This window comes from Manduca sexta, chromosome 23, assembly GCF_014839805.1.
Source record: "Manduca sexta isolate Smith_Timp_Sample1 chromosome 23, JHU_Msex_v1.0, whole genome shotgun sequence".
In the NCBI taxonomy this organism is placed as follows: Eukaryota; Metazoa; Arthropoda; class Insecta; order Lepidoptera; family Sphingidae; genus Manduca; species Manduca sexta.
The window spans coordinates 13,591,062-14,167,777 of NC_051137.1; the positions used below are offsets into that span (position 1 = coordinate 13,591,062).

General features: G+C 36.9%; 30 protein-coding genes and 1 long non-coding RNA gene across 46 annotated transcripts in view; 12 read left to right on the top strand and 19 right to left on the bottom strand.

Moving 5' to 3' along the window:
• Positions 1–1,672: 1,672 nt before the first annotated feature.
• LOC115445344 (laminin subunit alpha-1) lies at positions 1,673–164,258 on the top strand. Its single transcript, XM_037441751.1, is given in 54 exon segments — positions 1,673–2,017; positions 49,565–49,736; positions 50,731–50,896; positions 74,086–74,349; positions 75,018–75,185; positions 75,680–75,853; positions 76,144–76,249; positions 77,222–77,421; positions 78,992–79,141; positions 79,407–79,514; positions 81,204–81,366; positions 83,669–83,865; positions 84,160–84,355; positions 84,525–84,613; positions 84,815–84,954; positions 85,294–85,441; positions 85,695–85,863; positions 86,171–86,332; positions 144,019–144,125; positions 146,475–146,646; positions 147,112–147,276; positions 147,475–147,659; positions 147,875–148,081; positions 148,470–148,718; positions 149,159–149,334; positions 149,604–149,865; positions 150,119–150,290; positions 150,722–150,931; positions 151,138–151,646; positions 151,945–152,181; positions 152,542–152,780; positions 152,995–153,070; positions 153,102–153,234; positions 153,481–153,691; positions 153,798–153,871; positions 154,231–154,397; positions 154,804–154,959; positions 155,356–155,510; positions 155,924–156,064; positions 156,067–156,222; positions 156,544–156,718; positions 156,995–157,154; positions 157,443–157,687; positions 157,934–158,141; positions 158,559–158,674; positions 159,362–159,540; positions 159,880–160,012; positions 160,245–160,397; positions 160,807–160,938; positions 161,131–161,274; positions 161,678–161,819; positions 162,066–162,214; positions 162,516–162,759; positions 162,846–164,258. Coding segments are annotated over 54 exon segments (9,336 nt in total). The 5' UTR covers positions 1,673–1,935; the 3' UTR covers positions 162,989–164,258.
• Positions 164,259–165,415: 1,157 nt separating this feature from the next.
• Positions 165,416–190,878, bottom strand: LOC115445322 (lysosome-associated membrane glycoprotein 1). 2 transcript variants are annotated; one of them, XM_037441666.1, is made up of 7 exons: positions 190,649–190,878; positions 186,823–187,254; positions 173,754–173,975; positions 172,661–172,849; positions 167,911–168,067; positions 167,344–167,365; positions 165,416–165,495 (listed from the first exon to the last, which is right to left on the bottom strand). In XM_037441666.1, the coding sequence occupies exons 1-5, from the start codon at positions 190,704–190,706 to the stop codon at positions 167,925–167,927; spliced, it is 1,044 nt and encodes a 347-aa protein (XP_037297563.1). In that variant the 5' UTR covers positions 190,707–190,878; the 3' UTR covers positions 165,416–165,495; positions 167,344–167,365; positions 167,911–167,924. The 2 variants fall into 2 exon arrangements, with proteins under 2 accessions (XP_037297563.1, XP_030027407.2); XM_030171547.2 differs by lacking the exon at positions 165,416–165,495 and having other exon boundaries at positions 166,302–167,365.
• A 2,582-nt stretch (positions 190,879–193,460) lies between these two features.
• LOC115445348 (sodium/potassium-transporting ATPase subunit beta-2) lies at positions 193,461–198,872 on the bottom strand. The gene is made up of 7 exons (XM_030171582.2): positions 198,790–198,872; positions 196,833–196,883; positions 195,854–195,973; positions 195,185–195,366; positions 194,792–194,878; positions 194,219–194,447; positions 193,461–193,746 (listed from the first exon to the last, which is right to left on the bottom strand). Exons 1-7 carry the CDS (start codon positions 198,851–198,853, stop codon positions 193,643–193,645), a joined length of 837 nt encoding a protein of 278 aa, XP_030027442.2. The 5' UTR covers positions 198,854–198,872; the 3' UTR covers positions 193,461–193,642.
• A 5,552-nt stretch (positions 198,873–204,424) lies between these two features.
• On the bottom strand, positions 204,425–219,936 carry LOC115445353 (sodium/potassium-transporting ATPase subunit beta-2). The gene is made up of 8 exons (XM_030171587.2): positions 219,907–219,936; positions 214,840–214,991; positions 207,456–207,596; positions 207,047–207,166; positions 206,360–206,553; positions 205,904–205,993; positions 205,388–205,571; positions 204,425–205,025 (listed from the first exon to the last, which is right to left on the bottom strand). Exons 2-8 carry the CDS (start codon positions 214,970–214,972, stop codon positions 204,916–204,918), a joined length of 972 nt encoding a protein of 323 aa, XP_030027447.2. The 5' UTR covers positions 214,973–214,991; positions 219,907–219,936; the 3' UTR covers positions 204,425–204,915.
• A 431-nt stretch (positions 219,937–220,367) lies between these two features.
• On the bottom strand, positions 220,368–223,420 carry LOC115445343 (glutenin, high molecular weight subunit DY10). The gene is made up of 2 exons (XM_030171576.2): positions 222,126–223,420; positions 220,368–221,325 (listed from the first exon to the last, which is right to left on the bottom strand). Exons 1-2 carry the CDS (start codon positions 222,150–222,152, stop codon positions 220,417–220,419), a joined length of 936 nt encoding a protein of 311 aa, XP_030027436.1. The 5' UTR covers positions 222,153–223,420; the 3' UTR covers positions 220,368–220,416.
• Positions 223,421–229,463: 6,043 nt separating this feature from the next.
• Positions 229,464–236,299, top strand: LOC115445362 (sodium/potassium-transporting ATPase subunit beta-2-like). The gene is made up of 7 exons (XM_030171598.1): positions 229,464–229,566; positions 230,714–230,882; positions 233,504–233,758; positions 233,964–234,256; positions 234,431–234,599; positions 235,314–235,435; positions 236,048–236,299. The coding sequence occupies exons 2-6, from the start codon at positions 230,723–230,725 to the stop codon at positions 235,415–235,417; spliced, it is 981 nt and encodes a 326-aa protein (XP_030027458.1). The 5' UTR covers positions 229,464–229,566; positions 230,714–230,722; the 3' UTR covers positions 235,418–235,435; positions 236,048–236,299.
• A 236-nt stretch (positions 236,300–236,535) lies between these two features.
• On the bottom strand, positions 236,536–252,411 carry LOC115445356 (sodium/potassium-transporting ATPase subunit beta-2-like). Its single transcript, XM_030171590.2, has 7 exons — positions 252,143–252,411; positions 241,122–241,250; positions 240,703–240,825; positions 240,119–240,297; positions 239,716–239,820; positions 239,119–239,287; positions 236,536–238,624 (listed from the first exon to the last, which is right to left on the bottom strand). The coding sequence occupies exons 1-7, from the start codon at positions 252,378–252,380 to the stop codon at positions 238,515–238,517; spliced, it is 1,053 nt and encodes a 350-aa protein (XP_030027450.1). The 5' UTR covers positions 252,381–252,411; the 3' UTR covers positions 236,536–238,514.
• A 6,121-nt stretch (positions 252,412–258,532) lies between these two features.
• LOC115445366 (sodium/potassium-transporting ATPase subunit beta-1) lies at positions 258,533–275,432 on the bottom strand. The gene is made up of 7 exons (XM_030171604.2): positions 275,241–275,432; positions 264,172–264,300; positions 263,208–263,327; positions 261,800–261,900; positions 261,427–261,525; positions 260,734–260,887; positions 258,533–259,825 (listed from the first exon to the last, which is right to left on the bottom strand). Exons 1-7 carry the CDS (start codon positions 275,377–275,379, stop codon positions 259,686–259,688), a joined length of 882 nt encoding a protein of 293 aa, XP_030027464.1. The 5' UTR covers positions 275,380–275,432; the 3' UTR covers positions 258,533–259,685.
• Positions 275,433–277,210: 1,778 nt separating this feature from the next.
• On the bottom strand, positions 277,211–285,541 carry LOC115445350 (sodium/potassium-transporting ATPase subunit beta-2). The gene is made up of 6 exons (XM_030171584.2): positions 285,323–285,541; positions 282,861–283,118; positions 282,214–282,394; positions 281,914–282,025; positions 281,510–281,678; positions 277,211–281,049 (listed from the first exon to the last, which is right to left on the bottom strand). Exons 1-6 carry the CDS (start codon positions 285,447–285,449, stop codon positions 280,946–280,948), a joined length of 951 nt encoding a protein of 316 aa, XP_030027444.1. The 5' UTR covers positions 285,450–285,541; the 3' UTR covers positions 277,211–280,945.
• Positions 285,542–285,796: 255 nt separating this feature from the next.
• Positions 285,797–287,199, top strand: LOC115445360 (membrane magnesium transporter 1). The gene is made up of 3 exons (XM_030171595.1): positions 285,797–286,023; positions 286,096–286,148; positions 286,228–287,199. Exons 1-3 carry the CDS (start codon positions 285,948–285,950, stop codon positions 286,447–286,449), a joined length of 351 nt encoding a protein of 116 aa, XP_030027455.1. The 5' UTR covers positions 285,797–285,947; the 3' UTR covers positions 286,450–287,199.
• Positions 287,200–287,646: 447 nt separating this feature from the next.
• LOC115445364 (H/ACA ribonucleoprotein complex subunit 1) lies at positions 287,647–288,576 on the bottom strand. Its single transcript, XM_030171602.1, has one exon. It carries the CDS (start codon positions 288,473–288,475, stop codon positions 287,813–287,815), a length of 663 nt encoding a protein of 220 aa, XP_030027462.1. The 5' UTR covers positions 288,476–288,576; the 3' UTR covers positions 287,647–287,812.
• Positions 288,577–289,764: 1,188 nt separating this feature from the next.
• Positions 289,765–297,659, top strand: LOC119190275. Its single transcript, XM_037441752.1, has 12 exons — positions 289,765–290,002; positions 291,488–291,794; positions 292,085–292,150; positions 292,345–292,458; positions 292,780–292,840; positions 293,279–293,344; positions 293,732–293,794; positions 294,260–294,349; positions 294,577–294,735; positions 296,520–296,666; positions 297,060–297,458; positions 297,638–297,659. The coding sequence occupies exons 1-12, from the start codon at positions 289,850–289,852 to the stop codon at positions 297,651–297,653; spliced, it is 1,641 nt and encodes a 546-aa protein (XP_037297649.1). The 5' UTR covers positions 289,765–289,849; the 3' UTR covers positions 297,654–297,659.
• A 4,446-nt stretch (positions 297,660–302,105) lies between these two features.
• Positions 302,106–311,089, bottom strand: LOC115445342 (E3 ubiquitin-protein ligase PPP1R11). The gene is made up of 4 exons (XM_030171573.2): positions 310,885–311,089; positions 304,935–305,055; positions 304,081–304,223; positions 302,106–303,406 (listed from the first exon to the last, which is right to left on the bottom strand). Exons 1-4 carry the CDS (start codon positions 310,969–310,971, stop codon positions 303,317–303,319), a joined length of 441 nt encoding a protein of 146 aa, XP_030027433.1. The 5' UTR covers positions 310,972–311,089; the 3' UTR covers positions 302,106–303,316.
• Positions 306,589–310,837, bottom strand: LOC115445341 (succinate--hydroxymethylglutarate CoA-transferase). The gene is given in 4 exon segments (XM_030171572.2): positions 306,589–307,927; positions 307,930–308,423; positions 308,715–308,892; positions 310,452–310,837. Coding segments are annotated over 4 exon segments (1,269 nt in total). The 5' UTR covers positions 310,765–310,837; the 3' UTR covers positions 306,589–307,643.
• A 14,444-nt stretch (positions 311,090–325,533) lies between the features above and the next one.
• LOC115445339 lies at positions 325,534–351,250 on the bottom strand. Its single transcript, XM_030171568.2, has 38 exons — positions 351,139–351,250; positions 348,846–348,997; positions 348,240–348,414; positions 347,690–347,854; positions 347,415–347,561; positions 346,939–347,160; positions 346,675–346,730; positions 346,469–346,601; positions 346,118–346,255; positions 345,371–345,500; positions 344,787–344,932; positions 344,387–344,523; positions 344,104–344,234; positions 343,220–343,355; positions 342,543–342,660; positions 342,007–342,123; positions 341,461–341,592; positions 340,904–340,982; positions 340,490–340,620; positions 340,122–340,279; positions 339,417–339,599; positions 338,947–339,113; positions 338,506–338,632; positions 337,731–337,891; positions 336,518–336,664; positions 335,883–336,024; positions 335,438–335,573; positions 334,837–335,036; positions 334,139–334,307; positions 333,641–333,969; positions 333,165–333,291; positions 331,105–331,285; positions 330,654–330,763; positions 328,690–328,821; positions 328,210–328,383; positions 327,883–327,961; positions 327,628–327,758; positions 325,534–327,552 (listed from the first exon to the last, which is right to left on the bottom strand). The coding sequence occupies exons 1-38, from the start codon at positions 351,139–351,141 to the stop codon at positions 326,317–326,319; spliced, it is 6,537 nt and encodes a 2,178-aa protein (XP_030027428.1). The 5' UTR covers positions 351,142–351,250; the 3' UTR covers positions 325,534–326,316.
• A 3,618-nt stretch (positions 351,251–354,868) lies between these two features.
• On the bottom strand, positions 354,869–377,965 carry LOC115445365 (inactive hydroxysteroid dehydrogenase-like protein 1). The gene is made up of 6 exons (XM_030171603.2): positions 377,683–377,965; positions 362,376–362,498; positions 360,795–360,905; positions 359,111–359,331; positions 357,854–358,081; positions 354,869–357,023 (listed from the first exon to the last, which is right to left on the bottom strand). Exons 1-6 carry the CDS (start codon positions 377,843–377,845, stop codon positions 356,868–356,870), a joined length of 1,002 nt encoding a protein of 333 aa, XP_030027463.1. The 5' UTR covers positions 377,846–377,965; the 3' UTR covers positions 354,869–356,867.
• Positions 377,966–393,668: 15,703 nt separating this feature from the next.
• Positions 393,669–395,342, top strand: LOC115445361 (ragulator complex protein LAMTOR5). Its single transcript, XM_030171597.2, has 2 exons — positions 393,669–394,031; positions 394,527–395,342. Coding segments are annotated over exons 1-2 (273 nt in total). The 5' UTR covers positions 393,669–393,759; the 3' UTR covers positions 394,528–395,342.
• A 293-nt stretch (positions 395,343–395,635) lies between these two features.
• LOC115445324 (calcium channel flower) lies at positions 395,636–413,065 on the bottom strand. The gene is made up of 5 exons (XM_030171551.2): positions 413,012–413,065; positions 412,809–412,929; positions 407,423–407,630; positions 404,336–404,446; positions 395,636–401,063 (listed from the first exon to the last, which is right to left on the bottom strand). Exons 1-5 carry the CDS (start codon positions 413,012–413,014, stop codon positions 400,931–400,933), a joined length of 576 nt encoding a protein of 191 aa, XP_030027411.1. The 5' UTR covers positions 413,015–413,065; the 3' UTR covers positions 395,636–400,930.
• A 604-nt stretch (positions 413,066–413,669) lies between these two features.
• LOC115445323 (enhancer of mRNA-decapping protein 4) lies at positions 413,670–434,908 on the top strand. Of its 3 annotated transcripts, none has more exons than XM_037441847.1 (24): positions 413,670–413,845; positions 415,443–415,648; positions 416,071–416,177; positions 416,936–417,045; positions 417,534–417,682; positions 417,926–418,122; positions 419,723–419,835; positions 420,667–420,805; positions 422,212–422,380; positions 422,653–422,759; positions 423,159–423,297; positions 423,882–423,997; positions 424,410–424,495; positions 425,018–425,112; positions 425,536–425,675; positions 425,879–426,014; positions 426,212–426,418; positions 430,439–430,574; positions 430,909–431,089; positions 431,535–431,700; positions 431,806–431,977; positions 432,730–432,835; positions 433,842–434,096; positions 434,346–434,908. In XM_037441847.1, the coding sequence occupies exons 1-24, from the start codon at positions 413,796–413,798 to the stop codon at positions 434,520–434,522; spliced, it is 3,459 nt and encodes a 1,152-aa protein (XP_037297744.1). In that variant the 5' UTR covers positions 413,670–413,795; the 3' UTR covers positions 434,523–434,908. The 3 variants fall into 3 exon arrangements, with proteins under 3 accessions (XP_037297744.1, XP_037297746.1, XP_037297745.1); XM_037441849.1 differs by having other exon boundaries at positions 433,860–434,096; XM_037441848.1 differs by having other exon boundaries at positions 425,030–425,112.
• Positions 434,909–439,539: 4,631 nt separating this feature from the next.
• Positions 439,540–444,171, top strand: LOC115445359 (enhancer of mRNA-decapping protein 4). 2 transcript variants are annotated; one of them, XM_030171594.2, is made up of 8 exons: positions 439,540–439,880; positions 440,343–440,478; positions 440,864–441,020; positions 441,497–441,662; positions 442,595–442,739; positions 443,020–443,203; positions 443,533–443,756; positions 443,915–444,171. In XM_030171594.2, exons 1-8 carry the CDS (start codon positions 439,622–439,624, stop codon positions 444,093–444,095), a joined length of 1,452 nt encoding a protein of 483 aa, XP_030027454.1. In that variant the 5' UTR covers positions 439,540–439,621; the 3' UTR covers positions 444,096–444,171. The 2 variants fall into 2 exon arrangements, with proteins under 2 accessions (XP_030027454.1, XP_030027453.1); XM_030171593.2 differs by having other exon boundaries at positions 439,542–439,880; positions 442,592–442,739.
• Positions 444,172–444,722: 551 nt separating this feature from the next.
• Positions 444,723–456,838, top strand: LOC115445334 (reticulocalbin-2). Of its 2 annotated transcripts, none has more exons than XM_030171562.2 (7): positions 444,723–445,062; positions 445,261–445,408; positions 449,845–450,001; positions 450,177–450,254; positions 450,448–450,568; positions 452,590–452,713; positions 453,769–456,838. In XM_030171562.2, the coding sequence occupies exons 1-7, from the start codon at positions 444,864–444,866 to the stop codon at positions 453,932–453,934; spliced, it is 993 nt and encodes a 330-aa protein (XP_030027422.1). In that variant the 5' UTR covers positions 444,723–444,863; the 3' UTR covers positions 453,935–456,838. The 2 variants fall into 2 exon arrangements, with proteins under 2 accessions (XP_030027422.1, XP_030027423.1); XM_030171563.2 differs by having other exon boundaries at positions 444,724–445,062; positions 449,845–449,995.
• Positions 456,839–457,560: 722 nt separating this feature from the next.
• Positions 457,561–483,033, bottom strand: LOC115445321 (ras-related protein Rab-5B). Of its 4 annotated transcripts, none has more exons than XM_030171542.2 (6): positions 482,791–483,033; positions 474,404–474,654; positions 472,350–472,422; positions 463,138–463,354; positions 462,597–462,715; positions 457,561–462,158 (listed from the first exon to the last, which is right to left on the bottom strand). In XM_030171542.2, exons 2-5 carry the CDS (start codon positions 474,649–474,651, stop codon positions 462,612–462,614), a joined length of 642 nt encoding a protein of 213 aa, XP_030027402.1. In that variant the 5' UTR covers positions 474,652–474,654; positions 482,791–483,033; the 3' UTR covers positions 457,561–462,158; positions 462,597–462,611. The 4 variants fall into 4 exon arrangements, with proteins under 4 accessions (XP_030027402.1, XP_030027405.1, XP_030027403.1 ...); XM_030171545.2 differs by having other exon boundaries at positions 462,570–462,715; XM_030171543.2 differs by having other exon boundaries at positions 482,662–483,006.
• Positions 483,034–483,358: 325 nt separating this feature from the next.
• LOC115445355 (anaphase-promoting complex subunit 13) lies at positions 483,359–484,809 on the top strand. Its single transcript, XM_030171589.1, has 3 exons — positions 483,359–483,470; positions 483,829–484,042; positions 484,364–484,809. The coding sequence occupies exon 2, from the start codon at positions 483,830–483,832 to the stop codon at positions 484,040–484,042; it is 213 nt and encodes a 70-aa protein (XP_030027449.1). The 5' UTR covers positions 483,359–483,470; position 483,829; the 3' UTR covers positions 484,364–484,809.
• Positions 483,359–485,047, top strand: LOC115445354 (rRNA-processing protein UTP23 homolog). The gene is made up of 2 exons (XM_030171588.1): positions 483,359–483,607; positions 484,364–485,047. Exons 1-2 carry the CDS (start codon positions 483,488–483,490, stop codon positions 485,006–485,008), a joined length of 765 nt encoding a protein of 254 aa, XP_030027448.1. The 5' UTR covers positions 483,359–483,487; the 3' UTR covers positions 485,009–485,047.
• A 187-nt stretch (positions 485,048–485,234) lies between these two features.
• Positions 485,235–487,328, bottom strand: LOC115445332. The gene is made up of 3 exons (XM_030171559.2): positions 486,697–487,328; positions 485,752–485,993; positions 485,235–485,451 (listed from the first exon to the last, which is right to left on the bottom strand). The coding sequence occupies exons 1-3, from the start codon at positions 487,001–487,003 to the stop codon at positions 485,293–485,295; spliced, it is 708 nt and encodes a 235-aa protein (XP_030027419.1). The 5' UTR covers positions 487,004–487,328; the 3' UTR covers positions 485,235–485,292.
• Positions 487,329–487,434: 106 nt separating this feature from the next.
• Positions 487,435–492,294, bottom strand: LOC115445331 (pre-mRNA-splicing factor CWC22 homolog). Of its 3 annotated transcripts, XM_037441823.1 has the most exons (6): positions 490,946–492,294; positions 489,976–490,630; positions 489,766–489,904; positions 489,467–489,587; positions 488,370–489,374; positions 487,435–488,336 (listed from the first exon to the last, which is right to left on the bottom strand). In XM_037441823.1, exons 1-6 carry the CDS (start codon positions 491,994–491,996, stop codon positions 487,504–487,506), a joined length of 3,804 nt encoding a protein of 1,267 aa, XP_037297720.1. In that variant the 5' UTR covers positions 491,997–492,294; the 3' UTR covers positions 487,435–487,503. The 3 variants fall into 3 exon arrangements, with proteins under 3 accessions (XP_037297720.1, XP_037297717.1, XP_030027418.1); XM_037441820.1 differs by having other exon boundaries at positions 487,435–489,371; XM_030171558.2 differs by having other exon boundaries at positions 487,435–489,374; positions 490,946–492,293.
• A 3,096-nt stretch (positions 492,295–495,390) lies between these two features.
• On the bottom strand, positions 495,391–500,778 carry LOC119190288. Its single transcript, XR_005112837.1, has 3 exons — positions 500,408–500,778; positions 498,565–498,726; positions 495,391–495,416 (listed from the first exon to the last, which is right to left on the bottom strand). It is a non-coding gene; the product is annotated as an uncharacterized LOC119190288 (long non-coding RNA).
• Positions 500,779–503,921: 3,143 nt separating this feature from the next.
• LOC115450623 (stathmin-4) lies at positions 503,922–556,461 on the bottom strand. Of its 4 annotated transcripts, none has more exons than XM_030178680.2 (8): positions 518,782–518,921; positions 514,087–514,164; positions 510,120–510,286; positions 509,582–509,796; positions 508,211–508,328; positions 507,682–507,822; positions 506,576–506,716; positions 503,922–506,315 (listed from the first exon to the last, which is right to left on the bottom strand). In XM_030178680.2, the coding sequence occupies exons 1-8, from the start codon at positions 518,855–518,857 to the stop codon at positions 506,220–506,222; spliced, it is 1,032 nt and encodes a 343-aa protein (XP_030034540.1). In that variant the 5' UTR covers positions 518,858–518,921; the 3' UTR covers positions 503,922–506,219. The 4 variants fall into 4 exon arrangements, with proteins under 4 accessions (XP_030034540.1, XP_030034539.1, XP_037297721.1 ...); XM_030178679.2 differs by having other exon boundaries at positions 514,087–514,167; XM_037441824.1 differs by lacking the exons at positions 514,087–514,164; positions 518,782–518,921 and adding an exon at positions 556,193–556,461.
• Positions 556,462–560,245: 3,784 nt separating this feature from the next.
• LOC115450620 (type II inositol 1,4,5-trisphosphate 5-phosphatase) lies at positions 560,246–565,862 on the bottom strand. The gene has a single exon (XM_030178677.2). The coding sequence runs from the start codon at positions 565,630–565,632 to the stop codon at positions 563,068–563,070; it is 2,565 nt and encodes an 854-aa protein (XP_030034537.1). The 5' UTR covers positions 565,633–565,862; the 3' UTR covers positions 560,246–563,067.
• A 292-nt stretch (positions 565,863–566,154) lies between these two features.
• Positions 566,155–574,198, top strand: LOC115450622. The gene is made up of 9 exons (XM_030178678.2): positions 566,155–566,606; positions 567,401–567,605; positions 567,831–568,085; positions 568,316–568,439; positions 568,612–568,847; positions 569,168–569,297; positions 569,615–569,820; positions 570,542–570,751; positions 571,499–574,198. Exons 1-9 carry the CDS (start codon positions 566,344–566,346, stop codon positions 571,658–571,660), a joined length of 1,791 nt encoding a protein of 596 aa, XP_030034538.1. The 5' UTR covers positions 566,155–566,343; the 3' UTR covers positions 571,661–574,198.
• A 1,809-nt stretch (positions 574,199–576,007) lies between these two features.
• The window catches only part of LOC115450624 (prolactin regulatory element-binding protein), a 14,616-nt gene continuing 13,907 nt past the window's right edge, over positions 576,008–576,716 (top strand). For 2 of the 3 annotated variants that reach the window (XR_005112840.1, XM_037441914.1), the window contains exons 1-2: positions 576,009–576,340; positions 576,493–576,716. The exon at positions 576,493–576,716 is cut by the window's right edge and continues 129 nt beyond it. Coding sequence is in view for 2 of the 3 variants with exons in the window: in XM_037441914.1 (XP_037297811.1) it covers positions 576,206–576,340; positions 576,493–576,716 (359 nt within the window). In the remaining variant the exon portion in view is untranslated. Of the gene's footprint in view, positions 576,341–576,492 lie in introns of all 3 variants that reach the window. The other variant, XM_037441915.1, reaches the window with a different exon arrangement.

Sequence of the window (576,716 nt, forward strand, 5' to 3'; positions counted from 1 at the left end):
TGTATACTGATCCACTGCTGGGCACAGGCGGTCTCTACTACTGCGATGGATTACGCCTAAAACCACCATGTTGGCCTAGTGCGGATTAATAGACTTCACACACCCGCAAAATTCCTATAGAGAACTTCTCAAGGTATGTAAGTTTCCTCACGATGTTTTCTTTCACCGTTAAAACAAGCGATACTTCGCAAAGAATAGACACATAATTTTAGAAAAGTCAGATATGCGCCTTTGAGTTTTGCACCTGTAAGCAATTGTCTCGGTAGTCCGTTCCACACTCAACCAGGCTATCGCCGCTTGGATCAACAAAGTCGTACTATAGATAAACTACGAACTACACAGTATGTGTTTGATGTACATCTCCGAATTATAAATTCCTATATAAGAAGATATTCTACGCTCGTCATTCCAAGATACAGTAATGATACTGCCTACTTTATTTCAAACCAAAACATAATGGAGCATGCTCATTACCTAAGTGACAAAAAGTACGAAATGATAATAAATTCGAGGTGGTATTTAGTGGTAGGTAAGTACCAATCAAGAGACTTGAATCACCTACAACATTAATTCTCAAAGGGGTCCACGGGGGACTTGACGAGGGTTTGCGTTGGCGTGACCAAAAAATGGAGTCTACAGTTCGTAAGCGGGGGTCCACAATAATTTATCTAATTTGATAGTAAAGTACTTAAATGGCTTGACTTCATCTATCGATGTCAGTGAAGCGTCCATACAACCCTATTCCTACCGGCTTACCTTTAAGGTTTATTTAAGTTTGTCTTAGTTTTTGTTTTTTGTTAAATTGGCGGCTATATGACTAGGGCAATTTCTTTTGATTCGAGTTATCTTTTGAAAAAATTCACCCTTCGCCACTGCAATGTAAGCAAATAATATTGATAGGGGTCGTAAGAGGCACGGAGACCACAACATAACTGCCCGTGATGGCTCGGACAGTCCACTGGAACCAGCAAAATTTTGAAAAGTAAGTATCTATAAGAAAAAAAAAATGTGGGATCCTGTGACTTACAAGAACCTTAAAAGTGATGATTTCTAAATACAAGAAGGCTACTAATAAAAAACAAGAGAGTGTTTGCTTGAAGTTGAGAAATTCAGCGTCCGGCAAATAATCATATTTTCCTTGTCTTATAAAGGCCTTTAGATATTCCTATCACCTAGCGCCAATGTCCTGCAATACAGTTGTATTGAAGGACGTTCTGTTCATAGTTTTTAAGATAATAAAAAATATAAATCATACTTTTAGATAAAATATTATAATGATGTAACGAAAATAATACGAAATAAATTAAATTAAAAAAAACCTAAAACATTTATTCAGTAAATTTATTATAGCGCCATCTATCGTCGAGTGGCTGAACAAAGTACTCCTAAGGTAAGCTTGCTATGTATATGGCAGCGGACACAATCTACAACTAAGCTTTCGAGCTTACTGAAAATAGTTTCTTTTTTAATTATTTATTGGAAAATTTATTAATGCACGATATTTTAACATGATTATAAATATTGCACCGTTTTAAAATGACACTGTAAGAACTAAGGCTCTATAGGGAAACTTTTACAGGAATGGCAGGATGGTTAGCCCGCGGCTGGATTCGGTGCTACCCCGGCGCGGCGGCCGATCGTAAAATCGCCACTCACCAGTTGTTTCCTGACCGTCGCGTGTGTATTGCGCGTCGACTCCTGCCCGAAAAACTTTTTCGCGCGTATTTATTCGTGAAAGTTTTCACTAACACTTCATAACCTTAAAATAAAGTGTATTACATAGCCAATACTCAAGATACTGTGATTAAAACTTGGTTTAGAGAATAAGTTATGATTTTTTGATCATAAGTGCTATTAACTCGTAGTTTGTTTTTTGAAAAGGTTTAGATTTTCGCGTGTGTATTGTGTGTGTGTGATGGTGTGGCGGTGAATAAGATGCGCTGGTGGTGGCTGTTCTGTGCCCTGCTGGTGACCACCGTCGCCAGCAAGGCCAGGAAGCATCGGCATCAGAAACCTGGTGAGATTGCTTCTGTTGTCTATACTATGTAGGGACCTTAACTGGTTATTATTTTCAGTGTACCTGTTTTGTATATAATGTTTTTATGTAAAAATAAATAAAAGTGGTAAATGTTAATAATTATATGAAGGTAGGTACATTATGAACGTTTAATAAAACATTTCTTTTAAGATTACTTTTTAAATGAGGATATATTTCATAATTACTCGATAAATTCCGTATTTATAATTAAGTCCCAAAGATCTTGAATAACTCCGAAATATCACATAGGTAGGTATATTTTTTTATTACCAATTAAGTACATCAACTACCTACTTACCTCATACAGGCGAAAAAAATTAAATATGAAAAAATATTTAAGAATCTACCCACTATTATTATTTCTTTTATTTATATTCGGTATAACCTAACACCTAACCGTAAAAGGCATAATTTTGTTTGAATTTTGAAGACACTAATTAGGTACTTAGATATTTATTATCATTTGAATATTATAGATGTATAGATTTATCTAAATAGGTCGGTATTACATGTGTCAAATATAAGTACTTTCAGAGTAAATGTATGCTAAATACGTATTTACATAACAATATTACAATTTATGACGTACTAATAACCATTGCATTGTGTAAAATGCTGTTAAATATTTACGATATTCTTTAAACAGCAATAAATCCTTTTTATGCATTAAAATTATAAGAAAACTTGTTTGCCGCGCCGGTAGTCCGCGAACTCTAATGCATTGGATATTATTATTTTTATATTGCCTATAACAATGGAAAATACTTATTGTCAAATATAGATATATATGTACCTCTTTGTATATAATCAGTTTTGTAGTTTATTGAATGAGTGGGTATCTTATGGTTGTTAAATATTTTATGTAGCATATAAAACCGTGAATGTAGGACAATTTACTTAAGTTATTTCTTTTTAATACTATGGGTAAAAGATTCCGGCTTTTAATCATTAGTGCTAAATGTATTTTTGTTATGGATTTATTATATTGTAACTTAGTTTTTCATAAGTAAAACGTGCATTATTGAATATATATCTAGTTATAATTAGTATGCAACCTTGGTTTTGGATCCTCTTTATTTAAGTATGCTTGATACCGGTGCAAGATGTCTTCTAGTTTAGATGCCTGTTGATTAGAAACTTATTAAGCATTTAGCATACAAAATAAGAGTTTTCACTACCTGGTCTCTATACTCGAGTTAGGGAAAAACTTAGTGTGACTTTCTGACAATATTTACCTGGAATTGGGTCTAGTATTGTAGTCAGCCGAAACGCATCCAGGCGAACGCCATTCAGTTGTAGAAAAAACATAACTTTAAGCCTTGACTCGAACTCATGCTAAAGTTATCTATACTATTATATAAAGCTGAAGAGTTTGTTTGTTTGTTTGTTTGTTTGTTTGTTTGTTTGTTTGTTTGTTTGTTTGTTTGAACGCGCTAATCTCAGGAACTACCGGTCCAAACCGAAAAAATCTTTTTACGTTGGATAGCCCTTTGTTCGTGGGGTGCTATAGGCTATATATCATCACGCTATACCCAATAGGAGCGGAGCAGTAATGGCTAATTAAGGAAATACCGGTCCAAACTGAAAAATTCTTTTTGCGTTGGATAGCCCCTTTGTTCGTGGAGTGCTATAGGCTATATATCATCACGCTATACCCAATAGGAGCGGAGCAGTAATGGCTAATCTCAGGAAATACCGGTCCAAACTGAAAAATTATTTTTGCGTTGGATAGCCCTTTGTTCGTGGAGTGCTATAGGCTATATATCATCACGCTATACCCAATAGGAGCGGAGCAGCAATGGCTAATCTCAGGAAATACCGGTCCAAACTGAAAAATTATTTTTGCGTTGGATAGCCCTTTGATCGTGGAGTGCTATAGGCTATATATCATCACGCTATATTCAATAGGAGCGGAGCAGTAATGGCTAATCTAAGGAACTACCGATTCGAACTGAAAAATATTTTTTGTGTTAAATAGTCCTTTGTTTGTGGAGAGCTCAAAGTTATATATCATCACGCTATGACCAATAGGAGCGGAGCAGTAATGAAACATGTTGCAAAAACGGGGAAAATTATGAGTTTTGAGAGCTTCCGTTGCCTGCGCTGATGAATGATGTATGACGGGATTGTTTCACTTAAAAAGTTCTAAAAAATATATTATAAAACAAAGTCCCCCGCTGCATCTGTCTGCCTGAACGTGTTAAACTCAAAAACTACCCAACGTATTAAGATGAAATTTGGTATGGAGACAGTTTGAGACCCTGGGAAGAACATAGGCTCCCGGGAAACTACTAATTTAATAACGGAAAACTTTAGCCTGAAAAACTTTGTAACGCGGGCGGAGCCGCGGGCAAAAGCTAGTATTATATAAACCCTCACAGTAGTTTCAATTTTTTTTACTTCGTCCTTAGAGGACTGGCTATAGTCTTACGACCATACTGCCAAGTCCTACGTATGTACAGTGGTTTCAATTTACACTCCTGTCGTTCATATTTTTTTAAATTTACTCGCGAAGGACGTGACAGACTTGGCGCCTTTGACCAAAGCCAACTAAAACTAGTTCTATAGTTTCGGGTTGATCTCGGCGTGGTGTGATCGTGATATTTATCTTAACCCTGTCGCCGCTTCCGAGAACGGATCATTCAGGGCTGTCCGTGCCGGACCACCGTGATTCTAGGTATCCGGAATGTCCCGGTTCTTCGAAATTTACATATAAATTTCTGATATTGTGGTTTGTTTGGGTAAAACATAAATATACTTCCGCTAAGTTTTTTAATGCATTCAACCGTAAAATATTTAAAATATCTGAAGATCAATGAAGGGAGAAATCCTGGTGTATTTATAAAATCAGTTACATTTACAATGCAAAAAAGCATAATATAAGTGTAGCAAATATGTTATATGTATGACAAATGACAATTGAATAATGAATCTAATTTGCAGACAATCGAGCAATGTCGGTTATTATTGTCGGATTAGTATTGGTAACACCAAGCTATGTAAAAATAATAAAATGTTATGTTTATAAGAATAAAAATATTAATTTATATTGTGTGTTGATAAACCGCCGCAATTTTTTACTATCGGTGTTTTAAATTCGTTCAGTGACTCTTGTCTTCGTGTCTTAAAAAAACACGTCAAATTGGTAGCCTTCTTTTGACGTCGGTTAAAACATATTTTTTTTAGAATACAAAATAATAAGTATGAATTAATATATTTTACAAACAATTAATTAGGAATACACTGATGATTCTAATTTGAACAACTCAAACTTTTTTTGGGTACGATATGGTCAGACGCACAATAATCAATATTGTTTTGTTTTTTATAGCATATGTATAGGCTTGCCTTTGACCACTATCTCGCCTGATGGTAAGTGATGATGTGATCTACGAAGCACGCTTGCCTAAAAGATACCTTCACTCGTGACTTGAAGATGCCCAGTTATTTTGCTATGTATGCCTAACATTTTCCACATTCAAACAATAATAAAGCATCTTAAGATAAATCTGTCAATGTAGAAGGGTAGACTGCTTATCACAAAAGGACGCGTCGAACGCACATTGTCGATACAGTCGCGATAATTGCTTACAATGTATTTATAACTCACCCATATTGCCGATATCCTAGCAGTTGAAATATGGGAATAATGTAAATATGTTTGTAGTCGCATCATAGCTTTAAATACAATGTACCAGTCTCTATTTAAGTAATAATGGCAAATATATCCTCAAAAGAATGGGATATAAACCCCAGAGTAAGTATCGCTTAGATATTTTCGTGAATATGCGAAAAATAAAAACAAACTATACATGCCTATGGGAATCGGAGTTAATTGGCGATAGCCTAGTTGGGTGTAGAATGGACTGCCGAGAAATCTCCGCAGATTCAAATCCCAAGGGCACACACCTCTGACTTTTCTATTATTATATGTGTATTCTTTGTGAATTATCGCTTGTTTTAACGATGAAGGAAAACATCGTGGGGAAATCTACATACCTGAGTAGTTCTCTATAGGAATTTTAAGGGTTTGTGGAGTCTACCAATCCGTACTAGGCCAGCGTGGTGGGATAATTATTCCTCTCAGTAGTAGAGGGGGTGCCCAGCAGTGGGACAGTACATAATATACCTTTATTATAATACAGGGGTGATATTATTTATTTATTATAATAGGAATTTTAATCCGCACCTAAGGAACATTCCAAAAATACCACGAGCAATGAAGCAGTAACGAGGTCATCATTAAAAATCTAAAGTCTAGCACTACCTATAATAAGATCAAAGGGCTCAGTGGGACGGACGCTATTTCAATGCGTCATCGTCCCTTATTAATGAACCGAAAACTCTCGGTAACCAATACTTGTCTTGCAAGAGAATTTATTTCTTAACTCTAGAGGAAGCTCTGGATGAAATGAAAGCTATGAATGCGTGCAAAAACTCGCACTAATTTAAATATTATGCAATGTTTTGAAAATTTTCAAATATTGATTATTATTATTATTTTTCCATATTTATATTACATTGATTTTTTTCATTCTTAGATATTTTACTATCGTGTATTATTAATTGTAACTTGCGTTGTTCTTGATATTTTTTAAATTATATTTTTAATACTGTATCGCCAAGCTGATTAGATTTATATTATTATTCCTTTACAAGTTATTGTAAAATCCTTCCACTAATAACAATAATTCACATAGCCATAAAGTATATTTCGTTTCATCAAAATAATATTATTGTGAATTATCACTGGATTAAATAAATAAATGTCATAATATTGTATAAAAGTTATTATTACAATCAACTCGACACATTTTATTTCAGACCCATAAACATAAACTCTAATTATACTTTTTAAACGTTTTAATTTCACGGTATGATTTTTCCCCAACCATAAATCCCGGTACTTACAGCCCTATACGGGAATGCGGGTAGACCGTGAGCGCGACACCGGACACCCTCGGACCCCGGGACGGGTTAATTAGACCGCAGGCTGGTCTCCTCACAATTGTTTATCGATAATTGACCGGAGCGCTGACCGGCCTTGGCCTCGCAGAGAAAGTAATTATAAACGTTTAATATTCGTTATTCTCTATTTGTATCTGTGGAACAGGTCTACGAATCAGAAGTGTTAGTTCTGCGATTTGAATACTGTGAATTATCTGGTATTAATGTTCAAATTTGGGTCCCTTTTTCATGGCTAACTAAACTACTATAGTGAATAAAAATATAGCTATATTGAGAGAGCCGTAGTTTTATATAATTATTCCAGCATTTGAAAGTATCCTGTATACTCCTCACGTTACTTAAGATTGTTAGCAGGGCAGTAGAGATCATTTCGCACCCTTAGAACTAAGTGACCTAACTCAAGATTAATATATTTTCTGATTTTGAAAAAAATCGATCTTCCAAAGCATGCTCTATAAACCTTTGACGAGAAAAAGACAAAATTATAGAATAGAAACAGAAATTCTTGCTTTCGACGACACCCAATTTGCTGCCTTCTATAAGTATTTCTTTCAATTTTTTTCTAATCACGAACAGTCTTTTTGAGTTAGGTCACCTTAGTCATAGTAGTTAGTAGTTCTAAGGGTGCGATTTGATCAGGTGACAATTTTATTGGCCTATAAAAAGTGATAACGTAAGCACAACACAGAGTATAGCTGTCTAGTATCTGTGTAATAAATCTAAGCTAGATTACTGCCTATCCCAGCTCGCTGTTGAACTATGATTAATTCTGCCACTTTCTAAAAGCTCTTCACCGGCTGACCAATATGTTTATATGCTGTCACTTTACGTTTTGTTGATCGATTAAGCACTTTGTTAGGTTGAGTTACGATTTACTTTACAATGAATTGTGAAGCTTCGGGATATGATTAGAAAATAAAGTAATTTTAACTGAAAATGATTTGTGATTTTTAAACCCTTTTAATTTTATTCTAATAAATTTCAAACTTCAAATATATTTTTTTATAATTATTAAATTAGTATACCCTCATTAAATTAACAGCAATTTCTGATAAATATCATTAATTTGAAAGTAGCGTGTTAATAAAAAGAAAAATGATCTGGGCAACGAATTCAGGACGACTGTGTTTGGCCTATCACTATATCTGTTATATTATTCCTCACCACCTCAATTTCACCTTGTTTTCAAACGAAAAAATAAATTATTGTAACTGAGAATTATACGCACCCACATACATCACGCATTTATCCCCGAAGCGGTATACAAAGGCGTAACCATGACACCTACTTTTTGCCAAGTGTGTTCCGTCCCATGATGTGGTAGGGGTCGAGCTTTTCGCCATATCGGCCATAAATTCCAGACTCCAGGCTGATACTGAGGAGAAAAACTCAAATATCACTTTGCCCGACACGGGATTCGAACCCAGAACCTCAGAGCGCTATCGACCGCGCAGTACAACTACGCCACCGAGCCAATTGGAATTAAACCCAGGACAATATAATTTCAACGCAGTACTCTACGATTAGTCATTAGGCCAACGATATGACACAAAGTCGTGTACAGAAATACTCCATTGTATTTAACATTTCCCCGCGAGCATTCACACACGAGGAAACTAAGTGACGAGAAATTTATAACAAGTTTGTTTAAAATAGACTTTTCTAGAACAAACCGTGGTAAGTATAGAGGAAGTTGTAATAGGTCAAATTCTATTTATAATGATCAAACGAGCTAGCTTGATGCTAAACTTAACAACTCTTAAGAATAATAGAGACCAGTGGCGAAAGAGAACCGGCCATAGCATATAGGTACTATTATGCATGAATAATATCAGCCCTGTATTATATAGTGTCCCACTGTTGGGCACGGGCCTCCTCTACTACTGAGAGGGATTAGACCTTAGTCCACCACGCTGACCTAGTGCGGATTGGTAGACTTCACACACCCTCGAAAATTCCTATAGAGAATTTCTCAGGTATGCAGGTTTCCTCACGATGATTTATGCATGAATGTGGTCTGCAAATTGTTCTGATGATCACTACATAGTATAAAACAAAGTCGCTTTCTCTGTTCCTATGTCCTTTTGTATGCTTAAATCTTTAAAACTACGCAACGGATTTTGATGCGTTTTTTTTAATAGATAGAGAGATTCAAGAGGATGGTTTATATGTATAATAACATCCATTAAATAGTGGAGAAATACTGTTATTTTGTTATGTTATACCCGTGCGAAGCCAGAGCGGGCCGCTATGTTTTTATATACAACGTTCACAGTTTTTCTGTAGTGTATTTAGTATCAGCATTGCACCCGTGCGAAGCCGGGGCGGGTCGCTACTTCTACATAAAGACAAGCCGACAGGAATCGGCTTATATGAATCTTTCGCCACTGATAGTGACACCATCTAAAATTCTAAATGCTATGATGCTCAAACGAGAATACGACAGTGCTTGCACGTTGCTGCTTAGCAATAAAGATCGTTATTACAATGGCATACCATTCCTCTGGTGGTAGGATATTTGTATACCTCCGAATAGCGACCACCGGACCTGCCATAGTGGCTCACCTAAGTGTCGCGTTTCAGTATCAGCCTGTGTATTCTGCTTCAAACAGTCCACTATGTATCACTATAGCGACATCCTCAGCAACTCTATCAAGAAATAGTGGCGAATAAATTTGCCGATAAGAAATCCTACACAACATATAGATACCAATATGCATAAATACGGTTCGCAAATCGAATAATAATTACATTTTACTTTAATTACGCAAGGGAGGCCGGCAGGAATCGAATTAAATGGACCCTTTAACACTACAAGAGTGTCCGACTACGAAGGCAAGATACTACTCAAAATCAAACATATAATTCTCGTATAATCGACGTAGTCTGACAAAGAAGACAAGGTACTCGAAATCAAACATGTCTCGTTTTATATCGACTTATCCTTACCAGTATTCTATCTTTGTATACTCAGGCAACCGCGCAGTCTCGTCGCCAGTGCTCTATCAATACACCTAGCTCAAAATATCAGGTAACTGCAATTAGGTCACAAATCGCGACGCCTCTACGACCCGCGTTCGTCACTGCCGCTATATATAGATATGCGGGAGACGCTTAAACATTGTTCACTCTTCAAACTTTATTACTTTGACTTTGTGAAACCGTTTGTGACGGCAGTAGATAGAGTGATTCAAGAGGAAGGCTTATATGTATTATAATAACATCCATTAAATAGTGGAGAAATACTGTTATTTTGTTATGTTATACCCGTGCCAGGCTAGAGCGGGCAGTTATGTTTTATATACAACGTTCACAGTTTTTCTGTAGTGTATTTAGTATCAGCATTGCACCCGTGCGAAGTCGGGGCGGGTCGCTAGTTACATATAAAACAAAGTCCTCAAATGCTGTCTGTCTGTATGTGATCGATTTAATAAAATCTACTGAATGGATTTGGTTACGGTTTTTACTAAAATATAGTGCAATTTTTGTGGAATGTTTAGGTTAGTAGTATATTACGGTTTTATGTAAATTGATTAAAATATAACAATTACTGTTGAAGAAGTCGCGTGGTTGTAAAAAATCTCGTAGGTCGGGAATTACGCGGGAAAACCTTTGTGACACGCTGATATCCACGCGGACGAAGTCGCGAACACGGCTAGTACAATAATATATGGCTTAATTTTAACGCAATATGAAAATGATCCTGTATATCTATAGCCTGTGTTTATATGGTTTCAACAATCCGGCATAATTGTTTTCTTATGTTTACGCGAATGTTCGACTATAAATTAAATAATTTTTCGGATTTTATCACGGTTGATGCAATTTTTAAAATTAAATGCTGATAAAATCCGAAAAGTATTTTAATTTTAACGGCATAATTTTGTCGAGGCGTAATCATATCTTATCAGTCAACATACTATTGGACTCCACTCCACTTACCGTCAGGTGTAGTGTAGTCATTTTGGTATGCACGTATAAAAAATATTTGCAAAATAAACATCATTCGATTGTCTACAAATGAATACTTTGCCACCTATCCTTAATTTGAAGCTCAAGATTTTGCTTCTACTTAGGACACGCGTCTCAAGACGTTCCGCGTATTATTATGCTTAACATTACTCCGCTCAATCATAACGAAGGTAACGGTCCTTTGGGCATGACGAGGCACAATTCACCGCATTGTTAAGGGCAGGTAGACACTTCGGGGAAGGTGACCAATTGTTTCACCATTTTACTGAGAGGGTCACTTGAGTGGTGATTTTTTAAATTGCAGATGCTTAAACTAATAATTACAAAAAAATTTAGTATACAGGGTCATTTGGGAATTGCGTTAATAAATGAAAACACATACTCATCTTCACCTTTGCTACCATTGTGCCAATAATTCTGTGAATAACGAATATTTTCACCAATAATCCCAATTTAATTTCCTGAATTTTTGTGTGAATATAGCGTGTGCGTGAGTGTTTCTCTGAATTATAGTATGTTGTTAACGCTACAACTAATTCTCTTAAATTAGTAATAGTAGCATGAGAGCGTGTAATATTAAAATTACTTTTTATTGATATTTATTACGTTCGAAACTTACACTTATTTTAATTTTACATCTACGGTTCGAGTAACTCAATGGTGAGTAATCTTGATCACTCTAGATACAACTATGATTACACTTAGGATAAAGCCATGATCGCTATTATGTATACAACCAGTCAACTTCAGAAACATGTTAGAGATATGAATTTTTACCTTACTTTTAAAACAACTACATCAATGTAAAACGCTTTGTCATATTATAGGCATGTTATTCCTGAAACAAGGAATGCACCATACCATAAAGGTAATCAAATAGAAACCCCAAACCGCACACCATCCAGATCCATTACAATCATTGAATCCGAACTGATTCGAACACATTTCTCGGTCCGTCACCGTCGCTGTCACAGCGCTGTCAAACTGTCAGCCATTAATGGACGCGTAATGGACGCATGTAAACCAACCTTTACACGGACCTCGATTATGACATACACTTGAATATGCTAAATGAACTTGTTGAAATGTAGCTGATTTTTGTCCGTGTACTATGAAATATTTTAACTGTTTAGGTCAATATACAGGGTTATATTGACATCGCGTTACTAAATGAAACCACATACTTATCAACTTGAAAATAACACTTTACAATAAGATACTTGAACTGTACATCTATATATATATAAAAATCAATTGCTGTTCGTTAGTCTCGCTAAAACTCGAGAACGGCTGAACCGATTTGGCTAATTTTGGTTTTGAATTATTTGTGGAAGTCCAGGGATGGATTAAACGGTGAGAAACATAAATAATAAATAACGGAAAATACTTAAAACGACAATTTAAGTTTTCAATACAAAATGTTTCTAGCGCGGAAACATTTGATGTCTTTTGTCTTTTTAGAAATAAATATTTGTCACCTGATTCGTCACATACAGAGTGATTTTGACAATGTTATTAAATTAAAGCACTTGTGCGTTCAGAAATTTGCCTGTTTCATAGCTGTAGTGTGAGGTCCGATCTCTTTGGTTTATTTTGTTCAAATACAAAACATTTCAGATACAAATAAAGTGTAAAAGTGTCAGTAGGTTCTCAAAAATAGAAAATAAATAAATAAATTTCAAGACTATTATTAAAATCTATCATCAATTTGCCAGTGCGCGATAACTTTATTTAATGTTATCGTCGCAAAATGCCACGGAGAAGATGATTTAGATTGTCGAAGTTAATCAAATGTGCGACGAGCTTCTTCACGTGCAAGCCGTACTGTGGACTAACGAGAGACAGATAATGATAACGTACGTATTGGTTTGGCAAAATTGCGTTCCACGATGAATAATAATAATAAATGTATGTAGGTGATACGAAGTTCACCGGGTCATCTAGTGTAAAATAAAAAAGTGTAAGTTTCGAACAAAATAAATATTAATAAAAAGTCATAATTTTACGCGCGCTAAAGCCACTACTACTACCCTAACAAAATTCGTTACAGCGGCAACATAATACTTTCAGTCAGAAATACACTCACACACACGCCATATTCGCATTAAACTACAAAATGATAAAAAAATTAGACAACTAAGACGAGGATTTATGATGATTTTTGGCACAATGTAAGCAAAGGTGAAGACGAGTATGTGGTTTCATTTAGTAACGCAATGTCAACATGACGCTCTATTTTCTTTTATCGGAGTTCGGCAAAGTTGCTTCCCTGCTCCTGATGTTACACTAAGTGAAACCCAAAGGAAGAGCCGGCCGGCATAAGATACAAGCATCCTCGGACGGTCGACACAGTCATGCCGGCCTGCATAATTGCTTCTTTACGCTCCGCTTGAAGGACCCCAAGTTAAAGCATTCTCTGGACGGTTGGCACAGTCATATCGGCTTGCATAATTGCTCTCTGTGGACCCCAAGTTATAGCAAGGAGGAAACATGTATGCTGGCAACCCATTCCACAGCCTGATGGGGTATACATTATGGGGTAGGTTATATATATAAAATAGGTCACACGGGACTCTAATGTTAATTGGCCGATCGAAGATAGGACACAGACCTTACATACTGATCCATCACTTCAGCTAATGTAATAGATAATTTTAGAATAGCTTTATTCTCAATATTAAATGTGTATCTATTAACTGTTTTATAAGTTACCTGGTGGATAAGACCTTAACATACCAACCGTTCCGTTATCATTTAGTTCCGTTCCTATTAGTTCATTTTTAAATGGAGTAAACCAACTCAAGACTAAAATTCTAAACGCAATGCTTTTTGTTTTAATCCATAGAGTACTACACACACGAGTACTCATCGCACATTCGACATTGGCAGAATTGTCGACATCGGCACTTCTCGTATATATAAAAAAAAAAAAACACCTGATCATTGTTAAGGCCCTCAGTAGTACGCGAGCGTCTAAAGAGGGTTGCAAGTGCCTAAAGCGGTCACCCAAAAGTCCAGTGTTTGTATAAGCCGCCCCTATCCAGGCTAACAAACGTAAAAAAAACTCAATGCAAAAACATAACTAAACGTGACAGGAAAGCTAAATTCGCGATTTCTTTTTCTTGGACGACATAATTATTCTATTTTTTTTAGTTTTAAAACTAAACTACTGAAGCGATTTTGAAAAAAAATCTATGGGACCAATCTGGAGAGATATTCTTTCGGATAAAAAAAGAATTTTCCAAATCGGTTCATAAATGAGCGAGTTCTGAGGTAACAAACAATAAAAAAATTCACTTCGAATTGATAACCTCCTCCTTTTTTTGATGTCGGTCAAAAAGTAGATAACAACAGGTACAAACCAACTAAACAATATAAAAACAAACACCCTTGTTAGCAAAACGTGGTAACTTACTAAAATAAATTAACAGCGAATCAATTAACGCTTGCCGTCTGGGTAATGTAAGTGATGTGTTCTAACATAGACGCTCATTCAGATGAAAGGTCCAAGAGTCTGGTCCGGGCTATAAAGCTCTGTTGTTAGATTAGGGGTATGTGAATAGATCTCTTAGCTTAAGATTACAACCGTCGTGGTGTGGCAAATTAATTGATGTATTAGTGTTGAATTTATTAATATTACCTTGCGATTAGTTAATTGGTTTTGTCTTTGTTTTCTGTCTACCCTTTTGGGGTATAAATTGAACTGTATTCGCAATCGATGACTTTTTTTTTATTTTTATTATAGCATTATTATTTTATTGTGATATTAGATTGATAACTATGATTTATGATTGAATCCAGTTCTCGATGCACATTGAATGAATCCATCCTAACTGAATTTCGGCCACGGCGGTCAATATCGACGGACACCTCCAGGTATGCTGGATATATAGTGTTTATATAGTGTACAAGTGTGTGCGCAATACACAGGTGCACTCTCTGTTCCTTCACTCTCACAGTCCGGTGAGACGGTAATCCGACATGACAGGGGAGAACATTATTTAATTATAGATTGTGTATACCTTTTTTTGTATACTTACATCCTATTCGCACCTCTAAAAATAAAATTTCGTCGTATCACACTTTGTAACCAAGCCGTTTACAGGATAAACGGTAAACACATCGTCAAAATCAACCTGATTTTGGTTTTCATCGCTTCACAAAGTCGAAAATGTTTGAACGCGTCGCGAATCAATCAGCCGGAAGCGAGACAGACGTTTCCATGAATAGGAAACCCGTTGAGTTATGATTTCCCTTCAGATTTGCTCAATGAGCTGCTAAAGGGAGCCGGAATAAATAGTGCCCGATGTAGGGACACAACCGATATAGTACCGCGTCTAGATTGTTCTAGAAAGCACTATGTGGACACCATTGTTGTAGCATAAAGAACTTTATTATGCTGTTATAGAGTACAAAGTTAATTGCGGTGGTGGGTTTTTGTGCTTTTTTTATGCGTAGACGTTGAATCACCGGTCACTTACCCTCGCGACGTTAGAAAATAATTTTCAGATAAAATTGTCGTTGTTTTACTATTGATTTATGGATTTAAATCGTTTAGTTGTGTCGTGAGGTATGAAGCATAAACATTAGTCACGCTTGTGTGGGGTGGACAGAGGTGCAAATTGCGAATATCGAAATAGATCTATGTTCTTATCAATTGGATATATTATTTATAAATTCGTATGTTTCTTTGAAGTAAATGCAGAAACTTCAGAACGGATTAAAATACCGAAGTAGAACATCGTAGCCAGTGTAATTTCTGGACATAATTATAAGACTTAACTTCTCATGTCTTAGGATGGCGAGCGCAGTGGAATACTAAACAATACTTTGTAATTATAGGTGTTGGGTGGTGTTTCTGCTGTTTATGGGCATAGTTCCCCATGTAATTGTGTTAAGTTCCGGGATCAACCTGTGTATCTGGTTCCAATAGGCCGGCACAATTGTGTCGACTGTCGAGGGGTAATCATCTCTCGTCAATCGTCATATTAGACCCTATTCCACCTACCATGAGGTGCACACTTTGCCGTGCCCATATCAAAAAATAAGAACCTAGTAAAAGTACATCTAAACTTGTCAAAGCGGGGACAGCAATACGAGTCACTTAAATCTGTTTCCTAATCGGTTGTAGCTGTTATCCTAAGATAGCTTTAATAGTATCAGCAACAAGTTCTTTGAGATAAAGGGGTTTATGACTGTGCTGTTATGTAGACATGTCGGCTGTTTCAAATCGATTATTTGAAAAATCGATTTCGGTAGCAATTTTTTTATAATCGATTGAGTGTACTTTATTACTAGATTAAATATATTGTAGTATTTTTTGTGGAACCACGGCTTCCATGGACATCGTAAGGGAGAAGGAATATTTCTGGACACTTTATTATTTCTTTTCAGTTTTAACAAGAGCTATAATTATGCAAATATAAAAATTCTAGACTAATGGAATGTGTTCACAAAATATTAATAAATGAAAATATATTTATTTAATAGAATATTTGATCTGATGATGTTTTCTTATTTTTATTTATCCTATGTCCTATTCTGATTTCATTCTAAGCTGTCTCTATCTTCATTACTCAATTTAAACTATAATTTCAGACAAACATGAAAATTGATACCACTCACACACCAAAATCGATTCAGCATTCGTTTCGATTTGATTTTAAACTATAATTTTAGACAAAAATGAAAATCGATACCACTCACACACCAAAATCGATTCAGCATTCGAATCGATTAATTTCTCCGCCGTAGTGACCTCCCACGCGTCCGTATTCTATTTGTTAGCGACAATGCGTGTCGTTCTGTTATTTTCGTCGTGTCAGGGCAGCGGGCCGCGTGAATCAGCCTATACGATGTCGTTACGATACTTTATTTATAATCGTATTCATTGGTTTATGTGGGAATCGTGTTTGTACGGTTCGTTTCATATCTTGGTTTTTATGTCATTTTAGGGTTCTGTACTTCACATGGAACCCTTACAGTATTATTTAATTGTACTATTGTTAAAAAATATTTTTGTGAGAGTATTTGTGACATTTTTTGCTAAAAAATACACTGAGCGTTGCGTTGACCACACTGACGTCATCTAAATTCTGACATCGTTTTCTTAAGAAGTTTATAGTGTATCCATCTTACTTGACGTTGGCAAAATTGTCCCAAAGGATAGTGCCAGTATGGGAAAAAAACAGCGTCGACACTTGACAGTCTGGGGCCTTTGGTAGTTGATAGTTGTACTGGTCGGTTGGTTAGTGAAATATTTGTGAGTGTTTCTGTAGTCAGTGATATTTCTTTTTATTTAAATCACAGTAGCTTCTTTTTCCCAACGGGTAGAAGTTTGCTTAGGGGTAGGATATATTTTATATCCGCCCGTATAGGACCACCGCACTCAAGGTGTTAAAACGTGCCATAGTTCACGTAAGAGTATAGCGTTCCGGGATCAGCCAGTGTATTTTCAGTTCCAACAGGCCGGCATAATTGCGTCGATTGCTGAAGGGTAATAATCTCTCGTCAGTAGACATTCTATTTGAACCCACTCCACTTACTATCAAGTGCAGCGGAGTAATTTTGCTGTGTAAGTATAAAAAAAGGAAAAAAAAACAATATATGGCGGTGAAAATTAGAAAGTGCAAACCCGATTTTATTTCTAGAATTCTAAAACAGAAACTGTAATAATACTGCTGCTTATAAAAAAAAATATTAGTCACATATTTCTAAGGATTTAAGCCACAACCGATTCTTAGCAGAATATACGCTAGTTGTGATGATCATGTTCCTTAGTAAAAAACATTACAATTACTTATAGATCTTTGTTTAGAAATTACATTAAGATCTTTAACTATTTTAGTTTTAACGTGTGAACTAGCAAGTTCTTGCAGGAATATATTGCACAAGAACATGCAAATATTCATTCTAGAGGCACTCAATCATTTCATACACAAGCGACTGGCCACAAATCCTGCGAGTTTTAAAATTAAGCAGCTTGCCGTAATTACACGTTAAAGACTACTAGCGAGAGTCGACTTCAGCAAGTTTTCTTGCTAATTTAGACCTCACTTCAAAGTAAATAAAGGACTCAAATTTCACTCCACAAACGCCTATGTAACCTTACGTAAACGCACAAGGCTGCATCTTCAAGCTGAACGCTTTGGAACCGGTCGGGCCCAATTATCCCTCTCTCGTCCCGGCGGCTAATTGACCCCCCGCTCTCCCATCCAATGACGTTTCAACTAGTCGGATTTTGAACTGATGCGTTTGATGATTTAATTAGAAGTGTGATCATATTATGATTTGCTTTTGTTTTGGTTTCTTTCGCGTGGAATTCTTGTGACTAATTTTAGAATAATGGTTGTGTTGTCTTGGCTTTTAGAGGTCTATAACCATATTTTATAATTTTTTCAGTGTTTGATACTGTCTTAGGATTCGAACTTGAGACCTGATGGTTAACTAAAACGTCCACTGAGCCGATGAGGTGATAAGTATTTAGTACAGGTGTTCTTAATACTTCATTGGCTTAGTATTGGAGAGGAATCCATAAATGGTATTACTCGTGAAGCCCACTGAGCCGATGAGGTGATAAGTATTTCGGAGTACTTAATACTTCATTGGCTTAGTATTGGAGAGGAATACATAAATGGTATTACTCGTGAATATTACCTTTATAAATTTACTATCTTTTTTTTATTGCAAAGGAATGACGAGACGACGATATCGTTCGTATGATGGTAAGCAATGTGACTGCTCATAAACTATTGTTTATGGGCCATAATGCTTACTATTACTACTATAACATCATACAGAACTTTTAATTACAAAGTACTGCGTGGACTGCACTGCCCTCGTCACCCTAAGACCTAAGATGCCCGAGTTTCATAATAATAATATAATAATATCAGCCCTGTATTATATACTTGCCCACTGCTGAGCACGGGCCTCCTCTACTACTGAGAAAGATTAGGCCTTAGTCCACCACGCTGGCCTAGTGCGGATTGGTAGACTTCACACACCCTCGAAATTCCTATAGAGAACTTCTCAGGTATGCAGGTTTCCTCACGATGTTTTTATTCACCGTTAAAGCAAGCGATAATTCACAAAGAATACACACATAACTTTTTTGAAAAATCAGAGGTATGTGCCCTTGGGATTTGAACCTGCGGACATTCGTCTCGGCAGTCCGTTCCACAACCAACTAGGCTATCGCCGCTTTTTTAGAGTTTCATAATTCCCTGCAATTACACTGGCGGCTGGCTACAATATCCTTCAAACCAGAACAAATTGGTGCATGAACACTGCTGCCCGACGGTAGAAATAGACATTCCGGCCGTACCTACGCAGACGGACTCGCGACTTACCAGCACAAACGTCCTCGTCAAGTTTAGCGAATTTAATATTTGATCTAGAACATTCCTTTTACAAGAATATTTAATGCAATTTGGTGGAACCCGAACAACCGTATCGAGAGGTTTGGGTGTCGAAGGCATTGTGAGCATACCGCATACCAACTGGCCGGTTATCGGCCTAAGTTGTAGGACATAGCGGGTTGAATGTCGTACTGGGCCCTTATTCTGTATGGTAGTGTGAACGCGTAACGCGGCCATGTCATGTTATCTTCGAGAAATGTGCGTGGAATGGTATTCTGTAAGCCAAATTTCGATAGTCCTAAACATGATGCGTTGTGTTACGTGCTTGTTACGCACTGTCAAAATAACGTGCGGGATAGAGACTAAGGCCCCTGGTCGCATATTTAACGGGTTTCTCAACAAAAAGCGGTGATAGCTTTTTTTGGGTGTAGTACAGACTGCTGAAAGGAATGTTCGCAGGTTCAAACCCCAAAGGCACCTCTGACTTTTTTAATACTTACAAAATAATCATTTATGCAGTATGAGAGATATGTCGGAAATATAAATGTTTGTTACTGACAGTCGCCATTAAGATCCCGCTTTCTGTGACCTGTTAGACATAAATCTCATCTTGTAGATAACCCTCCGGGAAAGTGATTGGTATTAGCCACACAACCTTCCTATATATATTTTTTTTTATGAAGAGCCGAGCTTGCCTTTCCCGTAATTGTAAGCGACATAACCGCCCATAAACAGTAAAATCACCACCCAACACCTTGAATTATAAAGTATTGTTTGGTATTCCACTGCGGTCGCCATCCTGAGACATGAGATGTTACGTCTTATTATGTCCAGTTGTTACACTGGCTACAAAGTTCTTCAAACTGGAACACAACAGTGACTACACACTTGCCGGCAAATATAGACATTGCGTGATACCTACCAGGCTGACTCGTATTTGAAAAACTTACCACCAATGGTAAGAAGTGTTCGATCTTAGCAGGATATTGTTTAGTCCATTCTGTGTCTTTAATCTCTACATGTAGGATTGATTCCAGCATACATTGTTGAATCAGAAAAAAATATATAGTTGGATGAATCGCGTCCGCTTCTCCCCTACATCGCCTTAACGAATGTCTAATATTTGGTGTACAAACAGACGCACGCGCACTGCACCGATATACATCGATTAACAATGCGTGTGGCCATTCACAACTCCATTAAAGTTTAAGAAGTTCAGAACTCTATTAGAGTTTAACAACATCAGGTACCGGCAAGCATAGTGTTGGACGTCTACCTGCCAGGTGGACAGACGTCTTGATAAAAGTCGCAGGAACACGCTGAATGCAGGTTGTTTTCGACAGGTCCGTCAGGAAATCATTAGGGCAGACCTATGTTCAGCAGTGGATTTTGGCTGATGATGATTAGGATAGTCTCGACATAATTAACGATTTTAAAATCTTACTGATGAGATTTAAATATCTTCACGTACGAGGATCAGCCTGTGTATATCCAGTTGGAGACAGGCCGGCATAATTGTGTCGACTGGCGAGTGATAAGCGACTCTTGTCTGTTAATTCTCTATCGGAGCCCCACTCCGTTTAACCATAATTGCAGTGGAGCCCCATTAAAAAAAATGAAAAAAAAATTGACATTCTGTCTATACATATTGTAAAACAAAGTCCTGAAAAGCTAGCTATCTGTATGTGATTGATTTTCTCAAAATCTAGTGAACGTATTTTTGTACGGTTTTTACTTAGATAGTCCAATTCTTGAGGAATGTTTAGGTCAATAGTACATTACGATTTTATGTAAATTGACTGAAATATAACGATAACTGTTGTAGATGTCGCGTGGTTGTCAAAAATCTTGAGGGTCGGGATTTACGTGGGTAAAGCTTTATAATATACTGATTTCTAGTAACTGAGTTTTAGTATAATAGCATTAGAGGACTCTACAATCATGCATTCGAGCGGTTCAGAACTTTAAATAAAGGAAAACAAAGAGAGTCATCCGATGTTACTTGGAGTTGGTGGATCAAAGATTTTATCTGTGAATTCTATCATTGAATTTGTTATTTGGGTAGATTTGTTATTTTATACGACGTATTAAAGTCATAAATGTTGTCAGGGAATAAATCTTTAAATATTTACATAATTTATAACTCAATTGGCATTAGAGATGTACCACCATCCGGCAGAACCGTAAAAACGCTCTTAAATATTGTTGGTAACTGAAGCTATTAAAATAGAAAGAACTATCACTGAGTACCGAATTACTTTCGCTAATATTTGAAAGAAAGAAAGAAAAAAACATTTATTGGCCACAGATTGAGTGGTAAACATAAATTACAGTAAATAAAACTTAATATTAAAAATTATATAAAAAGGAAAAAAAAAAACAAAATGAAAATACAGTTTTGAGGAATTTTACATGTGGATGGTATATGTCCCACCACAACAATATTTCACCAATCAACCGACTTATACGACTAGTCAATGGCCAACTGCCTTGGCCTATCAAACCTGTCAAACGCTCAGTGTTTTTATAACAAAAGGTGCCACAAATACCCTCATAAGAATATTTTATCCTAACATATATGTCTTATTAAACACAGCACTAACAACAGCGAAACGTCTGAAATACGAAATAATGTGATTGATATTTGTTCAAACACCATTATCTTTTCTTTAAATGGCATCAGCGGGCATTCGTCCGATGCTATTTTCCCCTATTTCCTAAATGGGTTTCAAAGTACTACACACCATTTACGCCATTTCCGAAGTATGAACACTCATAAAAATATTCAAGGTTTCTAAAGTTAACAATCAGGCATTCAGTTTTGCAATAATCCCGTTAATAAAAAATAGTCCGATTGGCCGTTGTTACCAACTAATCCGGCAATCTATCACATCCCTATTCGGAATCAATTTTGAGCCATTGTAAGAGGATTACAAAGGCTTAAGACGACTTATAAGCCCAAAAGAAACGTCAACAAAGCATTCAATTCACAGTTGTATGTTTTTGTCGCTTGGAAGTGTTATACAAGATACGCCTTTATCTTTACAAGATATGCAGAGATGTGACAAGTTGTCGCTACACCTGCAAAGTAAATGCAATGTAATGAAATGCTTTATTTGAACCTGTAAAATGTTATACATTATTTAGATTCCGTTAATATTAACTCTACCACCAGTTTGGACAGCAGTTCTCACCAGAGAACGGGCAAGAAATTCTGATGTTGCTCTTTTCAAAATCTGTTTAAGGTATAGACTACATGATAAAGAGGAAAAAAAAATACAATTGGTTTTTTATTGCTGTTTAGAGGAGTTCATTTATAAGCTCGCAATGAGCTTGTTATCTTGCCTACTTTCGGAATTGCGCGGTACTTGTATGCATTATGGCATAGACCATGCTGGCTGAATAAACACAGGGCTTAGAATACACAGGAGTTCATGGATTAACCATTATTTATTGGCAGAGCAGCGGTCATGACGTAGGTATAAAAAAAAATATTTTACATCCTTAGTATATCATCATCATCAGCCCTGTATTATAAACTGTCCCACTGCTGGGCACAGGCCTCCTCTACTAGTGAGAGGGATTAGGACTTAGTCCACCACGCTGGCCTAGTGCGGATTGGACTTCACACACCCTCGAAATTCCTATAGAGAACTTCTCAGATATGCAGGTTTCCTCACGATGTTTTCCTTCACCGTTAAAGCAAGCGATAATTCAAAAAGTATACACACATATTTTTTTAGAAAAGTCAGAGGTGTGTGCCCTTGGGTTTTGAATCTGCGGACATTCGTCTCGGCAGTCGGTTCCACAACCAAATAGGCTATCGCCGCAATTCGATCCGTATCTTTATTATATTAGGTTGTTTTCTAAAAAATAGTGTTTTTTTCTTCTAAATTTCTAATGTCCCATACTATGACATAAATAAATAACAAAAAATAATAACGTTTACCTCTTTATTTAGGTAGTTTTCTAAAAAGAGATGTAGTTTATTTTTCTTAAATATTCCTTACTTGTGACATTCCATAATGAATGATGAGGGTCTCTGTCTCGGAACATCAATAACACCGACTTTTTATAGTTTATTTAAAGCATTCGAGTGTTATTGATTTAAGACTACGAAACTTCATCGTACTTGGGACAGGCACGTTATGTTTGTTGGGGGACAAAATACTAAACAAAAAACAGTCAAACATTTAAATAAAACTATTCTAAAAATTTTATCGCGGTTTTTTGTATTATAATTTTCTTCCGATGTTTTGAAGACTGCAGCCTTCATGGTCACAGGGGGGAGGGACTGAATTGTTGTTACAAACTACTAAACAGTCAAATATGAAGTTTTTTTTAGGTTATTTTGATATCTAACTTAGTTTTTTTTCGTGTATAATATTATGGTACTTACCGCTCTACCCGCCAGAGTTTTTCTAGTGTAAAAGTAATCAAATTAACGTAAAACATACCGTATGTACATACTATCAGTATAGCTTTTTACTAGGAAATAATTTAAGCAATCGGTTTGGCATTTTTAAAATGATCTTCTACGAAAACTTAAACATACAAATATACAATCTTTTCTTGTTTATTCATTTTATGAATTATGTTTCTAGTCCGCAAGCGTGGAGTTAGCACATAACCCCCATTATTATGTCAATAAATCATTCACTGAACTCTAATGACTTATGTGTAGGGCTACACCCACCTGACCCCCCGTCAAGTCCACGCCTGTCCATCACTCAAGATCGACATTTCTTCACAAATGTACACCATAAAAGTGCTCGTAAACTGATAGATACAAAGAAATGTCTTGTGATGTAACATTTACGTGTCCTGTAGGGTCCAAATTGGGCAGTCATTAACTAAATGCTACCCATGGTACTATTACACGTTTATTATTTTATGTTTACGACGATTTAAGGGAATCTGGTTTCTGTTCACAGATTAGAATTTGTTTGTCAATTTGAAATAGGATTTTTGAGGGATGTGGAGATATATTCTTAATTATATCATATTATAGGGTTGAAAATGGGCTTGGCTGAACGTAGAATTATTAAATTTAGTGTTGCTTACGACACTATAGTGGCAAGAGGTGAAATTTTCGAAAGGGAACACGACACAACATATAGGTACTAATATGTATAAATACGGTCTGCAAATCTAGGGAAGCCGGCAGGAATCGGGCTTTATAGAACCTTCGCTACTGCGACTCTATAAGGGTGAAAATCTGTTCTAGGGCAAAAGTTTCGCTGAATACTTTTCTAGGTTAAAAATACCTTGTATGTTTATAGATCGTAGCCTAATTGCATGCCAAACATCCAAAACCGTTCAAAAGTACCACGTTCACTTCTAACATCGCAATATCTTTCACAAATTACGCAAGTAAGTAAGAATCCAGATAGCCAGTGTAACTACTGGACATAGTAAAACTTAACATCTCAGGATGGCGAGCGCCGTGGAATATCAAACAATACTTTGTAATTCAAGACGTCGGATGGTGTCTCTACTGTTATTGGCAGTCGTATCGCTTACCGTCAGGCGAACGGCAAGCTCGTCTCGTCATTCAAAGCAATAACAAAAAAGATGCCTTCACCTATTCAAGAAGTATATTGTAAAAAGTCCATCTGAAAGCATCTTTAACACGTGTTCCATAATCCAGATTACACTTTACCATTAAAATATCAGTTAAACGGTTGTAGTTGAGTCAAGCGGTCGCTTAATGGTAACGTTGGTCGTCAATATTAAACCATGGAAATCGACGGCGCGAGCCGTATAGCGATGTAAATCTACTCGCCCATAGACTAAGTTATGTAGAATCGACAGAGGCTATAGCCAAAATACCTTCCTCGAAATAAAAGAAAACAGAAAAACATATGGAATAACATATAAAAAAACGTTAAAGTCCGAAAAATAGTTTTATTTGGAAGTCTAACTTTCGCGTAAACATAAGGAATCATTATGCATAAAGTTTTGTATTAATTATAAAAAGTCAGTCCGAAGTTTCTTTTTGCCTTTCTTCTTTAGGTGGTCGACACTTAGGTAGCTAGTGAAAGCTCTACCGAGGTAGTTCCATTTTTTGCGTTTATATTAGTAATAATCGACGATTACTATTTACTCGATGTATGTATAAATGTAATAATAATATCACTCTTGTATTATATATTGTCCCAACAGTGGCTGGACACGGACCTCTTCTACTACTGAGAAGTATTAGGCCTTAAACTAACATGCGCGCCTAGTATGAATTGGGAGACTCCACATTTCACCTTCACACGTTCAAAATCCTTACACAAAACTTCTTAGGTGTGCGCCACTAGTACAGTATTTGCCAAATTTATTGTTTACCATTCCAGTTCTATCACAAGTTCAATCAATCAATACTCAATCTGGACTCCACTTCGCTTATCAGATCCAGTGGGTTTCCTTTGCCAAGTACAGCATCACCAGCACTCAGAAATCGAGTAACAGCCCCTTAGAGACATCTTCTCAATGGGCATAATACCCCGGGCAGTAACTCTTTGCCAACCGCAGTATCTCAGTTGCAACAGGCTTTAAAACTGGTCGACGGCCGGCGGTTCGACGCTATCCATTCCACGCAATTATTCAATACGTGTAATAATTAACAACGCTTATCTTGTTTACGTCTGCTTATACAAACTGGAGTGACAGGATGAATATATAGTGGCTAGTGGCATACTGTGATAGTGCAAACAATATTATGCATATTTTTCATACGTTTAATTTTAATTAACTCCACTGCACCTGATGGTGAGTGAAGTTGGGTCCTGTATAATTTCGACTGACAAGATGATTATTCCTCGGCAGTCGACACAATTATGCCGGCCTCTTGGAATGGGATATACACAGGCTCATCCCGGAACGTAACGCACTTGGGCCACTATGGCGGGTTTATTAATTTACTATTGATATTCTTATCTTTTATATTTACATTTTGGCCTTGTAGGTTTAGGCTGAGAAGCAACTATTGCACCCTTCACAGATCTTCGTGTGTAATGTAGGGTCTAGTTATTCTATCGTCATATCAAGCACAAATTCCAAGCCCGGCCAATATACACTTTAATATTTCATTTACACTCCAAAAATAGTTTACAGTAAAATAAAACTCAAGATATCAAAACGCCGAAAGTAAAACAAAAAAATATTAAACTCATTAAAATCTTTATTATTTATTGACCCTACGGCTACACTTCCGTTGTTATATTGGATTCGTATGCACTATAGAGGTAGGGTCGCCATGGCTTGTAGATTTCGGAGGACATTCCCAATTTATAACACACGTAGAATTATTTTAAAGTTCTGTTGTTCTTACATTTTCTTGTTCTTTATTTTATCAAATTCCATATAATTTCTATAAGGATTGTAATTATTTTGACGCAAAAAAAGACCTTAGTTTTGTATTCAAATTGTAATTACATTGTTATTTTGCATTTATCACCGACGAAAAGCACTGCAAATGAATTTTAACTCTTGACGTTCCCAAACTGGAATATTAATTAATTTCGTTGCGGGTTATTATAATTCCAATGCTTAACAGAGGTTTAATGTTCGGTATAATTACTATTCATGCTTACTAACTTCCTAGATTATATGAATTAAAGTGGTTAATGTACAAGTAATATGTCTTTTTTGGCATTTTAACCATATCACGATAGAATTAATTATAATTAATTCCCGTCTCATGGGTACCCTATACATCTCATATTACTTTTTTTAAAACCTACATCCGGCAGCTTTGCTTTATCAATTGTGTGGGAAACGGCGGTGGGGGGGTCTGGGCCCTTAATGGGCCGTCTGTCAGCAGGGTGGGGGACAAAAACCCATATTATAATGTCGTTAATACCATGTGCGCCTTATTCAATACCATTATGGAACTTTTTGTTTGCATCTTGTAAGGATTGAAGGCGGTGTTAAATTAAATATATCTTTATTCCCATACTAGTAAATGCTGTTTTATCTATTTATTAGTTTTCGAGAGTTTTCCTAGATCTGTCTTAGGAGCGCTGTAAACGAGTTCACCAGCGGCAGTATATTTAAATACTACAAGTTGCAATAAATTGCCTTTTTGTTTATTTCACTTAATAATATAGTTAACATGATACCAATAAGTGCGAAAAATGAGTCAAAATTTCAAAAGTTTGATTTCAATAGCTAAGTTAAAGTATTGAGAGGTTTGGCATTTAGATGTAGAAAACACATTTTTATGTAAAATGACTATCTATCTAATAGTAAATTAGGTCTTCATTTTATTACTAAACTTTGCTCGCATTGTTGCAGGTTAAACTTCAATCTGGACAAAAAGTAATTTGCTAATCCAAGACATAGGTTATCTATTGGCCAAATCAAAATCCTGATCTCTGCTTACTTCAAACACCCAAACCTTTACAGGACAGCAGTATCTTTTTTTTTGGATATAGACCCCGAAGTCAACACCGGGGGAAAACAGCGAATTGGGTACCAGATTCCTCGGGCTTAGCGACTGCAGGGCCCTGGAGAAAAGTGGGAAGGAAAATGTTCGCGAGCCCCTCATAGGCCTCCATGTGTACTTACAACCATGAGGTATACACATAACTGTGTGCCTAGAGCGGCGACAAATATCCCCCCGGGGAGCCACCGTGGTTATCACACGAGGTAGCCTGCGAACGGTGTACCGGCTGATAAAAAACTCTTGTAATACGTAAAATATCCACAAATAAAACGATATTTTCAACTTACATCTCAAGGACCACGTACGGCTTCACCTACAAGGCGGTATAATTTAGGGCTCTTTTAGGTCATAGCTATTTCTAATTTTTCACGAATTCTTATTCTAGTTTTGAAGGTTTTTGCTACTAGGCGAGGCTAAAAACTTTACGAAAACTGTTTACAGTGGCAACAGTGAATACTTTAAGAGCTCTAGGATGATTTCTCGGCTTAGCAACCACGGCAGTCCCTAGGGTAATGGGGAGGGGATAGCTGGCAAGGAAGTATGGAGGGGAAGAGAAGGAACTATGTTAAGATGGAAGGAGGGAAGAAGGAAGGGAGATGTACCCGAGACCTCAATGTGAATGTAGCAACCAAGAGTCATACACACTAAACCGCATGGGCGTGCATTCGGCGTGGAGAGCGAGTGCACAAGAAGGACAGCAGTATCAGACAATGGCGTCCAACCTAACAATTAAGGGGCCAACATGGTAATAATGGCCTTACGCATCGTCGGCCGAGTGATGGCGAATAGTGCTCGCCTTGTACGGCGCATGCCATCTCGTTAGGGGCCCCGTATTTGGCGCCGGCAGCGGGTTCGGATCCCGGGTAATGAGATGTTTATTGTTATGGTTGTGACCATGTCCGGATGGTAATTTTGGATTTGGTTAGTTTTTTATTATAAACTAGCGGATTTTGGAATATTGTATTGGTTTTGTCCGCGGTTTTGGCACCTTAGAAGTATGTTATTTTTACACATGTTAGACATTAAAATAATACTGTTTTTCGGATTTTATCGCGGTTTTTATATTGTAATTTTCTCCCGACGTTTCGAACACTTTGTAGACTTCAGGGTCACGGGGGGAACTGAGGATGTTAGTCATTCCGCAAAGTCCAAATTACAATATATACTTAGATTTTAAACTATGTTGCAAAATCTTCAAAACGTTAGAAGAAAATTATTAAATATATAAAATCGCGAGAAAAAATAAACTAATTTCAACACCTTAAGAGACTAGAAGAAGACTAAAAAGTCCGAAATAAACTGTCAATGTGCATTCTTCAAGAAAAAAAAATGGCTTGATAACATGTGGTTAATCCGGGATTTCGACTAAGCGTGTGACAAATTTCATTAAAATCTATTCAGCTTTCCACGATTAACTCGTAAATAGCTGCAAGACATCTCCATAAACTTTCAGATTTATATTTGAAGGACATTGGATAATGAGGATATGAAGTAGATTGTTTAAACCAAACTATTACGTAAATGAACAAGAAAACAAATTGGCAAAACAGATTTCTACATAAAACATTAATTTTATGGGAACAATGGAGATTAATGAATGATGGCAACAATACAGGTAATGGCATTATAAATGTTGCCAGTCGTCATTTGTTACCTTATGTGACTTAAATGCCATGACTAGGCATGAAAGGACCTAAAAATAGTATTCAGAAGGAAAATAAAGCTTCCTTACAAATTAATAGAATCTCTTTAATTTTATAAAAAGAAATAATGTAATTAATTTCAATAACAGCTGTGCCAACTTTGATTGAACTTCCATAAATATTAGTATTGAAAGGCCTTAAAATAGAAATAGTGTTCAGAAGGAAAATAATGTTTTCTTCCAAATTAAAAGAATCTTTTATATTTTAAAAAGAAATAATGTAATCAGTTTTAAGAACAGCTGTGCCAACTTTGATGGAACTTCCATAGGTAAGTTTTTAGATATTAATCTAGATTATTTATTTTAGAAAAGAACGTTGACGCGAACGGAACTGTGAGAAAATCTAATCTAAAATAGAAATAGCTTAATAATGTAAAAAATTTCAAGAACAGCTGTGCCAATTTTGATTAAACTTCCACATATAAGTTTTTAGACATTAATCTAAGATAAAGAACGTGAACACGAGTGTAACTGCGAAAAAATCTAGTCTAAAATAGAAAGAGCTTTTCGAAAGCTGGAATATATTTTAAATAATGAAATCGTTTCTTAGAATTTACGTTATTATTGGAATTACACGCGTTTCGACATTGTCACACGGAAGCCGATACACTCGGAAACACTAATCCGTGAGGGATTCATGTTGCAGCCATTATTAAACGGTAGTTATTTTACCAAAAGTCTGAATCTTTACATTTATAGTCATTGACGTATATTCTATAGACACGAACGTCCATATAAATTATTTGTTCAAAATCTGTTATTCACTTGTATAACAAATAATTTTACTGATTTGATAATAATTTGTATTCACATCCAAGTTTAGTGTGGGGAATGCGAAATCTAGTACGTAGTAGATAATTCTGACATACATTTTAAAATAAAGTCTCCCCGCCGCGTCTGACTGTCTGTCTGAACGCGACAAACTTCTAAACCACCGAATGGCTTTCGATAAAATTTGGTATGGAGGTAATTGTGGCCCTGGAAAGGGTCACAAGCCACTTAGGTTACTTTTTATCCCGAAATAATATATACCGGGACTTTTATACCCGATAAATCCTTTCACGCGGGCGATACCACGAGCGAAAGCGATTTTTATAAAAGTACATGTTAACGAGTTACTATGTCAATAAAAGATCAGTGCACACCATCATCCTTTAACAGATCTAGCGGTAACTGTTTTGAACGTAATAAGTAGCAATCGGAATTCAGAAGTGGCGATAGCTTAGTTGGGTGTGGAACGGACTGCCGAGACGAATGTCCGCAGGTTCAAATCCCAAGGGCACACACCTCTGACTTTTCTAAAATCATGTGTGCATTCTTTGTGAATTATCGTTCGCTTTAACGGTGAAGGAAAACATCGTGAAGAAACCTGCACATCTGAGAAGTTCTCTATAGGAATTTCGAAGGTGAGTGAAGTCTACCAATCCGCACTAGGCCAGCGTGGTGGACTAAGGCCTAATCCATCTCAGTAGTAGAGGAGGCCCGTGCTCAGCAGTGGGCAAGTATATAATACAGGGCTGATATTATTATTATTATTATTAATCGGAATTCACCACTAGAGGCTTGGAGCCACTGCATTATAGACCCTATGTTCTCCTTTTCATTACTCCTGCTGTTATTTTACTCCAGTATTAAGTCAGCATAACACATGTATTAAGTAATGTTGCAAAACAAGTTTGGTTTAGTTTTGATGACACGACCTATCTAACGCCAGTACGTATCTATACTTCAAACAACATCTAAAAAATATTTTTTAAATCAATCATATTTTATAAGTCTTTGCATATTTCCACCCGTAATTGAGCGCCGTACTTGCATAGATTACGGAACGAATGCTCTGTATTTCGCCATAATTTGTCTAGAAATCCTGATCGCGCACCTTCCCGCCACATCCCCGATATCGCTTTTCAAACAACTCCGGCGCATAACTCACGATTAAGGAACAATTGCTTTTGACAACGGCACTCAATTTTATTAACTCTGTAGTTTCTCCAACAATATCTTTACGACGGTATAAACTTGAAATCTTGTGGCTTTTAGAGCTAGTTGTAAGGCGGTTCTTGCCAGCTTAAGACTGTGATATTAAGACTGTCTTATTCTATTACAATCATTCGACAAGGAGAGATATTTAATCGCTTGATAGTACAAATCGTAATAGCAAAACCTCATAGACCTAAGAATAACAACCTGTATCCGTTTTCTTGGGAAATATCATTTGTAAAGGTCCAGACATTATACTTTCAATCATTGAAACCATAACTTAGAGTCGGAAATAGACACTTCACTACTAAGAGAAACCCTCGCTTATAAAAGGTACCTATTAACAGTGAAATCTTTAGTTATTATACTTTAGTTATACAGGGTGAGCTGAGATGATGAAATTCTGTTATGCATTTGTAATTCTTAATGATGCTCACTGCTACCGTCTCTGATCATAGTCAAGGGTAGCTTATCGTCAGTCAAATGGATTTTTCGTCTTGTAAGTCAATATTATCAATGTTTCCTTCACAGTGATAACATTCTAAAGCGGTGGTAGATACATGACTATTTCAAAGAGCTTGTGAGAATTTTTAGAAAAGTCAGAAGTGACTGCTCTTTGGTTTCGAACCCGCGGACATTCGTCTCCACAGTCAGCTCCACTCTCAACTAAGCTATAGCTGCTAGAAGAAAATTTTGAGTTTGAGTTTAATAAAAAATGATTTTATGAAAATCGAGCCGTGAAACTATGAAGTAGGGCATCATGACATACTCTTATGTAATGAAATTATTACCACTAGTGCACCGTGGGAATTCTTTACATATATTTGTCTGTCCGTATGTTATTTATCGTCACAATTAAGACGTGTTAATTGTTCATGCTTGGAACTTGTTTCAAACCGGTTCGAACTGGTTACTTTACATTTTGTATATCGTAATTAAAAGTTATGTTTGTGTATCGAACCAAGCTGGCCTAGTGCTTGGTCTGTGAGGATTTCGGTTCGATTACAGGGTCGGGCAAGTCTTTCGGCATTTAGCCTCTTTCGTTATAATCAATGGAACCCTAACAAAAGGTCCGAGATCGTAAATAGTTAATGAAGTGGCCGTTAAACACCTCTGCGGGACCCTCGCCGCGGGGGTCAGGTAACTGGGTCCGGCAGGGTCCAAACAAAGGGTCCGTCAGGCGTAAGTCGATTTTGAGCGAATTGCGTCATGTTTAACAAAGAAAGGTTACAAAGTGACGGCGTGTAGGTTGGTTAGTTAAAATTATGTGGTTTAAGTTAATACGATATTAGAATATAATATACAAGATTTGATCTAAATTAATAATACATCAGAATATATTATAGAACATTTCATCTTAACGCTATTTAGCCTTATTGAATTGAAAATGGAGATACAATTTGTATTAGTTTTTACGATTGACCCTAACAACAAATAATCCTGGCCAAAGCCAAAAATTTAAAAACTAAGAATCAATAAATATAATAAGTAGGTATATAAATGATACAAATATACAATATACATTTTACTTTCACATAAGGGTTATCTTAGCGTGCCTCATTAATATTCACATTTCTCATTAAGAAGAACAAGATCCGATGAAGATAACAATAAATTCGTTACATCTAATGACAACGAACTTTCACCGAATGGGAACGTGTTACAATAGTAAGGTCCTTACCGATCAATGTTTTTAATTGGATTTTGATCGCGGCTGCGTCAGAGTGAAAGATCTTTTCCGGGATAATAATCCTGGCTTTTACATTTCTGGGATAATAAGTAGACTATAAGCTGCTCCAGTACACGGTCTCTCCGTGTGTTTAATTTCATCCAAATCAATTCAAAGGTTACTGCGTTTCTAACAAACATCCAAACTATATCTGCTTCTTGCATTTTTAACTTTACTTGTATTATAAGTAAACGTTTGACCAGTAGAACTTGTGGCTCGTGCTGTTCTTTCTTGTTGCACTCGCTTCATCCGATCTCAAGCATTGCTAATAGAATCTATTGATTCCCGTGTTTTTCACGTCAAGCCAGTTGTACCTCGTCCTTCAGTATAAAAAACAAAACGCACTTTCTTTTCTAATGGTACAAACAATTCAATAAACCATATCCCGTCACGGTGGAGTGCATTCGCTCCCAGAGTCCGACAATGGGTCCCATAAATCGTGAGCACAATGTAGCCCTTATCAAAGAAGGCCTTCGGCGCCGGCGCCCGCGGCTACGCTTATCAACTAAAATGTATTCTTAAATTGCTTACATTTTACGAATTCCATGACGGAACGCTGTGTGTGGTTTGCGATTTAAAAATGCACTGCAAAAGATATCGGTTGGTAAAAACCAGCATTTATAAGATAGATCTCTTGGATACGAAAGTATATTTTGCCACCAAAATGGTTTTTTGTAGTCTAAAGTTTGTGTCACAGTAACCGCGCATGCGCGTAGAGGAGGATGAAACTTTAAAGCGAACTAGCGACAGGAATGGACCTTGGGAAAACTTCTGACAGGTTGTGACAGGTTAGTCTGAAGTTTTTGGTTTGAATTTGTTGGCCTATGTTCAGCAGTAGACTTCCAAAGGGTGAAGATGATTATGACATGGAAAATTTAATAACTAAGATTGGCTTAACACAGACAAGTAGGGGAAGTGTTGTTTGATGTAATCTTTTGGTGTGTCTGTTTATTGAATGTCCTGGCGCTAATCGTCAGACGAGCGACTTGATGGTATAGAAAATGAACGATCATTAATCTTTTTTAACCGACTTTAAATAAGGAGGATGTTCTTAATTCGACTGTATTTTTTTTTATGTCACCTCAGATCTTTTGACTGGGTGAACCAATTTTGATAATTCTTTTTTTTATTCAAAATATATCTTGTTTTTATTTTTTTTTTAATGCTTTGAAAAGACGAGCTTGCCTTTCGCCTGATAGTAAGCGAGCGCCCATAAACAGTAGAAACAACATCCAACACCTTGAATTACAAAGTATTATTTGGTACTCCAATGCGCTCGCCATCGTGAGACAGTAGATGTTAAGTCTCATTATGTCCAGTAGTTACACTGGCTACAATTTCCTTCAAACTGGAACACAACAGTGACTACACACTACTTGGCGGCAGAAATAGCTATTGCGGTGGTACCTACCCAGGCGTACTCATACGAGAGACCTAACACCAATGTTTTTCCTCACATTCCCTATATTATATGAGAAGGCGGCAGTAAAGCGGCCGTCTCCTTATACGCGCGCGACTATGCCACTATAGCTAAAACGGGATAACTGCCAGACGTTGATCTTTGCTTACCAATAGGGATGTACCGTTGATCACAAATAAATGGACGTGTACAAATAAATAAAATTGATTTTACTGATGTGCTTTGAATACTAATATAATGAGGGTGACTTGTACTGATAAATTTATCTCTATGATTGATGGCGTGGTATGCTGAGGTCTCGGATTCGAAACTGCCCCTTTCAAGGACAGTGGTAATGCCAGACCCAGTGACATTGTGAGACTTATCTTCGACTTTAGCGTGTTGAAGTTTTATGTAGTATTTTCATTCTATCTTTCGATAGTGTTACTGTTAATTGGCATCTTTGATTTTCCATCACTATCAGTTCGTCTCTTCTTTCGGTCCTTCTTCTATCTCTTCTCATCATCATCAACATTTCAGCCGGGAATCGTCTACTGCTGGACATAGGCATCCCCCATTGATCCATCCATCTATACCTCGTCCATCGGACTCCGGCGGCCCTCACCAGGTCTTCTCCTCTCTATAACTAAAAATCACACAGTCATTCATATATCAATTGTGTATAAGACAAATAAACAATCAGTAATACACAACTAAAATATTCCATTATACAATTACATTAGATCCAACCCTGGTAATCAGAGTGAAGGAATCCGAACGTCGTTGGTTATTGCATTCTTCGGGGAGTCGGGCCTGTGGCGCGTAACGTACGGTTTACTACAGCAATGCGGCGGCTATGGGGACACACGAAGCTATTACGATGTGGATAGATTAGTTGTAATCTTAATAATATTATAAATACCAGTTGGTGAAAGTGTTTGGATGTTTGTTAGAACTAAACTTAGCAAGGGGTGATCGCATTTTAATGAAATTTGGCACATACATAGAACATGTCTTGGATTAAAGCGTGGGTTGCTAGTTATCCCGGTAACATGCTCTCGTGGGAAACAATTGGACTTTTTAATTTATTATTTAAACAGATGGCGATATGTATCGGTACAGTAATTAAGAGATCTTTGTGGAGAGATTGGTTTTTCACGCTGGCGACGCCAAGAACAACAACTGGTTAATAATAAATTAATCAACATTAGTATCGTGTTCGAATTGAGACTGATTGTAAATAATATTAGTTAAAAGTGAACGTAGAAACTACTAGATGGATTTTTATGATATTTGGCACATAGTGAACCCAAAATGTTGACCCACAGAGTTCATTTTATCAGGCTAAAGCAAATCCTGTTTTGAAATACAGGATCCTTAACACGGAGACCTGCAGAGTATTTCTGGGAAAAGCCTTCCACGGCAAAACGCTTTACATTCTCATTCCGAGCAGCCCTAGCGTAATCAGTCAGTTTTGCTCGCTGTTTATTGCATTCCGTTTTGGCGAGCGCGTTACGTACGTTACTCCAGACGGTTATCTACAAAGCGGTACCGTTCGTGTTTATGGAAACTTGTCTTAAATCGATATTGTTACCTCGGGGTCGTAAATTATTTGTAGCGTTGTTGGTCTACTGGTAGCGTTCTAGAGCTGCAAGATTTTACACTACAATAATTTGTTTTCGGTCATACTCTTTGGTCAATCAAAACTGACGGATGTGTTCTATATGGCTTTCATCGTCTCAAAAGTAGAATGGTCAGTGAGTTCAATAGGTGTGCCTCTCCCTAAAATTGGGTAGACGGCGAGTTTAATATTTTCAGTATTAATAAAGGGAACAACAAATGGTAATTGCAAAGTGCCAATCGAGCTAGCAATCGTACTGCAGACAATGCTGTCCGCAACTCTACTTCAACATCTCAAACACATTACAGATTAAAGAAATCACTGGAAAACGAACGCAAGTTTTTCTCGCAATTATTTACAACTCAAAAGGAAGTTAGCAGAACTAGTATTAAATCTGCCATAGCCCATCAAACAAAAAATAATAATCGATGTATAGGAATAACACCGCGAGTCGGGATCGACGCGGCAAAAACGGATCCCAGCCATATTTGGCCGGGCTAATGAGGCTAATGGGCCCTCTGTATAATGGGGAGGACACCGCGCTCCCACGACAACTGTGCTTTTTACGCTTCTTTTCGGTGTTACCATTCTCGATTGTAATTTTCTATGACTAAGCGGTTTGATTCTGGAAAATGTTGAGTTTTTTCTTTTTTAAAGTCGATAGTAAATGCCACGTCGGTTATAAACGGTGGAGCTATAGAATGTTTATGTATAAGGTATTAAGGCACTGTACTACGTTCATTAGCCTAACTTATTATGCAGCTTCATACGCTTAGTGATTAATGCTGAATATATTATTTTCCAAACCGGAACATAAGACTTGACCTCTGCTTGAGGGGAGAAAAAACAACACGTATTATACACTTAAAATATCAGATTTCGTGACATCGAATTTGGGCTATTTATGATTAGGTGTTATTACAATATGATTATTTACATTGAATACAGCTCCATCTAGCGAGACCAGCTTGAACTACTTTATTTATATTCCTGATAATTTACAGCAATATTTAAGTTTAACTTAAGTTTATTACGCAGTTCAATGGTATTCCCGCTAAAATAGACAATAGCCTGCTGAATCATTGGATGCGTGCGCACGCGCACCGCTGCGCCGCGCCGCACACAAAGGAAGCGGTTATGCGCAGGCGGTTGTAAAACCACCTGATGGTACGCGCATGCGGGCTGTCTGTTCATCTGTTGCCTCAGGTCAGGGCTGTGATTTTGTAACTTAATGAGATTATGGACCTTTTATTTGAAATCTGAATTAAAGGGATTTAATCGCCTCTCTACTTAAATTGTTTTAATATGTGATTGGTATAACAAAAAATCTGAGTATAGCTTTTGCTCGCGACTGCGCCTTTAAATTGCTAATGTAAATGACTAGGTTCATTATAGTCCAATGTATCCAGCCAGCAAATAGACAACATGCATAGAGCCTTAAAAATAAAATTCATTAAACAATAGCAGACACTTACCTCTTTACACCTCTACAAGGACCAAAAGGAAGCTATCAGCTCGCTCAATCATAGCTCTCCCGGCTTCCATGTGACTTGTATTTGAATAAGTGATGCCAATCGTGCTGGGAGGCGAGGCAGTGTCATTTCGACCACCTGATATCATCGCTCTTGGCTTAAATTAGCCTGGAATACTCGAAATAGGTGATGTTAGTGCATTAACTTGTTTCAGACCTTCTATTGTCTGATGTGGTGTTAAAACAGTATTGTTTTCAATTTTTTTTTTATTGTTTTGAATGATGAGGTGAGCTTGCCATGCGCCTGATGGTAAGTGATACGACCGCCCATAAACAGTAGAAACACCATCCAACAAGTTGAATAACCAATGATTGTTTGATATTCTACTGCGATCGCCATCCTGAGACATGAGATGTTAAGTCTTATTATGTCCAGTAGTTACACTGGCTACAAATGAAAATATAATCCAGAAAATTCACTTAAACCCGTCGAAAAATAGAGGTGTAGGTATACGTTTCTTGCATAAAGATTTGTGGCGTAGCAATAAGCAATCTAACTTTGAAATGACCTGCACATGAGTATTATAAAACACAACGTGTATGAATTTCAATGTGGAAGTAATTTTTTTACTACTGAACCAATTTTGAACATGAATACGTAAATAAATAAGCCTTTATTTCTACATACATTTCAACATATAATTTGCTTATTTTTTTATTATTTTATAAACCCATTCTCGTAGTAGTGGAATACAGCATGCTATTTCTTGGTTTCGGCATCTGGTTCTTGCTTATTTCAACTTTGACCAATGAAGAGAGTAGTAGAAGATTATGTGGTAATGTGCTGTATGTGCTTAAAGGAGAAACAAAACCAACGAGTCTCGACTGACAACTGTGTTTATTATTTTAACTTATATTAATACTCTACAATTACATGAAATGTGTATTTCATACATATTAAGTCCCCACAAATTAAAAATGTAATTCTCAAGTTGTCGGACACTATCGTAATGGCTCGTAGTCTGTTCATAACTTTATAATTGTATTCTTAATTCTATATTATGTCAATATGTGTATAATATTGTGGGTTATATGTTTGTGCATACATTTAGATTAAGATTAATAATAATATCAGCCCTGTATTATATACTATCCCACTGCTTAGCACGGGCCTCCTCTACTACTGAGAGGGATTAGGCCTTAGTCCACCACGCTGGCCTAGTACGGATTGGTAGACTTCACACACCTTCGAAATTCCTATAGAGAACTTCTCAGATGTGGAGGTTTCCTCCCGATGTTTTACTTCACCGTTAAAGCGAACGATAAATTCACAAAGAATACACGCATGATTTTAGAAAAGTCAGAGGTGTGTGCCCTTGGGATTGGAACCTGCGGACATTCGTCTTGGCAGTCCGTTCCGCACCCAAGTATCGCCGCTTTAAGATAAGATTACATTGTAATATTCTTTAACATGCAACCGTTTATTGTCCCTGCAAATAAAAAGTATAATACAAATTAATTGATTAATATCCTTTGAGAAAGAACGCACTTCAAACCTCAATAAACCACAGCCAGGGTTCAAAGACCAGGCCCCGTGAACCCAAACGTCTCGTCAGCGTCGCGTGTCGCCTGCCGAGAGACCACACGCGAGATTGCGATGTTCCACGCTTGTCATTTGTTTGTTTTAAATTAGCCATTTCAAGTACGATTTGATGTGGTTGTTTTGAGCTGTTTTTTAACCGACTTCAACAAAAGAAGGTTATTAATTCGACATGATTTTTTTGTTGTGATAACCTTGGTGAGTACTAGATAGTACATGAGACAGATATTTTATTTATTTTAGGATTTAGATTTCGGGATATGATCATGTTATCTTGCTCTTACTCAGAAATAGATAAACTGTTAAATTAGAATAATAGTTAGCCAATTTTGATTTGATGTTAATACTAACTTATAAATGGTAGGTGGTCAGTTTACATATGTATACATTACGTACAGTAAGACGTAAAAGTAGTTGAACAAATTCAAAATTTCTAGTCTTTAAACTTTTGTGTTCTCAGCTATAACATTTCTTCAATAAAAAGGAACTTACTTACTTTATTTTAGATAAAGAAAAAATAATATTTGAAGGTATTGTGAAGAAGCGTTTCAAAGTTTTGACTATATTCAGCTTGTGTGACTGACTGACGTCTTTTATGTCGAAGGGTTAGGAAGTGTGAGGCGCATATAGCGGACCAACGTATAACCAAGCTATTTTCCACCCCATGACATAATAGAGGGTGACATATACATGGCGTATCATCCACGTATATTCTCGATGTAGCGTCTAAATTTGCCTAGCAACTTTGTCTTTTATCAAACCTATTTTTATTTCGAATATATTCGAATTTAGAACACTAATTCATTCTACCTTCTAGAACATTACACAAAACACGACAAATCGTTCTCGTTTCCAAGTTCAAAGTACGTAAGACAAAGTAACAATAGTTTAAAATAGGAAGCGGCAGTCAGTAAACAGTTTATTTTAACTTATAAGGAAGGGACCGGTTGAACGCGTCCCTCTTTCCTCTCTATTACTTGTTAAAAGAAAGGTAACATGTGTACTGCGCAGTATTGACCTGCCTGATTAATTTCAATAGCATTAATATTAACGGTAATTTTGTTTAGTGAATAAAATTAAAGTGCTTGTTGCGAGGTTTATATCCTATGATAATGTTTAAGTAAGAAGCTATTTTACCAAGTTTAAACATAAATATACATCTCGAATTTATCCCCGAAGGTGTAGGCAAAGGGCAACCAGGCAACAAATATTCGTCATGAGTATTACGTCCTACGATGTGAAGTCATTGATTCCCAAAGTGGTCCAGGTGGACCCCCAGGGATCCACGGGAGACTTGACCAAACATGAAGGTCAACAATTCATAAGCAGGGTCCACGAAATTTTTTCTGGATTGATAGTAAAGTACTAAAATATTGGTTAGACTTCACCTACAATTTGAACCTTTTTTTGAATTACTACTTACTTTCCAAAAAGATATGCGGTCCGCGATACAAATAAAATATTAATAAAATTTTAGCTACCTTATTCAGATTGTCCAAGCCGGGAATAGACTCCAAGATATTCGCCGCCCACGCTCAACCACTGGGCTAACTGAGATAAGATCTAACAATAGTGTTACAGCCACTCTATTTATACAGCTTCCGGCGTTTCTTCGACATCCTCACCCCGGCTCATTACCGATGATCGATTGAGGGTAGACAGGTAAATAAAAATAACTACATATATAGAAAGGTAGGCAGGTACATCCTACTAATTATAAATGCGAAAGTTTGTGACGATGGATGTATGTTTGTTCCTCTTTCACGAAAAAACTACTGAACGGATTTGAATGAAACTTTACAGTAATATTGGCTATACATCAGAATAATGCACAGGCTACAATTTATAATGATTTTGTGTAATTTGGTCATGATATAACGATGCATATCAAGTAAGTTGGAAAAAAATATCTTGGAAAACTCGTTCACGCGTGCGAAGCTGCGAGCAAAAGTTAGTATTGTATAATTTGTGTATCTATTACGCGATCAGCATACATAACTTTTAATTAATAAATTAATTATTGAATTAAGTTTAAGTTTTCAATAATTATGCAGAAGACTAACAATGATGTTAATTGCGGTCAAAAGACTTTAAAATCATTTAAAAAAAATAATTAAGCCAAAATACTATCGATTCTATAATTTTTGTTACATTTTTTATAAGATATAAACTATTATAAGCTTATCTGGTGAGAGATCTGTAGCGTGTGAAAGTCCGCCTGTGTAGGTACCTCCGCAATGTCTATTTTTGCCGCCAAGTAGCAGTGGGTAGTCACGGTTGTGTTCCGGCATACAAGGACATTGTAGCTAGTGTAACTACTGGACGTAATAAGACTTACACCTCATGTCTCAGGATGGCGACCGCAGTGGACTACCAAACAATACTTTGTAATTCAAGGTGTTGGATGGTGTTTCTACTGTTTATGGGCGGTCGTATCGCTTACCATCAGGCGATCGGAAGCTCGTCTCGTCATACAAAGCAATAACAAAATCTGTTTTATAATATAGAACTTGATTTTGTATACATTATAAATCTTTTTGCTTTTCTCCAATTGGTACGTACAAAGTAATTGGGTACCGAAGGTCCGTACAAATCGTGCGTGACTAGGAAATGCCGGATGCCATTGTTGCTAATACGGGGGTGCGTGGTGTAAGGAGTATTTACTGAGATTGCGCACTCGTGAGCAAGCGCTCTTACTCTATTGAATGATTATATATCAATACAGTTCTTAGAACTGATGGCCGTTAGGGCGGAAAAGTTCTGGAGTGGCGACTACCAGAAGACGCAGCGTAGGCAGGCCCCCCACGAGATGGACTGACCTGGTGAGGGTCTCTGGAGTCCGATGGATGAAGGCGTCCCAGAACCAGTCTCTGTGGCGCTCAACGGGGAAGGCCTATGTCCAGCAGTGGACGATTCCCGGCTGAAATTATGATGATGATGATGATGACACTTAGAAAGAATGTAATTAAGACTCTGATTATTTGCGTGTCAGTGTAAGGTTTTGAATGATTTTCTGCTTGACCAACTGGTTGAACATCTAAGCTTTGTAGCAAGGGAGAATAGATTTTAACTCAATGTGACATTAGATTCAACTTTAACTTAAAATTGTGATAAAAGTGTAGGGTCAAAGGTCTATAATAATGTCAGTCATTGTAAACGTTTATTTTTCTGTTTATACAAGCACGGTAAAGTGACCCCACAGCACCTGATGGTAAATAGAGTGAGTTCAAATAAAATGTCGACTGACTAGTGATGATTACCTCTTGGCAGTCGACACAATTATGCCGGCCTGTTGGAACCGAATAAAAAGGCTATCTACCCCACTGATGAGCTAAAAATATATACAGGGTAAATTTTAAACACACCTGGGTGGCGAAGTCTATAATATAATAATGAAATATTTTCTTAGGAGTTTCGGATCCAATTTTGATGAAAATCAAGACTGGATCATTGAATTTTTGATACCTATTATAGAGCCAGTAATTTAATCCATTATTTTTGCCACGTCCACTTCCAAAATTCACTCCTTTTATTAAGAAATTCTCTGTTAAATTTTGATGAAAAGTAAATCTAGATCATTCCATTTTTGATAAACATCATAGAGCGAGGAAACGAACCCATTTATTGACCCACGTCGACTTCCAAAATTCAAACCTTTAAATAAGAAATCCTCTAATGAACAGTACTGTAGCAGCGAACACGACGGAAATTTTATTTAGTCTATTTTTACTTCTTCACATATTAAGTTAGTAATTATAATTTAACCCAAAAATGCCCACAATCACCCAGTTCGTATGTATTTATTCATCACCAAATTATCATAAGTCTAATGAGATATTTAAGACGCATAATGATCGCCCAATTACACCGGCGGCTTAACTGTTAGTTAAATTGCGGTGGTTACAACGAGTTAGGGTTGTCAAATGTTAAAAGTATAAATTTTCAACCAAGCATGCTGTTTTTATATTTTAATTTTTTCCCGACGTTTCGAAGACTTAGCAGCCTTTGTAGTTAGTTAGTTGTATAAGGAGACGGCGATAAAATCCGTAAAATAGTTTAATTTTAATGTCTAACATTCGTGTGAACATAAGAAATCATAATTCATGCAGGTCATTGATATATATGTACTAGATTTGGTGTTCCGTACACTCGTTGTTTTCGAGTCAACTGTACTGCAATCCGTTCACCTTGAGTATGATTTCAACATTGTCAGCGTGTGGTTATGTACGAAGTGACGCTCATGATATAAGAACTCAAGTCTTAGTGTAAACCGGGATGTGAATAAAAAATATTAGTCAAATAAGTAAAATTATTTGTTGTTCAAGTGAATAAACAGGTTATAACAGTGACTTTTTTATTGCAATTTTAGATCAGATATTGAACAAATAGTTTATATGGACGTTCGTGTCTATAGAATATACGTCAATGATTCAGGCACTGCGAAAAGTGTCCGCATTTTCAAGATCAGTATCTGCAATGGCGTGGGGTCTAATTTTCCTTCAGAGAACCCAACACAACATATAATAATAATAATAATATCAGCCTTGTATTATATACTTGCCCACTGCTGAGCACGGGCCTCCTCTACTACTGAGAGGGATTAGGCCTTAGTCCACCACGCTGGCCTAGTACGGATTGGTAGACTTCACACACCTTCGGAATTCCTATAGAGAACTTCTCAGACGAGCAGGTTTCCTCACGATGTTTTCCTTCACCGTTATAGCGAACGATAAATTCACAAAGAATACACACATGATTTTTTTAGAAAAGTCAGAGGTGTGTGCCCTTGGGATTTGAACCTGTGGACATTCGTCTCGGCAGTCTGTTCCACACCCAACTAGGCTATCGCCGCTTTAACATAACACAACATATAGGTACTAAAATACTTAATTGCAGTCTGCAAATTGTTCTAATGATAATTACATTCAACATAAATTCCGAAAGGGAATCTGGCAGAAATCGGGTCTTATGGACCTTTCGCCACTAGTATCGTGTTATACCCTGATTTAGGGAACAAATTGTGCGGTTTTTTCAAATCTAACATAACAATTAAAGGCTAAACTCTCTTATAGGTAAACTGCGATCGCGGGTAGTATAATGAAATCCGGTAGTTAAAAATCCTTCTCAAGCTATGATTGGATGGTTTAAATTTTTACCTTTTGTCTTGATTTTTTTATTATATCTAATGTCGTAATGTTTTAAAGTAGTTTTGACAACCCTACTGTAGAATGTCACGCATGCCGCAGGGCTCCGCGGTTACTTTAACTCAATTATATGGATTTTTGGTTTGCAATTAATGCTAAGTGCCATGGTGCATTGACCTGAGAATACCGCACAATATAATGAGAATTTCAGTTCATTAACCGCTTTGAAGCTGTAATCTCAGTTTGCTTTTTTATACGTACACTGCAAAGACCGCCTGCACGTGATGATAAGTAGAGTGCGGATAGAATGTCGACTGACGAGCGATGATTACCCCTCGGCAGTCGAAACAATTATGTCGGCCTGTTGAACCGGATATACACAGGCTGATCCTGGAACGCGACACTTACGTGTGCTACTATGGCAGGTTCTAGCACCTTGTGTACGGTGGTCGCTATCCAGGCGGATATAAAATATATCCTACCACCAGCAGCACAGACCGAGTGCGTGGTAACATGCAAGTAACATACATAGTAATTTACCACGCCCATAAATTAACCAAATATTAAAGTTTTATGGCCCGATCTCTTTCCAGCGATTCCATAAAATTATGAACCAATTCAAGTAACATGAATAATGAATCATAAGCCGTTTCTTATCAATACACCATGTAACTCAAATGCTTAAGTTGTTAAATATTAATATTAAAATACAGTTAACAATTTGTATGTTGTGTAATCTATAGAGCTATTAGACCGATTCTAAAAACATCTTTCACTAATTTATTTAGATATAATATTTAATTACTTTTATTCCAAGAAAATGTAGTATTTTATATTAGAATTAACTGTTACTTCACGAATTTATTTATCTATTTAGTACCTTTATAGTAAACGTGCACGGCGGCGATAGCCTAGTTGGGTGTGGAACGGACTGCCGAGACGAATGTCCGCAGGTTCAAATCCCAAGGGCACACACCTCTGACTTTTCTAAGATCATGTGTGTATTCTTTGTGAATTTATCGTTCGCTTTAACGGTGAAGTAAAACATCGGGAAGAAACCTGCACATCTGAGAAGTTCTCGATAGGAATTTCGAAGGTGTGTGAAGTCTACCAATCCGCACTAGGCCTGCGTGGTGGACTAAGGCCTAATCCCTCTCTGTAGTAGAGGAGGCCCGTGCTCAGCAGTGGGCAAGTATATAATACAGGGCTGATATTATTATATTTATTATATAAACGTGCACGGGCAGTTTGTTCGGTAGCAACATAAACGCCTTGATTCCTCATAATTGCAATGTGTCGATACGGTGACATTGCAAACATTCAATATCTTCGCAGTGATTTAAAAATAGAAGCGTTCCAGACGATTATTTAACCGCCCGTGCGCGCACACTCTTATTGACAAGGCCTCAGTTTCGCCGAAACAGACAAGTTTACTCCACTCGGACCAAAATTAAAAAAATGTTTTAGTGTCACTTCCGCTTTCATAATTCCTAAAATGTATTCAATTAACAGCCCGATGCAATGGAGCTGCGTTTTGTTGATGCGAGATTACAGGGTCGTAATTAGGGATTTTGTGGTGGGTTTAATTTTTAGGATTTTTTTCATATAATAATTAGGTTTTTTTTGTTTCTATTCAAATTAATGCTGTTAATTTATCATTATACAACAAATAAAAAAGTCTAAATAATTTATAAATCAAAGTTAACAACGAAAGTGAGTTTATATTTTATAAATAAATCATAGTTTTTTCCTCTCAAGTAAATTAACTTTTTGTCCCCTTGCCCACATTCTCCAAATTCCAACGTTTAAAAAATACTTGGGTTATTAATATATCTCCTTTGTCTATAAATCATTGTCCTTCTACCTGTAGCTGTCGGAATAATATGTCTTGTGACTAAGGGAATGCGATGCTTTTCATAGAACATTAGCTGTAATAAAAAAACATTTTATTTTAGAAATTACAAGTCTTATGCCATTTTGATAACTTTCAAAAAGATTCATAAAGAATTGTATTCGGTTGTAAAATATAGTAAAAATAATTCATATAAAAAAAAAATATCTTCGATAAAAAAATTACAAATCAGATTTCGAATATTATTCCAAATTTAAAATTTGGAATATTCTTTTGACCCCCGTTATAACACCTCAGTCCCGCACAATTTCTTTGATCGTTCCACTAAGTAGAGGCACTGGCACTATGATGGTACAGTCAACAACTCACAATGCACTTCCTGTTTACCGAAACCGCCACATTTACTCGTCGAGCGCATGTGTCAATAGAGTTCAGTATCCACTGTGACATGTGCCAGCAGTACGGGTTACATAACATATTAAGGCAACATCACGCCTGTTTTCTCAGGGGTAGGCACTGTGCAAGGATATAATACGTTTCGGCTACGTCGCTCCTATATAATGATGACTTTATAGCCATTTGCCAGGCATATTTTTTACATATCTGTCGCGTTCCGAGATCAGCCTGTGTATATTCTGTCCAATAGGCCGACATAATTGTGTCGACTGCAGAGGGGTAATCATCTCTCGTTAATCGACATTCTATTGGACCCCTCTCCACTTACCGTTAGATGCAGTGGAGTAATTTTACCGTGCCCGGATAAAAAAAAAATTTGTGCACTATAATATTTCCTGCGTACCGGGCTGAGCTCTGTTAAAATTGGCCGCCATGGCTGAAATTCGGCTAACAGGGATTCATTCATTAATTTATTCTTAATATTAGTTTGCTATACACAGGTGCACTCTCCGTTCCATGACTCTCGTAGTCCGGTGGGATGGCAATGCAACATAATGTGAGAGAGATCAGGCGCAGGATCAACGGCTTTATGTGCTTTCCGAGACATGGGGATATTGCACCGCATATCCTAACTCCGAGCCGCGCCTAATTACTAAGATGGAAAAACTCAGAAATTATATTTGGCCCAAATTATATTCGGGATTCCAACCAAGGACTTCGCAGTAGTCGTACTCGAACCGTGTATTACAACTACGCCATCGAGGCCGTCATCAACTTTTTCGCAAATATATATTCATATTTCAACGTCTGTACGTTACAGCAAGTGTTCGTACAGTTTTGTTTGCTACTACTTACTCGCATATCGTATTTATTCGTATCTGTGATAGGCCATAAATCACACTGTCTCGTTTAGCTGAAATTTATTTAACATTAATAATGGTAATTAATCAAATGAGCATAAACACGTTTCCTTCTTCAGAGGCATTTGTAACAAACTTGCTAGCTAATAGGATGGTTTGGGTGTATGTTTGATTGTACTTTTATTGAACATCAACGTTTTTGTTAGGAGATTGGGAAATTGTAAATTTTTTGAGGTTTGTCATATTTCGCTTTCTAATTAGAAAGTCGATGTTCTGTATTCTTTTTTAATAGATGAATATTAAATATAATTAATTGATCTTAAGAATACTGTAATATAGACAATAAAATCGGGAAGCTGTGGTGCAGCTGTGCCTACCCAATCTATACTTCTATACTATTATAAAGAAGAGTTTTTTTGAACGAGCTACTCTCAGGAACTGCTAAACTGATTTGGATTTTTTTTTCTAATAGGAAGCTACATTACTTTTAAAGCAAACTACATTATTTTTCAAGCGGGCGAACAAAAAGGAGTTCTTACTATAAATGAAATCGCGGGCAAAACTAGTATGAATACAAACTGATTCCATAGCGTCCGTGCCGACATAATGTGTGCAATTTATGTGTTTTGTGCGGTGCGTGGCCCGCTTGCAATATCCACGTAAATGGATTTCGCGTGTGGAACTCGTGTTATTCTTGTTTCAGATTCACACTTGGTATGCAGGTTACATCTCTCATTTGAGGAGTTTGTAGATGATTTAAAGTATTTTGTATCCAACTGATTAACACTGTTACGTCATAATTAAGGACTTGTAACTTACCTTGTATACTGAATCATGTTTCTTTGTGCTAATAGACTTATGACCTTACAAAAAGAAAGGCATTTATAACTAGAATTAATGGATGTAACTTTCGCGGTAGTTTTTCTGTTGCTATGTTCTCGAAGGAAGGAAAGGTAACAGACCATCTGATGAATTTAGGAACATTTACGCCAAAAAATAACTATTGTATTTAGACTAAACTGTACTTAAGTTAGAAGCAGTGGCGAAAAGTCCATATAATTGGATTCTTGCCGGCTTCCCTTTTAGTAAAATTTATGTAGAATCGAATTATCATTAGAATGATGATTTCTTATGTTTACGCGAATGTTAGACATTGAAATTAAACTAATTTTCGGATTCTATCGCGGTTTTTAGTATTTTATTTTTGTTTTGAAGACTTTGCAGCCTTCATGGTTAAGGGGGTGACTCACCAATATCATTAGAATTATTTGCAGACCGTTTTTATGCATATTAGTACCTATATGTTGTGTCGGGTTCGCTTTCGGAAAATTTCACCTTTCGCCACTGATTAGAATACTTAAATCACTTGTACTATCAAAGGCACTTGAGATACTATAGTTGTAAGGTTACATATGTATACATCGGTTATGGAAGCATAAACCCCAACATATGCATCTGCTCTAGATAATGCTATCGGGTTGTTATGCGTTTGTGGTGGCGTGGCGTGCTTGACTGATTCGATTCCTGATTGAGGATTTCCCACGATGGAATCATTGATCATAATTTTATGTCGGCAGGACACACCTAGTGCAACATGACTCGTTTATTTCGTCTCATGATAATGTGATGTGGAAGACTTTCAATACAAAACACCTCATGTGTATTTTTAAGAATTGCGTCACAATATTTTTATTGGAATTAAATAATAAGATGATCATGCCTCTCGCCTGATTGTAACGTATTTTTTCGACCTGATAATTTAACCCTTATAGCTTAAATATGCTGCCGTCTTTTTAATGACGCTGCAACTTTATTCAACAGTTAAGAAATATGTAACCTTATTACAAATCTAATTTATTGTGAACGCGCACTAAGTTTGTATTGTTTGTGGTCAACTACACGTACTTGTATGCTTCCGGTTTTAAAAATTTGACTTTCTTGTTGTTTTAACTCGTATAGTTGCCTAATAAAAACTAACTGCGTATAATAATTCAGTATTTTATCAAGCTTACTCAAAACTCCTTTTCATTCTTAGGTCGTGCGCTGCTAGACCGGCTGAGCAGTACCACGGTAGCAGAGGTGACGAGCGAGGCGGGCGGGACGCTGTTGCCCGCGCCGCTCGACGTGGCGCCGTACTCCGCGGTCGCAGCTAATGCCACCTGTGGTGCTATGGGGGCTGAGGAGTACTGCCGAGACACGCCGGGAAAGTAAGTATACTAGTAGCGAAGCGTCCATACATCCCGATTCCTACCGGCTTCCCTTTTAGCTTTATTAACGTTTCTCTTAGTTTTTGTTTTCTATTAAATTGGCCGCGACATGTTAATCAAGGCAGTTGCTTTTTGCCTTAGTTACCTTTAGAAAAATTCTCCATTCGCCACTGGAGTATACTAGAGTATAATGTACTATATTCATAGCAATACTTGTAAGGAAAAGTCGACAGCAGAGAAGACACCTTGCTGTGGAGTTTAGCCGTAAGAAACAATATTATATCATCGAAATGAAACTGTTTTTCGGATTTTATTGCTGTTTTTTATATTATATGTTTTTATTGTATGTAGATATTGTAACTTTGACTTTTCAGACGACCTACACCTTAGTCTTTCCCGTGATGTTTAGCATTCGCGTAAATATAAGAAATCATAATATTATGTCATTAACCCGGAACGAAAGTAAATAATAATATAAATGTTCTACTTCCCAATTGGGATAATATGTAGGCGATTTTTGTTGGTATAATAAACAAACGAGCTCAGCGATGGTCTCTCTTGAGAGTACGTAAGTTATGGCTCTCCAATTTTCATAAACAGTACAAGAATCACCTTTAAATTTTTAGTGTTATAGTGTTGCCTTGCACTCGCCTATCTGAAACTTAGAGTATTATAATTTACTACTTTCTACATCATGCTGGTGGTTGGTTATATTTTATAACCGCTCATATAGAAACCACCGTATACAAATTGTTAAAACCCGCCACAGTGGCGGGCACGTGTGTCGCGTTCCGGGATCATCTTGAGTATGTCCGGTTCCAATAGGCCGGCATAATTGTGTCGACTGCCGAGGGGTAATCTCTCATCAGTCGAAATTCTATTGGACCCCACTTCACTTACCATCAGGTGCAGTGGGGTCAATTTGCTGAGCACGTATAAAAAAAATTATGGCGTAAAGGAGATAGGCAAAACTTAATTTTCATGTATATTTCAGACGCGGCGTAGTATGCGACGTGTGCGAGGGCCCAGACGGGTCCCCATCCCGCCGCCACCCGCCGGCCCACGCGGTGGACGGCGACCCCAACACGTGGTGGCAGAGTCCCATCCTGGCCGTCGGACATGAGTATCGACATGTGGAGTTTGTGGCCACGCTGCCTGGTGTGAGTATAGTTTTAGCTGGGTGGGGTTAACCCTATTCTCATACCCATAGTCTAGCATGTTTTTGTAGAAGTAATCTTTAATCTTCAGTGACACAAATTGAGTTCAATATAAATATAAGAAATATTTTGTTTTATACATGTTTTATGTGTAACAGCAAAATTAAAAAATCATCAAAATTTATGAAAGCAATTGGTATTGAGTGAGGGTGACATTATCACGCTATTTTACGCGTACTGAAATGGCAATGATGTTAAAACGTTAGATAGAAGTCTGAATGGATATTTACGTCTTCCTGGACACAAAGTTTTATTAATTATTACTAATACGTTATTATTCCGTCATTACTATTACAATGTTGAAAGTTGTATTCTGAGGAACGAAGGCAGACGCTGTCAACTTGTTACCGACACGTAGCAATACAGAACTAACACTGTAGTTGCTGTAGCACTTGGTTTGATATGAATATCGCTTTCGACCACTAATTGTCAGCGCATGCGCATCACTAAAATTAGATTTATTGAAAGTTCGTCATCGTCGCAACGCAATGTTTTTAGACAAAAACATAAACCAGACGAGTGTAGTGCGTGGGCACTGGTCGCACCTCAGACGCGCCCACGCGGCGACCGGCGACCGGCGACCGGCGACCTCCGTAGGTCGGAACTCGGACCTCTGTGTACACGACAAACAGTGTTGTTCTTTTGTCTTCAAATAGGGCTGCTATTCGGGAATATTTTTTATGATTATTGAGTTACTGGTTTTCTTTTTACCTGCCTGAAAATAGGGCTGCTAAAAAAATAAAAAAAGATAACATGTGCTTTCGTGGAGTTCATATTATTGTGTTTTGTTTTAGGTCACTAGGTTTGCCATCTCTTGATCCTTTTTGGTTGTGGGAAGAGAACAATTAGTGTGTCCCTTTATGTGTGACTGTTTTAAAGGGAATATATTGGTCAATATTAGTCTTTAGATATAAGAGACTTATGACATTGATAATGTAGTGTTGAAAAATTAAGAAAATAGGTATAGGTAACAAAGAAAGGGAGCTTGAAACGAATTAGTTATAATTTATCGTACATACAACAGTATTAAGAAATATATTGTTATGTGAAGCTTACCTGATTATTTTAGTTTCACACTTAAAAATATAGATAGAAAAAAACGATTAAAAGCCTTACTAATGCAGACTAGACAATTATAACGTTTTCACCTCTATTTCTTTTTTAATATACTCAACGGATAATTAAAATACAACAAAAAAAAATTGTGTTTTTGGTGTCAACCCTAACATTTTCTACGTGTAAGTCGTGGACTCTAGTTGTAACTGTCAAAAACAACAATTACAGTCATTATTTACACTGTAGGTCAGTTAATGTAAAATATTTAGATTTTTTATTGTAATATTTTGGGAACGGGACCTTCTTAACTGGGCAGAGGTTTTCGATTTCAATAGACATTAAGACACAGACTGATAGACCAGTAATGAATTGAGCGATTTTTTAGTTTGCCTTTTTATTATTCCTGGCGCGGCAAAGCGACTGCACTGCATCTGATGGTAAGCGGAATGCCGTCCAGATAAAGTATCGAATGGCAACAGATGGCCATGCTATTCAACACAATTATGCCGGCCTACTAAGATGCTTCTTCACGCTATTGCGGAAGAATGTATATAATATGTTTATTTTATATGAGTAATGGCTCTTAATAGCGAAACGTAATCCACGTGTTTATGTTGTTATTTTTACAAATTTCTGTACACTATCATTTCTTTACGGTAACATGTATACTTTAATAAGATAAAATATTATTTTTGTTTTATTACAATACAAACATAAACTAAATGTTAATATCTCATCCTCTACCAGTGATCGTCCTGAGCCGAGGTTTGTAATCCGTTAGTGGGTTACCCTCAGCATGGTCATTTGATATTCAAGGGTTGCGAGCGCCTAAAGCGCTCAACCAAATTCCGGTATATGTGTAAACCGACTCTTGGCGGGCTAACAAATGTAAGGCAGGTTAAAAAACACAAAATTTTAAATTCATTCAGCTACTCGCTCATAGATGGCGTTGTAACTCAATTTTAATAACGTTACATAGTTTTTTACATTAAACATTTCTCCTGGCTAAAAAGAAAAAGATCCAAGCATATTTTGTAGAAACTTAAAGGCATTTAAAAATCCTCCTACACACTATAATTCAGACCTTAACGCTGCCAATAGACCATTAAAGCTTGTATAACGCAATAAGGTTATTAGCTTCACCTAATATCATAATAAAGTATAGAACACAATAGAGATTCATAAACGATAAGGAACAAAGGACCTCCCGCGTAACAAAACCACAGACAAACCGCGAAGACTTTTTTATCTGTGGTCTTATTGTAATTTAACAGCTGGCGATCATACTAAAAATAGAAATCTTTGATATTTAAGAACACATAAAATTGGTTTCGTATTTATGTAAAATATAGCATCACGACTTTTTACCTTTTCAAGGATAAGCAGAAATGGAACGAACCTATATTAAATTTGTGAGTTTATCGAAGTTTGGGTGTGTACTGGATATTTTTACATCAGACTAAATAGTGACGGCTGCATACAATGCAATGAAAAGCGACATCATAAGTATTCCTGGGATAAACTAATGAAAAAAAAACACAAAATTATAAATACAGCACGAGAAATAATTATATCATAATGCCTCCCTTTCACTTCTAGAGGTCTTCATTCTCTGTCACCTCTTCTTCTTCTTTTACATTATGGCTGCCACCATTTATTTATCGGTGATTTTGCCAATGTCGAGTAATAACAGCAAAACAAAACAAAAAGAGACAATAAAATCAGATCGACATTTGTCAAAAAAAATCCTAACAAATTTATTTACACAATACAAAAATCTCTACCACCTTTATGTATATGTATATAATATCAGGCTATATTTAACTTACGTCAATAACCGTCCAGCCTCCGATGACGCAACCCGGTAAGGTTCATTCAAAGCGGCGATCAATAACGCGCTATCTGTGGAAGCTATTAGGGCCCGATAAGAGGACAAAAGGGCGCTTCCACCGAGTTTATTGCAACTCTTATCTGCGACGGAGCGATAAATCGCGCGCCGTACTGCGCCCGCGCACGTGCTGTGAGTATGCTGAATTTGGGAAATTTGGGACAAAAAACAATTCCGGTCCCAAGTATAAATCGGCGCAACAAACTTCTATACGTGTTGCAAGTACTCTACTAAATAGGAGATCAATTTATTATCTTTCAATATCATTACAAAGAAATATGTACTTGCTCCTATTCGTAAACCACGATATCTTGCTGTGATGGAGTCAAACAAATTTTATAATCTTGTGACGAGTCGACCACCTTGCGACACTGCAGGCGCCACAATTGCCTCGAAAAATGTTGAACTGACTTCTCCTTACGGAAATCTTCGCGACAATGCCCTCACCCCCAAACATTCGGTTTTAATAATGACACCCATGAAATACACACTTTCACGCTAGCTCCGTCCTTCACACTATGTTGCATCGCGGTAAAAATAGCTCATATGGCTTTCATTAACAAGTTTCGGTTTAGATAACATCGTATTTTCAGCGCAGCACGACGCAAATGGGACGGGGCAGCGGCCGGCCACTTAGCTCTATCTCACTTCGTAGAGACCTTGTGTTACTCACACAATATACGAGATACGATTTTCATAAGATAGATTAATGTGGATTGTATAACAATAATTATTTAGCACTTAACATATAAAATGGAAATTAAAAACATTTAAAACACCATCACGCGAAAAAACATATATATTTTTTCATGTAAATGAAAGATAAATTAATAAAAAAAAAACTGATTTTATTGCAGCTTTCACACTATAAAAATGTTTAAAAAACTGCGATAAAATCTGAAAAATTGTTTTATTTTAATGTCTAACATTCGCACCCGACATTTGTCTCATCTAATAATATGAATAAACAGGCAGCTTGACTGTATGAAATAATCTTCAAAACTACTGCGTTGATTCAGAAAATGTTTCCACTGATAGAAAGCTACATCCTTGACTGCTTTCAACTACTTTTTTCCGCGAGCTTTAACTCAGAATGAGCCGTACTCAAAGGCTAATATAGATGGAAATATCCTCCCTAATACACCCACGATACTCCACAATAGCGGTGTACAAAAGAGGCAAATATCTGTAATGGGCGTGCGATATCGCGCGATACACATCTCCGCCATTATGTCGCACGGTGTACGTAATACATACGCCGCGCCGCGCCGCGCCGGCCGGCGGGGCGCCCTCTAAATCATTACTAGTACAGTGACCACTATCCACTGCTTTATTTTCTAAATTGATATTTTTTCTATCGAAGTAACTTGACTTTAAAATGTAATGCCCATCGGCAAGTGAGAAAAATATCCTTAGACAGCGGCAAAGTTATGCCGGCATACCTAATTGCTTCTTTGGTGTAAGGATGAAAACCGCGATGTTCTGGTTTTGATTCCCAGACAACCAAAAACTGCGTTTTACGATTCGAAAAAAATTACCTGAGTTTCGTTCTCTTGCATCTTGGAGCGAATAAATTTCGTCTCTGCTTATACCTTAATAAAATCGTCTGCGGTACGCCTAAGTCACTGATCACAACTGTACTGATATCTTTAATTACAAAAGCAGACTATTAGTTTTATTGAAAGCACATGAAGTGTTCCTCTCCGTGTTAAGAGCACTTATTATAAATACTTATCACATCGTCTGTTCGAGCTTTAACTGACGTCTGACGCCAGCTGTTGGAATTTACATAATCTCGAGTGCATTCGATAAGTAAAGAGAAATATCATGAAAGCGTATTGCGTTTAAAAATTTTTGAATACATATTTGGTTGTTTTAATTTTTTTCGTTGTTTCTTTTTTAAACTGTGCGTACAGTTAAATTATAGGTTTATAGTTCGACGTGGTACAAATATAAACTAATATAAGGAGAAAAAAGATTTTGTTTGTATGTAATGGATGAAGCTAAAAAGTACCTACTTAAACGATTTTAAAGTTCTTTAATAAGAAGCTACATTACGCCTGAGTGCTATTGGCAGTGTTGCCAATAATACTGTAAAATATATTATACTTTTACGGGTCTTAAATACTGTTTATTCAATGTTTGAAAAATAATACAAATTTCTGACTTCATCTGGTCATTGGTCATATTACCATATTATAAACAGACAGTGTAGTTTATGTATATAGTAAAAGAATTGTTATAATCCGTTCATTATTTTCAGAACTTCATGTAAACAAACACATTTTTTACTTATCTTTATATACTATATTCAATAAATACATTATAAATATAGCCTTCGTTAATAAAAGCCGCCGATATACAAGATAACACGTCACTTAAATAAAAACACTGCAATCAAAATTACAACCGCTTATTTGGTTGTTAAAAAATATGCCTTCGAATTAACTTTCAAATTCCTGTGAATTTCCTTATTTTAATTAATTTATGCTCACACTATGCCAGTATTAGGAGTTAGGAGATATCTACTCTATTAGGCAAGTGTCCTTGATTCCTAGCTTGGGAGTAAAACAGTTAATTCACGGGGGTAACAAGGACCTAATTATATGATCATAAAATTAAAAAAATAACAGCTGACGATAAAATTGTAAGGTTGTTGTGCAATTTATGATTTATAAAGAGGTTTGTATTTGTTTGTATTGTTTGATAACATTTTGAAGGCGGGGTAAAATCAGTTTTACACAGATCACAGGGGTAATAATATTGGAAAGGGTAGGAACCAGTGGTCTAGGACTTTTAGTTTATTCAATATTGCATGAATATAGTTGTCGATCGTGTAGATTCTGCAGAGAAATTAATTTTATGACTGACAAATGATTTTCACTTTAAGTTAAGATTACATGCTATTGTTATAAATATTTATTTATCTACTAATTCACAAGTCACTGGCGGTAGGTCTCTCATATGTGAGAGTCCGCCTGGGTAGGAACCACCGCAATGTTTATTTCTGCCGCCAAACAGCAGTGTGTACTGTGTAGTCACTGTTACGTTCCGGTTTGAAGAACGTTGTAGCCAGTGTAAGTACTAAACATATGACTTAACATCTCATATCTCAGGATGGCGAGCGCAGTGGAATATCAAACAATTTGTAATTGAAGGTGTTGAATGGTGTTTCCACTATTTAAGGGCGGTCCTATTGCTTACCATCCGACGAAGGATAAGCTCGTTTCGTCATTCGAAGCCACAAAAAAAAAATAGAGCAGTCCAGTAACATAATATAAACTACAATCCCAAGTAACTCTCTCAACCACTTACCCCGTGTGAACCACCACTAAAAGGCAGATAACACATGTTTACTCAAATAAGGTACAATTTAAGATTATTTGTCGATGTCAGACCACACGTGCGATCTCAAAATATTTCACCCGAAACCGACTGCAAATAAACCGAGATTTTATCAGTTCTTACGAAAGTTGGCGGTTGGTATTAATATATTATTTCTTCAATATTATAGACGCACCGTGTTATCACAGATTCCCGTAATAACATTATAAAGAGGGATATGCAAGCAAAAGAATTGTCTTCACAATTAATTTAAGACATTACGTGCCCATTATAAAATATATATTATTTTAAAGATATAATGTTTCTAAGAGACAGAGACAGAAAACATTACGTGTATGAACTTTTAGGGTAATGTAGTGTTCTTTATAGTGAACTGTGAATATGAGTAGGCTCTGAAACTGTATGCTAATGTAGACTGGTATAGAGATCGGCTGTTGTGGGACAATAATAGAAACGTTGTTAATAACCCTCGGTACTTTGGAGTTGGTAGATATACTATATCAAAAATTAAACAGAGAATTTTACTAAGCGATATTTTTTATCTGAAGTTGTCTGATAAAGATCGCAAATATCTTTGCGCAAAGAAGGGCACAAATATTTAACTAGACTTATTAATAGAAGTAAAAAAGGTAACATTTTAATAATTAAAGAATAAACATAATAATGGCATTAATTCCTTGGTTAATACCAATTTCCCATACACAAACAATAAAGTAGTTATTATATGAAGTTACTGTTTTGTGTTTTTTGTATTACATTTTATCACAGATAGCAGTACAAACATGCACTTGAGTAATATCTGTCCACACACGTTCCGTGCGCTTGTAATTGCATCATTTTCGCATGTTTACGTCGACTTTAGACGATTGTATCTCATGCACATAATATTCCGTTAATGGTAATACGCAAAACCTTTTTGTGCATTTTGAGTGTTCAGAATTATCTGAATGTAAATATAATTATTCGTTGGGAGTTTTTACTTATCGGAATGATTTTAATTATTCATATTAGTGTTTGGGGCTGTGTCTATATCAATGATTTCCCTGATTTAAGCTTCAGGAATGTAAATAACCAAATTGGTGACTCGGAAGCCTGAATGTCACAACTTTTTCTATACAAAAACGCTTTGAACCCCAAAAGTCCCGTGACTAGATTGGGGGCGAGCCTATCGCCAAATCGGACACAAACTTCGGACTCCGGGCTGATACTGTATATAGAAACCAAAAATCACTGCCCGAATCGGGGATTGAACCCAAGACCTCAGCACTACAGTCGTACCGTAAAACAACTCCGCTACCGCGGCCATCGAATTCTTTCCCTGATGTATTTTTTTCTTTTAAGGTGGTGGTAGGATATATTTTATATCCGCCCGCATAGCGACCACCGTACACAAGATGTTAAAAACCATAGTGGCCCATCAGCCTGTGTATATCCAGTTCCAAAAGGCTGGCATTACTGTGTCCACTGCCGAGGGATAATCATCTTTCGTCTATCGACATTCTATTGGACCCCACTCCACTTACCATCAGGTGCAGAGGGGTCACTTTGCCGTGCACGTATAAAAAAATGGTTATTGATAACATAAATTATCACCCATTATAGTTTAAAACACAACCTGCACAAAATATTGTTTTTTAAGAGTTCACAAAAACACAATAAAAGTGATAGTCTATCATATCTGTTAATATTTAGCAGGTGTTCAGAAAATAACATACCAAACACCTCATAATTAATGATGTATTGACAGAATAAACGCTATATTCTATGTCTGTCCACGCGAGATGGCGCTGATTCAAAAAAGTAATAGTCCTTTGACATTTTGCGTATCGTATTTATTAGCACTTATTTGCAATATGAGGTAATAATACATAATATCGCGCCTATATCAGGGGAAAGACAGACTATGGATTACAACTGTGCCTGATTGTAGGAGCCCGTATTGATGGCGGTGTCGACGGCCAGGACCAACCTCTTGGCCAAGGCGTCTCACCCGAACCATTAATATTATAAACGAGGTCCATGTCAAAGCAGATTTGACATGTAACTGGAGTGAGCTCGCAAATATTTTGTTGTATTTTATTTGTTATGCTTAATTTTCATTTTTTTAAAATAAATAGTTATAGAATATAGTTGTAAGTTTTTATGTTATTATTAATAGTTCCGCCAGTCGAATTGGATGTACCATGTAATGGCTCTGTGTGGTGATATTGGAATAAAAAAATAATAATTTCTGTCTCACGGCTGGGCACGAATCTCCTCTACTACTGAGAGGGATAAGACTTAAATTACGAGATAAGCTTTAGGAATTAAAAGTAAGATTGATTTTTTAATCCGCTCTTAGGATACTTCACTCGCCTTTTCCACTTTCTTTAATCTCTTCACGCATTTCCATGAGGTAATATTGGGTTTTAAAATTACTAAACTAATCAGTTGTTACCAATGTAACTACTGGACACATGACTTAACTTATAATGTCTCAAGATGACGAGCGCAGTGGAATACTAAACGTTTGTTGATGTTACTACTGTTAACGGGCCGTCGTATTGGTTACCATCAGGCGAAGCTCATCACATCATTCAAAATATTAAAAAAAACTCAAACGTAAACAAAATTTTCGAGATACTTCCCTGCCAATCTAGGAAGATCACTGGGGATAATAATATCTATTAGACAGACGTATCTCATGGTAAACCAGATAATTCGATAATATAACGATATCAAAACGACGTGAAGATTTTAGTTCCGTGCGGCTTTGACAGTGGAGAATATAGTTTATGTTTAATTGAGGTTGTATAGGCATCACAAAGTGTTATAGGAACTGGCAGCATAATATAATTTGAATTATTGTAATTAGAATGATTAACAATGTCCAGTTGTTATTAACTGTTGTGTGCTGTCTTATTCTTTGTGTCTTATTATGGTCGTGTTTTGATGTGCAATGTATTACAAATACATAAGCAATTATTCTAATGAAAATGTAGTATGCTTTTCCTCCTTTTGGGGATACCCGGTACAAGCGTGATATGGTTTGTTTTTTCTGATCGCTGCCGGAACTGGTCTAATCATCTTGCTATTGAACACAGCTACTGCAGTCGTGAGAGGTCATACTCGATGTTTAAGGCGCTTAAGAATTTGCTAAAGAACGCTTTACTGCCCCATGCACTCTTTGCTTCAAGACTTTGGATTTTACCTCATAAAGAATTATTACAATAGCTTAAAATTCCAACAAGAACATTTGCGCTTTAAAAAAGAAATATAGCGATGTCACTCAGACAGTGACACAAGAGACTTACCATTCCTTTGTGTCGACAGTGTAATTCCCCGCTGTTTTTATTTTAATAAACAAAGATATCTTGAGATTAGGGTCTGTTATCAACCGTATATACAATTGTCTGCGTCGCGGGACTTATCTTCGGATATCTTTGGGCTTATGGACTGGTGATTGAACACAGGGTTACCTAAATTCGTTGCAGTATTACCTACTTAGTTTGAAAAAAAAAAAAGAAAAATTGTTTATTACAGCAAAACACATAAAACATAACATATAAAAAATATTAAACTTAAAACAGTATAATAATGTTTTCGAACCGAGGTGGTTGTCAAAGCTGAGAGTACACGCTATCCTCTTAAAATATACTTATCTTCAAAAAAGGAACAGCTCTAGAACTGCTATTAAGTTATTTTTCTTATACCTGCCCTTTCTCTTAACAACGTGCATTATTTTTTGGTATTGGATTGCGCACTCGACACCGGAGGAAACCTGCGAATGATATACTGGAATCCCTCGGCTTTGCGACTGCAGGGTCCTGGAGGAAAGTTGGAAAGGAATATCTGGGGAAGGAAAAGAAACCATCTTAGGATCGGCGGAGGCGGCGGAGAAAGACTTATTTTACAGTCAAGGCGTCTGTCTGATAATAATCCTCAGAAGGTCAAGTCCCATAGCATTTTAGAAAAATCATACAAAGTGTGTCATCTTAGGAATCGTATCCGAGATCTCTGGTTACACAACCCATATAAGCTACAAATCTAAGCGTTAAATAAAAGACAACATATCAATTGGTATTTTTTTATTTCTCGGTTTTTCCACAGTCGTAAATGTTTTACGTAAGAAATAATCTTAACAATATTTATTGGTACATTTATGATATTTTACGAGATTGTGGCGAAATTAACAAAAAATGTTTTATCGACTAAAATGAACCTAATTTTCTTTTGTATGTTCATGCAATAACAAAATAGAAATCAGTGGCGGTGGGTCCATGTGGTATATTCCTGCCGGCTTTCCTTTCGTGGTTTATTTAAAATCTCTTTATTAGAATGATTTGCAGACAGCGTTTTTGCATTTTAGTACCTATATTATGTTGTATTGGGTTCCCTTTCACTCCTCGCCAGAGATAACTTTACCCATTGTTTTTTCTTAACAAGGCTTATAATTCAATCTATCGTGATTCTACCACATTGTCTTACAAGCCAATCTTTGATAATGATATTTTAGTAATACACTTTTGCCAAAGGAAATAAGTCAAATTATTAGAATTCATTCAAGTACGATATTTTTGTTCCAATTCATTTGAATGTCTTTCTAATGTAGTTAACCCGAACAGGGGCCTTATTCTCTATCCCGCACGTTATGTTAACAGTGCGTAACAAGCACGTAACACAACGCATCATGTTTAGGACTATAGAAATTTGGCTTACAGAATACCATTCCACGCACATTTCTCGAAGATAACATGACACGGCCGCGTTACACGTTTATAGTACCATACAGAATAAGGGCCCAGTACGTAAAAATTGACATAGAATACAAAAATTAACATTATCTTACAATTTTGAATTATTTCAGCTTATTCTACAAATTATTTACACTATTACGAGTACAGAAAGGCAAATAATAGTTTAGGTATATCATAATCGAAATGACTGATTAAAATCTATATTTCATTTATCTGTTAAAGATAACAAAACATATTTATATATAATCAATATATATATCGGATTTTTTTGTAAAAGTTACAACAAACTACTCGTTATATAATATAACGATGAAGTGTAATATTTTGGGTTTTTGTTTAAAATACTGGCAACTACATATAACTAATTATATAATGGCCTAATTTTCAGTAGTATTAAATTTTACTATAACTTTAAATATGGCAACTGTGATTAAGGTCTATATTGATAGAGATTGTTGCACAAATACTATCATTGTGATACGACAATCAACTAAACCCATTATGATATATGAAACTGTAAGAAACTAAGAAAATTAACACCTTATTTAAGAGCAGTGGTAAATAATGCTGCGATACTTTTAACTTTCTGTTTCAAAGTAATAAATTGTAGATTTGTCGGATCTAAATGAGCTAATTAATTACATTTATTGTACTTAATTTCCCAATTCATTTTGTTAATTTGACATGTACATATTTTTTATTATGTGTTGCTCGCGGCTTTGCCCCTGTGAAAAAGTCTTTTCCGTTACAAAAGGTCCTAAACACGCTCCTAAAAAATTCCATAATTACCAATAGAAGCAATTTACCGGGATAAAAGTAGCCTATGTGTTAATTAAGGGCATGGTGTTCATGTGTCTCATCTAAATCAGTTCACATAATTCTGGGTTTACTTCTAACAAACATACAAACATATTCACAAACTTTCGCATTTATAATAGGTATTAGAAAAAATACAGTCTTATTTATAAACATGTTTTTGCGTTAAGAGATGGTTAAGAATTGCTTAAATAGCTGTCAAAAACCACCGGTTCCTAGTGCAAACCTTATTAAGAAGCAAGATGGCGGGTTTTGACTACAGCTGATTGAGTAAATTTGTATTTTAACTAAGCATAGCCTTGCGAAATTTTTATAAGTAAGACTGTATAAGTATGATAATATAAGTACAAAGTAAGATTAATCTATAGTAGCATAGATATAACTAAGAGTTGACCGTTATTTTATAAAAAATAATACAATTCCACCAGTGTGCCTTACAATTATCTTGTAAAATCCTAAATTATCTACAGATCGCCCAAATACGATTGTATATTACAAGAAAGTTAATGTTACACCAACAGTCAGTAACCAAAATAATATTTTTTTTCAAGAAATATAAGCAAATAGAGCCTGTTCTAAACTTCACCAAAATGACTTACACTGTGTTCTTGTAAGGTTACAAAACGTGCGCTCATTCGCGCCATTCTCATCACACATAGAATATAAAAATCTAACATGGCGACTGTCAGCCGCCATACTGTCACACCGCTTATCTTAGAATATACTATATTAAGTACTTAACTTTAATTCAATTAAATTTACCTTATATAATCTAATTATTTTGGAGTTAGTCCGGTGCGGAGTAAAGGAAGATTCCCGCGATACCATCGTCTTTTCGACTGAAGGCCACTGTCACAGAGAGGCCTATGACTGCGCCGAGGAGTATACCCACTGCAGCAGCCAGGACTCGCTGCCCGTACGGCCATCGGGTACACACGCAGTATTGTTCGCGTATTACACTGGAAACAACGAGATCCAATTAGATTTTTACCTCTAGTACCTTTTTAACCTCTTTTGAGAGCACATAACTGAAGACAATCCCCTTTTTGTTAAATAGTATTTGTGTTTGAGGAATGCGTTCGATTTCTTGATCGGCAAATAACGTCTGGATTAGATTTGAGTGTTTGATATGGTGATTACTGTGAAATTAAACACGGGAGTTAGCGGCTGACTGATTTATTAATTTCAAAAACTAACCTACCCTCCACTTTATGTATATTTTGCATATAATATAATAATACAAAGATCGGTACAATAACCTCGCGCTATTACTACCTGGGAAACTCAAGCTGGGATGGATATAAGTCTTTATTTTTGGTTTTGCGGAGAAAGTCCCTTATTATTACTGCCCAGCCTTTGTAGGGGGTGACTGAGCGGTTATGCTGGGGTAACTGTGCCTTACGGCCCGGCGTTGAGCCGCCCCCTACGCACGGCCTACCAGCTAAAACTCCGCGGTGGCCCACTTCGGCGCATTAGGGACGGCTGCGGGCTTCCTCTGACGGGAGTGTAAATACGTCTCTAAAACTTCGGTAAATAAGATTAGACAAAAAGTAACGACATACGACGATTACATAATATTTCTGATTACTCGGCTTTTCTACGTTGTAGTGGTACATGACGTGTTTATATTATATTGTAATCTGATAAGCAATATCGAATGTGACTCAGCACTCATGATTATCAAAGTCTATGTTATTTACACCATTAACAATAATCCCCGGGAATATTTTTACCGGACAACGAAACGAGCTAGCTACTCGTCTAAATGCAAGCGTCACACGTTGTTCGTGGAGATCATTACATATGCCAAGTCTCAGGTATGATTGATAGGTTATGTTGGTGCACCTGTATTACAACCCTGCTTTAACCCCTCTGGAGATCTTTAATCTGGAAAACATCAGACTATCCCTGGGTGAAGTCCTGTATTTGTCATAGTATAGAAATTTTTATATATAAAATTCTTATTTTGACATAATATAGCGCTTTTATATTAGTTGTTTGTTTTTGAATATCAAATCGTTAAATTTTTACTGAAACAAGTACGGTTTCTCTTTACATCGATCATCTTCAATATATTGCACGCTAAATCTACTACGTGGCTATCCAATACATATTTACCTATCCTATATAGAATAAATACAGGCAATATGTACAGTTCCTTGAACTAATGAGCAAAGAAAGATAATATTTATAATAATGATAATTGTAGCAACATTCAAAGGTTAAGTATTGATAATAGATTAGAGTTTGATAAGTTCATTATCAAGGATGCATAATTACAATTGATAAAAGGTACCTTGCCTTTCCAATCTCATTATTAATATATTATAAAATTATAAAACAAAGTCCCCTTTTCTGTCCGTCTGTATATTGTTGATTTTCTCAAAATCGACTAAACGGATTTTTATGAATTTGGCATGGAGATAGTTTAAGACTCTGGGAAGATTATAAGCTGGTTTCTATCCTAATTTTCTTATCAATATAGCGGGACTTTTATACCGAAAAATTGCATCAAACGGGTGAAGCTGCAAGCAAAAGCTAGGATATTATAATTAGTAATTTAACTAAATGTCTTTCAAATTCTTCCTTCCACACTACTTGATGATATAGTCTGTCTTTTTAATGTAGTATTTTTGCAAGATGTGTTTATTTGGATTTTAAACAGTCACCTTTGAAGTGAAGTTTATCTTTAGTATCAAACGATGACGAAAATTTTATCTACAAAAACATTAGGACAATAAATCGATGTGTTATCGAGGTCTTCTCTCTCTTTCTAATCGTTCCCTCAATGCTAAGGATCGTGACTTGGTCGAGTATTGGACAGCTGATCGCCAGGCATGACGGTCCTCCTCCAGTGCCTCCTCTAGGTCTTACGAAACCTAAAATCATTAACTTAGAATAATGAGCGCTGTTTGTTGCGATGCGGAATATCATTTTCCATATATTTGGGCGGTGTTGCCATGGGCTAGCAATAACTATCAGAATGTTTTTGAATAATGTTTCGTTGTTCAGTTAAAGAAAGAACTAGTTGCTAACGAGTTGCAGTTTCATCGTCATCATCAGCCGCAGAATGTCCTCTGCTAAACATAGGCCACCCCCAAAGATTACCAAATCAACATAGGTGAAGGTGGAGAGGTAGTTTGCAAGACGCGAATTACTACGTACTGCTGATTCGTCTTCAAATTACTTACGTCACAAATCCGCCTGCTGACTAGATAATGTAATCTCCACGTTTCCCAAAACGAATCAATTATACATTAATACAGATTAAGTATAAATACAGGCTCGCTCATGGATACATTCGTTTAAAAGTAGTTTTTAGAATAAGTATATTTATTTTTTGCAAAAACAAACACACCATGTCTTTATCCCCTAAGGGATAGGCAGAGGTGTAACCAGGCACCCATTTTTCGCCTTGTCTGTTCTTCCCCATAATGTAATATATAGGGGCGAGTTTCGAGGCTAAAATTGTGTAGTTAAAAAACAATATTACTTGATTAAAATTTCAATTGAGTTCATTGAATGGTTTCTGCAGTAACTTCTAACATCTAATCATCTTCCCAAATTTTCACATCCATATTTTAGTAAGATATAGCAGAATAGTACATTTGTGGTATTAGTAAAAGGTACGGTATGTTGTGCTATGTACAGCAACATATAATTCAAGAGAAGATATTGGACAGTCACGACAAATATATAGTCCAAGTGAAAAGTGATGGGAACGGCTTGAACAATAAATACGTAGGTATTAAGATAAAAATGAAGTTCATTTATCAGAAAAATATTCTGTTGTTAGCTGAATTCTTGAAAACAAAGATAAGATATTTTTACGTTAAAAATAAAGTGTATTCTCATGGTATACAATTAAGGTGATGCACAAAATTAAGCTGTAATTTTTTTTGGAATTATAAAATCTTTACTGTATACGTTAAAACTGAGTGTCATGTGGATGTTTGGTTTATCTTGTTCAGTGTAATGAACTGTATTAAGCGAACATTGTACACAAACTCATACTATCTCAGCAGATTAGGTCCACCAATGCCTACGTAATAGCTACAGCAAAAAGACCGAGATTTGCCGCACAATCGCTGTCTCTTTCTACAGAAAGTTCGTGGAGGTTTTTCTTAATAAATTCTTTGTGTATGTATAGGGAGTTCAAACTCTAATACCTACTTGGATACTCGTAAATGGTTTAACAATTCTGGTATGTGTAATTTCTCGGAATCCTCGTTGATAAATAATGAGACATTTGAAACTCATGCGCATCTATATAACTATGTAATTATGTTTTTTATTGCATCTTGCGTAATGTTGCAGATGAAATTATCTAAGTCATAAGTTTTACGTAATCATCATGCATTATATCTATCTGTTTATGTTTCTATTTACGTTTTGTGTACCTGTTCACTTAAAAGTTTATTTACAAACAATAATGGTCGTGAATTTCTTCAAATTATTACTTTACAAGTTTTATCAGCTTTTTTATAGCCGTGATAGTCTAGTTGGAAGTGGAACGGATTGCCGAGACGAATGTCCGCAGGTTCAAAACCTAAGAGCACGCAACTCTGACTTTTCTAAAGTTACGTGTGTATGCTTTGTGAATGATCGCTTGCTTTAACGGTGAAGGAAATCATCATCAGGAAACCTGCACACCTGAAAAGTTCTTCATAATAATTTCTAAGGTATGGTACATCTACCCAACATTTTCAGTAGTAAAAGAACCCCGTGCCTAGAAGTTGGACAGTATATAATACAGGGCTGATATTATATTATAAGTTTTATCAATAAGAGTAATTCAATATTATAATTAAAAATTCTCCATCCTTCCACATTACAAATACTTTTAAAAGATTAAATAGTGATAGGGATCATTAATATTATTGGTAACTCAACACTGTTACATGTCATTACAATATTAAAATTAATGTGAAGTGTACACGTATCTTCATATCTGAGATTAAAGTTGAATGTTTTTAAAGTTGATAACTAAAGTCCTGGATTAATCTGTACAATGATTGAATAATATTTTGATAAAACTCATTATATTTAGAAATAGCGGTCTTTTTATTGCTATGAAAGCGATTCAGAGAAATATTTTTAATTTGCATTAAGAAATCAAAAATGTTATTGAGTTACAGTTTTGATAATTATAATCGAAGAAACATACATAATGTATCGTCGAGATATTTTCTTAATAATCGAATAATGTATTAAATCTTGTTTTTGATTAGCTTAAAAACATTGTTAATTTGTTAAATCGTTGTTGGACCTCTAGGCCCAGAACTGGAGTTCCATGGTGGATTTTTCGAAACGAAAAGGAATTTGCGATTTAATGGTTCAAAGTTTTTACGATCAAACACGACATGCACTCGAAACTGTACGTAAAAGAGAAAAAATATATTCCGCAGAACTAACTAAGGAGTAATTTATCAGGAGTTATAGGAAGGGTTTTTTTAATGTGGAAACGGCAAATAGACCCCACTGCATCTGACGGTAACTGGAGAGGGATCTAATAGAATGTCGACTGACGAGAGATGATTACCCCTCGGTAGTGGACACAAATATGACGGCCTTAGAACCAAATATACACAAGTTGATCCGGAACGCAACACACTTATGTGAGCCATTATGGCGGGTTTTAACACCTTGTGTACGGTGGTCGCAATATGATTTTTGAATTCTTTAGTTAGTATTGTTCTAGAATTACAAATTCTCTTGAATATTGGCCTTTTTACATACTGTTGCTGTAAAACGTCTTTTACCATATTCAAAAGTAGATAAGGACGGATCCCACTCTCATATCCTTATCTATGTTAAGTTCCAAGTAATAGTGGGTAAGAATATTGCCTCTTAGGAAGCACAATTTGACATAACCATGATCGTTAAATCGGTCTGGATTTGGGCTTCGTTCGAAACCCCAATATCATTTCACCAACCAAGAAATCAACACGTGACGCTATAAATACACTTATTCCACATACACACCATCTTCAGACAATGCTAGATAAGGGTTTCTTCACCCGTTAACAATATAGAACATTTTGCTGGTTCACCATCAATATGCAAAATCACGAGGTAGATACTTGTATAAGCATACTATACGGCGTAGTATAAAAGCGGCGATAGACTAGTTGAGTGTGGAACGAACTGCCGAGACGAATGTCCGCTGGTTCAAATCCCAAAGACACACACCTCTGATTTTTCTAAAATATGATGTGTGTATTCTTTGTGAATTATCGCTTACTTTAACGGTGAAGTAAAACATCGTGAGGAAACCTGCATACCTGAGAAGTTCTCTATAGGAATTTCAAGAGTGTGTGAAGTCTACCAGTCAGCACTAGGCCAGCGTGGTGGACTAAGGCTTAATCCCTCTCAGTAGTAGAGGAGGTCCGTGCCCAACAATGGGATAGTATATACAAGTATACGATACGGCATATGTCAATATGGTACCACTCCCTCATAAAACCCACGTGATTTTGCTATTGCGCATCATATAATCAGATTGCAAATCCTCTCTATGTAACCCCATTCGCCTTTTCAGCTAAACATAATATCTTGGACTTTGTCCGCGTGCGGTACCTCACTAACCAAATAGTCATTTCCTTCCTTTATTTTATTGCTTTGAATGACGAGACCAGCTTGCTGTTCGCTTGGCCGTAAGCGGTATGATAGACTATAAACAGTAGAAACACCATCCAATACCTTGAATTACAAAGTATTGTTTGGTATTTCACTGCGCTCGCCATCCTGAGACGTGAGATGTTAAGTCTTATTATGTCCAGTAGACTCTGGCTACAATATCCTTCAAACCGGAACACAACAATGACTATACACCGCTGCTTGGCGGCAGAAATATACACTGCGGTGGTAACTACCCAAGGGGATTCTCACGTAAGAGAGACCTACCACCAGTAATCCTTTTATAAAACAAGAAATAAATGCAAGTTACCTGGTGGGTGGCTCCGGCAACCTCCTGCTACTACTAACACTATCAACACTGCCCACATACGCCGGGTTCACATAAACAAAGTTCTGTTGAGTTTTAGGCAGTCCATTGCACACTTGAGGCATGTCAATTCTGACCTCTTGGGCCATTTCGGGCGCGTGTTTCCGCGACATAATCTACATGACCATTGCAGCGCGCTTCTCGAACGGCACTGCCATTATCGTGGCTGATAATGGCTGATATGGCAGGTGATACGTGTAGTTCGGCTTACCTGTATTTTATAATCGATGGAGTTGGTTATTGATGGGTTGGGATTTTGTGACTTGCTGGTTGGGAAATAGAATTCTATTTTGCCTGTTTGGTATTGTATGTTTTAAGTGCTAGTTTTGGACTAGGGACATTTCGTAGAATACTGATATGCTGTTTGAAATCAAATTTGAGGGAGACGAGTGTTTATAGTTTATAATTTTGTTTTTAATTTATGAACTCTACAAACTATATTAAACATTTCATCTTGAGACAATATTCAAATAGTCTACTATTATTTTTGGAATAAATTTTGATTAGCTAAGATGAGGACAAAGGCACCACAGTAAATTTATGATAGAGTCTAAGATTTTTCTAAGGCTACCAATATTGCTGATATAATATTATGGGTGGAAATAGACTCTCTTCCAGGACATGATTTCCAAGGTTAGTCAATGCAATTTTAAAGAAAAAGACCCCAAATTCTAAAGATCGTGAAGAATCCAAAAATCTTTATTGATCGCCATAATATGCACCACCTGTATATATACCATTAGATCCAACATAAGCACTATGGTATGCCAGGAGAAGAAATAAAGTTATCGTGGTGTTCTCGTGTTTCTAAACACCCAAAAGATATGATGAATTAGATAAAAATATTTACATTAAAATATTCTGCGACAATATTTCTAGGCCGCGAAAAGTATCTAGGCCACAACATCTGTTACCTTGATATACTTTTTCCAAAGGATACACCAGAAACACAGGGCAGACCTGAGCATGATTGCTACAGTTACATAATAAGTTTTGAAGTTCTGTTTAATTCCTTGTTTGGAGAAATAAATTATGTAATTTTTTCGGCTGAACGAAATTCCTCTTAGTTGCTCGGGGTGGGAAGTTATGCCTAAATGAAGAAAAATTTCAATATGCTCGGAGACTTCACCAACATGCTTATGCTTACAGTGTCTTGTAAGTAAATCGAAATACAATATAGTTTGCACACTGCTGCTCGCCAACAGTAATAGACTTTGCGGCGGTTTCCGCCCAGTTCTCTCGCATATAAGAGACCAACTACCTACTCCAAGATTCGTTGCAATAGTATGGTTCCATGCTAAAATTACAAACACAAATACATCAACCCTTTATCTCCGAAGGGGCAAGCAAAGGTGCAACTTTCAACAAAGATCTGTGCAACAAAGATTCGAATCCGGGACCTCAGAGCGTTGTGGTATCGTAAAACAAGTACATCTCGTCACCAAAGCAGGCCCTAAAACTAAAAATAGTCTCTATTCAAATGTTTTTACGATCATCATTGTATTACCTTAACCGCTAAAATAATTAAAGTGCCCGTATCACGCGCTGATAACGCTCTTATCAATCTGACACCGAAATAGATTACAGCGGCGCGTTTGACATTATTTTCCATGTTGTTGGAGATTATGGTATTTTGGAAATCTGAATTCCACCTTACCGTCTGGCGTCTGTAGGATCATGCTTTAGATCAGGGATGGTAAACCTTTAATAGGTAACGTGGCATCTAGGACAGGTTTTATCCTTTTTAGCGACATTTTTATGACCCAACTATTTTTTTGGCATATGACTTACATGCCTAAATTCTTTGTAACATGCCACCACTGGCGCGTGAGCCATTGGTTCGCTATCCCTGCTGTAGATGGTTTTGTTTGAACGTGGAATATTGATCAATTCGACAGATTTCTGTTTGTCTGCGGTAGAGTGGTTACTTCTGTAACCTTTAAATATCTTTCTTTCTAATCCCTACTACTTCAAAATATACAATGCATTAACAAAATTCCCTGACTGTTTTGTACGGTGAAATTTACTTACCATTTAGGAGGGACTCTACTTTTGTAATCAAGCTTGTATTGTCATCTGTTCATTTATCTTAGTTTATTATTGAAACAGAAGTAGAAATTAATATAGAGCAACAAGACCCGCATGTTCTTGAACTTATAATTACAGACTACGGTATGTATAAGGTCTTAGAAATAAATGTATTATGAGATCAAAACTAAATGTTCATCTCTTTGTAAACTTAAAAAAAGAAATCTAAAATGTGTGGTACTCAAATTTTTGCATTACTTGTTTGTCATGGCAGTTTTGTACGATGCCTTCTAGCACAAAGAATTATAATATATATGAACATCTTTTAGCCTTTAAATCCTATATTTATTTAAAAACAAGTCTTCCTTCGTTTTTCTTTCTTTAAAACCTTACGTTACAATCAAAAGGTATTAGGTTCATGTGAGGCAACACCGATGTGTTCTGCATCCAATCAAACTTCATGCCTATGGTACGGCTTACTGATTAAAACATAGAAATTCGAGCGATTTACCTACATTTGATCAGGGCCATCTTTATCATCAGCCATTAAGTCCACTGTTTAACATGGACCCTAAAGATTATCAGACAGTTTTGTCAAAAGCGGTCTGCATCCAACGTGTTCCTGCGACCTTTATCAAGCCGGCTGTTCTGCCAGTAGGTGGATATTCAGCGCTAAACAAGATAGTGGGTTATATCCTAATATTAAAATAAAAATTTGAGATCTTTGCGTAATAGCTAAGACAAATGTGGGTTAAAAATAATATTGTTAAATTCTCTTACTTCAAGATAACCTTCTGCAGAATTATTACGTAATAATTTCAGCTCTATTACTTTAGAGCGAAAATTATGTTCATCTGATATGGACGGAGTCGATTTGAAACTAAAATTTCGATTTTTCAATCAAGTTTCCAAAAGTCGCTAAGTCCTCAAGAATGTCCCGTTCACCTTTCCCAAAGGTCGTAGACATCGGCTGCGATCCGGCGTGGCCGATGCCATGTATGGGACGCCTAATGAGCCAGAATGTCTGACATCCAGCCTCGATTCGGCCACTTTTTCCATTGTACGCCGACCTTTATGGTCGCCATTCTCATTATTTTAAATGCCGCGAAATAATAAGCTCGGGATGTTTGTCTAATGCGCTTGGATTCTTTCTTGATGTCATCATTTGCTTCATATTCATTAATTTTGGAATGAGCTAAACAATGTTATAAGGTTTCGATACATACACGCCTATTTTATATAAATGTATAAGTCGATCAAATATAAAAGTCGCCTATATTTTGTATCTACCACGAAGGTTCCCCGTTACATAAGATTTTATGTAAAGTCTTTTATTATAAAAAACTGTATATTGCAGCAGAAGCTGCTTTTTTAATTTTCAATACTATTAATTTGGGAAAGAACTTCAGCAAAGATATATTTTAATCAAGCATTCTCCTAACCACCATTTAATCTTAGTGAAATATAACTAAAACAGAAAATAAAGCTTGCAAATGGAAGTTTCTAAATGAAATTCTCACGGGATCTTTCCAAGAGCACAGTAAGTTATTAAGTTGGTCTTCTAATGAAGACACACGTAATAGTGTTAATAAGAAGTTAATCATACAAGCGTTTGGACCAACGTTAAGTGCTGTCTCACGTCGTTCAATTTAATTGACCAGTGTTTTGGAAAAGCTCCTAATAAACTCGTCAGGCTTATGAATATACTCTCTTTTTATGTATAATGATTTGCTTGTGACTTGTCAATATATTTTCTAGAATAAAGATATGTTTTATCGACAGTTTAGCTTCGAATGAATGTTGTTCTATCGGTTTGGTATTCCCAGAGATTATCTGCAATAAATAAATTGATCAATTTATTTTAATTGTATTCTTGTATTGATAATTATTAAAGATCTGAAGAATAGTATGAAGGATTATTGGCTAATCAGGATGTGGTTGCGATAAGTAATTTCGATAATAATATAATATTTAAAGTTGAGAAAGAAATATTGTATTTTACTTCTTATAAGATTGATTTTGTTCTCGTATAGCTCTTTTAGGATTCTTGTAAGTACGATATTATCTTCAGTCTTGAGGAAAACAAAAATATTTGTTACTGGCAGAGTTGCATGTCTATTTCTTCAATACATAAACGTTTACGTATCACTATAACATTAATTATAAATTAAATTGAGAATTCTATGGGCGTGACAAGTTCAAAACTCAGCCTAATCACAATTTTATTACAGCACTATCTGAAAAAATTTGTCCACAGAAAATGGAGTTGCTTCACGTGATAATAAAATCAGGGCCGTCGCCACGCCCCCTAGCGTGGTCTCTGGACATCTCCCCCTCGGAGAACGCTGATGACTGGCGGATGATCAGGGCGTTCGGAGACAGGGATCATTGTCGCCGCCTATGGGATCTGCGGCCTGAGAGGAGAAGAAGGAAAGCCAGGGCTGCCAAGAGAGTCAACAGGGCGGACAAGATAAGTTGTTCTACGCAGTTTGTCAGCCCTAAACCTTTGGAGAATGGTGAGGTGAGACCATCATAAACAGTTTATCTATTCCACGTAGTTTAGTGATAAATAAATTTGTAGCACTAGCGTCTTTATGGTATTCAGTTCTTTAAGCGTAGTACGACGAGGCACTGAATAGACGGAGTAAAAATTATGAGATGCAATGCTTTTTGCCATGTTAGAACGACACAAAAAATACACTTTTAACAAAACATTTTGTTTATTTTGAGCTTCATTAACATTCAATGTATACTAGATAATATTATCTAACTGAATTCAGTTATTATGCATCACAATTTCATCTCTATTCTTGGAATAACTGATGCCCTAAATTGAATTCATTTCGAACAATAACAATTGGAAATAAGTTACGCAAAATGATTTGCTAATATCACTATTTCTCCGTTATCTTCGTTTCCACGTAGCTTTATCAATAACTGTACAATGGATTGTCCGTTTGTTTCGATTTCGAGAATAGGAAGTGGCATCTTTAACTCGTCTCTGTTTAGCAAACTAACTTTTATCTTAGAAGTGTTTTCTGATAACAAGAACGAGCCCTCACAACAGTATCTCTGTGTGATATAATTATGAATCAGTTAAAACTTCTTTAGGTTGAAATAATCTTAGCTAATTTTATAGGTTGGGCCGTTGTAGAACATTTGCTGCAATATTGTTTCCAAATGTTATAGATGCACGTGGCCGTAGGAGAAGGCGTGTCTGCCCGTCGCGTGAGGGTCTCCTTCCGCGCGCCTCATCCAGCTGCTCCCAGCCACCAGTACTATTCGATGCGGGCGCTTACCCTGGCAGCTCGGTGTCTCTGTCATGGACACGCCACACATTGCGACGTGGACACCAAGGTATTTATATATGCACTGTTTGTTTGTGTACCCTTCTCTCTCACTCCCGCATAGTTAATCTAAGGTTAATCCAGAAATAATAAAGGTGGTGGGACAATGTTATTCGGTACGTATTTAAAGTGACAAATGAACATACATAAAATGTAATGGTATCATCCAAAACTAAAGCAAATTGTTAAATCCAGTAACAATGTATTAATTAGGTACACTAGCAGTTGGCCAAGCCCACGTTCCTGTAGTGTTTTGTTTGATGCATGCATTTTGGCGTGTGCTTACCAAAGTGTGGTACCAACCACTGTTCCCACCTTGAAATTAACTCGACACTATAATATCCTTCCATCAATATAACAACTTGTGCTATTTATCATTAGGTTACTCCAGCAGTGTTATGGTCTTTACTCTTTGCTGTTGAATAGGCTCATCCAGTTTCAGAAGCCTATAACACCTTAGGTTCTACACTGTACACAATTTAGATCTTTATCTCCAATCTCTAGGGTGCAAAATGTGATTGTCTCCACGACACATGCGGGACTCACTGTCACCGGTGCTGTTCGGGAGGGCCCTGGCAGCCCCACGAGCCTTGTGGAGGGAAGCCGGAGTGCGAGTGCGGGGAGCGTGGAGCGTGCACCTACGATGATACTGGCGCTATATTGTGCGTCAATTGTACGGTAAGGAACTGTATGTAATAGAAAATAGACAAGAAAGTCGCGTGGCAAGAAACAAGAACGTTTGTGATGAGCACTAAGTATTTTAGAAAACTCATTTGTTAGGGAACCATGGCGTATTGGGCATACGGTTAGTAATTCAATAAAACTCTTAAGAATGCAAATAATAAATAACTGAATAGCGCTCATTGTTGCTTGTTAATCTACATGGATTTTCACAAATGAAAACACCTATTTACGAACCTATATTTATTGTGATGTTATATTTAATCGTCATTGTTTTGCTTTGCCAGGAGAACCGAGCTGGGCCGCTGTGTGACCGATGTTTGTTCGGGTTCTACAACGCGATGCCCGACGGAGCTTGCGTGCCGTGCGACTGCGACCCCGAAGGATCAGATGGTAATTTCTTTAAGTCTCCATATTTGCCTAAAATAGGACTTTAATGTGAAGAATGATGCAATGCTTAGATTAAGGACACAATGCTATATAGTATTAATATTTATAATATTATTATTTAACAACATATATTCGACAATATGACAACGTTTGCGCGGCGTCTAATAGGCAAATTTTGTAAAAAGAATGAGATGCTTTTGATCATAACATGAATGTCCGAATCATTCGCAAATGTCACAAAAATACATCGCAACAATATTATCTCTTGTTGTTCTTAGATACGACTTTTTCATACATGCTATATTGCATGACGGTTATTACAAGCATAAAATTGTAAACATTACTATGAATAACTAATGTATTAAAATTGAATCATCACATGCGCGTCGATATCGACAATATCTGATACGGTTTAGTCACATTATCGGCACAAATGATTTAGTTGTGTCTCATGTAGTTGTGAGTCATCTCTCCTTACTCGACATAATGTGGACCCATTTTTTATTTCGCGTGGAAGAAACGCGTTATTGCTATTACCCCTTGAAGGGTGAGTGGAATGGTTACGTTGGTTTCACCAGTCTAACTGTCCAATGTTGACACATAACATAACATCATCCGAGCGAGCGTTGGACCGAGTCCCTAACCCCTGTATACCCTACACAAGCATACCGACCAAAACCCGCGGTGGCTTTCTTCGGCGTGTACGGGACGGCCCCAGGGTATCTCGATGCACTAAGATAGCTCGGAACTATCCCTAACTATCTGGACCCTACATTATTTACAATCAGATGCAGAGAGGTAACTTTGCCGTGCTTGTATTAAAAAGAAGAGACGAAATTGGCAAACAGCCAAATGCGTCACCTGATGATAAATGACTATCACCGCCCATAAACATCTACAATACCAAAGGAATCGATGCGCTGGAAACAGGCTTTTCTTGGAAGTCCCTTTCCTACATAAATTAAAATATTCCAGGTTCTTGCGTCTGGGACAAGAAGCTTCACAAGCCAGTCTGCACGTGCTTGGAAGGGTTTTCTGGAGTGATGTGCGACACGTGCGAAGACCCTGGAGCCGTGTTCCCTCAGTGTCAGCCAGTAACGGCACCAGCCTGCAGATGTGACCCCAGGGGCATCGTGGATCCATCAAGGATCTGTGATAATGTTTGCGAGTGTAAGGTGAGGGGTGTTGTGTTTTGCCGTCTCTCGTTTAGACGATATCATTGCATAAAGTGGAGAGGCAAAAACGGAAAAGTACACTCCACCACTATGTGGAATCCATCATTCATGCCTTAAAAGAGAGAGACTCTCGTATAAAATACTGAGTACAAACGTCGCGTCACATATTCATTGCCATACATACTTATATCCTATTCAGGGAAAGCACGTAAAGTCGCTGGTCTTGCGCCTGATCTCTCTCCGCTCATGTCGGATTGCCGTCTCACCAGACTATGAGAGTGAAGGAACAGAGAGTGCACCTGTGTATTGCGCACACACTTATGCACTAGAATACCTCCTGCGTACCTCACAGATCTCCGTTGATGGCCGCCGTAGCCGAAATTTGTTAAGGAAGGAATCATCAGAGATAAATTAAATGTAAAATTCTATCTTTATTGTAGTCGGTGAATTAAACACTGTGAATAGACAGATCTAAAACAAATTAGTGTAGGTGGTAGTAGAAAAAGAATTAGTGTAGGTATTAAATCTCGTAGTCGTCATACATAACACTGCAGTCAGCATAGATAAGATCGTTGTTACACAAAATAAGTCATTTATACATAATATTATAAAGGTGTATAAAGGGAGGATGCAGCTATGGACATCATATTATTTATTATAACCTTATTTGTTTACATTGAAAAAGGGGATCGTATTACATTTGATTTTGCACATTATTCTATATGTCATGGTTAATAATACAAAAAATAAGTCCTTCTGCGAAAACTGCATAATAATTAGTTAAAAAATGAGCCAGTAATTCATATTTCAAATATTGCAATGTGTAGAAGTGAGCGCGTTATAGGGATATCGCTTCATCTCTTTATTTCGCACGCGTCGTAATTCCCGGTAAAGTCGCATGTGATTATTGCACCTCTTTTCTGTTCCTTGTTTACTCCATCCACCAAAATTCAAAAACTTATAACTTGTTGATTTTGTACCGGATTTTAATAATTCCTTCTGTGTTATAATTCATATAACATAAATATTTAATAATAGTAAAGAACAAAAATGAGTCCGGTACCCTATTAATTATTGTTTTATAGTCACCAATGAGTAATCTCTGAAACGTCTCAGATTTAGGAAAACATTAATTAATTGTATAACTACGGTAATACCAAATGATATTCTTACTCGTGTCTTCTCGAATCGATCAGACTGAATTTCAACTAGTGATAGCGCAGGAATGCGATAAAAACCGGAAGGGCGAGTTGAAAGTCCTTTAAAACAAAAGGTTTTGACGTCACCTAGATAGGTTTTATTGAACTTATCTATATTTCATATTTATTTGCCCGTATAGCGACCACCGTCTACAAGGTGTTAAAACCCGCCATAGTGGCCCACGAAAGTATTTCACCTATGTATATTCAGTTCCAACAGGCCGACATATTTGCCGAGGCGTAATCATCTCACGTCAGTCGACATTCTATTGAACTCCACTCCACTCCACTTACCACCAGGTGCAGTAGGATCACTTTCCCTAGCACGTATAATAAAAATAATAATAAAAAAATATTATTTTTCTTTTCAGCCGAACGTGATAGGTGATAGGTGTGACGCATGCGCACCAGGTCACTTCGGTTTGAGCAGTGACTTGCCCGAGGGCTGCCGGCCGTGCTACTGCTCCCACATCACCGACTCCTGCACCCTGGCTGAGCTGCAGCACGAGTCGCCAAGAGACGTGTGTATTCAATACATTTGATAAATTTCTGTGAAATTAGAATAGTGGCACATGTTTTATATCAGCAAATACACTTACCGCTTACAAAATTCTGATTAGCCTTATGAAAGCAATCAAATTTAGAAATAAAATTAAAAAACAAATTAAATAACTTATCAGGAACAGAAGTGCACCCAATTTGCAAAATGCGCAATTCAAATATACACTAGAAGTGAACAAAATCATGCCATGTTCAGAGACTTGACTGTGATATTTCTCTCTCCAGATGATCTTGCCGCTGGGCGAGGCGTGGCTGATCAGCGACGTGGAAGCGAACGAGACAGTGGAGCCGTCGGTGGACGAGCAGGGCAAGCCGTTCGTTATCAACTACGAGGTGAGATGGGGATTTGTGGACCGATACACATCTTTTTATTCTTGCGAGACAAAGTGACCTCACGGCACTTGGTAAGAGAAGTTGGGTCCAATAGAATGTGAACTAACGAGGTAAGATTACCCCGCGGCAGTCGACACAGATATGCTGGCCTGTTGGAAGCGGATATACACAGGCTGATACCGGAACGCAAGACACTTATAAGGGCCACTGTGGCGGGTTTTAACACCTTGGTCGCTGTCCGGACGGATATAAAATATATTCTACCACCAGCAAATTTACTACCGATGGTAGATTAATTTAGTATCAGTTAACTTTTACTAATAATTGACATGGTGGTGGTAGATCTCTCGTATGCAAGAGTTGGTCTGGCTAAACAATATCAATGTCCGTTGCCAAGGAGTTTGCACTAGTGGTCGACTTTGAAGGACATTGTAAGCTAGTGAAGTTCAGATATTTACTATTTAAGTCTCAAGGTGATTAGGATAGTAGATGAGGCGACACGATGTACTATGTAAGGCTAGGGGGTTCTATTCCATCTACGGGAGCGAATCCGTCTTTTACGGGCGATCTAATTGTAGGACAGTTTTGATAGCCATATAGGTAAAATATTCAAAAAATCTCCCTTTTTACCTATACGATCCTTAAAGATATCCTTCCATTAGATCGTGTGTAATCGCAAGAAGACGGATTTGTCTCCGTATAAGGAATATAACTCCTTGATTTTATATATGTTTTTAATAAATCGATTATCAAAAACATGTTTACTATTCGTGTTTCGTTCTACGAGCTTTATTATCGATTTAATTATCACGTGCATTGTGCAGGCTATATCGATATTATTATTGATTTACAACTTACACAAGGCCAACTATCGGTAATGAAATTATCGACGGTCACATAACATTTACCTTAAATTAATTTTATCGCTGCAATGGTTGTTGGAATTGGTGTTTTTTGCCATATAACAAAGGAATCTTGATTGATTTATAATAATTTGAATTATAAAACGATTTTTTTTTACTAAAAATCTAGTAAGTAGGTTATCATTTAAAAAATTACGAATAGTTATACCTAATTTATTAATTGTTATATTCACAACTAGTTAGTCACGTCATAGCGAAATATTCCGCATAAAATCAGTCAATTCCCTATCAAAGTATTTTACACCATATTATTTCGAGTATGAAAAAATAAACTGTAAATAAACATAATACATCCATCAGTTTTCATTTACGTCCTTAGTATCAGATCTGAACAAAACTTTTATTTAAAAAGACTGTATTCTTTATTTAAATTTTGTTTATTCCAATTTAGAAGATTCCTGTTTTATAATTTTAAGTAGGTAAGCACATCCGTAACACATTATTTTTTATACGTGCAAGGCAAATCAGTCCCACTGCACCTGATGGTAAGTGGAATGCGGTCCAATAGAATGTCGGCTGATGAGAGATGATAACCTCTTTGACAGTCGATACAATTATACAGGCCTGTAGGAATCAGATCTAAACAGGCTGATCCTTTAACACGACGAGGGCCACTTTGGCGAGTTTTAACTGCTTGTGTACTATCACCAGCATTATTAATAAAAGAATTACATTTTAAACAAACACAACGCTTAAATTTGTGGATTTACGTTCACAAATCGTCGCGGTGCTAAATAAAAAGGTGTAAAACATGACATCTCCTCAGGTAGAAGGCTGGGAGAATTTCTACTGGCTGAGCCGCTCGTTCAACGGGGAGCAGTTGTCTGCGTATGGAGGTGAGATACGCGCGGCGCTGTTCTGGGGCATCGTGAGAGGGGACACTGGAGGGAATCCTACTGTTGGACCGGACTTCATTCTTATTGCTGCGGGTGAGGATAATTTTATATACCTATGGGTTTTTTTTTGGGAAGTCAACGTGGTTGTTACCGGGGGTACCTTGCAAACGGTGTAGGTAGAGGAGATCTCATGTGCCTAGGGGAATGGGAAGGGGATAGCTGGGAAGCAAGTCTGGGGGTAAGAGAAGGAACTATATTAGGATGGGCGGAGGGGTGAAGGAAGGGATACGTATACAAGCCCGAGACCTCAATGTGAATTTGGCAACCAAGATCTATACACACTTAACTGCATGGACGTGCAATCGGTGTGGACACTGAGCGCATAAGAATTATACCTATGGCTTAGTAGTGCTGTTGTTAATAAGCGAACTTTAGTATTAGCGTTGAGAACTCGATATGAAGATTAAAGTGTTATTATTCTTGAACTTAGTCAGTATAACTTTAAGTATCATGGTTGAATTCTTCGATGCAGTCTTTTGTCACTTTAGTAGCTTTTGGCCAAATTGGTAAAAGTAGGTACCCAAAGTTAGCGACATCGCTCACTTAATTGCATCACCCCTACTTGCTTATTATCTAATCTGCTATGACTAATGAGCAGTCATCACCGAAACAAACATCCAATAATACTTACTACCTAATTTTACACCCTGCCTTCCCTCCCCCCCCTCTCCATGGGGGCACATTTGCTGGGACTCTAGGCACACAGTTCAGCGTATATACCTCATGGTTGCTAAATACATATTGAAGACTACTTAGTCTGGCCATAAATACTGTTACACTTAATTATAAAAAAATATTACATTTGAATTTCGAATCTGTCATTTTTATACGATTGTTCATTGTGTTTTCTCATTTTGGCGCCAATACATTGTAAAATATTTTGCGATATTAAAAATGGTGTGGGGTGATAAAGAGAACCGAATCGCTGTGATAGCATTACACAAAGTAGGTATGGAGCCAAATGCAATTTTTAAAACTCTCCATACACTTGGTATTAGTAAAATGTTTGTGTACCGGGCTATTAATAGGTACAATGAGACCTCCTCTGTTTGTGACAGAAAAGATCTGGCCGTCCACGTAGTGTTCGTACGAAAAAGGTGGTCAAAGCAGTAAGGGAAAGAATTCGAAGAAATCCTGTCCGAAAGCAAAAGATTTTATCTCGGGAAATGAAGATAGCACCTAGAACCATGTCGCGTATTTTAAAAGATGACTTAGGACTTGCAGCCTATAAGAGACGCACTGGCCATTTCTTAACTGATAATTTAAAGAAGAATAGGGTGGTAAAATCGAAACAACTACTGAAGCGGTACGCAAAGGGAGGTCACAGAAAAATTTTGTTTACGGATGAGAAAATTTTTACAATTGAGCAACATTTTAACAAACAAAATGACCGTATTTATGCTCAAAGCTCTAAGGAAGCTTCCCAATTAGTCGACAGAGTGCAACGTGGACATTATCCGACTTCAGTGATGGTTTGGTGGGGTGTTAGCTATGAAGGAGTGACTGAGCCATATTTTTGTGAAAAAGGTATCAAAACATCGGCACAAGTGTATCAAGATACCATTCTTGAGAAGGTAGTTAAGCCCCTTAACATCACCATGTTCAATAACCAAGTATGGTCCTTCCAGCAAGACTCGGCGCCGGGTCATAAAGCTCGGTCCACGCAGTCTTGGTTGGAATCGAACGTTTCGGACTTCATCAGAGCTGAAGACTGGCCGTCGTCTAGTCCCGATCTTAATCCGCTGGATTATGATTTGTGGTCAGTTTTAGAGAGTACAGCTTGCTCTAAACGCCATGATAATTTGGAGTCCCTAAAACAATCTATACGATTGGCAGTGAAGAATTTTCCCATGGAAAGAGTGCGTGCTTCTATTGATAACTGGCCTCATCGTTTAAAGGACTGTATTGCAGCCAATGGAGACCACTTCGAATAAGCTTTTTATATTTTTAATTGTTTTATATTTATGTATTAAACTGACACACTGTAAAAGTAATAAATGTTATTTGCAGTTAACAATTTTCTTTTTTCTTTATTACAATATTTATGGCAAGACTAGGTATAAGGGGTCGCGAACATTTCCCCTCCCTCTCCCTTCCAACTATCCTATCCTTTACCCTATCCTCTCCCTTCTTCCTCCCATGCTCTGAGACCGGATAGCTGTGGGTCGCCAGCGTAACGTCTGCTGGCACACTCGGTGATAAACGTAGGGGCTACCAACTCCTCACAGGGACTGCCGTGGTTGCTAAGCCTGGGGTTCGCCTGTATACTTACTGGTACAGTGTACTTACTGATCACTATATTGTTCTAGTTATCCGACATATTTTTCTATCCCAGACGGTACCAGGATAGCATACGCTAACACAAGTCATGAGAGTCCGGGCGAGCTGGCGCTGTCCGCGTCGCTGGTGGAGGGCTCGTGGTACACGCTCGGCGAGGAGTTGGAGCCGTGCTCGCGCGCGCAGCTGCTCGACGTGCTGCGGGACCTGCGCGCCACCATGATACGCGCTCACTACCATTATGATCAGGATGAGGTAGGTATTAGTGACGTATTGTAGAAATGTTTGGCAGATTTGTATTTGTAGTGGTATGCCTTACTTTTTGCAATGTAATGTAAGAGTTACACGATTTTAGAAATGATATGATAAGTTACGTGATGTTGCCCTTATAACAGAATTGCACTTAGGACGACTTGATCGAATTGTCTATATCTACTTCTACAAGTAACGGAGACATAACAATTATTAAGATAAAAAGAAGTATTTAGGGTTTGTTGGAACACCCTGTGAATAATATAATTTATTAGTAAAAAAATCTCTCTATTGTAGGTTCGTCTGGAAAATGTAGAAATCTTAGCTCCTCGCATCCCCGTGAGCGAAGAGTGTGCGTGTCCTCCGGGGTACGCGGGCGCGCAATGCTCGCGGTGCGCGTGGACGCATGCTCGCGTGCTGCACGCGCCGGGCGCGACGCCGCGCTTCGAATGTGTACCTTGCGCCTGCAACGGACACGCTGCCTGCGACGCTGGTAACTTCATTCATTCCATTTTTAAGTTTCGTTTTATTTTTGTGTTTTATTTGTTCTAAATTTAAATATTTGTATGCTTATATTGGTAGCTACGTCCTTTTTTATTTATTTTTTCTAATATTTCTTTTTATGTGGCCATGCCTGTGTTCCATATTTAATTTATTTGCAGTGGAAGGTCCTTGTGGACAATGTCAGCACAATACAACCGGAGCTCACTGCGAGCGCTGTCTCCCTGGACATTACGGAAATCCTGTACAGGTAACAATATAAAAAAATTAATATAAAGAAACAGTATCTTCTTTTCTAGTAACGTTTGTTAAGTCTAGCCCGTCACTCCTAATATTATAGAATATTTGGGGTATTTAAATAACATCGTGCATCGTGTTGTATCGAGATTATTTATACTTCATGACATCAATACAGGGTGCAAACAGCTTTATAATATTTTCCTTTATACAGGGTGCGTGCAAACCGTGCGCATGTCCTCTATACATCCCGTCGAACAACTTCAGTCCGAACTGCGCGCTCGCTTCAGCTTCAGGCGACGAGTACGTGTGCACGCAGTGCCCTGATGGATATATCGGCGAACACTGCGAGAAGTGAGAGAAGTTTTATTATAGATATTTTAAAGAAATTAGTTGTAGTGGCAGCGTGTTTCTATGAGGGTTAAATGGTGAGTTTAGATTTAAGAATATATCGCATGTTGTGGAGAGATCATCACCCATAAATACTCTATATGAAGAATCATAAATAGACTGTTGGCAAAAGGAAATCAGAATGATCGAGCAAAGCAACTGGAAAAAACACTTATCTCACAAAACAATCTGTCATCGCATGATGGTTTTCTCTAGCGACAATCATACAGCCTCGGTTTTACCAAGTAAGTACTTTTGTGAATATCTTTTTATGGAATCACTATTGAAATATTATTTGTGCAGTTGTGACTTCGGATACTGGGGCTCTCCGACGACGGTGGGCGGGTCATGCCAGCCGTGCGAGTGCGGGGGCTCGCCGTGTCACCCTGCCACGGGCGTGTGTCTCACCTGCCCGCCACATACTGAGGGCGCAAGATGCGATCTCTGCCAGGTAAATAAAAACCTAATATGAGTCCATAATAACACTGGCTACTATTTCCTTTAAGTGAGGACACAACTGGTTGCTACGTGCTCTGACCCTTTGCTAATATTTAGATAAACTTTTAAAGATATACGAAGGTGCGATTTATTTACCTCCAGGTTACTTATACAACAAAGTTTAGTGCACCTTCCATTAAAAAAATGTCTCTATGTCCTGATGTATACTCATTTAGCATAAAATATAAGGGAAGGATGTTATACAGGAAGGCTACTGGTTCGGTCCGTCGGGCACGGCAGAGGGCGTGTGGTGCCGCGAGTGCGCGTGCGCGGCGGGCGCGCTGTCGGCGGCGTGCGACGCGCGCTCGGGGCGCTGCGCCTGCCGTGCGGGCTGGGCGGGCCGCGCCTGCGACCAGTGCGCGCCCGGACATGGAGGTATGGTATTCAAATGTTAGAAGCTAAGCGTTTACGCCTACTGCTTTTTTTTATTCTGGCTTAGTAAAATGACTACATTAGACCTCATACTATATTTAATTTACTTCAAATATATTTTGACTTTATTACTAATTCAGCAAAGAACACGCAACTGCTTAATGACCGCACCAGACAATACGGTTACGTCGAGTTACAAAGTTTTACACAAACAAGACTTGCGGTTCCTTGTATATTTAAGCGTACCTTTCGTATCAATGATGTTTATGCACAAGAAGCGGTTGTCAGTCAACATTGGTTGTCATCGCAGGCTTAGCAGCCGGCTGTCCCGCGTGTCGTTGCGGTATTGCATCAATTGACAACATGTGCGATCCCGTCAGCGGTGAGTGTGCGTGCGCACTAGGCGCCGCGCCGCCATCTTGCGACAACTGCCTGGACGAGTACTACGGGATCAACGCCACGGGTTGCGCGGGTAAGTAGCTATTTAGTCATAACTGTGATGGATAGATGGTGCTGTTGTGCAATTTGTGTAAAGTTTGTTTTATGCAGATTTTTTTTTTATTATACTTTCTACTTATATTTACATTATTTAGTTAATAATAACACTCTTTTTATCAATCTTCATAATTGCAAAATGTACCATACGATATTATACGTTTTCGACTTCAAAACCTCCACATAGCTCATATTCGAAAGAATTTAACCTAAGGTAAGTGACTTTCCAACAATTACAACTCTTCGCTATAATTATAGTACATGCTATATGTAGGTAAGTACCTAATTAATCTGCGTTATACAACTCGAACTACCGTCAATCTCATGATTCGACTTCCCAGATAACGTTTGAAAAATGATAAAATTTAGCTAAGATCTCTTACCTATTTGATTGCGTTGTATTATTACTCTATTTAATTTAGGGATGGCAGACATAATCACTCAATACGCTTTACTAATATAAGACTTAATGCAATTCAGCAATTGGCTGACCAGGTTAATAAAAAACTTACGCTAGGGCCTACTTCGTACAGAAATCAATGTCATATTTTACTACAATAAATAGGTTTTTTATATTCCTGGTCAGGATATGACAATTTTTATGCTGCCAAGGCCAAGTGATAAACCAAAATTTTAGTTTTAGAAAATTATTGTAATTAACCCTCTCGGTTTCCGGCTACTGGCAGCCTGCTATACAGATCGTGCACTGGCTACCTCCGGTACGCGATTTAGAGACAATTTCTTTTTACCACTAATGGTCACACCATCATTTAAATCCATATTGTATCCAACTTTCTGTCCCCAAACCCTGGCCATTACTTCGACAGATAATAACAGTCCGTCCCCAGCCCCGCGAGGGCCTGGTAGTGGCGGTAATTTGTATTTCCTCACAAAACTGTTTCATGTGCATTTCTAAACGTAATGTGTGACAGGGTTGCCAATTTTGGTTATGTTGGAATTTATATTTTCACTTCATAGTTGTAATAATAATGAGATGAGGTTAAATAACTGTCAGTGGCGTAGTCGCAAGCGGTTTCTGTATTATGTAGATGAAAGTTTATGTGGTGGACAGACTAACTTGTAAAGGTGGTAGGAACTCGTTGGGTGCAGACGGCACTTAAGGGAATCATCATCATCAACGTCAGACGCAAGATATTCACTGCTGAACATGAGCCTCCCCGAAGATTTCCAAATCGACCTATTGGAAGCGGCCTGCATCCAGCGACGGGAATATAATATCTCATGCGAATAATGTGCGCTATTTTTAACCCATTATGTTATATAATGTGTGCGTTGCATATCGTCAAATCGAGGACACTAAATCCAAACTCAACCAGCCTGGCTACATCAAGCAACACGAAATTTGTTCATTCAATTTACGAACTTTGATGCTTCCAAGATATATTTTTAGTATTCAACTAAACTTCACGGATAATTGTAATTTCGCATCCACGCCCCTCGCCAGCCCTACGCGGGCGAGGCGTACGTTTCGAGCACCGCAATTTGTGTAATGTACGATGTTGTTTAATTTGAAAAGTGCTCGCCCCCGGACCTACCGCGGAGCTTTACTTTAAAACTGTTTTATGTCGGAAAAACGGCTTGCAAGTGAAAGTTTTACTGCGTTACATTAGTTTGCATTACGAGGTGTTTTGATTTGGTATCGATATTTCGTGTGCTTGGGTTGATGATGAAAGATGCAGAAGTAACATTAAACGTCATACCTTCCCATCCTTTGCTAAATTTTTTCTTTTGATATTGTGTGTTTGGGCAGTGGATGTCATCTCACAAGTCCTCACAATATCGCGACTCACCAGTTCTTTTGGTACGCAATACAAGATTTAGAGTCCAAGTCTATGGCTTAATCATTGTGTCCACAGACTGGCTAGTTCAGACTCCAGTTTCACATAATAGTGTAGGTATAATATGTATTTTTATTCCAGTAAATGATGTAGGTATAGTTACAATTTTCCATTATACATACTTAGTCTTACTTAAAAAAAAACGCAAAGCTATGCTTAGTTAAAACACAAACTTTCTGGATCAGCTGTAAGTCAAAACCCGCCATCTTGCCCACTAAGAAACCGGTGATGTTGTTGATAGCTATTTAAGCAATTCTTAACCACCTCTTGACGCTAAAAGTTTATAAATAAGAATGAATGTGTTGGGAAATATATTGATTTATAATCTATTATATACCTTTATAAAACAATCTACATATATCTTAGACATTGCAAAGGTTCCTCAACCCTGCACCAGCCGTCGGCGCTCGATTGTAAACATGTTAGTTTATTGTTAGCAATATGCCGCGGGTTCCCAGGTTCGTTCCCGGCTATTGAATTATGACATCACAGCGCTCGTGTAAGCTATCAGCAAAATTGACGGTCTGCGTGTACATGTCGAGAAAATTGCTTGTTTTCAATAAGCTGTTGTTTGTGGTGAGATTTGTTTGTTTGTTGGTCTAGCATTGTGCAAAGCGGTGGAGTTTTGACATAAGATTAAGTTAACTTTGGAATGAAGTCCCTACCTCGGCCTCACCAGACTATGAGAGTAACAGAGAGTGCATTTATGTATTACGCACACACTTGTGTACTATAATATCTCCTTCATATCCGGCTGATCTCCGTTGAGATTGGCCGCCGTGGCCGAAATTCGGCTAGCAGGGTTAATTAAATAAATATATTGATAGGCCAGTAGTCGAATTAATACAAATGTATCTCCACGTTCCACAGTAATAAGGTTAAAGTGACTATAGAATACCGTGTCGTTACAAATATGGTGTTGTGTATACCATTGGTTCAAACATTGGCCAAACCTAACCCAAATAGGAACAAAAGTTGGAGCATGCGCAAAGGCTCGTGTCGACTATTGCTAAACCCGTAACCAGAATCAAAGGGAACACAAAAACTAGACGGTGTTTACAGTGGTGTGTGAATCACTCAACACTACTGGTATGTGTTGGGGAGAATGGGGATAAACTGACATTTTTAATGCTATCACATATTTTTTATGTGTGGCATGATAGGACGAGCTTGCCGTTCGCTGGATGGTAAGCGATACGACCGCCCATAAACAATAGAAAAACCATCCAACTCCTTAAAATACAAAGTATTGTTTGGTATTCCACTGCGCTCGCCATCCTAAAACATGAGCTATTAAGTCTTATTATATCCAGTAGTTACACTGGCTACAATGTTCTTCAAACTGGAACACAACAATGACTACACACTACTGCTTAGTGGCAGAAATAGACATTGCAGTTGTACCTATCCAGGCGGACTCTCACGTATGAGAGACCTACCACCAGTAATTCTCCGATCAGAAACTAAAGTTTATGTAAGTTTTTCGCATCTTCAATTAGTCCAAGGATAAGTGTGAGGTGCCATAGTTCTAAAAGTCGCGCCCATAACTACCTTTTAAGTATTCATCATCATCATCACCAGACTCAGTCCACTCCTGGACATAGGTCTATTCCAAGGTACGCCACAGAGCCCGGTCTGCTGTTTTATGCATCCAGTCGTTGCCGGCTCTCTTGTGTAAGTCGTCCCGCCTTCAGGCTAGAGAGCGTCCCACGCTGCGTTTGCTAAGACGAGGTCTCCAGTTCAGTAGACGCTTACTCCAACTTATAGTCACAGGACGAGCTTAATCCCGGACATGGTCTTTAGCTGTGTGCCAGATATCTAAATATATACACCGGTATGCTGTTTGCTTAAAAATATCTTCACAAACTTTCCCACTTGTTAGTTGTGTAGTAGGATTTACCGTCCATACAGCCCCACGCTCCTCTACAGTTCACATATAGGCGGGGTGTGAGCGAATTGCCGTGCGCTAATACACATAAAGTAAGCTATAACGCTATAAATAAGGACGGCATCTGCGGCCGAAAGTAAAATTATACCTAAACTAGGTACAAATCACTACATAGTATAAAACAAAGTCGCTTTCTCTGTCCCTATGTCCCTTTGTATGCTTAAATCTTTAAAACTACGCAACGGATTTTAATGCGGTTTTTTTTAATAGATAAAGTGATTCAAGAGGAAGGTTTATATGTATAATAACATCCATTAAATAGTGGATAAATACTGTTATTTTGTTATGTTATACCCGTGCGAAGCCAGAGCGGGCCGCTTTGTTTTATATACAACGTTCACAGTTTTTCTGTAGTGTATTTAGCATCAGCATTGCACCCGTGCGAAGCCGGGGCGGGTCGCTAGTACACTATACAGTAGAATACATTTTACGCAATCTTCTCTGAATTTAAAAGTTTTTTCATTCGACTAAATGATTACTGCCGTGGTGTAGCGGTAATGATTACGCGGTGCGAGAACGACTGCCGCGCTGCAGTTCTGGCTTCAAATCCCGGGTTAGTCGAAAATAAGGTGACTGGGTTTTTCTGACAGTGTGCTATGAAACGCTTTCTAATTTTAAGACGGACGTAGCCACCGTCGGACTAGGCGATACAGTGGACTGGGGCCCCGGACCTTTACTAGTGACCTGTAAACACGCAACACTCTGGATACCAAAAAATTTAAGCGGGGCCTCTTTTGCTCCCGTCATGGTGCTGGCCGATTAAGGGTGATACGCACTAGGGCAGAAGGGTCCATTTGTTTTGTACGTGGGTTCTTGTTTTCCTAACTACATACTTGTTCAAACTCCTCGATGTTCCCTCTGTTTATGGACAGCCGTGGTCCTTCCATTAGACCAGTGATATACCCGTCTTTTCTTTCATATTACAAAAAATGCCTTCAATGAACCCAACGTGTATATTCCAACGTCTTGCCGTGTAAAGGTATGGCTGTTTATTTTCAAATAGCTGGTGCCAAATAAGCAATGTCGGTGCGTCGGTGGGCGCACATCAAAGATTTCTAACCATAGATTATTTAAGTAGACATCCATCTACTTTGACCTCTTCGTGAAATTTTATATTGTATTTGTTATACGGCCATGGTGAAGTGAACCCATACATCTGATAGTAAAAGGAGTAAGGACTAGATTGCACATCGAGTGACGAAAGATGATTATCCCTCGCCAATCGACATTGTTATGTCGGCCTCTTTGAATGATTTGTTTTTTTTTGGACCCTGATGAAGACCAGCGCCATTAATTCGCCGCTTCTCTAACCAGGAGCAGTGAAATCATCAATTGCATTGGCTACAATTTCCTTCAAACCGGAACTGATTTGAAAATGGTTGCACGATTATCCCTTTCTGCTCTCGCATACGAATACGCATGACCTACCAATTTATGGTTATTCCAAAATCCACATCCTGATTCTTGCTTGAACATGATCTATTCACGGACTGATGACTGACTGATGGTGTAATCAATACTTTAACTGTAATAAATTGTATCGTTGAATCAGATTGTGATGTCTGTCGTGTCGAAGGTATCTCGTGTTACCATCTCGGATTGCTTGGATCTAAAGTATTCGGATTTATAGTGCCATAAGAAGTTTTATTAAGAAAGGAGCTAGAAGTACATTTGACACAAGCCTGGACCCCTAACAAGGCACGACGTTAATTCCTTGACGGTTTTACTATGTACAAAGAAGCAGACCATCTTCCTGTTAATTATAATATACCTACGTGTTCTTCGATACGTGAAACATGTGAATAGTTAATTATTTTAAGTAAACGACATGATAGAGAGCCGCGTATCACACATATTATCTTTTATGTAGGTATATATAGGCATCTTGCTGATACCGTAAAGATGTTGGTAAAGTTGGTAAGGGCTTCAACAAATGTACAGTATCTATGCGACGCCAAAAATACTTTATATCCAAATCTCTTAAAAAGAGTGCTCACTTCCAGGTAGGCAACGGCTCGGCGCATCTCGGGCATTTCAAAGTCCAGCAGCGACGGGTACTTCTTACCATCAGGGGGACCGCTTGTTTGCGTATTAATTAAATAAAAAAAATTAAGAAAATCTCATACAGTGTCCTCTCTGCATTACTCTATGACGGCCACTGAAAAAGGTAAAAATAAATGGCCGCCATTTAATATTCGCGGTGTAATGCACTCGGCCAGCTGAGCAGCGCCAGTGGTACGCACGTGCCGCTTATTTTATTCTAGACATGTTTTTCTACAAGCCCTAGCCTGGGTACTAGTTTTGCAATAAATTAATGTTATTGCGATCGGTATAATAATTTAATAAGCTGGTATTAATTCTTGGTTGGTATTTTGCAGAGATCTAATCTTGGATTTAATCGTTATTTTGTATTTCTTCAGAATAAATCATTGTTTTTTCAAATTTGCAAAATAACATAGATTTATTGTATGTTATTTATTATATACCTACATATGTAACTCTTAATCTTTATTTTCGTAATAAATTATGTATATTATTGTTGTAGTGTAATAACACTAATATATTATAAAAAAATGTCAAACAAATAATCATAAAACGTAAAGAGTTCTAGATAATTGAAATCGTACACATTAAAGCGGTTAAATATATTGAAACCAATTTTGCGACAATACATACACATTGGAATTTTTAAGCGAGGTTTAGATTAGCAAGAAAACTTGCAGGAGTTAACTTCGAAACAATCAAAGCAAGTTGACTTCTGCTAATGAAGCTTGCAGGTCGTGCGACGCGTCGCTAAGATCCTTGCACGTCGCTTGTATATAGAATTATTGGGAATAAGTTGGTTATACTCTGAGATAGCGCTCTATTTTTATAGAGTTGCTGGCTGGTTTAAAACGAATGCTAATATTTAAAGAAATCGTCACAGAGAATCTAAAATTGTTACATTATATTTTTATTCAATACTAGCTGACCCGATAGACGTTGTCCTGTCTTAACTATGTACTCGTATGCACGCGCGCATCGCTGTCGATCGCTGACAGTTATTTCAAACAATAGACAATTATATTATAAAATTAATATTTTAGTTAAGTTTTCCTAAATTTTCTAATTTTCCGCGCAATTTTTTAAATTTTTTCTTTCATAAGAATCTTCTCCTGACAATAACAAACACAACAACAAAAAATAGTGAAATCGATCCAGCCGTTCACGCGTGATGGCGTGACCAAGGGAAATAAGGATTAATTTTTATATGTATAGATATTTCCGTGATTGTATACGAACATTTTATTTAATGTAAGTAATATCGTTGTAAATGCATCTGGAGATATTTGCGCAATATACTGTTCCAACTTAGTATTACGGGAGAGGTTTCTCCTGCGCATCTGAGAACTAATAATATAGTTTCTGTATAATTCGACAGCTAACACAAACATCTGTAGAATACCATCGACGGATATTATGTCGGCACAATACCCCAGTTGCAACGTTTTGTAGTATTTAGTAACAATGAACGACTTTGTATTCCTACCCGGAACCGCGGCCTACAAATGCGCACGCGCACAATGTTCAACCCGTTTGATGGTTTGTATACGTGTTTAGGTTATGTTTTTTCTACACTCGATGGGCTGGTTTAGTTTATGCCGGTTGTAGATCGAAAACTATAATAAGTTAACTTTGCTCACCAGTAGCGAAGGGTGAATTTTTCCTAAAGAGAACCCGACGCAACATATAGGTACTTGCATAAATGCGGTCTGCACATTGTTCTAATGATTATAAATAAAATAAATATAAATATAATACTTTATTCATCACGTAGGCGAACATAGTTGCACTTATGATAAGTCAAGGTACATGAGAATATTTAATTATTACTTAATTAAATTAGCTTATATAAACAAAGACAATTTATATTGAAAATAAAATTAATGAAAAATATTGTAAACAAAGAAGCCAGCTCGGGCTGGCAGGAAAGAAGAAATAAAATGATGTATATATGTAATTTTAAATAAACAATTAGGGAGAAACGCGTCGCGATCCTCACCGGTGAGGACAATAAAAGCCCTAACCTAACTAACCTACCGGCCTTTCACTAGCTACCTATCCGATGACTACCCGAAGAAGAAAGGCAGAAAACAACTCCGGGCTTTATTTTTTGTAGATTTGTGATTTATGATTAGATTTTACATAAATTGCGAAAGGGAAGCCGGCTAGAATCGGCTCATATGAACCCTTCGCCACTATTGCTCACTTAGTTGAGGTTTTTTTCATACTTGTGCAGACCGCATACTGGTGATAAGTGTCGCCTACGTAAGAGTCCGCCTGGGTAGATACCACCGCAATGACTATTTCTTCTACCAAGCAACAGTGTGTAGTCACTTTTGTGTTCCAGTTTGAAGAACATTGTAGCCAGTGTAACTACTATAAATAAAAGACTTAACATCTCATGTCTCAGGATGGCGGGTGCAGTGGAATACCAAACAATACTTAGTAATTCAAGGTGTTGGATGGTGTTCCTACTGTTAAGAGGCAAGGCAAGCTCGTCTCGTCATTCAAAGCAATGAAAAAAAAAGAAAAAATATATTCTTATTGTCGCGAACAAAATTCAGTCACTTTCAGTGTAACTATAGAGAAAGTGCCTCACACAATATCGTTTTGTGTTGACATGAACGCACACATAAGTAATTTTAATCATTATTCAGTTACGCACACTAATCTGCCAATTACAATAGTTTTTAGTGTGTCCATGAGAATTAGATCTTGTTAATTAGCCCTTGGCATGAAGATCTTACGAGCAGCTTCCTTTATATATTATCTAAGATTTAATAATATAATATCAGCCCTGTATTGTATACTGTCCCACTGCTGGACACGGGCCTCCTCTACGACTAAGAGGGATTAGGGTTTGGTCCACCACGCTGTAGTGCGAATTGGTAGACTTCACACACCCTCAAAATTCCTATAGAGAATTTCTAAGGTATGCAGGTTTCCTCACGATGTTTTTCTTCACCGTTAAGGCAAGCGATAATTACAAAGAATACACACATCGGTTTAGAAAAGTCAGACGTGTGTGCGCTGTATGCCTAAGGTTTACTTATGGCTTACTTGTCAAGTCAATCAATCCAAAAATAACCTTAGTTTAAATCGACACCGGGTCGTTGATATTAGAAGTACTATATCAAAACTTCGAAAGACATAAAGAGGCTAATTTTGTGATAATTATGTTGATTGATGACGAATGGAATATCCTTGATTTGCCGGTTATTAATCATACGATGATATCATTCCTAGTGAAAGGACGCCGACCACGACTTGATTATGGACATACACTAGCTTTTGCTAGCGTATCCGGCCCTGTTAACATTCCAAAATAAAACATAACATTAATTTTGCTGAAGATTCTTCTCTATAAAGGTAACAAATTAAGTTTTGTCTGAAGATCCAAGGACTGGAATTGTCTACCTCTTAAAGATATTCTATTGTTATTATCTGCTATTAATAAAGTCCTTATAACCCCAATAAACACAAAACATCCTGGCACGGGTATGCTGCCAGGAATGTGACGTCGCGTCGCCCCGTCTGGCGCGCCGCGTCGCCCGGTCTGCGCCTGCGCGTGTCATGCAATTAATAGCAGCGGTCACTTGTGGACGCGTGCGGCACAATACAAGCATCATTGCAATCTAAATTGTCCATAAAATTACTTTATGTTTTTTATTCGAATCGTGAGCTGTTTAGGTCCCTCGCCTACTATCTCTGGGGAGACTTGAGCGAGATTGAAGTCGATCTCTAGTATACAAAAGTCTATCTGGATAAGTTCCTAACCTAATTTTCGCCGCAAAATAGTCATACACAAACACACCATTTGGTTATGTGTGACAAATGTGTTCCACTTTGAAACGCAACAAATAAGTGATTAATAATTATGAGAGTTTAGTGTTGATTTTTATATTGACTTTCAATTAGTTGCCCATGGTGGGCAGTCATAAACCTTACCACCAGAGAATCGAATATCCTCTTGGGAACCTTGTAAAGCAGAGGAACCAGCAAAAACTATTATCAAATAACGATAAAAACACAATATAAAACCATTACATGGAGTCGAAAACAAAAACCTACCACTTAGAAGTTAACAACTATTTGACAATGAAGGCCTTGGATGAATTCACAGCCCCTGTAATCTAATCCAGTGTTTGCGGACAGTGACCTTCCAAGGTCCTACTACAATAGGATCCCCAAAAAACCTGGCCAAACAGGTTATGTCGGTTAATTGCTGTGTAATTAAGTATAGTGACATGTTTTTTTGTTGTACGCGACAGGCCTGTCATCGGACACTATTGTTGTCTCTAATGAAGATTTTTTGTTTCCTCGTCCAGTTTTTATGGTGGTATGATGGCGTAAAGACGGGAGGGGAGAGGGGATAAACGATCAAACTGAAACGTGTGGTAGTTTTTTATGGAAACTGGTAGTATGGTATTCATTTGTTTTAAATTAATGCGTGCGTATGAACAGAAGAAGCGCTGTATTTTTACTTTGAAATTTTCAAGGCGTTATACTTATCTTTAATGCGTTAGATGGTAAATCGGATGACACACAGAAGAAAACACTTAAAGTAAAGTAGAATATTTACAAGGTATTGCTTTAAATATGTGTTTGATCACCTTTCCGAGAAATCATCCACAACTGATATAATCAAAATATTTCCCGTAATCTAAAACGTAATGTCAGCAAAAGGACACCAGTGAGCTAACCCACATCAAAAGCGTTAATTCCGTCCGCAGTTGTATTATTTGTCTTTATCTGTGTAGATTTTCGTCAGATATCCATCTGTCAGGACATCATTCTTACATCGTAAAGCTGTAGTAGTATTTGAACTTATTTAATTTATTTATAATAATAAAATTAGACTTTAACAATTAGAGTGTTGTGTGAATATATATATTTATTGTGTATTCTTCCCGTTGAGAATTACATCGTAAAGCTTTAGTAGTATTTAATCTTATTAAATTTATTTTTATTAATAATATTAGACTATAATAGTTAGTTTATGATGTGAATATATATATTTATCGTGTATGCCTACGGTTGAAAGTTACTATTATTAAATTATTTTTAAAATGTTTTAAGTAATTTGTATTGTAAAAGAACTATAGATAAATACTTGAATGTTACCTTACTCGATAAGGATACTTGGGACAATTTTTAATTATTCGTGTTAGAAGGAATCTACTAGTGGAAAAGGGTCCATATAACCCGATTCCTGCCGACTTTCCTTAATGTAGAACTTATGTGATTTTAATTATCATTAGAACGTTTTGCAGACTTCATTTATGCATATAAGTGCCTATAAGGCATTGACGTATATTCTATAGACACGAACGTGCATATAAACTTTGTTCAAAAACTAAACTAAAATTGCAACCAAAGCGTCACGGTTATAACCTATTTATTCACTTGAACAACAAATAATTTTACATATTTGACTAATATTTTTTATTCACATCCAGGTTTACACTTAGACTCGAGTGCTTATATAATGAGTAGCTCGGTACATAACCACACGCTGTCAATGTTGAAATTATACTAGTCAGGTATACGAATTGCAGTACAGTTGAGTCAAACATTGAGTATACGGAACGCCAGATCTAGTACGTAGTACATATATATAAATGCTATAGGGAGCATCGGGTTCATTTTCGGAAAATTTCACCTCTTGCCTTGCATTTACAGTTCCCATAGTCGAGCCGCGATAAAAACCATACAATCTTATAACCAGTTATCATTCTAACACAATCAAAATTCCTAGCATCCATGTCATTAACCAATTTTGATTTCTCCTTCAATGATTACGGAGGCGTCCGCCCGGTCACTAATTAGGGCCTCGCCCAGATAGCTGGAGATAACTCGCGGGTGGGCCTTCCCTCCCCTCCAAGGTCCGGAGTGCACCTGCCGAGCGGCATTTGCATGCGGTTTCCGTACCGTGCCTTCCAATTACTGAGATACGCGTCTAGCAAGTGATCTGGTTTGATGTTCACGATATTGCTTGCTAGTTTTTTAGTGAGATTGGGATTTTAGAAGCAATTCATATTTTTTTTAGATGTCGACCATTTTTTATTATTTGCTGCAACTTTTATTATTTGCTGCTCTACATTCCAATCCACGATCCAATGGTAAATCAATGGTCTAATCAAAGGTGTAGCATCTATTGTCAGGATAAGACATGTTTTAAGCAGCCCTGATCAATTAACGATCATAATTGTTATCTTTGTATCAATCCCGAGTATAGGTCAACCAATCAAAAGACTTGTAAGGATGCCATTTATTCTGATTGTTCATTTTTGCGACTTCTTCCAACTTACTGTCGTCGTTTAATTCCGAAATATCATCACGACTTTCCTTATCTTAAAAAATTTGGCGGCCTTGTCAAGAATTGTCGCTACCATCGATGTAACTAGTACCTTCCCTAATGGGAGGTTTGATAATTCAATCATATACATACATGGCATCACGCTTTTTTCCTTTTTAGGGGTAAGCATAGGTGTAGCAAACTCACATCTTGCCAGCTGTGTTTGTTCACGTGTAATATGGAGCAGGTCTATTGCCAATTGTCGGGCACGTTTCCAAACTCCGGGCTGATACTGATAAAAAAAACCTAATATCAATAGCCCGAACCGAGAGTCAAACCAGAGACTTCAGTAAAATAGTCGTACCGTCTATACGTACTACTACGTATATAGGTGGAATTAATGCCAAAGACATTTCTACCAGTCGACCTTAAGGTGGTGCAGAGATAAACAAATTCAACAAACAATATTCTATACAAACTAACAATATTCGTAATACGAGATGGTTCCCCATCCGCGGCACGTAAACGCGCTGTTCTAATACAAACTGGTTTGCTAATACAAAGGTTTTTTGTTCTACTCGGAACTTGAACAAAATATTTAGCGCACCATCTGCTTATGGTATCATGGGGAAAATGTTTATATTTGGTAGACGCGCTGTTTGGGTATAGCTCGGTTTTGTTGGGATGGGAAAGTATTTTTTGTTTTCTTCTACAGCCTTTAGAAGTACTCTGTTGAACATAGCCCTCTTTTTTTATATCTGGTATTAATACTTTTTAGAAGAAATAACCAGCAATGTATTTAAGCAGTTAAATTTTTATGCATAACACATATCACGCATTTACCCCCAAAGGGGTATGCAAAACCGCAACTAAGGCACCCAATTTTCGCCAAATGTGTTCCGACCCTATTTTTTCGCTGCCCTGTTTTCCGTTTTAGGCCTATAACTATAAACTTAGCTATCTAAAAATATCATCAAGTCTCGAATATTGTCTACATTACATCAAATTGAGTAATCTCCTTTTTGAAATCAGTTAATAAATTAATTAATTTCACTTCGAAGATTGAAAGATTTTGAAGCAATTATGACCTTATCTAGCTCTACAAAAATAAAATATTTGTTTAAGTACTCTTAAAAATATTTAATTAGTTACCTGAAATATTTGGAAATGTTGCTTCTCAAACAAAATCGCGTAAAACAGTTGTTTGCTGTTTTTTGACTTGTAAATCTTAGCCTAGAACGAGCTATACGTTCGTATATAAGTGTTTGTCTGGTCGGAGACCGGAGACCGGACTAGCAGCAGTGCCCGCGTCCGACCCGACACAGACGGACGTGTTGTGGAAATATAATCTGTGCTCAAGCTTCAAGCACGTGTCTGCGTCTCGATTTTGGCGGCAAAAAGTTTTACATATTGTTTATTAGTGAATATGTGTAAAAAATTAATTGCGTTGTAAATAAACGTGGAAGTTGTAAATTACTTTGTGAGTTGTGTAGGAATTCAGATTAAGAACCAAATTTTAAAAAATAATGATATTGGTTAATTTTTAAATCTATTTTCATTCAAAAAATATTTCTTACATTTAAAACCTTTGATTTAAATAACAAATTTATAAAAAATATAAAAAAAATATTAAAATAAAATAGTGATTAAATTCAACATGCGGACTAGTATTGTGCGTTCGAAATGTGTTCAAAAATGTTAAAATAAAACTCATTCATAAATAAGTGGATACTCAGATCATGGATGCCAGATGAAAAGACGTGCTAAGCGATGCGGTGGTGTGTGGTTCTGATGGTTACCATGGTGGCGGTGGTGGCGGTGACCCCGGGACCGCGCCGCTGCGCCGGCCGCCTTGCCCGGGAACGGCTGAAGGCGGCCGAGAAGATCCGGGACAAACGATACTATTTACTATGCTGTGCTTCCGCCTGTGGAACCCCTCACCGTAGGACCCGACCACCTACCACCAGGCGCTACCAGCCGTTCCACCGCACCTGGCTCGGACTCAAATACGGTACGTTTCGGTTCAATAAACCCCAAATATTATAAGGAGACTTCATCGAGATTGATGCTGATTGATTGATTATGATTGATAGACTGCCTTGATTAACCAACTTTGGTTTCATATAAATCATATCGTCTCAACTTATTGCGATAAAGTTTACATTTGATTACTCCGAAATTCTTGTAGACTGCAATTAAAAAATACTTTTTTATATTTTCCATGGAAGAGAAGTGACGGATTGGATTTTCTTACATTTAATATATTTAATGATATTAAAATATTCATATTTTATTTATAGTATGTATGACTAATAAAATATATGTGAACTTAGCCAGTCTTACGTTTGAATTATGTAATTCTATTTAAATATCGACTGTAAAATATTTAAAACATTTTGACCGTTCCTACTTTTCCATATTAGATCCGTTAAGAATAATATTCATAGAATCTACAGCGTCAATAGAGGCCATTTAATCTATACTAATATATGTACACTAGCTTTTGCCCGCGGCTCCGCCCGCGTTATAAAGTTTTTCAGGCTAAAGTTTTCCGTTATAAAAGTAGTAGTTTCCCGGGAGCCTATGTTCTTCCCAGGGTCTCAAACTGTCTCCATACCAAATTTCATCTTAATACGTTGGGTAGTTTGTGAGATTAACACGTTCAGGCAGACAGATGCAGCGGTGGACTTTGTTTTATAATATATTTTTTAGAACTTTTTAAGAGGAACAATCCCGTCATACATCATGGTTGCATAACTTTATCCGTTTACGCAGCGCACGCAACGGAAGCTCTCAAAACTAATAATTATTCCCCGTTTTTGCAACATGTTTCATTACTGCTCCGCTCCTATTGGTCATAGCGTGATGATATATAGCCTATAGCACTCCGGGATCAAAGGGCTATCCAACACAAAAATATTTTTTCAGTTCAAACCGGTAGTTCCTGAGATTAGCCACTACTGCTCCCCTCCTATTGGCCATAGCGTGATGATATATAGCCTATAGCGCTCCACAAATAAAGGGCTATCCAACACAAAAGGAATTTTTCAGTTTGGACCGGTAGTTCCTGAGATCAGCGCGTTCAAACAAACAAACAAACAAACTCTTCAGCTTTATATAATAGTATATAGAGTATAGATATAGAGCTGAAGAGTTTGTTTGTTTGTACGCGCTTATCTAAACTGATTAAACAAATATTTCTAATACGAAGCCACATTACTCCTGAGTGTTTAGGCTACATTTCATCTCAGAAAAACTTTTTCACGCGGGAAGCTGTGAGCAACAGCTATTGGTCAGATAAAAATAATCCAGATAATTGCAACTGGACTAAATAGAATTCAGACAAACATTTTTTCTATTCGTACAACTGCTATTTAATTTGTTTGTTATAGTTTATCCTATGAATTAATCAAACTAGAATGAATATTTTTTTTCGGAAATATACCACTTACGAATGTAATATAACTAAATCTAATAAGACGTAGCGAGTTTCTTGCGGCAAGTTTCTTGAGGCCAGTCTCGCCTGTTAACGCAAGCAAAAATTGCCTCGCCATCGTGTTCAGATGCGACAAATTTTTAAGTCCTTTCACGAATTGCACGCGCGAGGCGTGAAAATTACTTTTGGAATGGATTTCGCATTGTTTGGGAAAAGCCCAATATTCTAAAAAGCAAGCCACACGGATATCTTCGCATTATTGTTAACTAAGTATTGCTCGCGACTTCGCCCGCGTGAAATACCTTTCCCGCCATAAAGTCCCTAAAACACTAAAGCGATTCATAACCCCACATCGACGCCAAAGCCATCTAAAGCCATCCAAAGCCAAGACATGGTCTATTCTTGAGACTAAAACTATTCAGCGATATCTCCGTTTACTTCTAACATACAAATGTTCCCACAAACTTTCGCATTTACATTCACAAGAACAAGAAGACTCAATAAATAAAGCACAATATTACAATACATTTTCAAACCGGTTGCAACTAAAAATACGATTTTATATCCCAATATATTAACATCCTCTACATTACAGTTAAGGTACCACCCAAAAACCAAGAAACCATATCAAACGCGGCAATAATCATAACTCAATGCATTTAGTCGAAGTTTGAGTGCCCGCCGCGCCCCTGCTTATAACATGTAAAGCGAAATGTCGTTAACTCGCACAAAATCAACGTGACCTTTGCAATGGGGTCGCCATTTCCTCGACATATACGAATGTAATTTTAGTATTTATGGTAATTGTTGAAGTGGGATATGTTTAAAATTATTTATGTGAGAGGCATTCAATATACGAGACTGAAGTCGTTCAGATGGCGCTCTAAATCGCTATAACCATTTGGGGACTTTAATAGGAATGAAAATTTTCATGTCGGCAAAGTCGGGAGCAATAAGGCTAAAGTTTGTAAAGGTGTTTGGTTGTTGGGACTCAGATATAATCGGAGTAATGACCAATGAGATATAGAAGAAATTTGGTACAAAAATATGTCATGTCGTAGTTGGTATAAAGACTAATTTAGTATTTTTAAAATTATTTTTTTATTCTTGAAAAGTTTATCACGCGAGAGAATTCGGAAGTAAAATATAGTACAGAATAAAATTTACATTATTTTACTGGTAAGGTAAAGGTGTGAAGGAAATGATACCGAATGGACATAAATCTTCAATAACAATATTGTTCCCGTTAGGCAGACAGGACCATATTCCCTGACCTTACGGAATGTGGTCTCCACTTCCGCGGACCACTCGCAAATGTCTCCATATTTTGAATATTCTGCGCGTGCGCCGGTCACCGAACTCGAGTAATCGCTAAATCCGCGCCAAATTACATCGATAAGAACAGAACACTTCCGGCCTAATTGGATGCGGATGAGTTACTTATCTAGTTAATAGGTCATTATTAATATTTTGTTGTTAACCGACTACTGCCAAGCAAGAGGGTTATGAGATAAGAATGAATGTGTATGTTCTATTGTTACTGTTGAGCAATTATTTAAAAAGTTAAATAACTTATTGACTGGAAAAAAAATCTTATTTTTTTTTGTTTCAGTGGAGAAGAAAAACTTTTTAATATTTTCTCTCATTGTTTCGTCAGCGCATAACTTACTGATGAACTACGTGTTCATAAAAAATATGAATGAATTAAAAAATTATTAAATTCGTAAAAATTACCATTTTCTAAAAGGGAACATGATCGCCAACAAGCTTTCAAAAAATATATAAAATACATAGTAGATTAAGACCCTTCCGTATTAAATGGGGTTCAAACCAAACTTCAAACTAATGCGCTCCTTCGCTAATAAGGGTAGACTGCAAACATTACAACGCCATCTATCGCGATTGATCGACAACCAAACGTGAAATAGTGTTGCGCCACTCCCGCTCGATCGATCACACAAATGAATCAATCCATCTCGATCGGAGGCATGCAAATCGTCCCGAACAATGCCGCTGATGATGCCTCGTCATCTGTTACCATTGTGTCCACGGTGGTGACGTTAATATGTGGGTATTTCTATAATGACGCAATGCTTGGCAGTAATGCTTTGGCAATATTGATGTTGTTAAAGATTTTTTAGAGATATTTGTGCAACAATTTTGCTCAAATATTTTTCTAAATATTATGAGTTTTGCGTTTATAGAGCCAAGAATATATATTATAATTGCAGGGTTTCTATTGCACTATATTGATATTGTATCCAGTTTATTATCAACCGTAAGAAGATAATGAAAACCCCATCATAGTAGGTATCTACTTCATTTAAATGAGTCTAATTGTGATATGCACTGTGTAGATATATCCAATTAAACAAGGCAGCATAAATGGCAAGCTTCGATCGACGCCTCTCTCTTTTAGCTTCTCTCTTTTATCGTCATATTTAGACTACAATGTACATAAACTCAATATAATCACAGTTTCCAACAAAAATCCAGGTCACAAGGATCCGTGAAATATGATTTCTAGAATGTTATTAAAACTACGATAAATCGACTTTCCTGCTAACTCCATCAGCTAAGCTGTATGTGTAACGACTAGGGAGGAGAAATTTATGAGTCAGTCGATGTGCCGCCGAGGTAACTCAATACTCACCGCCCGCCCCTGAAACATGACTCGCGAAAACAACTCACTGCAACGGTATTTTCACCAGGTTTAAATACTATGTCGCATGGATGTCGCTAAGTAAACATCAGCTTCAGCTTGCATAAGAAAATTCAGAAGGGAATATTTAAATAGCTGCGACAAAGACGTAGTCAACGTCAACAATTTTATTACATTATTGGTTTATTTTAGGAAGAGTGGTTATTAGACTTGGTGAATACCTCATCTTCGTTATCTGTGATTATCAGTATCGCCTTCTTACCCTGCACGTGCTTTGTTTCTGTTGAACATTTTTAAGCTAAATGGTAGAACGCTTTATTTGTTTTGTTAGATGTGTTTGTCCAGCTTTGTCTATAATACGAACAGAGTCAACTAATAATAAAATATCCAAAAGTCCATCGATTTCAAAAAAATCAGAACGTATGATTTCTAATTCATTGCTCATCGATGGCAGACATCACATTCTAACTAACAAGTTTGCACTTAATTGTCCTTCGCTAAAAAGTAAAAACCGTCAAATCAAAACATTCACTCAAAGCAGCAAACAACTGCAGGCTATCTGCAATAGTTATATTTACCGATCTAGTTTGGAAGCGCGGTAATGGCGGCGGCGCGGGTGATACATCAGCCCTGTGATAAACAGTTAGGGCATTAGCCAGAGCTGTAATCAACGGCGGAGGAGCATATTTTATTTCAATATCGAGCAGTAATCTAGCGTGGCCTGTGGCACTGCGCATAATGTCATCGGTTTTTGAACCAGGAGCTGGTGATATCTAAGGTTTTGCTGCTCTGCTGTATTTCAATCATCACCGGTGGGTAGAATATAGGAAATTAATTATACTTCGATTATTTTTCATATGCATTGTTAAGATATAGTTTTTTTCATGGATAACTATTATCTCCTGATTGAAAAATATGACAAAAATGATTACGAGCTCTTGGTTTACGTAACATCTAAGATTTGTAAAGCGTAACCTAAATAATAGCAATCTATTATGAATTGACCCGTTATCCAACAATGTTCCAATTTTAAACGTTTAATTGCTTCTTGATAGCTTCCACTGCTATTTCTATTTCTGATAGACCGTAGTGGGCAAACACTGTTATGTTCCAGTTTGAAGGACCAATGCAATTACTGGGCATTATTATATTTATCTGATGTCGGATGATGAGAGTAGTGCAAGACTGTAAGTACTTTAATTAAAAATTCTATTAAAGGCTAGGTCGACGAAGGTGCAAAACCCAAGACACTAACTTCCGATTTTTCAAATATGTAAGACACACACCTGCGACTTTTCCAAGTTGCTTTCGCATTTATCAATTATCGTTTGTTTTAACATAGTAATTTCATAGCTATGTGAAATCTGCCAACCCGCAGTAGTAGTAGTAAATTAAAACGAAGCCCATCTCAGTAGTAGGCGATATATAATACAAGGGTGGTAAAATTATTTTAGCTAGCGTGGTAAATTAGATGGTTGACAAAAATATAAAATTTTCATAATTCAACACATATCATGTATCAACTCTTCCTTATTACTAATAGAGCGTGCAAGTCCATCTGTGGAATATAAATAGAAAGCCAAAACATTAAATTAAAATTGATGGAGCCATTTGTTCCATGGTTTTTGATAACCCCGTTCCGAATATTGAGATATATTGTGTGTTTATGCATTTGAATAATGGCTTCCTAGTGTTAGTGGAACAGTTGCTGGGACGCGAGTAATGATCAGATTCATTCTAATGTTTATAAACAGACATTCTGAGAAACTAAGACGTTAGGGTTCCCTAGTAGATTTTTTTTTTGCCATATAGTGTAGATTTTGTAATATAGTTTAGTTTGTGATCATGTATGGATGTTTGCTAGAAATAAACGCAAGAACCGCTCAATGGATTTGGAAGAAATATAGCACTCAGATAGACTATATGCTGCATGCTGCAATACGCTATTTCTCTCCCAAAAATTTTTACCAATAAGATTTTTATTCTTGAACGATCCTATGTTAAATTAATAGAGAACACAGAAACCGCTGAACTAATTTAAATGAAATTTGACAAATGACTTTTTCTAGATTAATATGTAAGTTACTTAATTTGTAAAATTATCCAGATGGACCTATATTCTGGAGATGTTTCCACCAGGTGGAGTCGCCAGTACAACCTATTTCAAAAATGAAGTCCACAACGGAACCCTGTACGAAGATCGGTCCGCACAAGCCAAGTTTTTGCATGCCACAGCAACTGTTCAGGAAACATTTTTTTGGCCCTGCCGTCCGCTTGTTACCCCGCCATTATGTGTAATGATCTAGTACAAAAAACGAGCGTATTAGCCTTCAACTTTGCTCCATTACTTATGCATTATAATACTATCTGCATTATATTTAATAAATGCTTTGACATCGGCAATGATATTGCGATTCTAAGTACGAGTGTGTAAAAAATCTTTAGTTGTGAATAGAGATTTATGTTACTTTAAAATAATTGGAAAGTTGAGGAGATTCTAGAACATATGATTCTATAGTAAAATAGTTATTCAATAATAAATCATCACCGCCATCTTGGACCATCTAGATCATCAAAGAAGTTGTAACTTGTAAGTGCGTTATTGAGGAAAGAAACAAAGCCCAGTCGAAAAGATTTGAGCTTCCGGAAACCTCACTTACAAAACCTAATAGCAAAGTTGTTACCTTCGTAGGTATTTTATCAGTCGAGTCGTAATAATCCTGTCAAGCCCACCCGTCAGATAAAATTAGCTATTAGTTCAAGCACATCAATCTAATTTGTTTTCAATCAACGCAGGGATGTAAACGACCTCTATTTATAGAACTAGTACAAATCAGAAATGCTATTCCGTTTCTAGACATGCATAATTCATTTAGTACATTACAAACAAGTTGGTCGCGTGACGGCCAAAAGTATATCACACAACATAACAACATAATTGACGCAATCAAAAGAATGAATTCAACCATCAAGTGGGACCTCCGGGAGACTCCTTTTTTGTACCAGCTCCCGGCGTAGGGACGTGATAACTTAGTAATAACAGCGCGAATAAGGTCTCAATCAGCTGCGTGCGTTTATTAATCACGCCACCTATATTTACGGAACTCGAGCGGGATAAAATCCCGTATTTAGGGTTACCAGCCTCCGAGGACGTACCGTTATGTTTAATCACACCACTTATAGTTATTTTTGAGGGATAAATGTTGTAAATTATGATTTGCGTAAGATTTATTGCGCTTTGTAAAGGGTCGATAAATAATTTTTGAGGTAATAAATTATCTTGTTTGCTTTCCAAAAAACGTGCTGTTTATTTTGTTTGATTTTTTAACCGTATGTATAAAGATAAATTATATTTTATATATTTCGGTGATCCATGGTACCCCTTTTTAGAACGTGTACAAAATACTATAAATTTGTTAATTGATCAATTACCACAAAATAAAACTAAATTTGCAACTATAAGTTTGTCAACCTTTTCTACCTACCTACATTTAATTGATTTTTCTAATTAGTATTAATCAATTCGCCAACGTACACTTAATCATATACCAACCCATTATAAAGCAACCAAAATTATTAACTTTCGGCAGCCCTACGCTTCGTCGCAAACCGGCCGAACCAGCGCGTTCGTGTTCCCGCCATTGAGTGACCCGGCTGTTAGTCAACGGGCGATTATCGTGGCACATCACTATTGATGCATTGTCTTAATCGCGCAGATAGCCCGCGGGGTTATAAATCACGCGAACTGAGTGATTCATTCATTACGGATCACTCTCGTGGTTCAGTGTGGCTAAGGAACGATGATTTAATAATATAAAATAGGTCTAATTAAATAGTTCGGTCTAAAAATCATTTGGATATAATGAGATCAATGATGTAATTATCTAGATTCTTAATATATTTCTAAAAAACGGTGTTTGATCTAGTGGCCGTTCACTTACGTCACTTTCATCAATTTTCAAACTGATAGGTAACGAATGCTTAATGTTAATGGTAATTTTATAAACATTCATTCTCAAATGTAACCACATGCTTTTCCAAATATGGATTGTTAGGTCCCGTCAAGTCATGACACAACTGCTTCACGGCTAACACAGGTCAGTCGGCACAAACCGACTCAAACGATATCTCAATCAGGCGGTGTAATCAGAGCAAGATGGTCAAACACAGCGCCGTTCAGCCGACACGCTGGAGCGTGACCCTCGGAGCGTGTCCACTGTGAAACGCCCTGCAGGAATCCTGTTTATTTAGATGTTGAATTATAAGTCATAAAAGTAATGCTATCATTTCGTTACCTTACCATCGTCTATAAACAATATTGCAAAATAATGATACATTTTATGAATATACGTATAAATCTTCGTATTCTATTTATTTATTGGATTCAAGTACAACCATACTTAAAACGTTTTTAAAATATTATATAAAACTATGAAGCTCTGATAATGACACTGAAGGTGCACAATGCACATAACATTGACAGAATAAATGGAAGATAACCTAAAACTCAATATTCTTAAATATTGGGTGATTGAAAAAATCGTGGTGTTCATTTTAATATATTATGTTTAATGATTTTTTATGTTTACGCGAATGTTAAACATTGAAATTAAACTAATTTTCCGGATTCTATCGCGGTTTTTGTTTTTTATTTTTCTCCCGACGTTTCGAAGACTTTGCAGCCTTCATGGTCACGGGGGGGACTGAGGTGTTGTTCATCCATAAAGTCAAAGTTACAATATCTACCTACATTTTACAATTATACAACTTTTTTAAAATTTTTAGCTGTTGGTGGTCCGATCTACGCAGAATGAGCTCACAGTGTCTTGAGTGTCTCATATTATGTTTGCTGGTGATAGGATATTTTTTATACCCGCTCGGATAGCGACCACCGTAAACAAGGTGCTGAAACCCGCCATAGTGGCCCACGTAAGTGTTGCGTTCCGGGATCAGCTTGTGTTCATCCTGTTCCAACAGGCCGGAATAATTGTGTCGACTGCCGAGGGGTAATCATCTCTCGTCAGTCGATATTCTATTGGACCCCACTACACTTACTATCAGTCACTGAACACTTTAAAAATATGTTTAAAATTCCTTATTGATATTTGAAAGATGTCGATTACTGTCACTATATAGCAATTTAGAATTATAATATATATAAAAACAGGTTTATGGTATGAGCTAAAGAGTACGTATCATAATGATAAACATTTGTAGAGCGAGAATAAAATCTGCGGTCTCACGTTCCCCTAAAGAGACGGTTTTGTAGAGTTCACGATAATTGTACCGTTTACAGCAATTATTATGCCATTTCTATCCTAAATTGCCGACACCAATTATAAAATTATTAAGAACGTTCACGATCCGAAATACTTATAATGTCCATAAGTGGTTCCATGAACGCGACATTACCGTAAAGCGCAATTATCAAGTATCATTAACACCAGCGCAGTGTTAAACCGCCGATCAATTTATGACATGTTATAAACTTGATATAAAAAGCCGGAAAGCTGTCTTCGCAATCTAAATATGAATTTAAAAAAAAACATACAAAATGTCCTGTATTTATGAAATGTATGCCTGTATGCGAGCCTCTTTTTCGAATAAAAAGACTGAAAATACTATATTTTTTAAAAAATAACCATGCTTATTTAAAATGTTATTACGCGCATGTTGATTTTGGTATTTGCTTTGGAAGTTACTAGGAATCTTGAGAACAAAACAAAAAAATCTTTAATATTCTGGTAAAATAAATAAAAATATGAATTTAAAATCATATCAAACAAGAAACCACCCAACCCACTTCACACACCAAAAATACGGAACCCACATTCCAAAAACAATAAAAAGTTAAACACATACAAGGCACGGGCAATCATTCAAATCATTACAAGCTGCGTTTAAGAGAGGCGAAAAAAAATTGTGATTCGATTTTGACAGGACCACCTTTTGTCGGAGGAGTTGGTCGTCGACCCGCAGGATGCGGGCTTGAAGCAAGGCTAGATAAAAATGGAATATTTGAGGCGTTTTTTCTGTTCATCAACGAGCCTTTGTTTTGCAATGTTTTATTTGTTTCTATCGGATAATTTAAATGTTTGAACGATGAAACCACATGCTTTTTGTACAATGAATGAAGACAATCATGTCTCGTATGATGTAACCACATCCACTCATAAACGATAGCATACTCATAGTAATGTGAATTGTAAAATTCTGCATGACTTAATCACAGCTGACATATAAGATTTTGGAAATTTTAAGTCTAATGCTTAGACATTCTACTGGCTACAGTGTTGTTCAAACCAAAACAACAATTCTTGTTTGGTAACGGAATAGGTGTAGTGCCGCTCCCTAAGCAGATTAGTTTTCGGAAGATATATTTCTACCGCCAAACTGAATTTAGCAAGCATTATTGTGTTCCGGTTTCGAAGAGTAATCTCTGGTACTGAAATTGTGTTTTGTAATTTCTCTTTACTCCTATTGTAATTATGACAGTTTCATTAGTTTAAAACATATTTTACACCGAGAGCCACAAAAATGTCTTCTATAAATATGGGTAAGAAATCACCCAGTTTGCATACCCGTCCTATCCTTAAATGAAGGATCTTGGCCTCCGTTTTGGGTCGTGAGTGATGGTAAGCCGACTTGATTTGTCGGCGCCATATTTGAGGAGGGCTCTTTTTATTCAACCAATTATTCGAACTGGTATCTCGAATTTAAGGCTGGTTAATTTATTGAGGTCGTGCCAGTTGGTCAAGTTACTTTGTTTCAAGTTTAATGACTGGTATCAAATCAGGTATTGACTTCAGGTCATCCCCTTCAATTCATAGTATTAGATCAATCATATATTTTGTATTGACTTACTTCACATATTACCTTGAGACATCAGTTTTTTTTAACCTGACGCACGTTTGTTAGCCCGACAAGGGTTGGCTTATACAAACACACTGGACTTTTGGGCGAGCGCTTTAGGCGCTCACAACCCTTGAAAATTAAGCGATCATGCGGAAGGAAAACTAACGGGTTACGAACCTCGGCTCAGGACGGTCACTGGGCGAGGATGAGGCATCAATGATTAATTATAGATGCGCGTAGCAATGTAACAATCTATACTTTACCGTATTCGTCGGCACGCGAGCCGGAACTATTGGAAGGGTCAGGGGGACGAGGAATACGGCAAGGACGAAACTGCAGTCCCGTGGAGCGTAGAAGTATTAAGGACTCTTTTTTACGACGAATAGCCAAAGTAATATCGACCTCTAGGTCTGTAAGAAATGAACGCGGTCGTCTCCATTTAGCGCGGTCCAATGTAGTGATAAATCAGTGTTATAATAATGTCCAGTAATTACACTGGCTACAGTTCTTCAAATCCAAACACGACATAGCTTACACAATAGTAGAAAAAGCTAAAGCATGGTACCTCCGAACACTATCACACGGAAGATATACCTCTAAGATCCCTAACTCAAGCCTGCCTCGCCCGCCTATTTCTGCCGTAAGACCTTATTCTACCAGTGTTATCGATTTGTGATCATCACTCGATCAGACGAGTGTGAGTGTGAAGCCGGATGTACGGCGCGGCGCGTTTCATCTCACGCAGGTTGTCAATGTCGGAACGTAATCTCAGCTCTGTAACAATTACGATACACGCACGGACAACAATGGCTTGCGTTGTGTAATAGTTGGGTACAATGTAAACGTTGCATAGATAGCAATAGAATTTTTCTGGGGTCTTCCAGTAAATAATAATCAAACTCTCGGTTTACACTAGTGATCGAAATAAAACTAGTTTTTTAAATTTGAGTTTTCTCTGACGTTTCGAAGACTTTGCAGGCCATGGTCCCGGGGCGAACTTAGGTTTTGGTCATTTTGAAAATAATTTCACTAATAATAATACATTTCTCTTAAGTGCTATAGAGACTACTTTTCATCCCGGTCGGAGCCGCGGACAAAGCGATAATATATAATTAATAATACTTGGCATTTGATAAATACCACAGCCATCGATGTATATGTACTACATACTAGATTTGGCGTTCCGAACGTTCACTGTGTTCAACTGAATTGAACTGCAATCCATTCAAACTGACTTTAGTATGGTCAATATTAGCTTGTGGTTGTGTACGGAGTGACACTCATGATATAAAAAGTCGAGTCTAAGTGTAAACTTAGATTTGAATAAAAAATAATGTCAAATAAGTAAATTTATTTGTTGTTCATAAATATATAGGTTATAACAGTGACGTTTTGGTTGCCATTTTAGTTCAGATTTTGAACAAATTTATATGGATGTTCGTGTCTATAGAATATAAGGTAATGACCACAACAATGTAACTTGTTAGTTGAGACAGACTACGTATTGTCGAACCGCAAGCTCCATAAAGTATCTCGCTTACGTAATTGTTGAGCTTATCTTGTGTCGCGGCGACATGTCGCCTGGGGGGCTTGTACGTGCTCTCGTTTTCTTTCATATCAGCTTAGCCTCTACTCCCAAGGGGTAAGCAAAGACGTAACCAGTAACTGTAAGTTAATTTTGTTACAATATTTTATGGTGGAGAGGAACTTATCATATTCCTATATTTCGACAAAAACTCCAGTTCCAGTAATTTTAGGCTCTTTTATTTTTTTTATACAACACGCCAAAGTGACCCTACTGCACCTGATGGTAAGTAGAGTAGGGTCAAATAAAATGTCGACTGACGAGAGATGATTGCCCGCGACGGTCGCCACAATTATGCCGGCCTGTTAATTTAGCTCTTTATGTGTAATTCCAGAACATTACCAGACTTTATTTAATGCTATCAATCTGGCTATCAACAAAAAAACAAAATATGTCTTGTTTTCAAAAGTGGTCATTATGTTATTGATCTTTTAAATTCGGAAATAACGTCATATACTCGACAACAATCTACTTAAAAATCAAGGAGCGGCCACAATACCCGCTCTTCCGTTAAGCGTATTATAATTTATCAAGCTAACTGTACTGGGATGTTTCGGATTCCCACCTGTGCGGAATCTGATTACTCAAATTGCGTTTAATTCGAGGCAAATTAGACTTTTTGCCGTTTTAATAAAGCCTATACAAGTTGCTGCATGTTTGCGGAGATTGCGAGGTAAGGTTCGTACTCGGAGACAGCGGGGGTCTAATTAGTGGCATTTAATTTTATTATTTCTATCTGTACTTTATTAATTTTATATGAAAGTAAATTTATTTTAACTACTATTTGAGAGGTTATTATATTATTCATGAGACACTAGTAATAAATAGACTTCTATATGTCATTTGCAACTTCATCTTGTCGTTTCCTTTTTCCTGTAATATTATTGACGTGCCATTTGTTAATCCTTGAACGCTCCTTTAATACTACATATTTACCTTCAGGAAGAATCCGTTAATCCATTAATTGACAAAAACAATTTCTTTTATTATTAAGGCAGTTTCTCTTGCATCCACAGTCTATACTGCAGGCCCTAAATTTTGTGATATTCTTGGGTGGTCCAAGCCCCCTTCTCGCCCTTCCAGCGGTCCTGCGTACCGCACCCGTCAGTTGCGTCACACGTACCTTATTTACAGTAAAGGCGGCGAATTCCTAACAAATTGTCCTGCGAAGAATTAATTCACGTAATTTGATGCATTTTATACTTAAAATATTCAGCATTAACGTGCAGTTTACGATACCCAATGCTTGTCAAGATGTCTCGTGTTTAAATGGGTTTTTATTTACAGGAGAATTGGGTTTAATATTAATTGCTCTTTTACTGGTAATAAGGTCGGTTTTTACATCTGTATAGATACACTTCTACTGCTCGCTATACGGTATAGGCCCATAAACAGTAATATCACTGAGGAGATTGGTACAAAACCATAGCAATTAACATTACCCTAAATCGATTTTAGGCAATTTCTGATGTTAACGTTTTCCATTTATTCCAGATTTTTTTTAATGTAAAAAAATAATAAAATTTTAATTAAACAAATAAATCATTCAGAAAGCCCTTGTATTAGTTACCTTATCTTTCTCTGAAAAAACTATACTGTAAAGTTAGTTCCTGGTATCGAAAATATTGTAAGGAATTATGCCGCGCTTGTATTCTTGATACATAATATTCAAATTAATAATGACGATTTTTTTGGAATCGGAACTCTTTATTCCTTGAATATTTATATGCAAAAATAGACAAAACAATACTATGCAATTAAACAGACTTGAATACAAGAGGCTAGCCTCTAGCAGTTTTCCTAATTGATATTTTTTATAATGATAAGTCATAAAACGCCTCATTTAATATTAAATAGAATAGAATATGTAATCATTTTGAATTAATACATATATCGGGAAGCGATAAATCAGGGATAAACCGCGGATACGAACCCTCTAACGATGGTGCGCGTGTGCATGTAATCAACACACATCCAGCGTGATTAACTGCACAGAAATGGCTTCTATTAACGCCTTTTGATTCGTGTCGCGGCAATGTAGTCTGTATAGTAGTTTTGAAAAAAATCTAGTTAATTGAATTTTAGTATTTTAAAAATTATATAATAGGTTTAACTATAACAACCGTTGCCTTTTACTCTGCTTATATGTACATTAAAGTTAAACTTAAAATAAATAATATATAATTATTTAACGCGCCAGTCAATCCATTATTATTGCAAGTCACATTTACTACAACAAAAAAATTAAGTAGGTGTTTTACAAAATAACTAATACAAATTTTTTCCGTGTCATATATTCACACTAGGTACATCCTAAAGAGCTGGCAGGGAATATAGTCATTAAACATAACGACTCGACTTAATTAAGTTTTCACATAAACGAATATCTACATGAAACGCTTTATTGTGAATTTTAATTGAATGGAGCCATCAGTGTACTAGCGTAGGTTGGCTATAAACACCGTCCTAGATTCGATTCCCACGCGGATATAAATGTAACTGCACAACGTTGTCCTTAATTAAAACGACATGGCGGAGGTGTTTGCCTCTTCTTTAGAGAGCTATTAGCTTCCCTCAGAGGTGGACTACTTATTAAGTTTCTTTGGTATCAGGTCTTCACTGATCATCAGGTGATGCATTTGCCTGATTGCTTTTAATGATGAGACGAGTTTGCCGTTCGCCTGATGGTAAGCGATACGACAGCCCATAAACAGTAGAAACACCATCCAACATCTTGAATTGCAAAGTATTGTTTGGTATTCCACTGCGCTCGCCCGAGACATGAGATGTTAAGTCTTATTATGTCCAGTAGTTACACTGGCTACAATGTCCTTCAAACCGGAACAGAACAGAGACTACACACTACTGCTTGGCGGCAGAAATAGACATTGTGGTGGTATCTACCCAGCGCAGACTCACATATGAGAAACCTACCACCAGTGACAATGTGTTGCTAAATAAAAGGATTTTTTTAAAGCCTGGATATCAGCTAGAAGTAGTAGACAGCAATTGATTTTGCAATTGTATTCAAATTGGTTTTCGAACTGTAACACGAGTACTGAATATTAAACCTAAACACGATTCAGAGCCATCAAACCCTATCATAAAATCAATGAGCCGATTGATTAGGCATTTAAAAATGTTAACCACGCCATTGTTTAATCCAAGTTACACTCTATAATCTTAAATTGGCAGAGCACGAAACCAGACGTCGCGTCAGTTTTTCGAAATTACATCGACGAAGCTTTTAACTGGCGCCCATTGTAATATTGTTAAGTTAATTAATTTTATATTTCATGTTACATTATCAAGATTGTTGTTACGTTGACCACACAATGAGTTTAATCTGTTAATTAAACCAGAGTACGGAAGAGGTGCGTAAAGGTACTGTTATGGGACCATTCAACGAATCATATCTTTGCAAATTTGCAGGCAGATCATTTCATAGACGGTATATGAGCACCACAGTCGTTGAGCATCTGTAAGGTCTGCTGCCCCTTAATGATTGGAAGGGACGGTAAGGGATAGACAATTTATTTATCAATTTTATTAATAGTACGTCCTACAAACCATTAATTTTTAACGCAGTGGTACCTCCTCTGTTGAGGTGGCTCTTTAGCACTACAAACAAAACAGAACATAGCAGCCTGTTCGACTCTCTCTCTCACTCTCTCTCTCTCTCTCTCTCTCTCTCTCTCTATCTCTATTATCTTCAGCCCTTGGAAGTTCGATGTTGAACGCAAGCCCCCTTAAGTTTTTCAGACCGCCCTCTCAAAAGCAACCTGCATCTAGTGAGTTCTAGCGAGCTGTACTAGGTCATGTGTCCACCTTGTAGATAGGCAGTCAATGCTGCGTTTGCCAAACTTGACTCAGGAGCCATTAAAAACTCTATTCCTTCCTTATAAGACAGCAAGTCTTCAATAGTTCTTCTATTGTGAATTGTGGCGGCGATCTTTACCATCACGCGAGCGACTTACTCGTCTGTCCCATCTTGGTATATCGGCGTGGTATCATTAACACATATTAAGTTCAAATGAATAGTTCTGCCGACGCCCACTCGTAACTCATTGTAATTAACGTTTCTAGAGAGAAAATCATTGCAACGGTATTGTGCTCGAATTCTAAAGATAATTTGATAATATAACCCGTCTGTCTTCTCGAATGGTGGGTAGAGATGTTTGTTTTAATATGTGCATGACAAAGTAACCCCATTGCAGATGGTAGGTGTAGTGGGGTCAGTATAATGCCGAATGACGAGAGACGATTACCCCTCGACAGTCGACACAATTATGCTGGCCAATTGGGAGCGGATATACACAAGCTGATCCATATGACTCTGTTCCTGCCAGCTTCCATTCGTAATTTATGTAAAATCTAATTATCATTAGAAAGATTTGCAGACCGCATTTTTACATATTAGTATCTATATGTTGTGGGGTTCCCTTTAGGAAAACTTCACCCTCAGCCACTGCTGTTTATATTAGTTCCAAAGACACAGACACCTACTTCGATGTACACATATATCTATATACTCTTTACACCTCTTTAGTTTCGGCTTTCGGCCTATCATACCGAATGCCGAAATAATAGGGCGAATTAAGCCGGCAACAATTACCCTTTAATGCCGTATCATCACGCGCGGTCCGTTAGATCGTGGGCAGACATGCCGACCTGCAGGTCACTCGTCCTCAGCACTTAGCTTCACAATGAACGGACTTAAACAGGGTAATTCGTATGGAACATATTAATTTTGATAATGGCGGGCTCCGCGCATTGATCTTTAACGTGAAAATATTTTGTAAATTCTATATTATTATAGTTGTTATGTTATTAATAAATTATGTTAATGCTATTTTTAAAGTTCAAAATGATTTCGTAGAGATTTGAAAAAATTATATCGGTTGAGAAATCAATTTGTAGGAACATGCATTTTATGTAGCCTTGAGATATGCTATATAGAATACGTACCTAGTAATTTATCTACTTTACCACGAGGTCCTAACTACTTAGACTAATGTTAGAAAAAGTTCTTAGAGACCATTTACTGCGTATGGGTAATGACCGCATCCTTACACATCGTTACACATTAAGAAGGATTTCATTAAGTAAAAACCGGTAGGAGTGAACATCGTGTATTCACTAAGGGTTCCGTATCAAATATTATATAATAGCCGTAATATTGTTTAACTCTTACACTAAATATCGGACAGTTATTTTATCGCTTGAACTCGATTGAGTAGGCAGAAGCACAAAATACACTTGACTTTCATACTACAAGTCATTTATTGATTTCCAAATTCTGAGTAGTTACTGTTTTGGCAGTCGTATTTTAAATGGGTGCGGACCCACTCGTCCCCTAAAACTCGTACCCTAGAATAAAAGTTGTAGATTCGTCACCTATTCATGTGCCCATTCGTCCCCTGATAGGAGACCAGTTAATATTAATTTATTTATAAGGTACCCTTTCGTCCCTCGTCGTCGTTATCAAAATCACACGAAGAAACATGATAAGCGAGTACAGGCATGTACGATTGTGTAAAAGGCATAACCGTCTGTGAGTGGCCACCGTCCCCGGTAATCCTAAGTGATCGGTTTATTTAATGATTTCTTATGTTCACGCGAATGTTAGGCGCGGGCCACTCAGAAAGGTCTTGGGGCGCAGACATGGCACGGAAGGGGCGCCGTCGTAATTTTTAAAAAATATCGAAAACACGAGGCACGGTTGTGACGCTGGGCGCCGCAAGAGACGGCGGTTTTCAGCTGTCGGATTTGACACGATAACATGTCTTTTTGCGAAGATGAAAATGTCTTACCACTGGTGTATCTCGCTAATATACAGAGAGTTATTGTAATACTCTGGTCTGTTATAATTATAGAGAACTGGATGATTTTCAATTAAACTAAAAAATTTACGTTGAATACATAATCGTCCCGCATTTTCACTTATTCTTAATATACAATGATCTTCCTTCTCTAAACACCTCGCAACTACTCAAGGACGTAGCTAGTTTTTTGTGACAGCGACGCGCGAATGCCAGCACTCGCGCCCCACCCTCGCCCGCACGGGATCCCGTACATCGGCGCACGCGACGGTGCCCCGTCCTTTTTGTATGTTTATAATAGGGTGCGCGTCATGTCTGTGGCATGTCCGCGCCTTGATTTTTCTGTATGTTTTGCATCACGACATTTCTATAAATTTTATTTTATGTTTGGTACCTCAGAAAACGCTCATTTATGGACCGATTTGGAAAATTCTTTTATTCGAAAGAGTATATATACCTCCAGATTGCTCCCATAGATTTTATTTTCAAAATTGCTCCAGGAGTTTGGTTTTAAAACTAAAAAAACTAGAATAATTATGTTCAAGTGAATGATATCGCGAATTTTGCTTTCTTGTGACATTTTTTGAAATGTTTTTGCGTTGGGTTTGGTTGAATGTATTTCTTATATACTTATACATATAGCATAACACCTTTTCCCCGTGTCAGGGGTAGGCAGAGGCGTCAATTTTCGTCACGATAGTCGTATTGCGTGCGAAATACATTAGTTGTGTTTTGGTATTAGGTTTTGGTTGAGGCTACTTCTTGCATACATACGTATATATATAAAGGTGTGATGCTATATATAACTAGCATCAGACCTTTTCTCCTTTTCAGGGGTAGGCACAGGGGTAACACCTCAGCGCAATAGGCGTGTCGCTAGCGAAACATATCAGTTATGTTTTTGCTTTAGGTTTGGTCGAGTCTATTTCTTACATACTTATATATAGCATAACACCTTTCCTCATTTTCAGGGGTAGGCAGAGGCGTAAAATTTTAGCACGATAGTCCTACCACGCGGAAAACATATTAATTGTGTTTTTGCGTTGGGTTTAGTTGACTTTTCTGCTTACATACACACATATATATGTAGCATCACACCTTTTCCCCTTTTCAGGGGCAGACAGAGGTGTAACAACACAGCTCGATAGTCGTAATAAATGTGATACTTATATAAATTTAATGAATTTTATTTATGCCTTTAGCACGCGATTGTACCACAGTTAAAGAGCTTAAAACAAAAAAATACTCTATAGGAGGGGACCAGTAGGCACTAAAAATATTACAGGGGACGAGTGGGCACAGGGTACGAATTTCAGGGGACCAGTGGGTGCCGAGCCTTTTAAATATATCAACGAATTACCAGTTTCAATCGACAAAGAATACATTAAAACAAAACTACGTAACAAATTTTTTCGTGATCATATTTTTTTATTTTTATTTCCGTATACAATAATCTGTTTTATCCCGCCATCTTTACGGAACCCAACCAGACAAATCAGTAAACGATTACCTCACACAGTTAAAAGGATTTTTTCCTCGTCTGATTGATGCGTGCAATCAAACAGCCGGCCGATTTATTTCTACACGTACTAGTATTAAATCATTTGTGGTATCGAGCGTTGTACACTATGTATTAATCATTTTTATAGTTCTCATCTCACGCGTAATGCCGGTTTTGTTGCCCGTTGTTTAGAGTAATATTAATTTTATTTATGTACTTGCAGTGTATCGAGTAACATAATGGGTTCTTTATTGCCTGTAGCATAGGGTTTTCATTAACAATTGCAAGCCCTTTTTGTTGATCTCAAAAAGGACTTGCATCATTTCCCTTCTCCCCCGCAACGCCCTCGCTAGAAAAGTTGTGAGGCGCATCTTGGTGCCTGAAATAACCTATAAATAAATATATTTTAAGTTTAAGTTATAAAGAACAGTATTATAAATTTTAAGTGGTAAAGAACTTGAGCTTAATAAAATATAGTTAGTAACAAATAATACCTATTTTGTTTTACGATAATCTATTCTTACCTCATTGACTACTAGTGATTATTTGCATCATGATTTTGCGATAAAAATAGATATAATAGCACATATAAATTCAAACGTCTTTATTACAAATCTTAGTGCGATTCAAATCATTTAGATCTATTTCTGTTATACCAAATCCATGAAACCACAATTCCCGACCCATAATCACATACATCTTGCAATCAATTAAATCTTGAATCTAAGAACACGATACAACGATTTCCAATTAATAGCCAATTACATCATCAATGTCCCACATACTCGTGATGGGTGAGACAAATCGATTGGACAAACACGACCTCATCCGTACAAGGCACACCGGCCCTGATACAACTTTACCTTTGCGTTTCGATAACTGGTAAGTACTCCGATTGTTTTGAAGGATGCTCTTCATCCAAGAGTTTGGTTATGACTGGTAGATGCTTAGTGTATAGGTAGGTAGAGACATTACTAAGGTATTTCAGGGTCTGAGTTGATTTGAAATCGGTTGTATAGTTGTTAAGTTATGGTAGGTCAAAATATGATCAAAAACTTTGAGTCTTTTTCCTTTAAGTTGTACCTTAACATACTTTCATTGTAAAATATGTTTTAAAACCGGTTTCTTTAAGTCTTGTGTGGCTTGCTACAGCGTAAAGCGTAAAGACAAAGTTGTCCGTAGTCGGAGCAAACGCGAGCGCAATTAAGGTATTAGTGTTAGATTGACATGTCGTGTGACGTCATTATTGCAGGTTAATAGCGCGTCAGTCACAATATTGTGGGTTGTTGGCTGCATTAGTATCTACACGATTGAGTATTTAGACCGGAATGCGCCAATTATTGCAATTTGTATGCTAGAATAATTTAACAACTATGTATGAGTATTAGATTAATAGCAAAATTCTAAAACAAGCAAGTTGTGTTTAATTCTTCGTCCAGTATTATCCCTAATGTTAAGATCCCTGCAGTCTAAATTGGTATGATATTGAGGAACGAGACTCATCCACGTCCACCCTAGAGGATCAGCGAGTGGTCGTGGAGGTAGCATCCGACCTGCTCGAGGTCCCAAGGGTCCACAGGAGACTTAATGGGGGTCTACAATTTGTAAGTGGGGGTCATATGGTTTTTATGTAAAGAACTAAAATGTTGGCTTGACTTCACCTATCAATGTAGGCACATACAATATTAATTAAGAAGCTCAGCGACTGCTACATGTAAAACCTTGCATATTCTGGTGAATATGGTAGAAATTAGCTACAAACCACCGGAAACAGCAAAAATTTGATAGTGGTTTAAAAGAAAAAAAATTGAGAACCTCTGCCCTAGAGGAAACGAAGACAGCTCATCGAAACAAACCAATGTTTTTACATTATACAAATTAAGGTGCCCGGTATTGCAAGAGCCATATTCCCAAGGAAACGAGACTGAAACGCGGAAGATTCAAACAGGACGCAGGATAACTTAGTGCATCGTTGCATATCAGAACACGCATAATCGAGCAGTTGTGCCGACGGAATGTGCAACAGATAAGAGATTGTTCGAGATTGTAGCGAACATTACCATTGCGGTTAGAGATAAAATGTTGCGTGATTGTGATGTATTTGTAGGGATTAGAGATCATGCAAATGTTGAACTTTGTTATAATTCTGCAATAACGGTATTCTATGTTGGTTTTAGGGGGAAATATTGAATGATTGGCGCGAAATTTATGGATAACATTTAGTTATAGAAACAACTACAAACGTCCGCACAGTATATGAGCGAATCAGAGGGAGAGAGTGTGTGTTGCCAGTAAAATAAAACAGGATGACAATGCAAGTCTTTTACACGATATTATAACTGGCAACAATAATCTGTTTATTATCATAAAACTAACATTCTACAAACTTGAAAACGTTCGTGTACGTGGTTTAGCGCTAGATATAGAAAAAGTCAAACAAATAAACTCTTGCGTACGAGAGATCTATAACCTAGTCAATGGGAGATATGCGACTGGTTTTCTTTTCTTAAAATTTAACCCACAACTCTTGTCATCATAGACAGAGGTGTTTATATCGCACCAAGTGCAAAAACAAAGTTCCTCTTAGCCTGCTTTAAAATATCGCCAATAAAACCCTAAATATTATAACAATAAGGCGCCAAGTGTTAAAGTCACCGCGGGTCAGATTCTATCACAATAGCCAGTACCGGTGCGGTATCGGCAGGATCTAACGATATTCGACGCTATGGGAATTTACACCATTGAAATGTATTGTTAGGACAGAGTTTATGGAATAAAAGATTGGTGGAGTTAGTGGTATAGAGGGTTTGTGGTACCAAATCTCTTAGCTAATAGTATTTGTACGTATTGTTATTAAGTCCACGTATTTATCAGATGAATTAGAAATTTTTACATTTACAACGAAAAGCAAAATCTGTGAATTTAGTTCTGTATTTCGTAAAAATGGTTGAATGAATTTAGATCTTGTTTTTATTTTATATTTAACACACAGACTTAAAAAATACCTGGGAGAAAGGAAGCAAAATATAAACTTAATAAAGATATGAACAAAGTACATGGATAAAGTAGCTGGTACAACTAATAACGACGGTGCTATGACCCACACATCGATCACTTTACTAAATGAATTCCAATTCACGAGAATGTAAATGAAGCCAATATTGCTATTGAAACCTCGTGAACATTGAAAATACACTTTTATCGACTATAAAATATATCGTTGATGTAAATCATGATTTAGCATAATAGAAGTCCACGTACATAACCTGCTTACAGACGTTTCGAGATATTTATTGCTATAATAGAAATAGACTATTGGCCAGTGTTGATTCCAGGAAGTAATGATAACGAATGAGGACAATAGTTTGCTAGAGAAAGGAACCATAGTGTTAACGGCAATGGGCCTTATAACAAAGTTTTGATTCCAAACACCAATGAACTAGAGTGTAATTGATAATTTTGAGTTATGACCACTGCCACGAAGCATACAGAACTGGGTAATTAATAATACAAATTGTATAGAAAGAGAAGCTATGTCTAAAGCCAGTAGCAGGTATCTCTAACTTGATGTATAATATTGATCCCTAATACTTTAAGCTTTAAGGAAAGTAAAACTTCGTAAGATATATTTTTAAGGCTCTCTATCAATAAATACTTAATATGAAGAAAAAGGCAATTAGGGGCAAGATAGTATTCAGCGTCACTCTACCAATTGCAATGAGTTCTTTAATCAATAAAACAATTCTCATTTATTTCAATGCTATGAGGACTCTATTAACTCAAAATGCACCAAATATAACATCACGAGACATTCATTACTTAAAATATTTGTATATCTTATCCGTAAAATATTTTAGCGTGGGCTGAAATTATCATGTTGTTAGAAGCAGTTTTTATTTGTTTTGATTGGATCCAAACCTGTTCTCATTAGTTCCAAAAGAGATGGATTTGGTACACTATTTTATTGTCAGTAAATATCTGGTTATCAAACGTATGTCATTTGTATTTTATTACTTTTTATGCATAAGTAGCAATTGTTTGTTCTTGGGACATGTGGCTCAGGTTAGACCATATCTCTTTTGTAGGTGCGGCCAAGGAATAGTGTGGCCCCGTAGTAACTAGTAGAGATTTCTAGATAACATATTCAAATCTGATACGAGGTCCATGAGTTATAATATTCAAATTACTGTGAATTCATTACTATGTGTATAATATTTTGGTTGTGAACCGGAAGATTGTGACTCTAAAAGTATTGTGTTCATATAGTTGGGCAACAAAAAGTCATGACATACACACAAAGTCATACCGGAATCAATATTTGTTCCTAGAAATATAGCGATAGAGTCGCGTATTGTTTAAAAGAACCTTAAGGAGCTTGTAGTATTTCCGTTAAACCCTCAACTAACCTAACCTTATTACTTACGTAATAAACAAATAGATTATTATAAAAAAACACACACAATACATATATTTAAAAATAAAAATCCAATCGGACTCTACATTAATCAACAAACTCCACTTAAACGAAGCAAACATTCAGTAGCGTACACGAGTGCAATTAATCTAAAGTTATGAATGAGCAATATCTGTAGTACATTAGCGAGTCCCGTTTGGCGCGGGCACGTGGGAGGCACGCCCACGGTTCATTGTGAACGCGCCCGCGGCTTCGGGGGTGTCGGCTTAGAACTACCACCTTAGAACCTTTTATTTCTGCCTTTAGCAAGAAATGTACACATGGAGCAAAAATTTTGTAAAGTAACTAGGAGCCAAGACGAATCCCTGCAAGTTTAAAAACCAACGGCACGTAATTCTGATTTATGTAAAAAGTTTTATGTTCTTTGTGAATTATCGCTTGCTTTAACAGTGAAGGGAACCTGCATACATGATAAGTTCTCTATAGGAATTTCGAGGGTGTATGAAGTCTACCAATCCGCACTAGGCCAGCTTGGTGGACTTAAGGCCCTCTCAGTAGTAGAGGAGGATCAATCCGTCTCAGTAACAGAGAGGCCCGTACTTAGGAGTGGGACAGTATATAATACAAGACTACTAAACATGACAGCAAATCGCAGATTTTACCACAAGAAGAAGCTGAAAAATTCTATAATCACGTTCCGAGATCAGCTGGCATAATTGCACAAACTGGAGAGGGATGGGCAAAATCTCCCATCAATCGACTATTTACATCTAGCTCCACTCCACTTACCATCAGGTGCAGTAGAGTCACTTTGCCGTATATGTAAAATATTGTAACACGGTACGGTTAATAGTTGCCCTGACACCCAAAGCGACTAGAAATCTAAAACATGAATATTCAACTGACCCACACGAATGTTTCTCGACCGAAACATTGAGGCATGAAATACCTTTTGTCATAACGGCCATTCCGTATGCGTCTGTTTTAAATAAACTCTGAAGAATTTTAACAAACTGCACATATTTGGGACGTTTACGACTCAAAGAATGCTTGTATTCGTGTTATGTCCGAATATTTAAGCATAATTGGTAATGCGAGGCTTTATAGAGGTGAGTCAGGGCGTGGGTTTATCGCGTATCGTATTCCAATTATCGTGAAACGTGTTGAGCTCATCATTATTATATGCATAGATTGGAAGATTCATAATTATCTGATTATTTATAATTGGAAATGTTTGATTTATCTGCTGTCTTCTATCATGCCTGCAGGACCGAAATGAACTTTACGAATCATGAATGAATTATTTATACTTTAGGTATGCATGTATCACTTCTTCCGAGTTCTTTAAGTAGGTATACAGACAAGAGTTTATGTAACTATGTGTGTAAAATAAAACTTCATGTAAAATAAAAAAACCCTTGAATGAGCTTATTACTCTGACCGCGAATTACAAAACTGTCATCTCAAAGCGACATTCTGAGCTAACTCAATCGTCGATAATACTAATTGACTGACACAAAAAACCTCGAAACTCGAGCCCGTTACTTTTCATCAAGTACCTGCCTTCTTACCTCGTCCCAGTCTGTTTAATGTGCCGGTAATTTAAACATAAAAATATTAAATTACAATGAATATACCACAGACTCGACAGTTTGATTTCTTTGCCTCAATGAAAAAAAAAACAAAAATCATTTTTGGTGGGAATTATGTCAGAAAGTTCATGATATGTTTTATCTCTTTTTTGTTTGTTGTGTTTCGAACAATCGATTATATGGAAAGGTAATTATGGGTAATGGAATATTACCTGTAAAAATATGCCGAAAAAATATACTACGCCAACTAAAATATATTATTTTTCACATCATATATTATAATGATTATTTTTATTACTTACAAAGAGAAGGAGGCTGTTTGGACTGTATTTCCTCAGCCAATTTCTTCGCGAGTAAAAACAACAATGAAACACTATGATGATCTTTTGACGGGAACTCTTAATGGAAACCATCATAAAATATTACATCATATCATCATATTTTGAACAGTTAGTTTTCCAAATACCCTGCAAAATGCATTTTTAATTTAATTTGCAACATTTAGAGGTAAATAAAACTGAAGACGAACATAAGAAGTTAACAAATTGCCAGTTGCTATCCACGACAACCTTTCTTATTCCTTAATAGGTGAGTGTAAAAAACAAATCATATTAAATTACCGATACGCCACAAATCAGCACCAGTTGCCAGAAACATTTCTTGCTCTGTCAATCAAATTCCAAAAAACTTGTGCGTATCTTGCGTTATTTTGTCAGATGACGTCACAGCCCCAAGTTAGCCTTCGCGGCGCGGTTTTTGCCGACATTTTTTACTATCGCACGTGAAGCCGTCATGGACGATTAGATGTGTGAGTTTGATATCTATATAAAAAACAGATGCCTGTTTGTACGTTTTTTAATTAAAGCCGTGAAGCAAAAAATGTTTTAATCGGTATTGGATTAATCTTCGTTGGTATTACGGCCGGGATTTATAAAGTTAAACGGCTTAGACTTAACAACAATCATTGTGTTTCACGCGATTTTATTGTAAAGAACAATTTCCATAGAAGTATCTCTATACTATTACATGTATAAAGCTGAAGAGTTTGGTTGTTTGAACGCGCTAATATCAGGAACAACTGATTCGAATTAAAAAATATATATATATTGTTAGATAGCCCATTTATCGAGGAAGGCTATAGGTTATATAATATCACGCTATGACCAATAGGAGTAGAGTATCAACGAAAAATGTTAAAAGCGGTAAATTCTTTTTTCCTCTTAAGAGCTTTCGTTGCGTGCACTACGTAAACGGTTTAAGTTACGCAACAATCATGGATGACGGTATTATTCCTCTTAAAAAGATCTCAAAAATATGTTTTAAAGCAAAATTGAAATGAAAATTCGATATGGTGATAGTTTGAGACCCTGGAAAGGACGTAGGCTGTTTTCTAAAATAAAATATATAGCAGGATTTTTATCCCACGAAACTCTTTTATGCTGTTGAAGCCACATGCAAAAGCAAGTCTGTAATATACAAGACTCTACATAAAACTGCCTAGACAGTTTTTTTAGAGGAAGAGCCAAACAAGTAAAGGAGTCATGTAAAATATTATGTTCTAGAATTTCCGGAAACATCGTCTGCTTACGACCATATAAATCATGTGCAGCATTATAATTCTTTATTGTTTCTTACTCGACTTTCAACTTGAAGTTTACGTACAGACTTTCATGATGAATCCTTTCCCGCTAAGATAAATATGTCTATACCATAATTCCACCACTTTTTAATACTTATTTTGCTCCGTTTCTAACGCCCTTATGAAAATGGAACGGAAATGACGTTATAAATGATCTCATATCGTGTAAGCAATAGAATAGATTTTGTTATCTGAGTGTTTGTCTGTTGTAATGCTGACATTTAGCATAAAAGGTCAGCGCACAAAGGAACGCGTAGGTTCAACACACAAAAATCCTCTTTAACTTCTTACATATTTCATAAACCGAAACTAATGAGTTATTAAGTAATCTGCTTCTCGCGTCATTAGTTGTAACAGCGTATTTGATAAAACCATTAAGGCGATACCTCAAGGTCCATTTTCATACATTTTGTTTCGGCTTTAATCTGGGTAACTAAACAAGTATTGGCAAGTAAAGAATTTAAATTCACGTCTAGTTAGTGATTAGTTCTCGCAGTTGAAAGAAAAACGTAAAAATAATTAATAATCATGGATATTTCGGCCTTTAAAATTTAATATGCCTTAAGGTCTTTGATTTGATTTGGAGATCAGGAATTACAGATGTAAGTTTTTGTATGAGGTTTAGGTCATTTAAATACCTAATTTAACATGAATAAAATACCTCACAAAATTAAGTCCACACTACAATCTCTTCGAGACATCTTGGTCTCGGGTCGCCAAGACAGGATGAGACCGAAAGTGGCTCTCCACATTATTGCTCACGTAGTTGTCCATTCGATAGTCATAGAGAATGGACGTGTTAGAAACGTCTGTCCGTGGACCATTATGTGTTATAGCATAATATAATTGTTTGTGAATAAAAAACAAAATACACGAGAGCCCTTTGGTTCCTGGACTAAATACCGACACGAATGGGAGCCCACGAACATAGAAGAGAGAAGAATATGCTTTCTACACTTTCATATTTCTTCGTGTAGTTTTGGCAAGAATGTAGAGCGGGCTTTATTATATATCGGAATATAAAACAAAACTTGATACTGTAAAATGAACTCATAAACAACCGGCAAAGTATTAATTATCGCCTGTCAAATTATGAGAATTAAGCGCAGCAACCATGCACTACAGTCTACCCCTTGACCCTTCAATCTTTCTGACATCATTATCAACGTCATAAATATTTTTTTACTGCAAATCTCGCCCTTACCGCACCTCTTCTGGACCGTTGAACTCGAGTCTCGGAACTGTCGAGTCTCGGGAGTATCTGAGTGTTATGGTATCGGCTACAGAATGCCCATTCACAATGCGGACCCACTTGATACTATCTGCGCCGGCGCACCCGTCGCCGACAGCGGCCGAGATTTTATTAAGGTCCCGTCCATGTTTATTAATGGTAGAGATTTGCCGACCGGAGTATTTTTAACAAGTAATCAAGTCAAAGTAAAATATCTTGTCACTCAAAGATTATGTTTCGTATCAGTGAAAAGTTTTCAGTATACGTTCAGTTTTTAAATTCCTCACTCAAACATACTTTACTTTTGTAACATTAATGTTAATTATTTTCTATTGTTGCGTACAGAAAGTCGTTGAGACTTTATAGCTGATTTTCCTTGCGTACAAAGATAGCAGGCCTTGGAATGCGGTATCATTCCATGTTATTTCTTTTTGTTAGATAATTTTCAAACATTTAATAAAAACAACGGAGACTTACGGAACCCTTTCCGCTGCGACGTTTCGCGACTTTTTCAATTATTTTAATTCATCACCGAGCGTTGGATGTACTATTTAGATAGCGTACTGCGAATTAATAAAGGTTATCAGTTATGGAGGCGCTCTCGGCCCAACACTTATCTATTCTATTAACCGTTAGTTTTTGTAACGCGAGAAAGCGGCCCTACTGTAATTCCAATTACAGTTAAAGTGACCATTATAACTCTGATAGGTTTTGTCGAAATTAATTGTGATTTTATTGCTTATTAAGTACATAGTTTTACTTTGATGAAAAATGTCTTCCTAACTCATGATTTGATTAACTTTATAACTTATCAAGTTTTGTCTGTTAGATCATTACTAGGCACAAAGAATATAATCTGACTTAACACCACTCCAACGTGGAATAAGCGCAACAAACTTTACCCAACACTACACAAATGATTCGACTTAGTTATACGACTGACCATCAGAGAATATACACAAGAATAAGTAGTAATAAAAGTAACATGAACGGATCGTGTATGCTTCATCGAGGTCAAGTGCTTCAGGTTTTATTTTCGGGTACATCTTAGCTCTTGATGTTAATCGCTTTGATGCCTTTGATATCGGATATAAATACGTAGTTAATCTGCGGTTGGTTTGATTTTAAGTTATACAGACGGGATTTATTACAGTGCTGAGCGCTGTAAAATTTGCTTTGCGGAATATCCCATATTTGTTTAAAGAATTTAGGTCACACATATACCAAACTTCATCAATATCGCTTTAGTAGTTCAGCGGCGGTGACGTAGCAGACGAATAGACTTATCTTCGCAGTAATATGAGGGTATTAAAGTATATTGATACAATAATATTTATTATAAATCCTTGGTTATCCTATAGTATCCCGGATATAAAGAGATGATGTCCCTGATGATGTTAGAGAAGTGTGATGCATCATAAGTGTGGACTGACGAGTTAGCGGGCTTTGCTCGAATTCTGTCGAGTGTTCGGATACGAGTCACGACGCGTGTTACCGCATTCCAGGACTGCTAGTAATGTAAATTTGTGAAAATGTTGGATTTTGTTAGTATAATATGAAATATGCAATCCGTCGTAAATATTTTTTGTCTTGAATATTACTTGAGATATTTACCTGCTTTTAATAGATACACCATTGAATAAGATTGAAGGTCATTAAATAAAATAATAATAAAACGGTTGTAATATTTAAAAATAGAAAAATAAAGAATTTATTCGAGTATAAATATTTTTTTATTGATTTAAAATCTATATTTACTAATCATCGATTACTTTAACCTATTGTGATTTTATTTATTTTATTATTATTATATCTATCAAAATCTATAACACATTAATTTTTATATTTACTAATTTGACTTTTAAATCTCCATCTAATAAAAACGGGTTTCCAGTTTTTGTGCCAATAAAAACTCTTTGATTAATGTTGTAAAAAAGTTTTTAGTTTATAGTGATGTAATTAAAAACAGAATTCGTTCACACGCGCTATCGCTTTCGGTCACGTTTTTATTTAAAAAAATGCTATAAATCTTTTTGAGTTTTTCAGAAAAAAAATAAGCAATGTAACTTTTTATATGTTCTATTTATAAATATTATGTAATCCTTTTAAAATAAACATTATATCTTAAAGATTATTTTTATTTGAAATTAATCCGATTTTGATTTTAATACAATGAAAATTAGAGCAAATTTTTTGGGTTCAAAAACAAATTTAATTGCTTGGTATTGAACTGTAAAGCCTAGCCTAGCCTAGATAAGCTTACCCTTTCATATCATAGTGTGTATGTAGTATATGTAAATAACTATCAGTCACACCTCTTACTGCCTCTTCGGCGATACATACGACAGTCTATGAACTTTAGCAGCCAATCCGCTATAGTTTAGGAGCTGCTTAAAAAACAAACCCTTTAATCGCTTTCAATTATTACAATCCGCTTTTTCATTCAAATAAAGAGGAAATACATCACTATATCAGTCACAATAACAATACATCTATGTTTTGCGACGACGCCCACGCGATCCACGTCCGGTTTCCATGGAAACCGTGTCGGAGTAATGAAAGGCTCTAACAGCATGTTACTCGCGGACCGACGCTCAGTTAATGTGTATATTAATCTTATCTTGCTAACAACACATCAATAAGTGTTAAGCGAAAATGAGTTTGTTAGAATGACTAAATTATTGTAGTGTTAGTTTTGTAAACGAGGAAATTGAATATCGTCGCTGTCATCACAATGCCGAATGTTTGGTTTTTATAACAAAATAATGCAAATGGTCATATGTTTACAAGTTTCCATGTAGTTGCAATCTGTTTTTAAGGATATAATGGTTGAATAAACGCAGTAAAATAATGCCCATTTCGAAAAAAAATCATAGTAGTAAAAAAAACATCTTTAAAAGTATTACACTGTTTGAATAGTCACGGTAAAATTAAGCCCTTTAGGAAATATTTTTTTTTACATAGCAATAAAAAAAACATTTTTAAAGATATATTTTGATATCACAGCGAGGATGTGTTATCTCGTATTCAAAAAAATGTACCGTTAATCATGGTACATTTTGCTTATAAAAAATACTAACAAATTTTAACCACAAAGATTAGTCATTAACAATAATAACTATTCAGATGTTTATTATAAAACAATATTATGAGACAGCTGTTGAATCTCATAACCACAGAACGTCTTCAAAGCCTTTCAGACCTAACTGCATGCTTACATAATACTCACCATAAATAGACAAAAGCATAACAAGAGATTTTTTTGTTTAATTCCAACCAACAGATCTAGCCAAATTATCCCATGCAAAATATCATGACTTAAAATGCACGCATTCTTCGCTAATTTAATATCGGGTCGGAGTTGCGACCGGCGAGTGGCAACCAACGACCGGCCCGGCCACTTAGCGCGTATCGCGACTGACGTAACCGGCGATACCGAGCTAATCCCTTCAACTTTCAGATTAACACGAGAAATATGCCCCTATACATCCTTGTTACACTGTTTTGAAATGTTTGCAATTTAGTATAACTAGTATTTACTAGGCGGTTGGTCTTTATGCGAAAATATGTATGTGAAGATATTATGGTCTATTTGTGCTAAGTAGCAGTATGCAAGTAATGTTTTCTGGTTGAAAAAGTTTGTTTCTTTCTATTTTATTTCGTTTTGCAATTATGACGGACGCAGAAGTGTAATGCAGTCAGTCGTTATGCTAAATTAGGGTGTTGCCACTGTAATATATATATAGTTTTTGTAAGAGGTTCTCAATACTATGAAGTCGGTGAAATTAAATATTTTTTATGAAGTCACGGTGAAATAATTCATAAATTTTTTCTAGGATCATTTATTTATTTACTTCATTTAAACTAATTTTACAATTATACAACATTTAATACTTAACAAATTGCTGACAATAAACCTCCACCTACATACAGATAACATAAATAAGCACCTTACATCTATAAACGAAACTAGGAAGAACAATTTACCACGTAAACACTATTAGCATTAGATAAAGTACTCGTCCATGATGCAGTAGACTAAATACACGTCCGTAGAAGCACATAGCTCTTAACTAAGCCAGAATTTTTACTACTATTTATAATCTAAACTTAATTACAGCACACCTTTCCATACGTTGTACAATTTTAGGGTCACTGGTTCTGTCATAGCGAATTATCGCGTTACACTAGCCTCGAACACTCATATTCGGCTTTCGGCGTCGATTGTTTTGACCGAATTTATTTACATTCATCATTATTGAGGCTGAGTCATCTCAATCAAATATTATCATGTTTTGAATGTAAAGGCAATAATGGACGCAATTTGCGTCGTTTTAAATGTAGAACAAATGTGATGTCAACTAATTTGACATCTAATAAAGTATACAATTCATTTATTTAGAGGTCATTGTGTTGTTGCCAATAATGATTGATGAATGTAGCAAAGAGAAGCTATTATTAAATATTGATTATCTTTCTTATGTTTACGCGAATGTTAGACATTTAAATTAAACTATTTTACGAATTTTATCACGGTTTTAATATTTTACTTTTCTCCCGACGTTTCAAAGATATTAAAACCGCGGTAAAATAGTTTAATTTAAATATTTCTTATGCTTAGAATTTTATGAGCCGAATTAATTGAACATCAAACATGAATAGCACGAAATTCCTTCGGTCAAATCAATCCGTGGCACAGCACTATTGTTACACAGGCTTTGTTAATTAATATCACTTAGGTCGTGTGGCGAGTAGAAATCTAGCTTTCTAGAAACTGAACCTTAGCTTCGTAGAGAATTGCCGCCGATATTTAACTGAGTGGTAATTAAGATTTTCATCCTTCGCGTGACCGGTGGCTGGTGTAGTGTCAGAAGTTCTAAGACACCTGTTGGTTGGCTACTTGACTTAACTATTGCGGGTATTTGGCATCCATGGGAATTGGGTTTGAATTTTCAAGGTATTAAGATTTAATTTTAGTTCGAAATGTTTGCGTACGGTTTTATAGAGTATGGTGATTAGTGACAAATTATAATTAATATCATAAACAATGAAATGAATCTAACCAATTTTATTAGTGTCTATTATTTCTATTGATTAAAGTCAATTAAAGAATCAGTTCTGTAAAGAGATTTTGCTAGTGGTAGAATATATTTTATATCCGCCAGAATAGCGACCACCGTACACAGGGTGTTAAAACCCGCCATAGTGGCCCACGTAAGTGTGTCGCGTTCCTAGATCAGCCTGTGTATATCCCGTTCCAACAGGCCGACATAATTGTGTCGACTGCTGACGGTTAATCATCGCTCGTCAATCGACATTCTATTAGACCCCACTCCACTCAACAACAGGCACAGTGGAGTCACTCTGCCCCGATGGTAAAAAAAGAGATTGTTTCATACGAACAATATTATACTTCACCTCTTTAATATCAGGTAATGTAATAAAATATCATAAACCTAACAGCTTCTTCAAATAAAAATGCGATCAAAATGCCGAAATTAAGTTTATCACCAATATAATCGCGAGATGAAAGTTTTACGATAATTTTATTGCTTGTGAAAACTGCTTGACACAGTTGTAGTTTTAGGGTGCGTTCTCTTTAGAAGAGGGAGCTATAGCGGTGGCACTAAGAAACCATCTCGCATACTATACTATGTAGTTATATTTATGAGTCATTTCTTATGTTTACGCGAATGTTAGACATTATAATAAAATTATTTTATAGATTTTATTATAATTTTCTCTCGACGTTTCGAAGACTGCAGCCTTCATGGTCACGGGGAGGACTGAGGTGTTGGTCGTCCTAAAAGTCAGTCACAATATCTACGTTTTACAATTATATAAAATTTTAAATTGTTTTAGCTATTGACGGTCCGGTCTACGCTGAACGTCAGGAGAAAATTTTAATATAAAAACTGCGATTAAATCCGTGAAATGTTTTTATTTATGAATATTTAATACATAAACTTGCAGGCGCAATTTTGAAGAGATTTGTATGCAATAGATTGCTATAGTACCGCGTGTTTTGAAAGTCCATGTATTATATTGGTGGTGTTTATTTTAAAATTGCACTTTCAAGACCTAATTACTTCTTGAACTACATAAAATAATCTATTAATATTTTGATAAATAACACCATATTGCCAGATATAAAGACAAAGGAGCTGGAAAGTGTTTTTTTCATCATTTAAGCATACTTACTCGATTACTGATTATAGACTTTCTCAATAATTTTCCTCTCCCGCTTCCGCTTTAGTTAAGAACTAACCCGAGAATTTATTGTTGTATTGATTGACAGTTTTATGTATTTTATTGCATTTTAATATGTATAGTAGCTTTATGTTATTACAGATGAGTTTCGTTTGATTGGTGTGTCTATTTAGGCTAGTGTGTTTGTTAGTAATAACGGTCAGTGTGATGGTGTTCTGTGTTCGAATCCAGCAGGTAAATTCCAGAAAATGTTAATGTGTTCTATTTTAATATTGTGATATTAAATGAGCATCAAGAAACATAAAAAGAAGGGCCGTAGAGAAATGTAGAACTTAGACGTAAATGAGTAAAGATGTATTTCGCCTGCAAAACGTAATAGTTAATGAATGATTATATCATTGCACTTTTGAATATTATTTTCCAAAGAACTTTACTATCTACTCCAAAGTTTACTCTAAAGAGCCTCTGGTTCAGTTATACAAAAGTTTATTCCGGCCATAACAACTAATAGCTTGTCTTACTCTATTTGAGGGATATCGAACAAAAAACAATAACTGGCCTAATTAGTTGCAATTAACAATGGTTGTTCGTGATTTGTCGGTTAGCGATGTGTCCGTCGCTGCTCGGGCAGTACTCGTGATCGAGACGATTGTACTCAAACCTACATATTTGAATGTAGTGCTGGAAGAACATCGATATAACTTCTGATTGCAGCAGTATAAGATCGATTTGAAAAACTCAAGCATTTAGAGATAATGTAGCATTATACTTGTTTATGTAAAGCCGTTGGTCCTGCGCCTGATCTCCGGTCATGTCGGATTGCCGTTTCACTGGACTATGAGAAGGAACAGAGAGTGCACCTGTACACTTGTGCATGATAATATCTCTTGCATGGCTGATCTCCGTTGAGATTGGCCGCCGTAGCTGAAATTCGGTTAGGAAGGAATTATATTTGTGAATTATTAGCAGATTTTTATATATATTTTTTTTTGTTTTGTTTTTGTATAGTTTAATTTAGAACTTATATTTGATTATAATATTTTAAGTTTCTGTTCAGTGGAACCTAAGTTCCTCCGAAGGAAGGGCGTTGATAGCTGTAACACAGTTTTAACTACAGCAGCTATCATCGTTCACTTTTGTTATTGTAGTTTTTAAAAATGGTTCACAATAAAGATTATTTTAATTTAATTTAATTTAATTGGAACAATGATGCTAGTTACAACGTTCAAACTGTTGTTGAACGCTGTTGCATGTGTTTCCGTCCGCATCTCTATTCCCGGAGAAAGAAGTCCAATATGAATATTTTTTACAATTGAGTAGATCCAAAGACCTTCAAACATCAGTGGCGAAAGGGGAAAATTTCCAAAAGAAAACCCGACCCAACATATAGGTTAATATACATAAATGCTGTCTGCAAATCGTTCTAATGATAATTAGATTCTACAGGAATTCTACATAAAGCGAAGACGACAGGAAACGGATCAAAGGCACCCTTCGCCACTGCCAAACATACACAATACCAAACACAAACACTGCCATACAATTTTATGTTTATAATATAATATTAAGGGCATTAAGCCTTTCAACTCCTATTTTTTTAACCAAACAACGCGTTTCATCTATAAAATATCGATACAACACTACGACAACACAATTGTGAAACCAAATTACGAGATCGTTTTATGAGCAACATAATGAGGCCAATAAGTGAACCGCTAAAAATATTACACACGCAACAGATGGTTTACGTCGCGATAATAGTATCGGTGTAATAGTTGTTTAATGTGGATCTGCCCTCATTTTTATAGTAAACATCTTAAGTACAGGTTTGGTGATGTTCATGGAGTGATGTGTTTTTTTCTGGGAGAAAGATTTACAAGCGCCGGATTCGCCAGTCTTAATTATCTTACTGATTATAAGTCAGCCATACTACTCTGCCTTCCATAAGGAAAGATGCCTTCCTTATGGAAGACCTTCTCACAACCTTCATCTTCTTCGCCATAAGGCGAAGGTTGTGAGAGGCGCATGTGCAACCGCAGTCCATGCAGAAGTAGACTCTTAGGGTAGAGAGGCATGCTAGCTATGTTTGTTTATTGTGGCTATGATAGTATCACTGTAGTTTTAATTAAAAGGCTTGTAATTGCGAGGTTTTGTTTTAATGTATTAATCTGGAACTATTCCTCTGAGTGATCGTTATAAGTACTTAGTGTTTTTGTTGTTATGTATAGATATGTATACATCAGGTGTGTCGCGACTATAAATTATTCTTTCTTTCCTTTGATTCCTAATTTTTACTCAAGCATAGCCCCGTTGAAAGTAGTATTATAAATATAAATTAGTATTGTATAAAGTCAGAGGGCAATGCTTAATGTAGTTTCAACTTTTTGGAGCGAATGGCGCAAACTAAAAACAAATCAAGACCCACTCGAAACTCTACAATACGAAATGTAAATTATTAAATTATAATAACAACACATTTTCAACTAAACATTCCTTCGCTCCGATAAGATTGCGTCCAAGAATCGAACCCGCGACACAACTATCCGGCGCACGTGCGTCATATCGTCTGACAGACTGACGGACAGCCAGGCGAGGAGACGGCGCGCCCTACATACTGCCGGCGTAGGGCTCCGGCGATCACATCGATATTTGAATATCGTATACATTAATTTTGAGATACATACCCGCTATAGTTGTCCCGGATCAGCCTGTGTATATCCTGTTCCAACAGGCCGGCATAATTGTTAAGAGGTAATCTCTCTTCAGTCGACATTATTTTGGACTCCACTCCACTTACCATCAGGTGTAAAGGGATCTCGTTGCCATGCACAAATGAAATACAACACTGGATAATTCATTGCAGTCTATAGCATCGAATGTTTAATATTTGATTCTAAAGAGCCAATGGTAATAATTGCCCTACATTGCACATGAGGACCTTTAGTACCATAACAGTGTTGGATTAGCTGCTAGCTTTAGAGAAAAGCAAAGACATGCGGGTTTCGATCTGTAAGCAAAGACAGGGAGTCAAACAAATAAACTAACTTGTACTAATAAACTGCCTTCATACATTAAAAACCACAACCATTACCTCTGTTTAATAGCATTAATAAAATACAAACGATAGTTATGAATATAAGATTTGAATTTGTAATGGTTGATAAACCTAAATACCTTTATTACCTAGTAGTGGTGTGAAATGTAAATATTTTCAGACATTGCTAAAGACTAAACATCACACCTTGTATCGATACTAAGAAGTCAATTTCATTTGACCTCCTGAAACTTAATTGTAGTACTTATATTAACGAACAGTTAACAATGACTTCTTAAAGTTATTGTTTTCAGAAATTATAATTGTCATAGCGACCACCTATGTATTATTTTCAGTCAACTGTTGTATAGCAGGTGAAATAAATAAAAAATTGTAAACAAGTCCATCATTTGTCAACATGTAATATATCTGAGTAATCATACTTTGTCATCGATCCTTGAAATCGATTTGCGGTAATAAAACTTTATAATCGTTTTTTAATAATCAATTAAATATCGATAACAATCCGATGTTCTGTATCGATATGCCTACATCCGCGACAAGCAGGCCGCGACTCGTTCTACACAATAAATCTTTTATACCATTGTTGCGTTTGTGCGTTGATTGATGAGTGGAACAGTTTTTAAATACGATACCAGTTTAAATGACTTGTGTCGAAATGTATGGAAATTGGGACGATGAATATATTCATGGAAATTGCGATTTCCGATACGTTGGAATCGTTTAAAGTTTCGTTTCGGAATGAGACGATGCTTTGTGGAACTTGCGGTTCAGCCCTATTACATCGAATGTTCTATATTTGCCTTTATATATTATGTATTTTAATAACTCTGCTATTTTAGACTTAGGTGTATAACGTCAACTTAATTTTAATATAAGCCGGAGAGAACAGCTGATACGTTAATATCATTGTTCGAGATATTTTCTTCTAGGAAAACTTATTACAAACATATATATAAATGGTAATTTTAGATTTAATTAGCATAATTAGTGGTCAGATCCTTTGTGCTTTCTATCTTTCTTTATATATATATATATATATATATACATGAATCCCTATTTCCCTTGCTCACGCCATCACGCGTGCACAGCTGCACCGATTTCACAATTTTTTTTATTGTGTTTGTTATTGTCAGGAGAAGGATCTTATGAAAGAAAAAATTAAGGAAGTTGAGCGGCACGTTAGAAAATTTAAGAAAAGTTAATTTTAGCGATTGACAGAATGCGCGCTGCAAATTCATTGTTGACAGGACATCGTCTGTCGGGTCGGCTAGTGATAGATAAATATAAAATATCGAATGCCTTTTATGGATGGCACCACGCTTACCATCAGTGCTTTTACCTCACGACGGCTAAATAAACACCATCTGGTATCTCTATAATAGCATTTAAATTGTAAACGCCTAGACTACGCACTGAAACTGAAATTACTTACTGCCTCGGTGGCATAGTTGTACTGCACGCGCGGTACTGCAGCGCTTTGAGGTCTTGAGCCCGAATCCCGGGTCAAGCAAAGTGATATTTGGGTTTCTCTGCTCAGTATCAGCCTGAAGTCTGGAATTCGTGCCAGATATGGCGATAGGTTCGCCTCCCTATAGCATCATGGGACGAAACACTTGGCGTAAAGTGTGTGCCCTGGTTGCGCCTCTGCATACCCCTTTGGGGATAAATTCGTGATGTGTGTTTGTATTGTTTGTAAAGTACGCACGGATCATGTTATCAGCCCAGCACTTCCTACATCCTTCTGTGTTATCTATAGTGCGTTTTAATGCGAAATAGAAGTCCATTCAAAATTGCATGCGAGACGTCATAAAGTTGACTGAACGAAATATGATGAAATTTAGATAGCTGATATAAAAGAACAATGAGGTAAGTCGTGTTTGCTGTATAAGGTGTTATATAAAAATGTATTAAATTAATATATGGGTATATGTAAGTTTACCAAAAGGCGTAGTTTGAGGAGTGGCTGCACACACAGCTCAAGGTAAGAACTTTAATCTTCGAAACAGATTGCGGCAGAGAGCTACCTATCTCTATAAAGATAAGTTAATTCCGGATGTTTCTCCCTATTTTTGAGCTACAAAATATATCATAATCCGTTCTAGAAAAACCGATTGAATCTTTAATACTCACCAGTGGCGAAGCGTCCATACAAGCCGATTCCCACCGGCTTCCCTTTTAGGTTTTCGGTGATACTTAACAATATATTTAATAGGTAAATTTAAATTTAAAACATATCAGACAATGGACAATAATTACAATAGCTTAAATTATTAATTAATGATAACTTAATAATGACATCTATCGGCCATTAGCCCGTTGTTTACTAAATTTAATCGATATCGATTACTTATTTTAACTAACATTAGATGGCGCACCTTGTATTTAGTTCCCCAGAAATTCCGTTACCAAAGTGAAATTGTGACGCCACAGGTGCAAGGTAACCCGCTGTCAAGCGGCTTAATGTCGTAGTATGTTTTTTAGTATAGATGGCAGCACTTTCTATGACTTTCTATGCCAGTGTTTGTCGAAATCGCACGGAAGATATGGGCAAAGGTAACCCGAGCTAGTTCGGCTTCACGTTAACCGACTTTGTATAGTTGTCGCTTTTTACGTCCTTCAAACGTCATAACTTATTATGCTACCAAGTTGCGGTGTTTGTAAATTGTCATATTCATTTTATTTTTTGATAGTTCTGTGATATTTAATTATCAGCGCTTTGTTTATTTAGAAACTACAAATAAAAGTGTATTATAATGGAAATAACTAACTACTTTGTGATCAGTTAATGTCTATATTTACGTAAGTATATTATTAGTATGTAATTTCACATATTAGTATTTAGATGGTTAAATATTTGAAGTAGATCTGAAAGTTTTTGATTTCAGACACAAAATGTTTGTTAGAAGAAATAACTATTATATTTTACTGAATTTAAAATATCACCACGATAGAAGCAAAAATTAACGAATAACCTTTCTTGATTATTTAAATTGATAATTATTTAAGTTTATCATGTAGGTGCATTTAAACTGTTGGTCTGTTTGGCGACCATGATACCTATTTCTATAAGGAGAAATTACATTTACTTACAGTTTATTTTGAAAATAAACATATAATCATAGGTACGTACTGTGGTTATAATTTGAATACTTACTTTTGTTTGCTGTTATAACAAATTAATACGTAGGTACTTATATTTGTGATTAATGGAAGGAGAATTATCTACGATATTGTTCGATTTTATGGATGTTTCAATTATTTATGCATAATAGGTAATTTAGTAGGCATGTCATTGTTTGTCGATTTCGATTCAAGACTAAGTCGTTGTCTTCGTTGTTTGTTTGTTTTCCAATAAATTGCCCCTGATATCTTAACTGACACCAATTTTTTTTAAACCGGGTTACCTTTTGAAAAATTTCACCCTTCGCCACTGATACTCACTAATCATAGTTTTGATATTTTTTTTTTTAAATACTGGGATAAAACTATTTAAGTCCCTAACGGATTTCTTCGCGATAAATTTGTTTAACTTTGACTCTCGACTGCAACGACTTCGTCATGATCACGCGGCGTACTCAAACTAATAACATATCTGAAATAAACAAATTACTTAATCGTTAATAAGTAATATTGAAAAGAGCAATAACCCAAATAAAATCCAACAGCAGTTCAAGGCGAACATTTCTCCCAACAAATCCGTGGGAACAAATGAAATAATATCGCGAAACTGAACGCACTAACAAATTAAACGAGCCAATAGCTTACCAGCGTCGGAGTACGAACGATTTCGAACTTAATTACTCGTATGAAAGAGTAGGAATTAGTGTATTTCGCTGTTCATATATGTATACAACACCTGCCATTGTTTTATCAGGGGCTGGCTTGCGGATCGTGTTTCTGCTATTAAGACGATTGTGCGTCGAAAATACGGACTCTGATAAATTAAATTCTAGGGAATATTGTTTGATTTTACTTAGTTTAAAGAGCAGCTGGCTTGTTTGCCGTCAATCTCTTTGCGAGGATGTAGTGTTATTTATATCCGCCCGTACCACGACAAACAGTGTGAGACACGCTATAATGTCCCACGTAAGTGTGCTACGTTCCGTGATCAGCCTGTGTATATCAGGTTTAAGAGGCCGGCATAATTCTGTCGACTGGCGATAATCGGTTCTCGTCGGTCGACACTATCTAGAACCAACGACACCATCACGTGCAGGGGACCTTACTGTGCCTGGATAAAGGTCTTGTTTAAACCATACAAAGTTTTGCCTGACCAGAGAATCGAACCAGAATGTCACGTTTCCACACACTAGTATAATATTAAAGCAACAAGGCGACTAAAGATTTTACACACACACATCACCACGTATTTATCCCCGAAGGGGTATGCAGAGGCGCGACTAGGGTACCCACTTTTCGCCAAGTGTGTTCCGTCCCGTGATGTGGTGAGGGCGAGCCTATCGCCATATCGGACACAAACTCCAGGCTTCGGGCTAATGAGCAGAAAAACCCAAATATCACTACCCGACCCGGGATTCGAACCCACGACCTCAGAGCGCAGCCATACCGCGCATGCAGTACAATTACGCCACCAAGGCAGTTACTGCGCAAAGATATTACGCGCGATAATAAAGATTTTAATTACCGACCACAATACCAAAGCTTTTAGTTAAACGGTCCACTTAACTTAATCGCTTGTTATCGCGTCACATAACTTGGTTATGCTATCACAATATCTGCCACTTCGGTAGTTAAGCGATTTTATAGCTTGTTGATACATTGCAGACGAGATTACCGATTGTATTGGAATTTAATAATGGCTCTGAATGAGGTTTTGTCGGTTCGTGAAATAATTACAAGCTAATATAACTGTAATAAAGATATGAGGATTGATTTGCTTGGTAATAGGTCTGTTTCACGCTAGAATCTAGCTTTTGTTTATTGTTGCTTAGTATGACGAGACGAGCTTGCCGTTCGAATGATGATAAGCGATAAAACCGCCCATAAACAGTAGTAACACCATCCAACACCTTGAATTACAAAGTATTGTTTAATATTCCACTGCGCTCGCCTGAGAAATTAGATGTTAAGTCTTGTTATGTCCAGTAGTTACACTGGCTACCATGTCCTTCAAACCGGAACACAACAGGGACTTCACACTGTTGCTTGGCGGCAGAAGTAGACATTGCAGTGAAACCTACCCAGGCGGACTCTCGCATATCAGAGACCTACCACAAGTTAAAGCTTTTATACTACTAATCAGCAGATATGACAGCATTTAAGAATATTAAAGGCAGTATAACTACTATGCATTATGTCAATCGATATAATAATTAACAACACAGAGCAACGCGGCACGGGATTGTTACTTGTTTTAATTTATTTGCCCTTAACATGCCTAGTAACAGAAATAAAATACAATAAAATTCCTACTACTCCTAGTACTTACAATTCGTACAATTTCGTAAAATTCTAAAAAACGCTATTATAACAATAATTGTTTGTTACAGGTTGCAACTGTTCGTCGCTCGGTGCTGAGAGCAACGCGTGCGACATCCGCTCGGGCCAGTGTCGCTGCAAGCCGCATGTCACCGGCAGAGCCTGCGATACCTGTGAGGTATGATTGTCCATTAGTATCAGCCCGGTCTGCAATTTGTGCCCGATATGGCGATAGGCTCGCCCCTATCACATCATGGGACGGAACACCACAGCGGAAAGTGAATGCACCTGCGCCTCTGCCTACCTCTCAAGGATAATCGACGTGTGTGTGTTAAATTTATATTACGTTTATAGACACTTCTAAAAGTCAATGAATTTACCTTTCGGGCCGAGGTACCTTAACTAAGACGTCTTTGTGGCCCGGAAAAAAGGTTGAGTACGACTAGACTATACCGTTGAGCAAGATTTACTTAAATAAGATATGTGTCTATTTAAACAACCTGATTCTGAATTGCTTCTAAACCTAAGATATGTTTGTAAAGTAAACACATGTTGTAACATTCTAGAGCCTTTTACGAGCGCGCGAATACCGGATTGTGTAAGCTCAGCTGACATTTCCCCACAATAAACCCGGAACGACGCTAACGGTCCCGGGGAATTGAGCGGAATATACTGGGCCAATGCGGACTTAATGCTGGGACGGATTCAGGGAGACAATGACTAACATTTATGCGTGTATTTGTAATATTATAATACGCTAATATCTCAGCTTTACATAAATACCTACACCTAATATACATTGCTGGTGGTAGAAAATATTTTATATTCGCCCGGATAGCGACCGTAAACAAGATGTCAAAATCTGCCATAGTGGTCCTCAAAAATGTGTGGCGTTCCGGGATCAGCCTGTGTATATCGGTATCCTATCCGTATATAATTGTATCGACTGTCGAGGGTTAATCATCTCTCGTCAGTCGACATTCTATTGGACCCCACTCCACTTACCATCAGGTGCAATGCACTTTGCCGAACCCATAAAAAAAAACATAGCTACGCTATGCGTTAAGATAATAGCTTCTGGGCCCTTATTCTGTATGATAGTGTAAACGCGTAACGCGGCCGTGTCATGTTATCTTCGAGAAATGTGCGTGGAATGGTATTCTGTAAGCCAAATTTCTATAGTCCTAAACATGATGCGTTGTGTTACGTGCTTGTTACTCACTGTCAAAATAACGTGCGCGATAGAGAATAAGGCCCCTGTTGTAGATACTACGAATTATTTTCGATCCTAAAATACATACAAAATCTTTGAAGACAAATAATTATCTTCGCAGTGCGCGAACGGCATCCTGTTCTCTTTTTTCAGACTTAGTGTAGTTTTTTAGTAGAAGATCATTATCATTAACAAAAATAATACAGTACACGGGCGAGGGCTCTTATATCGACGTTCAAGTTCGTCCCACTGCGTAGTTACAATAATGCTGATAACTGAAAGCTCGCGCTAGTTCCAATAAAATGTCAATCACTCCACAATGTAGGTCACTATGCCGTGATAGAAATATCACCTCTATATTTATAGGAAAATCAGACTGGAAAGCGAGTATTTTATAGTAAAATATAGGGTAAAGACCCCTTACGCTACTTCTAAATCCGGCCCATACACATTTATGTAATGCTAATAATTGTGCGCGCTAGTTCCAAATAAATGTCACTCGGTCGGAGTAATGTGGGTCACCGTGGCGCACTTGTGGAAATATCGCGCCATCTGCACGCCCCACGGGAGCGAGGCAATGTTTATTGGGTTACCTCAGATGTGAATGCTAACTGTGTCTATGACTATATATCATGGTGACAAAAAAAAATGTAATTGTTTTTTCCTTTACGCCAAATACGTAATTTTGAACAAGACATTTTTTTTTTAACTCGGGCAAATCCGTATATGAATGTCTGCCGGACTCGCCGGTATAATCCGTTCTACCGACAAAAACCCCGCCATTCGACTCTATCTCCCTAATATCGAAGGTCATGGGGTACGCAAGTGCAACCGCAACCCTCGCAGGAATACAGTGAAGTTGGATCTAGAAATAGACTAAGTAGAGATGTTTTATCCCTCGCCAGTTGACACAATTATGCCCCCTTGTCTCAAAGCTAATATACAAACACTGATGACCTTTGAATTGTGTTATATAAGGGATTGCGAGCGCGGTGCAGTGCTTTTCTGTACTTATAATATATTGCTATTGTTCTATTTTTAACAACAAAACGCATATTATACGAATAACAAGTCATCTTACTTTTTAGTTGCTAATTACTGTTCTCGTTCTTCATGATCTTAGAATGGGTACCAGGTTAGTCCTTAACATTTCTAAATAATAAAAAAATAGGGAGCAGACAGGGCTCGGTGGCGTACCTTGGGAGAGGCGTTTCACCAGCAGTGGACTGCAACGGGCTGATGATGATATTGAAAAAAAAAATAACAAGAGTAATGAAATTATTTTGGGAGATTTAATAAGATTTCTGTTTCCAGGAAGGCTACTGGGGTTTGGAGAGGGGCGGCTGCAGGCGATGCGAGTGTGGGTCGGGGGCTTCGGCGTGCGACCCAGTATCGGGCGCGTGCGCGTGCGCAGAAGGCGTCGGCGGTGCGCAGTGTGATCGCTGTTTACCTGGTTATTACGGCTTCGGTCCTGCTGGATGCTTACGTAAGTCTTACGAAAAGTAAAATAGACTTAGTCGCAAATTAAAAAGCTTCACAGCAACATCGACTTTAATGATAAAAAATAATAGTTGGTTGAATCACGTTGACACTTTTAAAGGGAAGCAAACTCTACTCGCCGCTCTATTTTAAGTTACGCTTAACTTATTAACAGGAGTTTGTCATTCTTCATTTTTAGTCTTACTTTATTTAGAGTCGTTGCAATAGAAATAAATCTTATTTAATTCTTATCTATATATAAAAATATGGTTTCCCACATGGTTGCGAGCGTCTAAAGCTCTCACCTGAAAGTCCGGTGTGTTTGACAAACGTAGGGTCATGTTAAAAAAAAACAGCTTCCCATTCGTATATAAGTATCAACCCTCAAAAAATAACGAATCCTCTTGCATGACTATACTATTTTAACTTGTTATTCTTTTTATCCGCCATCAGTCGTCTCGTTATTTCTCAGCATGTCCAGAGTGTCCGGAAGGCAAGGTGTGTTCTCCGACGAGCGGTCGCTGCGTGTGTCCTGGCGGATCTCTGGGGGCCGGGTGTAGGCAATGCGCGCGGGGGTACTGGGCCGCCGAGCCCGGACGGTGTCAGCCGTGCGAATGCGGCCCTGGAGCTATGTCGAGTGAGTAATTTATTAATATAAAATTGTTGCTTAATAGAGTTCCTTGTTATTGTTAATTACATAAGCCTTACGAATAGCCTTTAGAATTTTACAACTAGAAGACATTTGATAATTCTTAGCTTGATTTTTAAACTTGTGACTTAGAAGGAAATATTTAGCATAGTTCAATACAAATCAAATATACTGAAATATTTCTAGACGTCTGCGAACCCCACACGGGCCAATGCAAATGCCGGCCTGGGTGGGCAGGGACGGCGTGCGACGAGTGCGCTGTGGGGCACCACGGGCCCCGCTGCAAGCCGTGCTACTGCCACCTCGCCGGCTCCCTCGGCTGCAGGCACGGCGACTGTCCGTGCGACAGCTGGGGCCGGTGTCGGTGTAAGGTGAGTTATCAGTCCTGAGTATTGGCCTGGTTTTTGGTACATGTTCTTAATTTGCATTATAGCAGTGTTGGATGAACATACAATGCCATGGTGACATGACATAGTTTATTTCCTTGTGACAGAGCAACTTCTCTCTCTTGTTTTAGCTCGCTTTTTCTCTCTTTTTGGTTTTCTTTTTTCATAGCTAAATCTATTAGTTGATGTCAATTTCGTAGGAAAACGTGGTGGGTGAGAAGTGCGACCGCTGCCTGGAGGGTACGTTTGGTCTGTCTGCAGACAACCCGGTGGGCTGCACCGCGTGCTTTTGCTTCGGACGCGCAGCACAGTGTGCGCAGGCGCAGGTGGCGCGCGCGGCGCTGCACCACGCCGTGCCGCTGCACATCACGCTGCAGCGCGCCACGCAGGAGAACGCCATCACTACCGTGAGTAGATCTATCGATATTGACCATCCTGTTTATTATACCATTTTTGTAATGACCTTAGTTGCGTCTCTATAACAAGATTAAAACAAATTTTTGCTTTGCATAATTAAGAGTACGTATTGTACAAACACTCCGTTTCTCTCGCTGTTAAGCTAAGGCTCTCTGTGGGTCTTAGTTGACTTATACTACAGGCAGGGGATACTGTATTTAAGTTATCCAAAGCTTTAATTTCACCAGCCATACCATTATACCATCATGCTAGAAAAATAGAAAGAATGTGTTTTAAGTTCAGTATAAATTCTACTGCTTACGAATGTATGAAAGGTAAATTGCACCACAACAGGTTTTATTTTTTGAGCCAAAACTAAACTAAATATTTTACCGACAGATGGATCAAGATTCCTTGCTAGCCATCCACACTCACTCCCCAGAAGCGACAATCTCCCTCCCCTGGCCCCCGGTTCCTGTGTACGTGGAACTTGACAAGCGGTTCCTGGGAGACAGAGTAACATCCTATGGCGGTCTGCTCAGGTTCAAGGTCGAGGAGGAAGGCGGCGTGGAACTCAGCCCGGAGGTCAAGGCCAAGTTTCCACTCGTCAGGATCTATGGGAAAAATATTGTGCTGGATTATTTTGAGGTGTGTACAAAGTAGATTTTGTAGTTATTTTAGATCAGAAATTAATTGAATGACTGACTAGTCGATTATTCTTATTCGAGTAGTTGATAATAATTTAGCCTTCCGTTTTATTAAATCAATAATTATGACGATTGGTTAATAGTTCAATGTTACGTCAATCAGATTAGATGGTACTCATTTGATCCTGAGTCAACGAATAGAAAAGACTAAATATTTAAGCTAGTCTCAGTAATGTAAGCAAAAAAGGACACTGTCCCTTATATTTGCTCTGTACCTATACAACGACGATCAATGGAATGATAAGTCAACTAAATGTTCAATCACGCACTTTATTTTAAAATTTTGCTCGTCTCCACTGTCGTACCACAGATAAATCAGTTTTAAATTATGATCTAAGATTATTTTCTAACCCAACCTAACCTAACTCGTCCGCCCTGCAGCGCGTGGCGGGCGTGAACGGCTCGCACGCCGTCCGCCTGCACGAGTCGGTGTGGGAGGTGCGCGGCGCGGGGCGCTGCTCGCGCGCCGCGCTCATGCTCGCGCTGCAGGCCGTGCAGCGCCTGCTGCTGCGCGTCACCACCAGGGCGCCCACGCACACTGAACACGCTCATGCGCTGTGAGTACCTATAATGTTATTCAAGTGAGGGCTCGCTCTACTAAGCTAAAATCACTAGTAAGTATTGTTTCTAAGTAAATAATTCGAACAGGCTGGCGTAATTTTATCGACTGGCAAAAGGTAATCAGCTCTCGTTAGTCGACTTAGTCCTACTCCACTTATCAGATGAGAGAAGGACACATTATCGAGCCTGTATAAAATTACAAGTAGTAAACTCCTAATCATCACATATCAGACCAATTGTTTGATAAAAAATCCACTTCCAACAGGCTGCTTAACGTGTCCCTAGACACCGCTATACCTGGACTCAGTCGGTCCGAACCAGCCTTGGGCGTGGAGCTCTGCGATTGCCCCAGAGGATATGCTGCATTATCGTGCCAGGAGCCGGCCGTGGGGTTCTGGATGCCGCCCCCCAAGGTCCATATGACCACTGTGGCGGGGACCATAGTCATCTCGCTGGAGGGAGACGCACAGCCGTGTCATTGTAATAATAGATCTAATAAATGTGATCCTGAAACTGGACATTGCTTGGTGAGTTTTTGTAATAAAAGCTAACCAGCTTTTGATAATTCAAATTACTTCAATTTCTATTCGTCTCCTGAAGTCATTCAATAAAATAATATAATTAAAAATAATTCGCGCTACTCCGTCTAGACATTATTTCGTTATAAAAACATACTTAGATAGCAATTTTTTTTTGACACTGATAAAGATTGTATGAATAATCTAAGAAAAAGCCAATATGGCCTTGTAATACACCATGTAACCAAGCATCATTTTCCAGAACTGCACGCACGGCACCGCCGGCCCGCGCTGCGCCGTGTGCGCGCCCGGACACTACGGGCACCCTGCCGGCGCGGGCGGCTGCACGCCCTGCCCCTGCCCCTCCCGCGCCAGGAACTTCGCCACCGGCTGCAGCGTCAGCGGCGGCAGGCTGCAGTGCCTGTGCAAACCTGGTGAGTGGCGGCTCCTTACTGATCGCTCACGTTTATGAATGTAAATGGTACATTCAAGTGCGGGCCGTTGCACGCCCTGCCCGTGACCATCCCGTGTACTCAATACTTACTACTACTCAGGACATTATGCCGCGGCCCTAGGCACATAGTGGAATGTGTATACCTATTGGTTGCCGAATTCACACTGAGGCCAGAAGGTCTCGCGAACATTAACTGGCCCTCTCCCCTTCACCCATCCTAAGATGGTCCCTTCTCCTGTCTCAATACTGCCTTCCCAGTTTTTCTTTCCAACTTTCCTCCAGAGCCCTGAATTCGCTAAGCTGGAGGAAACCAGTTACCGTTCGCAGGTTTCCCTCGGTGTTAACTATGGGGTCCCATACTTTAAAAAAAAGACCCAAGGATAATAAGGTCTTGTATTGTTCGGTCGCCAGGCTACTCCGGGCCCGAGTGCCAGCACTGCGCGGCGGGGTACCGGCGCGGCGCGGACGGCGCGTGCGCGGCGTGCGCGTGCCACCCGCGCGGCGCGGAGTCTGCGCAGTGCGACGCGCGCGCCGCGTGCCGCTGCCGCGGGTTCGCGACGGGCCGCGCCTGCGACCGGTGCCTCGCGCCCCGGACCTATATGGACATCGATGGCTGCAAACGTGAGTTGCGGGAACTTATATCTTATGAACTTCCGAATAATATTTTGTGTATCGACATATCAATCCTGGCATAAAAAACTGCAAACATTTTATGAAGGCTTCGTTATAATCTTAATTTTAATTAAATTTTTTTGCTCATGACTCAAAATTCACTCAATGCTTTCAAATGTCGTCTCTAAGTATAGCAACTTCTAATTATCTTTCAGCGTGTGACAACTGCACTCAAACACTCCTAGACGCTGCAGAAGAACTAACAGCGAACTTACGCATAAACGCAAACCCAACAGAACTGAGCCGGATACCAAAACCATTCGCAGCTCTAAAAGAGTTTATCACCAACTCCAGTCGACTGCACACCGTACTAGAATCCGTGACTAAGGACATCACCAAATCCAGAAACTTGGCATACATCATGAATGATTTAGAAGCAATCGAACATAGAATATTCACAGAAGCAAATAGGCTGAAAACAGAAGCTTCTAGAAGACAAAAAGAAGCAGAATACTTGAGTTTGGAAAGCATGAGTGCCTTAGACGAAGTTTTAAGTCAGAGAAGGAGATTGGGGGAGTTAGTGGCAAGTCTAGATGACTTTGCGAGAGGAGAGAGACATCTCAGCGCCCATCGAGCGTTGAAGGAAGCCAGGCAGCTGCTGAGGGGCATCAAGGAAATCAACTTGTCAGATTACAATGCAGTGGCCAGCGATGTTTCTGTTTCGGTAAGTCATTTCAATCATAGGCTCAGAAAATTAAGAATGATGGTGAAAACTCATTTTCCTGGAAGTAAGAAAATATACATATTAAGAACTGTGGATCCTATCAAATCGGACTGATATACGAAAAACCTATCAGGGTAAAAAATTCAATGGGCAATAATGGAAAAACTATAAAGTACTTTTACATGCCCTGTTGTTACAATTTTCAACAGAGCATGTAAAATTAGTTAGCTGATAAAGTGTTCTTAATCAGCTATCCTTCATGATCAATTATCATCTGATTATTTTATTTTGATCCCAGGCCAACCTTCAATCAACAGCAGTCCAAGAATACAACTACCGCATCGAGGACACCTACCGACGTCTTCGGAAGCTCCAGACAGCCTTAGACGAATGGGAGCAGAAGGCCCAGGACTTGTCAGACCTGGCGCAAACAGTATGGGGAGCTGATGACACGGTCACAGACCTTCAGGCGAGAGTCAAGCCCAGGCTCGTGGCACTGAGGGATGTTAGTCTGCGCTGCCGTCTGGCACTCGAGGTAGGAATTAGGCCAGGTACTTAGTGCTGCACGTGTACTTCATGATCTAATGGAAGTTCAGGAACTCATAGCCAGCGCATTCTATGGTCTGAGGAACTATAAAATAGCTAAGGTTTTTTGACATGTATTTTAGTGACTTTGCACCTGATGATAAGTGGATTGACATCCAGTAAGAGTATTGAATGGTTAGGGATGATTATCGCTTGCCAGTCAACAAAATCATCACTTGTCACAAATGGAGCAACAATCAAAAAAAAATATTGAATGTTGGCCTGTTCGAACCGCGACCACCTAGGCCACTATGATTGATACGAAACGTCAGTATGTGGGTACTAGGTTCCGAGTAATATTTTGTTGCAGGATATAAACACGCTATCGACTAACAACATAACGGACGCTATTGGGACAACGCTCTTGCAAGCGCAGACCCTGGGCATCAGATTTCCAAGCATGGCAGCGGAGCTGGCGGTGCTGACCCTGGCCGCTGAAGAGAAGGAGGGCATCCTGTATAACCTCACTCCAGCTTATAAACAAAAGTATCTGGAGCCAGTGGAAAAGCATGTTAAAGAGTTGGGGCTGAAGGCTAAGGAATATAAGAGGTGAGTGTACGTGCCACTGACAGAACTTTACTATCTTAAGACCTACGAGTTACTATATTATTTATGTTTAGAACAGAAATAAAGAAAAAGATAGAAAAATATTTCTTTGTATCTTTGGACGATAAATATTTGTAACATTACATGTCCTAAGGTTATCTAAGAGTACTTGTTGCTCCCATGACTACATTCCCACTATTACCCCGTGGCTCCCCAGCGTGTTCGCAGGCAGTCGCGCCGCAGCGTCCCTCGGCGTGGCGGCGGCGCGCGCGTGGTCGCGCGTGGGCGAGCACGTGCGCGACGCGGCCGCCGCGGCCGACGGAGCGGCGCGCGCCGCCGCCGCTGCTCGCCGCCGTGGCGCGCGGCCCCGCGCCCGTCGCCGCCGTCGCCGCCAGGGGCAGGGCGGCTTCCGACGATCTCAAGCGGAGGGGCGCTGCTGTCCTGGCCAAGGCTGAAGGTAAGAGACCGAGGAGGCCAGGCGCATGCTTCGTTGTCAGGGTTTAGAGAAGTAATCTAGTAAATGAAGGATAAAGTTACTTTCTAGTAGAAATTTAAAGCAGTTCGAAGAAATGTATTGTCAAGTTTTTTTTTTTTTCGGCCTTGAGATGTCATGTAATATTTACACATATCCAATTACTTTATACTAATAATAATATACTTATCTTCTGTAGTTCTCATTTATCCTGTATACACTTTCCCTCAGAGCTTCGTAATCAACTAGAACACCTTCGCCGCGGGGCTGACGTGGTAAGCGTGGTGCTGCGGGGCGTGGGGTGGCAGGAACGGGAGCTGGGCGCGCGACCCACCGCCCATGTGGAGGAGACCCTCGCTGCCGCTGGACACCAGGCCGATAGAGTGTTCGCCACTACACGCGCGCTGTATGATGAGGCTAGCGATCTGAGACAGAGGATCAGGTGAGGGTTAGATGGCGGGAGACTCTTCTGAATTAGAATGTAATACGTTATGCAACTAAAAAAATATCTGTTATGAGTTTGTCTGTTATCGTTTTGATCATTGCAGGTATCACTTGAGAAGACAATTAGCTGAGCTGCAACGACATGGTGATACTGCGCTTGGAGCTGCCCAGGAACATGGTAATTGATATATACAAAAACATTTTCTGTAGTTTCATAATTTAATATAATATGCTATTTTTCTGCAAGGACAAAAGTACTACATACAATAAGCCAATTAACTATGTTATTGTCATACATTAATAATCGTCTGTTACGGATATTTAGTACTGATTGATGAATATCAATCTGGTGTATGATTTTGTGTCCATAATATCATGTAAGATTTATGAAAATTTTAATTCCTCATAGCTTTCCCATTTACATGTAAACAAAAATTCGAACTGCTCATTTATAATGTACCCCATTTCTTTATCGCTAAAAAGAAAACTATTATTGTATACTGTATATTATACGATGGTGTCGACTGTGGTGCGCAGTGTCGCAGATCAACGGCAACACGGCGCGCGGGGCGGAGCTCGTGCGCGCGCTGTCGGCGGCGGCGGCGGCGCGCTCGCAGCAGCGGCGCGGGGCGTCGGCCGCGCTGCACGCTCCGCTGCAGGCGCTGCGACACAACCTGCTGCGCGCGCGCCACGCCGCGCACACCGTCAGTCACTCACTCACTCACTGCGCTATTTTATTTATACTTTTTTTATTCAGCACCCTGTCAGCCAAAAAAGTAACTTAAAACAAAATTGTTGAAACGTAGAGCCCTTTTTATACCTTTCATTAGTCAACTAAGTATCGAAAACCTCAGCAGCAATTATTTAAATAGTTTTGATCCTTGTCAACGTCAACAAATTGTTGACGGATTTCAACATATACATTTCTTTGACAACCATTTTCAATAAATGATCGCAATCGCTATTCAGTCGACCATAAAATTGACCAATCAGAATACAGTGTTTTTGACATGCGTACAAATGACTTATTGTGATTGGTTCATGTTCAAGATCGTTAAGATCGTTTATTGAATTGGTTAATATATCGTAAAACTGCTCTTGTGTACCCAGATCTCAGTATCAGTAACATCAGTGGTGGGCAGTGTCGGGTGTTCTCGGGCCCTAGCGGTATCCTTGTCCGGTGGTGTGACGCAGCTCTCGCTCGCTCTGTCGTTCGACGGCGCGGTCAGGGACGGCACTCTTCTACATGTACCGACTGATGACGAGGTAACTCACTCATTCACTTTAGAAAACCATTCGTTCTCGTCATTCACAGGCCCTCATTTCTTGAAATTATTCACCGCTGTTATCGTCAGAATTTCATAATTAGCGTTCAAAATATTCTTTAGCTTTACAATTTTTAGCAAATAATAATATCACTATATAATTTAACTACATAAGTGTGTCACATTCCGGAATCAGCCTGTGTATATCCGGTTCCAACAGGCCGACATAATTATGTCGACTGCCGAGGGGTAATCATCTCTCGTCAGTCGACATTCTATTGGACCTCACTCCACTTATTATCAGGTGAAGTGGGTTCACTTTTTCGTACCCGTATATATTTTTTTTCATACTATTTTCAACTTTCTTCATTAAAATAATAAGACATTCATTTTCTAGGAGACAAAGGCCTACATGACGCTGGTAGTGAAAAACAAGAAGTTACGTTTAACCTGGGACCTCGGCTCCGGCGAGGGAATCATCATCCACCCTGAGGAGTTGCAGTCCACACACGACGACGCCGACCACACCGCTTACCGGATAGAAATCGAAAGGTAATTCAGCTTTAGGGGAGATGACATATTAATACAATGACAGAAGTTTGGAAGAATTGGTCATGAAGAGTTGGTGTTTCTTTTACGTAAGGGTTTTGAGGTAATATGGATTGTCCAGGCTGTCAAAAAATTCTTTATATTGGACTTTATTTCATGCTCATTAAAGTCGTCCACAAAGGGCTGCCTCTTGTCACATATCATTTGACAGTCAAGTAATGGGTTAATATTGGTGACCTTTTTCCCTGTATGGAACTCTTTGTCAGTACTTTTTTGTCAGTGTCTACTTTTTTAAAAAGAAGAATAACATGAGACTGTTAGACTTATTATCTGATGACTTACATTATAGAAATTTGAATTTTAGACTCTTCGCCTATATAAGTAGTTTAAATTTAAGGTAAATAATTATTTTGTAGAATATGGAACACAGTCCACTTGCGAGTGGAGCGGGCTGGCGGTAACGTGGTGTCGGTGAGCAACAGCACGGGAGCCGCCGCGGCGACGCTCCGCGCGGCCGAGCTGTGGCTGGGCGGCGCGGGCGCGGGCGCGGGCGCGGGCGCGGGCGCGGGCGCGGGCGCGGGCGCGGCGCGGGCGCGGGCGCGGGCGCGGCGCTGCCGGGCTGCGTGCACGCCGTCAGCGTCGACGACAGGACGCTCGGCCTCTGGAATACTATACGACAGCCGAAGGACGCCAAATGCACTGGCTGCACGCACAGGTCTACTATTTTTATAGCTTAGTTAAACAAATAGTGGGTTACAAGTTATATAATAGGCCTATAATTTGCAGAAGGATTACAGATGATTTGACGGTTCTAAGAAATAAGACTAGCGATTGGGGAAGGCATATCATATTTTGCAAAGTCCTATTGTAATTTCAAGAAGATTTTTAGAACAGTCTTTTACTCCATTGATTTCATTGTTCTTAAATGTCCCAAATACTAATTTAGTTAGCTCAATTTATTCTGTGCGATGTGAGTCGTGAGGCATCCAGCTGCTAGTATACTAGTAGTGACGTGCAGCCGGCATGTGGTGTGCAGGTGGTACGCGGCGGGCCGCGGCGAGGCGCAGCTGGTGTGGTTCGGCGGCGGCGGGTACGCGGCGCTGCGGCGCTCGCGCCTGCGCCCCGCCGACCGCCGCCAGTTCAGCCTCGCGCTCACCTTCCGCACGCGCGACGAGAACGCGCTGCTCTTCATGGCCATGGACACCGCCAATGTCAGTTCGCAACACCCTAAACCTACACGAATTATAAATATTGATTCATGAATAAATCACGACTCTACAGTTTGTAGTCGATATCTGGGCATGCTAGATATCACTTAATACATTCTGTTTCAATATTACAGCTTTATATAAATTGATTATTTCTGTTATTTAAAACAATATTGGCTATTTATAAAAAAAATGATTATACAGACTAAATTTAATTCTATGTGTTAAAAGGCAACACTGAATATTTCCCCGAGGGTCATCAGTGTATTTGTTGTGTAGAACCGTTCAGTGTCGGTGATGCTGCGCGAGTGCCGCGTGGTGTTCGCGGTGCAGTACCTCGGCTCGCGGCTGGAGATCGCGGCGGGGGGGCGGCACTGCCACGGCCGGCCCGCGCATCTCCAGGCCATACGCGTCTTCGCGCCCAACAACCTCGAGAAAGGTACTGTACTGTGCTGACCAGGACCTCATCTGCTGTAGGGCTCACTAACCTATGTGATGTTTGCAGTAAGTAGTAAGCAGTGAATAGGAAGGCAACAATGCGATTTGGAAATAGGAGTTCTAATTTAAAGTTCATAATGTGATGTATAGACTGCTAGATCTCGATCAATAAAAAAAATCTGTTTATTAAGATAGCAGCTGTGGTGATTGGTTGTAGTACACCACCACGAAGTATCCCCACCCGTTAGGCCATGTGTGCGCCCGTGAGGTGACGCCCCCGTGTTCCCAGGCAGCCTGCGCGTGAACGGCGAGGAGACGCTCGGCTCGCCCTCGCCGCCCGTGCAGTCCGCCGCCGCGCTGCCGGACCTGGCCGACGCCACCTACTGGGTGGGGGGTCTGCCCCCCGGCGCCGAGGTCGACGAGCCCGCGCCCCCGCTGCTCGGGTGTCTCGGGGCCCTCACTGTGGATAGAGAGGGATATGACTTGTCCGACACTCCTACTAGATATGGGATTGAGCCGCGATGTGGTGCTAGGGTAAGTGCTTTTGATTTTCCTATAAAATTATTATTTAATCTAATAAACATTACTATACGTTTTGAATATCTTGAGGTGCACGTAGTAACTTCATCATAAAGGTTATCCTTTACTTCACTTAGCTGCCAGATCAACAAAACTGAACCAAAACAAAAAACCATGGAACTGCCACTATGCATTTGTGCGTCTTCATAGAATTATTATTGAATATTTTTATTATTCCTTTTACCTTTTCCCTCCTCGCAGATACTCCGCTCCGCAATCCTGGAAGGCGCAGGCTACATCGAACTCCCCTCTCCTATCTACCGGCGGAAGGCAGCTCTAGGCCTGTCGTTCAGAGCAAGAGCATCTGATGGACTGCTACTCTTCAGGGCGCCTTCCAACCTGTCTGACAACGAAGTTGATGATGATGATGGGGATGATAAGCATTATCTACTGCTCGCTTTGGTTAAAGGTATTATTGCATATCAAACTACCCTCACTTATATACTGGTCCATGGACATCGAATTTTTTTCCTCGGACATTTTTAATTCAAACTACCCAGGCATGTTAATATTTGTTTCTGCATGTCATTCTAGAATTTTGCGTAAAATAAAAGACCAGTTCTCTATTGTATAATAATGTGATTCTTCATTTATGGCTTTGATTAGATTGCGGATTACTGTTAAAGACTGAAAACACACTTGAAGTTTCTTTAAATTGCGACTTTCTGCGTATGACTGAAAACACACTTCAAACTAGTCTAAGTTATTTTCCTGCTAACAGTCATCTTATATTTGGGTATCTTATTGACTTTCCGTCTAATCAATCTAACAAATAATAATTTATTCCTAACACTTCGCTTGAATTCCTTAATTTTGATGTCTTTAGGCGAAATAGAGTTGATAGCGGCTGCTGGCAAGGGCGAGGTGCGCCTGCGCACCAATGGCACCAAATACGATGACGGGAGGCTGTACACCATCAGGCTGATTAGATCGCACAAACAGGTACACAATTATGTCACATCTTTATTCTACCACTACACTTATTGTCTTTTCTAGACCTTGTGATAAAGGCTCATATATTCCGTAAGGATTATTTATTATCAATAAATATCAGGTTGTTATACTAAACTTAACATTCTAGGTAATCATTTTGTTTGTAAGAATGGATTGTAATTTTATTCATCCTTCAATAATACTGTTATATGCTAGGGTTCTCAATAAACAATGACAATACCGATTTTACTTGAAATAACACTTTAGATACTACCGAAACACTGAATAAAAAAAACTAACAGAAACACTTGCAGTTACGCCTAATCCACGGTATTCGCTTCGATATCGCTCGTAGTTATCGCTCTTGATCACGTCGCAATCAAGACTGACTGCGGCGGCCGCGTGCGCTCCTATTATACCCGGTCGCATGTCGATGTCTGTGGAACATTCTCGAAAGATCCGGAATGGTCCAGAACTCTCTGGTAAAATTGTGGTCCGTTATTGTGTTTCCACGACTTTCCGGAAACACCGAGATCCTTCGAGAAAGTTCCATCACCGAACTTTCCACATTCGGGTACGCTATTATCGGCGAGTGCCACTGCGTCTGACAATACTATGTGATATAAAAAGCGATTTAATAATATACAAAGTTATCGCGTAACATAAACTCTTGATCAAACATCCTGTATGATCCAGCTAGAAATGTGGGTAGACGAGGAGCGGGCGGCGTCGGGCACGCTCGCCGGGAACGCGTACCCACAGCGGGGGAGCGGACTCTACCTGGGGGGCGTAGGGCCCTTGGACAGAGCTAAACTGGGACCACTCCGTCTGGAGCCGTTTACTGGCACGATTACCGACTTTATTGTGGATGGACAGTGAGTATATTGTTGTTAATATACTGTTTAACTATGGATTAAAATAAAATTTAAAAAAAATCACGATTCTGTATTAAATTCAATGCGTTCCTAAGGAACCTAAACTAGTCCTAAGTTGTATATAGTCGTAAGGTTCCTAAACTAGATTTATTATCGTGCAATTAAAAAAAAAGATTTTCGTTCAATAAAGATATATATAATATTGTTAAGTTGGCAACGTTCAGTTTTGTAAAAAATGTTGTAATAAAACACTAGATTATATTCTAGAATATTTTGGAACAATCAACAGATAATGTAATTGGTTATTGAATTCAGTCACTTAAATCGAATCCTTATCAGATTGATAGGTCTAGAGACGGCGGTGAACTGGAGCGGAGCGCAGCTCGGCCGCGCCGACTCCGAGCCGCGCGACGAGCCGCGAACCGAACCCAGAGCCTTGCAGGCACAGGCCGGCGAGAACGGATGCAGCAAGGTAAGGATTCATTGTTACATATTACACATTTTTTCTATGGTTATATAAGAATAGAAAAATTACTGATTTTAAATCTATAATTTCCTTAAAGCTTTTACATCATCTGTCGTTTTTTTTATTGATATATTGGATAAGCTGGGTCTATTTCTTTTGTTTTAATAGACTCAGCCTTTCATAAACGATTGTTCGGTTCATGTGTTAATTTTTTTTTAACCCTGCTATATCGTGTCAGACGTGGTCGTGGACGGTGGAGGGCGGCGCGGTGAAGTTCGGCGACGGTGCGTGGAGCCACGCCACCGTGCGCGTCGCCAAGCGCGCCAAGCACCTCGCGCTCGCGCTGCACTTCCGCACCTACGCGCTCCACGGGCTGCTGCTGCTCGTGCCCGTGAGTCTATACTGGCTACTGCTGGAACACATAACTGATCCCAGTTTCAAGAGTTCGGAGTTCGGGATCAAAATATCAGTAGCCATTTTTTGTATCTAGTCAATTCCATTTTTAAACTTTCGACACATGGGTCTTGTCACTCGATAAGAGATGGCGCTGTAATCATTTATGGTTTCTATAGGTGCAGTATAAAATTATTCTAGAGAGAGTTGGCGAGAAAGAGTCAGTTAGTCGTTAAAACCATGTTAAATAATTTCAGCGATATTCTTAAAAAGGTGTTGGGCTGACCTCAGGTGAGGGTGGGATACGGCATGGTAGAAAATACCTAGCAAATCCAACAGAATTGTAGTATGAAAATCAAATCACCATTTTTAAGTTTTAGAGTGTATAGGTTAATTTTTATGTCCAGGGATCGAAAGCGAAACCGAAGCATTACCTGGCGCTGATGATCCGCGATGGTAAGCTGCGGCTGGTGGTGCGCGGCCGGAAACGCAAAGAGGTCGCGCTCGCCACCTTCGTGTCCGACGGGACGTGGAGATCGGTGAGTATTGGAGTGGGTGGACTACTTATTTATAAAGTAGTATTTTGATCCGTGATTAATTATTGGATGATTTACGTGTCATACTATATTGTAACCTAATTGTCATTCCATTTACTATGAACAAAGTTAAACAGTACCGAGAATTTTTTTCTTTAGTCTTTCTCTTCTTTAAAAAAAGTCGTTTGTCCCCAGGTGTCGATCCGTAGTGGCGGGTCTCGCGTGTGGGTGCGGAGTGGCGGCGCGGCGGGTGGGGCGGCCGCCCGCGCAGGGCTGGCGCAGCGCGTATACGTGGGGGGTCCGCCACCCCCGCCCGCGCTTCCACTACTGCCGGCTGCCGTAAGTACTATACATGTACATCACATTAAAGTGATTGTAGCACTCCCTATCTATACTTCACTACTGTCAAACTTTATACAATGTTGATTAGAAATAAAATTGCTGTGGCATAACGTAGAGTCAATGAAGCTCACGAAGGTTTGATCCTTGATTACAATTGAACGACGAGACGGGCAAAAGACTGACGGTAGTGATATAATATTTTCTAGGACTATAATCAAAATATGGCCAATGACCATATTTACTAACTTCGTGAATTAAACCAATCCCACTTACTGCAAACAATAAACCGCTTCAATAACATTTCTAGGGCCATACTTTAATTCAGTGAAGTATTTTATTATATTTGGACAAATTTTACTTTACGCTGTTTTCTCGAGATTAATCTCACGTACTTGTTCAGATCGTGCGCGTGGGCGGGTTCCGCGGATGTGTGCGTCGCGTGACGGTGAACAACCGCGCCGAGGACCTGGTGCGGGATGCGCACGCGCACCATAACGTCGGACAGTGCTTCCCCAACGTCGAGCGGGCCGCGTACTTTGCAGGTAACACGCACTGCCTAATTGTAGTGGGAACAAAGCAACAATAGCAGACAGACTTTATATTTTTTTTTGTGGATTTACATTTATACAAGTTAAATAGGGATTGTATACAAGGTGCAAAACCTGTTTTAATGACTTTTTGTCAGTTTCTTATATGTTTGATGTGGAATATATTTCATTTAATTTTTAGTTATTAATGTAAAGCGGGAATATTTTTTTATCATTAAAACTTTGCTTATTACATTATAGGTGACGCATACGCCACGCTATCCCATTCCTGGTCCAGTGAGGAAAGTTCAGAAGACGCTACGGAGATAGAGGTGCAGTTCAGGACCACCGAGCCCAACGGGATACTGCTCGCAGGCGGCGGGATCGTGCTGGAGATTAAGGATGGAGAGGTCAGTGGTTATGAGCAGATTGGCTAAAAGAATATATTTTAGTCTTTGTAGGTCTTAGGAATGATTGATATTGAAAACTGATATTATTTTTAGTTGATATTTGTAAAAAAAATATTTTTATACTGGGAATGTTCTAGTGTTTGATCACTTGGTGTAATTGTTATATATTTTTGTTATGATATGATTTATAATTAATTTTTGTTTTATGTAAAGGGACTAAATCCCGTTGAGGGGTTTGATGTTACTAATGAGTATGAATGTTATGTTGGAATCATCTAGTGACACAATGTGTTGTGTGCAGGTGTGGCTGAGCCGCGAGTGGCTGGGCGCGGTGGGCGGCGCGGCGGCGGGCGCGGGCGGCGCGCAGGCCGTGCGCGCGGAGGGGCTGGTGTGCGACGGCGCGTGGCACGTCGCCGCCGCGCGCCTCGCTCGCCGCGCGCTGCGCCTGCAGCTCGACACGCGCGCCGCCGCCGCGCCGCCCGCGCCGCCGCTCGCCGACACGCCGCGCGCCGTCGCCGCGCCGCTGCACATCGGCGGCCTGCCCGGTAACTACACCACCGTCACCACGACCAAACCAACAATATTATTATCAACAAATATTATAAATAATTAATCATACGTGACATTACAGAAGGCGCAACCGACTCCACGGAAGGTGGTAAGAACTTCAAAGGCTGCATCAGAGACGTGATCATCAACGGACAAAAGCGCGAGTGGACCTCCATTGAAAAATTGCACAACGTGCTGCTAGACTCGTGCCCCATACAACAGTGATTGTGGACTTTAATTACAATTACATAAAGTTCAAATTGCAAGCACGCAAACTTGGCCGAACTTTTTGTGTTTTAACGCCATCTGTTACCCAAGAACGTGCATTTTCATAGTTCACTGAAATGATTGATTATTATCAGTCTACACCGCCGTGCCTTATCAAGTTATTATTACCAAATAGTGCCATGATTGTTTGTGCATTATATTGTACACTAGAAAACTTCTACATGTGAAAAATAAGTATATTTCTTTGTGTCCAAACACGCGTGCACTGAAACAAAAAACATGCTATAAATTAAGAATGATCTTTATATGATTCACAATCTTGTTACATAACTTGTTTCCTCTTTAAAATTGGAGGTCAGAAATACGCTTCATATTAGTTCATTTTACATTTTCACGGTTTGCGTACAATTTATTTTTGACTCGTTATTATTATTGTTTATTAAATTCTCATAAAGGCCAACTCCTTGGCCTGTACCCCTAACGCCATCTTGTAAGCATTAGCCTATACTTCTCACCTTTTTATATAACTTTATACCAGAGCACTCTCTTAGAAACAGACCTTAGAAAATTTGCATAGTTCTTATAAAGCTTAGTAAAGCCAGTGCATGCGTCAAATATATTTGAATACATCATTACTTGTGTTTACACGAAGAATTTAAGCTAAGTGTAATTATAGAGGCTATGTAAATATATGACTCTACAATACTCATTAGAGTACTCGATTAACTTCCACCAGTATTTGTAACGTTAATTGTACATATTTAATATTGGTTAAGTTTTATAATAAAAATATTAATATTTTACTCTAATAAAAAAAGAATCTTTGAAGCAAAGCCGCCTTAGGAAAGCCTTTAATAAAATATTTTACGTTGTGAAACCGTCAACGTCCTTTATTAAAATCTGACTCGTCTGTTGAAAATAAACGATCCCAATTTTAATCTTCGATCTGAACCCAAGGATAACGAATCAAAATAACTTATTTTAAAGTGTCAAAAAAGCTTTGTTCTGATTCGTCCATTTCTGTGAATAGAAAACAGCGGTATATTTTAAAAACTGATATTAGTGACCTCTTTTTCTAAAATGTTACTAAGATTCAGACTCGAAGTATTAACAAGTTTAATGAATCACAAACGTGTTGCACTATCATGTTTTCTTGTCTCCTGTAAGTTGCATTTATATAGTAGTCACTAGTTGTTTTAAGTTAGGATGTAATTTTGCCGCGCTAGAGCAAGAACGACTTATTACTCAGAAAAACTATAAAAAAAAATACTGGTTTTACGACCTTGAACTTTTGAGCGAAGGTAATAAAGGACATTTTTTCTTATTTTTTTTTTAGGTAAATTAACCAATTCGTAAATAGAAGATTGGTAAGGCCGTTCTTGCACTAGTGGTATCCTGAATAAATGGCGATGAGTTTTTTCAGACGAATTTCAGATTGTAGTTTAGTTTTCAAAATGATATATTGTGTTCGCTTGTGGGTGAGAAACGATTCAAAATGATTATTTAGATAATTCAGTAGAATAAAGTTTACATTTGAAATTATTGGAATCGGTCAAGGGACTAATTACTTCTCCAGGACAGCAAAATCTAAAATTCTGAAAATGTTCTTTTTGGGATATATTTTTGAGGTTCATCAACTGTCGCTCATTTAAAAATCACAAATATATTGTTAAACGCTCTTTTACAGTAAACATTATATTGGCAAAAATAATTACAGAATACAATTTTAGACATTTTTTGACAACGTTCATCCGCAAAGAATAATAGAATAGTCGCCGCGTGACGTGAATAATATCTTCTGTTCCGCCAGCCTGCCCGAGCAGCCGAATTCCGGTAACGCCCGATGTCAATCAGCTAGGATAGCGGCGCGTAACAATATACATTTGGCGTAAAATTGACTAAAAGATCTAAAATACATTTTTATCTTACCATAGGCCTTGGGTTAAGAGAATGTTTGAAAAGTATTTGCTGTTAGATTGGTTATTTTCCTAAAGTACCAGTGTAGCATGAGGTGAGGATCATGACGTTCAATCTTTCAAGAAGTAAAGTAGTACGAAAAGCAGGGAGGTATGTTTAAACAATTGCTCTTAGATTCGTAATTTTCCTTAAATGCCAAAGTATCATGAAGTGGGAAGATTACAAGTCCTTTATTTAATTAGATCAAACCCATTACAAATTCAGTTTTCTTGGATTTGAGATTTTGCTAGAGCCTTTCAAGTAACTAAGGACCAGTGCGAACATTTCCGCCATTTTGTAAATAAATAAATAGGGAACAGCTTTAATAGTTAATCGATGGATTAATGTCACAAAAACTTATTTATTCGTGAAGCGTGTTCAATAGTTTTTATGTGTAAATAATTTTATGGAATAACTTTTGTATATACATATTTATTGTAATCGCTTTATAGTGAAAATAAAAGTCGATTATGGCAATAAAAAACATTTATTTTTCCCGTCCTGCATCTTACAATCACTTAAAGCTAGCGCCACACTAGTACGACGACCTGAAAATTAAGAAATTAATAGCTTTATCCACAGATAACAAGCGTCAGCCGTAGTGTAACACTAGCTTAACAATTCCAATTTATCGCTAAGCTAGACTTGGCGAATGCTTTCTTCAAATACTCGAATAAAGCTAATAGTCAAATCTACGTAATTAACGCATTCAAAATTACTGCACAAAGGATGTAATACATTTGCTAATCGTAGTATTTTCTGAAGCTATTGAATTCAAAATCAACAAAAGAATATATTATGTCTAGGATATTCCAAGTAACAAATTGAAATAATTTTCGTTAAAACTAAAGTCGAATGTATTGAATAAAAATTTAAACTGCAAAAAAATCATGTTCAATAAAAATATTGCCATTTTTTAATATTTTTCCCCTGGCAATACGTTATAGTTTTTATATTAACCACCTACTATAATACACATTCCCTTTTGTATTTACTATAATTTGCGGACTTTGATCGTGGAATCTTTACTCTTATATAGATATACTATAATCTACTTGGTTGCTGTACAAATGTCGTACGAACCTAGAAACCATATTCATATCCCCCATTGAGTGTGTGTATATACTATATCTACTTATTGACAATGGCGAAACTAAGATGCTTCAGATCGTGAAACATAGATGGCGCTTTTTACTAATATCACAAACGAGAAAAATATTTCTCTATATATGTATAATCGAAATAAGACATATATATCAATTACGTGTTTGAATATTCTTTATCCTTATAATTATAAGGTTTCTAAATCTAATTATAGGTTTAGGAACTTTTATAGGACCAATAAAAATCATGATCGTGTAAAAATCTAGATGTATTTATTTGATTCAGGTTCGTACAACAATTTAACGGAAAAATAAACAATTCAGACACTGCACGGTTTATTTTATTTTACTATGTCTACTGCGACATTTATATATTATATAATGGACAATTTAATACTATATGAATTGATACCAGCGTGTTATACAGCGTATAACAGATGTTAAAATCTTTGGACAAAATTAATCACAATAAAAAAAAATATATAAAAATCAAATTATATTTCAAGCTGTAATTACCTACCTCTTAACTAAAACATCACATTCTGTCTCCACTCTAGTGTTTTGTAGTGTGAGATTATATTCTATATATATGTTATATATTCCCTTACATCGTTACTATTATGGCTGAAATTACATTATCTAGACGAGAAGAAAGGACGTCTAACATGGTTTTAGTAACTGCCAATCACATGGCGAGAACCGTGCGTTATTCAATTGGATCAAATTAAAATTTAAGTAGTTTCCTCATTTTATAGCGAAAAATATATTTTAAGACTATCACACACGATTCTCACCGACGACACTAAACGAAACACAAGAATAGTCCATAATTAGATACGTTTATACAATCTGCAGACCTTCACGCGTCATGTTACAATATTCTGAACTTGAGCAATTTTTACACACTACTGACGTCACGAGCCTAACGTAAAATTAATTAGGATTATTTACTGCAAAACTGATTACTTTATACACTATTATTGTTACAGAAATCTAGATGGCGTTGACATCGGAGGAATTTACACATTTAAAAAGCATTTTTCTTTTTCAATTTATTCATCAAATTTTATTTAAAACAGTGCTCTAGCGACCCAGCCGCTTAGACAGATATTTATAATATATTGTTTGAAATTATATTAGCTTCCACAAATTGTTTAACAACGCCATCTGTTGATTAAAATGAAAACTGACAGAAGACTAATTAAAATGAAAGATGCGCACGTATGTATGTGAGATGCGACGAAGAAATTGTTATGATTCTATATAATAGTTAATATTTTATCTATCATATACCTTCGCTCTCTGACTGCTGCATCTGAAATGAAAAAGTGGCCATTGTTTAATAAAATTTCTAGTATATATGTCTGGTGGAACAATTTTGAACCGGGTAAATCCAGGGTTAAATTTATGCGATTTGTTTTGTTTTTTCTATCATAACTTGCCCGGGGCTAGATTCTAAAAGAATTGATGTTAGACAGATGGCAAGTTGGAATACCATTGTTAACATGTTGCTCAACAAAGTTCATCTGGGAGCAGCACAAAGATATTATATTTAAATTATATATTTATTGCATTTAAATTATATAAATGTAGTGTTGTTGGTATATATTACAAACTTTTGCTCACAGCACTGGCCATGAACAGTATTTCCGGAATAATAAGTAGTTTATAGTGTTATGGATTTTTTCAAAATCTACTGAACGGATTTATATGAAATTTGGTATGGAGATAGTTTAAGACCCTGGAAAGATTATAGGCTACTTTCTATCCCGGAAAACTCCTTTACGCGAGCGAAGCCGCGATCAAAAGCTAGTATTAGTATAAATAAGAGCAAGTATGCTGTTTGGAGAGTATAGTTACCTGTGGCGTGCAGTCTACATGGAGAGGTAGCCGCGCGCGGCGGAGCGGCGGCGCGCCACGAGGTAGGCCACCAGCACCACCACCACCAGCCCGCCCAGCGCGCACCCCACCGCGATGGGCACGCCGTCCGGCACGTCGCCGCCGCTGCACTCGCGCGCTGCACCACACACAACATTGTTATATGTGCATTTTATAACTGACCATATCAATTGTAAGTGCTATCTGTTACATACTATGTTTTTGTTGGAAATAAATAAAATAAAAAAACAACATCGCTACACATCATGCGCACACCACGACAACACATCATGCTTTATCCTCGAAGGGGAGGCATAGATCCAACCTGGGCACACACTCTTAGCCGTATGTGCTTGGTCACATGATATGGTTAACGACGAACTTATGCCCATGTCGAGCAAAAATTCTAAACTCCAGGCTGATACAGAGTAGAAAAACCCAATATCACCGCCCGACCCGGGATTTGAACCCGCGAACTCAGAGCGATGTTGCACCGCGTACGCAACACAACTGCACCACCGAGAAATCCAGTAAAGGATCCAATCTCATAAAAATAATTAGCTCATATCACTGTTACCCATCTAGATAAATAGCATTATTTTAGGCATAATTAATTAATCTAGTAACTAATTGTACTCTTGCTAGAATTACATCTAGCTCATTAAATATGAAACTGCCTATCCCTTTATACAAGAAAATATATTTACAAACGATAGTACACTACACGTGTGCGTCAACCAATGCAACGTCTAACTATAATAATTAATCATATAACATATTACTCATTATGACATCCACCGATAATAATGCAATTAAACTCAACTAACACAAAGTTGATGTTAGGTCAAATCGCAGTGGTACAAATAACGTATAATGCAAACTCAATGTACCTATTACTCGAACCAGCCGCACTGAAAATTGTATTCCGTGGAGTTCGAGAGCTCCGCGAAGTTACTGTGGGAGCTTCGTGCAAATAGTAGCCATAATGGAACATATTAAGTCATACGACAATAAAGAATACACAGACTACCATACGTTTTGATTACTTTAGGACTCCTTGAAACATACAGGTTTTCAATTGGTTATCGTAGACAAAAAAAGTAATGTTTGATCTAGACAAAAAATGTTTAAGTCTATTAGGGTATGTAGTATCACTATATTCTGAGTATATCAGGGTGTGCCATCACTCTACATAGGCCCAAAGGCTATTTTACTCAGTGTAATCTCCAGGCGTTTTCACACTAAAACTATTTTTTTAAGAAATCCAGAGAGCTGCAATACTCTACTATGTCAAGATATTGCCTATTATAGCTAGAAATACTTAGAAAAATACCCAAGCTTATTTATATTAGCCAACACCCACACCGAACAGTAAATCCTCTAACGCTTTCGAGCAGTGTAAACAGCGGTATCGCAGCCATCGATAAGGTCGACAAACACGCTCGCCCGTTATCGACAATGTGCTCTCGATAATACACAACATTCATTGTCAACCGTGCAGTCATTTAGCTAAATCTGTCCGTTTTCAAAACGCGTTACGTCACTTACAGCTGGTATGCTATGTACAGAAGGGGTGCATGTTTTTGCCACCAGGCGGCGCCATTTTGTTAGTGAAATTTCTAGGTTTAAAATAATTAATTACAAAATAGCACTGAGTTTTATAATAGTAAATAGCGGCGATAGCCTAGTTGGTTGCGGAACGGACTGCCGAGACGAATATCCGCAGGTTCAAATCCCAAGAGCACACACCTCTGACTTTTCTAAAAAAAAAAAGATGTGTTTATTTTTTGTGAATTATCGGTTGCTTTAACGGTGAAGGAAAACATCCTGAGAAAAGCTCCATACCTGAGAAATTCTCTATTAGGAATTTTCGAGGGTGTGTGAAGTCTACCAACCCGCACTGGGCCAACGTGGTGAACTACGGCCTAATCCCTCTCAGTAGTAGAGGAGGCCCGTGCCCAACAATGGGACAGTATATAATACAGGGCTGATATTTTTATTATTATATATTATAATAGTAGAGACAAACACAATTTGGCTAGATTGTTTGAAATTCACATTTCTTCTCCGTTCTGCTGCAGTGGAGAGCGCTATGGGAGCAATTTGGAGTATACGGAATGACATATTGTGTCATCACTAAACGGAATGAAATAGCTTTGAGAGGATTCAGCTCTACTGTGAAGTTAAAAGAAAAAATAACTTTTATACACCTATGATAAATACAGTCTGACAAGAAATGCGAGTAGATATAGAATCATGCTCAGAACGCTTACGAACTCCCATTAGAATGAAACAGACGAAAAAGTCCACAACACAAAGAACCTCTGGGCTTTTCATTAATTCATTGAATGTAATCAGTATACAAGAACTATTGCACTGCGATTTGAAACTATTTGACTAATGTCATTAATGAGTTATTGCAATACTACAGCTTGGACAAAGGCAGCTTACAAAGGCAATGAAATGCATTGATTGCATAATTTCAAGGATATAGCAACTGTCAAACTTCAGCGACAAAGCAACAATCTTATGAACATTCGCGGCGCCTCATCAGGGATCGTCTATTAATCACGTGATGTTTTAGTGACTTTTGAACCTCTCCCCGCTCCTGGTGACATTTCATGATTTATTTCCGAACCCTTCCCCTCTTTCGAGCCTCACATCATTAATGGACGACTCCGCAGCGAGTAAACTTATCATACAAATAAAACTATTTTTCGAATTTAATCGCGGTTTTTATATTAAAATTTTCTCCTGACGTTTCGAAGACTGCAGCCTTCAAACAGCAATGCGGAAGGGACTGCAGTCAACGGACGACCAACAACCTACAACGTATTTACAATATCTACCTACATTTTACAATTATACAAAATTCGCGTTAACATGATAAATCATCTCATTTATTTGTATAAAATGCGAATATTTTCGATAAAACAACGCGATATCATAATGAGCACGATGATAAATATACAAATGAACGGTGCTGATTTTAATAAGGCTATTGTGACGTCATTCGCCAGCAAATCCCTTGATATACTGTAGTTTTTATTTACACAGTTGGATGACGAGACGAGTACGTCTCTCGTCTGATGATAAGAGACTAGCGCACCTACACACATCGCGCTTATATATCTGAAAGGGTAGGCAGATGTGTAACTAAAGCAAACCATTATTCTGCATGTATGTGGTCGTCACCGAGCAGTAAGTCACGAGTACTTGTCACCAGTAATATTCTAAAGTTTACATTACTCTGAACAAACAGAGTAATTGATCGCTAAAATGTCTCACAAACCGGAAAAGCGCATACGCAGTGCTTGGCGATAAAAATAGACATTGCTTTGGTATCTACCCAGACGAATTATCTAACTACTAGTGCTTACTCAACCCAACTATACTGATCAGAAAAATAAAGAGTTACTTCAGAGATTTTTCGTTTTAAAGTTACCCATGTCAATACTATAATAATATACTATAACATTATGACTTTTTTAATTGTCCCGGTCAGCCTATACGCTGACTATTGACAAGCTTTTCAAATAGCATCAAGAGCCGGCCGAGTCAAGTTCAAGGTTAAGAACTATGATTACCTAGCCAACCATATCACCCGCTAGAGTTTTGATATTATGACAACACTTTGTAGAAACCATAACTTAAAATTGAACAAATATTGTATATTATCCCACTCAGTTGTAGAAGAGGCCCGTGCCCATTCAAGAGTGATATTAATAATAAAATATTAATCTCACAGTAGCCCATAATTGGAATTAAAAGTGACATAACCTGCCACCAGGAATGCTATAAAGATGAATTTATTTAAGGAATGTTCTGCCTGACAATGATCTAATTTCCTTGCATTTATGTGGTCTCACACGCAGACGAAGCCGCGGGCAAAGCCGAGTGTATAATATTTCACTTTGCCAGACTTCCACCATGAGTAAAACGGTTTCAAGCGCGAAGGTCAGAAGCGATGATTCCTACCAAGTTCGAGGTCAAATAGATACCACTATCAGCTGTTAAGGGTCAGTTAAGTTCATTTCGAGTTCGCATAATGAGTATTTTATCGACAATCGCTTTTGAAACGTACTAACTGAAGTCTTTCAGGTCCTGGGTGCGGACTCCAAACCCTGTGGTCCGAACTTTGTTTTTTTTTTTTAGACAACAAGATTATGCTTTATTTGAATACTAATAACCTGGGGTTGAAGCCGGTGAGATATAAAAAAGCTTTTAGACCTTATGCGGCAGGCAGGAACCCAGACGGACTACTTTGAATGTGGTAGTAGCTGACGTCTGACCGAAAGATAATGTTAAAGTTCATTCAAGTTCACGTTGGGCACCACTTTATGTAGATTTTCCTAGCACGATTTGCTTGGAACTGTATTGCCAGAGATTAGACGTTCGTCTAGTCGTAAAAAAACAATCTAAATTCTGAGCTTATTACTTTCACCGACCTTGTCTTATGATCTGGGAAATAAACAGAAAACTAATTTGCTTATAAATGTGTAACCGCCTGGATAGCGACCACCGTACGCATGGTGTAAATCCCGCCATAGTGTCTTGTCCTATGATCAGCCTGTGTATATTCAGGTTTCAAACAGGCCGGCATAATCGTATCGACTAACGAGGGATAATCATCGCTCGTCAGTCGATACTTTACTAGGACCCCACACCATTTACCATCATGCAGGGTCATCATACAGTGCCCGTATGAAAAAATGTTTGGTAGTCAACTCACCGGCGCTAAATCCACCGCCAGGCACGGAGCGGAAGGCCTCCTCCTGCAGGCGCATGAGCGTGAGCGCGCCCACCGTGGACGTGGTCTCCGACGTGAGGTTCATGCGCGTGGGCGGGGTGCAGCGGTACGAGGTCGCCAGGGGAGTCTGCCACTCCGCGCCGTGGTACAACTCCAGGGGGTCTTTGGATGCTGCAATAGCATATCAGGGATGCTCAAATTACTTGCTATTCACATAACATTTGGTCTATAATGGCAGAGAGGGAAAGTTTATGTAATTAACTCAGTATTTGGCATTTAAGGTTTTAGGGTGACGGGTGTAGGGTAGTCAGACATTTTGTTATATAAAAGTGTTGTAATAGGTGTGGCGCAAATCGTGTTGTTCCTTTGCCGACTTTGTTCTAACAATTTCGACAAACATGGCTACTGCAAAATGAGAGTTAAAATATGCAATCTATATAAAAAATATCGGTGGGAAATCTTAGCCCATATTTTCGGATAATAAATAAAAACTTAAAAACTCAATCACCAGACAAAAAACTATTATTTTTATTATTAGTAGATGGAAATACCATATTTACGTAGCTGTTGACTAAATCTGAACATACGCTATATACAAATACAGTTAAATTTTTATTACAAAAAAGTGACGAAACGATTATACTCGGCTCGGAACACAAGTCCACAGGACCAGATGGTGTCAACGCCCTGAATAGTGACTGATTGTATTGATACGGGTGATTGACATTTAATCAGTAGATTTTATAGTCACAATACAACATTAAGGTCATGAAACAAAAATATTGAATAATTCCATAATATCCAAATTAGGACCACTATATAAATCATATTTTTTTTAAGGTTATATACATTAAGTTTAATACCTATTTACTTCAACGCCGTATACATAGTATAGTATTTTGCCATCTTATGTATTAGTATCGTACTAAACATTATTATGCTCGGCTTTATATACATATATCAAGATACTGTCTTCGCGCGTGTTTACAGCTTCGAATGAGTGTAGTGTGCGTACACCATTAGACCTCTGGAACCTGCTAAGCTAACTTAAAAATATTATTAAACAGGTACTCACAAGCATTAACAAACAGCTCCGGGCTCAACGAAATAGTCAAGTTCTTGAGCCCATAGTTCTTGTTGGTGTCGTTCCTGTGGAAAACGACGGTCATGTTGTTCGTGATGTTGGTGCCGTGCACGGTCCAGTTGAGCGTTAGCCACTGGTCTGCGTCTGCGCAGCTGCCGTTCAACACAGTCGCGTTCTTCGGCACGTTCAGCAGCACATTCGCGAGGGATGTGGCTGTGAAGAAGTACATTGTTGATTTATTGTTACATAGATGAGAGGAGATGTTTAGAGTATTAACGAATATGCCTGTCGAAAATGGCGGTTTTTTTAGTTAATTTCTTTGTGCTCCGTGGCTAGTCGTATGAGACATTAAGTCTTATGATTTACCATAAATATTCATAATATGTGAATGAAAATAAGAAAGACCGGTGGTTATAATGTTATTATATGTCTGTTTTTTTCCTCGTTTTCAATTACACGTGCAGTGAAATAATTGTACCAACATTTCAAATTAAGTTATTTGAAAATTACATTAACTCTCAGATGTAATACACTATTATAATATGCTATTCTTTTAGTGACCTTGTAACTACTTTTCATAGACAAATAAATATCATATTTCCTTCGGCATTCTCTTGGCAAAGTCAGAGAACCTAAAACTAAGTTAAGACATATTATTTCTCTTGTGAAACCAACCGTTAAACATTGAGCTGAATGCCAAGATATTTTAAGTGTGTTGTTACGTCAATGGGTTGCCTTCTGACCTTTCCCGGACCCTCGGGAGGCGGTCCAATGTCGCACCGTTTGTAGGCGGGGGATGATATATCAGCTACCTAATAAATTCACTTATTAGATATTGTAACTTTGACTTTGCGGATGACTAACACCTCAGTCCGCCCCGTGAACATGAAGGCTGCTAAGTCTTCGAAACATTACAATATAAAACCGCGATAAAATCCGTAAAATAGTTTTATTTTGATGTCTAACACTCGCGTAAACATGAGAAATCAAATTTACTTAGCTTTGAACAGTTGAAAATTTACTCTCACCTTTGGGACTTCTAAAGATGTTTTTAGTAGCCTATATTTTTACAGTGAAATCCAAATATGGTGACGTGTGAATCACGGCCTTTATCCCCGAAGGGGTAGGCAGAGGCACAACTGGTGCACCTACTATGCCATGATGTTATTGAGGGCTCGATTATCGCCATGCAAACACAAATTCCAGACTCCGGACTGATACTGATTAAAAAAAATATTGCCCGACCCAGAGATCTAACCCGAGACCTCAGCACTGAAGACGTACCGTTACAACTACGCCGCTAAGATAGCCAATATAGCACATTTATATCGCGTTTATGCGTCATAATAAATGAGTTTTCAATTCATTCTCCGCGACTGCGCTTGTGTCGTCACAGCGTCTTTGACTTGCGTTATTACTGCATACGCTGGCCTTGTCTATTCGCCCAATACTATCACATTTGAATAAATCTGTGTATTTATCGACTTCGGTCTAGCGCCGTATAGTTTTTGCTGTGACAATATTAGTGTTTTCGGTTTGAAAAATATGTTTGTGATTGCAATTTCAATCAGTTATGGCGAGAGGTCCGACGGGCGAACTGACAGGTCTGGATTCTGGAATTTTAAGAGGAGGCCTACGTCCAGAACTTTATTTGACTGATTATGATCATGATGACAATTAGACTTGCCCCTAACACATTATGGAAGCGAATATAACAGCTGGGCGAAGCGCCTTTGGCTATCCTTTTACGGGTTAAAATTCGTGAATCACCTGAAATATCCTTTTTTCTACATCTTCAATAAAGTAAACTTTTAGTGAAGAAACAAAATTGTTTATATCGTCAAAAAAGTAAAGGCGATTTTAAATTTTGAATTCGTTCAAGTACTTTTGTGACTGTACAATAAAACTACAGCAATAGATCGCGCCATGCGCTTACATTAATCGGAACGTCATAGAATGTCAATTAAACCATGCTAATTGCGTACAAAAGCAAATATTATTCAGCACATATCGACATTGTACACAATGTATGTTAATAAATAACCGCTTGTTTGAATAAATGTTGAATGTCATTGATCCCAGGCGGCAACTAAGGTGAAATAACATTGCGAAAATGTTCTTAACGGTTAAAGAAAAATCGGTCAATTCGCAATTCATAAGGACTACGGGTTTTAATACAGATTCCACTAATAAGTTAATGCTGAGTTTAGAGTAGCAAGTTCTTGCAGGAATATTTGCGATATCGCGCTATCTCTTTCTCACATACGCAGCGTTATGGTCGGCGACACCCAGTGACGTCACAGTTTCCTAATACTATTATTTGACTTATTTATTAGCGTAGATTCTGTATATTCTTGTTCCATTTGATTTAATTTAGTAAAAGTAGTTAACTACCCTAGTACTAGATTTCTCAGTAAGATATGTCGTTCTCGTATATTTTTTTGTTTTCTATTTACGTTAACGATTTTAAAGACACCTCGGCTACGGCCCAGGTAACATTTTTCACCTCTGCGTACCTTCTACTTTGCTGGTGGTAGGATATATTTTATATCCACCCAGACAGCGACCACGGAACATGAGGTGTTAAAACCCGTTATAATGGCTCATGTATGTGTTTAACGTTTCCAACAGGCCGGCATTATTGTGTCGACTGCCGAAAGGCAATCTCTCATCAATCGACATTCTATTGGACCCCACACACCATCAAGTGCGGGGAGGTCACTGCCGTGCACTAAAAAAAAACTTAAGCAAAACTTATATAAATCATATCTGTACATATATTCACGAACTCTCAAATGAGTAATCTGTGAATCATCATTGTTATCATTGTGACGTGTAACACACTCCGTTAAACGCGACAAAAGCGAAAAACGAAACCACTGTTATTGAAACATCAATATGATAAAATTATTTATATAAACAAGTTCTTTGAAAACGTTGCCAGCGTATTGGCTGACCAGGAAAATATAAAACCTCGCCATGTCGAGGTAAAATGTAAGACTAATGTAAAAGCAATAGTAGCGCTCCCAAACCAGGTTTTTTTATTTATGTATTTATTTATTTATTTACAATAATATTATTAAAACTTACGCGAGACATATTAAATTAGTCAAAAACAACACGGTTTTACTCACGTATACAAAAAGTAGTCGGAATCGCCGACCAGTTTCGACCTATTAAGTAGGTCATCCTCAGGGGCGAGTGCTAAGAGGACGTCGCGTCGCGGAGGCCTCTCGATCACTCAATCACTCGATCACTTTAATTACACTTAAATTTACACTTTGTACACATGGTATATAGGTGAACTTAATGCCATGGGTATTCTCTCCCAGTCAACCTTAAGGTGGTGTAGAGAGGATGGAGGCAAGTGCATAATAAAAGAAAGTGAAAACACATAATAAGAGTAATAATAAAAAAACAATTATATTTTTTTATATCCCAGCTCAGGAAACAGTTAAGTTTATTATATCTATGAAATTTTGCAACGCAAAATGCAGTGGGCCATGGTGACATGCGCAGTGCAGTGCGACGCAGTTTATTAATAAGGATTCTGTATGATGCCACGCAGTATTTTGTAACTCAAAGTAGTAATGCTACTGAAGAGAACGGTAAATAACCTTCTCCTTTTTTTGAAGTCGGTTAAAAAGGACGATATATGCCTATAATATATGTATTATTATGTATTTGTCACATGGATTCTATCCGTACAGTGTACACCACAACTGGACTTTCTTTTTCCATTGGACATTGTCCATGCCATATGGTTGTAAGATATTGCCTCGAGTGATAAGACCGCCAATTGTACTCTATAAGTAACTATATGTCTTTTTTTCCTTACGTACATGTATACAATAAATAAATAAAAGATATTTACGGATTGCGAAGAAGGAAAAAAAACGTATTATTTTGCTAAAAATCTACCATTTCAATAACTAAAGTGTTAAAGCCCCTTCTGTTTTAAATAAAACCTCAGCAAGTCAACCGAACAGATCTAACCACGTAAGCCATTGTCTCCGTGGTAACAGCTACACTTGCAGTTTTCTATTGTGCTCATTTTTTACCCGCCATTGTTACTTTGTTAGGTTATCTGTGTTAAGTATCGAAATAGCGCGAAGTCTTGTAGTGTTAATTAATTACATTAGTAATTATGGGTAAGACTATATTGTATTTTGACATAACAAACACACCACAGCGATGGTATGTTTACTTGTGGTCTGTTTCTCATATGTGAGAGTTCGCCTGGGTAGGTACCACCGCCGTGTCTATTTCTGGGTCAAGCAGCAGCGTGTAGTCCCTGTTATGTTCCGGTTTGAAGGACATTGTAGCCAGTATAACTACTGGACATAATAAGATTTAACATCTCATGTCTCAGGATGGCGGGCGCAGTGGAATACCAAACTACACTTTGTAATTCAAGGTGTTGGATGGTGTTTCTACTGTCTATGAGCGGTTGTATCATTTAATGCAATAAAAAAAAATGTAGGGTTGCGGACGCAATACAACTACGCCATCAAGACAGTCTGTATTAAAATAAAACTATCTTAGATTTTATCGCGGATTTTTATATTATAATTATTTCTCGACGTTTCGAAGACTGCAGCCTTCATGGTCACGGGTTGGACTGAGATGTTGTACGAAAAGTCAAAGTTACAACATCTACCTACATTTTACAATTAAGATACAAAATTCGCGTAAACATAAGAAAAAAATCTCATTTATTTATATAAAACTGTTTTTAAGTCGAGTTTACCGCTTCTTAGCCACACCAGTCCCATCACTACATAAGCCAGGTTACTCCATAAACTTCCCCATGAAAATGAGATAACCATCATAAAATAAACCCAGCTAAATGACTTTCACCTGACTAATAAACATGTCGGATCTCTGCTCGTTCAGAACCCTGTCCTTTAACGCAATGAGTCAAACGACCGAGCAATTTTAGCTCTCACAAACTGATTCAGCACGTCCGGTTATACATTGTAGATCACTAGAACACGATGCGAGGAAAAACATCCAATATAAATAATTTAAAAGAGTATTTTAACCGACTTTAAAGAAAGAGGATGTCATCACCGACTCTTTTTTGGTTTAAAGTGGTTTTTGAAGGTGGTTTATTTTTTTATCAAAAGGTTTTCTTTGCTTATACATATAAAACGCAATGGCAAACTGCAGTAAACATCCCATATTCAAATGTAAAACGAAATTCATCCTTAAATACTATCACGAAAACGTGGCTATGTTAAAAATTCCAATTAATAATAATATATTTCTTATTATCAAGACGTATTAAAAAAAAACTCCACCACTTTGATGGTAGAAGCACCTGTTACCTACAGTATATAAACCACTTGGCACTTTACTACCAACGGTGGTACAACGCCTAACTTTGTTACGCCCATAAGGAAAACCATCTGTGCAGTTCAACGTGACCAAAACAAGTGCAATTCTCTTGCAATACCACGTACAAATTGCACAACTATCAATTTCCTGCATCGCATCATGAGAATAAAGATGACGTACACCAGTTTCACTGTTAATCCAAAGATACGTAACAGGCAATAATCCTCAAAAACACAAATGAAATTTTCGCAATTTCGTTTACCTGGACAACATACTGATTCTAGTTATTTTGATTTAAATACTGGACCAATTTTGAAAAAAAAATTATGTGACCAGTCTGGAAGTATATTCTTTCAAATGAAAAAAATATTTTTCCAAATCGGTTCATAAATGAGTAAGTTCTAAGGAAACAAACATAAAAAGAAAAAGAAACGTTGAATAAAAAAACCTCCCTTTTTTGAAGTCTTCTAGAAATAGCAAATCTTATTAACAAAAACGATTATTTTTTACATAGACATATAGCTCTTATCCTCAAAGGATAGGCAGAAGTGTGAAAAATGAATCTAGACACTTATCTTCGTCCCATAGTGTCAAGAAACCCATTGCTATATCAAGCACAGATTCGATTTTCTCGCAATAAAGACGTTTATCAAACTCCAACGTCAATTTTCGTCACTTAACCTAACCAGGTGGACTCTCACATCATATTATGAAATATCTACCATCAGTAAATGGAATCATGGGATCAAACAAAACTTCAGCAGCTTAACCTAACCATTAAACCAATGAAGTGATTAAATATATCCTACCCTATAATTCATGCAATAGTGTATATTGAATAAAGAGGTTACTTGATAAACATTTGCATTGATAAAAACTCACCAACGTTATCGACAATTAGTTCAATGATTCAGACGTGACCGATAGCGGTGAAACTCTACTAGTAAAGAAGTGCGGAGCTGAGAAATGGTACACTGTAGATTCGAATTATACGGGCCCTGACATAGCTGGCGCCCCATCTGAGGCAATTCTTATGCGCTCGGTCTCCACACCAAATTCACGCCCATGCATGGGGGCACATTTGCCGCGACTTTAGGCGCACAGCTCGTGCGTATGCCTGTTGGTTGCTAAATTCACATTGAGGTCGATCTAAGGGTTCGTGAACATTTCCCTTCCCTTCCTTCCAACCATCCTAGTAACTCCTCTTCCTTCCCCTTCTCTTCCTTCCCTCCATCCCCTCCCCTCTTCCTCCCGGGCCCTAAGACCGCCTAGCTAAAGGCTACCAAACCTCCAGTGATAGCGGTAGGGCCCACCAACTCATCAGGGGCAGCCGTGGTTGCTAAGCCGGGGGATCGCCTGTACACCATTAGCGGGGTACCCCCGGTGACAACCACGGCAGTTACCCAAAAAAAAAAAAAAAACATAGCTGGCGAGATTTGGATGTTTTTGTCTGCTTACCCCTAAAACGAAATAAGTCGTGATGGTGAATTCATGAGACTTCTTGCCTCGCCTGACAAATGCAGTAGCATGCGCTACATACAATACGTTCTGTTCCCCCCGAGGCAATTGTTGTGCTCTCAGTCTCCACACCAAACGAACGCCCATGCATGGAAAGACATTAAGTCAAAGCCCTAGGCACATAGAAAAATGTGTATACCTCATGGTTGCCAATTCACATTAAATGGCTATGAGGACTTGCGAACATATTCTGGTCTTCTCCCTTCCTCCCATTCCAAGAGGTTTCTTTATCCATCCCCCACACTTCCTGCCCCAGCTATCGCTTCCCAACTTTCCTCCAGGTTCCAGCAGTCGTTAAGCCGGGATATTCCAATATCCCATTCACAGTTTTTTCCCAAAGTTGACGGCGGGGTCCGATACAAAAAAAAAATACTTTCCATAATTTCACTAGCAAGCGGTCGTCCCGTTATTCCGCTTTACTAATAATATTAAATAAAAAATAAAACGCTAACAATGTATTCATAAGTTTATCACATGACTCAATGTATGGAACTGCGACGGAACTGATAGCCTCAAAAACCGAGTACCGTCAGAATAACTGTGATACCTATTTGTGTCCATCAGTTCTCGTGCATCGCTCGCGGTCGGTACGAATGTACTCAAACCTACATATTTGACTGTAGTGATGGAAGAACATTGATATAACTTCTGATTGCAGCAGATCGTTTCGAAAATTTCAAGTATTCAGAGATAATACAAACACAACATCACGCCCGAAGGCGTATGCAGAGGCGCAACCATGGCACCCACTTTTCGCCATGTATATTCCATCCCATGATGTGATAGTAAGCGAGTCTGTCTCCATATCGTACACAAATTCCAGACCCCAGGCGAGACTAAGCAGAAAAATCCAATACTAAATAACCCGAATTCGAACCCAGGATCTCAGAGCGATGACGTACTGCGCCCTCAATATAACAACGCCACCAGTCACACAGTATCGACGTTTCAAAGACTTTGCAGCCTTCATGGTCACGGGGGGGACTGAGGTGTTCATCCGCAAAGTCAAAGTTACAATATCAGTCGGGAGAAAACTAAAATAATTAAAACCGCGATAAAATCCGAAAAATAGTTAAATTTCAATGTCTAACATTCGCGTAAACATAAGAAAGTCATTAAGCTAAGATGTAGTTTAAGAGCTTGTTCTCTACTGAATCGGCGTTGTTTAATAAACAATATGTCAAAATCATAATATAAAAACCGCAATAAAATCGGAAAAATTGTTTTAATGTATCACACTCGCGTAAACATAAGAAATCAATATGTTTTATTTTAAAGTGTAATTTTTATGATTGCACGACTTCCGCCGAGAGGTCACCTTCATTGCGGTCTGGGCTCGAATAAATTTACCGAATATTCAACTCAAACTAATTTTTAAACATCTACCTGGTTTCTGAATTTATTATAATACCATTTTCGCATAACTTTATTGACTGATTTGGGAATTAGAGTTAAAACATAGAAGTCTTATGGTTCAAAGCCCATGTAGTATATCAATAAAACCAAATATCAATAGATAACATATAGATAATATTATATTCATAATTTATTATAGATACCTCATTCAGATTTGCTTTGCATTACTCCCCCCCCCCTCTATAAATTTCTCAAAATTTGTTTAGGTTATATTTCTTGGCATTTCACATACGACATCAAAAATTACATCAAAATCCGTTCAGCGGTTCACATAATAAGCGAATAAATTAACAAACTAGGATTTAATATGTTAATCAGATTAAAAATATGAGTTGCATAACGGCTCACGTAACCAGAAGCCCTTTAAAAACTAACGTAGAAGTTATATTAGCGTTTCTAACTAATTCATTACTTGAAATCTCTTCCAAGCCATTTTTATGCCATATTTTACATTGAAACGGCAACATTTTTCACATGAAACTGACATACGAGTATGCATCATATTTTTTCTTGCTTACATGGAAATTTTAATACTATGTAACAGGCCAAACTAGACAAAGCCGGTATTTTAGAGACCAGTACACAAAATAATCCAATCTCTTTCCCGTCTTAGAAAATCTTGCAAACACATATAAAGCCGATAACCCCGAAGAGGTGGGCAGGGATGCAATCACCGCATCCATATTCGTTATGTGTGGTCCATGACCCACGATGTGATAGGGGACGAGTCTATCACCATACTACGCACTAATTCCATACTTTGGGCTGATATTGAGCAGAAAAACTATCACTTTGCCCGACCCGGGAATCGAATCCGAGACCCCAAAGTGATGTTGTACTGCGCAAGTTATACAACTACGCCTCTAAAGCTGTCAGGGAATCTTAGCCAACAATATTCGTCAGTTTCTATATCACTGAACGATGATGCCGGTAGACTTCTTCCCTGTTGGTAGACACGCCTTCCCAACACCTCATTCACACCCTTATAAAATAAACTGCGTGGGTTTTGCACTGAGCTTGTCACATTAACGCGTTTCGGGTGTTATCACAAAAAAAAACATAATTTACTCAGAAATTTGAGGAAATATTAAAGGCCGTTTTTAATAAACGTTCCAATTTTAAACGTCGACCCGATACCGAGAATAAGCCAATCAAAATAAGTTATTATTAAATGTCAAAATAAAATTTTATCTGATTGGTCCATTACACGACAGACCAAAAAAAACGATTGCAATTGTTTCTTAAAAACGGCTGCAATTCGTTATCGGCATTGAGGTAGATATATTCTATAGACACGAACGTCCATATAAACTATTTGTTCAAAATCTGAACTAAAATGGCAAGTAAAACGAAACTACTATAACCTATTTATTCACTTGCACAACTAATTTTACTTATTTGACTAATATTTTTGACTCAAATTCAGGTTTACACTTAGACTCGAGTTCTTATATCATGAGCGCCAATCCGTACACAACCACAAACTCTAAATTGCCCATACTAAAGTTAGTTTGAATGGATTGCAGTTCAATTCAGTAAAACACAGAAAATGTTCGGAACGTCAAAACTAGTACGTACTACGTATATATCGATGGTTGTCGACATTTAAAATACCAAACTTTTCTTCAAGAAAAATTCAGATGCTGGCTACGGGTATCATGCACATTGCACGTGCTATATCATTTATATTTCCAGAGTGCTATTCAGTCGTACAATGAATGGTCTGTCGTTTATCAACAAGGGGGCGTGTTGTTCGTACGTCACGTTTTATATTTCCAGTTAATTTCACAGTCCTGAGCTGCCTTGAATAGATAACACTGGCCCTGATAGAGTCTAGTCTAAATACTTCTATGTCCGGTAAATGGAAATAGACTATGTCCTTCCGGGACTAATATAGCTGTAATAGAGGAGGCCTGTGCCCAGCAGTGGGACAGTATATAATACAGGGCTATTAATATAGCGGGCCTGGGCGCCGGGAGGGGGTCCGTAACAAATCACAGTAAAAAAAACTGAATGACAATGGAAACTGTCGACCACAGAGGTTTTATTATGGTTTAGCAAATACAAATACATTTGAGTAAAAAAATAATGTTATGTAGTATCTACTATAATGTATAGATTTCAGTTGCACCTCCCTAGAAACAATCTTGGCGGCGCTAATGATAGCAGGCGAAAATATTTAAGTTATTGCAATTGGATTATGTGACAGGTATGCCGCTCGCCTGATGGTAAGAGATACGATCGCCCATACAGTAGCAACACTATACAGAAGTCTGAATTACTAAGTAGCTACTGCGTGGTATTCCACTGCGTTCTTCACCCGAAGACATGATATGTTAAGTCTCATAATGGCCAGTAATAACGGCCACAATGTCCTTCACAAGAACACAACGTTGCTAGCACGCTGCTTAGCGGAAGAAATAGATATTTCGTTGATACCTATACAGACGGCCCCTCCCATAAGACCTACCACCAAAATGTGGGTTTCTGGCTACCCATGAAAATGGTAAAAGCCGTGATATGTGTTCGTTATCGGGTACCCCCACCAACGTTTGTACTGATTTATTAAACAGTTAATATTGTTATCAATGGCCGATTCCGAATATCGTGTTAATGGGGCCTTGGAAATATTTTTAGTTTCATTTCCTGCTTTGTGGAACCGTATTTGCATTTCAATTTATTCATTAGACATGCTGATTTTGATATAATTTTTTAAATGATGAATAAAATTGCGAGAAACATATACGGTATACCAAAAGGATTGAAATGAAGTAAAATAATAATTTAATTGAACCTGTAAAATGTTATACATTATTTAGATTCCGTCAATATTAACTCTACCACCAGTTCAGAAAGCAGTTCTCACCAGAGAAGAACAGGCAAGAGACTGGTTTATTAACCAACTTCAAAAATAGAAGGTTATCAATCCGACATATATATTTTTTATTGTTTAGTACCTCAGTACTCAGTCATTTATTAACCAATTTGGAAGAATCTTTTTTTTTATTGAAAAGCGTATATTTTTATACTTCCAGATTTGTCACGTACATTTTTTTAAAAACGGTCCAGTTTTGATTTTTAACCTAAAATGTTTGAAGTAAGTATATCGTCCAAGTAAACAATATGCTGTACTGACTGCCAATCTTCGCTAGTTGGAGAGGCACTACAAGAAGAAGTAACAATATGGCGAATTTTGCTTTCCTGTGACTTTTTCAATTGCGTTTTAATTATTATAATGTCCACCACATAGCAAAAATTAATCCCTTCTTAGTGTAAAAGATATGATAGGCAATATATGGGCATAAAAAAACATAGAATAAAGTGCTGATTTAAAATATATACGAAACTTAATGTCGCAAGTGGAACTTCTATTATGTCCACGTATAACCAACTGATCCTATTCGATGTATTTTATTATCTACATATAAAAATCCAGTAAATATGATATTAAAATTCAAACAATATGATGGGATGAGATAAATAATACGCATAACTACACGGACCAAGTTATTTGAACTGTCGTACTAATAAGAATGTTCAGTACTCAACCTCCTCCGAGTAAGCGACCTTGAACAATCACTTCATACTTTCCCGGCACACGAGTTAAAAGGGGGAATATGTAAAGATGTAACCAGCTTAAGGATGACGGTCGGTAACAATGGACATTCCTAACCAGTTCTATTATATTATGGTCATTTGGACAGCATCAAACATATTCGACTACGAGATTCGAAGTGAGTCACGTCTACGCAGTACTGATTGCACTTACAGCCATGAACCGGAATATAATCTAGGATAACTTGGAGCCAATCCAGAGTTCGATGCGCACTGCGTCTATGTCAAGGTCAACAATGGAATAAACAGCTACATTCAATGTATCGATGGTTGAAACCCTAATTGGCTTAAGCGACATTCTATTTTATACATGTTTAATATCAGCACTTTTACCTATGTCGTTTTAAACTACAGTGAAAACCGGTTATAGCGACATCGAAGGGATCACCGAATCTGGATGCTATATCCGATGGTCGTTATAAACGAAACGATTTTTATATGCATTTGTTTAAAGAGACCTTACTATTGTGTCGTTATAACCGATGCGTCGCTATAACCGGAGTCGTAATAACCGGTTTCTACTGTAGTTAAAATTTATCAAAAAAAAATGTCGTTTAAGACAATGAGCCTTTCAACCGTAGATATAGTAAATTAAACTGTGTTTAGATCATGGATTTATTCATTATACGATGTCATTTTGCCGCTCTGAAGTAACCTACCCTGCCTTCGACGGATACCATAACCCTAATCTGACAAAAAAGCGATGCAGCTCAATGCAGTGACTCAATAATATAGAACATACGTAATGCATCTGATAAAACAATCTAAATCTTAAATTAATCTAGTAAATGCCGTTCTTAAAGGACACTGCTCTTCATATAGCCCGTCCAGGCAATCCGGGTTTTGGTGACCGAAGTCATTTCAAACAGTCATCGGAATGGAATTTCATTCAATAATTATTTAAAAGATACAACGTTGGCAATAAACGATCTCGATCTCAATCTTTGATCCGATACCGAGATAAATCCAATCAAAATAAGTCACTTAAACAACCATGTTAAAATAACCTTTGTTCTTATTGGTCAATTTTTGCGATAGATCGAAAAAAGCGATTGGGATCGTTCTTTAAAAATAAAACGGCCGCTGGGATACACTGTTCTTATATGATGTGTCAGAAAAAAAAACATACTAACTCGTTACTAAGTGTACAATAAAAGAAATAACAACTCACCACTCTCCACTACTTTGGTGTAAGTGACGTTGAGCTGAGCGGCGAACTGGACCATGATACACGTCACATTGGTCTTCTCATCACTGTACGTCCAGTTTCCCTGCTCCGGCGCAGGGAGGGGCCCTGGCGCGGGAGTCGGCGGGACCGGAGCGGGAGTCGGCGGGACCGGAGTGGGGGTTGGCGGCGCGGGTGTCGTTTTCTCGGTTGTCGTAGTTGGGGGAGGCGTGGTTGTGGTGGTAGTTGTTGGTTTTGGTGATGGTGACGGGGCGTCTGTGGTCGGCTCTGGTTCGTGCGTCGTCGGGACCTCTGTCGTCTTCTTTTCGACGTCTTCTGAAGCTGGTACTACAGAGCTAACGAGGGCTGACGGTAATGGCGATTTCTGCAGGTCTATAACGACTGGCTTCGGAGGTGGTTCGACGACATCGCTGTGACCTGGAACAATGGATTTACACAGATTTTAGCAATGTTTTTACTGTTTTCAATAATAAGTGATTAGATGACAACATTGTAAATCGTGCGCGTTGAGGCACCTCTCTGCGGTCTTGGGACCAGCCAGTGTTGTTTGGCTTTCTCCTCAGCACGACTATCATCCCGGAGTTTGGAATATATATTTTTATTTCTCAATAATTTCAAATTTACTAGCATTACATATTTATAATGACCCCAAGGACACTCGGAGAAGGGAAATCAAAATCCACATCATTTCCTTGTTTTCAAATAACGCCTTACTACTTATTTATTATTATTATTTATTAACACTTTGTACACATGGTATACAGGCGGACTTAATGCCATGGGCATTCTCTCCCAGTCAACTTATAAGTTATACTAAAATACACAATACAGAGAATTGTAAAATGAGTAGGTATTTTTTTCTTAATTCCATGAATACTATTAAAATACTATCCTACAGATATTAATGTATGAATTGAGTGGATATTTTATAAAAGTTAACACGTTAATAATGACATAATAAAAATAATACTTTATCAAAGACACAGTAATTACAATATGGTAATATGGTACAACCTCCTGAACTAGGTTCCAATACTTGTATGTCAAGAGACAGCTCCTTCCTTATATCTTAACAGCTGAATGTATTTGGATGAAATTCAATAGATAGACTAAGTTCTTGATCATTTCAGTCTATAAAAATACAAAGGCCTGTATAATACAGTGATGTTATAATTATGATAAATTAACCATGAGGCTACCAAGCGACTTCTCTTGTCTTTCAAATGTATAAAAAAGTAATATTATGCAAATTACCTACTTAAAAATCTTATCTTCAGGCAACTGAGCTAAGGAGCTGTCGAAGACTTATGTGTCAAATATTACCATACAACAAATAACAAAATGGAGTGGACATTCTTTATTAGAAATTGCAAATTGATTGTTATGTAGATATAAAGTGATGTTTGTATATGACTAGGGCCTTCAATGTTAAATTTACTTTCTGTATTACTAATTTTATGAGACCTACTTTCACCATTAAATAGAATATGCTTAGTACCTGTAACTAACTTACAAGTATTCTATAACAGCATAGCAAAATGGCCCAACTGTACCTCATGATGGTGGAAATTAACTAGAGTCCAATAGAATGTCGACTGACAAGTGATGATTACTTCTCATCAGTCGATACAATTATTAGAACCACACTCATGCGAGCCACTACGACATTTTTCTATTCATCCAATTTACTACTATCTATCTCCAACTGATATTTAAAAGTACTGATAATTACAGATGGGTGTAAACCGAAAAAAACCATTTGTAATAATATGTAATATAATAAAAACAAACAGGTTATTTAGAATTTAAAAATAACATGGCTTAGACTGGATTTTTAATTTATGGATTAAATTTAAATATACCAGTATTTTTTTAATTAACTTGAGACTTGAGTGTGGTTAGTTATATTAATATAGTTTGAGACTTTTAATAAATGTAAAAAATTGTTTTTGAGAGACACAATCTTTATCATTTACACTTTAAATTGATAATACACATTAAGCACGAAACAGAGGGTTATTTGAAGAATACATTTACATATTTGAATATTCCCAAACTATTAGGCCAAGTTTGGCAGTCAAGCATCTTTATTTAACATTATTAATATTTAATAATAAATATTCCAACAGTCTAGCAAATTTGTGACATAAAGACATAAGGGTATTTGGCTTATACAAGCATGCCAACTAGATTTCATTGCACCTGATGGTCAATGGAGTGGCATCCACATAAAGTATTGACTGGTTAGTTGATTACCCTTTGCCAGTCACAGTAATGTTGGCCTGTTTGGAAATTAATTACAAATGTTAATTATAAACCATGAATTAACTACTAACCTACAGACCCAAAACAAATATATGTGGATCACCCATGTAATTAATAATAAAAATAAAAAGTGTGTTCCGTTCCAGGATCAGGCTGTGTATATGCAGTTCCAACAGGCTGGCATAATTGTGTTGACTGTCGAGGGTTAATCATCTCTCGACAGTCAACATTCTATTGGATCTGACTCCACTTACCATCAGGTGCAGTGTGATCATATCACCAAGTTTTTATAAAAAAAAAAACAATAAAGTCTTGGTCCATCCAAGGCTCATTTTTTGATCAAGAATCAAAACCTCCATATAATTCAAAATTAAACTATTTAACGGATTTTATTGCGGTTTTAATATTTTACTTTTCTCCTGATGTTTCGAAGACTTTGCAGCCTTCACGGTCACGGGTGAGACATATAATTTTCACCAAGGGGTCAGTAGCATACATCCATTTTCATTGTTTGTGTCCTTGCCCTTCGCTGGTGGCCAATTTAAGTCTTATGCAGGTAATTAATCAAAGTCAACATTATTCATAATTATATTTTTTTATTTTAAGTTTTAACTGCTTGTAAGGCTACCTGAGTAATAAAACGTTTTTTTATTTTGTGTTAATAAAAATGTACTTTTAATGAATGTTTGTGTTTGTTCTTATTTCTTTAACATAGATCTTCATAATAAATTTATGAACTCTAATATCTTAATAACAAATAAATTATATTTCTATATACATGTAACCTGAGTTACTGAAAATAGGTAACAAATTTCTAAGGGGTTTGACGTCCAGGTGTATTAATTGATAATCTATTTACATGTTTGCCTACTGCTGCTTATGTATTTGGAGCTTTGATGTAGATATGGATAAAATACTACAAAAACATGGATTTGCGAACATAAGTTTGAAAGTGACCAAGGTTTTCTCCCAAATAACAATACAACCTCGTATTACAAAGAAACTCAGCTTAGTTATAAATCAAATAAATTACTTAGACATAACCCACAGATCCTCACCTTAATTAGCTTTATTTTCCTTGGTCTGAGTCTAGATCAAGTAAGTACTGATAAGGCCATTGTGCATGTCAATTTTCCTATTCGAGCCAGAAGCCCCCTTGACGAACACAAGCACCCAACAGCCGACGCCGCTAGGGCAACTAAACGTCTAAATGACCTTAAACCTAATATAATCACATAAGCCTGAATTTACCTGCGCTCGCAACTGAATCCTGTTTCATTTTACCAATAACTTAATTATGTACCAATACGACGCATATTATAACCATTAATAACGGTTATTCTGCATTTTTTTCTAGAAAAACCAATTGGAAGGTAGTATGCTACTAACCTACCATCTTTTTGTGTCTAATTGCGCAAGAAGCATTCAATCACGACAACAAAGCGCATGAACGAGTGCTCACCACACCACCGGGCCCGACTATACAGATAAAAACCAACAAAGAACGCTTGCTAATCAAAAATGAATAGCTTAAAACTCAACTCACCGATGTTCCAACAGCTGTATAGCACGGCAAACAACAAATAAAACCTTAAACGAGACATTTTATAATACTGCGATTTGGATAAAATTGCTTACGGTACGCGAACAAACACAAAGTGGCAAACAAACTATACACTCAGAGATACTCAGGTTGCAAAGAAATGTCCACGAATGACGGAATGAACGGATGACTAGAAAATGTCAGTTACGACCAGCTGAGTGGTGTTGTCAGACTATAAGATCAAAATCTACTACGAAATTCTATGGGTAACAAATCTTTTGATGCTTGCTGATTTTACGTATTAGTATTTATAATAGGTTACTCTTGAACATGTTTATTACCTCATTTAGTGAAGTATATATAATCAAAAGTAAGTAAATTTAAAGTATATATATTAAGCTAAACTGAGAAAAGCTGTATGGCTTTCCTCAGTTTATTAAGTTTTCACTAATAATAAGAATTTATTAGTGTTGAAAACTCAATGATTTAAAAATCAATAAAAAAGAAAACCGTCAATATGTGTTAAAACCTACCATTTTTCATGAAACTATTCTTGGTAACCCTATTCTACATAAGTTTCGCTAATAATTTTTCTCTATTATTCAGTTTATTTCACTTTTTGAAGATTTTAAATTGTATTTTGAAGAGAATACTAAAGTGGAACAGTGGTTTACAGTCTACGGACTTGGTCACTAGATCATGGAGGCGAAAAAATAAATAAATATGTAGTGAATTGAGCAAAAATCATATTATTATGTAAAATATAATATACCAATTAAATGATAAATTAATTAAATGGCAACATTGTATGTTTTGGTGTTGGCAACCATGTATTATTCACTTAGAGGGTTCGTTCTCTTTCATTCTACCTAGTGTGATATATTCATGTCCAAAAGAGACAAAAAATAAAAACTACCAACATAATAATATAGGAGACGCGGGAAAAAATTTAGAAACGAAATGTAGGTAATCTTCTCTTTGAGACTTGAGTCCATCTCAGTTACTGAGTGATCGCAAAACCTTAAAAGATAAACCATAGGAACTAGATAGGAACTATTAATTATTTTATTCCTTATTATATAAATTATTATTTTATAGAATCTCTTGGCAAATGCGGCTTTCACCCGAGCGATTAGAACCATTAATGCATTAATGAGGTACATGCCAAAACAGATATTTTGGCATGTAAGTGGAGGGAATTGGTAAAGATTTTGTTATTTATTCTCTGTTACACCTAATAATTAGTATTTAATAATTTTAAGTTTTATTTTGTTCAATGTTTTTAATAATGTTTATGATTGTTTTGTTTTTTCTTTTATAATTGTTTTTTTTATTTTAAATTAATGATAGTTACCCCACATCGTCGCATTGGAATAGTTCTGTAATGACTGTGTGTGAGAGAAAAATAAAAATAAAAAATGAAATTAGGGTAAAAATCACCTACAAACAAAGTATTATTGAATAAAAACTTAACTTTTAAACCGATATAGCATGAAATAGGTAGGTAAGTAGGTACACAATAAAAGTATGTACGATTTATTTTATTATTTATTTGAGTTTCACACAAGACATTAACACTTATTTAAAACAGCCAACGACATGTTACAACATCAATAAAGTAATACTTACGTTTTATTTACAATAAATTAATAAACTTACCAATTAAATATGTTGAACTATCAAAAATGCTTAGGATAACGTGGGCAGTCGGAAAAAATGTAAAACATTACAATCTAAAGATAAAATAGGCATCAATAAACATTTAAATAAACTATCAATAAATTACCACGCATTAAGTAACATTTAATAATTGAAATCTCTTAACATTATAAGTAAGGTTGGTGGCTCCCTTCTGTCTAAATGGCTATTAAAGCTGTCCTAGGATTAGAACACCCATAACTGCAAGAAGACGGATATGCCCCGTAGACGGAATAAGGCCCCCTGACCTTACCTAGGTACCTAACGAGTCTTGACTTAGGTGAAGGTACCTGCATTACATACAAACTTGAACTTACTTAAATACTATATCATATTAATTTAGGAAAAATATTTTTTCATTTATGTACTTACTTATTAAGAAGACAAAAGCTACAATGTTTTTGTTGTATGTAGGTATCTATTAAAGGAGTACAGGTATAACAATAAGTAGTTAGAGCGATAAGTAGGTACTTTCTTAGCTCAACCAATTAATAACCATTTATTATATCTGCGTCTTTTCATGATATAATATTGTGTTTAAAACGTCAAAAATTTAAAGTACAATTTATCACACGCAAGCTAGAAGAACTAAGTATATTATGCACGCAAACTTGATGGTATACAAGGATAAATTTTTCTAGACATATCATATGTAACCTGAATATTAGAAATTTTTGTAAAAATGAGAATGAAAATTCGTTCGTGAGTCTTTCAATATTGCGCTCCCGTGTCCCAATCTGCGACAAGAAACAAAGATGAGGCGGATTATTATAGGCCTTGCGTAATACTACTTAGAATCTGGAAGGGCTTAGCTTCATAAATACTAAAATATATCTACACTTAGTAAACGGCACAAGTCGTGAGCACAGGTGAACAATGGCCGGGGCGAAAGTCTGTACAAATTGGATGAAAGTGTACTGAAGCTGCATGGCATATATGAGCTAGTAGCAGAGTTGTTAATCCTACTGTTTTAACGAAAGATTTCATGTGTTTATGATGTTATCCCTGTTTCTCATTTAAAGATTTACTGTTTTTTTAGCCCACCATCCTGTAAACATGACTTAGCATGTTACGTATCAAAAATTCGAAACAGAGCACATTTTTTTTCTCACGTCCGTAGCCTCGCATCTATTACTGCTGCTACTGCTATTTCTCTACTGATTGTTTAAAAATAATTTCCTGGTTTGCTAAGGTCAGAAACGTTGGTCAATAGACAACGGACATCTACTAGAACCAATCACGCGAAAAATCACGACCAATCACGAGTGTGATCACGACTTGTGCCTCTGCAGGTAGTATTTAATCGACGTAGAGCTCGAAGCGCGCGCGGCCCACGCGGCTGGAGCGGTCGTAGTAGATGTCGCGGGTCCAGATACGGCACTCCACGTTGATCAGCACTCCACCTAGAAAGGAAACACCACCTTAGGAACATTTTAAAAGCATAATTTATGTACAAAGTTTTGACAATTTTGACAAATTCGATTATGATAAATAACCACTCTGCAATAAGAGGTAGGTACGGGAGACTCCCTGTCTCTCTATGTCTTTTTTAATCGTTGCATATTTATTTTTCTTATTATTAACCCATTGAAGACTTAATATTGGAATAGGATTATATTATGTGGTTAGTCTTCCATGTGAAGGAAAATATTCAGTTTCAGCCTCCAGAACAACTTGTACTTGAACTACGTACACCTACATGTGAGACCTCTTGAATATTAGAAATAGATATTATGAGAAGTCTTTCAATCAGTATAATGGGCAACGATTAATAAGTAGTGGAGATTTGTGTTAAACAGAACGTAATAGACTATGTAGATTGATAATTTTTATTTAAATGCCTTCCCATCTCATGTTCTATTGCTATGTACTTACGTCGCGGATTTTCAAACAGTACGGCAACAATAGGCCCAGGGGTGTCATCAGGCAGATTCCTGGCTACATAGGGGATGCGGTCAGCAGTGTGCAACCGCCTGGTAGAAAACCCTGGAGGCATCCCTGCAGGGATGTATTGGATGGGCCCGATGTTCTCCTGGTCTGAAGGGAACTCTCCCTCGCAGGAAACCCACACAAAATCTCCGTATTTGTAGACAGGGTACTGACGCTGTATATGCAAATGAATATTATTTGTATTATTGTCCTATTCCTGGGCAAACACTTCAAATATAGCTTCAGCTAGTCAGAGGTTATATAATAATATTGTGTCCGCCCTACTAGAGATCGTACGGGCCTGTAAAATATACATTAGTAGCTGAATTTGACAAGTCGCAGTTCTTCAAGAGCCTAACAAGGTAGGTTAGTATAATTTTGGCGCCAATCGATAGGCACGAAATCTCTCTTTGGTTGACATAAAGTTAGGGGAAGGTGCTGTGTATTAACTAAGAAAAGAAAAACAACTTAGCTATACGAGTATAGAACATAGAATTTCTTTCTGATCTTTGAACATACCAAAGCCTGCTGAATGTGTCGCGGCATCTCGGGAGGAATGGGCAAATTTGCTGAGATGTTGTACGGCTCAGGGACCCAGTAGTGAATCTAAAAAAAATAATAAGCTCTATCATAATCACCTACATAAAATATACCTCATGCAAATTGTAATGTAAATTAACAATAAAATCTTTCTTTATCGTCAACATCACCAAGATTTGCAAATAAATAGAATTGTAATTCAATGCAGTTCTTTAATAAGCTATTTTTTTACAAACACTCTAAATTGACCTTACTTTTGATCCTGGTGTGATTTCTTTCATCTATACTCAATAATAGTACTTGACATAGACAAGTGGTCAGCCAAAACCCGCTGGTGCAAATTTTCTTCAATGCCACTTCTCTTATACTCACATATCCAAGCCTAAGGAACACACACGGCTTTCCGATGTTATATCCATAGAAATAGTCCGCAGTGCACGGAGTCCACATCTTCATGGCGACGTTACACGGCTCGGTGCGATGGACCTGATCCATCTGGTTGTGCGTCGAACACGGAGCCCGCGGCGGCACCTCCGGGGTCGTGGTCTCGTACTCTGGAATATCAGCTTTTGTTACAGCTGTATTTTCGACCTTCATAAGACATACTCGTATAGGTGTAGGTATCATTGAGATATTGAAAAACATCTTTAAGGATTACCGTTGAATTGAATTGATGAAAGTAATAAAAAATATTACCACCTGTGTACCTTTTTGAGATAAAAACGGTCCAGAAAATGATATATTCGTAGGTATACTAAATATCTTACCATTTATGTTGTTTAACAAACAGTCACAAACTTTTGAAGGAATCACAATAATTATAATTTTAGTAAAAGTAAGATGTGAAAGTTCGTAAATAGATATATCTGGATGCATCATCCTATTAACATTCCTTTTCATGAAGAAACAGTGGACAATTTCAATAAAATTACACTACTTTGACGATATCTCATGAAGAACAGTGAATAATTTAAAAAATCCTACCCTACTTTCACGATATCTCCGACATAGATAAAATTGTATCCGTTATTATTCACTAACCTCTAAGGAAGTCATTGGTGCGCCGGTACCAGTCGTGCCAGCTGCCTGCGTTGTCTGGGTTGAACCTGATCAGGGGCTGGTTGTAGGTGTCCTCAGGGGAGCGAGGCCATACCTCCAACTCTGCAGTGAAGTACAACAATAATTCAATTGGTTATCCAAGTAAAAATAGAATCGAAAAATGTGAATATATGTTGCATTCCCTATAATGAAGGCAGATTAATAATAGGTACTATATTAGTGGAATGGAGACTAAGAACTGGTCATAGAAACCGGGGCAGGTCTTTGATAAAATGGACTGATGACCTGGTCCACGTGGCGGGAAGAAATTGAATGAGGGCTGTCTTGAACAGAACATAGCGTGCAATGCAAGAGGCCTACACTCAGCAACGGGTGGAAATAAAGCTTGAACAAGAAGAAAACCATTGTATCTACGAATTATAAGAGTTATCTTCACGCTATGTCACAATTAAGGCGCATTGCAATATTTCGCACATTGGTACTATGGTACCGAAGTGGTCCTAGCATACGTACAGACTTACTGTAAGCTTTAAAGGGATAAATACACATTATAAGTGATAAATATTCGACACAAAAGAATGGTTAGGCTAGTTAATAATTGTTTTAATTTTGTATTTTAAATTATTTTTTCTTCCTTTTTGATTATACTACGACGTAATTAAAATATTCAATATTAACATTAATTAAATTACTGTCGTATAAACACTTACACACTTTTCACTTTTCGTCAAGTGTGTTCCGTCTCATGATGTGATATGGGACGAATCTATTCCTATATCGGGCACAAATTCCAGACTCCGGGCTGTTACTGAGCAGAAAAACCCAAATATCCCTTTACCCGACCTGGGATTCGAAACCAGGACCTCAGAGCGCTACCGTACCGCGCAAGCAGTACAACTACGCCACCGAGGCAGTTATATAGTATAAGCATGTAATATAAGATTGAGTAAATTCTCCTTACCGACGTAACGCTGAGGCAGAAGCAATCCAAGTAAGAGGCCGATTATTCCACCTGCAAAAGAACAATTGTATTATACTGTGCAGAATGAAGGAACTTGAAAACACGAGTCATCTAACACCTATATAATACCTATGATCTCTTTAAATACCTTCATGCGTCTTAAAGTTAGTAAAGGAGTAGAATATACTTCCTTAACAATACTTAATTAATTATTTAATATCTATTCTACAACTAATTACTGCTGTCAGTTTTAATGAAACTGGTTAATGCTATTACTTATTTAAAGAAGACACTCACGTCACACCATTCAACCTCAAAGAGGTGAAGAAAAAGTTTTGAAAGCTTAAAGCAGTGGAATTTTAAGGCTGTCGAAGTATATAAAATGCAAACGAGTAGCACTTTGTAAGATCCCAGGTTTTATTCTCAACAAGAAAGATCTTTGCATAGACGTTTTTTATTGTTTATACGAATAATAGGGAGAACAATTGCGAAATTTCACCTGTGATCACCCCATATGATGGAACTCAATAATCACAGGGTTTTGAATGTTTATAAATATGGTAGTCTACCTTTTGTTGACGGCTCCGCCCGCGTGATAAAGTTTTCCGATCTAAAGTCCCGCTATATATTTTCCCAGGGTAGAAAGTAGCCTAGATGTCGTTTCAAGAGTCTCAAACTATATCCATACCAAATTTTATCGACATCCGCTGGTAGTTTTTGAGTTCATCGTGTTCAGACAGGCAGACAAAGAAGGCGGAAAGTTCGTTTTAAAATAAAAATGTAAGAGGAACTATTCATACATGATTGTTGCGTAACTTAAACAGTTTACGCAGCGCACACAATGTAAGCACTAAAAAAATAAAATGTTTCCCGTTTTCGCGACATTGTTCATTGATGCTGCGCTCTTATGGGCCATATACCGTTATATAGCTTATAGCCTGAACTATCCAACAAAAATAGATCATTCGTCGTGGAAGGCAAATATTTTTTTAATTCGGACTAGTAGTTCTTGAGATTAGCGCGTTCAAACAAGCAAACAAACTCTTCAGCTTTATATAATAGTATAGATATATTACCAATTTAGTAATAATAAAAATATCAGTCACGTTTTACATTCAATTAAAAACAGCATTTTTTCCTAAATTATCAAAACTAAACCAAACAGAATTCAAAGTCTATTAAATATTATCTAGAACTCTACGTGTCCAATGTTAAAGATGCAAGTGAATGCATCCGACATTAAAACTGCGCCAATTAGACCTTTTAAATGCGAACGACATATTGGAATGCGTCCATTGTCCTACAAATAATACCTTTCAGTAAGAAGCCTTAGAACTGTTTCAACATAGAAAAATACTTCCTTTTTTTATAGCTAAGTCCTAATTGACCGCAACAATACTCGCGTACTTTTCATACAAATTAATGATGAAGCGAGCAGGCTCCAAACTTACGTAATGGTAAGAAACAGGATTGCCTATTAGTCAATCCGTAGGAACACCTTCCGAACTTTGAATTCTTAAGTCCTTCATAGGCACTGCGTTCCTCACCTTGAGACGTGAGAAAACCACAAGCTTAGGGCCGCAAACGAGTCGTTTCGCGGCACAAAGCAAACACTACTTTCGCAGAAAAAGACACCATACGATTACATACCCGATTAAAATAAAAGAGCTCACGCTAGCATTTTCAAACGGTAGGTAGAGGAGTAACTAATATATCCATGATCCAGTCAGATAAGCTTACAAACCTACTTCTGTCTTAGTTATGATTCCTAACCATTCTATAGAAACTAAATGCATCAAGCTAATCTCAAACTTTTCACAAGAATTTTTCAAATGAAACGCCATTAAAGATTTTGAAACTAATACATCCTAACACTCACCACGCCAGCCATAAAAAAAACTATAGTAAACTATAAATTACCAAAAATACCAAGAAAGCGAGTTAATTAGCATCTCACCTATAATTAAGACGACGACAGCTACTATCACTATGATCTTTATAGTACGTTTTTCAAGTCCCATTTTGGACGGGACGCGTCCGCCTGGCCAGCACGTCGAGACTGAATGAAGACGGGCTATCCGGGAACTGGGAGCTAATGGGATAAGGGATGAATACATTGCTGGCTGATATTCATTTATAAATTTTATTTATATTATTTAAATACGACTACTATGTGCGATAGATAGTTAAGAAGAGATAGTATAAGCATTTAAGAGTGTTGGAAAGCAAAGAAAAAAAATTGTATAGCAATGGCGAAGGATGAAGTTTTACAAAAGAGAACCCGGCACAACTTATAGGTTCTCAGAATATGCATAAATTCAGTCTGAAAATCGTGCATATGGTAAGATTTTTCATAAATTACGAAAGGGACAGGAATTGGGTTATATGGATGATTCGCCACTGTAGTACAGTCGCGGTGTAGTTCCTTCTACTCCCACTAGACCTTAGCAAACAAACACACATCACGCCTTTATCACCGAAGGGGTAGACAGACAAGAGGAGTAGGACGTAGAAGTACAACCAGGGCACCCACTTATCGCCAAACGTGTTCCGTCCTATGGTGTTCTGATTAGTGAGCAGAGAAACCCGGGATTCGAACCTGGAACCTCAGAGCAATGGTTGTACGGCGCACGCAATGCAACTACGCCAGTCTTACAGGCAGGCACACTAGGTTTGTTTGGACTAAACTCAAAACTAATAGAGGAGACTCGCAGCAGCTGATAATAAAAAATTATATAATATGCCTTCAGAATTAAGTCCGCCTCTATACTTTGTATAATATAAAGTGTAATAGATAAATAAATAATACACAGTTTTGGCCCCATCTAAGGGGAACCAGCCGAGCAACTACCCAGAATGGCAAACATGAGAGGCGGCAAATCAAGAGTGCCTTGCGGTTGCCCGGAGCTGTCAATTTTTTTTCGGGACCAGCCGGGCAAATATCGAGAGCGGCAAAAATGAGAGACGGCAAATCGTTGATGGCTAGTGGTTGCCCAAAGTCCTTAATGTTTTCTCCGGTAGAGAAAAATCACATAAAAATTACCATGATCAGCAGTCGACAAAAAGTATTTTTAGGTATTTTCTTTGGAATTGGGGCGGCGAATAATCGATCGATCGTGGCGTGTACAGAGCTGTTATTATCATTATAAAGCGGCTATATAGGTAGAGAGGTATTCTTAAACAATTTCAGAGAAGGAAAACTAAATATAAACAAATATCCATCCATTTAAATTATCTATCGACACGTTATTTGTAAATATCGTAGGTATTCCTTGTGTTTCCTTCCCTGAATACGAAATCTATACTGAATACTTTAATTTAAAACATCTCGAAGATTATTAAAATTTAATATTCCAAGAATAACTTTATCCAAAGTTCTCTGATCAATATAAACTGGTCTAAAAATAAAGCAGCAATGTATAGCGTGGTGGTGGTTGGCACTACCCCCAGCTCCGCAGACGGCGACGCTTCGCCTGGCGCCGGCGGGCGGCGGCGCGGCGCCATCGTACTAGCTCGTAAGGGCGAAAGTGTATGTAAACACGATTGTACTGAAAAATATACAAGTTTTGGAAGACAACTCTTTCCTACAAAAACCATTCAATAACTACTGCAAGATGTATCTATTTCATACCTCGCTTATCAAAAAATTATTAAATTATAATTAGTACTTATGTCTGAGAAATAAATTCAATATTAATATAATTTATTTTCATACGTGTTATTCACCCCACTTTACGATATGGTTCTTTATATTAATTTTCCATATAGCATAACTTTTAATATTGATTATGTTTTCTAATTGTTTTAAGTTTTCGAACATTGGTCTAAAGCTAGGCACTAATCCGATTCTTACCTACCTCTTTTCACAAAGATAGGTTTTCTCATATAAGATTCTAATATAACTGCACTTAAGGTTTATTACGGCAATAACCTGAATGGAAGGTTGGTCATTGTTAATTTTAATTTTAGTGGGTCAAGGATTTAGATGTATGTTTCTGGTAACCACGCCTTTTATCTTGGGAGAAATATAATTACATCCACAGAGTGGCTTAGTTATGTGACTTAGTTTAAGTTATACCTATCTATACTAATATATAAAGCTGAAAAGTTTGTTTGAACGCATTAATCTCAGAAACTACTAAACCGATTTTGATTTTTTCTTTAATATTCTTAATGCTATAAGCTACTTATTATCCCGGGAAAATATTTATCCCGGAAAACTTTTTCACACGAGAGGAGCCAGAGGCATAAGCTAAAGATTAATAATGTTAGTACCATAAACAAATTATAGTTACAAGGTATGAGTTCTTAATTAGTAGGTTTTAATTTCGAGACGCAATAATTTCAGAATATAATTTAAGAAATAATGTTATTTATACCTAGTAGTTATATTCATAACTTCATTTAATAAAAATATCTACTTAATTGTATTTCTAACAATAATTGTATGATGTTATCGTAAAAACTGTACCAACAGGAAACTTCATATCATGAAATCTCCATAACACTATCATGCAACGGAAATTACATCAACGAGTCGTTAGAGCACTAATCACTGGGCTGCCTAATACTAAACCTTCAGGTTCATATAACAACGTGAACTTCAAATATGAATGTTACAAGAAAATAATAATTCTACCACTTAGATTTTTCAATAGTATGTATAAAATATGGATTCAAAGTTATTATCCGCTATTTATCAATAAATGCATTTCGTATTCATATTCTCTACAATTTTATTGAACATCCTCTACAAGACGATAATATTTTAATTCCCACACACTAAAGACTCACATAATATATTACCTTACTGATGCGACAAATTAGTTGACAGTACCGTAAACATAAATAGCTGAATGGTTCAGGTGAGTATGGTAGGTTAGACAAAGAACTTGGAACTGGGACAGTGACATGGCGACCCGCTGAAGCGCGACTGTTCGGCGCCTGCCAGGAATAATAGCAAATGCGACGCTTTGTACAATGTTGCGTTAGTATTTTATTTGGTGATTTATATTAGAAATTAATTAAGTACTTTTATAACAAAAAAAAAAGAAATTAAAATATTCACTACCAAATTTATATTTTTCAGAGACAATATAATTATTTTTCCTAGACATATACTTTTATTTATTAAATCCAGTCGATATTAAAGGTGGGTAGGCGCCAGATAGAAGCTATTTTTTTGCATATCACGAGAATATTCATAAATAATATTCGTAAATACAATAATCTTATTTAAAGCTTTGCAATTTGGCTCCACGCAGTCTAGTCTTTAAATGTTGTTTTACTTTTTCGATGACACCATATCGTTAAACCTCGTACCGAACTATGAATAGTAGCCTAGATACATGCATCTTCCATTTAAGTTCATACCTGATGGTAAAAATAAAAACATAAGTACTATAAATTAGAAAATTATCCGCTTTGACATTGTATAAATAGCACAAAATATTATTGTCTACTAAAATGACTCTATTTATTAATTAATGATTTTTATTATTACATTTACTTACGAAAATCTTTAATCTCAAACTGATACATGACATAACTGCAATTAGACTTGATTTTGCGAAATTATAATATGTTCTTTTACATAACAATAATTTAGACTTCCCCTCTGTTTGATACAAACAATTATCAAAATGGGTTCCGCTTCATTTTTACGACACGCTCTACAATTATTAAATAAACTTAAATACCATGGATTATATAGGTAGTATTTGCATTGATTGAAGAGTAAGACAGACTAATGATATTTAAATAATATAGGGGTTCGAGTAGTAAGTAGTACTTGTACTTTCAAGAAGATAGCACAATTTTGGTAATCGTAACTTATTTGTCCATTCCGCCCTAAAGCAGCAAGGAGCACAAGCCCAGGATTCCTCATACCTGCGCCACGGAATGATGGCATAAATGACAAAACGTGTATTAGGTACGTACATAAATACCTATTAAATTTAGGCACTCAAAAGTTTATTTAACTAATTCCAAAAGAGTACAAAGCTCTGAGTGGCGGACGGTCCCTATATACTGATTCCTGCCGGCTTCCCTTTCGTAATTATGTAAAATTTTATTATCATTAGAACGATTTGGAGACCGCATTCATGCAGATTAATACCTACATATGTGACGTTGTGTTAGTGTTCCCTTTGGGAGAGTTTCACCCTTCGAACTGATATTTGCAATACTAAGATTTTATTCAGTACAAAAAATAAATGTCCAGAACTATACCTCTATTCTCTTAACAATATCTGTGTACCTATCTATTTCAGGCTCAAGGTAACATTATAGATTAACATTATTTCATTTTATAGACTATTGATGTCATGCATTCTGTACAAGGGCGAAGTTAGGTAATTGATTTTTAATTAATTTGGTTTTGTTTGTTGTTGCAGTGGTACTATCTAGGTATTAGATAAATTTGTGCATTCTCTTACGGCAGTGTCCTTAGTAAAACGGTGCGCTAACATTATTTTTGGAAGGTGTCCATTCGAAATTTATATTTTCTTTTTTTACTTGGTCGGCAAAGTGATCTCACTGCACCTGATGGTAAGTGGAGTGAGGTCCAATAGAATGTCGACTGACGAGAGATTACCCCTCGACAGTCGGCACGGAATCGGATATACATAGGCTAAATCCGGAATGCGACACACTAATGTAAAAAAAATGAAACATATTTCTAAAATATCTAATCTATACTTTGGTAGCTTAATTTTTTTTACAATATGGATGTTGATGTCTAACTAATTTTACGATGAAAATGGCATTAAAGTTGTTGATTTCGTGCATCTCCTCGTAAAGTAAATATCAGTTTAATTTATAACAACCATCCACCTGTCTATTGTTAACACTTTCGAATAAAGGAATCAAACCCAGTACTCTCGATCAACATACCATATTCACTAGACTTAGATTTTTTTTTAATGTTTCTTAGTTACTTTGTTATTATACTCGACAACCCACCATAACACAAAGTGGCTTAACACCATAATAGCTTGTAAGGGCAAATCTAATTATGATCAATCTTATGATATAATTATTGTATTATTTCTGGCATCAAGTAAGTACTAAGGCAAGACCTCAGAGGTAAGACTTTCCGTAGTTTGTAATGCTCTTTGGGCACTATATGAAGTAATTTTGACAGTGAATTAATAACTGAAACCATATATTTGTCTATTTGATACGATACCTACTTTACCATAAGTTATTCCACCATAGATGTAAAATAAAAAAGTGTAAGTTAAAACAAAATTAATATTAATAAAAAGTCATTTTAATTTTACATGCCTTAAGGTTTCTACTACAAGAGGAGAATTATTCTGAGCAGCGACATAGTTTTAGTCGGATTTATACACTTACATCATAATATCGGCATGAAACAACAACATGATAAAATAATCAGAAAACTGAAAACAGCATTTTAGGCGAAACTATTTGTTATTCGTCGATGATTATTATTTATTATTCTAGCACATTGTTCACAGAGGTAAAGACGAATATGTAATTTCATTTAGTAACACAATATCAAATTGATTCTGTATACGACAGCTTTTGGGGATAAGGAATGAAGGATTATAAATAAAACGCTCATGAAACCTACATTGGAACCAACTATTGCGTGTTTATTGACTCTCCGTCCGGAAAACATTACAATTATAATAAATATTAAATTTAAAAATGTCAACTTTGAAGCGTGTAATAGTGGCGCCTCGTGGCTTATTCTAAAACGAATACAAATAAAACGCCTTCTATAGGGCTATTGCTACGCCGCGCTGGTGACCGGAGACTCCACCTCCGCCTCCTGGCGACCTTGGCAGTGTGGGCCAAACGGCTGACGACTAACTGACCTCCCATGGGAATGTGAAGCGTGTGTATCCAGATATAATGACTAATTTCGTCTGAGATGATCCATACCTGCACTACAAGCCTCATCACTCGCTCATTTGTCCAATAACAATCTAAAATCAACAAATGGGCAACATTTTGGCAAACAAACGGTGAGCTTAGCGATAAGTTGACCTTGACCCGGGCCACTTGACCTTGTCGGTGACCTTGGGGTCAGTTAGTGGCCAGGCCTGGCTGTTTAAGAGCGGTCCACCATCAGCTCGAAGTGGACTGAGCCCCGCCGCTCGTAGCGGTCATAGAAGATGTTTTTGGCCCACGCCTTGCATTCTATGTTGATAAGGACACCAGCTGTAAGGAGGAAAAGATTGTGTTATAATACTAAATAAGTAATATGAAACAAGAAGAACATCATGTATTGCATAATTTTGAAAAAAAAAAAACTCATTTCCTTCTACCATTCTAACAGTATTATTAGAGTTCAAGGGTACTGATGATCATTTACCATGAAGTGTTTATGGGAAATTACAAACAAAGTACTGCCCGGCCTGGGATTTCAACCCAGGACCCTACAGTCCTGAGCTCACAAACGCTGCCCCCTAGACCAAGCAGGCGGGAGAAGCCACTTTCAATATAAAACCTGTATGTAAGAAGTATGTATATCCCAAATTCCTAACGCATATTGATGCCCCAAGATCCCCCTGTATACTCACTCCTAGGCTTCTCAAAGAGTACCGCCACGAGGGGACTCAGGTACCCCTCCTTATTGGAGAAGGGGTAGTAGTACGCCGGGAACCCTCGCCGCGGGATGTACTGCACGGGTCCGATGTTCTCCACGTCAGCAGGATTCTCTCCCTCGCAGGACACCCACACTGTGTTGGCTTCAGGCTTACCGGACTGGGGGATAAAAAATTACCTTCATTTCCATTTTATGTAATTAAGCAGTAACCTGGTTGTGGAATAGGAAACTCAACTTAGAGCACAGTATTTCGGGTTCTAAGTTGAGCTCTAACTTTTTAAACACCAGTGTGTTTGAGAGCTAAAGATGATGGCATCATAACTGTTTATGGTAGGCCCTCGATCTTGTCTTTAGACCTGAATCAGCTCTTCCCATCATAATATAATGGGACGCATAACATACCTAAGCTCTACGATCTCGTGACACGTCAGCTGTGAAGTTTCGAACTTATGTTTACGTATGTTTGTATGTAATTAATGTGGATACGTACGACCATCTTAATGTGTTGCTTCAAGTCTTCAGGCATGTGTTGGGGCAGATCTTCCGTGTTGTTGTACGGCTGTGGGATCCAGTTGAAAATCTGAAAATAAATGGAAAAATACCTCAATGTTTAAGTTGAATCTGTTTATGAATTCAATTCGTAATTTTAGATATTAACAAATATTTTTACTGTATCCATAAGGATATTGAAATATCTTTTAGTGATTTTACGCAACGCACGAACTAATTAAATGACTCTACTATTTTATTCCGTACATGATGACATCAGCTCGTATCTTCATTCATATTTAAGTCCCTAAGGTACAAAATAGCCTACTGCACTTGAGGCCCCAATAATTAAATATTTTTTGGAATCGGAGACTTGCTAGTCTCTACATATCACGTCCTAAATAAAATCCAATTTTTTTAGGTATAGACAGTGCTTAATATAGTGATATTAACCAACCTTGTTGAGCTTGAGGAAGACGCAGGGCCCGGCTTCTTCGTAGTTGTACTGGTTGGCTGGGGTGCAAGGGTTGAACTCGTCCACAGGCACGTCGCACACCTGCTTCTCGCCCACAGCGCCGCTGGTCGGCGTGCATGGCACTCGGTTCTCCGCGCCCTGAGCTTCGCCTGAACCACTGCCTTTCTTGCGGTATTCTGGGGGGAAAAGGTCGTTAACTTAATGAAACTTATCTTCTAGTTAAGTTAAATGCTTCAAGGTAACCGATAGATGAAACCTTTTTTTGTTATCGCTGCGTTAACTTTATATTTTTAGAAATTGAAAAGTTATTGAAATTTACAAGAATATACAAGATAAACTAGTTAAAGTTGAAAAGTTTGAATATCGATATTATACGCATCCTAATTGAGAAGCATTTATGTTAATATAAACAAATCGATCAATAATTTTTAATTCAGATTTAATAATTAATTACTTACTGAAATGTAACAAATAATTATGGATGGTGTATGTTTTGTTGGTTGTCCAAATAAATAAGTAAATTTGACAAAGTTTCCTTTATAGAACTCAGGGTTAAAGTGCAATAATTTTAATAAAAAATTTCCTAATCAATACTGAACTTATACTACGATGAAATAGTCACGTTGCTCCCAACGTCACATTGATTGTAACAAATCAATTGGTACGTACGGTCAAGGAAATCATCGATGATCTTGGCCCACTTAAGCACGGATCCCTTATCGTTCGCCTTGTAGTAGATCAGGGTGCTCTCCACGTTCGCAGAGTCGGGCATGGGTCGGAAGCCCAGACCTGAGTGAGAAGGAAAATTAAGTCCATAAAATTCTAAATAATTATAACATTAAAGTACTGTCTCAAAAAAAAAAGAAATTACTCATCTACAGTTTAGACAAAATAAGTATTAAAAAAGTTAAAATGAAAGCAAACATGAAAAGAAACATCAACAATAACCACCAACAATAAATATTATTTAATGTATTGGATAATTTCCAAAAAAATGAAATATCTTTATTTGAATTTGGATAAAATCGTTATAATACAAATATCTTTCAAAAATTATTAATAAATGTGAAGTATTTACCTGGATTGCTGCCGATCAGCGATCCGTCCAGTTGCCATTTAGGCATCTTGGAGTCCAGGGTCTGGTAGAAGATCGCCAGCATGGCCGCGAAGAAACCCACCAGCGCCGCATAGAAGATCAGGTAGAATAAAAGGATTTTTGCTGTGGACAAAAAATATTATAAGTAGTACAAGATTTTGATGTTACCTACTTTCATTGTCTTCTATAATGATGTAGAATGCTCTTCATTCCCTACTCATTACCAATTGGAAAAGGTAGTAATGGAATATAGCAGAAAAAATACTATTTATTGAGCCTGTTAAAAATATGATAAAATTTGAAGTACCTATAAACCATTCGTTTGACCGTCCTAGGACACGATGTCACCGAAGACAAAAATCAAAATTAGATAAGGCTTCTTGTAAGGTGTAACGTTACTTTTATTTTGTAACTGTGTTCAAAACACGACAGACAAGGAAAATCAAATTCGAAACACGGAGAGTTAGAAAATAAATTATAAAAAAAAAATTGAAATTGAAAGCGTGTGATGTTATATTACGTATTTCATAAAGACTCATTTCATCCTTCCATTTAATGGTAATTGGCAAGTGCAGTGCAGTCCAATTATTAATTTATAACACTACATGGTCAATCGTCTTCATCGACTGATTCGTTCTGACGAATTATAATAAAACCTTTTTTTCTATATACATAACAACCATAAGTTTTAAAGCTTTGATAAATTCCCTTTAAACATAACACAAGTCAACTATCCACCTATCCATGTGTTTACTGTTTAATCTACAAGTTGAAAAGCATCGGCCCAATTGAGGAGACGATCTCCAATGATCGGTTTCCTATCAAATTGATCCACTCTCGCTGTCGGCATTCTAACAACCTACGCTATAAGTACTATTCTATACAAAGAAACCACTAAAAATGAAGTAATATTAATTGGATAATTAAAAGATCCACGCGTAAATGTAAAGATGATTATGCATCAGGTAAGTTACAAAAAGAATAAGTACTATAAAAATCAAAGCATAAACCTTAATCATTTAATATTTATCTAGATAACTTATAATATTACCCTCACAAGCGCTAACTAGTGCGTAAGGATGTCATGTAATAATTAATACAGAAACTTAGCATCTGGTCGTCAACGGATACGCATCGAGGTTAAAGGCTGATTTTCAGTTCTTACATAATAATTACCATGACTTAGATTGCTAAGAACGAAGAGTTTCTGTGAAACAGATATGCAAATTATTCTTTAACACGCATAAAAGAGTTATAAACCCCTCCAAAAGCGAGGGTGAGGAAGGCTAGAGGGTGCCAAATGCGGCAAACTATAGAATAGTATTACATACCTACTAATATTTAGTATCAATGATTTTCGGAACACCACGCATCAAGCAAGACGTATGTTGCGGTAATCTCTAGGACTATTTGATCAATTGTAATAAATCCTTAACAGATAGAAAGCTGCACCGTGGGTATGGGTAGATAGCAGAGATGACAGCTCTTAAAGAGATCATAGACCTTCCAGCTAGGTTCAGTGACGATCTGCGAAAGGTCGCTGGTAAAATCTGAATGCGACAGGCCGAAGACAGGGTAAAATGTGCACAATGCACATATTGGAGGAGGTCTATATCCAGCAGTGCGCAAATATATAGGCTGATGTTGATGATGATGATGAAAGATACCTTAGAAGAGATACATTAGAGCAAAAATCCTTGGATGTTAGGTCATGGTTGGTTACACTGCTAATAGTATTTAGTATAGCATCAAGTTTCATCACTCATTTAATAAAAACAATCTTACAATCAGATGCCATCCATTTTAATAACGAACGAGAACTGAATTCACTCCTGACCTATTCATGAAACCTATATCCATTAAAATGTTCGTTATAAAGATATACTGCTCATAAATCATTATTCTGCTAGGCAATGGTACGCTTCTTGCATGTGAGTTTTTCTCTAGACAGGTGCTACCACCTTGTCAATTTTTATTAACAAACAGATAGCCCCTGGGCCTCCTGATAGAAATATTTATTGCTGTGCAATCGGGGTAAGCGCCATGGTGACTTGTATTCTTAAATATAATATAGAAGATCGACATACGTCTGCACCTCCTTTTACTAAACTTGATTTTTAAATAACTAAATTAGAAGATGAGTAGCTCCCTCGTCTGATGAATGTCACGCCTGTTCATTAATATGAACGCAAAAAACTGTGACCAATTTGACATGGCAGCGTATTATGCCCTTATAGTATTGTTTAAATCTCATAATGTCCAGTAATTAAACTGGCTACAATGTTCTTCAAACTGAGTCACTCGTGTATACAATACTGCATTATCTTTTTTGCGAAATTCTGTTTAAAAGCATTTCTTCATCATAATTCAGGACTCTAGTCTAAATAACTACACCCTATACAAGTCACCATAGTACTAAAACACTATGGATTTTGTAAGGTCCGTATTGCTGGCGAGGTCATGGAGATTGCGCGGTGGAGCGGACACTGCGCATGTGCACTGGATTTTCCAAATGTCGAAGGGTATTCCCAATACAGACTTCAGTTATTGCAGGGGTAGTCGATTACGTTAAAGCTATTAGACAATGGAAGGGTTGAATACCCAATAATGGATTCGCATAAATTTACTGTTTAATTCAGGTATTTCCAAGAACTTTTGTAGGTCTCAGATCATTGTCAATTGTCTTCCTAATGCAGTAAAAACGTATGAGAATCAATATAAAGGCAAACAGCAGCACATTTTTTATACCATATCATGAAAACAGAGAGAAAATAAATATCTAGAGAGTAGTGATTTTCTTTCTAAGCATCTATTATAAAATTCAATAGAAATTAAACAAAATCACCTACAATAGTATGAGTATCATACGCTATTTATGTATAAGTCAATAAAGAACATTATTGAAATCACGATGCGACGGCGACCAATTTAAAACGTCTCATATCAAGATGATTGTACACTTATGAACACGCAATATTATTATAAAGCTACTTATGATAGAAATACAGTTTAGCTAAGAATAAATTTGATGAGGTAGCAGGTGAAATGGCAGGAGATAGGCCAAAATAGCATATCTTCAACTTTTCAGTACTTAAACTAACTGAAATATTCTTCAACACGAAACTCTACATTGCCATCTACCTACTTATCGACAATAATGCATAAAGTAGTCTCTACCCAAACCTCCTATTAGTACTAAAAAAACTCAAAATATAATAGGTATAAGGTATAATGCTCAGATGTTATACAATAATATTTGCTGCGTTGTAAATTCTCTCTTGCTCTAATACTTATGATGAATTTTGCCTTTCGTCTACGCTGGGCCTGGCCTTATAGATTAAAGTGCTGAGAAATTGCAAGCTAACAGTTTCTCACAAGTCATGACGATTTTTTTCCCAGTTAAAGCGAGGCAAGACTACCTACTGAGTGTCTAGTTTTAGCTTGTCCAGAAAAATATTTTTTATTTAAATAAAGTTTCTTTTACAGACAACGGTAACGTTAAAATGAAAAACCAAAAGGAGACCCAAAAGCAAGTGCTTTTCCTAGTCAGGCTCTAACCACAATTATCACAAAATACCTACATGTTCTTTATCTATGAACGCATTTCAGCCTATATTTATTAATCCTTGGAGCGGTGCACGTGATTAATCTAAAGATGACTTCGTTTAATAACACTTTGGTACTAACATTACTTCTAGGTTCACTGCTATTGACTATAAACTGCGTGCAAGCGTGATTGTTACTTTAATTAAGCAAAGAAGCTACTGCCTTGTAGTGAAATGAACCAGTTAATAAGAACTTACTGCGATTACTGGCATTTCTTTTAGGTTATACATACGACGGATCAAGCAAGGTAAGAAAAAAGTAATAGAAGGAGCGAAGAAACGTCAGGAAATTATTTAGGACCTCAATGTTTGAAAGGGAAGAAAGAAGGAATAGAAGGAACAGAGAAACATTAGCAAATTCCTTAGGACCTCAATGTGTACGCCATTCAGTGTGGCACTCAATTTAGTATCAATATTACCCCAGACTGATCTGCAAACGGCAGTACCCCAAAACGGACCTTCAATACTACATTCTTTCTCGAGAAAAAATATTTTATCAAATTAATTACGGAATCCATCGTCTAATGATTTTGCAAGTGTGTTGTTCGCCTTACCCATGTCCATAGACATTATTTAGTTTCCCCGCTGCCCTCGTTTCAACAAGTCAATTAGTTGTAGCGTTGATGACCAGAAATAGGGTTATTAGCTAAAATAGAACGCCAACTGGTGACTGACATGTTTGTAGACTCGTAAATACCAGGTTAACAGCTGTTCATAAAGTATAATGGAAGAAGGAATTCATACAATATCTTAGATTAGTCTAAATAAAGAAAGTCAAATGATTTAGTTGTAGATCGATGATGATAAACCTCTTGAACCGAAGGAACACCAACCAGAATTTCAAATTTCAAAGTACATAGTGATTCTTTGACTGACATTATCATCATTAAGCTTCCTACAATGTCCTTCAACTCAGAATACAACAATCCTTCCACTCGACGTAGCAATCGAAATGCCCAAGCGGTGGTACCTATCCTGATTGACTTTCGCATACGAGAGACCTCTAATATTCAAAGTATCTATAATTAATGTCAATAGCTCATGAATCTTAGCATTAATTATTTTAAAACTCATTTGTGCTGAAAACTTAAAGTTTTATTTTAGTATTTCCATTTGGTCTGAAAACGTAATATCAACCCCACTGACAGAGTTTCAGTTTAATTACCTTGCGCTTGCAACTAGAATAGGTTAACGATCCTCGTCAGTTTTTAATTACTTTACTAAACCATAACTCAAAGTATAATCAAATATTATAGAGTCTATATTTCATTAATAATGCCTTTTAGGAGCTATCTATAACCAAATACAATAAATAATAGAAAATGCGTAATATTCCGTAGACTTCATTAGTTCTTTAGGTAATAGTATCTCATGTTTAGGGGAGGCCAATAATTAGCTCTGGACTTCCTGTAGCAGGTGTAGTGTAGTTACGTAACTATAGTGTATATAAATAGTTTATCTGTGAAGTCTTAACTGAAGTGAGCCACCTACTCTTTTGTCGTATTATGCAATGAAACTTTGATATCTTGGTTTGCAAGCAACCCTGGAAACAATTTCCGAGACCAAGCTATCGCCAACTCGGGAAGGTCTCAATTTCAATGTAGGAAATATTATAGGGTTAGATTCAGGTAAAGAAAATAAAAAAAAAAGCATATTGTAATAAAAATTGAGAGATATTTGCAGTTATAGATGTGGAACTCATTGGATGAATAACACGAGAAATATATATTTGGAAAGGTTTAGGAAAGGCCTAAACAGTAGAGACGACCACGTAACACTATATTATACATATACCTACAAAACAATTTTTCAATATTTTAGTTTTAATTCCTATGTAAAATGTAGTAGGAAATAAAAGATATTGTCATTTTTTGTTTCTATTGTAATTAATACCAAAAAGAAGAATGTTTATGATTGCTCTATGACTGGTGTCTCCGCACTTCCCATTGCATGACATCCACCGCTTAGAAGACTTATGCGTGCTAAGCGCATGTTTGTATTGGTACATAATTAGAAGTATTTATATTTAAAATAACCTTATCTAGTAGCAGCTTGGAGGTGACTATATCTCATCAAGTCTTGGAGAAGTAGACACGATGCGAATTTTTTTTCGAGATCGATTATTGTTCCTATTAGTCTCAACGGTTGTAAAAAGCCATTTTGTCTGTAGCTCCTAGTTTTTAATCACACATAAGAGAAATTAGAGCGTTTTTATTCGTTTCGAAAAAATATGCAGTTATAATCAATAATTAATTTATAGAACAGGACCTGTCACAACATGGAAGAAAGATTTTATTATTTCTCAGAGCAGTCCCAATCTTTAAGCAGGGCTGTGTTGAAGTATGGAATATTTTGTCTCTTTGTTACTATGGCGCCGTGCAGACTACTCTCTCTGTAGTCGGTCCCTCAGGATTGAGGATGGTGGTCATCACTGGATGTATCCGCATTCAGAGCGGATTTTTTGTCTCTACCGATTTCTGTTCATTGCATCTTCAACTAGTTTATGGAACTTGATAAATGTGCAGACTACTACGGAAGAAATAATTGCTTCAGCAACTTCAGGAACTGTGAATTTTCATATAGGAGTGTAGTAATTCTCGACAACATTTTATAGCGTTTGTTGGACGGCAAAGTGACTTTAATACTTCTTAGGAAATAAATGAATTAAACATCCACAGATCCCTTAACATATTCTACTCCATATACGACCATACTTTCTCAACATGAGATGGTGGTCAGGATCTGCTCGAGTTATGAAGCTGCTGATTTCACAATGCTTGATAGTTAAGTTCTCACCTATTGAATGCCCGGTGCCTCCACAAATATCTTGAGAGACTCCTAGTAAGAAGGTAACTCTATTCAAGATCAAAGGCTTGACCAAAATTATTCCTTAGTAGAACTGATTTACGGTCAATTATTGCATAATCGGGAAAGAAAACAGATTGAATGTTATGCGGAAGTATTTTTACGTGGCATGTTTATTATGGCAGTTCATAGATATGTTATTTGTGCCTCCGTGATGTGACAAGCAACTTTTTCATTTGTGTCCCAGGAATCTTACGTAAGCTTTTGCCAAAATTTCGAAAATTGTATTATTTCATCCGAGAATCAAACTTAAGACATTGTCCTTGATTTCTCTTCCTAGAACGCCACTATTTGGCCAATTAGGCGATTATGAGTCGTATATACTATAATAAACTATTGATAAATAGGCCATTTGCAGATTATTATGGTAGAATTCGTCCTTGGATCGATCGCTGCAAGGACGCTGCGCGCGCACCGCGACCGCCCCGCGGCGCTAGTGGCGCGCAACCGAGGCGCCAAAACGGAAAAAGGCGCCATCAGACAAAGAGAATTTATTTATCTATGACTATTTCCGATATAATGCTTTATCTATTTCCATTTATGAATTCTTTTAATCGTATTTAGTTCGATAGAAATAATATTTATTTATGCTGTTATATGTTATTTTATCAAATTGCAGATACTTTGAATGAAAAATTATGTACTAGATTGAAACCTTATTTAAAATATATGCACATACCCTTTCACAAAAAATAAATGTAATTTACACAAATATTTTAACTATCTTTCAAATCTTTTGTGATTACGTAACGGTCTTCGTTCACAATATTCTGTCTAGAATTTTAAAAATATATTTGACATTCCATTTTTAAATTAAATTTCGAACAATATGATAGTTTATCAACGTAAGATTAGACACATTTCCCTCCAAAAAAAACATTAAAAATATTACTCACCCCAACTGGATCCCGTGCGGCCGAGGAATTGTCCAGTCTCGGAGTTCCAGAGGAATATTCTGAAAGCCTCCCATTTCCCCAGGTCCGGCGGCGGGGCGTAGTACTGCTCAGCGACTTTAGTCTTGTCCGCCATGTTCACTTGCCGAGCCGGACTGCGGTTTGGAATCGATTGTGAGCGCCTTCGCCCCTAACGCGCTCTGTCCCCGCGCCGTCTGCCCCTCTCTCGCCTTAAACCCCTGCAACCCTCATTCGCCCCTTACGTAACGATTACGTAACAATGCGCGCGCAGCTTTCCGTCTCTGCGTGGACTACCAGTTTCGCTGAACCCTCAGCTGCCTTTTATAGCCTTTGGAAACAAGCCGGGATATACTGGACGTTATGCCCATATCTGTCGACACTTCAGCTGGTACATATTGAGAGGAATAATAGATCTTCATAAACTGGGTATAGAAAATTGCAAACAAAGCAAAGTGTTTCCCGTGTGCTTTATTGCATTGACATAAGGAGAGGTTTTGCTTAAATTGTGCTTATTATAAGTTTGTTACAAATATAGTACGGGGTTTCCTAGTGTATAGAAAAATTGATATCACGGCTGCGCAGTGCGCAGACTAGATTTAGGCCAGTAATAGCTAATGAGCGTACTAGCGGGTAGCTCTTGGAAATTGTTCTAAAAATACATCCATTATACGAAAAATGTTTTATTTATTACCTTATTTATTTCATGTTCATTTATAAGTTTTTGAAAGACATTAAAATTCATCAACAACCTCTTAGCTTGCAATTTAAAGTAAGTGTGGTGTGCTCTACGAGGGTAGATAGAGTCACTTAGTCTATTTCTGCCGCCAAACAACGATATAATACTAGGCACTACGTTTTCTTTTAAAGGACATAATCGCCACAACATAATATTTAATGTTTCAAAATTACCAGGGGCCTTATTCTCTATCCCGCACGTTATTTTGACAGTGTGTAACAAGCACGTAACACAACGCATCATGTTTAGGACTATAGAAATTTGGCTTACAGAATACCATTCCACGCACACACACATTTCTCGAAGATAACATGACACGGCCGCGTTACGCGTCTACACTTTCATACAGAATAAGGGCCCAGCACCCTGAAGTACCTAAAATTTATTTAACATCTCGGATCAGATTGCTATTATTTATGGGCAGGCGTTAACACCATCATGAGGAGGACTTACGTATTATGCATTCATCAATCAATCTTAAACGAATACAGGACTTTTACAACACAAATTCGAGTTTATTATTAACGTATTAGATACCTAATTGTTTCGTCTTTGACTTAAATTGTTTGATGCACGAAAGTGCTGAAAAAGGGTAAACAAAAATGTTTTAGTTAAACACTGATTAACGTTTATTACTTTTATCTAATATTGTTTATTTGTCATCGGTGTTGTAAAAAAATATATAAAATATCTGCTTCTTATAGCATTATGTATTTAGCCGTTTTATAAGTACATGCCTACTGTTATTCATCTTCTTTTTCTGTCCGATTGTCTTTTACTACAATGTAGAGTCGATGCAATACATATTTTACTCATGTCGCAGAACTAAACTTCATTTTTACCTACGGGATGTGGACGTATTCTGAAGTATTTGATTCTAGGCTTTAATTAAAAGACCCGCAAGCCTTCCCTAATTATCGATTCTGGGACTTCGCAATCCCCACCCCATAGTATTATAGGAAAGCAGCGACAAGTTTAGAACTATTATTACTGACTATTAACAATAACGAATTCAGTATAGTCTATAAAGACGGCTTTTCGCCACGACGCAAAAGTAATTAAAACGCGCAATAAACGCGATACATTCGGAAACCCTGTACTTTTACATATAAATTTGAGGTCTAAAAACACACAGAAAGCATTCATAGGTAGGTATCAGAAATACTATTCAACAAAAATGATTTCTTATATTTACACGAATGTTATACATTGAAATAAAACTAACGGTTTTTATCGCGGTTATTTATATTATTTTCGGCATTTCGAAGACTTTGCAGCCTCAATGGTCACTATTCGTCGAGTCAAATTGCTCTTGGTGGCGTCGGCATGACGCGGCGTATGAGATATACCCCTAATGCATAACCACAGGCTGGTAACGACGATAGACAAATAATAAAAAACCAAACACTATACGGAAATAAATTTCCAACTCCTCCCTATCTTTCTATTTGATTAATTTCGTTACGGGATAAAGACAAATTAGTTTTCCCTGAGACTCGCTGAGCTTCACCGCTCGGTGTCATAAAATGCGTGCCACTGCTGATCCTGACTCAAAGGAGTTGTAGTGGCGGGTGTGAGGGCGGGAAAATTCTCTGGACGGAAATAAGGGAACCCGTTGTCTAAAATGAGAACATGGATCGTATTTAAGAAAATATTGTAATATATTCGTTAATAAGGGTCAACTGACACAAGTTTCTATGAAGGATTCATAATATGTATTGCGTACAATGATCACTAATCATTAGCAGCAAATACCCATTTCATGTTACACCATGTTCAATAATATTATCAGTAAGTAAAACGCATTAGACGACAAATGTAGTTGGATACTTGATTTGTTTGGGATCATTTGTTAGTAGGTATCTCGTAAGCGAGAGACCGTCTGCGTAGGTACCACCGTACTGTCTATTTCTATGTTGCTTTTGGTAGGATATATTTTATATCTGCCCGGACAGCGACCACTACAAGGTGTTAGAACCCGCCATAGTGGCCCACGTAAGTGTCGCGTTCTGGGATCAGCATGTATATATCCGGTTCCAAGAGGCCGGCATAATTGTGTCGACTGTCGAGGGATAATCATGTCTTGTCAGTCCACATTCTATTGAACCCCTCTGCACTTACCACCAAGTGTAGTGGAGTCAATTTGCCGTTCACCTATTAAAAATACACTGGTATGCACACACTGTTTTGTTCCGAAGGACAAAAGAAAAAGCCATGTTTAACCAACTGTACCCATTTCTAGAAAAACATAATCTACTTGATGAATGCCAAAATGGCTTTAGAAAATCTAAATCTACTACATCTGCAGTTTATAGATATGTACAAACTGCCCTTGAGCACATAGACAATAAAAAAATTGTTTTAGGACTATTACTCGACATGACGAAAGCTTATGATAGGGTATCGCACTCTATACTATTGTCAAAGTTATACGGATCTGGTATACGCGGACCTGCTTTTCTTTGGTTTCAGTCTTACTTGAATAATAGAAAACAAATAGTGCAAATTAAACACCATGACATCCAAACACACGAAATTAAAAATATAAGATCTAATATGAAAACTCTAACTTGTTCAATTCCACAAGGAAGTGTCCTAGGGTGCATCTTGTTCCTAATATATATAAATGACCTCCCAAAAACTCTTAATAAAGAAATAGCACTACCAATATTGTTTGCAGATGATATTTCAGTATTGATCAAATGTGAAAATAATGACAACATCAATACTATTATGAGTGATACAATGGATACTATAACATGTTGGCTTAATGAACACAATTTAGAAGTAAATTATAGTAAAAGTAAGATCATGCAATTTAAATCTTATAAAACCCGCTCTCTTATGATAAACTTTAATTATTTAAACACCCATATTATAGAAAAGTAGAGTCATTTAGTCTATTAGGTATTCAGGTTGACACACATTTTAATTGGAAATCCCATATAGAACATATCATTAGTAAATTATCAAAATTCACTTATGCACTTTTTGAAATTAAATACAGTACCGACACACAAAGTGCATTGTCGGCATATTATGCTTATGCTCACTCATGGCTGAAATATGGAGTTATGTTATGGGGAAATAGTGTAAATGCAAAAGATTTATTCATTATACAAAAGAAATGTTTAAGAATTATAGCTCAAATAGATAATAGACAAAGCTGTAGACCCTACTTCATTAAATATAAAATATTAACTTTACCATCGATATATATTCAAGACTTATGTACATATGTTTTCAAGAATAGTAATAACTTTAAAACATTAACCCAACTGCATAATATAAACACTCGCCACAAGACGAACCTCTACTTACCACTGTCTAGAACAAAAATGCTCCATGATAGCCCATATTATATGGCAGTTAAAATATTTAATAAACTACCAGATGAAATCAAAACTGAACCAAAATTTGCTATATTTAACAAAAACTTAAAAATACCTGGTACAGAATTGTTATTATACAGTAGATGAATATTTTAAGAATCACTAGGAAAGAAGCAAAATTGTATGTTGGATGTTATAAATATTAAGTATTGTTTTTATATAAGTAATAGTTTTAATTCATTATCTAAATATTATATATAGTAAATTGTTATTAATGTAGCGTCCTCAAATTTGCAATGTCTGAAAAGGACTACTAAGTCATAAGAACATAAAATGTAACAACAGCAATTATTATACACTTAGTAAGCAAATAAATAAATAAATAAATAAATAAACATTGTAGCCAACCTTATTACTAGACATTATAGGACTTAACATTGTATGTCTCAGGATGATGAGCGCAGTGGAGTGTCACGCAGTACTTTGTAATTCGAAGCTCTGAATGAAGTTACTATAATAGGGCGAGTTTTTACTACCAGGTGAGTGACATGCTTATTTCATTAAATTACAATAAAAAAAAATATACCTTAAGCCGGCAAACGAGCACTTACATTGTAGCCACTGTAACTACTGGACGTAAGACTCAACATCTCATGTCTCAGGATGGCGAGCGCAGTGGAATACCTTAAGTACTTTGTAATTCAAGGTGTCGGTTGATGTTTCTATTTATGGGTGTATCGCTTACTATCAGGCGAACGGCAAGCTCGTCTCGTCATTCAAGACAATAAAAAAAAATAGTTTCCCGTATTCTTTACCGCTCATTCAACAATATCAGAAAAATTGTGGATGTGAAGCCGTCGGCGAGCCTTGACTCTAACCACATTTCATTTAAAACAATCATACATTACCCTTTTATTCTCGAGAGGGTAGGCAAAGGTGGGACAGTGGCACTCACAAATAAAATAAAAAAACAACATTTACCAGTTAAAATTAACAAAGCACACTTCCACGAACGAAGTTCGGTATCAACTAACTCCACGAACGCACAATCAAACCGATAACATTACTTACATTATAATATTGGGAGGTTAAAGGTCTACGTATTTACTCAGTTATAATTTAAAGAATTATTCATTCATACCTACCTAGTTAATTTTATTACTTATAGGTATAAATAAAGGTGATTTCGTATAAAATAAACATTTCTTTAACAAACTTTGCACACTCACATGAACATCTTATAAATAGTGATCTACGTCAGTGTAAATAGTCATCGTAAATAGTAGTTATTGGCGTAAATAGGCAAAATAGTTATCTGACACCAGTCATTGACATTCTATAACGTCGTAAAAGAAACTCTATTTGACGAAGATGCTCTATTAGCCAAGAGATTAGACAATATGAAATAAATAAAAATAACTACACTTCATTTTTGCATAATAGCGCACTTGTTTAATGTGTTTAGACTAAGTATTACATTCTGAATGTTATCTAATTACTAGCTTCCGCTTTAAGGTCTATTTCATCCGACTTCCCTGATCCGTCATCTGGTTGGGGCTTAGTCCAGGCTTGGCAAACACACGTTGGTCCCGCTCCTATCGGCTGCTGCGTGCCAGACACCTGAAAGCTTCCATTTTGCCAACTGCCATTCTGCCAGTTGCCTGAACCTTGTCCTTGGCCATTTACAAACCCTGAACCCTGCTGTATATTCTGGCCCGAAAATTGACCCTGCTGACCTTGGGTCACGAAATGGCTCGACTGCTGATTCTCTCCAAGAAATTGCCCAGTTTGGACATGTTGGCCATTATACTGGCCGTTTTGGGTCTGTTGTACTTGCATGTTCTGACCCTGATAATTCCCTTGATAGTGACCATTCCCGTATTGACCTCCTTGGTTTTGTCCCTGATACTGATTCTGCGGCTTTTGGCCATTAAAACCAGATTGTTGGCCTTGGAACTGTGTTTGGTGGTGATTCCCTTCAAAACTTTGTTGATTCTGACCTTGGAATTGTGTTCCTCCATTTTGAGGATATCCTTGATATTGTCCTTGTGTTTGACCTTGAGTAGCGAATCCTTGCTGGCCATTCGTTGGATAAATTTGGGAATTAACAGGATAACCACCCTGAGGATAATTTCCTGTGGGATAGTTTCCGTAGTTGACATATTGACCCTGGTATTGTCCTTGATAGCCGTTGGAGTATCCACCATTAGGATTCCAAGTATATTGTGGGGTTCCTTGGTACACTGGCTGCACTGGACCCTGGGTAGTGGCAGGCACTGGCTTGTTCTTGTGACTCTGTACGATGTCGATGACTCCTCCAATGATCTTCTCTGGGATGTGGAGGACCTTACGAGCCTCCATCAGCGCTGCTTCATTGTGCACAACTACTAACAACAGGGCCTGGAAGAAATCAAAATAATTTTGATTAACACATGAATTACTATAATTTATAGAAATCTAATATGTTTGTATAGCAAAAGCAGGTATTAAGTGAGGTTACTTATAGTCAAATGATCTCTACATACACCCATAATACTATCATAGATATATATGGTCAAGATTTCTCTAGATGGTGATTAGAATTTGAAATTTGTCATCCTAATAGAAAATCTATTTACATTTCCTAATCCATGTGATGACATGGGTATTCTCTATGATCCCATCACCAAATCTTGCGATGCATAGATTCTCTTCACTCCCTCCCCAGCGTTGGGTGTTGATGATGTTACCCAAGATGATGAAGTAGCTGACTACTAGTAACAACCAGTAAAAATATTAACTCTACAATATGCACATCGACATCTATTTGTCTTTCAAGCTAGTTACATCTATAATATACCATACTGCTGTCATAATAAAAAAGACATGATATCCCGCACATTTCATCAAAATTCAGTTAAATATATATTTATAATCATTAAAAAAATTACGTCAACTATTTTATTTCATAGTATAGAAGTTTATGTACAATTACAGTCTTACTTATAAACCTGTTTTAGCGTTAAGAGGTAATTAAGAATTAATTAAATATCTGTCAAAAATATCACCGGTTTCCTAGTTTAAACCTTATTAACAGACAACATGGCGGGTTTGGCTTACAGCTGATCCAGTAAATTTGTGTTTTAACTAACCATAGCTTTGTGATTTTTTATAAGTAAGACTGTTACTGTCATTTTCCCTTACACCAGGAGAATACTCACAAATAGAATGTGGGAGCGTTTCTCCATGACTGATGTGGTGCGCTGGCTGGGCAAGATTGCTGGGACCCCCAGCGGGATATACTTTTATACCGCCGTGCTGGGTTGGTACGCTGGCCAATTAATTTTCATTCAGGGCTGACACTTGATTTTAAATATTATCTGACTGACTTTGTTCTCTTAAATTAATATTCTCAAAATCTCATCTTTTTCTGGCACTATATGTCTTTACACGCTACCACGAAATTAAAGACACGTAATATAATTTACCCAAGTATTAATGAAACGAATCTCAAATATGAATATGCTATTGATACTTAAAATATGTTTTAACAAAATATTTTTCATAATAGTCTCTGAACCAAATATAGGCTCTAGTAATTATACATCAATACGCGAGGTAAATTCTATCAGCAGGAACTATTCTCTCTTATATAAAATAGGTATGTCTACAATTACAAATAAAAACTAAAGACATACTATAACTCCAACTATAATACTAACTTCACAGCTTTCAAATAACCATCCCTAATCTCTAAAGGATAAGACCTATTTTAGAATCCTAGTTCATACGCAGAGCCTACTGCATATAAGTCGGTGCAAGCCCTGCGCACGTCACTTATCGATCGAGGAGGTGGCGCGATGTCTCGCTGCACTTTTGGTCATGTACCGCTAGGACGCGCCCAACCGGACCCAGCCAGGCGAGAATCGCTAGCGATACGAAACTTCAAGACGAACAATGCCAATGAAATGAGTTATCGTAAAAAGTACGTATTGGATATACAATCTAATTACTTAAAATATAAAATCTTATTTTATGAAACGTACTTATAGCATAAGAGATGTCGACGTTGTGGAGACATCTAGTTTTATATATTTTGGATTCCGTAATTTTGACTCTGAATATTAAAGATTCAAGAAAGAATTATCGAACTAGAAAAGAGTTATCGATGTTTAGTCCCTTAAAATTTTAAATTGAATGTAGAACAAGCAAAAACAATAGTGCAAATATTAATAACGTTTTGAAAGAACTAATTGAATGTTTATGTGGGGAAGCACGTGTATGATGTGAACGTAAGTCCTTTGAGAGTTGCCGGGTCGTTAAATAAAATCAGTCCGTATCACGATCACAAAAAGTTTATTTTTCCACGACACAAAAATAGAAGGAGAAGAGAGCGAAAGTACAGATAGTAACAAATAGGAAAAGAAGCGAACACAAAAATTAAGCAGCTGCGAATTAGCTGGGCACAAGAAATTGTAAGGCGTCAAGCGATAAGCGTCTCGCGTCGGAACCGAATTAGCGCTGACTAATTGTTCCTTCCGAAAACGCATGCGCGTGCGCCGCGCTGGCCGTCGCTCGGCGCGGCGGGCCAGGCCAGGAGCCGAACGGCGCCCGAAAGCGAACGTTCGGCCACGCTCGGCTACCGCTCAGCCGGTCGGGTCACTGCGTCATCCGCTAACTATCTAATATAAAAATTGCGTTGACCCGTTCGGCTGTTCGTTGACGCTAATTATTTTACAATTATAAAATGCGAGATTACAAATATTATTTCAATATGATTATTGTTATTAAATATTAAGGTTTGTACATATGATTTTTAATTATGAATTTAGTATAAGACTAGATATAATTTATTTATAAGTTAAGATAAATTTAGATATAAGTTCCGAGAAAATTTAGACTAAGATTTTCTATTGTAATTTTAATCTCGCTGAATAAAAGTAGCTCCGCTACATTTATATCAACTAAACAGCAATTAAATTACTATCATGACTAAGTCATACACCATCAACTCTAATAGTGCTGCAGGCAATAAGAGTATTAACTAGTTGTGAAGTTATAAAGAAAAGAAATAGGTTTTTCTTCCTATATATATTTTTTAAATAAATAAAATGACTAAAACACAATAGTTTTGAATTTAAATTTTTAAACTGCTAAAATAAAGGTAATTTTCCCATCTTTACTTTTGTAGAGTTAAAAGAATGATTATCATTATCGATAGAGCGTTCATTGGTGTACCTACATAAAGATATCCACACTGACCTAAAGCGATTTGCATCCATTTACACCCAACGACCCTAATCGTCTCTTTAAAAAGGTGATGGACTAAGTCGATCGCTTGTCTGCAAATAGCAGCCCGTAATCCTATAACAGTATTATTACCGAGGTTTACTGTGCAATGTGAATGCAATACTCACGGGCAGAATGTGCAATTAGTCGCCGCGCAGACGCTTTCATGTTTCCAGACTGTACTATTTTATAAGTTCAACTGTCAGTTTCGTAGTATACGGCTTTTTAGTAAGAATTTAAGGGCGTTAACGCTCTATATTCGTGCAGTATATATTTAATACTAATACAGATCAAGTAACTTTTGTTAGCGGTTTCACCAGCGTGAAGCTTTCCGGTATAAAAATCCCGCTATATATTTTCCCGGGATAAAAAGTAGCCTATAACCTTCCCAGGTTGTAAAACTATCTTCATACTAAATTTCATAAAAATCCGTTCAGTAGATTTTGAGAAAATCGATAACATAAAGACAAAAAAGGACTTTGTTCTATAATATGTATAAATGTCGATTAAAATTAAACTTGTCGCCATATTATTTTCTCGTATTAAAATAGTCTGCACTCAGTTGATTTTGAAATCATAAGAGCCACATCTTCAAAATATGAAATGTGGACACAAAAAATCCTTTATTTTAAAATTAACGCAAAATCTTATCGTAAATCGCTGTCGAAAATCGAACTCGCATCGGGCCAGCGTAATCACATTGCATGATTGACGTCGCACAAACGGTCATAAAAACTTATTTTTTGTGTTATTTTGGACAAATTATCGGCCCATCGGGAAGCGCCGCAGCAAATACTTAGCGGCACTTTTTAACACTGCGTACGTACTGGGCAAACCGCGAGGGTACTGTGGACCACTCACCAATTTATATCAGAAATGATACATTGGAGTGAACTCTCTGCATCGGTGTTTCCCGAGCGCTATGGCTCACCCAGTAGGCTTGGCTTGGCTGTGCCTCTGGCATGGCTTCAGTCCATGGACAGCGGATGATGATTAACATCAGGCGGACCGCTTGTTCGTTTGTCTATTAAGGCAATAAAATAATAATAATAAAAAAGAAATTAGCAAGTTTAATTTAGAGTGCTTTCCTGAACTGAATTACATTGCAGCTAATGAATAAGATATATAGACGGCTCTACTCCGTATACGGAGGCGAATCCTTCTTTTTGAAATTACGGGCATTTTAAACGAAGGACAGATTTTTTATCCATATCAGAGACTATGTGACTCTTCTGCCTATACGTCCATCAAAGCTGTTTTTCAATTAGAACGCCTGTAATTGCAAAAAGATGTGTATGCCCCCGTAGACGGAAAACGGCCCCTTACTATTATTGTTAATTTAATGTTATGTCGGTTGGAAAACCTACATAAATTATAGTCAATTAAGACTCTTACTGTAAATTGAACCATACTGTAATAATCATGCACCAACTAAAAAAAACAAAAGCAAACAAACAACTAATCTATAATTAAGTTAACACAAATCTCGTCAATTAAAGCTAATTTAGATAAAAATTCGATAAGCGTCATTAACTTCTTCTTCTTCATTATGTCCCCCAAACCGCATCCTGATTACGGCCGATATTTACCCCCAGGATCGTTGTGAATGCATTCAGCGAACAAAATGATTGAGTGTTGCACGTACCCAATATTTTTTTATGAGGAAAATTAACAAAATTGCCACTTCACAGTACGGGAATCGCTTTGTGAATATATTGTGTGATTCAATTGAGAACATTGGAAGGGTTCCGTGGGATTGAATGTGTGGTAGTGGAAGTTAATTGTTTATTATACCCTTTCGCTGGTGGTAGGATATATTTTATATCCGCCCGGATAGCGACCACCGTACACGAGGTGTTAAAACCCGCCATAGTGGCCCACGTAAGTGTCGCGTTCCGGGATCAGCCTGCGTATATCTGATTCCAACAGGCCGGCATAATTGTGTCAACTGCCGAGTGGTAATCATCTCTTGTCAATCGACATTCTAATGAGCCCACTCTACTTACCATCAATTACAGTGATGTTACTTTGCCGTGCCCTTACAGAAAAACCTCTTCCATAACACATCACGTAGTCAGTAGAAGCTGGAAAACAATGCTGTTTGAAACTATTGCCCCGCGCAAAAGTTTCCTTTTACCTTTTCAGCAGTGTATTGCTTTCAATAGTATTTATACTTTAAATTCTGAAGTACTAACTTTCCAATACAATTCAATTACGTTTTATTAAAATTCACGATAATTATAGTTTTTGTAAACTCCGGAACCCTTCACGCGATTCATTCGATCTTGGCCACTTGTTTTTGCTTTTATTCGGTATTTAGTGTCAGTTTGATAAATGGCAAATGTGTTCGGTGTATGCGTCAAGTATTATGTAACTTTGCACCCATTTAACTTAACTTTTGTAAAGGTGTAATTAATGTAACACATTGTAAACATACGTCAACTTTGTATAATTTAAAATCCAATTGTAACCTGGAAATACCCTAAATATTAATCAGTAAATGTGTTTAACTGACAAGTAGCATATTTTTTACGTATCTCATGTAAAGTTATACGATTTCCTTCTTTTTAAATAGAATATTTGACACGATGCATCAACTCGTATTGAGCCCATGCACTGTGGAGTGTGATTATCAGTTGCAAAGGGTCCCTATACCCCGATTCCTGTTGGCTTCCCTTAAGTAATTTGTATAATAATCATTAGAAAGATTTGGCAACCGTATTTATGCATATTCGTAAGTCTTGTACCTATGTGTTGTGTCGGGTTACCTTTCGGAAAAATTTTACCCTAAGAAGAGGGTAGTATTTCCACAGCAATGTGACATTGATGGATGGTGAGCATGATTAATGGAATATTAGTGCATATTTAAAATAGAGCTGCAGTAAATTAACTTCTAATCTGCGATTAATCGAAATTATGTTACAATCTTAAACTATTTAAACACTTGTTCACATTAACATTTACTTGTAGGAAGGCTTGTAATTTTGCTTAATTGAGCCGGGACTAACAACCTAACACTTAATAATTCATATAAAGAAACACTATGAAGCTCGTGCTATTATGAGGGTTTACAAGAGGTAACTAGGAACATTATTGTCCTTATTGAATCCCGGGTTGGGCCAAAAATAAATGAGACTGGGTTTTACCATCTTAAATCGTGCCACTATAAACGTTTACAAGAGATAACTAGGAACGTTATTGTCTTTTTTGAATCTTCTTCTTTAAATCCCGGGTTGGGCTAAAAATAATTGTGACTGGGTTTTTCCATCTTAAAAATTACTCCGTCGCAGCTCGGAGTCAGGAAGGTTAGGTGGATTGATACAGCCGTGTCTCGGAAAGCACGTAAAGCCGTTAGTCCTGTATCTGATCTAACTCCAGTCATGTCGGAGAGGGAACGAACAGAAAGTGGACCTGTGTAGGTACGCACACAATTGCTCACCATAATACCTCCTGCGCTCCTGGCTGAGCCCCGTTGAGTTTCGCCGCCGTGGCCGAAATTCGGCTACGAGATTCATTCATATCAAGGAAACAGCCACGTCCTGTCCGTGCGGTAGTTACGTCTATTAGCCCAAGTCTCAAGTTACCTAAATGACTCACTTCATATTATATGTAAATGGATTTGGCTAATTGGATTATTATGATTTATACTAGTTCGCTACGATTCATGAGTGAACTGAATGATGTGAGCGGTTCACTCCTCTGAAGATCAGCACATCTTTTGATATCATATATTATTAGTATGACACAGTATTTTGAAACAAGGCAATGTGGAGTACATTAGCAAGTAGAGGTCTACTTACTATGTTTAGGACCAGGTTAACAAATACTATATAAGGTTTAAAAACTCTTTCCATTTAAGAGTCAATACTAACATCTCCGCCATATAGATCTCCACCAGGAGCATAACTTATCGACCAAAAATTCTTTTGAAACTCATTGCGCTACATATAAAAATAAAGTTTTTAATATTACGTTTTGCGTCAAATCTCATCGTTATATCATTCAATAATATAATTCTTCATTTCAATCAGGTACTTCCAATAGGTCGATCTGGAAATCTTTGGAAGAGGCCCATGTTCTGTAGTGGATATCCTGCCGCTGATGATAATGATGAATTGATTGGGTATTGCTAAATTAACTGCTTGTGGACTAGGATAAATATACCTAATTTTGTATACATTTTTAATCAAGTAATCATTCATAATTATGAGTTGACAAAATATAATTCGTTATTCAAATTGATTTAAAAAAAACATCTTAACAAGCTTTATTACTTCAACCTTTTTCCATTCACCAGCTCGAACAAAAAAAAATCTTCTGCTTTAAAAAAACAATCCTCATAAGAAACTTATTTTTTCAAACTTTTTCCATTTACCAATAAGGTCTCACTTATCTGCATATCAGACTGTAAGGCCGACAGTTCCTGTAAAAGCTGTTGTAAGATTGTCAGGTGTGAGCAGGCGACAAGGTAAAGGTTATCACGAATCATAACTCCATTAGACTCGATTGCGGAGCGTGAGGGGCGGTAACGGGACGGCCTCATGCCACCGTTGCTAAGAGGAATTGAAGCATTCGGAATATAACTGTCTATAATTAATGTTTATAGTTTAAGGTTAGTTTTTTTGACTGCCCCGATGGCGTAGTTGTACTGTATGCGCGGTACGGCAGCGCTCTGATGGCCTGGGTTCGAATCCCAGGCCTGGCAAAGTTATATTTGGGTTTTTCTGCTCACTAAAAGCTCGGAGTCTGGAATTTGTTCCCGATATGGCGAAAGGCTCGCCCCGTATCACATTATGGAACGGAACATTTGGCTCTGAATACCTCTTCGGGGATAAATGCGTGATCTTTGTTTGTTTTTTTTCTGTAGAATTAAATTTGGAGAAGACCCATTTCGCTACCCTACTTCAATTTGCAGAATATTATATTAATGCATTGTAATAACACTCAGTAGAATATTGTCTTAGCAGATCTGGTGTTCGCACTGCTGCATAGCGGCAGATATAGACAAAATTTTATTTATCTTGACGAACACTACAAATAAAAGTAGACTACAAAAGTGACTTGATAATATAAACCTTTTTAATTGAAGTCTGCTCGTTTAATATTTCAGGTTTTCACCGAACCAGCTGGCTTGCTGTCTAGCAAAGCCTTAGAATAAAATAAAATTATATACAAAGGCTTTATTCTTAGATCAGGAACTTGTACAATTCACAAATCATTTAATTAAATTATTCTCATTAGTTTCATTGGTTTGGTATTGCATGACGTCGTCCTATTATCCTTTATGTACGCGGCGTATCTGTTCGGTGCGCGGGCGCAGTCGCCGTCCGCTCACTCGCACCGCCTCTGCGCTCATCCAGCTATCCAGAACAGGTGAGTTATTTTTTTGTAATTTTTTGCCAATTTTAACACTTACATAACTCAAATAACAAATAACTTCTTAAAGTGAAAAAATATTTTTCTTTTCGGTATTTTAATTGTTTTTAGACTAAATATAATTTTAATTCTTAATAAAAACATATCTTTCATATTTTTTTTGGCATAATATTAAGCTTTACTTTTGTTTCTCATAAAAAACTCCACCAGCAATAAAGTTTCAATGAAAAGTAAAACGTATTGACTAGGGAGCATGCACACTATGTTTTGAAAATCATACAACTTCTTAGTTATATAAACTTTAGCTCCTAGGGTCTACAATGGATTACATGCATGGGGATTGTTATTTTTCCTGTCCTTTTGGCTGTGACTATGATATAATCGTTTTCATCAAATATAGCGCGCCAAATGTTATACGTATTATATATGCTGGTTTTAGTGCCGTTCCTTATAAAGTTAATCAAAACCTATTAGTTAAACTTTGTTCTTGGAGTTTTAAGCATAAATTAGAAGATGAACATGTCTTTCGCTTTTTCTGACACGGTAAAAACAATACTGGACCTGAATAACCTGATGATAGACACGGGTCCCTCGATGATCACCCGAATTATGACGGCCTATTTATGATATTGACATAAATCTTGAAATAGAGAAAAATGGAGAAATTTGAAAATCTTTAGCGTGATCCCAGCCAGGTATCTCTCTACTATCGACTGCTTCAAGGCCGACAAGGTTCCGCTTAAAAATGTGGGCTTTTTGGGTTAGGTCCAAACTCTACGAAAAGTGTTAACCGGCTTAGAATGGAGTTCTTGCGTAACGTTAATTTTTGCTACAGAACTACTCCCTATTATTCATTTAAAAAATATGTTAATAATAAATTAGCTTTCCCTGAGACTCGCCGAGCTTCACTGCTCGATGTCATAAAATGCTTGCCACTGCTGATCCTGGCCTACAGGAGTTGTAGTCACGGGTGTAATGGCGCGAAAATCTCTATTATTCATTTAAATTAATCGGCAATATTTAATAATTCATAGGTTATAAACAAGTTACCACGTTAAAGGGTGTTCCAAAACGAAATGTTATGGAAAATCTGTTAACCTAATAATGGGCTTCTGCTTACTAACAATACCATCATATTTACCAGAGAACCAAGATGACAGTGAAGAAGCGAGCGTCGGACCTGACGAGTCTGGAGCGGTTCAATTTGTACTATAGGGAGAAGGAGCCGCCGCTCACCTCCACTCAGAAGTTCAAGCGGTTCATCTGGAACCCGAAGACGAGGCAGTTCTGCGGCAGGACTGGGTCCAGCTGGTGTGAGTGCAGTTATCATTTTACTTTACATTTTATATTCTTTTATATATTTTTTATTGCTTTCAATGACGAGACGAGCTTACCGCTTGCCTGATGGTAAGTTATACCACTACCCATAAACAGTAGAAACACCATCCAATACCTTGAATAACAAAGAATTGTTAAGTATTCCACTGCGCTCGCCATCCTGAGACATGAGATGTTAAGTCTTATTATGTCCAGTAGTTACACTTGCTACAATATTGTTCAAACTAGAACACACTACTGTTTGGCGGTAGAAATAGACAGTGCGGTGGTACCTACCCAGGCGGAATCTCACATATGAGAGACTTATCACCAGTAGTGGTAGTCTTTTGACTTATCTGTACGTTCTTAATATCGTTTGTACTGATTGATATACTCAGTTAAAGCGTATGTCTGTTATTAAGTAACCTTTTTTTCCTAATAATCATAATATACCAAAACTTATATTATTGATTTGAATTCCGGGACGGCTTCACGAATTTTGGCAGAAACATCAATGTAAGCATTATTTGTGCCAAAAAGAAAAAAACCTGGACATGAATTTCAGTACGCGAAGCTGATGCACAAACTAATCAAGAATATGTATCAGAAATTGACAAGTTTAAAAACGTCTTCTAAATTAATTGCATTTAAAACAAATGATGCAAAAAAATCTTTAAAGAATATAAAGAGAGTTTAAGAGTTTTTTGTCTGGTATTTTGCTTCGGATGTCGCTCCATCAATCAGGCGTGTGTTCCTGGCTTGATGAAACGACAATCTGCGAGCCACGGCTATCGCTCGCTCCATCACACCTATTATGTAGTTGACAGAGGCAGTTACTGATGTCAGTCAGGACCTTTATAGTGCGCTTCAAGTACCTTCATGCTAGGGGGCTTATTAATAATCTTTTACGTATGTGATACAACTAAAGTTTTTATGTCGCCTTTTTAAGATGTTAATGGCATAAAAGTAATTGAAATTAATGAAGGACCTAACTAGGTACATAACAATTTATTTATAGTCACTCTAGGTAACTAAGGAAAATATATACTGTACTCGAATTTTTGTAGCGCACAAGGGTCAATAAGTCGCGTCTTTACAAATATAGGTCTTTGAACAAATTCGAAAAAGGACTCAAATGAACTTTTTTTTGAAGTCGGTTAATCTCGAATCGGATTGTCTTACCGCAAGCAGTGGAGTAGTCCCGGGCGGAAGTCGCTCCGCCGCTGATTGTCCCAATGAGATCATTGCGGCACATCCTGTGCGACTGCGCCGGCGCACCGTCCCAGACCTGTTCGAGCCGGACCTTAACTTCTTTAACTTTACTTTCCGTTACTAGGTTGAGGATTTATGTTAAATTATATCTGCAATACATCGGTTTGATTTGAGTTTGTCTATTCGTGACGCCAAACAGCAGTGAGGAAGCATGACTTGGGTTGAACAACACTGTAGGTAATGTAATTAATTGTACTGACCATTAAAATATTAAACAATTTAATTTTATGTTAACAATTAATAACAAAATTATATTAATACGTCTGGGGGAAAATTTATCGTGTTTTTTTATCGCCTCCGAAGGCAAACGAGCTTACAGCCCACCTGATGGTAAATGGTCACCGTCATCTATAAGCATCGGCAATGCCAGAGGCACAGCCAAACGTCTGCCTTTTTTTTTTTTTTGATTTCGCGGAGAAAGTCCCTTATTACTACCGCCCAGCCTTCATGGGGGGCGACTGAGCGGTTATGCTGGGGTAACCGTGCCTTACGGCCCGGAGTTGAGCCGCCCGGATTTGATGACGACCTTCGGGCGACCGCCGGGCCGAGTCCCTAACCCGAGTACAACTAACCTATGCACGGCCTACCAGCTAAAACTCCGCGGTGGCCCTCTTCGGCGCATTAGGGACGGCTGCGGGCTTCCTCTGACGGAAGTGTCTAAGTCTTCGTCCGCAGCCGCCCCTGCGCGGTGCCGCCGTGCGGCCCGTCTCCTAATGGGGGGGCTTCTGAGCCCCCCCCCCCCCACCGAAGGACGCCCTCGGCGTCTACGGCAGCATGAGGCCAACTACACACTGCCGTCCATCCCGGGGGTCAACCGAAAAATGTGCAAGGATGCACAAAAATGCACTAGGGCGGACAGCCCCCTACTGCCCGCCGACGACCCCCTTCGTGGCCCCTATTAGTCGCCTCTTACGACAGGCAGGGGATACCGTGGTGGAATTCTTCAAACGCCCCCATTCCACAGGGCGGGGCCAAACGTCTGTCTATCATAAAAATCATTTTTTACCTGATTTAAAGAAGGACAAGTCATAAATACAGCATAATTAAGTAATTCAAAATATAGGTGTAGCCATTATTTGTAGACAAGCATTTAACGCCTAGCTTGAACAGGAGCTAGTTTCCTTCAAATGAATAAAAATACCCTTCAATATTAAATTATAACATTTTTCAATCCTTAATAAAATTACATAATTTATTTGAATCTATAAAATGTTGAACATTTTATTAATTACTCTACCACCAGTTCGGAAAGCAGTTTCCACTGGAAAAGAACAGGCAAGAAACTCTAGTGTGGACCTTTTCAAATCTATATTATCTACAAAAATGTAATGTCTATTGTTCACAGCCAAGATTGCTCTTTTCTACTTCATCTTTTACTCAGCCTTGGCTATCCTGGTGGCGATATGTATGTGGACCTTCCTGCAGCTGCTGGATGCACGGCAGCCTAAATGGCAGCTGGAGAGCAGCATCATTGGCACCAACCCTGGTCTAGGCTTCAGGCCAATGCCGCCAGAGGTCGCTAGCAGCGTCATTTGGTATAAGGGTAACGACCCCGGCAGTCATCAGTTCTGGGTGAAGGAACTGTCGAAATTCTTGTCAGGTACAGTAAATTATCTAAAGTAATAAATTTGCTTGAAAATAAAAATGCCTCATCTAATTACTACAAAACTTGAGTTCTCTGTTAAACTGATTATACTATGATCACTATCAAGATTTGGTGTTGCAGATCTTCAAAAATCACTAATCAATTGATTTACCTGTCACTTCTTCGACCCTTGGTTCCATGAACTCTAATGTCTCCACAGCATACAAACGCGACGGCAAAAAGGCTGGTGCTGGTCAGAACATCCACAACTGCGACTTCAAGCTGCCCCCACCAGCCGGCAAGGTCTGCGACGTGGACATCAGCGCCTGGGGCCCTTGCGTAGAGGATAATCATTTCGCCTACCACAAGTCCACTCCCTGCATATTCCTGAAGCTCAACAAGATCTATGCGTGGAAGCCAGAGTTCTACAACAGCTCTGATAGATTGCCTGAGGCAATGCCTGAAGATCTGAAGGAGCATATTAGGAATATGACAGCTTATGACAAGAATTATGTGAGTATATATTATGTGAATAAGTGCAGAGGAATAAACCAAGCTCAGAGTATATAGATATATTCATCAGAATTATTGACCGACTATTTATTTTATTCTTTCATTTTTAAAAATAATGCTATGGCAGAACGTATTTAGTCAAGGAACTACAATCATACTTAGTCTACTCCACAGTTGAACATGGTGTGGGTATCGTGCCAAGGCGAGAACCCTGCCGATCGCGAGAACATTGGCCCCATTCAGTACCTGCCACATCGAGGATTCCCAGGGTACTACTTCCCCTACACCAACCAGGAGGGGTACCTGAGTCCTCTGGTCGCGGTGCATCTACAGAGACCGAAGAGTGAGTTATCAGTTCACACAATAAGTACTGATTGTAATTCACTCAAACAATTAGGAAATATTCAAAATAATTTTACCAAAAAGCCAATGAATAGTAAAAATACATTTTGTCTGTCTGATGATCTAATCCTCAGAATAAGCAACAACCTCCACTCTACTTCCTCTAATTTAAATAGTTCCATAAGATTTCATGTAACTATAAATTATATAATAATAATAATATCAGCCCTGTATTATATACTTGCCCACTGCTGAGCACGGGCCTCCTCTACTACTGAGAGGGATTAGGCCTTAGTCCACCACGCTGGCCTAGTGCGGATTGGTAGACTTCACACACCTTCGAAATTCCTATAGAGAACTTCTCAGATGTGCAGGTTTCCTCACGATGTTTTCCTTCACCGTTAAAGCGAACGATAAATTCACAAAGAATACACACATGATTTTTAGAAAAGTCAGAGGTGTGTGCCCTTGGGATTTGAACCTGCGGACATTCGTCTCGGTAGTCCGTTCCACTCCCAACTAGGCTATCGCCGCTTAACTACTTAACAACTATAAATTAAGTTCAATAATAAACCAGAGCAGGGTAGAGTTTGACTCCGTCATACTTCTCACCACTAGATGCTAGAATTGAATGGGAGCCTCAACGATAGCTAATTATGTTTCCATTCCATATTTTATAAGAATACCTCAAACAAACTTTACTTTCACATTGTAGCCGGCATGCTGATCAATGTTGAGTGTCGCGCGTGGGCGAACAACATCAAGTACGACCGGGTGGAAGGCGTGGGCTCAGTCCACATCGAAATCATGATCGAGTAGACCATCATCAGAAACAAAGTATGATAGGGCAATTTATGTATAGATAATTCCGTCCACCATGACGCACGCCACCAATGTTTGGGCGGTGGAAGTTTCGCGGGGTTAGGGAGCTTAGATTATTAATTCTAGTATACGTATGCACTCATAAACCTAATAAGTGTATATTGATAAATAAATACACAAGCAAAAGGTTTCACTTTGACGGAAAGCGATTAGGAAAATCTGTGGGGAGCGTCATCGTGGATGAGATTACTTAATAATATGCATCTAACTAAGCCACGTAGCAATTTGCTTTACTAAACTTAGAGATCACAAGTTTGCTTTCTGAAAAGTAAACTCCAGCATAACAAAGGGCTACATTGGGCTACCCAAAAATTGCGCATTACCTACTAAACTTATTTTATATATAATGTTAGACTAATAGTCCTGGATTTTTTTTTGAACGCTCAATAATTAACCTTTAATCCACTATGTGAAAACAGAAATAATAGTCTGTGTATGATCTATTTAATACTTAAATGATGTATGCCTTAATACGTATCTTGAGAAATTTGTGTGCTCTGTTTCATGCCAGCTTATCTTTACATAGGTATAAACATGGGTAGATACTTACCATATCTTCTTTCGCAGGTTCATTCAAGACAACTATGGACAAGAATCAAATCGACGAGTAGTTTGTTTCAAATTTAACGTCTTGGGACCAAAGACTATTCACTATACGTTCTTCGACTCATTTTCTTCTTTAAATATACCAAATAATTAGAGGTACCTCGGAAAAGATCAAATCTAAATTTGTGATTGCTTTATTAAGGTATAATTGTAGTGTGATTGTGCATGAGTGATATTTATTTATAAATTAATAATAAATTTAGTTTCACAGATTTTAAATTATTTATTTTAAATAGTAAAAATTGGTCGTATTATTTTCCCATAGACAAAAGACACAGGAATCCCAGATTATACCACCACGAGCAATATTTTCATTTGATTTATTGAAGTGAAGCATTTTTCATTGATGCCAACTACATTTTAACTAACTTTTAAAAAGGAGGTCCTCAACACGATAGGCGATCACCATTCTACACTGCAAATTAAATTCAAGATAAATAAAACAATGATTGTCTTCCACGATCTATATTTAATGACTCCATTTACAAAAGACAATCTACTGACGCTACACGTTTGCAATCAATAAGTACATTCAACATCAAATTCTCAAGAAGTCTGCAACACTGTATGTAATCCTCATTTATGGTTCGATCGGATGTTCTTAAACTTTATGGCAGCTAGTTAATGGATACAAGAACAGAGGAACTAATCAAAGATGTATAGATGCAAGATGATAAGCTGAGAGGGTATATAAAAATAAATAATGGCAAGAAGTACTAGGGGTATTATAAGTACTATATTTCATGATTCCTGAGAAGATTGCGCACTGGTATGAAAATTTAAAATTTTTGTTACCTATTTTGCAAGCATATGAATGAACTGCTGTAAAACCAGAGTTTCTTGGTCGGTCTTCTCTTGTGAGAACTGCTTTCCGAACTGGTGGTAGAGTTTATATTGAAGGAATCTAAATAACGTAGGTGTAACATTTTAACGGGTCAAATAAAATTATTTCAATTAATTTCAAGTTAAATATTACGCGGAACGATTGCATCTTGATGGGTTTGGGATTAGAGAAAATAGTTATCAATGCTCTACATCTTGATTTATCAAAACAATGCAGCATAATTTAAAACGGATAAGGAACGTGTGCTGATGAAGATGCGATAAATGAAACATAAAGCATGCAGTTTTTCGAAAAATATTGTTATTAAACACAATACTTTATTACCTCTTATATGGGTACAACAAAGTACCATCACTGCGCCTGATGGTAAGTGAACATTTGCACCACAAACGATTTTTATATATTCGTGTGGTCCTATTCCGTCTACGGATGATGATGTTGCAATTACGGGAATTCCAATTATGGAACAGGTTTGATAACTGTTAGGTAAATAGGGCATGTTCCTAATCCTTTTACCTACACGGCTATTAAAGCTGCCCTTCAAGTAGAACGCCCGTAATTACAAAGAGACGGATATGCCCTCGAAGACGAAATAAGGCGCCCTGACATAGTTGTTTAGATATTTGACAGAAAGCTGAGACTTACAATGTTGCAACACTCCAAACACTTAATAATCCTAACAAATGATTAACATATAGGTACCACATCTTATGCGTTCTCAAACACTTTCATAATTTTTATGCAATGTCATTGGCCATTTATAAAACTGGTAAAAAAGTTAAAAATGTTACATCAAGCTGGATTTTTAAAAAGAAGGCTAGTCTGCACTCTATATGAGTTTCTTTATGCAATGTCATTGGCCATTCATAAAACTGGTAAAAAAGTATAAAATGTTAAGGTGGATTTAAAAAAAAAGGCTAATCTACACTATATCAGTTTCTGCACGAATATATTTAACAAGAAAATTTCATGCAGTCTATCATCGAAGGCATCTAGAATTAGGACTCTGGACACTATGTAATGTAGTACAGAGTGAAAAATTAATAGTAGCTAGTAATTACGCAACTGCGTTACTCTACAGAGCTACGTTACTCATACGAGCAACATGCGGATAAATCGGTAAAAATACGGCGGCCAACTATGATACCAATGGAATCTTTGTATAATTTATGACATTCTCTGCTAAATAAATGCACTCTTGGTGAAGGCGGGTCCAGGAAGCAAAAAATTGGGGATATACATACTCATTTATTTTCTAGTTCATTCAAAGCACGTAATTGAAAAAACGTCCTGGATTTAATATGTACAATACATACCTATTACTTACATAGTTTGAACAATATAACATTCACAAATATTTGTCGCTCTAGTATAACAACTTTTCATGGCGTTACGTTACTCAACATAGTAACACGATATCTATACGACAGACATATACTGGGTAAGATGTTAAGTAAATAATTAAAGCATTGAGATTTAACGAAATTGAAATTCTTTGATTCCCGAATGCTTCCTGGATCCTGGTCCTGCACAACACGTAACACACTAAGGCACAACGGATAGACTAGTTTCTAGGTGGTCCCTTCAGTCGATCATGATCTCCAGGTGGGTGGAGCCCAGCCGCTCCTTCAAACTCTCCGTGTATATGATGTTTCGAGCCCACGCGCGGCATCGGATGTTTATTATTTGATGCACTGGAAAATGTAACATATATTATTTAACATTATATTTGTCCGGCAAAATGACTCCCTGCATCTAAATGTAAGTAGAATAGGTTCCAAATAATGTCGAAAGATGATAGATGATACTCGCCAGTTGATACAATTATGCCTGTTTGAAACTGAAACATGCTGAACTCAGAACTCCACACCTGAGCCGTTATGACAGGTTAGATCTTTTATAATGTGGTCGTTATCTGGTGAATACTAATATCCTATCTCCAGGGCTTATCTATATGTTCGTCTACTTCTTTCACGTGTTACCTATATCTTTAGCACTCGGTACCAAGTTGATTATGATTGGTATTAACTACGTCTTCAGATAGTTGATGAATAAGAAATTGGTCAATTAAAGGCGATCACAATCAATAAACACTCACAATACTTGAAAAAACGTGGGGATTGCCTTTTTATCGAAAATTATAACTAACGAAGAAGCTTCTAGGTTCAAAATCATGTAAGAAACTCACAAGTTGGTTTAAGAAGTTGCACTGCCACCAAAGGGCTAAGGTATCCCGGAGTGTTGTCGTAAGGGAAGTACGTCTCCGGCACTCCAGGGTAAGGCCAGTACTTAAGAGGGCCGAGGGCTTCCACATCAGCGGGCCTCTCGCCCTGGCAGGAAACCCATACACTACGAAGCTGGAATGGAAGAACCGTAATATTGCTGACATTGTTTTAAGATGCATATAAAGATCTAACTTCTAATTAAAATTTGGGCTATTTGTGTCATTCATTCAAATCTCTTTAGGACCTTATGTGACTATGATAAGCCAACAAACATCCAAATACATCTTATGATATTGTTAGGCCAACATTAAATGATCTTTTGTTCATTAGTCTTAAGTCAGTTACTATTGCGGAATTTTCATTGCATAATCATTGAAGATTCTGTCTATATAAAGCCTTCTTCGTTCATTTTTTGTAGAAGAAGTCAAAGTGCATTAGTATGCTGATGGAAGTACTATCTTATTAAGTGGTTAGTATTCTCCATGTTACATTTACAAGTATTATTACATCATATTATCTTCTGCAATTGCTTATAAAACCATAAAAATAATTAAGATCACCTGTTGAGCTGTGGCGTTGTTTTTAATGAACTCTTGTAAGTCAGGCGGCATTTCCGGTGGTATAGCGCCGGGATTCTCGTAGAACTGGGGCTTCCAATCAAATAACTACAACAGACAATCAAGTTATTAACTGCATTTGGAAAAAAAATAGTACTTACATAGAGATTGTTTTGTTAAAGTTTCTGGTCGTCATCTTATTAAATGATGATGATATTTAACATTCGTTAGCCCACTAGGTACTTATAGGAAAATTGTATTTTGTATGATGTAAAGAAAATTATCATTAAGTAACATAACAGAATCTGAGGCTTACCATTACTTAAAGGTAACAAATAAATTCTGCGTAGCTATGTATGTGCAAAAAGTATACCTTTACTCATTACCTTCTGTCATAGAAACATACCCGATTTAGTTTGATGATAAGGCATGGCGTCTTGGCGGCGTAACCGTATCCGAACTCCTTGGAGCAGGGTCCGAACTGGCTGGTGTTGAAGGAGCAGACCTCCTCGCGGGGCGGCTTTACATCACCACAGTCACGCTGGTTCACTCCGCCGTTGGGCAGCAGCGTTTTGTTTTCATATTCTGAAACATATATAGATACAACTAAGGTGCTGTTAGAGTGTCAGTTTCCAAGTCTTTCGCATAACACGGGAGAAGGAATTTCATCTTGACTTTCGTGACGAAACAATTAGCTGGGAATTTTCTTCCCCGCCATATCTCAATAGAGTGTTACCTCGCGGTATATCAAAGACACAACACGACATAAAGACGACACGACATAACCTTCAAAAAGAGAGCCATCTCTTATTTTCGGCATAATAGCGGCAATACTTATTCTATCGAAGATGTTTATGGATGGCGATGATTACTTACCATGAGATGACCGGTTCGCTTGATCAGTCTACTTTTGGTCATGTACCATGTAAAAGAAATCTGATTGAAGATTTCTGCCCGATAAAATGTATAATCTAGTAAAGAAACACTTACGGGCTAAGAATTCATCTATGTTGTCAGTGTATTTCTTGATGTGAGTGATGTTGTCGGCGTTGTACCAGATCAGGGCTCCTTCCTGGTATATCAGAGGCCTGTGACCCATGCCGGGATTGTCTCCTGGAATTATAAAATGAAAATTTCATTAGCATTTAACAATCATATTATGCGTAAATTTTAAATTGAATTAAAAGGGCATTTTTTTTGGTGGGGCATATCATTGTTATGTGATCTACTGGACAGTACGTGCATACAATCCAACACAACTACCGAGTTGAATATATCGCCTGTAAACGTAGAATTACGATCCGATTACTGCTCAAGAATAGACGATGCATCTAAATGCATTATTATTGATAAAATAGGTATATCACACAATCATATTATAGAAATGGTAGATAAATTACAGAGCTTACCAATAATGGAATCAGCGAGCGTGAAGTATGGTATCCTGTCATCCATGGTGGCTAGCAGCCCGCACATGCAGATCGAGAAGAAGATGATGATGCAGATGTACATCACTAGGTAGATCATGCCGATGACGCCTGGAACATTTCATCTCTGATATTAGTGAAGGTGAGATGAGAAGACAGTATTGGGTATTGAAACTACGAACTTAATTCATTACAAAATATAGATTTTAACGGTAAGATCTAGAAAGGGAGCTTCAAATTATATTATGGTACTAACATTATGAATGCGAAGTTTGACAAAATTTTTGAATATTTAGGAAAAAACACAAAAACCATTGGATGGATTCAGATGAAATATGGCACAGAAATAGGCTAAACCTTAAATAAAAAATTAGGTATAATACACGCTATTCTTTTTATACAAAAACATGACAGATCTACTCAATTCCTGAACAATAGATTTCAGTTGCATATGTTAGTTTACGAAGAACATAAGCATACGCAATATCATAGTAAACAAAGTAAGGTCGCACACCGATCATTGAGCTTGATCTTATAGTTAAACATACGTAAAATAGACTCTAATGACATCCATCAACTCGTATTAACACCTCCTTCAAATATAATGGAGATTATAAATGTTGAATAACGCATTGATTCTTTTGTGGTAGAGATTTCTTTATAATGGTTTATTGTGTTATTGTCGTATTAGTATATAATTATGGTATTTAGTAAAAATACATATTATTGTTAGATATTGATGGTATGTAACAAAGGTTCTTTTTTTATTCCGTTGTAATTGTCAAAATGTTAATGCTAACTGAATACAGGCATATTCTTGGCTTTGTAATTGCAAAATTGAACGAGGAGATGCGGAAAAAAGATCATTAGAAAACATTTGCAGGCCCCATTACTATTTACATTATTGCATTAGCAGTTTTGCTACTTACGCGCATTTCCACTCAACGTTAACTCTAGAACGTACCATCAAACAATTGGGTCTAAAATACTGTTCAAAGGTAAATTTCAGCATATTATAATAACCAATACTTGATTTATGAGCCTATAGGCAATATTAGAAGAATGGTATGGCCAGACATTTCTTTGATGCGGCTGCGCGGGTCATGTATGTAAAAACAATGTTCTAGATTCCGCTAACATAAACAATCAACACTTGTGTTTATATCTAATTTATCCATACTGTATAGTAACAGATTGGTAGACATTGAACTCTGATCTGATCGATGTAGTCTTTTTTTGCTTTGAATGACGAGATGAACTTGCCTGATGGTAAGCGATACGACCGCCCATAAACAGTAGAAACACCACCCAACACCTAGAATTACAAAGTATTGTTTGGTATTCCACTGCGCTTGCCATCCTGAGACATGAGATGTTGTCTTATTATATCCAGTAGTGACAATGGCTACAATGTTAAAGTTTCAACTGAAATGGACTGCCAAAATAATAGAATACCTGCATCAAGCACACTCATTTTTAATGTGCAATTATAGCATTTATGACATGTTCACAATAAGCCTCCATTATTCGGAAGAAGGTTTCTGTCCTATCACGGAAAATTACATGCTATAATCCAATCGAATTGGCAACAGATGTTACTAGAATAAGCAAAACGGGCATATCTACAAACGGTATTCTCCTTGAATAAAACACAAGACATACTCAGTGTAAAACAGTTAAATCTCCATTAGCCCTTGAATCACGGGCTATAAAAAATCTCCAGACAAGCTTAGGCGGCGGCCACAGTACGGGTGCGAATCGATTTCGCATGCATAGAAATAGATTTTATACGAAACCCGGTCACGGATTGTTTACCCTTCGGACGTCAGCTCGTGACCGAAGTTCGTTAGAGTGGGGTATGAAAAAAGCAAAGTAATCATGCAATGTACTGGCTTTTTGATTAAGGTGATTATAGTGGGGAACACCAAAGGCAGAAGATTGCGTGGTCGTATACCAACGAGACGGACTGACCAAGTAAAAGACTCATTGTCCTCTAAATTCTACACAACTGATGCAAATACAACTCCAGATGCAACCCTAACGCTGACCACGATCCTCAGACATGAGGGGCCGACTAGAGAGAGAGAGAGATGATATGGTAGAACTGCTGAGAACATGCGCCAGTTCGATTGGAGCAGGGCCAAAGCGGGATCAGTCAGTTGCCAGTTTTGCTGGTTTCCTGATTAATTGCCTTTTTGTCAACACATGTAATACCAGAATGTAGTACCTATACTACAATCATGGTTCGTTGTTAGTAAGTACGCAAAGATATTTTAATAAACTACTTATTTTGTCAGTCTGCCTGGATTTAATTTAGCTCTTCAACTCTATATCCGATATTAGATGATACAACGTTATTGCATTTGAATTAGGGCATTCCATGTCACAACATTGTAATAAATATTAATGCACTGTAGGCACAATGGAATTTCACCTGAGTCATTATAATATAACGAAATATTGATGACTATTAATTGATCCAAATAAATTTAGGCGCTGGGTAACAGTGCAATTACAGGACATTATCGTGAACTCATGAAAATTATTGTAATAAGATATACAATTAAAATAAAACAGTTTTTCAGATTTTATCGCGCTTTTTTATATAATAATTTTCTCCCAAAATATATCAACCAATAAATAACTTGAACCGTGTAACATTTTATTTGTAAATAAATGTAGCGACACGTCAAAAAAGAATCACCACGTGATAGTGGTTGAGGTTGTTTACAGGCTGTTATAGTTTCATGACTGGCGTGTAACCTTCCATTCGATCTTGACCACCCTTCTCTGTTTACAAACAACGTCGCAAGATGACCTCTGCTTTATACAAATTGTAGAGCGTCATTGAACTGAATATAAATTTTATTTCAATGTTAATATTCGATATCGACACGTGAAAATAAATAAATACATTTACATATCATATAAGTAATAAGGCATCAGGCAAATTCTGTAATTAAATAAAACAGTATGTTGAAACCTCTTTGCTGCCATTTTGCGATGTGCTATTTTGTTTTATTTACCCTTTTTATTGGGTAGGCAATGGATTCTAGCCCATACAGCCTTATCATTAATAGTTATTTTAATGAAATAAAGTAGATACATTTTAAGATCTAAGTGGGCCAGCAAGAAATTGACAGCGCCTACAATTTAAACAGTTCGCGGTGCCATAGATACATACTTTAACTCCAAAACATCTAATAAATACTTAGATCAAATAGTTTCATATAAATATATACTTAGCGATATATTCGATTAATACATACGACTCTATATTGCTTGATGACTGATTCACGCGGGTTGAGTTCACATCGACATGCCTGGTTGATTTCAATGTAGGTAATCCAGTATTCTTGAAGCTTGTGTTCTTACTCGTTTCATAACCTTCGCAATCCCTATATTACAATTTTAAACGCTATAACCGCAAAAACCTTACCACGGAACTTAACCTCAAAATCACAACGTGCTTCCAACCTAACCTCAAAATGTTATCCAAACATTTGTACATATAAAAGCATGCGTAATGTATACAAAGCATACGTAAATTGTTACCAAGGCCGGCATACTATTTGGAGAACGCGTAAATTTTACGGTCTGACGTAGTCGGCTGCAATAATTTCTAATATTTCCTAAAGGAATACTCGCGCGTCAGTGGCGCCGGCTGGCGGGAGCATGTGTAAACTTTACTACGTAGATTACTGCGCCTCAATTTTTATATAAGAACAATTGTATGGCGCATCTCTGTATTTTTACCGGTTACAAAAGGCACAAGGATGTAAGATGGTAGTTATTTTGCATCCGCCCGTATAGCGTCTGCGAAAAGGCTTCGAATAGGACTGAATAAAGATATCTCATCCGTCCGCAGTGGAAGCTCGATCTGGACGCTATTCCATTCATTTTCAGGTCCAGTGGAGTTAAATAAGTAATCGAGCACGTGTAAAAATGAATAAAATACGAGTCGCCCAATGGTAATATAAATATTTACGTATAAAACATTAATTATTTTCGACTTTAATTCTACGAGTAAGGTTTTCTTGGATACCAGAACTTTAGAGGAATTATTATTAGCTAGGTGTTGTTCGCGGCTTCGACCACGTTTAAAGCCTGTCCCGTTACAAAGGTAAACACTATAGTGAGTCACAGACCCATCTATGTATATAAAAATCAGATTAAAATAAAACTTTATTTCCAATGGATGTAAATTACTCGGATATAAATTGGCCTTTGTGTAAATTCATGGCATGGCCTACATGTGTGCTAAATTTAATCAAAATCTGTTCAGGTCCTGCGTTTACTATTCACAAACAACCAAAATTTTCACAAACTTTCGCATTTACAATATTAGTTAGATCAGATATTTTATTCTTTGAATTATTACTTGACGACCAAAGTTCGAAATTTAAAGCATAATATTAGAAATTTTAAACAAATTGTTGTCTAATGATTTCTTATGTTTACGCGAATGCTAGACATTTAAGTAAATTAAACTATTATGACCATGATGTAACCATGGAGGCTGCTGTCTTCGAAACGTCGGGAGAAAAGTAAAATATTAAAACCGCAATAATATCCGTAAAATAGTTTAATTTACTTAATTTGTTGTCTATTAAAACACATTTAAATTTCGAACACATCCCAGGAGGTATGGCTCAGTTAGTTACTAACTAGGAAACCTAATAAGTCATAAACAATGATATTTAATTAACTAGACGTCTCGCGTGCCACTAATTGACTCTAGTCCCATATCAGTCCAGTAAATTGCGGTAATTGTCTCTCTGATAGACGTGAGGTGAACTTTCCTTACGAAGTATTTGTTACTTCTTTCACTGCTACATGTTAACGACATTTTCCAGGATAAAACTCACAATGTATACTTTTCATATAGACTATATGTTAATGTGCTAAATATACTAACTTTTCTACTACTACTAATCAATAGCTGCTTAGCTACTTAGAGGCATTTGTCTCTTGCACAAAATTTCAAATAAATTTTATTCGACAGTTGTCACACTAAACTGCTAATTTAGATAGAAATCATTTTAATGCGTGTAAACATAGATTGTGTGACTTTACTTATATTTGGTCGGGTTATACTTTTATGTAGTGAGTAGCATTTATTCAAAAGTTGTGCAATAGGCTCCCAATCATGTATAAACGACATATTCCTTTCATTCTTTTCACCATCACTTAGGCTGCTTGGCCATATTTCGCGCAGGATTTCTTCACTTATTGATATCTATTATAATATATGGTAATAATTGGTCTATGTATTCGTGGAAATGATCCCCTCTGCACGTAATTTAGTAAAGAATATTAACATTTTAGTCAACCTAATCGACCTTCAGTCTACATCTCCTATTGGTCAACATAAAGACTGCCTGAAATCTATCTACCAGCACAAAAACCTTTACCAAATTTCAATTAGTAGTCGAAATTACAGTTTCCAAAATCACTACGTAACAACTAGTTTCTACAATCCGACATAAGACGTAACACGAACGTCAATCAGTTTCCAAGAATGTCCGGGAATTATGATCGAGATGTGGTCCAAAATAACTCTGCATCGAGCATGAATCACGAACCGACGTACTAGCGTGTTTTACTGCTCCATACTAAGCGCCTGTTGGAAGCTGGCCCATCCTTGAAAGCATGTCCTATTTGATGATTGATTTTGTTTTAGTGTCGGCGTAAAATGTGAATGATCTTAGTGTAATCTAGAGTACTAGGATAGAATAATGGTTTCTGGCGCTGTCTACTCATTTGTTTATAGAGCCAGGTAAGTAGGATTGTTTCACTTTCGTATAAAATATTAATTTTTATTCCTTTGAATGACGCGACGAGCTTGCCGTTCGCCTAATGGTAAGCGTTACGACCGCCCATAAACAGTAGAAACACCATCCAACACCTTGAATTACAAAGTTTTGTTTGGCATTCCACTGCGCTCACAATCCTGAGACATGATATATTAAGTCTTATTATGTCCAGTAGTTACACTGATGCTTAGCGGCAGAAAGAGACATTGCCGTGGTACCTACCCAAGCGGACTCGTACATATGAGAGACCTACCAAAGTAACGCTTTTCTTAAAGTTCTGATAATCACATGTCATCAACTTATCCATTAAAACTACTAAAACTAAAGATAAATTCTTTACCTAACACACTCTAGTAGCATGAATGACACGAGTCGCTGAACCGTATCTAAACCTGACTGCCAGCTCCTTTGCCTTGAAATGTACTTTACCTTCTTTACAGGCAGACAATAGTCACTACAAATAGAATTAAGCTTATCCAGATTTGGTTGACAATATATGAATTTACTACCATGTAGATTTAAGTGTACTTCACCCTCTAAATCAGCGTTAGTAGAATGATACCTTCAAATATTATTCCCGTGCTATTTATTACTTAGTACGCATGCACACAATAAAGCTATTTTATCTACCTAATGAAAAACTCCATGGAAATGACAAGACAGTATGAGTGGTAATGAGCGGTTAAAAGATCTGTTGTATATATCTCCTTTCTCTACTCAAGAACAGTGTTTGGAACTGTATATATTATCTTAAACAATATATGCCTCATATTATCACTATCATCATCAGCCACAGGATGTCCACTGCTGAGGCCCATGGCCTCATATAGTCTCATATTAGCAACCAGATGTAGGTATTTGGTTATGCTGAAAAATATCAGCGGTAATATGTTATCTGAGCTGGTAAAGCCAACTCATTAGAGAATGGGTGGAATAGAGAAATCACAGGCTTACCCTCTAATAAGCCTGCGATTTCCTTCGAAATAAAAGTATCATGATATCTACAGAACCGTATTTCATGATTTAACAGCTTATAAAAGAACAATGAAAATTAAGTGCTCTTTTCCTCAATTTTAAAAAACAATGCACTCATTTTACAGAAAACTGAACGCAGGAAGACGTTCGTTTGATTCCCGGTTTGTTTACAACGTTAACATAATATAAAAAGTTTGCAATCCACGCAGACGCTTGCAGTGCGGGCTAGCTAAATATGAATCTACTAAATTATAACCTAAACACGTTTTGTTTATGGCCTTCAGTGTATGAGATCACATTATTGAAGTTAGCTCGTTCTGGATTCTCGTCATAGACACAGTGACTAGAACGAATGGACTAAGAGCTGCCAACTCTCTAGAAAGAGATAAATCGATGCTGCAGTTAATATCTCTTTTCTGTAGGTCTGCTGTGGACATAATCTGTCAGTGGTGGACCCATAGGTCCTTTGATGTCATGGATGTTAAAACGACATACCAATACCGCGGACTATAAATTACACATTATCTACCTCAGATTATCGTTTAAACATGGAGACAGTTATTTAAAAAAAAAAAACATTAAAATAAGAATAGAGTTTCAATAAGAAAGAAACTCTTTACAGATATCAACCTCTGTGGACAGATTTACCACTTTAAATTTGGAATAAAAATTTTATATATCTAAAACAAAAAACAAAAGTGGCGCCAAAGAAATAACCTCTACAATGTGCAAAAATATTTAAAAACGACGTGGTATTGAATCGAGTGTTCCAAATTCAAACCATTAAGATATTAGGTTAAGTATAAAACGGTTTGGTCTGCCCTAATTTTATATTTAGGTTATGTTATATTGATATAAGTTAAAGAACAATTTGTAGCAGTGTCTATTCCTGCCGCCAAACATTGTAATTATTATGATCCGGTTTAAAATCGTTTGAAGCGCAATAACTGGATATTATTAGCAAGGATCGATGCCACGTAAGTAAAATAAAGTTTTTATAGTTAGGTATAATCTAAATTGAGGTTGGTACTTAAACTTATTTAGCACATAAACCTGATGATAGCCAAGCAAACGAGACAGAATAATTAAAGAAGTAATATCTACATTAATTCATTTATGAGATAGGTGCTCTTTGAAAATAATGAAAACCGGTAGTAAAAGACAATGTAGAGCGGTTTTAATTAAGACTGAAATGGGTTTTTGTTGTATCTTTACCATCATAGACATGTAAAATTACTATGTTTACTAAGTTATTTAATATTTTTATTACATTATTCTTGTGGAAACTTAGAGTGTAGAACCAGAGATATCTCTGGTCCAATTCCCTTGACACTAATTTTAAATTCGAAAGAAAATCTATACACCGGTTTAATCGTTTTCAAATAGTGGACTGATTAACGAAAAGGTGGGCCACTTTATGGCACGTGACCTTAACGGCAGACGCTTCCTAACAAAGACGTATAATTAAAAACATACATAAATCAGGTTCTAGGTATCAGGCAGTCGCTCACTACCAAGAAATCTGCTAAATCCTATACAAGCACACACACACATTTATCCCCGACGGGGTATGCCGAGGTGCAACCAAGGCACCCAATATTCGCCAAGTGTCTATACATTTTCTGTAAAACCGTGGTACTCACTGAGCCGTCATCATTGTAAAATTGACAATGTAGCTATGAGAAATATTTCACTAATAAGCATTGGACTCTTTTACGGTCATACCACATAAACTTGCAGATGGATGTCGATAACTCGTCAAACCTATAATTTTCTATCAATTATTAAGGCTGTGCTATTTCAGTTAAGTATATATGACAAGAGATGTAATCTAGCAATACCCTGTATGTTGTTTTGTGGAAGTTAAGTAAAGTATTGAGACATTCGTACATTTATTGAAATGTTTTAGAGTCTTTTTCGAAATTAGTTGTAATCGGATAGGTTAGTCTTCCTCCAATAAGTTTATTGATAGAAAAATAAAAGATTAATTCTATTTTTATATCTCCATTAAAGAAGAATAGAATATATTGATTACGCTCTGTTGGCTTTGGTCAAAAATTTTTCGCACAAAACTAAGTGACATTTAATAGATTTTTTTCCAATTACGAACTACTAAAACAAATTAACAGGACAAGTTACTCGTACTAGTAGACCACACAGTTGGCTAATTCAATTTACTGTTTGCAATTTATTAGCAACGCAAATAGACATAGTGAAAGAAGTGATTACTTTAATGGATAGCAATTTGGTAATTGTGGAAATCTTTTACCAGCGGCTTGGACGGAATTAGCATAGCGTAAGCTCATGCGTATCGTCCCAAGAGGTAGGCAGTTAAACATGTACGCGGAAGTTGGACTCAGGTCTTCCCAAACAGCTGCCCGTTTACAAAGCCACTAGATTGACGGAAATATTAGAGGCGTGTTTAAGGGAGGCGAACCAGGCAACCGCCCAGGGTCGGAGTCTTGCGCGGGGTCTTGGGGTACCTTTTTTTACGATCTTACAGAAAGAACTTTTAAAACTGAGGATGTTTTCTGTTGCTCCGCCCGTGGCCTCGCGTCGATTTTCTTTTGTTTTCACCTGGGGCTTTGCGTTGTTTAGGGCCGCACTGGGTGATATATTAGGTACCAAAAGTTAATTTGTTTAAATTTAGATTTATTCTTTCGGAAATAGGAATGAGATGAATATTTTCTCGGAATAAAAAATAGCTAATGTCAGGAATAATGTAGGTTCCTATTAGTGAAAGAATTTTCAAAATCTTTTCAATAGTTAAAGAGATTAGTCCCTACAAACAAACAAACTTTTCCTGTAATATAAATAACATACCACACGGCATTTTAGTAACAAGCAATCAACACAAACAAGGGGAAGAGCTACGTATCAAATAGTGGACCTCGCCACCCTCCGACACTCCACTGGTAAAGCTCATGTAAAATTGTATTTTATCGTAGTGTGTATTAATATGGAAAAAAAATTAACACTGACATAATAAGTGATTTAATTATTTATTCTATTAAACCAGCGTCGAGCTCGCGTCTCTACGTAAAAACTCTGCAATAAATCCTTTACTGTGTACTTTTAAGTGATTGTTACACCCAAATACAATATAGTGGAGCGGTATGTGTTTACTCCTCAAAATTATCTAGACTTCATGTACTTTTACATCAAGTTATAATAGTGTAGTAAACTATACTAATATATAAATCTGAGAGTTTGTTTGGACGCGCTAATCTCAGGAACTACTAAACCGATTTTGAATTTTATTCAGTAATGTGAAGGTACACTACTCCTAAGTGCTATTTTTTTATTTCGGTAAAATATTTTTTCCCAGAAAAACTTTTGCCACTCGCTCGGATCCGCAAGCAAAATCTAGTAATAAATATGAGATGGTATTAGTAGGTAGTAAGATATAGATTGAAGAACATGATTAGCCTTTAAATTGGTAAAACTACGCAGCATATTGAATTAGGGCGCGAGATCTAAAACTTTAGCGGCTAATAATATTTTATTATTTATTGTAATGAAAGCAACGCTTTACCTATGTATCGAATCACTTTCAAGAATACAAGGGAATCTAATTTAAAGTGAGTGATTTTCATGATAATTTTTTGTTTTGTAGTCTGCTATGAGTATAAAACATGCTTTGTTAGTAGTGAGCATCTTTTTATTTTTGAAAATGTTTTCACGCAACTTAAATATCGTATTTTTTTTTTATTCAAATACATAATTTTCCCCTTTTTTTCAAATTAATGTCTCTTTTAGTACAAGGCCTTCTTTTAGCAGCTCAGTTTTTTAATTAGCAATAAGACTACTGGAAATTATTGCAGAAAACGAAATAAAAAATTGAGTTAAAAAAATGGCTTCAGTTTAATAAAATATCTATAAATATGGTGAACAATGGAAAATTGGAGAAATTAGTAACAATTTTTTGCTCTTTTCCAGACAAAATAGTTTAGAACTCAAAACATTTAACAAGGAATTTGTTACACATTGTAAGTTTTCTGCTATGCGTCATAACTTCCGGGTGAGGATCACAAATAAAATCAATTATAATAACGCGGAACAAAAAAAAATACTTTAATAATTAAAAATTCAGTCAGTATTGAAAAAAATAAAGAATTCCAAATTTGAAAATATTAAAATAAACAGCCAGCAAAAGCACGCTCCCTAAAAAAATTAACAAAAAAAAATAATTAAAAAGTTATCATCCCTTACCCCATCTCCTGCCAGTCCGGCCAAGGAAGGTCCTCTCCTCTGGATTCCATATCGCATACCTGATGCGTTGGAAGAAGGGCCTCTGGGGCGGTCGGCGGCTGTAGTTCACCACGCCATTGGGCTTATCGGCACCCATTCCGCTTGCCGACCGCTTCAACACTGGCCAGCGCCGACCGGAGAGTATGATACGAACTATCAGGAAATATGTACCTGAGGTTAACCTGTCTCGGAGAGACATGGTATCTTTTATAGTGATTGCATTATGGGTAGTACTGACAATATAATGAGTAATTGGGGCTGTGGTTGACGGTCGCTATTTTTTTACAAAGATTATATGAACGTATTCTCACACCTATAACTGCCAAGTGGTAATTATCCAGCACATTTCAGTATCAAGATTTGACAGGGATGTTCCTATATTATTTGGTCTATTTATAACCGCAGTTTAAATATAACATATTTATAGTAATGCAGTGTATATAGGTAAGAATGGAATAGGTATCGAAACTATAATAATAATACATTTCTTTTCACAATATCAATTATAATCTAGGTTTACGTGTATCACGGTTATTATAATTACAATGGGGAAAATACGCCATCCAAAAATTATTTATCACTATTTTTATTGTATTTGTAAAGTGTCGCATTACCTGTTGTGTTTCGTTGAACTTTTTAGACCTAAAATTAACCTTATATTAGACGAAAGACTTTTCTAACTAAAACTGCAAAAAAATGCTTCTTTTTAATTCAAATCCACTGCGTCTATAAAAATTGCGTGGACTGCAACTCCTCATTCGATATTTTACGGATGGCGGGACGAATTACGTATCAAATAGCGGAACGTTTCGCCCTCGCCCAATGCGAACAATATGTAAATTGGTATAATGCGATATTGTAAACCCTAAGTATAGAAAAATATTGTAAAAGAAAGAAACAAACTTGCGTGAACTCTACCTTTCGTCTCATCTACGATAAGTCTCACGTTGCTCAAACCATCCGGCGGTTACTGGCGGGAACCGGCGGAGCGCGCCCGCCCAGCGCCTCAGCCGAACCTTGCCAATTACCACCACTCGCCACCACGCGCCACCACCCATCAAATGTATTAAGCTCGCGGAAACTGCCCAGTTACTTAAATGGGTCAAGATTATTTCGTGTATATTATGGCGTTATTTGACAGAAATACGCGAGTTTTAATTTGTACTTAACAATATCTAATGCATGAAGACAAAAGAGAGATATACGGAGTAATATGGAATCTTAAACCCAAGAGGGGACTTCAAATACTGAATATAATGAAACTTAACATCTCATGTCTCAGAATGGCGAGCGCAGTGGATACCAAACAATACTTTGTAATTCAAGTTGCTGGATGGTGTTTCTACTGTTTATGGGCGGTATCGCTCACCATCAGGCGAAAGACAAGCATCATTTCAACCGCAATAAAAAAATCAACAAAGAAATTTTAACAAAACTAACATTTGATTATTAGTAAATTCACTAACATACTTAATGCACTTGTCATGAACCCAATATTTTAGAGATGTGAAATAACAAGAAGCTAAATAAATAAAAAATTGTTATACCTGCGTAGTTCTTTTGACTAGTATTATGACTTATCATAAATGCAACTAAGATCACATAAGACAAGGGTGGCCAACCGGTCGATCGCGATCGACTGGTCGATCGCCACAACAAGTCCAGTCGATCGTGGCAAGGCAAAAATATAAATACGTAGAACAGACCGCGCAACATACCTAATCACTAACTGCTGCACGCATCGATTTGTATTATTTTTTAATCAAAATAATAATAAATTGTGTGCTGAACTATGTTGTTTCATTTAAGATTTCAAGATGTATGTAGCTTGGTAGATCGCACAGAGTATCATCAATGAAAAGTAGATCTTGGGTCTTATCAAGTTGGCCACCCCTGACATAAGAGATTGAACAATTGTTTAACGATGAAGAAACCAGACTACCCTGCTGGCCCTAGTTTTTACGTATTTATTTCCTTTTACCTATTTGATCAAGCCCCTTACCCCCAAATTAGTATCCTAAAATAGCTTTTATTATTTCATTTCTAACACATCTCTAAAGCCATTATAAAACGACGTTATCCTCTACGCGTTCGAGATGAAAGAATAATGTGATTTACCACTCGCGCCACACCTTTTCAAAATAATTTCATTTGTGTACGCAATTGGAGCGGTAATACGTATAAGAAACCAGATTCCCCGGGGTTTAGAAAAAAGGAAACGTTTAGTCCTTACGGAGCATTCTGGGCCGTAATTCAACAAAGTAAAATTAACAAGGTTTTGTATATTCATAATATTGCGTTTGCTTATTTATTAAAGAATAATAATTTCTTAAAAACTATTTTTCGGATTTTATCGCAGTCGCCCTATAGACCATTAAGGCTGCAAAGTGTTCGGAACGCTGGGACAAAATTATAATATAAAAGCCGCTATAAAATCCATTAAAAAAATATTTCAATACCATAGAATGTGTTACTATAGTACTTAATATAATCTAACAAGTTAATAGCTAATTCCCGAAATCGCAACTTACTTAGGCACCTGAACATTAATGGTCACTGCGAATATAATAATCAAAGTGATTGTTACTTTTGCCTCATTTAATAGGTTTGTGTCGTAGGCTCTGGCAGTGACAACTGTTAGAGATTTTACTTTACAGTCATTCGTGTTGTTGCGATTATTATGGTTAAGTTAGTTTATGTTTAAATAATATATAGCTCCTACTTTTACTTATTACTGAAACAACTAGCCACAACTGTTAAGTTAGTTTATGTTTAAATAATATATAGCTCCTACTTTTACTTATTACTGAAACAACTAGCCACAACTGTTTATTGTATGATGTGTTTATTTCATGGAATTCGCTTCTGGAAGGAGTTGGGATGGCTAGACCCATAGCCAGCATCCCACGCATAACGGCCCGACCTACTACAGGCTAAGGGCGGTAAAAGGAGCCTCTCAACATAGACATATGTCATGGAATTAATCAAATTCCTGCGTGAAATCTAATTTGGCATATAGAATGCAAGCCGAGGATTCCCGCATGAGCGCCATTTCCCGGCGCCCGTCTCAAGCACAATTTAGTTCGAAATACATTTACTTGCATCGGAAATGTACTGAAAGAAGGGTGATAAATCGTATTGCACGTTCATAAATCATTTTCGACATTATTAACGTGGAATATGGTACGTATAAATCTAGGTTAGTATAATGTTGGATTTATTTTTTTCTTAGCATACGTTGACAGCCGAGTAATTTTATTTGTTATTTAGTTTATCATTTGAAAGACTGATGATAGTTCGATGCCTAACACAGTCCACTATTCATGTTTTTTGTGCTCTAATACATTAAATACGATAATATTTAGTCATATGTTGAAGTTTAATCCGATTTTTTAAATTAGTGAATAATGATTTTATGATGGTTTTGAAATTAAGCGGGCCATCAATATTTCCGTTACCTTATTAGTAATCTCCATCGTCCATAAACTCCTACAATACCTAACAGTGGACTTAAGGATGAATTGCCAACTTTAAAGGAAAGGAGGGAATAGGAATTTGTTGGGTGGGAAGTTGTTTGGGCCTTCTGAAATCTCACTTACGCACAACAAGCATACTCTTATTTCGGGCGTCAGAACCAACAAACTGCCCAGACTGTAGACTTAACGAAGACATTATTGACCAATAAAAGACGCGAAACTATCGTCGGAAGTATACCGGAGTCTCTTACTAAATATATCACAGAACATAGGACTTATAACATTACGTTCCTTGTGAGATGCCCTGCCTAAACCTCAATCGTAATTCGTCGAAGCATCGCCAGTTTGTTTTGCCTGGCGCAGTCGCTGTTAAAAGTAAACTGTATATTAAAAAAATTTTGCAATAAGATAAAATAATACACTATATTATAGGTATTTAACTATTTATTCATATCTCAATTATGCACACTGGAATATATTTTCTATGATATTTAGGGAAGGTAAACCAAATGTATACAAAATTAAATATTTTTTTACATATTTTTGTTCAGAACAGTAGGTACATACTACATATATAATAAAAATAGAGAAAATTGAGTCTACTAGCACCAAGTGAGAGAAACAAAACAAACGTGCGGCTAGATTTTTTAGCACTCACAGAAAATGGTAACCTATGTAGGTATGGCATCTCCAGTCAGGTATTGCCGTCATGATTTCATTACAATTTCTTTATAGGGGATTTTTTTTTATAATTTTCTTCGTCGATCTTTCAAGAGTAAACCAAATATAATAGATGATTTAATATAACAATCAGTGATGACCTAACAAGTATTAATATTCTCTTTGACCTATAACCTATAAAAAGTGTAGAAGTGATTAACAAATAAAAACGATCGTAATATTTGTTTACATTTATTTTTCTTTCCCTAAATATGGTACAGGCAATTAATTTACAACTAAAACAGTGTTTTGTACTAAATACAGGTAGAAACTAAAAGTAATGGTTAGTAGAATCACCCATTTATTCGATAGTGACAAACTCATTTATTCGATTGTTTTCTCAGAAAAGCTAATCGATTTATTGTCTAGCCTCAAAGGTTTTTGGGTGGCTATGCCGAATTTCGAAACAACGACAAAGCATAATATCGATCTTACGAAACATCATAGGGGCTGTATAATATGGATTAACCATTTTATTAATATTGTTTTTAAATATAATTTTCTATCAAGAGGAAAATAAACTTATTAGTAGTGTGTAGTACATATACCTAGCTGTATTGCTTGTGTTTTCTTGCAAACAAATTTTAGTGACGACAATATAATAAAAAAAACTATAACTTTTTAATTAAGTATACTTAGTTCTACACATTTTTACGATCAGCTTCATATAGGTATGAAAAAATATATTAAAAATATTGTTACGACTGTAATTTACTCTTTATGTTTTCTATTTTATTTCTTCTTTTTAGTATGTATAGAATTGTATACACTTATAGGTTATTCATATGGAATGTAAGACAGCTTCAACAATACCTACATCAGTATATGCCAATGTTATATTTTGCGTTAAATAAAAAAAAAGTTCGTCGTGTTTCGATATTCGGCGTCCCCACCCTAAACTAAACACGTGACGTTAATGCCTTTTTGCTCGAACGAATTAGATCAAAATGCTATGGGTGGCATCAATTCTGTTAAAAGATAGACTAACCTATAATAAAGTGCTTTGAAAATTCACTAATAAACGCGCTAAATGCTCTAAAATGTACAACAAAACGTGGTGCTAAGTTTACTGGTATAGGGGCGTGCGACTGAATACATATTCTGGGGCCTTATTCTCTATCCCGCACGTTATTTTAACAGTGCGTAACAAGCACGTAACACAACGCATCATGTTTAGGACTATAGAAATTTGGCTTACAGAATACCATTCCACGCACATTTCTCGAAGATAACATGACACGGCCGCGTTACGCGTTTACACTATCATACAGAATAAGGCCCCTGGTCTATTTCTACCCCTGAACACCAGTATTTATAAACACTGTTGTATTAATAAGGTCAAGGGGCCTTATTTCTTCTATAGCGGCGAATCCATATGCAATCACGGGCATTCTATTCGAAGGACAGCTTCGATATATAGGTAAGAGTCAAAAAATCCCCTATTTACCTATAACATATATACGTACTGCAGCATCCAACTGACTGAGAGGACCTTTGCTGGACTAGTATGTTATAATAATTAATAATATAGTAATTCTCTTTGTTTTAATTTTATTCGTTTAAGTATTACCTATTGTGTCTATTTAATATTGTATCAGCAATAAATAAATCTTACCATCTTTCTTTCTATACGGCCATCAAAGCTATCATTCAATTAGAAAGCCTGTGAATGCAAAACGGCGGATGTACCCCAGTAGAGGGAATAAATAGGGGACCTTATTAGACAATATACGTCCGCCCGACGATCGGAGTGCAGTGTCAAGCAGATAGAATTTCATTATTCAAGGGCGCCTGCAATTGTATTCTCCAAAAGCTAGATTTCTTTATCTTGTTTATAAACAATATAACGCCATTGGACACATTGAAATGTAAACTTATGATATTAAAACTATGTTAATTATAAATTACATAAATATTTTTTGAGGATATTATTATATTTTACCACAATATGGTGCCACGAATTATTTCCTTATAATTTACTTACATAATATTTACAATAGCAAATTTAGAATAGGCGGGAAATGGCCATGACAATGTTATTCTAAACACCGTAATAAAACTACGCACATAATAATAAAATTATTAAAAGTTCTAAAAACATTGAATCGATTAAAAATATTATTTTTATCGATTTTATATAAATCAAATAAACACATTCGTGAATCATTCTCTAATCTATTATCAGAAGACTTCGCTCAATAGCGACACTCTTTTTATAATGCATTGATCGAATAAAATGAAATACAATTACTTGTTGACCAATCATATACAAGGGCACAACAAACACGACAAATAGATACATTCAACATTAAAAATAGCTTATACTACGATACAAAATGTGTCGTAGGTTATCAACTTGTTCCGATATTTTGCTCTAAAACAAAACTCAAACTGGAATTTAAAAAATACAATAAATATTAGCAAATACCAATTTGTAGCTACATTGTGACCATCCTTTGCTCTATAGTCAAGTTTGAATTCATGTTTTTAAATATTCAGTAACATAACTAAGGGCATAGACAAGATGAAATCGATTTGAAATTAATTCGAAAATTATTCGGTGTTAAATCGATATCCTACTAGCGTAGCATAACACTATTTGCGAAAATAGGGACACTGACCACTTTTGATTCTTCTACTGGTATATTGTAGTACCGTATTTTTCCACAGGAGCTATTTACGACAACTTCGCTGTACTGTTTTTGAAAATATTGATAATTGTAGAGGACATAGGTACTATCTACATTCGGTGGCTTATATTTACTTGTTTAATAGAAAAAACAATGGGATTTTGGATTACTTTAAACCGTCTCTAATATTTCTTCAAGGTAATAAAAGTTTTGATCGAGGTAATTAATGCTCGATTTCCATACACAATGTTCTTTTTTATTGCTTTAAATGACGAAACGAGCTTGCTGTTCATCTGATGGTAAACTATACGACCGCCACAAACAGTAGAATCACCATCCAACACCTTGAATTAGAAAGTATTGTTTGGTATTCCACTGCGCTCGCCATCCTGAGACATGAGATGTTAAGTCTTATATGTTCAGTAGTTACACTGGCTACAATGTCCTTTAAACCGGAACACCACGGTGACTACACACCGCTGCTTGGCGGCAGAAATAGATATTGCTGTGGTACCTACCCAGGCAGACTCTCACATATGAAAAACCTACCACCAGTTAACCAATTTTGTAAGTTTATTCTAATTGGTCTATTTTCACTACGTATTCGGCGACAGCGGTGAAGATCGTTCATAGGAGCCGGCCAAAATCGATGTCACCTTATCTACGCCTATTATACTCTTACGTTAATACGTCTGTGGTATTATCGGCTACATTCACGTGTAGTAGTATCCGAGTATACCCAGACTGCTCCTTTATACTTTTGTTGTAGATGATGTTCTTCGCCCACGCCCTGCAGCGGATAGACACGGTGTCATCCACTGAAATAGAAACAAATATAGTTTACTTAAGCTATCATCATCATCATCAGCCACTGTTGAACATGGATCTTCCCCAAAGATTTCCAGATCGACCTATTGGGAGCGACCAACATCCAGCGACCTCCTGTAGCTTTTATTAGGTCATCTGTCCACTTCGTGGGGGACGTCCGACACTGCGCTTGCCAATTTGTAGCCTCCACTCTAAACCCTTCCAGAATTTAAGCTATAAACTACATAATACATGAATCATATCTGCTTCCTCTCGGTAAGCCATTGTTGATGACACACACTTGATGTTATTGAAGCTTAGAAAATCTCTAGGAACACTAAATTCTCTTTTACTCACAGTAAATTATCAAATAAAAGATAATTGCAAGGGCACCAAATTGTCCAAATCATCATTACCACTTTATGAATTTATAAGATTATTATCCACGCGACAAACTCACCCACGCAAACGCGTTTTATTCTCAAATGAATAAGCCGACGTACAACTCGTACCCACATAGTATTTTGCTGAGACATTTATCTTATTAGGGCCTTGTGGGTAGCCTTCAGACAACACAGGTGTGTTTTGTCTTTAAAACTTATACGAATATTAGTTATTTGACCCTGGAAACTAACTTATAACCTCACAAGTCAATCTAAATACGCTGAAAATAGAGATTTCTAGCTTCGACTATATCTCTCTCTGTAAATGTGTTGCATTCCGGAATCACCTTAGGTATATTTTCTTTCAAACAGGCCGACATAATTGTGTTAATTAGCGATGGATACATCTCTCATCAGTCAGCGTCAGCTAAGAGCGGATCACTTTTTCGAGCTCATATAATAAAAAATAGGATTGGTGTAAAAAATCGCTAAAAGTAGATGTCACTAGCTTCTACTAAAAGAGTTACGATATATACCTGCAGGCGTTATTTTCACAGCGACCAGTGGACTCTGGTAGCCGTCGGTGTTGTTGAAGGGGTAGAAACTGCTCGCCAGCCCTCGACCCCAGGGGTACTCGATCTTCGTCGAGTTATGACTCTCGTCCACACATGTTATCCATACTTGGTTTTGCTGTAAGGAATATTACGATTTTGTAAATTTGAAATTTAGAAAGAAGAAAGAAAGAAAAATATTTTATTGTAAATTTTTCCTTGCCCTTCCACTTCCTTTAACAGAATAACATCTTATAGAGGGTCTTACACAGGGTCGTCATGCTTACAATTTTTATAAAGTTAGTTAATATAGTGTCCCACTGGTAGGCACAGTTTTCCTCCACTATTGAGTCGGTTTTAGCTTTAGACCTAACCTGAAAATAACTCAGGTTACGTCACAATGCTTCCCTTCACTGTTAAAGCAAGCGATAAGTCTTCGAAACCTTTGAAAAATTTGAATTGGATTTTGCGAAGTGGAAGAAGAACGTAAAGTGGGTTGACTACCACCTTGTGGGATAAATAGTCAAGACGAGAGACAGAAAGTCAACAACGATTGTCTAATTGAGGATTCCTGCCAGCCAGTATATCGACGTCACTCAGAAAACGACGTAATAATTTCGTTTTACTACCAACATAAAACTTTTACTGTCGTTTTACATCTGTAAAGTGAATACTTACTTTCTCTGGTTCCAAGGATTTGATGTGTTCCACTAAATCATCGGGCATGTCTTCGGGAAGGTCGACTGCTGTATAACAGTCAGGGCTCCAACCGTATATCTGAAACATTTAATAAATCTGATGGACGAGCAAGTCCCTCGCCCGAGAGCAAGTGCCCATAAGAAGTAGCACTACCCGATCCTTGAAGTATAAGGTGATGCGTGGCATAGCACAGCAATTATAATGCTTGAGACAAAAAATGTAAAACTAGATAATCAAGCCAGTTATTTGCGAATGAAATTGTTTTCAAAGAAAGAGTTGGTTATTATAACTTATTGTTGTACTATACGTGTTTTGATATTAAATATGCCCTACAAAAGAAAGGAAGACTTACTTTATTGATTTTGATGAAAAAGCACGGTGTTTCTGGAAACCCATAGTTGTCCGCGGAGACGCAAACATTTTCAGACTTGTACCAGTCGATTGTCTCGTATGCTAGAAGTTAATACATTTTTTATACAAAAAGACTTCATGAACAAAACAGGATGGACTCTAACTGCCCTTATTTTCCGACTTCAAACAGGCCGGCATAATTGTGCCGACTGGTGTGGGTTTACCATCTCTGGTCAGTCGACATCCTATTTGGATCCCACTCCATTTACCACCAGATATAACGGGATTACATTCCGGACGTATAACCAAAATAGCAACATCTGTTATCAAGTACAAGTCAAATTCAAAAATACAGTACTAAAGCGACTTCCACGGTCGCCCTGCGCCGGTAGTCTCGTGCCTGGAGCCTGATTTATAATAACTCATATTTGTATCTTGGTGTTAATGGTACACGAGTTATATTATTAAAGTTATAAAAAAACACATTTAATTGTCATACGGCTATAATCTTAAGACATAAATTTATTTATTTTCATAGTAATTACAGTGGCTTATCTTTTTGTTCAGTTTTTAATCATACGGGAAACAGGTATAAGATATTTTAATGTGAAACTTGCAGGGATAACTCGTCTTGGGCAATAAACTGTTCCATATTTACTAGAAGGGACCACACCCTGCCTTGACAAGGGTGTGTCGTGTACTAGAAGCAAAATCAATAACGCAGTGGAAAAACACGGACGGCAAGTTATTTTGCATATAGATATAGGTTATATATACCTATAGCGAAGACGCGGAAATGCGATGATGAATTCTAAGGACATAACTTCAGTAGGTGTACTTTATCTACATTATTAAATGGGTCAGTCTCTGTCCGTAGAAGTCGTTTGTGTCAGAATCTATGACAATAATGACAGCTATTTAAATGATGCTAAAAATTCTTTAAAAAAAAATAGTAAATAGATTATATTATTGTGTACCGGAGTAGCAACGACTAGACAAAATTTATGATTCTGTTTATTTTTAATATCATTAATGTAGTTTAATTAAGTATGTAGACAAACTATATTTATTAATCATTCAAATTCCAATAACATTTCTCGTTTGTAAGCCGTAAATAAAGTATGCAGACTCATTATTTTGTACCGTGCTAATTTCTGAAATTTCTACTCTAGTTCTGAAAATTACAATAACCATAAATGCTAATTAATATAGGCTTTTTTTTATCCTTAGAACGGATTTACGCAAGCAAAGCCGTGAGCAAAAATTAATAGCATTTAACGGAATGTTGATTTTATGTCATGTACTTAAAAGAGAATAAACAACATCGAATTAATATTTAAAGGAAATCATAAGGATTATGTCATTATGTTAGTCACATATAAAACATCTATTAATATTGCAATACTCACGAGTAAAGAATTCTTGTAGTTGATTTATGTATGGGTGGCCATTTGTGAAATTCTGCGGATCGTACTGCACTTTGTTATATGCGATTGGATAAGGTCTGCAGGTGACGCCTGGATTTGCCCCTAGAATAAAAAAATAACATCATTTTTTAGTTCATGTAGACTTGCACCCTGTCACATTATGGGATCACACATCGCGAAAAGTGGGTGCCCTAGCTGCACCCTTGCCTGCCACATTTTTTCTTTACGATTCGGATCTTATGTAGTACCATTATAATATACGTGGATTTTCCATGTTTATAGGTAGACAGGAAAACAAACACACACGTCACACATTAATCTTCGAAGGGGTATGCAGAAGCGCCACCAGGGCACCCACTTTTCGCCAACTGTGTTCCGTCCCATGATGTGATAGGGATCTGATCTGTATTATACACTGTCCCACTGCTGGGCACGGGCTTCCTCTACTACTGAGAGGGATTAGGCCTTAGTCCACCACGCTGGCCTAGTGCGGATTGGTAGACATCACACACCTTCCAAATTCCTATAGAGAACTTCTCAGATGTCTAGGGGCCATATCGGGCACAAATTCCAGACTCCGGGCTGATATTGGGCAGAAAAGCCCAAATATCACTTTGCCCGACCCAGGATTCGAACCCAGGACCTCAGAGCGTTGCCGTACCGCGCATGCAGTACAACTACGCCACCGAGGTCAGTCCGTGAGTAGACAACCACGCTGCGATACCCACATAATCGCCATTTCATTAGATTTAATGTAGGAGGCTAGTATATGTATAAATATTTGCTAGATGCAATTGTAAGCTCAAAGCTAATACTGAGAATAAAATCCAATATAACTTCACCTAACCCGGGAATCGAACCCGTATATTTGTCACGTAACCTCGGTGTGACAAATATACAACTCCCCAACTATGCTAATATGTTAATTTTAATAAGTAATGCTTACCTATGAGCGAACTGTCAAGAATATGCGTGGGTTTGCGATCGTCGAGCGATAGAAACAGTCCTCCCATACAGAGGGCGAAGAGGAGGGCCAGCACCGAGTAGAACACGGTGTAGAATGCGAACAGGATGCCTGGAAAACATTATCCTAGGATTATGCATGACCTTATAGTAGTTGTGAGTATAAATATATTATCAGCCCTGTATTATATACTGTCCCACTGCTAGGCACGGGTTTCCTCTAAAGAGAAGGATAAGGCTTTAGTCCACCACGCTGGCCTAGTGCTGATTGGTAGACTTCACACACCCTCAAAATTCCTATAAACTTCTCAGACATGCAGTTTTAAAGCAAGCTAGAATTCACAAAAAAAATTGAAAAGTGAAATGTGCGTGCCCTTGGGATTTGAACTTGACATTCGTCTCGGCAGTCCGTTCCACACCAACTAGACTATAGCCTCAACTAATAAAAAAAAGGTACTCCACAGTGATTATAACATATAACACATTGACTTTAGCATTGTATAAAATCTGAGCAGCACATCAAGATAATATGATGGCTAGCAAGATTAAATTTATTTGTTTACAGAGACGGTTTTACGATGTGAATCGAATTTGTCGCCGAATTTAAAATACTCTGTAAATGTTTATTGGTCACTGCTATAGGCTTAGAGCTAATGCAGCGACCTCCGAGAACTATAATAAAAATTGTAATTGCTGTTGAATGGAAAAAAAATAACCATGATTACACAAATGTCTAGTTGTAATAACGATACAAAATAATAAATATGAAATTTAACTCTAACCTAACCTAACCTAACTATCATGCAGCGTTGTTTCCCTGTCACTCACACATATGGTTATAAACTGTTGAACTAACCAGAAGATGAAATACTCTGCATAATGCATACTAAAATACACCTATAGGCATACTTACAAATGTTCTTGCGCCGCTTGACAACAAAAATAGACAAATAGACAAAGACCAACCGGCACCCGTCTCGTAGCATAGAATGTTACATCGAAGAACTACAGCAGGGACCATCAAAATCTAATGAAAGATAGTTCATTTAAACAAATCTGACCTAAATATCGCCAGACACCGTAATGCTAATGCGCTATTTTACTGTTCGATTTTATTACTCAATGCATAATACTTCTCAATTCTGTTTATACGAAATTATCCATTATGACGTCTGTTCTAAATTCAAATAAACTAACATAAACGAATGAATTCATTCTACGAATATTTTTGTCATTGGTAAAGGTACCTTTTATTTTTAATACCTTAATTTTATGATTTAGATTGGAAACTCGAGTTTTGGATTTCGATTAAAATTGTCATTTAGTTCGGGTGCCTCCGCGATTACATGAGGCTTAATGCCGAATACGGAATATGTTAACCTCTCGCATGCAAGTCAATTTAAAAATGACTAACGTCGTTCCTCTACATCTATCATTTATCCAAGACGGTAATGCTATGCATAATAATTAATAAACATATTTGCAAGGTTTGTGATACTGTTTATGGGCGGTCGTATCGCTTACTGTCAGGCGAATGGCACGGTCGTCTCGCCTGTCAAATAATATATTTTTACTAAAGATAAAATATTGATTTCATATACCAAGTAGCTCCAGACCAAGCACTGTTATATTCCGATTTAAATAACATTATATCTAGTTTAATTGTTGTGTATGAAACTATGGTTCTAATAACTCAATGTCATAAGAACGATGTTAATGAGAAGGATGCTTGTCTCGTCTTGTAGTTGTAAAAAGTACCCGGTATGTCAAATGCTAAACGGATATACAGGTTTTGCTTTTATACATACACGCTCACGCCTTTTATCACCGAAGGGGTAGGCAGAGGCGTAACTGGTGTACCCACTTAACGCCGCATTCCATCTCATGATGCACACAAATTCCAGACTGCGGGCTGATACTGAGTATTAAAACACAATATTTTTTTGCCCAACCCGGGAATCGAAATCGAGACCTCAGCACTACAGTCGTACCGTAATACAACTACGCCACGGAAGCAATCCAGCGCTATTACTTTTAACAAAATTTCGGTAAATAATATGAATAAATGCTTATTTCAAGGAATATCTATGTGAGGGCCGGCCAAACTAAAAAGAATGCAAATAAAATACCATTGCATAGAAGTTGACATTCGATTTGGAAATATAACAAATAAATTCGCGTAAGAGTTTTTAATGTTTACGCGAATGTTAGACATTGAAATAAAACAATTTTTCAAATTTTATCGTTGTTTTTTATATTATAAACTAGCGACCCGCCCCGGCTTCGCACGGGTGCAATGCTGACTATTTAATGGATGTTATTATTATACATATAAACCTTCCTCTTGAATCACTCTATCAATTAAAAAAAAAACGCATCAAAATCCGTTGCGCAGTTTTAAAGATTTAAGCACACATAGGGACAGAGAAAGCGACTTTGTTTTATACTATGTAGTGATTTGCTTTCGCACGACGTTTCGAAGATTTTGCATTGCGTCCGCTGATGCTGATGAAGGCTGGAAATTCTTTGAAACGTCAGAAGAAAAATATAAAATTAAAACCGCAATAAAATCGAAAAAATAGTTTTACTTCAAAATTAATTCGCTTCTAAAATATTCCTGCATTGTCACGCTTATGCTGGACTGGTAAGAATTTGAGAAGAAGTGTTAATACTTCGATGTTTAAATTTAACTTCGCAACTTTAATGACACTAAATAAACATGAAGGGGCAAAAAGTTTCTTAAAGGGACTAAAAGATGGATTTACAAGCGCGGTTAAAGAATACAAACAATGGGAATATCACGCCCACGCAAACGAGGTAGACAGCGACATATCATAAAGTTATTACACTGAGAAATGCGACCGCGTGCTATTTATGTATCCGAATACAGAAATATCGTCCGCTTTCGTCACAGCGGGCGCCGTTTTGCACGTCTAGTTTACACAAATGATTTTCATCTTTACACTATTCATTCAAAGTTTACTTTACAATAGCAGTTGTTTGAAGCTTTATGCCAAATTGGAGTATGTATAACCATTTTAGTTTGTTTAGTATTAGTTTTAGGGCGTAGTGTCAGTTCGGTAATGCGTGAGGAAATGTTCGCGTCAATTTATATAATAAAGAATCATAGTTAAAATGTAATGTTCAACAAATCACATATGAAAATGATTTGGTAGGTATAGCAAATACAAGAGATTAAATTACGGCTAATTGAAACTTCTGAGCCTTATTTTAAAGGTTTTTTTTCGAAAAACATACAAACGTAAATAAGTACATTCTATGACTTTCCGTTTTGGAAATCAGAAATCAGTAGCTGTATCACCTGGAGAAAATTGGTTATCTTCAGTGACTATACCTTCAAAGTATGAACATTGTAGGCAGTGTAATGGAGTTGCCAGTGCCACGCAGCGTTTATAAAAACTCTGCTCTAATATTGATCTATTGTAGTACATTATGTGGTTTTGTGGCTTACTACTAGGCCAACAAATTGCGTCTGATTACTCGGTTGTTTAAAAAACAAACAACCACACTAACTAACGAATTGTGTGCATTTTGCCAATCTAAGTAATAAGGACTAGAAATGGTAGGACATCAGAAATATTGACTAATTTTCATTTCGGCATTCTAACAGTCGAAGCATACATAGTGGCTTTTTTTAAGAATACAACCGAAGATAATAATTAATTTTCAGTAATAATGAAGATAGTCTATAACATATTATTAAATATATTTATTAGATAATATATATTATTATGTATTGACATGAATAAATATAAAAACTTTTTAACAAAAAATTAAATTGCCTTCAAAAACCACTAAACACTAAAAATAATGTAACCCATATACTAGTTACCAATTTTGGAATCGGTGCGTAATAATCGAAATACTTAGTTGAATTGACAACCTCCTCCTTTTTTTGAAGTTGGTTAAAAACTTGTTAATTAAGATAAAGATAATAAAGACTGCATCAGAAACATTACATTATTGATGTGCATTTTAAACAAACTCCACTAGGCATCTAGCAATATTAATACATAAACATTATAATGTATAAACGTATAGGTTTAATACAGGTTTTTGGTCTAGAAACAGCGTACTTCATCTGAGACCAGTGAAGTTTGGAATCGATCTAGCCGAAAACGCATTAATTGTATGAATTTAGTTATTTTGATGCCAGGTTTTGATAAGCAAAAACTTGCAGAAATTCCGTGAGTAGTTTTAAACAACAACGGCAAACTGCCTTCTGTAAAATTTAAAGCTTGCAGGGCTTGCGGCAGTCTTCATATGTATCTCCATAACGATTGCTGGTAGTGTAAATGCATCAGGAAATTCTTACAGCAATCCAAGAACTTGTCTAAACATAACATTAGGTACTTATAATCTCTTAAAACATGGAATAAAAATAAGGTCAAGATGCACTAATCGTACATGTGCCAGTCCCTTTGAAGATTTAATCATGATTCTGTGTTTGTAGAATAACAAACAAACCCCAAAATAAACCCACGGACATAAATATCTGTAAACATTCTAAAATAACAGTCCTTTACAAAAGCAGACCACGGCAGCACGGTTTTACAGCCGGACGCAATCTATATTATTTAAAAATGAACGAATGTCCCGTCTCGTGGCATAAATCATTGTGGCATAGTCACTAGGTCATTACGCTTCAACGGGCCCGAACGAATGAAGGACGCGATGTCATTCGCTGAATGATTGAATGGACCGGTGACCTCATTGATCTTTTATCTGTGCACTCCCTTATTTTATAGCCGCTACTGTTTAAAAATTTAAATTCAGAATTAACTTGTTTTGTAACGCCGTCTTTAGGTACGTACAATAAATAATAATATTATTTATATCTTCGAGGACACCACGCTGTTTATGAATTTTCTAATGGAGAAAAAATAGAACAAGTCTTGTTGAACGAATTTTATCAGGTAAGTAAGTAACAATTTCAAACACATAATATAATATTTACTATGTGGGTAGTAACTGGGTTACTTTATAACCGTTTATATTAAAAAAAAACTATTTAATTAACGAACTTTAAAGTTGACTTAGATATTGGATTAACGGATTTCGTCATTAGACAGCAGCGCCAAATCTAATAGATTACGCATTTAAAGAAATTTAAAAAGAAATTATGTTTCATAATTTATGGTCCCTTTTATATGTCAAGAAAAACAGCTAATAACATCAACCAACACCCTGATCTCTTATTCCAACATATTAGATATACGGCGCAAATTTTTATTCCATAATTTTCCACACTAAGAAATCTTTCTCACCCGAATGGCATTTACAATCCCAATTATAGTGCTTAGCAGAAACGAATCCAAAATGTCCCTGAGCATATGCAAAACGCTTGCGCACAAAAGACCAAGCCCGTTCACATGATTAAATCACATCAATAGGACCCTCTTTGAAAGGATTTCAATACAAACTGGTACGCCATAGTGCATTGAAAGCCGTATGACAATGTACGTGAAGCAGTTACTGGTTCTCAATGGCGAGGGACAAAGTTCCATAAGGGGACCAGACATAACATAATATAGGTACTAATATGCATACCGGCGGGAATGCATGAAAGTTTAATGAAGGTGGAGGAAGCGCGTGAAGTATACCAGAATCCATAGTTGCAATCCATTGTCTAGAGACGTGATACTATGTATATATGTAATATTCATAACGCAGTCTGCAAATCGAAAAAAATACACAGATCACGCATTTATCCCTGAAAGGGTATACTGAGGCGCAACCAGGGCACTCACTTTTCGCCAAGTGTGTTCCGTCCCATGACGTGATAGGAAGTGAGCCTATCACCATATCGGGCACAATTTCCAGACCCCAGCCTGATACTGTGCAGAAAAACCCAAATATAACTTTTCCCGAATATCATTCAAAGGATAATTAGATATAACATTACGAAAGGACAGCCGGCCTGAATCGGGCTATATGGACCCTTCAGCACTTCTGGTTTTGAGATATAAAAAGAAATAGGTACAGATACAAGCTCATTCTGTTATCTTTAAAGGGGTATGCAAAGGCATTATACTGGACCGAAGTGTCAATGAAACCTTTCCCGCGACGTAATTGAATCAAAACCATCACCATACTAGGCACTAATTGTTTAAAATGAGCAAATTATGGGTTTTTACCGTGGTAACTACTCATTAACATTTAGATATATGTCGTACGCGGTACGACTGTCTCATTGAATTCTCGAATTCTACAGTTCCGTATAGTGATATTGAATAATTATGCTTAGCCTATCAGCCCACAGTCCACGCATTGTCCCTAAAAAACGTCGAAAGGCTCGCCCTCAACATTAGATCTATAAGTATAAGGTGTGATACATTTCTGTCTATCCTGTTTTCCCTAATCGGGGTGCAAGTGCAAGTACAAGCAGAAGTGGAAAAAGAAGTGATGCTGTTTGTTTGATAATGAATTTGTAGATCTATACAAATATTGAAATATTTGTGGTTATATCACAGTTGTAAACCACATGTGTGTAGACATAACCAAAACAGAGGCCCTATCGACGGATTTGAAGATTGCTTTACCGCCAGTTCCGGGGGGCGACAGATAATGCCCGTCCCCTTACGACCTAGACATTTGACCGGTCATCTCAATTTGGTTAGGGTGCCTAGTGCCAAATATGCTGTCACGGACGGTTAAAATGCCATCAGAGTAAATCATTTCTGAGTAGAGCGGTGGCCAGTATATAATGACCTCTAGGTAAGGAAGCGATTAGCATTCTCAAACCTCTGCCCAAATTGTAAACGGTCTCTCTTAGTCGAAGTATCTATGAGTAGATACCATTTTTTTGCTGTTTTTCAACCGCCAAGCAATGTGGAAATACAGCATAATGTTCCAGTTTCAAGTAAAAAGTAACCAATGCAATTACTAGGTTTGAGTAACTTAAATTCGGTTTGAAACGCGATATCAACTGAGACAAAGTTAAAGTCAGCATCTTAAGACCCTGGCAATTTAATATACACATATGAACAAGATCTCGAATTACATCTCAAGTCACAACATAAGACAGATATTGACAGCTGAATTTCGTTTATTGAGTATATAACGCTAACTCAGCCGACTACAGGTACTTAAGTCACAGCTCAAGTGTTGTTTATAAAATAGTTCAATACATTAAATATCTACCTAAGATCGTACTCAAAAGTACAATAGCTTTATTAATATGGCGCTATGAGACTTAACAACAAATGATACTGGATGTTACATAGGTTTTGTAATTCGAAGTTCTGTACCTTTGATTTGCTTTTGTTTACATATTCGAAGAGATTATCAGCAGAGGAATGACTCGTCCGTTTCGTCATTCAATACGTAAATACATAATACTTAAACAAAATATTGCAATGTAACTTTAATTATCAAAATAATAGTCTTAAACAATAATATAATTTAACAACATGGTCAGTCACTTGTTACGTGATAGCTTTATTAAAAAGTAACTATTTAATTTACTAGCTCTTACCGCAATTAAGAATAATTTTAGTAAAAAAAAATATTGGTCGTTTTAAATTTTTTAAACTATACCACAATATTCATTATTAAATCATGATTCAATCAGAATAGTGTTGGTTCCTAATAATTTTAGTGGATTTTTTATATGAAATTAACGAAACTGTTCGACATTAGGTAAAAAAAATATATAAACAACCAAAGAAAAGATAACATATTGTACAAATATGTTTATTTTTTTTCTATATGTATCATACATTTCGTATAGATAGATTCTAGAAATACGGCTAGGACGCTGTTTTGCTGGTGGTAGGGCCTTAAGAATCTGGAGAAGTTTGCGTATCCGGTGCTACCTACAGAAATTGCATACGACATAGTTATAGCAATGCGTCGCGCTCTTTCCTGTGAGACATAAGCTGTTAATGTTTTATTCAATTTCTCATTTTCTGGGTTAATTTCCCCAAAGCGAGTAATACGTAGTCCAAGCATTTTGAAAAAAATAATGAATTTGTGTCGAAGTTAATGTTTTTGAAACGGGAAGATAGAAATTTGCGTTCCCACGCAGAAATAAAGAAAGTGCTAATCCCTGACTTGCAGTAAAACTTAAAAGACAAACGAATATTTTTAACAAACTTTAAAAAATGGAGATTTTCAATTCGATTAAGTTTGTTGCCTCAGAACTGCTGATTAGGTTAACCGATTTTGATGATTCTTTTTTTAATTTGAAAGCTGGTGCTTCCCGTGACTTAAAAACTGTTGTTTTTAGCTAATGTTAAATTCCTTTTTTGGTTTAAAGTGGTTGTTGAAGGCGGTATGATTCGTCTTGTCCCTTTTTACTACCTTCATCCTATAGTTCATTTTATATTGGCCACTTTGTAATATAAACTTATGCATCATATTACACGTACGCGTTCCGACGTCAACCGACGCCGCAGTCGGTTGAGTTACATGGACACTGAATAAACTTTTAGATTTACAATTCATTACGCGAACACGACAAATTCCATCGACCAACCACTTAGCTTCACACGTGATATTCAAAAAAAAAGAAACGCGCTAACAATGGTACAGATTATTATTTTTTGGTTATAAACAGGGGCCCTTTAATCAGGTTGATAGGTTAACGATTTCCTTGACATTTTGTTTTGTTTAGCAATAGTTTTGGTTAAAAATTATTATAGAATTATATACTTACCCAAAAAAGAGCCCTAGTTTAACTCCTTATAAGGAGTATCATACTTATAGTATCCTCATAATTTTTTCGATCCCTGGTTCTAATGTTTCCAGCAGGTTTACTACGATGTCTAGTAACGACTACCACACGAGTGAACCTCGCGACCTAATGGAATAAAAATTCCAACCCCGCCAGAATTGGGAATGAGAAATTAAAAACTCGACATACACATTGGTATCTGGTCCGTGGTACATTTTCAGTTGGATTGCTAGATTTGCTGGTGGTAGGATATTTTTATCCTCCTAAATAGCGACCACAATTCATGGTGCAAAACCCGCTATAGTGGCTTACGTAAGTGTGTCGCGGTCCGAGATCCTCCTGTACGTATTCGGTTTCAAACAGGCCGGCATAATTGTGTCGATTGGCGAAGAATAATAATATTGCTAGTCGACACTATCGTACAATAGTAATATTCACATAGATTTCTGAACCTAAGCCCACTACCATCAGGTGCATAGGGGTCCCTTTACTATACACAAATATTTACCACACGAATTCATCATTCAAAAAACCCTGTCCGTTATTATCTGCCTGGCTATTCTGAAGTTTGAGAAAGGAGCAATATGGGTCTTTGAGTGATAGTAATAAATAGTTAATAGTTAATAGTTTACCTCCCTTTTTTTACAGATAAGACAAAGTCATCCCACTGGACCCGATGGTGGGTTTTTATCACACATTTACATTATAGCTATATTTTGAAATGTCAATCAATGCAAACATTCCGTTACAGTTTAATTGTTCATTGGACACAGAAGATTTCAGTCATGGACGCCAAATTAAAGCAAATGTGATAAGAAACGTTTATAGTATTGTAATTTTATGCAGGATGTATGCAGATATTACTTACTAGCTTTTTCTCAGAATGCACACCATGTTATATCCTTTTACAGGATAAATTATCAACATTCACTATTCTCGCAAAACTTTTCCGACAAACAAAAAAATACAATGCATATTTATAACCGTAAGATACAAATATGTAAAATAACTCAAATATAATCTTGGTAAAAGTTATTTCAAATTATAAATAGTGGAAAACGCGAGACGTGTATTTTATATGAGCAAGGATATTCACGCAAACTTAAACATTAATTTTATTTAAATTATGACACTTTCATAAAGTTTACCAGTAATTTTGTAACAGATATCTAAATAAAATAAATGAGTCATTTAAAAATGAGCATTATTTCCCATGGAATATGATACACAAATAAAATGTACCCGGATACTCTGCGGACGCAAGCTGTTAAATGAGCACTCGTTATAACCCATCCGGTCGTGTCGGTGTGGGTATTTGTATGAAAAATAATATATTGGAGTGTCCTGTTACGTATGATTATACCTGTATCCGCGAGGGTAGGTAGAGGTTTAACCAAACCATTGAAGAATTTACTTCTACCTCCAGATGTGATATGAGTCTGACATCGCATTTCTGGTGTTACATATCTTCACACCTGTATTCCCGTAAGCATAAACAGAAATGTAGCCTAGACTGACGTTTTCATTCGTCCTCAGGGGACGAGTCTTTCAGTTTTAATTAAGTATGCTGGTGTCTACTTCAGGTGTTTTTGAATCAAATATTCTACTAATTCGACTGCCTAACTCAGAGATTGATCGTAGGATCCCAATAGTTTCAAATCAAACAGACCGGAAAAATTGTTTTGACTGGTGAAGATAGAACATATCTCGTCACTCGACTCTTTCTGGGACCTACTCTACTTAGCATCAAGAATAATGGTGTCGCTTTGCCGTGAAAAAAATTGGGTACACACGCTGCTGCTAAACTAATGCTATTACCATCTCCTGGAACCTCAGGTAGGCTTTAAAAACTATTAGTAGGCTATGAAAATTATTAATTCGAATGTAGATACTGTTTGTTTACATTAATTGTCTTATAACTTTGAAATTAGAAATGTTTGCATGCGATGTTTTTCGAAAAGGTACAATCTATATAATGTTGCTATATACCTACTATATAGTATGTATAACTACGTGACATTAATGTAATTCATAATCGTTTTACTCTTAATTTTAGTATGTCAACGTTGACTTTAAGTAATATATATTTCAGGAAATCTTAAGTCTGACTAATCCCCATGGTAAGGAGGGAAATTGACTCATATTGTGTTTTAATGGAAGTTCGTGACCCAGAAGACTAAAGTCTAGACTCTTGTCAGAATAATAGATATGTATTCATAGAGTTGCAAATTTTTCCGAACATGTCCAATATTGGTAACAGTGAAGCTATAATTACGAAAGTACTTAAATGGTCCAATAATCTCATTGAACTCAGAAAACTTTGAACATTCACGCATTATCTTTTTAAAACTCACCCCATCTCTTTCCCGTGCGTCCCAAGAAGCTTTTCTCCTCAGAATTATAGATGGCCCTCCCGAACCTCTTCCAGACAGAGCCGCCTGGAGGGGGTCCTCTAACCCACTCGTGTTCCACACCGTTCGACTTGCTAGCCATTATCACGAGCGGCCGTCCCTTCCGACGGTAGCGGGTATACTGCGCGCGCGCATGTCGTGCGTGAATCTTATTTTTATTACGATCCACGCGACATTTCGATAAAGGTGCCAATTTCTATACATAATTGTGGCATTAATTGGGTTCATTGATTGTTTTTTGTGAATTAATGTGGAGTTTGAGATTGCGAATTTAAGAAATGACTATTCTGTCCTGCCTAGTTTATTTATGTAATTCGGGAAATTAATTGAAAGATTAATTTGACGACGAAAAGAAAATAAGCTAACAAAAATTATAATGTTCATAATTAATGACTTCGTTTATAATTCATGTTGAATACGAATAATCAAACAATCGTATCTAATAAAACATCATAGCACATTTTGAATATGAAATTAATAATACAACTGCCTATGGATAGCAATGGCGAAGAGTCCATAGAAACCGATTCCTGCCGGCTTCCCTTTCGTAATTTATGTAAAATCTAATTATATAATATCAGCCCTGTATTATATACTTGCCCACTGCTGAGCACGGGCCTCCTCTACTACTGAGAGGGATTAGGCCTTAGTCCACCACGCTGGCCTAGTGCGGGTTAGTAGACTTCACACACCTTCGAAATTCCTATAGAGAACTTCTCAGATGTGCAGGTTTCCTCACGATGTTTTCCTTCACCGTTAAAGCGAACGATAAATTCACAAAGAATACACACATGATTTTTTAGAAAAGTCAGAGGTGTGTGCCCTTGGGATTTAAACCTGCGGACATTCGTCTTGGCAGTCCGTTCCACACCCAACTAGGCTATCGCCGCTTCTAATTATAATTAGAGCAAATTCCAAACCGCATTTATAGATATTAGTACCTATATTATGTAATCGGGTTGCCTTTCGGAACATTTCACCCTTCGCCACTGATGTGAACCAGCTTGCACATATCAGCATGCGCTATAAAAAATTTACAACCTACGTATATTTTACTATATTGAAACCACGTGCGGTGCGCGCCCAAACACATGTGCCATGTATCAAGTTTGGAACCAGATTGTTTACGCAACTGCAAATGTATAAAAAACAGTGCAAATTTAGTTGTAACATGTGGCAACTGGTATTTATGTTGTGAATATTGTGGTATTGGAAATATATCGCTATCCCCTTACCTGCGTGAGTTTTGATAGCTGTGACGTCACTCGCCTATGAGTGCCTCTCTTTTTGACGCCTTGAAAAAAAATTTACTTATTTGGGGACCTCTTTTTAAATTATCTTGATTAACTTTTATTTTCATAAAATAATACGCTTTTCGGCCGAGTAGGAAATTATGTTTTCCCAAAAAAAAATATAACGTAATTATTTTTTTTAACACGAGATGTCAATTTATGGATCTCTACCCGACTCGCCCGAGTAAATCGTCCTACCGTCGAAAACCGGGCCATACTAATATCTGTCCCTTATATCGAAGATCGAATGTACATGCATAACTACAACCCTCGTATGGATCGGCTCTTGGGCGGGCCTTCTCGCAGTCCGAAGAATAACAATTCCATAAAATCATAGTCGTACAATCGTATCGTACACAATATAGATGTTTGTAAGAGGGTTGAAGATAACTGGTTCCAACAGGCCAGCATAATTGTGTCGACTGTCCAGGGGTAATCATCTCTCGTCAACGACATTCTATTGGACCCCACTCCACTTACCATTAGGTACAGTATGGCCAATTTGGCGTCCATTGTAGTAATTTTGCTGGCCCTGTATAAATAAACCGGTCCCTTTTCCCAACTTCAACTCATTCTAACCACACAAAAGGATCACATCCCTAACAGACGTAATAAAAAGAACATGTTTAAAAATCTTTTTATTTTTCATACAAATAAAGGCACACAATTACATTACACACCAAATTCAGTATAGAACAATAACGTATGATCTATATTGACAAGTACGTAGTCGCTTTAGTTCCATAGGAAACTTCTTTATCGACTGTCGAAGCGAAATCTTCAGACGACAGCTGGATTAACACTAACTTAAAAATCTCAACTTTACCGGAGAAACATTTAAAGTGAAAAATAAAATCAATTTTATAATACTAAAGCATTCTTAATGAGCATTTTGTGTAATACACGAATTCTTTATTTTATAGCAAAAAAAAGAGGTTTTGTAAGTTTATAAAAGATAAAGAAATAATATTTTTACATTCTAACGGAAATTAGCCAAAAATCGATTTAACGTAGTGTTAATTGCTGGTATCGATTAATCTGATAATAGACAATATGGACGGCATTTCTGTGCCTAGTTTAAAAATAAAACCGGAGAGCTGTAATCGAAAGAGGTCCCAGCCGCGACATTGGGCTGCCAATCCAAACGATTAACCTATTTGATCTTGAAATACGGAAGTTATTAGTTAGCTCTTTCATTACCATTCATGTGAACTATTTATAGTCTTTGAACTGGAAACATTTTTTAATGTCATAATTCTAAAAAGAGGATGTTTTTTATAGTTACTTTAATGATTTTAGTAATATTTATTAAGCAACGTAATTTATTTTTGTTGAGATATTAAAGGCGAGTAATACGGGGAAGGTCAATCGTCCTAAAGCATACGTTATTGCTCTAATACTTAATAGATTTTTGGTACATGTCTTTCATTAAAATAGAGAATACATTACCATGGACGGAAATATTCACACTCAGTTCTAAATTGTCTTTTGTAGTTACAATAGAAACTTAATAATATAAACCATATATGTATAAAAAATATGAATAAGGATATAAACAATAGTTTGTACATTACATTGTCATTGAGATTCAACATGGACGGCTGCGAACACAAAGTTAGAAAAAAAAGAAACAGAAAAATAACAATCTCGACTTTCTATCTTGTTATGGAAAATTATACCTAATTGAATTGGAAAAAAAAAAACAAAAAATTAAAAATTTTAAATATTCGACACTAGATCGTTAATGTAAGGTGCTCTCATAAATTTAGTCAGAAAATCTTGGCAGCTTTAATATTTATAAACACCATTTTTGGGCATTTTTTTTAATATCCATATTTCTTATTTCTCCTTTAGCCATTGTCAAAAAAATTATACTTATTTCACTATGGAAAATTACTAAAAATATAATAAGTACATATATCAATAAGGGTTACATGGATATGACATTTTTTGTCTTTGTTTAAAAAGTTTAAAATATTATATAGCATACGCCTAAATTAAATTAGCCATATTCCCACAAGTCATTTCTCCTCTTTGCACGATAAACTTATGAGATTCCAGGACTCCATTGGGAACAAAGCCTATTTCATACATATTTTAAAAAAAATACAAAAATAAAATAAATATAAAAAAAAAACAGTATAAAAATTACAATAATTAATAAATTTGTCAGGCGTAGTATAATAAAAAGTGTTCCTTTTACATAATTTCCTTTCTGTATCATTGGACCATTATTTTCATAAAAAATATTATTTTGTCAGGCACATTTGACAAGCCGACCTATTTTAAATCAATAAAGATTTTAGAGTCATTGGTAAAAAAAACTGTAGAAGCTATAATATAATAACAGAAGTAGTAGAAATATTTTAGCTTAGAATATGAACATAAAAATCTAGAAATTCTTTTCCCTTCCGGTTCATTATTCCTAGCAAATGCCTGACAAACCCATTAAAGAGATAAACAAGTTGCCACGGTTGGTTATCAGTCTTACTGTCTTATGATATTCACAATATCAGATCTATACAGGGTGATACTATTTAGTGTTCAGTCGAATCAATTATTTCCAAAAAAAAATAGAACCACAGATGAGAACAGGCCATCGTCGTTACAATAGAATCATAAAAAAATATCAGTTGTTCAATTAATTTTAAATAAATCTCTTGTTACCATTACTATGGGAAATCGCTTTTAGAAATGACAGCATAGAATCAGTGGCGCCCATAGCAGGGACCTGGGGACCTCGAGTTATAATTTTTTTTTCGGTCATCCCTCTGTGAACCTCCAATACTCCGAAAAAGTGGAAACCGGGGAGGTTTTTTAGCTTCCGCCAGGAGCCTTCCATTGGTTAAGGCCGCCACTACGTAAATCAGATAATAATTAACTATTTATATGACCCAGGCTTGAATAAATCTAAATTGTTTCTCTGTATATCTGTCAGTTTTCATCCAAATAATTCAAGTTATCAAAGTTTAAGTTAATATTCAAGTCTGAACACAATAAATTATAACACCCTATATAATACGAACAAATGTATGGAAACACAAATATTACTTATATAAATACAAAATAAATTTCTAAGGCACGAGTGCATACAATCACATGAGACGCATATTACTTAATTAGTTATAGTATGAGCCAGGACCGAAGTAAGTAAATGCTGTAGGCGTCAATAAGGCACTTGTATTTTTTACAAATTATTAAGTGTGGTTTACTTCTATACAAGCCAGAAAATTGACTACAATTTAAACTTATTGGATACTATAAACAAAATTAAAAATTACTATGTGTGCCAATTATACGGTATTTAGTGTTACTGAAATTGAAATGTTATTTTAAAACCAATAAGGAATGTAAGAGAGCAAATAATAAATATTCATGATTAACATAAAAAATATAGCTGCTATTGTAGAGGTAAAAAATGTCTATAACTAAATACATAATATTATGATTACACGTTTCTTACTGCTGCACTCAGAGACGTTACTCAATTTTAAAGATGTTTAGCAATTTTTTTTATATGATTATTTCCCCAAAAGGACAGTGAATATTTTTCTTCAAAAGCCACGTTTTTACTAGGTTTATGCTGTTTGGTATAATTATTATGCGTTAATTCGCACTGGATGTTAAAGTACAAAAATTGTATAATAATAAAATATTAGTGACGTGTCTGATAGTGGCAGTAGGGGTGTTATGGCCCTAATAAATCTAGCCTAAATCTGATCCTGCAATATCTTTGTAATATCAGAAATGGAAGTAGAGATTTGAAGTATCTATCAAGTCAAATCTTAAAATAGAAAACAGTTCATAATGAAGTCTAGTATGTCACTTAATATACCTGTATTATTGATATGTAGGAAACGTTTTGTGATAAATGCACAGCAATAGTCAAAATGAGATTCTAAATCTTAAATCTGTTAAGTAATAGAAAAGCATACAGTTTTTAAAGTTCACTTTAAACTGATAATAATAATAATTTTTAAAATGGCGACACTGGTTACAAAACGATTCGTTATTCCCAAAAAAACGTAAATTCTGAAAAGTTGCGTAGGTAGTTTTAAAATTGAATACCTTGTCTGGATAACCAACAAAAAATACTTTTTTAAAGTTAAATAAGTCATAATATCAATACAGACACATATTTAAAGCGTTACCGAGTCAGTCTACTGAAAAGACCGTGTCAAAAATGTATAATATAAACAAAAACTTACCAGTGATGATTTGAACATCAACATTTTCATCAAATCCACTCGGTCTACTGTCGGTCTACTCCGGTCTAATCCGGTCTACTGTGGTCTACTATGTAGTCCGGACACTTACACTTAAAGTACACTCTACAGACATATTTTTTGATACCAACTAGTTTAACATAATCTCGAAGTGTACCAAACCTAACCGCTCTTTTCTGCTGTACTGGATGTTTTGCGCCCACGCTCGACACTCTATATTTATGACGACACCGGCTAAAAAAAGTTACATTCAATTATAATTTTTCGAATATGAATAATATTCCTATTAGAAATCGATTTTGAACCAAGATACTGGTGGTAGGTGATGTGAGGGTCCGCCTGGGTATGACCATACAATGTTTATTTCTACCGCCAAACAGTAGTGAGTATGCCCTGTTGTGTTCCGGTTTGAAAATCATTGTAGCCAGTGTAACTACTGGACATAAAATCCAAACAATACTTTGTAATTCAAGGTGTTGGATGGTGTTCCTACTGTTCATGGGCGGTCGTATTACTTATGATCAGGCGAACGGCAAGCTCGTTTCGTCATTCAAAGTAATTAACGGCCGTTTGTTTCTTGTTTCTTTTAAGTATTATCAATTGTTCCGTAATTATCGAAGGACCAAATAAGTCTGGACAAAGACCATTTTAACTAACCTTAAATTCTACAATACTATACACTCCGAATACTCACACTTAGGGTTCTCCAAATGTATGGCAACTAGAGGACTGAGGTACCCCTCCGCATTCTCGTAGGGGTAGAAGTACCCCGGAAAGCCGGGATACGGGAAGTATTTTACCGGTCCTATCATCTCCTTATCGGCTGGAGTTTCGCCCTGACACGACACCCATACCGAGTTGGCCTGTAAGTAGAAAAATGTTTTTTTTTGTTAAGGTATTTTTTGAATAAAATGTGTTATATCTAGTGCTGTGTTCGATGCCAAGACAATCGCCATTTCGAGCAAATGCAAATCATGTTACTTAGAATTTAAAAGTTTACAAAGCGTCGAACGTGGCAACTAAAATCCTTACAAAGCATAGTTGAAACATACTACCATTTTCCAATGGTAGACGGCTTAAAAAATTGTGTTAACATACATAATCCCTGTTGTAGCTGGTCATGTTCAAGATCTGGCTCTTCACGTCCTTGGGCATGTCTTCGGGCAGGTTCGCCGTGTCGTTGTAGAACTCGGGACGCCAGCCGTAGATTCTGCAACAATTATAAGTATAAAGCGTATAAAAAATTACAAATTACAGCATGATAACTCCCTCTCCCAGAAAATATTGTAAATTGTTGTAATACAACTAATTACAATAGCCACAACATTCTCAAACTGTATTCAACAGCTTTTAGTCTCGTATACTTTAAAGGTGTTGAAATAAAAAGTGCCTGTGTACTTGTTCAGTTTAAGGAAGATGCACGGCGAGGACTTGTGGAGAGAGAAATGGTTCTCCTCGATGCAGGGGTCCCAGCCACGGATGTCCACATCGCACACTTTGCCCTTCGGCGGCGGGTTCTTGAAGTCGCAGTTGAATATGTTCTGACCAGCGCCTGCTGTCTGACCTTTCTTCTTGTACACTGAAAATTTAAATTAATGTTTTAATTTATCAGCTTTTTTACTTTTTCTAACTTCATGCGCAAGTGGCAGTTATTTTCTTGACCTAATTCGTAGACGATTTTTTTTTTATGTGCTGACATACCTCTTCAAGCTAAACTCAATGCTAACGGAAAATATATATATTTTTCGGCATAAATGTTCGCACTGAAAACGCGTAGAGGCTTGCGCGTCAAAAATGAGAATTTTCAATTTGTATGGCCCTTCAATATTATGAATTATCCATCTTAAAAGTATGCGTCAATAATTTTACTCGAGGCATTTTTGTGAGGGCGCACATTGCCTCCAAAGAAAATACCGTAAATATAAAAAAAAATGCTATTAAAAACTACAAAAAGAGAAGGGGGTACAAAAAATTGGCCTTACAACTTTCGAGAATTAGCTTGTCCCTAAAAAATTTCTTCATATTACTCATAAAAAATTACACACCCGACAAAAAATCAATTAACTGATCTTCCCAATACTTGTAGCTCTCATAACTCGTGCCCTTATACCAGATGAGGGTGCTCCTAACGTCCTGCGGTTGCGGTCGGAAGCCCAGCCCTGGGCTGGTGCCGATAACGCTGTACTCTTGCTGGAGACGCGGCACGCGAGGGTTGATGAACTGTTGCAGGAAAGTTACCATGCAGATGGAGAACAGAGCCACTAATGCTGCGTAGAATATCACATAGAAGATCAGGATCTTGCCTGAAAATGGAAAAGTGTTATGTTAAGTATACCAGATTTCAATATACTGTATGGTCCGAAATAAATTGAGACCATAGTAACAGAAGAATGGAAATCATATTTTAAAGAGTACATATGGTTTTGCAATAGCTAAAACCACATCAAACAAATACTTTTACTGATGGTAGGTCTCTTATATGTGAAAGTCCAGCTGGATAGGTACCACCACAATGTATATTTCTGTGGCCAAGCAGCAGTGTGTAATCAAATGTTGTATTACTGTTTGAAGGACATTGTAGCCAGTTTTATTATTGGAAATAATGAGACTTAACATCTCATGTGTCATGATGGCGAGCGCAGTGGAATCCCAAACTATACTTTGTAATTCAAGGAGTTGCATGGTATTTCTATTGTTTATGGGCAGTCATATCCTATACCATCAGCGGCATGGCAAGCCCGTCTAGTCATTTAAAGAAATAAAAAAACCTTTTGATTAGCCATACACAGCAATACCTTATTTCTACTTAATTTTGTGTTAGCAGACACAGGAAATGTTAATTACCTGCATGGAAATGCAAGTCATAATCTAACAAGCTGAATTTACATGACTTACAACCGTTTTCTGTAAATAATCCTAATCTTAATCTTCAATCCAATTCTGAGAATTAACTAATTAAAATAAGTCATATCAAAAAATACTTTAAATTCTGATTGGTAAATTTTTGTGATGTTAAGGTTCATTCATTGAAAATGGCAGTTACACCCATATAATAAAGTGAAATAAGAATTTTAATAATACAATTAACTGAATTAAAAAAAAAATAGTCTTTGCCTCTCACTTCCATTACATAATATATTATGTTGAATTTTATAATAAATTCTTTCAACAGAATATACCTACATTGCAATAATTATGTTGATAAAATGTAATAATATAATTTATTTATTATTTTACCATTCTTTTTATTTGCTAGTTTATACATTAATATTCATGTGAAACCTACACATGGACATAGTTAATGATAGGTAAGCCTGAGAAACACCGACCCTAGAAACATGTGCCCTCACTCAAATAACTAAGTCTTATGTACATTTAGCAAATCCATAAAGTGGATTACTGCCTAAATCTTCCAAAACTCAGTTTGGATAATACATAAAATTCCGACACCTAATTGAATTCTTACTTGAATATGGCTTCGGGTAAGAGGGATTTAAACTACTTAATGTGCATTAATTACTCAGCAATATCACAAGCCCCAATGTCACCTTGTTAATCTTTAATTAACTTAACTGAACTGTTTGCTTAGTGAAGTCCTAAAATGTTCATGTTTATTTACTTATCTAAAAACAATATACCCAACTTGTTAACTATTTAATTCAAAAACAATTTAAATATTGCATTATAAGATAGAGGTCTGTATAATTTGGTTTGTTGGACAGATTAATTAAAAAATCTAATTGCTTCATGTGGACATATATGAAATTGACTTTCATGGTGCCACAGGAATGGCTTCAAACCTTTTAACTGCAATGCACATATGACCTACCTATCCTGCATTCAAATTTGTCTTCAAATGAAGTAGTGACCCTAAGGCTATACTCTTGTTGGCAGAGCTTTGCAATACTTTTTTACCCAATTGTCAAGGAAAATTAATGTTCTTCTTTGTACTCCTTTCAAGCGCAAGGCCCTGAAGTTGGGACTGTTTGTCACCTTAGGCCATCACTGTTAAAATTTACGCCACAGGTAGATTGTAACAAAACTACAAGACAATTTATTTCCAGTTTCTATAAGTTGTTTTAGAAATTCCTGGACCTAGACAATGGCAAGAAGTCTCGGTTTAACGAAAATAGTACATATAAAAGTACTTATTTCAAACAAAAATTAAAAGTTCTTCATTGAAGTGTTGATCAAAGATGAGACAAAAAAGAAAACAATATTTTTGCTAGTTATGATCGGTTCCACAAATTATCTTTACAGCAAAGAATTTAATGTTCCATAACCGTGTTCACATCATATTTGTAAAACAACTATACGTTTAAGATGATCCTAAGTAAATAACTATATATCTCAAATAATTGAAATCGTCCGTACAAAAGCCACGCCCTCACATAACAATGCAAGTCAGTTATTTTCATAAATAAAAGATTACAGTACTACGACAATTGTGTAATTCAAACTTTATTTCATGAATTTTTACTAAGAAATTATGAAAAAGTTCACTCACCCCAACTTTCAGGAGTTCGACCCAAAATCGCTCCAGTTTCGTCATTGTATAACATGCTTGAAAAATTACGTCTCTTTAATGGTTTTCCATCCATTTTAAATTCTTCCATTCTGGGATTTCGACTCATGGTTTGGATTTATAACTTTCTCTCATATAAAAATTATATTTTTAATTAAAACATCGGCACAACACAATCAACCGCTACCGCAACTTGAAATAACTAGGGACGTCTGATGTTTACTGTTGACAAGTCAACAATAGCACTTTGGACGAAATAGTCGATTAATTGGATTACCTTATTTTGTTGTCGTTCTCAATCAACTAAATATATATTTTTTACATGAAGTTTTATTATTTCGTTACAACCACATATTTTACCTTTATGAACACATAAATAAATTAATATGCTAAATTATATAATCATTTATGAATAAGTTTATGAATTATGAATTCTCTTTGTGTTATCTATTCGAATCATGTCAACTTTGTCAATTCACTAATGCCAAAGTCAAAACCTAATTAGAATACCTACTTAGTAATTGTTGCTAAATATTGTAAAACGATTAAATAAGAACGTTGTTGAGAGTAATATATGTGTTTGTTTTAAATCTATATATATTTAGAAATGGCTTCATTCCACAAGATCATAGTCATAGTTGGGTTTATATCACTTTTCCATTCAGCATTCTCAGCAGCACAACGTACGTATTTTGTATCGTTATTTCACTCTGTATTATTATTTTATAATGTATTAAAAGCTAATTTCATTACAGATCGATCATATCTTCGAATAACATCGCAAGAATTTACAACATTGCCTTTAGATGTGAGTATAATTAATAATAATAAAAAAAAAAACTAAATAACCAAGAAGTTTCTGCATAAATTTGGTATATATTTTTCAGATCGTAGTGCAAGCAGTTGTCAGCCTTTTTGCAGTAATGTGGGGAGTTCTAAATGTAGCTGGAAACCTTCGAGAGATCCATGCAGCAGCAGAAATGAATCAAGTTTGCTGGGAAACACAGCAAAACATTCCTTCATTTTACATATTCAATCATAGAGGGAAAGCACTGGCGTACAATTACGTACCGAGCTTAGGGAAGGCAGAACTAGAAAATTTAGAATAGTTTAAATTATTAATTGTGTTGTCTGTTCCCACCAATCTCTGAATCAGACAGCTAATTGTAAACTCATTATATAGCAATGTGATATGACATTTAAGCAGGATAATGTTGCATGTCTTGTACAGCTATAAACATTACACATCAAGGGATGAAAGATATAAAATACTTTGCAGTAAATATTGTACATAAGAATGAAAACACTGATGGTAGGGTATTTGTATTCATTATAGCAATCACCTTAAACAAGGTGTAAAAGAACAGTTTTATATGTATCACAGTTTGTACTATAAGCCTGTTTTTAATATGTAGACATTGGTTTTAATTTCATATATGTACTTTAATATAACCTAAATGAATTAATTATTACTCTAAATTATGATGTATGTGTGTATCGTATATGCAATTTCGAACAAGCCTACACTGTCAACCACTGAGGGAGGGAACACTCTCTGGACCCCATTTAGCTTACCATTAGGTGTAGTTGGGTCTCTTTGCTGTACCCACTAAAAAAAAACATATAAGTCTATCTCTCACACCTATATTTTGTTGCCGGCTTGCTGATTCTCCTTGTGTAATATTTACTGCCAAGTACTATAAATGTGTTTGCCATTCGAGGTCTACTTAGAGTACTGGAAACAAGCATTAATCAGTTTAGTTATAAGAATAAGTTGTTACACAAAGAAAATGTTATTTATTTCATGAGGTATTTGGTTCAGTTATCGATTCAATTGTATTACACATTTTTTTATATAACAATGTTTTTCTCTTTAAAACATCCTTATAAGATATAAATAAGTTTGGCAAATGCTGAATCAAACAGATGATGTGATTAGGATTTTGTTGCTGGTTCACTCAGACATTTGTAAACATTGCTCAAATGGACATTTTAATATTTGGCAACCTGCAACATACCCAGCATACTCAAGTTATGGTGGCAACAGATTAGCTGGTCTGGTAGTATGTAAGGATCAACATTTACAACTTGATTATTGTTGTGACTGCAAGTGAAAAGGTTCTTCTGAGATAAAAGTCCCACTTTATAATTTCCTGGGATAAAAAGTGTCCTGTAGTGCTTGGGAATGATGGAAAAGATATTTTAATGCTTCACTAGTTTGAAAGATTAGCCCCTACACACAAACGCGCGAACCTCATGTTTATAATATTAATAATAATTACACTACTAAAATGAAAAACCATAGGTACACCTTATTTTATATTTAATTCCAAAATATGTCTTACTTAACCTAACATACATACTAAACTTATTTAAATCTTATAATTATCAACAAGTCAATATAATCCTTCAGTGAGGAGGGCTCATGGTAAACTCTCAGTATGCACTCTCACACACATCAGTCTGTGCCTGTTATCTTCCCCCGCGGCCGCCTCGGAAGCCACCACGGCCACCGCCGCCTCTGCCGAATCCGCCGCCGCCGCCACCGAATCCTCGGCCTCCGCCACGACCTCCTCCGCCGCCTCTGCCGAATCCGCCGCCACCGCCACCCCTGCCGAATCCTCCGCCTCTACCGCCCCGGGGCCCTCCCCTGCCTCCTCTACCACCTCCGCCTCGCTTCGCACCAGGAGGCTGTGGCAAGAACCTCTTCAGTGGTAGCAATTTCGCAGGATCTATGTAAAATTGCTGTCCGTCTTTGAAGCTCTTAGCCTTGATGTTCTCCCCGAGCTTCACCGATACGTAGTAGTCGCGCAGATTGCCGAATATCTCGTCAATTTTACCGATCTGTTCCTTGTTTTCGAGGTAGATGGGAGCATTGAAATACGGCACGTCCTCAATATCTACTTTGCAGACTAGGTCGTCTTGCACCGTCCAGCCGTAGTGGCCTAGGTGTATGACAGATTCTGGGGGACCTTGTTCCTGATACTGCCTAAAGCCTCCGCCACCGCCGCCGCCGCGGCCTCCTCTGCCGCCCCCAAAGCCGCCGCGGCCGCCTCTGCCACCTCCGCCACCGCCGCGACCACCAAATCCACCTCGCCCACCACCGCCGCCGCCTCCTCTACCACGGAACGACATGTTAATTCACAGATTGTAAATTAGAAACTTATAAAACTTTTAAATAACCTCAACTATACGCGTGTTTTTACCACGCCTGTTTGACATTCAATGTATGTCACTCAGGGTGACCACCTCAAAAATCGCGAATCTGCCTGACCCTGGCAAAAAATCTGCCAAAATCTGCCTAACCCAACTCCAGAATATATCTAAAATATGCCATCATATTATAGCATCCATGAAGACGGGTATAAATAAATTAAATACTATGTATTCAAAGGAATTCCTTTATTGAACCTGAAACATTTGACTTTTTAATTACTCCATTCACTACATATTTTTATGTGTCACTCCGGTCGGTACGAACGCTCGTATTTTCTCTTCATCATACACGGAAAAACAACTGCACACATTAAACGCTAAAATAATAGCACAGGAAATCCCCGTACTATGCCCGTGACAAAAGTTGCTAGCTCAGTAAATAATTTCCTACCAAGTATATGCATAATAAAAAATAATGTAAATAATAAGCAACAGAAAATTATAAGGATTCAATTTATATATAATAAAGATAGAGATTCAAAAATAATAAAGATTAGCTTGAAATCTGTCAAAATCTGCCACTTTTTTGAAACTTCAGCTTAGTCTGCCAGAGTTAAAATTTTGGTGCCAAATCTGCCCAAATGGCAGAAATCTGCCACAAATGGTCACACTGATGTCACTTGTCATTATTAAAAAGAAGGGGTGTGAAGTTTTAACATAAAACTAAGTATCGATAGTTGCTTACGTGTAAAGGACATGTAATAATTGTATAAGTAGATACTAAATAATATTATTTTCATAATATAACTCTTTTAACAGCATATTTCAAGTATTTGAAAGCGTACGAGTATAATACAAATCATTATATTTAAACCATCTCGCATGCATTTAAAATGGAAAATACAAAATATTTTTAAGTCGTGAAATGAAATTCATTTATAACGTATTAATAAAATATGTTTGAAGCCAGATATTTGAAATTGTAGTACTAATACAAAATACCTCAGAGTCAGGTATTTCAAAGGCTAATTTACATTATTATGAAGTATTTAAAAACAAATTCTAATAGTGTACCTACAAAACTAAATCGGGAAGCTGTTTTTGTTTTAAATAATTATATCGACAGAAATTATAAATATCTTATCCCTAATATTGTCATAGACAAAGCCAGAGACAATTATCAAAGTAGTTGAGTATCAACTAAGAATCGACTATATATGCAACTCCTACCTATATAATGATTATTATATTGTTCAGACCATTGGCAACATCTGTCATATTGACAATTCGATTTTTCACATTTTGAAAATAGAGGTGCAATTTGTTAACGGGAATCGTAGCGGGTAGATACCTATGGCGACCCGAGAAGACCAAATAAAAGACCTAAAGGAGAAAAACAATGAATTGGTGCAAAAAGTGCAGTATTGGAAGATGACGGCGGCGCAGCGCGAGGACGAGAAACTCGCGCTGATGAAAGAAGTCAATGAATTAAGGCTTAAACTTAGCGTTAGTATGAAGATCATTAACTAAGTGCTAATGCCTCCATAAGCGTTTCAACGCTCTTGAGAGTTGCATACAACGTAAATGACAACATAAATTACGATACAAAAGATGTATATGTCAACCTGTATTACTATACTTAGTTGTTGCACTCAATCAATTTTGTTTATAATTTTATTTTCATAAACATCAAATGGGACAAGTTTTTGTTGCAGTTATATAATGAATATGCAGTATTTCTAAAGGAATATGCCATTATCTGTTATTCCCATACTACTATTAATACACATATTTGTAGCACCTAAAGACTATTAATTCTTATGAACACTTGCTTTGATAAACAGCATTTTTAGTTTACCTCAAAAATACAAAGAAACTCATGACATTCATAGATAAGTTCCTTTATCAATATATCAAATGCTATGAAAGTATGTAGCAATAATAAAAAAGTCACTTCTTAAAAAAATATACTGGATAATCTCTGATATGGCTGTGCATATATTGACCAAGCACTTAATAAGATGAAATTGATGAATTAGTTTGGTCCCTACACAATTATTATAAAAAAAAAAACAGATGAAATTACTTTAAATGACTGCTTTACTAACACTGCTTACAACTACCTTTTTTTAAAGAAATTTGCCCAGGTCTGATGACTGATAGAATTCCAATACCAATACCTATCTACTGCAATGTATAAGTTTGTTAGCTTGCTTTTTTTAAGCCATAGTTTTGAATTAATGTCATTGATCATAAGTGAACACGAAAAGATATGAATAAATCTTTAGGGTATGTATAATGTCCGCATTTCACTTCAATTTCATTATAAATGGATTCTACCATTAATACAGTTGTCTTCTGTTAATCTGCCTTTTTAATTGAAGAAACGTGATTATTATACATATGAATTATTATTATGTATCTAGTTTCACTTGTCAGTCTGTACATGTTTATGACCATTTCTGAGATAAAAATTACGTTATTGGGGCTATGTTTGGTAGTTATAATTGGTTATTTGACAATATGCAAAATAGGCACTTATTTATTGCTCTAAGTACCTATATAACAACTGATCATAGCTAAACAGCAGATTGCAGATAGGATTAAAATAAAAAAAAGATAGATAGGTTAAAAAAAATATTTCATGTAGTTTATAGAGTTTAAAAACAATTTTTAACAACATATACAAAGAAATATATTTTTACAGCTAGTTTACACAAATAAATAGTGTAAGATGGTGTCTAGAAACTAATCAAATAGCCTATTGGTGAAGCGATAAACAAAATCAGTTAAATTTTTTGTTTCATCTTATCATTGTTCATGGTTGGCAATCCTGATAATCATAAATCCATGTAGCTGAGATCCGTATAATCAGTAATATACCTACATTAATTGCTTTATACAATTTTTATATGAAGCAGGGTCTGAAGCTAGTCATAGGTTTATTTAAATAAGAAGCCTTGAAACTAATATACAACTATACATTCACAGCGGCTCAGAAGCACTGGTGGCGTCCAGGCGCGTCAGTTCGACTCAGCCATACAGGCGACGAGCGAACGTGCGCTCGCGCATCTCGTCCAAGCGTCTGGGGAGATCGCGCACACCATAGAACTGGCCAAGACGTACATGAGGGACAGGCAAGAACTAGACGCAGCATCACCACGATGGAGCGCTATAGGTGGAACACCAACGGAGAAGACTGACAAGATCCACAGAGTGCCACCGATGATGATAGGAGGACAGAGCATACAACCGGTGGTTGCTTTAAGTAGGACCTTATTTAATACAAGCAATACACGTGAGTTTATAGATCAATTGATATACAATGTTTCTAGGCTATATATTTTAAGGTTTTCGTTTTTTCTTGTTTAACATAAATGTGCTTTTAAGTTTGGTTTGGGGTTTGTTAGTGATGGGGACAGTAGGTTCACGCTCTAGCATATTAGTTATAAATAGGTATATATGTATTTTTTTCAATAAATATAATTTTTGTGAAATAAGTGTACATTCTACAGTTCTTAGTTATGTTTTTGTCCAATCTCTCGATGATGTAGGCGTGAGCTTATGTATTTTTGATTTTATTTCCAGAGCCAGCTTCAAGGAGTCCCAATCGTAGCTTGACAGGGAGAGCGGTGCCCATGCATATGTTACAAGGTATTTTACCATTACTTATACAACTTTAATGTGACATCATCACAATAACCCAGTGTATCAGCAGAATATAACAATTTTTTAAAACTTTTCTTTTGTATCAGGGGCAAAATTTAAAATATGACCAAAAATCGCAAGTGTTTTCTTGTAATATTCTTAAAACTGTTATTTTCATTTTCTCTTGAAATTATTTCCAGATGTGTATATACCACTGACAAGGATAGACGCTGGCAATAGACCAGCCGATAATGCGGAAGCGGAAACGGACGCGCAGGACGCGGACAATAGCACTGAGGAGGTTGGATTGGACGGTAATTTGCTTCATACTGGTTACAGTTACTTACTTACACATTTATTACCAAATAAGTCACAATACTTTTGGAAATTATTGCTAAATAAAAAAACAAAGATTTCTTATATTTACGCTAATAAGAAACGTAGAAATAAAACAAGATTTCGAATTTTATCGTTTTGTATATCATAATATTCTCCCAACATGAAGACTTTGCAGCCTTCGTGGTCACAGAGCAAACTGAGTTGTTAATCGTCCGCAAAGTCAAAATTACAATATCTACGCCTTCCTTAGGCCCTTGGCGGCGAGTAGAAGTGATGATTGATTGTAATGTTTGCAGACAGCGTTGAGAGAATGGACGACTCTCAGGAGGCGTCGGAAAGCGAAGACTTTGATGCGTCGTAAGTCAAAAAGTACTTTATGTAAATATTAATATCAGCCCTGTATTATAATACTGTCCTGCTGTTGGGCACGGGCCTCCTCTATTACTGACAGAGATTAGGCCTTAGTCCACCACGCTGGCCTAGTACGGATTGGTAGACTTCACACACCCTAGAAATTCCTATAGAGAAGTCCTCAGGCATGCAAGTTTCCTCACAATGTTTTCCTTCACCATTAAAGCAAGCGATAATTCACAAAGAATAGACACATAATTTTAGAAAAGTCAGAGGTGTGTGCCCTTGGGATTTTGGATCTCGCGGGCATTCGTCTCGGCAGTCCGTTCCACAACCAACTAGGCTATCGCCACTATTGGCTTACTAGTGATTCGCTACCACTGTTCATCTACGATCATGACTTATTCCTTATACTGTACCATTAACATAATGTAATGTCAACAGTCGCAGGCTAGATGCGGTGACTGAAGATATAGAGCCAGAAGATGAAGTACAAACACCACAAACAAGGTTTGTTAAGCAAAAACTTACTACAACAAATCAATAATTCATTTAGATATAACATTGTAGTCAATGTAACTACTGGACATGATAAGACTTAACATTGCATGTCTCAGGATGGCGAGCAGTGGAATACCAAACAATACTTTGTAATTCAAGCTGTTTGTTGGTTTTGTTACTGGCTATGGGCGATCGTATCGCTTATCATCAGGCGAACGGCAAGCTCGTCTCGTCATTCAAAGCAATAAAAAAAAGAGTGATCAGTATTTTCTGTAAGACTAATTTTGTGGAAATAAAAAAAATACATTAATTTCTGATTAATACTGATTGACAATGTGTAATATCATCATGTAGTTGTACGAGAGATTTCTTTTCAATATAATTAAATTATTTTAGGAATAAAGTAGACAATCCATTGGAGGGTCCCAGTTGGTTGTTGGATACACCGAGCAAGCCCAGGTGAGTTATTTGATAACATTTAATCATCTTGGTTAAAAGGTAGAACCATTTTGTGACAACTTTAATTTTAAGTATTTGATTTCAATGTATTCTATAGATTTAATTGTCACAAATAAACTGCTTTCCTTTCTTTTTTTTGGATAGTAGATAACATATCTTGCCAGTTGGAGTGGAAGGAAATTTAAATAGTTTATATAAATATTTATTTCGATGCTTGGGTATGTGGTATCAGCAATTTCTTAAACGATGTTTAGATTAATAGTAGATCTTGCACAAACTCATTTTTCCAAATTTCGAAGTTTTCATTACTTGCTGCAAGTTGCATGTATATACTATTCATATATTGCTATTGTTAACGATCTGTAAGCTCTTGCGGAATATATTGTAAGGTTTGTCAATAGGCCTTTAACTGCGTATTATTAATATTAAAGATTGTGTTCTTTGTCAGCAGTCATCCAAAAGCAGGACCGGCAATCTGGAGCCGGACTCCACGACCGAAGTAGACGAGGCGACGTGCGTGTCGCCGCCCAACAGTGATCAGACTGAAGATGATGCGCAGGTGATATTTATATATATTTTATAACTTTGAACAAGTATAATATAATAATTTATTTTATTTCATATTATAAAATATCATCATTATTTTTATGCTAGATCTGAAGCTTTAAAGTTGGTAAATCTTCGAGATACATTTTCATAAATTTTTCATTGCGTTATCGAGAGCTAGTAAGTGTAGTCGTAGCCCAACAGTGGACAGTAGAGTAATACATAGCGTGCAGCAGGGCGAGGCTGGCGTGGCGGCGCCGGTGTTCACGCCGACGGTGCGGCGCCGCAAGCGCACGCGCTCGCCCCGCGCGCACCCCGCCGCGCTCGCCCCGCGCCGCGCGCGCGCGCACGCACTCGCCCTTCACCCCCGTCACACTCGCGCAGCGGAGGAACAGGTACTTTATTTTATCTTCTATACTTATAATAAATCTGTAGAGAGGTCAATTCTGTACATGAAATATATTTACAAAATAACTATCAGGGGGTGATTAGGGATCGATACTGATGCCAAAAATGCAATTAGTAAAATTTTTGTCTGTCTGTCTGTCTGTCTGTCTGTATAACCGTTATAGAAACAAAAACTACTCGACGGATTTTAACGAAACTTGGTACAATTATTTTTCATACTCCTGTGCTGGTTATAGTATACTTTTCATCACGCTACAATTAATAGGAGCAGAGCAGTGAAGGGAAATGTTGGGAAAACGGGAGAAGTTACACCATTTTTAAGCTTCCGTCGCGTGTGCAACCTTAATGGTTAAAGCTACATAGAAATCATGTATGACGGAAATGTTCTCCTTAAAATTATGTAAAAATATCCCACGACAGCATATGTCTATCTTTTATGGTTGACTCACAATGACACGTGTAACTCCCGATAGCTTAGCAGTTCGAAGCTTTCTCATTATATTTGTTTACTAATCTTAGGAACTATCGGTCCAAACTGAAAAATTATTTTTGCGTTGGATAGCCCTTTATTTGTGGATTGCTATAGGCTATATATCATCACGCTATACCCAATAGGAGCGGAGCAGCAATGGCTAATCTCTGGAACTACCGGTCCAAACTGAAAAATTCTTTTTGCGTTGGATAGCCCTTTGTTCGTGGAGTGCTCTAAGTTATATATCATCACGCTATGACCAATAGGAGCGGAGCAGTAATGGCTAATCTTAGGAACTACCAGTTTGAACTGAAAAATTCGTTTTGTGTTGGATAGCCCTTTATTTGTGGGGTGCTATAGGCTGTATATCATCACGCTATGACAAATAGGAGCGGAGCAGTAATGAAACATGTTACAAATACGGGGACAATTTATTCGTTTTGAGAGCTTCCGTTGCGTGCGCTGCGTAAACGGTTAAAGTTATGCAACAATGATGTACGTCGGGATTATTCCTCTTAAAAAGTTCTAAAAAAATATATTATAAAACAAAGTCCCCGCTGCATCCGTTTGCCTGAACGTCTTAAACTCAAAAACTACCCAACGTATTAAGATAAAATTTGGTATGGAGACAGTTTGAAACTCTGGGAAGAACATAGGCTCCCGGGAAACTACTACTTTTATAATGGAAAATTTTAGCCTGAAAAACTTTATAACGCGGGCGGAGCCGCGAGCAAAAGCTAGTTTTTAATAAAACTTTTTTAACCGTCAGTTTATAATAAGCACTTTAATTATTGTTATCTAAATTGTGGCCAAGGACACAAAATTATAGAAAATTGATTTTTTTTTATGTGGTCAAAGATGTTTTGGAGCTGACTACGATGTCATCAGTACATCATGTCATGTTTGAAGACACATTAATTTAAGTTCCCTATAGCAATAATAATAATAATAATATCAGCCCTGTATTATATACTTGCCCACTGCTGAGCACGAGCCTCCTCTACTACTGAGAGGGATTAGGCCTTAGTCCACCACGCTGGCCTAGTGCAGATTGGTAGACTTCACACACCCTCGAAATTCCTATAGAGAACTTCTCAGATGTGCAGGTTTCCTCACGAGGTTTTCCTTCACCGTTAAAGCGAACGATAAATTCACAAAGAATACACACATGATTTTAGAAAAGTCAGAGGTGTGTGCCCTTGGGATTTGAACCTGCGGACATTCGTCTCGGCAATTCGTTCCACACCCAACTAGGCTATCGCCGCTCAATCCCTATAGCAAATGATAATTATATTCCAGTAACAACGGTCGCGTGCTGAAGGTGCTAGTGGCGAAGATGCGCCTGAGCAGCGGGTCGGAGGACGCGCTGACGTCGCCGCCGCCCGCACTCGCGCGCCTCGACGCGCCGAGCCCCAACGGCGCCACCGACGCCGCGCTGCTCGTGTCGTGAGTACACCTCTCCAGTGCTGTACTACAACTATGTACAAAATAATCCATCACGAGCTAGTGTACTCAAGTTGATTGCTATTACACAGTCTACAGGGTTATGCGGAAAGCATATATCAGTAGTTATTCCATTTAGAGTATGATTATGGTCAATGGATTTTGTAAAAATTTAGTAATCCGTAAGTAATCCGTTTTTTTATACAAAAAAAAAAACAGAGTTAGATGTATAAATTAAAATATTATTTTAACTTTCTTTTCAAATGTACACACATATGTTGACACTATAATATAGTACACATCTTCATAATATTTAATAATAAGTGTTGCTTGCGGTTACGCTCGCCTGAAAAGTCTTTCCCGCAACAAAAGTTACTATAAAAGTTTTTGTTTTAGTGACGCCAATAATGACGACACAATGAGCCCAATGGAAGTCTGCGCTCGAGAGCCAATCGCACAGAGCAGTCGACGCGACAGCCGACATGATCGCACCGAAAGACACACCAAAGACGCCAAGCGGTCTGACCATGCAGCACCCGAGCCTCACGACAAATCGGACCACCACGATAGATCAGACCGACACGATAAATCGGAACACGACAGAACCGACCGACACGATAGGTCGGAGGTGAATCGGAGCGATCGGTTCGTGAGTATGGAGCGAGGGTCGCGCGCCGGCAGCGAGGCCAGCGTGCTCAGCAGCGACGGGCGCGACAGCGACAGCGACCCCGCGCGGGAGGGACGCACGCGCCGGACACGGAAACCTATCACCTACAAGGAGAAACCGCTTAACAGGTACTACTTTTGACCATAAGTAATGCTACTTCACGTTTGTTCGTAAAAGCAACAATATATTTTCAATCCATTTCTTATAAAAGAACTTTAATTTTTCATTCTGGAAGCTATGACATAGTAATTCTGACACTAAAATTTATTGTACCATCGAGCCTAAGATCTCTATTGTTTGCTTACAGAAAACTGAGGAGATGATTCAAAAGAGCACTTCGCGGAATGTTTATGTCATATATTGGCTGAGGAGTTGGTTTAACTCGCTATGTAGACCAAACCGTACTGACCTAAGTGGTACATAACTTAGGTAATTATAATTAAAAATGTTAAATATTATTTCCATGACATTAATATTAATTTATGAATATATTGAATTGTATAAAGTTTTGTCGAATTCTACCGCCGAGGAGCAATGTAAGCTGCTACGGTTTGAAGGACATTGTGTTCTGTACTGAGTGTAATAAGAAGTAAATTGTAATGTATTTGAAACAAGCAGCATATTAGGCTTTGTAACCTACAGGTTAAATGTTTATTTTAATAATTAACCAAAGCCCTAACTGCGGATAAATGGTGAAAATAAACCAATCAAATTAATTTGTAAGCATGATAAAAAAAACTTAATTCTGGTTGGTGCGTTTTTTACTCTTAATCTGAAATATATCAGGATAATTAACTATTGAAATTAGGTATTGGTGTTTCTTCTGTTTAGAATTCTTCAAAAAATCAGCCTGTGTCACCATTTTAATGTATTAATAGTACTTTAATTGTAAACGATTGTATATTCAATTCCAAGTTTTATATATACTTACTACCATATTATTTGTATGATAAACAAGATTACAGAAAAAATCTTATGGATATTATGATGTTTAAATGATTATCAAATCCATCATATAATGGATTATTTATGAATGTATACCCATAAATAGGGGAAGTACAATAAATATTATGCATATTATAGTGTAGGAAATATAATAGGCATGGATATATATGACTAGTGAATTAACAACTGCACATACATTTTGCTATTTCTTACGGCAAAATTAATCGATATGTTTGATGGGATATCGATGTTTCGATATCCGATGAGTGCTTGATTCTCGGATTAATTGATGCTTTTGGCTTCGATTATAGGTATTTTAGTGGATTGGCTTGAAGAAATGTATATATTTTAGTAAATACACAAGAAGTACCGTATGAAAACAGTATACAAAACTGAATGTTAGGTATTGATAAATTTTAGGTTTCAACCCACCGATATGTGATACATTCTTGACAGTTAATTGGATTGTATAGATATTTAATTAAAGTAAACCGCCAGACTCCCACGCATACGTGTCACGTGGTCGCGCCAACTAGACGCATTTGTGAACTAATTCCATAGACATAGAGAATGATTGATGTTCAGCTGTAAGCATACTGGTAGAGAGGAAAGAAAGATGTAAGATTTGTATTGTTCTAATGCTTAGTTTACCTTAACAAGTTCTTGCAATAATATATTGAGAAGAATAAGAAGTTCCAGATGCGTTTACACTAGCGGTAATATTTCATAGTATAAACATACGACTTACCCCAAGTACTGCAAACTTCAAATTTTGCAGAAGTTGGTCTAATCAACTTCTATTGCTTATTTAATATTCTGATTAGTTGTCCGAGGATCGGGAAAGTGTTCTGCTCATGCGCACGTGTCACTGCTGTAAAGAAAAAGACTTTTATCTGTCTCTACTGAGTGGTCAATGTGACAGATGAATCCATTCTCTATGTCTATAGTTTGCTGTCTATAAACCCAAACGCCGTTGCCTTACGATAAAGTCAATCGAGTGATGTTTATATTATTATTATATTATTAGGTACAGCTGTGGACAAATTTTCTTATTGCAATGTAATATTGTACACCGTACCTGCCTATAAATAAGGCTGATTTCGCTTGTGTATTGAATTTGTATTATAGCATGAAACTGAGTGCACAGTACCAGGTTTGTGGGTTATTTATTGTCTATAATCTGCATTAATGTTGTTGGATTTGATTAAAATTATCTGCAATGTGTTAACATGCGTTCAGCTTTTACAAATAGTTATACTCATGACCGTCCTGAAATTAGTAGCGAGTTGCGTTACTACTGTTTTGAGAGAATAGTGTTCGCAAAGGTCATTTCAAACGCCTAATTTCAGGCCTATTATAAAACTGATTTTAATTGTAATTTCGAATATCTCTTCCATAATTGGACATTTTATTCATATTTCAAGGCTGTTCGTGATTGTATTTTATCGTAGGTATTTTATCGTAGGTTTTATAAGCCGCCATTTTATTATTATTGGCGAGTATGTACTTAATATTGCAATAGAACAAGGTCAAAATGGGTACCGGACCATATTTTATAGTATAAACTGTAACATGTCTCACGGAGGCACCAGAATTTATGTTTGAAATTAATGAAGCTGCTATTTATGAAGAAATTGTCCAATCAGAATAAAGTTGAAGGACGACTTTTTTTGATTGGTTTATCATAGGACCCAAAGATAGAGTTTTACGTCCGCTACTGTGAAGATGAACTACACAGTACGCCATTATTTGGAGATCTGGATCTGTAGTCAAGATTATATAGAAAATTGTGGTTTTATCCTTTCGAATGTATAGTGTATACCCAGTGCCCTCGAGCTGTAGGAAGGTATTTGTGTGCATTTACACGAGCTCACTGTACGAGTGTGTACGAACGCCTCATGTTATTGGATGTAATAAAGACTGCAATCATTCACTTTGTTTTATTTGAATTTAATGGAGATTGTGGGAATTCAATTGTTCCAAATTTGGTTGTTTCGCTAAGAAAGATCTATTACAAATTATCTGTTACCAGTATTTTATTTAGAGAAACAGCATATTTTATACAATGCCAATACAAGGAACTATCAACCAGTGCGGATTTTTAGGCACTCCTGTTGTGTATTTAAAATACAACTGTTGGATAAGCTGCAGTAAACATTGGCGACTAAGCGTGCTGCTGCCACCTGGTGAACGGAAACCATAAATATGTTATCAAACTTTCAAGAGTGGTAACCGAATATCCTTACAATGTGACGCGGAAACGGAAGATGCTAGTGTTAAAAGTATATTTATTTATTGCACTTAATATACAAATGTATACAGGCGGACTTAATGCCATAGGCATTCTCTACCAGTCAACCTTAGGGTGGTGCAGAGATAATCAAGGTAGGTGCATCACAATAATACGACATTGAAAAAGAAGGTATATATAAAATACCTATAATAACTATAAATACAATATAAGTAACATTGTAACTATCAAAATACATAAAATACATATTATAATTATATAAACATATACGTATAAATATACATATATACATAAGAATATATACATATATACATAATATTATAAGTTAAGGTGGTGACTATTCCGCTTCATTCAGCAGTAACTGTTGAACTCTTTTTTGAAGGCAAACCGAGTGGTCGACGATCTGATTTCGGTTGGGAGTGAATTCCATAGAAGAATAGATTGGACAGCGAAAGAACAGTGAGTAAAGTCAGAGCTATGACGTGGGCATTTAAGGAGAAGATTGTTAGCTGAGCGAAGGTTCCTATCGTGACTATTACAGAGGTATTGGAAATTTGAAGATAAGTAAGTAGGAGGAGTAGGGGAGTTAAGAAAAGAGAATAAAGTAGTTAGTGCTCGCAACGAACGCCGCTGACGTATAGGCAGCCATTTAAGTTGTAGACGATAGGAAGAAATGTGATCATATTTACGGAGGTTAAACACTTATCGAATGCAGTTATTTAGAAGTCGGTCTAGTTTGTTGAGTAAGTCTGCATTCAGATCAAAATAGCACACATCACCATAGTCGATTATAGGAAGGATTAAGGATTGCACCAGCAGAGTCTTGGTCTTGGGCGGGAGAAAGTTCTTCAGACGGCAAAGAGCACGAAGGGTACCGGTGACTCTCTGACAGACTGACGTTACCTGGGGCCTCCAGCTCAGGGTAGAATCGATATGCAGACCGAGATCTCGTACACTAGAGCTCCAAGGAATGATTGTATCGTTGAATCTAACGGGTGGAATGATCGTATTATCCACCTTGCTGATCATCCTGGAACTACCTACAATAATGGCCTGACATTTCACAGGGTTCACGGATAAACCGAAATTGTCGGACCAGGTTTTAATCTTAATTAAGTCCCTGTTTACCCTGTCAACGGCCGCGGATACGCTATCGACTCCATCCTGAGAATATATTTGCAAGTCATCGGCACACAGGTGGTACGCACACTGAAGTTCTTGAGTTAAGAGATTGATAAATATTGAAAACAACAATGGGGAGAGTATGCCGCCTTGAGGGACTCCAGAGTTTATATGGCACCAACTGGACGAGGAATCGCCAAGTCCCACCAACTGCTGGCGTTCCTGAAGATAAGACGAGAACCAATCCAGAGCCGAAGGAGAGATCATGAGGTGGGAGAGGATGGCTAGAAGGATGTCGTGGCTGACGGTACCAAAGGCGTTCGAGAAGTCAACCAAGGCCAATACAGTGTTATATTCCGAACATAACTAAAAAATAGGTCTAATGAAATTCACTTACAGATGACTGCACAAAATGAATGACTTCATAATCTGGGGCAGGACAAAATAAATTACAATAAATTGTTAAATATTTTTATTTAATCATTTAACAATAACATTTAAATTGTAAACTATCTAATTGGAATATACCATATAATTTGAAGTTTGGCAGATCTACTGTAATTAACAAAAGTCAATTAATGAACAAGCCAAAACAATGGTCACTAATTCATCAACTAAAATGGTTCTCGCCCGTCAAGTGAAGTTGGTCGATAACCCAGCAATGGACATTTAAATAATAAATACTCGAACAGTAATAATTAATTCTGGCTAAAGTAATGTTCTAAATCTAAAGCGTATAGATAATCAACACTTTTTATAAGCACCAGATAGTTTCCAAATCCTTCGGCAATGTGTTCGGCAATGTTTTCGGCAACACTGGATCGTATGTCACTGCTTCTACTATTTTAATTTTATTGACCAAAAAAAGAAAACAAAATTAAATAAAAATAATATTTAATTTTATCTCTATCTTACCTAAAATAAGAAATAATTACAGATTTAGTAATATGCAAAAGAATACAACTAACAAGCTGACGATTATGAAATATCTAAAAATTTCATGCAAGTTGGTGTTTCGGATAACTGGCGTTGCATTTCCTGAAAAATCGGTTCGATTTTGTTATACGATTTTATTCGTACCGACAAATCGTAACGTATCATAATATGTAGTTCTGTACGAGTTTTAATTGTTCCGTCGACGATCGGTAGAATGTTTTCAAACTGTACTTGTACAATACAATCGATTATTCGGAAGGTTGCTGCCTGCATTAAATATAATATGTCTTGTGATAGTGATCGTCGACCGGTCCCTTATAATGCAAATAAAGAATATCGAGTGTTAGCCACAAAAATTTTATATCGATTAAAATCGATTTTTGTGCATAAATACTAAACCCAATAACTATTTTTTATTAGACTAAATAAACATTCAGGTTAACTCATACAGTTTTTCAACCTCAAAAAACATGATTTCCTCATCTCTTTTCTCTCTTCCAATAATTCACTCCAGGCGGGATAAGTCTTATCTAATACCTATTAAATTAATTCATGCCCAGAAAAGGACAGAAACAACAGAATAAACTCCGTACTTAAATACCTAAAAGTTTTAACTTCACTCAAATTGACCTAGTAACCGGTCGACAACCACCCTATCTTGACCCTTCAATATCACTGTATGAATAACTATAGATGAGGAGTCCAGGGGTCTATGACGCTGGGTGTATGTAGCTAGCCGTCTTGTGGAGGCTTGTCGGGCGGCGCGGGCGCAGGCTCCGGCGGCTGGAGGGTTATGGTCGCTGTCGGTTCCGCTGACTCTTCCTGACGATTCAATAATTACATTTATAAATAAAAACCGAGTTTTTAGCCGAGAAGTTAGGACTTTGATAATTAACTGTGCACTGTCATAAAATAAATTCGAGTAGGTGTTTAATTTTTTGTTAATATGTAATAAAAAATAATAAAACAATAATATCAGCCTTGTATTATATACTTGCCCAGTGCTGAGCACGGGCCTCCTCTACTACTGAGAGGGATTAGGCCTTAGTCCACTACGCTGGCCTAGTGCGGATTGGTAGACTTCACACACCTTCGAAATTCCTATAGAGAACTTCTCAGATGTGCAGGTTTCCTCACGATGTTTTCCTTCACCGTATTGTAATGGTTTTGTAATTTTGTGTAGCATTCTGTAGGCACGGTCTCGAACGCAAACTGAGACACATACAATAACCTAGTCAATTCACGATCGCAATCTGTCGTCTCTTACCCAGAGGCTTTACACCTTGGTCTTGATTGTGTGTCTGCCGGGCCCAAAACTGTCACCCAAGGCAGTTTTGGAATTGCTAATAGGCCGTATAGGCCGCGGCCTAGGAGGAGAGCATAGTTCTGATCAGTCTTTATTTGCACCCGCATGCTGAACATGGACGGCGGCACAAGCTGAGTGAGTTATACTTAAGACAAAGATAAATTCGGCACTGCGTCAAGCGGCTCATTACCTGCACAGTGACGGAGCCGTCCTCTGCGTGTTTGTGTTTCCCGCGGCGTCGCTCGACGTGCCCGAAGCAGTGCTCGCACTCGTCGTCGCTCTCCTCCGAGTCCGACTCGCCGAACCGGTGCGGCTTCTCGTATATGCAGCAACCTGGAAATAACCGGAAAGTGAAACGGGCATGCGACCGAAGACACGCGGAGCCTTAAAGGATGATCGTCATTTTTTTGCATCTTTATAAATGAAATATTGTTATTAAGGTTATAGCTTAAGGTCCATTTTTCATACATTTTGTTTCACCTTTAATCTGGGTAACTAAACAAGTATTGACAAGTAAAGAATTTAAATTCACGTCTAGTTAGTGATTAGTTCTCGCAGTTGAAAGAAAAACGTAAAAATAATTAATATGCATGGATATTTCGGCCTTTAAAATTTCGTCGTATTAAATTATACATACATAATTATATGATTTCAATATTATGACCTCGTATTTTTCATAGGGCCAGTAGTTCTTTTTATATTTCCCATATACTTAAGTATGTACTCACTGATTCAATTATATTTGCAATAACATTGTATAACTGTAAAATTTATTTACAGAGATAGCTTCAGTTTAAGTTTAGGTCTTTAACTCTTATTCTCCGCAGTATTCTTTTATAAGTATCGATAAGTAACGAAAACCTCCTAAGAGAATAATTTTACAGGTAGTTACTATTTTTTGGGTGGTGTTTATATTTCCCGACGGAACTTTTAAAACCGGGGATTTTCACTACTCCCTTTTTGCCGTCGCCTGAGGCCCTCGGTTATGGCCGCCACTGCCTTCACCAAAGTAATTCCATCGAATAACGCTAAGTAATGTCTTACATTTAGATTTCTTCTTGTTCATGTTCTCGTTGTCGACGGTGTCCTCCGTCCAGACGACCTTCTTGCGCTGCTGAGTGCGCGTCGGCCGCAGCGTGATCACCGCCACGCGCTCCACGGGCTCCTTTATAAATACAATTTATGCAATTATTAACTCAGTATTTTTATTTATGCGAGCACAGCAGTGACCTCACTGCACCTGACGCAAAGTCCTGATGGTAAGTGGGATGGCGTCCAATACAATGTTTAAAATATGTGTACGGTGGTTGCTCTTCGGGCGGATATAAAATATATCCTACCACCAGCAAAACATAGCTTAGTCACTGAGTAGACCCTTGGCACAGTAGAATTGAAATTTAAGTAGAAGAAATACACCAAGCCTTAATGTTTTTCAATGCTACCGTGCCAAGGGTATCTAATCGCGAGTACAAATTGTTTCGTATTACATAATTAAATGTACAAAACATGATTGATATCAATTATCATTTTGTTGTTAACCAAATGGACAAAATAAAGCAACAAAAATTATAAAATAAAGCCGGTATTTCTTACTTGTCTGTATGAAAGAATCATCACAGATTGCAAGTATATTACTAATTAGTTTTTTTGCCTGCTGTTTCATACACATAAAACCCCGTCCGTGTAGACGAATTCTAACCAACGTTTTAAAGTATTTTGGAAATATCTTAGGATGTCGATAACTTTTGACGACATCCAATTTTGATGAACAGCCTGTACTCTGCTTTCAATTATACTCTGACCACTTGTGAAAATCATAAGAAAATTCGTTCAGTAATTTCGGAGATGTGCACTTACAAACAGAATAGACAAGAAATATAATATGGATTAACAAATATTCTAAATTGTTGATTTATGTTCTTTTACTCATATTTTGTCACCATTTATCTTTTATAGTGTGATATTATATAGCTTATACACTACCTCAATAAATGGGCTAACCAACACAAAAAACAATTTTACAATTCGAACCAGTAATTCCTGAAATTAGCGATAAAAAAAATCTCTACAGCTTTATTTAACAGTAAAGATATAACGTGTTTTTAACCATCCCCCTTTGTTTCAACTTATACGTAGCAAAATATCGTAATCGAGCATAATTTTGGACAATAAATTGCGTAATTTATAAGACTAAATTTAGACGTGGTCAGATAAAGGTTACACCGTTACCATGCCCGGCGGTTATAAAACGCCTTTTCTAGACTCTTATGATGAGAAAGCACGCCAACCTATTAATAAAACCGCCTTGGAACTTTCGAGAATAGACGACGTAAAATAAACTAAAAGATATTGTGTTTAGGTTTTGCATGCGTGTTGGGGTTAAGATAATTTATTACTTTGTAGAATATTCTAGAATAATTCAAATTGTAGAAAATTTGATTTCGTTACGACGAATGCAGTGCACTTGGTTAGAACTGGTGGTAGGTCCCTCATATGTGAGAGTCCGTCTGGGTAGGTACCACCGCAATGCCTATTTCTGCCGCCAAGCAACAGTGTATAGTCACTGTTGCACATTGTAGCCAGTATAACTACTGGACATAATAAGACGTAACATCTCATGTATGACGAGCGCAGTGGAATAGCAAGATATAGTAGTAGGCAGTCGTGGGAGGCATGAGTATATTGTTAAAATAAAACGAATAAAACTTACATAAAACATAAGTATTATACAATAATCGAGTTATGTTTACAAACACAAATATAGTTATCTACAATCAAGATTACAATTTATTTGCCTTCAGATAAAATCGTCATAATTTTGACATTAACATGACAAAAGTAGAGTCGAAACTGTAAGATTACTTCAACGTTTCATCTTTGATACACACACAACATCACGCATTTATCTCCGAAGGGGTATGCAGAGGCGCAACCAGGACACCTTCTGTAGCCAAGTGTGTTCCGTCCCATAATGCTATAGGGAAGCAAGCCTATCGCCATATCGGGCACAAATTCCAGACTCCGGGCTGATACTGGGCAGAAAAACCCAAATACTTCAATACGTGTTTTTAAAAACAAAAATACGTGCAATATTTATTAATAATGTGTTAGCACTAGCCGTGATGTTGTGTTAAGTATTTTATCACGAAATATCGACTAAGAGGCGTTGTTTGTCGTAGGAAGTCTGAATGAAGCCTTATTCTCTTTGTTTCTTTTTTTATACATGCACCGCAAAGTGATCCCACTGCACCTGATGGTAAGTGGAGTGGGGTCAAATAAGATGTCGACTGACGAGAGATGATTACCCCTCGACAGTCGACACAATTATGGCGGCCTGTTGGAATCGGATATACACAGGCTGATTACGTGCTTGTTACAAACTGTCAAAATATCGTGTGGTATAGAGAATAAACCCCCTGATCTGTCTTTTGGTCTGTATTAACAAAGATGTTATTACAGGCCAAAAGAAAGTTAATATTTTTCCTAGCTACGTTATGCTTACTATAAATGGTGGATAGGCTTCTTAAAAATTCACTTTAGATTATGAAAATTATTTGTTCTACAAACTCTGTTTTTATTAAAATTTGTCACCGTGTACTATTATTTCACTTTCTTCTTATTAGATTACTTCACAAAATTTTCTTTATAACTAAAATTCCATTAAGACATACACGCGCATGTCCAGAATTTTGATTTTTTTGTTATTTTACAATCACCATTCTATTATTCTTTGCTACTCAAATATAAAAATATTTATTTTACAATATTATTTTCTAGCAACCCCTCAATCTTAGCATCATGGTATCCTAGGAAATCTGACAAAATCTCCTTTGTATGTTGACCTAGTAAGGGTGGGGCATTTCTAGCCAGGTTACCACCCTCGCTGTACTCCGTGGGGGGACCGACAACTCTGATAGTCCCAGCCTTCGGATGCTGTAGCTCCTTAACCAGCCCGATAGCCTGCACGTGTTCATCATCAAACACATCCTGCATTGAATTCACAGGTCCGTTAGGAAACGATGCATTCTTAAAAGCAAACTTAATTCCTTATTCGTCTTAGTTTTAACAACTTCACTAATTATATTAACTATCTCATCTCTATTTTGTACTCTTTTGGAGTTATCGCTAAATCTCTCATCAGTAATTAGATCTTCTCTGTCAATCAGCTTGCAGAAGTCCGCAAATTGGGCGTTGGATCCTGTACCAATGACCATGTAACCATCTTTTGTTTTGAAAGCTTGGTACGGCACCAAATTCGCATGCGCCGTACCCCAGCGCTGACCTTCGATGCCGCAGTTCAAATATATGTTAGCTACATTAATCATGCTAGCTATTTGGGTGGATAGAAGGTTGCAGTCTATCTTTTGTCCTTTGCCGGTTTTTTGTCTGTGGTATAATGCAGTCATGATGGCTCCAAATGCGTGCAAGCCGGTAGTGACGTCAGTGATGGCGACTCCGGCTTTGACCGGGCTGCCGTTGCGTTCCCCGGTCGTGTGTAATAATCCGCCCATTGCAGCCGCGATGACGTCATATCTGTGTGTAAGAAATGCAAAGACTAAAGGATGTAATTAATGATATCCAAATTATAATATGTATTTTGTTAATCTCTCTTTGTTCAGGAAACTAAGAAAATTGTTTTTGGAAATAAGGCTGGTTTTAAAGTTAAATAATTTTATGACGTCATAGTCTTGTATACACTAACCGCACGTAGTACAAATGCTATAGCTTTGTGATACAATATTTATTCAGAGCTATCGCCGGATAATTCAGGATTGTTATGATTAACTCTTGATACTTGACACAGAAATCAAATCAGAACCTCACCCAGGTTTCTTCATGTAAGGTCCTCTGGGGCCGAAACCAGTGATGGCACAATATATAAGTTTCGGATTGACCGTCTTCAGTTTCTCGTATCCCACCTCTAGTTGGTCTAACTTGCCTGGGATGAAGTTCTCCACAAGAACGTCACATTTTTTTGCCAAGTCATAGATCACTTTCTTGCCTATAATGATAAAGTCGATATTTATATCTGACCTATAATATTGTTTAGTAGCAAGAGGCTTTCACACCTATTCTGACATACAAGCATCATTGAGATATACATCTTACATTGGATAGGAGGAACTAGAAAAGCATGAAGATCTCTAAATATTCAAATTAATGACATATCAATTGCATCACAAATATATTTTAAACAAGTGTGGGAACCAAATCTATACCCTTTCATTTCATGTCTGATTCATATCCTAATGTTTTTTTAATATGTGCGTGACAAAGTGACCCTACTGCGCCTCATGGTGAGTGAAGTGGGGTCCGATAGAATGTCGACTGATGAGAGATGATTACTCTTCAACAGTCAACACAAGCCGGCCTGTTGGAACTGGATATACACATGTGCCACAATTACGTGTGCCACTATGACGGGTTTCAACACCTTGTATACGGTGGTAGCTATCCTGACATAGAACATATCCTGACTGTGTAACAAAGGCTGATAATATTTCAAGACAAACTCAAGATGTATCATTTATATTTATCTTGTAAAGTTTCTATTAGACAGAAAAGATGACTTTAAAGTGCTGCATAATGTACTTAACTGTCTTAAAGTAAAGACAGTTACTTTATATCTTACTAGTAGAGTGTGTATAATTTTTATTTACATACAAATTGTTTCATTGTTAAATTCATATTTCCCAGGGGGAATACTGGCTCAAATAATAAATTGATGTTTGCACAACTTGTTACATAAAATGAACTAAATGTTTTTGATGAATATTATTTATAATAATTCATTTGTACTGTATTACATTTCTATTATTTCTAATTACATGGACACATATTTTGATAGCAGTACAGCTGTTATGTCTATTTCTGCTAATAAACAAATTATAATTTAATTTGAAGTTTTTTGTAGCTAATTTTAGATATTATGAACCCTGAGTTTAATATTTATAAATTACAACCAAACTGTTAAAGTTAGCTGAAAGTTCAGGTAGTCTTTTATTATCTAGTCTTTCTATAAATACTGTTTGTATCTTGTACAGGCCTAAATAAATAAGCAGAAAATTTTTCCCATGAACATTTACAGAATATAATAGTTCACTGTCAAGTAATTTGACTAAATACAAATAAACATAGTACTACTTATAATTTTTTGTGACACCTCATGGTGACTCAGAAAACATAATTTAATAGAATTATCTTGTCATGAAAATATTTTATGTTCATACTAATGACTTATTTTCTTTAATATGTATTTTATTATTGAATCATAAGCTTATGTAGTGGAGAGTGGTGCAAATTGTGTTGGAACAGATATGTTTTATGGCTGGTAATGTAATTCTCAATGTGATGCTAATGAGTTTGTTATGATAAAGACAATAATGTCAAAGTCCATTTGTTTACTATGGGTACTATCATATTCATGTGCCATGGAACATGCTAGAGTTTTTCGTATTTGTGTCACTATGAAAGTAATTACTATATGACATACAAGGCACTAGTAGAGTAAAAAACTATTTTGATTAACACAAGATTTAACAAGAAAAAAAGTAAACTTACCTTCTTGACTTTTAAAATCAATACAGATACTCTTCTTGTTTCTATTCACTGATAAAAAATAATACGAATCTTTGCTATCTTTTATGAAGGGCGGGCCCCATTTGCGCGCTTCGTCCCCATCCAAACTCTCAACTTTTATAATGTTCGCGCCCAAATCGCCCAAGGTCATTGTACAAAAAGGTCCAGCCACAACCCTACTCAGATCCAACACGCTTATGTCGCTCAACAAACCCGCATTAGTTGAATATTCCAATTTTAAAGTTTTAAATTGCGTTCGTAAAACGAACTGGCTGAATTTTCTCATAACTGCCATCGTCGGATGAAATTAGAAAAGTAAAATTGACAAAAGATTCCGATGCAAGTTATCACGATGCTCAGTATTAACACATCAAATAGAGAAGATAAGAAGTATCAAAACAAAGGTCGGAAATACCTCCTGCAGTTGAGCGGGGACGGTCGCTACGGCAGTGCTGGTAGTCGCCATGTCTTCAGGTCGCGTTAATCTTTGTCGTTCTCCCATCAAACAAGGTTTTAATTAGATAAAACATTCACATCATACATATAAAGCTTATAACGTTATCGCGTCGTGAATCGTAAAAAAATTTTCACCTTTCCCGAGTAACCTGCATAACGAAATGTCAGATTGACAATTGACATTTGAAATTATGAGACGACATATAGAGTTGTCCAGACATGATCGACTAATTATATGAAACTCGACTTAATACAAGTTAAGTCGAGTTTCATGTAAATAGAAACCTTATTATTTCATTATATTTTATAACATAATATACGTAATTAAAATACAATATACGATTAAATTATCTGGTGGCATAGTTGTAATATCGGTTCGAGTACAACTACCGCGCTGAGGTCCTGGGTTCGAAATCCGAGTCGGGTAAAAAAAAAATGTGACTGGATTTTTCATATCAAATTACTCAGTCGCAACTCAAAGTCAGGAAGTTGGCGGTGTGATACCCCCATGCCTCGGAAAGCATGTAAAGCCGTTAGTCCTACGCCTGATCTCTTTCCAGTCATGTTCGAATCATACGAAAAGATGTAATAATATAATACGACACACTTATACCATAAAAATGTAACAACAAACCCACTCCACAGCAAATTTAATGAGGTAACACAACGTATTTTTTGCTATAATATTTTATTAAGGCGTTTTACGTTTTCATTTCTATGGTCTCTGGAAGCATAGTGTAGGCAGATGGAGGCAAGAGGCTGACCTGCACCGTCCCTTCCTCTTCATTCACAATACATACTTTCGTATGTTCTTATGTAAACTTGCTTTTGCCCGCGGCTCCGTCCGCGTTATAAAGTTTTTCGGGCTAAAGTTTTCCATTATAAAAATCACGCTATATATTTTCCCGGGAGCCTATGTTCTTCCCAGGGTCTCAAACTGTCTCCATACCAAATTTCATCTAAATGCGTTGGGTAGTTTTTGAGTTTAACATGTTCAGGCAGACAGATGCAGCGGGGGACTTTGTTTTATAATATGTTTTTGTAGAACTTTTTAAGAGGAACATTCCCGTCATACATCATTGTTGCATAACTTTAACCGTTTACGCAGCGCACGGCAACAGAAGCTCTCAAAACTAATAATTTTTCCCCGTTTTTGCAACATTTTTCATTACTGATCCGCTCCTATTGGTCATAGCGTGATGATATATAGCCTATAGCACTCCAGGAACAAAGGGCTATCCTACGCAAAAAGAATTTTTCAGTTCGAACCGATAGTTCCTGAGATTAGCCATTACTGCTCCGCTTCTATTGGTCAAAGCGTGATGATATATAGCCTATAGCGCTCCACAAACAAAGGGCTATCCCGCACAAAAATATTTTTTCAGTTCAAACCGGTAATTCCTGAGATTAGCCATTACTGTTCCGCTCCTATTGGTCATAGCGTGATGTTATATGGCCTATAGCACTCCACGAACAGAGGGCTATCCAACACAAAAATATTTTTTCAGTTCGAACCGGTAGTTCCTGAGATAAGCCATTACTGCTGCGCTCCTATTGGTCATAGCGTGATGATATATAGCCTATAGCACTCCACGAACAGAGGGCTATCCAACACAAGAAGAATTTTTCAGTTTGAGCCGGTAGTTCCTGAGATTAGCGCGTTCAAACAAACAAACAAATAAACAAACAAACTCTTCAGCTTTATATGTAACATAGTATAGATTATTGGCACGACTTCCATCCTGAATTTTTGCTTCTCCTCTGAATTGAATCTGGATCCCTTTTTTGGAAGAATCACCTTATATTACAGGCTTTCTATGATACGGGGTACCTAGTGGTAGTGCTCTGTACCATGATCCATTTATGAACTGGCCATACTTAATATTATTATTTGGGGATCTTAGCTAGATATTATTGTTCAAGAACAGGCTTATATTAATATATCGCCACTCTTAGATAATTGAAACAAGCTCGAGGATTAGTGGAAATTAATGTCTTCGTCGCTCATCTGCCCATCCCTCCAAGGGCAATCTAAATAATACGCTATAGTTATCCAACCAATTGATATTCTAGATTAAATTTTCTCGTCTATTTTCACAGAAGTATAAAGACGTAGGTATTTATTTTATTTCCGAACAGTCACTAATCAATCAACGCTCTCGATCGTAGATAAAATTTACGTGTGCATAAAACTTTCTCAAATAGAATCACTCATCAAAACGGCCTATTTTCAAAGGGGTTTTACTTTCAAATTGATCACAGGAAACGTACATTTCACGGCGGCCGTTGCATCCGCGAATTAGGTCCGTGCGTCGTTTAAAGAAAAAAATAATGTGTTTGAACCCAGCAAAAATTCTTTGGAATAATTCCAGACGTCGACCAAGTAAAATTATCACGGGAACAAAAATAAATATAATTGCGTGGAAAGTGCGATGATCTGTTAAGGCAGAATGTTTACGACTTTCGTGTTCTATTTTAAGAACTACCTAGGTACCTACGCACGTAATTCGGAAATCTAGTCAGTTTTTATCCACACCTAGATTTATGTGAAAATAGTTTTTACTACTATCTATGTTTCACTGAGTGAAAATTAGGTATCGATCTTAAACATTATAAAGGAGGAAATCTGTTCTTGGTTAGCCTTGCGTGATGGGCCCACCTCAGCGTTGCAGCTGGAGAAGTGTGTAGAAAGGGAACAGAGAGATAAAAGGACAGGTAGTAAGGAAAATATTGGAAAACTCCTTTAGTATATGTACCAACAATAGTTATCAAAGTACCGATTTATAATTAGAGTAATTCTATTCCAGCGCTGTAGTTTGCTGCAACATTCCTCCATAAAGGAACATAATATAACGACAAATAAACTGAAGTTAATCTGCCTGTCTAAGAGCAGACGAGTAAGTAGGTTCATCATCATGATAAATGATCGCCAAATTATAATTTGTTTCGATTGGACACGTGCAGTACATTGCACTGCGTAAGATCATTTCTTACAAGTAACACAATATGCCTTTATCCAACTTCCCTATGGGATTGAAGCAACAAACTTTTTATGCATATTACAGAAAAGATTTGCTTTCATTTTTACGACCGATAGCATTAATTTGTTCGACATTAAAAAATGATCTCTAAAATAAAGAAGGCAGAACATCACATACTGCAAGTTTACGTCACGAACAACGCATCTATCGGTTTAATTAATTTCAATATAAATAATGAAGTTGTCGGCTATCCATCAGCAGTCAATGTAACGAGCTGGGATGTTTCACGTCCGCGGCCCGCATGCAGACAGGAATAAATAGATAAACTATATTTCAATCAGATCACCTACCTCATCTCTATACACTTTATACGCGAGCTCCTGTTTACATTTATTATGAAAATATTGAGAGATACATTATTTATTGCAGTCCTTTTCAGTGTTATGTAAGAAGTAACTACGCACTTATAGATTCAAATATTCTGGTAGAATTGGTTGTGAGATTTGTATTCGCAATTGTAGCAACCACCGTATACAAGGTGTAAAATCCGTCAAACCAGCAAACTTGCTCTACGTAAGTGTATCGTGTTGGGGGTCTAGACTGTTTTATACTGTTTCCACAGACCTGCATATTTGTGTCGACTGGCGACGGATAGTCATTAATCATTTTTCGTACATTGATACTCTATACCCACTTCATTTACTATCAAGTACATTGGTATTTGGTGCACAGGCACCTGAAGTTTCTTTGTGATAATTAAATACATACATTCATAGTTACACGCCGCTATCCCATAGGGGTAGGCAGAGACTATGGATTGCCATTTTACACGATTCTGGCACACTTCTCGCGATTCTTCCATCTTCATTAATCTTTTCATGCATTTCCGCCGGTTCCGGGTACTTTTGGCCTGGCCTTTACTGAGATTGTCAGATATCTGTCATTTAAGGTTCGATGCGGTCGACCCCAACCGTCTCTTTCATCCACATTTGCCTTATAAACCCTTTTTGTCAGTCTCTTATCATCCATCCTCTCAAAATACCCAAATTAAATATGAATAGATAATTTCGAAATTTTACAAAACATTATATCTTACAAATATTAGGTAGGTACTAACAAATGCTAAAGTTAGTACAGATGTTTGAATGGTTTTAGAAGAGAAAATATTATATTTTAAAGGACTATTGTAAGATACAACCAACCCAAATAACTTAATACATCGTAAAGATGGTAAACTGTGAGCAATTAACTGTTATTTTATAACTGAATTCATTTTTGGCAAAGCTAACTAAATGTTAGGTTAGCGAAAAAATACATACTCTAAAATACTACAGAATATTCGGTTTCAGACATATGTAAAATTTCAACATAAATCTCTGAATTTATCATCTACTCAACTAGTTACATCATAAAGAAACGCGGCCATAAATTCCAAATGAATTTATGTTGACGTCTTATAAAATAACACTGTTACTGTGTGCAGCACATTTTACACAACACTCCAATGTAAGGAACCTTGCATCTATATTTTAATAGAAAGCGTTTATTGTGTAATCGAATTGTGAATTCATTGTATTGTTTGAGATTTTACATTTATATCTACTTTTTTTTACACCTGCATCTGGATCACTTACACTGTTATCTAACGGTTCGACAACAAAATACACTAAGCATCATTGTCGATGCATGGCATCAATACCTCTCCTTCTAGACGAACTCCCGCATACGAGACGCTCTCCCACCTATAAGTACTGTCGAAATTCGACTATTTTCAAGCGCTCTATAATTAATTGAGGATTGAATAGTCTTAGTCCTAATTATTGGTATAATATTTAAATTTTAACATCGATATATATGTACTACGAATTTTAATAAAGAAGTTACTTTGTTAGGGAATTTTTGTAACAATCAAAGACAAATAGTATAGTTTATAATATTAGAACTCTTTTGTTACGATCCTGTTTGTCCTTCACAATCAAGTTCGCCGAAAAGTAATTCCCGAAATTTATTATGAAAAATGTAGTAACTGCTGTAAAAATGGAGTAAATTCCACACATAAACAAGTTTACGAATAGTACAAAGTCCGCCCTTAACCTTGGACTAATTTTGAACAGAGTTGACGCAATGTTAGCGATGTTATATGTCAGAGAATCCAAAATTATATTTTGTATCGGCGAGAAATACTTTGTAACGTGAAAACATTTTTAATGTTATGAATTGATCATTTTATTTACCGTCAATTGGACGGAATATTTATATAGATATACTAAAGCCGAGGTTTGCTTACTAGGTGACAGGGTTACCTACTAGTTTTGGCAATATCAGTAACATTCCGTATAATGGCTGATGCGAAAAAATTCTTTCTCTATCCCTTTTCTTTCCTTAATCAGTAAGGCCTACCCACACCTCGGGATCCTTCAATACGTGGTCACCAAGATTCCTTATTAAACTAACTTTTATTAGTCGAATAACAATCTATATGCATATAAAAACCCGAAGAGTTTGTTTGAACGCGCTAGTCTCAGGAATTACTGAACCAATTTTGGATTTTTTTCACTTATAGGAACCTACATTATTCCTGAGTGATATAGGCTTTTTATCCCTGGAATATATAAAGAAAGACTTTTAACTCGGAAAACCCTTTCACGCCGGCGGAGCCGCGAGCGAAAGCTAGTATGTAATAAAATTATAAAGTTAGTCGCCCGATAGGTTATCTGATGTCTATGAAATCGACTTAGGATTACTTCTATGCTTGTTATTGTTCTGAGGAAAGGCCAGTAGAAATCTTTTGCAGATCCCGTCAGTCAATAGAAAAAGGTTTTTAATTCCGAAATCATTAAAGTCTGACATCGCTATTTTAACGAATCGTTTTGTATACATCGTCGTTGTGTTGCCAGACTATACGAGAAGTTATATTTTTAGTCAAAATACAATAAACATTTGTTCAATGCTTCTTTCTGCAATAAAATTTTATTACTTGGTTGTCAGTAGGAATAATGTAAGTTACTGTTTCAACGGGATTTGGGATCATCTGTAGCTATAAGGGCTATTTTTTATCATGTTTAAAGTTATTTAAAAACCCGGGAATATACATATCACAACCACCTCTGGGGGGTTAAGTAGAACGGCTATGATGGTTTCACCGGCCTTAAGGCCCAATCTCGACTCTCGGAAGTATAACATCATCCGAGCGAGCATTGGATGAGAACCTTACCCCTATACCCTACACCGGCATGCCAACCAAATCTCGCAGTGGCCTTTTTCGTAGCATATGCGACGGCACCAGAGTACTTTATTACGCTACGATAGCGTAATAAAGTACTTCTGAACTTTACAGACTCTCACTACGAGCTGAATTTACTATAGCTCGTTTGCCCCCTATAACTTAAAAAATACTATATTAGATAGGTAAGTCCACTAATTTTATTATCGTTATCTTGCTATTACTGCGATGATGCCAAGGATTATTCTAGTAATGTATCTATCAATTGTGTTAACTGCTGTTGCTGGTAGTAGGATATATTTTTCATCCGCCCGGATAGTGACCACAGTACACAAGGTGTTAAAACCCGTCATAAAGGCCCACGTAAGTGTGTCGCGTTCTGAGATCAGCCTGCGCATATCCGGTTCCAACAGGCGGGAATAATTGTATCGACTGTCGAGAAATTATCTCTCGTCAGTTGACATTCTGTCGGACTCCATTACACTTACTTACCGTCAGGTGTGGCAATGTTGTGGTGCCAGTATAAAAAATAAACTCCATAATGCCGTTTTGGGGTGTTAAGTCTTTCACGAATGGGTCACTCTCTAAAACTTTAAATAGGATGAAAAATAATACCTATTTAGATCTTAATATTGTTACATCAACCACAATTAGAATGTCAAGTAGGTATGTTCAACGAACCAAAACTTGACTATTTATATCTATTAACTATTTATACATGGTCTTCAACCTAGATTTAAAAAATACAGATTTTACTAAAATATCTTGAGAGGGAAGCGAGCATAATTGTGTTCTATTTTCAATTTGCAGTGACCTGGAAGCGTTGATGAGCGCGCGGTAAAGACACTGCAAATTGATACAAAATACTTAGTACATTGTTTTCACGTGTATGTTTGAATGGGTAAGCAGAGTTGCAACTACAGTACCTAATCAGGAATCGTAGGTAGGCAATTTATAAACACGGAATCCAATAAAAAATATCTTATTTAGTGACTCATTAATAAATGAAGTTGCCACTAGTACCAGAAATTTACAAATCCCATGCTTTGTCTTTGGCTAGCAACATTTTACTTCTTTTGTGGGTATTTATGAAGGCAGACATCACGCATTGAGACACACTAGTTTTATAATAGAAAGGAAGTTATACATCACGAACAATTCGCTTTTCCATTTGTTGTCTTTTCGTTTTGCTAATGTAATAAACTATGGAAAAAAAAAATAAACGCCGTGCCAGATTCTGATACGTTCAAACGCGATTATTTCAAATAAAACATCGGTTAAAAGCAGGAAATATCACATTTCCGCACGTTGATTCGTATTGTCTGTAAAATGTTTTACGTAGTGTACATACATTATCTCGGAGACGAAGACGCTCAGAGAATAATTCGACTCAGTTTGGACATCCAAAAAGCTTTGTCGAGGGACCAGTAATGTACCTTCGAGTCGTGCTTAAAATGCTAGCACTGAAATTGCTTGGAGGTATTGGGATCGAGGCCTTGGAGTCATTCTAAAGTGCTGATAGAGATCACCATGGGGTTTCAGTCGGTAAAAATCCGACATACCCCGTCTACCTTACATATGCACGAAAGGGATCCAAGAAGATTTCCAAATAAAAAAAAGGTTTATTTCTATTCAGGCCCTCCCTCCAACAAACAGCCTTGAGCATTCGTTTCATATGGTTGGTATGTTGGTTGAAAATTAAAACAATAATACTGGCATTTTCATTGAAAAAAAATATTTACAATATGCATATTATAAAAAAAAATAAATAACAAAAGTAACATATTTATGATGGTTATTTTTTTCTCTATGTATTGAAAATTTCGAGTAAATAGCATAAAAAAAACGATAACACGCCGTTTGGTTGCGGGGACCACTTTTAATTATTGCATGGAAAACCTATATATAACCCGATATAAGGAGGTATGCAGTTAATAAATTTAATTTAATTTAAAATATAACGATTAACCTTTGTAATCGCAATGTATCTTGAAATATATTTCAAGGTTTATTCGAGTCAAGTGTGTCGCGTCGAAAACAAAAATAATTTTACAGTTTACATTTCAAAGCTTTAAGTATCTATAGGTACGTTTATTTACGAATTACGAATAATGCCCAATAGGTACCTATTACAAAGTTATTCTTTTGTTTACAATCGAAAACAAAAACAAAGCTATGAACACTAGCAAAAACAGTTTTATTACGTGACAAATTTGACCTATTTTTCGTCACTGCCGATAAATAAGGTCCTAAACTGGTACAAAATAAGTCTGTCCTTGAAATCCAGACTTAAAATACTCTTCCGATTGTTCCTGTAAACACGTTTATGATGCAATGGATCACCGAGCGCAGAGGTGCTGAATACGCTACGAACAGATCATTTTGCAAAGTGAACTGTCGCCAAAACCATCTGGCATGTCTTACAAAGCGTTTATATGGTTATTCAACCTAAAGGGAAATATCAATGATCTTAGTCATTGAATATTTAAGAAAACGGATATGTCAAGATTTTTTATTTGGCACTGGATAGACTTCTGGAGATTTCGGACGTGAAGAACCACTTTGGATAATCAAATGCTGGTTTTTTAAATCGTCTGATAACTGTTCAATGTTTTGACAAGTTCCTGGTAGAAGAGTTTAAAACTTATTACTCAGATTAGACATATTTGACAAATGATATTTACCATCAATGCAGTGAAGTCTGTGAATCTGTGCACTACTTTTACACGACTACTTTCGTTGTTAGATATGAATTGGAATAAGGTGTTTCTTATTGTTATTGCTGGTTTACTTACTATCGTTTTGACCGATGGCTATATCAAGCAGTATTAATCAAGTAATAAGTACCTACACTTAATATTCAATATTCATAAACACATTGTGCACAAATGTATTAGTAAATTTGATACTGGAACAAATGTTATTTTATGAGTCAGTTTTCAGAAAACTGTGATTACAATACTTATCCCCTGGGGTAAAAAAGAACACTTCTCACATATTGGGATTAGATGGGAAGAAGCAAAAACTGTGGTCTTGTATCCAGGGTGATTATTTATGTAAGGACTTCTAAGGAACAAATCGCCATTAAAACAATGTTGAAGTATTTCCACAATTAACAGTGTGACGTGCTTCTTCAAATTATAGGAGACCACAGCATGCAAAATTATTTTTTTTGGCAAAAATTGAATATTTCTTATTAATATTATTTGTTTTAAATAAGTTCAATGCTCAAATGGTTCCAGTTAATTTATGAGAGTACTGTGTAATTTGTACAGCAACTGTCTCAGCGCCTCTAGATTCAAATCCTAGAGATGACAGACGACGTAACTTGTCGTCGCGTCACACGCTAATTACGCACGTCATCTTTAAACCATTATTCAAAGGACTTCTCTCGTTCTATATTCTGTATCTTGTTATTACATTAATTATACAATATATGAATAAATGGGTTAGATTCTGGAGATATCTCAGCCAAGTAAAATATTAAGCAAAAAGATTATGCAAAACGTAAAATTTATTGATTTATATAAAATTCAACGAAATATTGTCGTGATATTAAATTCAATTTGTACATTCGTCCACACGTGCACAGCACCGTAACCTGTACTGAATTATTTTTATCACATTTTTGATTCAATTTCATAATAGTTTTATATAAAAACGCAGCAGCGGTGCTCCAGCAGAAATAGCGCGGTTCATCATACTCCAGAAATGTGAATGCGGACCAGGGCCGCATTCGACCGCCGCCGAAATACAATCGCTGGAGAATTCCAGACGTACCAAAAAATCATCATTTCCTCCACAATCAGAAATTCACACTCATTCGTACGGAGCAGTTGCAGACGCATCTCATGTGCATCGGTACGTAAACTTGGCACCGCAGGGCTACTGACAGTTTTAAATAACGTTCGAAAATGTTAATACTGTCACAAATTCCAACGAGACACGAGAATTAATCACTGCGTTTGCGAAAACATATTTTGTTCGTCATTCGTTTAACAAGTCAACCTGTGCGGCACAGCTGGGCTCAGTTGTTCGTGAAACGCATTTGAGACAGCACCATGGCAGTCCACTCCGAAGGCACCAATATCGTGGCAACCTACTGCATCTTGCTGTTGCTACTCATCTCCTTGTGGCTTCTGTATTCTGTGTTCTAAGGATGTTTACGTAAGTAGACGTTCTGAATCACCTTCAAAATCGTCGATAGTTGTTTTCCTTCATCAAACTCTCGAAATATGCAGTGGTTCTAAATATATGCATTAGTGAGACCAGTAATTTCTTTTGTCTGTGCTAAATGGGATTAGATGACTGTAAAATATGCGAATAGACTACTAATTTACACAGCGCAACATCTAAATGCACGGTACGTGCGTCATCGTTTTCTTTCCTTTAGCAATTATCGTTTATTTTATCTTTCGCAGGAAATACGAGGTAATTGAAGTCGAAATCCTTATCTTTCTTTTGACCGAGTCCGTGTCTTATCTAACGATTTTTCTCTCGTTTCACGTAACTGTGCGTTCTGCGAATCATTGTTATGTAAGAGGTTGACGCCAGCTTTCTTTTTATAAAGTATCATTAACATTATGATTCATTCGGACCAAAATAATTTATAGGAATATCCTTGTACATGAAATATGATTCCATAAATTGACTTTAATACCGTCGTCGAGTGCAATGACACATTGCGAATCGCTGCCCGTCTATGAACTTAGTTTTCGTTTGTCTTTTCTTCTTTTTTTACGTAAAAAGATGGATTTTATAAAAAAAAACGGCAAAAAATCTGGAATGATCCTTCCGCCTGGAGTATGTCCCTGTCGACTGACGTAGTTTTAATGCTTCTGGCGGACTGAAGACCCTCCTTCGGTCAGTCCAGCCTGTTCCGTTAACTTGCAACCATGCCTATCAACGCGGAGACCGTCAACCTTGCCGCCACGTACATGATCCTTGTGATCCTCCTGTTCTGTCTCTGGCTCCTGTACTCTACCGTCTTCTAACACCCGTCCAACAACATTACCAGAACAGTGTAAGTCCCAGTGTGTCTCGTGCTTAACTAATTAGTGATCGATCAACATCGGAGGGTAAAAATTAAGACAGGTGTCACAGTAACGGTCTATTATAAGTACGTTCATATTTATAAATGTGAAAATATTTGGCGTGAGAAAGAGGCGTGGCGTGGCGTAGGCGAGGTGCTGGCGGGCGACACATTCGCGTGTCCACTCAGTTCCTTGGAACCGCTTGTCCAGTGAAGGCGCCCCGGGCCGCGACCATGCCGAACCACGAGACCACCAACTTGATCGCCACCTACCTCATCCTGGTGCTGCTGCTGGCCAGTCTCTGGCTGCTCTACTCGGGAATGTTTTGAGGTGCTCACATTTGTTTTGCCATAACCGACGAGCATCGCGCAATTTTGTATTACACCTGTGCAGGTATCAGTGTGGTATTATGATCAGTCGTTGTTCTTCCGCGTTTTAATTCTTAACATAGTTTTATCGTGGATGGCCGAACTTGTCAGCATAAGTGAGAGACATATGTACCAACATAACGCCACAAAAAAATCGAAATTCGAATATACGTAAACCGCGAAAATTCAAAATTCGCGATACTTTTTGAACACACTATGTATGATATTTCTGTGATATCGCTTCATCTCGATAAGTGAAATTTAACAGCCATTGTTAAATGTGTCTTCTCCATCAATTTCCTTGATCATTTTATTACTTACAAAACTAAATACTTCGACTTCACTGCAAATAAAATCATTCTAAATCCTCATAAAAGGCAATTACGACACCGATATTACAAATAAAAAAAATAACGAATCCAATATTAGCAATCGTTTTAATCCTCGTCGTAATCGTCGAATAAACATTGTTACCAAATAAAATAGCTCTTAACCAGTGTTCTGCGGTATTCTTCTCTCCAACATAAACATGAGCGTTTATTTCGTGGAAAATAAAAATAGTTACGATAGAACACACTCCAGATGCCGGTATGAAGAGCTACATCCAAAATAGTCGACGAGCCGGCGCTTGCGACCTGACTCCCTCACAGAAATCATAACATTCGCGCTCTAAAATTAAAACGGATTGAAATGAAATTTTGAATGACAAGTCGTCAAACATTGCGCACCGAGCTGACAATATTCGCTTCTCTATTTACATAAAAATTGTACGGTTGCCAATTTATTTTTTAAACAAAACTTAATCAGTGGGTTGAGCAGTAAATATTGGAACGTCACAGTGAAAAACAATAGCTACGCGAATTGCACAATATTTATTGTTGAAGGAGTTTTTGGCTGCTACTGCTCGTTTGATAATAATTACCGAAATTATAATAGTTCAGTTGATAAAACAGAACTCAAAGGCCTTATGGCTACTAAAATAAAACATTTTGACTTTGACTATTGACCTAGCGTTAATTAAGCTCGCAGTATTAACTAGCGCATGTAAATCCAATAAAATTAATATACGTAAAGGACGTAAAATTGAGTGTCATAACAGAGAAGAAATTATTATAATTCCTAGAAATAACCTTATGAAACTACGCTTCGTCAGACGCATTCGGTATTTAGTAAACAGAGTACTTTGAACTTTACGACCCATTATACGAAATGCGGACTAGATGAGGCCAACGTAAATTTTTTTACGTTCGATCGCCGCGAAATTGGTAATAAATAAAAATATTGAAATAGAAATAAACAAACGTATTGAGACGCGTCGATAACTGATGAAATGTATATTTTTACATAGATTTATTGAAGTGATTATTACTTTCAATATGAGCAATGGTTATTTTAAAATGTGCGCAATATTTAACAACGTTGAATACGTTACCGGACTTGGATAATTTATTGACTACGTTCTAAGTCTCACCACAAATCAGTTACCTATAAAATATTATTGATAACTATAAAATCTTGCGAAAATTGTGAACAAAATTCTACTAAACTTCAAACAATCCATCTAAATTTTAAAACCAGCTGTAAAGTTATAAAAAACGCTAAAGAAAATACAAATAGCATAAAGAAACGTTGCAATAAAGATAAAAGTAAACCGGTGGCTATTATCGAAGTTGGCGGCTGGAAATATGAAAAATAACGTGAGCGCGCGCAACGATAGCAATAAATCATTTGCCGAAACTCGTAGCGGATAGCTTTGACATCGACATGTGCAAATTAGTCGTGAAAATAGAAGTGAGATTGACGTGCACGTCCCAACTTGAACGCTGGTGAAGACACTTCGCGTGGTCGGGTGACAGTTGACGATATTTTATAAATGGAGCTCGATAACACATTTTTCAACTTTCAAGTAGTTGAAGAATACCATACTGTCGGCGGAATCTAAAGAATAGTTCCGAGAAACTGTTGAACTATTGTTTATTTTGATGTTATGTTTTTAATGGTTATTTTTTTGTGTTTAGTGTTTCCTTTCCTTCGTTTCCTATGTTTTTATAAAATCACATGAAATACGAACTTTAATCTCAAATGTGTTCAAATGACTTCATCCCTTTAATTTGCTTATTTATCTCTCTCAGGTGTAAGAATAATTTTAGAATTACGCGAAATCTTGAAACTGAATTACAAAATTTACGTGTCCCGTCACGCTAAAGCAACATAACAAATTTGTGTAAGCTGTTCCTACGTTCTGATTAAAATTAAATGTGGTCTCCAGCGACCGCATTAATGTAAAATACAAATATAATCATCAAAAGCTTATACATTTAACTGGTCCGCGTCCCACATGCATGGTGCCGCGTCATAATTCCCCGATGTTTGTCAGATATATTCGTATAAACGCGGCAAAACTGAATTCTAAACATAAATATCGCGTTATTGCGACAGTTAACGACACAAAACCGCGCGTATTTTTTACTTCGTCTCTTTTTAACAGTGAAATAAAATATATTAAATAAAATAACGTTACGTCAGACGGGCGACACTTCGCTGAAATTTTATTAGCGATATAATTCTTTAAATAAATTCCACTATGTTTCTTAATAATCATAAATACGGAGACAGCGAAGATATAAATATTCCTAGTGTTAAAATAAAAATGAAATCTATTTCTGCTTGTTTCAGATGCCTACCGAGATATGCCAACTCAAAACATGAGACCAATCGAAGATGGCGGATAGTTGACACGCTATATAAAAAAATAATAATTTAAGAAACCGTAACTTTAGTAATTAAGTTAATCGTAAGTTAGACAATGTTATATACCCAAGCATTTAAGTAACATAAGACCATGACAACACTGGAGATCCGCAAGCTGCTGGACACACGAGGAATGTAGTGGGTAATGCAAACATCGCATGCGAAGTACAAGTACACGGTGCTGGGCATTCCAATTAAGTGAAGTCTAAAATAAAGATGTAAGTGAAAGACAACTGTCAAATTTAATAACAATGCAATGTTGATTTAGCTGTTATTCGTTGAGGTTCGGTGACTATCATCTCGAATTTTATCTTTGTTAAGAGCTAAGAGAGTTTTGTAATAAAGATTTTTTAGGAAGCAGTCTCTTTTATTTTACATTCGACCGTGCACAAATTATTACTGTTCCATCATCATGAAAATATGAAATCCCAGGCACTCGAGATTCCAAATTTATTTGCTGCGATCACAAATGTTTTTACTACAATGGCGCCGGCTTCAATAAAAAATATTTGGCAGATGTTTCGATGCGTTTCCATAGTTCTATAATCAGGCGAGCCGACGCTCCAGAAACTGTCTTAACCGGATGGCGTTCCACAATCCAGTTATCGTAATACAGTTAGCGTTACTCCGAAATATTTGTTTGTTTGGCAATCATCCAAATGCACATTGATAAATGTACGGCTAACAGATTGCTTCGTGTGAATGAGTGGCCCACGGCACCGTGACGCATTCATCCTACTCCGTTCCATATTTTAATCTTAATGATCGTGTTTACTCAAGGGTTATCTACCGTGTCTATAACTAATTAGTATAAGACGCACGATTCAAATTTCAAACATAAAAAACATTTTTATAACCTATCGATAAATTAGCAGTGCCTGGGTTTCATCAAAGATGAGAGTGAAACGATAAATCTCAGAGAGCTATTAAATTAAAACTTTATTTATATTTCAAATTAATTATAGTTAATAACGTAGCTAAAGAAAAATATTTTAAAACTAGATAAAGTATTCGGTATCAAGAATAAGACGCAATCTATTCTGAAGGTCGAGGAGGAGTGCGTTTAAGTGAAGTGGAGCTGTTACTGTCTGGTGTGGTTGATGATGAGCCCGTGGCTGGCGCTTGTTCTTCTGTTTCAGCCTTACCAGTTGTAGGAGTTTCCACATGTATATCGCTGTCAAACATCATAAAATTTCGCTCCTGCGCAGACAAATCTTTAAATGGCTTAGTGTCAGTTAAATCATCGCTCACAAAACGTGTAGTGTGTGGCTTTTTCTCTTCCGGTCCGTCATTTTTTTCATCATCTTTGTAACGGACTCGGACCTGGCGTCGACTCAACCTCGATGTTGACGGCGCTTCGGTGTCTTCAGTTTCAGCTGGCATTTTAACTGAAGATTTAGTCTGTTTAATTTCTTGCTTTTCAACTATACCATTATCAGCTTGTTGTATATCGTTTATTTTAATTTTGGATTGAGTCATATCAACTGCCACTATAATATCTTCCGTTCCGTCTTCGGTTGCGATGCTCACGTCACTTACGGTAACCAAAACACGCTCGCGACTTGATTCTTTAGATTTATTATCTTCGCCGAACTGCTGCATTAACGCCGTCGTGGCATCCTCATCCTCTTGCAGAAGTAACACATCCTTATCAATTGACTCAATGCTCGGTGCATACAGTACGTCTGATTGCTTGCCCATCAATTTTTTGGCTGTTGATGCCACTCTGCTCATGAACACTGAAGAGCTCGTCGCCGCTACGTCTGTAGACTTTGTTCCTCGTAAATCCTGACTCATGGTAGACATGGATCCTTGCGATTGATCATAACTGGTAGATACTTGTAACTTCTCCAACTCTGAGAAATCCTTAGCGAGTGTCTCGCTATCGCGCGTATTCCTACTGTCCATGGGCCATTGTCCTGTCGGCACGTTTACGTTTGGTCCGTCAGGTGGCTTCGGGCCGGTAGGTACTGTAAATTTAGTATGTTTCTCTTGCGAGAAACTGCGGCTGGGCGGAGAACCCTTGTCTACTTGTTCGATGACTCGTGGTTGGTCTCTCGGAGGCGGTGGCGATCCTCCATACTTTTTGTCTCCTGGTCCTTGGCCGTTATCGGTGTCAGGGCCTTTCACATATTTCTGTATAGCTGCCTTGCTCGCCGGAAAATGTTTCATGAGGTACACCCAGTCACCAAGGTGCAGGGTCAGCACTTGAGATTTGGTGATGGTCATGTAAGAGTGCGTGTATGGGGTATCACAAATAAGGCCCTGTGTCTGATAAAAATCAAATTGGAACCTTATTACAATTTACGCAGCGATAAAATTTTATTAAAAAAAATTAAAACTTACCACACCAAAATAAGAGCCTGCTGGATAAACTCTATGAGGTTTGTCACTGCTTTCTTTGGTCTCTTGGATCCTCCCAGTGTGTACGAAATACATAGCATCTGTGATCTCACTTTCTTTCACCACGAACATATCTAGAATAAATAAGGCATTGGAAATAATGGTTATTTTTTTACTACCTATTTACCTACTTATTGGTATAACGTATTAAAAACATTATGCTGTCAATTGTTGAGAGTGAATATTACACATGATTACTTTCATTGTAAGTGAATAACTGCAGACAGCCCACCAGCTGTCTCAGGAACGCCGGCTCACATTCTTCAAATATATGATGCTGGAACAATATTTCAACTAAATTTATGAATGTCTAACATTCGCGTAAACATAAGAAATCATTATACACTAAGCTAATCACACATCACACAAGCGTTAGTTACTACTTACTAAAAATCCTACGTTTTTATCTAATACAAGTTATAAAAGGAAATACACATAAAAAGACACACGATGTAGAGTTTGATTAGTCAGTCAGGAGTCTAACGTGGACAACTAAGCAAAAGTAAAGACTGCGTCAATGTATACCTTAGTAAGATGGTACAGGTAAGCAGCCGACATGATTCTCAACCGGAGACACTGAGGAGCTGTCTTCAGGAAATAAGGCTCCTGCATACCCCGCGCCTCGCGCCACAGGTGCAGTGAGTAGTTGTTCACCATGGCCACCAAGTTCTTCGATACGCGGTTGTTTTTCAAAAACTCCTGATGGAAATATCTTTTATAAGATAGGTCCTTGGGTTTCATAAAATAACATTGCTATGTCGTCAAAAAGTGGCCACAATATTGGGGTGTAAAAATATTTTTGTCTAAACTGTTTTGCAGGAAACCACGAGAATGTCAAACTTTTGTTGATCAAAGTTGCCTTGTAGCCGCTTTAAGCCGCTATCCTTAAAAAATCTATGCCCTTTAATTTGGAGACCTAATCAGAAAAACTACCAATAGTATCTATCAAGAGAAACACCTCAAAACAATTTTTTCTTTAACAATTAACAATATTGCGATCATCACCTGCAACTCGAGGTACATGCAGTAGAAGCTGAAGGACCTGAACGATTGATACTGGATGATGTTGGAGAACTCCCCCACGTACACCATGTACACCATCGTCGACACTATCTGAAGGATGCATACGAACACCACCTGCAGCCATAGTTATATTAGCAATTTCTTCTGTATACATTTGCTCTAAAACATATTTTCCAAAGCTCATATCCATTATTAGGGCCTTAATAATATCGTTGTATACGTCTATAATCAGTGTTTTGTCTTGCTTTAGTGAACGATATTTACCGTTAGACAAAGTGAGACAAAATATAATATAAAGATGACAAAAACAAGCAGCGTTTACTAATATGGCCCTAATATATTGATTAATGAAAAATCAAGTAAACCTACATGTCATGCTTTCAAGGTAAAACCATTCAATCGATTATGATAAAACTTTGTACGGGATGACAATTGAATCTGAAGAAGGGTAACAGGTAACGACTTTTGTATACTTTTAAACCTAATAAGAATATATTGCGTAAAATCCTAGCTAAGTATAGTCATTATCCTGATAATTAGATGTTAAGTCACGTAATATAGTTATACTGGGCAGAATGTCGTTCAACGTAAACACAATGTACAGTGAAATGAGTTTGTTTTACGCAGTGCATCTTGAGACAATATCCAGGTGTTAAACGCTGCTGTTATATCTGTTCGTTGGCAAAATAAAGCAATAACTTCAACAATTTCATTACAAACATGCACCTAATGTCTTCTACATTGTATATAATGTAGTTTGTCTAAGAATTATCTAGTATTCAAATACTTACAAGTATAGAAAATAAATTTCAGCACCTATATTTCAACTGCCTTGCAATAGATGAAACCATAATGCCTAACCAGGCCGAGCTTCGCATATTCTATTACACCAATTCCTTTCTTCGTTATGTCGAAAGAAAGTAATGAGGTATCGGTTTCCACATGCGTATATGCGTTGTTCCTTGACACGGCGCCAAGCATCACAAACAGTGGGTTTAATGGTACACTACCGAGTTATAATTTATTTATGAAATGGTTGGAACGATGAATACGTGCGCAATCTACGGGATTAGGTGTTGAATTTGAAAAAAAGAATATATATATATATATATATATATATATATATATATATATATATATATATATTTTCAATTGTGTTTGCCTTCACGATTACAATGATAGCATCCTATGTTCCAAACTTGACTTTGGCAAGTGTAAATAAATATATCACTCCTTCCATTTGTAAATACGCACCAAATTTACTTAAGATTAGAATTGTGTCTGACTTGCTACGTGTTTGTTATTGGTTTTGTTTCCGTCTGGGATCCAATGGATAGTGATCACTTTGGGGACAAATCAGGACAATAGGATTTATTTTAAAAACTTTCTACAACTGATCGAATCGACTATAAACGCTAACCCAACGACATAACAAAACATAAAGCAATAACTGTTAGAGGATTTATCGAGAGTGAAAGATGCAAGACAGCCGTGAAGCGGCCCAGCGGAGTATTAATGGCCCGGACACGTGTTCATTCATTAAATAATTGGATACCTCAGTCTTTCAATGAAGCTCATTATTTCATAATAGCTTATTTATTGATACAATTAACTATAAGTGGTTTAGACACGCCTCATTTATGTTACATGAAATTTCTTTATAATAGAGGTATTACCTAGAGTTCCGCTAGGTTCGAGGTAATTTATTTGGAAATCATGCAGTTTGTCTTTTCAGTCATAAAACAGTCCAGGGGAAGATCAGCGCTGGTTTCTATCAGCATGTGCTGATTTGAGGTCGTTTTTATAACAAGCAAATTGATATAAGTGTTTTCTTTTGTAATAATTATTATTTCTTTTAATCCTGTTTATTACAAATAAATATTTTCTTTCTTTCTTTCTTAAATGATAATAATATTTGATGGCACTAGTTAAATTATTTCACCTACCTCAGACTGCTTTTTGGGCATGATATCTCCGACTCCGTTCTGCGTGAATGTTGTTAGTATAAAGTAAACCGAGCAGATGTACAGATTGGAGCACCAGCCAGCGCCTTCCTCTAAGGAAAAAGCAAACGACTTCATTGCAATGTGCATTACCAATAGCAGTTACAAAACGAAGATCAGCAAAATACAAATTCTATGAAATACAAATAGTCGTTCCATTGCCTTGCTCCTGATAAAAGAGATTTTCATTGCTAGTAACGAAGGATTGACAAGTATGTATGAAAACTTACTATATTTCCCTCTAATATTAAATCAAGTGATAATTTAGAATGAAGGCACATTTAACTTCGAGGAGCGTGATTTAGAAGTGGATTCGAAGCTATGAACCACGTCCCAACAATCCGTTCCACTTTAAACCGAGCTATTCACTCGAAGATATATCATAGAGTCCTACCAGTATACAGCCACGAGGATCCAGCCTCAACGTTCTCCTCCATCACGCCAATGAAGTACCACAGACAGGAGACGGTGTGGATGAACAGCGTGAACCAGATAATGACGGAGAACACCGTGCTCACAATTAAGTTGTGGGTGATGCGGTCGTGGTGCTTCTTTAGGCAGCAGCGGACTGTTACCTGAGTGGGATTAGTGAGGATGGTGAATGGTAGAGTGGGGGGATTGAATACTGCCTGAATTGTACTGCTATCGTATTTGCTATTGTTCTCCTACATAAATTGTGTAGACCTTTACTTAGTTTCGGACGATACTATAACTGCTTTTTTAGATCACAAGGTTAGCATAACGAAATAGTAATTGTGATCGTCTCTGAGAGCACTTGTCACCTTTGATCAGGTAATGATTAAGCGAAGAGGTAAACGACTGAGTTTTTAGACTTGGACATGGCGATAACGGATAGTTCTGCTTAAAAACACAAAGCCCAATGAACCGAATGTGGACTAGTTGAAATTCTGCCGACCCCAAAAGACACAGAGAGGATAAGCGTATGTTTTGTTTCGATAAATTATGGAAGTATATAAATCGCGAATCGAGCTTACAATATGAACCAGAATGTCCATAAAAATAGAACAAGAAAATACACTTTATTCGCATCTGCCAACGCAAATACGCGTTCATAATTCAATTCGGCCAACTTTCCATCGTCAATATATTTCTAGACATTGCAAATCTTTTGATATAATCTTTATTGATTTATACTGAACATTCAATAATAGCTTGAAGTAAAAATGATTCGCGGCTTACGTGTAATTCTATGATATTTAGCACATCGGTGTAAAGTCGGTACATTTCTGAATTCCTTCTTATTTTTATCAAAGTTAACATAAACGTACATACATAGAGGTCACAAATAATAACATAAAACATAATCACTGCCCTCACAATAACTTTTGAATCTGACGGACTAAGTATCCATTACAGATATAGATCTTATTTGGAAAACAATGGGTCCTAAGTAAACTAGCGTATGTGGAAAAATAGTGATATTCGCTTTGTTAGCGTTAAGTTATCTAGGTAGGTTTACTAACAAACCCATCTAATTAAAAAGGTAATAAACGAAAAAACATCTTCATTGAAAATCTTTATTTACTAACTTGTTTTTAATGGGTTTAATAGTAAATCAGTATCTAGATAACGAAACTCTAAAAAAGTGAATATCGCTATTTTATGAGATAAGATAGTTTACTTAGGCGCCATCGAAAATTCAATTCACTTTGAAATTCTCATTAGTATCCACTACATAAAAAAAATATTTGGGAAATTCACTTCGAAATTTTCATTAATCCTATCATTCTATACAACGTTAACCATAGCAACAGTTTCAGCATCATCAATACCAGAATAGATTTAACGCATGGTCCTCGTCATCAACACAACGTGGTCAACAATAAACGGGCAATAACAAAAATCCTGATGCATGCGACACGTTGAACACGCGCCAACTGTGCTAAAACTAATTTATATTTAATTCCGATCTCTCGGACAGAGCGTGACATGACACTCCTTATACCAACTTTATTAAGCTGTTGACAACATAAACGTCTTCATCCTTGAAGGACACAGAGGCGTAACTAATACAAACATTAGTCTCAGAGTTTCTAAATATAATCGATCTTATGCCATGCAGCATGAGGGGCAAGAAAGAAACCTGCAGCAACATCACAAGAATTGTAATTTCTGGTAACTTTGGCTTTTTTACCGACATCAAAAAGGGAGGAGATTCTCAATTCGACTGTTTTGTTGTTGTTGTATGTTTGTTACCTCAGAAATTTTGACTGGGTAAACTGATTTTATAATTCTTCTTTTTATTTGAAGGCTAGTGCTTCCCGTGTGGTCCCATATCAATATTAGGCTCCGACTCCAAAATTTGGTAATCAGTATATAGTTTATGTTAAATATTTCTTGATTTTTTAGTGATTTTTGAAGGCGGTATAATCTTTTGCATAGAAAGAACTCCTACAATTCCATAAAAACCCAATTAATGAAATAGCTACTCACGATCCTAAACATCCTGTTAAGCCTCAGCCAGGAGAACCACATCCACCTGTTGTTAATGCTGAGGAAACTCAACAGCTCGATCGGCAGGCAAGACAACACATCATACTTGAACTCGCCTTTGAAGTATCTACAATTTGAATATGTTTAGTTTCACATAGCCAAGAGTGTCCCATTACAAGATATAGAGACCTTATTAAATTCTTGCTGGATGGTGGTCTGTATCGGATCTGTATGGTGTTATCCTAGAATGTGGCCTTAGAAACAATGTTTATGTGATTTATTGAAGTCAAGATATTTATCTGAATTTGGAGCTTGTGGGTAGGCCAGAGTGTAGAACTTCGATTAAAATTCAGGAGTGTGTCATAATTACTTACCATATGTAAAGATGTAACTGTTATATAAGTGAATAATTAGGATCTGATGTCGTAGTCATGTTTATCAACAAATCAATCCGTATATATCTATTACACACTCACTCATTCCGTAGCGGCAATAGCACGTTCCTGACATGAACCACGTCTACTATCCGCGGCAGCATGTACTGCATCAAGATCTTCAGCAGGAACCCCATGTCCAATGCGTACAGCGCCAGTATCAACGGCATGCTGTTGTTTTGGAAGCCGGCATTGTACACGTCAGCATACACACAGAGTAACGAGACCACGATAAGGTACAGTTGTACGAGCTTGTCTTTGAAGTATAGGTGTTTCACTAAACCTTTGCGGCTGCGCAAGATCATGGGTGAACTGAAACTGCGCTCTTTCCAGGGTTTCAGAGAGTCACCAACGTTGCCTATGATGTAATTCTGGAAGATATTTTGTGTTAGTTTCTTATTTTGTGATCAATTAAAGTAGACACCTATTTATAATATAATAAATGTAAAAACCCTAAATATATATATTTCATCTAAAAGATATTGCGATAGATAGCCTTCATAACGGAATCATTCATCATTAATACACTTGTGTGTTCACCTTCGTCTGTTCTCTCCGGTACTTCTTCATGAGCTGCTGTACCGCTGGGAAATCGGCTATGATGTGGTGGAACGCCTGCGCGTTGATCATCAGCAGGTGGACCCGAGTGGTGGCCACGAAAGTGACCGTGCACCTTATTGTAGTAGCTCCTTCTAAGTTGCCGAATACGCTGAGAAAAAAGTCCACAGGATTCTATGAATTACGTGACATCCTCGTGGAGACTAGATTCCGTCATACTAATGGGTAAGAGAAGAGATAGATACCATAGCAATTTTGGGAAAAAACTACTTAGGCACATGTTTAAAAATGTTCTTGTTTTATTGCTAATATACCTTGGTAAACGCCATTTTATTATGCTCAATTGGTTTTACTATTAAATTTAGTAAAATGACGTTATCATAACACGATTATATAAACATCAGACATTGGGAATTCAAATTAACTCTCGAAACATCTAACGAAACTCCTTTACAATATAAATTTATGACCAGCAAAACCAAACAACCCTCACCAGGAAGAAGAAAGAAAAAAGTTTCATTGTCATTTGTCACATCTGGTGCATGTAACACATAATTAGGTGGCTAGATCAGCATAATGCTGTGTTGCGTCGTGAGCCACAACACGGCGCTGGTTTTCAGTGACCACCTCAAGTGACGCAACGGAAGCTAGAATAACTATAACAAGATCCATCAAATCACCTCCCCCTCGGTAACCTGACGACGGTGCTCATATCCCCCTTGGTCTCCCTGACGTTGACGCCGCCGTAGTCGAGGAAGTACATATCCTTGGTGACGTCGTTCGCCTCCACGATCCTCATGCCGCGCAACAAGTACATGCTGCGTACGGCGCGCCCGATGATGCGGAGGAGGGAGACGTCACATTGAGAGAGGATGGGACACTGGTGGTGGAGGTTAACAATTTTGTTTAAAATCCTGTGCTATATAATTTAGTTATAAAAAAATCAATAGAAGGTATTTATGGGCTATTGAATAGGAGGTTCTAAGCTTCCAACGTAGTTAGGCAATCCTTTATGTAAGCTTTTCTTTTACGATTTCTTCATGAATGATTTGCTAGAGAAATTGGACGGTAAACAGATTTTCGGGCGTAAAACTTTTATATATTACGCCAAACATATATTAGAACGATATGAATACTAACAGAGGAAGAACATTTTAGGGACTTTAGAGGTTACTCTACTTACTACTACTCTACTCTCTACTCTCTACTGTACTTACTATTACTACTACTCTACTTACTTACTTTATTGTTAAATAAACTTATTCATATTTTTAACATTACCTTTGCAAACGTAGGACCAAATATGTGCAGAATAGCATCAGTCCGCAAGGTGATTTGGTCGCACAGCTTGAGAACGTTTCTGTAGTCGATGCCCCCCATCTTGTCCCAATTGTACTCGTAATAGTTCAACACTTCCCTAGGGAGAATATAATTTCTTTATTTCTAATTAGTCAATTCCATGTTAAAGATTGGACGATAAAACTAGAACTTTAACGCTAACAGATATGGGGGTAGAAAATAATTTCAACAAAAAACTAAGATATCAGTTTGCTCTGCAACTTACACATCCTGTGTTCAAATTTCTAGTAGCAGTCGATATACTCTTTGAATTTTTTAAGTTTTTATACAACGTAAATATTCCAATGAACAGTATACCTTCCAAACCTATCTATCAAATACACTTCAAAAGAACTAAAACCAGAGATCAAAAGTATAGTATGCCCACTTCTGCAAATCGTGATCGAGTCGTTCCCTCTTCATGTACCCGAGCATGTCCTTGAGGTGTTCCTGGAAGGCAGCGAGCGCCTTGTTGACGTTGGCGCGGATGCTGATGATGCGCACCGAGAAATACGTTATTATCATCGTGCCTGTAGAAGAAATGATTTTGGCTTTGTGTAATAAGTAATGCTAATTCAGTATTGTTATATTAATCTAGTAAAAGATGATCAAATTAATGGTTGTGCTGGAGAAATAATTTCTGGCAAATAAATTTAAATAATTCCAGCGGGTTTTTAAAGACAGGGTAGAAACAAAACAGTCAATTTAAAAGTTAGACTATTAAAAAATTACCTATAAAAAGATTGCGACTATAAAAAAAGGAGATTAGGCAGTTTGTTAAACGCGTAGTCGTTTATAAAAAACCCGCTATAACACTATAACATCCGCAGAATAGTTTTCAATGCCTAACATTCGTGTAAACATGAGAAATCATTATACTAACGAGGTGCTGCATTTATAACGATACTTTGATATCTTTCTACCAACAAATGCATGTCATAATAATAGCCTTATTTTAAATTATAAAATATTTTCCTCTTGTATCTTCACACATACTCAAACATGTATTGTACAAGTACTCACCAATTACCATACCGAAGAAAATGACTTGCATGATTTCGAAATTGCTCGGGTTGAAGCAGTTGTAGCCTGTTGTGGTGGTTTCATAAACAACCCAGAAGTAGCACGCCAGGTGGAGGTTCCACGGCGCGGCGGTCAGGTTAAAACGAACTGGTGAGAATCAAAATAATTTCAGTCTCATGGAGAATAATCATAAAATCAACAAATTGAAATGGAATGATTTAGTTGAATCTGTAAAATGTTAAACATTATTTAGATTCCGTCAATATTAACTCTGCCAGATCGGAAAGCAGTTCTCACCAGAGAAAAACGGGCAAGAAACTCTGGTGTTGCTCTTTTAAAAATCAGTTTAAGGTATAAACTACGAAAGAGATAATAAGGTAAGATGGTAATACAGAACAATTTAGGCTTGGATTCATAGACATGAGAACCCAACATCTCCAAATTTCATGGTTACATAAAATCGAATGATTCTTAATTTTTTCAAGGCGAAATATTTCTTAAGCGTAACAAATGACATCAAACTATAATAACTATAGATGATCATAAGAATTTTTTATCCTGCATGCTCCCGTTTCTGATATTTGAATTATTATAATGATTTCTTATGTTTACGCGAATGTTATTTGAATTATTGTTTAATGTTCAAGTGATACTATAGACTAGAGAAGACGAACCAATGGCACGCGTGCCAGTGGTAGCATGTGACTAAATAATTCGGGCACGCGAGTAATATACCAAACAAAATATAATTGGGTCATAAAAAAGTCCTAAAAAGTTGCACTCAGATAAATAAACCCGGTCCTGGATGGTTCTTATCATGCCACATTTTGTTATAAATAATGGCACGTTAACCATTAACGGTTTGCCTTCTGATATTATTAAATAGAACTAAAGTGTCGATAGCGTAATTGGTTGTGGAACGGACTGTCGAGACGAATGTCCGCAGGTTCGAAACCCAACACACACCTGTGACTTTTCCAAATATTATGTGTATATTCTTTGTAAATTATCGCTTATTTTAACGGTGAAGGAAAACATCGTGAGGAAACCTGAGAAGTTCTCTATAGGAATTTCGAGGGTGTATGAAGTCTACCAATCCGCAGTAGGCCAGCGTGGTGGACAAAGGCCTAATCCCTCTCAGTAGTAAAGAAGGCCCGTGCTCAGCAGTGGGACAGTACAGGGCTGATATTATTATTATTTAAGTAGCACTAACAAGCCTTATTGAACAGATATATCCAGGAGCCACCGTCGTCGCGGTACGGGACTATGAACCAGTCCTCACCGCCCTCCGAGTAGAAGATATCCACGGAGGAGACCACCAGGAAGCAAGTGAGCACATTCAGCAGCACCAGGAACAGGGGTACTGCGCGTATGCTGGTGAAATATATCATTTAGCACGCATTGCGAGTGTGATCAATGTTATTTGCGTTAGTTGCTTGTTCCTGAATATAGTATACGACACAAGCCATATTTTTTACTGGTGGTAGGTTTCTCATATGTGAGAGTCCACCTGGGTTGGTACCACCGCAGTGTCTATTTCTACCGCCATTGTTGAGTTCCAGTTAGAAGGGACATTGTAGTTAGTATAACTACTGGACATAATAAGACTTAACATCTCATGTTCAGAATGGCGAGCGCAGTGGAATACTAAACAACATCTTAGCTTGTTGTAATTCAAGTTGTTTACTTTGTAATTCAAGGTGTTGGATGGTTTCTGCTGTTTGTGGGCGGTCGTATCGCTTACCATCAGGCGAATGGCAAGCTCGTCTCGTCATTCAAAGCAATAAAAAAATATTAGACAAAATATTATCTGAATTGACAACGGTGTGTAAGTATTCTTGTGTCTAAATATGAAAAACATGGTGGCTAATGCTATTGGAATTATAAAACTAACGTATAATGAACGAATGAAAATGAGAGGTGCAGTTCAGTGACATGTGGAACTCTATGTCGATTAGCTCTTGGGTAAGACATGTATACTGACTTACACCATTAATATATCCCTTCGTTCGATGTATCTATTGAGGATCGTCATGGCGCTGGGCACCCGGTACAGCTGCAGGAGCCGGTTCAGCATCAGGAACTGCTTGACCTCAGTCACGCGGTACCTGTTGCCTGTATTGCATTTAAGATTACCTTCAGTTTTAATAGCATTTTACATAGATCCAGAAAAGAATGACATAGAGGAAAATGGAGACGAAATTTTTGAGTTCAAAGAATAAGAGTCTTAGTAGTCAGAGAGTTTATTCTGTGGGTGACCTGGTTGCACTTCCACCTACCTCTTCGTAGATAAGGGCGTGATGTGTGTGTGTGTGTGTGTGTGTATGACTATTCTATATTAAGGAATAATGTAAGTAAAAATAAGCTACATTTTCCAGCCTATGAATTAGTCCAAAGCAATATGATTAACTAACTATCTAGTTAGTTACCTGAAGTACCAAAAGACTCCTGTCTCGGTGAGTCGAGATTTTCCAAAGCGAGACATCCAAAAAGGTCGATGATAAAGGAACCCTTAACGTAATGAGCTGCCGTGCTATAAGGGTGGTACACCAGGATGCCTTGATCGTTGAAGTAACCCACCAGCATACGTTGAAAACTGGACATTAGAAACCAAAATAAATAAATAAATATCGCCGGAATAAATGAAAGCGCAAATTAAACAAGTCCCATGATTTGCATAGTTTGTTTTCGTCCCATAATGTTAGCGTGATTGGAATTATTATTTCGGGACCCAAAATCTATACAATAAGACATTTTTTTTTATAGAAATGACTCAAAAGCATTTGGAATCAACAGTATTTATAACTTTTTATCTACATTATCAGCTCTGAAGTTTTGTGCAACTGCCGTTTAGTTTTTCCGAAATAAATCTTGAACTAACATAACATTAAAATCTCACATATCAAAATAAGCGGACAGGTCGAGCAGTAGCGCGATGAAGTAGAGCCAGTGCCACTGCAGCACGAGGTACGCATAGCTCGGGAACACCATCGCGGAGGTCATCGCGCACGCCGCGCGGAACCACTCGTACCGCGTCAGGTACCGCCCGTCCGGACGGATCGTGAAGCGAGGGAATATGTATCTGATGTAAAATTGTGAGGTTTCATTGACGTGACACTTTTAACTAAGTAATTAGTGAGAGATACCGCCCATAAACAGTAGACTACAACACCTTGAATTACTAAGTATTGTTTGGTATTCCACTGCGCTCGCCATCCTGAGACATGATATGTTAAGTCTTATTGTGTCCAGTGGTTACACTGACTACAGTGTCCTCCAAACACTGTTGCTTGGAGACAGAATTAGGCATTTTGGTGGTACCTACCCAGGCGATAACTCTTTCTTTCCATATCTGCCAAAAATCGGCAAAGTTCATTTTGTGACTCGGAAATAACTTTTTCATTTCTAAACGAATTATAATCTCTTAAAATAGAAACAAGATTGACTTCTTTTCTGTTAAGAGTAAACGTTTCTTACTGATCATGGATTGCCATAATAAAATTATACGATTATAGAACACTGAAATTACACACAAAAAATTAAGACCACGAATTACAGAGAACTACAGTAACCAACGATTGCTATTTTTAGTTCTATCACTTACCTTAAAATCGAGAGAAATCCAAGTCTATTGAATGGGTGGAGGAACGCGTAGTCTACCTCATGTTTCCTGGGGAGCCGAAATCGTTCCATGTTCGGCGTGGGGTCCGGAGGCGTGTAAAAGAGGAAAGGCTCGCGATGTTTCAACAGACGATAGTATTCCTACAAATTACGCAAATATGTAAACCTCTCTTGAGATTTGAATTTGAGAATTCTTTATTTTAATAATTAAGAAAATAAAACGTGCTCATAAGATATAGATTCTTTAGAAATATGTGTTACACTAAATACAGCAGATATAAATAGGAAGGCCTAGGCTCTAGTTTAATTCTTATTTCTTCCCTGACTTCCAAATGACTTTATTCAACTTACAGGTTGCGCCTTAGCGAATTCCAGAGCATCTTTTATTTTGGGCAGCTCGATAGCTTGCAATAAATGTTTCCTTGATATAGACAATATCTGGACGTGAGTGACGGCCCGCACCGTGTAGTACGCTGGTAAACCTATATAGAGACACTTCATCATCTTTGTAGCCGAAGACTCGAGATATAATTAACTATACCTAATGTAAAATGTTAAATACTTTGCAAAACGTATTAAAACTCTACTCTTGGTATTAATCTATTAATTCTACAATCTGTCACATGAAACACAATCTAAAAAGGTAAAGATACAATTTGTCGACGTAATTCTTTTAAAAACATCGTTTTCTAAAGTAATAGTATAAATCAATTTACCTTCCTCTCGAATTAAATTGTCTTCAAAAGAAATATATTATCTACTTACGCAATAAACATATTAGGACACCAAAATGATTTTTGACTCCAATAGTTGCGACCGCTTGTTTTGATTCTGGATGAAATATCTGCAATAACGGATAGCATTGAAATATATGCATCTCTAATGAAGTTGACTCTAAATGTATGTCTACAAAGTTCATCGTCCATTTTAAATAAATTTACAAAGCTTTTATTCTGCTTATTGTTATCTTCACATTGTATATGAATAACTTCAACATCAGTGAATATCATTATTACAAAATATATCTATGGACATAAAATATAGCTGCCTTGGTGGCGTAGTGCTAACGCATGCGCAGTATGACAGCGCTCTCAGATCTTGGGTTCGAATCCCGGGTCGACAAAATGATATTTGGGTTTTTGTGCTCAGTATCAGTCCGGAGTCTGGAATTTGTGCCCGATATGGCGATAGGCTCACCCCCTATCACATCATGGGACAGAACACACTTGGCGAAAAGTGGGTGCCCTTGTTGCGCATCTGCATACCCCTGTGGGGATAAATGCGTGATGTGTGAGTAAAATATTTGGCATTATGCTATATACCTCGCACATCCCTTGCTTGATGACGTACATTTCATTGGTGATGTCGCCTGTGTTTATCAGGATTTCGTTCGGCGACGTGTGGAAGAGACGTGCCTTCGACGATATGTTCTTTAAATCTTCTTTATGGAGAAACTATACAGCATACTTTTAAATAGAGACTCCTTTATTATATTTACTAGCTTTTGCTCGCGGTTCCGCCCGCGTTAAAAAGATTTCTCCGGGATGAAAGTCCCACTTTATATTTTCCCGGAATAAAAAGTACGTAGCACTCAAGAGTAATGCAGCTTGCTATTAAATTCTAAAATTGGTTTAGTGGTTTCTGAGATTATCGAATTCAAACAAACAAACTCCACCGTTTTATATATTAGTATAGATTATATGTATTAGTATAGATATTTTAATAGATTATAATTTGAAAATTTATAAAAATCATTATTGAGTCAAAAGTCTACACTACATTTGAAGACTAAAAACATCACGATCTCAGTTAAACGGGCATAACTACAATACTGTAAAGCCAACGAAATAGTATTGTACGAAGTTCACCTTCATAAAAGGTATGGCGAGAATGTATTTGCTTCGTTGTCCGGCCACTATGTTCTGATACACATGCGCGGGTAGGTCGTAGAATATAGAACTCTTCTTGTTCGTCATTGAATACGCCTGGAACAAGCTCTTCCAGATGTACAGTCAGCCAGGATAGTAGCTGAACGAATTCAAAATTACTAAACTCTTTGTCATATTTCAATGGTTTTTTTCTTTATCTATATATATAAAAATGAATCCCTATATCCCATGGTCACGCCATCACGCGTGAACGGCTGGACCTATTTCACTATTTTTTTTTGTTGTATGTTTTTATTGTCAGGAGAAGGTTCTTATGAAAGAAAAAAATCAAAAAATTGCGCGGATAATTAGAAAATTTAAGGAAACTTAACGACAATATTAATTTTACATAACCATCAGTTGTTTGAAATAACTGTCAGCGATTGATATAGTGTGGGCAACAAAATAGTTAATACAGGACAATGTCTGTCGGGTTAAGTAGTCTTAAATAAAGTTAATCCTGAAGATCTACGCACCTTGTCAGTGTACCAGCACAGCTGCAAGTAGGTAATGAACCGCTGCCGCAAAACCTGATCCACTTGATTTCTAATCAGGAAATTCTTGACGTTCTCTATGCACGAGTCATAATCTTCCCTGAAAAATAAATACTTGGAGATTTTCAGAGACCATTTGGTTTGCTTTTTTGAGCTCAATAAAGTGGCTCCTCAGTTTTTTATTCCGAACTATACACAAAAACACATCACGCCTTTATCCTCGAAGAGACTTAGGCAAAGGTGCAACCAGATCACCGACTTCGCCTTGTGTGTTCCGACCCATAATGAGATAGGTGGCGAGCCTATCAACATATCTGGCACAAATATCAGATTCCGGGCTAATTATAATAGTGCTGCGCAATTGACATAACGTAACAGATTAGCGAGACTTTATTGGCAGAACGGTTACATAGTTAAAAAGAATCTGGGGCATTAAATAAGATGCCTTCAACTCAACTCAACAAATCCTTTACTGTAATAGATAATAAAACATAGCATAGATAGATGCTAGCGATATCCACGTGGTCAAAGCGAATGAATAAATAAGAAAAAAACTGCAAGAAAATAAAATAGAAATGATTGCAACTTTTCTAATACCCGTTTAGATAAAAATGTAAAAAGGACCTTAATCTCTAGATTTAAGTTAAAAAATCATTAACCTAAGTGCTGTAGTGACCATGATGGTGGCGGAATAAACTGCCTCCATGAATATCCTCAGCACGATGCAGATCTCCAGCACGAACATGGTATAGAGAACGTTGTTCCAGTTCTCAGGGCCCCAAGTTTGCATGTGATCTGTTTTAATGTTAACATGATTGATATTGTTTTTATACATGCACCTGATGTTAAGTGGAGCGTTGTCCAATAGAATGTCGACTGACGAGACATGATTACCCCTTGGCGGTCGATACAATTATGCCGGCCTGTTGGAACTGGATATGCACAGTCTGATCCCGGAACGCGACATACTTACGAGGGCCACCATAGCGGGTTTTAACACCTTGTGTACGATGGTTGCTATCCGGGTGGATATAAAATATACCCACCAGATCAATATGGATTTAACAGGTTATTCTTCTTTGCAACTAGCTTCTATAAACTTATTTCAAGCCATGATGCCATGATAGTACAAATTGCTTAAGAAACTAATAGAACTGGTATTTAGATATGATTGTATAATAGACCAGCTTTTGCTCACGATATGCACTCATGTTTTAAAGGAGTAGGCAGAAATGCTACTAGTGCAACCATTTTCGTCAATTCCATTCCGGAACATGAAAGGGGAAGAGTTTCATCAATCGTAGTTTTTTTTTTATCACACAAATTTTTATTGCCTAGCCTCTTAGGTTATAGTAAAAAGCATGACATAAGATTCCGTTTGGTTTCATAATTATTGGTCCACAGGCTAACACATGTGATTCACGAGTTGGTCCTTCAAATCGTATTTGTTAATCTAGGGGGCTTGCCTGAGAATCAAAGCCAAAACCTCATGATTAACAGCCTCAGTATGCTGACACTGCAAAAATACCACAATAGCACTAACTTGTGAACGTGATCATAGACACGGCCCAGTAGAGCGCGAAACTAAGTCTGTTCTCCACGTTCTGGTCGTCCAGAGGCTTGAACTCCCAGTATGGGGAATGCGTGAAGTTTGTCACTTGGCAGTAACCAAATCTGAAACCGATATAAATCAACATTTAACAGAAAACGTATTCGCCTTTTTAGTTCTAAAACACTTATAGCAAGAAATCATTAGTGTTTTATAAGTGCACACAATAATTGTTCTTACTGTTAATGCAAATAGAAATACAATTATAATAACTAACCGAAAACACATAAACGCTTGCTGCAAAGCCGCTATCAAGTAACAGGCGATCAGAAGCAGCAACGTGTAGGATAGAAATCGAAGAACATTGCTGCGGTACACGCAACGCTCTTCGAAACTCTTCAGAACTCTGAACACCTGGTAAGCGAAGTGAGAAACTGGTGCCAATAACAGTGGAAGTGTATCACAATTTCAATGTCAGAGCACTGTCACAATGTTAATAGCTGTCAAAGTACCATTTACTGTACAATTCCCGGGAGACTAAAAGCAGAGATGTGAGTCCAACTAGTGCTGACATAAAATTGCAAGCATTTTTTCTATTACCAATATTTAAGCTACATTTCAATGCTTTTATACATTAACAATTTGAACTATGTAATAAAGCATTTCTAAGATCCTACCTTTGGCAGTCTCAACAGCTTATTAATACCGGCGAAATGCCCTTCACCAACGAACTCGAATATGGGCAGCGTGCCCACCACGTCCAGCACGAACCAGTGGCTGCGCATCTGTTGCGACGAGGTCTGGGAGAACGTTATTGGTACGCCTGCACCAGACGTAATACTGTTTCTCATATTCTTTATAATATAAGGGATAAGAAAATCAGATGATATGCTAAAACTTGTCCGCCTGGGACTGTTTAGGGGAGGCCTATATTCAGTGGTGGACTTCATGTGGCTGTTGATTATAATTATGTCAGTGCTTAGATAGATATAAACAGTGAGAGTGTGCCTGTTTTTGGTGTCGTATTAAGGGTTGACGATTTATTAAAAAAATATTGAAAGCTTCAGTAACTAACCTGATCATATATTTAGTGAGATGTTTCTATATCGATATATAATAAATTCTGTGTGCAATGATCGCAGACCAGACTAAACAAATTGAATATCACGCAGATTTCAATAACGCTTCAAAAGAAACACAAAACGTAAAATGCGAAGTAAATGCATGAGGAAATATAATAAATGTGTAACACACATATTACCTTCTTCAACGTTAGCGCCAGTGGACAAGTGGACGATGAGATCCAGCACGTACACAACTGTCACCACGTAGTCAAAGAACCTGAACTCGATCGGTACCTTCTTCTTGAACACCATGTAGTACGGATGGGTCTAGGAATTATAGCATTCTACTGAGAGCTAGAAATGGCGATGGCATAACACAGTAGCACCGTCGGGCAAAAAATTAAAACAGATTATTCTTCTGTACAATAATACCCGAAACAATCCTCAATAACCTTATCGATGAAGAATAGCTCAGACACGGTCACTACAACAAAATTGGCGATAAAGAATTTCACTACTAAGATACTTAGGAAAACGTGTAATAATAATAAATAATAATAATATCAGCCCTGTATTATATACTGTCCCACTGCTGGGCACGAGCCTCCTCTACTACTGAGAGGGATTAGGCCTTAGTCCACCACGCTGGCCTAGTGCGGGTTGGTAGACTTCACATACCTTCGAAATTCTTATAGAGAACTTCTCAGATGTGCAGGTTTCCTCACGATGTTTTCCTTCACCGTTAAAGCGAACAAAGAATACACACATGATTTAAGAAAAGTCAGAGGTGTGTGCCCTTGGGATTTGAACCTGCGCACATTCGTCTTGGCAGTCCGTTCCATACCCAAGTAGGCTATCGCTGCTTAGGAAAACGTGTAGCATCGCTTATTTTATAGCTAGTAAACAACCTACAAAGTGATATTGCATTGGCGATAAAAGCTCACCATACAAACAGTAACAATAAGGCAAGCGACAAACGACTGCCACGCGACTTGCAGCGATGACTTTGGCTGCAGAATGCACGGAAACGTCGAACGAAGGCATATCGCATCCGCTTCGTCAGTCAGGGACGCGCTAGCTCTCTAAAAAGAGAAGAAGATAATTATAATTATAATAGTACTTAACTTGATCAAATTTCAAAGTTTCTTGTATCGTCATTGTCATGTTTTTTGAAATTCATAATCATTCACAAGGTAATTTACAAAGTGGAAGCAGACAAGACTGCTAGGCAGCAGTATGCATGCATTATGGCCAGTGTGATTTAATACGTTATATTCTTATACCTCAGAACTTACATTCCTCATTATATAACATCCAGCGATCTCCAAAAACACGTCAGTCCGTGCCAACAAAAGGTTCCCGCGAGAATCCTTCGCTTCTTTCAAGGCCAGAAGACCGCGTTTGAAATGGAGGATACTGCTTTTGTATCTGAACATATTTTAGAGAATTTAGTGGAATGTAGTATAACTAATAAAATTTAATCTAATAAAAATATATTTACTTTACTTCTTGAGGTGTCTTTTGGTTATAATGTCTCTTCACTCGCTCTAAATGGTCCTGGAAGAAGTACACGTAGGTATATAATAAGGTGTCTAGGGTGTGACATTTAATTGTGTGTTTGAAATAATAACAAAAAATGCCTGATGCAATAATTATAGCAAAAATAATGGCAGGAATACACACTCACTAGAACAGCTTCGGAGTGGGAGCTCTTTAAAAATACATTCAAATACCGTACCAAAAACCATACATCAAATTAACTGACATTAAAAGATTTCAATATAACAGCCGTCTGCCCCCGTCCATGCTTAATAGCCACTCTCCACAAATCAGCAGCGTTCAGCACATGCGCAGTGCAGAAGGTGGCCGCCCTAATCTCCAGATGCGCCCGTCCGCATCCCGCCGCCGCGCATCCGCCGCACGGAGTCAGCACCGTGCCGCGAGTCATGCGCAGAAACGGTGTGCTGTCGTCTTCTGCTGTTAGCATCTGGATGGGAAACAAGGGTCAAGTTAACTATTACTTTCCTATTACTCAAGATAGAGGTACGGGTAAGGGAAGCCGCTAATCATACGCAAGAATGCTGTACTATCGCCGTCTACTATAACATCTAGATAGATAACAAGAGTCTAAATGGTTGCCACTTCACTATCTCTGAACTCTGAAGTTAGAGACATGGGTAAAGAAAGCCGCGAGTCATAACAAAAAAAAATAGGAAATATATAAATAGGAATCTTGTTCACCTCAACGTCTCCATAAGTTATGTAAATGATGGATGATTTCTTGGAAGATCTCTTGATGATAGCGTCACCGGGTATGTAGTGTATAGTCTCCATTTTCTTGGCAAGCTCGCAGAGGAATTGATATGATAGATCACGAAGAACCCGAGTCTAAAATAAAAGGCTTAAATTCTAGTAATTCTCTTATAGCAAACAATTTTTATATAACTGAGGAAGAAAACTTTGGCCATTGCGTAAAAAGATGAATCCAAAATAGCTAGTATTGATATTTTTATTACCTTCTGCGTGGCTTCGAAGTAAATATCGGTGTATACAACAGCGGGCAGCGTCGGCGGGAACGACGGCAGTAGTTGCGTCTGCGACACCGCCCGCTGCTTATGCCAGTACATCTTGTAGAACGTCTCCACCTTCTCGCGCTGACTCAGAGGGATGTGCGAGTCTTTCTGCATCATTATAATCCCATCAAAAATCTATTTGTAATATGCATGCCATGTGTGAAGATAAAATACTTTTTTCTACACGGGGATATCAAAGCTACTCTACTGAACTTGATGGCAAGTGGAATGGCGTCCAGTTATACTCTGCTTGTGTATTATATGGTAGATAATAGATAAGCCTTCGCCAGTCGACACTATGATGCCAGCCTGTTCAAAGAAGATATTAGGGGTGGACGAATAAAAAAGGAAGGCGCAAGATTGTCTTATCAGCTTCTACTACTTCCGAGTCACTAGATCAATAACTTGCTGACATGAAGACGGCTATCTAAAAATAAGGCTAATGGTTCTAATACATCTTAAATGGCAGGAACATTAAATTATAAAGTCTAACCATCTCCTTGATGATGAGCCTGTACCGAGCGCGGAAGGCCTCCTCCGGCCGCATGTAGAGGCTTATAACGAGGGACAACGAGGCCACCGCCGCGCCCGTCACCACCAGGCATCCAGTAATCATCACCAGCAGGCACGCGATACGCTCGATGTCGTTCGCAGGCGCTACAGATGGCCTGAGGCCATAAAAAAAATACCTTTCTACAATCGTTAACGTTAATGTTATGTATGACAACGATATATCGTAACGATGGATTAATCGTTGGGTTAAATCTAATAGCGTCAACGATAGGCTACTTATCAAAATAAAAAAAAGGATACGTCACGCATTTATCCCCGAAAAGGTTATGCAGAGGCGCAACCAGGAAACCTTTTATCCCAGTAAATTGTTCTCATTAGTAAAAAAATAAATTTTACATGATTTTTTTTGTAGGGATTAAGGTTTTTCACGCAGACAAAGTCGCGAGCAACAAAATACAATATACTTATATACATTCTGTAAGACCTTAGAATGTTGTGCATTTAAATATATTAAATTACTATTATATATTGGGGCTAGTTCTAATGTAATAACTACTGGTTCTCCTAATTAAATAAATAAAAGTACCCGATCGGTATGAACATCTTGTTGACAATATACATGGCGCTGAGAAACTCGCCAGCGGGGCTGTGCATGAACGCCTCGTCCTTTATCTTCGCGTACTGCAGCTGGTACATCGCACGTATGTACCCTGACTCTTGTACGTGTTCCCTTTCCAGCTAAATAGATTAAAGGGATTTAGGTAGAAGTTGAGCTGATAGTTGTGACATTTTCCTCACATACGCCATTAAAACTCCTGTTCGGGTCAGCAGTGGCACGCATTTGTCACTGAGAGGTGAAGCTCGGCAAGTCTCGGGTAAAACTAATTTGTCTTTATCTCGCAACGAAATTAATCAAATAGAAAGATAGGGAGGAGTCGGAAATAAGTTTAGCCTGTTGTTTGAAAAGGAGTGTTAGGTAAGTTTTTGGAATGTATTAAGGTTTAATGCTAGAGGATGGTTTATTGGCAAGTTCAGTAGGATTGTGTGTGCACTTTCATAGCCTGAACATTACCAAGGTTTTATTTACGTTCTAAGTATTTCAGTACATAAAAGCAGAAAGATATTATTTGGCATTTTTTGAAACGTTCTACGCCTGTAAGTGTTCAACATAATTTTGGATTTTAGTCTACATTGTACTTAGCCCCACATAAAGTAAACTATTACTCTAATTCAAGTTATGTTATTAATTTTTACTTCTTTTTTCGAATTCTAATTGTCTTTCAAGACATTACTTGTACTGGAAGACTTGGCGCTCGCAGCAATTAAAAATTTTTTTGGAATATAATTTTTTTTTATTGGTCATAACAATGAGACGAGCTTGCTATTCACCTGACGATTAGCGATACGAGCCCCTGTAAAAAGTAGAAATACCATCAAACTCTCTGAATCACAAAGTTATTGTGTGGTATTCCACTGCGCTCGCCATCATGAGACATAATATGTTAAATATTATTATGTCCAGTAGTTACTGGCTACAATGTCCTTCAAACAGGAACACAACAGTGAGTACACGCTACTTTCTAGCGACAGAAATATACATTGCGGTAGTACCTACCCAGGCAGACTCACACTTATGAGACACCTACCACCAATCTTGGATACGCGTACCATTCAATATACAAACACAACACACAGATTTACGAGACACCTAATGGCGTCTACATTTTATGACATACGTCCGACACACACGTTAATATTTCGTAACGTCGATATTCATAATTTAGCATGGAGGAAAATTAAAAAAAACATTTGGAGTCAAGCCATAAAACAAATTAGAACAATTTATTTAGACTGCACGCGGTGTAATATTTTATGGAGTAATATCATGGTGAGGTACTGGAATGTGAAAATAAGTTAATATCAGCTTGGGTCACGTCTACTGCTGGATATGGGTCTTCTCTAATAGAATATAAGGGTTGTGGCCTTCTTGCATCATGCTAGCCTATTGGTGATTGACAGTCCCTAAATTTTTTTAATCTTAATTTAAGGTGCTTGGTCGTAACTTTACAACCATGTCACTAGTACCTACTTCTTAAATACTTATCCTTCAGAAAATACTTTCTTTTGGGAGCATAGAATATTTTTTTAGCTCGCCGACTTCCACAACATTTTAATCAGGGAAATAAATGGTCATTATATTTAATGACATATTATAGTTTTAAAACTAATTTGGTGGGTCGCTATCCCCATAACTTTCGTTGAATCCGCACCGCGTATTATATATCCGGAAACAGCAAATGGATTTTCAAGTTCACGCAATTACTTTATAAATAAATTAAATATTGTAATAAAATATTTCTTAAATTACGTTATACTTACGCAATGAATCGTGTTGTGTTATATAATATTAGAAATTCCAGATAATCTTCATTCTATTTCGCACTTAGTAACATATGTATCTTGCGTTTGTAAATAGATTTTCAAATAATACATTGTGATATAGATCATATATAAATGCTTATAGTGCATAAAATTACTTAAACATAGTTCATCATCTGTTTCATGCTTTTTTTCCTATTCCAATATACAATCGACAGATTTGGTGCATTTTTTACAACCACGACATTAACGTCCTTTTAAGAAGTTACTGTCCATCCTTACATAGTAAATCAAAGCCGCGTGTGTGTTTGAACACAATAAACTCAAAAACTATCAACGGCTTTCGATGAAATTTGCTATGGAGATAGTTTGAGACCCTGGGAAGGACATAGGCTACTTTTTATCTCGAGAAATGAATAGCAGTGGTTTTATCCCAGAAAAACACTTTCAATTGGGCGAAATCGCAAGTAAAAATTGTTTTAAATAGACTGAAAACTTACCATGTCAATGTTAAGCCATACCAAAGCCCAAGTCACTCGCAGAACGAGAAAAATGTAACAGTACTTCAGCGTGCTCCCCAACACGCTGCCTTTCAAGTTGTAGTCATTAAGGGCCCCTGTTAAACATCCCCTGTCAAGCATATATTTATTGTCTAGACTACTGTGCTAAGAATAATCACATAACTTATAACCTCGCACCTTTCCCCCAAGGCATAGGCAGAGATGCAAATGCCGTACTCAAAGTTTGCCATATATGTCCTATAATGTGTTTGAGAGCAAGTCTTAGCTCTAACGGTCACAGATTCCAATCTTGTGTAACATTTTTTATAGCTCGATATAGGAATCGTACCCAGGGTCTCGGAACTCGCGTTTCACGGTATAAATTCGCAACCACAATTATAAAACTAGGAGACGTAAACAAGATCCCTTTCCATATATATCATTCCCATACATTTTTTTGACCCATATATTATAAGGCGAATGTGGATGGAAGAGCCGGTAGGGGTCGACCGCACCGAACCTTCGAATGTCAGATATCTGACATGCTCAATAAAGGCCAGGTCAAAAGAACCTGGAACCGGCGGGAATGCATGAAAAGATTAATGAAGGAGGAGGAAGCGCGAGAAGATGCCAGATTTCGTGCAAAGTGGCAATCTATAGTCTCTGCCTACCCCTATGGGATAAAGGCGTGATACTATGTATGTATGTATGTACATTTTGTTGTTTTCTATTAACATCAACGATTGTAAAAAGGCATTTTGTCTAGCCCAGGTTACTTTCATTAAATAAATTAATTAACTCACAAAGATATCTGAAAGGTCTGTGCAAGCGTACGTAGTAGCATGCCAGCTTGTAGTCCTGCTGCGGGCTCAGGTAGTGGGAATATGTCATCGCATCCAGCAGGAATGCGACTACAATACAATATTAAGAAAGTATCTATCTAATGCTATAAAAATTGTTGTATATAGTAGGTATCTTATCTTGAGACAGTAAAATATAAAATAAAAGTAGTTTTCAGATTTTATCACGGTCTTTTAGTTTTCATTTTAAATAAGTATATATATATACTCTTCGAAGAAAACTTAAAAAAAAAAAGTTTTATTTCAATGTCTAACATTCGCGTAAACATAAAAATTATTATTAATTATACACCTACACCTTTTTAGAAGACTTTGCAACATTCATGGTTAAGGGGTGGAATGAGGTTATAGTCGTCCAAAAATAAGTCACAATAAATACCTTTTACAATTATAAAAATCTAAAAACTACTTTTATTTCAATGTCTAACCTTTGCATAAACAATCATTATATATGTTTCACTTTTAAATTACTTTACTATGAAATCACGCTGCAATTTAAACTTCATAATAAAACTTTTTTTTTTTTTTTGGTTTCGCGGAGAAAGTCCCTTATTACTACCACCCAGCCTTCGTGGGGGGTGACTGAGCGGTTATGCTGGGGTAACCGTGCCTTACGGCCCGGCGTTGAGCCGCCCGGATTTGATGACGACCTTCGGGCGACCGCCGGGCCGAGTCCCTATGTACAACTAACCTACGCACGGCCTACCAGCTAAAACTCCGCGGTGGCCCTCTTCGGCGCATTAGGAACGGCTGCGGGCTTCCTCTGACGGAGTTGTCTAAGTCTTCGTCCCCAGCCGCCCCTGCGCGGTTCCGCCTTGCGGCCCGTCTCCTATGGGTGGGGGGCTCAGAAGCCCCCGCGCACCAAAGGACGCCCTCGGCGTCTACGGCAGCATGAGGCCAACTACACACTGCCGTCCATCCCGGGGGTCTACACAATGTGCTAAGCATGCACAACCTACACCAGCGGCGGACAGCCCTCTGCTGCCCGCCGGCGATCCCCCGATGGCCCCTATTAGTCGCCTCTTACGACAGGCAGGGAATACTGTGGTGGAATTCTCCAAACGCCCCCAGTCCACAGGGCGGTTCATAATAAAACCTACCATATTGGATAGCCATTAGCAGAGCGATGCCGACTTTAAAGACATTGGTGTATATAGAGAAGAGCCAAGCAGTTAGCCCATCCTAGAATTACATGGTGTCCACCCACATATTATTGAGGCAGCCTACTACTATTGATTTTTAAAACGAACAACTTTACTTTTATAGCCCGAACCCTCTCTCCCTGAAAAATGACTGTTACGCCCATGTTTGAGAAGCTATGTTCAAACCAGCTACATACTGGCAACTAAACTGTCAAACACGCAGTACAATTACTTGACCACTGCTATATGCTATATTGGCCACGCCCAAACAACCACTATAGTAGATACCAAAAATCATACTAACATCCAACTGAAAACGTGACATGCGGTTTATCCATATGGCCGAACATGTTATAACCTATGGCCAGGACATGGATGGCGTACGTGACGTTGTACGCGATATCCAAGAGGTCCAAATGCGTGGTCTCTAAATTGACTGCTACCCAGACGATCGCCATCAGTGCTATGCCGCAAATGTAGCTGTTCCACAACGTATCTTCTGGGAGGGAGTAATACCAATCCAAGAACCGTTCGCGCGTCCACCAGCTTGGGTATTCCATCTGTGAGCCAGAGTTAAGTGTATTCCCGTATTATAAGCTTTTATGTAGAGAGGCAATGCCCGTGTCATATATATTATAGTATAGTCTGTTAAGATTTTTTGTACTTATATTGTCTGTGATGTAGAGGTGCAACACTGGTTTATGACTCTTTATCGTTCCAAATAAATGTAGTCATGTTTTTGTAAAAATCAATAAAAAGAATTTAACTATAACGCTGCATATGATTTTGAGATTGCATCCTAGAGGAAAAGCAAATAATAGCATTTTATGAAATCAGACGATGAATATTGAATTGTTCATAGACGGCGATCTCTGTCGTCTATGAACAATATTAAAAGAATCATGGATCTGCTTCAGGCGTTATGGGAAGGAATAGGGATGGGATTATTACGTATAATTTATATTTATCTACCCATTTTCAGATAGGTTTGCTCTTTTATAAGAATCATAAATTTGACTACGAATTGTACTTACGTTATATGCTATACCTACATAGATGTAAAAATCACGAAATTACACCAAATACAACTAACATAATCATAAGGATAACATTTTAAACTTCTTTTTATTAAGTAGTAATTCTAACCTCATCTTGCGGCACATAAAACTGATGCTCCAAGTCCCGAGAGGGAACATAGCTGGAGCGACTCCCTTTGCTGTGTTGCCCAGACATGCTAGACTTCCGAGAATCGTTCATGTTTATTAGTCTACTACTTTTCTCGTAATAACGAATACGAAATTAAAGGTTTTCTGACACTCAAATTGTCACTGATTATCACTTCTTGTAATCTTTGCTTAGTGAAATACTCTTTGTAAGTAAAAGGATTTAAAAAAACTGTAATCAAATAAAGCCTTTGGAACTCAGTTTGGAAAAGTACTTAACCATAACTACTATATTTATGGAATTGACATCTTGGCGCCAAACACTTTTATAAAGTTATAAATCCCAAAAAAATACTTTCGATCAACAAATAAAAAAGCAAAAATATGAAATTTAGAGCATACAAAGCCGTGTAGATTAAAATCCTTTGCCAAAAAGATAAAAAAAAATCGAAAAGAATAAAACATTAATATTGTTACATAATTCCAGTATTTAATGTAGTTTTTAATTGCAATAAAGTATCACAAAAAATATTTATCACAATAATAAAAATAGTTTGTACAATAACAATTTATTTATCATATTAAATGTATGAACATCCAATAATTATAATTTTTACAATACATTCGAGTTTTAAAATTACTATTGCCATAATATAAGAATTTAAAAAACCAATTATTTTGAATTACTACTTGCCTTCGGTACTTATTTATGTGGTAATAAATATAATATTTAACATTTCATGATTCCATTGCAACGCCACAGTTCGATTACTGCACTGAGAAAAATGTTTCTGACACAAATAATGCACAATTACATATATATTTTTATATTTAGATGAAACATATATAATCGCTGCTGGTGATAGAATACATTCTATATCCGCCCGGATAGTAACCACCGTACACAAGGTGTTAAAACCCGCCATATTGGCCCATGTAAGTGTGTTCCCTTCCGGGATCAGTCTGTGTATGTGTGGTTACAAGAGGCCAGCATAATTCGACGGCTCCTAAGGAAATTGTCGTATCTGAAAACATGGCGATATTCACTTTTTATAGACACTGTTTACTTCTAAAACCTATAAAAAAGTTAGTAAATGATTATAAATGAAGTGTTTTTCCATTTATTAACTATTGGATTAAATGGGTTTGGTAGTAATCAGCACCTAGATAACGAAACGATAAAATGTGAATGTCGCAATTTTTCCAGATACAATAGTTTACTTGTGATCCATAAAATTGTCGACTGCCGAGAGGTACCATCTCAATGTAATAATTCAATCATTTGTGTCAGATTTGGTTTTCATCTTAACTCGTATTTGTTTTTAAACTAATCGTAATTGTGAAAATATAACTATTTTTAACAAGCTCATACACACAGCCATAAAATATGTCACACAGTTTTGGGCATACCCAATTCAACACCAACACACACCCCTATAGTTTTATAAGGTAACCTTAGGTCCAAAAATATTACGTGCACCAAACCTATGCCGTAGGTATTCGTAAAGACTAGGAATTAACAAAATCCCAAATAAACTATTTTTCTACTAGGATTCTTTTTCAACTGAAGGTACTGTTAGTCGACCTCATTCCCAAGGTCTATAAAGCAACAAGGTGACGCTAGACTACCTCTATCTCAAGGTCTATAAAACAAACACCGTTACCAAATTGCATACAGTAAAAAGATACCATACATATATACTCATGACCACAGGTGTAGGCAGGGACTATGTAACGCCCCTGAGATGGAAGGGAATGCGGAAGGTAGGCCCCACGCTGCCCCTGACGCCCCGGGCGCACCAGGCAGCACTGCGCAGGGGCGGTTTCGGACGACAACTTAGATACTAGTCGGAGGAAGCCTGCAGCCGTCCTTAATGCACCGAAGATACACCAAAGAGTTTTTGGGAATATAAACACCACATGCTACGATCTTAACACACCTCTTTGGCATCTTCCACATTTATAGTTCTCATACATTTTCGCCGATTAAAGTTATTCCTGGCCTACTTATTTCAACGTAAGTTCTTTACAGAGGCTTTATTCCAGCCGTAATTTCTACATTCGCTTTATATATACCTTTTTTATGATCCGTCTTTAATTCATCCTCTGCACGTTCAAAAACCTTTTAAGCAGACCCTACTCTCCTGAGGAATCCTCATTAAAAGGCAAGTGTGTATTCATTATACAAATTATGAATAAATACAATCGAAAAAAAGTTCTTTGAAAATTTTAAAGGCGCATAGAGTTTATTACAACTAAACGGTTCATTAGGCATCATTTATTTTCTTTTCATGGATTTTTGCATAACTAAGTTTACATTAAATTCAATCCATGTTTATACGTCTGTTCAAAAAGATATACCTAAAAATACAACTGAACCAACACTTAAAATTAGTTCACCAATAGAAAGCTAGATTACATCTAAACGTAACATTTTGCTAAATAATTCTATTTCAATAATAGTCTTCGTCCAAGAAACGTAAGAATAAGAATTAAGCCTAAGGTCACCGTCCTTACCAAATAGGAATGTTCTTTTGTATCAGAACTTTAGTCCATAATTCATATTACAACGCATTCACTAAGTCTTCTACTATTTCGGAGTCTGGCACTACGTGGCTCTTGACTTTCGAGTTCTCGTCGTAGTCTCTTCGGAACTGTCGGTTAAGGTGGGTGCCGATCTTCGTCCTTATCCACACTGGAGGGATCTTGATGAGAGTGTACTGGAATTTAGAGCGAAACTTATTACAATTAAGATATATTTTTATAAATTGTTTTTATCTCGTTACTACTATAATATTAGGTCTCTGCATACTCTTAAAGGCGTTATTGATTTTGTCCCCCCCCTTTCTTATCATCTCAACTCCTTTAGGCATTTAGACTCACAAAATAGGACTTTTCATTTACTTTGGTTAGGTATATTTATCTTTCATTGCTACGAAGTTATCATCAGGCGCAACGAAATAACTTTTGTCTTATACGATTTTATATAAACTGATTTTGTAGATTAGTTTAGCTCGATTATTATTTTTCGTTGTTTAGAACAATTAAATAGACAATCGAGTAGGCCGTATGTAACCGGCCATTGCCCATGAACACCCACTATATCAAAAGAATTTAATGCTATTGCTGGCCGGCTAAACGAAGCACTGAATCTACTCTCAATTAGGGTTACATTATTATGACCGTCATTTACTACATTTGACAGGCATTTTAAGATAAAAAACCGCGATAAAATCCGTTTAAATAGTTTTTAGTTTTTATTTCAATGTCTAAAATTCGCATAAACATAAGAAATCATTAGGCATTTTAAGGTTTAGACAGGCGTGCGACCGGCTGTAACCTAAGATACGCATACTTATATCCTCTGAAAAATATCAGCCTAGATCTTGAATGAAGACACATTTGATTAATAAATACCTACATGTCTTTATTGTTTATCGTCTTTAATTTATTACTTAAAGCTTTTTATTTACAGCAACTTATCTGGAAAGTCAGGTATGTAAAGGACTTTAGACAGACATTATCAAAAGTATCCTAACTTTTAACCCACCTGTAAACCATGCAGCCAGTACCCTGTAGTATTATCCACCCTGCCCAACGTTATGACTGCCTGCCTCGCGTACGCAGCAGCATCAGGCACCAACAGATTCCCTTCCAGCAGCTGCTGGGAGAACGAGTTCATCTTGGTGGAAACGAAGAGTGGCGACAGGTGTTGCACGTGGATTCCCTTAGGGCCATACTCCTCGCGCACTGACATTGTGAAGCTTTGAATGTAAGCCTGGAAAATTATTGAATTGCAGTGATCAAAAATATTTATTGTATGTCATTAGTTTTATTTTTCGGGTTTTTAGATAGGTATCTATATCACCAAGCATTAGCATGCCAGCATTTTTTAGTCCCAATGTAGGGACTTTAAGCCTATCTGGTGCTTTACGATGAGAAGTAGTGCGGAATACCTTTGTATTACAATTTTTTATTAAATTTACGACTTTGTTTATTGGATTTTAGACAACAGCATGACGAAAGAAGTAGGTAGGTCCTGGATTATAAACTTGTTTTAATTTTTATTATTATAAAAAGGAATAAAAATTTCATTCAAAGCTCTGACTAGACTTGTAAACAAACGTGTCGATCATATTTAGATATATAAGAAAAATAATCAAAATATAATGTTATTTAAGTTTCTTTTTAAGGTTGTAACTTTATGAGACGTATTTGTGATGCAGCTCAATATATTAAAAGTCAACAGGAAATAATCGTTATGTGAGCAAAAATTCCAAAATTTGTGAACAAAGGACCTAAGTATAATTCGTACCAAAGTTAAGGGAATGAAAATGTAAAGGTTTAAAATTCAACTCCCGAATGCAAGAGATACGAAATACGATATGTTAATCAAAGTTGATTTCTACAATACGATACCGTATCATGAGCAAAAAAACATCACATAGATATGTGATGGGAAGCCAAAGCTAACGAATAACACTTTAAACAGCCGACGTGATATATTTACCGCCAATTTTTATATCATCTTCTATAACTCTAATACTGCACATACTCACGCCTTTTATCTATGAGGAGGTAGACAGAGGTGCCATAGATGCACCGACATTCCGTCGTGTGTATTCCGTCCCATGATGTGAGAGGGTGCTAGCCTACAGCCATATCTTGCACAAATACTAGACTCCGAGCTCACTGAGTGTAAAAACCCACTTTGCCTAACCCAGAAATCGAACCCTAGACCTCAGCACTGCAGTCGTACCGTATACAATAGCAATCTAATACTGTTTAGTTCATTAATACTACTAACCTTAGTAGCAGCGTATATAGTCATGAGCGGCAGAGGCTGCAGCTCAGACCCTGACGACACGTTGACCACGGCGCCTCTCCCGCGCGCCACCATGCCGTCCAACACCAACCGCGTCATGCAGGTCACCGCGCCGACGTTCACGTGGATCAGCTCCCACGTCTTTGATAGTGGCACCTCACAGACTTCCATCGGGTAGTCGTATTGCACGCCCACGTTGTTTACTAAAACGAGATTGAAATGATTTTTAGTGATGCAGATTCAATTGGCCTCACTAAACCTTCTTATTTTGCCTTGAGATACCGCAGCAGCAGTAAATATTGTGGTATTGTGGGTATTTCAATGGTTATCACTCCACAAAAGGCAAGCTACTACGTTTGAAAAAAAATATAATGATCAATAGACAATGTCGAAACAATACGTATAGATGAAGAAGATAAGAAATTAAAAAACGAAAAATTTAATATAAATAGTATCTCCGTTAAAATAATAGTATTGTTCGGTCTTACGACGAATTATAAATCAAAGTTCGATTTTATCAATTACAAAATATGTTTACGTATATTGTTTATTTCGTTTTTCCTTCTTTCAATATAACGTGTATACGTGTAGGCTATAAATAGGCCACCATGCAACGTATTTTATAATACCTACTTACTGTAAAATATTCCTTCATTTTACCAAGTGCATAATGTGAAAAATAAATCAAATAAAATTGTATGGCCGACGATAGACTGATAATGGTAATCATTCAAGTTTAAAAGACTAGAAGTGCACACGGGTTCGCCCGCGTGCAAAGCAGTTTTTCCTGTGTAAAACCCGACCCATAAGATTTTTTACAACCACACGACCTTTTCAACAGTAATTGTTATATATATATATATTTATATAATTTACATAGAATTGTAATGTTCTATTATCCTAAACCTTCCTCAAGAATTGCACATCTTTTAGTAAAAACCGTATAAAAATCGGTTCCGTAGATTTTAAGAAAAATCGATCACATACAAACAGACAGCATTTGGAGACTTTGTTTTATAATATGTATACAATATAGATAAATAAATAATCGAGTAAGCATTCATCTAAAAATAATTTTGATGTAAATAAGCATTCGTCTGAAGCATTTAAACGCAATCATTTATTTTTCCATTTGAATGTAAATGATCAGTGTTTGTATTCCACCAGTGTACATTCATTGTCGAGTCTTCCTAAGAATGATAAAGCCTTGGTGGAGGCTCGAATTCTAATACAGTTAATAGACCTACAGACCTTTAGATACTATTTACTTAGAGATTGTTATTAATTTCCGTTTTTTTTATATGACAAGTATACCCAATTTCAATTCTGCCATTGTCCAATGATCGATGAGTACTCGTGTGTTTTAGTACTCTATGGGTTAAAAGACAAAGCAAAAATTTTAGACTTGAGTTCATTAGTTTACTCCAGTGTATATCGACAATGAGCTGTATGTATTAAACTTATTTTATTTGGTACTTAGGTACTGGCTTGTACTACTACCAGAAAATTTCGAAAATGCGATGTCAAAAATTACACGGTCGCCATTTTAAAATGGCCTTTAAGTTTTCTATGTTGTCTGGCATGTTATGTCGATTGCATTGGATCTGCAACGGTCATATATAAAAATCAAATAAAATTAACGTAGATACAATTCTCGGATACTTACCAAGTATTCCCACAGGTATGTCTCTAATTTGTTCCTCTATGTGGGCGTACACTTCAGGCCCCTTGCTGAAGTCTGCGACCACTGTTTTAGCCTTTACTCCATAGCGTTTCTCTAAAATGTTAAAGGCGTTATGTTTATTAAAATCTTTTATTATGTTACAAGCATTAATTACTTGTCATACTTGTCTAATGTCTCAAAAGGGCATACAAAGCGGGCGCCCAAAAGTTCGCACTGCCCTGAACGGCCCCCAACAAATTTAGATACAGGGCCCTTCTATGGCAAGCTAGGCTGCTGGTACAAATCATTATTACTCATAATTTATGGTAATCAATATTTTGTATATATTATTTGTAACTATCTATAAGTATCTTCATACAAATCTAGTAAAAAGCATAAAAGTCAGTTGACCTCGAGACATCTGATAGTTTTATTAAAAACAAAATAAAAATGTAGTCGAAGCCTGCGTCAGAAAACCTTTCGATTGCAGTTTTAATATCAACAGCGATTTTAAAGTGTTAAAACTGGTACGGTTAAATAAATTGCTGTCTCGTTTATTTATTAAATACTAGCTTTTGCCCGCGGCTCCGCCCGCGTTACAAAGTTTTTCGAGCTAAAGTATTCCGTTATAAAAGTCACGCTATATATTTTCCCGGGAGCCTATGTTCTTCCCAGGGTCTCAAACTGTCTCCATACCAAATTTCATCTTAATATGTTGGGTAGTTTTTGAGTTTAACATGTTCAGGCAGTCGGATGCAGCGGGGGACTTTGTTTTATAATATATTTTTGTAGAACTTTTTAAGAGGAACAATCCCGTCATACATCATTGTTGCATAACTTTAACCGTTTACGCACCGCACGCAACGGAAGCTCTCAAAACTAATAAATTTTCCCCGTTTTTACAACATGTTTCATTACTGTTTCGCTCCTATTGGTCATAACTTGATGATATGTAGCCTATAGCACTCCACAAACAAAGGGCTATCCAACGCAAAAAGAATTTTTCAGTTTGGACCGGTAGTTCCTGAGATTAGCCATTACTGCTCCGCTCCTATTGGTCATAGCGTGATGATATATAGCCTATAGTACTACACGTATAAAGGGCTATCCAACGCAAAAAGAATTTTTCAATTTGGACCGGTAGTTCCTGAGATTAGCGCGTTCAAACAAACAAACAAACAAACAAACAAACTCTTCAGCTTTATATAATAGTATAGAAGTATAGATACACACTACAGTAAGACAATACAGTATACATACTAAGTACACTGGTGGTAGGTCCCTCACATGCGAGAGTCTCCTTGGGTAGGTACCACCGCAATGTCTATTTCTGCCGCCAAGTAGCAGTATGTAGTCACTGTTGTGTTACGGTTTGAAGGACATTGTAGCCAGTGTAACTACTGGACATAAGGAGACTTAACATCTCACGTTTCAGGATGGCGAGCGTAGTGGAATACCAAACAATTATTGTTGTTCATGATGTTTCTACTGTTTATGGGCGGTCGTATTGCTTACCATCAGGCGAACGGCAAGCTCGTCTCGTCATACAAAGCAATAAAAAAAAATTGTTAATAAATACAGTACCTATTTCACCGGCAACCGTTTTGAGTTTGTCGGGATTCCGGCTGATTATAACGAGGCTGATGCCGCGCTGCGCCAGTTCCATCGCGTAGTTCTTTCCAATGCCATCCGTACCGCCGGTCACCACTGGAACAGTCGAGAACAATGTTGTATCATAGTGATAGGTTTTAATTTATATCCGCCTCGCCCTCGGCCTCGCCCGGTGCCTCGCAAGACCTTTTTTTACGTTCTTACCGACAAAACTGTTAAAACAGGGGAACTTTTTTTTACTCTGCCCGGGACCTCGCGTCTGTTTCTTTTTGCTTTCGCCTGGGGCCTAGCGTCGTTTAGCGCCGCCACTGGGCCCACGCAAGTGTGTCGCGTTTTGGGATCTGTGTAATCAGGTTCCAACAGCCGCGGGGTCCGTCAGTCGCCAGTCGACATTCTATTGTTCCCCACTCCACTTACCATCAGGAGCAGCGGGGTCACTTTGCGGTGCATGTATATAAAAAAACAGTCAGCTATTTTAACAGTATTCGTGGTTAGGTATGCCAATGATGCACAGAAAGTTGCCCACATTCAGATCCGTCCCTTTGATAATTATAACTTGATATAACAGACACATTTTACAAACTATTCAGCCTTCCGACTATTATAAAATGAGTTTATTTGTTTGCTTCCAAGTCCCATTATACGACATGAAGATGACATTTATTATGAAGCCGTATTTATTAGGTAAGTATATTTTATATCCCCCATTCTTATTTATCAGCTTCTTGGCGTTAAATAATCCAGTGTTAGGTCGACGCAATGCAAAGTTCATGTATAAAAATTTGTTCTTTTTTACGACCGATTTTATTCAACCCTTTTCCGATTTCATTATATTTTCCACATTTTTGGATATACAAGATTAAAAAGATTACAATCGCTCTTTGCACTTACGGACTTTGCTAGTCAGAAATTACAAAGACAATATTTGATAGTTATTCAATATAACAAGAGAATTTGGGTTTTGAAAATAGATAGGTAAAATATTTAATATTTTTCTATGTATTTAAAACATTTGACGTATTTTATTTCGGTAACAATGCGGCATAAATTACTTATACTAAAAGCACGTGGTTACTACATAGAATGTGCTACATTGCACAACCAGAAAAGGTGCAAAGGTCCCAGACAACGAAAATTTCGAGGTGCTCGACGTGAAAAATATAAAAAACTACACACGCACACAATGACCTCAGAATAAGTTACAAGGAATGTGGATGTCAGGAATTACGTAGGATCTTGGTCATAAAACGTTCAGATTCGAAACAAATATTTGGGTGGTTTACAAATATTGAATTGTAAGTATTTCGCGGATTTTATCGTCATTTTTTATATTATAATTTTCTCCCAACGTTTCTGAGACTTTGCAGCCTTCATGGTCACAGGGGTGGGGGGGTGGGAGACTGAGCCATAGGGCCATAAATTAAAATGACAATGTCTACTTAAATTTTACAATTATGTAACATTTTAAATTGTTTTATCTGTTTTACAAATATTTGCCTTGGTGCGGGAACTGAGTAAACATTACGATTTCATGGTCAACTTCTCAAATATTCTTGAAATAGGAAGTAGTTAAAATGATTGTATCGTGTTCTGAACCATGTCTACTTATTTAACGACAAATTAAAAACTCCTTTTTTTAAGATATTGGTGGTAGATCTCCTGTATGTGAGTGTCCGCATAGGTAGGTAACAACGCAATATCTATTTCTACTGCCAAGTAGCAGTGTGTATGAACTGTTGTGTTCCAGTTTGAAGAACATTGTAGCCAGTGTAACTACTGGACATAATATGACTTAACATCTCATGCCTCAGGATGGTGAGCGCAGTGGAATACCAAACAATATTTTGTAATTCAAGTTTTGGGATGGTGTTTTTACTGTTTATGGGGATTCATATTGCTTACCATCAGGCAAACGGCAAGCTCGTCTCGTCATTCAAAGCCATAAAAAACTACCACTCTCTCGATCCCTCATCGTCGTCATGAACTATACAAGACTAAAATCTACATATACAAAAATTAAACCCTATTTCCCTTGGTCACGCCATCACGCGTGAACGGCTGGACCGATTTCATTATTTTTTTTGTTCTGTTTGTTATTGTCAGGAGAAGGTTTGTATTGTATGAAAGAAAAAAATCAAAAAATTGCGCGGAAAATTAGAAAATTTAAGAAAACTTAACGAAAATATTAATTTTATATAACTGTCAATTGTTTGTAATAACTGTCAGCGATTGACAGAATGCGCGTTGCAAATTCATAATTATGACGAGACAACGTCGGTTGGGTCAACTAGTATCAAATAAATTTATTGATAATTGTCGGGAAAACATATCTGTAACCGGTAACCCTGTAAGAAAACGCAATATCGTCTGACCTATGTGTCGTAACATCTCTTCATTGAAGTTGTTTGCAACATTAGATATGCTTTAGATAAGTAGCACAGAGGCACTAGACGTAATGTGTGCTTAGGTTATACAATATGCGAGAATAGAAATTGTTATGGGTCAAAAGGTACTTAACGTGAGTTTGAAATACTTACATTTTTCAAATACACACGCACATACTTAGGTAAATTAAAACACACATTTATTGTGACGTCACTGACACTAAGAGTCGCGGTTGCATGAGAAATAGAGAATATGTTTTCACTGCGTCAATCTTCGTTATAATATCCAAAATAATATTATCAACCCATGTTGCAACCAATTTTGAGATTTTCATAATAATGTTAACGATTATAATTCCTCAAATTTTTTTATAGTTCTCATATTATTATAAATCATAGTGCTTAATATAATGTGGTCATAAGACTCGAGCATCTAATTTGCCTCATTAGCCGAATAAATAAAATTCTTCACATAAAAAAAATATATTTTAAATCTCACTTAGGTAATTAACGGAGGCTCACGTCTCCAAATTAGTTAACTTGGCTTGCCGTAGTTAAAGCATTTTTTTTCATAGTTTACATAAAAAATAGCTGACTTACATGCGAATGCTCGCTCGCAATTGTACTGCGATGGATCAGGAGGGTTTTTTTATAGTGTCGCATAGACGCGATCAGTTTGTTACTTTTATAAGTTAACTTAACAACTACAGCAACTGTTAATTATAGAGCATTTTCTAGGCTACAAGTTGAAAGCGTCAGCCTGACGCCGATTCTCATGCAATGTAATGCGAATTCAAATTCATGCTAATTGCTAAGTTCATCTTTTAGATTTTAATTAAAAAACATATTTTTTTTGATATTACAAAAAAATAAATGACTTCCGTGTGAACATTCTAGAATATTCAGATGAATTAAAATTTTAAAATTATAGATTTATAGTCAATAAAAAAATATTTATTTTCGCTTTTACAAAAACTAAGCGAGTTTACCCCAAGAAAACTTTATCGTCTATATTGATTCAATTTTAATATTGCTTTGGAAATGCTTTGTGTGTTTTGCGACTTATTAAATACTTAAATAATGGTTTAGTTTCATATTTATATCTATTAATTAATTTCACATGTCTGGAACTTTGATTCGGGATGAATTTCCATATTTCTTAATTTAATCTAGCACTGTTATATTACCAAAGAGAACCATAAAGCGTTTAAGAAACAATTTAAGTGTGAAGCCACCACCCCGGCAATTTTGTAAATTGATTGGCTGTCTATTTCATGGAAATTGATAAGTATCTTTTACACCAATTATCGTACAACATTGTGTTATATAACTTAGACCATATACCTTTGTATCAAAGGGGCAAGATAATGTGACGTAGTGAAGTAGGGCCCAATAGAATGTTGGCTGACGAGAGATGATTACTACTCGGCAGTCAAGACAATTATACCAGCCTGTTGGAACTGGATATACACAGGCTAATCCCGAAACGCGACCTGTACGTGGACCACTATAGCGGGTGTTAACACCTTATGTACCCACGGTGGTCGCTATCCAGACGGATACAAAACATATCCCACCACCAGGATAGTGTTTGCCTTAGTTGCAACTGGTGTCCTTGACAAAATGCTCTCAATTCAAAAGATTACGAAGCGTAAGCGTCGTCAAGGGAGGGAACGGAGAGGCATCTGCCTCCTCTAAATATAAAGCAAAAATATATGCTTGATTGGAAATTCCCGTACGTCGAAACTCTGTTCTATGTTATTGTTAAAGCGAGAGTGAGGGAATAGGACATGTGCTCTCGACTTAATCTACATTTCATACTTTTCTTATTCACCATATCAACTTGTAGAGCCCCCCCCCCCCCCCTCCACGGCCCGGCTGGCGACGCTCTTGTTACGAAGCAGCATTCAATCCCAAGGATCCGCGAGCCTACAATGCAATATTTTTCAATTTGCGAGCCTCGGTTACAAAACTTTTCTCAACAGCGGTCGCAGCGAAGGTCTCGTGGTGAAAGCTATGACCTTGAAACTGAGACTGTTGCACAATATCGTTATGCAATGACGTCGCATCGTCTATTCCATACACAACGCTTCAAAGCCACACGGCGCGACACTGACATCCAGCGTGTGAGCCTTTCGACTAAGAAATTAAAAATGAGTTTAAATAAAACAGTCGAAGTGTGTATTATTTAACATCAACTAAGAATAACGGTTTTAAATGTCATAAATTAACAAGTTTTTTTATTCCAATTGCAAAAATCATTTCATCATTTGTTATCGAGTAAAAACATGTAAAGGATTTAAGTTATTATTAATTTTGCAAGTTTTAGAAGATTTAAGCTAAAACAAAAAACATTGTTAAATAATATTCAAGTCTAATACGACTGATTTTATAATCGTTGTTTTTGAATAATTGTAGCACACTAACATGTCCAATATGATAATTTTATGCAACTTTGAAAGTCGTTGCATACATATGTTGAAATCAAAACTGCAATAATTTTTGTAATATTTTTCAGATTTTGTTGATCTTGCAATATCCTTGAATATTCTGTAATCCCTCTGTATATCTTAAATTCTTACGAGTCATAACAAAATGACGTTGCTTTTGGGACATCCAATTATACTAAGGGGTGCTTTATTAATATTTTTATAAAGTAGGGTGAACGAAGTTCGAGGTGACGAGTTCGATGCATGGGTCGGGAAGTGATATTAGATTTAATCAGTATCAACTATCAGTTCGGAGACTGGAATTTGTGCTCGATATGGCAATAAGCTCGCCCCCTATCATGTTATAGGACGGAATACACACGGCGAAAGTTGGATGCAACAGTTCACCTCTGCCTACACCTTCGGTTATAAAAGGCATGAGTGGCTGTTTTTTTTTAAATTACGTGGGCTTTTAAGGGCTCTATTACCTTACTGTCAAATAGCTCAATGGTTCGGAATTAAAATATGGCAGTGATATTTATTTCAGATTTTATTCATTTGCGCAAAAATAAACACCTCGTGTACATGTAATCATTTTGCCGAGTACGGCTTAATCCCTGAAGGGATGTCAGAGACGCAACTAGTGCGCCCACTTTTCACCATGTGTATTCTATCCCATAATAGAATAATGGCGATCCTATATTACGAATTCTAACCTCAGAGCTGAAACTTATTACTGCCGACCCATCGAACCCCAGACCTCAAAGCGGTAGACGTATCGCGCACACAATACTTCACCGCCGATAGTCAGTCAAGGTGTAAAATATTAATACGTGAATGAGTTGCTACAATCAATTCGGATTGCTACATTAATATATGCACACAAATTGTGATTGTGACAAATATGGATCCAACGTGACCTATTAATCAATATTATACGCAAAAAGTTTGAGCAACACAACGAATCATGCATTTGAATGTTTCAAGTTCATGTTTCAAAACGTTTTCGCAACTATTGTGAAATACTACAAGCGTGGGAAGAATACAATTAATATTTTAGATATATAAATAGGTATTAAAATTGACAATAAACCTGATTATTGGTAATAAAGTAAATATTTATAAGTCTATGCAAATGAAGATTTCCTATATATTTACGTGTTAAAACGTTAAATGAAATCCATAAATTCCACGAACACGGTACATAATTGAATGTAAACAAGCGAAGTAAAGCGCGGAGCAAATATTATATTAAAAATATTCTAATTAGTATTATGAATAATTAATAGGGATGCCACTGTTGCATCCATTTTTTTTAAACTCAGTTGGCAAACAATTCAGGAAAGATATCAGACTTACAGCAAAAAATAACTATAGCGCAAAAATGGTAAGCAGTAAAAGTATAGCAAAAAACAGCTATCTTCCCTTAATTTTATCCTATGATAAAAATAAGAGAATATTAGTCAAAATTTATTGTCATGTCGATCTGTGAATCAAACCCTAAATTAATCAAAATCGAATCGAATTGGTAAGTATTATGAATTACATATGTATTTGAACTTTAACAAGAGACCAGCAGATTGCTAAAACAAAAATTTTAATTGCGTGATTACAAATTGTTACAATTTTATATTAGGGAAATTACATTTGAATGATTCAATTTGACACGCTCTAGTTAAAATCACGATATAGATATCACTATAAAAATTCATTGTTTATAAGTAGGTCGAAGTTTTGTCTTTATAAGTCTTTAAGAAGTTTTTCTTTTAATGATCTATTTCAATAAAGGATCCCAATGGCGGACTTCAGAATGATCGCGAAAATTGTCCAACCAGAATAAAGGTTTTTTGACCTGCTTACAAATTACTTATATGTTTGGTTTATTCTTGAGTTAGATCCGAAGTTAGAGACTGGGATGGTTTATTAATTTAGAACGTATTTCATTTAAGTTTAGGTTTTTAATTTAGATAAACAAACGAAAGATATTGCATAAAGTTATAAGAAAACCAACGCAGCATGAAAAATTGTAATATATAAACATTACTCAATAATAATTAATTTAATTAATTATAATGCAACTTAAACTGCAAGAAATTGCAAATATAACCGTACGTGTGGTACTTAATAACTTTAAAATATACTAATGACTAGACACCGGATTAAATTCATTTACATATTTCGCCGTTCTTGCCGATTTTTACATATAATGCCTAAGATCATGAGATGGTGCATATTTTCGCTAAATCATTATTTCGACTACATTCCGTTATAATAACGAACAATAACTGAAATACAAATCTTCTTTGTGTACCTTACATAAAAATAAAACCTAAATAAAAAAAAAGGTTTTGTTTGTTACGAATGAATTGGTCCCAAATCCAGTCCTTTTTAGTTCCTGCTAATTTTATGCTGATATTTTAACATAATAATTACTTTCCTCTCATTAATAATTGATGTTGCATATTTTAAGCACTCGAAATCTTCATATTTCGATATTTTCAGAATGCATTTAATCCTGTCTCTACATTACTTTACGAACTTTAGTTTATAATTATTTTCGTTATCTTTCTTTTATAAAGTCTGCGCCTTTGTTTATTCATATCTTCTGATTCGATTACAAGAATTATTGCACTAATACAAAGCTATAATGCCCCTGTGTGACATGATAAAAACTAGTTTTTAATTTTACAATAACTTAGAATCCTCAAAAAGACAGGTAAATAAATTAATCGTTTGGTTTTGATTTTTTTGTATTTCGGTGTGAGAACATAACCTTTAAAATTACACGGTATTAATCGGATTTTGTTTAGCATGAAAATAAAAATGACCTCCAAACGTAAATAATAAAAATTTGTCACGTTCAAACTACCGATAGGGGCCTTGGATTCTTCTCTATAAAAAATATTATAAAACAAATCCCCCACCGCGTCTGTCTCTGAGAGATTTCGATGAAATTTGGTATGGAGATAGTTTGAGACCCTAAGAAGAACATACACTACTTTTTATCCCGGCGAAATGTATAGCATTGTTTTCATCCCGAAGAATCTCCTATACAAGCAAGCTAAAAGCAGTATATTATAGCAAGCGAAAGCACTGTACTACTTGTATTGACTATTTAGCAGTGGCGAACGGTGAAATTTTCCGAAACGGAACCCGACACAACATAATATAGGAACTAATATGCAAAAATGCGGTCTACAAATCGTTCTAATGGTAGTTAAATTTTACATAAATTACGAAAGGGAAGCCGGTGGGAATCGGTTTCTATAGACTCTTCGCCACTGCTATTTAGGTTTTTTTTAAGTACTATCATATTGGCTTTGGCTAGCGTTGCCACTTCCAATCAAGCAAATAATATCGCCCTCCATTTTGTTGCTTTTTGTTTACCAAACTATTAGAGCACAATTTTTGCTCTTTCAATTTCAGCTCTAGTTAGTATATAATCTATACTAATATTTTAATGCTGAAGAGTTTGTTTTTTTGAACGAGCTAATCTCAGGAACTAAAAACCTTTTTTGATTTTTTTCACTAATAAGAAGCCATGATACTCCCGGATGCTATGGGCCCCCCCATATTCTGGTAAAACATTTATTCCTCATTTCTTTTCACGCAGGCGGACCCGCTGGCAAAAGCTGGTTTTACTACAAAGTCTACCAATAAAAACATATTATAATTGCCCAAAAGAGCTCTAATGTATGTCATAAACATTTTTTCCAAGAATTTATTCATGCTAACTCAATAATCGCACTAAACATTGCTACACTAGTGTTGCAAAACTGTGAACATTAAGGAACCATTAACACTTATTGTTGGAGCCAAACGTGATGTGGTTGTGGATGTAATTTTCTATGCCGTTTAAGTTGCACCCACCGCGGGAAACCGTGCTGTGTTTTGCTCGGTGAGTTGTAATTTGTATTGTCCATGGTATTCTATATTCTTTATCAATAGAAGGTAATTCAGCCTACAGTTCACCAAGTGATTATCACTACCAATAAACATCAACAAGACCTGAGCAATCGTCGATGCTTTAAGGTCTTTAGGTTTTAATACGAACTAAAGAACACCAAAATTGCTGATTATAATTAATAAGTATTAGACTGAGTACTTTGCAATTGGTAGGATATTTCTGTTCCCTCTAATAGCGGCCACCGTACACAAGGTGTATAACCCTCAATGGTGACCCATGTAAGAATGCCGCGTTCCGTAATCAACATGTGTATTTCTGGTCTCGAACAGGCCGGCATGTGTCGTCTCGCAAAAGGTAATCGTTTCTCGCCAGTAAATAATCTATTTGGACGCCACTCCACTTATCATCAGGTGGCATGGAGTCACTTTGTTGTGTCCATCACGACTATTTACAACCAGGAGTCGCCAACGACACGGTATCGTCTCTCCGTGCCGTTGTAATGACACAGCACTAAGAATGATAACTGTATAACCTTAGTCGTGTTGCAATGATGTCAACTGTGGATGTCAACTGTGATATTGTTATGTAACAGACTAAACCAAATGTGGACTTTAAATTACGTAATGCATGATAGAAAGTTTGATGTCTGCAATCTGATTGATGATACTTAACACATTACATAATTACTATTTCATTGTTTAGGAGTTACTTTGTAGGAAGTAATCTCTGAAAATATTGAAGACTTACTGCTGTAAAAGAAATTTATGCGGGCCCTGACTAATACTAATGATTTGATGTGAGTTGTTAAACGTCGAAAAAACATAAAACAAAAACACTAGCTAACATATTAAATTTAAGGCTGTCCAATAATAAATTTAAATATATCCGAAGCTGTTACCAATCGCATTCCGAAGAACTATTAAAACCTGAAGTCCTGCAATGTACATCTTGGTTTCCCAAATCTAATAAACATAAGATGTTAGGATTCAGAGGAAATAATAAATTACTTGATGATTACATCTTTTAAATAAGTATAATAATTTACCGAACAGTTAAAGGAACTGGAATTAAATGCCAAAAGCTTTCGAGGGCATCGAAAATGTCCCTGTAGCAAGTGTTGCTAATAGAATGTTTATTTTGTCATCATCGACATTTCTTACACTAAAAGATATAAATTACTTTATTGCGTGATATTTTTTTTGTTGTAGATTTGTGGACAGTATAAATTATTCTACTGGATAATTACTAGGTTACTTTCTTATAGAGAATGGATGTAAACTTTCAGATTTAGTTGCCCGCATAAATTTCGTTCTCGGAATAAAAAGAAGCATGGTGCACTCTGGAATACCTTATATAGAGCGGTTTAGATTTGTGAGAGTATTGAGAATTAAATTTAAGAGTGTATCAATAAATGAAATTTACTTTTGAGTAGGATCTTAAGTAGACATTTAATGTATTGAACTATGTAATAAACCAAGCTTAAGCTGTCAAAATCCATCATATGCTGTAACTAAACATATCATTTGAGATGGTGTTGATATCCGTTTATTATAAAGAGACGACCTTGTTGACTTTTTGACAGCGTGCTCAGCCGATATCACACTTGAGAGTGAAATTGAGTCACATTCATCAATACGGCCCTAAAGGATCCAGATCAGAGCGTTCGCTCAATCTCTTCATTTTTATATCGTCTGCTAAACTTAATATAAATTAATCAATAAGCGGCGATAGCCTAGTTGGGTGTGGAACGGACTGCCAAGACGAATGTCCGCAGGTTCAAATCCCAAGGGCACACACCTCTGACTTTTCTGAGATCATGTGTATATTCTTTGTGAACTTACCGTTCGCTTTAACGGTGAAGGAAAACATCGTGAGGAAACCTGCACATCTGAGAAGTTCTCTATAAGAATTTCGAAGGTGTGTGGCCAGCGTGGTGGACTAAGGCCTAATCCCTCTCAGTAGTAGAGGAGGCTCGTGCTCAGCAGTGGGCAAGTATATAATACAGGGCTGATATTATTACTATTATTATTAATTAAAAAGATTAAAACATTAATAGTACCTACCTAAACTCCTCTTATCACTTCTTGTGAGTTCGTCGCTATTTTATTTTACCGAATGTTAGATTTCATAACAATAAATCATTAAATATACCAGCACACCAGAGGATATGGCGTAAACATAGATTCTAGACAAATTGTATTTCAAAAAGTTAATGTAACGGAGGGTATTGCAATATGTAATAGCTACACGTTAGAAGCATTAGCTCGAGATTAGATGTACAATGTTGCTGAGGCTTTATGAAATAGTACTCTTCAATGTAATGCCAGTATAAGACGCCGCGTAGACGTCAATTTTTTACAAGAAATTAATCATGTTCTTCATCATTATCAGCCATAAGAAGACCAATGCTTCACAGACCTCCTCTAAAAATTCTCAACACCGACCTGTTAGAAGCGACCTGCACCCAGTGAGTTCCTGCGACTTTTATCAACTCGCGTATCTTACGTCAAGATGGACGTTCAACCTTTGCGTTTGCCGATACGTAGTGTCTCTTTATAAACTACCAAACCTTCTACCAAAACGACCGAACTACCAAAGTAGTTACGTAAAAATATATGTATGCGTGTGCGTATGTATACATCAGGGTAACTCGAGACTTTGTGTCTACATGTTTAGCAATTAGCACGATTTGTTTTTAATAACTTAGAATGTATAATTAGTTATTTGCTTTGTATTTGTTTGGATATAGCGTGCGTTATTTCTTTTATTGGACCCTTTCAGGTTCCTAAGTTCAAAATATTTTGTGATTATTTTGTAAATTCAGACATTATAGGAAGTGTTTATGTTAGAAAGATATCATTAAGTATTATGACATTTTACTGATTTTAAAGTGGCACGACGATACCAAGGGAATCTTAACGAATAGAAAATTAAATTAAAATACTTTAATTATCACGTAGGCGAACAAAGTTGCACTTATGATACGTCAACACAATGTATCGGAATGATTATTATTATTTTAAAGAACAATTTAAATACTTATATAGCTATGGACATTTTAAATTAGGGATAAAATTTATAAGGAATAACAAGGTATAAACCAAGGTAGCCAGCTCGGGCCGGCTAGTAGGGGGAAATAAAGAATAACGCGTCGCGATCCTCGCCGGCGAGGACATGAGCCCTAGCCTAGCTAACCTACCAGCCTTTCACTGGCTACCTAAGTGATGACTTCCCGAAGAAGAAAGTCAGAAAGAAACTCCGGGCCTACTTTTTTTGTCATCAATTGTTCATTACATCCTTTATATATTTTTTTCCAAGTCTTGTTTGTACATAGCCACAATTGATATATAAGCTAATGCACGCAATTCACCGTTAAAAGACTAGAATAACGTAAATTGATAATCTAAGTAATTTATGTACTTACACAATAAACTGCTACTGTCTTTGACAAATAAGGTATTTGTTAGCAAAAATTACTTACATTTACAAACTTATCCTTTGAGTGATTATAATTTTAATAAGTACCTACATATTTTGTTATTGTTTTTAATTAATATATAATTTTGTAGTTAATTTGCTATCGGTAGGTACGCACTATTCTTTGATTCTATAAACGTTTGCTGTCGCATTACCTTCGCATAATAGATATATATTAATGATGATTTGAATTTTCTGTTAAACTGACTAATACCGTGAACACCGTGTGATATGCTAATTGTGGCAAACATTTAATTACTTTAGAATAACTTTGCCCTTTGCCACTGGTCACCTATACTTTAGTATAGGTAACAAATCTTGGATTACACCTGTTTAAAAGCGAAGTACAGTAAAATGATTACTGCATATACTCGTACAATGCAATTCAAATATGGAACTTGACGTTAGACTTTGTGTGCGATTAGGTTCGGCAGAAGTAGTTGACTCCAGGGAGGTGATCAGACTTAAAAACTAAGCCGAGACGTGTTGGTAAAGACTCTTTAAATTGTATTGGAATGAGGACCAGTATATGCAGAGGTGGCCTTTGGGCGAGGCGAACCGGGCAACCGCCCGGGGCCTCGCAGGATCTTTTTATTACGTTCTTTCCGACGAAACTGTTAAAACAGGGGAACGTTTTTTTATTCTGCCCGGGGCCTCGCGTCTGTTTTTTTTGCTTTCGCCTGGGGCCTCGCGACGTCTAGGGCCGCCACTGGGTATATGGAAGGCTTGATGATGACAACACACCTCACAACACGTTTATCTTCGAATGGGTAGGCGGACGAGCAACAAGGACACTCACTTTTCGCCATGTGGGTTCCGCTCCATAATGTGAACAAGGACGAGCTTATTGCCACATCGAGTACAAATTCCATAACCCCATGTTGATATCGAGCAGAAAAATCCAATATCGATTTGCCCGATTCTGGATTTGAATCCGAGACCATCAGGACTGTGGACCTACTACGCACACAATACAACCACGCCACCGAGTCAGAATTGATGACGCTCTTGATAATCTTGAAAATTATTATGCATTGATATCTACAATTTGTGTTTGTGTAGATGACCTAACAAAAGTCTCAAGAGGTCGCTGAATGCAGGCCGCTTCCAATAGGTATATCTGGAAATTTTGGGGGAGGCTCATGTTCAGCAGTGGACACCCTGCGGCTGATGCTGATGATTGTAATCTACGACTAATTTTGCCAATGATTTGATTTATAAGCTAACAGAACGAGACCACTTAAGCACTATCCATCTTACAGACTAGCGTTTTATAAAACTTGAACAAGTTACACGTATTTAATTATACTTATTATGGAGGTGAGTAAATGGATGTTACCATAACCACATGTTGCCAAGGATAATTTACACGCATCGGATGCATTAAGTAAAAATTCCTATAAAATATAAAGATATAGGATTGGTATTGGATACATATTAAGTTGTAAGTCAAAGGAGTTGGTACTCGAGGTAGACAACGGGTTTCGTCTGTCTGGCACAGAATAGCTGTTGTATTTCTCTCTTTAGGATATTGTATATTGTATGTTACGCTGCCGTTCGCTTTAACGGTGAAGGAAAACATCGTGAGGAAACCTGCACATCTGAGAAGTTCTCTATAGGAATTTCGAAGGTGTGTGAAGTCTACCAATCCGCACTAGGCCAGCGTGGTGGACTAAGGCCTAATCCCTCTCAGTAGTAGAGGAGGCCCGTGCTCAGCAGTGGGCAAGTATATAATACAGGGCTGATATTATTATTATTATTATAATTATACTGTATGTTTATATATATTAAGGTTAATTACAATGCAAATACAAATCACTCTATATATTCTATTCAAAAAATCGCTTCAGTACTACCGAGGCAATACTCTAAACTGTCAAGTAATTGTTCCGCGAGTTAATTTCTGATCCATAATTTTCCAGGGGACCAATGTAATATCATCCTTTTTCCAAGACTAGCCTTATCCACTCTAATGTGTATCTACAAGCAGTGGCGGCCCTAAATAACGCGAGGCCCTAGTCAAAAGCAAAAAGAAACAGACGCGAAGTCCCGGGCAGAGTGAAAAAAACGTTCCCCTGTTTTAACAGTTACGTCGGTAAGAACGTAAAAAAAGGTCCTCCGAGGCACCGCGCGAGGCCTCTGTAAGCGCGAGGACCCGGGCGGTTGCCCGGTTCGCCTCCCCTAAAGGCCGCGTCTGTCTACAAGTCACCCTAGAAAGCATGCCTTAGAATGAATTTGTTTTCGTTTTAATACGTGCTACCTTACTCATGTCAACTCGTAACATCATGGGTTAGGTCCCGCCTGGGAATATGGGATTTAACCCGGAAAAAATTGTGTATGAAAACCATTACAGTGTTGCTCGATCTGGAATTCCAAAACAAGACTTCCCGATTCACAAAGCAAACTTATTGTTATGGGCAAAAGTAAGTATGTAGGTACCTTGGACAAATCATGGGAATTTGTTGAATGACTGTCATAAGATACCGATATCTCTTGCTAGTAAAGACCATATCCTCAATGTTCATTCAAAAGTTTAAGTTAATATAAAAGTTACATTGTTATTGTATTGAGACTATAAACAAAAAAAGTTTAAATAATCTAGTTTCTGCATAGTACAATCATTATTGATCTTAAAGATTTAATTGTTCCTTTTAGGTAGATTCAAGTCTTAAAAGGCAAAAGTTAAAATGAAAAAACAACACGCGGGCTATCGAATGCTTTGTCATTTCTTATCATAATCTATAATTATTTTTAACTAATTATCTTTTTATTTTATCTGGACTAAATTATGCTGAGGTAAAAGACCAGAGTTTGAGCTGAATTGAGTTGAGTTTGAGAGAGAGACCAGACCAAGACCCAAAGTCATTCGAAGACTTAACAGTTCAGCTGATTTCAAAATATAGATAATTTCGCAAATAGTTACCTTGCAAAGCATAATTTAAAAATTACATCTACATACTTTATATTCGAGTAAATTAAACAATCGCATTGTAATTTAATAGGAAGTATCGTTCAAAACAAATCAATCGATAAATTTCAAGAACAAATTCGTTAGTAAGCGATCAATTACGAAATTAACTTACCGGCCCATTGCCCAAACTTCTTCGACAGCGGTTGCACCTCGGAAGGCAGGAAATACGGCATCAAATACGAAGATATCAGCTGCAGAGGACTCCACAATGTGTCCAATAACGCCAAAACAACCGCCACTAGCCCGACTAAAGCCAGAAGTAATATTAAAAACATGTTTACGATTTGTCGCCGCGCGGGATGTCGTTGACACTGAGCAAGGTTTTATTTTGAATACAATTTCATTGAAGATAAAATACGTCGTGTCACCATGGCGAGACGGCGTGCACTGAGAGTCGAGAGATAGTTGGCATCGACTATCCACTATTCATTCACTAGCGAATGACATAATTTTTTTATCATTACTATCAGAAAATACAATTTTACGTTTAAAGTACTGAGCATTAATAGAGGACGAATATTTTTAAACAATTAGATTAAAATTATATGTGTGTTGCAACTTATTATTTTATTATGTTATTTAAATTTTAAAATTAAAATCATTGTCGTGCCTGAAAAATATATTATAGCAAATATAATGGACACGTTGTTGCTATTCTATATGATCAGGGGCCTATTGCATAATATGATTTCTTGTTTCGAGTAAATTTAGTTTACCTCATCGATGCGGAATCGTCCGCATCTTTCTTTCACTGCAACAAAAATTGTATAGCTTCTTAACAATTTCCTAGGCTACCTTTTTTAATAGTTACCTACAAAAAGTTCTAAAATGCCAGCGATGTGTTCGCACGACCAACTTCCTCTTCAATAGACACTCTTGCCCATATAAATACATAAAAAATTTGTTTTTAATAAATATCACCCAGCGTAGTGCGAAACCATCGTGTATTGAGGCTGCGAAGGCTGACCACATAACTATTGTTGCGGTTGTTTTCGATTCGAAACAAGTAAATATTACAGTGGTGAAAAATAGTGAGGAAAAATGGTTAAAATGCAATCCAACACCTATTTTTACCAATAGTAAATCTAATTTAATTTACATTAAATAATTTATACAGCTCTGATGCAGCAAATGTTTAGCATGAGCTGTGAAACGAGACGCCCAACTGTGGGTTTGTTTCTGGCTCAGAAAAGACGTTTTATGTTCTGTAAAGCGCTGTTCTTTTGCTATTCTATAGCTTGTTCTGTTCGCATTTTGGTGTTATTTTAGCAACTATCAATGGAAACACCTTGTAGTGTGTGATGTTAGTATTTGAAATTTTTTAGGTAGGTATAATGGATCACGGCATAGATCCTACTGTACTCGATGGTAAGTAGCGTAGCATCTAGATAGTCTCGACTGACGAGAGGTAGTTATTCCCCTCGCCAATCGAAACAATGATGCCCACCTGTTTAATACCATATATTTTTAAATTTGGTTGTATTTTAGAAAGCTTTCTTGAATAATAAGGTTTATAAGGAATACAAAAAATATAATTAACAGTTAGTTTATTAGAAGATATATCTTATAAATAAATATGCTTATCGCTATATCACACTGTTTCGCTAATGGTGTAGGGCTTCGTCTGCTCTGGACATTCCTCCTCCGTCAGCTGGTTGATGCCCTTCATCTTATTCTTAATCACCTCGTACGGTATTACTGCAACAAAACAAGATTAATTCAGAATTAAAAGCATAAAGGATGGTTTACAATAAGGCCTTTATTCTGTGTAGATTTTGTTGAAATAAAGTTATGACAATTTGTAGTCTTTTTATGCGTTTATATAAATTAAGATTCGGTTTAGTTTTTTTTTTTTGTTGAAAATTAAATGTTTTGTCTCTGATGTTTAACCAGTACAGTCTAACTGTCATCCGCCAAAAGATGCTTAGCTCGACCGCATAACGTAGGAATGTGGTGCATTTCATCAATAATAATTAATAATAATACATTTGATCCCGAAAACAGCGAATGCTCGTGCCCTATTATATCATTGGATGGAACAGAGACGCGAAAAGTGGGTGCCCCATTGCCTTTCTGCCTACCACTTCGGGGATAAAAGTGTTTAAGTATAAATAAATGAAATAGTACTAGAGCCGACGACCGCTTAAATACCACTTTAATGATCCAAAACCACCTATCGCCACTAAGTATGAACATTACGCAATCATGTAAACAATGTATCTAAGATCACCCAGACTCAATGATTTTATAGCTTTCGTCACGGTCCGTTTGCGAAATAGCCTAATTTCTAACCGAACAGACATTGCATTAGACTTTACTTTGTATATTAATTGTGGGTAATTAAGAAGTGCTTCCTACTATGTAATTAACTTTACTGTGCTCATAGGAGCAATATACTTATAGCCCGTCCAGGAAAATAAAAAACCTCTGCGTATGATGAAATATGGAACTAATTTCTTGTTAACAATGTTCATTTTAAAATGAAGAAGAAGCGTTCTCAAGCAGATTTTTTTCTTGGCTATAAACTCATTTATCAATACAGTACAGGAGCTTACAAACTTAAGGATTCAGATTTCTAAAGCGTACTAATCGGCATAAGGGTACAAATACTTAGTGTGCAGGCCACCTCAAAAAAAAATATGGAAATTCACGTCTGAAATTGATGCTTGAATTTCTAACGCAGATTTTTGATCAATGATTGAACATCATAGTAACATTACGTACCTACACAAGGTCACGTTATTTTTAAAAGGTATTTTGTAGGACTTGCCAATTACATGAAGTACATTTTTTTTTTATATAATCACGCCAAATTGATCGCAGTACACCTAATGGTGCGAAGAGGAGGTACAAGATAGAGAAATAGAAAACTGGCTTCAAACATAATATTTATTTTCATTCTTTTTCCCTTTGTCCAGTGGTGGGATTTATCTGCATGATTTTCTATCTATGGTTCAAATTTCGACATAACACAGACGTGGAAGGCAGTTATTATCCTTTGATAATATTTTGCCATAAACCAAGTTTTATAGCTGTTAGCACAGCACAGGCATTTTCTTTACAAAGTATGAGCAGAAATCATAAAACAATTTGAAACAAAGTTGCAATGCTTGTGTTAAGAAACAGTTTTAAGTAACACTTAGAACTGGATAGCCTTTGGTTATTTCAATATTTTTGCAAATGTTATAGGAGAAGCATTCATTTTAAATCGTTAAGCAATTACATTCGCAATAAGATATTGCGAGGAAATTGAGTAGTTTCATGAGAATTACTAGATGATAGGGCTCTCATACTTGTACGCCAGGATATATAGACAGTAGACACCTTCATAGTGCAGACCCTATGTTTGTTTCCGCAAGCGCCGTGCCACCAAACACTATTGTGGTACCGTTTGGGAGAGTACCTACTAGCGAGGATAACTACCTTCTGGGCAATGAGCATTATAAGAAGTAAGAAAGAAAAAGATTTATTGTCACATCTGGTGCATGCAATACATAATCCAGTGAGTAAGGTTAATCATTTATAATTAGTGCAGCGGAACACGCCTGCGATGGGACAATTAGGTTATTATATTCAACATACGTAATTCGTATACAGAGCCTTTGTAATTCAAATTTCTGGTGATTAGAATTAAATTTGCAACAGGTGGCGGTGGGTTTGGGGCGAGCGATTTGTGTTTTAAAAAAAGTATAAATAAAATACAAAATACCCTAAATAATAAATCGTAGAAAATAAGGAAAACAGGTGCCTAAACAAAATAAACATTTGAATAAAATTTAAATAAAGTTTTGAATGGGACATTAGGAATTAGTTGCGGTTGACAAGTTTCCGCTAATTTTCCTCTAACAGAAACGTTACAAAGTGACAAATCAAGCATAAAACGTTTTTGCTGGACGTGAATTTAGCACCTAAGTATACTGAGATGAAGATTAATAATGTCCTCGGATGTTTGCCTTAATAATTAGTGTATATGAATTTATTATGACGTTACCCAATTTCAACAGTTAATTACATACATACATAACATCACGAATTTTATCCCCGAAGGGGTATGCAGAGGCGCAACTAGGGCACCCACTTTTCGCCAAGTATGTTCCGTCCCATGATGTGATAGGGGGCGAGCCTATCGCCATATCGGGCACAAATTCCAGACTCCGGGCTGATACTGAGCAAAAAAACCCAAATATCACTTTGCCCGACCCGGGATTCGAACCCAGGACCTCAGAGCGCTATTGTACCGGACGTGCAATACAACTACGCCACCGAGGCAGTTATTAACAGTTAATTAACCGGGTAATTTAATTATTTATTTAGAGTTTCACAGCGCAAACATATTTAGCTATTCCCAGATTGTGTCTAGCATACTCAAAAAAGTTAGTAGGGGTCTCATATTATAGTAATAGAGTGGAGTGTAATTGTAGTATCTGGGTAATTCCATTAGACAAGATGCTCAATTCAACATGTATAAAAATTAAACTTAATATAAACTTTAATTGGATCTACAATAGCCTAGATTCCCAAATTCTCACTGCATCACATGTTCATAGAAAATTTATGCACGATAACAAATATCACTTTACGATTAAAGAACTCAATATGTCGATCACAAGTCATCACTCATTGCAGTAAATAATCCCGCATCACGCACAGACAGGCGCGGATTTAGACAATAGACTTGGAAATACAATTCTTCACATCGAAACACATCGAATTAAATACAAAAGTATATACAGGGTCAAAAGTATATACTTTTCATTAATATTTATTTCGTTCGACACTTACACTTTTTACATCTACGGCTCAAGTGACTTATTGTAATATTCTATTTCCAAGTAGATAGGTTTGTGGTTTCATTTAGTAACGCAATGTCAAAATGACCCTGTCTAAGTTCTAATTTAATCGTCCTCATCATCATCGGCTACATAGCAGCCAACTGCTGAACATAAGCTTCTCTTACAGATTTCCAGACAGACCCATCAAAAGCTGCATTCAAAGTCTCTCATTTCAGCGCAATTGAAATCGCCAATGATCAACTACTCTTCACTGAAATATGGAGGAACAACGAAGAAGCTGAACGATAAAAACTAAATCAATCTAGAGTCGTAACTAGTAAGTGATACAGCCTGTACTTATTTGCTTTAGCTTACTTATAATAGACAATGCAATTGTTTTAATGTGCTCACAGATAATGTATTTATTTAATGTCCTAATTTGTTTGAAAATGTAATTTAGCTTTTGGATAATATGAATTACAATTAACTGTTATTTAATACTGTAATTACGTAAATTGTGTATTTTGACAGCTATTATCTACATATTATAGTAAATGTTGGTTACAATTTTGTTTCCCGCTGATAAATTGTCTTTAAAATTACGTAATAACACAAACTTGTAATTTTATATAACTAAAGTTTAAATGCCAAGAATTGCTATAGTATCTATATACTATAGCATTATAAAAAAATACTAAATTAGCTCATAAAAACTAGATGGTCATGCCCACGCCCTCATCCCTCAATACGTTTCTGACTATCGACCAACTGATCGTGGTGTTTACGAAACAAAACACGTATTTATTATGCCGGCGCCCTTGAAATGATTGTCGAAATTGGACTCAGTACGATCGCGGCCGAGCAGACCCGCAACTGTTTTTATTGCAAGATATATTATTTGTTTCGTAATGGATTATACAGTGTCGTCGTAACACAGTTCTTTTTAATAGGGGATGCTATAAGAAATTACGTGAATTTTGGTTTAATTTGCAAACATGATTGCTACAGAACATGTTTGGGCGAGGAAGGAAGAGAACGGAAACCTTTTTATGTAACGTTGTCGAATTAACTACGTTGGAATTTTCATTACGCTGTGACGTATCTGGATATTACCTATAGTACTTACATAATATGCTTTGACTCTTGAAGTTGTAGTTGTGGAATATACCAAGGCTAATTTTACATCATTTCTGGGGACAGTTATCGCCTCATTATAACAAATGCATGCCAGGTTATATTTGAATTGAGGATTTCCTGAGCGGAAACATCAGACAAGCGACAGGTCGTAAAACAAAACCGCATGCTTTTAGCAAAAAAGGACACCTTAAAAAGTGCATTATCCCGATTCCAAATTTAAATAGGGGAAGGGCGAATAAAAGATGAGCTAAATCACTACATAGTATAAAACAAAATCGCTTTCTCTGCCCTATGTCCCTTAGTATGCTTAAATCTTTAAAACTACGCAACGGATTTAGATGCGGTTTTTTTTTAATAGATAGAGTGATTCAAGAGGAAGGTTTATATGTATAATAACATCCATTAAGTAGTGGAGAAATACTGTTATTTTGTTATGTTGTACCCGTGCGAAGCCAGAGCGAACCGCTATTTTTTTATATACAACGTTCACAGTTTTCTGTAGTGTAATTAGTATCAGCATTGCACCCGTGCGTAGCCGGGGCGGGTCGCTAGTATACTATAAAGGACTAGTATCACAAATTAGTTTTTTTTTTTTTTTAAGTCACATAGGTGTAGATACATATGACTTTCTGTAGATGATGCTTACAAAAGGTTTATAAATCTTTGTGGGTGGTCTACGTTCAAGACATACTACAGTTGATGATATAATAACTTTATCTTCAATTTTTTTTTTAAATCGATACGATCTTTATTTCTTGTAAAGCAGTCTTTGAAGTAAAAAATTATAAACTTAGAAATAGGATATCGGCGTTCAAGCGGTATATCGTGGGAATATGTGAAAACTTAATAAGTAACTCCGTTTATTATTGTTATGGATAACTAGCCCCACGCCTGATATTTATTTTGGAATAACAAACAGCTTATATTATAAACAAAGCTATACATATAACACACTTATAATTAAAGTTAAGCCTAAAAGTATTCACAAATGAGTAAGTAAATATTTATGATCATTTCAATTGTTTATATGCGTGACCATAGAGATACATAATAAAGCAGATTATAACCACCATTGTACAACTTTCTAAATTAAATTACAAGATTGAGAAGACGCGCGGAAACTTCTTGTCAAGATTTGCCGCAAATATAAGGGACATTACATAATACATAGGTTATATTCTAGTTTAGGGCCCTGGCCTCTGTCATAATATCAAGGCTAGCTGTTGTGCGTAATTTCACTCATGTAGAATTCAGTTTGTGAAAAATATTTCTAAACAGAGTAATCTGTGTTCTTTCTTAAACTTTAAGCATCTTTTACACCACATTTAATTGTAATCTGTCCAGTGGTCTAACTCTAACAGTGTAACTTATAATTATTTCGCATTTATAATATTCTAGTATGGATATTTTTTTATATTCACTACTTAAAAGAAATCCTTAGAGATTAATGATTGTTTACTAAGACTATGGACAACCGTGACATTTAAAACTGGAATTTAACTGGTTGAAATGATTCAAATAAGATCTATGGTCTCAGTACCTAGAGAATTAATTACGAAAATCTTACAATATTGTTTGACAAATCAATAATTTTTTTTATACTTGCACCACGTAGTGAGCCCATTGCACCTGATGGTGAGTGGAATATGGTCAAATAGAATTGGTCGATTGACGAGATATGATTACCCCTCGGCAGTCGACACAATAGGGTACCGGACTCATTTTTGTTCTTTAGTATTATCAAATATTTACATAATATAAATTATAACACAGAAGGAATTATTAAAATCCGGTAAAAAAACAACAAGTTATAAGTCTTTGAATTTCGGTGGAAGGGGTAATTAACTAGAAACAGAAAAGAGACGAAATATCCACATGTGACGTCATCGGGAATTACGACGCGTGCGAAAAAAAGAGATGAAGCGATATCCCCACATCGCGCCCACTTCTGCACGTTACAATATTTTAAATATGAATTACTCGCTCATTTTTAACCAATATTTATGCAGTTTTCGCAGAAGTGCTTCTTATTTGTATTATTAACCATTACATATCGAATAATGTACAAAATCACGCATAGGCCCGTCCCCTATTCCTTGCTTCTAATTTTTTTACTTGCACGACGTAGTCAGCCCATTGCACCTGATGGTGAGTGGAATATGGTCAAATAGAATGTCGATTGACGAGAGATTACCCCTCGGCAGTCGACACAATTTTGCCGGCCTGTTGGAACCGGATATACACAGGCTGACCCCGGAACGTGACACTTACGTGGGCCACTATGGCGAATATTAACACCTTGTGTACGGTGGTCGCTATCCGGGCGGATATAATATATATCTTACTACCAGCATAGCCACGTATGAAAGTACTAAATAAATAAAATAAAATAATTACTCGGTAAGAACCTTGTGGTGCCAGAGAGAAATCTAGATTAGTTCAAACTTAGCCCATTCTAACCTATCATCTGATGCCGTTATCATCACAATAAGTTAGAGCTAATTAAAGTTAAAACAAACCTAATTTGTTATATTGTAGTTATGTACATCCTGCAACAGATACATTGTTGCCGACACATCTATCACGAAATCTTTAGAGCCCAGATAAAGGTAATAAAACCTTAATTGGTTTTAACAACGCATTGCCGGTATATTCATACGCGAACTAATAATCGATTAAAGATTTCAATAGGAACAAAAATAACTTCATGAAGACCTTTTCGGAAGTATTGCCATTGGGGCCAATGTTCTCTTCGTATATAAGGATGGTGATCACATTAGAGAATTAATGGTTGAAAATATACCAGCCTGATGAAGGAACTCATTTCAAGACTTTAAAATATATCTTAAATGCTTAACACAAAATGCAAATACTAGTTTGCTTCTATATACATATAGTAAACGTATGTAACTTTCCGATATTTGTATTTAGGTAAGCCTTCACAATAGTCCCGTATTCAAATAACACATCGTGGGATCGAAATCAATGGTTTACCGAGGGTCAAGGGTGGATATTACTCGTACCTCTCCCAATCCTTTCGAAGATAAAATGTGATCCTAAATGAGAAGCGGTAAATGTGTCCTTGTTTGAGCGAAACACAATGGAGCTCAAACACAATCATCTTTTCTCACAATAACCGAGCGCAATACACGTCAATGATTGCACAATGCACGCGTAATTGCACTTCAATCAATTCGGAAAACTCGTAAAATTTTACGCTATAGCCGGCGGATGGCTTTGTTTGAGTTGGTTTTTGCAAACCTCTAGAGCTTGACCCAAATGATCTACTATAGCTTGGATGCAATTGAAACTAGTAACGATAATAGGGGACCGGCCTATGCTTGATTTTGTACATTATTCTATATGTAATGGTTTATAATACGAAAAAGAAGCACTCCTGCGAAAACTGCATCACAATTGGTTAAAAAATGAGCGAGTAATTCATATTTAAAATATTGTAACGTGCAGAAGTGGGCGCGATGTGGGGATATCGCTTCAACTCTTTTTTTCGCACGCGTCGTAATTCCCGGTGACGTCACACGTGGGTATTTCGTCTCTTTTCTGTTTGTTGTTAATTACCCCTTCCACCGAAATTCAAAGACTTATAACTTGTTGATTTTTTACCGGATTTTAATAATTCCTTCTGTGTTATAATTTATATTATGTAAATATTTGATAATAGTAAAGAACAAAAATGAGTCCGGTACCCTATTCGTATATGTTTTGCTCGTGGCTTCGTCTGCCTGAAAATGGCAAAATAACACAATGATTTAAATATTGTAACACGCTTGGGTACTAGATATCTGAAGGCATACTCCATTGGCATTTCCCCTTAAAGAAAAGACACGGATAAAGCCTACGACTATCTGATTGTGTTACAATACTTATTAACATCTGTATTCTAATGATAGGTTCTGTAAATAGTTTTTATTAATTTTAGCCTCCTACGCACTAGAGGTCACTTATACCTACATCAATGCCATCGGAACATTGTCTTAAATCAACATAGATAAAGTGATATGGGGTTTTTCTAATCAGTATCAGCTCGCAGTCTGGAATTTATACTCGGTATGGCGATTGGCTCGCCCCCTATCCCATCATGGGAAGAAATACGCACGACAAAAGTTGCGCCTCTGCCTACCCCGTTGGGGTTAAACGGCGTGATTGTGCGTGTGAGTAAAGGAAATATTGACCTCGAAAGACAACCTTACGACGAACTGTTCCACGTAACACATTACACGTGTTTTGTTTCCTTCAGCTAATTTGGCGCGTCCGTGATTATGTGCTTAGCTTTTTTTTCGCAGAGGCCGGCAAACTAGTTACCGGGTCATCTTACAATAAGTAATCGTCATCATCTTTGGAAACCCATAAAATAAAGTAATTGTAATTACGTAAGCGACCTTAAAGAGAAGGCATAATGATTTCTTATGTTTAAGCGAATGTTAGAAATGAAATTAAACTATTTTTCGGGTTTTATCGCGGTTTTTTATATGAGAAGGCATAGGTGACTAAGGAGTAGCTTAGTTGGATTTGGGTTTTTGACATTATCAGATTTTTCGTTTCATATTAAAATTATTAATTCGATTTTTTGTACAAACGAAAACAAGATTAGAGAATTGCATGTAAAATCCAATTTACTGTTATAATTAATCTTGTCTCTACCGTGCGAGAAATTCTGTCCCTTAACTCATATTTTAAACTTTTAACTAATGTTCTGTGCTGATTTGTTATATACTTTATATCATACAAGTATTTAAACACCTGGCTAACATAATCTTATTGCGCTGCACTTCCCAACCCCGTTTCGGGATCAGCGAATAACCAGTTTTGGCATTCTTATAGACATTCTAACATCCAAGAGTTCATTGTATTGCTCTTTTTTATACAGGTTCGTTTTGATATTGCGTTAGTAATTGAAAACATATATTCTTCTTTACTTCTGTTAAAACTGTACCAAAAAAATCACTGTTATACTGGTTTTTTGATCATTTTGTAGTTTAGGATGATTATGGCGGCTGTTTAAGTGTGTTTCTGAGTGAGAGTGAAATGTTCACGCGAAGAATTCTCTTACAGTAGAAGTAGTTGCGTTAAGACGTGTACAATTAAAATTATTTTTACCGATATTTATTACGTTCAAACTTACACTTTTTTATTTTACATTTACGGTTCGAGTAACTTATTGTAAAGTGTTATTTTCGAGAACATACCATGTGGTTCCATTTCGTAACGCAATATCAAAATGTCTCTGTATATTTACACTAAATTACTAGCTTGTTTTATCGATGGATTTAAAAATAAGTATAAATGGTGCAATTATATTCTAAAATACCAATGAATTCTGGTCATACAATAAGTCAGACAATCGTGGCCAACCAAATAAAGAATAGCATTACGTCTTACAAACTATAATTTTGATGAAAATATGAATTAAGTAATGAATATTTTTCTATTTTAGACCGCCATCGGTCAAAACTATAAAAACAATTTTACATATTATTTATGACAATTCGAACAAAATAAAACAATAGTGACATTCGATTGAAGAACAGCATGCGGCAATTACGATTAAACACAGATCTCCAGCATGCAGCGATAACAAAACAATCAACTACACGTAATGCTGGTTTCTGAACTTTGTGTTTATTTATTTCGTCCAAAAACTTTAATATTCCAAATTATTACAAATCAAATAATTTGTTGTTGCGCAATGTATTTAAATGTTAAAAAAGCAAAGATACAAACAAAATTACCTACGTACTTTGATAAATTATGTTATTATGCCGACTAGAACTATAAAAATTGTATTATTTTTATTTAGCAAATTTGTTGTATCTACTAACTTCATACATATAAGGTAAGTACAACATACTTATACCTATGTTTCGTATTTTTTAAAATGTTTACGCATGTACTAGGTATTTAAAACATACAGCCAAAGCACTCACCGGACCACAGCCGCATCCTCCTTTTCTTTGTTTCCTCATCATTTAAACATAGTCTCACTATATCGAATATCGCCACCAGGGTAAGGAACATCAAAAGGCAGTACACGACTATTTGTAACATTTCGCGGGCTGACAACGCGGGCACACGAAGGCAGCGCGGCGGATCGACTGCCACGGCTGTTAAAGGCGGTAACAGACTTCCGCAGATTTACATAAAATTTAAGATTGTATTGTTAATGCGATAATACTGTATTGTGTAGGTTATTAATGAGTTGTATTGAGCCAAGATATTTCATTGTTGTTAAGTATACTGTTACATTATAGCGCAAATATATTATATACTTGAATAAGTTGGGTTTATTAAAAAAAACTAAAAGATTTTCGGATGATAACTTTTAGCGAAAGTTTAAAAAATTAAATTCAAATTTTAATGAATAGAAAAGTGATGTACCTAATTAGGATATAGTAGGAAAAGAAATTCATCAATAGAAATAAAAAAAAATACCACGAAGCGGTCACGGTCTGCGATTATATAAAGCCTTCTCTTAATTTTCACCAATATTTAATCCATTGACGACATTAGTCTTCGTTACACGAAATATATTCTAGACCACTTCTAGTTTATAATAATAATTTCAACAATAGAACAAGCAGTGTACCACCAGCCTAAAATGCAAGTTCTTCGCCGGACATGAACAAAAAAAGTATTTGAAATGCATTAACGATTCAAACTTCGACCTTAATAAACAGAGTTAGGGCTATAGAGGAATGTTAAATTCATTTAGGCTCTACATAAACTTTGAGAGTATTTGGAACAACTCGGAGCCTTGCTCTCAATTAGGTATGATTGGTCCATTACAAAATCAATACATTGAATGCAATTTACCGTTATAAAAACCAATCACGTGCAAATAGAAATATGGTATTATATTTTCTGAATAGGATACAGTATGGCGACAAAATTAGGACAGGAACAGGAAACAACTTTTCTCTTTTGAAATCAAGACCAAAGCAGTCAGACAACTGGTTAGCTAGTCCTATGTGATCATTATAAAAAAAATCATGCCAAACTCTCGGAGATTTGAAGGGATGTTTTATTAGGGAGTACTTAATACCCAGTGAACATATGAACTAACATTTTTATTAGTTCAGAAATTTTATAATAGAACGCCTGCTCAGTAAACCAGTTCCGTTCCAATGTTTACCGACATCAAACACATTAACGCTAAGGAAGTTTGTTTAAAGGTTGTCTTATGTCATTATTACAAGGTTTAACAAAACTACGGACGCGTGTCCACAATACTATGCAATAAATAGGTTTAATAATTCTTGTGGATGTGCTACTAGTAATTATTCAGACCAACAATGTACTTACTTATCTACTGAAATTAATCTAATACTGGCGTTTTGTCGTGGCTCCGTCCGTGTGAAAGAGTTTTTTCCAAGATAAATATTTGCCCGGGATAAAAATCTATAGCATTCAAGAGAAATGTAGCTTCCTACTAGTGAAAAAAGAAATTCAAAATCGGTTTAAAAATACCTGAGATTAGCGCGTTCAAAAACACAAACACAAACTTTTCAGCTCTAAGTATATACTTATTAGTATAGAGTTCAGTTATAATTCTTATAATTCGACCCCGAGATAGACGGCAATGTCAATTTGTGCTGTTTGTTATGACTTCGATACCAAGGGCGGTAAGCATGATAGTAAAATTATTTTTAGTTGGTCGATATCAAACTATATTATTTTTCTACAGACCGTATAGCAATCGCCGTAGATACCTACATTATAAAACGACGAAAACCTGCTCCACCTTCTGCCGACCGTCGACGGACGCGGCGTCCCCCGTTTATTGCGTATATTGTCGACACTAAATCAATGAAAGTATTGTTGATACTTACACATTATTGTATCTCTCCATGTTTTGCAGCAATGTAGTAATACAAGAAAATAGTCATGAAATCAGTTGTTTTTCAACTTCAATGCTTATATAGTAACATATATTAAGTACTACAGTTTTATTTTCATAAATAAAAGCCATCCGTCGAAACACTAAACAAAAAAAAAATTAAAGTCACGATAACCTTCATTGTAAAGGAATCAGAATAAAACCAAAAATGTTTAAAAAGAGAACTGCCCATAACTTGTCCAATAAGGTGAACGACGAAAAAATTTAAAAAGGGCGCAAAAAAATCGAACCATAACAGCTCGGCAAGACTTGAGGGTTTTTTAATTCCTTTGCCTATCTGTACGATAAAATAGCTTACGCATCAAAAAAGACTTTATACAGCCCTTTTGTAAATGACGCTTCAAAATCATTTGGGCTCTTCATGGTGGTTGTAGATTCAACTATCATGTTTCATATTCAAAAAACTTTATATATACATACGAAATAACTCTAGTTAAATTGTGCACCACTGTTCTCAAAGCATCACCGGAAAGTATCAAATAATCACCAACCAGTCTGTAATCGAAAGATACTCTACAAGTGGATGTATGAGCATTGAGCACCCTTATAAGTAATGTTTTAAAAAACTTTTTAAACCATCTTCACTGAGTTCCACTCATGATTTCGAGACCTTAGGTGCATGTTTACATAGTACATTCCATACTTAAATAGGATCACACGTTATTTCCGCTTTTTAGAGGTAGGCGGAGGTCATCCGTTTTTTATCCACGTTTTGAAATAATATTAATTTACAGGTAAAAAAGGCGTGTCTACAATTTCGATGCCAATACAATTTCAGAAACTCTGAATATTGACCAAATATGTACTCTCTGTGGCCGAAAATCGCAATATCTATTATTATTGTGACACGATGATCATTATTTCATCACATCTATGCTATCATGTAGGTTCTACAGTAGGCACTAAAATATAGAGCTAATTCAAGCAATTATGACCATTTTAGATAATAATAAAAGTAGATACAGACATATTACTTACCCGACCCTTACAATTTTTTTATTACCTATTAAATTTTCTATGTCAAGTTCCAATATTGTATAAATTTGTTACGTCCAATGTCATTGCTTGGCAAAGGCTATTAAACACATGGATATAAAAACGAAATGAAGTATGTCTCAACCATGGTTTTAACCTTGTGAAACGAACGACCTTTATTTCCGTAAGCCGACAACTTTACAATTAGGTACTTATCTATCTGTCGATTTAGCTGAACATTAGGAACCAACCCGAAGTGTAAATACTTTAGTACCAGTGGCGAAGGGTGAAATTTTCCAAAAGGAAACCCGACACAACTTATAGGTACTTACATAAGTAAATTTCAAAAGGGAACCCGGCAAGCATCGGGTTATAAGGAAGTTTCGCCATTGTTTAGTACGTAAGCCTGAAGTACGTAAGAAACGTGGTTGAAATGAAATTTAAAGTTATAACTCTAAATCCATCTTTACCCCAGGAAAACAAGGGGGACATGCCAAAAGTCCTCGTGTACTTGGCTTTCAAGTTACGTAGTTAGTTACCTATGCGTTTTATAATTAATAGTTTTATAATTTAAAATGAAAAGTACTTAATACATTTCATTTTATAATATAGGGACCTACATTAGTACTTAAATAATACGCGTTGTTCTTAATACTTAATTCAGGCTATATAATATATTCAGTGGCGTAACGAGGAGGGAGCCAAGAAGGCTGTGGCCCTGAGCAGCACATAAAAAAGGGGCGGCACATTCTAAAATGGGCGGCTTGACGCATACCGCAATTTTTTGTAGTATAGGTGAAATCTGGGATTGTGTTTTTTCTTTTTACCCTACTGAAATAAGAAGAGCAATTTTTTTGTTGAGCCCGAATAAAACCTTCGCTGTGCCACTGTATATAAACATTGTAATCAATTTACCTCTGTGTATTTATAAGATATCCCTGTTATAAACTATCAGCAACTTCTCGAATTAGTAAAGGTGTACGGAGAGTACGCCTTTAATAATTCGCCTTAAATAAAATATAGTGGGTTCATTGAAGTGGGTTATATTGAAATGGTTTAAATTTTAATTGATGTACATACATATTTGACTAAAATAATAAGAACGCACACATTCGGTTTGATAAATTTTTATTACTTATGAAAAACAATATGCTAAGAATTTAAATTTCAAGTAAAGAAATACGTAAGACTAGGCAGTATGGTCGTAAAACTAACGCCTGTCCTCTAAGGACGAAGAAAAATATGTTTTTTTTTTCAAATGTCATTAATTTTGACAGCTCACAGACGCATAGTGTCAATTTTTGACAATTCGATACTGGTCTCTGTTCGATACGACGACCAACACTGAAAAACACGTATTGTTCATAATATCAAGCTAAAACGTATTATAATGGAAAAAGAACTCGATAAAGTGATCGAGGAGATCATGTCGACTCCCAACGTCAGTGGGTGCTTAGTCGCTGACCACCAAGGCCTTTGTTTGGCAGCGAAAGGAACAGCTCACGTAGACTCGGCAGGCATTGTTGTTGCGATTTCTGAACAAGCTTGCAAAATACAACCGAATCTGAAACCGCCCACTGTGTGCTTAGAGACCGATAAGAAACAATGTCTCATACAACGGCACGGAACAATCACAGAAGCTATATTTAAATTGAAAGCCTAGTAAGTAATACAGTGTGTGTGATTTAGTGAATGATATGGGTCTTTTTTATTGAACAGTCTATCGATGTCGGTTTCACAGTTTTATATCCATCTGCCATCATCACTGGGCAAGCATTCTAATGTGGTATACCTAATTATTAAATATTATGAGCCAGCAATGGTCTAAACTAACTTTTTATATGGCTGGTGAGAGCCTCTGTAATTGCGCCCATGTATATCCCAATAATTTATCCTGTTCTGATGATTTCTGCAATTCTCTAGGCTCTGTGCCCTGTGCCTGGTCATTGCTGGCAGTGCCTTAATTATAGTACTGTGACTTAGTCATATTAAATGCTGAATGAAAACAACTACATCATTAATATAAATGACTGTTATGGACCTTTTGTAATTATGCTACCTAATTTCAGTTGGGTTATGTATTTTCTACATGTTTCATAAAAAAATGTTAATAACCCTTGCGCATAAATCAATAAGACTATGTACTTTTTTCAACAGGCTTTTGCTGTAAATAAGATCGAAGAGAAAGACTGAAGACTTAATGTAATTGCTGTTTCATATCTTTAATAAAACTATCATTTAGATGCAACTGAAAATGATGTTTGCCACGCATTTTGTTTTTTTTGGTATTGCATAAGTATGTCATGATGTTCACCTTCGACGCTAGACATGCATAAAACAGATGAGAGTTGGCTTATTAGCAATATTAATTATGTTGATGGTTGAAAAGCTAATTAAGTAATATCTTTTTCTGCAGCTTTTGACCTAGACCTTTCAATTCAATTTGTTTTGTTTGTCTGTTTTTTTTACAACAATTCTGACAATTTCAAGTTGGAAAAACAGCACATGCTATAAGTATATAAAAAGAAATGTCTAGCCAGGTGAATATGAGAGAGAACTTTGAAAAAATGTTGCTTATGTCAATGGGCCTTTCACCCATCAACTCCACTCTAAATGGATGGGAATAATTAATGGCCTAATTATTTCAGCCAATCAGTGAGTTTAATAATTTATGGCGTAATTATTTCAGCCAATCAGTGACTTTAATAATTTCTGGCGTAATTATTTCAGCCAATCAGTGAGTTTAATAATTTCTTTATAAAAAACAATATAGCCAAGTATTGCCACTCTGTAACATGTTCTGATAAATTTCTGATTCTGCGTTTAAAATGACAATTAGTTCATGAATATCCTATTAAATAAATAAAAACAAAGTATAAAGTAATACATATGTATATAATTATAAAACAATTATGGAATTTCATTTTTGTATCTAGTTGTATGAGAAATGTAAATAAATTGATTTATCAAATTTTTGTTTCTTTTTTGTTTACTGGCCAACGGGCTATCTTTAATTTTAAATTACTTACGATTTTGTGTGATTAAACGAACCAAAAATAAAACAGAATATATCCATCTCAATTCTAAACAGAATGGTTTTTAATAATTGTCAACATAAACTTCCGAAACATGATGGCACAGTGAGTGTGGCACACTTCAGACAGCACACTGACATATTGCTTTTGGTGTGATTATCGCAGCTTGGGCGAGCGTACACAACGCACGTATTAAATAATTATGAAAATAATTGTAAATAAAAATTCCAATTTTCAATATACACACATTTATTACAGAATATGCCGTCCTAAACAGTAACATTAACTCGAGAACAACAGCAACTGCTTACACTATATCTATGTATACATACACGTTACCTTACCGCGGTAATGTTACCTCATGAACAGTGGATTCATACAAACTAAACTACCAGTGCATACTATTTTACAACTAAAACTGTAAGAGATAAAACTTGTTCCATTATTAAATTTTTATATGGCTACATTTTCATTACTAATACTGGAAACACTGTAACATTTTCTACTACCATAGACATTTCTATTGTGACCAATAAGGTAAATTTTGCACTGGCGTTTAGTTTACAATACAGCAAAACAAATTCATCCGCAGGCTTATCCGAAACAAACATGATCTAAGAATATTTGATTTATAATATGTTCTATATCTCGAATTTCATTATATACAATCTAAACGAAAATTCCTAAATTAACAATAATCATAACGTTACATAAATGAATGCGATAAAAAATATTATAAGGTCATAAAAGGAATAAAATGAGGAAGCACAATTCATACACATACAAAGTTGCCTGTAACAACGCAATAAATGTTACCTTGACGGTAAAATGATGCCAGCCGTAAAAATAATTTATATGTAGCAACACATTCATACGTACACACGCGTTAATAAAAAAATAATTCGCTAAAATATTGGCTGTGTATGAGCAATAATATTATTACTAGAAAAAACATTACCTAGGACTAGGGTCTCTCTTACACACGATAATACTTTACGCCGTCTCCGACTCATGTTTTAGGATGTAGAGATTATCCTTGGCGAATAGATGGGGCGAACACATTTTGACAAAGAAAAAAATTCATTTACATATATTAGGTGGCAAAACATAAAACCTGCATGTTTACCATAGCTTAGGGACGTAGTAACATTGCTTACCATATTGGCAATACTATATTCATAAAAAAATTATATTGCACCGATTTGATATTTCCAAACTACCAAAATAGTAATTTTTCGGAACCATAAAATTGAATTTAAATATTATGCAATTTTATAAGCAATAGCCCCATTTACATCGCCAACGAATACAACTTAATTTATTTTACAAAAATATTTTGCAATAGTAACATCGATTTATATGCTGTGCGGAACGATTCCCTCAATACATTATAATTTGTGTTTTTTACATATTGACATCACAAGTGATTGTACTATTAGTAATAATATAAACCCATACCGAAACCTCCATATTATTATGCTTCATTACAATCATGATGCCGAAACTCGAAGAGAATTTAAACTGAATTCCATTTTTTTATAGTAACCATAGACTTAATCTTATATCAAGAATATGGGAGTTTCCAGAGGTCGAAATACGAAAACATTTAACCAGTTATGGACACTTTTTGGGATTCCAATAATCATGATTTTTTTAAATAAATTACTCTATACTCGAATTGGAGGTAGTGCTAAAAGAAAGTAAACATCAATACTAATAACTACAATCACTTCATATGAACGGATTGAGTACATTTGAGTGTGACCCCATTTCTAATCTTAATTCATCTAACAACATACATTAACAAATTGACATTGTTGTAATAATGTTTCCTGTAAATAAATAACTACTGCTACGCTACAGATCGCTGATAAATTGTAGGATATATTTTATATCCATAGTGGCCCACGTAAGTGTGTCGCGTTCCGGAACCAGGCTGAGTATATCCGATTCGACAGGCCGGCATAATCGTGTCGACTGTCGAGGGGTAATCATCTCTCGTCAGTCGACATTCTATCGGACCCCATTCCACTTACCATCAGATGCAGCGGGGTCACTTTGCCGAGCAAGTACTTATTAAAAAAAACATCGTACGCGACATTTGACAATTTCTATTTCTCAAGTTCGCTATATTGGTTAACATTTTGACAGCGGACGTAAATAAAAATAAATATAAGAAAATATCTAAAGAAACAGCTTGATACAGACAATATTTTTCCAATGTTTGAGAAACATCAACCGTTTGTTTATTTCAATAAATGAATAATTCACATGGTATAAATAAGTTAATAAGAATAATCGACTGCCTAATTTTATTTATAAAATCTTATTAATATTTTTTTGTTGTTAAGTTTATTGAAAGTTAACAATTTCGTTTTGTGTTGCCATAAAACAAAATAACAAACATGACCAATGCAAGTGAATTACAAACTGCATTTAAAAATTCAATATTCTGCAAGTCGTTGTGACGGTAATTGTTACACCAACAAATATTTATTTAAATATAAGACTAATAACAAAAACAGGAAAAACATTCGCCTTTTATGACCATTTCTGAAAAGTTGCTTAGATAATGAAGTTTATTAGAAAACAGTCGATTGGTTGTTTCGTATGATGTTTCCGAAACATTGTTTTAAAATTAAATTAAAAATATCTCATTATATTATGTAAATTATACATTACTTAGAACATAAGTATTGGTAAAACACATCAGTTCAATTTGGAATGCATAGACAATCGCAAGTTGACAACTGACAGTAATGTCAGTGTTGATTCAGGCGCGGGAATAGGGTAATTTTACATTATCTTATAGAGAACAACATTTTAGTAACGTCACAATGCCCCTAAATCCGCGACTGCAAATTCCACAAACTCCTTTCCAATAAGGGTACCTTCACACAATTGGTACGTACCTTGGATCCGTCCCTATGCGGGCTCTAATAAACCCACATAACGTACCAAGCACATTTTCCTATGTTAGCCCGAATAATTTATATAAAGCTGTTATTGTATATATTATTTAGAAATTTTACATCCAATGGGCTATGCGAAGCATTTAAAAACTTTCCAACAATGTTCGGCTATATATACACAAGTTTATGGCGAGGAAACGTCCCGCTTTATCGGCCATGCATACTTCCCTTTAATACATAGCGCGGTCGTTGTCTCCACTCTCTAAACGTTTTTTTTATTAATTTGATTTTCCTTCGTACCCACATATGCTTTTGATCTACAGTAGATATACCACTTCTAAGCTGACTACAACCGCACCACGAACGAAAAACATTTTCCCTTGTCCTTACAATAGGCAGCGATCCTCGATAAGTTATATTAGCAACGAACATTATTAGAACTTTGGCCAATAAGGGACAAGATAGATCTAAACATTCTAGCAAAGTTAGTTCAGTACCCCAAACTCGAATACCTTGAACATACATTCCATTCAATACGAAGCTAGAATATGCTTTAGAGATCAAGCTATATTTTAAAACATGGAATATTCCCTAACCGCTAGGAGAAGGGTGGGTCCCCCCCTCTCTTCAAGGCTACGTATGGCCAACAACGCCAATATGAAAGATACAATAAATGTTATTAATAAATTACTCAAACACCTTACACCAATGTCAAGTGAATTTTACTAACTACATCTGATAATTCAATACATTTCATAATAATTATTAATATACGTGTCCAATGTAGACAAAAAACTTATTACCCAGTACATGATATTTTCTATTTTGTTAAATGTTAAATAAGGTAGGATTTCGCATCTAGCTCATTTTAACGCACACGTGAGTAAAAAATGACTGCATTACGACAAAAACCTTTCCATAATAACCAAAAGGCAACAACACATTGACCATAAAAATATCAACAAATCATTTCATATATTTTTCAAATTTAACTCTGCTATAATAATATACACTCCGATAAACAAATCCATCTACCCTGCAAAAGGTGAATGTTGAAGATATGTAAGTAAAAAACACAACCCCACGCGTCGTCGACTAAATAAACTTATTACCAAATTATACTATAACAGCCCTCTAGATACACTAAAAATGCTAGAAAATGTTTACAATATGACTAAGTTTCTAATTAGCTGCGTAAGGAATAATAAAAGAGATCGGGTAGTATGCAAAAAGGTGCACCCACACAATCGTCCAACCATCCGACGGTCGGGCGGACATTGTTTATTTTTAACAAATATGCTATAAACCCTAGCCTTTGTGTAACGTCTCTCATACCAAGTTCACCGTGTGCAATACACTGAATTGGTACGCAATTTTTGGGCTAGACGGTTAGACAATTGTATGGCTGCATCAGTATAATGTTACCAGCATAAATATTTTTAAATGAGGACACATTCTTCTCGTGTTGATTAGGCCTCAATGTATTAAAAATCGTATTACTTTATTGAACCAAAAACTACTGATATATAACAGTATTTAATTTATTGATATTGTAAAATAGAGTCAGTGAACACTAACTGCACGTTAACCGATCTCAAATCTAAACAATAAATCTGCATTTCCCTGATATTTTGCAAATTTTATTTGATTTAGAATGTATTTTGCGAAATAATAAGCCAATTAAAAAGCGTGAGATTTTAGAACAATAGTCAAAGAATGACAGCCAACGTAACACCCACGCGAAGGGGACCACATATTATTATATTAATGTATTTAAAAAAAGTATTTGTTATAAATCGCTTTTTTGATAAAATCTATCTTGGAAATATTACTGTTCATAATATACTCAATATTTTAAGAAATTGCTTTACGCTGCTTTAACACTAAGAGGAAACTCGATACAAAGACAATAATTAAGAGTGACAAAGGCGATTTTAAAACACCTGTCACTTTGACAGTTCTAGAAAAACCATACATAATTGAGTGAATGAATGAACGATGACCTTTATTAGCAGTCACGTGAACACATAAAAATGGTCCTTTGTTTTGTGAAAGGAAGTGCACTCTATCAATTTAACTTTATTTCGTTACTAGCCTCATACAATATATTTTTGAAACTAGACTAAATAAAACTATTGTAATTTATGTATAACATTGAGAAATATACAAACAAACCTACACACATTGCTGTAAAAGAATTTCGTAAGCTGGCAATGCTGTTGTTGGAGGACACTGGTTTACATTGGCAACACTAAACATAATGAACTATATTACAACTCTCGAACAGGTAAGCATTCTTAAAATATATATTTTCAACCAACAAATGTCTTACAATATCAATTAGAAATTATTTTTCCGCGCCAAAACGCTTGAACCATAGACCGTTCGTTGGTCGCATCACTCTTGACAGCTGTCAAACGGCAGAGTATAAATGTAGAACAGATAAAAAAGCATCCAAAATATGCAAACTCTCAAATACAAATTTCTAACAATTTCGATGTTGACAGCTGTCAATGAGTTTGATAATATGTTCATCAACTGTAACTTGTAACACATGTGTTGTATTCGCAGCGTTTGTTGTGTTGTGGCCGCGTGGTGGGAGGACTTACTGAGGTCAGTGACGGGTTGGGACGCCGGTGAAGCTGACGGGCTGCTCGTTGGCCACCAGGTTGGCGCGTGGGGCGGAGGTCTGAGCCATTCCAGCCTCCAGGTTCGCCGCCGACGTCCTCATCTCCTCTGCCGATGCTCTGGTTGACAGAGAAAGGATAATTAGGCTTTTAAGCAGGTATTGATGTTTAAAAATGGACCATAACCTTGTATATTATAATAATTATTCTTGATATATTTTTCCTAAACCGAATATAATTAAAATAAAAAATGAAAACACCAATTCTTATGCCAAACCACTAAAACTGAAATTTATGTATCTCATACATGCTCAAATACAAAAACGATATTTACATTAAATAAATTAAATAAAAAAAATATAATAAACCAATTTCCATGGAAATTTCCTCCATAGCCAACCAAAATTTACTTTGATATGTTATTTAGATTTAAAAACATGATTCCATTTACATTTTTTGACTAAAAATTAACTTGCTACTGATGATTCCAAGTAGATATTTAAAATAGTGGTAAAATATAAAAAATATACATATAATGTTGTATTGTGCTAAAACTTAAGAAATACAAGACGCTGGTAAGCAATATACATCGAAGTTACGTGCACAAAATCAACATTGAATGGTAAAAAGGCTTAGCGTCTCCTTAATAGCAGGCAATGCAGCACAGAGTAGAACAAATGTTATAATAAATAAAATTTGGCGAAGCTGCACGCTTGGTTCTTTAACACTTTCAAGAAATGAAATTTTTCATAGTAGACTGACAAATGAACAAGAAAGTCAACTGATAAACATGGTGCAAGAAAACTTATAATAATATGGTTGTGACTTAAACAGATTGTGAATCTTACCAACCACAAGTACACATTACAATTACAACCATGTATTGAAACTCATAAACTGTATCAAATAGCTATAGGTGTACCCACATAATCAAATAAAATATTATGTGTCAAGAAATGCGAAAGTACACTGTCACTGCATGACTGTTGACAAACATTCCTGTGCAACATCCTACGCTGTGCTGCGCCACACGCCTCGCCTCAAGTTAGAACGGCACACAAATAAAATGCCAAGCGTATAAAGCCATGCTGCTGGGGGTGGATTAGTTGCCTGTTTAGTTGGGGCGCCACACGTCCGGGTCCTCCATGAGGGTGAGCGTGTGGTCGTGCGCGGGCGGCGGCGCGCCCGGCGAGCCCGCGCCCGCCGCCATCGCCGCCATGTCGTCGCGCGACCCCCTGCCACCGCCCCGGACATTACACACGCAACAAACACACCGGGTACGCTCAACATTAATACCTCTAACGTCAGTTAGTCGTTTGTTATGTAAGCCATGGGAGTCAGTTTGTAAAACAACCTTATGGTTTTAAGTAGCCGCTGAGAGAATGCGTTCCTGACAGGTCTTTATTGAACGAATTATATAACTTTGAAAGGGCACTCAATTTACCAATAAAAAAATGATAGTTTGTTTATCATTCAAAGCTAAATTATTATGACAACTGACGGTAAATTTCGTCATTTTGCGCTAAATAAATAAGAGATTAATATTTTTTTATTTTAGCTTTGATGAACTCCTTATTTTTATAGTAATGTGCCCTTACTCCCTTTCTTCAAAAATGAATTCATCCAAATATACATTTAGTCAAATTACTATTATTTATACATGTCATAGTGTATATTGAACACTCTGTATATGACAGAATATAGGGTGTGTAAAAATTTCAAATAAATATACATATTATTTCTTTACTTTTACATTCCATACATTATGTACAGGCGGATGCCAAAGGATTCAATTGTTTTTTTTGCAACACCCCAAATATCAGAGCTGTTTGCGTGCTCGTCATGCACAAACATATGCCCACAAAAATCGCAAATATAAATATATAGATCAGTCCGAAGCTAGTGTTTTGCTATCAGCCGAGTTATAGGCTTATTTCGATGCAATTTGTTGTAAAATATATATAACTAGAATAACGCCAATGCAACATATTTCTACAAAATACAGGGTGGATTCAATTTGAAAAGTTTTAATCTATACCTGACATAGAAATACCCAAATCTTAATTGGTCTCGTTATAAGAAACAGTGAAAATTGTTTCTTTTTACGTAAATTGTCTATTTTCTAAACCATTGTTTTTCTAAAATCTATGAATGCAGAGAAACATATCTTTGAAAATGTTGGACAATCTCCTAATAAAATTTTTGATAGCTACAGCGGATAAGATGCTGTTACTACCCCAATTTTCAAAATCAAAATTATATATTTAAGTCTGATACAAGTCATGAAGTAGATATCGTCGTATCGATTAACGATAACCCATTAATATCGCAGCAGGAATCGAGCCGGCGATCTATAACTACAGCTCTTATCCCTCCCACCAAGCTACGGAAGTTTAAACTCACACAATGACATTCATATCAGGAATAACATGGTCAAAAATATTTCACATTTAATTGCTTAATAAATCGATAACTTTGTAAATATTTACAAAATTCCTAGCCTAACGTAACATGTTAATTATACAACTACATAGATATGTATCATTCCTAATTTCAGCCACACGCTGAAGATTATAGTGCACAAGTGTGTGCGCAATACACACAGGCACTCTCTATTCCTTCACTCTCATAGTTGGGTTGGACGGCAATCCAACATGACCGGAGAGAGATCAGGCGATAGATATAACAGTTTTTAATACACAACTTTCTGGCTCACTATTACAAAGTTCTGTGTTATAATTGATGTGTAAATTGAATTGTATATGTCACACAATTCTAAATCTTTTTGAGTGAAAATTTCCGACAATTCTTAAAGATAAATAAATGGGGAGCCATAAATTAGCTTTACTAGTATTTACCAACATGACACTGTTTCAATTTTTTTTTGTATAGTTAAAATAAACATAGGACCTTGTAGGAATGAGCCAACGAATTAAAAACAATAATTAGAGGCAATAAATTTCACCCACACCAAAGTTATAGTTGATACGAGACGAAAATTTTCAGACAAATTGAAACTGAATGGAAATATTTAATAGATAGAGATACTGTTTTTACTTGAAATATTATTTTTATAATTAAAATATCAGGAGGCCCGTAGATTAAATAAATAATGAACATAAAATGTAAAAAATAACCATATCAATTTTCAAATAATTCTTACGAAAACTTAACGATTACTATCAATTTAAAACAAACTTCCTTTGAATTAGCGCTTTTAAAACTAATTATTAAGATAATATGTGCAATCACATAAAATTTAATTATATTTTTTTTAATAATCTGGACTAAAAATTCAAATACCGATATCGAAGCTTTCATCTCGTAATTGAAAAAGTTAGCTCAAAGCCCCATCACCGAGATTAAATTAATGAATGTAGGGTAATACTCACTTCCTGCCGAGCGCCATCATGCCATAAATGATGCCGGTGCCGAAGATCATGCCGCTGCCGAACCAGGTGCTCATGCTAAGGAAGCAGAGGAAGAACGGAGGTAACGCGAGGCTGAAAATAAATCAAACCATAAATTATTTAAAACTTATATTTTGTAGATTGCCTCGGTGGAGTATTTGTACTGCATGCGCGGTACGACAGCGCTCTGAGGTCCTGGGTTCGAATCCCGGGTCGAACTGATATTTTAATTTTTCTGCTCCGTATCAGCCCGAAGTCTGGAATTCGTGCCTGATATGGCGATAGTGTCCCCCCTATGACATCATTGGACGGAACGTACTAGGCGAAGAGTGGGTGCCCTGAGTGCGCCTCTGCATACCCCTTCGGGGATACATGCGTGATGTGTGTGTGTGTGTGTCTGTTTTTTATATTTTGTAGCCTTATTTCTTTTTAATACTAAAAAAATTGTTGAGTAATTGTCTATCATGATTATGGACCTAGGACCTTACAATGACATGGTAATTTTATGTTACATACGAAAGCTGATAATATAATTTTGGATACGCGTGTTTCTCCCTACCAAATTTTGGTCCTTTAATCGAATATAATAGGCATTATATCGCGACGAGATCTCTTATTAGTCGGTATTTTATTAGAATTAATAATATAAGCCCTGTATTATATACTGTCCCACTGCTGGACACGGACCTCCTCTACTACTGAGAGAGATTAGGCCTTAGTCCACCACGCTGGCCTAGTGCAGATTAGTAGACTTTACACACCCTTAAAAGTCCTATAGAGAACTTCTCAGGTTTGCAGGTTTCCTCACGATGTTTTCCTTCACCGTTAAAGCAAGCGATATTTCACAAAGAATACACACATCATTTTAGAAAAGTTAGAGGTATGTGCCCTAGGGCTTTGAACCTGCGGACTTTCATCTCGGCAGTCCGTTCCACAACCAACTAGGCTATTGCTTTTCAGGATTACTCACACTACATTACGGCACTGTAACTATACCGCTGTGAAAATAAAATTTCCGTTTCCTAATAAAAAATAATGACATATGATCATGGTTTGCATATGTATTTTTTTACACATCGCGTGTCATAATGCTTATAGTAATTAAAAAAAAATATGAAACCAAATTCGCCACACATTGTACAATATCAGATTCAATAAGAAAAGAAAGTGTACCGCGCATGGTTAATATTCAACAAAAACTAGAACAGTTACGTAAGTCATTAACCTGTTACGGATTTTTGTGGTCCATTTTTAATAAACAAAACGAGTTCTCGTTTCTTAATTATCATGTAAAGGTTACTACAAAATTTTGTAACTATGTGACATAGTCTTTCGTACGAAAGTCCCAAATTGTAACAAAGGGAGAGCCAGGCTCGTCCTAAAATCGTGCTGGCTTCCTTCATTGAGCAATCTATCGCTATTTGTGGGAACCGTGAGAGTATAGTCAGTGTCTGTTAAAATGATGAAGCTAACCACCATAAAGATCAAAAATCCGTACCTACAAAGTCTGTTGCCTGAAAGAGCTGGTGGTAGGAAATTATGATAGCGCTATAGTGGATTACGTAAATACGTTGCGTTCCGGCATTAACCTGTGTACATCCGTTTTTAAACAAGCCGGCATATTTGTGTCAACTGGCAAGGGATAAGCATCTCGAATCAGTCAACACTATCTCGATCATACTCTAGATAAGGTCAGTAGGGTCTGTTAGCAGGAGAAAGCTGGGTTCTATAAAACCCCCAAAATACAACTCTGTGGTGTATAACTGTGTGTGGGGACTTCTCGCAGTTCCGGTGATGTTGACGAGATGGCAATGTACGCGTATGCTCTAATTGTACCGCCACAACTCTTGACAGCATTATGGCATACCAATATTGTCTGAGTACCCCATTTTTTCAAGTATGTCTAAGAAACAATTCGACTTAGTTTTTACGCCTGGCCACCTGGCTGACTTCAAACTCCATTGAAGGAATGAGTTTCGACAATTTATGTTTGTGTAGATTATCCAGTATACACGCATACTTCTACTCCTCAGTTAGAGTCTCAATTGGTGGTTGGAAGAGATAGCTTCTTAGCTGTAAGACGGCATGTGTTAAAAAAATATATAGTTTTTTTTTCCTTTTTGGCTTCACAATTTAGTTGCATTTAGCCAATAGTTATAAAAAATAAAGTTGTAATTAGAATCCTGTTTATGACGCATGATAAATTGTTACCATTCATTCACCGGTACATACACCATGCTTTATATCCTCCAAAGGTTATAATGACGTCAACAAATAATAAACCGTCAATTGAACTGCAGTCAGTAGCTTCAACACAGCTGATGTAAATGACATCCGACGTAACGCATTCAAACGAGAACAACAAACTAATTAACCGCGAGTACCTACCGATGCAAATGAATCACGCGCAATCCAAACAAAACGTATTCTTTTGTTAGTTTAATAGCCAATTCGATCCGAGATATAGATGGCAAGCGCAAATATGAACGACTTACTCAATCAACATACTGTATTTAAGAAACACAGAATGGCGATCAATGTATTTAGTTCATAAGTACGCATACTATATAGGGTGATATTATCATCTGTGATAAAACCCTCCATAAAACAATTAAAGAATAAAAAAAAGAAAACTTATTATATTTTAGTAACATAAGACGGCGATCAAGGTATACATGATACAAAAACCTACCATAGGAACTTTAGGAGGCGCTTATCTTATTCGTCTTAAAGACGAAACGAAAGCGGATGTATGGAGCGAAATAGCAAACACGATAAAGCTCCTTAAATTACAGTGGACAAAAATTGACTCAAGACAAAATACTTCCATTCTGTCTTCATATTTATGCCGAGATTACTGAAGGTACACGCAATGAAACACATATACATAGATTAAACGTGACGTTTATGACATTTCTGGGCAGCATGGTTTTGGCCCTAAGCCTTTCCAAGAAGCAAAAACGTATGCCATGAATCTAGATGGTCATGATTTCAATTTCGTTCCATCATTTGTTTTTTTTTAGCATTTAAATAACGTATGAATTTAAAATAATATATAAAATAACTCACCACACGTACAACACAGCCTTGTTCCAGTAAGGCCTGGTCTCCATCTTGTCACTGATGGTCTGCACGTAGTCTATGAAGAAGCAACAGCAGGGCGCCTCGCACACTATCACTATGAACCCTGCCAACATCTGCCATATGCCGGCGATCAGGCACGCCACGTTGAACACCACTATACTCAAGCAGTTGATCAGCCCGAGGATTATTGCGACTGGAAGTAAAGGGTTCGTTAGTGTGTCGCGTTCCGGGATCAGCCGGTGTATATGCGTTTTCAAACAGGCTGGCATAATTGTGTCGACTAGCAAGCGATAATCATTAACATAATAACCGATATGTCGTATGATGTTCAATGGGAATATTTTCATTAAAAAACACAATAAGTGAACACAAAGCCAGCGTGGTGGACTAAGGTCTAAATCCTCTCTGTAGTAGAGGAAGTGACCGATATAGCAATTGCCACTGTAGTTCATTTTTATAAAATTTGTACAAACCTACATTTAATGTTTTGCGTAAACTTTAAATTACGTTTGTGATAAAGATTTAACATAATTAAAATACGGATGGATTAATCTGTCCATCGATGGTGCCACCACTTCCCTTTTAGGAATACATGTATGTACTTATGTATGTAGTGCGGTTATAGAGTGCACATCAGGACGAAATATGTGCTCCAAAAGTAATTACCGGTTGGTAAAAAGTAGTTGTCTTATTTGGATTGTCCGTATAACAAGATGTCACGGCTTTCTTAGACATGAACACAAAAATAAAATATGTATAGAAAATATGCTACTATGCACATTAAAAACGTGAAAATCACGATATGGAAAAAATATAGTATTTTACATTGGAGTTTTGCTGCGGAAGACCAAGTAACCATAGCATGAGCGCAAAATTTTTGTGTGCTAATCATCCTATTTCCGCTCTATATAACCTAAGACTCTTTGTACTTCTAGCTTATGCCAAGTGTCACTATAATGGCGTGTAAAATATCGCGCCTAAATTGCGTTCATGAAGCAATTGTAACTCATTCACAAATTGTAGCCCACTAGCGGTAGATATTGTGTAGGAGTGGACAACAATAAAATCGTAGAATCGTCTGTTATTACCATGTTAAAATATAAATTACATTATTATGTTTAGCTTTTTTTAAATAGTAATAAAGTTTGAGTACAGAGAGATACTTGTGGAGTATAATAAATTGAAATATTTCAATATAAAGATAAACAGTACGCGTATAGTAGTTATCTTGTTTTCTCTTTCTTATATGCACAATAATGCACGGTGACGTAACGCATTAGTATGTGCGTCTCTTTTTTATTTGAATTAAATGTCTAAATAGAATAAACCACGTATATTATGTCTACTCAAATCAACCAATAATCATCATAAATCATAGGCATGTGATAATACACTTGTATTATGCGCGCGGCACGTCTATCCTGCTGAGATCCCAGGTTCAATTCCTGATCATGCAAAATTATATTTAGTTTCCTCCTAAGTATCAGCCCGGTGTATGGAATTGAAAAATATCCTTACCACCTACATCATATATGGGACGAAATATACTAGTGACATATTTTTTAATATGTACGTCGTAAAAATTCTAAAATAGATGAAATCATTGAAATCTGATGATAAATCGACAAGTTATAAGCCATTGAAATTTGGTAGTAGGGGTGAGTTTCAAAGACAGAAAAGAGACGAAATACTTGCATGTGACGTCACCGGGCATTACGATGCGTGCGAAATAGAGATGGGGCTATATACCCACTTCACGCCCACTCCTGCACGTAGCAATATTTGAACTTTGAATTACTGCCTCATTTCTTGTCGAATTTTAATGCTGTTTTCAAAGAAGGATTTCTTTTTTGTACTAATTGCTGTTACACATTAAAAAATGCAAAAAAAACAAACATAATCAAATTCCATATTCTGCCTGCCCGTGGAAAGGAAGAAAGGTGTAATGCTACGTTTATGTATATTTAAAAAAATCTACATAATTAAAGCACAAATGTCTTTAAATGAAATGCCACGCTCCGATTACCTGACCTTAGTAACAAGAACGTGAGCGTGGGCAGCGTCAATTTAAGACCGTTGATAACAGATGTATTTTTATCTACAAGGCCGGACATCCGGCTTTTTTTTTCAAAATATTTTAATCATACTTTATTACGATGAAAATGGCACATTGGTATTTTATTAGCTACAAGTACTTACATTTTTGGTTTTGAATAAAAATATTAAAATTCACGCAAAGTAAATCAGCTGCTAACTATACAAGTTTTTTGTATTAATTAAAAAATATATCTGTGCTTGGTTTTATTCAAAACTACGCTTGCGTCAAAGAGTTTCCCCAGTTCCCGGAATAATAGACCCACTTTACCAGAAAAAACTAGCTTATGTGTATCCAGGCTGCGGTCTATTAATGTAAGAAAGTTCAACTAAATACATTTAGCTTTTCCGTGTTTGTTTCTAACAAACTCTCACGCTTATAATATTAGTAGGATAAGATAAAATTATTATTCTTCAAAATTAAATAGAGTGCCACTTGTCTTATCATATTCCTAGAAAATTACTTCTAGGGCCGCGCCGGCGCATATATGACCGAGCATAGAACAGAGATTTTTTTACTGCCAAACTATTATCGGCATTATCTTCGTTGAAATAATATTCAAAATCAATTAACACAGCAATTTAATGCAATTTATGCTCGTCCCCTATCACATCATGGGTTCGAACACACTTGGCGAAAACTGGGTGCCCTAGTTGCGCCTCTGCATACCTCTTTGTGGATAAACTCGTGATGTGCGTGTGTGTGTAAAGCCTTTGCCCAATGTTGGTAAAATAGCGATAAGGATAATTCGCGCTAAGCTGTCATCCGGATTATCCATGCAATACACATAAAATTTATCAAAACCTTTTTTTTTAGTGCTGTGAATGACGAGACGAGCTTGCCGTTCGCCTGATGGTAAGCGATACGACCGCCCATAAACCTGATTCTGAATAATCTTTCTCTCATTTAAAGCTACAGTATTGGTGGTTTAGTGTAACGACCGGACTTCAGCGGAAGCCTATCTGGGGTCATAACCTGCCAATGAGAGGTTTTACCCCAAGAAAAAGTTTTAATGGGGCCTGTTCTTAGACAATCCTATGAATGAGAGGTAATTTTCCAAGAAAAGCGGGAGCTTTTTCGTTGAACAAGTGGCAAAGATTTTAATTTTTCTGCTGGGATATTTTATTTTTATTTATTTAATCACGCACAATTACGCCTTTTATCCCCAAAGGGATAGGTAGAGGCGCAACTGGTGCAACCTCTTTTCGCCGTGCATATTCTGCCCCATAATGTCATAAGAGGCGAACTTATCGCCATATCGAGCACAAATTCAAAACTTCGGGCTGATACGCTGTAGAAATTCGCAATATCACTGCCCGACCCAGGGATCGAACCCGAGACCTCAGCACTGCAATCGTACCAATACAACTAAGCCACTGAAGTGGTCTATTACTATTTTATTTATCTATACATATATTTGTATAACACTATAACAGTACTTAAAGTACATAACTATATATTACATGCTCTTACAGAAGCTCTAATAACTCGTTTTCATAAAAAGCATAAAAACCATAACCAAGACAATTGATAAGAGATGAATAATCAGTATCAACCAAAAGTCATCGTTATCGCGTCTTATCATGACGAATGTAAATAACATAATTGTTTTTAATTCATATTTCATGTCGCACAAACACGACACCAAAGGTTGATTTCACACTGGCTTAATGTAACATGATATAGAGTACTTGTATTATGTTATGGCTAAATAGTTACATGGTTGGAACAATAAAAAAAGAATGAACCTGAAACCTTAAACTTTACAACACATACAATGTTCCATGGGTATTTTTCTGTCATAAGTAAACAGAAAATCTGGAACTTCATTTATATAAAGTGTTTTAGGGTGTGGCGAATGGGGTAAGTGCTCAAGGCCTCGCCCTTGCAAGAGGCGCAAGGAAAAATTATTACCTTCCTTTGGCAATTGAGTAAAAAATTGCTTCGAAAAAACGTGTGCCCTGAGCCTTACATGAGTTAAGGCCGCGACTGTCTAACTCCACACTAATTGAATTGAAACCCATGAACAATTTCAATATATCATATTAGAAACCTCCGGTACATGAATTTTCATTTAATATATGCCTGGGATGTCACACTTTTACTAGAGCAGGAGCCAATTAATCTATTCTGTTGTATATATAATTGATTTAAAATAACATAGCTCATACTATACTTCCTTTGATTTTGTTTCATATCTAGCTAAACACAATTTTCCTTTAAATCTTTCCTGTTCAATTAATCAGAAAGAAATCAATAACAGGAAAGGAAAATTATGCCTAATTAAGAATTGTAACTGTATTATAACTTAATTATAATATTTACAAGTATGTATTAATATTTTTTATTGAGATTTAGTGATTATTTCCCTAGACACTACATAGACCAAGAGAAATGTAATAAAATCCACAGACAGGCTATTTTTTAAAACATTGTTTATACATTTAGAACCAGCACATTTTCCTGTATATTTTTAAGCTTGTTAATATAGAAAAAATGTTACTTAAGTCCATTAGCCTTTCACAAGTCGAAACCATCAGTACTTTACAACTACCTATGCTCTAAAGTAAACAAATTCTACTTAAACATGAAAAAAAGTTATAGAAAAGTTTGAACTTAAAGAGCAATGGCAGAAATCACTCAACCAATTTGTCACATAAATAGACCACAACTTGGATTTATTAAGAACACTTTTTATCCTAGAAAAGACCAATTTTGACTCCAGTAATAGACTGTTTCATGGACAAAGTAGCTTACAAAACCTAGTATATTATACAATGTATAATATTTTTGGGAAAAACTAATATGATTGCTCTTCTTGAGGATTCGGTCTTATCCTTTCTGCAGCTTGCTTGAATTTGTATTAATAAGTAATAAGAGTGGCATAACAGGTTGATGATTGATGAATATGAGTTAACCATTGTGCTTATCCTAGCCTCTGGCTTCTTCATGCTTTAGAAAAATATTGCAAAAAATGTTTTAATTTACATTACATCATTAGACCTTTCTGACATAAATAGTGACCAATTCAAGATTGTTTATTGGACATTAATGCTTTACACTACTTATCATGCTATTAACTTTTAAATTATTTTTATTTTGCATAAACTGAACTCGGATAGCTCTAAATCATCCTGTAAGTACTAGGGGGTGGATGTCTTAAGAAATCTGATAAGATAGTAAATTACTTAGGCTTATGTACGAGTTAGTATAAACACAAGTTCACATTCGAGAAACATGTGATAAGGATTCATTTTACGGAAAAGTAATACTGACTGAAACTGCCAACTGTCCCAAGCCCCCGACCAGCGTAGCGCATCCACCACGGTACGTCGTCTTTTTGGGCATTTTCGCCGCCTGGCCGCGCCATAAGCATCGAAATCTTGTCTGTGAGCGACTGGAATAATGATATTCATCATGATTAACTATATAAAAGGTTCAAAGAGTTAATAAAATATTATTTACGAATAATTCCTTACCATTGTTGAAAAAATCAATTCACTGTTCTGTCAGCTGTCACATCAACTAATGACTTAGTTCTCTTTGGCAAGAATATAAGTTGTCATTCATAGCCAAGAAATAATCAATAACAATGAGTTATTTACATAATATAAACTATAATAATTATTATTCATATAAATTTAATGTAGTTCGTTGTATTTAGAGACCTATAAGCGTCTTAATGAATTAATAATCAATTAATTAACATTGTGATTTCTAAATTAATGTCGAACTCTTGTTGTGTTTATAAATACAAAGACTTTATTGGGATAAAAAGCTTAGTGGAATATAAATGTATCTTTATATATTAATGTATCTTATATATCTTTAACTATTTTAAAATTAAACGATAAAATAATAACACAGACAATAAATTGAAAAATAAAACGAAATATTGAATATGAAAACAAACTTGTGTTTTTGATACGTTTAATTTCTTTTATAGCAAATAATATTCTATCACATAAACCATTGTAAAGATAAAATTTTTAGTCGCTTTTAATTCCATAATAAGTAAAAATGTAAATATTTATTATTCAAATTTATGATATTAGGGTTAAGAATATTTCCTTCTTTTAGAAAATCACTACATGTCAACACACGTTTAAAAATATTTGCAAGCAACAAAACGTTCTCTCATGTCGGTCGGCATTAGCGGGTGGCGTTTCTGATATTTGCATAATTTTTTTGCAATTACGATTGTATTAAGAATTCGGCGTGAATTTACGAAATTCATGTGGAAAGTGGAAGATTAAATTAGTAATGCAACCGACAACAATGCTTCCGAAGCTTTCGGATACTCCCCAAACTATGTGAGTGCGGTACAATTTTGCAATACATTTTTCTAATGGTTACTATTACACTTCCGAATCATTTATATTCCTATGAAAAAGTTTTGTAGAATATTTTAACGTTAATTTATAGGGGTATTGCCGGTAATTGTTTATCGTGCCATTAATTATTCGTTATATTTTGGAATAGCTATGTCTCCGTGCCGAGTCAAGGTGTTTTGCACATTCCTTATGGATTAGAAGACCTTTTATCGCCGTAATATTTTGAATGTACTTATAGACATTCATAATATATTTTCAATCGTATTTTTCACAACTTAATTGCGTAATAATATACCAGCTTGACATAATTACGATCAGATATTCGTCACATTTTCTGCAAACTCCCGTAATATGAACATTATTTGGAAAAATTATCTGATGAACGTGGTTTTTATTTTAACTTATTTAACAAATAAGGAAAATGATTTTAGAGCATAATAAATTATGACAAACATTATATGACCTCTAAAATGCCACTTGTGTTGATATGGAGTCAAGATCAAGGATGATAAATAAAAAGATCAATATGTAAATGAGAATTTCACAATTGATTGCAATCAAAATGTGTTGTCAAATTATTAATTTCTTATATTTATAACATCTCCTCAGTGTCATGTTTAAAATGAAATTGCTTGCTTGGTGTTAAGGCAATGTCTAACATAATAATGATACCACCAACAAATCACTTGCAATAATATTATAATATATTTTATACAACTATAAGTATGCCTTCACATTTGTCAACTGGCTAATCTGAAGGGACCTTAATGTATAACTATATTACATGTCATACATATAAAATCTTAAAATAGAAATTACACAAAACATTGTTTAGCTTCAATAAAGAACTGCATAGCAATATAAGACATTTATACCTGGAATTATATAGGTTACAATTCCCATCTAAATAGAACATATTATGTTTGCACACTGCTGCATGGCAACAGGAATAGACAAAACAATACTAAAATTAACTTGATAAACCCTTATGTACCAAACATGTATCTATATTATAATTAATTTTGGATTACCCATAGCAACTGCCCAGGTCTTCAATTCAAATTGCCTTGTCCTTGCTAGTAAAAATATTACCTTCTTACATACATAAAGAACACAAAATTATTTTAATCATAAAAAATATTTTAAAAAGTAAAAATATTTATCATCTTATCAAATCACTGAAGTCATCAAGGGCAATATCTTTGTTGTACATTTATAACAATAATATTTTTCTAAGTAATTTTATGTAATATAATTTGTTGTTTTGTCAATAAATGTTGCCCTTTAGACTTTTCAAGTGTCAATTAACACAGTAACACTTTGAGTTCTATAGTTTTATAATCTAATCATAATAAATATTCTACCAAATGATGTATAATCAGGCCTTTTCTTGTCACTTCTTTTTTGGGGGCATGCTAATTCTCGAAAGTTGTAAGTCCTTTCTGTACTTTTTAATGTCATTTTTTTTCGACATTTTCGAATTCTCCTTTGGGGGCTCTGCTTGTCCCCACAAAAAGCCTTGTGTATAATCGATATAGCACCTGAATAAATGAACACCCAATAAATGTTATTCTAGATCATTCTCAGAAGGGGATGGTGTGTGCAACGCAGAGGTGTTCTCATCCTATGTCACTGTTACCACCAACGCTGGCAACCATGACCATGGTAGTTCAAAGGTCAAACTCAAAAACCTGGTGGACTACAATTGGGAGCCCAAGTTCTACTCTGGACAACTTCTCGCCATGCACATGAGTGGGAAATACCTGGCATACTCTATAAAAGGTTTATATTTAAAAGATTTTTATCCTATTATACTTTTATATTGGAATATTGGTGAACATGTTTGTGTGGGTTTTTTTTACAACTGTTTTCAATAAACAATCTCAATATTCAAAATCAATACTAAAAATATATTAAACAAAATAATTTAAAAACTTAAAAAAGAAGAACTTTTCACAATGAATCTATATTAGAACAGTTTATTAAAAACAGCAGATATACAAAAAAAATACAAACTCCTGAGCTTGCACTCAGTCACAAGATACATTTTAGTACCTACAATGTAAGACATCAGGATCAATCAAATCCACACTTAAAACAATTATTAGTATAGCAATAAACTATTCAGATATGCTGAGACTGTGAGAATTTTAATATATTTGATAGAAGTTTAATGAGCTAATTATAATGAATGTATTATACAGCTGTGAATGCAGTGAATCCTGGGACATGTAGCGGCATGGTGCGCGTCGTGTACAACGTCGAACCCGGCACGGACAGGCGGGCGCTCATCAAAGGCATGAAGGGAGAGGTGAGACATATCATCTATATCTATCTTAATATCATAAACTAACTATTGCCTGAGGTTCGGTTTGTGTGAAAATGTTTATCTCGGATAAAAAATAGTCTATAGCACTCAGGAGTAGTGTAGCTTTAAAAGTGGAAAGAAAATAATATAATTAAATATTTTCGAAAATGGAATAGGCAACACCTAGTATCTCAAAAAACACATTATCATAAAGAGTTGCATTATTGTTGATTTCTGTCTACCCTTTTTTCAATTACCATTCGTCATTGAAGATAGCACAAGGCAATCTCTGTGAGAGCGGCAGTGATTCTCATTAGACGACTTATTTGCACGTGCGCAACTTAAAAAAAACTTACCCACTCGAAGGCAAAGAAACTTTTACATTTGTTATATGATATGCCACTTCGGCACTTGTGGCGTCAAAACAATACATATTTTGTTTCGTTATGTAGAAAACATTGGTAGGGCCAGCAAATTAAGTAATTACAGTTGGTAATACAATAATTATAATCCGTTATTCGATCGCGCCGAATATGCGTCAATCAATAGATTTTTTTACCTGCTTACAAATCACTCATTTTTATTGGATTATTCTTCGTATAGGATCTAAGATTAAAACTGGGATTCCGTTTTTGAAATCGGTGGCTAACGACAAAATTGTGTGTTTTCAAATTCAAAATTTATTCAATAACCATATAACCCACCAATGTCTAAGTATACTACCGATTTGGTATAGTTGTATATATTGTTATTTTCGTCAGGTACAAGATCTATCGTTCGCCCACATTCAAAACCAAGTGGTGCTCGCGTGCATCGACGAACAGGGAAACTTCTACGTGCACGAGATTGAATCTACTGACAGCGGGCTCAGGTAAATACATTTTCAAGGTAAATAGCTCCCTAATTGCCTTCAATTGAGATTCAAATTGTTTCAGTCAAGTTTTAAACAACAGACTGGCTTCAAAGATATTACTTATTTGATGACAAAGTACTGGTGTGTTACAGTGACGAATTTCATAAATAAAGTTCCTTATTGTTACAATGTATCCGCCATTTCCTTGGGTATGTGGTGAAGTTAGGCACACATTGGTGACGGTGACGTAGATGACTTCAGATGTAAGGATAGGTAAATAAAGTTAAAGTTGCTAATGGTGGGATATATTTTATATCCTCCTGGATAGTAGACCACTGTACACAACATGTTTAAACTCGTCATGGTAACCCACTTACCAATATATCCAGTTCAGACTGGCAAAATATTGTCGACTGGCGGTCATCATTTCCCGTGAGCTTACCATCAGGTGCAGTGTTGTTACTTTAGTGTGTCAGTATGAAGAATATAATCCGTTGTGTTGTCAGGTGCACGCTGGTCGCGGAGGTGCGCGAGGACACGGGCGTGGTGGGCGCGGCGCACCGCGTGGTATGGTGCCCCTACATCCCCGACGAGGACGACGACGCGCCCGACGACGACGTCGCGCGCCTGCTGCTCACCACGCACTGCAACGTCGGTAATGTGCCACGCTTACTCGCACACATTAACCTCTCCCTCAACGGGTAGCGCCAATCCATCAGTGCGAAAGAACGACCATTATTTTATAAGAGATTTCATCACATCCTTCTTGCAAGTTCCAAACATTATCCTTTAAATTGATTCAACTCAGTTCAATATTATTGGTGTAATTATTTATTTTAATGTCAGATTTTAGCTCAGTAGTGACTATTGATGTATAATGTTTGTAAATGATGTGCAGGTCGTATGTGGAACATGCGGTTGATCGCGTCTGCCGTGGCGGGGTCTGGCGGGGTGGGCGGCGCGCGAGCCCTGGCCGGAGGTCCCGGAGCCCTGGCGGCCACGGACCACAGCGCGGCGCTGGTGGACGCCGCGTTCTCCCCCGACGGCACCGCGCTCGCCACCGCCTCCGCTGACGGATACGTCATGTTCTTCCAGGTATAAATAAGCATGGAAATATATACAATACTAGCTTTTGCTCGCGGCTCCGCCCGCGTTATAAAGTTATTCAGGCTAAAGTTTTCCGTTATAAAAATAGTAGTTTCCCGGGAGCCTATGTTCTTCCCAGGGTCTCAAACTGTCTCCATACCAAATTTCATCTTAATACGTTAGGTAGTTTTTGAGTTTAACACGTTAAGGCAGACAGATGCAGCGGGGGACTTTTGTTATATTATTTAGAACTTTTTAAGTGAAACAATCCCGTCATACATCATTGTTGCATAACTTTAACCGTTTACGCAGCGCAGGCAACGGAAGCTCTCAAAACTCATAATTTTCCCCGTTTTTGCAACATGTTTCATTACTGCTCCGCTCCTATTGGTCATAGCATGATGATATATAGCCTATAGCACTCCAGGAACAAAGGGCTATCCAACACAAAAAGATTTTTTCAGTTCAAACCGGTAGTTCCTGAGATTAGCCATTACTGCTCCGCTCCTATTGGTCATAGCGTGATGATATATAGCTTATAGCGGTCCACAAATAAAGGGCTATCCAACACAAAACGAATTTTTCAGTTGAAACCGGTAGTTCCTGAGATTAGCCATTACTGCTCCGCTCCTATTGGGTATAGCGTGATGATATATAGCCTATAGCACTCCACGAATAAAGGGCTATCCAACGCAAAAAGAATTTTTCAGTTTGGACCGGTAGTTCCTGAGATTAGCCATTACTGCCCCGCTCCTATTGGGTATAGCGTGATGATATATAGCCTATAGCACTCCACGAACAAAGGGCTATCCAACGCAAAAAGATTTTTTCAGTTTGGACCGGTAGTTCCTGAGATTAGCCATTACTGCTCCGCTCCTATTGGGTATAGCGTGATGATATATAGCCTATAGCACTCCACGAACAAAGGGCTATCCAACGCAAAAAGATTTTTTCAGTTTGGACCGGTAGTTCCTGAGATTAGCGCGTTCAAACAAACAAACAAACTCTTCAGCTTTATATAATAGTATAGATATATCGATGTTTTCTGCTAAAAAGGAAGTCTCACCCCTTAACCCATTGACTTAAAGGGCAACTTTGCTGAGTTCTTGGAGCCGTAAATCTTTATGGTAGCCGTGGTCAGCTAGTGATAAGGTCCTAAATAATATATTTAGAATATGCTTTTGTTCTTTCGTGTTTCGAAGCTAGACAGGTTGGCATAGTTCTAGTAACTATCAAATGCCGCATCGATTTCGATTAGTCGAAATTATTCAAACATTATATGTAATGTAATTTTGATATATCTTACCATACCATAATCGCCCACGTAAGTGTGTCGCGTACTGTACACGTAACACAACGCATTATGTTTAGGACTATAGAAATTTGGCTTACAGAATACTATTCCACGCACATTTCTCGAAGATAACATGACACAGCCGCGTTACGCGTTTACACTATCATACAGAATAAGGGCCCAGCATTGTTGTGTCGGCTGTCAAGGTGTAATCTCTTGTCAGTCGACATTATATTAGATCCCACTCCACTTACCATCAGATGCAGTGGGGTGTCACTTTGCGGTGCACATATAAAAAATAATGTGTTTGTGCAGGTGTACATGCACAACGAGAGCAGCCCGCGCTGCCTGCACAAGTGGCAGCCGCACGGCGGGAAGCCGCTCAGCTGTCTCTTCTTCCTCGACAACCACAAGAACTACAACAGCGAGTGAGTACTAACAGACCACCATGAAGAAGTGCTAAGCGACTTACTGATCCAATTTTCGAAAGTCTATGGGAATTAACGATAAGCAATAACCGATCCTAAAGCCTCGTAATAATGGTAAAAATTATCCAATCAAACTAATTAATTGACCACTAATTTTAATAAACGATCCCAATCGCTTTTTTCGATCTATCTCAAAAATGGACCAATCAGAACGAAGTTTATTTTGACATGCTTACAAATGAGTTATTTTGATTGGTTCATTCTCGGAGGTTAAAGATTGAGATTAGGATTGTTTATTGAAAACTGCTGGTAGAAGCATGAAAAAAAACTTAACTGTGATTGGTTCATTTTTGCTATCAATCAAAAGATTGCAATAGGGTACCGGACTCATTTTTGTTTTTTACTATTATCAAATATTTACATAATATAAATTATAACACAGAAGGAATTATTAAAATCCGGTAAAAAATCAACAAGTTACAAGTCTTTGAATTTCCGCGGAAGGGGTAATTAACAAGAAACAGAAAAGAGACGAAATACCCACACGTGACGTCATCGGGAATTATGACGCGTGCGAAAAAAAGAGATGAAGCGATATCCCCACATCGCGCCCACTTCTGCACATTACAATATTTTAAATATCAATTACTCGCTCATTTTTTAACCAATTTTTATGCAGTTTTCGCAGGAGTGTTTCATTTTCGTATTATTAACCATTCAGTATAGAATAATGTACAAAATCAAGCTTAGGCCGGTCCCCTATTGAGATCGATTAATATAATCGGCCGTAAGACATTAAGAATATTTTCTACCAAATCGATTTTTCAACAGCGTCCAGTTCTGGAAGTTCGCGGTGACCGGCGCGGAGAACAACACGACCATCAAGATCTGGTCGTGCAAGTCCTGGAACTGCGTGCAGACCATCACGTTCACGCCCAGCGTTGGGGCCGAGTCCAGCCTTGGGCTGAAGGTAAGTTAAATTAAAAAAAAGATTTTTTTTTACACTTTTTGGTTGTTTTTTATGAAGTAAACTAATAGCATAGGTAATGGGTATTTTATAAAGAACTAGCTTTTGCCCGCGGCTCCGCCCGCGTTATAAAGTTTTTCAGGCTAAAGGTTTCCGTTATAAAAGTAGAAGTTTCCCGGGAGCCTATGTTCTTCCCAAACAAACTGTCTCCATACCAAATTTCATCTTAATACGTTGGATAGTTTTTGAGTTTAACACGTTCAGACAGACAGATGCAGCGGGGGACTTTGTTTTATAATATATTTTTTAGAACTTTTTAAGTGGAACAATCCTGTCATACATCATTGCTGCATAACTTTAACCGTTTACGCAGCGCAGGCAACGGAAGCTCTCAAAACTAATAATTTTCCCCGTTTTTGCAACATGTTTCATTACTGCTCCGCTCCTATTGGTCATAGCGTGATGATATATGACCTATAGCACTCCAGGAACAAAGGGCTATCCAACACAAAAAGATTTTTTCAGTTCAAACCGGTAGTTCAGAGATTAGCCATTACTGCTCCGCTCCTATTGGTCATAGCGTGATGATATATAGCTTATAGCGGCCCACAAATAAAGGGCTATCCAACTCAAAACGAATTTTTCAGTTGAAACCGGTAGTTCCTGAGATTAGCCATTACTGCTCCGCTCCTATTGGTCATAGCGTGATGATATATGACTTTGAGCACTCCACAAACAAAGGGCTATCCAACGCAAAAAGAATTTTTCAGTTTGGACCGGTAGTTCCTGAGATTAGCCATTACTGCTCCGCTCCTATTGGGTATAGCGTGATGATATATAGCCTATAGCACTCCACGAACAAAGAGCTATCCAACGCAAAAAGAATTTTTCAGTTTGAATCGGTAGTTCCTAAGATTAGCCATTACTGCTCCGCTCCTATTGGGTATAGCGTGATGATATATAGCCTATAGCACTCCACGAACAAAGGGCTATCCAACGCAAAAATAATTTTTCGGTTTGGACCGGTAGTTCCTGAGATTAGCGCGTTCAAACAAACAAACAAACTCTTCAGCTTTATATAATAGTATAGATTAATTTGTTCCAACAGCATAAGGGATTTGATCATAATATTACTGAAAGAAAGTATATTAGTTTGGATGTCAGTACAATCTCAGTAAATATTAACCCCGATTCTGACACTTCTTTCACTAATCATAAAGTACATTTTATCCCAACAGCAATTTTTTTTACACCAAAATGGCAAAGTAATCCACTTACCACACTGCTGGTGGTAAGTGGAGTGGGGCCCGAATAGTCTCGGCTATCGATAATTATGTTTCGCTAGTCGACAAAACTTTGCCAACTTGTTACGCGAACAGAGCATTAAATATATAATACTTTTGTCCCAGGCGATGCTGGACACGAGCGCGAGCTACTTGCTCCTGTCGGACTTCAACACTCGCAGCCTGTACGTGCTGAACATGGCGCGCGACACGGACGACTCCACCGCCTACTGCAGGAGCATCTCCGAGTTCCTGCTGCCGTTCCCCGTGCTCAGTCTGTGCATCATCGAGGCTGGTTAGTGTTTATGTGGCCTGAAAGTTGATAAGAGAAGGTAGTATGGGTAAAAAGAGATAAAGAAAGAGAAGAGAAAGTAAAAGGGCGTCATAGAATTTCGTTTTAACTCTATGCAGGTTATATTCGGGATATAGTGCGCATGGGGCTTTAAAAATGCTAACTATTATTATTCTTGCAGTCAATGTGAATATTAAAGCCAATTCGTACCTTAAGACAAACAATATGAGAATATTCAGTCAGAAAGTTAATTAACTCCTACCATTGTTTCGCAGAGGAGCAGCAAGTGAAGTGCGACTCGAGTTGCGACGACCCGTTCCACCGCAACGGGTCCGGGGGCGACGTCGCCGACTCTCCAGACGACTTCGAGATGCACCACGACGTGAGTCGGAACTCAAACCATCATTTTCATAGCTTCATAAACTATAATCGACGGGTGGAAGGTCAATTGACTTAGCGGCATGGATGTCAACATTAACTATAAAAAAAATGTTTCTTGAGCCTATGATCCGTCGATGATATTTTAGTGTTTATAATTTTTATATTTAACCGGGTTGCTGTGTTTTGGATTTGACCGGTTTTGTATTAGACACTGGCGCCCAAAGATAGACACAAGAATAAATAATTGCGTCCTTGATTTACATATAAAATGAATTAAATCTAGGTCACACAAAACTGGCTAGAATTAAAAATTATTTACACACCGACTGGCACTATCACTTGCTCATTTTACTATGTTATGCAGCTCATTTACAACGGTATATAATGATATTGCCCACAGGAGGAGGGTTCAGGAGGGTCGTGCAGTTCGGACAACGGTCGGCGCGTGTGTGTGCGTCTCTACATCGTGCAGCCCAAGGGCCTGCAGGAGGGCCGGCTCGTGTACACACCGCCGCGGACACACAGGGACCTCTTGCACGGTAATCATTCACCTATCATACCAAATGGAAATCAGCTAGATTGTAATCGATACACATTATGAAACAAAGACCCCTTTTCTGTTTGTCTGTATCTTATAAATTTTCTCAAAAACTACTGAACGGATTTATATGGAGTTTGGTATGAAGTTAGTTTAAGAACTTGGGAAGGTTATAAGCTACATTCTATCCCGGGGAAATATATAGCGGGACTTTTATCCAGGAAAACGCATTCACGCGGTCAAAGCAGCAAACAAAAGCTAGTGATGACTAAATGTTAAATAATATTCATCTGAATCATATAGAAAATATATCTTCGCTTTGATAGACATAACTTACTGGAGCGGAGATATATTTTATTACATTTTATAATCTTCCTTGTCCAGCTCAGTAATATTGAACATATCTCATGCGTAACTAACACAGTGCTGCACCGTACGCTACTTTATAGTTCAATGTTCTTGGTCATGTTACTAATTTTTATGAATAGATGTGACGCGTACCATGATTCAGCGATGTATTCATTCCCATGTATTATAAAGATACACTAAAATATTAAATGCACATTTTTTTTTTATTATGGACAGGTCTGTCAGATCTGGCCCTAGAAGACAAGTCTTCGGAAGCGGCGCCCACCGCCATCACGTCGAGCATCTTGCAACAGCAGAGCCAGCAACTCAAAAACCTCCTTATGAGGTCTCAGGTATGGTCTCAATTCTATTGTCATTTAATCTTCGGTAGGTGACGTTAGGTATTTTTTTACTGGAATGAATATCGATTTTAACTCAGCGAAAAACCAGCCATAGTGACACGTTCAGGAGTCAATCAGTCAGCTTATAAGGTGACAAATACATGACAATGCCATCAGCTTTCTTATATGGCATTTAAATTTCAAATGTAATTCGCGTTGCTATTTTTTATCGGTAGGCGTTAACCATCATATATATTTTTTTTATTATGTTACAAAAATATCTCGATTAAAATTTACTCTTACTGTACTGAACTTGTGATTGATAATTCAAAAGTTTTTTTGTCACTTATTTACCAATGCTAGGTAGCGCTATCCTCGACATGTACTTATACATTATATACACTATATTGTATTATGAATACAGACCCAGCCCGGAAGCTTGATCGGCACGCGGCCTGAGTCGCCGTCCATGGCGCCGCAACTCAACCTCATGACACCGGATGCTTTCAGGTTGTTACTCATTTATATAAGTAATTATCGATTTGGTGAAGGTTTATATCGATTACAATGTTTTTTGGGATCGATTGTCGCATCTTATAAATCTTTATGACACCAAATTATCATGTTTAATGCTATGAAATATATTAGAACAAGCTAACCTGAGATATGTTGTCTTGTCTTAGTTGTGAATAATATAGATATAATTCGAACTGTGACTTTCTATTCAAAACCATTTTGTGTTCAAATTCACATTCATCAAACACGCGAAATTAGAATAGTCGTTAAGTTTTCTGAAATTTTAAATATTCTTAATTTTTCTTTCCATAAGAACCTGCTTAGTTTTTCTCATTATTAAAAAGTAATAGAAAAAACAAAGAAGTATAAAATCGATTGAATCGTTTTCAAGTTAAAGCGTGACCAAGGGAAATAGGGATTATATTTTTTCTTTTTATACTCGTAATGGGAGATTTTTTTTTTTAATTTTTCGTATAATAGTATTTCTCAACAAATGTGTGAAGTGATTTTTATCAGTGATGTTTTCAGTTCGCCCGGCAAGCGCGACGAGGACGACCCGCCGCTCTCCGCCACGCCTGATGTCGGCGGCAAGCCTAGGACATCCATAGGGGGTGAGTTGACAATATGCTATACACAATATATATAATAATATAACTTTGGGTATAAGTTGGGTTAATATGCCAATGAATGATACATTTTTAAATATAATATAATTTCGTAACACCCTGTATAGGTTATACAGACGTTAAGTGTGTATAATATATAATGTTCGCAAATGGTATTGGTAAGTAAGATAAGCAGTGGTAGGAATGCATTGGATTGCAAAAAAGTCTTTGATCTTGATCTGATTTGATACCAGGCTGTGCAACTTCCACTTTGTACTATTGATTTTTATGTCTCAGCTCATTGTCAAATACTCTGTATAAAAAAATAAATAAAAAGAAAAATTAAAAAACTGGTGTTGCATGATGGGAAAAGAAAATCTTGTATGTATAATTAAAGTATGGTCTCCACGATATTTTGTTACCGCACAGATGCTGGTTCAGTGTGCGAGGCGGCGTCTGCGGGCGTCTCCGCCGGGCAGGCCAAGCTCACCTCGGGCGGCTCCAGCCCCAGCAGGGAGGTGCAGCAGATCCTCGCCAGAGACGACCCTAACGCGTTCTTCGATCAACTGGTGAGATGGTTAAATGTTATGATTTTTAGCAGGCCTTTCCAAGTAAAGATTTTACAGGAAGTGACGTTTTTTACAGATATTTAGTTTTCGAGAAAACGCCTTGTGTTTGATTTTTTTTTATCGTATATTATTAAACTAAAACTCGATAGCATTTTTGTAAAGTCTACCCTAGTGAAATTGTAATAGAGTTGTGTATGACGCAGGAGGAGGAGTCCCCGCCGACACCGCCCGCGCCCTCGGCGAGCTCGGTGGTGCCCAACGGCGCGGAACCGCTGCTGGTGGCAGACCTGTTCCCGCCGCCAGAAAACCCGCCGCATCCACACAAACTCACACATGCCAGTAAGTACACACTTTCAATACTGACACAACATACTCATGTCTAAACTGCCAGTGAAAAAGTGCTACAATTATAGAGCTAGTTTCAAATAAGTGGTAAAATATATGACAGACATAAATTGTCGAATGTCAAAAATGATGCCTGCCAATATCTTTCCTACTATATGCCTTTCTCAGATTAGTAATTAATTTTGTTACAGACAGCGACACGTCATGGCCGCAGATCTCGATAGCTCAGATCACGGAGGCGAACCAGCGCAAGGCGTCGAGCGACAAGTCGAGCAGCCAGTCGCTCAACAACTCGCTGGGGCTCGCCGAGCGCGCCTGCAGCGAGGAGGTGCGCGCCGCCGCCGCGCCCGCCAACGCGCGCCTCGACATGCTCGAGCAGAAACTAGACAAGCTCACCGGTTAGTACGGGATGTTGTTAGTGTGAACCAGCGCAAGGCGTCGAGCGACAAGTCGAGCAGCCAGTCGCTCAACAACTCGCTGGGGCTCGCCGAGCGCGCCTGCAGCGAGGAGGTGCGCGCCGCCGCCGCGCCCGCCAACGCGCGCCTCGACATGCTCGAGCAGAAACTAGACAAGCTCACCGGTTAGTACGGGATGTTGTTAGTGTGAACCAGCGCAAGGCGTCGAGCGACAAGTCGAGCAGCCAGTCGCTCAACAACTCGCTGGGGCTCGCCGAGCGCGCCTGCAGCGAGGAGGTGCGCGCCGCCGCCGCGCCCGCCAACGCGCGCCTCGACATGCTCGAGCAGAAACTAGACAAGCTCACCGGTTAGTACGGGATGTTGTTAGTGTGAACCAGCGCAAGGCGTCGAGCGACAAGTCGAGCAGCCAGTCGCTCAACAACTCGCTGGGGCTCGCCGAGCGCGCCTGCAGCGAGGAGGTGCGCGCCGCCGCCGCGCCCGCCAACGCGCGCCTCGACATGCTCGAGCAGAAACTAGACAAGCTCACCGGTTAGTACGGGATGTTGTTAGTGTGAACCAGCGCAAGGCGTCGAGCGACAAGTCGAGCAGCCAGTCGCTCAACAACTCGCTGGGGCTCGCCGAGCGCGCCTGCAGCGAGGAGGTGCGCGCCGCCGCCGCGCCCGCCAACGCGCGCCTCGACATGCTCGAGCAGAAACTAGACAAGCTCACCGGTTAGTACGGGATGTTGTTAGTGTGAACCAGCGCAAGGCGTCGAGCGACAAGTCGAGCAGCCAGTCGCTCAACAACTCGCTGGGGCTCGCCGAGCGCGCCTGCAGCGAGGAGGTGCGCGCCGCCGCCGCGCCCGCCAACGCGCGCCTCGACATGCTCGAGCAGAAACTAGACAAGCTCACCGGTTAGTACGGGATGTTGTTAGTGTGAACCAGCGCAAGGCGTCGAGCGACAAGTCGAGCAGCCAGTCGCTCAACAACTCGCTGGGGCTCGCCGAGCGCGCCTGCAGCGAGGAGGTGCGCGCCGCCGCCGCGCCCGCCAACGCGCGCCTCGACATGCTCGAGCAGAAACTAGACAAGCTCACCGGTTAGTACGGGATGTTGTTAGTGTGAACCAGCGCAAGGCGTCGAGCGACAAGTCGAGCAGCCAGTCGCTCAACAACTCGCTGGGGCTCGCCGAGCGCGCCTGCAGCGAGGAGGTGCGCGCCGCCGCCGCGCCCGCCAACGCGCGCCTCGACATGCTCGAGCAGAAACTAGACAAGCTCACCGGTTAGTACGGGATGTTGTTAGTGTGAACCAGCGCAAGGCGTCGAGCGACAAGTCGAGCAGCCAGTCGCTCAACAACTCGCTGGGGCTCGCCGAGCGCGCCTGCAGCGAGGAGGTGCGCGCCGCCGCCGCGCCCGCCAACGCGCGCCTCGACATGCTCGAGCAGAAACTAGACAAGCTCCACGGTTAGTACGGGATGTTGTTAGTGTGAACCAGCGCAAGGCGTCGAGCGACAAGTCGAGCAGCCAGTCGCTCAACAACTCGCTGGGGCTCGCCGAGCGCGCCTGCAGCGAGGAGGTGCCGCCGCCGCGCCCGCCAACGCGCGCCTCGACATGCTCGAGCAGAAACTAGACAAGCTCACCGGTTAGTACGGGATGTTGTTAGTGTGAACCAGCGCAAGGCGTCGAGCGACAAGTCGAGCAGCCAGTCGCTCAACAACTCGCTGGGGCTCGCCGAGCGCGCCTGCAGCGAGGAGGTGCGCGCCGCCGCCGCGCCCGCCAACGCGCGCCTCGACATGCTCGAGCAGAAACTAGACAAGCTCACCGGTTAGTACGGGATGTTGTTAGTGTGAACCAGCGCAAGGCGTCGAGCGACAAGTCGAGCAGCCAGTCGCTCAACAACTCGCTGGGGCTCGCCGAGCGCGCCTGCAGCGAGGAGGTGCGCCGCCGCCGCGCCCGCCAACGCGCGCCTCGACATGCTCGAGCAGAAACTAGACAAGCTCACCGGTTAGTACGGGATGTTGTTAGTGTGAACCAGCGCAAGGCGTCGAGCGACAAGTCGAGCAGCCAGTCGCTCAACAACTCGCTGGGGCTCGCCGAGCGCGCCTGCAGCGAGGAGGTGCGCGCCGCCGCCGCGCCCGCCAACGCGCGCCTCGACATGCTCGAGCAGAAACTAGACAAGCTCACCGGTTAGTACGGGATGTTGTTAGTGTGAACCAGCGCAAGGCGTCGAGCGACAAGTCTCGAGCAGCCAGTCGCTCAACAACTCGCTGGGGCTCGCCGAGCGCGCCTGCAGCGAGGAGGTGCGCGCCGCCGCCGCGCCCGCCAACGCGCGCCTCGACATGCTCGAGCAGAAACTAGACAAGCTCACCGGTTAGTACGGGATGTTGTTAGTGTGAACCAGCGCAAGGCGTCGAGCGACAAGTCGAGCAGCCAGTCGCTCAACAACTCGCTGGGGCTCGCCGAGCGCGCCTGCAGCGAGGAGGTGCGCGCCGCCGCCGCGCCCGCCAACGCGCGCCTCGACATGCTCGAGCAGAAACTAGACAAGCTCACCGGTTAGTACGGGATGTTGTTAGTGTGAACCAGCGCAAGGCGTCGAGCGACAAGTCGAGCAGCCAGTCGCTCAACAACTCGCTGGGGCTCGCCGAGCGCGCCTGCAGCGAGGAGGTGCGCGCCGCCGCCGCGCCCGCCAACGCGCGCCTCGACATGCTCGAGCAGAAACTAGACAAGCTCACCGGTTAGTACGGGATGTTGTTAGTGTGAACCAGCGCAAGGCGTCGAGCGACAAGTCGAGCAGCCAGTCGCTCAACAACTCGCTGGGGCTCGCCGAGCGCGCCTGCAGCGCGGCCGCCGCGCCCGCCAACGCGCGCCTCGACATGCTCGAGCAGAAACTAGACAAGCTCACCGGTTAGTACGGGATGTTGTTAGTGTGAACCAGCGCAAGGCGTCGAGCGACAAGTCGAGCAGCCAGTCGCTCAACAACTCGCTGGGGCTCGCCGAGCGCGCCTGCAGCGAGGAGGTGCGCGCCGCCGCCGCGCCCGCCAACGCGCGCCTCGACATGCTCGAGCAGAAACTAGACAAGCTCACCGGTTAGTACGGGATGTTGTTAGTGTGAACCAGCGCAAGGCGTCGAGCGACAAGTCGAGCAGCCAGTCGCTCAACAACTCGCTGGGGCTCGCCGAGCGCGCCTGCAGCGAGGAGGTGCGCGCCGCCGCCGCGCCCGCCAACGCGCGCCTCGACATGCTCGAGCAGAAACTAGACAAGCTCACCGGTTAGTACGGGATGTTGTTAGTGTGAACCAGCGCAAGGCGTCGAGCGACAAGTCGAGCAGCCAGTCGCTCAACAACTCGCTGGGGCTCGCCGAGCGCGCCTGCAGCGAGGAGGTGCGCGCCGCCGCCGCGCCCGCCAACGCGCGCCTCGACATGCTCGAGCAGAAACTAGACAAGCTCACCGGTTAGTACGGGATGTTGTTAGTGTGAACCAGCGCAAGGCGTCGAGCGACAAGTCGAGCAGCCAGTCGCTCAACAACTCGCTGGGGCTCGCCGAGCGCGCCTGCAGCGAGGAGGTGCGCGCCGCCGCCGCGCCCGCCAACGCGCGCCTCGACATGCTCGAGCAGAAACTAGACAAGCTCACCGGTTAGTACGGGATGTTGTTAGTGTGAACCAGCGCAAGGCGTCGAGCGACAAGTCGAGCAGCCAGTCGCTCAACAACTCGCTGGGGCTCGCCGAGCGCGCCTGCAGCGAGGAGGTGCGCGCCGCCGCCGCGCCCGCCAACGCGCGCCTCGACATGCTCGAGCAGAAACTAGACAAGCTCACCGGTTAGTACGGGATATTGTTAGCGTCGATTAATGAGAGATGTTGTATCGGTAATCGATTAAATTATGTCTACTTTCCTAACTACTTTGGATTATTTCCGAACACTGCTCAAGAGATACGTTGATTCAAGGTTTTTTCGCAAGTACCATGTTTGTTACGCTATGTTTTTTGTTTATTGGAAAACTTGGTTTAATCATTTTCATTTGGGGTATACAGAAATGGTGGCGGCACAAAGTCGCGAGCTGCGCAGCTTGCGAGGGGCTGTAACTAGTCCACGCGAGCTAATTGATGAGGCACTGCATGCGCACACGCAGAGAACTACACAGGCCATAGAGAACGCGTTGGCGCTTGGGTAATTATACTTTTGTTTATTACTAGTCTTAATCTACCTGTGAGTTTTTCTAAAATATATACAGTACGCTACACACTTATGTATGTCACTATGGAGGGCTCTATACTTTCTATAATATGGTGATCGCTATCCGGCCAGATAAGTATTCTATTACCAGCAAAACTGTACCACGGTTTAACCTCTAGTGATGCCTTGTATCGTGTGGTTGTTAGGCGGAGTGCGCATCTCGCGCAGTACATTTGGCGTATACGTCAAAATATTTGAATGTTTTGTGTAAAGAAATATAGTTTGTATTAGTTTATGTACAAAGTTGATGTTGCATTGTCGGTGACAGATGGGAGCGCATCTCCCGCGCGGGCGAGACGGCGAGCGCGCGCGCGGCGGCGGCGGCGGGCGCGGGCGCGGCGCGCGCGCTGGAGCCGCTCGCCGCCGCGCTGCAGCACGAGCTCGCCGCCAAGCTCAGCGCCACCGACCAGCTGCTGCGCGACAACATCGACAAACTCGTCAACAGCAAGGTACACACACACACACACACGCGCGCACACATCAAGTTTATGCATCATACTAAAATATACTCAATAATCATAAAATAATATTAAATAAAATATACAGTGATTTGTCGATTTAAGTAATGTTCGAGAGTGCGAAATACATTTATTATACTGATAATGTAATGTCGAGAATATAACTGCATTAACATTACGCCAACATTCTACAAATTCCATGGAACGCGCAGGCGGACTGTATACATGCACATAAGTTTTTATTTTCACAAAATTTTTACTTCATACAAATTATTGACTTAAAATGACACAGAGAAATCTCAATAATAGATAGCTACACAGAAGGTTTAGGTTTTAAAGATATATTTCTAAACCAATGACACTTACTTTAATCTATTTATAACAGCTGTTACTCATGGAAAAGACATAAAATATTAATGGCCTTTTTGCATTGTAGACGGTGATGGAGCGACTAAGTACAACGATCGCAAAATCCTTGTCGGAGATGGTGCGCGAGTCGTTCCGTTCGGCGTTGTTCGAGAGCGTGCTGCCCGCCATGGAGAAGGCGCATGCGCAGATTTTCAAACAAATCAACCAGGCGTTCCAGAACGGCACCAAAGAGTGTAAGTGTGGTTTTTTTTCATCACAAAGTTATTAAGACTTCGATAAAAAGTTTATTGTTGTATTACACTTGAATATGCATCTAACGAATTTGTGTGGTGATCTAGTCGCGGCGAATACGGAGGCGGCGGCGCGTGCAGCAGTGGAGCGTGGCGGCGCTGCAGCTACAGAAGCGCTGCGCGGTGCGCTGCAGCGGCACGCCGACGCGCTGCAGGCGGCGCGTGCGCATCCCACGCAACTCGCACTTCTCACCACGGCGCTCAGAGACGCCACGCACACGTACGTACGGACATTATACTATAAACATGTTAACCAAGGTCCAATGACAGTAGTACTAACATAAAAAAATAAGATGTGTCTGTTAAAACCAGAAATACTTTACCGCAACCATATGTCACACTAGGTGATGCTCGTGGCTTTGTCTGCATGAAAAGCCTTTATCGCTACTAAAATCTCGAAATCGCTTTAGGGGTCCATAGCGCCATCTGTACGACACCAGTGCCATCTACCTAAAAATCAGTTTAAAAATTCAAATATGCCCACGGTAATAATTATCCAGAAAAAAGTAGACTTTATGTTAGTCTAGGACATGGTCTATGCGTGTGACAAATTTTATTAAAATCTGTTCGGTGATTTCACAAATTATAATTAATACAAAATTAATGGTAATATTAACAAGGTAAGACAATAAGAAGTAAGGTGATACACGATTATAACCGTGATTTATGTTTTTATTTGTTTGAAAATCAAAAAGAGCAAGAACACTAAAGTATAGCTAGAAAAAAATTCAAACGATTGTGAACGTCTGTCCTATCCAAAGAAAAATACAATCAAAAGTGTATCGCTCACGTAGTGGTCCACGCGCTGGCCGGTTCAGTTTCGCGGCCTTTATCTTTTTTTTTGCACGACTGACCACGTCATCCGTGTCATTGTGGCGTTGCAGTTAAGCAACGCCTCCCAGGCTTCTATTATTTTGCTAATTCGTGATATTAAAAAAAAAATAACAAAATATTTATAATTATCTTTAACAGTGTGCTTGAAAAGGAGTTGGCTTGGTGGAGGGAGCAGGCGCGCACCGTAGTGGCGCAGATGTCGCGCGCACACTCGCCCGCCTCCTCGCACCACCCCGACAGACAGGTGTGTACACGCACGAGCGGGAATTATTAACTCTCCACCGATATCCACAGATAGATCCTGAGGATAGACCAATAGTATACATATAGTACAGTAAATGGCATGTCATAAGCACAGATGAACAGTGGTGGGGGCGAACTCGCGTATGTACAAAATAGACGAAAGTGTTAAAATATCGCATGGCACATGTATAAGCCAATAGACAACGATGATCGACTTACGCCCGTTTATAATAACAATCTCTGTCCTCAATCCGATTCAGAGTGTTAACCAATCAAAATAATTCATTTATAGATATGTCAACTTTTTTTTATTGGTTCATTTTTAATATAGATCGAAAAAAGCTATTGGGATCGTTTATTAAAAATGACAGAATCTATTGCGCGAAATATTGGCGCGTTGTACGCAAAATGAACCTATTAAACGCCAAGTGTGCTCACGACTCATGCCTCTATCTGTAATATGTGAAAACTTTATATGCATTGGTCTATTGTCGACGATCGATCTGGAGATATCATTTATTAATTTTAACTTTAGAAATAATCTAAATATTGTTTTTCCCACAATGCTACCGATACTATGGAACATAGGTAAAGTTTTTATAGTTAATGACAAAATGTCGTTCCAGAGGCCGCATCGGAATGTCACGAGGAATTGCGTACAAGAATCCTTACCTTTTCTGTTACAAGTATACAATTAAGTTCTTTCGTAGTTCGTTTTCATTTAGAGTGTTTTTTGTTATATGGGCAAGATAATTTATTCCACTACACTTGATGGTAAGTGAAGTAGGGTCCAGATAGTGTTGACTTACTAAAAAATTTTACCTTACAGAGCAATAGAGATGTAATCGGCATGTTGAGCTTTTTACGTTTATTGTAATTTTATTTATGTTATTTTTTTTTAGATCCGATCTTTTTTCAAATGCATTTTTTTATTTTAATCCTATACCCCTTATTCCCTTGAACCATTTGTAGTAGTGTGTGCTAACGGCCTCCCGGCTTGTGTAAAGGAGGTGGGGTGTGTGCAGATGCAAGTGGCGCAGATCCAGTCGCTGATGGCGGCTGGCGAGGTCAACGGCGCCTTCCAGCAGGCGCTGTCCGCCTCCGATCTCACGTTGGTGATGTGCGCCTGCCGAGCCGCCGAGCCGGCGCAGGTGTTCGGCCCGCCGTGTAAGCTCAAGCAGCCTGTGCTGCTGTCGCTCGTGCAACAGCTCGCAGCTGATATTACCACGGATACGCATCTTAAGCATCGATACCTTGAGGAGGTAATGGATTTGTTTTGTATTCGGTGATAATTATTCATAATTCCCAATGGTCCTTCGAGTCGGACTGGATTAAATTTAAGTCGTCGTAGTTGAGTCCAGCTATGAAAAGTATTTGTGTTAGTAACTTGTACTGTATATATTGCCTGGTCTCGCAAATATTATTTCAAGATAACTAAAATAACATTGCTATCATGTTTAATAATATGTGTAATATACTAATGTTTTAACTTACGCCCGTTGTTCCACCAGGCGGTGATGAACCTGGACACGACGTCCCCGGGCACGCGCGAGCACCTCCCGGGCGTGGTGCGCGCGCTGCAGAAGCAGATCATCTCGTTCCTGCAGACGGCGCCGTCGCACGCGCTGGCGCGCCAGTTCCGCATGCTGCTCATGGCCACCGAGGCGCTGGTCAAGAGCACCGCGTGACGCCCCGCGCGCCTGCACCTCACCATCAGCGACTGTTGACTCCTGTCAAGTGAGATTGTGCTTTGTGTCTACACAGCTACAGTGTCTAATGGAACTGACCGTGTGAGCAGTGAGCTTTTGATTTGATTCGCTCTCAGTGACTAGTGTTAATTTGTTAGTTATATGGTAGTATTGGTGCCTGATTGAACGGTAGCCAAGTAATGTCACGTGTTTAACGAGTGCCTCCAGTAGAACTCTAATGATAAGCATTGTGAACTTTATTACAAATGCAATAAACATTATTTCCAAAAATTTTAAGTAAATTTTTTATGATTCTAATTTTGTAATGACATGACTATCTTATTAGCTATATTTTTTTTATTGGACATTAAATACAGAGGTTTGAGTTATTTCTCTTCTTTTTGTACTAAATTTAATTTTAAATTTTCAATTGATATTTAGTTTTTTATAGCAAGGCTAGAATATTTTGTTATACCAAAAATGTTGGAAAATTGAACGAGACATATGCAAATTTCCCAAAGTCATTGTAATAATTGTATGCGCATGGACAAATCTCTGTTTACATTGTGATACATTTTGTAAGGACAGTAATGTAGTGGTGTGCTAAGTGCTAAGTAAGTTTTTCTCGCCATATACAGTCTTCGTGAAATGGAATGTTGTAGTATGTATACCAACTACTTTGGCTGTTCAATGTTGCTAAACATGTGCTGCGATTCAAAAGTCATCTAATTTCAATTTGATTTAATTCAGTACTTATTGTTTATTCTAATTAAAAAGACGTAAAAATGTGATTTTTTGTTAAACTTATTATTTTTACGGCGTGAGATTATTTTTGTGTTTAATACTGGTTCTAAGACAGGACAGACTCGAATGGCGAGGAAACAAAACGCGTTCAATTTAGCTTAAAATGTATAAAAGAGTATGATTAATATAAATTATCTGAGTGAGTATACTGCGTAACAATATACATATAAATATGAGATCGCGCAGTCATCCCCGAAGGGGTAGGCAAAGTCGTTACTTGTATAAAAAGACTGCAACAAATAGGGTGTGTGTACCAATCATGGAATGTAACAAATTATATTTAAATAAAATAAAAACAGTGAAAGCAATTGTTTTTGCCATCTTTCTGTTGGTGCAGACACTCTAGAGTGGTATAAAATTATATGTGTCATGATTACTCGTAAATAATTATAATTGTTTTATTTCTTAATAATGCAAAGTTAAGATGTCAGTAGCAAAACTAAATTGTTAAAAATATTTTGACATTTTAAGTTTTTGCACATGAGAGTTGCGATTTTATACCATGCTTTTATACAAAGTAACATTAATTAGGGTATTAGATTTTGTACTGAAGAAATAGAAAGTTCACAAATTTGATTAATATTTGATTAGCAATAACACTAGCCCATATACTGCCCCATTTCTGAGCATGGGTTACACTACTACTGAGACAATTCAGACCTTAGCCTAAAAAGAATAAAATGTAAATTGGTGTGAATTTTATGAGAAACTACATAAAACATTTGGTAAATAATTATTAAGAAATTTCAGGATTCTGGACCTCTTAACAATTTGTGACTTTGCTATCTCAATAACAACCAATGTTCCATACTTAAAACTATTAGTTTCTACCAGTATTAATAGACATGACATGTACAGGATGGTTCTATTGTGTCAAATATTTGCCACTTTGAAACACCATGTACAGTTAAACTTGTTGAATGGAAATTTGGGGTCGAAAAAAATAAATTTGAATTGAAATTATAACATAAAATATTAAGGCGATACCTCAAGGTCCATTTTCATACATTTTGTTTCGGCTTTAATCTGGATAACTAAACAAGTATTGGCAAGTAAAGAATTTAAATTCACGTCTAGTTAGTGATTAGTTCTCGCAGTTGAAAGAAAAACGTAAAAATAATTAATAATCATGGATATTTCGGCCTTTAAAATTTAATATGACGAAATTTTAAAGGCAGAAATATCCATGATTATTAATTATTTTTACATTTTTCTTCAACTGCGAGAACTAATCACTAACTAGACGTGAATTTAAATTCTTTACTTGCCAATACTTGTTTAGTTACCCAGATTAAAGGCGAAACAAAATGTATGAAAATGGACCTTGAGGTATCGCCTTAAGTGTATTCGAAGAATATTATTTAAAATCCGAAGGAACAAAATTATTCACAGGAATTTACTTAAAAAATAACTTCAATTACAATTAATTTGTTTTCTTTTAATAATCTCAATCTTCGTCGATTCTTTTCGATTTAAGATTCCTATTCGCCTCATACGATATATAAAAAAACTAATATAAGCGCTTAGCATTAGAGAAAACTTATATACTTGTAATGTAATTCGGAAATGACAGAACTTTCTGTTGGGTGGTATATGATGTTGCTGATATTAGCGGTGTGAATCGGCTTTCGTATTAAAGCACTATTTATTGGCATAGCATCACGCCTATTTCCCGTTTCAGGGGTGGGCAGAGGTGTAATACAGCTACATTTCGTTTATGTTATTTTTGCAGCCGAATATGTGCGACGAGCAAGCGCGTGCAGACGAGTATCCATAAGATTTCTATGCACCATTAGCCGATTACAGGCTCTTGGTCTAAAATAAGCTACATATGTTAACCCCTGTATGTTACATATCTAGAACGCGCCTGTGAGTCCATATTAATATTTTTTTTGTTTGCTAAAAGTATTACAAAATTAGTTAGTCTTGAAATTATTTGCCTATATTGAGCCTTAAGGCTGACACACCTAGCAAAGCCACAATACATACCGAACAAAAAATATTTATCTTCCGTACAACATCTACTTCCGACCGCGTAGTTTTACGTTTGCAAGAAATTATGCGATGCGACCTAACTGAGTGTGTAAGCCTTTATAACTGGCAAATTCTTGCAGCAATATATTGTGCAAGAACTTCTAGATGCAATTAGACTAGCGGCAACATTGACATACTTCTATACATAACGACTCGCCGCAATCCAGCAAACTTCTTACCCCCTTATTCATAGACGTTTTTTATCGAACGATCGAGTGAGGCTGTGATAACAAGTCTGTTTCTCAGTGCTGACGGCATGGCAGTCTTCGCAGTGCGTAGACGTAGGGCCGTTGTTATTGGCTAATATTGAAATACAGCAATAATAACCAATTACAACGGCCCTATGTCTATTTCTCAGTGCCGTTGGGCACTGAGAAACAGGCTTGTTATCACAGCTTTACTCCGTCCTTAGATAAAAAACGTTTATGAATAAGGGGGTAACTTTACAGGTCATCATTCCCTGAATGTGTACAGTAATAGACAATAGAGCAAATATCGACATTTGCAAGTTTTCTTCATAAATTAAACCTCGCATAAGACTTTACTAATACGAAAGCCGCTTCCCAATCGTCGGACGTTTGACGTTTATCAAGTTTATATTTTGATTGATTTATAGAGTTCCGTTTGATTCGGACTGTAGGACGTGTTGTATTGGACAGCTTTATATTGTAACAAGCATTATATAATGCAGCTATAAAAGTAGAATTGGCTAGAGTGCACCAAATACTTTAGCTGACTTCAAAAAAGGAGTTTAATATTATAAACTTCTTTTTTATTACATTTTAAAGCATTTTTTTTTTTTTTTTGTTGTACTGAGCATATTCATAATGTTCAATGACTGCAAAATTAATAAAAGAAGTGATAAAATATTTCACAGTAAAATCATTTGAGATTACAGGTTTTGATATATCCATAATATATTGTTTATTTTTTTTGTTTGCCATTAACTAAGAGGATGGCTTCCTCTTCCATAGTTTTCACTTACCAAGCCTTATGCAATGACAAAACATTTGATATGCAATGTGACATTTGAAAACAATAACTATATCATTACAAATAATAAAACTGTCCAGTACAATAATTTTTATATAGCTTTATATGGTAATTCGCTATAGACATAGATATATTGTTATTCTTTTGTTTTATATGACTTATATTAAGACTGCGGTGGACGAAGTAACATTAAAGTGCGATTGCTTATTAACTTTGTTGTGTACGATGGCAATAATTTGAAAATTAATTAAAAAAAGCAGGTTAATGATCCAGTAATAATATTTCTTAAAAAAAATTATCTACAGAATACAAAGTAAATAATATAAAAAAGTTAATTTCACAAATAATATTCCAACAATTCATCAGAAATATTTGTTTCTCATTGTAAAATATTTCTCAATTAATCTGTAGACTGATAAAAAAAAGTTAAAACTTTGCTAGTATTAAATTTGAAATCAATGCCATCATATTTTGATTTTATTTATCTGATTAGTAATAAATGACTATGTACAAAACTACTATGTTTAGTGCGGACGGTGTGTGTTTGATTATAAATATAACTTGTTTTCCACGTGTTTATAATAGTGAAAAGCCATTTAATATTTTTATCGTGTGCTATAAGTTTAAAAAAGTCTATTTGACGTAATATCTTTTTATTTTTAGGTTATGTTTTGTTGCATCTGTCATAAATGGCGCCAGTTTCTAACGAGTGTTGCAAGCTCCGAAGTTCGCCCGCCTATATGCCAGTTGATTGTAATTATTATATTATTTTCATTATATAAACCGCTTGAAAAATACTCAGCAGTGTTTTATTTTTCTAACCATGAATTTTTTTTTTAATTTTTTTTTTGTAAGTACAGTAATTTTGAATTGTGGTTAACGCATTTAACATTTATCCGGTACAAGAGATTAACATCTGTTGTTTGTTATTGTTCACCCTTATCAAAGTAAAACTCGACCTGTTATTTCGGAAATAATTAAACTTTACTAGTTTCACAAATATTTCGGAATAAAAACAAAACTTTTCGAAGTATAAAATACTAAAAAAAATCTTTTATCGACTCATGAGCAAGGTGTTATATACGAATAATGAACACCTATATTATAATATTTTTATCGATATAAATACAAAAGGTCGAAAAGTAATTTCTCTTTTATAAACATCTTTCTATATATACTCACATTATCATTCGTGATTACAAATTTGAGGGTAGTTGACAAAATATCTTTCAATTGCTCTGCTAAAATAGTGACAATCATTAAAAACAATGAATATTCCTAAGAAATTCGACAATACACTGAAACGGTCTAAATCATTATGTTCATTGCAAAACGAGCAATCTAATTTCAACTACGCCGAGCTACTCGCGCGCACGGTCAGCGAGTCCTCGATCGATGTGTGTATCGTGAACGACACTTCGGACTCCGATGATGCCGCCGACGTGGTAGATAGTGGTATCGCTGAAAAGAGCATATACGACAGCGATTTACTTGTTTGTTTGGAGCAGAAGATAGACAGACTGAGTGGTATGTACTGTTATCTAGTGGGCATCACTCCGTTTTAAAATCTTTCAGTGGTATGTCATCTTGTTTAGATAGGCTGGAAATCTACCCGGCTGCACAAAAAGGAGGATAATGTTTGTATTGTTAGTCATTCGTTTTATAATATTATTGAGGCTATGTTTGTATTTACCAGAAGTGGAAAATAATCTGCATAAACGTGTAAAAATACGGCAGCCAGAGCTATCTCTTGTTTAAACAATATAAGCTTAATGCAGGAAGACTGGTTTAGTTTTTATGAGTATCCGTTTTGCATTAAACCGCAAGATCATATCGACGATGAAAAGTCGCTTAAAATATGCTAGAAAACAAATATTGTGTAGGTACTACCTATACAAGTAAAGCTGAAAGTATGTAGACCAGTCAAAAAAATATTTGAAATCAATTTCGTATATTTTCATAATATATATTTTTTCTTATTTTTTCTAGACATGTTCCTAGAACAGTGTCGCTTATTGACTACGTTAAAAGAAGAGATATGTAAATCGAAACTCGCAATGGAGAAAACTGAGCATGTTCACAATCAAATATTTACCGACTTATTGAAGAAAGCAATTACACAGAGGTATGCCATTTTTTTTATACGTGCCCGGCAGTGACCCAGTGGATCCAATAAAATGTTGACCGACAAGTGATGATGAAACCTGTTGGATTTGGAGCCACACTAGCTGATCACGGAACGCATATGTGGGCCACTACGACGGGTTGCAACACCTTGTGTACGGTAGTCGCTATCGGGGCGGATATAAAATATATCCTACCAGCAAAATTTTTAAATAACTATTATTTATTATCATTAGTTAAGTATCTCTCGTTGAATAGTATGTAATCGCTTAATAAGATCTTCTTTAAACAGTATAACAATATTTATTATCATTCCCACATTCTTTTACACCATCATTTACAGCTCTCTGTTTACCCATTGGTTACCTTACTGCACTCGCTTTCAGTATCAGAGAACTGAACCTGCCCAAATTGCCTAACACGACGGATAGCGATGGCACGAATCATCAAGCGAAATTGCTGCTGGACGCCATAGAGTCCAATAAGGGTACTTCATTCGGTCGGGAAATCAGAGAAGAACTCATGTCTTTCTTGCAAAGCGAGGTAAACAATCCTGTAACTTAAAGTTTACAATTATCAACCCTATGTCAGCCCCGTAGTTATTAAACTAACCCACTAGACGTGGACTTTCTACACGGAGAGATAAGGACGTTTTTATTCATAGGCGTATTGAGAAGAGGCCCAAGTGGTCCGTGCCCATCCTAGAATTGCATGGCGCCTACAGGATGCTGAGGCTACCTACTATTATTACTATACATTTTTAAAAACAATCAAATTATCATATCTACTCGTATGTACTTACACCAAAGTCATTTGTCTAAGACACAGGCTCTCCCTGGAAAATACTACGCCATTTTTTTTTATTATGCTTGCCAATATAAGGAATATAGGTATTACCTAGGTACTTATCATACAAACTAAAGAGTAAGATAGCAATGCTAATTAGGTAAGCTTACCGTGTTCATTTAATAGCCGTAGCGGAGTCCGATACAATTGTACATTCATTTGTTTCTCTCCAGGAATTGAAAAAGCAGATGGTGAACGCCACAACGGAATCTGTGAAGGATATAGTCGGAGGATGTTTGTCCCGGGACTTTTCTAACTTGTACCTGCCGATCCTGGAGCGGTCCCATCGCCGGTTGGTGACACACGTCAGCCGGGTCATCGAAACTGCCTTCGTAGAACGTAAGCTCTAGTTGATATTAAGGCTAACCATAGAAAAACCTTTAAATCCTTTTGAACTTTATGAAAAAATAGATACAGCCTTTTCATCTGTAAATGTTGTGTTTTCAAATATTTAAATTAAAAAACTGAATCTTTACTCATTTTTCTACATCTTTTTTTCGTTTCAAGTTAATCTCAAGGTGAGAAGTTAATCCATATTGATGCTGACAAAGTTTGAGTGGCCTAAGCTTCTCGAAAGTAGTGTTAATAAAATACCTGATAATCTAATGGCATGCAAGTTAACAGACCTAAGCTATGAAAATGGCTAACAAGTATTGTAATTTTTCTTTTGTATTTAGAACAGAGTAATATCTTACTAGAACAAAATATGAAATCCACCGAGCCTAGCCGTGATCTCCACATGCAAGCAAGCAGCATTACAAATACAAACTTCTTGCTAGAATATTTTTCTAATTATGACGCCTAAATGTCAAAATAAACGTTTATTGCACCAAATAATATAGCGATTTATTACGTGCTTAATAAAAAAGGAAGCATCGATGATTACTATAGGAGGATTCAAGTATTCAATTCTGAATTTACGTATAATGTGTTTTTCGATTATTTTGTATTGCCATTGCTTTATTTACCGCTCAACAGTCATAGATAATATTAGACCCATAAAAATTTACCGTAACTACTACGTCCTACTTTCAACTTTGACACTGGCAAAATCATCGTCTGCCAACGATGGAGCCACAATTAAAAAAATTGAATTGAATTGAATTGAACTGCACCAACTAATATAGCGATTTATTACGTGCTTAATAAAAAAGGAAGCATCGATGATTACTCTAGGAGGATTCAAGTATCGTTGGTAAAGAAATATAAGTTTAGAGCGAGCAAAACGCGTTCATTTAACATCTCTAACTTTTCCAATCTGGTTGCAGTAGAAGAGAACTCTACCGTATTGTCCAAGTCGGTGTACAAAACATCGAGGGTGCTCCGTCGCGCCTTGGAACGACACCAGACCATTCTAGAAGCTGCTTCCGACCCTGGAAAGAGTCTTATAAACACGCTCCAGTGCGCAGTGGAGGAGTATGTCATAATTGTTGTCTTTAGTATTTTCAATTTGGTTTTCATCACACTTTGCACTAAAATCCATTACTTACTCCTACCAACTGACATAAACCAAAGCGAGGAATTTTTATCAAAATACTAAATACCTATTCTAGACTGTCTAGTTGTAAGCAAAAAAACTTATCCAGGCTAGATTATTAAAAGTAGATACTAAATTCAGGTATAGTGTTAAAGCAAAGACAGAGTATGTTCAGCCAGGCAGTTGATTGTAATTAAAACTACTCCTTTGCCGCCCCAGGTTTCTCCACAGCGAGCTAAAACAGTGGAGACAGAAGGTGCTGGACATGTTCTGTTCTCAGTTACAATCAGAACCTCGGGAAGCTCACGCGATGGAGACGTTAGATCTGTCGCCCCCGTGTGACTACGCGCCCGCCAGTCCGCCGCAACCGGCCGATCCAGGACACTCCATTATAGACCAGCTAGTAAGTTCGAAGAAATAAAAAATTCAGCCTGAGTTGGTTTTTTTATTAACTACACAACTTGCTTTAGTAAACATATTATTATTGAATTGTCTTTAATGTATTATTGGGCTGCCTAAAAATAATTAACAAAAATAGATTTTATGTCATGCCTAGTTAAGTCGCTTTTAAAGGGCTGCCGACAGCCACTTAGTAATTGATGGACATCGAATCGGTTTCTGGAGATATCTAATTACTTTCCTCCATAAATATTTATGTGTACGTGAAATGAGAATATTAATCAAAGATGCCTTCGAAACAAGTTAAAATATACATAATTCTTTGACTTCTAGATGCAATCAGCAGAGATCCAAAAACTGATCTCCGAGGGTCATGTGAACCAAGCATTCGAGCAGGCTCTCAATGCTGCCGACCTTTCCCTGGTGATGGCCGCCTGCCGCGCCGTCGACCCTGGAGCAGTGTTCACCTCGCCATGCACCCTCAAGCAGCCTGTACTATTGTCCTTGATTCAACAACTCGCTACTGACATGGTTCACGATACCCAGTTGAAGTGCAGGTAGGTACGAGAATCTTTGTCGTTTGTACGAGAGATTTCGTTTGATATAATGATGAATTGGCCTGTCCGTAACGTGACGAGCCAGTTTCAATCTATGAAATGTATTATCCCTTTCCCTTAATGTTATTATTATTTTTTTAATTTTCCTTTATTTACAGTTATCTAGAAGATGCCATTATCAACCTGAACACAACTCACTCTGACACGCGTGTCCATCTTCCGCTGGTAGTCGGTGAAGTAAAAAAACACCTTTCCAAGTTCCTCTCTTCATATCCAAATCATGTAGCCAGTCGCAGAGTAACGTTGATAATTATGGCTGCGGATAATTTGTTGAAATAATTAGAACTTTAGGTAGGTACAAGTATGTACTAATTTGCGTTTTAGTTTTTGAATAAACTGTTTTGTTTTTCTTGAACCTGTGTTTTATTAAGTAGGTATTTAAATATTTAATAGTAGTGTGCGTATATCTAATAAAATTCTTAGCCTAAGGTCGACATTCTTATCGACTTTTACTAGAAGCGAAATATAATCATACTACATATTCATATTATTATACCAAACCAATGTAAGTATGAAGTAAGCGATCAGCTGCTGTCCCGCCCTGTTGGTGAATCAACCGCTGCTGTTTAGGAGACCTACATACTTCACGATGGGAACTATCCCATATTTATGTTATTCTCTGATGAGAACAATATCGTTTAAATAAAAACCGATTCTACAACTACAATATTCAGTGTAGAGACTAGAAACCGTAGTTTCATTGTAATTATTAAAAAAAATCTTTTTATGTTAATTGTGGAGATTTTCGCATTCTGAGTTCGAATCCAATAATATTTTTCGCGAATAATTTTAAACCAATGAAAGTTGAAAACATTATATAAACAAACACGTAAGAACACAAATTTCACCAATAGGATAATGAAAACGTATTTGTTTATTCCATACAACGAGAACAGAACGTCGAACATCCGCCCATCTGTCAGTTTGTCTCGTTTCTGTCAGAGAGCTTTTTGCATCTTCATTGATTTATAAAAATAAACAAGAATATAATGAGATTTGCATAATAAAGCCATTGAGCAAGATTTAAATCCTAAACTGTTACAGCGGATGTGTATTAAAATGGCCAGCGTACACTTTTTGGTGTTGTTTTTAACATACAATTTATATGGTGTATCGGCGGCGGCGGCTCACAGTCATGGGATGGATAATGTAGAGCGCGAGCTGGACGGTAGCTACAGGCCCCGAGACCACGACCACTACGGGGACTCCGGGCACAACACCGAGTTTGACCACGAGGCCATTTTAGGTGCCCGCCAGCCGGCGTTTTAAAATCTTTTTATTTTGTGACGTTGCGTCCGCAAGCCGCGCGCGACGTAAAGTGTTGCATTTTGCAATGTTAGTCTTGGATAACAGTGGCGATAGGAGCGGCGTGCGATGTCTGTTAAACACGCTTTGTTCGTTTTAGTGCCGTGTATTATCGGGCTGACGTATTATTTCTCTATAGGCAGCGTGAAAGAGAGCGAGGAGTTCGACAAGCTGAGCCCGGAGGAGTCCAAGCGGCGGCTGGAGCTGATGCTACCCAAGATGGACCTCAATGGAGACAAGTTCATTGACCGGTTGGAGCTGAAGGATTGGATTATGAACTCTTTTGAGTGAGTGTTTTTTTAATTCTGGTTGAGTGTTCTTTATTGTTTCTTAAAATTGTTCTCGAAAATCATTGACTGCTAGCAAGTTATTACAAAAGAAGAAAGAGTTACCAAAATAAATGGTGTTATTCATTATATTTATAATGAAGTTAAATACCCAAACACTAGGTAATCTCTTTTTATTATCTTATACCCTTATTTACCTAAACAGCGAGAAGAATAATAAATGAACACAATTTACAGTAAATATAACTGATAAGTTTAACAACAACAAAAAATACCGAACAGATAGTATCCTCCCCTTTTTATCCAAATTAAAACTGCACGGAACTTCTTTATCTGCCCACGAGTAAAAATAATTTAGAGGTATACACATGTTTATATTAATTCTTTATTTTAGTTACATTTGTAACTGTACCCATGCCATATGTTTTCATTTCACACTCACATTCAATTAGCTGATAACAAAATTAGGCTCGGTTGAAAACCATTTTTAATAGTTAAAACGGTAAGACCAATGCTGGTACAAAACATACATACTTTAATATTCTAGTACAGAAATGACCATTAAAAATATTTAAATCATTATGATGTTGAAACATTAATATATGCATAACAAATACACATAAAGATGTGAACAGTTTCGGAGAAGTATTGAAAAACTAATTTCTTTTAGTTTAATGTTTGTAATAAAATTTTATGGTTCTAGTTTGGAATAAGTATGGTAATGTGGAATGAGTACATGTTCAAAGTGTATATAGATTTAAAGCTTTATATCTGCCCAGTAATAGAATATATTGTTTTAAGTTAAATATTGGAATTAAGGCTCTATCCTAATCTAACCATATTTTTAGAAGCTATCTATTTGAAATTATTAGTGAATCTGAATATACACACCCTTATTTCGCGCGTCGTAAATGTATTGAAAGAAAAGAGTATTAAAATATGTCACTCTTTTAATCTCCTTACAATGCTCATGTATTTATTATAAATGTTACTGTCTGTTTAGTCTATGTAAAGTGCATTCACCAGCCTTGTACCAGAAATGTAAATAAATATCTACCCACTTATCATTTCTATTGTTTTTGGTGTGATTCCATATCTTGTGTGACATTGTGTAACTTTGTGACAAATATTACTATGGATATAATTTATGTCTACCATACATAGTTATATATTAGCTAGCTGGGTGAAATGGACAATTTCAATCCTTGTTCTTCTCGCATTAATTGGTGATAATTGAATTTACCATCATGTTTTATGACTATCTCACCTTCATAACTTTAAAACACAAGTTTAGACATAAAAAATATATAAGTATTTACTTAGTAAATAATATGTGTAGAACGTCTAAACTGAGCGTCTAAATATGGAAAATGCGCACGACGAGCCTTCCACAAACACGCGCATTCGACAGATTTGGACGCACGCTTAGATATTTACCAATCCATACTTATCCTTAGTTTCCGTATGTATACTATAAATGCAGTTCACACTGTCTGTCTGTCTGTGACGCTTACACGACAGAGTGACTGAACCGATTTGGATGAAATTTAGAATGGAGATTATTTTGTTTAAATATATTCATTGATTTACAATTTCAATATATATTTCACAATTAAGAATATCTTATGTTTCACAATGTTATACAAATTGGGTGATGTAGGCGGGTGAGCTTCCGCTATTTCATACGTATTTCGTCCCAAGTATGGAGATAGTTTTAGACCCAGGGACATACTTTTTATCTTGGGAAAATAAATAGTGGAACTTGTAGCCCGGAATAACTTTATCACGCGGGCGGAACCGCGATCCAAAGCTATTGTTTATACAATTCTACCCTACACAGTATATTGGTTAATCATAATTCATAGATAATTATTGAAATTCGATAAGCACAAATACTAATATTTCCGACTCCAATTTCGTTGCGGAATAAAGACAAATTAGTTTTCCCTGAGACTCGCCGAGCTTCACCACTCGGTGTCATAAATGCGTGCCACTGCTGATCCTGGCGCACAGGAGTTGTAGTGGTGGGTGTGAGGGCGGGAAAGTCTAAAAAAAACAAGCATAAATACCTTTTTTGAGAACATTAGACTGAGAATTCTATAACAATAGGAATGTAAAATAGTGCAGTTGGTTTAAAATTCACTTGCAGTAACAAACTTGAGAGCCGTCTGTATCCGTCAGACTGAATATTCAAAGGCTTGTTAAATTCAACATGAATAAAATATTTTGGCGCTGGCTTGCCTACATTACGTTTTTTTAATTGAATTTATGTCACGAAATTGTAGTCGACTTAAAATAGGTAGGCCGCCATATTTCTCCCGCAACATCTTCAGCCTGTGTATATTCGGGTTCAACAGGCCGGCATAATTGTGTCGACTGTCGAGGGGTAATCATTTCTCGTCAGTTGACATTCTATTGTACCCCACTCTACTTACCATCAGATCCAGTAGGGTCACTTTGCCGCGCACATATTAAAAAAAAATTATCTATAACTATCGCTAATGTCAAATTTCTAATTACCCTGGCGTACATCCTTCTAACCTGGACACAGTAATGCTCGCGCAATACTTCTTAGCTTCAGATATATTCAAAGAAGTTTTGCTTACTTTAAAGGATTCTCGTAAACGAGAAATCTTGGTAGTAAGCGTCACATCAACTCGTTTGCTTATTATTAGACTCAAGGCGAGATTGCAGATAAACCGCATAGATTTACAACAATGCCCACGTGTTCTCAGAACTGAGAATTTAACGGAAAATGTCATTTACCTGGATTTCTTTGCGTTAGTTTACCTTTGTTGCGAGCTTTTGTGTGACTAACACGCATGTGTTCTTTAATCCATTAAGCATCGGAATGTTTGCCGGCAAACATGACAGCTACCTATATGACATTTACGTCTGTCACGGGATTATAACCTTATATACTACATAATACGTTTTAAATATTTTAGAGTTTGTCACGTTTTTATACGGTCACAGTAGAGTGAGCCCACTTCACCTGATAGTAACTGGTATAGGGTCCAATAGAATGTCGACTGACGAGAGATGATTACCCCTCGACAGTCGGCACAATTATGCCGGCCTGTTAGAACTGGATATACACAGGCTGATCTCGGAACATGACACATACGTGGGCCACTATGGTGGGTTTTAACACTTTGTGTACGGTGGTCGCTATCCGGACGAATATAAAATATATCCTACCACCAGCATTGGCAATACAATATCTAGTTTACCACTTAAATAATGATTCCTATTGCGAACGATGTGAAGTACAGATTTCTGGTTAGTTCTATATTCTCATTTATCTAAGCTACGCGACGATATGGAGGGAAAGCGAGATATGACACAGATTCATACTATTAGCTCTTGCGATAGCAGTGGGATCGTCAACTTATTACGTTTCAGATTTTTAAGTTATAGCATACATGGTCTTTGTAGTTTGTTAGTAAGGCATTTTATAAATTGGAGAAAACTGATGTTTTGTGATACTTAAAATTTAATATTGTTATTCGTATTCTATATTGTAGCCAGTGTAACTACAGGATGGCGAGCGCAGTGGAATACCAAACTATACTTTGTAATTCAATGTGTTGGATGGTGTTTCTACTGTTAATGAGCGGTCGTATCGCTTACCATCAAGCGAAAGGCAAGCTCGTCTCGTCATTCAAAGCAATAAAATAGAATTATCTTTATAATCCACTTCTGCATACCTCATTGAGAGTACATACTTGTATCTAAAAAGGCCGAGAGTCATCTGTCATAATTCCTAGCGCATGCAGACAGTTATGACGTACTATAAATAACACTGGGCGCATTGTACGCCTGACTGCTTGACTCATGAGGTTAATAATATACGTCTATAGTGAGATTAAAAAGGCTACCGTTCACGAGCTGCCGATAGCTTTATCAGTGGGGAATTGAAAATAAAACAACACGTGCGCGGTTAAGATTCTGCACGCGAAGTATCGTGAGTGGCTTTTTAATGATGTAGGCAAGGGTTCTTTGAAATGGTTGGTCTTTTTAGCATTTGCATTATTTTATACGATTATCGTGATGTTTTTAAGAATTATATACGATGATTTCATAATAATGTTTATTTTCAAATTTCTTACATGACTTGATAAAAGATAAATTTATTTTCGCATAATTTTGTACCTACATAATATAAGTTCCGGTTAGCCATGAACAAGGAAAGGTTCAAGGAATTGACTGCCAACCTTCAGTAATAAAGAGGCACCTGAAGAAGAAGAAGAATATAAATTACTTTGAGGACACTCGCCGACACTGCTCTATAAGCCACATTGCCGATATTACTTTATCTTTTCCCTTTTTGTTCTGACTAACTTATATGAGTTTTTTTTTTGTCATTTTTGATATAATCTTTTTAAAAGCCTGCATGTTTTTATTTATTTACGATTTTGTCTGTTTGCCACCAGGAAGCTGTCCATTGAGGAGGCGCACGAGCGGCTGACGGAGGCGGATGACAACCGCGACGGCGTCCTCACCTGGTCTGAGTACCTGCAGGACGCGTTCGGGGTTGATACGGAAGAGGAGATTGGCCAGGAGGACATCACCGACTCTGGCATGGTACGGGTACGCATTGTTTGTATTATTAATGCGGAGAGGTGCATGTCCAATGCGGAGACGTGCATGTCCAATGCGGAAGTTATTGGTTATATGTATTTCTTTTTTTAGGTGCTTTTTCTGATATTGGGTTTAAGATGCGGTATATTTATTTTTTGGAATTAACTCATGCGTATAATTCCAGCTGTTACAAGAGGAGAAGGCAATGTGGGCGGCCGCGGACAAGGATGGCGACGGAATACTCGACGCACGCGAGTTCGAGGTGCGGACTTAATAATTATTGTAACGGAAACATTTCATTTTTAATATCTTTCTAAATGTCTTTAATCTTGATATGAGACGATTATCTCCAAAAGTGAAACCTAAAAAAATTAATAAAACATTTACGTGCATTTTACAAAAAAACATAAATTATTGTTTATGGAAAGCATCATAGGATTGTTGACGATGTGCAGGTATTCAGCAACCCGGAGGAGCATGCGGTGATGCACCCGTTCCTGGTGAACCAGACCCTGAGGGAGAAGGACGCCAACAAGGACGGCGTCGTTGACTTCGAGGAATACATCGGAGAAAGGGGTAAGTTCTATATGAATTTACGTCTTACCCCTATGTAATAAAGATGTACAGTTGCCACGCGAGCTCCGAGGAAATTAAAGGATATATATTTGGTACTAGCGACCCGCCCCGGCTCCGCACGGGTGCAATACTGATACTAAATACACTACAGAAAAACTGTGAACGTTGTATATAAAAACATAGCGGCCCGCTCTGGCTTCGCACGGATATAACATAACAAAATAACAGTATTTCTCCACTATTTAATGGATGTTATTATACATATAAACCTTCCTCTTGAATCACTCTATCTATTAAAAAACCGCATCAAAATCCGTTGCGTAGTTTTAAAGATTTAAGCACACATAGGGACAGAGAAAGCGACTTTGTTTTATACTATGTAGTGATTATGTGCTTATAACCAATGGCCATTCAACCAACTTTAAATATAAATTATACAATAATTACGCTACTAGTCTGTAAAGTGAAAATGAATAATACGAAGTCGACATTAGAGTATTCTCTTGCTAAGGACAACTTCGGCACGCAGTCCCGGGCCGAGCGCCGGGATTCTGAAGAGTTCACGCGCGGACTACAGCATTTTTTACTAACTGTATCATGCTTTAGTTATATTGGGGTCCGAGTGTCGTGTTGAGATCTCTTTCGAACCTTAGCTCTGGTCGGATAAAGTGATAATGGGTTTTTTATCTCAGCATCAAGCCTGTAGCACTATGTACTTTAATTACTCTCCTATCTGATATAATAATAATATCAGCCCTGTGTATATTGTCCCACCGCTGGGCACGAGCCTCCTCTACTACTGAAGGGGATTAGTCCTCATTGCAACACGCTGATCTCAAAATGTAAATAATCTTCACACACGTTCAATATTCCCGTAGAGAACTTCTCCGGTATGCAGGTTTCTTACGATGTTTTCCTTCACCGTTAAAGCAAGCGATAATTCACAGAATACACACATCATTTTAGAAAAGTCAGAGGTGTGTGCCCTTGGGTCTCAAACATTCACCTCGACAGTCCGTTCCACTTACAACTAGGCTATCGCCATCGATATAATAAATATGTACTATGTAGATACTAGATTTGGCGTTCCCAACATTCACTGTATTCAACTGAATTGAACTGACATCCATTCAAACTGATTTTAGTATGGTGTCCATATTTATGTTTGTGGTTGTGTATTAGTGAAATAAGTAAAATAATTTGTTGTTCAAGTGAATAAATAGGTTATAACAGTGACGTTGTGGTTGCCATGTTAGTTCAGATGCTGAACAAATAGTTTATATGGAGGTTCGTGTCTATAGAATATACGTCAATGGCTATCGCTATATCTGATATAATTCTTCAATAATTACTGAAGAAATACCACACTCTGCCACACCCTGTATAATGTACACCATTGTATAATGTGCATATAAACTTGTACATTTTGTATATCTCAATCTAGAACCTAGATTAATCCAACCCAAATTCTAGTCCATTCAAATGAAGACAATTGATCCACGACGATTAATTAAACTCTATTGGTATTGTTTAAACGAATCAGTAATGCATGCACGTTTAATGTTGTGTGGGTGACGTGTGAGGTAACAAGAAGATGATATTACATACGGAACGTAAGTCGAGATGGTTTTGAGCTGTGCAATATTTTTTTTCCACTGGTCCCCAATGGTGGAGGCAGAGGCTAAAATATGACCATATTTTATTATTTTTCTACTCACGTTATTATCAGATGAGATTACTGTGTTGTGGTTATAGCGGGTGATAGGAGATAGAATTAAAAAAAAGACACCTGTCCAGACGATCTGTATTATTATAGCTGAAGAGTTTGTTTGTTTGTTTGAATGCGCTAATCTCAGGAACTACGAAACCGATTATGATTTTTTTTTCACTAACAAAAAAGTATATTACTCCTAAGTGCTATAGGCTACTTTTTATCCCGAAAAAACTATATCACGCGAGCGAAACCGCAGCCAAAACCTAGTACTTATATACAATGTTATTGATCGTGTATCATCGACCAGGGTCGCAGCAAGACAAGGCGTGGCTGGTGGCGGAGAAGGACAAGTTCGACCACGAGCTGGACTCCAACAAAGACGGCGTGCTGGACGCGCAGGAGGTACACGCGTGGGTCATACCCGTCAACGAGTGAGTATTATTATATACTTAAGGTACAGAGACCTAACCAGCTTGCTGACCGATCGCAGTGGTCCTTATTCGAAATTGTTTAATTTCGCTGATCACTTTCGGCCGTTTTGAATAATCGATCCCAATCTCAATCTTCAATCTGATTCCGGGAATGAACCGATTAAGATAAGTCATTTGAAAGAAGGAAAAAAAATCTGTTCTCATTAGTCAATTTTTTAAATAGATCTAATTAAGCTTCTCATTCTCTCGACATGATAGTTTTTATTATAATAAATGTGTCCCAATCTGACTTTCAATGCTAACAAAGATAAAAAGTTCTCAACATGGATACAAATAATACGCATTTGATACCAGTTTTATGTTCATCATGAATTCGTGACTTACCAACGTCGTGTACCCATCGATGTATAAAATTTATCGCACCACAAACTTATAAAATGGGTCATAACTATGAGCTGTAAATAAACATTTACATTACTATACTTTTGTTTCTAAGGTGTATATTATATAAACATATTTTTTAATACTCGATAAATCGGTGGTGTTGTTATTACTAACGCCACCGCTCTGAAGTGGCAGGTTTGAATCCCGACTAGGGCAAAATTTGGGGTTTTCATCTTGGATCAGCTCAGTGTCTGAAATTTGGACTTGTTAGGGTCGCCCCCTTTCACATCGGAAGAAACAAACACATAAGTAGATGCCTTCATTGCTCTCTGTTCCTGTCTACCCCGTCGACGATAAAGAGGTTATGTTATATATTGTCTATACTAATAAGAGCCATCATTAATATTAAAACAAAAAACACACATCACGTATTTATATCCTAAGAGATATGCAGAGGCGCAACCAAGACACCGAGTTTTCGCCAAGTGTGTTCCGTCCCATGATGTGACAGGAGGCGACCCTCTTGCCATATCGGGCACAAATTCCAGACTCCGGACTGATACTGAGCAGAAAAACCCAAATATAACTTTACCCCAACCGGTATTCGAATCCAGAACAAAATACATTCAGTACAATTGCCACCGGCAATAACATTACGGCGCCTGTTACAGAGAAATAGCCGCCGAGGAAGTCGACCACTTATTCTCCCTCACCGACGACAACCACGACGATCTGCTGTCCTACGACGAGATCCTGGACCATCACGACGTGTTCGTCGGCAGCGAGGCGTCCAACTACGGCGACCTGAGGGACCACTGGGACGACGACGAACTGTAAGGGAGCGACGCACAAGGCGAGGGGTTCTAATATAGATCTATAGTCTACGTATTAAGGTGCATAATACCATATCAACGGTTGAAAGGCTAATTAGACTTGGCGATATTTTTCAGCGAAAATTTTTAACTAGTTTAAAAAAACTAGTTTAAGTCAATTAGCCTTTAACCGTCGATTTAAAATTATCGTCACAATAAAAATGTTTATCCGGTTAGGAAAAGGCATAATAGTGTTGATTGGAGAGGGATTATCGCTCGTCAATCGATACTCGGAACGCCACACCATATCATCATGTGCATTTGAATCTGTGCTGTGCTTAAGTAAACGAGTCAACTATGTTGGTCGAAATGAACCCCCTCCTCAAAAACATCCTGTATATAGCGCCAATTAACTATTAGAAATATTTCCCTGGTGTCATAATGCACGCCAAATTCCTTACAAGGCGTAGATAAATTCTACTTGAAAGATTCTAAACAATATTGTAATTCTCTATGATAAACGAGCATTCCCCGTGGTTTTAAAACGGAATCGTTAGTATTAGTCGTGGATCCTAATTTAATACGATCAGGCAGATTTTTGATTTGAAAAATTCTTACATATGACATGTATTGACGTTTTCCAGCGTTAAAGATTCCGCGTGGAATGTAAATTGTTATCGAGAATTCAGGCCGTAGATCTAGCCTTGTTTGGACACATGCCTTATGTAGTTATTTATAAGGTCTAATACATCCCCGTTGTATTTGATAGTAAATGTATATTTAACGGTAATAATACTTAATTCGATGTATTTGGGACACCCTTTAACCAAATTTTCTAATTCAAGACTACCTATATGGTGGCCCAAAATAATTATTTTATTAACTTTAAAAATAGGAAATTTTTAACCAGTATGTCATAGGTACTTAACCTTAATCTGCAACAATTCACGCGAAACATGTTCCTCACCATGTTGAGCAACACATGGAGCTTTTGTTCCGGTGTTTTAAATTTTTCCTAATGCCAACATTGTGCCGTTGGTAAAGCATGTTGAACGTGACTGTTGCGCGACATTTGTCTAAATACATTAACTATGGCCTAAATACGTATTGGTGCTACGTATGCGCCAACGTGGCGAATTTAGAATATTTCTTCCATATAAGTAGTTCAGAATTGTGCTAATTATAATATTTGAAAATTCAATCTGTTAGATGAACTGCATGCTGCCTAAACAACAACTGCACATCACTTGCAGTCGGTTTACACTGTATATATTAAAATACGACAGTAGCCAAGTTTATACAATAATCTAAATCTAAAGTAGTCGATTACAGTGCAAGTTGATTCAGTAAGTCATGCAGTTTGTCTAACAACATTGCAAAACCTTGTAGTATCCAATAATGAAATAGTTATCAGATCTCAAGTATAATACTGCCATTTTGATGTCTCCAATCTCCACCCTGAAATAGATTTAACATTTCAAAATATTAATTGTAAATTTTATAAACTTTGTTATTAGTTATAACCCCGTTTAAAAGTTCACACGCACAATCATTAGATACTAGTCAAAATACGTGCATGTTACTTTAACTTAGGTTTTTAAAGTTGCGAACTATAGAAAATCCCCTTTATTCTTAGACGTTTTTTATCGGACGGAGCATTGCTATGATAGCGAGTCTGTTTCTCAGTGTTGACGACATGGCAGCCTTCGCAGTGCGTAGACACAGGGCCGTTGTGATTGGCTAATATAGAGATACAACATTACTCCGTCCTTAGATAAAAAACGTCTGTGAATAAAGGGGAATATGTATTAATTTGTGATCAACGTGTAGTCAAACTTAAATGCAGTACGTTTGCCAATTATGTAGAATATTCTGACCAGCAAAATTATAAATCTCGCCATATGGTATTCATCATATGTACTACAACGTTAAAACTAAAATGCGAAAGTGGCGCCCTGTAAGCAGGTTTATTTTTCTTGGTCAAACTATACTGCTAAAGGCTAATGTGCGCTTTGAAAAAGTACGTTCTAAACAAGAGTTATAAATATTCATAAACATTTGTATGCAGTGGTGGTCTTAATTAACCCCAGGCTCGGCAGGTGATTTTAAAAGCCATTTTTACCAGATTGCTTAACGAAGGTAATGTATTCATTTCTTTATCCTCCTTGGAGTCATCAGGCCCTGAGCGGCCCTCATTTGTCACTTTCTAAGATCGCCATTGTTTATATGCATGGTTTAGCTATATTTGTCGTACGACATGAGCTATTTCCCGGAAAAAAATATAAAAAATAAATCTTTGTACACTTAAATAGATTAGTTTCCTAACATATCTGATGTCAATAAATAGGCATGTTTATTGTGGAAATAAATAGCACACTGATTTCTTGTTTACACGAATTTTTAGACATTGAAAGTCTTCGAATCTTCGTGTCGAAGTCTTTGAAACGTCGGGAGAAATGTATAATATACAAACCGATAAAATGCGCAAGTGTTTATTTCATTAAATAGCACACTTTATTTATCAATTTAATCCTTAGAAAGCAATTGAAATCCCATCTATTATCCCAAGGAGGGATCAATAACCGATTTCTTTGTGTAAATTATTGTATGATAGAAATTGTTATCAGTTAAATTCATTGATTTAATATTTTATAAAATACATTTGTAAGCAGAAAAATAATCTAGATGACGTGTATAATGTCACATGGCATTTATTAATTCAAAGTTCTATGTGCTCCATGAAATTATGTACGTGTTATATTTTGTAGCAGTTGTAGTTCTATAGGCAAGTTTTAAAATTCATTGCTATTTGTTTCCATATCTAGTGCCATAATTGTCTGTAACGTGTACTTATAATGGAGACCAAACGTGAATCTTTAGTTGTATTGTGTACGTGTTATACTAACTAATTAAATGAATTTATTTATTATATTTTGTTTATTTTACGTCTTCTCTTTAGTCATTTTGACATTGCGTTAATAGAAGAAAATATTATATACTTGATTTGGGGGCAGCTGAAAGTCGTCGAATTAACGAAAGGCTTAAACCTTGCAAGGCATAAGCACTATTAGCGTAAGTTCTAGGGTGGGCACAGGCTAGCATTGCCGTAGGAAGCGGATTATTTTGAACTAGATTGTGAACTGATATAACTATTGCTAGTATATTATTGCGTGACGAATACATCTACTTATGTGCGACAGACTTCGCAATATTCGCTCCGTGGCTCTCAGGGTCGCGCCACGAAGTAGCCGCTCGAGCACCGCTTACTTTTTGTGTCAGTAGCGATGAGTGAACGAGACGATATATGGGGGAATAACAAGAACGCCGGACACACAGCAGGGGCCTTATTCTCTATCCCGCACGTTATTTTCACAGTGTGTAACAAGCACGTAACACAACGCATCATGTTTAGGACTATAGAACTTTGGCTTACAGAATACCATTCCACGCACATTTCTCGAAGATAACATGACACGGCCGCGTTACGCGTTTACACTATCATACAGAATAAGGGCCCAGTGCGGATATCGCCGCCGTGACGCGTCCGACCCGCTTAGCCCACTTTTGTGGCGGGGCCCTTATGATTCTATATTCTTTGCCAACATACAAATAACCTAACCCCAATAGGCGATAAATAAAACACCAAACGCATCCATTTACAATATTTTTTTATTCAATATAATAATCTTAATAAATCCAAAATATTTACACGATACAAAACATACAATATGACCTCGATCGGTGTCCTTTCGCCAGTCTTGGCCAGGTCGGTTACATGTATAGGTTTGCATCAGGGCTAGCGTGTGCTACGCTAAACCAATCTCTATTGAAAAGCGGGTGTGTACGCTATTGCAATATTGCACCTTTTCTAAGCGCGGAAACGCGGGACTAGGAAGGCCACTGATTTAGAAGATACGCTACGTTCCATAACTAAAAAGTTTACTTAAGTAGCATAAGAAGTTTGTTATTTATGTAAACTTTTTAGATACGGAACATAGTATACCTCCAGTTACTGTATTCTTTATGATTACGTTAGATTACCTATTGAATTTTTCACACTCAACACATCAATGCCTTTCAAGTTAATTATATCTAGATGTAATCTAATTTTATCCTTTTAACAATACGAGGAATCAATGCATCATAAAGAATGGACACAAAGGCCTTCATAGCCCCAAAGAATGAAAAAAAATGAGTAAAGTAACATCTGATGTATGAAAATACTATTGTGTTTCCACTACCAAGTAACCTAGACGCATAACGCTATTGTTTACTATAAAACGTGCAACGGATCGCGTATAACTTATCTAACACGAATTTCTCGCGACAATGTGTTAAAACGTGGAGTAATCAACATTTACCTCATATTTATAAATATATTAATTATTACATTGTCTCTTTCACATTTCATGTGAGTGAAAGAGAAAAAATATAATAAATTTTATAAATAAGAGGATTCAACTATGAAAGCATCTTACAGGATAAAAAATTAAGGGATTGCAATACATTTGGACCGGATTTCATCTACCTTCCCTAATTAACGAGCGAGTTCAATGTGATTAGACGTCGGCCATTTTGGAGTAGTTTCACACTATTATACGACTACTTTTATAGTTAGGGAAGGTAGGCAAAAAAGGCATTAATTACTTTTTTCAATACGTAAGGACAGTTGGCTCCCTCGGATCTCCACATATCCAACGTTCTGATACAATATACATTACTAAGAGTACACTAGGGGAAACGAGACGCAAGCGATCTGTACACTTACAATAACCAGCCGTGGCGCTAGTTGCCACTACTCAGTTGTCAGTTTGACGTTTTTGACAGCTGTCATGCGAGAAATGTGGATGTTGTAGTAGAATATGTTTCAACAAGAACCACGCGATACGGATAACTTCAAATTGTTTTTTAACTTATTGACCGACGAATGACAGACCATTCCGGCCTTCAGCTGTCAAAATCGCAAACCACTCGCACAGTATCAAATACAATGATGATAATCGAATAATCTAACAGCAAAAAAGGGTATACAAGCTTCACACATTTTCATGTTTCTAAAATCGTCAAAAATCCACTGCCGTGAATCTTCCCTGTATGGAATGCGTTTAACATTGTATTGTAAATACACCCCACCTAACAAGGGGGCGAGGCGTGGACCCCGACCCACCAAACAAATAGTTAACCAGCGCTGACAAACGCAATGTTGACGAAATGGTTAAATACGATTGAAAGTAAATTTTATATTTTTAAAATACGGTTTATATTAGTGTAAAAGTTCGCACTGCTTTGAGCAGCTATATTACGTTTTATATTAATATAAATCGTATGTAAAGGCGTGTAAAGTTGAGTTTCAATTAACGCCATCCGATCACTACCATTGCGTTCATCGGCGCCGACCCTAAATATTGTTTAAAACGTAACCGTTACAAGGAATATACATATCAATAGCATATAATATTGAACTTTTTAGTTCATAATTATTTACCGTTATATAAAATAACTTCTTAAATGAGAAATAGAACCTAATTTTAAATATCTACGCGCATTGTTTGAACTAAAATGAACGATGTGTGTGTGCGTGCGTGTGTCCACACAGACGTATGAGAGTGTTTGTCATTCGTCACGTAATGCTAATTTTACAAAAATATTGTGTTTTCAACACTTACACGGACTTACGACATTTAGATATCGGCAATACTTTAACATAAGACACTGAAAACACAACACAAAATGTTAAGCCTTTAATCAAGTGGATGTTAACACACATGCGCACGCGCACAAAACTGATGACAATTAGCCTATGATAAATGAACTCGTGTTTCACTAAGCGAAGTGTAATGTGGCCTTTGTCAAACCTCCCGTGACATGATCACAACGGTGCTGAGCTGCAATGGCAAGTACTTAACGCGTTTACTTGGACTTAATAGGACAATTAAGTGGAATCATGAATTGGTAGACTTCACACATCCTCAAAATTCCTGTAGGGAACTTCTCAGGTATGCAGGTTTCTTTCGATGTTTTCCTTCACCGTTAAAGCGAGCGATAATTAACAAAGAATACACACTTCATTTTAGAAGTCAGAGGTGTGTGCCCTTGGGATTTGAACCTGCGCACATTCGTCTCGGCAGTCCATTCCACACTCAACTAGGCTATCACCGCTCTATCATCTATATCATGAATACAGTTGTCATTCAATAATAACTTGATGTTGTTTTATCTACCTAAACAAAACCTTTGTAAAGCTCCATTTAGACACAGCAATTGTTGGTAGCAATCATCGTACTCAATAATAGCAACAATCGTCTTTGAATATTTGTCAAAACTCGTATACGTCAACGCGTTCGAGAATTGGCTATTGCGCATGATCAGACAGAATAACTTATTTAAGGAATAATTGCCTACTATTATTGGTAGCAATAATTGTTTCACCTAGAAAAGCAATTAACACTGCAACTCATACCCAAGACCGACTAACAAGGTTTGTTCGCACATCAAATCGTAAGTGTATTATATTATATGACGTATGATAATGATTACTCGTATGTAAATGCACCTTCACCGTGATTTGACGTGGAAGCCGACGCGGCGACATCTAGCGGCGCACGGTGGCATACAATTACCTAGGAGTTGAAGTCATTATTCCATGATAGCTTCAACTTCATACGGCCACAGTGTGGTATTCTGACGTGTGGCGTAAGAATTCAGGGCTTAGAAAAACTAACTTCTACTGCCTATAGAAAGGTAATACCAGAGGTATTCGGTGTATACCCCGTGGGCCGCTGCATGAGTCGCGTTTGGCTCGTTTATGTTAAGGCAATATTTCAACCGGACAAAAATAGGTTCTTTAGCATGAAAAAAAAAATGAGACGACAAAAAATGTATGACCTTTTTTGTCCGTTTCAAACACGTACAATATACAATATAGTGGATATACGTAAGCTTGCAACATCGTTAATGCTAAATAAACAATTCTCGTTAAGTAACCCTTACATCTAGGGGACATGGGGTGTGCACACCGGCTATAGAAGTACGGATGAAATTAAATATAAACCTTTTATTACATATCATTACAATTACAAATAAGTTTTTTTTATTTATTTTTTTAAACTAGTATCATTTTTCATAATTAGCTTTTTTAATGTTTATAATAGCGAGCGTGGACGTAGACAACAGACTGATATACAATTTTATCTATGGTTCAACGGGGCGGTCGTAGAGATCATAAAAGAGTTTTCGATAAGTAGTTCACAATCGATACATCGACTAACTGGGATACATAATCACGACTCGACGGTCAAATTTCATAAACTTTGTACACAAAAAAAAAATCTATCAAACAATTTTTAAATATTAATTTGCAAACCGTACAATTGTATAATCTCACTAATTATCTCTCACTTCGGATGATATATATTTTTTTACATAGTGCCGACACTACAGTGAAGCTCTGCCAGGCGAGAGCGTCGAAGCAATGGAAACTAAAAGTCTTGGGCTGCCGAGCTTACACATTACAACGGGCGCGTCCGTCATGGGTGCGTACTAACCAATCAGAATACAGTATTCGTGAAAAAGACATACTAGATGATCACAAACAGTACGTTAATGATGGTTTTGTTAAATGATTGAAAACTTGAGAAATATTTGTTTACATTCAGTGTTTCTTTTTCATGAATATAGTATAACTTCGGTTACACAAGGGCACAGATACACCTGCGAGACGCCACAATCCACGCTGCATTTACGCATTGATCGTACGCAAAACTACGACCCTATTGGAGTTATTAACTGCAGTCACTGGTGTGTTTAGTAGGTGACAGTTGCTGACGTCACGCGACTCAACTCAAAGCATAAGGAACTCACTCTACCTGTCTTATTGGGATTTGTTAACGTTCTATTTTGACGTCAAGTGCGTCTTAACTCACCATCTGCCCAACGATATTATTTGTCAATAGTATTTCTTAGATTTTAAACCCCCCTATATAAAACAATTTTAATCTGTGACTACAGGGTAACTGGTCTGTGGTCAGGTGTAAGTCTGCACGTCTCTTGTTAGTGTGGTGTTGTTAAACTATTGCCAAAGACACCCCTATCCGTGGCGTGTGGCGGGTAGTGCGCTGGCGGTGTGGCTCGGCAGCCGGTCTACGTCCGCGCCGCTGTGTCGGCTGCGTGGCCTGTTATTGTAAACGCTTCGTTATGTTACCTACTACGTACCTCAACCGCCGCATGCCCTCACCGTGTTGCGATTTTATCTGTGGATGTTAAATTTATTTTTAGTTTTAATTTTTTTTTTTTGGTTTTGATAATGGCCGAGTAAACGGTGCTCGTCGAATATATTGTGACTAAATGCAAATTTCATGTTTTCAAGTAAACGATGAACAACAGTAATTTAACTGTCAAATATGTTGATTGGTAATTGACATTTACTAAAACATTATGTAACCTTTAATATGCTATTATTTTAAAGTTTCTTATATTGTCGATAGTAAAAATGTATTGTATTAATCGAATTTCAGCCACGGCGGTATCACACCGTTAACTATGTGATTCCGAGCTGCGACTGATTATTTTTTTGGATGGAAAAAACCAATCACAATAATTTTGTCCCGAGCCGGGATTCGAACCCAGAAGCTCAGCGCGGTGGAGGCACTCGCGCCGCGTACCGTACAGAGCGTGTGGTGCGGGCGCACCTGGTGGCGGCGGTATCACTTGCAGCAGGAGGAGGGGCGCGGCTGCTCGCCGTCGGCGAGGCGCCGCGCGCCGCCCGCGCCCGCCGCGCCCGCGCCCTCGCTCTTTGGCAGCTTGTTCGCTGCAACACACGAGTATGAACTGTTATGTAAGGGAACTCGACACGACATATAGCTACTAATATAAATAAATATGGTCTGCAAATCTTTCTAATGATAAAGATATTCTTCGAGAAAAACCGACAGGAATTGGGTGAAGTAAATAAACATTTTCCACGATGAATAATAAGCCATTATTAGCCCAATCTAGATCAAATATTGGACTATATATCCGGCATTCTTATAATTGACGACCGAATAGTGCTTACTAAGAAAGATAGTTCAGTCAATTTTTTACACTAATTTTATACTGGAAAACATTCATCAAAAACAAAAAAAAAATATTTATGCTTATACGGCCATAATCAAGCATCAAGACTGATGCTAATCTTAAGGAATAGCATCTGCTTCTATGACGTGATTAAACGTCGCATATAACACTCACCGATAGCTAAGAATATATCGTTGACGTTCATGGCCGTCTTGGCGCTGGTCTCCATGAACAGCAGCCCGTTCTCGTCGGCGTACGCCTGCGCCTCCTCGAACTCGACCATGCGCTTGGCGGCGAGGTCGCTCTTGTTGCCCGCGAGCGCGATCACGATCGACGGCGACGCTTGCCGCTGCAGCTCCTTCACCCAATTCTTGGCGCGGCCGAATGTGTCCTGAAACGCAGGAACGTTAAGTTTAGTTTTGGATTTAAATTGCTTCCCTCAGCAGAAGGGCGTTCTCACTAAATTCTTAAGCAAATATTTACGTTATTTAGGCTTCAATTTGTAAGTTAAGACACAAAGTTGATATTGATATGCTCAAAAGGCGCATTGACAAATACCGTAAGTGCAATGCCAGCATACGATGCATGATTATTTTTGTTTACTATTAAACGGAAACTAAATCGGATCAAAAGCAAAAATAATAATATGAATACATTATAACGTGTTTTCTCCTGATTCACATAGGTTTGCGGAAGCGTAAGATTACAACAGATAATACGAGCATATGTTAACAAATTCGATTTCCTCCTATAAACATCTTTTCTTTTTCTGGTGATGCGATATATTTTATATCCGCGCGGATAGCGACCACCGTACAGAAGGTGCTAAAACCCGCAAGAGTGGCCCACGTAAGTGTCGCGTTCCGAGATCAGCCTGTGTACATCCAATTTGAACAGGCCGGCATAATTGTGTCAACTACCGAGGTGTTACCATCTCTCGTCAGTCGACATTCTATTGGTCTCCCACTCCACTTACCATCAGATGCAATGGTATCACTTTGCCGTGCCAGGAAAAAATAAACATAATTTGTATTTGGACTAATAATATTAATTTATAATCGACCTACAGACCTTAATTCTGATTGCGAATCACAACAAAGTATTTGCATAAAAAATAAACAGCAGATAATCATGTTTACACGAAACAATATTTTCCAGACAGTGTCCTCAAAAGATAAATATCAGGTGTTATGGTCAATAACCTGTCCGTGGATATAAATAAATAGAAACAATAAAGAAATGACAATGAAATAAACATGAAACACAAAACAACACATCTACAAAGATGAACATTATATATATGATTTGTTATTACTTCAAAGAGTATAGGTAGGTACGCCATACCCCAACAAATCAAATGAAAAGAAGTGTTCCATACACACACATTAATCCTTTCTAGTCGAATTTCTGTAACGGCGTCCAATCTCAATGGAGATCGGCCAAGTACGCAGGAGATATAGTGCACAAGTGTGTGCGCAATACACAGGTGCACTCTTTGTTCCTTCACTCTCATAGTTCGGTAAGACGGCAGTCTGACATAACCGGAGAGAGATCAGGCGCAGGACCAACGGCTTTACGTGCTTAGCACACACACACATTCTTCACACTGACGTGTCATGTGAATGAGATGACGTATTTAAAAAGTACGAAGAAAGTGACAGCTAGTCCTTGTTTACACGTATGCAAGCTTCTAAATTAGGACATTTTAGAGTGTTCAGATTACGCGGGCACCCACTTTTCGCCATATGTGTTCCGTCCCGTTATGTCATAAGGGAAGAGTCTATCGCCATATCGGACACAAATTCCGTTTGACCTTACATTTCTCTAGGTATAAACAAAATTGTAACTAAATGATTAGTAGATACCATTTCTTTGATATCTATTTTAGCCATGTCACAGAGATATCGATTTTACGTGGAAATAGACACAATACGTTTGATGTGTGGGCGACTGGCGAGTGCAAATCTCATTACGATTAACTTACAACCAACGTCACTCGCATCCATACAATACGGGCAGAGACGTCCTTTGAACGAGCAATTGTATTTATTTCAAATTTTGTAATCGTTTATTCTACACCAAAACTGCAAAGTATGCATGGGATTTCCCTGTGCTCATCTTTTTTCCTACATGTCTATTTATTCATAATGCCTAGTATTTTTATTGGCGGGAATGTCCTTAGTGTTTGCACTGTTGACAGCAGAAAGGGCTAAACCGTGGATTTAAATCGAACAAGTACTTCGAAACCAAGTCAATAAAATCTAATGTGTACCATTTCCGATCCGCCCACAATTCACCGCGTGGAGAGAGTTCATTCAACAGTCGTATCTGTGGCACAGTTGATAAACGTGTTATCACGTCGTCCGTCTACGCGCGCAGACGCACACCGGACCCGCCCTTGAACCCGAAGACCCATACGTGTGCGTAATGAGATTGTCTGAGGCGTAGACCCGAAAGAATCAGATCAGAATCTGATTACACTTTCACTGCAGGAATTTTGTTTTGCTAGGGTAGACAACGACCACTAGTTACATGAAAAAACATGCCATAGTGATTTTATCAGTACTATGGTTCGACCAGGATAATTTAGTTAAGAAGACCGGCATAATTGTAACAACCGTGGAAAGGTTCGATGTCTGTTATTACTTATGAAGTGAACGACATAGTTGCTCAAGAGCTTTCCACCTCTCCCTATCACTTACTCCTTTCATTAGTAGTCGAAAATGCAGTCACGATTTCTCAGTTTCCAAGGTTCAGTTGGTACGATAGTGGTCAACTACCATGAACCCAGTTCATAAGAATCATTCTACCTTGGAATAATGTAAGATCAGGGTATCGCTTTGTCTACCTCGTGGCAGTTTTATCGTTAAAACTTTGCCTTCGCTGATTATCCAAGCAACGAATACTTTGTATAGGTACATTAGAGACTTGATGAGTAAGAGAAAACTGCCACAGGCTAATGCCTACCTATATTACATGTGTTTTACTAATTTTATATCAACAACGCCCAAAAGCGATGTTCATCAGACCATATACCACAGGTTGTACTATTTCCATTTTAGATTAATAATAATATAAAGACGTAAAAAGGTTGCATTTGTTTGAATTCCAGGGCTTGTATCTAAGGACTCCTTATGAAACCTTGGGGAATTACACAATTCGTCATAGAGAGTCATGCCGGATATATGACTTCCCTGTTTAAAATTTGCCGACGGACATCCAAAACCATTCAATTCTTGCTATATAAACTTGCTAGTGTTCCAACGTAGTCTGGATGCTAATTGTTTGTAATATAATATGGGACCATTTTATGTCACCATAGAAACTTTTATGTAATTGTGGTAAAAAGCACTTCTGAGTGATCTCATGGGACCTCACGATACAGGCTTGCCTAGCATGGGGACCGTTGTCAATATATTTATTCATTTTATACATTACTGTAAAATTCATATTTTGTATGTTTAGCAAAATCCCTTGAGTTAATAAATATGTTCATTTTCATATTGTTCCCATAAACTGTACATTTCAAATGTACCAAAAAATCTCAACAAGCCTACAAGATAAGCACCACTAGGTGCGTAATCTGGTGTAGATAAAAAATGCGAGCTGTCCCGGATTTATATAAAACAACTCCATTGTATTTGACTACTCTCAATTTTTATATCGATGGATTATTTTTTGTTATCGTTAATATACGAAATCCAAAAAGATTTAGGATGCGGGTTTGCTGTGCCTTTGACATAACCCATGTCGACGGGAAGCGACGACCACAGAGCATCAAGAGTCGTTAAATCGTCTACCACCATTAGCAATATATAAATTATTCTACCTGAATATAACTTATCGTCTCCAACAATCATTTTTATTATTTTTTATTTATAAAAAAGGAAAAATAAGTATTTTTCGATTTATGGTGACCACCCAAACATTCACAATATATGTATAAAAATATACAATAAAGTATAAATATCACCATGTAACGCAGTCACGTGAACAGACTCATAAAAAAAAATTACAGCTGTTTAATTATCAAGTGATAACGGAGCGACGTCTTATCACGTCGGGGGCGTACGCGACTGATAGCGCATGCGTTATTCATAGATTAATTCCGGTCGTGTGGACCAATAGACGTTACAAACATATCTCCTGTATGTGTAAAATTACTTATTAGATTTTAAATATGCTGCTGGTGGTTTTTTTTGTTTCTTTTTTATGGTCCCCTGTAGCCAATACCGGGGGAATCCTGCGAATGGGATGCTGGATTCCCCCAGCCCAATGACAACATGGATACATGGATTTTCATACATAAATAGTTTTTCTGCTCAGTATCAACCCGAAGTCTGCAATTTGTGCCTGATATGGCGATAGGTTCGCCCCCTATTACATCATGGGACGGGACACACTTGGCGAAAAGTGGGTGCCCTGGTTGTGCTTCTGCATACCCCTTCGGGCATAAATGCGTGATGTTGTGAGTGTGTATGTGTACATGGTTAACTAGATTATCTTATCGTTCTTACTGCTGTTTATCAACAAGAAAATACATTTATAATTCACGTAGATGTATGAAACCTAGATAGGAAGAAAGTTCGTTTAAAGTACATTCCAAATCAGTAATCAAAATATTAGCCGCCTTTGACTTACAGCCCTATTAGTATTGTTTACTAGAGAAAGCTGTTTTTAGGTCGCATAACTGTAAAGAAATATCCGTATTATTTTCTTTATTGACTCCGAAGCCAGTCGAGCTTATGGCCCATCTGATGGTAAGTGGTTTACACCTAGTAGTAATTTCTTCAATAACGACTGGTGTCATGAGCGTACAAATGTACGAATTAACTTTTATAACAAAAAACGTGTGGTCTTATCAGTAAATAAATAAGGAATTCGTAATTTTATCGCGTCACATACAATGTACATAGTGCATGATATAAATTCTATATAGATTAGATATTATAGTCCAAAATACAATTACAAATGGGGTGACACATTGGCATATTGGAAAAGCGTGTGTAATATATATTATACTATATCAGGGGAAGTAGACACGGTAAATTTCTACAAACTATTTACAATCGTTAACGTTAACACAAAACAAAACAATGTATGGAAATGATATATCCTAGCGATGGACGTATCGATATCATTTCCATATATATTTTTTTTTGCGTTAACGATGCATGAAGGCGTCTTATCTACTGGTCCTGATGAGATATAAGACTACAACGCGAAAGGGGCAATTCGCTCACTTGAAGGTACCAAGACGCCTATCCTAAGCAACCACCCACAAATTGAAAACGCTTAGTATAGTGCAAGCACACCTGAGTTTAATGCTTACCTTGGTGGTAGGGTATATTTTATATCCGCCCGTATAGCGACTACCGTACAGATGTTAAAACTTGCCATAGTAGGCCACGTATGTCGCGTTTCGGGATAAGTCTGTGTATATCCGGATCTAACAGGCCGGCATAATTGTGTAAACTGTCGAGGTGTAATCATCTCTCGTCAGTCGACATTCTACTGGAGCTCACTCCATTTGCGGCTAGTATGCCGCGACCGTATAAAAATAATAATAAAATAAAACATCCCGAGACATCAAAACTTATAAATAGACCAGTGAATTGCCTCAGCAGCAATAATAGACGGTAGTTACCTAAAGAAAAACAATTCTAGGCATTTAGACTATCTAGTGTTTCAAAACACTACGCATCTAACCATAATGAATTAAATAAAAATACCGACCAACAAGTAAAGGGCGTAACTATATGAAATATGAAAAGCGCGATAGTTGTTATAAACAACGCGGCGGCAAAAATTCGCGTGCGACTACGCCTTAACATTACATAAATTATTGTTTTATCGATCTAGAAAAAAAATTAAAGTGGCCCTAGGGTTGCCAGGCGTCCGATAAACTGAACATAGCTGGATATTTTGATGTGCCACTGACCGTCAATAGTACTGACCTCATGACACATAGTGAAGCAGTTATTTCACATTGAAATAAAATTATATTTCCAATTTTATCGCGGTTTTTTAAGATGTTTTTCTCCGTCCTTTCGAGGACTTCAAGACACTGTGAGCTTAGGCTGCGTAGACCGGACCGTTCCCTCCCCCCTAAAAGTTTTATAAAAATTGGACTTTCATTTTATTTAAATTCACTGACATTTTGGATAAATAATTATCAAATTAAAAAAATAGACAAATTATTATTTAAGTTGAGCAAAATTTCCGAGTGCGACAGAGAGACCCATGTTTTATTTACCAAATCCCAACACAAAGGTCAAACATTTTCATACACTCAACAATAATAACACAAAGACTTTATAATAACTACAAAAAAAAATTACAATAGTCGGGTGTTGAACCGGCACGCGAGGCGCCGCGCGATTACCAAGTACCGTTCGCACGAACAATACTAATAACACAACTACTTGGCTTTTCACACGACTGACATGCTATCGCTACGCAGTTCAGGGTAAACAGTGAGTCAAAATTATAACAATGCTTTGGAATTGCTGAAGCGTTGTTACTGAAAGTCATCTTATAAGTAGCATATTCATTTTTAAATTTTAAGTGCTTATCATAGGACCAAAAAATATGCTAAATTCTAGTAAAAATACTGTGAGACTATGTCAACTTTTAGACTCTTTGTATACGAACGATATCATCTCATTGACTATTTCTACCCTAGCACTGTGCAGGCACTATTGTGTTCCGATTTAAAGGTCATTGTAGGCAATATAAGTACTAGACGGTATTAAATCTGACATATAATAATATCTCAAGATGACTCGCACAGTACAATGCTATAGTTCTCGCGATACAATTTTCTGAATGGTGGTGCTGTTTACTCTCAGCCGTAGCACAAACCCTCATCCGAGCGGCTAGCTGGTCAGATATTATTGAATAAATTAAAATTTTAAAAAAAGATTTTTAGTAATTTAAGTAATTATTCTAGTAAATAACTTGTACACATCATTGGAGGCCAATGAACGACATTGCGAAACGTACGAAGGTTTGTTAAAATTATTTACGCTTGATGTTGCTTGAGCCCGCTTGATATTGAAACGGTCAAGGCTTTATTGCATGCATTGGCGTTACAATACGGACAAATTAACTAGACCGGCATTGAATAAGCCTCCTAGTCCGCCCTCCGTGCCTCCTCTAACAATTTAGAAGCTAAAACAAGAGCGACGCCTCTTGTGACCAGCCGAATAGAAATTATTTGCACAATGTACCGAACATAATAATTCCCAACAGTCTCATAATATATTTAGTTGTCCCGAGACATGGAAATACGACTATTTTTAATCGTGGCTATCATAAACAATGAGTCGATCATACGTAAATTCTCAAAAACACAAATTCACAATGCAGGGTAAAGAATAAGAGACCTCTTGTTTACCAGCTTGCTAATCGCTCACAATACCAAGTCAATTCGTCTCTCGTTTTTAATACGAGACATAAGAACTCAGTTATAAAGGTGGTGTTGAGAGCTGTGAAACTATGGGTTTTATTTACTGTTCGATAATAAGGCGTTAGCTAATTACGTCAGTACTGAAATAATTTTACACCCACCGACCCCATGACACGCACAATCGATCCACCGCCATTGCATCGCACAGTACAGTTCACTCGTCGTACGAATCGAAGGTCGAGGTCGAGTTGCGCAACTGTACGCGATTCAACTGTGCCAGTTACGTGTGCGCCGATGCTAGGGCTGCGAACTGTGGCGTTAGTTAAGGTGTTGTCGAAGGTGTAGACAGGGACGTGATTAATGAATCTACTTCATTAATTAACGACAATGGCGTGAAAAGGGACTTATAATATATTATATTAGAAAAATTATGCAAATAAAACACATTTTCAAATTTTAAAACTCCCTACTCTCGAACATCCTATCAAAGAATTGCGGCCCAGTACGTTTATAATTCATAGTCCAAATATATTGCACCGAATCTAGTTGTTAACCGTACTTGCTCATAAATATTTATAATGAAAAAATATCTTACACCAATTTGCAATTTACACAGTAAATGTAAATTTGGATAGAATTAAAAAATAAAAACGTGGCAACCCTAGCTGGTGCCGCTAAACGGCCGGCAAACATGGACGACCTCATCGCGAGTCGCAATGAGCGTGTGTCTTCACTATTATTGTGTTGGGTGAGAGATTACAAGTACTTTATACACAGTAGAGGTATTTCACCCAAATTAGCTAGAGTTGTGTTATGACGTCACAGTAGTGTAGTTGACTACTTTTTAAAATATGTTTATCAAACATGTATGTATATCCTACAAAATCTAACGAAAAATAGTGTTCAATATCCACATAGTAATAAATAAGTTATAAAGCTCAGAAACTTGGTAAAATGGTTAGCTATCAAATAATAGTAATACCAAACTGTGACGTCACCGAGTCTTACCGGCCATAACGTTGCGTGTATGAGAAAGAGATGGTGATAACCCCACCACTCCCACTACTTTTGCTCACAATCATATTTCAAATATGAATAACTGCTTTACATTTCAACCAACTTTGATGCCGACTTTACAGAAAAAAGTCTTTTTGTATTGTTTTCTGTTACATATAAAATAACGTACAAAATCAACACGCGAAACTACCCTATTAAAGTCGAACGATGAACCCACAGATAATAAACATTTTCAACTGCCAGGGACGTCCCTCCCTGCACCGAACGTTATTAGACGTTCAGTAATTATTACTCATTAGTATTATTATTATCTGGGAAAACCCTCACTCAACTATAAGCTGTATTTGTATGTACATTATGCTGACTCATAAAACTAAATGTCATCGTAACCAAAGTAAAGACCACAAAAACTGTGTAAAAAACAATTAAAGGAAAAGCGGAAAATTCCTTCAAAAGCCACCGTTGCGTAAAAAATAAAAACAAATTTAATTTGAAATTGCAATTGATTTTCTGCCTTATGTCATTCAAAATAGCTAAATGAGCTAATGAGTAATTTCTTCCGCAGTGACATACGTTTTCTTCATACATACTACAATTTCCTGTAAATGAATGACGCAGCGTGTTTTCTTGTAATAATATAATACATTACGTAACATTTTTTTGTTTCCTGTATAAAGAAATACTATCAACGTCCTATCACGTTCAACGTATTTTTCTAAACTCGAACGCAGTTTTATTTACCAAATATATTATAATGTAATGTATAGTTTATGCGGAGATAAAGAGAAAATTACATAGTTTTCCTGTCCTCTGATACTTTCTACATACATTTAGGGCTGACTGTACGTGGTCTCAATCATTTATACATGCATTATTGTAAATATGACACGGTGGAAGCTGGTCCTGTGATTGTCCTTACACGAGAATAATGTTGTGAATATAATTTGCTAACATTTACCTGATTAGTGATGTCGTAGACGACGATAGCCGCCTGCGCACCCCTGTAGTACATCGGCGCTAAGCTATGATACCTGGAAACGCAACGCTCACGGTTACTCATAGGTATTAAGGAAAAAGAATATATTGGATTATAAAAATATCGTTTTTATACAGAAGTGTGTTACACAGTGTGTAGGTCTTCTTAGAACAAAAAGTCCACAGGCAAATGGCCCATTTTAGGATTTGGAAATAAGTAAAGACCATAGTGAATAGCAAGAGCGTTACCAAGGGGTGGCAGGAAGGGACGGCTGCCCCCCTCCCCCCTAGGGGTTTCAAAAAGAGTTGCCAAATAAACGTCGAAAGTCGATTGAATTCACCAATTCCATTCCTATTATTCAGTACGCGCAACTACGCTCTGCTCTATATTATAGTTAAAGCGGAAGAGGGGGAATGGGGGATGAATATGGGCTCTCGCCTTTTCCTACAATTCATACTTTTCTCATTCTCCATATCGGATTAAAGATTGAGATTGGGATCGTTTATTAAAAACGGTTGTTATTGATGTATAAAAATATAGCGAGGAAACCTCATATACATAAGATGTCTATAAGAATTTCTAAGTTAAAGTCTGCCGATCCGCACTAGGGTAGTGTGATGGACTACAGCCCTAACTTTCTCAGTAGTGGAGAGGACCCGTGCCCACCACTGAGTCAGTATCAGAGATGTGAAAAATAGTTAAGAAAAAGTATTTAAATACAAAATGCAAATGCTTTGTTACTTTACTATTCAAAATAGAAATACAAAATAGTTTTCAATGAAAGTATTTAAATACAAAATGCAAATGCTTTGTTACTTTACTATTCAAAATAGTTTTCAATGAAAGTATTTAAATACAAAATGCAAAATAAGTAATTTCAAAATAGGTTTCGAAATAAAATACCTTGTACTCATTTAACTGATTTTAATACTAATGTTTTTTCAAAGAGTTTAACTTTCATGTTGATTCTATGGGCCTCATAATAATTCTACCGAATGAAAATAGTCGTTCAACAGGTGCAGAAGTCTCTAAGCACGTATTAAATTTAATGAAGAGTTTTTTTTTACATTTGGACATCTGTTCAAGGATTCTAAAGCATTGTCTTCATCTTTTAAATATTATAGGGTTTCCAGACCTAATGTAGTCATCGCCATTGGCCTCAAATTTGTTTGACGCGCAATGTTGGCATAATATTGTTTTGGTGACAATAGTAACCACATCAAGGATTACGATCTGAGCGTTCATAAATAAACTAATTTTAATGAATGAAAAATAAGAAAAATTAATTAAAAATGTAACAAAACTATTTCGTATCTTACAAATACAAAATATTTATATAAAGTATTTCAAATAAAATACTAAATACATTTCGAAAAAAAAGTATTTAAAATGTAAAATAAAAATAGGTATTTTGCATTTCGTATTTATATTTAAAATACATGTATTTCAAATAATTCACATCTCTGGTCAGTATAATATATTGACCTACTGCTGAGCACTGGATCTATGCTATTACAAAACTGATTGGTATTATAAGATACATTCTAAAGAACTTAAGATACAAGAGTATTAGGAACACGAAAACTGCATAGAATCTAACGCAATAAAAAACAATAAAAAGGTATTAATTTCCACCGATAAGTACCTTATAGAGAATAATTTATCATAACTTTGATAGTAAAAGATAAATACGCGATTGAAGACATTATTTGAGTTCCTTTATCCTGGTTCGTCAAAGTAAAACTGGTATAAATACATGACGAAGATTCCTAACTGTACAAGGAAGCCAGACTGACATAATTTTGGCGATCACCGAGGAACGCTCTCTTGTCGGTCGACATTTTAATTGAAAAAATACCAAACATTTAATCCTGAGAAAATGATAATTGACATAAAGATAGCCTATAGACCCAGCTTCTCGTAGTTCCTACAAGGCACCTAAGGATATGTCTTTTGTATTTGACTCCAGCAGCCTCCATGATTCCTTGATGCAAGTGACTCGTTCAGCATCCTAATTCCATATAAAATCAACAAACCTCTCCTGCCCAGCGGTGTCCCATATCTCGAACTTGACGGTGGTGTCATCGAGGCACACTGTCTGCGTGAGGAACGCCGCGCCGATGGTGCTCTCCTGGTACTCGTGGAACTGGCCCTTCACGAAGCGCAGCACCAGCGACGACTTGCCCACCGCCGACTCGCCCAGCAGCACCAGCTTGAACTGACACACCTTCGTCTGCGGAGCGCCGTTTGGACGCTGCGCCGCCCCGCTCCTGTTTGTTGCCATCGCCTGTCACAAACAAATCGTTTTTAATTCGATACTTCGCAGTCAGTTAGAATATTGGTATCTATAATATTGGAAAATAATGTATTTTTTGTATTTACAGGTGGTGTATACAATTTTCCATCAATGGTATAGTAATAACTATATCTATAAAAAAAAATAGTATTGTCACGAGCGTCATATAAAAATACTAAAGATTCCACAATACAGCTCATTGGTATCAAGGAATTTAGGACCATCAATAGAGCTCATGAAGTATCAAAGATCGGATCAACCTTTCAACTCACGGTTAACTAAAACTAATCGTCTTCGAGCTCATGAATATTCCAGAAGGAAATTAATGTTGAGGAACTGAGGAATTAATTGAGTGGAACAAAAGTTTCCTGTTCTTTGGACAATGCACGAGAACTTATTCAGCAACAAATGACAATATTTAGAAACAGAGTTTTAAATCGCTATAACAGAAATCCGCTAGTGAAACTGCTACAGCCGTACAAATATACACGTATGCATACATACAATATGAAGACAAATAATTTACATAACAAAACGGTAACACATCGTAGAAAGTTTCAAGACGGCTCCTGATTCGAAACGAGAATTGACAAACGGGTACAAAACAGATAACCCTCGTTATTTGTAACTAAATAATTAGCTCAGGTAGTGAGACGTAATTATGAATTAGTTCATGATGATGATGAATTGAATTTCATTATATAAGTTGGAAAAAAATCCTTTACAATTATTGATGCGTTGCTGGCCTTAATGGAAGAGTATAAGAATTAGGAAGAGAAGAATTTGTTTAGGCTTCCGGAAAACTAAAATCATCTTCGTTTAGCATGGAAAAAACGCATCAAAATCGGACCATTGGTTAAATTTATTCCACCCAACTTTTTCCATGGAGGGTGAAACGAACTTCCGTGCTCTCCAATAAAGTACTTATAAGTAGCCAATACTAATCCGATTCACAAAGCAAGTGACACCTGTTTGGGAAAGTAGAACAAAAATACAATGAGTTTTAAATTGTTTAATACTGACTCAAACTAACGTAAAATAATCTCTAGGATACGTCGACCTAAACTATTTATACGTCAACTAGCTTTTGAAAGTGCTTATAAAAGTGCCGCTGTATACTTTCCCGGGATAGAAAGTAGCCTATAACCTTCCCAGGGTTTTAAACTACCTCCTTAACAAAATTTCATAAATATACGTTCAGTAAATTTTGAGAAATTCGATAACATACAGACAGACAGAAAAAGGGACTTTGTTTTATAATATGTTTCAATGATATATGCAAGCATTGGTCAAAAGTATTCACGAAATATTAACCTTTGCCTGTTTTATTTCTTACAACAAACAACACGTGTAAGTTCAGATTTAGGGTGCCAATGCTTATCACGAACGTGAGAGATTAGTAAGAATGTGATATCACTGATAGACGTCTCTATCTTATATTCATTGTTAATTACATGGTATTCGGAACATGGCGTATTTGCTGGTGGGAGGTCTCTCGTATGTGCAAGGACGGTCTGGCGCAGCTATTTTAGTGCAACAAGATACCCCGAGGTCTCGTATGCGCTGAAAATCGCCGCGAGGTTTGGTTATGCCAGTATTGCGAGCACATAGTTAGGAGCCTAATTTACGCTTGGAATGCCCTATTCCCGAGAATCGACATTGGGCCGGAAGACCAATGAAACCAACATAACCGTTCCACTCAGCCCCCAGTAATGGTAGCGATATGACGGTAGCGATGAAGTTTTGTAAAAAAAAGATGCGAGGGACCGTCCGAGTACGTAGTATCGCCATGTCTATTTCTACCGCCAATCAACACTACTTGGACTGTTGTGTTCCGGTTTGAATAAAATTATTGCCAATATAATTACTGAGCAGTAAGTCTTAAGTTCTTTTCTCAGGGTGACAAGCGCAATGTAAGGCAACGCAGTACTTTGTAAATCTTAATTCTTGGTGTTGCTACTGGTTGGACGGTCCTATCGCTTACCATCAGGCGAGCGGCATGCTCATCTCGTCATACAACAGATTTCTTTTTTCTAATAAAACTATACATTCATTATTGGAAAATGACGGATGCAGGCTACTCACATGCACTATTCAATGAAAAATTCTGAACATTACATGGCGTTACTACTGTTTAAGTTCAGCCGTGATTTAAGACTAGCAACTTGCTCGTCGCGTCACTAATCAGTTAAATAATTCATTAAACATGTACGATAATTATTTAGATAGGATTATTTATAATAAACAGGAAGTAAAACAAGTTCCTAAGTTAGAAATAACCAAATACTTGTATAGCTAGTATGTTGGTACCCCAAGGTTATTGAAAATATCTTATACAGTCACTATTAACAAACATAAAATAAATAGGTGATCGTTATCAAATCATCTGAAACTACCGCGTCGTAGATCCAAAATACAATAAAATTTGTTAATTCAGGACTTATTTATTTATTTACACTTCACATAACATGTATATTAGGACTTAATGCCAAAGGCATTCTCTCCCAGTCAACCTAAGGGTGGTGCAGAGATAAATAACATAGGTGCATCAAGGATATTATCAATTAGGGCGTTAGTTCGTTTGCCTTCGAAAGCAATAAAAAAAGAACTTACAAATGTCTTACGAAACAACAATGACTACCGTAAAATCATAGCGAGACTTCCAGTGTTAATACATTTAAATGAAGATAAATACACACAGCAAGATAATGTTAATAAAAATAGTCTACGAGATAAAGACGATTATGTTCGTAAATGATATCTAACATGACTCACACGCAATAGAAAATCGTTTAGCGTATTTTTCAATACGTCTCAAGCGTGTAAACAAACCGATCTTGTGAATTATTACAATATTTTTACTTGTTTTTAATCCCTAAAATTACTAAACCTGAATTCAAATTCAAAGTTTATTGCACTCAACAATCATTTTATTCAAAATATGTTACATTTTAATACACGAGACATAATCGTGGACGCTGTCGGGCACGGCGCGATTTCAAGACAGGGAGAAACTATTTAATTAAGTACTTCTAGTAGGTATATATTATATGCATGTTTACAGGTTATTGGAAAAGTGGAAAGCGGCGATAGTTGGGTGTGAAACGGACTACCGAGATAATGTCCGCAGGTTCAATCCCAAGGGCACACACCTCTGATTTTTCTAAAATAATTATGTGTGTATACTTTGTGAATTATCGCTTGTTTTGAGGTAAAGAAAACATCGTGAGGAAACCTGCATACCTGAGAAATATTCTATAGGAATTATGAGGGGGTGTGAAGTCTACCAATCCGCACTAGGCCAGCGTGGTAGGCCTGTAGGTAAGGCCTGATACCTCTTAGTAGTAGAGGAGGCCCATACCGAACAGTGGGACAGTATATAATACAGGGCTGATATAATTATTATTAAATCCGCTTACGGGTTTCTGCCGGACTCACCGGTATAAACCTTTTTACCGACTAAAACTCCGCCATTAGACTCTCTCCCTAATATTTGACTGACTGATTGAAAAGAGCAACACCAGAGTTTCTTGCCCGTTCTACTCTGGTGAAAACTGCTTTCTGAACTTGCGGTAGAGTTAATATTGACGGAATCTAAATAATGTATAGCATTTTACAGATTCAAATAAATAATTTCATTTCATTTCATTTCAATATCGAAGGTCGTGAGGTGCACAGTGCATGCAAACGCAACCCTCGCAGGAGTCGGCACTTGGGCAGAGCTCGTCATCCAAGGAATAAGACCATGGTACCAATAACTACTGAATGAATGAATACTCTTTGCCGAATTTTCGGCCACGGCGGCCAATCTCAGAGGAGATCCGCCAAGTACGCAGGAGATATAGTGCACAAGTGTTGCGCGATACACAGGTGCACTCTCTGTTCCTTCACTCTCACAATTCGGTGAGACGGCAATCCGACATAATCGGACAGAGATCAGGTGCAGGACCAATGGCTTTACGTGCTTTCCGAGGCACGGGTGTTTCACACAGCCAACTTCCTGACTCCGAGCTGTGACTGAGTACTGTTTTAAGATGGAATAACCCAATAACTACTAATACTACTAATTTTGCCTTATCCTCCAAAGCAATTAAAATTTATTTCGCCTTGTGGTTAATATAAATTTTATTTTCTCTGATCTAAAAGTTATTTGCGAATAAAACATTTGGCATTACAATCGTAATTGTATAACAATAGGCAGTCATTAACCCAATTACTTGTAATATTGTATGTAATTGGACACATTGATAGGTTTCATTGTCGTGTCTAGACTTCACATCCATGAAAGTAACTTTCACCAACACCTACAGATAAATATTTCTAATATAAACATTGATGCCTAGTTAAGTTTTTAATTATTTTACATATATATAAAAATGAATCCCAATTTCCCTTGGTTACGCCATCACGTGTGAACGGCTGAACCGATTGCACTATTTTTTTTGTTGTTGTGTTTGTTATTGTCATGAGTAGGTTCTTATGAAAGAAAAAATTTAAAATTTGCGCGGAAAATTAGAAAATTTAAAAAAACCTAACGAAAATATTAATTTTATATAACTGTCAATTGTTTGAAATAACTGTCAGCGATTGACAGAATGCGCGCTGCAAATTCATAGTTAAGACGTGACAATGTCGGGTCAACTTATTGTAAATAAATATATAATTAATAAGTAGATACAAGTTTACACACAGATTTACCCAGGAATGTTTTTTATGATAAATGTAGCAACTTATCACCGCCGAGTTAATCCAACTACAGACAAAATTTTCTCCAAATTTAATCAGTAGTCTCGTGTTTACTTTTAACAAACATCTAGAATTTTTTTCCAATGAATTGTATGTTAAATACAAGGGCCTTTTTTGGGCAATCAACAGTATAATACAACATTGATATTTAGAATGTTAAAACCCTAATGACTACATTATACAAGCAATACTATTTTTTTGGTTTGAAAGATGAAACAATGGACAGAAGTTTACTGTTGAATTCTTCCAAGGATTTATGTCTGTTGCAATAATTTTAATGTAGGTCAGTACGTAATTACCTCCTTACTTAGCAATTAAGGTAATCACATCATTAAATGATAATCTATATTTTTTATTTTGCAAATGATGAAACAATAAAATTTACAGAAAATTTAAAATTAGTTGAAGGTATTTTCATTTTTTATCATTAAAGAAAGTAATAAATTAACTGCTTTTTTATTATAAATAATAATATCAGCATTATATTACATACTGTCACACTGCTAGGCAGTAGGCACAGGGCTCTACTACTGAGAGGGATTAGGTCACAGTCCATCACGCTACCTTAATGCAGATTGTTAGATTTCATATACCCCCAATATTCTTATAGAGAATTTCTCAGGTATGCATGTTTCCACATAATGTTATCTTTCACCATTAAAGCAAGCAGTAAGTCAAAAACACCCTAACTTTAGAAATAGCATGCGCTAAGATTTACATCCTGCGAACATTCATCTCGGCAGTATATATATACCCAACTATCACCGCTTATAAGCTGCTTGTCTAGCAGTAATCACTATAAATACCCCGAAAATTGTATTTATAACACCCCAGGCCTATAAGAAATTGTATGACTAAAAAAGGGTGGTAAAATGGCACTAAATAAGACTAAAATAAGCTTAGTGAACTATAAATGCAGTTACCTCCCTATCTATCCATTGACAAGAGGTTATGTTTATAAACAATAATTGATTGTATTTTCTGATATATGTATATAATGTGATCACAAATAATAACTCCCTAGAATTATAATTCATTGCGCTTCATTTATCAATGTTTGTCGTCATTCATTGATGGATATTATGTATGGGTGTTTTAATTTTGTTTCTAATTTTGAAATGGCAAAGGTTTACAATCCAATACCAAAATAAAAGTAACTATATCAATTTCACCTAACTAAATATGATTACTTAATTTTTATAAGGCATTTTTTGTTACTCCTTTTTGGGGGCATGCTAATTTTCGACAGTTGTAAGTCCATTTTTTGTAGCCCCCTCCCTTCCTTTACTATATAATGGCAAATAATTTCGATGTAACTTCCTATGGGTGCACTGCATGACCCGTGTGCCCCCACAAAAAAGCCCTAATTATTATTATTAAATTCAGGATAAGAATTAAATCCACAACCTCTGAAGTGAGCCACTTAAAATTGACCCTGTTTTACTGCATCAAGATTTTTATGATTTACTCATATTGCAAAATTTTGATTTTCATATCAGTGCATGAAACATTTTTAATTTGCATAATGTTTTATATCCTACTTGGATAAATGGTGTAATAGCAACTCACTGAAGCTGTTTAAAAGAGGTGAGATTTTGCCTTCAAACTTGCCTGCAAACAATATTTTTTTTATTACAAAGCTAGTTGACTGGGAAATGATGCCCAATATAGGAAAAATCACACCCAGTGAGGTAATCAGTTAACCTAGGGCTCTGGTACAAAGAAAATAAGGTCCCCTAGCTTAGTATTGTAACACAAGGAAAAGGTCCCTAATTTTAATTTAGTTAAATTCTATGTTAGTTTTAACAGGGTTGTGATTTAAAAATAAAAGTTCTAGCAGCTAACCAAGTATAAACATGCTTCATTTTCAGATTTAGCTACTGGTCAGGGTCCAAGAAGTTTCTGGCCTCAGGGGCCCACTACCCTGCACCACTTAACCCTGCTATAGCTACATTCCTGGCCATACCATAAAACACTTGGTATAGGTGCAGCTCCAAACTTAGGACAATCATCATAAATATTTAAACAGTTACTAAATTAAGACAAAGAAGATGATCTTAAAGAAATTTCTATTACAATATAAATTAATTAATGCTTACAAGAATATTGATTCAATACGATCTTAGTACATTTTCATTACAAAGTATGTCTTTGCTTTTTCTTTATAAGTAGATAATGTTTATGATTAAATACTTTATTTTCATCCATAAAAATATATCTGACTTTTCCTCACATAAAAACATAGAGCTATCAATATGGTCAGTATAAAATACATATAAAAACATTGATATCACTATGATGAGTATAAAATAGTTATAAAAAAAATTATGACATTGTGTGGGGCTTTGTATATCAGCTTGAATTTTATTTGAATATTGCACTAATATGTCTTATGAGAAAGGCATCATTGGTTATTAAAATTCAGACAGCATATTGCAAAATTTACAGAAGGTATATAAAAATTTATATTGCACTAAAATGAGGAGTATGCCTACTGCCTGGTGTTCATTTGTGACTACAAACTGCAACTACATAGTTTCTTAAAGAAAATTTAAAGAGAAATTGTTATTATCTCTAATAGCCAACAAATAGTCAAATTTCAAATTATATTACTGACATACCGGTGATAGAAATAATAAAATCTTTTCATTCTCAATTTTGATAATTTAAGGAAAATCAGTTTACTGGCGTTTGTTATTGAATTTTCTGTATTTTCTAAGCACTAAACATAATTAAGAGTGGTAAATGATTATTCCAATAGGAATTGAAAAAATGTGACATTTCTAAACAACTCACCAGCTAAAAGCCCAACGAAAACACAATTAGACACCATTGACAATGAGTGGGAACACAAAAAAATATCCAATAACTACTGCACTACTATAATGAAGGTTTTTATCAATCCTTGAGAGTCGTCGAGAGCGACAAAGGCGACTGCAATAAAGACTCGGTAAAAACGGTAAACAACGTTATCTGGCGCGTACGTATCGTCACCAAATCACAAAGAAACAAAAGCTAGCAGTGACACTTATCTGATACCAGATCGGCGGTGCTCACGGTATCCCGAAATGAGCATTTTTTTCAAACAATCCAGCACCAATGTACGCCGAAACGTGTCTGTTATGCTCATGACTAACCGTGTCTGCCCATATCGTCGCGTTTCCCTACACTTTGACCAACACAAATTACATGTTGCGACGCCCTCAGACTAATCAGCTGGACGTCGAATAATCGCTAGACAAAAACACTTACGGAGACAATTATCCAGACGATCCGCCACAAAGCCGTGACCTACAACTAATCCTCTTGTTTCGTGCACACACTTAACAATATTCGATAAAATGACGCATTTACTTGATTATAAGGATGTGAAAGACATACCCTCCCTGTTATTATTCAGTCGTTAAACACTTTTTCTTAGGCGACAAATCCTCAAGAGGTCGCCGTGATGCCGAAAATATCATTAATTACACACTATAACGAATAAAATCACTAATTTTAAATGCTAAACTGGAAAATCTAGCACAGAAATGCAAAATGACCACGAACAAACATGGAAGCGAGAGAGCGAGCAAGACGTTTCACAAAAAATGTCTTATCTATGGTTATGAATACGTCATATTAGAAAAAAAAATTGTTTATGATAAAATATTGAAAATTAGCATTTTTTGTTATAACAAAATTAATTTACCTAAGTAATTATTTTATATCTTTAAAATTATGCTTGATGTGTATAAATGGTATATTATGTGAATTAAATGAATGAGAATATACGACGCAGTTTGTGGTTATTTTCATCCGCCGCCCCCTACAATCAGAAACCATATGGCACCCGCTCAATTTGATTTTAATTATAATTATTGCAGCCATTTATTGCAATCATTTTAAATCTATGAATTGAATATAAAATAAATTGAATCTTTCCACAAGAACTGTCAAGTTGTCAAATGTCAGATCTCAAATGTCAATAATTAATGATTGTTTTCGACTTTCGTTGCCGTTGCTATTATTTATCACACGTGCTTTGTGTAGGAAAATATTGTAATTTTTCTTCTAGTCAGGTGTGTAAAACTCGAAAATGAAAATAACTCGATACAAGAAAGTGCAGAAGTACCTCAAGTTTTATTATAACAACTTCGGTTTCCATGAACCATACCAAGTTCTAATAGATGGCACGTTCTGTTTTGCTGCATTTAAAGTAAGTCTTCCTCAAAGAGCTATTAACATTCGTCGGAGTTGTACACAATATCATAGATAGTAAATTTTTTATCCTGCTTGACCAAACTAACTTATTACAAAATCTATTGAGGAAGGCTTAGTTTTGATTACTGCTCTCATTTTTTAAAATCGTTCCACAAGGAATCGGCTAAGGTCAAAAACCATGCAGCTAAGTTTTTTAACACAATAACTGTCGTGCAGAATGGACAGTAAGTGTCGTCGTAATGGGCGGCTGATAGACATCGTGGACGATGAGTGGCGGGCAGAGCAGTTGCCGCACGAGGACATTCAGGTCCCTATTGAGGAACTGCCCGACCCAGAGGCGGACAGCGCCGACTCGCACCTCACGCTCAAAGAGCAGAGCATGCGCTGGCAGGAGTACTTCCCTGAACCAGCAAGCAATAATCAAAACTAGGTATTCTCACTAAAATTATTAAAGTTAGTATATTTAAAATTATCTATCATGGACATAAGACAATTATGTCATTCATTTTACAATTTCATGTAAAATTAATTCATAAACTATCCTTGCATAATGGCAAACCTCATTATTGGGAAATAATTATAATGAGGTAGAAAAGTGCTAATATACATTTAAAAAAACCAAAGATATTAAATCTCCAAGTACGCTAAAGTCATCTTTTTAGTCTAGAACTCAAGCCCAATAGAAAACTGACTAGTTTTAACCATGGAAGTAAGAAAGTATGAATAACATTATTTTTATTGTATGTTTCAGGAGCAGATCAACATACGCGAGCAAATACCCAAGTATCTAAATGCACAAGCAAAACTCCTCACAACTAGATGTATAATAATAGAAACTGAAAAAATATCAAAAAAGGCTCATGCAGCACTGACTATATTGAAACAGTTTGGTATACATGAATGTGGCCATAAAGAGCCAATCTCTGGATCTAACTGCATATTGTCTATGATTGGAAAACGTAATGACAAACACTACATATTGGCTTCGCAAGACCGGGACCTACAAGAAAAGTTTAGGCAGAAAGCAGGTGTTCCTCTCTTATATCTCCATAGCAAGGCTCCTACATTAGAGAAACCATCAAAACTAAGCTACGAAAAGGCGGGAAGAACATTAGAAGCCAATGAGTTCATGTTCATATCTGAAACTCAAAATGAAGCCCTTAAAACTATGAAAAAGGCTCTTGGAGTTGAGGAAAAGGAAGTAGAAACTAAACAGGTGGTTAAAAAGAAGAAACCTCACAACCCTAATCCATTGTCTTGTAAGAAAAAGAAGAAAAAGCCAGGACAAATTCCTAAAAAAGAGAATGTGGGTGAGGGAAAAGTTAGAAAAAGAAAAAAGAATAAATTGCCCAAACATGTTAAAGAGCAATTGAAGAGTGTAGTCAGTTCTAATTAATGGTTATTTTGTTTTAATAAAATTTTATTTATAAGTAAACTTGATTATTTTATTTTTATAATGTAGTAAAGGTATTAATAATTTCCAAACATGTTTATAAATATTCCATTTGATAATTTTTCTATTACATATTTTGCATCATTGGTAAGTAAAAAAGTTCTTGATATTAGCAGTATAACACCAATAACAAATATTTATTTTGCATCATTGGCAAGCAAAACAGTTCTTGATATTAGCAGTAATTATTTATTTTTATAACACCAATAACAAATATTAACCGAGTATTACGCTTTTTGCTTGAACGGCCACGAAAACTTGAGACGATACGCGCCGAACGTCAGGATGTGTACCAGAGGCAAGTTGGTTAGGTACACCGTGTGGAAATGCGTTATAATATCGTAACATTCCTCCGGCTCAAACACTTCCTCACCATCTGGAGAATCCTACCAAACGACATAAAAATCTGTACTGACATTGTATTTAAGTAAAACAAGCAAGATGTTATATCAAAAGATATTTTTTAAACCTAAAGGTCCTTTGTGCTTATGTACAAGAGCCACGGGTTCGATCCTCTAGACTAGGGAAATATTATTCAATTAAGTGTTGTGGGAATAAAACGATCGATTCAGATGCACCCAACATAAGCCTTACTTCAATCTTTATAGTAAATGCAACTTTTACAAAACTCCAATCAACCATCAATGGAATGTTACAAATATCTACATAGAAAATGCCAACCTCACCTCAATGGTATGCCGTATCATCAACTCCTTAAAGTAAAGCCAGACAGCGGTAGGCGACTGCCAGTAGTACCATTTGAAGTACAGGTGAGAACTTAAGTATATGGTCAAGAGGCAGGCCTGTTTGAACGCGGGGAAGTCCCGCTGAGCCGCATACTCAATAGTCTCTGATATGAGACTAGTTAGGAATATTTTCTCTGGTAGATTGTAGTTTACTATAATCTTCTTCTCGACGAGTGTGTTACCTTGATATTTTTATAAATACAATAATTTAAATTCTAGTACATAAGTACAAGTACAATTCGCTTGTCTCAAGAAAAACGCTTTTGTGTAAATAAAGATAATATAGAAGTGTTTACAACAATATCGATACCTCGTACTAAGAAGTTTATATTAAGGTGATAGCTTAAGGTCCATTTTCATACATTTTGTTTCACCTTTAATCTGGGTAACTAAACAAGTATTGACAAGTAAAGAATTTAAATTCACGTCTAGTTAGTGATTAGTTCTCGCAGTTGAAAGAAAAACGTAAAAATAATTAATATGCATGGATATTTCGGCCTTTAAAATTTAATACGACGAAATTTTAAAGGCCGAAATATCCATGAATGTTAATTATTTTTACGTTTTTCTTTCAACTGCGAGAACTAATCACTAACTAGACGTGAATTTAAATTCTTTACTTGTCAATACTTGTTTAGTTACCCAGATTAAAGGTGAAACAAAATGTATGAAAATGGACCTTAAGCTATCACCTTAATAAACCCTTTAAAAATAAAGATAAAACAAAAAACCTTTTTAGTGACACACAAACTTACAGCTGTAAGCCATGGTACCCTAGGACCCAAGATGTCTTTTAAATCTGCATCTTGCGTACCTCAGCTTACGCTTGTCAAAGAATTGTATCATAACAGTTAATTTCACGATAGTTATAATTCATTTATATACCTATAAATCTCTGAAGTCCACCTATTTTATCAATATCTGCAGCAGCTATCATAGCGACCACATCATCTTCGTCCATAATAGTGCCTATAAGTAATTTAGGTCTCGCTTCCCGCCCCGGTTTTACAAATGGTGGGGTTTCGTTCTCTTTTAATGAGAACAAATACGACGGAGCTGATATCTGAACTTTTAGTTGGGTTTCCTCTTGTTTAGGTAAGGGATAAATAGGGGCAGAAGCGGCTTTAATTTTGGACACGTTTTTCTTTTCTAAGGATGCCGAGCTCGTCCTTGATCCTGATACAGACTCCATGATCTTACTTGGATTAAGTATATGTTTTAAAACTTTCCCTAATTAGGACAATTGGAGTGCTTGTGCAGAGAATTTTTAATATATCGCTGGTTGAATCTCGTGATCGAACAAGTGATTTACGTCATAGTATTTTTATCAGTTTTGTATGGTTTCGTAAATCACTGAATGCCAATCACAATTCACAACCAAAAAATATTATAATAATCACAACTAATTGGAATTGACCTCAGAGAATTGATTGACATTATTGAATGACAGAAAATAATTTATTCTCAAAAAACCTTTTTATTGAAGACTTAAATTTTAAATAAAAGTTTTGTTGCAAAATTTCTATAAAATAGCTATTTAATATTCACGGATAAGTTCCTACTTATGTCCCCAAGTAATATTTCTATAGGGTAATTTTAAATCCGATGACCAAAGAAAACAGATTTTTGTACATACATACAAATTATTTATTACGGAAAACTAACACATTTTATCCTATATTTATGTGCGCGCTAAGAACGCTGTCGCTTTCTATCACGACTTTTCCCAGATTTCTCTGGCGTTTTTTCAGGATTTTTATTAATATCAAATCTATCCCAATATCTCTTAACATTGTGTGTACTCTTATCACTATCTGAATCATCACTATCAGAACTATCTTCGCTGTTCGAATCATCACTTGTACTGCTTTCTTCTTTCTGTTGCATATGTTTCTTCGATTTTTTCCGGTCTTTCTGTCGTTTTCTACTCTTTTCATCTTCACTGCTGTCTGTCGAAGATTCACTCTCTTCGCGCTTGTTGTCTCTATTATATCTGTCTTTATTTTCATTTTTAGGTTTAGACTTGTCTTTTTGCCGTTCCTCTTCTCTCGGCCGCCTGCTTGCATCTGTATCATCATCTCTTGTCCGTTTGTTCATGTCCTTGTTGCTTTCTTCTCTAGTCCGTCTACTAGACTCTCTGTCATCTCTATCGCGCCTGCTCGAGCCCTTATCGTCATCGTCTTTGGCCCGCCTACTTGACTCCTTGTCAACTTCCTTCGCCTGCCTGCTCGATTTCCTATCTTCATCATCCCTCGCACGTCTGCTTGATTCCCGACTATCATCATCTTTAGATCGCTTACGTAGTTCCTTGTCACTGTCTTCTCTTGCCCGCCTGTTGGATTCTTTATCATCTTCATCTCTTGTGCCTCTGCTAGTTTCCTTTCCATTATCTTCTTTGGCTCTCCTGCTCGAATCTTTATCATCATCTCTCGCTCGCTTGTTTGACTCTCTATCTTCATCTCTCGTTCTTCTTCCCGATTCTCTATCAACATCTCTCACTCGTCTGCCTGATTCTTTTTCATCATCTCTCGCTCGTCTACCTGTTTCTTTTTCATCATCTCTTGCTCGTTTGGCTAAATCTCTCTGATCATCTCTCGTTCGTCTGCCTGATTCTCTTTCATCATACCTCACTCCTCTGCCTGAATCTCGCTCATTATCTCTGTCTCGTTTGCTTGATTCTGTCTCGTCATCTCTGGCTCGCCTGACTGATTCCCTATCACCTTCTTTTGCTCGCCTGCTTGGGTCTCTACTATCATCATCTCTAGCACGCCTGATCGAATCCCTTTCATCCTCTTCTACCACGCGCCGTCTAAGTTCTTTACCGTCTTCATTTCTTGCCTTCCTATTTGATTCCCTGCCATTTTGTTCTCTCATCTGCCTAGTTGAATCCCTGATATCATCGTCCTCCGTGCGTCTTGGTTCTCTATCATCTTCATCTCTTGGTCGTCTACTTGAGTTACTGGCATAATCTTCTCTCACTCGCCTTCTTGAATCTCGACCTTCGTCTTCTTTAGCCTTCCTGTTTGATTCATTGGTGTTATCTTTACTGCTTCGCTTGTTAGATTCTCTCGACTCAGCTTCTCTAACAACTCTGTTAAATTCCCTGTCATCCTCATCTCTGTCACGTCGCCTAGTCCTAAAATCATCATATCTTTTACTTTCTTCAGACCCTGTATCATTAACGCGTCCCCTTCTCGAATTATCTGGACTTCTATCACGTCTCCTATCATTACCTCTGCGCGGATCATCAGATCTGTCTCTATCAAATCTTCTTCTGCTATCACCATTTTGTTGATCATTGTTCCAATCTCTGTCACCTTGTCTGATGTCGCGAGGTCTAGTGAATTGATCTCTGTCGTTTCTTTCGCTGTCCCTGTCAGGTCTGGATTCCATCCTGCGAGCATCTTTGCCATATGTGTCATAGAAACCATCATGGCCCCATCTTTCAACATTTTTATTTTTTTCCGCATCATTGTTTTCTTCTGGAGTTTTTGGCGTCTTATCTTTGCTCTTCTTTTTTGATTTCTTCTTTTCTTTTTTCTTCTTATTCTTGTCTTCATCTTCTGAAAGGAATAAATAAAATTACCTTATCTGCTTAAAAAAATAGATATGTTATAAACATTTTATATAAATTACCCATTTAAATATAACTCACCACTAGAGCTGGAGTCACTGGACGAGGAGTCGGAGCTACTGCTGCTTGAACTGGAGCTCGAACTGGAATCTGAGCTTGACTCACCATCAATAGTGATATCTGTTATGGGTGCTGGAACATTCTGTAAACATAAGTGAAATAAGTAAATACTTTTAGGGACTCTTAGAGTATGTGTACCTTTAATGTATATTTATTTATTTCTAAAAGTTCTATAAATTTCTTAGTTTAAAATGCCAATCATAATCACACTTCAGCCTGCTTAATTGACATATGATTGGTAAAATACCATAATACATTACCTTTGGCATTTGCTTCAAATGTTCACGTAACTCATCCGTCAATCCTCCCAATCCAATAGATGTGAAGAAATTGATAGAAAACCGGGTATTTCTTGGATTATCCCGCGGGAATATACCTGCAAAACCACTCTGCAATGTTCTGAAAAAATAAAAGCATCATTAATAACAGCTTTATACCATAAAAAAATATTAAAACAAAATACCACTCACGGATCTTGGAGACGGTCATTCAATTTCTTTAAACCCATATATTCAGCTAATTCTTGGAACAGAATCTTGATATAAATACGACTTGAACTTGTAGTATCTTCCTCATTCAATTTGACACACTCTAAAACCTCCCAACTGATGGAATCAGTGAAAAGAAGATGCGCAAAGAACTTGCTTACATTTCTTAATCTGTTAGTATCCAATCTATGAGCAGTTGCATAGGAATCCTTAAATATTTCCTCAAACGGACCTATGTACATTCTGTTGATATTGCAGAACCGTTGGGCTAATAGTCCATAGAACTTCTCATATGTTCTCTGTTCAGCACAGCAGTCGAGAAACATGTGGCAGAGTTCCACTTCCTGTCCAGGCTTGAGCTGCATCTTCATGAGCTTATGTGCGCACTCTTCAAAGTCCAAACTGGAGTTGATTGTGAGGTAAATGGTGCGTCTCAGTGCTACTAAATTGGTTTCTGTGTTGTCAATAATGGTCATTTCCTTTTTCTCTTCTTCCTCTTCCTCTTCAGACTCCTCGCTGCCACTCTCTCCGGAACCATCCTCCTCACCAGATTCCCCATCAGAGCCGAGGATCTCTTTGCTTAATGTTTTATATTTCTGTTCATTTTCTTCATATTTATCATCAAATTTGAAGACATCTGAAATATTACGCATTTATGTATTAATATTTGTTTATTCAAGCTGTATATTTAGGCTGATCATTTGATACACAACTGCCCGACCTACTACAGGCTAAGTGCGAAAAAAGGAGCCCCTCAATGATGTATACAGAACATAGGCTGATTATTATTTTTATTTCTATTAAATGGTGTAAATATTTATTTATTACAGTTTGGTTCTCTACAGATATTTTGTATTCTTACTCCAATAACATTATTTTTAACATAATGTCATTTTTTAATTATCGTAATGAGAAATATCTCAGCAAATAAAATAATATACACGTCACTTACTCAAGATATCTTGTGGGTCCGTAGCATCATCTAGCATCAACAAATGTGTAAACTGTTCCTCTTCAGGCACCAACTCTAACTCCTCAATCAGGGCTGGGTGATCCTTAAATCCATCCTTCCACACTTGGAACATCACTTCAATCATGTACTGCACCCTCTTGTCCAATTGGCCTTCATGGAGGATGTTCCTCAACATCTCAAATATAGCATTAACTCCCTTTGAAGACACTTCGGTCAGTTTCTGCCCGCATTCCTTTAAAAAAGCAATCGCCACTTCCACAGAATCATCTGTAGGTGTCTCTACAAGTAATGTTAACAATTCTAAAGCTAAGATCTCGTGAGCAACCCTCTGGTTCACTAAATGCGCAATAAATGAGGCGGATGATATACAAATTGCTTTGTCATTACGTTTGAAACCTCTTTTGAACTGTATCACCAACCTTTTTAATAACAACTCTCCGATGTTAGGAAAGCGGGAATTCACGGCAGCCACGAGCGCTGCGTACACATTAGTGAAGGTTGGTGAAGCTGCTTGGGCCTGTATCACTGAACGACACAGCAGACCTCTACCACGCACAATATTCTCTTTCAATAATTCTTTAATTATAATACCGATGTTGCCGACGTTGATTTTGTTAATGTGGCCGTGTATGGACTTCTTTAGAGCTTCCCAAGCTAATCTTTGGTATGCAATAGAAGATTTATCTGTGATCTGGGCTTGCATCATACGCAGACGTGCTGGCGGTATGTAGGCACCTCCTGTTCTCGTGTTCAACATGTCCGTCTCTTTAGCCTTTCTTTCGGGCCTGTCAGGGACTTCCTTTAGCTTCTCAGAGTCTCTACGTGGTCCATTGTCAAACTTTTCATTTTTGACTGGAACATCGGGTGATCGGGACTTAGAATGCCTACGTTTACGTCTGGAATCTCTATCGCGCCTGTCCTCATATGATCTAGATCTAGACCGTTCCCTTCTGGACCGCTTTTGCCTGCGTTTTTCATCATCTTCCTCGTATTTGTCTCGTCGTCGCTTACTATCTTTAGATGAATCCATTGTGTATACTTTTTACAAATGATAACACACTTAACAAATAACTGAGATTAGTTCATAACTTCTATTTTTTTCTAGTGCAATAAAAGTTTATGGCTAAAAGAAAGAAATATTTTACATGTACACGACAAGCACACATAACCAGAGACCAATAAACTAGAGAGACGGTTAACTTCATACATTGATTTTAACACGATAAGGAAACCCACACTAGCATGCGTTTCATGTCTATATTATGTTATACAATTAATTCATGAATAGTTGGAACTCTCTTTCTTTCCCGGGTGAAAACCTATGACCCTTATTATTCTCACTTACACACAGGTTATGTTGAAAAATAAATATGGCCGTAGTACTAGAGACGTAGCCGTATTGAAAATCGATATTTTTCCGAATATACCGATTTTTAAATAATTAAGGATGTGCTTAGGCTGGTTTCACACTAATACAAAAAATCGGTTATCGATTTGCTACAGTGAGTACACGGCGTAAATGTAGTGTCACGTGTTTACCCATTTAAAATATTGACAAATAAAATAAAACAACTTTTCTTATCTAAATATAAAGATTTATTAGTAATGTTTTCATTACTTTTCACGCCCAATTTACCATAATTTCAGAATCTACCGATAGCCAGCGAAAATAATTTTTACTTAAAATTGCAGCCCGTATAATTGCATTTTCTGTTCAATAAAATAAAATATAGGTAAACAAAGTTATTGCTGTACTTATGATACGTTTAAAACAAATCAAATAAATTAATGAACAAACCACTGAGTCACTACAGACGCTAAAATTTAAAAATAATTGATATATAAAGGATAAAACGAAAGAAGTCAGCTCGGGCCGACAGGACAAAAGGTATATGATATAATCTTAATAAAATAAAAGGAATGCATCACGATCTTCGCCGTCGAAGAATACAATATAGGCCCCTACCTAGCTAATCCACCAGCCTTTCACTAGCTACCTAAGAGATGACTACCCCGAAGAAGAAAGGCAGAAAGAAACTCCGGGCTTATTTTTTGTCATCAATTACCAAATATTTTTTATAGATGTTGTATACAAAGTAGTCACATAGCTTATATAAGGTGGTGCACGGATTAAAAACATGGACTGGCATAAAGCAAATACATAAATAGTGCACACCGTTCAGCCGCTTACATTTACCAACATAATTTTAATTTTCATCATTACAATTCAATATTATAAAGGCAAATGCAACAACATGATTTTTGGTTGTCTTCCACTTATTAATATTTTGTCATATAAATCAACAATAACTTACAAGAAACAAAATTGGATTGCATATAAATTTAACAGTAACAATTTACATAAAATTAAAAATAATGACAATACAATGACTGACTAGTGGCACATTTGAAAGAAAAATTACTACAAAGGACAAAAATGTTAGATATTTTATATTGAAAACATGATTTTAAATAAAAAGGTAAAATTAATATTTTTGTACATAGTAAATGAATAGAAATATGAACTATTTTGGAAACATAAACATTTTTATTTTACCGTGTTCAAGCATAATTATGCATATGAGATTTTAACAACGGCTTGCTTAACAGTTAGCAAAATTAAGATAATTGTGAAGACTAGCACTATAATTTTACACAATATAAAGAGCCATACTTAAGCTATTCACTATTATACACTATGCATTAGGTATAATAACTAATCTAACAACACAAAACTAAGAATTTATTTGAATATGATTATTCTCTCACGAAAAGCATTCCATGCATAATTTAACATTTTGCAATATCATATAATGGCACATTTGCTACTAAAAATGCTACAAAATACAGAAAATGTTGAATACATTATAATGAAAATATAATATTAAATTAAAGGTAAAATTACTAATTCTGCACAATGTAAATCAATAAAAATATGAACAATTTGGGAAACATACACATAATACTTTTTGTAGAAATGTAATTTATTTACTTGACAATTATCTGGTAGGCTCATTTTAGGTTGTACAAGCATAATTATGTATATAAGATTTTAACAACTATTTGCTTAACAGTCACCATAATGAAGATTATTTTAAAATTACTATGATTTTATACAATAAACAGAAAGCATAATAGCTAATTTAAAACCACAAAAATGTGGGTAATACACTTTAAAAACATCAATTTCATTTGCAAAAATCGTAATAATTGTGGACAAAATACTATGAAGAACTTTAATTAAGTGAGATTAGGAACTACGCCTTCTTTGTGATCTATAACTCAATCCTTTTGTGACTTTCTCACGGATTAGAGTTTCCATTTCTATATCTTTAGGCCTTGAATCAATATTATTCATTCTATTATTAAAATTAATACACCACTGCTTAACTTGCATTCTAACTATGTAGGACCAAAAGCTTTAATAACAGCCGTTTTGTGAATATTACAGTTGTACCAAGTAGTGTCAATATATTTTATTAAATTACTTATTAAGTCAGAATAAATATAAACACTGCAAAGAAATGGCATCATCTTGTCAATAATGTAAATACTCTGCCAGACCATTTGACTAAAATTATTAGAAGGATAACATAACCTATCTACATTGGAACTATATTCTCTTAAATTAATTAATTCGTGAAATGACTCTCTCTGAGATAATAGTGCTTTTGTACAATTATCACAATCTTTGCAGTTCAAATTGGACATCAAAACGACAAACTGCACCAGCAATATATGGTACAGACTTATGTTGGAATATATTCTCGTTAGGTATAGAAATTTCTATAAAGTTAGTTTCATTACATTGAAGACTATCAGTGTATGAACCATATTTTTGGTGGCTGACTAAATGTTTTAATGTTCCCAACATTTTGTCATCATCATCAGAACAATTAGTGTATAAAGATTTACCGGTAGTAATGTTGTTAATCAACAAGGTTTTAAAAGCCGATACAAAATGAGTACAATTAGGATTTGTACTAAAATTACCATGTGCCCTTATTTGACCAAAAAAGTTTTCTATCGGATCTTGATTAAGACGTCTAAGACTTAAAAATTTAACACCATCAATTCTCAGCAGATCTGACCACAAATGTTTTATTGTTTTTATATTATGTTCAAAATGCTTCAGTGATAAAGGCTTCCTTTCCCTTTCATTGGAAGCGTCAAAGCGCATTGAAGCTAGCTTTTCACAGCATCATTCCAGAATGCAATGTGCTCCGAATTATATGAAAGAGCATGTTTTAACTTATTCCCATAATGACCAAAACCATTTAAACTATCAAACAAATTATTTATAAAAAGAAGAATTTCTGCTGTGAACAAACCATTTCCAATGTCTTCATTTAAACTTATGTAATCATGATCCTGAGAGATAGCAGAGACTTCATCTGATTTCTAGTGATGTAGCCACTTGCCGGCTAAAAACTTGGGCTGCAAATTTGACCTGAAATGTTAATAATATAAATAATATATTAGTAAATTAATAAATGAACGATTTTAATCATGGTATGATTATTTAATCTGTTATGAGCTTAAAGATATTTAATTAAATGGCCCAAAGAAATTGATATTCTGGCCAATACTTTCACAAGAATACGGCAATTTAACATATTATATTAAGGTTTTTTTATGACAATTGTTGTACATTATGCCAATTTCAAGTTGGGGAAAGTGGTTAATTTAATCACAGAATACGATTTATTGGAAACATGAAAGGAAAAGGATCAGTAATGATGATATAATTTTATTTCCTGATGATAGTACGGTACTATTCTCTGAGAAAACTCAGTTATTACTAGAGGCTAGAGTAAATAAGGCATTAGAGGACATTGTGAATTGGCTTACAGAAAACCATTTATAAATTAATTTAAAGTAAAACATCTTATTTTTGATTAAACTAATTTTCGGATTTATGTGTTATTTTATTTTCTCCCGACGTTTTGCAGCCTTCATGGTCATGATCCCCCGTGACCATGAAGGCTGCAAAGTCTTCGAAACGTCGGGAGAAAATAAAATACTAACACCGCGATAGAATCCGAAAATTAGTTTAATTTCAATGTCTAACATTCGCGTAAATATAAGAAATCATTATCTTATTTTTTTCAAGAATAGGTCAGCAACTAAATTGCTTTCTATAAATTATCACTTACAGGCAGAAGCCATACGATTTTTAGGGCTCCAGGTGTACTGCAACTTAAAACTGGAAGGAACTTAAGGAAAAATTCTTACATTAACTAGTTTATTTATATACGAAATTTCAATATTTGTAAAAAGAAACCTACATATATTATGTACACTAAATATTATAGCAAACGAAATAAAATGCCACCTAACAATACAGCTCTATTAGATAAGAGCGGTATCTGCATGGGTCCAAGAATATAATATAATAAATTACAAGTTGTATTGTAAACATAGAAAACATAGATATATTTAAACGTAAATTAAAACCTTTTAATTGATAAGACATATTATTATATAAGAGAATATTTACAGGAATAATTTTGTGTAACAATTTGTAACAACTGTGATAGATTATATTATATTATCATACCTACCTAATGCTATACTATATTAATATACTATATTAATATTAAATTGTTATTTTAGCTTAACTTTATATTGTAATTTTTGCACGTCATTCGCCTAAATATGGTAAGACGCTATGTTATAAAATACACCACCTAATACTTAAGGTACCCATATTTGCAAAATAAATGAATTGATTCATTGATTGATATGGTAACGAAATTAAATAAAGAAATCTGATTATGGATATGTCGGAGATAAGCCAGTATCCACGTGTTCGGAGTCCATTATAATGAAAACACAAACTTAATATTGGTTGGTTTATTCTCTCTTGATCTTGGAACACAAGTGAAGTGAATTTAAAATGACCAGGCTTTATATAATCCAATTGAGTCATAGTGAATTTAACTGCAACTTCCTTTTTAGAAAAATAATTAAAATTACTGTACAATAAATCGTAGGTTATAGCTGAATATTCAAAATTAATATTATAATGAATTTTACATAATTAGATATAATATTACTTTACATAAATAACTTTTAAGTAAGCAAACTATTATTTTACATTATTTTCTAACAGATGCCGCTATTAACAAGGTGTGAATATTTTTACTTATAGATTAAAACAATGATATAGAAATCAGGATAATATTAACAATTCTAATTGAATTTACTTTAGACGTTTAGATTACATAAACAATTAAATAATGATATAAATAAATATCCATTATTTTCCAAACACTCAAATAGTCAATACAGTTTCTAATTTATTCTGAAACTTAATAAATAACAGAATTGCAGTTGTAAATACTTATTTAAATATCATTCTTTAATATTCTAGACTTTTTCATAATAATATAATCACTAAATATAAATTTGCGCCCATAGATACGATGCGAGAATACGAAAGGCGATTACGATGCTATTGGGAAACATCTCGATAATGTAGATTGGGAAAAGGTACTTGGTCACAACGGCGTCAATGATATGCTCACTAAATTCTACGGTATTTTACATGAGACTATCCAACTTTATGTACCTAAATTTAAACTAAGAAGTAATAAGTATCCGGTTGGGTTTAATCGCAACCTCATATGTATGTTGAGAAAAAAAATAAGTTTCGGCAATGCTATAAATTTTTAAGAACCCGTTAAATGGAATAGAATTTAAATTACTCAGAGAGAGTTGCAGATCCTTATTAAATAAATGTTATAATACATTATCTTGAAAGTATAGAAGATAATATTTAAAATTTTTATAATCATTTTTGGTCATTCATCAAGGCCAAAAGAAGAGGATCTTGCTTTCTCCCAGCTTCGATGTCCGATGGTAATCAAGTTAGTTCCAAAGAAGTTGAAATATGTAATATGTTTGCTTCGCACTTTGCATCAGTGTACGAGAAAGATACTAATGGAGTCGAATGTCGATGCTAACCCGAATTTTTCTTATCATTTCATGGATAGCTGTGCGAGTTACTCCTCGGACTTGGACTCGTAGTTTTACGTCGTTGCACATCACACTTAATGAAGTTTCACGTAAACTTAAGACTCTTGATATAAGCAAAGGTTCTGGCCCAGACAATATTCCACCAAATTTTATTGTTGCATGAACAAGAAATCTGACTAGTCCACTTTGTAAAATCTATAAAAATCACTGAAAACCGGAATTTTTCCAAAGAAATGGAAGGTAGCTAGAGTGGTGCCGATACACAAGTCGGGCAATAACACATTAATGTCCAACTATCGACCGATTTCTATTTTTTACTATGGCAAAATTGTTTGAATTTGTAGTATTTCCATATCTGGAAGCTTACTTCAAACCATTTTAACTGAACACCAACATGGTTTTGTTAAATTTCGCTCAACAAGCACTAATTTGGTCTCTTTTACTGAGTTGCTTTCAGAAGTCTTAGACAATAACATGCAAACTGATGTAATATATACAAATTTCAGTAAGGCTTTTGACAACGTTTTTCACGAACTCTTGCTGCAGAAGTTATCCGGTCTGGGTACTCTTGGCACATGTATGAATGGTTTCAATCTTATCTTACTGGTCGCACTTACCATGTGGTTCTTAATGGTTTTAGTTCCAATTTCCATCATATTGCTTCTGGGGTGCCCACAGGGCTCCCATTTGGGACTGTTATTTTTAATATGTTCATAAATGACATTATCAATTGCTTGCATCATTCCACACCTTTCATGTTTGCTGATGACCTAAAGATCCTGAAGTCCATTAATTCTCCCGACGATGTCAAATTGTTACTGAGCAATTTAGAGGACTCATTCATTAGAGGATTCCACATATGGAATATATAATTAAAAAGCATCTAGTTTGTTAGGCTTCGTTATAAGAAATGGAAAATGTTTAGTTTGTTATAGTTGATTATTAAGGTATTGCATTAGTATTTTAAGGTAGCCCACCACCACTCACCCCCCGCTAAGCTACGACCCTGGTGCACAGCTGTCTAATAAATTGTCGAACAATGTGAAAGACAGTGATACTTTTAATAATTTACTTAAGGTTATAGCTTAAGGTCCATTTTTCATACATTTTGTTTCACCTTTAATCTGGGTAACTAAACAAGTATTGACAAGTAAAGAATTTAAATTCACGTCTAGTTAGTGATTAGTTCTCGCAGTTGAAAGAAAACGTAAAAATAATTAATATGCATGGATATTTCGGCCTTTAAAATTTCGTCGTATTAAACAAAATGTATGAAAAATGGACCTTAAGCTATAACCTTAAGTTACATATTATCGCGAAGAGTAACAAAGACTAACTAATATTGTTGCTTTAAGTGATAAATGCATGCATCTCATTATAAGTGTTCTTTAAATCTATAAATAATATATATTTTTTTACATGATTCTGTATGATGAATATACATAAAGTTTTATTTATTATGTCATGGTTAAAAGAACAAGGATGGATTTCAAGTAAAATAAGGCGGTGATATAAGGTAGATGTATCATATTTGGCACACGACATGACATTATGGGAATATAGATTTAAACCGAATTGAAAAAATAGACTGATTGTTTAAAAATACTCTACACTTTATAGAAAAATCATAAAGATAACTCAAAAAGCCCAAAATAATAATTTCATAAATAACTCCAAAAATAAGTTTAAAGCTGCATGGCAAATAATTAACAAATTCATACTACAAGTATCAAGAGTCAATAACGAACATAAAAATAATCACATATACAAATCTCACAGACAATGCATAGATGAATTTATTTATTATTTTGTTAATATTATTGAAAACAACATAACATTTATGAATAATGAATATATTATTATACAAAAAGTAATATGAAGAATTTTTGTTAATATTATTGAAAGCAACATAACATTTATGGATAATGAATATATTATATTCCAAAAAAGTAATATGAAGAATTATAGGTCTATAATGTTTTTATGGTTATAGCAAAAATTCGTAATTTTCAAAAGTTATTGGGAAAGTAATTTACAGACTAACTGTGCTCATTACTCATATTTCGAAAAACATAAATTATTCTGTGCTGATCTAAAAGGTTTTCATAAGCACAGTTCTATTCATATGGCATTATTTGACCTGTTATCAACTGTTATGGCAGCTGTCGACAAAATAAATCCAGTCCAGGAGGTTTTTTATAATATTAATTTGTAGGTGACAAACTCCTATGCCTACAGTTGATGCATTATTATTTGAAGCAGCACAATAAATATGATGCCAGTTAGGCCAATTAGAGTTTGTATAAGGGTAATTTTTAATAATGTCAATATTGAAAAGTATATTAGGAGCAATTATCAAAGTACAATAATCATGCTTAAATAAGGGGAGGATTTCAATCTTTTATCAATCAGTCAAGACTTGTAAACAGAACTGTGATAGAACAATGTATATTTATTTACCTTCATTTTGTCATATGAAGTTGGATTTATGTGCTTCTCAGTAAGTTTGGTGCTTCTTGCTCTGCCACCAAAACCATCCACTTTATAAAGTCTCTCAATATACTCCCACTTTGCCCTTTGGTTGCCAATGAGTAGGTTTTTTCTGAAAATTATTGCGAAAACATTTCAATAAATGAGGTACATCATAGATATGGTACAGTTGGTTTGGGCCGATTTTATAACAGATGTCATTGGTATATTTGTTACTACGTAGGAGTTCAGCATTAGAATCTGATATTAATGACTTAATAGCAGCAACATTGGCAGAACCTTGGTCACTGATTGTAGCTCTTACTATGAATCCAGATTTAAAACTGCTAATACTATTTCTTTAATAATATTTTTTAAAACAAATGTTTTAACCCCCATCTCTGAGCAAAATAAAATGCAATTGGAATTTTCCAAGGAGAAAACAAACCCCGTAACATAAAAACTAAAGCTTTATCAGCCACATTGTTTGTGCGTTTGCCAGAACCTATATCTTCAAAACCTTCAATGACCCCAGTAAAGAAATTAAAATTTAAGTGTTTTTTAATGGACATTTCATCAAACATTAATGTGCATTGCCTGTCTATTGCGGGTTTATCCAAGGCAGCATCTGCCAAATGTTGAAATATAAAGTCATTAATACCAGGCCTCAAAGGAATATTGCTGAGTAGAGAATTAATTCGGGATTTACATGGTAATGCTAAATGTTTTCGTAAAAATCTATAGCACTTAGGGCTTAACTTATATAATGATAAAGCAAAAACTTTTTCTGAGTCTGTGTAACGGCGACCTTTTAATGAATTACCAGTCAAACGTAATTGTGAATCTACTAATAATTTCCCATATGTACTCAAAATGTTATATTTTTTCAAGAACACCTTTGTTTTGGTGCATGAAGGTCAAATCTAGTCTTTAACTTTTTATACCTTGATTGCAAGAGACGTAATTTATTCTTTAAAATGTGAATTGAAGAGCGTAAAATTCGTTTACGAGGGGTACATTCATTGGGATTTAATCTAATACGATTAGTTAATCTACGTTTAACTAGGCTGTGACTTTTAATTTGTGCTCATTACACACAGCAATGGTGGTTGATGTGGAAGGGGTTATACATATTGGGTATTGCGTATTGTGAGGTATATTGGGAGTAAATTGAGTTGGAGTACTACTATTTGCTTCATTCAATGAAGCATGAATTGATACCGTGCTAGACAGCTCAGAACTTTGATGTTCTTGTATGATAGAACAATTTTGCTCTATAGTGGGTCGATTAAGTTCAGAAGGGTTAACTACTTTAAAAATAAAGGGTTCAGTAATGCTACTAGTGGGTTCAATTTCTAATATCAAATCTCGGTTTGTAACTTTATATTTATCTGTATTTCCTAAGTTTACTAAAGGAATCGCATTAGGTGTTAATCTTAGATTCTGTTTTATATGTTCGGGAATAAAATGTTTATGACAAAACGAATGTTTTCGCGTTGAGTAGGAGGATAATTTTGTAGGAATGGACATAAACTTAACCACTCTTCCCACCTTTTTTATTTGTGAACGGCACACTATAATATTTAATACCTCGGCCTCGAGTACTGCACCCGGGAACAGAGCACTTATAAACCATGATATTATCAAATAAATCAAACTATACGAAAAAAACAATTACACGTTTAAACTGGTAAACACTAAATGATTGCTTTTATAATATACTGTTTACAAAAACATTCACACACAATAAAGCACTATAATTAGATAATAAATAAATGAAAACCGCCTTCAAATCAAAATAGCGAATTGCGACGGAAAATTCAATTTCAAAGCAGCGGTTAAAGGTTAACCACAATAAAAATTGGCGCTACGCGTCGTTTCAGAATCCGAGATTAGAGACGCTTATTTGCGATCGAATGACAGCTTATACTATAATACACACACTAATAAAGGACGTTGTGTAGAAAGAGACATTTAAGGAACGATTCATTAAATGTATGGAAAAATCGTGAAAAGTGAGATAGCTGCTCATCGCTATTGTGTTACTTTTTTACGCCGAGTTAAACGGGTCTGACATAACGCGGAAGCCATGTTTTTATTTTGACAGCTAACCTTTTTAAAATCGTCAACAATCCTAGAACAATTTGTAGTGTGATACTAGTCCTTTTGCCACATAATATTTTGGGTTGCCATTTTTGTCCTAACAGTTTCTACCGTCCATATTTTATGCATAGTAAATTTTCTGACTCAAATATCTAGGATATATCTATGGTTTATGTTATGTAATTCATGTAATAATTGGTCCAATATAGAACTTATATCAGTTTAAATATTTTAATTAATCAATTTAATTATTCCACGTCCAAAAATATTTCGCAGTTATTTACATATCATATGTTCAGATAAATAATACAGTGTGATGTTTTTTAATTTTTAAAATTCAGGCGTGTGAATTAGGAGAGACGAACCTGTGGGGAAAATATTCTTGCCCGTATTTAATCATAAGGCGCTAACAAATACATGTGTATTTCATCCCACGATGCGATAGGGAAGGACCTTCCGACAAATCCGGTATAAATTCTAGACTCCAGGCAGATACTGAGTAGAAAATTCTAATATCATTTTCTCCGACCCGACCATCGAAGCGACCTTAGCACATTTTTACTGTAATAGCCATGCCACCAAGGCAGTTTTTTAACTTTGCAGTTAGCTTAATTTAGCTACCTTGTTCCGAGCAATTTCATAACGTGTTAACGAATAAGAAACAAGGTTAGATAATATATAGACGTACGGAATTTTCTGTAGCCATTAAATAAATAAGTGAGATAGATATAAAAAGCCACTCTCTAACAATCGGAAAGGAAAGTAATATTTAATTATTAATCTTATTGAAGACAGACGACACCAATTTGAATGGTTATAAGTTTTAGCAGTCCAATGCGTATCAGTCTTAATTTTGCGAAATAGCCAATGTAAATATTGCACGTTGCCAGGTTCAATCAATCTCTATCTAATCTAACAATCAATATCTAATGTCTCAGAATGATGCTCGTAATGGAAGTTTGAGGTTCTGTTTGTAATGGTAAGAAATCGTGGAGCACACCATCAGACTGACTATTTCCTATCTTTTTAACTGCTGGTCTCTGACTTTGGTGTACTATTTTCAAAGTTTACTTATTTAGTATCTCTAAGGTAATTCAAATATAATATGCATATGTATATGTTTATAGTGTTTCAGTCTTTCAATTATCAGGATAGTAAGGAAAGGTAGTGGTGTACTTAACTCTATGTATGCTGTAAATGATCTGGGGCCTTATTCTCTATCCCGCACGTTATTTTAACAGTGCGTAACAAGCACGTAACACAACACATCATGTTTAGGACTATAGAAATTTGGCTTACAGAATACCATTCTACGCACATTTCTCAAAGATAACATGACACGGCCGCGTTACGCGTTTACACTATCATACAGAATAAGGGTCCAGTAAAATAAAACGATACATTTATTAGTATTTATGACTTTATTTAATACGACAATGAAACTACAAAAGTTGCCTGCACTTCAAACAGCAATTTTCATATACCTCACAAACTGAAGCACATTAATAATTAATCACATATTAAAATATAAAATCAACGATAACATATTAATAAGAGTTAAGAGTGTCCTAATTATACGCAAAAATGTTACGAACAAAACACAAAAATACAATATTTATCTGAAAGCTATAATGTTGCATCGCTATACATGATTCGTCTCGATCGTGAGAATCTAAAAGGCTACACAATACCCAAGGCAAATTGGTCAGAAGTTTACACATCTTTACCGAGAAACAAGCTTACTTACACCTAGTTCCCTTACTCATACAGCGGTAGTAACATAGTGTGAAGCGTCATCAGGCAAGCGAGTCGCCGCGCCGCGGCGCCGCGCCCCCTTGCGCCCGCACTCGCCCGCACTCGCGCCAAGCATCGTGCCGTCCCACTTATGTACAAGATCGTCCACGTCAGAGTAACCAATGGCAAAAATATACTATAAAATACAGAAGTAGTTTCACTGGCACGGAGCACCGCGCCGTCCGTCTTTGTGCCTACCGAACGTACTATCACTAGAGCAAAACATCACAAGCGTCGTTGCGTCCCACGACACACCTCCCAGCGTCGCGCACGCTCTCCCCTCTACCCTCCGTTAAAAAAATATAAAACGCTATTAAAGGCAGTTTTATATGTTACATTTATTGATATCGACGTGAGCCAATTTTACCAAATACTGAGGCACTTCCGCTGTTTACTAACCAACTAACGCTCAGACTATTTCTTGAACCATTTTTTGAGATCAATTACCACGTGAATGCCACTAAGATTTGACATAATATAGACTAGATGCGGCATCGCTCTGACGCGAGCGAATTTTGTCGCTGTGTGTATCAGTCTGCGTCTTGTGGAATTATAATGTGGACATCGGTACCACAGATGGCATGCAACCAACTCTAAAACTCCTTACAACCCGCGACGCAAGTCTCCCCGACGAAACGATACAAAAATATATAATTCAATACATAATTAATAGCAAAGGCAAGTTAAAAACGCGAGACAAACTTAAATTTAGATTATACCCATCCTAAAAATACTGTTGCGTATGACATATATTAAAAATAATGATATAATTCTATCACTAACGATTAGAGATAGTAATAACCTCACCAAGCTACCTCGCACCGCCAACGCGCTAACATTCAAGTGTAATTCCACCGTGGGTTCCGTACTCTGACAATATAGGCGTTGCAATTCATCCTCAACTTTAAACCATTTCAATAAAATAAACAATTACAAACGATTCAATATATACGCTATAAGTACAGGACCAGGGTTCATACCCACTTGTAGTAATCCGAACAAATGAGGGTACAACCATCTCACTTGTTCGAGTACCAAAAGCCGGCCCTAAACACGTCTAAGACAATTACATTAAAATTTTGCTAGGCCAAAATTGTTTCGGTGTACATCAATGTTGCCAACATACGGGTGAAAATAACTTCTAAGAATGTATAATTAAGCATGCTCACGAGGAATGCTTTATGGTGTCAAACAGAAAGCGCGTCCAGGGTGTAACATCAATATTGTGAGGATGCTGCACTGTGCGATATTGGGGGAATATTTTTATTTAATTTTTATCACAATATTTTTAACATGTTACAACACCGACGCCACATCGGCTTTAAAAGCGCCACCAAGGCTCACACCAAGGTACAGACACTTTGTCACTGGACCAGCCAAAACCTTAACCTATAGTCATAAATTACTATCGTAGATAAAACAATGCAGGCTAGTCGATCTACCCAGGTGGCACGTGGCAGTGTTAATATGAGACACATGACGATAATATTTGTGTCAGGGTGACCAGCCTTTAATTCTAATGAGCCATAGTAATTTATGACTGCCTATCTATCCTTTAGGTCTGATTAAACTAGTAATTTTTTTTTAATTTTACGCGTAAATTTTGATAGCCTCTCACGTGTTCACGTGTGACCGGCACGCCGACCGCACTTCCTCCAAGCCCACGGAAAGAATGATAAATCAGGATGTGACCCGCGCGATGCACGCGGCCCGTCGCCCGGCGCGCCGAGCCGTGCCGCCCGAAACCAAGCGGGAGTGAGGCCGAGCTTACAAACGAATGCTACATCGGAAAGCGACAGACGGTGGTCGGGCTCGGTCACGGCGTGGCCATGAGCGTCCGGGCCAGGAAGGCTCCCCTGGCGCGGCGGCGCGGGCGCGGCGGGCGCGGCGCGGGGCGGCGCGCGCTCTAGCCCGAGCCCGCGGCGCCGCCCGCCACTCCCGCCGCCGCGCCGCTCTCCGTGCGCGCGCTCTTGTTCTGCCGCACCAGCTCCGCGCGCCGCTCCTGCAACACAACTCAAGTTACGCATTGCGACACGGAATAACTAGACACAATGCTCGACCCGCTAGACCTGCCCGTCACATTAATAATATTGAATAATTATATCACGCAATTATATCAAGTTCGAAATGTGACGAGCTCTAGCGGAACAAACCAACCTCCGCGATGTTAGCGACTGCAGAATTATAAAATGAAAGGTGTTAGTGCAGAGACAGTATGACCGATAGCCGACGTGCGATAGAAAGTCAGCGCCTTCGACAAACCTCTTTCTTGACAAAGTCCAATTTTTTCTGGATCTCCTTTTCCCTGTTCTGCTCGGCGGTGGTGAGTTTGGTTTCGATGTCCTTGGTGATCTCTTCTACTTTGGCGGTGGCGGCAGAACGGACCTCGGCCAGCTTAATGTTCTTTATGAATCCAACAAAAAATATTCATATGGTAACATAAAAAAATAAAGCATGCGAGGCTGATGTTAGGATATGATGGAATCATGGTAGGGATCCATAAATGATAAGCACGTTTAACAACTCAAAACATCTAGACATATTCATGTCCACAAAGGGTAGTTTGTTGGAAATATCCATTTGAAAATAATTCAAAATAAATTAGTTTATTGCGATTTTTAAATGGCTGCCTAATTAATTAAATGACAATCCACAATGATGAATGATACCACATTAACAAAAAGATTTATTTGGTAGAATTTTATATAGATAGGGAGGTAAGTAGGTACAGAGATCTACCACTAAAAATATAATTGTAAAATTTTAATTCGAGCTCCTGTTCAGCAGTGTAGCTCGATGATGATATGATGATGATAAACTTCAATACTTAAAAGCGCACATTCTATGGACTTTCCATCAAACTATTTTACATTACAGACAACTAATGATTCATATCTAATACAGTTATGCACATCTAAATTATCTATTATTTTAGCCTTGTTAGTTGTTTGTTACAAGGTAGCTACTTCTAAACTTGCATGGGTAATACACATCTGGAGGGCCACTGAATTGTATCCATGGGTAAAGCTACCAATAGTAAATTGTGCAAGAAAATTAAGAATTAATCGACCGAGTGTCCAAAACATATGTTGCAACTTTCTAACTTGAAACGAACTAAGCTGTCGAATATTTTGTAATGAACACTGAACATTATCTGCAATAATCTATATGAATAAAATTCCAGCTGTGACCTATCCCGGACACTGAAGAGCTTCACTGTAGATCTCATTTTCGAATAACAGACATCATCTCACCCTCATGGTCACTTGAACTGTCCATGACTGTCCAAAGCATTTAAAAAGGACTCTCCAGCTGCATACCACCCCTATAGTATCCCTTCAACATGTATCCTGCATGTGTGCACTCACGTGGTTGCGCAGTTTCTCCTTCTGCTCGGCCTCAAGGAGCAGACGGCGGTCGGCGGCCTGCTGCAGCTTCTCCTGGATGGCGCTCTCGAGCTGCTGGAATCGCTCCTGGTTGCCGGCGCGCACCTTGCGGACCTGCTCCTCCTGTACAACCATAAAACTATCAGCTTCATTTTTACTTAGTCGTGGACTGCATGTTCTAATCTTTGTTGATTTAATGTAATTCTTAAATTAGACTAATTTGATATTTTCGGTTTGCATGATGATTTTAAGTCAGGGTTTTATGGATATCAGTTAAATGAGTTAATTCCAGTGAAGGATTTTGGATCAAGAAAGACACAATCTGATTTATCTTGGCTGTATTAAAACCTTAAACGCGTCGATGTAGTACAAAGAGCTCAGCAATTTGTTTTTACAAATAACTATACAGAAAAGACGAGGTCTTTACTCACTAGTGGCACAAGTTTGAGGCACGAATAATTACAACCCTCAACAATCACATCCATAATGCTGCTGAGTGCCGAGTACTCACATGTTCGCGCAGGCGTTCGAGCATCTTCTTGATGTTCTCGTCGCGCTTGTCGGCGGCGGTGGTCATCTTGTCCTCGATCGCCTTGTACACTTCGGCGGTCTGCTGTTCCAGAGTCAGTCTGCAGGTAAACAAATTTCCATATTTGCACTAATCTTAATCTATATATATAAAAATGAATTGCTGTTCGTTAGTCTCGCTAAAACTCGAGAACGGCTGAACGGATTTATCTTATCTTGGTCTTGAATTATTCGTGGAGGTCTATGGAAGGTTTAAAAGGTGAGAAAAATTCGAATAATTGCCGGGAAAATCCTCAAAACAGCATTTTTCTATTTCCCATACAAACGTTTTCTAAATAAAATGGAGAGTCAATTTGTAATTTATTACCGCTGCATAAAGTTCAAATTCGTGTGCGCGTTGGAGGATCTAATATCGCGTTCTGAAACTCAACAAAAGTGAAAGTGAATCGCGAACGCGACAAAATTGCATAGTCTCAAAATACATAGTACATAAATAGTGGTCGGCTTCGAGAAACTCAATTTTAGCTAACTTCAGTTGTTAATATAATATATAACTCAAAGGTGACTGACAGTGATATATCAAGGAACAGCCCAAACCATTGGACGGATCGGGCTAAGACTTTACATGCATAAAACTACTATGACGTAGGCATCCCCTAAGAAAGGATTTTGATAAATTCTACCCATAAGGGGATAAAATAGGGGATGAAAGTTTGTATAAATGTTCTTAGATTTTCGACTGATTGAACTGAAATTATAGATTGGGGATAAAATTAGTTTGAACCTATAAGTACCGGGAAAATATGTAGCAAGACTTTTATCAAACAGTGGAATTTTATCCTGGAAAACACCTTCACGCGGGCGAAGCCGCGAGCAAAAGCTAGTACACAATATAAAACAAAGTCCCTTTTTCTGTCTGTCTGTATCTTATCGATTTTCTCAAAATCTATTGAACGGATTTTTATGAAATTTGGTATGGAGATAGTTTAAGTCCCTGGGAAGGTTATAGGCTACTTTCTATCCCAGGAAAATATGTAACGTGACTTTTATCCCGGAAAACTCAAATAGTCAAGAATAAAGCCGTATTTGAGTCAACGAGAGATGATTTTGTAAGAAAGTTACAGTATCATGTAGAAGATTGTCATATATCACTGATATGAGGTGTTTTGAAGTGTCCGTTAACGAAAACCGAAGATGTTTTAACGACGAAACAAGATGATTGGGGTGTTAAATATCAAATCTCAGATATATTAACATTGAAACTGCATTTCTTCCTATCTGATCTGCAAAATCTGCACCATTATTTTACCCTTCATGACTTTTTTAGGTGGGTAGTAGACTAGGTATTCCTTACCTGGTCTTCTCAACTCCCTCGAGATGGTCCTTGAGGCGAGCACGCAGTTCGTTAATGAACGCCTCGCGCTTCTCCTCGTGAGTTTCCATCTTGGCATCGAGCGCCTCCTTGGTGGCCGCGATAAAGTTGTTCGTCTGCTCGCTACGGATGCGCGACGCCTCCTCGATCTTGGCCATCTTCTGAGCTATGGCCGCCATCTTGCTGGCTTCCAAGTTCTAATGGAATTGTACATTGTAATCTATCAGGATAGATATGTGTGAGTTTTGGCGAAGTTTTACTGACGAGGTCGATCGTTTATGTCACACTATTTCAATGAACAGCCAGGATCGAGGCAAACCATTTTAAACCACATGCTGATGATCGATTAAACTATTTAATACATGATACACATTAATCGAGGTTCGATTAATCCTCAGGTGATGACAACCTGCACCCTATATCTAATTCCTCAATTCCTACTTGTAAATGAAACTACCAAACAGTAGAGTACACTTACGCACCTTAATATGCAAAAAATCATGACACACGTGGTACTTACACGTCTCCTTTCCTCAGCGGCCTTCAGTTTCTCCTGGATCTCTTCGACGGATGGTGTCTTCTCTGGCGAATCGGCGCGGCGAGGGACTGGCACGCCCACCGGCTCGGCCAGGATAACCTCGTACGCCAGACCGCCCTTGGACATCTCTTGGCAACGGATCTCGGTGGCTAAACAAATAAAGGGTTAAGTTAAAGTAGTTAAATATTTGAAATGAACTGGCAGGTTGACAAAAAAAAAATCAAAAAATAAATCATAAAAAAAAACTATAGTCTAACCAGGAAAATAAAAAACTTGCTTGGGGGCTAACTTTTGTTTCTTCGTTTTAAAGTTATTGCTGTCAGTACAAGAAATTAGTTCCACATTATACTATGAATGGCGAGGGTTTCTTTGCTCCTAGTCACTCATAGATATATTTATAGTTGTTATAATTTTAAGGCATAAGCAGGCAACTTGATGGAGCGTAAAATATAAATGAAAATTCATAAACAACAATATTTTTTTTGTGGGTTTCTGCCGAATATTTTCAGACATTTCCGTTAAATTATCTGTAAAAGGTTTCTTAAAACTGTGTGTGTCAATTCAGCCGTAACAATAGGCTAGTCGTAGTTTATTTTACTTGTATAACGCTTTAGTATTGTCAGACTAAAGTCACTTGAAATTTTGCTAGCTTTAAATACGAATAGTCAAAAGCACGGCAGACATTATTCAAATATTGAATTCAACTTATCTTTTTATTAAAATCTCGAACGCGATGGTGCATGCTGGATACGTATTCAACAGTAAAATTATGTAATAAAGTAATATAAAAACAAAGTGCCTGTGTGGTAGGTCACTGCGGAAATCGATCATTGATACGTCAAAAAGGGGTGAATATACACATATAATCAAAATAAAGATGTATATTATGTACGTATGTTACTTATTCTATTTAAATATCAAAGTTTAGCATGAACAAAACGCTCCTCGCATCATAAAAGAAATTGATGTCCAATCATAAAAGAAATTTAATGTATTTATTTTAATATTCATAAGAAAGCCGCAAATATATTTCGCATTACGTGAATATTACGAAACAGATCCTTTGTTCGAACACAGACGGAATATCTTTCAGTGGGTTGAGTAGGGTTCCGCCCACGCCCCTCCACAAGGACACAAGTCTAGCCTGGATCGATGTGAGCTAGACAGAAAAGTGTGACGGAACGGGGCCGGCTTACCGCCTACTGCGACGGACCATAAGAGAGTTAATGTACAGCCATATTGCGTATTACGCCACATCTCCACGGTTAAATTAAGATATTAAGCTCTTTGTTGAGAGCAAATATTTTTTTGAGTAACTTGATTAAAACTATACAAAGTAGAATTTATGATGAATTTCAGAGGAAACTAGATTAATTAAAAATTATTAAGACATGAATTGCGAAGGTCATTTCAATGTAACTAATTTTGAATAAGCTTTATCTTGGCTAATTTAATAATCAGACTAATTTTGAGATTTTGACGAACTTGAGGTCTTATAACGCAGATTGGCAATAATTTGCAACACTTTTCGATGTAAATAGTTTCAAATAGGTACTGGTACATAGTAGATAAAAAATTATTGCATTTAACTGAAAAACAAAAAACCTGCTTCTAACGTAATCTAGATTCCTAATTATACGGAAACAGTCAGTTGCGTAATTTAACGCTCTGATTATTTTCGCAACAACAAACATTAACTCAAATTATAATGACATTGATTCAATAATACTGAATTACAAATTTCAGAAAGCAATCAAGTGCTGGAAAATTTACTATTTTGGTTTGTAAAGGATTAATAATTAAATTATTTATAACTAATGATTCTTAGTTCTAATAATTTTGAAGAAAAGTTTTTTTAGAAATGCTATAAACATTTAAATAATGTAACGTAAATAATTCAACATGAATGTGAAATAAACTACTTTTTCTTTGCAATTAGTTTCTGAATTAACACAACATTCCCTCACATAGCACGACAAAAAATACTCCAATTATGACGTAACCTTGGCGTATAATAACATTGCAAACATAACAAACGATCCAAACAGAAGGGCAAATCAAAATTCCAAACAAAATATAATAAATTATAATAAACTCGGGCGAGCTTCATTCGCGCAGTAATTGAGCCCTGTCCCCTATACAAAGGGTGGTGGAATGTGAAAAATCCTAGGGATGTTTGCCGAAACGCCGGTTTTTCAAGGTCGCTGCTTACCGCGGAATTTCGTATTGTTTAATCATCGGATAGCAGGTGGGATTGGGGTGCGATGGGAGCGTAATCGGGGCTCGGTATTAGGGGACAAAAGAGCCTTTGAATTGGTGTTATTTTGTACAATACGACTCTATTTAGCCTTGTTAAATTTGTAATAGTACTATTATAAATTGTGATGCTTTTAATAAAACTCCGCGACTTCAATATTCAACAATTCATATTTAAATTGATCTTTGAATTCTCAGTATATATACTCTAATATTTTCTTGTTATGTAGCGATTACGTAGATGCTAAGAGCAATATCCAGACAGATAGCAGCACTAAATCCCCCTTTCTCATTCCAGAATCTATATCGAACTCTGCTAAAAATAGCTTTGGGGGCTATAAATATTCCCAGGACGTCGCCTCACTCTATATTGCCCCCCGCCTCCTAGCTACGACCCTGTGGAGGGGTACTCACCCCTCGTGAGTCATATCGTTATTGCATCGTGTTTCAGCGGGCGACGCGATGACTAACAGCGCATTTTATATACACAGTACTTCGACTGAACATCGCCTGTAATAATTTTAACTTAATGACGAATGTGGCGACATTTTTGGATTTTAATTTGATTAAAATTTATTGAAGGCTTTCTGCATGCCTTTTTATTTAGATAAAAAGATTTAGGGGATGTTTTTATTCTGGAAATATAAACGTCGATGATACAAGCTATTGATTGGAATAAAGGTTAGTTACGTCTATTTATTGGTGTAGTTTACAAAAAGATTTTAGATAAGTAGTATTACTATATACGAGACGCTGTTTTATTGTTCAATAAATTCAATGAGAAATCAATATTATATTGTAATCAATTACCTATTTCAAAACTGTCAAAGATAATTCCTATATATAATTTATATCTATTTCTGTCACATAAAGGTAAACAATAATTTATGTAAAACAACCATGTTGTAATAAAGGCACTTCTAATCTTCGTGTAAATAGCCGGAGCTAGCAAACCCTCAGATACATAATAAGATTCATCACTGCTGATAAAATGCATCACTTTGTGCAAGCCCTAGCGCCACAACAAATGTTGTACAGTAGCCTCAGGCAGCTAGAGGTTAGCCTCTTGACCTACCGTAACAAAGCAGCGTCGCCTGGAGCTACAACCCTTATCTCGTACAAATCCGGTCCACCTTAAACCATTTACTGCGGTTGAAAATAGTCTTTTGAAAACTGCAACGTAGGTTTCAGTCGAGCCGCTCATCCCGGTTTCTTTGGTCCGCTCTCCACTCGCGCGGATTAAGTGTAAAGAACTCTTTGGACGTTTTTAACTTTCGTAATGTTTAATGCAGAGAATTTTAATTAAATTGTCTTTCTTAAGCTTAACTGTGGCTGTTTGAGAATTAACTAATTTAGACGACATTTAAATGGATTGTATTTAGTCTAATTTAGTATTACCGAATAATATAACGTTTAATAAAAGGGAGAAGTCTAATGAAAATATTGTTTTTCGCCAACATTGAAATATATAATTAATGCCGACAAAATAATAAAACCCAAAGGCTTCAGTAGTCATAAGTGGGTCATTTACTAATGAACTTATCCTTTTGCCACTCGGCCCTAAAGAAAGCTCTAATCCATAAACTCCAAACAATAAAAAAAAGTAATCAAACAAATAAGATACCGCCAAAAACAACAAAACAAAAAATAAGCAAAACACAAAGTCCTCGAAAGTACCAAATGTTTCACTTACTGATGAATTTAACCTTCTTGGGCTGCTTGGTCCTTGGCTTGCCGACGGGCTTTTTAACCGGGGCTGACCGCCGGTGCGCTACTGAAACAGTTGGACCGTCAGCTACTGTCAACTGACGACGCCGCTGTCATACTCACCGTGGAGACAAACTAACCCTTGAGTAAAGTGATTTGGTGCCAACGATATTGTCATGTAAACCAGCGTTCGACAACCTTTTGGTAGGCAAGGGCCACAAGGTAGCAAAATTAAAGACGGGCCATACGTATAACATTAATCCTAGAAACCCTGCTTTAGATGCTCTTACTCTTAATTTAATACATTTATTTTGATGTTTAAGCCTTATTACAAAATCGCGGGCCACAAACAGAACGTTCGCGGGCCGCGTTTTGCCGACCGCTGATGGAAACCATCGATCCTGCTTATCATAAACTAATAAAGCAACTGGAGACATGAGTGGGACATGCCCGTCTCCCTAGTCACGCCTATAACCCTTTGTTTAGCTATCTTTAGACGCGACCTACGTCAACTATGTCAGTATACATATTAATTTATAACAACATAATGGACTCGAACAATGGTGAACCCTATAAAAAGTCAAGACAATTTATGAGATAAAAAAAACTTTTAGTAATAAAATTTTAGAGTAAACCTTTTGCATCATTGATACACTAGTTACGTATTGCAAAGACCTCTACTATAAGCGTAAAGAGACATTGCAAACTATTACGCAATTTCGGTCAAATGAAAACGACCAAACAACGAAGTTACAATGTAAAAATACCTGAAATACTCACAGAGCGTAACAAATTAAACAACAAATACCCAACAAATCCAAACATACCCAAATGCCACATCAATTATGCAGAGCAACCTTCACGCGTGGTCAATACAAAAGCGATTACGTTGGATGGGTTGCAGCTAATGTTTATTTGAAGACTATTCGGAGTCTAATGAATCGGCGATCGAGTCGCGTGCCGACGCTATCGATTGAGGGTAGCTATAGGGTACGCGGGACCCGCTCCGTCGACATACTGGACGTAAAGATATCTTGACGTTAATAGATTCTATGCATGCAAAGTAATTGTATTTGTTTAGGAAATTTGTTTATTTAATACATTGTTTCTACATTTGTTTGTCGGTCGCATTAGATGTCAATTTATTTGATTATTGTCGATAACAGTAATTTTGTTCAAACTATCAGTGATATGTATTTGTAGTATAGTGAATGAGGTGCTTATAAAGTCACTAATCTCAATTTCATCTGAATCCATGATTGAATGTTAACTACGAACAGCATCATTATTTATTACTATCCGACATTCTCAAGAGTTTATAACAGAATTACTGAATTGCAAAATTAGTCACGTCATTATATTCCCCATTACGAAGCAAAAACTTGATACATTACAAAACAACTCAGACGCTGGAGACTCGAATGAAAACTAATTTACCGAGTATTTCGAGTCGGCCGTCGTCTGTAATAGTTGCTGGTAATAATGCGAGCGGGCGACGCGGGATGAGACCCCGATACGTGACGGGAATGCCGGAGCACCTCCCTCTTGGAGGATAATCCCTCACGGTACGGCCGCCGATGAATTTACACCACGTCTCCGCCGACTTATTACTCGTACATATGAAATTTTTGATCGAAAATGTGTTTGATTTTCAGTGGACTAAATTGGATTGATGTGGGAAAGACTAATCAATTTAAATCGTATTGAAGAAAATTAATGTCATTACTTAAACTGGTAACGTAGAGATCATGAATAATAATGAAAAAAAAACGAGCAAGTCAACTGGTTAACTGAGATTGGAGGGGAAATGAACTTTCGCTCTTATTAAAATATAAATAATGTAACAAAGTTTTCATTATGAATTTTCTTTGGAGATTGACGTCAGAGCGGATTATTTGGCGCAGAGTGAACCGGACTAAAAGTTCATATTAGAGGTCATAAACCACTGCAGAGGTGATTAAGTAAGAAGATAAATCCACAACAATTAGATATATTTGTTCACGTTTGCACCTACAAAATATTGCTAACAGAATAAATAAACTCCAAGAAGAGTATACTAAATAAGAACCCATTAAAATTTAGCTCCAGTAAAATAACAAATTGCTGCAGTTACACCGTAATAATTTCATCCTTAAAAACAACTAAAATAAACGAGGGCTTTGGAGAAAGGCCAAGATTAAGTGCTGTTCGCAGAGAACGGTGCACCCTATCGTTAAAATTTTCCAATTCACTCTTCCTAGTATTTGTACAAATCGATGTTAAATTGTTGCGGTAAGCCGACTTGACACCAACTTGCGGTTTACGTAACCAAAGAGTATAAATGGAAAAGCATGGTTTTCTAGGAAACTAATAAGCTTCATATTTATTGGTTAGAAGTGACAGCTGTGGTGTTAATAAAAACAATATTGTCATTCTAAATTGTTTTAATCAAACAATAATCTGACTGAGGAATACTATTGCAATTTTAAAATTATTAAGAAATTCAATGCAGTATAAACTCATGTTTTGTTTTTTATTAATCAAGAACAATGAAACAAAAAACAATGCCGACAATCGAATACGAACTGGGGGAATAATTGAAACGTCGCCCCCGGCCCCTACGGCGCCGCACGACACATGAAAAACTTATGAAATATTAAAAGCACGATTTAAAGCCGGAGGGGAACGCGTAGTAAAATCCAGTGGCGCAGGAAATACGAATGTTTCAAAGAAGCAAACGCGGTCAACGTTGCAGACACACAAAGCTAAGAAAATTCTCGAGCCTCCTCTTTACAAGCTTCCCTCATTAGCAATATTGCGTTTTTAAATTACATTTCTTTTTAACTTGAAACTAAAATTCCATTTCGAAACTTCGCAGACTCGTAAATTAAAACTCCGTACTGCAAAACTAAGCCGAGCATGTGTGGCCGGAAATATTTGGAAACACGCAAACATCGCACGGGTCCGCAATGCATCACTTCTTACACAACCGTTGTCTCCGCTGTCGTTCCGGCACGTGTCCATCTACGAATCCTCCTCGCATGATTAATTACATTTTTATTCAGCCACAAATACCGGCAGTCATTAAGTGGATGACGACGTGCTAATGATCATGTGAGATCGCTCGAACGCTCGTTTCGGCCCCCCGTCATCAAAAGGGGTGCAGACTTGTTGAGCCAATTATTCATTATCTGTCATAATCAACCCCTTAACAATTATGCGATCTACATCCCTCTGATGTCTGTACAAACAGCGTGAACGATCCGAACACTTGAAACCTTCGGTGCGTGACTGATGTTGTGTCGCGAAGGGAAAAGGGTGTTGCCGTCTAGCGAAGTGTCATTTCAGTCGGGGAATGTTTGCTGCCACGTCGCCTAATGTGGTCATAATGTCGGCTGTTATATCTAATGGACTCGAGAAAAATGCTGCAAAATGTAAATATGTTTGTGCAAGAAGTCTAAAACCTACTGAAACAGCAGCCAAATCATTCAATTTAATTTTTGTAAATTAATTAATTAAGAACGCTTTAAGGAATCTTTAAAAGTACGTTACGTGAAAAAAATGTACTTCATTAGCAGTTTTTTTTTCCAAATAACGAAATACTCGTAATAAGTTAATTGGAATCGGAAGTATTTCTCACTTCAATATCCAGCAAAACGCTTTAATGGACAAAAGGCGATTTAATTTTAGCCTTGGGGGAGGTTTCATTAATTAACGACCCTCGTAATTAACACGTTTAAAATTCTCGTGTGAGGGTAGTTTCGAAAAAACAACTAACGAAAATTTCACGATGTTAAAATAAAATGTCGCGTTCGCGTGTTAATCGCATTTAAATTGTGTGAAAATGTTCAAGTTTTTACAAAAATCCTGTTCAGTGTTCCAAAGTGGGTGCCGTTTCCATAAATCGCGATAAAACGACATGTGTCGCACGTGAAGGCATAGAAAAGTAAGCTCTCGACGGCAACGCATTACGTTCAAAATGGTGGACGCGTGTCGTGGTATCGCCGTGCCGTCTGTACAAAATGGTGGACATTATGCAGTAATGTTTAATCAATATAGTGGACGTAGACGTCTGCCCCTGAAACAGAAAAACTTACACGCCCAAACGGTAGATGCGACGTCGCAATAACGCCGGTCAACAGCGTTTACAATGTCACGAACAAATCTTGTAAGGCTTCAGACTACTTTAGAAATCTAGTCACGATTCTTACATAACGAAAAATATTCAAATTTTGACAAATCCTAATGGCTGGTCATTAGAGTTTGTAATAGGAAACAACGTAACTTTGTATAGATAAAATAGGTGCAAAAGCAAAGGAATGTGTACCTAATGTCAATGAGAATTAGACATAGATGCCGGCCGGCAACACCGCCTCGCCGGCCGGCGTTTACGGCACCCGCAGACACTCCGCAACTATAAAAACGATCAAGAAAGCTTAGCGTAAAATTAAACTGTTAAATAACATAGCAATCTGCAAAATCTTTGGGGTTACCTTGAGCCTTCACTCACGACTTGGTTTCGGTTGACGATCGGTACCTGTTTGAGTATTCTGCCCTGCCTAAAAACAGTTACGCATTTCGAGTTTTAAGGGTTATTCAGGTCGATTGGCACGAATATGGGTGTTTGTCTCCACGGAGAAAGTGACAACGGCGTCGCCTGTAGTTATACGAAGAGCTGGGCTTCCACAGAGATTCTTCCAACCTGCTGGTAATACGGGCGCGCGGCATGAGTGGCAGAAGCACTGCATCACCGAATCGCGAACAAGTCCTATCAGCATGGTGGTGATCAAATTGACTATCTAACGTGTGACGGAGTCGCGTCGCGGTGCCGGCGAACTGCGCGACTCTCGCCCGGAAACTGAGCTACGCCGGGGGGAGGGCTGACGGTCGATACATACGCCCCGCGCCCCGCAACCCCCCGCCCTGCGGACCCACCCCCGCGGCCACCCCTTGCGCGCTACCGTCCCTAACTTGATAACCTGCACAAGAAAATAAGCCTACCAAATGGAAAAATAATGTCACCCACGGCGTCTATTACATTAGGTCTGGTTCCCTCGAACAGAGGGCATGCGGTCTAACGGTATAGTTTCGCGTTTATCGCGATGGGATCTGGGCATTACAGCGAATAAGTATCTACGGGAAATAAAGAGAGGTAAAATGTCTTGTAAATGACTTATACATCCAGAACGAAATTTAAGAAGGAAATGTATGTAAACAAGTACACCACAAGGTGGGCGACGATAGTGGGAAAGACAGTCTCACCTAGCAACCGCGGGGTCTAGGGTCGGGAAGACAAACTAATTTAAGAGCCTCCCAGACTCGTGCGGGTCTCGACGGGCTTCTCGCTCATAAAAACGGCGAACTGTCGGGGGCGAGCGGGAGGGAACGTAGGGAGGGCATGCCGGGGAGGCACCATGCGGAGGTTCCGCCGCCGTCTCGGCGCCGCCGCCCGCAGCCAATTAACAGCCAGCAACGCCACGCTGAATTTGTTTCACCACTCGAATTGCTTCCGATTGATTTCCCGTTTCCAAAATGTACCATCCACGAGGTCTTTAACGACCCTCGAATATGTTCATTTATCAAAATCACCGCATGAATATAGATTTTGCGTCACCTGAGAAAAGTATTAAGAGTGGCGGCAAGTATGGCCGATGACTATGACTAAGGGATAATATAAAGCTGGGGAGATGAAATGATGAAAGATAGACTGCAGCAGTGATGGAACCGTAGCGCCGTGCATCGGTAGCGGCGGCGGTGGCGGCCGTGGTGCGGTGGATCGATGCCGGGCAACAACCCCTAGGCCGCGTCCCCCTGCGGTAATAACTGGGAATACCAGAAGCTCTGCTCGACCTATGCAAACGCAGAGAAAGCGCTGTGGAAATACCTGACGTGGCGTCCGCCTGACTGACGGCCCTATCCACCATATAAATATAATATTAAGCAGCCTCGTATATTATTTGTTTTTAAATGACATGTTCAAAAACAAACTTTTAAATAATAAAATATTACAAAATATTTTAATATTATAAGATCATTCATAACAATTCCATCATAAGAATTTAAGAAGGCAAATGTCGTCCCCTCGAATGATCCCCATAGATCATATCACGAGCGGTGATAAATTAGCTTCCCCAGCAAAAGTTTCACCGGTGACTTTCACGAATCAACTAATAAAACTCTGAAAACATTATTCACAGTCAATAAACTGACAAACTTGCTAATATTATGAGTGTATGTCAAGGGAAACCTAAACACATCTGTGGCATAATTGAATTCCCAAATTTGCCCAGAATGTTTTATAAACCGACATTTTAATATACACGGAGCGTAATGGCGCCCAACGTGGGACCAACAAGATTAATAATTCCTACTTAAGCGCTTATTATATTTGCAGCGTGGGGCCGTAGACGTGTACACGAGAGCAGTGGTGGCGTTTGCACGATTAATTAATTTAATATTCTCAATTGCATCGGCACCCCAATTGTGTAGGGTAGATAGGTAATTTGGTTAACCACTACTCCACATATGAGATGTTGTTTATCAGATACACATGACAATGGCCCATAATTTGTAGGGTTTAAATTGAGAGGGTGATGGTCACAACGATATGCTTCATTGAGATAGACGTGTTGTAGATAAGGCGCAATGTATGATGTGGAATGGTCAGCTAAAATAAACAGGCTTCGTAACGGTGGTAGAAATAAAAATAGGAGCATTACGGACAAATTTTGCTTTTGTCTCAGTTTTCGCATATTTGTTAGAAAGTATTATTGATACTATCTTTGGCACAGTTGTGAGAGTTTGTTTTAATAATTCAGAAACTAGCAATATCAGTCGAAAAATAAATGGATGTTTTAAACATTTAGCGCGTGTAGTTTTCGAATTCCGATTACCGAAGATAATATGATAATACTACCACGCAGCATCCATAATTATTACATACCCCAATAATGATAATAATTACTATTTCGTTGTAGATAAAATCTAGAATATCTGATAGTCTGCCTGTTACGTCATCACGGAAAACTATTTGCCAGAATTCCATGACGTATATACACTTGCATTAAGCGCTTTTTATCGCATTGCGACATCTAGAAATTGAGTAATAAAATAGAAGAATTTGTGAGTACTAACCGGGGCCACATAATGAACCATGGTGTGCGGCATTTTGAGCATTGGCAAATATATTTTTATAATAATATGTTCTTTAATACACTATGTTAAGTATTACTATTTACTTAATACTCAATATAAATAAGAAGTAAATAATTGCTAAAGAAATTCGAAACTAATTGTAAATGGAGTTTCCAAAGCTATCAAATTGATTCCAACAGAAAATTTCTCTTTCTAATTACTATGCATGTTAATATACCATTTTATACAGATAGTTTACATCCCTCAACAACGGACGTAAAACAGTCGATAAAAGTAACAGTTAAAAATAAATACTATTAGCAACACCCCGCAAGTATAAATTTACCGTAAGTATATTTTAAATACGAATTACAGAAGTATAACAAAAATTCCAAAAAATTACTTCAAATGCCTAAACATTTTTAACCAATAACAAGTCTTTACTCTAGAACTTAGCAAACTCATAGCAAAGTTTAATTGAAAACGCCACCAGCAACCCATACCATCAGTACCGAATCCCAAGACGTATCAAAGAGGCAACAAGTAAGTCACATGCTTGATCCCGAGCCGAATATCCTTCCTCGGCGGCGGCGCGTGTTCGCCTGCGTTTCGACTCGCCCCGTATCGATTTTGCCTTGTTTCAACCGCTGCTTACACATTACCGACCTTTTTCGACGCAGGCATAGCTTAGCGTAATCTAGAACAAAATCTAGCACAACTGGCCATACTGCATCACTGATACTGGTGGTTTTTATGGCCGGAGTGCCGCAGTGGACACGTGGTGTACGAAGAGTACGTCAATACGTGAGTTAAATACTAGAAACACACTGCGGATTTGGACTCATGTGATGAGACTTAAGCCTGTATATGAGCTTAGATCTCCAAGCTTGGTTTATGAGATTTATTAGTTTTGCGCGGTTCTAGTTCCAAAAACATTATATTTGATATAAAAAAAATATAAGTGCAGCGAGACAATTCTTATTTCTGTTCTTATCCCTGAATCACATTTAGACGTTATTCAAGTTGACATTATAAAATTGGTCTCATTGCTACATTACTTGATTTCCATCCAAAATTCAATTTCAATATGCATGAGTGCCCGCATCGATTTTCAAGTTCAGTATCCAAACTTATCAGAATTTCAAAGAATATACTTGTCTTTTTAGATTCCTCTAAAATCGACTACAATTCCTAAACAAACGATGCGACGACACTTTTTTCAATTCGTAGAAACACAAAGAAATCTATATTTCAGAAACAGCAGTCGCTTTTGCTTTCCGAAGTTTAAATCTATACCAATTCTTATTCCTTACTGTCTTTTGTACCAAGATATAGCAATAAACATTCATATTTCTACCGACTATAAGAAACACAAATAATCGAAATTATATATTTGGATTTTGAATCATAATATATTACCCATGTAGTGTAAATTTATTCAAATTTTGAATGGAGTAAATTTACACAACATGAATAAACTACATCTTATACGCTGATTACAATTTGCATTGCCAGATCAAACACCAACTAGGTACAACATCTTAGATCTTCGCTAACGCTTCATCTAATGTATTCCAGCTCAAGACATTAACTAGAGTTGACACCGCAGACGAATTATGGTAATAAGGCAGCTCGATTAGATGTTAATTATGGATATCACGTTGGGAGATAAGTAATCAGAGTTGAAAAGTTGCGTCGTTATTATCGGGCACGGATATGCATTATTCACGAGGCTGTTTTCCTTTTTTATATCAAAAATCGTTAAGTCCTAATAATTCGTAATCAACTTACAGCTTTTGAATCTGGGAAGAAATATATATTGTGAAAAAACCTGCGTAGTTGAGTTTGCACATAAGGATTTTTAAGGTCCACTTCGAAATAACTAACCAATACTATCTCCAATATTAGTCATCCTTACCCAGTAACGGAACAACAGACATACATTTTTAACCCGCTTTAAATAGCATCAATATACTTATCAAACACAAAAACAATTTCAACAAAGAATCCAAACGGCACAAACCAACGATCCAATCTATTCCTCATAACAAAGCGAACACGACCTTTATTTTTGTCCACGGACCTTTTATTCTGCAGACATAACTTACCCATAATATAAGACTGAATCTTACGCCATATGGTCATCTTTATCTCCTTGCTTGCCAATTCGAAAATGTGTTCCCGAATTGCGAACCATCTGTAACGGGGGCCGAAGTTCGCAACTTTCCGATGAGATATTGTTTCATTACGAGTACGGGGCGCCGGCAGTCTTGCTTCCAACTCCGCTTATAAATTCAATGTGCAGTTTTGTTTTATTTTGTATAGAGTTTAGTCATTAATACAATGCAATGTAATTTATTTGCCATTCGGAAACATATGTATGAATTTCAAATTCGAGCTCAACGTGGCGATAGATTGTTCTCCTGTCTTGTAATGGAAAGGTTTGGATAGTAATTAGTATTTTTAATACACTAATGAATGATCAGTAATATAATAAGAGTTGGTGGGGCGTGCTCTTTGTCTGATAAACAGGATGCACCGAAGCTTGGTGAGATTTTAGTGTCCGAAGTTCGACATGTTACATCCTTTTAATACATTAAGAACAATTTTCAAATAAAATCTAAAGCAAGAATCTATCCGATTATAAAAGGAATACAACAAAAATCAATTTCAGCAATTCATTTCTATATCAGACAAAATTAAACCCTAAAACCAGAAACAATCCTAAAGGATACAAAATAAATTATCTTTGGCTAATTCATGCCAATATCACTCAAACTACGAAGTTTGTGTCACGGCCCAAGGGTATATGTATAACACTCATATGAAACTAATCAGGGCGCGATGTTTGTCCATTACGAACGTTCAAGGCGTGACTCATACAATATATGAAACCGTACCGTCTGAAACGTGGTAGAATTGTATTGATACACATACGAAAGCTCCATCTGGAATGTGGGTGAAGTGTATTGTTTAGTTACTCTACCAAAATATTCGTACACATTTTTGGAATACCTATTACGGTAAAACTTCGATGTTTTTCTTTAACAGACTTCCAAAAAGGAGTGTTTTCCTGGTGTTTGTATTTTTATTTAGACAATGTAACTAATTCGTTCTATTGTAATTTGTTATTTAATTAAAGTAGCAGAGAACATAACTGATAAGACAGGTCTTTGTGATTTATTTTATTCTGAAAAGGTGATAACACTTTGACAATGACGACAATACTGTTCAAATATGCAAAAACTATCAAAGTATGAGCTATGCTAACTTGTATTACAAAAGATATATCATAAAATTTTACCAGCAAACATTCCAATAAATTGCAGTCAATAATTCAAATGTTCAACAGAATCATAGAAAACATTTTACAATAGAAAATCGAAGTTTCCTTTCGAGAATCATGTTCGAATGTTGTTATTCAACAAGATCGCTTATCTGGTGAATATTAAAAAGGCATCCATAAAACAGTAGGCAGCGAAGATGCCGCGGGTCGGACGACTCTTGCGACTTTCAATAGCTGAGGGTCGATGCGAGGGTACAATATTATAATGACCCTCCCTTGTACATCTTTATACAGCGCCCTCTTCAATACCATGTTTCTTTTTGGATGTCTGATGTGGCATTATTTATCACTTTGTATTCTTATGCAATTATTTTCTAGGCCTTTGCTCACACGGCAGTGATATTACGATTGGTAATGATCCATTTATATTTATATTCTTTCCCCCTTATTCATAGACATTTTTATCTAATTGATACTAGTCTACTCACAGCGAGGCTGCCATGCCGTCAGCACTGAGAAACAGACTTGTTATCACAGCATTACTCCATATATAAAAAAACGTCTATGAATAAGTGGGTTTATATACAATGAGGATTTATCGCTTAAAACAAATTGATTAGCTACATATATATGTAGTAGATTGATTTTTTAATGCTAGGCATTGAGCAGAACGAAGTTAAAAGCAAAGGTATATTACACAGGACTCCAGCCTGCAGTCACACGTTCGGAGGATAAATTATCGTAAACAGTATATTAAAGAGAGGCTTTTAAAGCTAATACACCTGATACAGCACGGCGCGTTCGTGCAGACACAGTCGTAAACCAGAGTGGCTGTGCCGAATTACGAAAAGTATCGAACTTCGATGAAGTAGAGTGTACACTGTACAAGTATAGAAGAGGTCAAATTTATTTATAGTTTGTCTAGGAAAATAAAAAAAAAAACTGTTTTGAAGGCCACTTTTGCTTGTTCGTTTTAAACTTAACATTGTCAGTAAAAGAATTTAGTTTCACATTTTACCACAACTTGTCGAGATTTTTTTGCTGGTTAGGCTATACAATAATAATTTTATATATTTACCTAAAAGTCTTAACAGTTAATGCTTATAACTTTTTGTGTTGGGTATTCTATAGGTATAGTATTATCAGTACCTTATCAGTCTTATGGAAGCGTACTAAGAGAACCGTGAGGTTCTGAAGTTCCTGTACAAGGCCGTAGGGTGTTTTAAATTAGGAAAATAAACTCATATATTCGTCACCTATTACATCCTATAATGAGAATAAATATGCACCAGTCGAACCTTTATCTACCCCTTCAGAAACAAAAGCGTTACCTAACTAATTTATTTATCCGTGTTCTGGACACGGATAAATAAATTAGTCTTAACTTTCTACGTTTTCGAACTACCTTCCTTCGTATCGATAGTCGGCATAGCCACCATGATACAGCACAGCGGGTTCGTGCAAGCACCTAACTCGTAAACCAGGCTCAAGGCACCACGGCCGCCGCTGTAAGCTGTAAAGGCTACAGCACACGATAATTTTACCATCGACAATCCGCGGTTTTACCCATGAATCGGATTCTCGGGACTTTCTATGAGAAAACTCGTTTGGGAGTAACGTCGAAACATTGTATTCTCATTACAACTCTTTATACTAGACGTGTATAAAGAGACTAAATCGCTGCTGGCAATTAGTGTCATATGTTTACCGAGTATATTATTTCAGGCACTGAATGGTGATGACTATGGTCATTTTTTTATTATTGCTTTGGACGGCGAGACGAGCAAGCTGTTCTCGCCTGATGTGAAGCGATACGACCGCCCATAAACAACAGAAACACCATCCAACACATTGAATTACCAAGTATTGTTAGGTATTCCACTGCGCTCGCCATCCTGAGACATGAGACGTTAAGTCATATGTCCAGTAGTTACACTGACTACATTCTTTGCTATATTAATTTATATAAGCTGTTTCTCGCTCTATTCTTCCCAAAAGCTACGATATCTCGCATTCGCCTGCTGAAAGCACCGCGTGCTGTAACCCTAAAGGGAATGACGCGCGTGGATCGATCAAGGCCAGACAGTCCCCGCGTTTTTATTTTATATATTTATATTCTTTTACGCAGTAGAATGGTCATAAAATTTGTTACGAATGTAAAGGAATTGTGTAATGTTGACTGTGGCCATGTAATACCCCTTCTGGCATATTGATAGATATCTCAATATGAATTTATTGCGGAGGTATTGTTGAGATCACCATACAATTCGTCTTTTATAAATATACTCGGAATTTATCCAATTGATAGTTAAAATCGTAATAATATTATTTAATTCAGAATAACGTCATAATTATTTAAATGAGTTCGACGCTATTAGACAGTGACAGCATGATAAAATACATCCCATTTACCTGCTATTTACACTCGTATTTGAATCACCTTTATTCAAGAAAGTGACAGCAGTTGGCCTATTTATCAAAAAATTATCCAGTTTATAAAATTCCACCACACATTCAATACATTTTGAATGCAACTTCAACAGTTATTTTTACCATTATTATAGGTCCACACAGAATTATCAGGAAGTCACACCGAACTCAATATCTGGACTATGAAAGTAGACAAACCAATCCAATCAGAACTCTTGATCTAAATCATCAATAATGGCCAGCAGAATGGCGTACATGATGAGTATTTATGTCCCATTACGCAGTTCAGCGCTTCACACATTACTTTGGACTCCTGAGCTTAATCCGACACTGGCGCATTGCGGGTGACGAGTGGCATTCTAAATTTTTTTATGCAATCGAAGGGGGGGACGAGCAAGTCGCTCGTCTGATTGTAACGCAAGAGGTTTTAATTACAAACTACAGCATGGTACTGCGTTGCATTTAATATCAAAAGATATTAGTTTAACATTTTACTAAGACAGTGTAATTTATTCTAAGGACGAGACGATGCAAAAATAGACACCACAAATACATTTTAAGATATTATCCTCGGGTCACCAACGGAAATGATTTATCAAAAAGGAGATATAGGTAAAGTAAATTCTTCGAGACCTTACAACTATAAACAGAACTAAGTTTAAAGTATCTTCTCTAAATACCTTTTTTAACCGACTTCAAAAAAAAGGAGGAGGTTATCAATTCGACGTGAATTTTTTTTTTATTAATCATTCAAAATCCTAAGTAGTCCATATTGCTAGCTGTAGATGTTAAAACCCGCCATAGTTGCCTACGTAAGGGTGTAACATTTCGGGATTAGCCTGGGTATATTCGGTTCCGACAGGCCAGCATATTTGTGTCGACTGCCGAGGGGTAATCATCATCATCAATCAGTCAACATTCTATAAGACCCCACGTCACTAACCATCAGGTGCACTGGAGTCACTGCACGTAAAAACACAATATTTTAACCCACAGACTGAAAACAATGCCTGCAACGTTACGCAACACGGTAATCGTTACTTCTGCCAAAATACCTAGTCCTAATATTATCAAACCGATCTAAGCGTTCGTAACACGCCTGTAAACTGCAAGTCTATGGTTTGACTACACAGTCGTGCAAAGTCTGGGAAGTGGCAGGACCGTGTGCTGTCAGACGTCATTTTATATGAAACAATTTTTTTTCAATTGGGGCTCCTTCGCTGACAATGATTTTGCCTAAAGCAAAGTAGGAAAAGTCACGGTAAAATTTTGATAGGTCATGTTTTCTATGACAAAATTATTTAATATGACGCGTGTTAAGGCAAAAAAAAAGAAGGATCAGACAGAAAATTTGGTAACAATAATTCTTAAAACTATTTCATTACGTACATTTATTTTGAGAAATACTCATTTATTTTCTAATGAAAATGTCTATTTTGGATAAGTGTGTAAAAAAAATGTTTTTACAAGTTCTAATGCCACTCCTACTCTAAAAGAAGTCGCAGCGACAACATCATACTTTCAGTCAGAAATAAACTCATGTCCAAGGAATATTCACCCTAATATACAGTGCTAAAAAATCAGAAAACTAACACCGGTATTTTTGCCGAAAATATTCCTTATTCGTGGATGATTTTTGGCATTATGTTAAGAGAAAGACGAGTATCAGGTTTTATTTATTACCGTAATTTTAAAATGACCCTGTATAGAATAAATATATTAAGACAAAAACACACGAGACGGAAAAATTCATAACATTTCTTAAAAACTATTCGTTATATACATTTATTTTTAATACTCAAACACAATTTTCTGACTAAAAAGTATCGATTTTATGGAAAAAGTCACAGCCCACGACCATATGACCAAACCTTATATTCAAGGTGAACACTGCAATAACACGGGTAGGTACACCGATTGTCGAACGGATATGCGGAAAATCAATAGCACCAAATGTAATAAAGATTCGAGTGCGAAGGGTACTAAATGAAGATTGATCGAGGATACGGGAGGCAGTTTTATTGTGGCGTAGGTTGGGCGCGGTCAGTACCTGAATGGGAAAGAACGGCGTCTTCAAAATTTGGCTGATAATTGGGATAGAAAGAATGTTTCGAGGGCTTGGTGCCTTTGTTTCGAGAATTGGGATATCACACAAAAGATGTCGTGGCTAATAGAATTTGTTAGGCTCACAATGAAGAATCCGAGTATATTTTCATAGCCAGTTTTATAAAACCACTGGGTGATTTAATTGTTCCAGCATTTAAACAATAACAACAGATTTAATGAAATGGCGGAATATGAAGAACAAAAATTTCATCCACTTAGTAACGTGACCTAGAGTGTCAATTTCAATAGCAATCTGAATCTACACCTCAATGAAGGTCTGGGAGAATACTCCTCCATCCACTGGAGATGCAACTAGCAACCGATCGAGGTTAGTGTATCAGACCGCGGCCTTCGTCGCGAAGCCCAAACCGCAACGCTCGACGCGTCGGTAACACTAGATCGGAAGCCTTCGCAATGCGCCGCATTCACAACATTCAATACCATTCGTATCTAGATTTTATAAAACAAAACGGGAGTTGTTCTTGCCGTTTGCATCGAATATTTCAAACAGAAAAAGGTAAATCGTTCGAATGTCTCTTAGTTAAGCATCACACACGATAATGCCAAACCACTATTATAGCCTTGTTACTCATTGTTTCTTTGACGTAAGCAATTGACGAAACAATTAGTTTATTTAATGAATAAAATATATTGATACGCAGGTTAATGTTAGATAACAAAAAAACAATTGCCTTCTACTGATATTAATTTTGAAAGAAATGTCTTGCATTCAGATCACTTACTTGAAACAAACCGGAGACGAGTAACACGGAATCAATATTCTACAGAGCAGGAGGGACATCTATACTTATAATAAATCTGTAGAGAGGTCAATTCTGTACATGAAATATATTTCCAAAATAATAATTATCAGGGGGTGATTAGGGATCGATACTGATGCCAAAAATGCAATTAGTAAAATTTTTGTCTGTCTGTCTGTCTTTCTGTCTGTCTGTCTGTCTGTATAACCGTTATAGAAACAAAAACTACTCGACGGATTTTAACGAAACTTGGTACAATTATTTGTCATACTCCTGTGCTGGTTATAGTATACTTTTCATCACGCTACAATTAATAGGAGCAGAGCAGTGAAGGGAAATGTTGGGAAATCGGGAGAAGTTACTCCATTTTTTAAGCTTCCGTCGCGTGTACAACCTTAATGGTTAAAGCTACGCAGAAATCATGTATGACGAAAATATTCTCCTTAAAATTATGTAAAAAATATCCCACGACAGCATATGTCTATCTTTTATGGTTGACTCACAATAACACGTGTAACTCCCGATAGCTTAGCAGTTCGAAGCTTTCTCATTATATTTGTCTACGCTTACGTTTATAACACTCTCAGTCATCCCTAATTAAAAAAGTAAACATTATTAAATATTCCATAAAAAAGAATCATAGAAATCGGTATAGAAACACCAAAGTTATACATGAAATACGCTAATAATAAGCCATCACGCGTGAATACTGAATCATGCTATAAGCTTCCTTCGATTTCACCAGGATCCCATCATCAGACCCTGACCGGACAATCGGACCACCTGCATACCACCATACATTAAAAAAACATCCCGACAAATTGAGCACCTCCTCCATTTTTGAAGTCCGAAATCCACGCGGGCGAAGCTGCGAGCGGAAGCTAGTCTTTAATAAGATCTTATCTTGGGCCAAATACTTCACTATTACTGTCATTATAGCTTTGAATTTGTATGCTAAGTACTAACTATGCTCTAACTCACTGAATATATCGATTACAAAATACAATCCGAGGTTAATAGACTCAACAAAAAAAGATTTTCGCCGCTTCTGTAGTTAGCTTTAGTTTAACAATTGTAGTTAAATACAATGTCCTACGTCCGAGAAGGTGGAACGACGATATACGCAAAGAAATTGGTCGTCGTGGGTTGATATTTGAAGTGGCATAAGAGCTTGTTAGAGGCACTCGCCAGGGCAGTGAAGGAATACAATTTAACATTTAACATAGACCAACGAGAGAAGTTTCATTCCCCAATGGTCATAAGAATTCTGCAGACCTGTCCACAGGGTTTACATCAGTTGACCAACCTCATCAGAACGTCACGAAGGCAAATCGGGTGCAAGAGATGGTTAACTAATTATTTCATAGGTTTCTTGAAAACCTGGAGAATTGTACTTCTATCAACAACAATTGCAATGCAACATGTGTATAAAGGTATAAGTCAACGTTGCTTTAGTCTTGACAAATGAAATGAAATGAAATTATAAGGTTCATGGAAAGTTAAACTTAAAGCACACAGTTCATTAAATACAAAACCGCAGTTAATAATTAAAGCACTATTCATACTGTTGCATTAGTGAAAAACAGGACCATGGCTTAAAAATGTGCATTGTTTTCGAAAGTATAACAATGGTATTGTTGGCTTTTGTGAACGTTTCACTCCCGTAATCATTATTCCCAGGGTCCTTTTCATTTTCCCAGGATAATTACTACACAAACCTTTTAAAAAACGATCCTTTACCTCATATTACTCTGACTGTACCTACTACAAGATATTTTAAATTCCCTATGCACCTTAAAATGCACAAATGTTAATACAATAAATAGTATCATGTATTTTTGGAAAATTGTTAGGTATATGAGTTTCTTCATGATGTTTTTCTTCACCATAAAGCGCACGATAGTTAATAAACAATACACACATTAAAACAAAAATCCAGAGGTGCAGGGTTTCGAACCTGCAGGCATCCGTCTCGGCAAACCGTTTCATTCCCAACTAGGCTGTATCTTTCAAAAACAAAACAAAGAACAATCAACAGACGTGAATATATTAAAAAAAACATATAAAAACAGTTACATTTGACCTTATCTACCCAACTGTACATACCAATAAATATATCAGAGACAATTTTCCTCCGCGGAATCGTAACCGCGACCCCGAGCCACCCAATCCGTCTCCCTCGCCGCTCGGCCACGAAGGTTGTTTATTATTCATCTATCGGTCAAAGACCCGCCCCTGTACGTGGGACCTCATGGATCATTAGCGATATCATCGCGTGTCACGGCGATTCGCATGGCAAAACTATTTTGAAATTGCATTTCAGTTGGTGTGTTGACTGTTTAAGTTTGGTATTCCTTTGATTGAAGTCATATAAAGGAAGATAAAATTAGCTATAGAGGTAGAGACAGACGCCACTATTTCACCATCAAGTCGCCGAGTTTGGAGTGCCCCACTGGATATCGACCACTGCACGAAATACGAATTATGAAACGCCGAGTGGCTATAGTATACATAGGTGTATAAATAATAAATTGCTATATAAATCTTAATTTCCAACAAACTTTGCAATGGATAAAACATATTTTCATACTTTAGCGCGACACAAATCCACAACTGAATAATAATCTACATTCATTTCACCGCATGTTAAACCCAACAAGATAAAAAATACAACACGACAGAAAGAAATAAACTTAAACGCATCATGCCTTTTCTCTTTATTATAAACAGTGAAGATCCCCATGTAGTAATTTTGTCTAGCAATTTCAACAAACTTGATTTATTATGAAACCCACAACCCTCCCAAAGTCAAAGCACTCAAACCTTGAAGATGAACAAGGACATTTTAAAATATTTCCACCCTAAAATCTAGATAAAAATGTTAATACTAGGTGGCGAGTTGCAAACTTGGCAGACATCTGGCCGCTTTGTCATTTTTAACGCCAGTGACTAAGACAGTTCTAGGAATGTACGGTAGTTTCATATCGATTTACATTAAAACCTAACACACTGAGAAACTGCAACAATATACTAGTTACGTCTGTATTCTACAGATTTTGGATTTCATCTTGGCTTATTTCTGCTGTCAAGCATCAGTTCAGTTTGAAGAACCTATTAGATGTAACAAGACTTTAGGCAGATGTTGAGTGCAATGCGATGTCATGTCCTGGAATCTAATTCCACTTCTACGTAGTTTTACTAAATGAGCAGTTGTTTAGCATCGGGAGAGCGACATGCATAATTCATCATCATTTTCTACGAAAAAAGTACTACAACATGGATTTACTTCAACCCCGTCGCACATTGAGTCGCGGCGCAGAGCAACATCGGTCGTAAAACACATAGGTAAGCTGGTTCAGTGACGCACGTGTGTTCAAGGGGATCTATTTTATTTAAAAAGTTCGTATCTGTCAGTGACGAAGGGTGAAATTTACAAAAGGTAATGCAAAAAAAATGACTTATTTAACATATCGCTTCCATTTTAACAAAAAACTAAGGCAAACTTAAATCAACTTTAAAGGGAAGCCGATAGGAATCGGGTTGTATTTACGCTTCGCCACCGGCATCTGTACAAAACTATAGTCTATACTAATAATTAATGCTGAAGAGTTTGAATGTTTGTTTGAACGAGCTAATCTCAGGAACTACCAAAACCGATTTTGATTTTTTTTCACTAATAAGAAGCTACATTACTCCTGAAGCTAGTTTTTATCCCGGATTTTAATTCACGCGGGCAGAGCCGTAGGTAAAACTATCACAAATATAAAACAGCAACCTGGAGGGGTAGACACAGAAAAACATCCAAGTTGTAGTAGATTGCTCGTCTTCTACTATAATAAATGTGTGGACAAGCCTAAATAAATATGGACTTATCTTAAGACTGATAAGCGCTGCATGGCTTATGATGAAAAAAAAGTTGTTGACTCAATGGCACTAGCCTGTTCAGTATGACACATTTTTAAATAATAATAAAGTTTTATTGTACATAGCCCAGTTAGTTTACAATTACAGTGGTTACAAATTACAAGCATATTATTAAAAACAAAAAATAACATATTTGCCAGGAGTACCCAAACTAGACTACTGTACCTTGGGATACCAGACGATATATTACAATTCGAAACAAAGCTACATATACGTCTTAATTTGTTGTATTAGTGTTCCGAAACGACCACTAAAAATCCTATTGGTTGCATTGCGGCTTCCTGCAGCAGTAATGTGCAACGTCCCTAATTAAGCGTAGTGGCTAATCTATTGTTGCGAATGTGGCTCATTTCAGCTTGATTATTTGGATTGGGGTTGATGAAATATCTAAATTGGGATATTTAAAGATTTTATTAAACTTTTGCAGCTACGGGTATATTTAAACAGCATTGCAGACTGCATAGCAGGTGCGAAGGGTCCATATACCCTATTCCTACCGGCTTCCCTTTATGTAGAATCTAATTATCACTAGAACGCTTTCCAGATCACATTTATGCATAGTAATACCAAAATTCTGCATTGGGTTCCCTTTCGGAAAATTTCTCCTTTCGCCACTTCTGCATACTTCATACTCTGAAGGAACATTGCGGTAAAATCATCCCACTCATCCATTATAAGAATCCTGCGAGTTACAGTTACTATAAATTTACATCTAACAGAACGTTAGTCGTACGTAATCACATGTAGTCAAAGGTTTTCTGAGTCTACATAAATCCATAACTGTTCTTGTATAATAATTCATATATCTACCTTTGTTTTGTGACTAAGTTAAATTTTCCGAAAGAGAAGCCGATAAACATATATGTACTAATACGCATAAATGCGGGCTTCAAATCGTTCTAATGATAATTTAGCTAAATTATGAAGGGAAGCCGGTAGGAATCTGCTTATATGAACCTTTCGCTACTGCCAATTACCATACAGATACAAAGCAGGAATGAAGTACATAATATCAAATCCCATCTGTTATTGCACTCTCCCAGACATCCAACATTTGCACGAACACCATAACTCAGCGGCATCAAGTCATTGCATATGCATATCGCACGTGTTCAGTTATTAACTGCGCCCGTCTGGACGTCTCCAGATATAGAACGCACATGTCGAAAGCCATGCAAATACGAAGGGCGAACTCGTTAGACCTTCATTCAATGTAATTTTGCATGTAATGTGCGTAGAGTGTAGTTTATTAGAGAAAATTGCATATTTGAATGCAGTTTTTTCTTCTGTAATTACGCAGTGTAAAGAAAATTATGGCTACTATGTAAACTTACCGCTATAATAATATGATTTTTTTATATAACTAAATGAAGAAACATTATGAGTTGCCTAGGTTGTTACTGAACGCAAGAAATGACAATAATAGTAACATTATCATAGATCTTTTTTGGTTACACGTGCACGGCGAAGTGGCCCCACTGTACCTCATTGAAATTGGAAAGAGGTCCGATAGAATGTCGACGGCTGAAAGATCATTACCCGTCGGCAGTCGACATAATCACGCTGCCTATTGGAACCGGATATACACAGGCTGATCCCGAATCGCGACACAATTATTGGGCGAATGGGCAGGTTTTAACACCTTGTGTACGGTGGTCACTATCCAGGCGGATATAAAATATATCCTACATGAACTCAGAATTGCAACGAATTAACTACATAAAACTGCAATGCAAGCCCCATATTATGTAGTTATTACTATTTAAACACTCACAAATGCTTGCAGTACGCCACTTAGCGGCAGAAATAGAAAATGGCCAGCGGAATTATCGCAATCAGAATTTACTGATACATATTTTTATTCCTAACAAAAGCTATCATTATACAATTTTAAATAATGTACACTAGTTCCATAAACTAGAAGAAATAAAGACCTACCGCAAAATTAGGCGCATAACCTTCATTGACATAACAGTCTACCACAGACATAAAAAACAATAGCTATATAAATATTAGAAAAGTTTCAGTCGCGAAGGATATGACGTGTAACATGGCCGCGTTCCCAAAGCCGGCGAATTTCTAAATGTACTTCCATAACACAATAATACAGTCATTCGTATGTATTGAAGTTTGTTTCGTATGGGGATACTAGAAAACAACGAAAATCTAGTATATTATAGTATAATATGCAAATGATAAACTCTGGGGCGATGGGTAATAACTGACTCGATATTTTATCGCGTAATACGAACTGAGAATCTCGATGTGACAAGTGAAGACCGCAACTATCAATATATAATAGGAATCAAAAATGTAATAAATCATTTTGATCGGCAAAGAACGAAGTTACTCTTCAGAATCTTGACAATTTCCTATCCCCTGAAGATGTCTTTAAAATTTTCATTGATACTAGTATAACAGTGGCGAAGCGTCCACACAACCTGATTCCTACCGGCTTCCCTTTTAGGTTCATTTATATTTATCTTAGTTTTTGTTTTCAGTTAAATTGGCCGCGATATAATTAACTAAGGCATTTTTTTTGCCTCGGCTTACCTTTTGAAAAATTTCACCCTTAACTACTATAGTATACTTCCCCAGTTCATAGAAGAACAAGAAAAATCAGCTTCTTTAATGAGTTCTTTATAAAACTAACTAAATAACATTTTTGACAGATTGTGTGATTGTGTGACATCTACTGATTTATAATATCTTTATGAAACCTAAATTACGCAAATATATTTTCTATTTTTTTTTTTCAAATCAAAACCTGCACAAATTCCTTCCTTACATCAATCGATTTAAAAGCCACCGAATAACCGATCTTGGATAAACACGATACATACAAAATGGTTCGCGATGAGTTTTTGCGTGTCAACGGATCACTCGGCCCATTCAATCAACATTGCAGAGTACCGTTGGACACCGCTAGTCGATCGTGGATAGGGTTACCATATGACAGGCGTTTGGCGCATTTGACAGGTATTTTAAGCTAGATAGGGTTGCAGCTGGCACTATGCTAAAACATGTATTTTCAAAAATTGTGTCTTAAATAATATCAGTCGCCATGTTGAATTAAAAAAAAAAAAATACTTTTCATCGTATTATCTATTGTCTTTCACGTGTTTCCTAGAGCTTTTTACTTTAGACAGGTATTTTTCTAGAAAATCAATAATTTCGGGCACTTAATACAGGCATTTTTCCATTTCCCCAAATGGTAACCCTAACCGTGGCCGGTTCCATGCGCAGTCTGTTCACCCCGGGTCATGCGCAGTGAACCCCGCTGATGGTTGGGCCGGTGGCCAAACTTCACGCATTCATGTTTTGCAGTGATTGAATCGGTTTTCAGTCAACATTTTTGGGAATGACCTATTTCTTTTGGGATTCATTCATTCGTTGCATGTGCTTTTTAAAATATGGGTAAATTTAAAGTATTTTTTTTAGTGTAAAAATATTGGTAGCAAAATTCGACTCAGTAATAATTATATGTTATGTTTACGCGAATAAAACTATTTACGGATATGTAGTTTATTCATTCCGTAGGCAGTCCACCCCGTGACCATGAAGGCTGTAAATTTTTTAAAACATGAGAATATAATAATATAAATAACCGCGAAAAAATCCGTAAATATTTTCATTTCACCGACTCAGTAATTTCAAAGACTATCCCCTACAAAAAAAACAAACTCACGAACATTTCTTTTTTGTACCAGTTTAATACCATAAGCAAATTTACACTTATAATGCGAATAAACTTAAGCATTCCCGACGGCTTAATCTAAGACAGCTTACACCCAAAGCAATATAAGTGAAACCAATATCTCTAACGCAAACTGCGCCCGGCACGGTACATCTTCAGCTGGGTTTAATAACCTCGCGTTGGACGGATCGCGACTCATCTAGGAGCCAATAAAACAACACTAACGCTGACGCCAAGCTGGCTGTTAGCGGCATAACGTAAGCTGATAGAAGACGTAGGATGATCAATCCCACGGGCATTATCATTAACTAGCGTTTTCAATAAACAATTCCAATCTCAATCTTCAATGCGATTCCGAGAATGAACCAATCAAAGTAAGTTATTTGTAATCATGCAAAAAAAAACTTTGTTCTGATTGGTCCATTTTCGATATAGATCAAAAAAGAGATCGTGTATTTAAAATGGCGATAACTCGGGTAACTCTCAAATCGAAAAAAATACACTAACTTATCCGCCTTAGAAATCGAATGCAAAACTGTAAGTACTTTTTAAAACTCAAGTACACTACTACACATTAGATAACCTTAATATAGCGCATAAAAATCACCTTTGTTACAGAGAGGGCTAAGTCTTTATCCGCCACGCTGACCCAGCCTTCGTTACCTTCTAACTACGTAGAAGTTATGTTATCACTACATAGAATAAAACATACGCAAATAACACTTTTTGCGTCGTAAGTAAATTATATGATTCAGACACCCCGAGGTTTCCTTTGTTTGAAACTCTAAATAGACAAAGGCTTTACATGAGCATAAAAAACAACGCCTCGCGAACACAAATGCATGAATCGACATAATTTTTTATACAAGCAATTGTATCACCGCATTGTCACTTTATAGTTAAAATATAGTTTTTAATTCTCAATTGTTACCTTTCAAATTCAACTCTATCTGTACAACATCAATAATTATCCAGAGAGAAGAAAAGGGGGATTTGAGTCTACAGTACATGCAATACGATCGATTGTAATGAAATTATCCTGATACGCAGGGGTCGGTGCAGCGTGCTTTAACTTATGGGCAAATGTAACGGCAAATAAAAATCACCCATATTGCCCTAATATATCCATGTAGTTATATTACCGAGCCAAAAAAGCCCTTCTCCCATTCTGCTTTTTAAGATAACATATTTTTACTTGAAAATGACCCATATTGTGAGGTCAAGAGAGTCCACTGACCTGAACAGTGTCATAATAATATATAACTCCATTAGATAACCACGACGATTAGTCACAAAGTAAACACAATAAACTGCACAATGACACTTGTAATATAAAAAAAATACAAACAACATTATCTGCAGAACAATGCCCTCTTCTGTGCGGTAAATGTGTAACAAATTGCGTCTCTCGAGGATTTGATTCAATTTATATCTCATTAGAGTCTTCGATCATAATTTAACCATGTAGATTCCACAGAAACGGTATGTGATAATCACGCCTTTACTCCCGAAAGTGTCGGCAGAGGTACAACTAGGGCAACCACTTTTTGCGAAGTGTGTACCCATGATGTGATAGGAGATGAAATTATGAAGACTCGCTTGACCATAGAGTTGCAAACTCATAAAATTGTTTAAAAAATGCAACTGCGCTGAGAAATGGTCTAAAAGAGAGTGAGACTGAGAATAATATAAAATCGTAACATAAAAGTGCATACTGCTGTTCTATAAAGCCCGTAATTCCCCAATCTAAATGATCATAGAAAATATAGCGGATTCCTTATCTCGGACACTAATCAAGACAAACAAAGGGAGGACACAAAGTTCCACGTATTTGTCAAGATGTGCCACGCAAGGGCATCGTCTCAAGTAATTATTGAGAATATACGTTATCTGTGGGGACGGCAGAGTCCAGAGCGAAAAGACGGAAGTCACAGCTGCGTACCGGTTTGGCCGGTTTATTGGTGCAAGCCCACCGCGTCGGTTACTTTTTAAATATTACATGACTTACTTGTGTTTTATGACTTGTATGGTCTTTTTTATCGTCAGAGAACTTTGACTTATTATAATATAAGTAGTTTCATTAAATGAAAATATAAAGTGCCAGAGATAATGCACGGGTGTGACACCGCTCTTTTTAGTCCATTGAAAAGTTACATTTGGGGTTGCGTTTTTTAGAGGACGCAATTTTATTTTTTTGAAGTGTAGGGGGGGTCAGTCTAAAGCTAAAACCAAGTTTGTGGGGTCGCCACCCTTGTCCCACGGCCGCCATCTTGAAAATAGGGGTTGAAATGGTTTTTACGATGTATCTCTTAAACTATTTATCTGACAAAAAAAATGTATAAACACTTTTTATTGAAAATTAAATTCTCTACAACTTTGGTCTAGTAACTTTTGTCGTAGAACTATAAATAAAAAAGTTATAAGCGAAAATGTTAAGAAATTCAATGTTAAGCAATGTCCATTGCAACGTCATCAGAACGTGTGTTTATAAGGTTCATAATACTCTTTTTTGTACTCATTAATACCCAAATACCCAAGGGACAATTAGGGAACAAAAGAACATCTGCCTGCTATTATTATTATTATTTCTTACCTCTCTTACTGTAAGAATAGCTGATAATATTGTGTTGAAGTTGTCCTAAGTAAGTTTTCATTAGCATTTTGGCTTTTAAAAGTCTTTTAAAAGTCAAAATGCTAATAAAAAAAAAGTAGTTTTCACTAAAGTTAAAATCGTGTCTAAAATCATTCGAAATCGTCAGCAGAATTAAAAACAGAATAAAATACATTCGCACGTACAGAAATATGTAGCACAACTAAAAGATATAAGTTGAACGACAACTTCAACACAATATTATCAGCTATTCTTACAATAAGAGAGATTAGAAATAATAATAATAATAGCAGGCAGATGTTCTTTTGTTCCCTAATTGTCCCTTGGGTATTTGGGTATTAATGAGTACAAAAAAGAGTATTATGAACCTTATAAACACACGTTCTGATGACGTTGCAATGGACATTGCTTAACATTGAATTTCTTAACATTTTCGCTTATAACTTTTTATTTATAGTTTTACGACAAAAGTTACAAGACCAAAGTTGTAGAGAATTTAATTTGCAACAAAAAGTGTTTATACATTTTTTGTCAGATAAATAGTTTAAGAGATACATCGTAAAAACCATTTCAACCCCTATTTTCAAGATGGCGGCCGTGGGACAAGGGTGGCGACCCCACAAACTTGGTTTTAGCTTTAGACTGACCCCCCCTACACTTCAAAAAAATAAAATTGCGTCCTCTAAAAAACGCAAGGTAAGGCCTAAAAAATGTAACATTTCAATGGACTATTTGGCAAATGTATGGAAAGAGTATATAAGGTCACAACTGCACATCAACAAACCTGTAGTCATCACTGTTGTTATTACAAAATCCTCATTAACCAAAAGCTGATCGATTTTTTAATGCAGTGTCACTACATTTGTATGAAAGTTTGAATTAGACCACGGACTATCGATTAAAAGCATTTCAGCGCTACTCGGAAATGCTTGCCCCAGTTTTTATTTAAATTTATTACCTCATGTCATTGCATTTTTTACAACTGATTAGTTGAGAAGTCTCGCTATAGGGCAAATAAATATGAGAGCTAAGCAGTTCCTGAAATACTGCAGTCTGTGTAGCAATTAATTCGTACTCTCAGAATAGACGTAATTTCATTGCTTTGAATGACGTGACGAGCTTGTTGTACGCCTGATGGTAAGCGACACGACCGCCCATAAACAGTAGAAACACCATCCAACATTGAAATACAAAGTATTGTTTGGTATTCCACTGCGCTCGCCATCGTAAGACATGTGATGTTAAGTCTTATTATGTCCAGTAGTTATAGCTACAATGACCATCAAACCGGAACACAACCGTGATTGCACACTGCTGCTTGGAGGCAGAAATAGACATTGCGATAGTACCTACCCAGGCGGACCCTCACATATGAGAGACCTACCACTAATGACTATAAAAAAAACTACGTAGAACTCCAATTTTATTCAGCAACCGATGATTAATACCGGTAACCTTGATCCGCGCCGGCTTCCCCGAGTCCCACGCGGCCCGTCACTACAGAATCGCATAACACGTGCCGCGGCCGCGAAACTGCAAGTTTGATGACCCTAGCACACCGTCTCAGGCATTACTCATACATCGAACAATACACTTCAACTGTGTTTAATTACGCTCGAATACATTCCCAGTTTCAGTACAGCAAGGAGGCGTAGGGTTGTCACTTTAAGTTAAATGGATTTTCAGTTTACTTTTTGTTCTGATTTTATTGGAACCCCTAATTTGAGGATATTTGATGAACTATGATATGAAAAATATTGTTTCTAAATATGTTATTTACCTATTAAAACAAGAGGCTTTGACGGCTATACCACAGATTATTGTAGAAGAGAGAACCAACCAACTAGAATATTCCCAATATATGAAAATTCGTAAAACGAATTTACACTACTAACTAATGAAAAGGTAGAATACTGAGCGAATTTAAATTATCACTCAACAAGTCCAAAATTACTCAGTAAAATTCAACCCAAACTATTTCATAGAATTTAAATCACATTTATATTCAGTGCGGACATTTTGTCAGACAACCCTACGTGGGCAGATCTCGCGACTCGCCCACGCCACATTGCCTTTTCTGGCCGGTGCGAGCTTTCGCGATGAGACGAGCAAAACAAACCACAAGCTCGCCCGACGCAGAGAGCCATGTAGGAGGGCCTGTTCTACCAGCGCACGATAATTTCACATCTACATATTGGCATTTGGCTGTACGTGTTTTTGTCTGTGCACGGTTTTAGGTTAATGTGACAGACGTGTACGAAACTAATTTAAATCCCGCTTTGGATTTCTAAGCTGTGGGTGGTAACAACCATGTGACAGGCATAACGTTTCTCTCGAATATTATACTGTATCCAGCGCCTTACTATCGTCACTATTTTCAAATCTGACTATTGTGTATATGGATATAATGCGTCTGGGTGGTAGACACGCGAGTAATCTACAATATTGACTCGATCGTGTGTATCGCTTTCCGGAGTCAGTAAGTGTACAATCCGATGAGGCCAGTATAATCTTGGTACCCATTGCAAGACGCAGCATCTCTTGTACTTAGGACTCTACTAAACCTCAAAATAAAATAAATTTTCGGATTTTATCGCTATTTTTTATATTTCTTTTGGGACACAAAAGACAAGCTGATTCGGCGTAGATCGGATCGTCAACAACAAATAATAAATATAGTAAAATGTGGGTAGATATTGAACTTTGAACACCTCAGTCCGCCCTGTGACTATGAAGGCTGCAGTCTACGAAACGTAGAGAGAACATTAAAATATAAAAAACCGCGACATTTCAATGTCTAAATTCGCATGAGCATTCCATTCATTGTAATGTATTATACACCCTCTTTCGAAGTTATAGGAGTTGCAATAATACCCAAGTATGTAAATATACGCACTGATACACATCTTTCTACAAGATATAAGCAAACTAATTAATTACTCATATCGATGATAAAAAAGGCCACCCACGATTAATCGATCAGTTAGGTTTCGCTCATAATTAAAGCTATCAGAGCTGATGAAGACTGTGTCACCGAGTTATTAGAACGATAAGCCGATTAATGATTCATTAGATGAGCAACTCGGCTGCAACGCGCTGGCGGTGAGTGAAAAATTAGCATTTCACGTCTATTATAATTATGGCACTTGTATTTTGATGTGGTTTTACTCGCCATATTGATTTTTATTCATCACTAATGTTATTCGGTTGGAAATTGCAGTCAGTAGGCATAGGCATTATATGAGACTTTATGGGAGTCGATCGCAATTACGCAACCATTAAATTTTTCGTATCATTATTACACTATAATCATGTTTTACGACACAGGCTTTCGAATGCAATCCATATTATAACTACTAACCTTAGCTATTGTTATATTATGTTGCTCTAATAATCTTCTGTATGGTCTTAAACAAAGAACAATATAAAAACGAATTTACTATATAGTCGAGTTTTGGGTAGAGTTTCTAATGTTTACGGGCAGTCGTGGACATTTTTCATAGGCATACAACTTTTTCTTTTTACAATTCAGTGGGATACTAGATGTAGATAATCTAATACTCTTATAATACAGTTGTAAAGTGTCATGATCATCTTGGAGGTTACGAGGAACAAGGCCATTATATCTGGAAACTAGCAGACGACAAATGAAGACAGAATGTCGCGCATAACTGCGGCTCTACTGTAAAATACTGGATAGAACTACCTCATGGCCTAAATGTGGAACATATAAAACTTTATACACAAGTACCTCCTTTCGACCAGTAATGGCGTACAAATAAATATTACGCGAAATATCTGCCCAGTTTATCGCATCTTATGAATTTATTATGCAAATAACGTTGACCTGTTTAAACCTGTTTCAGAAAATAGGATTGAACACGGCATTTAGCCTACAGCGCTGGCAATAGCCTACCATTATTCGCTAGCTATTGTTACCTTCGTGATAGGCTTCATCTTCAGTCTAGATTTTATACTACGCAATCGGTGGTAAAGTGCACTCAATATAAATATCGGTCAATGAGGAACGAAGACTTCATTGTAGTGTTTAAAAGAAAACTTTATCAATACTGCCGTACAGACACTATATCTTTAGTAAACCTATCGATCTATTGTTCACGGTAGAGTAAAATTCGATTTAGCCCCAAGTCGAAGGCGCTAGGGGCCAAATTAGATTGACCTGACGCAACCCACTTGTTCCAAGAGTGGTCTGCAGACGTGATTGGACGATGGAGCGGATAAAGTGTTTCCCCGTGTTTTAATTACCATCTCGTCTTAGATTAAAACATAGTGCCTGGCTGTACGTGACGCGAAGGGATGAGAGGTGGCGGGGACTATTTCCACGAAACTTCTTATTGTATTTGCCGTCGCGAAACATCATCAAATTAATCATAAAATTATGGAATACATTCCAATACATAGCGTATCTAATCCCAAGCAGTGCTGTACTAGAGGGGTACCAGACATGGATCAAACCCAGGAGGAGTGCAAAAATGACCAGATCAGGACCGAGTATTGGGTCATGTATGGGCGCAGTTATAGAAGCTCGTACCTGCCCGAAGAAGACTCGTCACGGCAAGACCAAATATTCGAGAAATAATCTGTTAAATCTCATTATACACAGCCTTAAAGAAACTATTGACTAACATCTCATCGTGTATTCCCGAAGCATTTTATATTAATCTCGTCGAATCCCACAGGAAATGTTCCCGTATTAACTACAATAAAACCTATGCAAAGACTAAGACAATAAACCTTTGTATATCCCACCAGTAGGGGATGGAGTCAAAAATATATTTAGCCGGAAGAAATTCCGGAAATGTTTAGAAAAATCTGGTAACAGTCTGAAGAAAGAAAGCGATTATCATGAATTATTAGCAATTATAATTTTTTTTTAAATTGCCTTATTAAGCTAGTGGGAGAAGTTTGGGTTTCAGGCAGTTTTTTCCGGTTTCGATTCTTTGACCGATGCGAAACGTGGATGAACTAATTGCGCCACTTCTTACGTCCTAGGGTAATGATGTGAGCTTATGTTATTTTCGCTGGGTAATTTACGGTTATTTAGTAACATAAGAGTTGTTCTGAACCTCTAATATTTCCGTACCCTTGAAAACCGTGAAACCTTCGCAAACATTGCTCCTGATAGCTCTTTTATCGCCGATATTCCAGAACATACCTCCATTCCACATTCATAAAAATTCCGGTCACAACATAATCCGGAAACTCATTATTCCGGTGCCATCCGCAACATTTCGGACGTGTGGCCACCTCACAGCCCATGATGACCAGCGCAAACATCAATCTGCCTTTGTAAATTCATAATTCACAGCGGTATCGTGCGGTGGCCCCACGTTGTTTATCCCGGCGGACAATGGCCAATATTTGCCGTGGGCGCGGCGTAACGCGAGAGTTCCATTGTCATGATAATGCACAACATGGGATATTGTGGGGATCATTGTATTTTTTGTATTGCGTTGATAGGAGGGGAATTCCAGACATTGTTAATGAGAACAGAAAATCGTTGTATTAATTAATTAATATGGACTTTATGGAAGCAGTAATATGAAATGAATTTGGGTGAGTAATACATTTTGAATTTGTGCATTATCTTTCTGGGCAATATTATCTATGACTAGGTATTTTCTTCCCATTTGCAAGGAACAATAATCGATTCATATTTTCCACAACCTCACTAATTGATGTACCTAGATTATAATAAAATAGCTTTTGCCCGCGGCTCCGCCCGCGTTATAAAGTTTTTCGGGCTAAAGTTTTCCGTTATAAAAGTCACGCTATATATTTTCCCGGGAGCTTATGTTCTTCCCAGGGTCTCAAACTGTGTCCATACCAAATTTTATCCTAATACGTTGGGTAGTTTTTAGGTTTAACACGTTCGGGCAGACCGATGCAGCGGGGGACTTTGTTTTATGATATATTTTTGTAGAACTTTTTAAGAGGAACAATCCCGTCATACATTATTGTTGCATAACTTTAACCGTTTACGCAGCGCACGCAACAGAAGCTCTCAAAACTAATAAATTGTCCCCGTTTTTGCATCATGTTTCATTACTGCTCCGCTCCTATTGGTCATAGCGTGACGATATATAACCTATAGTACTCCAGGAACAAAGGGCTATCCAACACAAAAAGAATTATTCAGTTCAAACTCCTAGTTTCTGAGATTAGCCATTACTGCTCCGCTCCTATTGGGTATAGCGTGATGATATATAGCCTATAGCACTCCACGAACAAAAGGCTATCCAACGCAAAAATATTTTTTCAGTTTGGACCGGTAGTTCCTGAGATTAGCCATTACTGCTCCGCTCCTATTGGGTATAGCGTGATGATATATAGCCTATAGCACTCCACGAACAAAGGGCTATCCAACGCAAAAATAATTTTTCAGTTCGGACCGATAGTTCCTGAGATTAGGCACTACTGCTCCGCTCCTATTGGGTATAGCGTGATGATATATAGCCTATAGCACTCCACGAACATAGGGCTATCCAACGCAAAAAGAATTTTTCAGTTTGGACCAGTAGTTCCTGAGATTAGCGCGTTCAAACAAACAAACAAACAAACTCTTCAGCTTTATATAATAGTATAGATTTGAAAGGTCTTCGTCCAACATTATACATATTATAGAAAAATAAGAAATCTTTGAAGTTCGCACATCAAATAAACGACTTAGGTACGGTTAACCGTAATTTATGTCTATAGTTCAGAGAAAAAAAAACTTGTCTACAGTTTTTTTTCAACATGATGGCACTATCCGTGTAAAATGCCTTACATATAGGTGATTGGTATATAAGTCTAAGCCAACCTGCCGTACTCATTGTAACACACCCAAAAAACACCGTCGATTTTCGAACATTTTTTTGTTAACCAAATGAATAAACTTGAGCGCTGTAACGGCCCATTACACGGCATCGTAGCAGAAATTACATTACACCCTTCGTTGTAATGTATTGGAATTTACCTACAATTAGGGTTGCCACGTATCAAACAGAAACGCCGGATTTTCCGGCAGTTCATCCGGATATTCACGTAAAAATTCCGATTACAGGAACACCAAACTCGCATCTTGCGGGGTTATTTAAAATTTACAAGATAAGAAAATAAAAATACAATACATCGTCCTTGGCTGAATACCAGACTAATTTGGCCAGACGGGACAAATTGTCCAATTTTATTTACACAGCTAGCAACCCCAAATATAACACTTAAGCGCGATTGCTGGTACGCTCGAAGCGCTTCTTTCGCTTTTAATCAACGCCGCCCCTTGTGGATTGGGACCTGTTAGTGTCAATTTAATAAACCTTTCGAATTGAGCGTCAAATTTAAATCTCCGCCGTGGGTTTGTTGTTGAGACGAGAATATTGTCTTAGAGAGTCTTGATCCACTTATTGTTCAAAATTTGACATTTATAATACGATGTGCTTTGTATATTATAAATTCGAATTATTCTGCTCTCAATGGGTAGTGACAACGTAAGCTTCCTTTACTTGACTTGTAGCCTATGAGGATGTAAGTTCTAATTCTAGACCGAAAAATAAAACTCGTGAAAGATCTTTGATTCCAAAAACCCTCAATCACTAGGGATCGGAATTCGGGTGAAAAGGTATTGCCCGAAAACATTTCAGCAATAAGTGCGAAACACCGAAACCGCTTAAACGCGATAAAGGACATTCAAATGAGAGCGCCGCTGCCGCGGGCCGCCCGCCACAATTATCCATCCACGGTCCCATTGTGTGCGTTAAATCGTCCGTAAAAATTATATTTATATTTCTTTCACCATTGTTCCGCGTGCCGACGCTATCCTGGACCGATAGTCGGCTGGAATTTTTATTTATTTAGTTATTTTATCATCGGTATATTACCTAGCGATTAATATTGAAATGCCGCACGAAATCTACCGCTTGATAACATGGTCACGAGCGGGATCCCAAAATTAGCATTTGCACTGGTGGTAGGTCTGTCATATGTGAAAGTCTGCCTGGGTAGGTACCAACGCAATGTTTATTTCTGCCGCCCAGCAGCAATAGTCTGGCCTATTGTGTTTCGATTAGGACATTGTAGCCAGTGTACTTAACTACATGACATAATAAGACTTAACATCTCAATGTTTCAGGATGGCGATCGCAGTGGAATACCAAACAATACTTTGTAATTCAAGGTGTTGGATGGTGTTTCTGAAGTTTATGGGCGTTCGTATCGCTTACCATCAGGCGAACGGCAAGCTCGACTAGTCATTCAAAGAAATAAAAAGAAAATGTTTGCCGCTTAGTGTTTGTATTCAGTGTCAGAAGTAAACTAAATTATCTTCTCAAAAACGTCTATCCCCCTTATTCATAGACGTTTTTATCTAACGACCGAGTAAGGCTGTGATAACAAGTCTGTTTCTCAGTGCTGACGGCATGGCAGTCTTCACAGTGCGTAGATGTAGGGCCGTCGTGATTGGCTAATATTCAAATACAACAATAATAACCAATCACGACGGCCCTATGTCTATTTCTCAGTGCCGTTGGGCACTGAGAAATATACAAAGGGCCGTTGTCCGTCCTTAGATAAAAAACGTATATCTTTACATAATAGGCAAAAAACAAGAGAATGCCCATGGCATTAAGTCCGCCTGTATACCATGTGTACAAAGTGTTAATAAATAATAAATAAAATAAAAAACCATAACCATACGAAGCTTGGACAATGGACATTCATCCACAAGATGGACTAGATAAAGATCACAAGAACACGTTGAATGCCACTTTTGACAGGTCCATTTGGAAACCTTTATGATCTACGTTTAGGAAGAGACTTCATACTTCATGTAGTTGATAATGTTGAAGGAAATTTCTTTTAATTGTAATTATTTTGTGTAAGTTCTATGTTGTAAGCATCGATATATGTGTACTACGTACTAGATTTGGCGTTCCGATCATTCACTGTGTTCAACTGAATTGGACTGTAATCCATTCAAACTGACTTTAGTATGGTGTATATTGAGAGCTTGTGGTTGTGTAAGAGCGTCGCTTATAATATAAGAACTCGAGGCTAAGTGTAAACCTGGATGTAAATAAAAAAGATTAGTGAAATACGTAAAATTATTTGTTGTTCAAGTGAATAAATTGGTAATAACAGTGACGTTTTGGTTGCAATTTAATTTCAGATTTTGAACAAATAGCTTATATAGACTTTGTGTCTATAGAATATACGTCAATGGTTGTAACAGTATCTTATTGGTATGTAATCGATGCACTCTACAAATATAAACCTTCAGACAATTCATATGTATGAAATGATACATTTTAATTTCCAACCTTCCAGACGCGCTGCATTATTCATGCTTCAAGGCGTATTTGTATTACCAGATTATAAATATGGATCAGCGGTGCGAGGAATAAGAAATATATATTAGCAAAGATATGATATTTCAATTTGTTATACAATCATCGTTTTAATGCGACAGCTTCAGTGACGTAGACGGTCTTGCTAAGTGAAAAGCTAAACATACAATTATGCTGGCTTTGGATTCAAAAGAGAAAATCTTTAGGTTTAGAACAGAAAATCCTTTGGAGTTTATTTTTTTAAATACTTTTTGCATTTTTAATAAGACTTAATGCCATGAGTATTTTCTACCAGTCCACCATAACTGCAGACTGTTGAGATAGTAGGTACGAAAGATAGGCAAAATACATTAAAAGTGAAAAAAGATAAAAAAATAATCAACATATATTAAATAATATATACAATTGTTTTTGAAATAATTATTGCAACTGTCTTGATGAAAACATAAAAGCTACCTATTCTGCAGATTTACAAACCAGTCTTATTCAGTACAGAGAGACGTAGGTCGCGATGCGGAAGAACTTTATTTCCCTCAAAAGGAGGAAACCATCTATACAGATAGACGAGCGGCTTGGAGATGGCGTATCTGGGTTATAGACATAACTGTTATAAAAATAGTACGTGTAGATAGATTGTAATGTGCGTCGTGCATAAGTTTGTTCAAACGAAAAACTTCAATAAGAACTAAACAAAATTATAAGTTGATATTGACAGAAAATTAACGGAAATAAAACGCCTTGAGAAAAATATAAAAAAAAAAACAAACTCATGAATCCTCTTTTAATAATTTTATTCTTTATTTAAAAACCTGTAGGTTTAATTACATTACTCATATCGCTAAAATCTCTACCCTCTTATCAGTACACAAACTCATTCCCATAATAAAAAACTCACGCAAAGCAACTATTCGAATATGGGCAGGCATTCGAATTTCGAACGCAAAAGGGAGGTAGTAACCGGCGCGGAAGAGTTGGTGAGTCACGAGTGACCAGCCGTTGCAGTCGACCTTGTGTTCAACTCAAGATGGCGCCCCAAGAGAAATTAAAACGAGTTTAACGCCCGCGATGACATATTTCTTTATCATCGATAATTAAATTAACGGTCGAACACTCCGCCTACATACTGCGAATTGAAGTCCTGAATTCGATTTGGGTCGAGCAATTAATTTATTTTCAGTAGGTATTAATGTGATTTGCTCGAGATGTAGATGCTGAAGAAGCACCTATGATATGATGACCACACATTTGAGTGGAATAAGATTAGTTGGAAGACTGTAAATTAAAAGTTTACTTAATAAATTGCGAAAAGAAATTACTGCACAAAGTTTCATTGCACTTAAATGCCAACCTCTTATGAAGACACGGTAATGTATGTTTGTATATAAAAGTCAATCGATATGTTTCAATGAACTAAATGAAATTTGTCAATCGATCCTGACAGGTAACAAGCAGCCACAAAACGACTAAACAAATCATAAATGTCTTTGTTTCATTCTATTTTTGGAATCCCAGGTCAATCTTGGCCAGTCCAGGAAAAAACGTAACGATCTCAAGTCCCAATTAGTTCCGAAACTGTCAGCCCCGAGCCTGTTCGCAGGTACCGAAAAACATCGTGACAATAAATCACAAACGGTCACAAAGTTCGTTAGTTAGGTCACCGCCGAACGCTCAGCTGATAGCGGCTTTAACGGACAAACTGCATGATGTCATTCGAATTTTTCGGAATACGACCGCAAGTTGTTTGTCTCGAATGTTTCTCGAATAAGTTTAAATTTGGAAACTATGTAAAACGGACATTTTTATAGGTCACCTGACACACTCGGTACCCTTCTCATACATTTGTTTATAAAAACACATTATAAATATTATAATACCACTCTACAGAAACATATATTTCACATGCACTTACAGTTAACAGAGCAAAAATTTTAATTACCTAGCCTGCAAATCGATCCAAAGATCACACTCTACACAATACTGCTACTAAAGCTACGAAGCGATAAATAATAAAATTGCCCATAACCATTAAAATGTAACAGAAAAATCTAGAAAAGTGTACCGACATGACAGTTAAAAATGACAATAACATTATTCGGAACTGAGCTATTGTCGACAGCCTACTAGTGAAAGTAATAGCGAGAAGCAACGGTCGACATGATATCACCGCTCATTGAATCAACCCACATGCTCGTAGATCATGTAGGATGTACAATGTAACGGACGGAATGACTGACAGATTGATCGGTAATGAGTTTTAGATATTTACAACATCTTTGAGACTTAAAACTATGGTAAAATAGAGGTAGAACAGGCAACTTCTAACTTAAGAAGGTTTTATAGATATTGAAAAAAAAGTTAATAAACCAGCAAGCAATATCTTGTTTAGGTATAAATGTGGTAAGATTGAATCTTGTTTTATGAATTCCAGATGCATACATTATTTTATATTCATTCAATAGGGGACCGGCCTATGCTTGATTTTGTACATTATTCTATATGTAATGGTTAATAATACGAAAAAGAAACACTGCTGCGAAAACTGCATAAAAATTGGTTAAAAAATGAGCGAGCAATTCATATTTAAAATATTATAATGTACAGAAGTGGGCGCGATGTGGGGATATCGCTTCATCTCTTTCTTTCGCACGCGTCGTAATTCCTGATGACGTCACATGTGGGTATTTCGTCTCTTTTCTGTTTCTTGTAAATTACCCTTTCCACCGAAATTCAAAGACTTATAACTTGTTGATTTTTTACCGGATTTTAATCATTCTTTCTGTGTTATAATTTATAATATGTAAATATTTGATAATAGTAAAGAACAAAAATGAGTCCGGTACCCTATTGTCTACTACTTTTAGTACGATTAATATGTATTAGAATAAAAAGATAGAAGTAAACAAGAGAATATTAGTTAATCACTGGTAGAAGAACTTTTCAATACTGCAATCTTGTACTTTAATAATAAAAGAATCTACGTTTAAAAATTATCGATAATAAAGTAAAAAACTTGTAAATTAGTAAGCAGTCTGTAATCATAATAAATCAAAGATCCCAACGGCCATTGCGCATGACATCACTTATTCCAGAGATGGGTCACGTGGGCAAAATCAGTGCACACAAATGATAATAGGTGCTCTTACGAGCCATATGGTCTGGCCCAACGGTCAAAATGGTTGACATCATTTACCTACGCACATAGGTGAAATAGCAAGCTAATTGCAAATTGGTCTGCACGGGACTATTTTCATATTAAAATGATAGCAATTGAGTTATTTTTCTATTATTTTAAATTATTCTAGATATTATCACAATAGGAACAGCGACCTTCAACCGTGACCACATCTCAGTGCTCGTACACTTAGTGGCAGAAATAGACACAGCAAACAATAACTAAGCAAGTGGATTCTAGCGTATAAAAGATCTCCGACTTATCAATAATTCCTAAATATCTAACGTTTTGCTGGCATGAAATTAGTGACACTGAAATCGGCTATCGTGCTGTACGAAACTACAGCCAAATACGATAATTGTATGGTACAGGAAAGAAGAAAAATAGGTATTTGTATCAGCTACATATTCCTACACTGAAAATCGCCTAAACTGACATGGGTAAAAACTTGCGAAATTTGAACCTACGATCTCTCACCTACACATCAGCGATGGTAACTATTAAACCATTGCGGGTCATTGTTCTGTGCGTAAGTTTGCATATTTTGTTCCCGAGTCGGTCATCGCACTCGCAGAAAAGCAATTTTCATCATTCATCGTACCAATTAAATAATTGAACAATCAGATCTCGTTGTCCATTATTAATTTCTATTTTGGCTCCTACAAATGTTTTGCACGATTTTGATCTTTATAGTCGATTTGATAGATTTCTATAACACAAATGCTATTTATAGTTTTCATATCTACTAAGTAAATAAAAAAACTGTGGATGCGTTTTTTATATATAATTTTACCAATAAATAATACATCGTGTTCTACGTGACATTTATCTCAGATCGCATTTCAGTGTGTCGGTGTGGAGAAATAGCTTTGTAAAAACGTTTTATTCCAGTTTATAAGACATTAAGGTGGTAGCTCAAGGTCCATTTTCATACATTTTGTTTCGGCTTTAATCTGGGTAACTAAACAAGTATTGGCAAGTAAAGAATTTAAATTCACGTCTAGTTAGTGATTAGTTCTCGCAGTTGAAGAAAAATGTAAAAATAATTAATAATCATGGATATTTCGGCCTTTAAAATTTAATATGACGAAATTTTAAAGGCAGAAATATCCATGATTATTAATTATTTTTACATTTTTCTTTCAACTGCGAGAACTAATCACTAACTAGACGTGAATTTAAATTCTTTACTTGCCAATACTTGTTTAGTTACCCAGATTAAAGCCGAAACAAAATGTATGAAAATGGACCTTGAGGTATCGCCTTAAAGCCATCGTAATTATTGAAATTGTCGGCTCATGTATGGCAAGCACAGTGCAGTTTTAAGCAGTGTTTGGCAATCTAATGCAGCTGTAAATGCGGTTGTAATAAAATATTACTCTGGTCAAGAATAAAGCCGGCGAATAGCAACCTAGTGTCTATGGTACAGGAATTCCCGCCCACGACGCTGGTTCACCTTTACCCAACCATAGATACGATTGGACATTACACAATGGAATGCAACAGGTTTTAAAAGAATAGTCAATATTTAGATATTTAGCGATTTAAAATAATAAAATTATATTCCTTTTTAATTTTCCAAAGAAAATAAATAATATTATTAAAGAAAATCATTACGAATTAGGTAGATACCAATAACATCATACACTAGGTTTTCGCTACGACTCCGCTCGCGTGATTTTTCATTCCGGGAGAAAAAGTAGCACTGAGGAGTAAACATCTGTTAAAAAGAACAACTGCGGAAACCACAGGTTGATTAATCCGTAATAGGACCTTTTTGGTTTATGTACCAGATTGACTACGTCAGAACAACCTTTTGTGCAGTGCTACAAAAACCACAAGTTTATTATTGAAGTACATCACTAGTTCTATGTTGAAAAAACTTACAACTGAGGAACGACAATTAATTAATAGTACTGCGTATACAGACATCATGTTTTATAAATATCAAAGGTTCAGTTTAATACCTTTATTTATTAGAAAATATCTTTTTTTTCGATTCGTACCGTATGATTTTTTTGCTAGCAAGTTCAAATTTACTGGTAGGTCTCTCATATGTGCGAGTCCGCCTGGGTAGGTACCACCGCAATGTCATTTTTGCCGCCCAGCTGTTGCTTTCAATCACAGTGTGTATTCACTGTTGTGTTTCGGTTTGAAGGACATTGTATCCAGTGAAACTACTGGATATAATAAGACTTAACATCTCATGTCTAAGGATGGCGAGCGCAGTCGAATACCAAACAATACTTTGTATCATAGTGTTAGATGGCGTTTCAACTGGTTATGGGCGGTCGTATCGCTTACCATCAGGCAAGCGGCAAGCTCGTCTCGTCATTCAAAACAAAAAAAAAATCGATTAGCTATTTACATAGTTTTAAAGATGTGAATATTAAATAAAACAATACTATCTGCTATTTAAAGCGTTTAGTAATCATTAGGGAATATTTTTCAAAATTTATAACGTATTACATTCTGCTAGCGACTGGACCTCCACTCGAAAAGCTAAAGTGTGTTCGTAAATAGTATAGTCCCAAAACGTATTTCTTCGCAGAGAGTAACTAAAGGAACCTTACCCATCTTATAGAAGTAACGAAAGCATTTTAATAGAATCTCACGTAAATAAAATGCGATCGATTACCTCACATAACTGGGCAACAAACGCACTACCTGTGTCTATATCTTAGTCATCTATCGATTTTTTTCGGGCGGGTCATTAGTTCTTAAGTGGATTACCTAATTCGCCGATCTTGTTACTGCCTACAATAAAAGCATTAGAATTCGCGCAGGTGTCTATATGACCTTTGAACGACATTCTTTCACTTTACATACGTTTATGTACGAAAAATTAAATATAAGTAAATAAAATCTCACATAATATAGTTGTATGGCTACATGCACTGCGCATGCTTCGTATGCAGCGGTTGGTTTTAAAAAATAAACTTGAAATTTATTCCGAAGTTAGAGACTGGATAAAATCATAAAAAAAACTAAATAACGGTTAGTTAAAGTTTGCTGCCGATAAAAGTTAAAAGACTTATTGTCGAGTCTACAAAAAAATATAATGTAATATTTTCGACTTTATACATATTCGTTTTCTATGCCTGCAGTAAAAAAAATATATATCTGCTGCAGCAACATTACGACAAAAAACGTTTTTTCCAGATATTTTTCTTGCTATTGCAAGGTTAAAAAATAAAAATAAAACACGGTAAGTGGGTACTTTGTAAAAACGATTTAAAATTTTCAGCAAAAAGAATGCAGACAATAGCAAAAGGTGTACACCGATAACATTTTGTGAAGTAACATCGCATTTGTAGCGGAACAAAAGCGCAATATAGAACTTATATAGGTAGGTGCACCAGCCGGCAACAATACAAGCCGGCTTTTCATTCCAGTTTTTATTTACGACAAATAAATAATAAAGTACTTAATACATAATCATTTGTATTGGGGATAGATAAAGACAATATTTTATTTTAAAAAATAGTATAAGAAAAACCAATGAAATATTTTATTTCGATTTATAAATTTGCTAATATTATTTGCACCGGCACTAACATTTTGTTAGAAAATTACGTAAATTGATACATAATCTCTGTAAATCCCCAGGGGTAACAAAGGATTAAAGTATTAACAAAGGCTACTCACATTTATTTTGAACTTCCATGGCTTCTTTCCACTAGCACCCGAACAAAGAGACTCCAAAACCTGGTGGTCGACGTCCGCCGAATGCGAAATACTGAGCAATTGTAAACCAAGATCTATCCACCACAATGACTTCGACTTGTTTACGCCGTTGAAACAGTTACTTTTTGAACCAAATAAGTACAGGATGTGAGAAAATGATGAACGATTTCTTTCTGATAAAACTTTACGTGCTTCAGGCAATTTGTTTGACAAAACGGCTGAATGCGATCGCCTGATTGGTTGAAATCAAATTTACCGCTTTCGCGTTCGATTCTTCGACCAAAGATCTAGGAAGCTGCGTTCAGATAATGACACAAATTATTTTGTGATAATATTACATTATTACAAACATTTTACTATAATATTTGATATAATTTATTACTTAATGTATTGTTATTATTACTTATTCATTTAAATGATTTACAAACTAAAAATATTGTATTGTAAATAGCGCCATCTATACAGTGAAGGGGGAATTAAGTGCACCTTCTACTCATCATATTATCATTGATTCAAAAATTTAAATTTTGCGTCGCAGAACAAATTCTTTTAGTCGAAGGTTTTAGTAAATAAAGTTACATAATTGATTCTTAACAAATAAAACAATGTCCAATGACTCGTCCTGTATATTATTTATATATTCATGTAATTGTTAAGATTAGTAATCGGTAAAACAAAGCAATCAAGGCCCTTCGTAAAAGTTTCTATTTTTATTCAATTCCCGGTGCAAATTTGGTGATATATAATTCTGTATACAGCAACTTGATTGAACACTTATATGGAAATTAAGAGAACCGGTGTAGATAGTGTTATATTTTTTCTCTATTCAATACCATGAAATACCTACTTAGATGTCCGAAAAGCCTCCTCCTACTTAGTGGGTGCGCTGGTGCGATTATTACTACGTAACTTCAGGTGACCTACTAGGCTATTAAAATATTGAGCGGCTTACTAGAATTAAATTTACTTTTTATTCAACCTGTAATTTATACAAATTTAGGTGTTATTTCATGATTTTCTTTGTGTAGATGTCGCCTAAATTTCATAACACATGTTCAGTGTTCAGAATAAACTAAGAGTATTTCTTTCCCACAACGTATTATAAGTGTTTCGGTCACATATACAGAAAACAAAATTATAGAAAGGATGTTAGTCCAAGGTAAGGTAGAAGGAAAAACAACTAGATAGATCCCCCTCTCTCTGTACCGACTTGATTAGAACAGCAACATAGTCCTCCATAACAGAGTGTACACGTAGCGTCAACCGACAAAAATGGAGAAGCATTAACAGACCTACGACCATCGCCGAGAAGTCCGACTATGTAAACAACCTTCGGGCAATTCTCTGAACTACAAAAAAACAGGTTTTTCGTCAGATAATGTATGTTTTTCGGTCATTTTTAATTATATCTATATTTTATACTGTACTTAAACTAGTTTTCTACCAAGGCCTATTCATATTTTTTTTGTATAATATTATAATAATCCAGTAAAAAAAAATTAAACATGCAAAATCTCATTCATATGGCGCGTCCGCACGTCCAACTTACGATTTTAATCTTTTATAAAAAAATATATGCAATCTTTTAATTAATTCAAAGTAGCTGAATCGATACTTAAACTATACGCCCGTGATTTACCATTTATAGTGTATTAATCGGTAAAAACCAATCGTATTTACAGAAGTTTTAAAAATGTCCAGACGTATATGCATAATTTCTATGGCTCATGCTTTCGCCAAGTACCTGCAATAACTGTGACGACATATCGGCCGAAATGTTTCGGCATATCTTTAGTGATAGACGCCCCCGTGCTAGCGTGAAGTAAGAACGTTCCTATGTAGCGTAAATAGAGAATTAAACACGATAATATAATCGATTCTGGCTTTTGTAAGGCAAGTTGTCTAATTTTATATGATCGTATTTTATTTAATTTATATTAACACAATATTTTTTATAACATACCACCGAAAATCGAAACAGTTTTAAAATTCTTTGATGTATTTGTTACTTGTGAATTCTGATAAAATTAGAAGGGAAATGAATTTTAGTGTTTAAATCACATTTAGCTGGGTCTAATTATTCTGGATTTCGCTGGCGATTTTACGTCAGATTAATTAGACATGGGCCAGGTAAATTAGAATTTTAAACAGGATTAGGTTTTTCACTTTATAAAAATTTAATATTATCATTTCATGTAACAAGAAACGGTTAGCAGAAAAAGAAAATATAATTGAATAAAGACTGACGAAATTTTATGGAAAGAAAACCAAGAAAAGAGCGACTTAGATATCTTAGGCAGAAGGCAAATAAAAAGCCACTCAGTATTTTAAAAATGTCATCAAGAGAATAGAGAATTTAAAGAATAAGATAGAGACACAATTCCAAGGCTTATTATTTAAGGGAAAAGGGAACAGAAGAAAACGGCTCAATTGCTAGCTAGTAATACTACTCTTGAAAGCACATGTGGATCTGATGTTGAACGCTTCCAAGAAAATAAGGATGATGTTTTCTTGCCATCACCTTTAATTATATCTGACAAGACATATATTCCCAAACTTTGGTCACTCGTTAATCAAAATAGACAATATTAAATTTGATTCATCTTGTTCAAATTTAGCGCAGCGTCTATTTACTGTTCGCAAGTAGAGCTGTTGCGAGAATTCCTGTATAGACGAAGCTATTTAATGTCCTCATGATAATCATCTAGGTTTTTATATACTGCCCCTCATAATATTAGCGTGTATGTGGTACCATTAGCTGAATCTACCACACTAACTGAACTAAGCTTATTAGATCAGTCGAACTTAGATTGGTCGAATATTCTTAAAGAAAACGGTGATGATGAATCCTTACCATAAGAATCAAATTAAAACTGTGTTTCAATATTAACTGATATTGTAGTTAAGCCTGCTTATACATATAATACATTAAAAAAAAATTGAAAATTAGGAAAAGAGGCCATGCAAAAAAAATGGAGAAGAGAATGCTACGACAGAGGACTTGGATTTGCCAAAATATAATAATGAAACATTTGAAATTTTTGCGAATATTGGCTAATGGGGAGACGTCCTTGATAATCATGCTTTGAACATTTTTTAATTGGTTGAGTATTACATATATTTAAATTTCAAATAGAGTTCCTAACTGATTAATGATCATTTCAATATATTTTTTATATTTCTACCAAAAGTTACCTAATAAACCCAAAGTGAAATCGATCCTATTTAATAATTGTGATGATAACATTTGAGAGAACCTAATTTTCTTAAACATTAATTAAGAAATTAGCGTGAGTCAGTCTCAGAAATATAATATAGTAGATCTATAATATAATGCTCATAAGAATGTCATTATTTTTTATAAAAAATTAAAGTTCAATTGATTATGTTTATGATAAATTTATGATTATTATTAATTTATTGATTTATTTAATTATTTTATGGAACAGAGAGAAAATGTATGTTAAAGATACTGATACAATTGCAGATTTTCATTTCATGTTAATTTTAAAGTTTAACCAAGTTATTAATAACTAAAATATTTATAGTTATTTATGACTTATTGTGATTTATTGAAGGTGACAAAAATATGACATTATAGTTTTTTTCATGGTTTTACAAATGTATATATGCTACCATTCTCATTCACATGTCTTGATCTCATTTATCTGATTATTTAAATTTTCAATGAGCTATATGTCTTCGTCTAATGGATCAATTTAAGTGCCTTTACCCTTATTATATTTCTTTAAGTTATGTTTTTGATATAAACGAAGCAAATCATTCAAATATTGAAAAAAAAATTGAGCCAGGTTAATTATGCCAAAACCTTCTTTTTCGGAGAATTGCCCCTTCCTTATATCACCATCGCAACCACGACCACTCTTAAGCATGCTCCACTAAGAATTTTTTTTAATGAAAATTTTATAATTTTTGTAATGATTTATTACTCTCTAGTTGCCTTCTGTAACCCCAATTCTACCCGATTCTATTGTAGGTATATGAAAAATAAAATCACAGTGCTATCAATAATTTAATAAATTAACAATTCCCTATAAGAATGTTACAAATTTCGTTACAAACATCTAACACTACGGTCGTAGACAGTACACGTAAAATGTATCGCAGCAATCCACATCGCATTAACAATATCGTAAACACGTTCGAAAATTATAATTATTTATTGGCCACTATAAATTATATTCGTTGGACTGGAGACTAAAACTTATTACATAAGAAATACTGCAAATATTTTTCCCGGTATTTCTTATGTGAAGTTGTGATGCACATATTGTTACATATGCCTTCATGAATAAGGTCCGTTTTTACCAACCATTCCCATGCCCTTCAATAAATGAATCAGATTGAAAACATTATCCCCCTCAATATAATGATGAGGTAGAAAGTTAATTTGTTAAGATATTTTCCATAGGAATAATTTGTTTAGACATCTCTTAAGTTAAGGAACGTTGGTGAAAACGAGCGTGAAAATATATGAAAACATAAAAATAGACAAAAATACAGGAAATAAATTAACACAGTCCAAGAGATTTTAATATTATCTTGAGAGAAATGTATGTTGATATATTTTTGGTAAAAAATAAAGATTAAGTCAAACCGATTCCTTCAATCCTAATACACCATTGACAACACTGCGTCAGATGGCAACTACAATGTAAATATAATTTGGACTAACAACAGGCCGTCGTTGATCAACAGAACTGTTGAAGTTTACCTCACTGGTTGGTTAGCAACTGACCCAAAAATTCGTTATGAAGAACAACATTTCTGTGCCCCGAACTTTAATTGAGTATAACTTCTGACAAAATGACAATAAACTAAAAACAAATGTGCATAAATTGGAAATCGCAAGCTGTGATAGTATACAAGTGTATAATCGATAATTTTAAAACATTGAACTAATTAACATTAAAGACACTATTTTGAATATTTTATTTTGACTACATTATTCGATTAAGTAGTTCTATGAATAAATATTTGATCCTAGATTTTCATATACGTTTTCCATACAGTGTAGTAAGGGAAAAGGGTTCCTGTGACACAAGAATAATTCGTCCGGGCAGATAATAATTCCATTTTAACACACTAAGTCTAGTCTATAGATTTTCAACATTGGCGTAGCTATGGATTTTAGCTCGGAGGAAGAGGAGAGGGGGGAGCAGTGAGCGGCAGCATAAATCAAGCTCGCCGGGACCAACAAAGAATGTACCTCGCGAGGTAAGTCGACCACTCCTGTAAGTGCAAGGCTTTTCCCAAAGTGGGCAAGACATTCTAGGATAGGTGTCGCCCACTATTGCCCCCCCCCCCCCTTCAAGCTACGCCCATGATTTTCTACCCAGAAACATACTTTCAATTGAAAGGATTTTCCTTCCCTCAATATGTTGTCATGTCATAAAGCATTAATATCAGAAGTAATTTCTTGAGAATAGTACTGAATATCAATACATTTCGGTACAACAACGTCGGAGTATTTTATCCTTTTAACATCCACGGTCCATGTCAGAATCTCTGTCAGATCAGCCCTTTATTTCATTTGTAACAATTGTATACAATGTGTTCCAATAAATGCTTTAATATATTGTAAGTTATGCATGCCTTTCTGCATTCCATATTACATTATTAGGTACAAATGTACTTTTATAATAATTTTACCTTAAGCCTTTGTCTATTTGTAAGTTGAATACGTATAAAGCTCATTGGTTAAACGATAACCAATAATTACGATCCATAAAATAATTGGTTAAGGAAAATATATTTATATATGTCATAATAAATCTATTTACGGCTTTAAATACCCATTACTTACTATAACCACACATGCAATAATTCTTAACAATTCGATAACCAATCCCATGTAATACTGTTATAATAAATTAATGAAAATAATTAAACCGGCGTTCTATTTCTCTAGACTCTAGTTTAATATTTGTCTTTATCCTCTTCAAAAACAGAAAAGAACAAATATTTATATGTCACTTTCTTACTTTTACCAAACATTTTCAGATGAAAGAGACGGCAGTAAGTTGAAAACCATCTTCAAGTAAAATCTATTTTACCATTAAAAATAACACAAATATGATTTTAGTAGTTATTATGAAAAGTAATTTGAAGTCAAAGAGAGCTTCATAGAGATTAAAAAATATATGTAAATGCAAATATACAGAATACATAAAATATATGACTTTAAAATAAATAAAAATATGTGATATCTATAAGCTAAGATACGCTAATGGAAAAATTGAGTATTCAAGACGCAACACATAAGCTAAGTATGAACTATACAACCAGAGAAGAAGTACCATTTGGGGCAAATTTTTGGTTTACGCATTTTTGTTTAATCGCCGATTTTAATAAACGATCCCAATCGCTTCTTCGATCGATTACGAAAATAGATCAATCAGAATAAAGATAGTTTTGACATGTTTAGAGTATATAAGTAACTTAATTGATTTATTCTCGGGTTCAGATCAGAGATCAAGATTAGGATTGTTTATTGAAATTGGCTAGAAAAAGACCAGAAATTATAAAATTTGATTATTATAGTTTAATACCTATATATTTAATTACTTTTAAATATGGCATACAAATGAGATATAGGAACAAGCACAGTCATAATGTAGGTCTAAAGCTGTATTCCATCGCCCAAATGCTTTGCTGGGGCCAGCCCTCAATTATAGTGGCTGTTAAGGCATCCAAATATCTATATTTAAAAAACAAACTCCTAAAGCTAACAAATATTATAATTTCTGGTCAAACTATTATTTTAAAGTACTATTGCTATAAATCAATCGTCTTTCTGGCTACTCTCCAAACATTTATTTGGAGAATATCAAATCACTGTGGTCATTCACCAAGAAGTGGTACACAAACTGGGCTTTCTTTTTGTCTATAATTTGCTTGTTTATCCGTGACTGAGGTTCCTGTATCTGGTTAGGGTTATCCCTCAAAAATATAGCGCCAAACAATGTAGACAATGTTTTCGCATCAAGCCCATTTTCAGCACTGTGTTGCAAGGCCTCTTGCAAAAATTCGCACAAGTACAGAAAAACATTTTTCCTAAACTCTGGCAACTCCATTATAATCTGCTTGCACTGGAGATAGTTAGCTGATGCCCTCAAACACACAGATTGCAGGTTGTAAGGAATGATGGGGTCTGCAGTACTCTCAAGTAAAAGTAATAATGCTTCAGCTACTGAGTGGATACTACCTGGTATGGGGTCCACAGACCCACTGTCCAACCAGTCTCGAATCTGTAGTATCTCATAATGGAATCCTGGCTGTTCAAACAGGTTTGGTTCTTTCAAACCATGCAAGTAGATGTGATCTACTAGAAACCATATTTCCTTTGGTATAGAATAAGTGGATTGGTTTGATACACACTGATCTCTTTTGCTTTCAAGTTCAATCAACTTACCAACAGTAACTTCCTTTATAGGCATGTTTAAATTGACTAGCACTTCTATTGAACATCCAAAACAGCTCCTTTGATATGTGCCATTGATTGTGATGAATATGTCTTTGCCTCCATACAAATGTAATACCAGTATATCATACAATTTGTCTGCGCCTGCATTCATCTTGCATGCTGAAGTCTTATTAATGAGAACTTTGAGTTGAATTTCACATGACTCCTCAGCATAAATGCATTTCTTGTAAGGTTCAACTATCAACCACTCCTTGCAAAAGTTTGTTTCATCCAATTTCTTAATAAACTCAAATTCCACTGGATATTTCCCAATATTTTTTATTGTGATGGTTTGTACTTGTAACTCTAAGTACCGAACAGTGCCGAAATCTATTTCAGTTCTATCGACTTTGACTTGAGGTATCATTTCATTCTCCATTTTGTCCAACTGTTTGATGACTTCCTCATACACTTTTCTATATTTCTCCTCATCTATTATTTTAATAGATGAGCTGAATATTGCTGATACTGGTTTATGGTCACTTATATTTAAAGAAGGATGGCTTCTGTAGGCGAGTTGTGTGATGCTTTCCCCTCTCCAAAATATTCTGTCACACCAAGCTGGAGCTCGGTTCTTCTCACTGGAATCCCAGTTGTCTGTACCAGGGTCATATTTGTATGTAGGCTTAAACATGATGGTACCCTCCATGTACCCAGAAAACACATTATGCAACTTGTGTTGCTGTCTCAACTGGTCCCATTCCAAAACATATGAGAAATTATTTTCTGCAACCATCTTCTTCACTGTTGTTGGATCCATTTCGGTTATACGGTAGTTTAAGTCCCCCAGCCAGTACACATGGTCATGGTCAGCAATACCCTTTGGCAATTGGTTCGGCTGCACAAACCTGGTGCGGTTACATATATCTCTGAAGTCTTGATTGCGTCTCTCATATTCTTCCACATGTGCTGCTAAATGTGAGTTAACAAAACATAAAGAAGTGCTGTGAAGGTCAAATCTAATGGAAACACCGCCTTTGTTGCCCATCTTGCCCATAATTCCAGTTCCCACAGTATCACACATGATGTTCTTTACATGGGACTTGTGTTTTGCTTTTATAAGGACTATCAGCATCATGCCCACAAGCCTCACTTTCTCAACTTTTACATACTTGGCCCGAGGATCAACATAATTCAATACAGCATTGTACCACTCGTCTTCTCTAAATGTCTGGTCAAAAAGGAATGTCTCCTTAGATAAATCAAGTTCTTGGAAGCCTACTGCGTAAATGTCAGGTGGTTCTTTGTCAACATTCAGCCAGCCTTTGAGAGATATTGTTGGGGATTTATCATTTACATTCCATGTGCCACAGAAAATTGAGAATCTCTTCTTGAATGTATACTCAAGCTCTTTGTCAGACATTTTATGTTTGATAAGACTCTCCCTGAGGGCGACGGGGGCAGAGTTTTGTGTGTGAGCTACCCCACTCCTTGGGACGACCATGTTCTGTGTAATTATGTCGTCTTCAGTTTTGCCATTATACTTCTTGAGCCAAACAAACTCAGGCTGTGTAGGCACTTTATTCACAGCGTCAATGCCTCGGAATAAATCGTCGACGAAGTTGTCAACACGCGGGGTCATTTGAATTTCGAACTTAAACTTACTGTTACGGGACTGCAGGTTCAGGTACAATACCGCCTCCGGGTCTGAAGGCTTGTTGTCAATCTCACATTTGAAAGTGTTGTCGATGGGCAGCACTATCTCTATAGACAGGTCTGTGAAAGATTTGGGTGGGTAACACGAGCTGAATAAACAGAAAACAGCCTTTTCATCTCCAAATTCGACGATCGCCAGAAGACGATCTTTCATTATCCGTTCGGGATACAATACTTTTGCATCGCACAGGAAAGCCGTGACCCGCTCGCTGGAGAGGAATTTTTCTTGCACAACCGACTTTATTTCCTCTTGATTCATTTTGTTATGTTGAAGGATTTTCTTCTAATTAGATCACACGAATATTCGCAACATTATCAGTTTTTGTATGCGTTGACAGCACTGTCACACTGACAAGTTTTTATTGTGATGGAAGCTCTCGTTTTGTCGTTCAAGAAATAGAATAAATCAATACGATCTTGCTAACTGTGATCTTTACGAGTAAAAATTTAGTTATGTTGAAATAGTTATCCATTTTGTATTGATTTTTAACAATATGGAAGAGATAAAAATATGCAATTACAGTGTTTTTAAATAAACACAGCAGTCCAAATCTTAAAAATCTTGATTGTTTCTGAACGGACAAACAAACATCACCGAGATCTTTATTGTTGCGTTTATAAATAATGTTAAATATATATATTATCTTACATTTCCTCTTTGTCAATAAAATCAATTAATATAAGAAATGACATTATTTTTGTTACGATAAATTTTTTATTATAAATATTAATGTACCTTTGCACTGCGACATAATAGCTTTATATTAGTGAATTGCTTCAGCAATAATAAACATTATGTAATAAATGTAAACACAACAAACTTCATAAACAACCAGTGAATCAAAAGATTATTTTGGAGCAGTAATCTGTTTTGTTTTTATTCCTAAAATCCAAATTTATAACGTTGCATGCCATAATAATTGCTTGTAACTGTACCTGATTAAGAGAACTATCTAGGAAGTTTGTAACAATGGCTGCAATGCCCAGTGATTGGCAGTTAGAATGTGTAAAAGTGAAGCAAAGAGGCGCGTATCTCTTGCAGTCCGGGCAATGGTCGGATTGCACCTTCCTGGTAGGCGCCGAGCCGAACCAGATTCTCATGGCCGGGCACAAGTTGATCCTGGCCATGGCGTCTCCCGTTTTCGAGGCTATGTTCTATGGAGGCATGGCTGAGAGGAACGAGGCAATACCTATCTTGGATGTCCAACCTGATGCCTTTAAGGCGCTTTTGGAGTAAGTATAAGTGTTTGTGTCATACGTAAAACTATGTAAGAAGTCAACTCAAGAACACTAGTTATATTAACAGTGTTTTCTTAGAAAATATGAATATGTTTTGTATCCCAAAGTATTCAATGTCCACCACCAATGTCAACCATTGTTAGAAAGCGGATAATGATTACTTTGTTATAACTTCTGTTACATACTAAAACATTGTATAATAATTGCCACAATGAATTGGTGTCCTGTATATTAGAATCCTAATGCTGCCTATTCCAGTGAATTATAGTGTCTACTTTTGTGTTGGTATAATGAGAAATATGCTAAATAACTACTTGTATCATGAAACCAATGAGATTCTTTTTGAATTCTTATTTCACCTATTTTTTATTTATTGAAAACAATATGTGTTTCATGGATAAGTCTTAAATAAAATATTAAAACATTTTTTTTTGTAAATTTTTTCCACCTCTGAAATTGGCATGGCAGGTAATAATGAACTCACTAGGTGTTGCTTACGGCTTTGATCGCAAGAATCTTTTCCATCTCAAAACTCCCTGAAATATTGTATAATGCTAGTGCTATCGTTTTAAAAATCTGATAAACGTACAGTTTATTTTCCATGAGGGCAATTTACCAGGATAAAAAGTACCCTATGTGTTTAACCAGGACAAAGTTTACCCATATACTAAATTTATCCAAATCTCTCCAGTTGTTTCTGCGTTCACTTCTACATATCCAAATATTTTTAGAAACTTTCTCATTTATAATATTAGTAAGAAGTATATTTTATTTCTCAATATTTCTAGGTATATTTACACAGATAATATAAATATTAGCTCGTTTGATAAAGCTTGTGAGTTGTGCTATGGTGCCAAGAAGTACATGCTGCCTCACCTGGTGAAGGAGTGCACCAAATATCTGTGGTCGGACTTGTACCCTCGGAACGCGTGCAGGGCATACGAGTTTGCTAGGTTGTTTGAGGAGAATGTCCTGATGGATAAATGTTTACAGGTAATTTTTGATAAATATTTAATACAGAGTTATAAATGGGCCCTTATGGTTATAAATTTCTCCCATACTCTATCTAAATGGGACATAAGCTCAGAGCAAAGTGGATACCCTATCGGGAATAAAAAAATATATAATTACAAAAATCCCTTTAGTTCACCACACTTTGCTAGATGGTAGGGTAACATTGACCTCAAATTTCGTACCATGTGAGACTCAACATTACAGATTATAAGTACAAACACTAAAGAAGTGCTGAACGATAGCAGCTTTGAAGATGTGGAACTAAACACTGTGATCACCGTCTTCTCACTGGACCATCTGAACGTAGACAGCGAGCTGGATCTCTTCGACGCAGCAGTGAGATACGCTAAGGCGCAGGACAAGAGGACAACAGAGAGAAGCGTTAGCCCTCCTACTGATAATGGACCTCCTACTGAAAAGAGGTCTAAGAGTCCTGAGGCTTCTACTTCTAAGGAGAAGGTGTGAATAATATTGCATAACTCTACAGATATTTGGTTTTGCATTGTAGTAATTGTCCTTTATAATTATAATATACATGTGAATGTCCCATTTAAACAAGTCTAAAGTCCCATAATTAACTATCATTTTTATAATTTGATACTGCCACCCTTGAACACAACTTGAGAACTGTGTATTTAGAAATATGGACAGGAATTATCAGATCTTCAGCTATCATATACCTGTTGCAGGTTGTTAACCTAGAGAGCAGTGCTGAAAACAGTCCTGAAGCGACAATGGAACCGCAGAAACCTGAGGAAATTGCAGAGGAAACAGTGCCTGGACCATCACCGGAAGATAACGGACGGAATAAGGGTAAATATAAAAAAGAAAAAAATGAAATAATTACCATAAAAATTATTTCCTTTTACTCTGATATAAGATTAGATTTATAAACAACTTTAAGATTTAAAACAATGGACTACAATTTAATACAGGGCTGATTTTACTATTTAAGTGTTTAATATATAGTTTTTTAATATTCTAGATGCCAAAGACAACAAACCAAAGATCCGCAGCGCGATAGAGAATATCCGTTTCCTGACGCTAACGCCGCAGCAGTTCGCGGAGGGTCCGGCCAGGTCGTCACTTCTCACCGAATCAGAGGCTTTTGCAGTACTCATGAACATCCTTTCCAGTAGTTCTGATGTGCCAATGCCTCGAGGCTTCTCCACATGCAGAGTGCCAAGAAAACAATTGATTGGCGGTGGACCCTCCTCAAATGTAAGGAATATGAATTTTATTCGTTAAATACTAGTTGCTTGCGGCTTTGCCCACTACAAAAGTCCCTAAATGTAATATGACGTACGCGGCAACTAATTAAAAAATCAAATCGCACCTATACTGAAAGTCGATGTTGCATTCGATAGTTTGTGAATTTTCAAATGTTGTGGATTATAAAGTCAAATTAATGTTTTTTTGCACTTAAGCTCATTGTATGTCTGAAGGTGTAAAATTAAAAACATCCATTAGGTCCTATTGGCCCTTATAAAATATAAAATGTCTAGTGCAGTAGTATTATATCGACATCTAATTTGTTTTAGATGGCGACATTCACGGTGGACACGCCGAGCCCGGTGGCGGAGCAGGTGTTCGGCTCAGGGGGGGCAGAGAGTCGACACTCGCTGCACTCGCACTCCTTCCGACCGCCCCGACACGACGGCACGCACCACGGTACATTCCTTATTTATACAACTGAGTTATAAGATGAGGATTTTGTATGAACTGAACAATATGCCTGCTTATAAGTTATAGTAATACGATTAAAAAAAATAATCATTAATACACATATTACAGGATTGTGTTCGCAACATTGAGAAATTATGATATGGTAGCAAACATTATTTATTGCACTTTTGTATCCAGTGTTATGATATTTGTAGTTATACTGATCATCAAGCCATATAACATCCCTTGATAGTAGAGATCTTCATAGGTCTTCACTTTACATCAGTTGAAGTTTATTATGCTGGAAAAAAAATCTTCTTCAGGCATTCGCATGTCCTCAATGGTGCATAATCCAGCGCTGCCTGGCCTCAGCGTGGAGCACCTGGAGCGACACCAGCAGGGCGCCGACATCAGCAAGGTGTACTGCACGCGGCCCATCATACAGCACACTGACTGCCTCAACACTAGTGTGCTAGACTGCTCGGTCACTTTTATGGTTGATAAGAATATATGCCTGTTGGGTGTGCAGGTGGGTATATGATTACTGATGGAAGTATGCTATGGAAATGGAAGTGAGAGTTGAGTGTGGAAAGTGCTGTTTATAAAAAGCTGTGAGTGTGGGTAGGTTCAAACTTCAAACTGGTGAATACGTCTGTTTATGTGTATCTTGAGTTGTGATAATGTTATGATACGCCAACAAAACCAACACTATAACCTGTCGCATAAGTGGTGATATAAATAAGTTAGCTCGAGCAGTATGTGGGGTGCATTTTATGCGAGTTGTTGAACTCTAGTAACTGTACGTGAATGATGCGCGATTTTGTAGTGCTTTCGCCTGATTAATAATATCAGCCCTGTATTATATACTTGCCCACTGCTGAGCACGGGCCTCCTCTTCTACTGAGAGGGTTTAGGCCTTAGTCCACCACGCTGGCCTAGTGCGGATTGGTAGACTTCACACACCTTCGAAATTCCTATAGAGAACTTCTCAGATGTGCAGGTTTCCTCACGATGTTTTCCTTCACCGTTAAAGCGAACGATAAATTCACAAAGAATACACACATGATTTTTTTTAGAAAAGTCAGAGGTGTGTGCCCTTGGGATTTGAACCTGCGGACATTCGTCTCGGCAGTCCGTTCCACACCCAACTAGGCTATCGCCGCTACCCCAACTAGGCTATCGCCTGATTGGATGCATTTAAATTTTTGACACTCAAATTAACATGAAACATATGCATGTGTGATCTTCAGGTGCCAACCCAAGCCCCGAGCGAGGAGAGCGCGATGTCGTCGCTGGGCGGCGCAGGCGCGGGCGGGTCGGGCTACTCCGAGCTCCTCTACGCGCATCTCCTCGACGCGGACGGCGCGCGGCTCACCTACACGCACTACACCAACCGCGTGCCCTACCGCTACCTGCTCGACATCATGTTCAACCGGCCCGTCTTCATACAGAGGAACAAGGTACAAAAACAGAACACAATTCTCAAAGTGATCCGTGTAAATACATAAAAAATTACAAACATGAATTGAGACCATCTCCTTTTTTTGGAAGTCCGTTAAAGCGTTATTGAGCCGTTCACTGTTGCGTCAAAAAGATTTATATGCGATTTGACTCATCACACGCCACTCACACAATCATGTAGCGCGTCCAAACGCCAGTGCGGCAGTATACACTAAGCGTGAAAAAAATTGCGCTATGAGGATACGGCTAACACAACAGGTGCATTTTAAAGTTTCGCGACTACTACAAAAACAGCATGTGTGGTTTGCCGCACTGCTTTAGCGCTTATTTTTACATGCTTGATGTATGCGTAAGCGTAAGTGGTGATAGTTTATTTGGGAGTGGAAACTGACTACCGAGACGAATGTCTGCAGGTAGACTTATGAGTCGCGTTTTTTGGAACATACTAAGGTGACAGATATTTTTAATATTTTACTATCGACAACATGGCACTGGCGCCGCACGCGTCAAAACACACATAGGCAGATGTCAACGTATTATTAACATTCATAAACATATTAAACCAAATTTAGAGAGAGAAAATATATTTAAACATAGATTGTATAAAATATGGTTTCTTTTTTAAACAACTTAAAAAAAAGAAGTTACGCAATTCATCGTAATTTTTCCCAATAATATCTTGTTCAAACCTGTCATCACCAAATACGGTAAAAATAATAATAAGTGACAATACATTCCTTCCCCAGGTGTACAAAGTGGGCATAGTGTTCAACAAGGTGGGGTGGTACCCGATGGGCACGTGCGCGCAGCAGGTCGCCGCCGAGTCCGTATTCTTCAACTTCGGCATCGGACAGAGCAGCGACTCGGTCCGCGACGGACTCATACGGTCCATCATATTCACGTACTGACCGGCGGGGGACCAACGGACACGAGTGTGAAAACAAGAGCAACACCGCTACTCAAGTTGCTGCACTTAAAGTATTATTTTTTTAATCATCAACCCAAAAAGATATAATGTATTGACTGATGGTGCCGTTTTGCGAACTTTCTTTATCAAATAAGAAAGGAATGACGCAATTTCGGCCACAAATCTTACAGGAATCTGTATAGATACATATAAAAACAAATACGAATGAACCTTCTCCTTGTTTTGGACATAGGTTAAAAATTTGTGATTAGTTATAATTTGTCTGAGCTATTATTACTGATCTTATTTAATCTTTCAATTGTCAGATCTAAATTAACCAATTAATAGGGTAACTGACTACTTTTTTAAAATAAATTTATCAAAAATGTATTTCATCCAGGATCTATTCACATTTTCAAAATCCACGCAATAATAAAAAAGTTATAAAGCTTTGAAATTTGGTGGAAAGGGAAGCTGTTAATTTACAGTCATATTGAAATATTGCGTTACCCAGTGCCACCAGCCATAACGCTGCGTGAGTTAGAAATGTATAGCGCGATATCGCCACTTTTGTTCACAACAATATTTCAAATATGAATAATTGCTTTATTTTTCAATAAATTTTGACGCTGATTTTACAGAAGAATTTCTTTTTCATATTATTATATGTTACTTACAAAATAATAAACTAAATCTAACATAGGAAACTATCGTATTGTAACCAGAGTGAATAAAAAATTTGGCAATTGGATAGAATTATCACACTAGTTTTTAATTTGTTGTGTTCTGGACTACATTAAATATCTGTTAATTCTGATTTTTAAGAAACTAAAGCCCTTACCGATATACTTTGTAAATATAAAATAATAGTAGATATTTAAAAATGGTTTTGGAACAATGTTTCTATAGAAATAGAGCAAACAATAATGATGTTTTTTTAAGTACGACTTTGACTTGAGTAGTGGGTGTTCTTTAGCTTAGAGACAGTTGGGTGTTATTTATTTTAATTATTGAATTATTTAGGCCAGGTACTTTGAAATTGGCATTGGACTATCTTTCTAGTTTAATATATTTAATCATTCACTATTTGCAGTGCAAACTGTATATAACACACATTCATACTGTATGTCAGTGTAAAGTAATTATGTTTGTTATCATAAGTAAATATTTTGTAAGTGATATGTATTACTGTTTATTTTTAAACTTTATATTATAACTAATTCTCTAGAGGCAAGCTAGAATTTTATAAATGTACAATTAATGTTTCATAAAGAGGTTCCATATCGTCGTCTCCTTTAGGTTTTGGATCATAAATAGCCAAACTAACCTCCTCTTTCAATATGGAAGCCTGGTTTTTTAAGAAGGCTGTATAACTATGATTCCTATACCTGTACTGTCTGTGAAGTTTCTTATGATTGTACCGAGTTTTGTAAAAGCATTTCAACCCATTGGTTGAAGACACATTCGTCTTCACATAAAATATTTACATGCTGAATAATGGAAGTCTATTTTCATGCCAAAAAGACTGGTTTAGATTTGTCAAATAAAATTGTATGATTTGGACACCATTTATTTAAAATATTGGTAAAAAAATTTAGTAAATTGAAATAATTTTTGTGCTTTTATGGGTTGAAACGTCTCTTCATTACGCGGCTAAAGAATGGATAATGGATATATTTTATAGTAATTTATATAATAGTATAGATTGAAAGTAGGCTGTAATTTCGCTAGGCGATGTACGACCTGAAAATTGTTAAATTAGTTTAAAATTATTACGAGAAAGTAAGGTATTCTAAACATTTCTAATATCCTGTCGCAGGGGTTTGAAACATTTTGAAGTGTATTTGGAATAATTATGTTTTTATTTTAAAAATGTTATTGGAATTGTTATCTTTGGTCATCTTTTCAAGATTGTCAAAATTAGAGACAGTCATTCGCGAAATTTTGATCTTTTTATGTACATTAACTACGGATGTTTTCAAAAAACGACCACGATCCCTAACTTCAAATCAATGGCAACATAACGTCCGTGTTCAATAATGGATCTATCGTGAAAATGCACCAATCAGAACAAAGCATTTTGACATGTTTAGAAATCATAAAAAATTATGTGTACGCGAATGTTAGACGTTGAAATAAAACTATTTTGTAGCCTTCAAGGCCAGTCCACTCCGTAACTACGAAAGCTGCAGTCTTCAAAACGTTAGGAGAAAATTATATTTAAATACCGCGATATAATATTCGCAAAATAGTTTTATTTCTATTTTTAGAAACCACTTATCAGGGTGGTTTATTATCGAGATCGGATTGAAGATTACGATTGAGATCGTTCATTGAAAATGGCCGAACCAATCAGAATCACTCATGTATCATCCTGTCAAACAAAGTATTCTTATTGGTTAGTTTTCGCTATCGGTTCAAAGGTAGTATTTAGGATCATTTATTGAAATGACTGCTTCATTACTTTTGATCTCTGTGTGTTAATTATTGAATTGTGTACGAATGGTATTTGTTTATTAAATGTGTTTAATAGAAAATATGTGGCCATTTTGTTATGATACCCCAAATAAATAATTATCTAAAGATTGTACATATGAAGAATTTTTTTTTATTAAATGATAGTTTTGGAATGGAAGCGATGACAGACTGAAGTAATAATACTTTACCCACGAATTATTTATACGATACATTTTTGTCAAGTCATATTCATGAGGCTTTAGATACTACATACCTGGTGGTAAGCGTTATTTTTCTTACATGTTATATTCAGTAACTGGTTAAGAAGTTACAAACTAGAAGTTAGACAACAAAAGTAATTTGAATCCTAGGTGGAGAATTTTAAAATTGCCGAAATTTGCGAGCCAATCATAAGGCGGAAATAACCTTAGTAAATATAAAGTCCTACTTACTCCTTTTGAGATATAGCGTGAAATTATGCCGTGCGAACTACGTAGTAGTTACTGCAGTGTCGAGGTCATCCAGATAGGTAGCCTCAATTGTCGCATTCGACCTTTAGCGCTTCTTTAAAGGTGAATTTCCGTACAACATTAAAAAATAAAATGTAACTGCTACTATTGATATTTCATAGCAAAACGTCAGTTAACTAGTAACCAGGTTACCTGTTAGTATCCGTCTGAGTATTTTCATTGCCAATGCGCATTTGCAATGGTAAAAAAAAATTACAAAACCTGGAATAGACTTTATTGTCGATTTTAAGTAAAACTAATTAATTATTCGGTTATCGACAGTTGCCTGCAACATTGGTTTGGCGTAGAATGTTCGGAATGCCACCTTTACGGACCCGCGTCCGCGAATATTCGTCAAGAGGTCATGGCTAATATTTCTCTGGGTCGTTGCAGTGATTGCGCACATACTTGGGCTCCAAAGGCCATTAGTCGCCTATAATATGCCTCGGTGGCGTAGTAGATACGTAAAGGGTTCGACTGACATTTTGAGGTCTCTGGTTCGAATCCAGATCAAATAAACTAATATTTTTAATAGGAACCTACATCATCTCTTGGTGCAACGATTTACACATCTTTTCCGGGAATGGACTATTACGTGTGCAGTCACGAGCAAAATACAGTATATAAGTACATTATGAGTAATAATATAAATTAAGGTAACGTGACGATTTAGGATCGTTATTAATTAATATCTTTACAAAGTTATTCACTAAATCTGTTGTGTATATAGCAAGATAACATCCGCATATCTTCATCCCGTAAGAAACGATGCGATAGCATTAATGGAGGTGACCCAGTTTGCATTATTTCCGCTTCAACTTATCCACGGGCCTTTGTGCAGGTCAATACTCAATACATGTATTACACAAAGAAATAAAGTTTGTTTAAACTCTGAACCCAGATTTTCTGTGCATATTTATTTCAATTAAATATATCTTATTATATTTTAGTTTAAAATTTTGTTTTGATGTATTTACGCCAAAGTCATACTAAGTTACAAGATCATCACCGAATAAAAAAAGAAAATAAGTATTATTGTGAATCATTATGTAGCGGATCTATATCTCATAAAATTTGTTCGTGCATCCAGTTTTCATTGCTATACAACAGTAAAAAAAAGTATTCGCAATAATTCACAAGGTAAATTTTATGGCTCTTACGTGTTTCGTAACCTTGTGTAAGAAGTATGTTAAACACAAAATATTATACTAGTAATTTTGTTATTTAGTAAAAAACTATTATAGTAAACCAAGGGATTATGTGTTTTTATTGTGTAGATTATAGTTATTTGTTGTAAAAAATATTCTTCACCATATAATAAAATAATTACATCGTAAGTTTCTTTATCTGTAAGTCGTTTCGTAAACGACAGCTGTCAATTTTGACTTTTGTCATGTTGGAAGTCGCGAATATTTCTAAAGTTAAAGTAACAGAGGTCTTGTTGTTTTATCCATATTACGGACAATTTTGTATAGTTTAAACACAAAAACAGACTCATGTGGCTTTCTTTAGCACCCAGATAGTGTTATTCGATAAGTGTACGCGTGTACATCAAGGGAATATTTATGATATAGTGCAAGATGTCCCCGAACAGGTGCGATGGGTTGCTGGCGAAGGTGGATTTTCCCCTATACACGCTTCAGACGCTCACGAACCGCCACGTCCTGGTGGCCGGGGGCGGCGGGCCCTCCAACACGGGCGTCGCCAATGGATTTGTGAGTATCTTAATTTCCTTGCTTGAAGGAAAATTACTCGAAAGAGAATTACTGGTGACCGCGACAGCTGTTTTAAATTCAAGGGTAACTAATATCCGTGCATGTGATTATCGTAATAAGTGTATAATCGTTCCGTTGCGTGGTTTTTGTAGGAAATATTCGAGTTGTCACACAATGGCAGTAGGTTCGTGGCGGAAGAGGTGATGCGGCACGAGACGGGGCCCAACGTGGTGATGACGTGCTCGGTGCGCAACATGCAGAACCGCACGTACCTCACGGCGGGCCAGGAGAGCCACTGCCAGCTGTACAAAGTGAATATCCGCATGGTGGACGCTGCAGAGATGCGGAGAGGCAGCTTCAGGGCGGAGAATGGACT

What these genes read in the sequence shown, in the direction of transcription:
- LOC119190275 (XM_037441752.1), top strand. Translation starts at nt 289,850, where the DNA reads ATGGCGACCCGAGAAGACCAAATAAAAGACCTAAAGGAGAAAAACAAT. An exon ending in GCCCATGCATATGTTACAAG is followed by an intron (nt 292,151 to 292,344) that starts GTATTTTACCAT and finishes AATTATTTCCAG; the next exon opens with ATGTGTATATACCACTGACA. An exon ending in GACGCCGCGCTGCTCGTGTC is followed by an intron (nt 296,667 to 297,059) that starts GTGAGTACACCT and finishes TTTTTGTTTTAG; the next exon opens with TGACGCCAATAATGACGACA.
- LOC115450622 (XM_030178678.2), top strand. Translation starts at nt 566,344, where the DNA reads ATGGCTGCAATGCCCAGTGATTGGCAGTTAGAATGTGTAAAAGTGAAG. An exon ending in GCGGTGGACCCTCCTCAAAT is followed by an intron (nt 568,848 to 569,167) that starts GTAAGGAATATG and finishes AATTTGTTTTAG; the next exon opens with ATGGCGACATTCACGGTGGA. An exon ending in TCTTCATACAGAGGAACAAG is followed by an intron (nt 570,752 to 571,498) that starts GTACAAAAACAG and finishes TTCCTTCCCCAG; the next exon opens with GTGTACAAAGTGGGCATAGT.
- LOC115445350 (XM_030171584.2), bottom strand. Translation starts at nt 285,449, where the DNA reads ATGAGTCGAAATCCCAGAATGGAAGAATTTAAAATGGATGGAAAACCA. An exon ending in ATCTTCCTTAAACTGAACAA is followed by an intron (nt 282,026 to 282,213) that starts GTACACAGGCAC and finishes TAATTGTTGCAG; the next exon opens with AATCTACGGCTGGCGTCCCG. An exon ending in ACATTTGGAGAACCCTAAGT is followed by an intron (nt 281,050 to 281,509) that starts GTGAGTATTCGG and finishes AACTTTTTTTAG; the next exon opens with CCGGTGTCGTCATAAATATA.
- LOC115445324 (XM_030171551.2), bottom strand. An exon ending in TGGGACAGTTGGCAGTTTCA is followed by an intron (nt 407,631 to 412,808) that starts GTCAGTATTACT and finishes CTTTACTTCCAG; the next exon opens with TCGCAATAATCCTCGGGCTG. An exon ending in AAGGCTGTGTTGTACGTGTG is followed by an intron (nt 404,447 to 407,422) that starts GTGAGTTATTTT and finishes ATTTATTTTCAG; the next exon opens with CCTCGCGTTACCTCCGTTCT.
- LOC115445343 (XM_030171576.2), bottom strand. Translation starts at nt 222,152, where the DNA reads ATGGAGAAACGCTCCCACATTCTATTT. An exon ending in AACGCTCCCACATTCTATTT is followed by an intron (nt 221,326 to 222,125) that starts GTGAGTATTCTC and finishes GATTTCTTCCAG; the next exon opens with GCCCTGTTGTTAGTAGTTGT.
- LOC115445321 (XM_030171542.2), bottom strand. Translation starts at nt 474,651, where the DNA reads ATGGCAACAAACAGGAGCGGGGCGGCGCAGCGTCCAAACGGCGCTCCG. An exon ending in GACACCGCTGGGCAGGAGAG is followed by an intron (nt 472,423 to 474,403) that starts GTTTGTTGATTT and finishes TTGCGTTTCCAG; the next exon opens with GTATCATAGCTTAGCGCCGA. An exon ending in CGATATATTCTTAGCTATCG is followed by an intron (nt 462,716 to 463,137) that starts GTGAGTGTTATA and finishes CGTGTGTTGCAG; the next exon opens with CGAACAAGCTGCCAAAGAGC.
- LOC115445366 (XM_030171604.2), bottom strand. Translation starts at nt 275,379, where the DNA reads ATGGCTAGCAAGTCGAACGGTGTGGAACACGAGTGGGTTAGAGGACCC. An exon ending in ACTACAAGAATTCTTTACTC is followed by an intron (nt 261,901 to 263,207) that starts GTGAGTATTGCA and finishes ATTAACTTCTAG; the next exon opens with CATACGAGACAATCGACTGG. An exon ending in TTTTCATCAAAATCAATAAA is followed by an intron (nt 261,526 to 261,799) that starts GTAAGTCTTCCT and finishes TAAATGTTTCAG; the next exon opens with ATATACGGTTGGAGCCCTGA.
- LOC115445355 (XM_030171589.1), top strand. Translation starts at nt 483,830, where the DNA reads ATGGACAGTAAGTGTCGTCGTAATGGGCGGCTGATAGACATCGTGGAC.
- LOC115445364 (XM_030171602.1), bottom strand. Translation starts at nt 288,475, where the DNA reads ATGTCGTTCCGTGGTAGAGGAGGCGGCGGCGGTGGTGGGCGAGGTGGA.
- LOC115445365 (XM_030171603.2), bottom strand. Translation starts at nt 377,845, where the DNA reads ATGTTTTTAATATTACTTCTGGCTTTAGTCGGGCTAGTGGCGGTTGTT. An exon ending in GAAGTTTGGGCAATGGGCCG is followed by an intron (nt 362,499 to 377,682) that starts GTAAGTTAATTT and finishes CGACTGTTCCAG; the next exon opens with TGGTGACCGGCGGTACGGAT. An exon ending in CTATATACGCTGCTACTAAG is followed by an intron (nt 358,082 to 359,110) that starts GTTAGTAGTATT and finishes ATAATTTTCCAG; the next exon opens with GCTTACATTCAAAGCTTCAC.
- LOC115445348 (XM_030171582.2), bottom strand. Translation starts at nt 198,853, where the DNA reads ATGGGACTTGAAAAACGTACTATAAAGATCATAGTGATAGTAGCTGTC. An exon ending in TCTGCCTCAGCGTTACGTCG is followed by an intron (nt 195,974 to 196,832) that starts GTAAGGAGAATT and finishes ACTTCACTGCAG; the next exon opens with AGTTGGAGGTATGGCCTCGC. An exon ending in GACACATTCAGCAGGCTTTG is followed by an intron (nt 194,448 to 194,791) that starts GTATGTTCAAAG and finishes TTGCATATACAG; the next exon opens with CGTCAGTACCCTGTCTACAA.
- LOC115445359 (XM_030171593.2), top strand. Translation starts at nt 439,622, where the DNA reads ATGAATATTCCTAAGAAATTCGACAATACACTGAAACGGTCTAAATCA. An exon ending in GAAGATAGACAGACTGAGTG is followed by an intron (nt 439,881 to 440,342) that starts GTATGTACTGTT and finishes TATTTTTTCTAG; the next exon opens with ACATGTTCCTAGAACAGTGT. An exon ending in GATACCCAGTTGAAGTGCAG is followed by an intron (nt 443,757 to 443,914) that starts GTAGGTACGAGA and finishes CTTTATTTACAG; the next exon opens with TTATCTAGAAGATGCCATTA.
- LOC115445331 (XM_030171558.2), bottom strand. Translation starts at nt 491,996, where the DNA reads ATGGATTCATCTAAAGATAGTAAGCGACGACGAGACAAATACGAGGAA. An exon ending in AATGACCGTCTCCAAGATCC is followed by an intron (nt 489,905 to 489,975) that starts GTGAGTGGTATT and finishes TTATTTTTTCAG; the next exon opens with AACATTGCAGAGTGGTTTTG. An exon ending in CAGTGACTCCAGCTCTAGTG is followed by an intron (nt 489,375 to 489,466) that starts GTGAGTTATATT and finishes TATTCCTTTCAG; the next exon opens with AAGATGAAGACAAGAATAAG.
- LOC115445332 (XM_030171559.2), bottom strand. Translation starts at nt 487,003, where the DNA reads ATGGAGTCTGTATCAGGATCAAGGACGAGCTCGGCATCCTTAGAAAAG. An exon ending in TGGACTTCAGAGATTTATAG is followed by an intron (nt 485,994 to 486,696) that starts GTATATAAATGA and finishes AAAAATATCAAG; the next exon opens with GTAACACACTCGTCGAGAAG. An exon ending in TGATACGGCATACCATTGAG is followed by an intron (nt 485,452 to 485,751) that starts GTGAGGTTGGCA and finishes GTCGTTTGGTAG; the next exon opens with GATTCTCCAGATGGTGAGGA.
- LOC115445360 (XM_030171595.1), top strand. Translation starts at nt 285,948, where the DNA reads ATGGCTTCATTCCACAAGATCATAGTCATAGTTGGGTTTATATCACTT. An exon ending in AGCATTCTCAGCAGCACAAC is followed by an intron (nt 286,024 to 286,095) that starts GTACGTATTTTG and finishes ATTTCATTACAG; the next exon opens with ATCGATCATATCTTCGAATA. An exon ending in TTACAACATTGCCTTTAGAT is followed by an intron (nt 286,149 to 286,227) that starts GTGAGTATAATT and finishes TATATTTTTCAG; the next exon opens with ATCGTAGTGCAAGCAGTTGT.
- LOC115445353 (XM_030171587.2), bottom strand. Translation starts at nt 214,972, where the DNA reads ATGGCGGACAAGACTAAAGTCGCTGAGCAGTACTACGCCCCGCCGCCG. An exon ending in CATCGATGATTTCCTTGACC is followed by an intron (nt 206,554 to 207,046) that starts GTACGTACCAAT and finishes TTTTCCCCCCAG; the next exon opens with AATACCGCAAGAAAGGCAGT. An exon ending in TCTTCCTCAAGCTCAACAAG is followed by an intron (nt 205,994 to 206,359) that starts GTTGGTTAATAT and finishes ATTTATTTTCAG; the next exon opens with ATTTTCAACTGGATCCCACA.
- LOC115445362 (XM_030171598.1), top strand. Translation starts at nt 230,723, where the DNA reads ATGACAGTGAAGAAGCGAGCGTCGGACCTGACGAGTCTGGAGCGGTTC. An exon ending in CAGGACTGGGTCCAGCTGGT is followed by an intron (nt 230,883 to 233,503) that starts GTGAGTGCAGTT and finishes TATTGTTCACAG; the next exon opens with CCAAGATTGCTCTTTTCTAC. An exon ending in ACTGTCGAAATTCTTGTCAG is followed by an intron (nt 233,759 to 233,963) that starts GTACAGTAAATT and finishes ATGTCTCCACAG; the next exon opens with CATACAAACGCGACGGCAAA.
- LOC115450623 (XM_030178679.2), bottom strand. Translation starts at nt 518,857, where the DNA reads ATGCTGATAGGACTTGTTCGCGATTCGGTGATGCAGTGCTTCTGCCAC. An exon ending in CCGCTGAGGAAAGGAGACGT is followed by an intron (nt 509,797 to 510,119) that starts GTAAGTACCACG and finishes CAATTCCATTAG; the next exon opens with AACTTGGAAGCCAGCAAGAT. An exon ending in GAGGGAGTTGAGAAGACCAG is followed by an intron (nt 508,329 to 509,581) that starts GTAAGGAATACC and finishes GTTTACCTGCAG; the next exon opens with ACTGACTCTGGAACAGCAGA.
- LOC115445361 (XM_030171597.2), top strand. Translation starts at nt 393,760, where the DNA reads ATGGAAAAAGAACTCGATAAAGTGATCGAGGAGATCATGTCGACTCCC.
- LOC115445356 (XM_030171590.2), bottom strand. Translation starts at nt 252,380, where the DNA reads ATGTCTCTCCGAGACAGGTTAACCTCAGGTACATATTTCCTGATAGTT. An exon ending in TTATCATCAAACTAAATCGG is followed by an intron (nt 239,821 to 240,118) that starts GTATGTTTCTAT and finishes TGTCTGTTGTAG; the next exon opens with TTATTTGATTGGAAGCCCCA. An exon ending in ACAACGCCACAGCTCAACAG is followed by an intron (nt 239,288 to 239,715) that starts GTGATCTTAATT and finishes CTTCCATTCCAG; the next exon opens with CTTCGTAGTGTATGGGTTTC.
- LOC115445322 (XM_037441666.1), bottom strand. Translation starts at nt 190,706, where the DNA reads ATGTCTCGTTTAAGGTTTTATTTGTTGTTTGCCGTGCTATACAGCTGT. An exon ending in ATACAGCTGTTGGAACATCG is followed by an intron (nt 187,255 to 190,648) that starts GTGAGTTGAGTT and finishes CCATTGTTCCAG; the next exon opens with GTCACAGCGATGTCGTCGAA. An exon ending in TGGCGGTGGATTTAGCGCCG is followed by an intron (nt 168,068 to 172,660) that starts GTGAGTTGACTA and finishes TGTGTGGTGCAG; the next exon opens with CGCGCGAGTGCAGCGGCGGC.
- LOC115445334 (XM_030171562.2), top strand. Translation starts at nt 444,864, where the DNA reads ATGTGTATTAAAATGGCCAGCGTACACTTTTTGGTGTTGTTTTTAACA. An exon ending in GGAATACATCGGAGAAAGGG is followed by an intron (nt 450,569 to 452,589) that starts GTAAGTTCTATA and finishes ATCATCGACCAG; the next exon opens with GGTCGCAGCAAGACAAGGCG. An exon ending in TGGGTCATACCCGTCAACGA is followed by an intron (nt 452,714 to 453,768) that starts GTGAGTATTATT and finishes CGCCTGTTACAG; the next exon opens with AGAAATAGCCGCCGAGGAAG.
- LOC115445323 (XM_037441847.1), top strand. Translation starts at nt 413,796, where the DNA reads ATGCAACCGACAACAATGCTTCCGAAGCTTTCGGATACTCCCCAAACT. An exon ending in TCGGATACTCCCCAAACTAT is followed by an intron (nt 413,846 to 415,442) that starts GTGAGTGCGGTA and finishes ATGTTATTCTAG; the next exon opens with ATCATTCTCAGAAGGGGATG. An exon ending in ACAAACTCGTCAACAGCAAG is followed by an intron (nt 431,090 to 431,534) that starts GTACACACACAC and finishes TTTGCATTGTAG; the next exon opens with ACGGTGATGGAGCGACTAAG.
- LOC115450620 (XM_030178677.2), bottom strand. Translation starts at nt 565,632, where the DNA reads ATGAATCAAGAGGAAATAAAGTCGGTTGTGCAAGAAAAATTCCTCTCC.
- LOC115445342 (XM_030171573.2), bottom strand. Translation starts at nt 310,971, where the DNA reads ATGGGAGAACGACAAAGATTAACGCGACCTGAAGACATGGCGACTACC. An exon ending in TCCCCGCTCAACTGCAGGAG is followed by an intron (nt 305,056 to 310,884) that starts GTATTTCCGACC and finishes GTATTTATAAAG; the next exon opens with GAGCCCGTGGAGCGCGTGGC. An exon ending in GAACAAGAAGAAATCTAAAT is followed by an intron (nt 304,224 to 304,934) that starts GTAAGACATTAC and finishes GGTTATTTCCAG; the next exon opens with GTTGCTGCATATACGAGAAG.
- LOC115445339 (XM_030171568.2), bottom strand. An exon ending in GGCTCATCATCAAGGAGATG is followed by an intron (nt 347,855 to 348,239) that starts GTTAGACTTTAT and finishes ATAATGATGCAG; the next exon opens with AAAGACTCGCACATCCCTCT. An exon ending in TGTGCTGGTACACTGACAAG is followed by an intron (nt 342,124 to 342,542) that starts GTGCGTAGATCT and finishes AGCTTGTTCCAG; the next exon opens with GCGTATTCAATGACGAACAA.
- LOC115445354 (XM_030171588.1), top strand. Translation starts at nt 483,488, where the DNA reads ATGAAAATAACTCGATACAAGAAAGTGCAGAAGTACCTCAAGTTTTAT. An exon ending in TCTGTTTTGCTGCATTTAAA is followed by an intron (nt 483,608 to 484,363) that starts GTAAGTCTTCCT and finishes TGTATGTTTCAG; the next exon opens with GAGCAGATCAACATACGCGA.